This window comes from Poecilia mexicana, unplaced genomic scaffold, assembly GCF_051168715.1.
Source record: "Poecilia mexicana isolate PSO_F unplaced genomic scaffold, ASM5116871v1 scaffold_1, whole genome shotgun sequence".
Lineage (NCBI taxonomy): Eukaryota > Metazoa > Chordata > Actinopteri > Cyprinodontiformes > Poeciliidae > Poecilia > Poecilia mexicana.
In genome coordinates, this window is record NW_028263370.1 from 3,142,918 (window position 1) to 3,702,576 (window position 559,659).

Below are 559,659 nucleotides of genomic sequence, written 5' to 3' on the forward strand. Positions count from 1 at the left end.
CAAGAGGAGCAGAAGGACCCTCATGCCTGCTAACAAACCAGCCCCTCTACCCAACACTCACCCACCTGCTACACACACATACACACTCGCGCGCACACAATGCACACACACCTTCACGCTCAAAGACACAAAAATCCACAAGGTTTTAGTGAATCTTTGCAGACATAGGTAGAGGAATCTGTCGGCGTCCACAGCAGTCCCCTGGAGTGAAGCGATCATGCAGCCCCAGGGCTGACCTTAGCAGCTTGTCAGAGGACATTACTGTCCTGTGGGCATCAAGAGAAAAACATGCAAAGGAGAAAAACACAAGACAGATATTCTTATAACAAGTAGGACAAAAAGCTGCTGCGTTGTCCTTCTGCTACATCTGAGCTTATTAGAAAATGGAAGTGCGTTCGATATTTTCGTTCCAGATGGAATTACATGTAAATGTGCATGTATGCCCTGCTGGAGATAGGCATGTTAGACAACAGATGGACGAATATGTGTATGTAATTATTATTTTTTTCATTCATAGCTCAGTTACAAGCTTCAATGTAAAGCGTGTTACCAATGCTGTTCGCTCCGCTGCCTTTGCGTGAACTTGATCTTCTGGTCTCAATTGACGCCACAGAAGCAGAAGAACAGCGAGAAAAGAAACCAAGTGAGGCATTAAAAAAAGGGCAGCAGTTACTCCATTACAGTAAAATATAAAAGACGCCTTTCGGGACCAATCATGTTAAATATGATTATCTTCTCTTTATGGTTTGTGTAAGGACTCTGACTTTATGGCAATGTCGTCTTTTTATCGATGGGTTCAAGTGGTTTGTGGGTTTTTTCAACGTAAAACACTCACTTGTTATCAATCCGGCTGAGAGCACAAATGCACATTTTTACCTTTAAAGCACTTCAGAGCTGAATGAGTTTAAGCTTCTCCATCTTCTCTGGATGTACGGCGGTGTTCAGCCGCTAATCTAAAACAGTGGAAAAATATCTCTTAGCTATTTGAGTTTCCTTGGAAGTCTGAAAAGTCTCGGTTCAACGTTTTAAAGAAAGTCGCTGCTCCTAAAACCCTTTTTTTATATTCTATGTTTTGCTCTTATTTGCATCAATAGAGCCTAAAAAAATATAGAGGTAGTTTATTATGTAGTTGAGCCATAAAGAAGAAAGCAAGTCCAATTGCAGATGTGTATGCAAACTATCCAATGTGTCGGTAAATGCTAAAACAACGTTCAGAGACCGAGGTAACCTTGGTCGAGTCTTATGCACAAAAACGAAAAGGATTTTTGAGTTGCTTTCGTTTGTTCAGACTCGGATTCTTTCCTCGGTCCACCAGGCATCATGTTAGCCTCAGTGACCTTTGCTGAAAGAGCAGCTGCAGCGGACGTATCGAGGAAATAACCAGGACGTTCGTACAACGCAACTTTTAGTTAGAAAGCCTAAGGGTGAAATAATTAATCAGAAAACTGTTTTGACCAGAAATTATTTGAATTAGAAGGAATACTTTGTAAAAATGTCCCCAGCTGCTGCCTGTCAATGTCTTCTAGCAACATTGAAACATGAAAAGACGTTTCTGATAAGAGTCTCGGCGTCGTGCCTCTGAGCCTGCATGAAGTTTTTTCAGTTTTAAGATCAGATGAGTTTGCTGATAAAGTAATGTACATTTAACACTCCATTTTTTATTTACCTAAATTTATCATTTCAACATTTCTTCCCCTTTTTCCTCCTTTTTGTATTTTTTGTTTTTATGTGACACTTTGTGCTCGTCTTCTGTGGATTGTTCCTTGATTTTCCTGTAATTTTTTTCTGAATTGCCTCAAGTACTGGAGTTGGAAACCCCTAGACTCACAAAGTGTTTTTTCGTTTATTAGTTTTTTTTTTCTTTTGTTTTTTTTTGTGAATGCTGTATGTTTCTCTCTGCGTTAGTAACTCCTCTGCAGTCCTGCAGAGCTTTGCAGCAGCTGCTGAGGACGATAAAAAACATTATCGAATGTCAGCGCAACTACAAAACCCCTTCTGAAAGGACGGTTAAATAAGAAACTACCCATTTGGGATGTTGTTGATGGGCACCCCGCTCCAATTTAAATGTCACACGTGATAACTAAGAACCTAGCGACACAAATAAAGAAAAAACTACTTCTTCTTCCTGAGACGCCGCAGCGTCAGAGGAGACCAGAAAGATGTTCGCCGCGAGAGAAGCTGACGCTTCGTCTTAAAGTCTAATCAGCCACCTGCTGCTTGATTCATTCATTAAAATCCTGCTTTCAGCCTGTTTACCACAAATTTGTGAGTAAAGTACAAACCTCTCAAATCAGAGCAAAAAAGATGACCACTGTTTTTCTTTGTGTGTGTAAAAAAGTGTTTATTGTGCTTCCCTGAGGTTCTCTGCCTTGAAGAGATCCACTTGAACCGGATGGAGGGGTTTGGTGGTAGAAAGGCACAAACACATCAGCTGCTCTGCAGGGTTTTAACAGGCCACACGCCGGCTGCTTTTGCAGAGAACAAGGCTTCCTCGAGAGAGCGGCTGTGTTGTTTTGGGTTTTCACACACACGTAAAACACACAGCTTCACCTGCTTGTGGGTTGGCTGAGTTAGTTTATTAAATATGCATTTGGTAAAAGCCTGGCACCTGCAGCCCTGGCAGTGCAGAGGACATTTTTTGCATTTTTTTGAAAGACAAATTACTTTTTGAAAAAAAAAAAAAAAACAGTCTATGACAGTTTTATGGGTTTTTTTTGTTTTGTTTTGTCTTGTTTTTGCAAAAATGATCAATATTAAAACTGGAGAACTTGAATAATATAACAAAAAAATATAACAATATAAGTTATATTGCTAAACAGTGGGAGAGCACCATGTTTATTTCCATTTAAAATTCATAAAAAAGAATAATGACAGAGGCCAGCGAGACAGGAAGTGTGGGTGACGTGTCCCCCCCCTGTACATTATGCCCGTGTCTTCAGCCCTGGGGGCCACTGGCCCCTGCCGGCCCCTGTGTAGAACCACCCATGTTTGCCATAATCTTTTAAAATGTCTGTCGAGGCGGTTGTATTCCTACTTGTTATCAATTCTTTATTTGCAAGTGGCGCCTTCCAGTTAAAGTTAAATTGAACTGAAGAGTCAAAACAAACATACCATAAAATTTAAAATAAAACAGACAACACTCTGAAAAGTTGAAATAACTGTAAAAATAAAAAATAAAAATAAAAAATCAGCACAATTTGAATTTCCCTCTTTCGTTTTGCTTCTAAAATTGTCTTCTGATTCTTATGGAGTTATTTTTGTTTTGTTTTTTAGTTCAAATGTCATTCGAATACCACATGGAGGCACCAGATGACCAGCAAGTTCAAACTTTTTTCTTTTTTTCTTTTTTTTAAATAAAGAGCAGAAGCAACTGTAAGATCATCTTTTCCATCCACTATGCAGACTTCCTGGCAATAATCTAACTGCATCTATCAAAAGAAATAAAGCAACAAGCATTGTAGACATGATGGACTGATTTAGTTGCAATCTAACACTTTAAAAAGTAAGAAAGGTTTTTTAAAACTTTTTGGGGTTTTTTGCTTTATGGGTTTAGGTCAGAGCTCTTTTCTGTCTGTGTCGTATTTATATGCCTTTATTTTTGGTCCAAAATGCCTCCATCTGTCTGTGGAGACCCTTCCTCTGTCTGTCTGCAGGGTCCGCCCCAGCTCCCCCTTTCTTCCTGCACTGCTGCAATAACACAGACAGAGGCCTCAGTAAGTGCCGTTTTCCTGGCTGGTGGGAGGACCCTCCCCATAACCAAACAGGAGCCGAGCTCATTTTACCTTCAGCCTGTCCAGACCGGACCAGTTCAGGCCAGAAAAGTACAAAATACACCAACCGGCTCCAACAACCCTGCAGGTTGTATTTACAGAACTCAGTTTGATGTGTGAGTGTTTCAGTCAGGAAGAAACCGGACAGATTAGGTGGCGGAGATGCAACGAAAAGGATGAATCAGCCTTTCAAAAAAATATATGCAAAAATTGTATAAAATTAAAGGGCAAGGAGATGAGCTTCACTGTCTGACAAGCCTGAGCTCCGTTATTCATTTCATCTGTCGGCGAGTCAAACACTGACAGACATTTAAACTCACCAGGTAGGTAAGAAAATGACTTGAAAAACATTTTCATTATGCCCTAAATACTGTTTTGTTTTATCAAAGTAAGTCAGTCTTATCAGGACGGAGCTCGATGAGACCACTTCAGTTTATTTACCCATCTTCTGCTAAGTGACGCCTCGAGATTGAGCTCACATAAGAGATTAGATTACATTTCAAGCTGTCATCTGGCCTAAATTATCTCTCCAATTACACGTATTCTGATGAAACCCTGATGTTTTGCGTTCATCTGCAGCTTTCTTGAAATCACCAGAAATACTCGCACAGAAACTTTGGGATGTTCTTGTGACAGAAATTTACTAAGGACATTAAAATCAATTTTCCACACATCTTTTTTTCCTCCTCAGAAGGTTTGTGATAAATTTACAACTGCTGACTTTATGTGAGCAGATAAATGGAAATTAAAAGTTCAGGCCAGTGACCTTTTTAATGCGGGTGGACTGTTGGCGAAAACCTTCGAAGCTGATTGAATGTAGAGTCGTCAGGCGGCTGTTCCTGTTTGGTTTTTCTCCAGCGAGCGTCACCAGGAATTTTGTGGGTACAAACCCATGTTCTACCATAATCTGCAACACATTTAACAGTGATTCAATAGGAAATTAGCTAATTTAAAGTCCCTAAAAGGCTTTGCTGTCTACTCAGAAACATCCTCGTTTTGGTTGGGTTTCCCAAAAGCTGAACATTAAGATAATATCTGTCATATTGAACACTTTTGTCTTTTATTAGTGATTATAAAAACTGTTGTTTTCAGGGACAATGTTCTTAAAAGCTAAATCACTTCAAGTGAACCAGCTGATTTAAAAAAAATCCTTGCTTCTGTATGCTTGTTGGATTTTCAAACAAAAAAAAATCCAAAATACAAAGAAAGCATAAAGCAATCAATGAAAGCAAGAAAATATGTCTGGGATCATTTGTTGCATCAGAATGATGCATCGTTTGTTTTGAGAGCAGATTTCAGTCTGAGCAGAGCTTCATGTACTGGCACCATCAGCTACTATAACATTTGGCGTATTGTTTAGTATTTTATTTGAAAGAAGAAGAAAAAAAAAACTCAAGTCACTTTTTAGATGGAGCTATGGATTTTGACATGGTCTATAAATGTTTATATAGTTCAATCCGTCATGCAATATTTGCTTCCACTCTTTGTATGCTGCCAGTTTTGGCCAAAGCTTTTGATCTTAAACCTGGTAAAAGGTTTTTTATTTGTGCTGAAAAGTGAAAAAGACTAAATAAAAAAAACAAATTAAACCCCAAACACCTTCAGAGTCACTCGAATATTTACCTGCAGTGGAACATTTTGTACCTCCTCTTCACACGTGTTTTGGCTCCACGGCTCAAACCTAACGCAGCGAGCCGACGCCAGCCAGGATGAGGGGAGAGTGATATTGTTGTGATTCTTTTCTTTGTGCAAAGCACCAGATGCCTGCAGGGAGAACCGGTGGGACCCGGCCAAGTCAAACACCGGGGAAACGCCTCAAACACGTGCCACGCACAGCTTCAGGAAGTACTGCAGGGAGGAAGAGGGAGACGTGAGCAGGGAGGAGCGTCTGGTCCTGAGGCCTGCCTTTCACATTTGTCACATTTTCAGCGGGCGCTGTAGTTTAATCTGGAAACGCTTGTCCCGTTTGAGATTTCAAATACTGGGGGAAAAAACCAAACAAACCATTTACTGTGTACTTAGCAGTGTTGTTGGAACATGAGGTGAGTATTTTATGGAGTATTTTACAGTCCTTACACAGTGGAACAAGGGTGGTATTTTTATTTTTTTTTATCTGTTTTTAACCCACAGATTGTTAGAAATTTGGTTATAATTGAAAAATCAACAAATCAGTTCAATAGATTCTAAGATAAGAATGGAAACATAAACATTAGCTGTGAAAGGAAGACACTTTTAAGAACTTCTTTCTGCAGCACAATGCAGTGACGAGAGCTCATTATTTTCCCAAATAAGGAACGTTTAGGAAAACCTCATCAGACTCATAGACTCCTAACAGAAGAAAAATGTTGAAAGAGCAACTGATAAGAGCTTATGACCCCATTCTCTAATCTTTTTGATGAGCAATTGCACATGTGACCAATATCAAGATATTGTGACAGGAATGCAATGGCAACACAATGTTTAATAATCAGAGATTTGGTGATTTAGATACACGACATCTGTTTTTCCTGCATTTAGTTTTCCTATTTAAATACTTCATTTCCAAATCCGTCATCTTAGCTGAAACTTCTCAATGCAAATTAGCACAGAACCATATAAAAATGCCGCCGTGCAGAGAAAACTCTGCCCTCTGTGACAGATGCCCCGAAGTCCTCGACTCTCATCTTGTTTTACGTCTCTCCGGGTTTTTGATGAGGTCCTGCAGGTGGGGGAACAAAAATTTGTTTTCTTTGAGGTAGCTGTCTCAAGCATAGCCTGCAGAAGATCAGGATCAAGAGAACCTCTATTGACATTTTGAAGCACTGTTGTGACAAAATAAAATAAATAGAAAACCGCGCTGTGAAGGGTGACCATGTCTTTAATTTTTTTAAAAAGAGGACATTTGGCCCCAGTCCTGGAACACTTTGATCGTACTCTGTTTACTTAATGAAGACTTTTGACATGTTTAAAGAGCGACTGCTCTATAAGAGATCAGCTTTTACAGGTCAATAAGTACAAAAATGACTTATGACCCTATTATTTTTGCATTTAGCAAAAAGAAAGTAATCACATTATTAACCAAAACATAACATGTAGTCTGATTTAATGTTAAAGGAGTGAATAAGATAGTGAATTCACTCATGCAGTTTCAATAGTATTTGAGCTTGTATGTGAGTTTGTATGTTAAATGCAGTTTCTAACTGCATCAACATACTTTTCTGCACTAAAATGTTATTTTTTTTTATTAGTCTGATCCAATATTTTAATTTCAAATGTTATGTTTTCATTAGCTGTTAAGAGAAAGAATCCTCAGTACCTCAGAGTTGAATTACTGAAATAAATGAAATGTTCAGTATTATTCATTTGAAAGGTTTCCCCGGAAAAATCAACAGCAACGTCAACCTAAGAATCTGCCCGCACCTTAATTCAAATGGTGACTAAAATAAATCATCATGTCGGAAGGACGCGCAGTAATCAGATTCCTCCTCTGTTATTCTCCCAGGATCTCAGCGGTGGCTGTGGGAACTGCACGGAGTGGAAAGAGGAGGAGAGAGGAAGTTCTCCCAAACTTTTCTTTTTTTCCTCCCTGAAAAGACTCTGGAGACGTTCCGTTAGATTTCCAGAGGAGGGGGGTTTGATCAGGAAAAAACGTATAACTCTGTGTGTGAAGACAAAAGCGGACTACGAAGTCAGAAGTGTATCCCTCTTTTTTTATTTTTCTCTCTTTACTTGAAAGCCGTGAAAAGTGGAAACGCGTGTTTTTTTTTCTTCCTCTTCTTTTTCTTTTTTTTTTTTTTTTTTTTTTCCGTTTTGTTTGTTTCTTCCCAGCCTGACGGGACTTAGCACCATCAGAGGCGATGAGATGTGAGTGAGCTATGCCTTGTGGAAATGGACAGACTTTATCCAAGCGAGAACATGGCGTCTGCGTCCCGAGGCTTAGCTTCTTTCCCGGTCTGCTTGTGGCGCTGTGCTGCCTGGAGGTGTGGGGCTCCGGGCCGCACGGCGGCGGCGGCGGCTGCAGCCCCTGTCCCGTTAACTGCAGCTGTGCGCCAGCGGGGCCCCAGCGGCTCTGCGTTGTTAATTGCTCCAGCCTCGGACTGGAAAGGGCCCCAGCGGCTGCTGAGTTTCCGCCGACCGTCAACACGCTGTGAGTATTTCACAGGATGAAAAAAAAAAAGCAACAACAAAAAAAGTTACGCAGTACATAAATATCGGTTATTTCAGAGCCGGCCCGAGGAATTGGCGAAAAGGTTGCTGCATTGAGCTCCGAGGCTTGCGTCCTCCTCCCTAAAAGTGTTTCACCGCTCACACAAAATATATATCTCAAATTTGAAGTTAAAGAAATTATTTATAATTCTCAAAAAAAATTTTGACCTATAGACCAGAAATACAATAGCTATAATAATACAGAGGATAAATATTTATCATTTGATAAGTGTCATTCATTTATTTATTTAATCGACTATGTAACTAAAAACCTCATAATAAAAAATATTCAAGTGTTTCCTCCTTGCTGCTTCTGCTGGATTATGCTCTTCTTCTATGGTCAAAACGACACTAATGGAATAAATTTAACCTTGAGTTAAAAATCACAACACTATCACAGTGTTTACACAAAATTTAAAAGCAAAAGGACGTTGCATAATCTAGTATTTTTTGCACTCTGTTTTAACTATAAGCAAATAAACAAGTCTTCAAATAGCATTACCTCATTATGAGTCATTAAGTGACTCATAATAAGTCACTTATTAGGAGTGACTTGATTCACACCATGACTCTCTGAGCTGAACATGTGTTTCTTGGAAGTGAAAGGAAGGTGTAGTCTTTCAGCCAGCTGACCGGCAGCCTCTTTTTAAGGAACAACAAGATTTTGGACCCACACATTTCCCACACAGCCACTGAAGAAGTTAATGCAACAAAACAACACACAAAAAAGAACAACCCCTAAAATAGTAGAAAATCAAATCAAATCTTCAAGTACTATAAACAAACCAAACAAAACTTTTTCTGCCAAGATATCTGACCTTGAAACTGTGCAACATTTAGAGGTTTTAGTTGCTATTAAAAAAAAGCAAAACAAAAAGAACCTTGCCTCAAATACTGCTGTCTGGAAAACAGATCAGCAAGTTAGAGAAATACATTTTTTTTCTAAAAGTTTATTTACTGTCATTTATTTAAGAAATAAAGCAATCTGGAATCGGGACCCAACATCAAAGTCGCTTAAGGGCCCCATAAAATCTTGGACCGGCTCTGGAACATCCAAATAGTTTAACCACGTCTTTCCACTTCACATCATTTACTTTACAACAACAATAAAAACAATAGTTTCACGTCTAATAACAATAAACCTTTTGAGTATCTCTTTTTTTCTTATTATCTTTATGTTTTACAGCAGATTAAATACTATTTTGCTACTTCTGACTGAAATCACCATCAAGTTAATTCACCACATTATTGTGTTAGCTTTTTTTTTTAAATGCGTTATTTTTCTCTTTGTGATTCTTAGTATATTCTGTCAAGCTGTATATCAGATGTTGTGTATATACTCATTTATGGAGCATCTTTGCATTAATAGTCATTTTTCATAGGATTCTATTATATTTTCATCATTTTTTTTTTCACCTCAGCAGCTAAAATAATTATTACCATATCAGACAATTAGATATAGTCACGGCTGATAGATGCTATGTTTGGATGAATGTCATCCTTTTGGCTTGCATGTCGTCTGCACTGTGGAACATATTGAGCTGCAAAGGAAACTGGGATTTAAAGGAATAACAAACATGAAGTCATTCAAATGAGCATTAAATATAGAAAGTTTGGGTAATGTCTGATACGAGTTTCAAAGGTCAAATAGCTGATGACATTGTGTGTGTGTGTGTGTGTGTGTGTGTGTGTGTGTGTGTGTGTGTGTGTGTGTGTGTGTGTGTGTGTGTGTGTGTGTGTGTGTGTGTGTGTGTGTGTTTGTGTGTAAGTGGTCACCTAAACCTTAAAGCTGCTGCTTGCGGTGTGGATCAGTCCTGAGTTTCTGGTCTGGTCAGCGAGAGAACATTATGTTCTGTGCTGTTGGAAGCCACATGTTACCCATTATTTATTTTCACTCTGTATAATCTTTATTTAACCTAAAATCTTAACTTGCTCCGGCTCATATATAATCGTTATTTTTTACTTAAGGTCTTGGATATGATGGAAACTTCACATAAAAAGCTGCGTAGTTCATACATCATCTTTTTCCTTTTCCTTTTTTTTGTGTGCAGAAAATCAATCTCTGCTCCATCTAAAGAATGTATATGTTGGCTCATTTTACATGTGTGTATTTTTCTTGAACGCTATCGATACCAGTTGCATAAGAGAAGATGAGCAACTTGTTAAGTGTTTCATTAATTACAGACAGATTCCCAATCGGGTCAGAATAACTGACTGTAACATGCGAGGCTTTACTGAGGTGTTGATTATCACGTTGCTCCATGTAGGTGATTGACTGCGAACACTATAGACATTTACTAATTAGGCGTCTGGCTCATGTTACCAGAAGAAGACACTGAAAGTCTTACTCTGAATTAGGCAAGAATAGACGTTCAGGCTTAGAATTATTCATCTGCTGTGCCTGCAATGTGTTTAAAAGCCTGCTGTTTGTTTTCTGTCTCATCCCTTTGTTCTGTTTCTTTAGGGAATATACTTCATGCAAAAGAAAGTACGTGTTTGTTTGGTTGACTTTTTTGTTTTTTTTGGATCAATGCATCTTAAATGGTGCCACATCGCAAGAAAAATGCATTAGGATCTGAGTTTGACATGCAGGTTGTTGCACCAACTAAAACATTTCACCTACACCAGATTCTCCAACGGGTTTCGGTGGGGGCAGTGTGATGCTGGGGGCAGAATCTCCCTCGCTGGAAAACATGTTTGTCCTCACAGGAGAAAGTCTCAATGCCATTTCTCTTTTGTCGAGTCTCACTCTAACTGGTTCTCGTCCGGTTCGGTTCTAGTCTCTATTCCTTGCCGCAAAGGAGAACTTCACGGTTGTGGTTCCGATGGACTCAAATTAGCCCAGATAATTCAGTTTGTTTGCATTTTAGAAACTAAGTGCTGACCCAAACATGATGAGAACAGCTCAGATTAGCTGATTAGTTTCCATCTGTAATGTGGCGCTTTATTTCTATTTTTTCTTTTTTGAAAACTTGCAACCGTTTACCGTAATGCAGTCAAAAGATGTTCACCAATAGCCACCCAGGAACTTTATCAAAAGGAAAAATCCAAACACAGAAAAAAAAAAAAAACGCACATCACGGCAAACTATTGCACCGGCCAGCGCAGAACTGTAACTACCTCCGACAGAACGTCGACCAGAGTTCCACCGTTTCTGGATTGCGTTCCCATTCTTCCCTGAACTCGGCCACATTGAGAGGCATGTTGTTAGAGTGCCAGTACACTCCCACAGTAGTGTCGATCTGTATTGTTCAAACGTCTCTGCGTAAAGTGGTAAGTTACCAATGTGTTGCTTCTTACAGCTCATTTATTGTCCAACTCAATAAATGATTTCGAATGAGCAGCCTAACACACACATCCCCCGTCCTTAGAAAAGTGATGCAATCTTTAGAGACAACTCGACAGACTCTCTCCGCTATTAGAAGATTTGCTGCTAAGACGCGTGTGTAATCAATAGGCGTTTGATATTGTCTAGTGGATTTGAGTATATTTGGAGCTGAAATGACAGTGTTGATGGAAGGACTGTGTCTGGTAAAATCAAGAAAAACTTTCCTTTAAGCCTCAAGTAGAAAAATCTGGGAAAGAGAAGTCATCTGGTTTTCAAAGGATTTAGAAGCTGGGTAAAGTTACCGGATTCTCGGTTTTGCCGTACGTAATGTTAGGGTTTTCTTCTCAATGTTGTGTTTTGTATGCTTTTCTGACTGGTTTCCCTTCTCCAGTATTGAGTAGGTTTTGTTTATTCTCTGCTGCCTTCAGATTCCCTCGGTTCTCTCAAGTTTCACCTCCCGTCGACAACAATCAGCTCACCTGTCACTCGTCCGGCAGTCACACAACTCTTGTTGTTTTTCTATTTTCCGAGTGCGATTCTGCTGCCGCTTTGCTTCCTGCTCGGTTCTGGTTACACGTTTTCATTTTGGTTCTGGATCTTGATTCATATTTGAGTTTTCAACTCTGTCGGGACGTTCCTCCTTCATTTGACTCCTTATTGCTTCAGTATACAGTAGGCTGTAAAAAAAAACTGTTTACAGCTTTGACCTTCTAAAGTTTAATTATGATAACAATGTAGCTCTTTCATTTACTTACAACAGATTTTTTTCCCCAATATGTCAGCAACTTACTTAGATTATTTCTATTAAGATGTAAGGGGAAAACTTTTTAATCTGTTCCTTTTCAAATGTTCTATCCTACTTGTTAATTATTTTGTACAAAATATTAAAATGAACCTATATTAGGTACATTATACTTGATACGACTTACAGGACTTAATGGAACGTGTCATTGATTTAATTATGCTACTTTAACTTAAAATTGGGAGAGCTTAATTAAACTCTGAGGACAGCAACAGGATTTGCGTCAGAGTTTCTTCTTGGGAAAAAGCCTTCTCGGAAACCCCAACACTGTGATTTTTATTTTTTACGCGAAGCAGATTTGTAATTTCAAGCTTTAAATATTTACGGCATTGCTACTTGTAAATCTTGTTGCGTGCAATTTAAAGTTTCAGTCAGAGCTTCAGCAGAATCAACTGGAAGAAACCCAAAGTTGAAAACTCATCAAACAAAACAACATGGCCTCCCTCTGCATGATGAGGATTTCTGCAGCTCTTTACATTTTTTTGTGCATCTGTCAGCGTGTCTCCCCTCTGTAGTTGAGATCTGTTCAACTTGTACTGGTAAACGTGTTGCATCAGCACTTAAATGCATAAATAGGTGTGTGTCATGATCCGCAGCTCTTTGCACTTTTGTTCCCACTTGTGTTTTGTGTTTAGATCATTTCAGTTTTCTTGTCACCAGGGCCTGTCCGTGTCGGTGCAGTCATTTGTAATCCACCCTCATCTCTTCATGTAGATTTTGGTCCTTGGGTTTAGTTAGATCCTCTGCGTCTCCGTTTAGTTTTCTCCTGAGCTCGTCTGGTTCACCATGCCACACCTCCACAGCATTCAATCTCCTTGGTTTCTTTCTTTCACTGCTGGATTCTGTTTGGTTTTCAGTTTCATCACTGAGTCAGATCTCCATCACGCGTCTTCCTCTGCCCTGTTGACATTTGGTTCCTCCTCAACCCACGTCAAGCATCACACAGTGGAGTTATAATAGGATTTTTTTTTTTTGTAGGTTATTTTGACAGCCTGGTCTCTGAGATAAACAATGATTATGACGGGCTTCTGGGATGCAACTGGAGCACAAGTCGGCTGTGATGTGATTGCTAAACGAAACCCGGAGCCAAAGCAGACACCTGGAAACAGAAATTGAAACAATTAAGATTTCTGCCTTCCATCACAAACGTAGTGTTGTTTCTGTGTAGATGTAACACACAAGTGATGCTTTTTCTTTTTTTTTCTTTTTTTTTTATCTTTTCCTCCTCAACATCAGCTGCGGCCCTGTTTTTGAAGTGCCCAGTTGCTGCTTTCAAAAGATTGGCATTTGTCCACCTTTACAAGAGCGATATATTTGTGAATTAATGTGTTTCAAAACCGCCTCTGTGGCTGTGCCTCTATCTGGCCCAGAATGTAAATACAGAGGATACGCCCTCCGTTAAAGAGAAAAAAAAATAATCCAGTGGCAGCGGAGTGCTGTAACTTTGTGCAGAAGAAAGTTGAAGGAGAAAAAAAATTAAAAAAAAAAGCACTCATGCGCCACACCGGCCCATCTGCTCCAACCCACACACATAATAAAATCTCGTAACACTTTTTTGGAGGATTTTGGAGCTCTGAAGTCATTTCTGGGAAATGCTAGTGAAAGGAAACCTCTTCAGTGTTTTTTATTTTATTTTATTTTTTTAAGTGCCTCTCCTTTGTATGCAGATTGCTTCAAGGAAAGTCGGACAATACGCTTTTGTCTTGAGGCAGAAGACTTTATTGATCTCCAAAGGAAAATTGCTTATTAGTTGACAAGCTACTCCATCCATAGTGTTAAATATGAGTAAATACGATTGTAGCCATAGGTGTGCAAGTGATTTAAATATTACTAAATATAGATGAATAAAGAAAAAAGAATAATGGTGGGTTTTTTTTTTTTTTTGCTTTGCATTGTACAGCAGTGTTGTTTATTGCAACCTGCTGTCTGCTTAGCATATCAAGGACTTGTCTGCTTGACTCTGATGAAGTTTGTGGTGTTTCCATGGCAGCAGGATGCACATACACAGAGATGCGCCGCAGCCGTTTAGCTGGAGCTGGTTTACTTGGTTCAGTGTGAGATTGCAGCAGGTCACGATACAGCTGCACAGCACATGGGACTGGATGTAAAAAAATAAATAAATACATTTCTCCACTTTCGTTTTTCACTGCGTGTCCGACCTCACTGCCTCCTCCTCCAGAGGTGGCCACTGACCTTACAGCCATCTACACACACTCTGCGGACGGAGATCGAGTGGGGAAGGCTTTAGCGCTCTGACAATACGCAAGGGGGAACTTGTTTGGTTTCCATGGCAAACGTAACCCATGACATCACCCGCAGACGTTCAGACATTTCAGCTGGTTGTAAAGGAGAACATGAGGCAAGAAATGAGGCGGACGTAAGATGGAGCTCAACGTCTTCTTCCCTGTCTGTGTCCATTAGTCTGTGGTCGCTGAGGTTGTGTTTTTACTGGATGGATCCAGAACCTGCATCTGGTGGGCTAAGCATGTTCATTTTGTTGCATGGCTCCAGTAATAGTAAAATAATTAATAATAAAAAGCATAAAAATATACAATGCGATGATAGACCTTTAATTTACCTTTATTTGATTTTTTTTCCCCCTTGACCTTTGTTGTCCCACTGTGGGGAAATTCAAGTGTCTGAGTTCACACAAAGATCAGAGAGGATTAAAAATGCATATTAAAAAAAAAAACAAGATTAACAGTAATAATGATATTAAACAGCATAACTGCAGTGCCGTTAATAGAAATATTGGACTCACGATCCAACTGAGTAGGATGACCTTTTGAATGTAAATAATGAGCATGTGTTGAACATTAAAAAGACAACAAACTGCTCTGTAATACAGTATATCAGTGCAGTGAAGGTTCTTTTTCACATTACTTAAAACAAAGTTTCCACAAACACATTTGCATCTGCTACAGCTCCAAAGTAAGAGCAGGTGGGTCAGACCTCAAAGAGAGAGAAAGAAACTGATAGGAGGCATTAAAAGCCTGTTTACTGCAGCATCTTAGCATCACTTTGAATGTTAAGTCCCAGTGAATTTTTGTAGAGAGGGTAGTTTGACATTTTTCATTCCAACAGAAAGCATGAAGGAGAAATCAGTGCTTTCATTGCAATCTGAAGCATTCTTTTACGGCCGCTACGCTCATTTATCTCAGTTAGGAACTTTTCAAATCAAAGACGGCTTGTTTGACGTCATTGGGAAATTTGAGGGTTGTTTTTTTTTCTCTCTCTCTCTGACAAAAAGGAAAAAAAGGGCTTTTAAAAGTCTGACAAAAACAAAGAAATGCTAAGGGTGAAAATGTGTTTTGTTTACTTCAATTGATAGACTGATGTTTCTTGTTTGAGTTTCCCTTACAAAACTTCTTCCCCCAATAAAGCCACTTCGTTAACTTTAATAAAAAGCAGTCTGAGTTAGACTGTAAGTTTTTATCTCTTTGGGTTTCCGTCTCTTTTCTGTTCTGTCCTCGTTTAAGTTGGGTCTTTAAATTTCTCTGTCATCTCACGTCACTCATCCTGCCTGCTAACAAAGTATTTCTTCTTTCTTTATAAAATATGCTTTAGTGTGCAACTATCGAGTATTTTAGTAATTGATTATTCGGTCAATTATTCTGACGGTTAATCAATCAAATGGATAAAAGAAAATTGCCACATTGTGCAGTTTTTTTCCTATAATCACTTAAATAATTCTACTTATTTTTTAACTAAAGAAATAAACATTTTAATGTCTAAAATCCAATAAGATAGAACTCAGTGAACATTTGATCATTTGTTGTAAAAGACGACCGAACGTCAAGATTTTACTTAACATCGGTAGCATAGTGCTGATTAGTTGATTATTTTTTTCGATAGCAAAAGATGTTTCCTAGGAGTTTATTTTTACAGAATGAGAAACGAGCTAAGCTTAAACTATTCCTCTTGAAGAGTTTGGTGTAGAAAAAACATAACAAAGGTTGTTTTTTTTTTGTCTTAAAATGTAAAATATATAGATTCTTTGTATAGTTTTAGTTTAATTACAGCTCCGATGTTGTTCTCTCAACCAACAGCCTTTTCTGAGTCTGTACACTCCCGTTAACGATTAATCCACTCCTAAATTAGTCGCAGATTATTTCAACGATTGATTAATCAAATTAGTTTTGATTAATCGTTTCAGCCGTGGTATAAGTTATATTTTCAACTACCTCCTGTTAAATCATGCATGGGAACTAAAGACTTCATAATGAGGTAAACTTTTGACAAACTCATACTCATGACAGATTGGCCTGAATATGAATGAAATCTGTGATTTTAAGCAAACATCTGACCTCTACATTCGATTAAAATGAGGAAAGTTTCAGTTAGCAGTATCTCACATGCTACGTAAATAAATACACATTTGCATTAATTTAACTCGAGGAGGTCATCCACAGATGTTCGTCGCTGCCGTTTCCTAAAGAGTGACGGTATACGTACGACAGGAGTCGTCATCGCGTGACCTTGTAGGTGTGTGTTTGTGCTTGAGTTGGATCTTGTCTCTGGACACGCTGCAGAAGGGAGGCGATTCAAACACTTGAAGACATCCTAGAATAACACCCGGAACAGCTTGCACCAAATGGTAATAAGAGGTTTTCAGGGTGGAAACGGAGAATGTGTCAAGCTCAGAATAACAGGCGAGTCAAATATTTTAATGAAATGCAAACTGGCTATGTTTCTTCTTTCTGTCATAATTTACATTCACACTAAAAAAAACGGAACATGTTTTTCATTTTCGCTTTAATTTCAGGAATGTCTTATCCACCAATGAGGAGATTTCCCTACATAGTCATTTCTTTGTACAAGATTGTTAGGACCAAAAGAGTAGGGGAAAAAAAGAGCTAAAACCATAAAAGTAAAGAAATGTTGCAGAGGCTTCTCATTTTAAACCACAGTCTGGATCCGCTGTTTATCTGCAGGGAGGAAAAGTCACTGCAGGTCCAGTTTAGTTCGGTTTCAGGCCAGTGAACCTGAAACGGATCAAAGAAGCAGGGAGAACTAGAGAGCAAAGTGAACAGGTATGAAATAGAAGCGTCGAGCCGAGACTTTTATCATCCTCACCAAAGATTGTTTCAGCAGTCACATCTGCTGTCAAGGTCGCTGACACACTCGTTGTCTGCTCTGGAGGCTTACTTAATAACAGGCTTTCTGCTGTTTGTCGCAGCAGTTTATTCGAAGAGTTGAGTCTTTAAATTGCTTCCGTGCTCTGTTCTCCTCATGTGTGGCATGGCTGCATGGCAAATAAATGGAAACGCTGGGAACAGCATGAGAAAGTTGACTCATCTCTTAGGACCAAAAAAAGAAGACTTTATGGAACCGGACAACAGCATTTTGAGCTCCCATAGAAAAATAAAGAGAAGAGCAGAGATAAACAATTTGTAAACATAGCTCAACTGGCTGACCGTTAGCCACTAACAACCCTGAAGGTAGCAGTTGCTCTGCAGCTTATTTTGAGCGCTTCACTAAGGCGCAAAATCGTAATTTTACACAGAACAAAGACGTTAAAAAAAACAGATTAAAATTAATGAGACCTTTGTTCAATTTTGGAAACAGTAATGGAGCAATGTAGGCACCAAACCTTCTCTCGATCCTGCAAGGATAAGTGTGTTAGGTAATGGATGAATGGATAATGGAACATTTTCAAGGTTTTTTTGTGCTTAGCACTCCCTCTGCACAGGAATGGCAGAAGAAACGTTACACAGGAAGTGTACTTTAAAACATTTAAAAGTTTTTAACACTCATTTGCAGCAGTTTAAGCAATATTTTTGCTGCTGTAACAAAACAATCCAGCTCGTGAATATGAGATTTTGGCAATATCTTTTAGTAAAACTAACAATTCTTTAGTTTTGTTTTCACAAATAATGTTAATGTTCTAGTTAATGTTCGACTGGTTCATATATTGTAGTTTTTATTCTAGTCTAATTCTTTGTAGCACCAAATAAGCTAACGTTAGTCTAACGCAATGCATAAATATACCAAAAGAGGGTGCTGTTGTTTCATGTAATTGTTGCCACTACTGCAATTCTGACATGTTTGTCCTGGCGGGGACACCGTAGTGCAGGGGGTATTTTGTGCACGAACTGCTATTTTCCTAACAGTGTGCTTTACTCCCTGTAAGGTTAGCAGCAGCTCTGCTAGCCCGGTGTAAACTATACGTTAACATAAGTAAATTGATTTACCGAGCTATTTCTGTTTGTTCAGTTTGCCAGTTAAGTACAAATTAAATTGTATTTGTTTTGGTGATGATTGATTATTTTGTAAAAACTGGTTGAATGGTGACAGTGTGCTTTACTTCCTGTAAGGTGAAGGAAATAAAGGCGCAAAGGTTTCCCCACAACTTGAGCCCTGTGTGTGATGCCTCTTCTGGCGGGACACATCCCACCTTCACACAAAAAAACACAGCGCAGAGTCCATAGGGTGTCTTCCGCCAGCTGCAGGTTTAAAGAGGGAAAGCCTGGGTTACATTAGCATCATTAGCAGCTAGCGGTTAGCCTGTCACAATACTGCCACGGTGCTTACAAATTACGTTGTTTTGTGCGCAAGTACTCAAAATACAGCTACACTATTCATTTAAAAGTGGTGGAGGCTTATTCGGTTTTCTTAACGGTTGTCAACCATCTCAACAGGAAGTCCTTATTCACCACTCTGTTACCAAGAGCTATTTTTTGTTTTTCTTCTACATCAGAATATCAAACATTTAATACAAATGAGTGGAAGGGCTCATGAAAATAGACTGCACTATAACTCCATCAGTCAAAGTCAGACACAGATGGCAGCTGGTTTGACTTGACTGGTCTGTTGTGGTGTTTTAGTATCACACAATCTTCTGAGACAAGATCTCCTTATTAAGATGTCCTTAAAGGCCAAGACGCATTGAATCCGATTTGGTGTCTGACTATGTCCCTGTGACTGCGTCTGACCAAGACGCAGATATTTTATTCTTATATAAAGAATAAAATATCAAACTTTTTAAAAATGAGGGTCCGTATGAAAGTATTCTATGAGTTTTTTTGGTTTCTTACTTCTTCCTACTCCTTTCTGAGCATAAGATTACTGTGGTGCAAATATGTGTCTTTTGCATTCCTTGATCATGTGTGTGACTTTATACTTCTGTCATGTTTGGAATAAATGAATAAATACATTTTCTCCTAACAAGAACTTCGTTGACTGGATTTCTGGTACATACTCTCACAAGTCCCGCGGTCCATTGAGTGACCCTGGAGCGAAACCCTGTGTGTCAGGAAAAAGTCCGATCAGAGCGTGAAAAGTCAGACGTGTCTAACTTTTATGCATGAGGATTATACATCCATGATGTTTAGCTCACATTGTCGGATGCAACCGACTATTGGAGCAATGCAAAACAACCGGATCCAAATTATGAAACCATTTATTTCTCACATAAAGTTGGGGGGGAAAAAAGTGCAATTTACTATTTTGGGAGACTGATATATTAATGAATGTTTTCTTTTCTTTCTTTTTTTTATTGTTGGATGGAGATGTTTTCTCTGCTTCGGTGATTTCATATTACTTAGAGATTCTCTTTCAGTGGGATTAAAGTTGGCGGTTATAATTTGTTGATGCAGAAATTACTGCAGACGATAGTTTAGTCGCTCTCTTTTCACTGCACCGCATAAATTTGGCAGAACTTTGGCATGCGTTGCGAAATCCATTGCATGTCGGAAATCCAAACAGACAAGTGGAGGAGGCTGCAGCTCCAACTGTTCCATAGTTTACTCAAAACATTTGTTTATGTTTGCTTCCAGGTTTGCTCGGATAATCACCGTCTTTACTGGTACTGCTAGGGGTACTTTTGTTTTTCAGACAAATGGCATAGATATTTTTCACTCAAATTATCCACCACTGCAGTCCTGACATGCCTTTTCTCTCTTCTAAGTCTCCAGTATATAAATAAAGACGTTTTTGACCGGCGCAGTCTCAAAGACGACAAACAGGCCGATTCTTTTCCTCTACTTGCAGATGTTATCATTTGCATGTTCGGTCCTCTGTGCATGTGTGAGTGCGTCGCCTTTTAGGCTGAGTGTGTTGGACCGCTGTGCACAGCTGCCCTTCACTTGCCAGCTGGACATCGGACAACCCACGCAGCAGCGGCTGGAAAACTGGACAAAATGTTCTAAATAGAGGAGCAAGATGAGAGGAGAGGAGCCAAAATGTGAGGCAAGATGATAGACTTTTAGACCAGCAAGCCTCTTTAATCGCATGTCTCCTTTTCCAATATCTGTATCCCAGACTTTCCATGTTTGCAGAAGGGAAATCAGTCAATGGAGGCTCGTGATGCCTCGGCTGTCTCCTCACCTCCACGCTTCCTAGAAAAATCGGGGAACATGTGGAATTTGATTTAAATGTGTTTTATGTCTGCAAAAACATAGAAACTACATGCTTTATTCCCTGTCCCATTGTCTAAAGTCAATTTATTCATTCACCCATACGTAGAGCTCTCAGTGGTGCTTCTGGGTTCCATGTTTTAAATCTGATAACTCCAGAGAAACCAAGATTTTAGGTTTTCATATTTGAATCTGGGAACTTTTTTTTTTTTACATTTTGATCTGACGGTTCCAGCAGCAGCCCCGGTTATGGTTCAGACTGTGTCTCAGCGTTTACGGGGCAAACTGAGCTACCGTCAGACAGCCGCAGAGCGGTGGTTGCTCTCTCCGCTCTGCCTTTTCTTTCACACCTGACTTTGTCTCTTCCGTTACGTTCGACCGGGCCGGCTAACCTGCCGACTTACTGGCGCAGACTTTCCAACTCTTAGCAGTTTTGGGGGGAAGCAGAACGAGCAGAGAAGTGAGGGAGGGAGCAACACAGTAATCAGGAAAAGAGGCCGAGGGGATGAAAGCAACCACAGAAAAGCCTGTGTTTAGTGGGTTAGTGGAGCGTTGGCCTTCACTTACAGGGACTTGGACTACTTTGCTGCCAAGATGCAACAGATGTCAGTCTACCATCTACACATCGTTGTTTTCTTTGTTGTTTTTTGAAGAACAAACGAATATCAGTGTAATTGCTTTTTGTCTTAATTGTTTCTTCAGCTATAGGTCATCTTTTTTTCTCCATCCATATGTCCCTCAGTGTCCCTTCCAGCTCCTCCTCTCGTCCCATCTGACCAAACACAGCAGAGCCAGTGAGGATTTTCTGTGTGTGTTTTCATCTCCCAGCTCAGAATAAGTGGCACCAGACAGGCCTTATAAGGAGTTGTTAGATCATTGGCCACACTGTTAGCAAAACAGAACCATATGTGTTCGGCGCTGTATGTGTGTGTGTAAATGAAACCATGTGTGTCCGGGGGTAGCAGAGAGAACGGGAGTCTGTTGCTAATGGACGTGCCGAAGGTCAGATTATATGGTCATGTTAAGGACACATACGTGTAGTCTCTCTCTCTCTCTCTCTCTCTCTCTCTCTCTCTCTCTCTCTCTGTTCTATCTCTGGTTGTCTCTGTTTAGTTGACTCTAGGTGTGAGAAACACACACACACACACACCGGGCGGAGAGCCGTGACTTGAGGCCGGTTTTGTCGGCGTGATGCTTGAGTGATCGGGGATGTGGGCGGGGCTTCGTTCCCGTTGCTTCCCTTTTCTTGTCCTCTGATGGGTTTAGCAGAAGTCTCTCTCTCTCTCTCTTTCTCTCTCTCGTCTCTCGTCTCTCAGTCTCCATCTTTTCTTACACAGCTGGTCTGGAATGTACAGATGTTTCCTTTTGGGAACTGGCGTCCTACTCTGTTCACACACACACACACGAAAAGTAAGAGTGTGAGAGGAGAAAGAGAGGCGTGCCGTCCCATGCACTCCAACCTTCCTTTTCTCTGGTTCTGGTTGTGTTTTCTGTGAATTCAGAACCTGCTGAGCGACACTTAACTGCAGTTATTTATCTCACTGCTGCATATTAGCAGACTGTTTTTTGTCTGCCTGCAGCCTTATACTTCTTGTTCCTATATATATATTTTATTATTATTAATTTTTTTTATTTATTTTATTTTTTTTTTTTTTTGCATTTTTATTCTCACGTGCAGCTGAAACTTTGCTGGGAAGCCCGAAAGTGGAAACCAAAGTCACTTAGCTTTACACATATCTGAAATATTATGTGCAGACTGTTTTATTTCCATTTTTGCGGATGTGTGTGTGCATGTGTATACAAAATGCATTCTGGGTATGTGAAAATTACGAATCGTAAACATCTTTGGAGAAATATACTCAGGCTTCTTTGAAGTTTTTTTTAAGCAGTTTTTTTTTTTTTTTTCAGGAAAAGAATTGACAAGCTTAGCATGCCTTACCCAGCTTTCTGCAGATGCAGCTCCATGCAGCACAGCTCATGAATGGGTACAGGCTTGATTCAGATCTTCTTTTTAGTGCCACTTCTATTACATTCGAAACCACACGCAAAACGAACAACATCCTGCAAGGCTGGCATTCTGTAAAGATTCATTTAGATCTGGGATTGCTCGAGCTGTGGCCTGAGTGTAAATTTATGATGAAGGCTGCAAACCCTGAACACTGACATTGTGGCTTGAACATGTTTTTTTTTTTTTATGTCGGTTCCGTGAGAGTGTTAATGAATATCAATAAATTTGAAAAAATGATTAAATACTTTATGTGTTTAAGTGTTATTTCAATAACTACCACAAGATGTTGGGATAAACTCCACATTAATCTGAAAAGAGATTTTGTTTTGAGCTATTTGAGAGGTAAAAACAAACAGGCTGACAGCGATGGAGTGAAATACACAGAACCAGGGACAAAATAACAGTGATTTCATTCTGCTTACGTCTGAACTTTGACCCCGGAATGGGATCAAACCCAAACCTAACTGTGTCCCAGTTCCAGGTTTGGAAACAAGTGGGATTTTCTCAACCAAGACAGCAAATCGTGCCGATAACAGAGCAAACGCCGCAGGAACACGTCTGAAAGAAGGCTTTAAAATCATTAGGGCACAAAATCTTAAATGGGGTGAAGATTTTTAGAAGTGTAAATAAAGCTGTTGTTTTTTTTTTCTCTCACTCTTTTGCAATCACTAAGTTGGTATGTGAGGTGGCCATGTTGGATTGTGAGAACCATTTTTACCAACTTCAACCATGACATCTCAAATTCTGAGAAGAAAAAATAAACATATTGAAACTGCAGATTTCAATCAGATTTTCTCTCATTTAATTAAAAGTATTTTTCTTCCTTTCTCTCCTTCTTTCATATTAAATATTACAGATCCAGATATTGAAAATACTGCAGATTTGAGCATCTCAACACCTTTTCACTCCAAGCTGCGTCATTAACTTCGTTTCTCTCTCATCAGGCAGCGAACGTTCAGTATTTTAGCATGAATAATGAAAAGAGCATCCTTACAGCGAGACAGCGGGTTGCCGATCTGCTCTGTTTGCTCAGTACCAAACCGAACCCTCAGCACTCGCTCTGGCTCTGCTCTCCTCTTCCTGTCACTGATAAGCAATGAAAACCGCGTGAAAGCGTGTGAGTGAGGGATCACTGCTGCTCCAGGAGCAGAGCCAGAGGAGCTGGATGATGAAGCAGATGTGTATAATTAGCTGTCGTCCTGACAAACGCTGCGTTAAGGCAGGTGCGTGTGAGGAGTTGACCTTTGCAGTGTTATTTCCACATTAGTCAACGTCCTCCGTGTTTCCTCTTTCTGTTCTGGCTTTAAAACTTTACGAGTTCAGAAACTACCTCTTAGTAGCTTTTGGTGAAAGCGATTAGTCGTTTTTTGTTATTGTCACAGTGAATAAAACTTCAGAGGGAACACTTGCGTTATTAGTGGCCGCAAAGACGAGGTGACTCTCCGGATCCTCCTCCCATCTGATGGTTGCTCTCGTCTCCATCTCGACTTTTATTAATTAAGTCTTTCGGTCTTTCGCTGCTCCGCTGGTTGAGCGTGTGGTTCTCCTAATCCCAGATAATTACCCTGCATAATTCACTTCTGGCTACTGATGATGATGATGTGTTTTTGAGTTGTTATGTGTGCACGTGGTTATTTTAAATGTGGACGTATTGGGTTCCTTTCTTTTCCCACAGAGATCTGTCCAAGAACCACATCTCCTCCCTTGATACCAGCCTGCTGGATCGGCTCACGGGCCTCCGAGAGCTGTAAGTAAACACCGCGCTGCGTCATCGTCTCCTCGACTCATTCATCTCCGCTTATTTAATCCCGTTTGTCTTTGTGGTGAAACTCTTAATTCCTTAATATTCCTGCACAAGTGGTATAACTTGGAAAAGAGAGAATTTTCACACGTCACACTTATGAGGAAAGTTAAGATATTTGTCTCCTGCAAAAGAAGGTGAAGCTTTGCTGCAAACTGTCAGTAACTTTTGAAAATGTTGCCATTTTTTTTAAAATTATTTTTTATTTTTTCATTTAAATAAAGAATAATGTATAAAAAGTAAGACATGTGACAGAAAGAGCGCAAGATTTTTAATCCGACCTTTAGTCTGAGTGCATTTACTTAATGTGGAGAAACAATTCAGTGAACTAAATGAAAAAATCTTTACGCAAGAAGAGTTTCAATTCACTATTTTACTTTGATGAGTGGGACATTGACGTTATTTCTAAATAAAAGCTTGAAAATCGTATATCATTTTCGTTCCACTTAATTCTGTGTTGTTTTGAGTTAAATCTATGACATAAAATTCGAACAGAATACATTTATGTTTGTGGTTTTAATATAAGAGATGTGGCAAAGGTTCATGAATTCCTTTGCTTTCTACTCCTGCTAATTATTTCACATCCTTTTAATTACATTAAATATGAATATAACTTGGACACAATTAAATCATTTAATAAACAGTCCATCTCCAGGAAGGAAAACATTGGTATACTAGTATTGTAACAAAGTTTTGTAGTGGTTTTTGTTCGATTTTCGTACAGCTTCCTTTTGGATTTTTCCGTCTATTTCTATGTTTGCATATTTTTGAACTGTGTGCCCTAAAAAGTGAACAAGCGGGAGATAAAAGACAAAACCTCAGGCTGGAGACACTAGAGAAGATGATCAGCCTCTTTTACAGGAGTGAAGGTCCAAATAAAAATGTTGACGAGAATATATGTTGATCAGGATCATTTTAAGTGACTTTAAGGAAGTCTGGGTCACTGGGAGCAAAAAGAGGAATGGCTCAAGTGCTGAACATTTAATCAGTCATCGTGAGGGTCTCCCCCGTTGTCGGCCACCGTCGGTTCTGTGAGCATGAACTTAAAGAGGAGGAAGGGGAGTTGGAGCCGCCCGTCTCCGAGTTGAGAGGAGAAGTGAACGAGGAAGATGAAAAGAGTGCAGAGGAGGAGAAATCTCGGTTTAGTCTGAATGTAAGTAGGCTGAAATCCCAGGAGTATGTTAGCCGGACTGCGGCGCTTGGGGAAAAACAAGCCCCACATAGTGATTCGCACACATGCGAACCACGCTACGATTAAGTTCAATTACAGCTCGCTGCCCAGGGCTCCCACTACCTCCCTCTTTTCATCTTTCCATCTTTTTCTTACATTACTTTTCTTTTTCCACTCGTTGAACGGGCATTTAAGCACATGTTTGTGTGTGTGTGTGTGTGTGTGTTTGTGTGTGTGTGTGTGTGTGATGAGGGCGAGCTCTGATGGTTTCCATCAGTTCTGTCCAAACCACCACACAACGGGCCCATTATTCAGCTCTCAGGAGTGAGGAGGGAGTGAGTGGAGAGAGGAAGAGGGGAAAGGAGACAGAAAGCAGGATATGTAGATGAAGAGTAGAGCCGAAACGATTAATCGTGAGTTATCAGTTATTGAAATAACTGAGTTGGTAATCGGTTAACTGCATTAAACAGACTCAAAGAAGGCCACAACACAGTCAGAGCAGCAACTACGCCAAAACTGTACAAATGGTTTAAACAGTTTGCATTTAAGATAATAGAAACTTTTATCTGTACATCCTTTCTGCCTATAACATATGTGCAAAATCACTTATTAATTAATCATTAAATTAATTTATTAAATTTTTTATTGACTAATTAATAATTGGTTAATAAAAAAAAACAATGAACACATAAGCCCTACGCTTTATTAATGCTACGTCAGGCAAACTTAGCATTAACAACTCTCATGTTGATGTTATAGGTTTTTACTTTTGGCGTCAGCAAACATTTTGTCCCCTAAAATGATTATTTATTCATTTAAAAAAGGAACTGAATTGTTTATTTATTTGCATATTTTAGTGCATTTCTAATATTATATTAAAAAGTGTTTAAGTGAAATATCTGCAGAATGTTCCAACTTTTATCTGATTAATTGATTTCTAAAATAACCATTAGCTAAATGAGAAGGGAACATATTTGGCAGAATAAACCACGGAGGAACAGAACTGGGCTGCGTTGCGTTTTCTGTCCAGAACGCCAGCAGCCGTCTCGTGACGTCGTTGTCTGAGAGAGACGTGATCTTGTCGTCTGAAGCTCCTCTCCGTTAGCACACAACTAGATAAAGCAGCAAAAGCAAACAAATGTCCCAGATGCTCTCTGATCAAAGGGCTTTCTCCTTCGGTTAGAGTTTTGATTCCCTGACAAACCCACACAGTGCTGATCATGTCAAAGTGACAGTGTGACAGTAATTAAATCGTGCAATTACAGAGGAAGAGACGAGACTTTTTCTTCCAATGTCAAAAGTGATTTCTTTGTTTCTGCCCCCAGAGATTTGAGCAACAATCAAATTACCACCATCGGCGGAAGGATATGTGACAACTTATGTAACCTAACACAAATGTAAGTGTTCATTATTCGCTGCGACTCTCTCTGCGGCTCTCTGACTCTCCACAGGGATCACTGAAAGTATGAAGTTATCAAAAATGGTGCATCGCTAATCCAATTCAGCAGCTTTTTGTACTCTAATCTTTATTATGCTATATCAATCACTGCTATGTATTTTTCTTATAAGATATTTCTATTTGTACCCTTTTTCTATTTGCTCTGTGTTGCTGGTTTAGTTAAAGAAGTGAAACTTTTCCTGATTTTCTTTTGTACAATTTTATGTTACAACCAAGATCAAAATAATTCCCAACAGTTTTAATTTTTTTTTTCCTGGTGGATGGTGATCATCTGATTATATTGGTAATATAATCAGCTGTAGGCAGAAAATTATCACAATAAACCGAAATAAAAGCTTCAAAATCTCAGCCTGTGTGTCGCTAAGCTTTACAATGCTCTTCACTTAGCAAATTAAATAAATAAACTTTAAAAAAATATTCCAATTTGTTGAATGCGGTTCGTGTTTTTGAATGATTCGTTGGTTGTTTTCTGGACTTTCGCGTACTTTTCTGTACGTCTAAAACATGCCTGTTTCGTAGCAGGCGGCAGAGCGAGGAAACTGATTAAAAATGCCTCGCAGCTGGCTGCCACTGTAAGCCAAAACCACTCTCCGCTGCCACAGGAATATTTATTAATTACCATAAATTCAGCTGAACGTAGCCATTGTGCCAGCGTCGTCGGAGCGACGCTGCATGCAGTTTTGCTCGGTGATTTCTCCACACGCTTATTTACCTCCAGGAAAATTTACTGGATGAGAAAAAACATGATGTTTTCTGTAAACAACTTCAAAATGTGGTTTAATCAAATGGGATAAACATGCAAGAATCGCAGCGTTTAAATCTGGATAGTTTGTTCAGAGCCTAGAAAAAGTATTCACAGCCCTTCGACTGCCCAGATTTGGGATTTTATGTGCACAGACAAGCACAGAGTTACGCGTAAATAAGAATTTGTATTTAATTACATGAGATGAAACCTTCTGAAAGCAGCTTTTGTTGCCATCAGTCGTTTATTTAAGGAGCTGCTTTGTTCTTCAACAGATTGCATTTCTTGCCCTTTAAGCTCAATGAAATTAAATAGAAAAAATGTGCATTTTTCATTTCTGCCATCGAGTCTCCTTTGTTTTAAGGTTTGAACTTTAACTGGACCAGTTTACCACTTGACTTAGCTTTGATTTAAAGCATTACATTTTAGCTTTTTGGTGAGATGCTAAACAATTGGCATGTTAGTCAAAAGTTGAAGAAGTCAAACTTTCATTATGTTTTGATGGATTGAACAAACAGAAAGAGCTTCCAACCTGAAATGTCAATATAAGCTGTTTACTCTGGACTATTGGGTTTTTAAGAAAATTACCTTTTGATAACTTTAGTCCCGTGTGTTTGTTTCCACAGCGATCTAAGCAATAATCCCTTTGAATGTGACTGTGAGCTGTTCCGGTTGGTGAAGTGCCTCAAGGAGAAAAGAGTCCAAGTCCGACGCCCTCATGCGATGCTGTGCAAAGACCCGCCTGCGCTCCACCGACAGCCTTTGCTCAACATCAGCCTGCAAACCTGTGGTAAAAAAAATAAATAAATAAAATCCATATGTTTACCCAAAATCTTACAAAACCTTTTATATGCAGGCAACAAAAAAACACAGAAGGGCCGTTCTTGGAGCAACAATAAAAAATGCATAGCTGATATCAATCTGCAGAAAGCAGAAACAAAGATCAAGAAGGAGAAAGCAATCCATATTTGGAGATCTTGCAGCTCTCCCACCAGACATGCACTTGCATCCATATTCTTAATCTTTGTTTCGCAGGTTAATCCAGATGACCCTATCCTGTCCACAGAGACATGTGACTCTGAATCCCAAAAACAAAGGCAGCAAAAAAAACAAAATAATAATAATAATAATCAGATCTCCTCATCACAGAGTTGTTTGATATTTTCTAATCATTTCATGCCTCCTTTTAAAACTCAGATTAATGTTACATTATTACACTGGACTCATGATGGACTTTAGAGACATAAACACGTCACCGTTTGACCCTTTTTCTGCTGGTTGAAATGAGAGATCTTATAATGAAACCTTAAATCCTCGGTCTGCGGTTCAGGCCTCAGCTACGCCGCGTGTCTGGAGGACAGCAGCAGCCGTGGAGGAGGCCGAAGTGAGCTGGTGATCTTCACTTACTCCAAGCCCGGGAACTACACGCGTGAGCAGTGTAACAGCGTGTGCTTCGGTTTGTCGCACCTCTACGGAGGCCTGGGGGAAAGGCACGAGTGTCTGTGCAGCACGAACAACGAGCCCAACTTCATCAGCGGATCCCACTGCTCGGCCGCCTGCACCAACCGCCATGTGATGACGGTACGTCGCGTGTTGCTTTATTTCTGCTTCGTGTCACTTGCCAGCTGTTAAAACCTGAGTTGAGATTACGGGGAGATCCTCAAGGCTGCACTTTTGGCTCACTTTCATTCACAGCTAAGACCAGAATCATTCAATCTTGTAATTTTATAGAGATTTTGAGAATGGTGTAAATATATATATATATATATATATATATATATATATATATATATATATATATATATATATATTTTTTTTTTTTTTTTTTAATCAAGCCAGATGTCATCTTATCTCAAAAGATATATATATTTTTACATTGTTTTATTCATTTTGAGATATCCCATCCCTTTTTTTAATCAAATACAAACTTCTCTGTTGAGTGAGAAATGTTTGAAGCCTAAATCTGCCAGAGGTGTAAATAATTTTGGTACTAGATACGCTTTCTCTCGCTCAGATGATGGAGCGCTTCAACTCGGCGTGTCCATGATATTTTGTGGGTGGATGGGACAGAATGTTCCCCAGTTAATGAAGAAAGACAGAAAGAATTATTTTTGGTCCCAAACATGCACCGTTAATAAAGGGGGTTTCGGTCAAATCAGGACTAACTTGCTTTAAAGTTCCTCAAACCCGGAAGTCTTCAGAGACTCGGCGCTCCCAAGACCAGAACTAAACAACGACGGCAGCGATTCGCTCCTTCGCTCTTCAGCTCGGACACAAACTCCCTGAAAACCTGAGACTTGCAGGAACTGTTGGCTTTTTAAAACCAGGACGAAAAACATCACAGTTTCTGTCAGCTTTCACGTGAACATTAATCATTATTCAGTCATTTAGATTACCTCTCAGCCTTTAATTTGCGGTAAAGTTTGCATTTTAATGCTTCTTTCTCTTTATATGATTTCAGACGTTACTCTCGCTCTTCATGTCCCTTCTTACTTTTACCCTGTTTGTTTTTTACAAATGAAGCTTGTTTTGTTTCAGAAACACTCGTCTGCATTGACACCAAGACCTCCGGTTCCTCACATACTTTCCTTCAATTGACAGGAATGTCGGTGGACTCTGGCCCGCGATGTGTTTGCGGTGGAGTTCTCCGTCTCGCTCGGGGCTCTCCCACTGCAGAGCGTGCACGACCTCGTCGTTTTCTCCGCCGCCTCCTCCGTCACGCCCGTCACCCTTTCCTGGGACTTTGGCGATCTCTCGCCTCGTCTCAGCCCCACGGAAAAGGGTGTCACCACTGCAGCTCACAAGTTTGCAATTCCAGGACATTACAAAGTCAGTCTGAAGGCCTGGGCTGGACACAAGGAGGTTAGAAACACCTTTTTTTTTTTTTTTTTTTTTTTTTTACACTGAATGCTTCTCATCTATTCCTAGAACTGGTTTTTCTTTGGGTCTATTTTTAAGATCTGCCATGCCAGTCAGTAGTTTACACTTTTATAAATTATTACTTTTCCAGATCCTACCTGGAGTTTGCAGTGAATTGTTTTCCCTCTTTCCTATTAACAAAAGCTTAAATGTGTACATAAATTCAGACTATTATTTGGTGAAACCTCTTTCTGTGGCACCGACATGCTTCTGGACAAAACTCAGTTTGGATATTTGACCTCTAAAGTTCAATTCATTCATTTAAACTGCTTGCTTTCCTGGCACTGATCCAAAATTCACACATGCCTGATACAACTGGGACTGGAGTTTCCAAAACTGTACTTGTAGCTTCTTTCACCCGTTCCCAAAACACTTCTGATGTGTATTCGGGGTCTTTTGACCTGTTGGAATAACATGTTGTCTTCAGGTTTAACAATCTGATACAGATGTAAAAAAAATAAAATAAAATAAAAAGGTTTAAGTTTATCATAAACTGGAATTTACTGGTAAGTTGTTGTCACAACATAATGTGAGATGGTAACGGCCAGGCAGTAGTGCAGGTATTTTGGATAAAGTGGAATAATAACCTGAAAACCCATCAAATTTAATTCAAATCAGTGATTTTGTTCTTGAATTTTGGACACAAGATGATGTTCCAGAAGGACAATAATAATAATCCCAAAATACTCTTTGAAGTAGATAAAGCCGGGTAATGTCCTGATGTCCGGCACAGAAAACCAACTATTTCAAATTCACAATGTCCACCAATTCTACTGAGAAGAGTTAGAAATCAATACGTTCATTTTCAGAAATATGTGCTTTTTTTACTACAAGTCTTTTACCACAATTATGAACCCAACTTATTGTTAACGCGTGTGAGCAGGTGAAAAGAACGCTAAGCGTCTGGCTTTGTGTTTGTTACTCAGGTGTCTGCGCAGACAGACGTGACTGTGGCTCTTCCTCCCAAACTCGAGCTGCACTGCCCGTCGTTCGTCGTGGCCAACAAGAGCGTGGACGTCACACTGGTCAGCTGGGGCGGCGTCGGCCTAAATGTGAACTGGACAATCTCACAGAACGATGTCCAGGTTGCCAAAGGTAAAAGAGAAATATACCGACGACGACACACGAGCTCTGTGAAACTAATGATGAGGTGCAGATTACCTGTTGGAAATGTTTTCTGACCCCAAACGGCTCGTTGTTTTCTCTGTGACTTGGATCTCGGTTTCAGTTTAACGTGGAAGGTTGTCAGATGGGAAGCTGAAGCCTCGTCTAATTTCACTACTCTTCAAGAAAAGATGCAATTTTGTTCTTGTTTTGAAGGGCAGCTGTAATAAATCATCATTGTGAGATAAAACGCTCCAAGCCAAATCGTTCTAAGACTAACGATTTGGGATTTTTAATTAATATCCACTGTGGGTCTTTTTAAAGTCTTGGCTTGTGCAAAGTATGTCTTTTATTACGTTTAATCTCTTATCGGATCACGTTTGGTTCTTATTTCAACAATAATGGGACCATTAATGAAATAGACAAAAAAAGGAGCATGCCATGATGAAGTCAGATAAAACATCTAATTGACCCCGTCTCGCTGGAGAAGCAGCTGTGGATATTAACACATATTATAACTTACTCACCTGCTATGGCTGAATATATAATAGTAAAAATTTTATAGTTTCTCTTTGTCACTTTTTTCGCCCAAACGCAAATGCCTATCAAACATAAAATAAAACAAAAAGATTATTTTTACTAGTTTCATGGTGTCAGTGCATTAAATCATATTTTGAAACACATTGATTTAACTTATATTCAGCAAACATATTGCCACTTTTTTTGGTTTTTAAACTTTTTTTTGCACTATGATAATAAACAATATATCCGTGTAAAAAAGCAACCGCATTTTTACACGTCTTTTTTAAAGACTTACTTTTCACAGATCGACAAGTCTCCGCTATATTTTTTAACCAATACTTAATAACTTTCTAACTTCCCGTAACAGTTTGCTTTATTGCATAGTTAATGCAAGTTTGTACATAACCAAATCAAAAACTTCACTTATCAGACAAGTTTCAATTATGCACTTATCTTTATTTTTCTCTGTTTACGTACTGCAGTTTGCAGTACGTAAAGAGAGAAGACATTTTACTCCCTTTATCTCTACTTTTAATCCAAAACCATGACTATAATATCAGAGTTTTGATGTAATTTGTTCTGTGTTTTAGTTTCTATGTAGCACAGATTTTAGAAAAATACACAATCCAGGTTTTAGTCATAAAAGGTGGTGATAAGGATCAAATGAGAAGCATATTTAAAATCGCATTTATTGTGTTCTTGCATATTTTTTTTTAGTAATCTTTTATTTTTTTAAGGAACTGTCTTTTCCCTCATAGTGTGACTTCAGATATTCTGAGAAATCACACGACTGTTTGCTGCTTTCTCGCCAGCCTTCCCGGACTGTCCTCCGAGGGAAGGGGTGTTGCACAGCAAGTCCTCCAGCTGCTTCCAGATCTTTCCAGCGGAGCTGAGCTGGAAAGACGCTCGACAGCAGTGTTTGAGTCGCAACGGGGATCTGGCTGTGGTTAGGAGTGATGAGCTGCGCAACCTGCTGGCACGCAAAGTCACACAGTGAGTGAGCTGGGGCCTTGGTGTTTTTCTCGTTGTGACGACATGACATTAAGCCAGTGCCGTGATTTCCATCGGTAAGTTCAAGCTGAAGAAAGGCAAATACAACCAGGACGTGTTGGAAGCTTTCAAGTGAAAATCTCATTTCCTGTCAGCTCTCTCACAAGGTTTGGAGCTTTAAGTGCAACGGATGCTCTCTGTCGGTCTCCAGCTCGGTGAAATAAGCATGTGGAGCTTTCATTATGTTGTATATCCCTTCCATGCATAGTGGTCACTACAGTGGACAGCTGTCTAAAAGCCATTTTCTTGAGCTTCTTGTGGATTTTTATGTTATAAATGCACACAGATCACTGAAGTGGACACTAATGCATCATAAAATACATCATCAACTACTGGCCATCAGCTGCAAATGCAAGAAATTATTTTTGTTAAATCCAATATGGCCGACAGACAAAACAGCATGCCGACTGACCCGGTCCCTCCTTCTACTGTAGACGACTCTTGCAGGTAAAAACAATATTGTGATGTCAGATAATCCCTAAAAAAGGGAAATTCGTATTTCCCTTTTTTCATTTCAAATTCCATATGAAATGAAATGGATATTCAGAAGAAAGAAGGTGTGGAGAGGGACTTGGATAAAATCCCGTCAAACACAAGATTAACAGCAGCAACAAGAGGAGTGAATAAAACTGATTGTCTCTTTGTTGTGGTACCTGTTGGTGAGAAATATTGACCTTCAAGTGCATCCATCCCTTACACGGAGAAGAAGGCAAAAACCAATGTTCATCTGGGAAATCTTGGGTCCTGCCATCCAGGTAGATCTTCTTCTGTACATCCAAACAAGTACTGTTGCAGACTACCTTCTCGTGAAAGCAGCATCCCCAGGTTTATTTCTCTTCCAACAGAATCATGCTCCGTGTCAAAATGAAAAACTACTTTAGGGATGGTTTGACAAGATCACCAAAGACTCTATAAGGTGTTGACTGAATTCCCCGATCGAGTGTCTGTGGGAAGTGCTGAGCAAACTAGTCTGATCCATGGAAGCTTTGCTTCATAACCTCCAGGACTTAAAGGACCTCCTGCCAGATAGCACAGCCTTGTGGAGTCCACACCACCATGTTTTACGGCCATTTTGGCAGCAAAAGGAACCTAACACTAGTAGGCAGGTAGACGTAATGTTATGCCTGATTGTTGTATCTGAGGTTTCCCTCAGAAAACTTGCTAAGCCTTGTGGTTGTGGCGCTCGGCAGTCATTTATCCAGCCGCCCGCCGTGTTTTTGAGTTGAAAAATGTTTAAAGTTGACAGAAAATTTGATAGTATCACTTGATAATTATGTGTTATTGGAAGATTAATATCTGAACACCAACCATAAAGTCTTTTTAAAAATGCTGGCATTTACAAAGTCTGGTGGCCCACCAGGCTTATAATGCCCTGGGGGAATCCCTGATGTCTGTCTTGAACGCATATGATTATACGGAGGATCGTCTTTGATAGAATAATTCTTAATATGTGCATAATGTTAACGTTTGTTTTCACCTGGATGATTTCCTTAACCATACGATTGGTTTATTAAATTACATATTTAACCATGGTTTTGAAAAAATGGTTTTTCAGATCATCAAATCAGTAACACAAATTTATTATCAGACAAAGAACACCTGACTCAACACAAAAATCATTTTTCGAATATTAATTTTTTGGGGGGGTTGAGGGGGACTGGGGGTCTTCCATGCATTGTGTTCTGCATATCAAGACGGTCCTCAAAAGCTCCCACTGCTTATCTTTATCCGATGAGCTGTTTGTGGACTGAACTCTTTGGGAATCGTCCCGATTGAGCCGACCCAACGACCCCAAGTGTTTGCTGTTTTGGCTAAAGAAATTTCCAAAAACACATCTGTGAAAGCACAGCTGCATTGTGAGCTAAACACCCTCACAGTACTCCCACCAGCTCTGTGTGTATGTGTGTGTGTAGGTGTGTATGCGTGTGTGCGTGTGTGTGTGTTAATGTGAGGGCAGAGGCCCTGGTCTCTTAGTTTGACGTAAAAAAAAAGAAAAAGGAGAAAAAAAACCGCTGCTGATGGAGCTTGTCCTCTTTCTCCTCCTTCACTGTTGTTTCTCCTCCCTCTTGCTTATATAAGAGGGCTAATGCTTTTTTTTCTTGAGTGACTTCAAAACTTTCTCTTCTTCCTCTTGAGCCCTTTCCACTAAGTTATTATCTAATGTTGTTTTCGCAGATGTGTAAAAAAAAAAAAAAAGATTCCTTTCCTTTTCCTTCTCTATGTGACAGGAAGGAAAATGAGTGTGGGGAGTTGATTCGGCTCTGTATGCACCTCAGAATGAAAAAATACTTTGCATATCCACCAGACTTTGTTCTACAGTTCACACTTGCGTGATTCAATCCCCTTAAAGTACAATTAAAGCTTCCTTTCACCCCTTTCCGGCAGCAGTCATTGATTGAAAAGTGGGAACATAATTCGCAGCTTCTTTTGTGAGTCTTCGCAATCAATGATGTATTTTTTTTTTTTTTTTTTACTCGTTTTATTGTAATTTTCCTATGCACATGATTTTCTTTTTTGACTTCTTGAAAATGTTCTGGTAATTTTTGCACCAGGGAGCGAGGCGTGTGGCTGGGCTTAAGCGACGTCGACTCTCCGGGGAAGCTGCTCTGGGTGAACGGATCTGAGGCTCAGGACGGGGAGGAGGGCCAGCAGCCGCGCTCGTCCATCTCCGGCGGAAACGTGTGCGTGTCCTTTGATCAGAGCGGTCAGACCAGCTCTCACCTCTGCGACTCCAAGAGGGCTTATGTTTGCCAATACAACCCCCACGGTATGCTCACACACACACACGCACACACACGCACACACACACACACACACACACACACACACACACACACACACACACACACACACACACACACACACACACACTCTGATCATATGCAAAAAGGCGCATTCAATACAAATGCAAATGTCACCTCGAGCACCAAACAGCAAGGTTGATTATATGAATTTTCCACATCTTTAGGTTGTGCAGGCGCCTTCAGTATCACAGCTAATCAATCTAAGTGTAGGTCGGCCTTTCTTAAAGCTCCTCTCATAATTGGAGCACAAATTGTATAAATTGGTCCTTGTGCGAGAGCTTTGATTTCCGCCACTTTCAACATAATAAGTGTCATCATGTTTTCCTTGGACTCTAAGGCAGCCTGAAGTTACCCAAATCAGATTTTTTTTATTTTTTGCCGTTGTCTGACCTCCATCTGATCTTTCCAGATCTTCTCAGGTCTCATTTTTAGAAATGGAACCCAGACAACTTGGACATGTGGTCCTAAATCTGATATGAATCTGATGTTTTCAGATGTGACCGTTGATACTCAACAAACGTACTGGTACAGTTCTGAAGCGGGAAGATAAATAACAACAATGGCCGACATTAACACGCATTAAGTTGTTACTGCACTGGCTCCAGTTGGACAACAACTTCAAAAACAGCTCCACCTTTATTACCCACGTGTGCTAACGCTGTTTGCACACTCGCTACGAGTGGCATTAATGCATCAAGTTGAAGGACCCGAACACTGAAAATAAATTTCACTCTGCTGGAAGTGACAAGACTATTGCTGTTGTCATTTCTGGCTCTATTGTAACAATAAATGAGAAAAATGTTGCACTTTAAATAAATGTAATATTAAATCTTCAACATGTGGGCATTTAGCAAAATGTGAAAGGGCTTTTAAAATGTTTCCTACGAAATGAGCTCGTTGCAAAACCATTAAATGGAGAGCACACTTGATTGCTTCCCAAGTGCCGAGTGCAAAATGTTTACTTAATCTGAATGCTAAGTGTGCCACATAATGTGAATGAGTCACCGAAAACAAAGAAGACTTTAGATTGAAAAAGTTTCACTCTGACTGGTATTTCCTCAAAGTATTTCAAATACAGTAGGATAGAAATCAGGACGTGTAGGAATGAAACGGCGTGATAGTTGTGTTATGCTTTAGGTGGGTGTATGAGTGTGTGGCTAGCAGCTGATTTCACTGGTTATCTGTCTTTCACGGTGCGTCATTTGTTTTCAGCAGTTCGTCTTTCTTCGTGTCACTCTTCAGGAAATAAATGATTCAAGTCTTGTGTGTTTTTTTTATTCTTGTTTTTTCTTGTTTTTTGTCTCTGTGACTTTCTAATAACAAACGTTTGTTTCTGATTTCTTTTAAGCCGGCCTCTCTTTAGTGACGAATTTGAATTTGGCAATTTAAGCATGAAATCCCTAATTATTATGATGAGGTTTGTAAGGGGAAAAAGATTTAGATGATTGGCAAAACTAACTAAGAACAATTGCTCAGAGTATCTGATTGGACTTGCTTGTCCAGGAAACCAGTGTAACTGAGCTTTACTGGTGAAGCTGGTGTGCTTCCAAGCTTGCAGCAATTAAAATTAAATTATGCTCAGGCTCAAACGCTGCTGCTGTCATAATTCAGCAGTGTCCAAAATGCTCTATAATTGTCTGAAATCTAACACACCCGTGCATCTCTATAGCAAATCTAACTGGTTAGTAAAATAGAGCAACTACTGCGCTGTACTATACTGCATTGTTTTCATTTCTCTAACAGACAATGCTTCATATTTCCACTGATATTTTTAATTAAGTAAACCACTTTGCTAAAATTTTGGGATCACATTACTTTCAGTATATTTAGTAACTGAAGTTGCAAGTGTATTTCGGTAAATTAGAATATAATCGATTTTTATTTTACTAATTATATTCAAAATGTGAATCTTGTGTTTTATGTCTATTACGTACAGAGTAGTAGATTTCAAGTACTAAACTACATCAGTGCAGCTGGTGTGGGGGCAATCAGTCTGTGGCTCTGCTGAGATGTTAAGGCAGCCCGGCTTTAATGGGGCTTTAATAGGTTCTGGAGTAACTTTAGCACAAAGAATGTAACAGTTGTGGCCCGATGTCCTGGATTCGTCTTCGTGTGGTGGATCTGGAAGCACTGCCTCCAGCTGCTCTCCGTGCCTCGTAAATTTCTCTCAAACCTCTTGAAACCTCTGTGGTTTCTCTTGCTGTTTGAGCTCATTTTTCTACTGCACGTTTTTCTTCCACTCAACTTTTTTTTATTAATATGCTTGGACACAGCACTCTGAACAACCAGCTTCTCTAGCAATGACCTTTTTGAGGCTTATCCTTATGTTAAAGAGTTTTAATAAAAGTAAACACATGAAATCACTCTGTGTAATGAATCTAAATGGTATTAAATAACTCTTTATTCTGTGTTTTTTTTTTTTTCCTGTTTCAGTGCGCGTTCCAGATGCCGGAGTGTACCTGCTGGGAATGGCCGTCTTTCCTTCCGACCATCCGTTATTCCATTTACCAGCAACTCTGCTCTCTGCTCCACAGTCTCTGAGCAGCGTCATAGAGGTAAAGAGGGATTTCTGTTTATTTAGACGTTATTATTTTAAAGCTTATTCAAGCCCCCTAGGTGACATGGAGATTTTTTTTCTTTTGGTAATTCCTTCCAAAAGTATTGCTTTCCCTCGCAAAAAGAAGTCTATTTTGTATACAGTCACAATGAAAACAAATGCTGATTTAAAATTGCGCTTAGCCAATGTGCACGTTTAAAGATGTTCAGTGAAAACATCTTTGTACATTCTTAACTTTTTTGTGCAGAAACTGGTTGATAATTGTGAGGTAAAATAAACTGTAAGTCTACTTTATTTATATTGTTTTTTTCCCCCCGCTCTCAGATGCTGATGTTTCCTGCGATGAGCTTTGTTCAGGCTGGCCGTCTGTCGTCTTTGGAGATCATCGTCCAGGAGCAAAGCTCTACAGTCCACATCAGATTCCAGACCTTCAGACCCAAATGTCCTGGCCAGCACCTGCTGCTGCCCAGTGAGTCAGCCACAGAAACACAGTCATGTACTCTGGACATGTAAAAGACCTGCAGAGTTTACCAGCAGGGGTTAAAAATCACACACACACACACACACATACACATAGACCACCTGAGCCCACACCTTCAATTACACACATATTCTCTTACACTGACCCCCCTGTCTGAAGACATTACGGTAAATGACAGGGAAAGTGTGTGAATGGAGGCAAATGGTCAAACCGGAGAGGAAAATGAGAGATCAAATAAACAAGATCCTCTCCTTTGTGAGGCCTTCAGTCTTTAACAATCGCCACACTTACAACAATATTCATGCAGAGGTGCACGCAGTGACAAATTTCAAATCTCTAGTTTTTGACTCCGAAGTAAATTTATAACAACAAATAAATTAAAATAAACGTTTAATGTGTTTTTCCTAATCTTTCTGACTTGTTTAAAACAAAGACAAAATAATTTGGAGTTCACATTTTAAACTTCCTTCAGAGTATTATCTTAACAACTTGCACTTTCAGCTCATTTAGCATATTTATCATTACCAAGAGATGCCACCATGTGTTTTTCCTTGAGAGTGTAGACCAATTCCTCTGACTCTGATTTTTCCAAACATTTGCAAACATTTTCCAAATCCAAAATTTTCAATAACAAAACAGTAAGTCATTCAGGCTTCCTGGAAGATTGGTTGAGAAACGACCAAAGCTACGAAGTGAAATGATCGGCATCCACTGAGGTCTGGCTCTCAGTGCTGGAAACCTAGTTGAACAGCTGGTATGTTGTTTTTAAATAGTTCCTTACAGCTTTTGTCCCTCCACTGAGTTCACTTCTAAACCCCTACTGGTAATGGTTCATTTTGAGTCTTCCTCCCATAGTAACAACTTCTACAGGGAAGATTGTTGTTAATGTGTTGTTCATGTTCTCTGATCAGAAAAAAAAAATTATTTTTAAGTTTCTGAATTCAATCCCATTCAAATAGAAAACAGTGCAATTAAAACAGAGACACACTGATCAGAGATTTGGGACAGATTTCTGATTTTTCCAAACTTTTGACCTTCTAAGTCTGATTTTAGATGATAAAATAAATGTGAGATGGTATTTGTGTGTTCCCTGGAGAATGATCAAAATGAATGTTCTGTCTCAGGTTGCGGTGGTCCGGCTTGTTCTCCGGTGGCGGTTTGTGTCCCCAGTCAAACACTGATCAAAGATTCGCCATCGTGCCCCCCGGCACAGCAGTGGTGTCCCTTCCAGGGTCGTTGCCTGGTTCTGTCCCAGCCATGCCACCCGTCCTCCTGTACTAACTGCACTCGGGGTCACCACCTGCCACCAGGAACGTCAAGGCCTCAGTACACCTTAAAGAATGAAATTGTCTTCACTCTCTCACCAGGACCAGCGCGTGTATTGGTGAGAGGAGGAGTTTTTTGGGGGTTTTTGCCATCAAGATCAATTCGCCTTTCTGCTCTCTGTAACTTTGTTGTCTTGGATTATGCAGCAGATACAAGACCAGCTGGAGGACATCCTGGTCTCACCCGGCGACGTAATCGCTCTGCAGCACGACGGCGGCCCATCAGCTCTTCTTCATTGTCAGTCGTCTCAGCAGTCGCCGTGGCGACAGCCGGTCCTAGCCCTGAACTTGTCCGAGTGGTTCTGGATGAACGACACCAGACAGTCAGCAGATCTCCCAGATCTGAATGTGGAGAATTTCATAAGGAATGGTGAGGGCGGCTGGCTGGAGGAGGAAAGCTGCTGCATCAGAGTGCTGTATGTGGGACAGAACAGGACCCAGCTGCAGGGAGCCCAGCTGTCTGCTGGTTTACCCCAGCCTGGACTCTACAGCCTGCTGGTAAGTCATCAATTCTCATGCCATTTCCCAGCATGCATCTGACAGATGATGCATGCAAAAGAGAGGCCACTTAGGAACTCTTGGCCTGAAGGGAAAAGCCTTTAGTGCATGAATTTGTAGTTTTTATTGCTGTAGAACTCAATCTTTAAGTAAATAATAGTGTTGTTGTTAGTGCTGTTTAAAGCGGCATTATTTTCTAATAAAAATAAATGTTTTTTTTTTTTTGTTTTTACATTTTTATTAAAACTGTCACTATGTCCTGACATTATAAGACAGATAATCTGTGAAAAGGTCCAAGTCCTGCTTATGCTACTATTGCCGTCTGCTGAAATGCTATGCTCCTGGTCAAACACAACTAATCAGAGAAAGATCTTAGCGCTGTCAATCAACCTCGTGTATTCGCTGCTCATTGAGCTAATGGTGGAGAAACAATCTGTTTCAGGAAAAATATTTATCCACTGTCATCGAAGGCCATGCTAAAAAGCCTGAGCATTCATGGCAGGTTCTGCTGACGGGGAGAAGCTTTGGCGCAGCAGAGAGAAAGAGGAATGATGTGAGCAGAGCGTAAACACAAGCATGATTGACAGCGCTCACACCCTCCTCCTGGTTCTGATTGATTGTTTCTGACCAAGTGGTTTAGTTCTGTAATTAGCACAGGGGAAAGGCAGAGGAGTTACATTTTTTTTCACAGATTTTCACCACATTGTGACAGTTTTAACAGATATGTAAAAAAAAATAAATAAATAAAAAAAACTTATTGGAGACGGTTTGAGCCACAATAAATGAGCCAAACTTTGCCGACAGGTTTCCACCACTGAACCATCATACCCATCTTCAGCATCCTGTCCGCTCAGAGTCGTACCTCCCCTCGGTTTGACGATCCTCCACCCTCCTCTGAACAACGGCACGGTCTACATGCAGCCCAACAACACCAGGCTGGTACTCAGCGTGCAGTCCCCCTACGAGACGAGGGTATCGCGACGAGGCAGCAGTGTCACTGTGGCCTTCCAGTCGAAATGCCCTGCTGAGGTTTTGTCCAGCCCGGCTGTCTGTGATACCGGGTGGAAGTCGGGTTCAGCAGCCGAAGCCTGTGAACCCGTCTTGTATGCGGTGCTAGATCTGAGTTTGGGAGAAGAGGAACAGAGAGGCCAAGTGCAGGTGGAGCTGGAGGCGCATAATAATGTGACAGAAGCCACCCTGCCTTTGGTCGTCCACTTGGAAGACCCACTCGAAGGGCTAGTGGTGCAGCCAGACCCAGAACACAGGGTCCTGATGGAGTCCGTTGTGGTACGTTTATGTTTTGTTTTTTTTGGCCAACTTTGGTGCTGTTTGTACCGTATGTAGTTAACATTAGTGTCGTCTGTCTGTGTTTTAGAGCTACACTGCGTCGGTGCTTAAAGGTTCTAATCCCACATTCAAGTGGACTGTGGATGATAAGCCCTACTTCACTTACTTCAACAGTGTTCTCAACGTGATCTACCAGAACGCTGCCATCTACAAGCTCACAGTATGTTTTAGTCGCAATAATCAGCTTCTGTTACAGTGACTATGCTGAAAGGTTTAGTTTGTTTTTTTCCCCCTCTGTAAAAGTCAATGACTCAAGACAATTAGCTGAGCAAACTTGGATGGATAACTTTTTCCAAATGACATTAAATGATCAGTAAATGTTAGCTTACTGACATGCTTGAAAATTACATTTACCTGTTTGTTTTACTTGTTGCTTTTTTTGCCTGTCAGGCAAAAATTTGAGTCGCACGCAGCTGCAGCTGCCGATAGCTAGCCGCTAGCATGTCCATGGTAGCTTATTTGTGTCCATCTTGGATAAGTGCAAATTTATTGCCAGTTGGCTGGACAGCATTCATTTTTGCCTCTGGCTGACTTCTGTTGCCAAAACATATGAGGAGAGATGCAAAAAAACTTTTAAGCTAGGCTAAAGCTGAAGAGAGTTATATGAGAAGGCTAAGAAAGCAGGGCTTTCAGTTTTGGCTGTGCTTGATTTTAATGCTGCAGGTTCCCCCAACAATCCATGATATTTACAGTCTTAAATGTAACTTAAGGCAGCATAAAAACCGTTTTAAAAAGTCTTACACTTGACTTGTGGAAGTCTGCCGATATCCTGATCTTGTAATTTTAAAGTTGGACATGGCTCCAGACTACAATCTCCTATGAACTGTCCTGCATCTCTTCCAGGTGACTGCCTCAAACCATGTCAGCACACTGACGAAGCACTTCAACATAACTGTGGATCGACTGCAGCCGATGGCCAACCTCACAGTCAAGGGGGTGCCGGATGTGGTTCCTCAGGGGTCCAATCAGACACTCACCACCTCTGTGCTCGTGGACATGTCGGTGCCAGCCACATTCCGGTACGAATCGTTGGAGAAGGGTCAGAGGGTCACTGAATTAATAATGCACAGCTTTTCAGATATATACCCGGTGATATTCTGTTTATCTTTCACTGCTTATGAAGTAATAAAGCTGTCCATCTTCTCAGTCTGTCTCTTTTTCCTTTCATTTCTCAGCTTTGAGCTTCCTGTATGCCATAACAGCACCACAGCAGTTGAAACAGCTTTAAATTTATAACCGTGTGGTCAGGGAAGATTGCTGACAAGAATTTTCCTCTCTGTGCAACTGTTTCCCCAGTACTCCTTTTTTCCCCTTCCTAGCCTTTTTGCTCTTCTCCCTGCCCCCCAACCCCTGATCCACTCCTATCTTCTTAGTCTAAAGAGCCTTCAAGTTTTTAGCTTTCCATTTCTTCTTTTCCAAACCCTCCATTGAACCCTTTTTAAGAAACGATTCACATTTTCCAGTCCAGCGTGTATATTTTTGTGTACCCAATCCGTCACTCGCATTGTGAAACTTTAGGCATCAAACGGAGAGAAAAAGTAGATCCTCTCTTGTTGACCTTTCATTGACTCTTTTCTTCTGCAGATGGTCCTTTGGTGACGGTGGATACGAGGAATTTGAGGCAAAGCCTCCATATTCTCCGTCTCTCCTCTGTAAAGACTCCCCTAACCAAGTCCTCTTGAGCAAAAACATCACCTATATCTACTCTCAGCCAGGTACGGCCTCCTTCCTGAACCTGTCAGATAAATTAGCACAGCTGGAGCTGAAGGATTACTTTTAGATAGTGTTTGACCAACATGCTGTGATCAGTTTTTGATGTGAATTGGCTTTACTTTAACTGAAACCTACATGTGTAAAGCAAAACAAAACAAAGGTTTTCATATTTCCATCCCTCTGATGACATCACATATACCATAAAAACTGAAAACTTATTTTTAGTATATCCATTTGTTTTTTGTTTGTCTTCTTATCAATTTGCGTAGTTTTATAAAATTGTATACCTTTTCAGTAGAACCCATGAGTCCTGGGTTGTAAATCCATACATCGTTACTTAGCTGGACGTTTATTGTCAGTGTACATTTTTTGGTGGTAAAGATAAACCAGCAGAAATTGTCCTTCACAGCATTTTACTTAGAGCAGGGCCCTAAGGCCATAAAATGTATTATGATATAACGATTTCATACCAGTCTATCGGCAGCTATTGATTAGTTTTTTGTTTAGAAATATCAGAAATACTGCCAAACTGTTGGTGTGGCAAGCTTGGTGGTTGATGCCACCAAGCTTGCTTAGTTGGCTGTGAGAGGTTGAAAGTCTGAATCCTTTCCTCTGCCTACATCCCCCAGAATGCTGTGCGGTTCTGGATTGAAATTATTGACCATTCTGTTGGACATATTTCCGATTAATATCAATTATCTATTGTGATATATACTGTTATCAACTTATCGTCCAGCTCATTCTCTTGTGTTTCCGTCTTTGTGTACAGGTATCTACACAGCGCAGGTATCCGTATCCAATCGCTATGACAACATCAGCCAGAGCATCAACATGAGTGTTTACAGCATCCTGACTCATGTCGACATACAAACAGAGCGACAGTTCGTGCTTTTGGGCCAGTCGTCCTTCTTTGAGGCCCACCCTCTGCCTTCGCCGTATGGTATTCACTACGATTGGAACTTTGGGGATGGCACCGCCCTCAAAGGTCGCCGGGTGCCACACACCTTCGCACAGAGCGGCAACTTCAACGTCTGTGTGTCAGTGAACAACACCATCAGCTTCACGTCGACCTGTGCAGAAATATTTGTCTACGAGGAGATCGAGGGTCTGACAGCCAAAAGCTCCTCTCCCACAGAGCTCCAAAGCCCCACCAAGGTGTGGGCACAGCTCAGTTCTGGTAACAACATCACATGGATTTTCTCCATGGGGGACGGCACCGACCCTATAATCACATCACAGCCTAACATATCGCACAACTACGTCAAAGAGGGCAACTACACGGTGAATGTGACCGCAATGAACGCAGTGAGCTTTGGCTGGATGCCCCTCTCCGTTCACGTGTATGTCTTCCAAGTCATTAGGATGGAGCCTTCAGGATGTGTCCAGGAGCGGACCAAAGTCAATTTTCAGGCCTGGGTATCCGGCAATGCAACGATTCACCATTACAATTGGAGTTTTGGGGACGGGAGCCCCAATGAGACGGTTCAGGGCAACTCCAGCGTCTCACACACCTACCAGCAGAATGGGAACTACCACCTCTCTCTGCTTCTCTCCAGTGGAGTCAACAAAGCCACCAAGGCCAATTTCTTCAACTGGGTGTGTGTGCAGCCAGCTGTGACTAATGTCAGCATCTTCCCTGAAAAATCACACTACGCAGTTGGAGAAGAAGTACATCTCAAAGTGACTGCTGAGCCAGAGTTCAATTACAGCTACCAGTGGGACTTTGGTAAAGGGGAGGATCCATTTTTCACCCACAGCTCTGGAAATGTAGCAAAGTATAAAAAGTCAGGTCACTATGTGATAACTGTTCATGTTTTCAACAACATCTCTGCCAATAACGCGAGTGTTGCCATTGACGTTCTGGTTCCCATTGGACCGATCTTGATTCGTCACAATGGGACAAAGCACAACAACTTGACACGAGGAGCTCCCTACACTTTCACATCCTCTTCCCTGGCCTCCGATGTTACTTACTCGTGGAGTTTTGGAGATGAGCAAGTGCTTACTGGCCAGAGTATCTCCCTTACATTCAACATCTCTGGGAAGTACAACATCACACTGAAAGCTGCCAACAGTGTTAGTCAGAATGAGACTTTTCTACTGGTTTCTGTGTTTGCGCCGATTTTAAGACTGAAAGTGAACGCTAGCTTAGTAAATGTCCCCTTGAATGACTCGGTCGACTTTGAGGCCTACAAGGAGGATGGAGACAGTGTAGACTACTCCTGGATTCTGTGTGACCGCTGCACCCCGATCCCAGGGACCAACAAAATGTTCTACACCTTTCGCTCCATTGGCACCTTCAACATCATTGTGATAGCGAAGAATGGCGTGGGAACAGCAAATGCAAGCATCTCCCTGTTTGTCCAACGGAAGCTGGAGGGACTGCAGATTTTGGCAGAGGACATCAAAGGAGGCGGAAGCGCAGCGGTGGAAAGCTGTTGCTATGCAACAAACAGCGTTCTTCACCTTCAGGCGGGATTGAAGGAGGGCACCAACATGACATTTAGCTGGAACGTTGTCAGAGAGCAGGATACCGTGAGCTCATTCAACACAAGTGGGAAAATGATGGAGCTGAATTTCTCGAAGCCAGGTCCCTGTAACATCTTTCTACGAGCGGAGAACCTCCTGGGTCATCTTTTGGTCAACAAAACCATCTACTTTTTTGAACCACCTTCTGGTGTCGACCTAAAGATCAGCAACAACCCAGTTGCCACTGGAGCGTCAACAAACCTGACAGTCGAGGTCATGACAGGTTCAGATCTACAGTATCGGTGGTCTGTGAATGGAAAGAATCAGCCGTCGACCGAGCCATGGTTGGCCTACACCTTCGACAGTCCAGGTCGAAAAGAAGTTTCAGTGGAGGTGTTCAATAAAGTTAGATCAACGAATAAGTCAAAGACCGTCGACGTCCAAGATATAATTTCTGGCTTAAGCTTCTCAAGATCCGATGACAATGACCGGAATCACGTTGAAACAGGAGTTGGCATCAAATTGGAGGGGGAGGTGAAGACGGGAACTGATGTGAGGTGGACGTGGCTGGTGGAAGGAACTACTAAATCAGAAAGGCAAACTTTTCTCAATTTTTCTGAGCCTAAAACAGTCACCGTTACCCTGAACGCCACCAACGATGTCAGTACTGAGGCCTTTTCAAGGGAGTTCTTTTTTCAGGACAGGATTAAAGTGGAACTGAAAGCGAGTAAGGACTATGCGGCAGTTAACGAAAAGGTGGAGTTCACACCTCTTCTGATAGGGGGTACGAACGTCAGTCTGACCCTCACCTTCAGCCCTGATGCAGAAATCAACCCGGAGCCAAACAAAACCTACACTCACGCCTTCAGCAAGGTGGACACTTACTACGTGAATCTGCAGGGATGCAACAAGGTAATGGAAACATAGATTGGTTTGTTGAAAACATACCTGTTCTCAAATCTTTAGAAAAATCTTTAAGAGCTTGCCTTGGATCTTATCACAGAAGTACCAAACGTATTGCATCATTCCAAGATAGTTTGTTGAGTCTTAAGTAATGCTGACATTGTAATTGTTCCAGAATAGACTTTTTTGTCCTTATTAGATCCAAGTAATTTCAGAGGCATCTAAGCAGTCCAATAATACATTTATTGTAATTTACAAGTCCCACCCATATCCCTGTGGCAAAATAGAACATGACGTTTCATTAACTGTACTTTCCAAACTTCAGTACCTTGATAAAGGTGATAGGTGGGGCTCCTTTATTCCCCACACCTTGCCAGTGAGTTATACAAATTAGGTCTTTCTGTGCATATCAGAAAACATAAAGCCTTCTTCAACCACCTCATCAGTAGTATTCAGGAACAAGTGGGGAGAGACTAACTCTGCACAGTCTGTGGAAAATCAGGTTCCTCCTGCCGTTAATTAGGATTCTCATTGAAAAGACTTTTACCTGCTGCACCAGCCAATCCAGTCTCTCGTCTTCTGTGAACATCATTGTAAAGAGTGAAAGCGCTGGGATAACATGAGAACATCTCCAGTTAACATTTTTCCACATTTTACATCATCTACAGTACTTCAGCCAGAGTTGTTCACTTCAAAGTTTGCATTAAGCAAAACTTCATGTAAAAGTAGCATTGGGAAAGTTGAACTTAATGGAGGCGTGAAAAAGAAGAACGACAGGTCTGTTTCAGATAAACTGCATGTGGATTAAGTAAACTGTGGGTTTCTCTTTGTTGTGCCGTGACCCTGACTCTCTTTGACGTTGTTTGGTTTCTGTTCTTCTCATAATTTCCACTGACAACACATTCTCACCAATTGATGGCAAACACCTGCTTCCCATCTGATCAACAGCTACAAGCCTGTTATTTGAAGATACTTTGGATTTATATTTTGTATAGGATTATTTTTGATAATCCAACTTCAGATTCAATTTGAGTGATTTCCTGATTCCAGTAGCCAGGGCTGGTGACGGCTAGTAAAATGTAACTCATCTTTTTTAGAAAGGAGGTCAATCATTGTAATTGATTCATAATTTAACAAAGGACTCAGTTACATTTTCGCATAGTGTCACGTTGGTTTGGAGAGCTTCCCTGTCGCGTCACGTTGAAGGTCTTGTGTACGCTTTGGTTATTTTTGCTGACAGTAATATTTATTGGATGATATGAAACCAAAACCAGAAATGAGGACATGATCAGATTTAACAGCACCAAATTTTGGTTGTCAGACTTCATGCTTGTGACTATTTGAACATTTTCAGCTGCAGGAGGAAATTTCAGTTCAGCTTGTGACGTTTACTCCCTTCCTTTTTGTCTTCTTTCCTTCTGTCCTTGTTTACTTCCTTATTTTCTTCCTGCTGTCCTTTCTTTCTTTCTTCCTTCTTTTCTTGCTGTCCATGTTTGTTTCCTTCCCTCTTCATATAACCATTAGTTCAAAATGTTGTGAAAGCTGCTCTTGTTTGTGAGTCTAACGGACAATGACTCAAAGTAAAGTATTTCTATTTCTTTTTGACACATCAGGTATCCTGTCATAATTACAAACTTCATATAGAAGTTGTGGAGCCGGTGAGTGGGCTTTCCATCCAGGGAGTCACCAAAGCCATCTCTGTGGGCGAGACAAAGTCGTACACGGCCAACATTGAGAAGGGGGATCCCGTTAGTTTCTTGTGGACGTTTGATCTGAATCAAAAGAAGGACACAGTTGTGGGCAAACAGGTTTGACTCCTCACACTTGAAGCATTCTCAGATTTTAAAATTAGTGTCAGAAACAGCACAGTCAACCCGCCAGAATGTTGACTTTTATCTCAACGACCTCAGGTGCACTTCACTGCAGACAAGCCAGGCCTGTTGATCATCTTTCTGAGGGCTGTAAACAACGTGCAAGATCAAAACATCACCGAGTACATACAAGTGCAGAACCGGATGAGCTCCGCCGAGCTGTACGCGGTGCCGCAGGATACTTTTGTCAACAAGACAATCACTTTAATGGCCCATACTACGCCCACATCCAGCCCAGTGGACTGTCTCTGGGACTTTGGGGACGGTTCTGTGAGAGTCGCCACCAAGACCACCGCCACCACTGTGCGCTACAGTCATCCAGGAAATTATCTGGTCCAAGTATGTACATCTCTATGTTATCTCTCCATCGATCACTGAAATAAGAAAGACAAAAAAAAAATTTATAAATTCAAACCCCATAATCCTCTCCACATTTTGTCACCTTACAGCCACAAACATAATTGAATTTTGGGGGATTTTACTGACAAAGTAGGACCGGATTGTGAAGGGGAAGGAAAATGAATCAATGTCATTTATATTGAATTGATTTTTAGGTTTTGTACATCACAAATTAACTTGAGTAAAGAAACTGCAACATCACCAGGAGGAAAAGAATAAAATCTATGCAAAGTTAGATAATTACACAAAATCAGGTTTGATAATTCAGTCAGTCACCAACATAGTTTTCAAAAGCTATGCCTTTCTTTATTCAGTCTAAAGAATATTCATTCGATTATGAAAACAGTGTCAAATCAACCCACTCATTTATCTTTGAAGTTTCCTTCTTAAACCATTTTTGAGTTGTGGTTTAACTCAAAATTGGCTATTTATTATTTGCTTAAACAAATAGCACTCTAAGTAGAAATTTATCTTGTTTTTTGTAATCCTGGTCCATCCAAGTTACCCATAGATAGAACCACAAATTGAATTTTCCTTTTGAAGACTGCCTCCAGGACTTTGTGTATTTCTCTCCAAAATGAAACCACATGAGCTCAATCCCAAAAAATGTGAAAGTGATTTGCTCATGTAGATCCACAGAGTCTCCAACAAGTTGGCCCGACATGAATATTTAGTCTTTTGGGCCGGTGTGCAAAAGTAGCGGATCATATTCTTCCAGCTGAATTCCCTCCAGCAGGGGGCGCCTGTTGTGCTCCACTGTCTACACAGATTCCATGTACTTGACGTCACATTGCCCTTTGTTTCCATTTTGCTTTTATATGCACTGTTTTAGTTACCTGTAAAATTTGCAGTGATTACCAAATATAGCTTAGAGATGTAGCATAGAAATTGTATGTTCTTATACGCATTTTTGACAATATCAAAAGTGTCTTCACTGATATTAGAAACTTTTTGCTTATTTTTTTCTTCCCCAAAACGTTTCCGATTTGTAAGCATCTAAACTGGGGATAAATTTGGATTACAAATGTATCCCCAGAGTCCTGGGATCTTGTCACTTTGTCCTCTTTCAACAAAGTCCAGTATGTCTTGAGACCTTTTTTTGACCATGATGTGAATGTTGAATCTGTTTTACCAGGTAGGAACTCTAAGTTGCTAATGACACATTCAGATGGAAACTTTTGCCTGTTCTGTCAGCTCCTGCTCACATTGGAAACAGTCCAAACAGAGTCCGCTGTGGGATTCAAAATACACCTCATGTTGTTCTGTTTTAAAATAAAAACAAAGCTTGACGGAGCAGAATCAACTTCTCATTTAAAAAGTTACTGGAAAGACAATCGGCCCTCTTGGAGAGAAAACTAAGGTTTTTAACAAAATTACCACTTATTGATTAATCATAGGATCAGTTAACTTTACGTTAACTCATTAATCGATAACTTGCATCCATAATGTCAACTTTTGAATATTTTCTCAAGGTCCTTTTAGAAAGTCATTGATTTCACGGCTACTGAATGGTAAAAACCTTACATCCTGTCATGCCTGCCTGTCCCCTGCCAGGTGAACTGCAGCAACCTGGTGAGCTTGGTTTTGGCCGAGGTGGAGGTAAACATCAGAGTACTGGAGTGCGAGGAGCCAGAAGTGCAGATCTCTCAGTCCCGCCTGGTGGTCTGGCGCTCCCAGCCCATTTCAGTGGAAGCCAGCATGGACTTGAAGGGCTGCGTGCGCTACGGAGTTCAGTACCTCTGGCAGGTGTTCTCCAAGTCGACCTGCGAAGACAAATTAATGAAAGAGAGACCTTTACCTCCCGCGCTGGAGTCTCGGTTTCCTCCCAGCCGAGCCGTCCGCCTGCCTGTGGAGGTGGATGTGCGGCGGCTACAGCTGCAGCTGCCAAAGATGGCTTTGGCAGCAGGGAACTACTGCTTAGTGTTCTCTCTGTCGTACGAAGGCGTGCCGCTACGGAAAGCTGCCTGTCTGCAGCTCAGTATAATGACTGCTAAGTGAGTACAAAATCACACGATTCAAGTTTGTGCTTTTTCGGTTCTTACAGAGAACAAAATCTGCATGAAAGAGAGACGAGCTTGGCTCTGTGGCTTGATGATGCTCTTTTGGCTTTCTTGATCGCAGGACACTTTAAAAGTGAATACCTAAAACACACATATAGCAAATTAACCTAAATTCCTTACCAAACCACATCCATGCAATACACGTATTCATCTGTTGAAATTAAGAATTTCCCATCACTCCTGCAGCAACACGTTTGCAGCTTGTCCGCTGGTTTACTGACATTTTAATTCATCTTTCTTATCAGGTTGAAGCCCATTATTGAAGGAGGAACCCACCGGGTGTGGTCCAGGACGCGGGACCTGCAGCTCAGTGCAGAGCAATCCTACGACCCCAACATGGACCTAGACAACCAGTCTCTGCTGCGTTACCTCTGGGAGTGTGAAAGCACCTCTAAGGTATCTTACCGACACGTCTGACGTGCTGGAAGAGTGCTAATTAACGAACACAGCGAAAGCTATGAGCAAGAGTTTTTGGTCTAGTTCAAGTGCAAATATCTTAGTACATTTGAAATAAGACAAAACTAGCTTACAGGTAACTTTTCGACAAGATATAGAAGCTTGTTTTAAATGGTTCCACTGGCAGATGATTTCACTTATAACAAGATAATTTTTTGATGTTATATGTTAAATAATCTGCCAGTGAAACTAGTTTTTTTTTTATCAATATTAAGGAATTATTGGCCTAAAACAAGCTCATATATCTCACTGAAAAGTTACCTTTAAGTTAGATCTGTCTTAATTCAAGTGTACTAAGATATTATAAACTAAACCAAAAACACTTGGTAAGATTTTGTTTTTCTTTCATCCATCTTTTCTGCTGCCCGTTGTTCACCTGGCAAATGCTTTCCTTTCGTACATTCATCTTACTTTTTAGTTGTGTGAAACACCAAAGTTTCACACAACTAAAGAGAATAAATTCATGAGACTTCAGATTGTTTAACTTGTAGCGACATCATGTGGTCAACATACACACATTTTTGTAAATTATTTGATTTAGCTCTGAAAAAAGCTGGACCTCCAATAATTAGACTTCACTTAAACATCTTTTGTAACTGCAACAGGCAGCATTTTGACCAATCGAAACTAAAGTACTAAAATTACAAAAATCCTCTAAAGTTTTAAAAGGTATTCTTTTTTTTTAAATCAGCATAAAAATGTGTTGACCTTGGTGACAAAGTTGAGTAATTATGTATATTTGTTGCATCTCGGTGGAAGTGTCCAGGTCCGGACTGCAACGTGAGTTTCGTTGGAAAATAATCATTAAATAAACTAAACTATTCCTTTCAGCTTTAGACTTAAAATAAATTTCTTAAATAATGTTAAAGCTGTATCCAGTTCTTAATTACATTTTGATAATGAAATGGCATGACAAAAACGTTTCAGATCGTTCTCAGTCAAAGGAAAATTCTTTATAAACATTTACGGAAATCTTCCTCTAATCATTTCCACTGGTATTTTGGTTATTTAACTTTAGTGATGAACTTCAAGTATAAGAGTATATTCCTCAGTGTGACTGCTATTAATTGAAAATCTGTTACATTAAAACACAGTTAATATTTCACAGTATAAACGGGAGCTTTGTACATGTAAAAGGTGCGTTGAATTAATGCGCAGTAAATTTATTCTGGCATCTCTCTGTGCTTTGAATCTTTAACTTAAGCCACAGAAACAACAGACTTGAATTGTCAAACAAGTTAAACTTTTATTTAACTTTAGCTTCTAAGTATGAAGAATAACAAAGCAGAGCTGTGACGTGCGGCAAAGCGTGTCTCGGGTAAGCTGCTCCCTGCAAAGCAGCATTGACGTCAAACGGAGAAAATATCTGTCAGCGCGTCTCTTAAATGTCCACTGTTGAAGGGGTTTGTGTTGATTTTGTGTTTTTTACATTCATTGCTGCCCTGCCGGAGGTTGCCGTGACGCATTAGGCTTCAGCAGCAGAAAATGAGAAGGGTGCGTCCAGCAGAATGGAGCTACGTGTCCATCACATAGCTACTGTGTCTCATTTTTAGATGTTGTGAACACTTAACGGGTCAAGTGTTCAATCAGTTTTACACCAGTGAATGTGCTTTCTTGTAGAGTTGTGAATTTGTGCGCGCTGCTCTCTGGATCAGGCATTTAAAGGGTTACATAACTGTTTAGAGATAAAACTCAGCATTCCTCAGCCCGTGCTTTTGCTCCCCACCCCTGACAATTACACAGTCCACATCAACAGTATCGCGCACACTCGCACGCAGGCGCAAACACTCCCCAGGCGCGGCTCAGGGAGTTTCAGTACATCAAGTCAAACCGTTATTTCTCAATCCATAATTCTGCCTCTTCTCTCGCCTTGTCTGTACTCTTGGAGAGTGTTACCTTATCCCAGTCGGAGCTCCTGTTTGTATTGAAACAAACGTAACAAAGCCATCTTCTGCTCCCAGGGTCCGGAGCACTGCTCCAGCCTGCACTTCAGCCTCGGTACGGATCCGGTGTTGGGAGTCTCCGGCTCGGAGCTGGAGGCAGGCGTGGAGTACACCTTCAAACTAACCATCAGCAAAGACGGCATGGCACCAGAGTCCACTACTCAGACTGTGAGTCCGCGCAAAACGTCCCACACGCCAAGAAGCATCAGTTTTATTTTTATGCTGTGATGAGTGATCAGTATATACAGAGGACCAATCCTGCCATATAAAACAATACCTGAACAAGAAATGTAAAAAAGAAAGATGGAAATAATTATGTTTAGTGAAATCTGTTTGGTTAAAAAAAAAATCCTAAAGAAGTATAAAAGAGGAGAAAATATATCGATGTTTAAGAGATAAAAGAAGAGTAAAATTATATGTTTAGGGGTGAAAAACACATATTAAATGTATTTGGGTGGAAATTAATATGGAAGAAAAAAGGGTCTGTGATAAATAAACAAAAAGAAAACTATACCATTCAAGAAAAAAGTGACTGGAAGCTGATGGTCTAAATAAAAAATAAGCATAGAAGCACAGAAATAAATTAGGAAACTTAAAAATTGAAATAGAAACATACATTTAAACCTAATTAATTGATCAATTGCTATGTAAATCTTTTCATTGTTTTGTTGCGTTTAATGACACTCTAATTTATTTCTGAGTCATCCATTCCTAATTATGGTACGAGTGGTCCTCCATAAAATATGAACCTTTTTCAACGTAAAAGTAGAAAATCTGTTTTGATAAACCAAATTTTCTGACTGCGATCGCTCTGGATTTGAAACAGGTGCTTGTGCAGAGCGGCGACATTCCTATGGTGTATCTGGAGTGTGTGTCCTGTAAGGCCCAGTCCATTTACGAGGTCAGCCAGAACTCGTTTGTCTCCCTTAAAGGAACCTGCACCAACTGCCAGGGCTCTCAACGAGGGGTAAACGCACACACGTCAATTGACGGCACAGTGTTTCCATGTCCTGTCAGAGTGAAGTCAGCGTTTCCAGATCTTTCTCTTCCCTCTTACGTCTTCTCTTTGGATTTTTGTGCAGATGTGTGTATGTGTGTGAGAGGTAAATGAGGTCATTGTAATCCTGAGTGGAGCCGGAGAGGATGTGTTATGTCCAAACTTACACAAGGAAACCATTGGTCGAGTTGCTGGAGGTCAGGCGGTCCAAACCAGCTGGTTGCTGTCGGCTGCACAATAATATGGGTCAATTCTTAAACTCAGCTTTGGTTTCTGTTCTATAGAGAGAAAAAAACAAAAACAAACTGCATTTGTTGTTGTTGGCATAAGTCTGAATCAGCCTGGATGTAAAACCGATCTGTTTTCTCATGAACTCTGTGTCTCTCAGGGTTCCTACAAAGTCTTGAAAAGTAATAGAACATGATCAGTGTATTTCCCACCATCGAGTTATGATGGAAGCATAAAATATTAGATTATATTTAGAGTCTTTAGCCCATATATACTCTTAAATGGTGCATCCATCCACTGATGTTTCCAAATGCAGGTGTTTATTCAGCCAACTCTTCAATAACTCGAAACATCTGCAACGTTCCACTCACTGTTCAACAATTTAAAGAGAAAAAAGTTGTAACTTTTACCCATTTTTAATTAATAATAATTATAGTCTTTATTGTCCACAGATGTGGAAATTTGCCTCTGGCTTCACATGGTGGTTAAAAAAAACCCATAAAACACCCACAACACATAATGGGAACAAAACCACAATAACGTCAGAGATTGCTGGGATAAATGAGTTCTCGTAAATGTTCTTGGTTTCTCTTTACAGAGGGAAGCTTAACAAATTCCTTAAACTGTGGCTGACCTAAGTCAGTTCAATTCAATTTTATTCATACAGACCAAATTTACAGCAAATGTCATCTCAAGCAACTTTATTAAAAAAATATCTTTTAATTCATTCACTCTTACATACCAGTTGATCCCAGTTATCAAACAGTACAGTAAGCTCAGTTAATTTTTCAAAGTTGTTTGAAAAGTTTCTAATTTCTTGGACCTTTTTTGCCTTTTGTGCAAATCTCCCAGCATCCTTTGCTCAGAGAGAAAGGTGACGATGTGTTTATTGCTTAAATGTTGTTAAACTATTCCTTAAATCTGTAACATGTGAAAGCGTGGCCTTTTATTAATCAGCTTATAAACCACCCACGCCGCTTCCCCCCCAACCCATATGAATCACTCACTGCTTGCTTCTGTCACTTCTGCTTCCAAATATTTGGTTTATATCAATTTGCTCGTAGCAATCTGATCGTCAAGAAAACATCTGAAAAGTACATTGGTTCATCTTGCCGTAAGTTTTTCATTATAATTTTGAGAAGTTGGCCAACATTTCTTTGTGCCGCTAATGTTTGTTCAGCGCTGGAGCGCCATGACGCTGCACAACGAGACTCTGGTCCTGGACTCGTCCTCCACCACCACTGGGAGTGACGGCATGAACCTGGTGCTGCGGCAGGGAGTCCTGAGGGACAAAGACTCCTACATCTTCACTCTGCATGTGACCGACAACAGTCTGGACGGTGAGGGAGCTGCGTCCATCATACTGCACCACAACATGCCCCCAGAAGGCGGGGAGTGTCACCTGACAGGAGCAGGGGAGGCGGGAGTGCTCTACGGGGATGGAGACGGCTGGAGGATCCGGACGCTGCTGGACCGGGTGCATTTCAACTGCTCAGGTAGGACTGAGATCGACATCTAACTGGTTTTTCACCATTTAGTGTTAAATAACCCAGTAAATATGCTATCGTTCTCTGTGTGCGCAGGGTACAGTGATCTGGGCGTCTCAGAAATCCCGTTCCTGTACAGCCTGCTGGTGACGCGCTGCAGAGAGGATTACTGCGAGGATTTCTGCATTTACAAAGGGAGCAACCCGGAGCACTCAGCCTTCCTGCCCCCAGGCTTCCGCTCAGCTCGACACCGCGTGTCCGTTTCCATCACGGTGGAGGATCACCAGGGCGCTGCCAACCTCGCACTTAACAAGTAACTGCTACTTACGTTACGGTTTTTAGACTGGGGTGATGTGCTCTACCTTCCTGGTTTTAGTGAGAACACAAGCAGCAGCGTTCTGGATCAGCTGCAGCTGTCTGATTGATTTTTTTTAAGCCGACACGTAAAGACGGTGTTCTAGTAATCAATGGGACTAAAGATAAACGTCCTAGAATCCTAGAAATGCTCTTCAGGTGATAGAAGACTGACTTTGTAACTGTCTTTATGTGTCGGAGTACATCCCTCCCCGCAGATTTCAGACCTGATCTCCAGTTTCAGGTTGTAATAACTGAAGCTGCGCGCTGACTCTGGATTGGTCCAAAGATGATAATTTCAGTTTTGTTTCTGTTCAGGTTCAATCAAGCCAAACCAACTGTTAGATATTTATTAGAGTCACGTAACCATGAGTACAGTATAGAAACTTCATTAGTTCTCAAATGGAAACAAAACGTCTGTGGCAGAACTGAAGACTTCTTTGGCCTAAACTACTAAACTAAGGACTGAAATGGCAAGCCTGAAGCCTACACTCATCAGCGTCGGTGTGTTCTGTGTCTTCATCCAGGACCATTGAGGTTGTGCTGCCAGATCTTCCTCCTGAGTACAGCAGCCTTCCTCACTGGCTGTCTGAGATCACCGACAGCAAGCTGAAGAGGCTGCTAGAGCAGGGAGACTCCCAAAGGGTCCGAGAGTTATCGCTGGCTCTCATTACGGTGCTGAACGAGGTAAGGAACGCCCGTCCACCCAGAACTCCTTGATACGCCGGTATGCCCGACCACAACGTGCGCTTTGCTTTCCATTAGTACGAACAAACCAGGGAGTCTTCACGGGTGTCCCGAGACGAGCGCGACTACAGAGTCCGAGTCCGCAGCAACATCACCAGAGCGCTGACTGCTCTCGACCTGAACACTGTCAGCGACATCCAGCAGACGTCTGCCGCTTTGGCGCAATGCACGGTGGGCTGCGTGAGATTAGACGGGCGTGGGAGGTACAAAAAGAGCAAGAATGAATAGAGGAGGGAAAAATTGTGGTTTCCGTTTTGTTTTTTGTGGTTTTTTTAGGCTGTGAGTCGAGAGTTTATCTGCGAGGAGTGTCAGAACAGCACGCTGAACAAGCTGGAGTCAATGCTGGAGATTCTGCAGACGGACACCAAGCAAGGCACGGTGCCCCCGACAGAGATAGCCGATAACATCCTAAACATCATGGGTGAGTGAGAGGTTAAGTCTAAAGAGATTTTGTTTTTCAGGAATCACTTCAATAAAATAATAATATTTCAGTAAAAGTCTGAAGAGATCGTTACGAAGAATCCAAAGGAATCGTGTGGAAGAAGCTGCCCTGGTCAGCCGGGATTGCTTGACCTATCTAGTTTCTTCTCTCATCAGGTGATCTGATCCATCAGGTCAGCCAGTCGGCCTCCCATTTTAACTTCCAGCCCGGCTATGTGGACGCTCCTTTTCCCTCCTCCACCTCCTCCTCCTCTTCATCGTCGTCTGTTGATCATGATAACACCCTGATGGACGCCCCGTCCTCCTCCCTGGAGCCTCACCCTCTGCGCGTGGCGGCGAAGGCCTACAGCCTGTCCTCCGTCCTCATGCTGATTCTCATGCACGCCCGGGTGCTCAACGAGGAGCCGCTCGTCCTCAGAGGGGCCGAGATAGCCGCCACAGGAAAACTGGCCGACCCCCAGAGTCTCCTCTGCTACCATGGCAACAGCAGTCCAGGTTCGCTTGTATTTTTAGTCTGTTAGGAACGTGCCAACGGGCTGAATTAATATTTTTTGTAAATAAATACTAGAAGACTATTCAAAAAAATAAAATTTATATGTGTAGTTTGGTATATGATTATGTCGATTTTTTTTTTTTACAAAATTGTAATTATTTATCACTTGCATTTTGCTTATTTCTGTATAAAAAATCATCAGCACAAAATTACTAAGAAGAATTTAAATGATTTTATCAGTAAGGTCAACAATATTGAATAATCAAAAAAAGTGTAACCAATGTTTGGTTTTAAATGCCATAATCCTTCACCTCACTAATTTCCACACTTTTCCGAGTGTTTCTAATGTTTTGTCAAATAACAAACACAAACTAAATACGTCCTGCGATAGGATTTTGTCGTCCACTCAGTTTATTTAAATAGCGCCAACTTCACAACAAATGTCACCTCAAGACAGAGATCTAAATTATACCTAGGATTAAAGCACTGGTGCAGAGAAACGCATACAATAGTTACAGTAAAGTCAGTTTACTGTGTTAATACCTAAATGCAAAAATGTTTACAGTTTGGGCTTAATTAGCGCTCTGACTGTGTTCTTTCAGCAAACGGCTTAACAATTAATCCATTGCTAAATTAGTTGACGATTATTTAAATAATCGATTCATCACGATGAATCCCATTAATCGTTTCAGCCCTACTCTCTACCTTATAGACAAGATTGTTGAATTTTTGAAAGCAAGCAGTAAGAAATCCTGGTTCTTGTTTGAGACAAGCCGTGTAGGCAGAGGTGACAAGCGTGTGGATGAATGTCCTCCGGTCAGATCACACCAAAAATTAAAGTTTTCTGCTCATTTTTACATCCGGTTCTGGAGATGCTCTACATCCTCATTGTGTCCAGACATTCCCACTGATCCTTTCCTGTTCTTCCAGAATGTGAGCGGTTCTCCATCCCTCGAGCTTTCAACCAAAGTCTCGGCAGAGCTGCGGTAGGAAACAGCATCTTGCAGCTACTTTTTCAGGTAATATCACCAAATGATGAAAACTACTGAGTTATGTTCAAGATGAACGGTGCCTTTAGAGCAAGACGTCATTATCGTGCTGACAGAGAGTTTGACTTCTTTTGAAGTTTCACTTTGCCTCCGCTCTTCTCCGCCTTTATCTCCCGTTTCCCCCCAGGTGGAGTCCAACCCCTTCCCTTTCAACTACATCTCCAATTATGCCGTCTCCACCGAGGTGGCGTCCATGGAGTTTCGCACCGAAAACGGCACCCACATCCCCATCTCTGGGCTCGACGACAGCATGGCCATCACGGTCGCCATTAGCAACAGCAGCAGCAGTGGGGAAGCGGGCGCCGAGGGTCCTGGGGTTGCTGGAGTCCCCTCGGCCACAGCAGTAAATGTCAGCCGCTGCGACTCGGTGGTGGTCAAGGTCAGCGCGGGAAACGGCAACAGACAGGCGGGTCTGTTTGTCCAGCTCAACTTCACCGCCATCAAAGGTGAGCAACGACTTACCGTGCAGAAACAAGGCAACATAGTGAAGCTAAATTCACCTTTGTATTAAAATGATGGAGCACATTTGGCCAGAATATAAAAGCAGAAATAAATTTTTTTGTTGTTGTTTTTCATTGGTTTTTTTTCTGTCACTATGTGTCCAAACTGCAGTTTTCCTTTTATGGATAAATAAATAGTAATTATATATTTCTCTACATTTTGTGCTTTCATTTTAGTTTCATAGTAAGCGGGATCTCAAACATCCGGGACTTACTAAAAAAAATAATTCCAATAAACTTGACTGAAGCCAGTTTTTCCAGGAAAAGAGACAACTTTTTCTGTTTCATAAAATATTGCCTGTTTTGTTTATTGTTGAGGAAGCAAAAATAACGTATTTTACTGAATATTTTGTGTATTTCTGACTTTAGAAAAATGTGCACACAAGAACCTTATACTCAGCAATCATTTGCCAGTAGACCTTACTCAGCTGTTTTCCGTGTAATAAAACAACTTGGACCGAGTATCCAAAAGCATTTTATTTAAATAGCGTCTGGCCCATTGTGACTTGATGCATTATTTTTACAGTCTTTAATTTTAAGTGCGTTTTAGACGTGAGCGTTTTTACTGTTTTATGTCTTGACTTCTATTGCTTGATTTGTCTTGTTTTTGTAAAGCACTTTAGGTAAACACGTTATTTTAAATGTGCTGTGTAAACAAATTGGATTGATTTGGATATCGATACTGTCCAAATGTTTGCTTTTATTTCAATTTTCTTCTTATTTTTATGTCAGTATTTTTGATTGCATGGTTGCATTTGTTTTCCCTTCTCAGACGCAAACGAAATCGACGAAGATGAAAAAGTGGAGGAGGAGCCATATCTGACCGCCTACCTCCATTCCCACGAGGAACCCAACGAGTTCAACTGCACGGACAGGAAGCGCATCACTCTCAGTATGACCAGAGGGCACGACCACAGGAAGTACACCTTCTTCCTGTCACCAGAGTAAGAACCTAATCCTCATCTGAATTAGGTTGTGTTTCTGAACTCTTCCACAAAAAAAGAGAAATTTTGATTTTGGTTCTTTTAGTGAAGCCAGAATTTTCTCTGATAGAAAAGGCATCAACTAAAAGGAAACATATTGCTGCCATATTTTGACGTGGCATTTGAAATATGGTATCCTACGTTTGACAGGTTGCAACAACAGACAAGCATGTCTCCTTATATTGAGCACTCCTCGATTCTTAGCATCAATTTTTGATCTTCGCTGATAAATTTGCATTTGTTTTGACCAGATCCTACGACACCACTCAGGATTACTTCATCAATGTTAGCACGCCGTGCGGCCCTGATTCTCAGCCCGCCCGTGTTCGCCTGGAGGTCGGGGTGTTTGCTGCTCTGTGTCAGTACTTCAGCGAGGCCGAGAAGCAGTGGAGGACGGACGGGATGGTGCCGCTAGCAGAGACCAACTTCAGCAGAACCGTCTGCCGCACCAGACACCTCACATCGTTTGCCGCGGGCCTGTTTGTGCCGACCAACGCCGTTAGCTTTATAACGCCAGTCAGTACCACAAAAAAAAAAACAAGCTTTTTAGAAACGTGTTAAAGACGTAACCCAAATGTACGCCTTGCTGTATATTTTAGGAGCGTTCAGGTCCACCAAGCCTGATTGTGCTGCTGGTGTGCATACTGGGCTTGCTCAGCTACGTTGTGGCAGCAGCCATCTTGCACAAGTTGGACCAGCTGGATCTTCGCCGGGCGGGTGTGGTTCCACTCTGTGGCCAGAATGGGAGCTTTAAATACGAGATCCAGGTCAAAACTGGCTGGAGCCGAGGGGCAGGTGAGGCAGAAAATCATTCCTGCTAAAACAGCTCAGTATTGATAAATACAACTTTATCCATAGATATCAGTGCTGGTCAGAAGTAGCACACAATTGACATGACTCAGCCCCCTAGTGGAAGTAGAGCTGTCCTCTGACAAGCCAACTGTTATTATGGCAGACTAACGGACCACAGTGTGTTACCGAGACATTTTTGTCTTATAAGCCAACAATGAGGCAAAGACGGCAAGAAAATTCTCCAACTAGCCTATGTCAGGTCTTTAAGGTTATTAGCGGGAAATAACGGAGAAATCAACGATAAAGTCCAAGAGGGAAAATGAGGGACACAAAGTCTGGTTGCATGTGAGTGTGAACGCAGTGGGACGCTCTTTGCACATACAAAATGGGTGAGTAATGACTTAAATAATACGTTCTGGGAAACAGCTGTAGGGAATGCATATTACCCACTGACAACTGGGAACGTGATTATCTATTATTTTCCTCAAAATCTCTCTGACCCCAGCGTGTTTTCTATGATACATGCTGTCAATATTGAGTACTGTACTTGGAAACACTGATTGGTCAGTTGCTGACAAATGCCCTGTAATGATTGGGGGAGGATTGCTCTAGGCCAGCATGTGGGCGGAGCCGGCGACATTGGGTGCGTTCACACTGCAGCCTGAAGTGACTCAATTCCGATTTTTTGGCAATTCCGATTTTTTTTGCCGGGCCGTTCACACTGCCAGTAAATGCGACCTGTATGCGTTCTGCAGTGTGAATGGGCAAACGAGCTGAAAGTGTCCCGCATGCGCAGTAGAGGGCGCAATAGCGTCAGCGATCTCAGTGTTCAGCCAACACAAAAGAAGAAGTGCTCAGTGTTTGCGGAAGTAAACATGGAGGCTAACGGTGGAGCTTAGCTTACATATTTGAAGTTGTTATCCGGCCGGAGCAGCATATTAACAACTTAATCCTCATATAATCCGTCATGGTTGTTGTTTTTCTTCCCGCTTGCGCCTATCAGGACGCAGAATAGTGAGATTTGTTGAGAATCAGTGACGTTCAGTTCGGATGAATGCGACCTGGACGTTAGGTCGCATTTGAATCGGATACGTATCGGATATGGGTCACATTTGAAAAAGAATCCGACCTGTGCTGTTCACACTGCCATGAAAAGATCGGATACAGGTCGCATTACATTAAAAAAAAATCGGAATTGAGTCACTTCAGGCTGCAGTGTGAACGCACCCTTTGAGGCTTGCCATTGAAATGATTATACACTAATTTTAGCACACTGAATGGAATAAGTCTATGTTAGTCAACAGGGTTGTAATTCTCCACACACCATTGAGCACAGGTTGGCTAAGATTAGCATTGATGCTCATTTTTAGAACCCCTGATTTGGGTCCAACCAACAGGCATAGTTTGGCAGGATCCGTTTGAATTTCTTCAAAGATTTTCTAGTAGTACTTATTCATTTGGTGTTAAGAGATGAGCGGTTTTATTCTGGTAAAGAACTGCCACGAAGTATTAATGACATTTTTACTTTTGTGTTGAATGTCTGTTTTATAATATATGTACTACCAATAACAAAAAAAAACATTTTCACTTTTCTGCAAAATTCACCAACTGCACAATTCTTAGATGGTAAAAGATAAGTAGTATTTCAAAAGAGCAAAGGAAGTTTTGTTTTTTGAACAATAACAATATTTGTTGTTAATCTGTTGCTAAGAGATTAATGCGTTTTCTGGTAACCAAGTGCCACGAAGTGAACAACTGATTTTTACTTTTGCAAAATTTAACAATTGTAAATTTCTTGTGTTTAAGCAGATGAGCAGTATTTCAAAAAGAGCTTATGTTTTATAAACAATAATAGTACTTGTTATTCTTTTGGTGCTAAGGGATGAGCGTTTTTTCCTGGTAACAAACTGCCACGAAGTATAAATCATATTTTTACTTTTGTGTTGAATGTCTGTTTTATAATATATGTAGTACCAATAACAAAAAAAATTTTTTTCACTTTTCCTCAAAATTCACCAACTGCACAATTCTTAAGTAGCATAAGATAAGTAGTATTTCAAAAGAGCATAGAAATCTTATGAATTTTGAAAAATAATATTTGTTGTTAATCTGTTGCTAAGAGATGAGCGCGTTTTCTGGTATAAAAGTGACAGCAAGTAAACATCTGATTATTCACTGAGTAAGGGAAAATCCACAACAAATTAAAACTTGTGCACACAAGTCTCACTTTAAAAAAATGAGTAAACCTCTGACCAGCGCTGGCTGTGACTCTACAAATTGCACTATTTTAGAAACGTCCCCTTTTCTGTCCGTACAGGTACGACGGCTCACGTAGGAATCAGCCTGTACGGACGGGAGTGCCGCAGCGGACACCGCCATCTTGACAGCAAAGGAGCGTTCACGCGCAGTGCTCTTGATATCTTTCATATCGCCACGGACACCAGCCTGGGAAGTGTGTGGAAGATCCGCATTTGGCACGACAATAAAGGTGAAGAAGAAGAAGAAGAAGAAGGCTTCTGTTTAATTGTCACTCCATCATTAAAACCTGTTTTATGAATCTGTTGTAAACATTACTCACTGCTGCCCCCGCAGGCCTGTCTCCGGCGTGGAGGCCGCAGTACGTGTTGGTCAAAGACCTGCAGACTGAAAGCAGCTACTACTTCCTGGTTGAGGAGTGGCTGTCAGTCGACAATGAGAGAACCGGCGGACGAGTGGAGATCGAAGTGGAGGCCACGGGTGAGTACCGGACATCTAAAAACGCTGCTTGGCTTCATCGGTGGGCTCACGTCAGCGTATTTGTTCCTGTTCTCCCAGAGGAGGCTGCGCTCCGTCGTCTGCCTCGACTCCTGAGGTCTGAGCTGCAGAGGGCGCTGTGTGAGAGTCACCTTTGGCTGTCTCTGTGGGAGAGGCCCCCCCGCAGCCCCTTCACCCGCCTGCAGAGAGCCACATGCTGTGCTGTGCTGCTGCAGCTCATCCTGCTGGCAAACACCCTGTGGTACAGTATCGTAGTGGACAAAAGGTACAGGTGTGTGAGATTTCTGTCCTGTTAAAATCATGCAGCAAACATTTTCACATTTTATGCTACAGCCACAAACTTCAGTTCATTTTACTGGGATGTTGTGAAATATATCAATAGACAACATAATTAAGTGGAAGAAAACCAATCAAAATCTGAAAACACCCCTAAATAAAATCCAGTGCAATTAGTTAAAATTCAGAAGTCACTTCACCAGATTACAACTGTGTGTGACTTAATCTCATTGCAAATCCATGTTTTCATTGACGACCTCAGTTGTTTGTTAATTACATTAGTGAACAAGCAGCATCATAAAGACCAAGGAGCACAGCAGACATGACATCTTGCCAGATGATACATGTTTCAGAAAAGTAACATTCAAAACTCAGGAGGCCTTGATGCAAATGTGCGGCAAAACTTTCCAGACTTTTATTTGTATAAAACCATATATTGTTTTTTATGATTTCTGGGAAAAAAAAAAAAAAGTTTGAGGCTGCAAATATGAAAAGTTCAAGGGGCCGATGTGGAAACGCGTTTACACCCATTGACTTCATCTCGTCCCGCAGCCAGAGGGCGGTTTCCCAGCATTCCTCGCTGAGCGGAGAGACGCTGGCAGCCGGTGTGGTGGCCTGTCTGACCGTCTACCCCCTCTACCTGCTGGTCTTCACCGTATTCAGAATGAGCCGCAGCAAGGTGCCGCACCGCTAACCGCGTTCCTGTTCCCTGCTTCGACACAGAAAGCTCAGAGTTGACGTGTTTGCGTGTCTCCAGTCTGTGACCGTGGAGCAGGTGTCGTCACAAGTGGATCAGGAGTCGGTTGAGATCGACGACCTCCTGGAAGACTCTATGGGGGGAAGTTCTTTCCTCTTTTTCAACGGAGAGGTGAAGTTTACTCCGAAGTTCAGAAGTTTATTGAATAAAACACTGTTTTATCGGTGCGTTAATCTGTCTGTACGTCTCTGTTCCTCAGACCAACTCGGAGGAAACAAACATGGATCTGCCGTCTCCGTCTATCAAGAGGTGAACTAATCTTCGCTGCCTGTTTTCAGACTGTGTGGCTCGGAGAGATGTCATGAAAAAGCAAACTTAAAGAAAATGAAAGGAAAGAAAGAAGACTGCTTTCTTAGAAAAAATTGACTGCACCAGCGAAAATATTTTTATGTTGACATCCATTTAATATGAGATGAACAAAACCTTTTCTTACAGTCACCACTCAACTTTCTCAAGGCTGTTTGATCAACACTTTTCATCGAAGAGACGCTCTGTGTTTCAGAGAAACTCAGGCCTAGTCCCTCATATATCTGAATAGTTCTGGAAACTAACAAACTCTTATGCATTTTGGCCTTTGATCCACACAAAAACTGTTTAATGTCACTATTTATAAAAACTCAGACCAACGGGGAGATTTGAGAAAGCTTTGTGTTTGTGTGTATTGATGGGAAAACAGAGATTTGGAGTCATCCACATTATGGTCTGTGAAAAATAATGTGCAAATATATGGGTTTGGGATGTTTAAACATTTGTGCGGCTTCATGTGGATGAAGGCATTTCTGAAACCGATCACGTGTATGCAATATTTTCTAAGTTATGTGGGCGAAGCCTCAGTGTTGCTCTCTAATCGTCTTCTGCTGCTCTTCTTAGCGAGGACACCTGGGACATGCCAGAGGAGGACACGGATGACCGGGACTGGCCGGAGCTGATGAGTGAAGAATCGGTGATGGGAGGGGCCGGACACGGGGCGGGGATGCCCAGGCTGAAGAGGGTGAAAGGGAGCAGGTACCTGGGGGACGACATGACCCTTAACCCCGAGGAGGATGAAGGATCCGATCCGCAACACACCAAACATTTCACCTCATCAGGTAGCCGCAGCTTGAAGGGCGTAATGTCAGATCAGACACTTCAGAGGTCACGACGTTGACCTCGCGCTGCTTCCTGTTACAGATGAGGATCTGATCAAACACATCCTGGAAGACGGGCAAAACTTCTTTCCTCAGGCAGACGAGAGCGAGATGGCCGACCTGTACGTTATTCTTCTCTTATTTGGTAACATTTTGGCGAACAAGAACAATTTGCTGGTGTTTGATTTAAATATATGACTTCTACTTTAGGTCAAGTATTTTTGGGGACAAGACAGAAGTGATTCTCCTTCAGAAACTCAGTGAGCCTCTTACTCTCGAATCCATCAGGAGGGATCCACCGAAAACAGCTTTCACCTCAAATACAGGTTTGTTTCACAAAGTGTGTGTAACTCTAACCCCACTTTATCTGTGGAAAATCACAAGTATTTCAGAGCTGAAACGATTAATCGTGATCAGGGGCACCGCCAGGAATCTTGGGCCCCATGACAAAAAATTAGTTTGCCAAAACAACCAATCAGAACCAGGATAAGGGTCTTAGCGCTGTCAATCAACCTCATTTACTCTCTGCTAAATGTGCTAATGGGGGAGAAACAACATGTCATTACAGGAAAATAGTTTATCTGCGCTCATTGGTAACTATGCTAACCAGACTGAACATTTACAACAGGCTATGCTAGTTGCAGCGTAGCACAGAATGAGGGGAGGGAGGATGAGCAGCCGCATAAAATGGTTTTTGACAGCGCTAAAACCCGCCTCCTGCGTCTATCTGGTTGTTTCTAGCACTGGGAGAAGGAAGAGGAAATAGATTTTTCACAGATTATCTCTCATACCTTACTGTCACAACATAATGACAGTTTTAACAAATATGTAAAAAAAATATATTTTTTAAAAAGTTACATACTTCAGCCTTAATTTCACTTAGGAGAGGACGAGTCAGGAGGGACGTGGGTTAGAGCTGCTGCTGATTGACTCACCTGTTAATTGGTAAAAGGTACAAGGGACAAGTTAAATATATGAATATGTTGGTAATTTATTTCCTTAATTCATTAAATGCTAGTGAAATGGAGGCAAACAGTAGTCTGTAGCTAAGCTAACTATGGCTGAATGGTTGATAATCTCACACAGTCTACCCACCTCTCTTGGAGAAAAACTGGGTTACAAATTGACACTCTTGTCTTTTTCTCTCTTTTATCTCTCAATTTTTGTTTTGGAAAACCTGATTTTCTACATTTTTTTAGTAGCAAAATAACTGCCACACTGGTTCTTGTCTTGTACTGACTGCTGCTGAAAACATTACTCTCAAGCGCTCCAAGCAGGAACGAACCATTTCATGTAGATCCAGGGGAGTTCAATGCAAATATGGATGTGTGCTTTTTGGTCTGGGAGTGATAACATTCAATTTTTACTGATAAAAACAATTTTAGAAAACACAATATGATTAATTTTGTAATTGACAGGACCCCATTTAATTTAATGTCTATGAAAAAAAAGTGTGGGGGCCCTTTGTTGGTCAGGGGCCCTTGGAATTGTCCTAACTTTTCCCCCTGCCCCTGGGTAGCATAACTTATTTTATCACTCAGTTTTGAACAGTTATAGTAGCCTAGGCTAGCTACGCTGACAACATGCTATCCAAAGTCAAAACAACAAGTTAATGGAGGGTAGCTATGGCAACCAGTGACAGTTAAAAAACCCACAGACACTTTCTGCAGTCAGGTTGCGCGCTGTGTTAATAAAAAAATCCATCAGACAAGCCCGCTCTGAATATCAAAAGAAACTGTGACATCACAATGTGACATCACAATATATCTCCAAAAGCAGAATTCTGACATCACCAGCGATTATATAAGCTCCTCACATCCATCTACTTTCATCACAACCTGTTAGCAGCCGTTGTTGATACGTTTCTCGTGAGAATTTACTTAGCAGTTCACAGTAGGATTTTTAACTTTGTTTGGTGCACGTTTCTTCTGGAGAGTGACATCAAACTTAACGTAAAATCTTTACCGAGTTTCTAGAGAAGTAATTCATCTTAGAACTTGAAACAAGCAAAAGTTACAATGCAGTCCGAACAGTCTAGAGTTGAAGAGGTCGCATCCAACAGCATTGTCGAAAGGGAAGTACAGCCACCCAAACCACCCAAGCGCAAGAAGAAGAAGTTGTCGTTTGCGGTCTGGTGGGAGCTGCACAAAGCTGAGGAGATCAAGAAGTCTGCTGAAAATATCGAACAGCAGGACTCTTCAGTGGTGTCTGAAAATGAATCGAGCACCAAAGCACTGAAAACGGTGGATCAAAAGGGGGACAGACAGCCACCAGAGAGAGAGTCCAATGAGAAGACTCGGGTATCAGTTAAAACCTGGTCGGAGGAACACGTCCCCTTTGACCAACAGATTTCTGCAGGAAATATTGAACAGCAGAATGATTCACTGGTTAGTGTAGAAGAGTCCACCGCTAGAGTTCATGAGACAATCGATCTAGCAGTGAAGGAACAGCCTTCTAAGTCTGAGGAACAGCCGCCAACGACCAGACGCAACAAGAAAAAGATACCGTTCCATATCTGGTTGGAGAAACATGCCCCCGCTGATCTAAAGACTTCAGCTGAAAGTACTGGAACGGAAGACGTTCCACCAGTTACTGAAAAAGCTTCGATCTCCGTACTGCAGGAGACAATCAATCTGGCAGAGAAGGAAGAGTCCTTTAAGTCTTGCCCTGAAAATGTTAATAAGCAGGACACTTCTCTGCCTGAAGACGAAGGTGATCAGGCAGTTTCCTTGAAAAAGGAGATTTGCGCAGAGGAAACACCACTGGTCACTGAACAGGATTCCAGTGTCTCCAAAACACAGGAGACACTGGATCAGCGAGAGGAGGCACAGCCACCAAAAACCAGGCGCATCAAGAAGAAAAAGATACCATTTCATATCTGGTTGGAGAAACATGCCCCCGCTGAAATAAGGACTTCATCTGAAAGCATTGAAACGCAAGACGTTTCACCAATAACTACACAGGAATCGATCTCCTCACTGCAGGAGACACCAGAGAAGTCTTGCATTGAAAATGTTAATAAGCAGGACACTTCTCTACCTGAAGAAGAAGGTGTTCAGGAAAATTCCTGGAAAAAGGAGTCTTGTACTGAAGAACCTGTGATTTCTAAAACACAGCTGGTCACAGAAAAGAAATCGATCTCCCAATCACAGAAGAAAGTGGATCAGAAAGGGAAAAAACAGACATCAAAGACGAAGCGCATCAAGAAGTCGCCACTGTTATGGAAATCCTTCCCTGAATCAGATGCTTGCGTAGATCTAACATTTTTGACAGAAAAGAGTGACATCAATAACAGTCCTCTGCCGGAAAAAACAGGTTATCAGGCAGCTTTGCCCACGAGGGTGAAGAAGACATTTTGGAAAGTGTTCCCTGGATCACAACCTCACATTGACCTAAATTTCTTCGCTGAACATATCGAAGAGCACGATGTTTCAGTTCCGGCAAAACACGGTGAACAGGCAGCATCCTTGGAAAAGCAGCGTTATTCCAAGGACTCTGTGATTTCCACAAGTCAAACAAAGTGTACGTGTCAGGCCACATCTAAGGAACCTGAACTGGGAAGCATCGAACTACAGAAATACTTAATGAGACAGCTTGATGAGATGTTTGACATAAATCGCAAACTGAATGCTAAACTCAAATACCAGCAAGATCTGTTGAAGAAAGTACTGTCAGAGCAAAGACAAGACAGGAAGTCAACGGGTTGGGGCCACGAGTGGGATGAGTGATTGGAGGGAAAAGGAAAATATTAAAAAGCCAGGACATCAATAGATATAGATATCTATAGATATAGATATCTATAGATATAGATATCTATAGATATTGATATATAGATATCAATATCTATAGATATAAATATCTATATCTATAGATATTGATATCTATATATCAATATCTATAGATATAGATATCTATATCTATAGATATTGATATATAGATATCAATATCTCTCTCTCTCTCTAGATATAGATATCTATAGATATCCATATCTGTCTGTCTCTATGTATATCTATCTATACATACACACACACACACACAGACATATATATATATATATATATATATATATATATATATATATATATATATATATATATATATATATATATATATGTACACACACACACATACATCTATATATATATAGGTAGATAAATATATAGAAATATCTCTCTATATAGATATTTCTATGTATATCTACATATCAATATCTATCTATATATATATATATATATATATATATATATATATATATATATATATATATATATGTATATAGATATCTCTCTCTATAAATACACTATAAATACATCTATAAATGCACACACACACACAGATATGGATATATATATATATATATTTCTATGTATATCTACATATCTATATCAATCTATACTTCTCTCTATATATAAAGATAGATATTGATATATGTAGACATCTACCATCTACATAGATATCTATCTATAGAGATATATCTCTCATATGATATCTCTCTCTCTCTCTCTCTCTCTCTATATATATATATATATATATATATATATATATATATATATATATATGTCTGTGTGTTTCTATATGTAAATGTTTTTATATATCTATAGATAGATAGATAGATATCGATATATATATATAGAAATATATACAGATAGTTCTATGTATATCTACATATCGATATCAATTTATCTATATCCCTATATATAAAGATAGATATTGATATATGTAGACAGCTACTATCTACATAGATATCTATCTACAGATACATCTCTCTATAAATACACACACACACACACACATATGTATATGTATATATATATATATATATATATATATATATATATATATATATATATATATATAAAATATATATTCATGCATATATATGTATGTATAGATCTATATATGCATATGTAAATATTTGTGTATATATGTGTGTCTATATATCTATGTACATGTACAATTTTACATGTATTTATACAATTTTATTAAATTTCTATGAAAAAAAAGTGGAGGGCCCTTGTAATTGTCTTAACTTTCCCCCCATATGGTGCCCCTGATCGTGATTAATTGTTATTTATCATGATTAATCTGATTAATTGTTATTAATTGATCATTGAAATTTAAGGCTGTTTGCTGAAGAACACATTCAAGAGTTAATTAACCCTGAGCTTTACAAGAAATACTTGCAGTATTTGAATTTACGATATAAAAAAAATTGTCAATAAATATCATCTACCCAGAACTTTTCAAATGGCATAGTGTTAGCTTCACCTGGTTCAAATTTGGTAAAAATAAATACATTAAATAGGTACTATTAAGCACCTTTTGACATCCAAAAGGCACAAAAATGTGTCATTTAATCTACAAATGATCAAGCAAACACTAAAGGAATGCTATGCTGTTGTGTCTTTGGCAGTAAAGTGTTTATTTTGATGTTTAAAAAAGGAATTGAATTATTTGTTTGTTTGCCTCTTTTAATGCGTTTTAATATTGTCTTTTAAAAAAGCTTTAAGTGATTAAATGGAAAAATCAATTTTTTTATTTGCATCCGGCTGTTTACTACGAAAATTTTGTGCAATACATTACTGCACTTTTTCTGAAAGTTGAGACACACCTTCCAGTAACATATATTTGATTTCTATTGTAAAACAAAACAAAAAAAACAAACAATTGGAAACTATGTGTCATACTTATGCACTAATTTGTGTTACCGTATTTTCCGCACTATAAAGCGCACCTAAAAGGCTTCAATTTCCTCAAAAGCTGACAGTGCGCCTTATAATCCGGTGCGCCTTATATATGGACCAATATTGAGCCACAACAGGTCTAGCAACTACGGTAAGCAGCCGCCGACTTCATTTTCACCCGTAGACGAAGAAGCGCGCGGTGCATGCTAGCATAGTTGTCAGAACGCTGGTTTGTTAATAAAGTTTGACTGACCTATCTACCTACTGACCTGATAATCAGGTCGCCTGCAGGTCATTTAGCACCACGTTCTCCACAAACATGCTGTGCGCGAACGGAGAAGGTTGGCCATCGTCCGGCCACGCCCCGGCCCAGTCACAGAAGGCTCTCCTTGCCGACCGAAGTCAGACTGTTTTGTTGACATTCTCGTTAGTGCAGCTCCATCTAGTGGATGCATAACGTAATTCCAGCCTCTACTGTAGCGACTATTCTATGCGCCTTATAATCCGGTGCGGCTTATAGTGCGGAAAATACGGTACTTTATCACCAAAAATCTCTATACAAACAGTGAAGTAATTTTGGTTGTGAATAAACATGAAAAAATTGAAGAAGTAAGATGATTTTTCCAAGGCGATGCACTGACTGAATGCTAAATATGTAGCAAATTGATTTGCATGCTGGTCTGGTTAAACCAGAATCTGAAGAATTAATGTTAGCAAAAGTGAGACATCATTACATACACTTATAATCTTATCTTAAAAACATAAAGAAAAAAAAGTTTGAGAAATACTGAGGAAAAAGATCCTGTTTTCTGTTAGCATTATAATGGATTTCTATGTCAACAGAGAGCAGTTAATAGTCAGGTGTATTTTTCTTGTTACTGAGATTTTCAGATGAGTTTGGTCAACTTTACATTGCTGAAAAAGACAAGAAAGTCTCTCTGCAGCTCATTATGCAACTTCTTAAAGGCCAGGCTGAATCGACGTGGTTCGGTAATCTTCAGAGTCGGACTTTAAAGGTCACAGAAACTTTTCTTTTCCCCCCACGTGAATCAATTATTTTAAAACTGGATCCCTGCCCACCAGGGGCCTGGTACCTTCGTCTAGCACCACAAAACGTAACGTTCTCCATATTCATTACTTTTCTAAAAGACTCAGTCAAAACAAATATCAGCTTTCAAGGGAAAGCTCTGATTTTATGTTAAGTGTTAATACGATTGCTAGCAGTTTCTAGCTACATCATCTCCCAGAAAATCTCTAAAAGGTTAAGTTGTACAAGCATTTTCTCAAGGCACTGTAGTTTTTCAGATTTCTTGCTGTGTTTTAACCATTGATTCCCGTTTCTGTGCCTCCAGTTGTGACGGATGTGTGTCGCCCCCGGCGGTTCCCTCCCTGGTGTGGACAGGCGGCGCTGTGGGGCAGCTGGGCAGGAATCGCTCTGGCCAGCTGCGTTTCCATTTGGGCGGGCCATGGGTTCAGTGAAAAGGTGGCCATGATGTGGTTAATCTCCTGCTTCGCCAGTTTCTTGTGCTCCTGTCTGCTGCTGGAGCCAATTAAGGTAAACACACCCAAACTCTTGTCCTTAGTGATGGCGGTACATGATCCACAGCCAGACTAATTTCTAATTTCATCACAATTTACACTTTCATCAGTTCATATTAGGAATGCAAACAATTAATTGTCAGTTAAGGGTTTATTAGATTAAAATGAGTTTGAATTGATTGATAATGTTTGTTTAGACTCTTTTAGCGTTGTCGTGATTTTGCCAATCAGCAGAGGGCACAGTTGGTCATCTTGAAGCTGATCCAGTTGATACAGAAATAAAGATGGCGGCAGGCCAAAAACAGGAAAGAGATCACTTTATGTGGTTCTGTTTTGGAATATAAACACTCGACACACTCCTTAAGTCGTCACCTTAATGGCGCTCATTCAGCTGAGCTTCATGACGGAGCAGCGTCAACTTCAGGATGTGATGACAGAAAAGCGGAGAGCATAAAGCAGAAAAACTGTAACAGGCTGGAAAAAGAAAAGATGTGACAGGCTTGATTTTGAGGGCTTTCGTGAGTTAATTCACTTCGTGGAGCAAAGTTTTGATATTGCTTCAACCGCAGACGGTACTTTTGTTTGACTATCTCTGTTCATGGGGGATTATGTGTTTCACATATTTTATTCTTTTCATTTTTTATTTCTCTATTCCATAACCCAAGAGTTTCCTGTTTTGCTGCATTTTACAAATATGTTGAAGTTTAGTCATGTTTATTCAGTCAGTAACTGACAAAATAATGTCAGCTATGCTATGTTGTGGAAAGACGTTCAGCCCTCTTGACACAAGAGAAAACTCAGATTTTTAAGAAAACATTTGCTTGTCAACACGTTGTTAGTCAATTGATGAGATCAATTAACTTTAGATTAACTCATTCATCGATAACTTGCATTCAAATTACTTCTCTTTATGTTTCTTGCACTTACGTGATGTTTGTTTTGGCTAAATATGCTCCAGTCTGTGTTTATTTTAAAATGATAAAATCTCCAGTATGGTTTTTCAGTTTATCAGAGTCAGGTGTCTTGTCGGGTGCAGGTCCAACGTTTGCAGACTTAACAGCTGCCCTCTGCTCGCAGGTGCTGTGTGAGGCCGTTTACTTCGCCGTGTGTGTGCGCCGGCTGCGTCCGGAGGACAGCGACGTGCTGGTGGACTTCCCACGGGAGGAGAGAGTGGTGCAGCGGGTCGCCAGGGTGAGACCGCCGCAGGGCTTCGCTCTGTCTCAGGCCCGGCACCAGGCCCGCAAGGTCCACATGCTGCACACCATGCTAAAGGTCGGTGAGAAACAGAGACTCTTAAGCTGGAGGCATTCAATTCTTTGCTTTGTTGACTTAACAGAAATGATTGTTTCCATTTGTTTTCTTTTGCAGAATTTTCTGGTTTACATGTTTTTCCTGCTGGTCGTCCTGCTTCTGAACTACTCCGACTCGGCTAAACACACGCACAGCTTGAGACTGCGGACTCAGCTGCAGCAAGCCCTGCACACTCCAGAGTACCACACCATCAGCAGGTGCTGCTCACACAGTGGAGTCGAGGTTTTAAAACTGTAACCTGCTGTTGATTTTTTTTTCAGTCCCTTTTGGCTGATCTGTCAAGTGAGGGGAAGTCATTTGTTTTTTGTTTTTGGAGACATTTTTGTGAGCTTGAAATGAACAAAAGAGAGCAAGGTTCATCAATAAAAGCTAATTTGCTTTTCCCTGCCCGCTCTAATGTCTCTTTTGTACGTCTCCATTGTGCGGGTGACGAATTTGTTTCTTTGTCTTTCAGACGAGACGACGTCCTGACCTGGCTTAATGGATCTCTGCTGCCTCGGCTGCTGGACGAGTCGTCTCTCCTCAGAGACACGGGAAGCCTGCTGCTCGGCTCCCCGAGGCTCCGACAAACCCGGGACATACAGGGTGAGTTGGCTCCATCGTGAACTTTGACCTTTAACCCACCAATGAGTCACAGCTCCTCGCTGACAGTAGTTCATTTGTAGAGATGCTTTTTATTTTGTTGATTTTTAAAAATTTTTTATTTATTTTTTTGCTCTTAGGACCATCTACAGTTCCCGTGAGCTAAGTCTGCACAACGTTAGGCATAAAGCCTTTTATTACGTCTAGTTTATTTGTATAACAAGGCAGCTCAAAGTGATTTACATCATAAAAACATCATACCAATTATGAAACAAGTAATAGACATTTTGTCAAATGTCATCAAGCACATCAGCATAACTGGAACACAGATATGTTGATCTGTGTTCCAGTTATTAGTAATCAAAAGCAACTCTAAACAAGTGGGTTTTTAGCCTTGATTTAAAGGAGCTCAGTGTTTCAGCCTCATTGCAGTTTTCTGGAAATGTGTGGAGTTCTGGACCTGAGTGGTCTGGAAACTATCACTGCTTAAGCAGATTAGATCGATTCTTTTGTCTAAGTAAATTAATTCAAGCAGCTTTTAAAAAGCATAAATATGCCCTAAGTACTTTACCAAGAATCCCAATAAGTGTCTCTGTAAAACCATCCATCTCTGTCTCTTTCTCAAACTATTTGACTGTTTGTCTGTATTGATGAAAATGCGACCGAAAAATATATTTTGAAGTCTTTTTTTTCTTATCCAGTCAATAACTCAACATGCAAGTCTTATTCTGTAGAACCGATGGAAGTTAAAGATGCTGATCAGATTGTTGTTTTTGCTCATATTTCACATTTTTCCTCCGCCTGCAGGTGGTTTCAGGCCAAGACAACGATCACCTCCCTTGGTCACATCCCCGACCAGAGGCGCAGAGAATGACACGGTCACTGGTGCGATCCACATGGACTGGTAGGAAAAACATTGGCAACACGACTGATTGTTCTCGGCTTTATACGGTTTGGATGGCAACAATTTCTTTCAAGCATATGAAAGAAATTTAATCTTTTCTTTTTGTTCTTTTGTTTCTAAGTAATCTTCACTGTATTTTTTCGCTTACTTTCCAAGGGCTCGGATGGAGGAGTCCGACAGCAGAAATGTGCTTCTCCACTTTAACAGAAGCCTGCAGGAGGCCTCTTCCTCCCTGCAGCAGCTGCAGCAGCTGCACTGGATCGACCACAGGTAACAACAGGACTGCAGGAAAATCTGGAGATTTGGTTTGAAATCGAGAAATGTGTCCTCCGCTGCACAAATATGTAAAACATCTCACAAAAGTATTCGTACTTCTTCAAACTTTTCACATTTTGACATGTCACAACCAAAGGCTCTGACACATTTGTTTGGGATTTTATTACAAAATAAAGATGGATTCAGTGTGGTCTTTCATTTAGTTGGGACAGCTTTTGTTTTAGGTCCCTAATGTTCACAATGGAGACAATTAAAGGTGATAAACGTTACTTCAACCTTTCTGCTTTTTGAACATTTCTTATGTAATAAAACTTTTGACACAAGCACTTTAAAAAAAAAAAAAAAAAAACGGTAAGTGAAACGTGCTGAATACGTCAATCTGGTGTGTGTGTGTGTGTGCGTGTGTGTGTGTGTGTGTGTGTGTTTGCAGGACTCGAGCCGTGTGCGTGGAGTTCTCCCTCTACAACGTCAACACCAACCTGCTGGCTGTTTTCAGGTTTCTGTTTGAGTTCCCAGTTTCTGAGCGCGCTCAGTCCAGCCTGGAGCTCAGTGTCCTCACTCTGTGGCCGATCGCAGGCCTGGACCTCCAGCTTCTTCTCACGGTAAATTCGCCTCACTCAGGCAGCGAGACGTGACTGAAACCTTTTCCCTCTGACCTCTGACCTCTGCGTCTTGTCTGCGGTTTCCAGTTGGTCCTCCTCTGCCTCATCTTGTACTTCCTGGCGCGAGGGATGCTGGGGCTCCTCAGGGAGGGCTACACGTACCTGTTGTCGTCGTGGAGAGCGCTGGGCGTATGCAAACTGTGTCTGGCGGCGTCTGTGTGCGGCCTCCATCTGAGCCGCTCCGTCATGGCCAGGCAGCAGTGGACGTTGTTCCTGAAGCGACGCCGCGACGCCTTCACAGACTTCTACCCGCTGGCCAGGCAGAGTCAGCTGTACACCGTCATGTCTGCCATGCTGCTGTTCATTCTGGTGCTGAAGGTAACGCAGGAAAAAAAAAAAGAAATGTTGAACACTCGTGTTGCTTGGTTGTTTAAAAGGATCAGTAATTGTGTGAAACGCTGAGAGGCAGAGAAGAGAAAACAACATTCAGCTGCAAAAAGATTTAGGGTGAAAATAAAAAAAAAAGATATTTATAAAACACTTATTGGCTTTCGCTGTGCGTATGTGTAATAATTCAGGAAATAAATCCATATTTTATTGCATAAGCGTAAACGTTACTGTAGTTCTTGGTGAGATTTGGAGATTTTTCTTATTTTTTTTACCAGAGATGCAAAGAGAAATCAGGCTGGATGCATTAACTAGTCAGAAACAAAATGTAATCAGTTTACTGTCAGTGAACGCATCAAACCTGAGTCCCATTAACGTTTATTTGGTGCTTATTGGAGTTGCTCTAATGAGGGAAATTAACTAAAGTGCATGTAAAGCATTTTCCCTTTGTTCATGTTTATTGAATCCTGTATTTCCTCCCCTGTTGGGCACTCAGGCGTCGCACCAGTTGCGTTTCCTCCGGGAGTGGGCGGTGTTCGGCAGAGCTCTGCGGCGCTCGGCCTGGGAGCTCCTGGGAGTGGTGTCGGCTCTGCTGCTGCTGCTCTTGGCTTACTCCCATGCAGGACACCTGGTCAGATATCCCCTCGCCCATGATTTGCTCATCTTCTGATGCAGTTTTTAACTTTTGCGTAACATTTGTTTTGGATTGTTTTGCCTCCCCCTGCAGCTCTTCCACTCTGTGCTGGACAGCTACGGCAGCGTGAGCGCCGCCTGTCTGTCGTTGCTGGGAGCGGGGGGAAGGGGCCTCTTATCGTGGCTCCCTGCCTCGACGATGACCGGTCCCTCGAACACCATCTCCTCCTTGACGTTCCACGCGACCTTCGCCGTCCTCCGGCTGGTTTTCCTGTGGTTGATCGTCTCTGTGCTGCTGAGGAACTACCGGCGCGCCCGAGCAGAGCTGTACCGCCCCGCCGTGGATCTCCAAGACTACGAGATGGTGGAGCTGTTTGTCAGACGACTGAAAATGTGGATGGGACTCAGCAGGACCAAAGAGGTAAGCCTCTCGTTTTACATCTGTGGTTAATGGGATCTTGGCCGGTTTCTGACCAGGACACACCTCAACGTGAGACAGGATGGAGAATTTGTTGGTGTTTTCTCGAGCACGTCATTCAGATTGACAGATTTGGGAAAGTACTCATCTAGCAGCACAATCTAGAAAATATTTTTTTGCCCCATGAAAAGGAAACAGATTAGGTAGATTTTCAAAAACACACCGTCCACAGCTCACTGTGCATTTGCGAGGTAGACAAGGTCGACAGTCAAATTCGATGAATTAGAATATGCTTTCTGATGAGGCTCATTTTTCAGATTTAAAATACTTTTAGAGGATAACATATAAGGTGTTTCTTTTTTTTATTAAACCCACATTTCTGTATTCTATGGAAAACACATCATTCTGAGTACCTAAGACATAATTTACTAATACTGGAAAAATGTCATACTCACTGTTGCAAATACTCTGACAGAAAGCCAAACTTTGCTGTTTTTACAATGAGGCCAAGTATTATATTTAGAAAAAATGGCACTCAATACAGTCAGTGCAATACATATGTCAGTTCTTTGACAGTAGCCTCCTTTAGCATTCCCCTCTCTGTTCAGTATTTTCCAAATGCTGAGAGAGTGTAAACGGCATTCTGTATAATTGAAAATAAAGTTTTGGGGAGAAAAAAAAGGGTAAAAATGTGAAGCACTTTTCCAAATAGAAAAAATAATAATAATTTGGCATGTGTCTAATTTGAGTTACACTACTGCTCAAAAGTTTGGTTCACTTTGAAATCTCCTTATTTTTTTGATAAAAAACCACAATTTTCTTCAGTTAAAATAACATTAGATTACATTATTTAAAAATACAGTCTGGGCATTATTAATGTGATAAATGACTGTTAAACAGGAGGAGGCTGTTTTTTTTTTGGGAAACATTAATCCACACAGTACCATCGCTACTGCGTACATTCTGTTAGCCAATCAAAATGCACCATGCTAAAATGCTATTTGATCATTTGGAAAAGCTATTTGATCGTTAGCACAGCTGGAAACGTTTGTACTAAACAACAGAAGCAATAAAATCGATCTTTGTTTAGCTGGTTGAGTATCTGGAGCATCAGCATTTGTGCATTCGATTATAATCTTTCTATGTAAACTTGTCAGTCTAATCTTGTTCTGAGAAATGAAAGCTATTCCATAAGATAACTTGTCAAGAAAGAGAAGCTCTCATACCACGATGTGGACCACCTCCTTCAAAGAACATCGGAAACAGTCTCTAACAGAACAGGAGCAGTTCATTAGATAAATTTTTTTTTTGTAAAAAAAAAACTAATGTTTTTGGGGTGACCCCAAACTTTTGAGTTTGATTGTATTTGGCAAGAGTTTAAGAAGGAAAAAATGCACAAACCAGATCCAACAAATATTCAGCCTGATGACTCTTCCTTTCCCCTCACAGTTTCGTCACAAAGTCCGTTTCGAAGGCATGGAGCTCCCGCCGTCCCGCTCGTCCTCCACCAGCGACTGCAAGTCCCTGTGTCTGCCCCCGCTGGACAGCCCAGACTCCCCGCCCACGCCGGACAGCATCGATGCCGGCTCAGAGGCCTCGTGGCGTCCAGCCTCCTCGAGCCCCTGCAGCCTGACTGAGGCGCCTGGGGTCGGCCTCGGCCTTGGTCTGGGTTTGGGTCTGGGGCACGGCCCGGGAGTGGTGGTAGGGGGCACGAGCTGGAGGGAGAGGGCGGAGACGGAGGCCTCCCTGAGGAGGCTGCTCCCAATCCTGGACGCTCTCCTGCAGCAGCTGGACCGAGTCAACATGGCGACGGACGACGTTTACCACATCGAGTGCAGGCTGGAGCGGGCTCAGCGAAAAAGGAGGCGCAGCAGGAGAGAAAGAGGAGAGGACGCTCATGACCGGAGAGGGGAGAGCAAGCAGAGAGGGAAGGGAGACGACAAGGACGTGAAAGAACGAAAGACGGGAAAAGAGAAGCAGACCATGGGCAGGAAGGAGAAAAAGACTGAACTCCCTAGAGAGTCTGCAACCAAAAAGACTCCGGTCGCCACGCCGATTCCCTTTTCAAAGCCCAGACCTACGTTGGCCTCCGCGCAGCCCCACATCTCTCAATCATCAGTCACCGATAAACCTGCCGCCGACCCCACCCCAACGAGCACTTCCTCTCTCCACAACCCGCTCTCCAAAACTCCCTCCGCTCCCTCATACCCCCGAGCACCCACTCCCTCCCTGCCGACTGCCCGAGGCCCCACGCCCATTGTTACCCGAGACCCGCAGACGGACAGAGAGACCCTCCCCTCCTCGAGTCTGTTCAACCACCCGGCTCACACCACCACCATCCCCACACGAAAGAGGAAACGGAAACCCCCGCCGCTGAAAAACAAGGTGCACCCCACTTAACAGGTCGTCCCCAAAACCCTTAGGGGTGGGAACTAGAGGAGGAGAAGGAGAACGCAGGAGGAAAACGCTGGGTTAAGGACGAGAGGAGAACGAGGACAGCCGGTCTTGTCCCCAGACGCACCTCTTTAAACCCTGAGACAGAGAAGAGAAACCGAGGGGGGGTTTGCAAAGAGATGAGAAAGTTACGTAAAGGCGGAACAATTGAGCCAGTTGTTTGAAAAAAAATGTAGGGTAATCAGAAGCGGGAGAGTTGGGTCTTGGCTCGCTCTCAAAGCATGGTGCAGGTCACTGGATGCTACCTAAGCCGACCGATTAAAACAGTGAAACCAAGAGATACTTGTGTTTAGTTCTCCGAAACCCCCCTCACCCTTTCCCCGTCGCCATGTGATCCTGGAGGTCTCACGGCGCTGTGACAGGAGCACAGGAAGGTGCTCACCAGACTGTACAGCCACACTTCTCTGTATATTTTTGTTTGCCTTTATTTTGTTAAATGTCAGCAGTTTGGACACCACGGGTGCCGGTTCAAGCCATGTATCCTGGAACCAAAGATTCCTACAGGAACGCACATCGTACACGCATGTATATAACACTGTAGTTACATATCAGTAGGTGGAAATGTGCCTTATGCGACCGGCCCTACGAGGTACGAGGAGAGGCGTGCACGTGTGTGACGCTGTTGAGATTTCAGCTGTCACTTCTTAAGGGTGCTGATGATACAGTGCCGGCCATATGTAGAGGTAAACATGTGCAAAAGTCTTACAGCTTTATTAATGTTTTAGCACAGCAGAGTAATATCCCAGCCTTTAATTTGAGAGCATTGATTCGGTGAGGAAAATATATGCACAGAAATAGTGATTTTTTTTTTTTTAATAACAGAACTATCTTTGGTAGAAAAGAAAAACTGAAAGACTAGTATAAAGAACAAACTGTTTCTATCGAAAAGGATAAAAGCAGCACAGACGAAATAAAGAATTAAACTTCAGTAGTCTAGTTAAAACCTCGGCATTTCTGTTCACATGAACTCCAAAAGCAGGTAGTGGATTATAGCGCAGGGCATTCTGGGTAAATACAACCAAAACAAATGTGAGAGTCTATCGCTAGCGGTAGAAATGGCTCTAGGTCTTTTGCCAAAAACAAAGAGAGAAATCCTACAACTGCTAAAATCTCCCTTTTTTGTTTACATTTTGTGAAGGAGCAAGTTGCGATCACGTCCTTCACCGGTTCTAGCTGCGGCGCCACCACAGGCAATGGTGGAAACGGGTTTTTCAAACGTTAAAAAGTACGAGATGTTTTCACATAACATCCCAGAAAATTCTCCTGTGTGCTCAAACCACAAAAGTAGCACTTTAAAAATATATTTAAACATAAAAACCATCAGCAGATCAGTAATATCAGATGATTTACTCGAAGGCTTTTCACACATTCTTTCCTCAATAAATATGACCAGCACTGTTCATGTGAGAGAAGGGAGATCGGAACCAGAAGAAGCGACGGAAAGCTAAGGCAGAGTTCTGAAGAAGAGTCATAGTAAGTGCTGACAGAATAAGGGACAAAGGATGGAAATCAAGACGGTTATATGGGCGGTTTCAGCTAAACATGACAGAAGTTCACCAATTATAAAGCTATACTGACTCCCATTCTGATTATATTTCCTGTGTGTTGTTGTGTTTAATATGGAATCGAATTTAAAGCACTTTTTTTTAAATTGTAGGTCATTTTAAATGCGATGTGGCATAAAGTAATAAGCTTGGTATCTATACCAAAAAACAGAAAGCTTCACTCATACTGTACTTAATTACTTAACCAGAAGCGCTGCCAAAGCTTTTAAATCATTTATGCATTTTTGATTCAATCTAATCATACATTCATTCGTTTTTTTTTGTACTTGCACTTTACTCTTTAACGTAGATGATGTTGAACACCATATTTAATTAATCACGTGTCAGGTTATGAGTACATTTACGTTAAAGGGACATTTCGGTAAGTATTTCCACCGTGTTGTTAAAGCAGTGGCTTGTTTGTTCGTTCGCCAGCTGTTTGATTTGTTATAATTTTGTCGTATCAACACACGCACTTCCTGTGTCCAGTGGGCAAAACTCAGGGAACCCGTCCTCTCTCTCTCTCTGTGTCACAGCTGGAGCCAAATCCAAGCAGAAGGTTCCAGTTATTAAAATATAATCCCATACTGGTATTTGTTATATAAATACTGACGGAGCGGTACTGCATTGTGTTGGCCTCATTGTAAAAGAGCATGAATGTTTAGATTTTCCAACAGATTTATTGTTTTTTTTTTTTGTTTTTTTTACTTCATCCAGCATTAAAAGACACCCCTTCTCATTGTGTATAATTTGTGTATATATTTGGGCCTATTTGGGATGTATATATTTCCGTTTTTTGAGTATCTGTATTATTTGTGCACAGTGGCACACACAAATGTCAAGCACTGGTGTTGCAATCTCCAAAGTTTTAAATTTTTGTGGTCTAAATGATGCACAACAGCCAAAACGTTTAAGTCATTCAGTGTTTGACGGTTTAGTAGAAACCACAGGAAGTTCAGCAGTCACTTATCCTCTCTTTGTGTAGTGTGTGCAAGAGCATGGTGCCAAAGCTAAACTGTGTGTATCGTTTTGCAGTCTGTTGTATACAGCTTTGTGATTTGAAAGTGAATTTAAAAGCATTTCTCTGCGCTTTCTCCCCTTGTATCAATGCAGTTGTAGCACCTCATGCTTTTGCACTTGACAAAGTCGAATAAAGTGTTTGACAGCTAAACCCTGGACGGTGTTAAATAATTCTGGGTTTTTGGGACAAAATGTGTTGAATGACAACTGTTGCTTAATTAACTTCCTATGGAAGCCCGTTTCAGAAAGCAGAGTTAACAAGCCCTGAGTAGATACTCTGAATAAACCTACTTAGCTCTGTGATACTCAGAGCTAGCTAACTCAACTCTGAGTAAAGTTAACCTTATAGTGCAGACGTCGATTCACGCGATTCACCATGGCAACGGGACAAAAAAAGGCCCGAAAGTGCGGATTTCTCACCAATGGACGGCATAAACGGAATATCAAAATACATTCAACACAAAATACAAAAAAAAAAGTACCAAAGAAAAAAAAAAAGTTTCTGTCACGCTAACTCGCAACATAGCGAGTTAGCGTGAGTCAATGCGTAACGTCCAGAAAGCGAGTTTTATTTGTCTGAACAAAATATATCTGCCCAAAAACATGATTATGCTCGAAGTATCAAATAGCGACTCCATTACTGCTTTCACTGATATCTGAAGGTCTGTGGAGTTTTTCTTTTATTATACAAAAAAGGCTCATTCTGGCACACTACTTTATAATCCATCTTTTATTTAAACATCACTACAAAGTAGTGGCCAAAAAACTGCAGCAGCAAATACACCAGTGCCTTTGCGGGTAAACCAGCGGTTCATTTAGCAGTTTCACTCTACCTTCCACTTCTTATCTGTAAACTATTTTTGCATCAATGTGCTCACACTATTGCATGACAGTTTATTTTTTGCAACCGACTTTTGTTAAAAAAAGTATTAAACTTATTTTGGATAATTGAACATTTTCTATTACACCTGAATCCTATTTGAGTCAACTTAATCTTCTGATGGATTTTCGTGCTGCATAAAATCCATCAGTAGTTATGAAACCACATTTAGTTGTATTTAAACTATTATTGGGGGTTTTTTGTTCGTTTTTAAATTAGCCATTTCATCAAAATATGACTCCCAAGGATGTTGATATGAAATCTCCAAGTGATCAAAACTACAAAAGGCACAAGAGGAGGAAGCGAAATGACCAGAAATAACACTAAATGTTCAAAAAGCATTCCTGCTCAGAAAATATTTTTACCAGGAGATACTGAAAGAGAAACATCAGGACTGGGTAAGATGCCCCAGAATAAAAAAAACTAGATCTGAGCATCTCAAGTATTTGGCCATAAATAAAATATTGTCTTCAGACTCTTGGTAAAGAGCTTACAACTACCTCATCACTGAAAGACAAAACTCAAGTTTTCTACAAATCGGCTTTGTTTCCTCACGCTAAAAAAACCCATAAGGAACACAAGATTTCAGATTTTTTTTTAAATTATCACTTTAATTCATACAGTAGTTGACACAAACACAACCAGTCTGTGTTTCTGTGTGTGTGAGAAAGAGTGTGCTTGCGCGTGTGTGTGCGTGCGCGCGTGCGCGTGTGTGTTCAGTCTGCCAAACAAAGTCACCCCTGCAAACAAAGTCAAACAAAATCAGTAAAGTCGTCCACCGTCGAAACAAGTCTTTTTCTCTGTCCCGACATTTCGGGAGTCGGAGCTGAAGCTCCTTGTTGAAATGCTTTATTCTGCTGAGTGTGTCCTTGGGTCAGTGAGATTCCCGGAGTCGAACGGGACTGGATGTCTTCTTGAGCCTGAGGCGCGGCACAGAGTTGGGAAAAGACGGTTTAAATTCAGACTGGCAAACGTTAAGTGGGAAAACGTTTTAGTTCTCTAGTTTTTAAACTTACTCTGGTCCTGATCCTCTTTATGTGTCGTAATCTGGCAAGCCACTTGGAAGCATAAGCATCCGAGGGATTCGCTCTGTACTGATGCACCAAAGAAGCCATCTAGACACAGGAAACAAAGATTTATTCTGGGGGAGTTTAGGGAAGAAACTGAATGTGAAGAGTCTTTTCACAGAATAGATAAAAACAAAAAAAAAATCTACATAGTGTGTACAAGAAAGTTGTTTTTTTTCCTTCAATGTTGGTTTAGTGCTTCTGTGCTTTTTACTACCTGAAAGTATTTCATATTTTCTAATGTCAATTTCACAAACCTCCATTTATTTTATTGGGAGATTTATATGATAAAGTAGCAGAAAAGAGAAAGAAAACATGACTTTGACACTTTTATGGAAAGTGTGTAATGCATAAATATTTAATCTGCTAATGTGACACCTTCAAACTCCACCTAATTAATAAGTCTGACTGGATTCATTCCATCTCAGTATGAATCCAAATAATCAGAGGTTTGTTAGAGAACATTAGTGAACAAACATCATCATGAAGATCGAGAAACACGAGTACAAGCGAAGGAGACTGATGTGAAGTTTAAAACTATGCATCATTTTCCTTCTGCTTCACAATTATGCTAATTTGAGTTGGTCTATGATAGAAAAACAAATGAGAAGCATTGAGGTTTCTGGGTGAAACTTGACAAAACGTGGAAAAACTTCAACAGAGGTGAATATTTTCACAAGACTCTGCAGATCAGACTCACATTTGCATGCAGAGCCATCTGTCGAACTAAGAGTGGCAGGTTGCGGTCAGATATGATTTTTGCAACGGTGGTATCAACCAGGCCCTCCAGGTCTGAAAATGTAGAATAAAATGAGTCGCATCGATGATGACGAGGAGCAAAACATGGCAGCAATCAACTCTCACCTTTCCGACACTGCAGGGACACGAGATTACATTCATAGTCCAGTGGCTTAATAACGACTTCGACGAAATTAAATTGACCCTGAAACGGAGAGAAACGTACTTTGTAATGAAAGCTAAAATGCCTTCTAGCGATTTCTCCGAATGAGTTTGCACATTTACCTTTATGGTGCCCAGTTTGTAATCTTCCCCCGAGTCGTTATAGACCACCATGACGAAGTCGTTGCCGATGTGTCGCTTCTTGTTGCAGCAGCCCTTGTCGCTCTCTCTGTTCGGCATCAGCGTGGCTATGTGGAAGATGGCTGTGGACACACGGTTTCGTTTAAAGCTTAACCGCCAGCCGCCGTGGAAACAGCCGGAGTTGTGACGCGAGTGCACGCACCCTGCATGATGTCGTCGTGCCAACAGTAGGTGAACTCTCCGTCGTCGCCGTACTGGTCGAGCCCGCCCAGGAAGATCTGGTCGGGGTCGCAGTCCTTCAGGTGGATCAGTTTGCCGAGGCCGGTGAGGAAGGCGGCGTAGCGGTTCGACCCGTATTCGTTGGACAGGATGGCGACTTCGTTGTTGACCTGAAGAGAGAGAACGAAGAGGATGAAGGTGGCCGGTGCTGCGAGAAAGTATTTGCAAATGCTTACAAGCTCCTTCTGCGTTTGCTATTTTGCCACACCTAAATGTCTTACATCATTAAAGAAATGGTAATATATATATGAGACGAAGTAACCAGAGAAAATAATCTGCAGTTTTCAAGTAATGAAGAACAGAATCTGACAACATGGAGTAGTCTGAAAGGTTTTAAACATTATGCATTATGAACCTGTTACGAGGTGTAGGGGTAATTACTGTTCCACATTTTCCTTAACGTGGAAGCCATTTTATAACACGATCAAGAAACTATTACCTTCAGTTGTAATAAAAATGCTTTACAAATCAAATTCCTCCATTAAGCCTTCATTTATGCTCTCAGCAGCAGCGTTGCCCTCGGTGTGATAAACTCAGTAGGTGCACAGTTACACCAGGTGTTTTTAATTGCTGCTGGTCTCCCCAAATCGCTTTTCACAGCTGCGTATGATGTAATGAGAGATGTGTTCCCACCTGGCCAGCTCCAACAAACACGACTCCAATCTTATGGGTGTCGTAAGGAGGCATCTGGTCCAGAACCTTCACAGCCCGATCGATCACCTGCAGCCGGGGAGACAGGACGGACGCACAGCGGACAACGAAGGGTTAATGGTGGCGCCGTGACTGGACCGTCATGGCGCCACCGTTCGTCAGGTATTTACATTTCTGAGGCAAATTATCACACTTTTGCAGTAATTCTGCATCATTTATAGAATGTAAAATCTTACATTTCCAGACATAAAAAGAGAATGATCCAATCTTTACCAGGTCATGAAATCAATACAAGCGGTTGAATGAAAGGATTTACTTAATTTTTGACTTATTATTTTATACATGTAAATACCAGTATGGAACCAGTTCTGTGTCTCGTGCACTTGTGGTTACATTTCAATCATTTCCACACATCATGAAGACCAGATCATTTTCAATATGTTCCTAGAAACTGGAAGAGAGTTTGCTTTCTTTTGACCGTTTATGCGGCAGCGCTTCGTTTTCATTGGCTGGATCGGACCGGCATGGGGAAGAGGCGGCTTACCTGAGTTTTGGGCAGCAGCAGCGGCTTATTGGCTTCATTCCCAAAGAAAGGAGAGTGATATAGCTGAAGGAAGACAAAGCTAAAAAGAAAAAAAAAATGTTTCAAGAAATGATCCTGGAATGAGAATCTTCACATAAAAAAAATTTCTAAAGAGGTAAACATAAATGAAGCTTTTAAAAGCAAATAAATCTGCATAGCCGCTATGATTTAATATTATTTTAGAAATTATTTTACAGTGGTATTCTGATTAAATTTAGATTTTAGATATAAAACTTTATGCTCCTAAGATGGATTGATTTGTTCAGCCTACAAGTGAAGCTTGTAGGCTTCACTTGTAGGCTACAAGCTTACAAGTAGCCTAAGCTTGTAGGCTTAGGCTACCATTTGATCAGTCTGGTGCAGGGAAGACACTGACTACTCAAAGGGGCTCCAGAGAATCCCTCATGAATTGGAAATGTAAATCTCTCAATGTAATCTTCAAAAAAATAAACTTAAAACCTGAGTGGAGATTTAGCAAAACTCCTACTGCAGAAAATGCAGATCAAGTTCAGGTCTTTGGGTTTTTCCCCCCCCATCTGTCCATTAACAGTGGATTTAAGCCCAGGTCCAGTCCTGCCTTTAACAATCTGCCCCGACTACCTGGGACTCAGTCCGGAGATCTTCTCTGCGTTGCTGGGTCCGGGTCGGCCGTGATACGAGTCCCTCTCGGTCTTCCTCTCTCTCCTGGAGGACGGGGCGGAGACGGAGATGGTGTGACCTCGGGGTCGGTGGCCTCCGCCGGGGGAGATGGGTCCAGGCAGAGCTGGCGCTGCCGGAAAAGCCAACTTCATGGCAGCTCCTCCGCTCTGAGACGACAAGCCGGAGCCCTCGCCGCCCTGGACCGGACCTCCTGGGCCGTTGAAGTCCGCCCCGGTGCTCCCCTCTGCTTTGTCCTTGTCCGGGCAGGGCTGCTGCAGTGTCTGAGGCTTGCCATCTGAGGGCGCTCTGGGCCGAGCGGCGTCGCCCTGGCTTTTCTCAGACTCCAGCGCTGCTTTGGTGAAGGCCTCTGGCAGCGTCTGCAGCTCCGGGGAGGAGCTCGACTTGTTCAGGCCGTGACCCTGGGACTGAGAGTGGCTCTGAAAAGGAAGCTCAGGGCCCTGGCTGCCCGGGGTGGAGGGGCCGACGCTGGGCTGGTCGATGGGAATCGCTCCTTCGCTCACCTCCTCCAGAGTGGATTTCTCATCATCCTGACTGGAGGTGGAGGAGGACTGAAAGTCAGGCAGAAGGCACAGACAGCATTATTCCTTCAGCATATTCTAGCAGATTAACTCGTAAAATTGTAAAAAAAAAAAAAAAAAAAAAAAAAAAAAAAGATTTTATTACTTTCAGAAAGTAATAAAGAATATATCCAATTTAGTTCCAAGAGGAATCAAGTTGATTTATGGCATAATAACCAAACCAGATGATCCCAGCATGCATCAGGGTGCAACAAAAATATTATTTATAATCTACCAAACATGTTTTTTTTTCTGTCCCAAATTATAAAAAAAAACCCAACACATTTACAATAAAACAAATACGACAATCCTGTTTTTGTTTTTTTGTTTTTTAAAAATTATGTCTCCAACAGTGTTTTCCATCATCATTTATTGACGTAGAATAAAAAGGTCAAGCATAAAAAAAAACCTTTAAATTAATCTTGGTGACAGCCTCTTGCTGAACATTTTCATAAACTCATACATTTGAGTGTGAATTTATGTTTATTTAATAAACTTAATTTATTTAAGGGATTCAATTTAAAGTTTATTGATCTTAGAGAAAGTACTACTTGCATTAATACATTACTTGAAAGTTGCCTCCAAAAAGAAAATGAATTGCAGGGTCATTTACTGCTCAGCAAAACATGTTATCCTGGCAGGCCTGCAAATAAACGCAAATGTGAACAAATCTAATAAAAAGCATTTGCTCTCACCACTTTCCTCATTCTGTCCTTTTAAAACGGCCCCCATACTCCATTAAGTTTGAACGCGAGTGGGTGAAAATAAACGGTTTTTGTTCTTCGCTGTAGTCATAAGCAAAACACAAAAGCAGCCCGTTTATCACATCGAACCCTCGAGAGTCAAACGGAAACAAATTCCTGCAGGAACCATCGGTTCTTGTCAGAATCGGCTTCCTTGGGTTCGTTTGGGCCACAGCCGGTTCGACTCACCCTGCTGAGCGGTCCGGGGAGCGGCGCCTTGTCAGACATGAATATGGGCTCGGAGGGAATCGGCTCAAACTCTTCACCCTCCACCCACTCGAGGGGGGCGTTCTCTGCCGCGACCCCTGAACCCTCCTCCGGAACCACCACGGAGTCTGCAGCAGGACACATCGGTCGTTACAGACGGGAGAGACGCGTCAAACAGTTCACTCCGAGCTACATCCAGGTTAGTCACACAGACGCGTACTGCTGTAAGAGTGAAGGAGTAAATATTTTAGCAGCTGTCAGTAGTTATTATTGACACAGTCTCTCTGAAGATTTTAGAGGCAAATGATTCATTCTGACATGGAAATGGAATCAAAAACATTTGAGCATCAATCAGCAGGCTCAGGCCCGTGGAGGAGGTCACGACCTACAGAGAATCACACACAGAAGTGCTGAGGAGCTCAGATCAGTTCGGCAGGTTGTTTCTATTCATCACACGCTCGCCTACTCCATTATCATTCAGATTCATGCAACTTCGGCCGCTTCTCTGCTTCACTGGCTTCCCAGTAGAGCAAAGAAGTGCCTAGTGAGATCTGGGCTTTCCTGTTAACAGAAGTTGCCTGGGGGTATATTTCAGGAATTTGAGCGTTAGGCATTGGGAAGGAAAGAGAAGAGAAAAAAAAGAATCAAAGGAGGGGTCAAAAACTACACTAATTCCACTTTTCCTCTGCTACTGATTGACTGATCCAGGAGGAGGCACGACTTGGTCATCGGTCACAGATGACCTTCCCTCCGGGGTTAGGAAGAGACGTTCATGGAAAGCAGGGACGGTGAGGTTCCCAACTTGTACAAAGTTTGAGCGTAAAACAGCCGGTCGTAAGACACAACAGAGTTTTACTTCATGTCTGCAGGTTAGAAAACCAACAAGACAAATTAAAGGAACTTTGTACTTTCACTTGGAGTGAAAAGTACAAAGTTATAGTTTAGTGATTTCATAATTGTTCCTAATGAAAATTGTGAAGTTCTGAGCTCCATTATTTACAAGATCCTGTCAGGATTTCACCAGTTTAGAAAGCTAAAGATGCCGATGTTTTCAGAGGAGACTTCAGGGGAAAGTGTTGCCTTCTATCACAAAGCCTTAGGGCTAAGAAAAAATAAAAAATTGCAAATAGTCGTATTGTTATGAGAATAAAAATCAAAATAACACAAAACAGTCAACATTACAAGTTGTAAGATTACCAGAATCGTCGCAGTGATGTGAAAATAAAGTCATAATAGCAGCAGCAGGCCGTTTCCTGCTCCTGATTATAAGCTGATGCCGACGTGTTTTCCACAACTTTATTCTGGTAACATTACAGATGTATTCACAAAATAATACGACTTCATTTTCATACTATTAAGACTTTCATTTCGTATCACTTTATTCTCGTAATCTTTACTCTGTAAGTGGAAAAAAAAAAAGAAAACATGTTGCAAGATATTCATTACCCATTCCCCTTACTGTTTTAAAAGTTAATGTGTTTCCTAAATGGATACGGATGTTACATATTTTTGTCTCATCTGTTCAATATTTCAGTTCAAATTTTCCAGAGTGACTCAAAAGTGTCTCTGCGTTGTGTCTGAAAGAACCGCCGTTTTGTACAAGTGAGGAGAAATATACCACCGCAGGGGTTTTCTGGAAAGCAGGGGGGGAGGAAGAGGAGTGGGGTCACACATGATGACGGTACCTGCCCAGGAAATGCTCCTGTGCAACCTGCCAGGAGCCGGAGGTCCTGGGGGGCCACTGGCCAAACCCAGAGACCAGAGCGAGCCGCCCACTGCAGGCGGGATGAACGGGAGGGGTTGGGGGGTAAACGGGGGCAGATCGAGTCACAAAACACACCACAGCCAATCACAAACCAGCATTTCCACCATGATGAAGAATCCAATCAGGAAAAAGGAGGGGGGGAAAAAAAGAGTGAAAAAAAAAAGATGTGATAATGGGAGTAAATAAAGAGTAAAGACAAAATAAATTCAAAAATGAAGTCCAGAATAAAAAAAAGAACAAAACTGCTGCAAAAAAACATTACAGAATTAAAAAGATTAAAAGGATGAGTCCGTTTTCTTACCAGCTGGTCATTTGGGAACCGATCCAATGAGACTAAGCAGTGATGGGTAAGTCGGCACTGAGCGCAGAGCTTTGAAGGACATAATTACTGACTGGGATGCAGACACACTTGGCATCTGTAGAAGTTAAACCTTCCCACAATTTGTCCACAGACAATACAGATTTTATCCAAAACTTTAACGGTGAGATTTTCAATCAATTCTAACCTTTTTTCTAGAAAAGAAATGTTTGAGATCTGGCTGTTTGGTTTATTGTTAAAATTACAGGAAAGGACAGAGAATATGTGTTTAGTTTTTAAAAGGAGATAAATATTGTTCTATTCCCAGACTTCTTTCAATTTGAAGATTTTGGTCTGTGTGACAAAAAGTTTGTACACCACTGGTTTAAAGTACAGGATGTGTGTCAGAAAGGCCTAGTCAAATCCCAGAGCTAAACCCTACTGAGAAAATATGGTTTAACTCACAGCGGACTGCAAACAACGCACTATGCATTTTAAATTTTGTAGTAAAGATTCTGTGCTCCATCTGTCACACATACCCAATATTTTGGCTGGTCTGACACAAAATGAACTGTTAATGTTACTAAATGTTAACAGATTAAAAACTGGATGGCAAACGGTGCTCAACAGGATTTTAGAAAATGTGAACCACGTGAAGCTAGAGCTATAACATATCTACAAGATTTTTTTTCATCCTAAATGCAAAATGTTTATATTTTTGTTCAGTTCTGGGTTAATTACGGCTCTCACTATGTTGTTCTTGCAGCTCAAAAATTGTCTTTTTTGAGTCTGTATACTCCAATTAGCGATTAATTGATTAGTAAATTACCTTACAATTATTTCAATGATCGTTCAGTTATGATTATTCCAATTAATTTCTTCAGCCCTGCTCACAATTGTTTTATTCTGTCACTGTTTATCGTTCCTACTGGAAACCCAAACAAATTAACAGCTGGAGCATCTTCATCAGACGAGGCCTTGCTAGTCACTTCAGCGAGACACATTGTGACGTTTTAATATCAAGAGATCTCGTTACAACCCCAAACATGTCCGCCAAGACTCCTTATCCTGAAACTCACCGGTGCTGGAGCGCTGAAACAGGTTGGCCTTTCCTCCGGCGCCGCTGTGTGTTTGAGTGAGCGGTTCGGAGGCGGACGTTGGCGCTGGGGTGGCCGTGCTGGCTGGAGCGCTGGCTGTCTGAGTGGGAGGCTCCTTCACTCCCTCCATCGCCATCAGGACGGTGGAGAGCTCCTGCAGCGGCAAGTTGCCCAGCTCAGAGGAGAAGGGGCTGGGCGGGTTCTCCAGACACATCAGCCAGCTGGTGTTACCTGAGGTGACGGAGCGCCAGGGAGACACAACTGTGCTGTTGAATCAGGTTGTAATAGTGGATTTAAAAAAAACAAAAAAAAAAACAGGAAGGGCCTAGCCCAGGGATGATGTACCTGAGGGTCTCCGTATGAAGATCTCTGCCCAGCCTTGAGTGAGCATTGGAACAAATTCGGCGAGGCTGGGGTTGTCTTTGAGCGGAGGGGGGGCAGACAGAGTGGCAGCTGTGGAGGAGGGAGGACCGACGCCGTCCAGGCCGGGGCCAGAGGAAGGAGACAGAGGAGAGGCCAACTCTCCCTCAGAGGGGGAAACCAGAGGACTGAGACTCGGAATAGGACCGGCACGCAGAGCGTGGCCACCTGCAGAACGAGGGGAGTCTCTTTAATCACAAAGACAGACGTCCTTCAGACTGAACTGCAGACAAAAAGATGCTCGGATGAGACATTTACGCCGAAAAGAGGAAGAAAAAGAACGCAGACCAGCAATTTAGAGAATAAGAATAAAAACAACACAGAGAAAGTCAGGAAACAACCACATGGACAGAGTGACACGTCCAGGAGGAAATGAAAGCTACCTGATTTCAGGAGCTCTACAGCTGGCGATCGTCTGCGAAACCGAGCAAGTCTCACCTGACCTGGAGCGGACTCGCGTCCGAGTTGTTCTGCTCTGCTGCTGACTGGACTGCGACTCCAGTTTGGCCGGAGCCTCTTTAGTCATTCGGGTGTGAAGAGACGGATCTGACCTGCAAACGCAACGGAGCAAAGGAAGTTCAGAGATCCTCGCAGATCGAGCGAAGTAGTAGAAGAAAGAAAAATTGAAAAAAAATCTTTGCCTTTAGGAAATTCAGACTGTTTATAAAACTGTCTGTAAATGGAATAAATGTGTTTTTTCTTAAAGACAAACAGCTAAGAGGAATTTTTACTACTTGATAAGAAGTACATGCGAGGTTGTCAGATAGGTGAAAAAAACAACAAAGCTAGCATCACCTGGTCATTTCTCCTCCGCCGCCTCCCAGACGCTCTGACATATCCATTCCCAGCAACGCTTGCGTTCTGACACCGCCGCTCGTTGTGATGGTGACAAGCTTGTTGCCCACCAACCAGGTCATGCTGCGACCTCCGGCTAACAGAAACTCAGCGATCGGAGACCTGAGGCGACAGCAGGTCTTTGTTTGACTCCACAAATACAACAATCCAGCAGAAATACTGAAACTGCGAGAGAAATCAACCGGTGGCCAAAATCTTGACCATTTCCAGCCCGTTCGGTCCCGACTGGTGACGAGCCATTTAAACATCTGGTTTAGAGAGAGACGCATCCAAACACAATGACAAACAGGCCACCACAAACCTCTTTGGCAGAGCAGAGAAGTTTGAGAATACGTATCGCGCCATCATGTCCAGACACGTCTCCGTGAGCTCCAGGTGGACGGTCTTGAGTCCCTCATCGGCCTGAGTCACTGCATTTTCATCAGCAGAGCCCAGACTGCAGGTCGTGGTAGAAGTGTGCATCCTAAAAGATTGGGGGGGAGGGGAGGAACAAATGAGAAATTGCTAAACAGCAGGGGAGCAAGAGAAAGGCATGCACCGTCAGTGAACGTAGGCGTGCATGCGCCGAGACAACAGGAATTAAATGGGAATTTTAAAAAAAACGCAGAGGCAACACACCGGTAATCACGTTTCTACCTACACCACATGCAAAACGAGCGTTTATATGCACGCTTAGACATGCATACAAAATGATAAGCGCACAAAACACAGACAAAGGCTGCAGCTTGGTCTGAATGAGCGCCGAGGATATTTTTTGTTCGGTTAGTTTTATGCAGGCAGTTCTGCTGAAGGGACTAATTTAATGATATATTTTTGACTCAAATCAGACAGAAAGGAACAGCAAAGAGTGAGTCAAATCTCCATCTGTGTCCAGTCCAATTTGGACAGTCTGTGGTCGTAACGACCGTTTCAGAGCCACACTTCAGGTGGACCGAGACGCCTCTGTTGTTGACAGGAGGAGGGATTATTCAAGACTGTTTCAAATCCAAATCACTAAGACAGAAAAACCTAAAAAAGAAATAAAGCTACAAATAATAGATGGGCAGAAACAACTGAATATTAACTGAATGCATCAAAGTGAACTAATTTAGTTTTACTTCTGCCTCTTGATGCACTAATTTGCTTGTTTATTATTGCTTTCTCTCTCCAGACAATAAGGTCTGCGAACAAACGTAGGAAAATTAATAATTAAAATGGCTTCATGTCACAAATATTATCCTTTTAGAAGGAGAAATATAAAACTCTCATTCAGACCAAGCCCTGGAATGTGAATTAAATCATATTTACAATATTTTCCTTCTCTTACCTTTATTTCTTCTCCTTTAATTTTTTATTTTTTTGGATGTGCAGTGGGCACAAACTCTATAAAAACACAACCACTTAACACTCCAAATTTATAGCCGTCAAAGTTAAATATTTCTATGCTTTTAAAGTAAATGATCAATGGAAATAAATAAAACTGATAAGTGTTAAATATGGTCATGTTGGAGTTGGTGCCCACATGGACACAGGTTTAACAAAATGAAACAAACTTGCATTTCAGGAAGGAAAACACATATATCTGCAGCCTTTCAACAGATAAAAGCAGGTGAAGAAGATCGACGCTGCAGTTTTCTAATTAAACAGTCCGTCAACCAAAAGTTACGCATGTTGCCGTTTTGTTGCGTAATGTGTCTGCCATTACTAGTTCTGTTTATAAAACAGAATTTTTGGGGGGAATTTTATGTGATGGACCAACATAACGCATCACATAACTGTGAAATACATGACGCCGCCCCTTTAAGGATTTCCAGATTTAGCAAAGAAATATATCTGTGATAGAGATAATGTGTTTTCTCTTATTCGTGTCGGCCCATCATGTAAAATCCCACAGCATCATGTAGATATTTCTGGTTATGAGGTGAAACAGCTCAAGAGGTGCGAAAACGTTTTCCAAGGCTCTGTAGCAGAACTGTAACCACATTAAGCTGCAGCGTTCGATCTCCTTTTACTCAGACACACGAGCAGAAATGAGGCACACAAGTGATGCAGATACAATCTGTGAGTGTGTGCAGAACTTTTTAGTCAGAGTTTCACCTCAGCCCAAGCTACTCCCCATCATCCCAGCCTAATAGATTGCCATGGTCATAGTGAAGCCAAATGAAACCAAAAACATGTCAAGCAGGCAAAGAAAGCTGTTGTGCCCATCACTGGCAGAGGAAGCAGAAGTGCCCGCCCCGCCCTGAGCGAAAGAGACCAAAGCTGTGGGTCATTGTTGCTGTCAAAGGGAAATAAAGGCGGCGCCATTTTGAACGCACGTGCTCGGCACCAGTCCCTCTTGGCATTCATTTGATACTAAAGCCAATCGAAACCAGTCAGCAATTCACCCAGCAACAAAAAAAGTAAAGCTGAATCAAAAAGTGCAAACAAATCATAAAATCATTTTAAAAAAATTTTTTAAAAAAGTTGTGTTAGAGCAAAAAATAAAAACAAAAACATCAAAGTGGATAATGATGTTTTCCAATGGCTTCAACAAACACGGCATGCAAAAGCAAATCATAGGAACAAAATCCAAAACAGCACATGTGCAGAGACAGCCGAAAACAAATCAAAGAGGCCATCACACACCTTCCTCCAGCATGCACCACCCATTCTAGGAGTCCCGCTTACAACAACCCCCTACGACTCCTCGACGGACCCATCTGACCCCCCATCAGCCATCCCATGGAGGAAGCAACAAGTGTTTAAGCTGCTACTGTTGGTTTTGTTTTGGTTTTTTTGTTGTTTTTGCTTCGTTACCAAGGAGATTCTTTTCTAACCTGCGAACCGCGTGTTCGGAGACGCTGATGCTGCGGGAGCGGAAAGCCTCCATGGCCGAAAGGTCCCTCAGCTCTTTAACTGGAGAGCTGCTGCTATTGGCTACAGATGCTGCCGGCTTTGCCACTTTTCCAGCCCGCAGGCTGGGGGCCGAGGTCGGCATTACGTTGGGCGGTAAAGGGGTGGGTTGTCGTGACGATGGAAGTGGTTTGGGAGCAATAGTGGAAGGAGTGGTTTTTCAAAAGTACACCAGGAGACAGCAGGAATCATCACCCGAGCACCGCAGCGACACGAGCAGTTGACGGGGGAGGGAGCGAACGCCACGCAGGGTGAGGGGAGGAGGGCGGGGCACAGAGCACAGACATCAGAGGAGGGGCGGGGCCAGGAGCAATGTGGGAGGGGAGGATCCAGGATGACACAACCACCCCCAAAACCACAACCACAACGCAGCACCCAATCGCAGGAGGCAGCAGAGGAGGAGGAGGAGGGGTCAAATAAAGAAACAAAAAACAAACATAAGGTGAAAATTAACAGCAGTGAACAACATGAGTCAGATAACAGGAGAAAGGAGAAAGAAAAGAGGATTTAAGAAAGGGTAAAACCAAAAAATAAAAAACACACCAGCTACAAAGCAGAGGATCAAACAGCCTCTGCTACTCAGAAACCAAAAAACACACAGGAAGTATTCAGGAGAGCAACAAAATACACATTTCAGCAGGTTCAAAGTGACGGAAACGACTAATGTGACAGAATTATAGAAGTAGGGGTGGGTCATATGGAGGACCAAAATGCCACAATCCATAAATACATAAATAAGTTGCTAAATAAATGCTGAAGTATGTTAAAATATTCACATTTTAACACGTAACACATTTCTGATAACACAGAAATGTGTTCTGTTTTATCAGAAAATATTTGTGTTCTGATAAAACACAAATAAATGTTTAAATGTTATAGATGTTATTTATGTTCTGCGTTTAAAACACTAATAATATCTAATAATTAAAATAAAATGATTTAAATTTAATCAAAATGCTCAAGTTTAAGTGTTTATCTGTACTCTACCTGTCAAAGTCAGGGGGCGGGGCAAAGCCTGCTAAAGGCCATTGGTCTGTCATTTCATGAACTAAAGTACAAAAATATTTTTACTACAAAAACATGATTTTAACACACAAACTGTTTTTTTTATTCTGTATTTAATAAATTGACAATAGTCTAAATATCTGGATTTGTTCTAAATAATTATCTCCATTTTCTTAAATTATCACATCCATAAGACTGAAGTAAACACGCGTTTACTGGATTGTGGCAGGATTGGGCCATGACAGGACTAAAGCACAGGCTTTGCAAAATAGTAAGCAAACATCCGAAATTGAACAAAATCAAACCACTGGACTAAAGTTATGGATTGGAGAAAAGCAGGTCAAATATGAAAGAATACGAGAAAAGTTTGGATTAAAAAAATAAAAGAAAAATCTTGAAAATAAACCAACATAGAATGAATGAACGTAATGACCTGCTGAGCACCAATCCTGCAGCAGACATTAAAAGCACAAGGATGATGATGCCATGTGTGAGCTACTGGAGATAATGTTGATTATTGGTGTAATATTAGTAGAGGAACCACAAAGAGAACCTAGCAGAGGTTCTCAATCCAGTTGCATTTGTCATATTTTGTCATTTTGCAACCACAGACATTTTATATCAAACACCAAACGTCCAAACTGCAGCCAGAGGCCCTCGACAAAAATGGTAAATAAATTACCACCAATTCAGTTTGATACCAAGGACCACAGACATCCAGTGGCTTTTACACCAAATCAGTATGTTTTGATCTAAAAAAACAAAAACAAATCAAAGACCGGACATCGGGTTGCACTGAATTTTATCTAGTGGTATCAGATTAAAATGAACACCACACTTTCAAGGTTTTTATCTGCGATGAAAACAATGCATGCGTTCGCTTCCACTTCACCAATATGCACCACTTTTGTGTTAGTCTGTCACATTAACAAAACAGGAGTTTGTGGTTCCAAATTGACAAACTGCAACGCTACAAATACCCCTTGAAACTGGATATCAGTCCAATATTAGTGAAAACACCACATTCGTTAAGCATTTTGGAGGATGGAAGAGGCGTTTTTGTTTGGCATTTTCCATGAGGTTCTTTAGTTCTTTATGTTCAAAACCAAACTAATCTCTTGAAAAAAAAAACATATATATATATATATATATATATATATATATATATATATATATATATATATATATATATATATATATATGTATATGTATATTCCAATAGAACAATATTTGCCAATTAGCTCCAGTTACTTTCAGGCAAGAAAAATCAACAGCCGTGTAGTGAATATGTTGTTTTTTTTAAATGCTGTTCAGGTGGGAGCAGAACTAACAGCCAATGGTGTTTTCTGAGTTTTCTAGTGACATGAAGATCCAATCCATAAAACAGTATATCCAATATAACTTTTCTGCTTTTATTTTACAATATAGTTCTAAAATTACAGCTCTTAATGTTTTGAGTCATTCAATTTCAGCTGGACAGACTTCATCCAAAACAATATCCATGTTTGTACTGTTTGTTTGTTTTAGTTGCTTCAACTGCAAAACGGAAAAGAAACAACTTACTCAAAGAACGGCTGCTTACAACTCAGAGTTCCCCTCATGGACATAGAATGTGTTTCTCATCATAAACACCAGTGAAATGATAGAGAAAGAGGAAAAAGTTTCAGCTCTTCTCTGATCTCATCCTGGTGTTTGTATGATTGTAAAGTAGTGAGTGAGAAACAAAATACAAAAAAAAAAAAAAACAGCCGAGTTATACGACGCTAGCAGCTAAAAAAAAAAAAAAATTAAATGCTACAACATCACACAAGTGACGTTAAAACAGCATCCACTGTGAATCGCTTGGCATGACAAATTGTGACAGAATCGATTTTAAAAACGCAAACAGAAGATGTAGAAGGAATAATGATCACCATGGCAACCTGAGAGGAGTCACAGCGGTTAAACACATCAGCGTATTTACCCCCGTCCCTCCTGACGTCGGCCACATTGGGCTGTGTGCGGTGCTGCCGGCTGCTACGTCAGCAGAGCGCGGAAACGTGCTTTACCTTTTGGGTCTCTCGTTGAGGCTGGTGCTCCGCGCGCGGAAGGGGCTTTGCTCGTGTCCGTCGTCAAACGGAAGCAAGGCGTTGGAGCGCAAGCCCTGCAGAGAAACGTTCGCAGGGTTCACTCTGAAATGCGCCGACACGAGTCAGTCCAGAGGCAAAAACATTGAGAACAGAGTTTCAAACCACTCTCTGGGTTTAAATGCCAGGACAATGTGATGTAAACGCGTAAGACAAATTATTTTGAGGATTTTTCCACCTTAAACGTGGCACATGTCCCACAGAAACCCAAAAAAGAATAAAAAAATAGAGTTTATATCCAACCCAGCCTGAGCCCGATACAACCTGACTAATTAACTTTAATTAGTAAAACAGACATACTTTAATTAAGATTTTACTGCTTTCGTTTTTATTTCATAGATTGAGTAACTTCTCCCATTTTGATCTTCTGTTCAACATCTTCCAGCTCCATTTTGTTGCTTGATGTAACCGCAGGGTGAGTCAAGTGGAAATCCTCTGGGATGTGTGACTGATAGGAGCGGAGCAGGGTGCAGCTGCACCCATCTTTATGAACATCTGCACCCGTCTTTCTTTCCTCAACAGGGTAAGCTGTTGAGGATAATAAGTCTAAATAATAGACTTATTATAGTCTATTATTTAGACTACAATAAGTAGTTTAATACAACTTTATACGGTAGATTATATTTGGTTTTCTCTGTGCTGTATGTATTTTTTAAACGGACCACAGAAGCCTGAACCCGACCCTCAAGCAAATAACTCGTACCCGACCTGGCCCAATCCGATCACCTAGATTGTTTCCGATCGAAATATGAGCATTATTCATATTTTCCCACAGAAATTTGAAGGTAATAAAACCATTAAAAAATTTTCACCTTGGTGATGTACTGAACAAAGTCCTTGCGGAAGGGGAGTCTGCAGCGTATGAACCACATGGCGATCACATGATGGGCCAGGGATACGATGTATTGATTGAATCTGATGGGGGCGAACAGAAATAAATCAGCGAGCCTGTGCAGCTGACAGAATGCAGGTTAACATGCGACGGGACTAACTTGGACGGATTGGTGTAGGGCAGCGAGATGGCGAACACGCTGACGTACTGCTCGGCTACAAAGTTGGCGTACAGATGGGGTAAGCGCACCAGAGCTGCAAGACACAGAGGACACCAAACATTACACACTTACAGCCTGAGATTATATCTAAACAGATCAGCTTCGGGAACTCACTGGAGAGAAACTCAAGCATGGGAGACGCCATGGCAACGGTGGCAGAGATGTGGGTGAGCTTGACTATCAGAGCCGGGAGAAGCTTGATCATGATGTCGGGCATCTCCACTGTGCACATCGTCAGAGCCACCACACACTGCTTGGCACAGCGATAGATGAGGCCGGTCTCCAGACACTGAACCAACTCTCTCTGCAGGAGGAGAAGGAAATCAAAGCCGGGAAGGTTGGGTGTTAATCTGAAATCTAAAAATGATTAAATTCCAAACCTAATAATGTCTACCTGTCTGGATTGGTCCAGGTAGCTATGGTAAGAGGTTATCGCTGTGAGAACGGGAACCACAGCCAGCTGGACATCTGTGCGGGAAAAACCCTCAGGCATCTTTTTCAAACGCTCCGAGATCTGACGATCTGTCACCTTTAAGACAGAAACGACGCGGCTCAACACCGACTACTGGTTTGGGAACTCATTAATGTGTGTGTGTGTGTGTGTGTGTGTGTGTGTGTGTGTGTGTGTGTGTGTGCTACCATGGCGCAGAGCGTGGAACAGAGCTGGTCCAAGCTGCACGACGAGGTGAGCAGCAGCACTTTGTACTGCAGCATCCAAGGCAGTTTGTCCAGAACAAGTTTCAGCACCTTCCAGTCCGTCTCCTGGGAAACGAATAAATGAAACCAAATTAAAGTCTTGTGTGCGCTGACCTGTTTGGAGCAGAAAACCAAATATATTTACTCATGCGATTCTGAGTTATAGAGTAATGAGTCCGTCACCAACTCAAAATCCCAAAATATTAGGGGGTAAAACGAAGTGGAAAAATATGGGATAAAACAAACCGTTTCAATATAATTCCGTGTTAAAATCAATGTATTTATGAAGAATTATTACATTTTATCCTTTTTTAAAACTGACCTTGGAACATGATGAAAACTCTTTTTAAACTTTAAGTCTGATCTAGTTTATGTCTAGAAATGTGTCTAAAACCCCTGTGATTTCTAGTTTCTTCACAGTAAATCCTTCCTGTCCTCATAATCTCATAAAACACGCAGGCGGCTTCACTGTGTCGCGTTATTTGTCTACCATCTTGAGGCACTGCAGCAGGACGCTGAAGGCAGGCGCGTAGGGAAGGCAGGTTGAGCGGATGGAGGCTGCTGAACCAGGAGGAGCCGCCGCGGCCGGAGCAGGACCGCCAGCAGGGGGCGATATAGAACCTGACGGCTTCTTATCACAAACCCGCTTCTCTGGCTCCCTGAAAAACCAAACGGCTTCGTCACATTCAGGCGCTTCGAGCGAGATGAGCTTCTTTTGTGCGCGTTTCCGTTTTTTACCCGGCGTCACAGTAGCAGTAAGGGCTGAACCTCATCGCTCCGTCCTTGTTGGGCACCCCGACGCGGTGCAGAGAGTCAGCACGCATCATCAGGAAGAAGTCAAACACCTGAACAAACAAGTTGAAAAGAAAAAAAAGAAATAATGCAGGGCGGAGCTGAGCAGAGATGAAATGTGAACAGAAAATTGATTGGTTTTTACCTGCAGCCGAACAGCAGAAGCGACAGCTGAGCAGTACTTGTTCTTGTAGTGGAGCTGCAAGTGGCTGATGAGCAGCTCATAAACACGACTGGCGTGGCTGGCTGGCAGGCTGTAAAGTTTGCTCTGTTGCAGGACAGAATAAGAGTTCTTCATGATCCAACTCCACACCAATAACAGATTTCTGTAGAAACGGACGCATCGCTGCCAGAGACGTACCTGCAGGATCTCCAGCAGCCCCAGCACTGCGGTCTTGACATCCTCCATGGGAGAGTCAGCTGTGGGGTCAGAAGCCTCCAGGGATCCGGAGCAAACCAGAGAGCGACTGGCCACCTGTACGGAGAGCTAGACTTCAACCTGACTGAACTGGAAGCGACTAAATGCCTCTAAAGTCTCGTCTTCGCCTGCGTTTACCCGCTCGATGATGTCCAGGAGGCTGGTGAAGTGATGTGTGTTGCAGCCCTCGGCGAGGTCCACCAGCAGCTGGGTGGCCTGCTTTCTGACTGCCAGGTCCCGGTCTTCAGAGATCCCACTGAGCTGAGGGATCACCACCTTCTCAATGAGCTCGTCCTGGAGAAGAAGTAACAAAATGAAAAAAAAAAAAGAGCAGGGGCTTTTTAGATAAATCTTTACTTTATATCAAATTATTCAGGGCTGAAACGATTAATCGGTTATTGAAATAATCGATAATAGTCAACACATTTAGTAATCGATTGTTACTGAAGTGTTCAGACTAAGAAAAAAGCTATTTGCTGAAAAAAAAAAAAACATTCAGAGCGGTAATTAAGCCCTAAGCGTATAAAACATACACACATTTTGCATTTAAGATAAAAACACTGTTATCTGTAAATATACTTTAGCAGAGTTTCAGCTTCAACCGGTTCAGATTTACTAAGGAAATGCTGAGTTGTTCTATTTTAGACAGTAAAATAGACATTTTATTGCCTAAAATTAGAAAAGGAATTGAATTATTTATTAATTTGCACCATTTGCTATTTTTCTAAAATTGTATAAAAAAGGCTTGTGAGGATATTATATTTTTTAATCTGCTGTCAGAATAATTGATGACTAAAACAATCATCAGTTGCAGCCCGAAAGTTAACATAAACAATCAAACTTATCAAAACTTACTTAGTTCAGTTTCTAACTTTTAAATAGCTTTGAAGTGGAAACCAGCCCACACTGGAAAGTCTTTCATCTGATGAGTGCACTGAATTTACAAAAAGATACAGATGAGTGTTCAAACCTCGTAGAGCTGGCGATTAGTACTCAGAACGAACGACAGGATGTGAAGAACCTTGATCCTGATCCCACTGCGCGTCTCGTTCCTTCCAGAGTGGCAAAGAGAGGACTCATCAGGAGTCTGATCAAAGCCGAAACGGGTGAACCGATTCCCGACAGAGCGCGTCCTACCTGAAGAATTTCTCCATCAGGCAGTGGAGGCTCTGGATCCAGCCGTCCTTCGCAGGCTGAATGGACTGCGCTCTGTACGAGACGAGGGTCAGCACCGAGGCGTCCTGTCGCACACGGAGACCAAAAATGAGAACGGAAGGCGACCCGGAGGAGAGGCCAGAAACGCAGGGCAGCACACGGAGTACGAACGGGTCTCTTGTCTGCACATTTCTCCACCAGACTGAAGAACTTCTCCGTGGAGCCGTGGTAGCCGTTCTGCTCATACAGCTCTTCCACTGTGGTCAGAAGCTCGTAAACGATGGCCTTCAGCTCGGCGCTGCCTATCATCTGACAACGCACACAACAACAAAAACGAGCTCAGTCTCTACAGACCTGTTCCATTTCCCACCTCCTCTCCGTGCGCGTTGTGTTTGCGTGAACCTGAATCTGCTGCAGCAGCCGCTCTATGATGCCTAGCAGGATGTCCCAGGTGACCACCTGCAGCTCTTTGCCGTACTTCTTAATCAGCCTGGTGATGGAGAGGACGATCTCGTACGACACCACCTCGTTGGCACATGACATGGCCTGAAAGCAGAAGTCAGGCGGCCACAGTTATTACTCAGCAGGTCCGTCTGACTCGTCTGTATGCTTTGATTTAAATAAACCCTAAATGCAAGAGCTATAAGTGAGATAGCCTAGGAGTGAAGCAACGATGCCTCTCTCTCCATCATCCGTTGCTGCATGCTGTCTGGTAGCTGGCTGAAAGTAGAGTACTACATCTTGCTCTTAAGTATTTGACCTGTTTCAATATATTTCTGATGATTCAAAATGAATCAAGTTATTACTTGGAACAAAAGAAGCACCATGTATTATTCTTGTTTTGAAACTATATTCTGTTTTAAGCAGACAATCGCAGTCTAGGCAGGACACCCTGACTATTAACAAGCCAATAACATTGTTATACTTGTGCTTATCTGAAAAGAGCAGAATGGCAGAAATTATAATATTTGGAGCAATAACCACCAGGAAGGCAAAAAAAAAATTAATGATTTATTAGATTGAAATTAGTTCCAGTCTAATATCTTCTTTCAGTGTTGCAGTTTGGCCGCCATCCAGCAGAGGGCGCCACTGGTCATCCTGAAGTACTGTAGTCAGTTGATACAGGAAAAAAATGGCAGCCATACCAAAACGGAAAAGAGAAACGGTCCAAACAGGGTGCGGTGTAGGATGCAAAATGCACTTTATGCGGCTCTGTTGTGAAATATAAACACTCGACAAGCTCCTTGAGTTTCATCTGAGTAGCGCCGCTCACTGCAGGCTTACAATTAAACAGAAAGCGGTACATAAACAAGCACCTTCTGCTTCGGTCTACCGTAACGCTGAATGAGACAGGAAGTCTTTCCACCTCCCACTGTGAACATCGCTAATAAACTAAGTAGATTATTTGGGGTTCTATCTTTATGTTTCTGTGAAAAGTTTGACATTTTGGTGCCAAAAACCGTCCGGCTGCTGGCCTGTTTCAGTCGAAGGATGTAGAGAGCGCCTATCTACTTCCAATGGCTTAAACGCCGTGGCTGCTACATGCAGAACTGGGGAACTAGTGGGGCCCACTGGTAAAACAAAGACACACAGCCAAGGAGAGTCATCCTGCACATTCATGTTTGGAGGAAAATTCATGTTTGGAACATCCATGTGAAGTCTGATTAGGAAGATTCATATGTACATACTGACACAACTCAGGCTGTAAATGTGTGCGAGTAGATTAACATGAATGCACTGATTACCTTGTAGAAAGATGGCAGCACTAGTGTCGGTGTGTTTTTTAGAGCAGGGAGTCTGTGGGCGCCCCACAGAGCCATTCCCACAAAGAACACGGCTCCTCTCAGCAGTGGAGCGTCCTCCATGTACACCCTGGTGGAGAATCCACTTTAAACACCAGAATATTTATTTAAAAAAAAAAAAGCATTAGTGGAAAGAAAAGAAAAAAGATGACAAGACGATACCTCTCTTCCATGATGCGGCACATGGTGTAAATAGCGCTGTGGCCCAGATGCGTCCCCAGGACTTTCCTCATCAGCTGGAGACACACAGCAGCAAGAAGGAAAATAAAAAAAATACATGAGAACCAGACGTAGGAGCATTTCTAAACTCAAAGCAAATATTTATCTGCAGCGGTTCCCTTCGCCACCTTCCAGCAGGATTCGCAGAACTCCTTCACGTTAACCGTACGGCAGAGCGTTATAATGAAGACGGTGAGGGACTCAGAGGGCAGGCAGTTGTAGCACACAACGGCATCCAAGACCTGGAGCGCCACCTGGACGCAACAAAACACAACCAAAACTATGATTAGCATTGCTAACATGCAACGTAACTACACAAAAATATTATAATCGAGTCCCACCACTGGTTATGACTACTAGCTTTATAATTTATTTTTGAAAGTTTAGTTGTAAAAGGGAAGATTGATCAAGAAGATACCTGAGAAAATTTTATGTTTTAAGGCAACTGGTTGTTCTTGAGGAGCACTAATACATTTGTAAACTCTGGTTAGGTTGCCAGAGGATCAGTCCCTATTAAACTTACTGTTGCTATTAATTAAGCTTATTTCTATTACTAAATTACTAGCTATTAATTAGTTTTAAAAAACGTCAGAAATTAAAGTGAAATGGGTTAAACAGTTGATCAGGATGTAGTTTTTCTTTGTTTTTATTTAAAACCATATCTTCTCCTGACATCACAAAGTCTTATAATGAAATCTGGATATTAAACATCAATAATCTTTATCCAACATGGATTATCTTGAAGGGTATTGTACGCCAGACAGCAGAAAAGTTTTAAGGACACAAATCAATATTTCAATAAGTTATTTTTTTAAGAAGTGCACCATAGAGACAACACCAACCTCTATGTCAGTGGATGATGTTGTTCTGTTGCACAGAAGACAGATTTTCCTGCAGAAAGCACAGACGGTCAATATGTGCTAAATGCCAACAAACTGTAAAAAAAAATTGCATCTATACAGAAATGGGTCTGACAGAAAGAAGTCAATAAAACCCCCAGGCGTTTCCATGTGTTACTGCAACTTACTGCACCATGCTGGAGACGTTCTGATCCAGATAGCAGCTGTTGTACTTGACCAAATTCACAAGAACATGGAGAAAGTCTGAGGTGAGACCTATGTCCATCCACAGGAGGACGAACCGCGCTGAGAGAGAGAGAAGAAAACTTTTTAATGGAAATGAGAAGTGAAGCAACTTATTATTAGGACTGGTGTGTTGAGAAGATGCAAAAGAAAAAACTGCTAGTTAAAAGAACTTATTTACTCTCTTTTTTTTTTTTACCTATGTCCTCCTCCAAGTACGTGATGTCTTTCCCATTTTCAGTCAAAGCCTTGAACACCTCCAGTCTTTCTGAAAGGTCCTCGTTGCAGGGTTGGTAGTCTCTGATCACCTTAAAAAAGTACGCCCTCAGAGGACCGAGCCACTCACCCTTAAAAAAAAACAGCAACACTTCGATTAGTCCATTTTGAACTCACTGGAACAAAATGACATTTTCTGGGAGTCAATATCTGACACTTTTAGAGATATGACATTTTGTGTGTGTGTAACATCAGAGTGTTGACATGTTCTTATTGTTTGAGCCTTCTGCTTTGGTTGTGTCTGTGTACTTATTTCAAGTTTAAATATCTGAGGAATTAAATTTTTCATTGTTTCTACTGCATTGAATCTGGAACCTGCTGTAGCATAATGAAAAAAAAACACAAATGAAACTATTTTGTTTGTCCTTCTTGGGCTTTTCACTTAATGGCAACCCACTGAACGATAATAGTGAGCACGCTTTCTTTCCCAACAATCAAGCTGTGCAGTAAAAGTGGGAGAGAGATTCATGAAAGTCAATAAATAAATAAAAAACTGATTTTCTCCAGGATTTGAACCCAGTACCTTCTTGCTGCTAGGCAACAGCATCACCAATCATATGACCCTCAATGGATCGTAAAAACTTAAGGTTGACTGCCACAGGACGTCATTGGGTGTAGAAAAGTAAGATTTTCAGCTGCTTCCATTCACTAGTTTGATAAACAGTTCATTCATTCTAATGATGTAGAATAATAATTAAGTAAAGAAAAAAATGACTAAATCTACCTCTACGTTTATCTGCCAAAACTTTTTTTATTAAATATTTTTGTCACAGGATGCCATTCACTGGATTACAGGCAGACTGCACTCGTCATGAACCACTTTTAAAACCCGGGGTCCCGAATCCACATCTTCAATTTCCTTTCCAATCTCGTGTCTCTGACAAAATTTGTACTGGTTTCTTCCTCCTCCTCCTCATTAAACAAATAATCATCATATGAGCTCATCATTATCACTCCTTCTTTCCTGGATGGGCATGCTATTGTTCGTCAATGCCCAGATTTACGTTCTCTGTTCTGATGCCGTTCTTCTTTGCCACCGGGTTTAGCTGTTCTCATTCCAAGTTTGTTTGTTGTAGGATTTTGTTTTGACATATTTTGCACAAGATGAATGATGTCTACCTGTCCTTGTATGATGGCCCTGAGAAGCTGCAGGACCGCGTGTCGGGCCTCTGCCGGCTGCTCCGGGGACAGCATGTCTTCCACGGCTTTCCACACAGCCTCCACCGCATTCTGAACAACACCGAATCACAGGTTTCATGAATACAGAAGGTTCCACATGTTGTTCTTACAAAAAAAAAAAAAAAAACATAGCAGACAAACAAAAACACGTCAATCACCTCTTCGAATTTTTTGATTTTTGCCAGATCGCAGATTTGGTTCATCATCCGGATGCGGTTGCTCAGGCCACAATCAGGATGCAGTTCCTACAAAAAGCAAAGGTGCCATGAAAAATATTCATAAGTAGATTAATTTCTTTTTATTTATTAATCAAAACTTCTGTTTGTGGTTTCTAAGTAACTTCCACCTTTAAGCCCACAAAAACTAAAACATTCTGCCTTGAAATATGTAACACAATCGATATTTTTTCATCAGTTTCACTAAATTCGTGGTGTAATCTGTCTGAAATTACCACAGAGAACGGCTCTTCGACAGTAGACACAAAAACATCTGCAAAATATCGGTTTGGTTGCACCGACAGAGGATTCCTACCTCACCAGAGACAACGTATTTCAAGCTGCATTTAACATGGAAACTCTCAGCTGCAAAGACAGAGATGAAGGAGGAGCGCCCGGGGACAGGACCAGAAACAAAGTCTGAACAAATGTGTACAGAAACGCAGTTTTACTCACCTTTATTATGTCGGCTGTGATTATAAACTCTGGCACCTTTGAGTCACACTGCTTCGTTTGCTGCCTTTGCGTCCCGAGCCCAAAGATCCCCTTCACTTTTTCTTTGAGCGTTTCTTTGCTTTGCTGCTTATTCATGGCGAAAGTCCTTCAAAGCTGCCTCCGATGGCAGCCTGTAAAAGAAACAAGGATATCGTAATTTAGTTTTTTTGAAAACAGATGTAGTGATAAGAGGTTGCAAATCAGCAGTTTCCTGTGTTGTACTTGAACTCCATGAACTATAAATTGTTGAGATTAACAAGACAAAATGTAAAACAGCGAGAAAACAACATATTTAGCTCTTTCTAAATGACTGATACAGCTAAATATGACGAGGGGCAGAACGGGTGCAGGGTTAGTCATTTTTATCCTGCGTAGCTCCGTAAATTCATCAGCAGATGGTAAACAGGTCATTTAATGCTGCCCCGGAGTGCAGCTCGGCAGCCTGTAAATGTGTAAACCCAGGGGGCTGGTTTTAGGAGTTCACTGTCATGTGGACTTGACAGAGGGGAAGGTGGGAGGGAGCAACCAGACAACGGTTGGTCTGTTTCAGTCCAACAACAACAACAACATCTGTGCCAGGTGTCCTCCTGCCACAGGAAAACATGACTGCAAGGACACCATAAACAGTGCGCCATCATAAGAAACGGACAATGGCTCGGCTGAAGGCTCTGCTGTGCTTTGCCATGCCTCACACAGGCTAACGTTGCTTTGGTATTGGAAGATTTATGGACCTAAACTAGATAGCGACACCTCTTGGCCCCCTTTTTTCTCTCACCTTACGGAAGCGGAGTCGCTGTCTTCTTCATTTATCCGAGGCTTCGCCCTTTGGAAACCAAACAGGCCATCCGCTGCTGCTGTGCATTCATATAACTTACTATTTGTTGCCGAAAGCTTGTTCTCAGACCTCCACTCCCCAACCGGATGACACATAAATGCTGTAACAAGCGACACTTCCTGTGAAAACACGCTTGCCGCGCTCCCTCATGGGAAGTGGAGTTCTAGGACAGTTGAAGGTGTTTTTATTTTTTCTAGTCTGGTTTTTATTGTGAGTAAAGCGTGTCTTCAAAACAAGTACGAAATTTTTATGGTTCTATAAACCACAGTGAAACTATTTATTGTAGGAAAGTCTTTGACAAGCTATGTAAAATGAAGCTTTTACAGTTATTAGCCTAAGAGTTAGCTAACCGTGCTAACTGCTGAAGTTGGCTTCTTATTGACTTACGACGTCTTCTAGGTGCTTTTATGGCAAGCCATTTGTGCATTTACTCAAACACAACCTGACATTTCGTTTACAGGTAAATTGAAAGGTGATTTTGTGTGGGGCTAAATTGGGGCAATAAATTGTGTTCAAAAGAAAAAAGGAAACTGACAAAAAGAAACAGAAAAAAATATTTTGAAAAATGAAAAAAATATTTTAAACTGGAAAAAAGACATTAGAAACTGAAAAAAGATTCAACCAAAAAATTAAATGACAAGATACTGAAAAAAAATTCCGTTTGAAATTTTCTATTTTTCAGTCTCATGTTTTATTCCTTTTGAACAAACAAGTGCAAATGTGTTCTACAATCATTTGCTGTGTTGAACCAAGGATTGAACTAAAAGTAGCAGGATCCTGGCCCTTGACGACTGACTTTAGACACCACTGCTATAGTGCAAGACAACAAAAAAGTAAAATTGTTCAAAATTTTTAGAAAATGTGCCATTCCAAATATCCAACAACAAAGATGGCGGAACTTCAGAAATTTTGAATTATACATTTGGTTTTTCCTTTGTTGGATATGAAAAGTTTATTAGCAATAATGGTTTTTTTTTTAATTACATTGTATTTTGGAAAATGCTGCCTTTCGTCAAAAAATCTGTAGATTACCACTACAGTAATGTATAATCTCATATTAAACCTGTTTTATAATACTATAAATCCCCCGTGGAGCTGAGAGACTACGATCCTGAAACCAACTTCATGTACTGCCCTGTGCAATGCTTCGTAATGTCCGCTGTGGGACGACGAGGCTGTGTTATGTAGTTGAGAGTTTGAAAATGAGTTCTCCGTACTTCATGCAAAGCAGTTCTGTTCTCACCCGGAGCAGCAGTCACGGCGCGGGCGGTGGACCCGCGGCCTCTCTGAGGTCCAAACTCAGCAGCAGACAGAGGGATGTGGACGCCGTTCCTGCACGGAAGGTGAAGGTGGAGGAGGCGACAGTATCCGAAGAGAAGCCCTCTTTGACCCCTTCATCCAGCGGTATGTTCACGTTAGGCACACCAGAAACACTGACATTATAAATCTGACAAAACAGAAACAGGCCCTTATTTAAATACTTTGCATAAGGTTATTTGCGCATGTGTAAAGTCTAAAGTACGGAGCCCGTCTGTCTGGTGACATGGGAGAAGAATATAATAAAAGTTGTACCTCGAGATGTTAAGTCGTGGCTACGACTTGCTTTTTTTCCCCCTCCCATGTCACCAGACGGCCTCCGTACTAAATAAGTCCTACCTTTGTTGAGTGCCAGCCAGTGGAACCGTTTAAACTCGGTCATATCGGAGAGCGTTTCGGTCAAACTGATTTTTAAATCTTGCAACACATTCTCTTCTCTATGGATTTGCTGCAGTGGTGAACCTTTACTCTAATCTCAGATATATTGTCGTCTCTAACAGAGTTTTCTTCTAGAGTTTCCCGGTATTTAACTCTATCCTTCTCCCCATTAACTCTGTCCCACACCATTATACTGCCACTATCATGTTTCACCATGGGGGTGGTGTGTTTAGGGGGATGTGCAGTGTTAGTTTCCCGCCCGAGTTGTGGATCTGTGCAGCTCTTCCAGAGTTACCATGAACCTTTTGGCTGCTTCTCTGATTAAAGCTCTGCCCATCAGTTTTCATGCACAAGCCCTTTATTATTTATTATTTTATTTGTCATGAAATGAACAAACAACTGACATGTTTGTAACATTTAGTCTCTTATAAATGTATTCTTGTGCATCCCTTCTCTTTGTTGATGCCATATTTAGTCCCTTTTTTATGTTTTCTTTTGCCTAGATGGCTGCCAGGAACGCCTCCGGCCGATCACAGAGATTGAAGCGTCATCGCCGCCGCCGCCTCGCGGTCGCAGGAGGAGACAGGTTAAGGTGGAGTATGACGAAGACGATGGCGCCTCCCGGGTAAAGGCGGAGCACTGGGAGCCTCCTGACTGGACGAAGCAGTTGGGTTTCATCCGTGAGATGAGGAGCGGTCGAGACGCCCCAGTGGACAACATGGGAGCTGAGAAATGCTACGACACACAAGCCCCCGCACATGTAGGCGGGAGCTGCGTCGCGTTTGTTTTAAAGTTTTAAAATAAACTGTGTCTGTGAAGCTAAGTACTCCGTCCCTTTTCACAGGTGAGGCGTTTCCAGGTGTTGGTGTCGCTCATGCTGTCCAGCCAGACAAAGGACCAGGTGACGGGCGCAGCGATGCAGAGGCTTCGGGCGCATGGCTGCACTGCAGAGAACATAGTCGCCACCGACGACAAGAAGCTGGGAGAGCTCATCTATCCCGTCGGCTTCTGGAGGGTAACGCCCCCCGATTTTACCAGCTTGTTTCATTTCTTCTGTTTGCTTAAAAAGCTATGAACCAAAACTGAACCTCCTTCTAATCCGCTGCAGAACAAGGTGAAGTTTCTGAAGCAGACGTCGGCCATGCTGGTGACGGAGTTCGGGGGAGATATCCCGAACAGCGTGGAGGGTCTGGTTCGCCTGCCGGGAGTCGGACCTAAGATGGCCCACCTGGCTATGGACATCGCCTGGGACCAAGTGTCTGGCATAGGTGTTTTATCACTAATGGTGGCCATTTTGAAGTAGCAATAGTTTCAGAATGTAAATATATGCAGCTATCTGTCATAAGAAATTAGTAAAGTGTTGCTTGCTTAGTGATGAACAACGTAGCGAACCTCGTTCTCTAAGAGACCTCGTCTCTAACCTGACCCACGTCTGCAGGAGTGTGTGTGTGTGTGTGTGTGTGTGTGTGTGTGTGTGTGTGTGTGTGTGTGTGTGTGTGTGTGTGTGTGTGTGTGTGTGTGTGTGTGTGTGTGTGTGTGTGTGTGTGTGTGTGTGTGTGTGCGTGCGTGCGTGCGTGTGTGCATGCATGCGTGTGAGCGCGCTCCCTGAGGGGACTCGTCTTCACTGGTGGTTTGTGTTTAGGAGTGGACACGCACGTGCATCGCATCTCCAACAGGCTGGGCTGGCTCAAGAAACCAACCAAAAACCCAGAAGACACACGCAAGGCCCTGGAGGAGTGGTTGCCAAGGTAAACAAGTCAAGTCCGATACAGCTTTAAAAAAAAAATAACCTCACAGATTGTAGGCCTTTTTTTACTTAAAGATTTGCTTTTAGTTCAGGTTATTTTTGCTCTTGTTCTTTCCCTCTGCATGCCTATGGAGAGCCATGTATCCTTTCTCCATTTCTGCTTTGTCTTCCTTCCTTTCCTTCTTTGCACTCTTCCTTCGTTTCTCTTCTTCCTAATGTCCTACCTTCCTTGTGTCTCTCATTCTTTCTCCCTTTCGTTTATGTCCTTTTTTCTTTTGTCCTTCTGACTTTCCTTATTTGTATCATTGCGTCTGTCTTTTTTCCTGCTTTCTATAATTCTCCTTCCTTTTTCCATTTTTCTTTCTTTTTCTTCCTCTCTGTCCGTGTTTATTATACAGAATTTTTTTCATATCTGGACTTAAAATAAATACAAAATATTTAGTTTATTTTAGACCTTATGTTTATCAGGTGGCTACAAAAACATTTTTCTACGAATGATTTTCAGTGTTACATCTTTAATCAGCCACTGTTTCCTTCTGCAGGTGGTTATGCTGCCCCCCGGTGGACAAACAAAAGTCTGTTTGAAACTCACCTGAATGTGTTTTGTTTTGTTTCTGTTGCAGGGAGCTGTGGAGCGAGATCAACTGGCTGCTGGTTGGTTTTGGACAGCAGGTTTGTCTTCCAGTCAGCCCGCTCTGCTCCGTGTGTCTGAACCAGTACAGCTGTCCATCCGCACACAGATGTTCTCCCGCAAAGAGACCCAAACCGGGATCACCACGCTCTCCAGGTCCATCGCGCAAATTTAAGGTCGAATCTGAACCTGAACAGAAAAGTGATGGCAAAAGTAAGTCGGCAGCAAACCAGAAGCCACCAGACTAAGAAGGAGTGTAAAAAAAAAAATTAAAAAAAACACTGAGCTGCTGACTTATGATGTTGGACAGAAAAAACACAATATGTTTCATAATTAAACACATGCAGTGATTGATAGGAATATTTTTGTACTATTTTATTTTTTCAACTCAAATAAATAAAGTGAGAACTGAAGTTTTTGTAGTGCCGTGTTTGAATCTTTTTTTGTTGTTGTTCTTAAAGTTTTATACTTTAAGTTGTAATAGAAAAACTGAAAATCAGTTTTAATTTAACTGGAAATTTCACCATAAACTTTTTGTATCTTCCTCATTGTTTTGGACACTATGCACTCAGAGATATAGTCATGCACAACATATTAAAATACATTACCATGCACTTTATATGTTCATGTTAAGCAAAATATTTTTTGGGGAGGAGGGGGGGTTGTAATTTTGCAGTTTTATGCACCAAAATTACAAATTGTCTGTGTTTGCACAGTGATAGACTTGAAATGACTGATTGTTATTTTTTATTTTATTTTTTTAAGTTACACACTGAAGCTTTAACATGTAAAGCGGCAGGAGACACAATAGCAAACAAAACTTTAGCTTTCCTCTTTGGGTTTTTTAATACAAGATTAGAAATTCTGCATTTTTCACTATTTTCTCAAAGCAATTATAAAAGAAAACTTCAGTGAAAATCGAGCATCACTTTTAATTTTCTACAACTTTAAGGTTTAAAGACACTCCTCTCTTGTTCTTGTGTGGGAATATGACCCAACAGGGTTGAACAAACTCAAAATAGGTCTAGGAAGTTTTTTTTTTTTTTTTTTTTTACTCATTTGCAAAAATGCAAACTTCTCATCTTCCCTGCATCTGAGTCAAATCAAGGAAGGAGAGACGTTCTCAGTGATATATGATGAACTCCGTGCACACACGCACGGACAATCGCACGGAAAAGCTTTTTGTTTCACGTGCATCACACCCCGCTTTCACGCAATCGCTCTTCTGGTGATCTGCAGCAGAGATACGGAGCCAGAGGACTGATGGGGAAGATTTGATTTCTCAGGTCACAGCCTGTCGGGTTTCAGCCGCACCGCTCAGGGCGACGTTTGTCCGCTCCGAGGTGGGCGTGGGGGCAACAATAAGTGTCCCCGCCCTTATATTTACAGTAGCTGCTGTCCTACCAGCCTGCAGCGCGGCGGGGCTGCGTCTCCAGGTGTGCGCTGCGGGGGGGATAGTGGCGTGTGTTCCTGACGCCTCTCCACTCTCGCCGGGTCGCTCAGGAGGACACACACGCCCCCGCTGGCGAGGAGAATTAAGTGTTACGTGCGTGGACCGGCTTTCTAATCTCTGATCTCTTGGATTATACTGATGGACGGGACTTAACGTGTCCATGTTTCCCCTTTAGCTCTATTTTACGCACCACTTTGCGCGCTCGCGTTTGCGCCCTAAAAATGGATTAATCCCCAGATTGATTTTTTTGAGGGGGGTGCGGGGTGGGAGGCGTTTGCCATTTTTTTTTTTATTTGCACTCTTCAGGTTTTTGTGGATTATTACGGGATTCGTACGATGCCAAATAAGGACGATGAGCTTTTTGTCTCTAGAGCGAGTGGAGGCGCGTTGGATTAGGAGCCAGAAACTTCCCAAAGGTCTTGTAGTAGATCTACCTGTTTATTCCTGGGACGCACTTTGAGTTGTTTTTTTGTTTTTTCTTTTTTCTTTTTCACCTTCACACACCGGGATGGAGAACGAGCTGAGACCCAGGCTTTGCTTTCTGATCAAAGGACAGCGCGGATATGGCTTCCACCTGCACGGAGAGAAGAAGAAAGGCGGACAGTTCATCCGCACAGTGGAGCCTGGCTCCCCTGCTGACCTGGCCGGGCTCCGGCCGGGGGACCGACTGGTGGAGGTGAACGGGGAGAATGTGGAAAAAGAAAGTCATCATCAGGCGAGTGACTAACTGCACACTGCGTGACATTTTGTTACGTAAAGATGAGCCAGGAGAGGAACAATGCGCTGTGTACCTGTCGGACAACTTTTTCTTTCTTGCCCGAAGACGAGGGCGGCCCTAAATGGGTCAGTGTGAGCCTGTGGAATGGAAATCACAGCTCGTCTTTGTCGTGACACAAAAGCGTTATGTGCCTGCAGGCGCCGAGAGAGCCAAATGCCGTATTAATTATTTTAAATCAGCTCCAGGCCCGAAACATGCGCGGACTCTGCAGCAGCCTAAAATTTCACTTGACGCAAAACAGATTGACAAAATGCTGAAACTGAAAGAAGAAGAAGAAAAAAAAGACAATTCAATTCAAAAAGTAAAACTCATGTATAGCGTTACTATGAATAAAATCTCCTAATTCAAATTTTCTCAGTTTATGCTTTTGAAAAAATGTTTTAGATGTTCAAATAAATTTTCAGACAAAAAAATAACCCAAAAAATACCATTGAGCCAGTTTTAAAAAACTGATTTTATTATGAAGACAAAGAAACTATCCTGACCAACTTTGGTCCTATGGAGTGATGGGAACTCCATATGATGTGATCCAGTACATCATAATAACTTTTTAATTATGATGTACTGGATTTCTGGGGGGATTTTTGTTAAAGTTTCATAAGTTATGGAAAGAAATTGATCTGAGGGGGATAGTTCTTTTGCCTAATTTTGTTACTTTGTAATTACGTATAAAATTCATATAAATTACTTTGTAATTTATATGAATTATTTTCATTTTGATCTTTAAAATACCAAAATTTCCACATAACATTACATATTTGGGCTGTTTGATGGGGTAATTTTTAAATAGTAAGTGGTTGATGATTTGATCAAGTACTCAGTTCTTGTAGACTTTTTACTCAAATACATTTTTACTCTTGAGTAATTTCTTGGATGGCGGGTTGTTGTTGTTTTTTACTCAAGTAAAAAATATGTAGAAGTAATGCTATTCCAAGCTGAGTGCAATTTTTGGGTCCTCTACCCACATATGGGTGAAAAAATGCTTGTCTTCGTATTACTTTAGCGGTAATTAACCATCTACTTTGGATTAATATCCCTTCCCACAACCAGGCTTAGATTACTAGATTCAAGTGGTGACTTAAATAGAACCCGACAACATGAAGTAGACTAAAAGATCTAAAAAAAAAAAAAATTAAATAAAATAAAAACAGACCGTGCGTTGATATAAACAAAATCACCAACAGATGAGAAACAGACCCGGGACATAAATCAATCTGGAAAAAGTTATAAAGCCATTTGTTTGATTTTGAGGCTCCTTTGAGTCACAGTGAAAACCTCTAACCACAAAAGGAGAAAACATGTTTCTGTCGAGCGCCTTTCCGGAGGCTCGGCAGACCATCGTTTCTCCAAAAGCACATCAATAACTCACCCAGGAGGTCCCAGAAGGACCCAGGCTTCAGCTACCCTTGTTAAGGTCCATTCTCATGATTCAACATAGGAAAAAGATATGGAAAAGAGAATCCATGGCAAAACCTCCGTTGAGCAAAGTTAAAAAACACAAAGCACCCGAATGGTTCCTGAGACCTTTAGGAAAATATTTTAAAAATCTGGGTTGGCTCTGCCGTTGCTTCTCAGGTGCATCAATGCAGCATGGAGGGGATCAGGCCAAGGTTCATTTCTGACCTTCGGCTCAGCTGCATTTCTGGATCTCGCTTGTCCAGTCTTCCTGTTTTTGGTAGTGTGGGCAGCTGCCAAATCCTGCTGGAAAATAAATTCGACATCTCCCTAAAGCTCATCATCTGAATGAAGCATGAAGTGCTCTAAATAATGTCCTGGTAGATGGACAGAGGACCTCAGAAAACACCAGTGGACCAGAACCAGTAAGAAGACATTTCCATAGTCATCACTGACTGTGGAAGCTTCACTCTGGACTTCAAGCAAAGCGGATTCTGGGCCTCAGTCTCCACTCTTCCTCCAGACTCTGGGACCTTGGTTTCCAAATTAAATAGAACATTTACTTTTGTTTAAGAAGACGACTCTGGACCAGTTTCGGGTCGAGTCAGGATGCGTCTGAAGCTGCCTCTGGTTCAGGAGTGGCCGTGGCAGCTGCAGTCCTTGATACGTCTGTGTTGTGACTCCTTAAGCTTCATTCATACACTTCACATTGTGAATCTCCTCCAAACACCAAAATAACTTTGCAAACTGTCTGCTTGACGACTGTCAGTCTCCTCCATGACCGTGACGGGTGTGACAACGTTTCTGTGTCAATCCAGTCAATCTTTATGTTGCGTCTTTGTTTCTCCTCTCTGCAGGTGGTGAACCGCATCTGCGAGACGCCCCACCGCACCAGGCTGCTGGTGGTAGACAGAGAAACGGACGACTACCTGCGCAGACAGGGCCTGGCCTGCACAGAGGACCAGGCCGTTGAAATGGGAAACCTCTCCCCACGCCCGTCTCCCGTGCCCACGCCCTCAGCGTCACCCGTACCGAGAGAGGGCTCCCCGCTGTTTCTCAAATCCAACTTCAGATACTTCTTCCATGTTCCTTCTGGGGACTCACCCACTCAGGTGTCCTCTGAAAACAAAGAAACGAGAGCCTCGACGACGTCGAGTTCAGCGCCGGACACCGAGGTAAGCACTGGCATCAAGAACGTGGATCAGTGAAAGATGGAGGGGAAATAAAATAATTGTAAAAAAAAAAAATGTTGAAACAAATGAACATCCTGTCACATTATGTCCTGTTACAACCTCAATTTTAAATGTATTTTATTGTGATTTCATGCGACAAACCAACACAAAGTACAGTTGTGAAGACGGAGAGGACAGCTCCATGATTTAAAACCACAAGCATCACATTTGGTTTTCTCCTGTTTGGTAAAACAGCTCAACATGAGTCAGTCACAGGCTGTGAACTCTGTACTTTGACTGGACCATTCTAACACAGGAATATACTTTGAACTAAAACATTCCACTGTAGGTTTGGCTGTGAGTTTGCATTTGTTGGTAAGCTCCATGCTGGTCTCAGCTAGGGCTTATGATTAATTGTGATTAATTGATTATTGAAATAATTGTCAATTAACCAATTAATCGTTGACTAGAGTATTCAGACTAAAAAAAAAACCCTTTTATTGAAGAAAAAACGTATTCAGAGCTGTAATTAAGCCCAGAACTGTGAAATATTTTTTGCATTTAAGATAAAATCACTTTTATCTGTAAATATGTTTTAGGCCAAACTTCTCAGGTGCTTTAGCTTTAGCTTCACTTGGTTTAAATTTATTAAAGGAATGCAGTGGTGTTGCATTTTAGGCAATAAAATGTTTATTTTCTTAATTCAAAAAAAGTTATTCTCCTGCTCTCCTCTTTCCCACGTTAATAAAAACAAACAAACATTTCCTCAGCAGAATCTGCCGCCACTCCATATCATCCAGTATTTTTTTTTTCCAGCACACATCACACTTTGCATCTAAGTTAGAATGTTCTGTTTCGGTCTGTTTCTTCTTTTACTACAAGTTCATTTACATGGCCTTTGAGAAAAGGCAACCTGCAGTTTCTAGAACTTAAGTTTTTTTTTTTTAAAAAAAAAAAGCTTTTATTCTCTACACTTCACCACACAGATGAGACTCAGAGTGCAAAAGATTCTCCCACATGAGCCGTGAATCTGTGCAGCTCCTCCACAACTCAGATGATATGATTGGGTTTTGTTTAATCTAATCGTTATTTAAACTTTTCCACAGCTGTATATGTGATCTACAAAGGAATATTGGGATTGCTTAGAGGAAAAAAACTTTGTTGCATTGTGGTTTTTTCAGCTTTTCCTAAGCAACAAAAAATACCTCCTCCTAATTTTGTCCTCTCCTAATGAGACTTTTACATGTGAGCTGAATTTGTACTGAGATTAAATTACACAGAGGTGAACTTAATGTTAATGTAAAGAGTGACTTTTTTACATGACGACCCTTTGTCTTTATATATATATATATATATGTATATACATATACATATATATGTGTGTGTGTTTTTAATGTGTCAATGTTTGTTCTGCTGCACAGTGCCCTTAAATTGCCTCGTGGGAACAAATAATGTTTTATGCAATTGGATGAAATTAATAAATTAGCTGGCTTCTTAGAGGATTTGGTTGTTTTATTTAGTGATATCAGAATAGAGATGAGCAGATACAAATGCACGCACACTTTTCAGACTTTTACTTGCAAGAAAAAGAAAACCATGATATTTAGGAGTTTAAAATACATCTCTGGAAAAAAGGAAGAGCTCACTGTGCATTGAAAACCTCATCTTTATCCCACCAAATACTGATTTCTGAACTCTTGAGTTACAACATTAGTGTTGTTTCTAAATTATTATGAACTTGTTTTCTCTGCATTATTTTAGGTCTGAAATCGCTGCATCGTTTCCATTATTTTGACCATTTCTCATTTTCTTTAAATGAATACTAAAGTTTTCCTTGGAATTTCAGACATGTCAATAGTTCATAGAATAAAAGGACAATGTTCATTTTACTCAAACATTTATGTACAAAGAGTAAAATCAGAGAAACTGATCATTTTTAAGTGATCTCTTTTTTTTTTTTCCCCAGAGTTATTTCATCACTTTTGCAGAAAATTCTTGTTGTCAGTTTTCTGCTTTCACACCTGTTACAATGTATTTAAACAGTTTGAGTCCAGGTGAGTCTAGACTAGAGCAACATTTGGGTGTGGTCTGGGGGAAAAATAGGAGATAGCAATCAAATTCAGCAAACCCACGTCGATCTATTAAACATGAAGACATCTGACTTGTGGCTGCAGAACTGCTGACCACACGCGCAATAAGACGAGCCGCAGTCGCTGGAAACCGCTGAATTAGCGCCACTTGCTTTGAAAAAAATCGGCAAACGATCACATTCAGATTCCTAAAATTCAGCGTGTGGTACACGCATTTCCACAAGTGCCCTGCAGACCTCAGCGTGACGTCTGAAAGCCAGAACGACTGGGAACTGACTCTCACGGACCGGGCTCGTTGTTTTGACTCCAAACAAACCGGGCCCAGATATGCGAGGCTAGCGGCTCACGTCAAACTGGCCATGTGTTTAGCTGAAAGCAGTGTAAATAAAGGCTGTTCGCTCACCCTGCATCACAGCTGTCCGTCTCCATTTTGGTTAAACGATTGCTTGGAAAATGAGGTAAAACATCATGGGATCAACCAGAACCAGTTATGTAACCATCAACACCTGCCTTAACCCTTGTGCATGCGAGGACTGAGGCAAACGTAGAGGACTGTGGCAAATGATACAAGCTTAACTTGTATCATTTGTAGAAGAAATGTATCATTGTATCATTTGTATGTAGAAATGAGTTGGACCCCATTTCTACATACAAGGGTTAAGTGCTTCGTATTTAGTCAGTAATCTGAAAAGAAGGCGCTGATGGAGTCTCATTTTGTCACCCAAAATGGCAAATGGATCCCAGACGAACGCCACCAGTTCACAAAGGACACACACTTTCACTGCCCTGTGACTGACAGTCACCTCTCTGAACATGTAAATACGGCTGCGTGATGTTATGATGGCAGCAGATGAACGAAACCTCAGACTGCTGACTCTCTCACACACACACGCACACACACATACATGCATTCTCATGAATCTCACTCAGTCAGGTCATCTACTGCCTCTACTACATGTGCGTGTCCCTCGACGTTTTTAGTAATTGTTCGTGTTGCAACTTTACATTTGATATCTCTTAGTTGTTTTGGTCACAGATTATGTAGAACTGAGTTATTTATTTTATGTATACATTTTAGTAAAAGCTCACTTTGAGAAGTTTTCCATGTGGCTCGGTTCAGTAACTCCATTACAAATATAAGTAATGGAAAAAGAAATACAACATTTTTCAAACTTTTTTATTCAATCCATGCTTCTTTTTTTTTTACATTTTCCACTCGATAAAACATATGAGTTTGTTCTGTCTTAGTTTTAAATCATGGATTGAACAATGATCTGTGAGATGTTCAAACCTGAGAATGTTTCCTGAGATTATATTACATGCAGACGGACTTTTCTTTATTTTTGGTGTGTCAGAGTAAAGGGGTCTGTACCTTATTCATTCTAGTATAAAATCAAGCTAAGCAGAGTTTATTTGTGTAGCACATTTCAGCAACAAGGCAAAGTGCACAGGAGCCAATTATGAAACAAGCGGTAAAGTATGATTTTTTTTTTTTGTCAAATACCGTCATCAGAATCATGAAGCAATTGCATCACAAATATAGTAATCAATGCTCCTTATCCGCACTGCTAATCAAAGACAGCTCTAAACAGGTGTGTTTCAAACCTTGGTTAAAGGAACTCAGTGTTTTGGCAGCTGTGCAGTTTTCTGGAAGTTTATTCTAGATTTGTGCAGCATAGAAGCTGAATGCTGCTTCTCCTTGTTTGGTTCTGGTTCTGGGGATGCAGGATAAATTTAAACCAGAAGACCTGAGGGGTCTGGAAGGTTGATGCAACATCAGGAGATCTTTAATGTATTTCGTTGCTAAGCCGTTCAGTGATTTATAAACTAACAGTATTTTATGGACTCTCCTCTGAGCTACAGGAGGCCAGTGGAAGGACTTTGCCGTGATGCGCTCCGTGTTCCTGGTTTTAGTGAGAATCTGAGCAGCATCGTTCTGGATCAGCTGCAGCTGATTTTTTTTTTTTTTTAAGCGCTGTTGGCTAAAGATAAACTTATGTTGTGGATGTAATGTGTGTATACCTTAAGAGGGCCCTGCAAACGCAGTTATAAATGACTTTGTGCCATGATTAGCAATAACTGAAGGGATTATTATGACAACATAATGTATTAAAAATCGTTTTTTTCTCTCTTTCTTTTAAAACAAAGAAAAGTATTGGCTCATTACGGCTGAGCAATGCGTGCGGCTCGAGTTTATTGTTAAGATGAAACGACTTCACAGGTCAGCGCAACGAACAGGTCACTGAAACCAAGCATTCATGTCAGTGTTTGGTCACCTCCAGCCTTTGTTTCGTAACTGCAGCTCTACAACACAAGTGCGAAACAGGTCAGTGCGCTTCATTGATAGTATTTACAGATGCACACACAACAAAGACTCCCTCCATTCTTTCTGCTGTTGACGGTGGAAATAGGGCCGCCAGCCTTCAGGTCAGCTCACCGTGAAGGCAGATCCTCAGCTGCATCACCAGACGGTCGCTAAGCGCCCCTGCCTGTGTGTGAGCCCTGCAGCATGTAGGGCTCACACGCACACACACACACACACACACACACACACACACACCCAGCATGAGGCTCGTTGCGGATGTCGGTGTCCAAGTCGGTGTCACGCAGAGTGACAGCTCTTGTTGCTGGACACAAGGCTCGGGATCAGCTGGAATGGCTCAGACAGATCCACTTAGTCGACTTCGGTCAGCTTTGTGACCACCAGGTCATCCTGGCAGCAAACGACCCACAATAGCGCACGGTGTCATGCAAAGCTACTCGAAAGGTTTTCACGTTTCATCACTTTATCGTCACAAACCGCAATCTATTACTTTAGTTTTGCAAATCAAGTATCTGAAGAGACTAACAGGTATTTATAATCTGTCCTCCTGAACTGATGCAAGGAACCATCCTTGCTTTAAAATTCTTTGAAAAATTTGGCCTACAAGCAAAACGCCATTTATAGCAGAATAACTAACGCTGCACATCTGAAGACATCACACCCACTGCGAAACATTGCAACGGCACCAGCATGCTTGTCTTCAAGAAAACTGGTCAGAGTAGATGGGAATGTAGACGTAGCTAAATGCAGGAAAACTCTGGAAGAAAACCTTCAGAAGACACAAACAAGCAGGCAGAACCACAGTGGAGTGGTTGAAATCAGAGCATATTCGCTTGTTATAGTGGTCCAGTCAAAGTCTGAGCATAAATCCAATTGAGAATCCTGAGCAAGATCTGAAGATGTATATTGAGAGATGATCTTCACTCAACCTGACTTAGTTTGAGCTTTTTTATAATGAAGAACAGGTTAAAAAATATAAATCGTTTTGATTCCAATAAAGCTGACAGGGATGTACTCCAACTTTACTTTATATTCTTTATCTGTTCAATATTTTTACCTGAAAATCATATAACATTTCAGTAGCAATTATCCACTATTTTCAAAGCAGAAGTTGAGCCTAGATTCAAGGAATGGTCATGGAGAGACTCTGATATAATATGATAAACAAAACAAGGTATTTTCTAAACATATGGCAGGCATTTTTTACAAAATAAATAAATAAAATGGACAATTATCCACTATATTGTGTTGGTCTGTCAACTAAAATCCCTATAAAATAAAGTTTGTGGTTATCGTGACAAAATGTGGAGAAGTTCTTCGGGTGTCAATACTTTTGTGTGGAACTGTAAACCAGAACATCAACAATATTAAATCAAAATGAGATAAAATTAATAAAAAAATAAGTTATTCAATCGCAATAATAACAAATTTTTCACTTTGACTCACAATAACTTTAACTTTTGCCTTTCAACGACATGATCCAACACATCTATCAGACTGTAATGAAAACTGAAGGGAAACAGGTTTTAAATTTAAACATTTAAACCAGTCCAGATGTTGTTGTTTTTTTTTAAAAATAAAAACAAACAACAAATAATCCAAGATTTCTGCTAGTATAAATAAGTTGTAGCTTCATGTTTTACTGCGGATAGAAAAAGATGCGTAAAAGTTCAGACCAAAGTGATTTGCTGACATTAAGCATCAAAGATGTTCTGTCCGCTGCAGGTGGAGCCGTCCCCTGAGCCGACGGTGGAGCTCCTCCCTCGTCTGTGCCGCCTGGTGAAGGGGGAGAACGGCTACTGCTTCAACCTGCAGAGCGACAAGAAGAAAGGCGGCCAGTTCGTCCGCTCTGTCGACCCCAACTCGCCTGCAGACAGAGCTGGCCTCCGAACTGGAGACAGGATAGTGGAGGTACAGCTAAAAGATGTTCAAAAGGAGGGTTTAAAAGTGCTTTATTGGGGGGAAAATATATTTTTTTAGCCTTATAAATAACCAAGGGTTGCATGATGTTTAGCTTTGTGGCATTTCTTTTAAACATTTCCCTTTGTTGGATAGATATCCACAGAGCTCTCCAACCTGATTGATACGTCTGGCAACGATGGGTGAAAGGCCTTAACTGAATTTCTATTCTCTTACACTGAAAATCGGAGCTAAATATAATTTCCCCATTTCTTGAAGAGTTCCTTTTGGCCACTCTTCAAGAAATGGGAAACACATGCTGTTAAGATAATGTGGATGTTGTGCTCAGTGGAGATTCTTGCATGAACCCAACCCCAACCAAACCAGCCACCATGCCGAAAATCCTGGAAAAAACTGCAGCTAATAGGTTTGAAGAGTCCCGTATGCCAGTTTGTATGGAGCAGCTTTGCAGATTCATGGCGTTACACAGTTGAGACTTTGTTTTCATTCTCATCTGCATCAAGTGCTCGGTTAATGACGCAGAAATGGAGAGTGCTGCTGACGCAGGAAAGGACTTCATGCAAAGCAGCTTCCTCTCAAATCACAGACACCATCAGCGCAGCGCTGCACCGCGCCTCTCGCGTTTCACCACTGGTGATGCCTTCCTCTTTCCGACAGAACCTTATCTGACTGCACCGACTCAGGCCTGAAGCTTCAGAGACAATTCATAAAGACAATAACAAAGTCAGCCTTCTTACACCTGAAGAACATTTCCAGGATTAAAGAACTAACGTTCCCCCAAGACCGAAATGCGTTTGTCTTTAGTCGCATCGATTAACTAGAACAGCGTCTTCACAGGTCTGCCTAAAAAAATAAAATCAATCCTCCAGCTGATACAAACCAGCTGGAGGAGGAAAACTGGAACAAACCATTTGTTTTTCTGAAAGACTGAAGGGGGGCAGACTTTGTTGTTTCAAGTTGATCTTAATTAGTTAATTTTGTCACTTAAATATTCACTTATTATTTGTGCTAAGTTAAAGTTAGTTTTACTTTATTTGTTTCATAGGATGCTTTAGTTAATTTTGTACTTGTTTGTTCTTTTGTTATGTCACAATAGACTTTAAAATACTTTGTAGTTAGTTTATAAATCACTGAATGACTTGGCACCAAAATAATCTGCCATCGTTGTATCAACCTCTCAGGTCTTCTGGTTCTGGTTCTGCTCTGCATGCCCAGAACCAGAACCAAACATGGAGAAGCCGCATTCAGCTTCTATGCACCACAAATCTCGAACAAACTCTTAAAAACTGCATATATGCTGAGTCCCTTTAAATTAAGTCTAAAGCCCACCCGTTTAGAGTTGTCTTTGATTAGTTGGAACTAGAAGATTGACCAACATGTTTGATGTGTAAGTGTTTGAAGATTTTATGGCATTTGAACAAATGTAATATTTATTGCTTGTTTCATGTTTTTATTAAAGCACTTTGAACCACCTTGTTGCTGAATTGTGCTATAGGAATAAACTTGACTCTTTTTTTTCTTCTGTATCTCAGGTAAATGGAGTAAACACGAAGGGTCTGCGGCACTCGGAGGTGGTGGCGCTAATCAGATCCAGAGGGGATGAAGTCAGCCTTCTGGTGGTCGACCAGGAAACGGATGAGCTCTTCCGCAGACTGGGAATTACCCCAACCACCGCCCACACTAAAGGTCAACCAAAACCCTCCAGCTCTCTAACACGCAACTCCACTGAGACGATGCTGAACTGTGCTTGCCTCCACTTCCACAGAGGTCTACGTGGATGAAAGACGTGCAGAGAGCACCCCGCCGACCCCGTCCCCGACCACCGAGCTCCCCGCATCAGACGCGCCCGTCATAAGCGTCACTCTGACGGACTCCGACATCGCAAACGGGTCTCCGAAATCCCGAGCCAACGGCAGCTCGGCGTCTCACTCCTCCAGGAGCTCCACCACCCAGTCGGAGATCAGCAGCTCGGACATGAGCTTCCAGGTGAGTGAAGAGCGAAGCGAGAGACGAGACAGCGCGGTTCTCTCGGTTCGGAGCGAATCATGACCCGTCTGTCTGCACGGACTCCAGGTTCCCGAAGATGACGACAGGCGCATCTCGGACCCCTTCACGGAGAACGGCCTGCGCCTGAGCCCCACTGCTGCTGAGGCGAGACAGAAGGTCCTCGCCACCCGCAACAAGAAGAGAGCGCCCCCTATGGACTGGAGCAGGAAGCAGGAGCTCTTCAGCAACTTTTGAACGGAGAAGTCTCGATGGATCTGCACTATTTATACCAAAAACAAACTCTTCCAGCTTCTACACGCGTGGACAGAAATATAAATAAAAGGTAGTTACTGTTTAGTGTGAACTCAGTCCGTAATATCAAATATTATTCTCAATGTGTACAGTTAACTCGAAAGTTAAACACATTTCCGTGCATGCACAGAAAAAAAACAAAAAACATTTGACTGTTCAGTGAGACTCTTTGAGATGCCCAGTTAAAGCTGGTATGGGAAGAAAAAAACTACAACTCATCACTCATCTGCTTATAAGCTTTAAAACTCAAACAAGCATATTTCTTGTTCAACAAAGAGTAGATGCAAAGACTGCTTTAGTGCACGAAAGTCTTGCAGGATAAGGAGCAGATCTTGGGATGTCAACAGTTGTACTGCAAGGACATCAAACAGAAGAAACTTTTCTAAAGGAATATTCAAACAAGTTGCATCTGCACCACGGAAACTTTCCTATAGGACCTGATCTGTGTCGAGAATTTTTCAAGCTTGGCGTTTTCCTCCGTAATCGGTCAGCAGCTGATTTTATTTTTTCTGTTGCTGTGCATGTCTGTTGTAAAGATATGTGAAGGACTTTCATAACAAAAACAGGAAGTAAGCACCCAACATTATGCAACGTTTGTCGTATAATGGTTGTATTAATAGCAGAAATTGTCCGGCGCCAGTTTAGATGAAACTTTGACATAAATCGTAGGTTCTCCTTACCAACATATTTCGACATTTTTTCTTAATAGATGCTGTGTAACTTTAAATGTGCACCCAGAGCCAATGATTAGTCTAGTTTAGCAAATAAATAACGACTGATCACATTTAGTTAGCATGTTTTGGATAGTAATACTGTTACATTAGTGCTTTTTGTTACACATTTCATTTTATTTTCAAAACATTTCTCCACCTTCCTTTGGCTTAAACATTTAACAGTGTGAATAAACGTTTAGAATCTGTGTGCATTGCAGTGATTATTTAAGGCTGCAGTTCCCTAAATATCAAGCAGCAAGTGTTCAGTTTTGATGTAAAACATTTAGCCGACACTTTTGCACTTCAGCTCATTTTCCTTCCTCACACATGGCAAATGTTCGTCACACTGGAGATGGAAGCTGTTTTAAAATATGAAATATCGACATCTCGTATAATTTTGGCAAATCAAAATATTTAATGTGACTTAAATGTCCAAATAGTTATTTTCAAATATTAAATGTTTGTACACATGTTGAATTTAAACTATAGAGCCATATCCAAATGTCACATTAATGTAAAACCTAAACTTAACATTTCTGAAACAAGGGAAGTTTTTTACTTTGCTTTTTTTTGTTTGTTTGTTTGCATAGCACCATTAACACTCAGGCTAACTCAAATGGCTTTACAGGGAAAACAAAGGAACAGCGCTTTAAAAAAAAAGACACCTGATAATTAAAAAGATGAATGACCCATAAAAATACATGAAGCATGGTCACATAAAAGAAACAAATGTTGAATCAATTTTAAACAAATTTTCGATGCAAATGTTAAATTTAAATGCTGAATTCTTATCTAAATCCCAAATGTTAAATCTACATTTTGAATCTCAAACGTTGGACTTAAATGTTCAGAAAATATGCAAATAAAGCCTGTCTGGGTGCTGCAGCTTCCTCCCACATGTGAAAAACATGACGGTTAGAACCATCAGTATCTAAATTGTGGAGAAATGTAAGTGTGTGTGTGTGTGTGTGTGTGTGTGTGTGTGTGTGTGTGTGTGTGTGTGTGTGTGTGTGTGTGTGTGTGTGGTACATCAGGGGCTATACATGAAGGATGTGGGGCGACCCGAGTTCAATTTCTGATCTCTGGTCATTTCCTACATCTTCTTCCTGTCAAGTTGTCAGCAACTTTTCTAACCCTGTGGAGTTTTTTTTTATCTCCTCAGTCCAGTAAAGCAAATTTTTGTCTAAAGCCATAAAAGCAATATGAGTCTTCAAAACAAAATAGCTTGTTTTTGAAAAACAGGAAATAACTTTGTCTATATTTTAACAAAGAACACACAATCTGACCATTCTGACGTGGCTCTAAGCTGAGGAGGTGAAGTACTACGAAAAGGCCCAGGTTGGTTTGGATTGTTTCCTTACGCAGCCTAATTTGTCTTTCAAAACATGAACCTTTCTCACAGATTTGCACCACAGACTACTCTGTCTGCAGCAGTGCTTCAAAATGGTGGTAGCAGCCCAGAAATGGAAGAATGCAGGGACTTTCCTAACCTGGCTCAACCCAAACTCCACCCTGAGCTTCTGGGTAAAAAAAACACAACAAGAGGATCTTCTGGTAACACTGTGTCCATATTCGACTTGTGTGGTCCCATACTCACAGACCGGATGATTTCAGAGTAGATAAAGATTTTATCGGCTCAGGTAATTTAGCAAAATTGTTAGCATCACTTTCAAATGAGGCAGTCTACGCATTTGTTTTTCCTTACGATCTGATCCGATTTAAATCTGAAGTAACTTTTCCTGTTTCACATAAGTTAGGATTACCAACATTATTCGATAAATGGCAACACAACAAAAGGAAATTTTCAAGTCTTTTATTCAAACTCAAAGGTTTACACACAATTCTTGAGTGTTTTGTTGCACTGCCTTGAAACAGCATGACATGAGCCACGCTCTTCTTCCAGAAGCTTCTCACAATGTTTCGCTGGAAGTTAGACTCACTTTGTCCTTGCAGAGCTGGTGCAGCTGAGCCTGGTTTGTTGGGTGCTTCGCAGCTCTGACCATGACTTTTCTATGGGACTGAGATCATATGCATATTTTTATAAGCCAGAGGTTTTATTTTCAAGGATTTGGCCAAGCTGTTTCAACTGTAAAGCAAGGTGGTGGACGCATCATGCTTTGGGGCTATTTGGCTTCCAGTGGTACTGGTGCATTGGGCAAAATGTCTGGAATAATTAGCCATTAAAGATGACTGTTCAGCCATCTTTAATTTCAACACATTGTCAGTCGGATGGGTGAAATTTGCAGCAGGGCCGAGCGCAAATCGTGACACCGCACCTCGTACTGGCACTTCCGGTGGCAGGTCTGACACCTGCCACAAGTGCCACTGCGTTCGGCTGACTTCGGCTGACCTCGGCACCTCTTACTGGCACTTCCGCTGACACCTGCCACAAGTGCCACTGCTTTCGGGACTAGCTGCCAGAGTTGCCACTGTGTTCGGGTGACTTCGGCTGACTTCGGCTGACCTCGGCACCTCTTACTGGCACTTCCTCTGACACCTGCCATTAGTGTCACTGTTTTCGGGTCTAGCTCTCAGTGTTGCTACTGACTTAGGCAAATGGACTACATATCCCATGATGCTTTATTACTAGTAGAAGAAGAACTTAAACACAGACGAAGAAGACAGAATTTAATAATTTTTTTTTCGCATAAATACTTATGTTAGCTGAATTCCTACACGTTTATTATATCATGTATGATTCGTTCATCCTATTTATTCACTAAAGTTCATCTGAATAATCCAGCCGACTCCTTCCGTCTTTGAATTAATCAAATACACAGCAGGTATCAGGGATGCCATTGGTTTCGGCACCTTTGTAACAGCTGAGTCTCGCCTCCACTAGAGCTGCTGTTAGATGTCCAGGATGTTTCAGAGCTGTCACAACTGTTTCCGATGTTTTGGGGGATGGCAATGACAGTTTTTTGAAAACGTGTTACTTATAATGCGTGTTTATAAAAAAAAATTCAATGGTAATTGTATATTTATCCATTTAACACTTTGAATATTTTTGACTGAGTTTAATTCAATCAAGATGGCCAATTGAATATACTATAAAGTGTCACTATTACAGTGGAACCTGTCACTATGTTCAAAGACACATCTGGTTAATCACACATCACTGATAGTTAATAGGACTTTTTACTTAATCAAAATGACATTCAACCCTTGCCCATGTTTATATCGCAGAACAGTGGCTGACATAGTGCAACAGGAAGCCAAATGTTGCAACTGGATAATAGTAATAATAATCAGAGTCTGTAAGCTATGGTAATTATTATGTCTTCCTCCTTACCTTTATGTCATATGTAAATAGGCTACAGCAATGAAAACAATAACCAAAAAAATCTTTGCAATGTTTTTATTTTAAATGTTTACTGAAATCTAGCAAAAACCTTCAGTCCTTTTTTGTCACAAATTTCTGAGCTGAACTTCTCATGGTCTTCTTTTTTTTCAAACACAAAAGTGAATGGCTCCACTGGACAATTTTCATCAGTTTCTCCATCCCAGTTCTTGAGGTCATGGAGAGCTTCCTCTGTCTGTTGAACATCATAATCCAGAACAGCAGGAAGTGTGAGCTGTCCCAAAAAATTCTCATTCTGGCACCATTGGGCTGCTGTCTTGCTGTCCCTCATGATTGTACTGTCCTGCACAAAATAATATAGATTTGTGTGATTATTATCTTTATACCGTTACCTTTAAATAGTAGATATTGGCCATTTAACCTAGATTTAAATATTTTAAGTTTTACCTCATATAAGCTAAATAATTGAAAGATTATTGTGTGCTTTTGTCATTTAGCCACATTTTCAAAACCACATACATTGAAATACTTATTGAACATAATCATTTGTTTTTAATATCAAGTGACTGTTGAATTTTTTACCTTTTCTGGTGTTTTGTCTTTCACTTTATCTCTAGAAAAAAATAATAAATAAGAAATGAGTAGGTAATGAATTCTTTCATACCCTTGGTCTACTATATCTACACATAAATGTTCTTTACCCTGAATCTTTCCGGACCGTTTTCTGAAGAACAACCTCTGCTTGGTACCGGCAAAGACTCATGGTCTTTTGCAGCCACTGGATCACAACCTAGAAAAATAAATTTTCAGAACAGTTATTGTAAAATTACTAATTTCATTTTATTATCTGGTCAAGTTAATTTAAAATTAGAAATAATTTTATTTATAATACATGTATTATAAATCCAAGTATGTATAATGCTGGTATTTATACAAGAATCATAGATATAAAAATCGTAAATGAATCTGAACTGATTCAGATTCTGTTTGATTCTGACTCAGTTGTTCATAATCGAAGTACTGATTCGAGTAGTTGTTGGTGCTGCGTCCCCACTGGCGATGGGTGAACAGGTTGTTCAGTTAGTTTGGGTGGTTTGACACAGTGGATTGTGAACAGGAAGTACATTTTTGAAAATGTAAGAAATGTTGCAATATTGGTCAAAAATCGAATGGAATCTACTGGACTATAAAGTGTGAAAACACACCAAAACTAATATAAAAGACAATGAGTACTGTATTATGCTGTGTTTAAATCAACAATAGTAGAAATTGTGATTTACATTCAAGACCAACTTCATAAATTTTTGCTAAGTAGATAAGTAATACATTTATTTTAAACACATGACTTTAATGATGTGTTCACATCCTTTTTTAGCTAACCTCTGGCAGAATCACTTCTGTGATCATGTGTTGGTCAGCAGTTTCATTGCCAGGAACGCAAAAGATGTCTTCAAGTCGCATGATGAGGATGTCTGTCTGTAACAAGAAGGGATGCTGTTAGATCAGTCTGTTAGTTTTATGTTTATTGTAAGAACACACTCCAGATTTGGTATTTTACAATTTTGTATACAGCCTACACGTAACAATTGACTTTCAGTGATAGATATCAAAGTAAGTCATTACTTTGTATTGTATTTTCATATATAATTTTAGATTTCTTCTTTTTTTAACCAAAATATTGTTCAAAGTTAAAAAAAAAATAAAGTATGAGTATGAAGAGAAATCTGTGTAATGTCAAACTGTACAGACTTTGAAATTGCACAGCTTGATATCCACTTTTCCTTTGAGTATTCTGTCATTACTTTACTAATACTGTAAAATGGTAAAGGTAAGCCATTGATTTTTATATTGATAGAATTTTTTGGATTATATTGCCTAAACCAGCTAATACATACCATCACATCATTAAATATGGTGTCATGGTCACTGTAGAATTTGCGGAGGAGTAGATCAAATCCTTTGTGTTTCCACATATACATCCTGTTTGACAGAATATCCCCGGTCTGCAATTTCTTTTCCATAACCTGCAAAATTTCATATGTAAGAAAAAAAATTTTTATTTAATTAGTTAAAAGTTAAATATCCTTTACATAATGCAAGATAATACCTTGATCTCTGAATCTGTAAGAATGTCTTCAGCTGTAGTAGACTGCAGAATCTTGTCACTGTTTAAGAGAAATCAATATTAGCATAACTTTGCAGGTGATGATACAACCCAGAAGTAAATGTATGGATTTTTCTTATCAATTCCATTATTCTTCAAACCTAAGCTTAAGTCCTTGATATTCATGTAATCCTTTAATTTTATGAAATCAATTTTAACATAAAGTTAGTAATTTAGCTTTCATTTTAGAAAATTGCATGGTCTGCACTGTTAAATTGCTTAAGCTGGTTAAATATAAAGTGCATCATAACACATTCAGTCCTTCAAGCTATAATTCAAAATTAAGAGAAGTTTGATTCAATTACAACCACTGTTTTTACATGAGATAAGTAATTCTTACATATCAGGGTTTGCACTGCATCCACAAAAGAAGTCCCCCTCATTCCAGTCTTCTGGCAAACCAGCACACTGAAAATGCAACCAGTTTTTACAGGTTGTGCATTGTACCCAACGGTACTTCTTAATGTGTCCGTGGAAAAGTCTGAGAAGAAATAAAAACATAGCAAAAGTACATATTAAATTAAGATTTTTAAAAATAACTTAAATATATCATTTCCTAATCACAACACTTCACATTTTGCAGAGTTGAATGTACTGTAAGACTGAATTCGTGCAACACATACGATGTTTTCCCTGTTGCTCGCTGAAACAAACATGTCCTGATCTTCCAGGCCAAACAATGCATACTTGAATCCGTGTCTCTCTGCTCTGTTTCTTGAAGTTTACTTTCCTTTTTTTCCATTACAATGGCTTCTTTTAAAGTTGGTGGGAAATCCTATTTGGCAAAGACAAATGTTGCTTCACAACTTATTTCTTGAAGTAATGTGGATTACAGTGCAATGGCTGAAAAAAAAACCTCACCTTTGGATCAACATTTTTCAACATTTCACTGGCATGATGTAGACGAAGAGTCCGGCATTGACTAAGTGTCAGAGGCTCTGCACTGACCTTGTGACGTTGAACTTCATTTTCAACAGCCTAACAACAACAAAAAACATTTATTTAAACCACAAAAAGAAAATTGTTATGGAAGTATTGCATAAGCAATGCAACTCACTGAACACACAAAAACTCCACAATTGATAGAATCCTGTTGCTTCCACTGTGGAGGAAATGTTACTGTCCAACCTTGAAGACCACCAGAAGATCTGAAGACATTCCTGAAAAAACAAAGCTAGCATTTTAGGTAACCAATATCTTCTCATGAATGTACAAATAAGTTTTGTGCATCAGTCGTCCTGTACCTGAGTAAAGCCATGTCGTCATCACTTATGTTTTTGTAAAGTGATAGGGAGTCATATATCCGGATCTCTTTGCAGCTGAAGTCAAAGACCTACAGGACAAGCATGTTTTCATTCATAAATTTCAAAATTTTAGATAATTTCTGCAAAATTATCTTAATACTTCCACTTTTTAAAGTTTTTGTTTTGCTTTGTTTAAATACTCTTTGTATGTATAAAGTTGTGAAAACTACCTAAAACACTTTGTGATAGCTCACCCAGAGAATGAAATGATTCCCAGTCTCAGGAGAAGAATGACCCACAATCCTCGGAAGGTATATTTTTCCACATTGCTTTAAGGTAACAAAAAAGAAAAGTCATTTACATAAAATACTGTCAATTGAATAAATTAATAGATTTAATAATTAATACATTTTTATTATTTCATTAATTGTATTTTAATAAAGTAGTACTTACTGGTATCTGCTTCACAATCTGATCTCGGACAGTTCCATCTTTGGTCCACTCACGGTGCCATAAAATGAAGTCATATGTACCCAGGGAAGTACACTGCAAAATTATAGCACATATCTTTAACAATGCCAACTTATTTTTTCATTTACGAAATGACTTTTAAATTCACCGTATTGTCTTGGGCCGCCAGTTGTGCTACTCGGTAGTTGACAGCCTACAATTAAGAGATATAATAATAGCAATAGCTCTGTAAGAGCAATGTAGACACAGGAATAGTTAATTAAACAAAAACATGTAAACAATACTTACATCATCTGTCAACCATGGCATAACCAATGAAGATTCTTCTAATAAATCTGAGGTGCACACACTGGTAATGTCTTTGATTGACACGGGAAATCGTCTCCTGGCAAGTGCTAGGACTTCATTTTCATCCCGTCGCCCAGACAGCAAAGTCTTCAGTTTCACCTTTCCGCATGTGTTATGAATAAAATAATCATTATTTTAAAAAAACAACAGAATAAATATATAGCTTTGTCATTACCTTGCTGTTATCATCAAGAATGTATTGCTGTGCCACAAAGGAGGACATTACATTGCTGTCAGCCTTGATGTTTAGTTTCTGCTCAGGAGCTAAGGTTTTCATCACATCTATAAAGACAAATGGAAAAAATTAAATATTCATAACACTGTACTTCTATTTGTCAAGTCTTTATCATTTGTACAATTTATGGAAAATATCCAGTAGTCAGATACTGTGCTTAAAGATATGCAAACAGCAGTCACTGACTTTTTGTGTTTAAAGTAAGAAGCCGATATTGAAGTGACAAAGACTCTGATTTAGCAGCTATGTTGAGAATTGAAAGATGTTGAGTTACAGGGCAGGAAGAGAGAAATAGGGGTATAGGAAAAAAATTAAAGATGGGAACAATCTTTCTGTGTTAGGGAAACCTTAAGGAAATCAAAGATATGTTGTCTTTACATGACAATGCCTGAAATACAAAGTCAACATGCAAATAAAAGGCATTGAAACCAAAGCAAAACAGAAATACAATGAAAGTATTAAAGCAGAAAATATTGAATCAATTGGTGCCTACTCAAATACATCACACTTATGTTTCATGTTTATAGTCATTGACATAATTCAACGTCCCTGCTACTGAAAAAATTTCTACTTTATTATCACTGCCATTAGTATACTCATCTTTCTTACCAGAAGACTTTAGTCCCAGCATCCCGTTAAGTCCAACGTCCAGCTGGGCATTGCACATTGCCTCCATGTCTTTTTGAAAGTTTCTGTTGAGCTTGTCATTGTGCAGATCAATTAAGACCCTCACAGTCTGCTTGAAATGATGTTCATTCATTTGGCACAGTGAATACCTTACAGAAGCAAGTTCTCGGTTGAACTGTTCAGCGACAGATGAGTTAACTTCTTTCCTAAGATCATGGCAAATATTCAGGCTTCTGAGCTTCTCCTCTGGTCTTTTTTGATTTTTTTGATGAAATCTATCATACAGAGAATATCTCTCACATGTCCCTGTTAATGGATGTTGTCGTGCAAATTGGTTGATCCCGTCGTCTGTATGCATTGGCAAAGGACATCTCAATTTTTTGACCCACTCCATGTTAATCTGTAATTCCTTTTGCTCTGCTTTTTTGATGTTTTCAACCGTTGGGGCACAAAGTCGGCCATCATGAGGTTGGAAGTACAGCTGTTTGGTGCGGTTGTTGGTGTGTCTTGCGACCTGGCCAGCTACATCTGAAATGTAGCATGTAGGGAGGTTTTTAAAGCTCAACAAACCGTCTGCATGATCTCTGGCAGACTCCATCCAGAACAGGAAGTTGACGTAATAAACGACACCATGCATACATGAGAGGTGAAGGACACCACCTTCAAATAGAAAAAAAATAAGTAATAAATACAATGTGCATCACAATACTAACAAAAATGGAAAGTAAAAACCAAATACTCACCACCAGCTTTCTGCATCTTCAGGAAAAGTTTTGGATAGACATCTTTAAAACATAGCAGTTCCTGGAGCCTATTAATGAGCTCTGCTATTGTCCCCTCAGATGACACACCCAGAGAAAGGCAAGCATCTTGAAGATCCTTCTTGGAATGCTGGCAATTTGAGAGATACGTTTTCATTAATAGAACATAAAATTGTGAGTACTGTGCTGAAAGTGAAACACATAATGCACCTTTTTTGATTCGATGAGTTCCAAAATTATGTCTTCGTTTATCTCTCTCGTTGTATGTGTGGTGTTGTCCTGTTTTTTTTTCAATGCCTTTTTCATTTCGGTTTTTGGAAGAACGTTTCCAACTCGGGTGTGCTGTCCCATCCAGGGTGCCAAAGTCGAGTGTTGAGTTGATGTGCTGAATGGATTCGCAACTGTTGTTCCTTTAATGAAAGTATGAATCATGACATAATTATTTAACTTCGGTAACATGGCTTGACTTAAAATATAGTCTTTCATTAATATGACTTCTCTTTACTGCAGTTCTACACAGCAAATAAATAAATACCTGAAATGAGGGCATCTGCGATTATTGATTTGTCTAAATCGGACCACGCCTTAACAATATCAACTTAAAGTTCCTTGTCAGAAATGTCATCAGGATTAGGTCTTTTAAATGTGCCAACTGCAAAACAACAAGACAGTCATAATGCATGGATATATAACAATTAATCAACATACAAAAACTGAAATTAAAATTTAAGTTTATTTCTAAAAAATAATTCCCAGGCCATACATAATTTCAAAACACAAAATCATAACTTTATCCAAATACTAACATTTTTAAAATGTATGTTTGTCTTGTTAATGTACATGTATAACAAAAGTCTTACGTGGTATGTCAAAAGCCAGTTTCCAGTTTGCATCCGCTATTATTACCGGTGGGTGGTGTCCGCACTGATAACACGAGAAATCAAATTTAAAATTTGTCAGAGAAAGAAAGTGATGGAATGCCTTTCGAACAGTTTGATGATGGTATCTGTTGTCATTAAAGAAGGATAATGTCTCCAACATCCGTCCGCTTGTTGACTTGTTCTGTGAGTAAACACATATTTACAGACATAATAAGAAATTTTAGTTTTTACAAATGAAAAACTAAAAAAAAAAAATTATTGATGTTTGGCTTTAATTTTCCTCACCGCCAGGCCTGAAAGCAGAAGCTCACATAAAGGAAGCGTAAGAAGGACATTGTTGCTGAAATTGTGAAAACCTGAAGTATAGTCTTGGAATCTCACAATGTTCCCACAAACTGGGCATTCTTTTTCGGCAACTGAGATACCTATAGATTAAATTATAACTTGCATTAGTTTATAGTAAATACACAACACAGCTGCCTGAAAATGCATACATTTGTAGTAACATAATGTCACTTAAACAAAATATGGCTTATATATCCAGAACAATGCAGAGGAACACTTTATACTCACCTTTTTTGACATAACTAATGCCATAAACCGTGGCTTGTGAGGTGACTATCTTGGATGGACTAAGCTCTGGAGGGGTAGGTCCTGGACAGTATGGACAGGTGCTTTCAGAAGGCAAAAAGCATGGTCGTGGCACTTCCTCACATGTTCTTAATTTTATTGGTAAGTCCTGTAGGCAAGGGATACGCTTATGCGTATATATGTAGAGAGTCATTGAACATATTTTTTGTGTGGTCATTTTTTGCTCTGCAGAATATATGGTACTGTCTAGCATGTGAGTTTCTAAGTCTTCTATATCCTCAATCTGCACATCAGACTGCATCATCACAGTGTTTTGTGACTCCTGGTAAATCCACCACATTGCCATCATTCTGTGAATGCAACGATGGGATTTTCCACTTCCCTTGCATTGGCAGTTCCATTTTCCAGCCAATGAATCAAAAACAACTCTTGTTCTTCCAAATTGACACCAGCTGTCAGTTTCATTTGTGAAGATGGAAAAAAAATACCAACGTTGAGGGACTTTGTTCTCTCCAAAAATCACAGGGAACACACTGTCTACATTGATGTTCTTAGCTGCCAGATCCAGGTTTTCACATTTTGCAGCCCATTCTGATGACATCAAGCCTTTGCTAAGCATGTCCTGCAGTGAGTCTGACTTTAGTACTGCTGGTTTGACATACTGCTTGGCATGCTTTGTTCTTTCAAGGTGAACACATTCTTTCCCTGGATTACCAGACGACCATGCTATCTGCATGAATTTGCGGCATTGCTCCAACTCGCAGTCAATCGTTGGTGGGTTTGTCGACTTCATGACGTGAATAGGAAAAACAGGACTGTGGTCATGTTTTGGAGTCACATATAGTCCGTGTACAAAGTCAACACACGTCATCGGTGTCTTTTCTATATAATGCACATCCCTAATGTGCCTTGTTAAATTTCGGTATGTGCTTAACATAGATGTACAATGTGGACAGGCAAACTCTTCTGTTTTGGACTCCATGTTATCCTTGCCACCTGCGGTCTTCCTTTTTTTTCTATTTGAAGTGACAAGACTTTCTAAAAGAGAAAAACATGAACAGTAATGAATTACTCTTGAAAAGGTACCAACAGTTACTAGAAAGAAGAAACAAAAACTGTATTTTCAGTAACACTTCATTTGAAGGGGTGAGCATAAGACTGACAAGATGTTATGTCAAATATGACATAACACCTGTCATGACAATAAAGGAGTCTTTATGAATGTTTTTGACAGTTGTCATGAAGTGTCATTTGGTAAATAATGACACTTTTAATGCCAAATTTCTATAAAAGTTTCATTAAAAGTCAATTAAAACTGCAAATTTAAAATGATTTTTAAAATTATGATAATTTAATGGCAAGTTGGCATTTTTAATGGATTTTCAATAAAACTTTTTGAGGAAATTGACATTAAAAGTGTCATTACTTACCAAATGACACTTCATGACAACTGTCATAAACATTCATAAAGAGTTCTTCATGGTCATGACAGTGTTGTCATGTTTTTGATAGTGTCATGTAAGTCTCATGACATGACACTATCAACCTTTTTCATATTTTTAATATGAAAAGGGTTGTTAATAAATTTGAAACTGCTGTTTCGAACCTGTAAAGACAAATAATCAATAGGATACTTTTACCTCTTTTGTAAGGTTTACTATTCTGATTAATTAATGACTTATCTATGTTGTTGTGCTTGATGGGATAAATGGGTTTCATATATAGAAAATTGGTTGAGTCTTTATCGGGTAGGTAAGGAGAACTAACTCTAGATTACAAAACAGCACAATGAAAATCCAATTATAAAATAGGAACCTATGAATGAAAAAAAATCATTTAATAAAAGAGAAATATTTTTTGGTGGTTCCTTTCCCTTATGGATGTGTAATTGTAAAGAAATGGATACATTTTCTTTTTAGTTTTCCATAATCACAGATTTTTCCAAATAAATATGCATATATTTGTAATTCTTTATACAATGATTTTTTATTGTTACATCTCTATCAAATTTTTTGAATTGTTATTGTTTTATTATATATTATGCTAATGAAGAAGGTGTTGTCTTAATTAAATCTGTGCCCATTTGTTGGCTAGCATTACACTCTACTTGGCTTTAAGACAAGTTATGTGATAAATAATGTGTCATTGTGAATAGTACAGGCATCCTCAAAGCTTATATATTTTTGGTGCAGCTTTCATAATCCACATTAAAAGCATGATGTGGAAAGACATATTTTTAAAATGAGGTGTTGAAAAAAAACATTAATAAATTACCTTTTCTTTTTTTGGATGTGGTACCTGCAAGACAGAAATTTTAAATAAAACTTAAAAAGTCATACACTCATACAACCAGATAAATATTTTCAGCGCATTGCATACAAATGTCTTGGGAATACTTATTGTAATGCTTAATCATACTGTTTCACATGAAGATAAGAATTTGTCTGAATCAAAACTACAAACCATGTATGCGATCCAAATGCTTTATGAAGTTATGAGATCTTGAGAAAACAGAACATTTGCACATTGGGCAGTGGTAGTGACTCCTGCTTGTTTCTGTGCCATCCTTACAAAAGCAGGCAACCACAAATTTTTCTTAAAAAAAAAATATACAGATATTATAAGGCATTGCATAATACAAATAAAAGAAATTTCATCATCAATAGACCTTAGATATAAATTAATTCTATCATACCTTGACTGTTGTTAATATAATAAATTGCCTCTTTGAGATGCCGTGATATGAGATGAGCAGCATTTCCAATTTCTTTTTTCTCACAAAACATACACTGTGAGGCTGCACTGGCCAAAAAAGAGTCCTTATCAGAAAAACAATGGGAAGCTGTGATAAAAAACACAGAAAGATCAACATAAAACATGAAATTATAAGAAAAAATAAATGTGGTTTAATAATAACACTTAATGTAGTGTCATTATAGGTTATGAGTGTTACAGTTCTATTTCTGCAAATAAGAATAATTTCATTCCATACAAATATTATATAGTACATCTTACCGTACATGTTCACAAATTTGTTGTAAGCAGTCAAAGACTTAATAATCTATCCATGTAAAAAAAAAAATAAGAAAGGACAACGGAAAAGAAATGGTTTCAGTAGGTTGCATATTCAGCCATGACAATATAATAATTAGAGTAATAAAAATGTTACAGTACACTTAAAACGCAAATCCACATGCAGAAGCACATGCGAATTAATTGATAATCACATAAATAAATATCTGTGGGCAAAATAATGTATGTACATAAATTCACTTTATGTGCGGTCTAACACTCCCAATGCTATTTCCCAGGACAGGCGCAATTACACTAAGAGCGTAATGGCAACGCTCGGAGTTAGCTGTCGATGCGATGGCTTATAACCCTAAGCAAAGTCAACCACAAAAAATATTAATTTTATTGTAACCCCGATTAAAATAGTGTTAACTGTAACGCTATAATACGCTGGTCATAAATATATCAAGAAGGTATTTTTTTTAGCAACGATGTTTAAAAAAAATGGGGGGGAAAAAATCCCATGTGGTTGCAGGAAACGCTAGCGTAGCCTATGACTGTCGCAGATTGTAGTGTGTCATTCATGTATCATATGTTTTTGAAATCATCAAAAGCGTTGCAAAAGAAAATGAAAGACTTACCTTTGTATCAGTGCGTTCTCAAACGTTCGATCACTACTAAAAGCAGAGTCGTAATAACGTGGTCGTCATTAGGCTTTACGTAAATTTCTTGCACCCTCGGGTTGCCAGATAGGGCTTTGGCCAAGATGGAAAAACGTAGTAGTTGTGTAAAACGTATATTGTAGAAATTAATAAAGTTTGAAAAATAAATTAAAGCTTAATGATCATAATTTCTCATGGAGGAATAATAAGTTATTTGATCTTGATGTAGTAAATTCACACGTTGACTAAACATGAATTTTACAGCAGACTTCAAATTGCTGTTTAAAGTATTTACATACAATGGAAAATAAATATTGACAAATATTTTACTATGCATATACTTTGTGACATAAACTTGAAAAAATGTTGAAACATATCTGCCAAATAAAATAATATGTAAACAGCACAATTTTCTTTGAAAAAATCATTTGCATCTTAAGTATAAACTAAAGTAATTTTTATTTCCAAAAATATGTAACATTCTTGTTCTTAATGCTGTTTAAGATTCACACATTGTCAAATTTTTTGAGGTGTAAATAATTTGTGTTTTGACTTATCAATATTCAATATTGGTGTAAAAAAATTGAAGTTGTTTTAACTTGAAAGTGAAAATCCTCCTGCTGCCTTGAAAATGCTGTTGAAATGCATTTTTTAGCTCAGATTTTAGTCATTCTCTCATCTTTGAATAAGAAAACTTTGAAGACAATGAACCGAACCAGAAAAAAACACAGAGAAGCAACCTTCATTTATGCCACACAAATCTGTAATAAACTTGACAAATAATGAAAAATAGCGGGGATTAAATGTAATAAATAAAAACAAGTAATAACTATTTAAAAATGATTAACTGGCATTTTTGGAAAATTATGATAACATGTTTCTTTTTTTAAAAAATGCATTATCTTAACAAAAAACACTGAAAGTTATAGTGGCTGCCTGGTCTATTAGATAATAGACCAGGCAGCCACTATAACTTATGACATCCTGTGCACTGTCATGGAACCAGGCTGAACATAATGTCACTCTGGAATTGTCAATATCTCATGTTGCCACTGTCAGAAATGTTAACTAATAAGTCAATATTAGTGAACTTACCCGGTTTAATAATCAATAGCATTATATTAAGGTCATTGTATGAAAATAATTATAATCCGGAACTGACAGGAGCTTGTCAGCACTGACATACCATGGCAACCGAGTGTCAGTTGTAGTGGTAGGTACCTACTGGTAGCTATTATCACCTGTTGCAGAAGAGGTCCCATCTGAAAGCGCAGGAGTTGTCTTTCTCTGTTTAAGTCTGAACACCGGCTGTATATTTAAATATGTATGAGAATTATGTTGTAATTAAGATATATTTTATTTCTATTTGTTTGATCTAAAGTTATTCATATGCTACATTCTGTCTGAAACAGATAGAGAATGAGGTTAGCAGCCTGTGGCACCCACGGCCACCTTACTTGTGTCACCTTACCCAGTGGTAAGGTGGCACAAGTGGCACCTTACCCAGAAGCCCGTGGCACAAGTGACAGCTTATGGCAACTGTCAACATGTTTTCACTGAGGCTGTTTATTGGAAACTGAAATTTGAGACTGTATAAAAAATAGACCAGGGCATATTTGCTTTTTTTAAGGGAACAGAATACTTAACAAGAAATGCAATACTTTGTGCCAGATCCACCATTATTTTCATTAATTATAAATTCATTCATATTAATTCTGACACAGAAGCTGTCACCAAAGAATATTATATTTCTATTCTATTGTTTTCCCCACTAAGCATATTTAAATATGCTGAAGTATGTATAATACAATTAAAAATACTTTAAAAATACAACTGTTTATAAATATGGCTGCATGTATAAGGTTTCCAGTAACAAAACAGCGTGTTATGAAAGATTAAATGTTCAAATACGTCATTGTGCCTGTTAAACATATAACGCTGAGTGGAGCGGTCGAACGCTATAAGATGGCCGCCCTAAATCTCGTGAGCAAAAATAGGCGAGAGGGGTCCGTGAGGCGTGGGAGGTGCCAGTATGAGGTCGTGGCAACCCTTGGAAGGTGCCGAAGTCAGCCGAAGTCAGCCGAACGCAGTGGCAACACTGACAGCTAGACCCGAAAACAGTGACACTAATGGCAGGTGTCAGAGGAAGTGCCAGTAAGAGGTGCCGAGGTCAGCCGAAGTCAGCCGAAGTCACCCGAACACAGTGGCAACTCTGGCAGCTAGTCCCGAAAGCAGTGGCACTTGTGGCAGGTGTCAGCGGAAGTGCCAGTAAGAGGTGCCGAGGTCAGCCGAAGTCAGCCGAACGCAGCGGCAGCACTGGCAGCTAATCCCGAACGCAGTGGCACTTGTGGCAGGTGTCAGACCTGCCACCGGAAGTGCCAGTACGAGGTGCCGAGGTCAGCCGAAGTCAGCCGAACGCAGTGGCAACTCTGGCAGCTAGTCCCGAAGGCAGTGGCACTTGTGGCAGGTGTCAGCGGAAGTGCCAGTAAGAGGTGCCGAGGTCAGCCGAAGTCAGCCGAACGCAGTGGCACTTGTGGCAGGTGTCAGCGGAAGTGCCAGTAAGAGGTGCCGAGGTCAGCCGAAGTCAGCCGAACGCAGTGGCACTTGTGGCAGGTGTCAGACCTGCCACCGGAAGTGCCAGTACGAGGTGCGGTGTCACGATTTGCGCCTGCTGTCTCTCGAAATTTGACACAACCGAGCGTAATATTAAAATAGTCCAAACACACATCATCTTGTTTTTCTTCTGTAAGAGATTAAAAGATTTAGCATAAAGTTTTTGATTTAACCAAAACCAAGTGGGTTTTCTGCAACATGGTAAGATACATTTCTCCAAATATTATTGTTGTTGGATGCTTAAATTTAAACTTGTTTGAATTAAAGAAAATATGCTGCAAATTTTAACTTTTAAAACCCAATTATTGAATAATAATAATAATAAAAAAATCATACCTTCATGTCTGAACAGTGAAGGTGATTGTCAGAAAAAGTGCACTCCTCATTTTACACTGATTTTTAATTTGAGAGTTCATATATCAGGAACAGAATAAAAAAAAACCCATTAACTTAAAAAAAAAAAGCACCAAAAATTATAATAGCCATTTCTCAGCATGCATGACAAGAACATTTATTTCAGGTAATCCACAATCCAGCTGGATTTTCAGTCAGTTTTACACACACAAACTATAAAAGGATTAAAATCACCCCAAAACTATTTCATTTCTACTCCCAAATCATAATAAATGGAGGGAAACAGATTAAAGGCAGGTACCAAAAGTCTTTGTGCTCTGTTATAAATCAGGCTGATTTTTCATGTGAAAAATTTAAATCTTACCCAGTATCATGCTTCTTATTACATTAACATAAATTAAAAAATGAAAATAAAAATAAAAAAACATGTCTCCTCTCTGCTTGTATTCATCACTGGTCCGTAACCAGATTCCTACAGTATTGTTAAAAAGTTCACAATACAAAAATCTCATGGAACTAGAAAACATCAGAGAAGCACATGAAGTCACATAAAAATATTGAGCCACTGAGACATTTATTTTATTTAAAAAATAAAAAATCCCTCACAATCCGAACTGAGAGGAAGGAAACAGACTCAGATTGTCTCCCATTTTAAGTGACATATGATTGGTTCAATTACCTTAATGGTCACAGTCTAGGTCAAATCAAGCGCCAACATTTTGTCTACATCTAAATATCTGAGCCAGAAAACAAAAATAATTTAAAAAACATTTTTAAAAAAAATGAACACACTTCCCTGTGTTGAATTTTGCTGGCAGAATCAGAAATCAAACTTACAGTCCGGCTGTACCTGTGTGTCCGCATCACGCTCCAGGTGGCGTCTGCTTCCAGCTTTCTAATTTAGTGGCTATTGCTCTTTGGCAGTGTCCTAGCTTTTTATCTGGACGTACCGTCCCTTTCTGCTTGTGAGTCGAGGTGGTGTGTTGGTGTGTAAAGGGCAGTCATATTACTCTGAAACATACACCAAACATGCACCACTGCACACACACACACACACCCTTACGGTGCATTGCTAAAGTATTCATACCTGCTGAGCTTTGCCACATTTTGTCCTCTTACAAGTCCACACCAGTATTGATGCACCTATTCAGTGGACTGATATTTGGTGGGTTGACACAAAGTAGTGTGTAATTGTGAAGTGAAAAAGTATTGAGACATTGCTTTGAATTTTTAAAGCTGAATATCTGAAAAGTGTGGTGCGCTACGCATATACGGATATGGAGCAGATGGGTCAGGGAAAAAAGTTCTGGAGAAGTTTAAAGAGGAAGTATATTATTTTGTAGCACAATCAAGTGACTATGTTAGCTTCAGGTGTTATAAAAATGCTGCATATATCAAACATGACATCAAAGAAATTTGACATCACAAACTACTTTGAAATTGGCCTGTCTCTTTAAGAAGCTACTACTTTCTTCAACTCTCCATCTTCAGCATGTCATCGCAACATTATGCTGTTTACAACTGTTCTCGAGAGCGTTGAAGTGAGAAGTAGTTTGTATCATGATCTCAGTAGACGCACAGTCATGTGTCGTAAAACAATATGCTGCGCTGTGAAAGTCCCACTGAGCTTTGTTTAATCAATCCAAAAAAGGGTCGACTCTCAACGTAAAGGACATCATGTCATTGGAAAATCTTACAAGAGGCTCATGGAGACTCTGGGTGAGTCACAGGGATCTACAGCTCAGATTGGAGCTGAGGGGGAAAGGAAGCTAGTCAGAGCAGAGAGAAAAATGGAGCCAAATTCGAGAGAATACTGGAAGAAAACCAGTGAGAGCAGGGGTGTCAGACTGCAGTCCTCAAGAGCCACTATCCTGCAGTTTTTAGATGTGCCACAGGTACAAAACACTGGAATGAAATGGCTTAATTACCTCCCTCTTGTGTAGAGACCTGCTAATGACCTAATTATTCTATTACATCTAAAAGTTGCAGGACAGTGGCCCTCCAGGACTGGAGTTTGACACCTGTGAGTTAGAGGCTACAAAAAGACTTGAGACTGAGCAAAATATGGCCCAGTCAAAGTCCCAACCTAGCCTGGCCAAAGGTTTCTAAATTCCAGTCTCTCTTCACTGCTCCTTCTGGGCTTTCTCCTATTGAAGGGGATTCTCCCAGGTAGATTTTTGACCAGGCCAATCAGCGAACAGAAGTAGAAGTTGTGAACAAAGTCATCAGTTTTCTGTGCTGTTTTAGAATTGTAGTCTGTAGTTTTATTGAAGGCAGCAGAGGAAGTGAACGAAGCCGATCAGTCCGTGTTGGCCACACTTCCAAATACTGAATCAATATTAACAGCTGCCTCGTTCAGCTCGGCACTTCTCTCTTTGCAGTGGAGGACCGCTACGTCACGGACAAACGTTAGCGACTGGGTACAAACTCCACGCCTCCAAGAAGCAAGTGCTTCTCAATAATCAAGAGTCCAGACCCTCTGAATGAAGCGAAGCGTAGAACAAAGTGCTGGTTTTTACCAGGGTAGTCCCGACCTAAACCCAACTTGAAATTTATTTTCGAGTTGGGTGGTAGTAGTTGTGGTTTTTGCTAACCATTCAGTATAAGACCGAGCTACAGAAATGTCTCCATCATTATGCGCCACTTTGGATTGGGCTACCACAAAGTTCTACTGAAATACACTAGTTTGCAGACAAAATGGATAAAGATTTAAGAGGTATAAATACTTCTGCAAGGCACTGTACATCTTTACTGTGGAAAGACAGAGCATGCATACAAGCTACGCTGAGGCAGGCTACATCCCTTCTTTTAACCTTATCACACTCTTCCGTCAAACATGCTTATTGGCAAATACTAAATCTCCTCATGCACTCTCTCTCATGCAGGATCACACACACACACACACACGCACACGCACACACACACACACACACACACACACACACACACACACACACACACACACACAGCATTATGGCAAGGTTAGTAATTGTAAAAGTGCGGATTAGTCGCAGTTTCACAAATTTGCTTTTATTTGCCATTTAGTATTGAGATATTTTTGCCAGTCAAAGACACTTAATTTCACAGTGCAACACAGTATGACAAACACTGACATTAGGGTCAAGACATATCATATGGGTGAGGTTTAAAAAAAATATACCATACAAATAAAATAAAATAAAAAACTGAATAAAAATAAAAAGTGCAAAAAAACAACTTAACAGTCACTGAATATAGCATCAATTCAATTTTTGTGTTAAGTGTGTGAATTTCAGTTCACTACAGAAACAAAACTCAGTAGCAGCAAAAAAAAAAAAAAAAAAAAGACCAATTATAAAACATTATAAAGATCACAACCAATCAGTTTTACTAAAGATATCAATATGGCATCAAATGGATATCAACACAAATGTAGACAGACACATACACACTCAGTCACATGCGCACACACGCACACACACACTTGGTCACAGTCAACAGGTGCCAAGGACATTGCGGTGGGGAGTCAAGTTTTAGCTCGGTACCATGTCCAAAAACAAATACAAAAAAAAAAAAAAAAATACACATTTCACACACCGTTAAAGAATGCCGAAATCAGGATTTACAAACTTGCAACATGCATGCGTTGAGCCGAACCTTGGAGACGAAACTAAGGATGCGCTTTCTTTGTACGATTTCCTCCCGCTCAGGTGAGAAAACAGAAGTGTTAGCCCTAAGCCCCCCGTCCCAGAGGAATGTTGTTTTTTTTCGGTGGGAAAAGTTTTCCCCACGCTCTCGCTCTCTCTGTCTCGTTCGATCAGGTAGAAAAAAACCATGTAGACAGCAATATGTGTGATAGATGATAGCTCTGTAAAGCAGCACTCTGGTAAGAATGAAAGGTAGGAAAGATGGATGAGGATAGATCATCTTACAGAGAAGCAGAATCGGGTGGAGCACAGATGGAGTATTTGATATTGAATCCTATTCCCCCAGAAAAAAGAAGTTATTAGAGAGCTTGTTTTTTTCTTTACCTGTCTGTCCCTAGCTACGTGTAGTAGGTCTGTAAAAAGTCTAAACCACAGTGCCACCCACAGTCTGTCCCAGGTACTGCATGTACAACTTAATGTCTGTGAGTCTGTTGAGCAACCAGCTACTCGTTTAAGTTTAAGAATCCCATTAAAATCCTAACTTTCCCTGTCGTTCCAGCCAGGAAACAAGCTTTCCTCCTGCCTGCTGTCCCTGCCTTGTTAGTGAATCCCCTCCCTGTCTGTCCCTGAACTTTTCTCTGTGCTGCTCTCTTTTCCAGCTGGTCTCCTCCTCTATCTGTCCCTACCAGTTAGTTGTTGTTGTTTTGTTTTGTTTTTCTGTGTCAGGTCCCTGCCTAGTTAATCTAGAGGTGTCCCCCCTGTCCCTCCCTCCCACCCGCGCACCCTCCCTCTATGGACAAACACATAGGGCGTGGGGGCCGTCCATCAGGGGGAGCGGCCAAAAGCGTCCCTCTCCCTCCCCCCAGATCAGGGCCGTGCAATACACAGATGGATGAGTTTCCCATTCACCCTCCTCCTGCTGGCTCACCTGAAGACAAAACCACAAAACATGAAGACGTTAACGGAGCAACGATGCAGTTTTTCTTTACTTTAGCTCGATGTGTGGTGGCTTACCTATTGGGTGGGTGTGGAGAACCTAAACGCCGTAGCAGGCTGCCAGTCTCTCCTTTAGCAGTGGGGGGAACTGCTCTGAAAACTGCTGCCAGTTCTCCTCTCCGACCTGCTCCTTGAAGCCATGAAGGATCTGTGGAGACCATCAGCAAATCCAACGTGTGTGAGCAACGAGAACGTATTCAGGAGATTTTAAAGATTTAAATTAGGATTATTAAGTGTAAAAATGAAATAAACAAACGATGTCGAGGGTACATGGGAAACGCCTTTTATGTTTAACTTATGTTGATGTTATAAGCCTATAGCAACAAGCAATTAATCAATTAACAACATTTCTGCAGGTTTCATCAACTCGGACTTTTTCAGACTATTATGAATTAATTTTAAGACCTAATCATGCGAATGGATTCGTGAGTTTGATGTCATAACAGTGCAAAGCTTTTTTGCACAGAACGACTGTAGCGTTGTACAGGCAAAGACGAACTTCGTCCAGCAAACTGGCAATAAATTTGCACTTACCCAAGATAGATGCAAAAAGCTAGCTAGCTACCTAGCAAATATATGTTAGCAGCAAGTTAGCAGTAGCTTCAAGTCACAGAAAGCAATGAAGACGTCTGCGTGCGACTCAAACTAGTGACTGACAGAAAAATATCATATGGGTGTTAGACTCCAGTCCTCAATAAACTATATTGAATATATGAGGTTAAATAGACCTGCAAGAACAAAACTTAAGACCTGTGATTAACGATTTAACATCGTTTCTAATGAATGTAAGACTTTTTAAGGAAGAGTGGACACTCTGCTTAATCAAATGAAAAATTAAAATGAGCGTGATAATTTAGATTTTGATGATTGACACTTTTTTGAAGGGCAATTTTGTTAACAAAAATTTTACAATCCATTTTATTTAAGGTTTCGGTTGAGTGTGGTTCCTATTTCCTTTTTATTTATTGTTTTTGGTTGCTACGTTTTATTTTACATATTTGAAATGTATTCCAGTTCAGTGTGGAGTTTTGTGCACAAAGTTAAAGTTTATTAGTGAGAGAAGGAACTTGCATTCTTACACTATCATAAATATATGACTTGAAAATGGTGACAAGGCAACAATATTACTGTTTATTGCAATAACTTCTGGGACAATAAACCAGTGAAATGTGTTATTGTGACAGGCCTATTCATCTGCGGAGGTTTGTGTTTGCAGGTTAATCCCTGAACTGCAGAATGCGACATAAGATGTTGAATCTTGCCTGGGTTATCCTGCTACATACCTTGTAGAACATGTCTCTCAGATCATCTTTAGGGTTCACCCAGGAGGCCACGGCGTCACAGAAGAAGATGAAATCCTGAGCATCAGAAAAAGGTGCAGCAGGTGTAATTCGACAGACGGTAACTGGGCGACACGTACATCTGCAACGGACTATTCCTCACCTGCACCACGCCTCCGGGATTCACACCGATCATTATGCAAATCCCTCGGAAGGCAGAGTCTTTCTCCTCGTTGTCTCGGATGTTGCGGAGAGACGTGCACCTGGAGGATGTCAACAAGAGAGCAATGAGCAGCAGATTTCTACCGTTTTCTCACAGCTGCGATTTGCGCGAAAGGCGAGGCGTCCCACCAGGGTCGGATAAACTGCGGCAGCATGGGGGCGACCTCCTGAGGGCAAACGTAACCCAGTCTGCCGATGGTGATGGCTGCAACAGGAGCGCAGACGGCGTTAAGCGAGTAACAAAGGTGTTAGCAGTACATGAGGAGCGAACGTCTACACACCTGTGTTTTCCAGCAGGGTTTTGGGTGTGTTGGGTCGGTTAATGATCTCAACCAGCTGGTTTAGAACCATAGCTATGTATGGCTGCATCTCCACTCCTGATGGGAGAAGAAAGAACAAGGTCAGACACACAACATCTGAAGTTTAAACTAGGAGCATTGAGATACTGGTACTCACCCATCTGCATGCAGATCTCCCCTATGGCCCAGGTGGCGTTGTTGCACACGGAGATAAATTCTGGGTTCAGATTTGTCCCGAGGATCGGCATAAATTCAGCTAAAGGACAAAGATGTCATTAAAAAAAATAATCATCCAGATTTGTGTAATCTTTTTCCTAACTTTTTATGGTCACGTTTCACAAAAAACACACGATGTGAAGTTGTTCTCAAGTGCCTTTAATATGCTGAGTGTGGGTGTTAGGGAGGAAGAGGAGGAGATAATTACCGATACACGGTTTGACGTGAGGGAAGCAGGCCTTGGTCAGGTCACCCAGCAGAGCAAATGAACTCTGCCTCACCTCAGGCATCGTATCCTGAAACAAAATCACACAAACAAAGGCCGACATAAACAAAATCTGCTGACCTGAAATGGGTTAATGGCACATCCACTGACTACCTGGGACTGATCAGAGCCGAAAATATGCAGGTTTCCTACATATTTTCACATCATGGATGGACAAACGCATGGCGGACAGATCAATAAATGGATGGATGGACCAACCTTGCAGAATAGGGAAGGGTAGGTCAGTCTATCTACTTCTATATGTAAACCTGGAAAAACTCAGTTGTATATTTTTCTACACCAAGTAAATGAATCTGAGGACAAAACTGTATCTCTCAAAAGCCTTCAACGTGCCTTGAACCTAGCGGTGGGCATTTATCGTATTGTTTATCATTTATCATGATAAGCTTCTTGTCATGATAAGAATTATGATTTATCGTTGTCACAACAGCTTACGATTAATAAAGTTTAAAACCTCCCACAACTGTCGACATTGTCAGGATTGTTAGTTTTACTATTTTCTTCTTTATTTGTTCAATTAGAGCAAAAAATAAATCTCAACAAGATGGATGGATGTAGATTTATGTAAGAATCTGTGGCAGATAGATGCTCTCTGCTTAATTTGACTGAGCTTGAGTAGAGCTTGGTCAAGACCTACTCAGAGCCAGGGGGGTTCCTATGGGGTGGCCATGGCCCCTAACCCCTGGACAATCATTGGACCCCCCGGCCAGGCAATTGGTTGTTGCAATATGGAGGTAACTCACCAGTAGACCACCAGAACAAGCAGTTCCCCTCCAAAACAGTTGGAGGCAGCGGTGATGGCATTTATTTATCAGCTTCCAGAAAATATTGTCTGTATTTAGTGAATTATTTGGAAAATATGGATGTTGTTCTCCGAAGTGGCCCTAGTGCCAATTAATTGTTGGCCACCACATCAGTACACGCCTGATCACCACTATGAGAATGTTCCTGCTCCACCACTGCCGAATGATGCCCTAAAGACCACCTACTTCACAAGTGTCTAACAATTTGCTTTGGTCTTTCACATAAACACCCAAATCAAAAAAATGCTGTGGTTGTAATGCGACAAAATGTGAAGGAGTTTAAACACTTTCTGTAATAAAAATTATAGAAAGAGAAGATATGAGCAGATTTTTCATAATTCCACATCATAAAGACCTGAAGCTGCTTTCTCGGACTAGATGGGATGCGAAGGTGATGAAATCCACTCTCACCTGCATGCACTGGAACAGCAGGGTCATGATGTTGCTGCGGGCCACCAGCGTGTCGACGTGGCCCCCAAGTCCCTCAGCCAAGCCGCTTAATAGATCCAGGGCCACAATCATGAAGTCCTTATCTGGTGCTTCGTACTGGTCTGGCTGCTGACTGTACATCTGAGAAACGCCAACACAGCGGTTCTCATTTTCATACAACTATACATGCTTCACAGGCTTTAACCCAGTAAACTTCAAGCACTTTCAAGGTAAGTTTCCAAACTTTTCCAGCACCACACTTTGCCAACGGAAACAATAGAAATGAAACAAAAATGACAGCTACAATTCTCTATTATGGACTTAATAACTTAACTGCAGTTTGAATATCAAGTATTTCAAACACGTTCCAAACCCTGAAAAAACCTGATTGAAATTCAAGCACCCATACGAACCCCGACTATTAAAATCAGCGTGTTACGGTAAAATGCTGTGACGCGGCTCACCATGGCCTGAGCCAGCGTCTTCTGGACCAGGGTCACGCAGCGCTGGTACACAGGCTCACAGTACGGGAGGAAGCCGCTCTGCAGCGCCGTGGCAACCGACGACAGACACTCCAGCAGAGGAAAGAGGTCTTTGTCCTCGTCCTTCAGCTCGTTCCATTTGGCTATCAGAGGCGGCATCAGCTTCTGGATGTACTCCTTCAAAAAAAAAAAAAAACCCGAAAAGCAAAATGTTTCAGTCCCAAGCTGTGTGAATGTGTGTGTGAATGTGTGTGTGTGTGTGACCGCTGAGCTCACAGGCTGGTTGAGGTGGTGTCCCACAGAATCAGCCAGCGTTCCTATAGCGTCGTAGAGGATCAGCAGGTTCTTGTGCTGATATTTCCCGAAAGCGAAAACCAGCGTGTCCAGGATGAAGCTGAGGTACGGCACCAGCTCCGTGCACGCCTCCTCCTCCAGCGTGGCGAAGGCGCTGTGGCCAACAGGATATGGGTGAGGAAGACGACTGAGCAGGAAGTGAAGAAGAGCACAGAGGAAAGCTGAGAGCCGCACCTGCACGCCGCCTCCTGCACCCTTTTGTTCCCATCCAGGATGCGTTTGAGAAGCTCGGTCATGAGGGGCTTGAGGTGGGCGTCGGGGGGCTGGCTGACCACCCAGTGGGCGTAGCGACTCAGCGTCCAGCAGGCGATGGAGCGCACCAGAGCCTTCTTGTCGCATAAGCACTGGATGAGATGAGGAATCAGCTCTGGCAAGTAGGGAACCATTCCCTGCATGCAGCCTGAAAAGAGGACGAGAGCTTACATTTCTTCCTGTTTTATGTTAAAATGTATGTTTTAATGCGATTTTTGAGTCTGTGTCTAACCCTCAGCGATGGCGCCAAGCACCAAGATGCCAGACTCCTTGATGACCCAGTCAGGATGGAACAGCAGGCCTTTGAGCAGAGGCAGGAGATGTGGAAGCAGCTCCTCACGAAACACGTTGGCCAGAACGTCCAGAGCCGCAGCCGAGCATTTTCCTGGGAGTCAGAGACCGACGGACGAGATTAGAGACGCACCGATAGGTGAAAAGCTTCTGCTGTCCTTCACCATGTTTTATTGATCTATGCCATAAAACCCAATAAAATTAATGGTAACATCTAACATAATTTGGGCTTCTAATGAGAAAATCAAGAATTTTGTCATTCAAACCTACTGTAATTCCTTTTTAACAATGGATGAAAACAGAGGGGAAAAAACAAGAAGCAGTTAAGACAGACAACTGGACAGGTAAAAAGTTTTGAAATAGAAATATTTTCCATACTTCAGATGTTAAAGGATATTTTCACACCTGATACTCCAGTAGACTTGGTTCGATAGGGGACCAAAATTAAAACACTTGTTACATTTTCAGTTGGTGCGGTTCGCTTTCACACTGCACTGTCAAACAAATCAAACTGTTTGAAAACATGTTCCCTCTCTCGCCTGTGGTGGCGCTGCAACAAGAACCACTGAAGGAAACGACACAAAAACCTGCAAAGAAGGCATGAGCACAACGTCCTTCTTTGCAAAATGTAAACGAATGTGTCAGACTTTAGCGATTGTAAGGTTTCTTTTTTGTCTTTGGTAGAAAAAACAACAACAACACACTAGCCATTTCTCCCGCTAGGAACGGATTCATGAGTTTGATTTTGAAGCCTTTATCCAGACTGTCCTGCGCCACAGCCTGCTTCCTGCTTTTGGAGCAAACTCTGATCCGCTTGGCATTAATATGCATTTGAACCGCACCAGAGTTCACTTCAACTGAACTGAGATCTAGGTTTTCAGGCGGACCAGACCTCGCTTTTTTTGGTCCGCACCAGAACTCGACTGCACGTTCACTCCTCCCCAAACGAACAAAGTAAAGCAAAAGAAAGCCGGTGTGAAAGCTTACGAAGGTTCCAATCAGACAACGTGTCGTCGTCATCATCCTCGTCATCGTCTATGTCCTCGCCCTCCTCGCCCTCCCCGCCCTCGTGTTGCAGAGTCACGGTGCGAGACTTGTGGAAGCGAGGCTTGATGTCCTGCTCGCTGTCGGGAATCGTCTCGTCCTCTTCGACGTCTCCCTGGAGGACGATAAAGATTAAGTTTGAAGTAAACTAGATTCTTCTAAGGGCAGAGTTTGTGTGGAGGAAGCATTCGATTTAACAACAGCTGCTTACTTTTAGGAGGATGATGTCGATCTCTGAATATTTCATCCCGTTCACCAAGATAGGAATCAGTCTTAAAAAAGCAAAAAAAAAAAAAAAAAAAACAGGTTTAAATCAGGTGAGCTCCTCCTTCATTACCTCAATCCATCTGTCAGCACATCTTGACTTACTGGACCAAGTGTCCAGACAGGGCCTCTTTACAGATGGGCTGCTCAGCCAGAGTGAGCCAGAACTCACAGGCTTCCAGAGCCACGTTCTCATCGGGGTCCTGCGTTCGCTGCAGCATGTACTGCAGACAGAAAGAAACACAACGGCTGGCGGTGAGGAAGAGGAGGAGGAGGACCGTATCTACAATGGCGGTGGTGACAGAAGATCCAACGGTCGCCTCACCTGGATGATGCTGTGCATGTGTGGGATGAGGCGGTCGATGCGAACTTCCAGCAGCATGACCAGAGCCCTGCAGACGTTCTTCCTCACCTCACTGTCTTCGTCACCAGCCAGGGCAAACAGACTCTGCGAAAGGAGAGAAGAAAAAGAAGGATGAACGGATTAAGTGAAGGAGGAGCTGGAGAAAAAGACGGTAAAATAAGGTTTGGGGTAATGTGGAACCTAATCTGCTGCGTTCCACCACATTAGTCAAGGTAAACGTTTTACGCAATGTCCAGGGTTCCTGCAATTTTTTCGATTTTCTGAAGTTTTTTAATGACATTCTGGATATTTAAACATAGAATATTTACCAAGTTGGGTTTTCTTAACAGCATTCAGTAGAGATCTTGAAACAAGCCTGAAGTCATATTTTTAATTCAGCGGCACGATAAAAAACTATTTCTTATGCTCTGCTTGGCCTCTTTGCCATCTTAGATTTTGCTCCTTCTCCAAATCTAGAAAACATAAAATGTTTTTTTTCTGTTCATACAGACAGTAGCGACTCTTTCACTGCTTTTGTTTTCTAAAACCATTCAATAAATATGAAACCGAGCATATTAAACCAGGATTGGGTCTTCCAAAAATCTCATTCCAAAAGTCAAATTAAGTCTTCAGTTCAACACTAAGTTCAGCTGAAACGCTTTACTCTGCAGAACGAGCCAGATGAAATCTTTTTATCCCTCACCTCAATAAAAGTATCAATGTTATCCATCAGAGCTTGAGCTCGTCCAATGATGAACTGGTTCACACAAGCGATAGCGTGGGATCTAAAGGAAAACCAAACCAAGAGCTTACTTAAATTAGACTGAAAAAAGGAGAAGGAACAAGACAGGAAAACAACAGAGGTTTACCAACCTGATCTTGGGGCTGCAGTGCTTAAAGAACTGGAGAAACTTGGGGATCATGATGTTGAGGGGTCTGTTCAGAGCGTCGCTGTCCAACAGCTCGGACGAATCCTCACAGATTTTCTGCAGCGCTCCAAAAGAACCCTGAAAGAACGAGGAAACCAGAGCGATCCAATCAAATGAACAATCAGAAACCGGTCCCAGTAAGTCGCGCAGAGGCCGTACCTCGCAGGTGTTGTAGTCCTCAGAGTTGAGCAGATTGCAAAGTTGAGGCAAGAGCTCCGGCCAAGTCTGCAGCTCTCCTTTAGAGGCTATGGTTGTGATCAAAATCCCTTCACGACGAAGAAAAAATAATAATTTAAATAAACCTGCAGCTGAAAGTTCTGGATTATTTAACACAACACAGCCTTCTACAGCTATAAACATCTGCAAAACACTGTTTCGAGCACCCACACAGCAACTTTTCTGTGTAACAAGTCAGCCTCCCACATGGCAGACTGACTCACAATCACTACAGGGTAACACTTCTTCTTTTTGCTTTTCTCCCACCCCTCCCACCTTCCCCCTTTCTGCCACACCCTCACCGATCGTAGCTCTGATAAGCGGCGACGGATCTCCGATGTTGTTGAGGCATTCTCGTTTGATGAAGTCTGCCACGTTAGGGGGGAAGTTCTGGTAGTGAGCTTTCACATTGTTCTTCAAAATCAGACCACTGAGAGAGCGAGTGGGTTCGTCTTCAGAGAGAGAGGATGAAACAGCGTTTTACCATGTGAGAAGCAGGATGCTAGATACAGAACTTGAAATATTAGCATGAAAACAGCTGAAAAGAAAAGACGGCAATATTGACAATCAAATGTTTTTTTTTTTAAACTCAATCATACCCTCAGACTTGAGGCTTGTGAGGACAAAGATGAGATAGTTGTTGAAGTCAGGGAACTGGTTAAGCTGCTCCAGTTTCTGGGGCATCGGTTAAGGAGTTCAACCATCCACACTCGGCACAAACATCCTCACACCCTCATCTAACAAAGGGCGTTTTCACGCCTCACAGCCCAATAAACTCTGTTCGATTGAGGACCAAAGTGGCAACACTTGTTACATTTTCAGCTGATGCAGGTTGCTTTCACGCCACACTGTCAAACAAACCAAACCCTTTGAAAAACCGGTTCCCTCTCTCGCCTGTGGTGACGCTGCACCAAGAACCACTGAAGGAAACAACACAAAAACTTCTGAAGAAGACATGAGCACAACTTCCTTCGTGAAATGCAAACAAAAACAGAGTAGTGTCAGATTTTAACGGTTGTATGATTTCTCTTTTGTCTTGGTAAAAGACCACAAACTATCTCCCTCTGGCATAGGAGTCTTGCGTGTGTTTTGGTGAATTTACCAATAATTGCCTGTGCAGTAGTTCACTTTCTGCTTTTGTTGCAGCCTCTGGTCCACTTGGCATTCATATGCATTCAAACCTCACCAGAGTTCACTTCACCCAAGCTGAGATCTAGGTTTTTAGGCGGACCAGAGTTTCCCTTTTTGGTCTGCATCAGAGAAGGATTGCATATTCACACTTCCCCAAACAAATCAGACTTTCTAGATAAACTAAAATTAGATGAAAGCAGACTTAACTGGGCTGGTGTGAATGCACCCTTAGACCTCTGTTTGGTATTTATGCATCTTCTATGTGTGATAAATCTTACTCAAGAGTGATGCTGAGGCAGATTACTGGGATCCATGAAAGAGACATAGGACAAATAAACAAGTATACACTTAACATATGCTACCTATTTTTACACTTGACACCTTTGAGATGTCCAAGTTCTAGACTTTCTAGACTCCAGCTTCCAGAGATTTCAAACATTTTAGCCATGAAAATTGTAATTTAATAAATGTATATATATATATGATAAAATACATATCTGATTGCACAATTAAATGATTAAATGTATTTTTCCTTACTAATCCAGACCTGGAAAATACTTGAATCAAATTCCATACTTTTCCAGCTTACAGAGAAACCCTGGGCTTTTGGGAGACGCCGGAGTGCCTGCACACAGAACATGCAAACTCCACTCTGAAAAGGTCCAGCTTGGGTTTGCACCAAACATTTTGCAGTGAGGCAACACCGCAAAGCAGCTTTCCACCAGGCATCCATTTAGACATGGTTAAATTTCCACACAGACTGAGAGGTAAGGATACTTCTTGCACAGCTCTCTGAGTGGCTGTATCTGGGGACTGGGAATCTTTGAGCAGCTGAAGCACTTGCTGCAGACCCTGTTCGTCTGGCTGCCACTCCATCCTGTGAAGATAACACATTGATGAGCTGTCTGAAAGGCACGACAACAACGCCTCTAAGTGCTCTCACTCACACCTGTACGTAGAAAACAAGGAAGCCACTCACTAATGATAGTTGATCATCCGTTATATTATTTGCCTCAAACAGAAACTGGCTTTTGAAATACTCAGAAAATGAAAAAAGACTGAAAATACTATCGAGAACCCGGTTTGATAGCATGAGGGGCTAGGAGCATTTCCTGTTTTCTGATGTATGAATCCCAAAGTTAATACAAGCGAGTGCTAAACCACGGTTAATTAGCTTCGGTAAGTTGTAATAAGTTATAAACTAAGAGCTTAGGAGTGTTTTCTCCATGAGGCCCAGACGGCGCAATGTCTCTGAGACAGCTAGCAAGCTAGCTTAACGTCAACATGGGTTAAAATGCGTATTCACTAGTTTTGAACAGCTATAAGGCGTAAATTACACAGATTCCCGGTCACTGTACTGTATATCTGAACGTGTAATTAACACCAATGACAGAAAGGCTTTCATATGCATGATATAAACAACCGGACATCAACCCAAAGCTAGAACATGTAGCATGTCTAGCTAGCATCTGTATGAAAGTAGCGCGAAAGATTTTACCTGGTTACTCCGGTATGCTGGTTTTATATTTGTACGGAAAAGAGTGCAGTCACGCTGTAAAAAACTAACATTAAACAAAATATCGCAGCTATCTGTGTGACTGTGTAAAAAAAAACGCGACAGTCTCTGTAGGTCTGTGTATTTGTTACGCTAGCTTGTGTATGACAGAGATTGCATGCCTTGCGATCAAGCCGGGTGACCTGTTTGATTCCTGCCGGCTTCCGTAGACAACAGAGCTGAACCAGGTGATTACGCAGTAAGACATGTTTTAAAATTACTGCCTTTTTCTTATTGTAAGTGTGGCTGTTCGGTTTTTAAAATGTATCTTTTTGGTACAAAAATACGCTGCGCGTTTAATTTCGTGAATACTGTATATGACTTCTTCTGAGCTCTACTCTTGGCCACTAGATGGCGCCAAGTTCTGATTGCCGTAGTTCAAACATGATTGATTAACATCTACATGCAACAGGTATTGGTTTGATGCTCATTTGGATGAAATAAACTAGACAAATTAGACAAATATTCATTTATAATAAATTTAGTAATAAATAATAATCACACTTTGTATTTAAGCATGTATATTTTGTTTTAATGATGCTATTATGTGATACCTTGTTTTCTTATTTAAAACAAGGGTTTGTTCTTTTGACACTGCTTTTGCTTGACGGGTTATTGCATACTGGCATCTCTAGAATTGTCCTTAAAAGCACAAATTCATACATAAAAGGCAGGATTTCACGTTATACTTCACCTCAGTTGAATGATTTCTTATGTTCTTCTTTCTGGAGGTCCTCCTGTTTAAAAATAAAGGTAGGAAAACACAAGGAGCTTATTGAAGCACACAACAAATCTCCCATAATAAAAGGCACCCGAGTTGTAACTTGCAGGACAAAATTATATTTCATAACAAATTGTGTCTTTTCGAAACTCTTTTACGTCTTCTCTGTATTGTCATCACTCCTTCCTTTATTTTGAAATCCTCGACAACACAATTTGTGAAACAAGATTTCGTGTAAGTGGAAACACCTTTAATTGCATGAAATATCACATTTGTTCTTTTCAGAGGAACAGATTCTAAATCGATAACTCGAAACTTTATTAAACACTTTTTCAGCATATGACAGTCACAGTAGCAGTTTTTTTCATTAATATATGGAAAATCATTAGTTTTAACATGGGATTTTAAAAAAAAATTCTGCATGTCAGTCAGTTAAGGGGGGTAAATCATCTTCAGCAAAGAGAGCTGATCTCACTCTTGCTGCAGCCCCACTTGCAGCAAGCGTTGGACAGTCCGAACTCTACTTCCCGTCCTTTCCTGCCTGCCCCCCGCAGAGCCTCCAGCAATTCCTCTGAGAGCGGCGAGCGAGCTGAGCGGCTGAACCCAACAGCATTCATCACTTGATCTGTCAGTGCTTGGGAATTAGCAGGATCTTGCTCAGAAAGCTGAGGGATTGGATTCGCCCGCCACGGATCCAGGATTTCTTCACCAATAAGGCCTGATTAAAAGGAGAACATGTATCAAAATCCTGGTTTGACATCAGAGGAAACACAGAAGCACGATGATGTTGGTCACTGGCTCTCTACAGGGAGAGTGTTATTTTTTTTCTGTTTCTGTGTGATTTTATATATTAACGACAGCAAAAGTTGCAACACTCAGGAATTTCCTGAAATTTGCTGATGGCACAGTTATAGAGAGTCAGTCTGCTACAGGATGGAGAAGTTAGCCATCAAGTTGTGACAGACTTTATGGAATGATGCAGCATCCACTTCCTTCGTCTCTATTAAAATGTTATAAGAAGTTCATATTTCACCTGCAGTAGATAACTATCTTAGTGTTTTCATTTATTCTAAATCCAGGTTAGTTAGTTAGTTAGTTAGTTAGTTAGTTAGTTAGTTAGTTAGTTAGTTAGTTAGTTAGTTAGTTAGTTAGTTAGTTAGTTAGTTAGTTAGTTAGTTAGTTAGTTAGTTAGTTCTGTGGCTGAAGGCAACGACATTCCCAAGAGGATTCAAGACTAAAGCTAAAACCATCTTAAAACAAATCAAGAACGTCATAGTGGATTAGGCAAATGCCATTGCAAGAATCTTTTAATAGTTGAGATGTTTGTTGAGAGCAAAAGCATTTCCAGTCTGAGTGACTAACGTAAAACTAAAGCTGAGTAACATGAAACATTTCACGTGGCTGCTTTCCAAACCAGTTAAATTTAGTTTCTTTTCACATCAAATGTTTCACTCGGGAATAAAAATATCAAACTATCCATTTACTAATTAGTTAAGGACATATAAATCATTTTCTTCCTACATCAGTCATTTCTTTTTAGCTGTGGAAATGACTGATTGTGGTAGGTTCTTCAAGACAGTGACTAACAAAAACTTGATCCAGGATAACTACATCATTCCTGCAATCTACAAAAATGACCCTTAAGGTATTTTTTTTTATTTTTTTGTGTGCAAACTGAAAACATTTCATGTTAAAAAAAAATGCTTCAGTGGTTTTATTTTAAAGAAGTGTCACATAATCAAGTGTGACATCCTGTACAATCTTCTTTCATTTCGATCTTTTACAAAGCAAAAATGTCTGTCCAATTTTGTGATTGGTGCCTGTGAAAAAGCCGGTGAACAGCAGCATTGCGCGATGCATTGCAGTGACAGAAAAGGCTCACAGAAAGCTTTTCAAGGAACTTGTTAGAGATGAGCCGATGATGTTTATCCTGGCTGATACAGATTCAAGGTTTTATTTAAGGCTTGAGCTGCAAATTTGATAGAAGTAGTAGTTTTTAGTCCAACTGAAAATAAAGAAATGCAAGATTTATCCCAATGTGTTGAATCAAGCCACGTGCCCATAGCACTTGCAGGTTGTTGTTTGATGAGGTTTTAAAAGGTAAATTGTTAGTTTTGACGAATTTAATGAATGGGGGGATGGGGGGAATCAGATTTTTAACTATTTGACCAGTAGATCACCAATTAGAGTCATTCAAGAAAAACTGGTAAATTTTGTTCTCTGGCCAAATGATTGGTCCCTTTTTATAATTTATTCTTCTTTCAAGAAAAACATACCTCCTCCCTAACAAAGGGAGTCAAAGAAATAATTGCACATTCATTACATGTGCAATTACATCAGATGTTTAATTTTCACTTTGAACTACTAGACTTTTCTTTATCTTTTCTTGTTGCTGTTATTTTTGTTTGGTTTTCTATCAGTTTTTATACCTCTCAATAAACTACTTTAAACATTGTTTTATTATTTTATTGATTACTGGTTGTTGTTTTTGTTTGTTACTATGATTGTCAATGCAATCTTTTCTCTTTTAGGGACAGTAAAGAAGATCTGAATTTGAATGATGAAAATAGCCATAAATTCAAAGTGAATTTTTATTATCTTACCTGAGTCTTCCGCGCTTCTTCTCCAGCGAGAACCACCACATGTGAAAATGACGGCTCGTATGAACTCTCTTCCGCACAGTTTTACCCCATAAAATGAGGAATGACCGTCGGTACACTGTGCAAGGTGCACAAATACCATGAACAGGCCTAATGTCAGCAGGGCTCCTTTCAACATGCTGAAAGAATGAATGTCTCTGTGGCTCAGGATATTTATTTTGTATCTTTTATTTTTGGATGGTCTCATCACTTTATAAAGGCTTCAGAGCCTCACTTCCACTTATCAGCATCCTCAGAGATAAAACTGGTAACCTTTAGGGGCAACAATGCTGGCAGAAAAAGAATGATGGGAGAACTGGTGTCAACAGAACTCTCGGTAATCCAATCACCTGTGACCTTCAGCTGGCCTTTCAGTCCCTGACATCAGTCAGGTTGTGCCGTATGTCATCAGCATCGTCTCCTTGTCGATATCTGTTCCACTTTGGATGGAGATTACAATCCATTCAGCCAAAGATTCCCCACGATGCCATAGGCTGGTGACACACACAAGATACTCTGTCCTTATTATTGTTTTGTTTTGTTCAGAAATATAGGAAATGGCTTCAGGATTGGGCGTCACCATTGGGACAAAAAGTTGGTTTGGTCTGATGTAATCAGTGCGCCTTTTTTCAATGTTTATTGAGTGTTTTTTGTATGTATGTATCATTTTTGATTTCACAATTATGTGCTATCTGCAAGATAGCAAGGCTCCATACCTCTGATCCTGGTTCTTGATGTATTTTACAAAGCAGCATCAAAGCTAATCTCAAATGGAAAAAGCACAAACAGGAACTGGAAGTGCTCTCTCAAGACAAGAACACGCACTGGTTGATTAGAAGCAAATAGAACATGAGATTCATGAATTGAGTACCTCTGCAGCCTTTTGCAACTTACCAAGTAATTGTCCACTTTGCTGCTGGATTTTAAAGTAATTTGTGTCCCACGAGCTCAGCGTAAAATGTATTCTGTGCAATCTTGCATAAAATACTGAGAATTTATAAAGATTATGACTAGACAAGAAAAAATAATTTCAGATTTAATCAATCAACAGTGTGCAATTTACAAAAGAATTACAGCACCACAAGTGGCGATTTAATGCCAGGCCTCTGTGAAAGTTACAGACAGAACCTGTCCCCCAATCAGAAAGCGAATATTGCACTGACGTTAGAACCGCCTCACGTGTAAGCCAATCAGCATTTGAGAAGGGGCGGCACAATGTATGGAGGGTAGCAACAGTTGCCCCGGTGAAGGCTAGGCGCCATAGTCACGGTAGTCCTGGCGACAAGAGCCAAGCAACCGGAGTCAACAACAACAAGCGGGATCAAAGGGAATAAACTTTATCGACTATTCAGGACAACGCCGGGAAATACAGGTGAAAACATCTCAGAAGTGATCATGTATTTTTTATGTTGATTACATGCGTGTGCTGGTGCGTTTTATGGTGAAACGTGAAATCCGTCGAGCGTGTCGTGTGATGAAAAGTGGTTGCTAGCTTCTTTCCAAACGCAGACCGTTGTTATGGCGATGTCAGATCTTTGATAAGAGCACAAGATGGCGGCTGGCTTCTAGTGCCAATCGTACTTTTTTTTAATTTTTAATTTTAGCTCTATCTGACCTCATGTTCGTGTTGGTTTTTTGACAGTTTCCACGAAACTATGCTGAGGCGTGATTGTGTAGCGTGGTTGTCCACTTGAGATATAGGAAGCTAGTAGGCAGCTAGCTCACTTAAACGTCACAAGTCGACGCAGGCTGCTAGCGAGGAAAGCTACGTATCACTTTCTCGCGCTGAACTCACTTATCAAGCAGCTGTCTAACTGCATTAATCATCGACGCGAGTCAAACACGCACACATTTTTCGTGTGCATGCGTTCTGAAAATGAGAGATGCGTATGTTTAACAATCTTTTTACGACTTTGAAAAAGTTTTTGGTGTGACATTGGATTCTTGAAGTCACTCCCGAGCGCACGGTGTGCCACATGATCGACGAGTTGTGGGGAGTGGAGGGTATGGCAGGCCGTTTGTGAAATCACACTGCGATTACTAATTACTTTTAAATGCAAATAACACGGTTCCCCTTTGTCGGAGTATGTATATATATTTTTTACGTATCAGTATTAAATGAAAGACATCTATTTAAAACAAGTATTTCAAGGTTTCAGCTAGAAATATTTAAATGGGCGAAAATGATTTAATATGTAAAAGAAACATCAGAGGGTATAAGCGATGCTTTGATGGGAGCGCTGGCCAGTGAGTTGTACATTTGTCGTTTACATAAACAATACATCAGATTTCAACTCTTTCCTGCAATCAACTTTTCATCCATCATGTAGGTAATTATTTTTGTTTCAAAAACCTGAATTTCCTCCCTTAAGTTGTATAAGACTTTGCATTTGCAGATGTCCAAGTGTAATCAATAGTATAAATAGAGTTTAACACAATCGTTAGGAAATTATTCTGAATAATTCTTCCAATCCAGTAAAGTCTGTATGGTAGTTAATCAAAATTACCAAGAGTTTTCAATTTATTAGTTAGTTATTATTTCATTGGCCTTGATCCAAGGCAGCTGTACTCTCTATAACCTGATTGCCATAGCAACCTCCAAATGGTAACAGGATAACTCTGCTTGCTGGTTTATATACTAAAGGGTTAAATGACTCCATGTGTGCTCCAGCCAGAAATTACTTTGCTGATGTCTAAAACACCTTTTTGTAGTACTGGTGGTAATAATAAACCCAATCTATCTAATTTATTCATAATTGTTTATTCTCATGTTTCTCACTGCTGCAGTGAGGTCTTATGTAAAATGTGATTACTTAGTCAAAAAAAAAAATCAGGCACATATGATGGATTTTCTGGAAGATATCAGGAGCTGTAGCAGTGGCCTCATTTATTGTAGCAGGAATGACATTTGAAGATAACTGAAATGACACAAACAGTATTTTTGCGCAGCTGAAATAAATATTCTATTTAAATATGAAGAACTGATTTGACAAATATCTGGTTGGAGGATTTTGTCCACATATTATGTCATAAAATTGCTTCCCATATTAGGCTTGTGCAAAACTTAAAACAAACTTCCAAAAAAAAAAACTAAACTAAAAATTCTGAAACAGAGTTTCTTTAAATCAAGGCTGAAAACCCACCTGTCTAGAGCTGCCTTTGATTAGCTGCATTGATCAATGTGCTTAATTTATATTTTCCTGATGATTTTGACGATGGTATTTGACAAGATGTGATGCTTACTGCTTGCTTCATAATTAGGTGCTGTCTTCTGCTTTTATTGTGTAAAGCATTTTGATTTGCATTTGCCTTGTTCCTTAAATGTGCAATACAAATTAACTTATTATCAATTAATATATTTCACTTGTGCGTGAAAGACTGACATAAAATTAGGTGAGAGAAATTAGTTAGAAAGAGAGGTCATGTTCTTATTTATTATTAAAACATCCTTACCAGATTTAAAAAAAGGAAACTCCTGAGTTCTTAGACCTATTCTGCTTCACACACACACACACACACACACACACACACACACACACACACACACACACACACACAGGCACACACACACAGGCACACACACACACACACAAAATAGTGCACACAAGGTTTGCTTGAGTAAAAACATGTAGCGTATCGATAATAAGTAAGCAATTTGGGTTTCATTGTTTGTTCCCGGCACTTTAGTTAATGAGCGCTGCCTCCTTTTCATCCACAGAACTGGTGCCTCAACGGATTGGTTGCCATGGCGACTTGTGGATACTCTGAGGACCTTCAGCCTCAGCAGGCCAACGCAGTAACCATAGCAACGCCTGCTACCACCACGCCCTCATCTGCCAAAACTGCACACTTCCTGTCCGAGCTCCCGGCAGCCTCTGGAAGCGTTTCGTCGGCCAGCCAAGCGGCCAGGGCCTCTAAAGCAGGACAGGATGCACTTTGTTCACAAGCGCCACCCACCCAGAGCCAGAAGGCAGTGGTGCCAACTACGCCCACGCAGCACTACGTGGGCTCTGATATCCAGCACGCTGCTGTCCAGAAGAGTAATGGCCAGAGCGCTTCGCCCCAGTACATCATAGTGACTGTTACAGGTGAGAGGCTGTCGTGTAATTACATCGCATTAGTTAGTTCGCCTACTCCTCATTCGTTATGGCCCTTAGCTAAACTCAGTCTGGTGATTGTTTAGTTTCAGCACGAAGTGACCAGACCAGATTCACAAAGCAGAGGCTACGCCCTTTAGAAAAAGATAAAAAAATAATAGATAATGGCATCCTCTTTCCATCTGCTTTGAATTTTAGAAGCCGCATTGCTGTCTGTGTGTATGACACTAAGAAATGCCATAAAGCAGCAGCTCTATGCAAGTCTGCTCTCCTGTTGGATATCAATACACTGCAAAAACACTAAATCTTATCAAGTATATTTGGTCAAATATCTTAGTGCACTGGGATTAAGACAAAACTAACTTACGAGTATTTATTCTTAGGAGCTTGGTTTTGATCAATAATTCCTTATTATTGATTTAAAAAGTACTAGCTCCACTGACAGATTATTTCACTAATAACATGGAATAAAGTTACTTGTCAGCTAGTTTTGCTTTATTTCAATTGTACTAAGATATTTGCACTAGAAACTAAACCAAAAATACTTGGTATGGTTTTATATTTTTGCATTATAACTTTTGAAACTTTATTTGTGTGACAGTCGTGCTGGACGCCATCTTTGGATCTGGAGTCCTGAGCGTATATATTCTTTATTTTTAATATGGCTTTGGGTAGAAATACACCAGCTTCACCGAATCACGTTTGGACACAATCGACGTACGCCGATCGCACGATTTGATTGCTAACATGATCTAATCACTAGCACAAATTTTACCAGATCAGCACGATATATTTCCAAACCACTGAATTCGTCTTTCTCGTATACTGGGGGTAAAGCCTCGCCTGTTTGCAGCTGACTGTCAGTGTGCAGCTGTAGGTCGGCTACTACAACAGTTTTACTTAGCGTCTTCTCTGCCCCTGAAGCCGGATTGTAGCTGATCTTGGTGTTTCAGTTCTGTTTAACGCATGAAGGTTTCAACCTGTATTCTCAATACTCACAGAAAAGTAACACAAACGTCTAACTTGCTTTTGTTTAAGACCAAAAATGAAAAATAATGTTCCCGCTGCTGCTAAAAGGAAATACTTCCAAACAGCTAAATTTGTTTTCCCTGGAAGGAGGGGGGGGGAGACAGGGTAGCTTTCTCCAAGCCAGTTGAGTAACAGTGTGTAACAGTAGGTGAGGGAGGGGCCGTGTGGAGATTCGCTACGCTCCCAAACAGCTGCTGAAAACCCTTCTTGCTCGTTCTTTCTTTGGCATCTCATTAAAAGAAGATTTCAAACTGATTTTAAAACCATGGTATACCTTTAATCAGTTTTAATGGGTATTTACTAGCTCAATCTTGTTGTTTTTTTCTCATGTGTGTAACAAATGGACCTCCCATAACCTGATCCTATGTGTCTTGTATGTTAAATTTAGGGCCTATCTATTCCTAGATGGCTTTGCCTGATTGTATCAGGTAACACTGTGCACTCTCACCTAGAGTTAAAAGCTCACAGGCCCGGGCCTGGTTCCCATTTCATAATGTAGTGCAACTTGTTGGACCAGAACTCTGAATCTGAATATTTATTAGCAGTTCCAACTCATAAAATGACCCCATTCAGCTTATTTGTTGTTGGGGTTTTTTTTTTCTATTTTGCTAAGAGCTTTTAGGATTTTTAAAATTCCTACAAGTGTTGTTTTAGGACAACACTGTTTAGAAAGTGTTGTCCTAAAACAGGGGAGCCCAACGTGGGTCCTGGAGGGCCGGCATCCTGCATGTTTTAGTTCTCTCCCTGGTTTAACGCACCTGGATCAAATGATGGCTCGTTAGAAGCCTAAGAAGAACATTGACAAGCTGAAAAGGTTGTTGCTACAACCAGGGAGAGAACTAAAAACATGCAGGACGCCGGCCCTCGAGGACCGACTTTGGGCACCCCTGTCCTAAAACAACACTTTTGCTGACTTAAAACTACAGTCAGCAACATTTGAAAATGCTATTGAAATTAACATTTTGAACGATCATCATTGCGCAGTGGGGAAAAAAAGCTCTTATTTCAGGAAGACATGCAGTTTTTTTATATATATATATTTTGGTAAATATTGTGAGAATTATCTGGATTAAGATATTGTCTTTATTCAGGGTGTCCTTACATCTGTAAAAAGTCATAAATTTATCTAAAATTAAGACTTTACATTTCTGAATTACATTTAAAACAAAGTAAACTGGCCTCAAATCACAGGTCTTAAATTTGGTTGTGGTCAGATTATTTAAAAAAATTTCTCACAGGACCTTTTTGTCAGGCAAAAGTTTGAGTCACATGCAGAGATCTTCACTGTGTTCTGTGACCCAAAGCGGTTGTGGCTACCGGTAAGCTACCGAGGCTAAAGCTAGCTATCCTTTTTTTATATCCATTGTGGATAAGTGGAAATTTATCGCCCGCTGGCTGGACGATGTTCATCTTAAACATCGGCTGACTTCTGTTGCCAACCCATGTGATTTATTTGCGATGTTCTTTTGAACATGTCTGTTGTGGGAGAGGTCTTAAATGATAATGATCTTAAAAAAGGTCTGGAAAAGCCTTAAGTTTGAGTTGGTGAAACCTGAATAAACCCTGTTGTGTTTCATTGTTAACTCTCCACCATTTCTTTTCTTTTTTTTGGGGGCGGGGGGGTTTTACAGAAAAGCCACTCCAGGCACATCTAATGTGAGAATTGATCTATAGTTTACCAACTTTAATATTCATATGTGCCACAGTTAGGTGGAAGTTCAGTAGCTTAGCTGTTTTCAGCCAAGGTTTGAAGAAAAAAAATAAAGCAACATGATAAGAAGGGTTCTGCTCCGGTTTTTTTTTTTTATTTAAGTCCTGAAGGTTACAAAGAAGTGATTGCCCTCTCCACTGCCTGCTCTCCATCCTTTGTTTTCTTCCTCCCGTCCGTCGGCCCACATGCACCTCTCATTTCTCTCTCTCATCTGATCTGCATGTTTACAAGATGGAGGGATTTTTCTCTCCATCTGGGGAGATTAGCTGTCCAAGGCTGTCCTTTTGCATGCGAGATATAAGGACAGAAGGGGAGAGATGGACAGACACACTTTCCCTCTTCCATGTTTGCTCCGTGGAGCCGAAAAAAGAAATTAATCAGCAATATGTTTTGCAGCGGCTGTTATTATGACTTGGAGGTGGTTTTTCGTGAGTACCAAACTTGTTGTTGGGCTCTCTGCGTCTGTCCTTTTTGCTTTTTTTGTGTTTTTTTTTTTTTGTCTTGTTCTTCTTGTGAACATCTCCGTCCTCCATTGCTCTCCTGTCTTTCAGAGGGTTCGGCTCACTCCAACGACAGCCTGTCGGACTCCAGCCCACCTGCTCCTGGCATCCCCACTCAGGTGGTCCAGGCCGTGCAGACTCCGCCACAGGTGAGAAACTGCACAATGCACAGGCTGCTGCGCAGACGACTGTGCAGCAGCCTGCCTTAACTGACGAGTTTGGGATTACCTCTCCCACAGAGGTCAGTGTTGCAGGCAGTGACGCAGCCAACCAAGAGGATTCAGACAGGCCACATCAGCAGCCTGCAGTCTGTGCATATTAACCAGGAGGTAAACAGACTCTCTCTCTCTCTCTCTGCATAGTACACACTAGATAAGATAAGGTAGGCTCTGATTGGTGCAGTAATGTCACATGAATTTTATACCTCAGTCGCATCTTTGTAGTTAGACAAAAGATGCGTAACATGGCTTCGTTGCTGATTATGTAACATTGCACTCTGTGGGAGAAAGCTCAAAGTTCAAGTCAAGGAGGTCAAAATGATTGGTTCATAGTGAAAATTTGGATCTTAATTGGTTGTTTTTGTTTTTCTTTTTGTTTTTTAGAAACGGCTTATTTTTTTATTATTTTTTTTAAAGATCCTGTGATTATGCAAACAAGGTGTGAGTTTATTGTTTGTCGTTTAAATTAACCCTCTGCTAAATATCTTTGGTCTGGTCAGCAAGTGGATGTGGTAACAGGGCACCGACTGATTTCCTGATAATGAGTTTTATTGGTATGATAAACAAACAAACAAAAAAAAAAACTCAGCCCCTTTGCTCACCCGTGCTCCCTTTCTCTTCAAACTGCCTTGGATCAGAGATCTGGCTTCAACCGAGGATCAAGACCAGGCTAAGAATTTGTTTAATTTTGAGAATAAAGTCATATTATTGTGACAAAAAAAAAATAAAATACTGCGACAAAGAAAGTCATAACTATTTGAGAATAAACTCATAAATAAAGTTGCAATATTAGTAGAATGAAGTAGTCACTTTATGGTGCCTCCTAAGAAAATAATAATAAAGTGAAAATGAGTACGTGGAAGAAATAGACTGCTGTAGTACACCGAAGCTTACATTTTTTGATGTGCTAATTTCGGATATTTTTGAATATTTTTTTAAAGCTAAAGGTGGCCTCAAAAATGTCGATTCTAAAAACCAAAATCCAAAAATGTTCTCCCTTTAGTTACTTTGAAGGACTAAAATATACTGGCTAAATATTTGACTTCCTCTGAAATGTATGAAAATGACAGGAATGCAGGATTCCTACAAAATAAAACCACCAGCATAACATTAGCTATATTAGAGTATTTTCCTATTTTATTTTATCTTGTTTATTTTTTTTGTTTATTTTATCTATCTCCTTCAACTTTTTGTAAACGATTGTTTGGTTTTTGCGTTTGACTCTCAGCCATATCAGGCATGAGTCACATTTGCTGTTCCAGCCAAAGGAAACTAGCAGAAATATACAGCAGGAATAATTTGAAGCCCAAAGTGTTTTACTGTCAACTATTTTCACTAACCTTGTGTTGTTGTTATTTTTTAGTTATAATCTTTGCCCCCCCGCCCCCCACCCTTATTTTCAATGAAAATAACTTCATGCTTCTGCATACAAGCACATTTTGGACAATTTTGTGTCATTTTTGTGGTAGAAAATGGAGACTGTAGATGAATTGGAGTCTGTCTTTCTTGTCCAACATCAGTGTCTGACCTCACAAATGTCCTAAAGATTCTAAAACTCGCCCAAATCCTGCATCATGCTCTTCCCAATGGATTAAGAAAGGAATGCAGTTTCGTTGCCATGTGACTGGAAACCATTAATGCTAATCTCTTCTTTCCTGATTGTTCAGGTGGAGCACGTTTACTCGGACCAGGTGCAGTACGTGGATGGAGCAGAAGACGCGGTGTTTACCACATCCGCAATGTATGCGTCGCCTCACGGTCCTTTTTGACACGCAGGTGGAAACATTCTGTCTGCAGGTGTTGATATCAGTTCTTTTTTTCTTTTTTTCCCCTCTCTCTCTCCTCCAGTCGATCAAACAGCTTCCCTTTCTCCGACTCACCCCTCTACACCCAGACCCCTCCCGCGTCCTCCTCCGCCTTCTACGAGGCCACGCCCAGCCCCGACTCGGACCTCCCCGGATCTGTGACTTCGCAGGCGGTTTCCGTGGCGACGGCAGGAGCCAACAGCGGGGCTGGCGCTGCGGGAGCGGCGGGATATGTCATCCAGGGGGGCTATCTGTTGGGAGGAGGAGGCACAGCAGCAGCAGGTGGGGGAGGGGGAGCACAGAGTTACTCTAACCCCAACTCTCGCGCCCCTCCCGCTACTGTGAGTATATGAAATCCAATGAGATGCGGTGACCAGGAAGTCCAGTCCATTCATGTCCGTGGTGTCCTCCGTCCGTTCCCTCCCTCCCTCCACTCAGGTCCAGTGGTTATTGGAAAACTACGAGGGGGCAGAAGGGGTCAGCTTGCCCCGCTGCACCCTCTACTACCACTACATCCTGCACTGCCAGGAGCAGAAACTAGAGCCAGTTAACGCCGCGTCCTTTGGTAAACTCATCAGGTCCGTCTTCATGGGGCTCCGCACGCGAAGACTGGGCACCAGGTAGACACATTTTACCCGAATTACGTGGGGAGCGGCGTCCAGGGCGAAGGCATCACTTCTTCTCTTTGCGTTCCTCTGCAGAGGAAACTCCAAGTACCACTACTACGGCCTGCGGATCAAATCCGGCTCCCCTCTGCTCAGACTCATGGATGAGCAGCAGCACATGGCCATGAGGCAGCAGCCTTTCTCACAGAAAAACAGGTATTGGCTTACGTTTTGAGCTTCACGCCATGCTATAATGTTAATCCCCTCATTAAAAACACACCTGGAGTGTTGCCTTAATTCTTTCACACGTTTGAGAAGTCCTCGAATCTCCTGTGGCAACCGTTCACGGGGTCCCCAAGTGCTTGTTCTCTAAAAGCAACATGTATTTCCACAAAGCTCCTCCAGTTTCCACTCTTCTGCCTCACGGATCACCTTCCCCACTCAGCTCCTTCAAACTAGCGGCAGCAGCAATTAGCAAACACCCGACGACCTGCTGAGCTCATCATGCAAACTGCTTCTAAGAATAATGTTAAAAGCTTAGTGGAGAAACGTTGCCGTGATGATGTGCTGAAGGCGGAGTGTGACAGAAAAGCAGCTTCTTAAAGAGGCGGAGTCCCAATTTCAAGGTGCTAAATTGTGAAATCAGATTTCCTTTAACTTGATATATAAAGCACATTTATAGTAACTGAAGCTAACATAATTACTTGATTGTGCTGTAAAATGGCACTATGTGAAAAATACAATCCTTGTATCATAGTTTAAAGAAGCGGATTGACTGAAATACAAACTAATCATTTTAGTGGTGATTGGCCAATCATATGGAACTGCCCGCAGTTTGTACGGTACACAGTCTCACATGTAAAACACTCATTTTAATGTTTTTGAATACATTTCCATAACGCATAGACAAAATGGCATCTTAGCAGTGATAAAACGTGGTGGTGGCATCATTGTGCTGTGGGCATGTTTTCTTCAGCAAGGACAGAGATTATGGGGAGATGAATGGAGCAGATGTGTAAAAAATATCTGCAATCTAAATTTACAACCAGAGCTGCAGTTGAATTAGTTTGGATTAAAGTATATTCATGTGTCAGAATGACCTAGTCAAAGTCCAGACCTAAATCCAGTGAAAAAATCTGGTAACATCTGAAATGCATTTTCAACTTTTTTTGTTGTTGTTGTTGTTTTGTGTTGTATGAGCTGCTTTTCCATGTGTCGTATTCTGACAGTTTTTGTGCGCTACGATGCATTTCCATGACAATTTTGACAGGATAAAGCCACTGCAGAAGACACAGGGGATCGCCAACGGGACATCGGGTCTGGCGGGTCAGCAGCAGGCGGCGGGGCTCTCTGATATTTCAGCCCAGGTGCAACAGTACCAGCAGTTCCTCGGTGAGAAACGTGAACTCCCAAATGTCTCCCCTTCTCTTTATTGCTACGTGGTTTTATCACAGCAGCTGATTTCTTCTTAGCCCGATGACTAAGCGAAAGGCTACAGACGCCAACACCTTTGTGTTTTTGTTTGTTTTGTCTTGAAACGAGAAGAAAAAAAAAGTTAAGTGTTTGTTGTCTTTTTTTTTTTTGTGCTTTCAGAAGCATCGAAGCTGCTGCCAGAATTTGTGAAAATTGATCTGCAAGATCAAGCGCTGCCCGACGGGATCCACTTGGAGCACCTGAAGGCCTTCCAGGCTCTGTACAGAGAGCACTGTGAGGTAGGAACCGGACGGCTTTACTCGCTGACGGCGTTCCATTTGTTTCTGCATATTTTTTTAATTTTTTTATCTTATTGGATTTTTACACATTTCCAACCGGCTAGTCGAACGTCGACGTAACGCTCCTCCCTCTCCCTCTTCCTGCAGGCTGTTCTGGATGTGATGATCAACCTTCAGTTCACTCTGGTTGAGACTCTGTGGAAATCCTTCTGGAGGTTCAGCCAGAGCAACGACGCAGAATCGCTCAACCTGTAAGCTTCTTAAACACGATTATGAACGTCTTAGTAGAATTTCTCAAAAGGATTCATTATCCTCCCCTTGAACTTTGTCACAGAAAGTCATTTCTGCATGTAGCCATCGGACCACTCAGCGCCTTTACATTCACTCTGGATTCGTTTGTAGATTTATAGACTCGCGTATTTCCATGTACATATTTGTTTTTATTTAGTTTTATTTATTTGATGGTTATGTTTGCTAATACTTAGCACTTTGGCTGGAGTAACTTCTGGGTCACCTCTGGTGATCAAGAAATGGTATCCTTATTCTCATTTTATTGGGATTTTATGTGACGCCGAAGTGAAGTGACAGGATGATCAAACTTTTTCAAAAATACCAATCTAAAAAGTGTGGTGTGCCTCTGGATTTAGCCCCCTTTTTACTCTGACATCCCTAAGCAAAATTCAGTACAACCAACTTTTTAAATGTCACTTTATTAACAAATAGTTTATTGACACAGTGGCACGTGTCACATACTACTATTTACATAAAAAAAACAAAAAAAAAAATCCCTGTATCTTTCTTCCACTTCCTGACTGCGGGCTCCTTCATCACATAGAATCCCAATAAGATAAATGAACGTTTAAGGTCGCAGCCTGACCTTGCTCGCTGCCTGCGACGGGACAGACAGAAACACTCTTCTTCTCTTGTGCAACTCCTCCGTCAGTCACGACGAGTCTGAGAAACGGTTGCCCAGGTCCTGTTTGGTGGCTCTGTGCAAGTTTGAACCGGTGCTGCGCTGGACCAGGGACTGCGATAACCTGCTCTACCAGACGCTGGTGGAGATCCTGATCCCAGACGTGCTGAGACCCATCCCCAGTAAGTCAGCGAGGACAAAACGTCAACCGTGGCGATCAGAGAACAAGGGCGTGCTGATGTAGCAGCGTTTTTTTTGTTTGTTTTTTTTTTTAATCTATTTGTACTTAAAGCAAAAAAATAAAAATCTAATCTGTTCATGTTAATATGTAAAATAATTTGTGATTAAAAAGAACTACAGTAAATGTGGTGATTTTTTTTTTTTTTAATCAGTGGGTTGCATATTTAGCTTGTTTTAAAACGGATCCTTTTGTTTTCAAATGTTTAGAGCGATTATGGTTACGTTTCGTTGTCTTAATAACAAATTTCCCACCTTTAGGTGCCTTAACTCAGGCCATCCGCAACTTTGCCAAGAGTCTGGAGAACTGGCTGACGGGCGCCATGATGAACATCCCTGAGGAAATGGTTCGCATCAAGGTGCGAGAACTTTTACAGACCGGTTGCCATGCTGTGTTGTTTTAGACTTCCTGTTTAGTTTTACTACTTGAACAACTTAATTTAGAAACATGCTTTAGAAACATGTTAGAAGTTTAAATATGTCTTTGAATGCAGAACCTTGCAAAGGTATTTACACCCCTTGAGCGTTTCCACATTCCGTCGTGTTATTTCCTCAAACCGCCTTTTTGGTGGGATTTATGTAAAATTTGAATGCCCAGATTAGCGGTGCCCAAAATGTTTTGCGAAACTGCGACCCACAAATTAAAATCTGGTTGTAAGATGACAAATGTGGAGAAATGAGGACCTTAGAAAAACGTCGAGAAAATGCGTTTCCTCATTTTTACGTCTCGTCTGTTAAAAAAAAAAAACAACAACTTGACATTGATGTTTATGTTGTGATTTTCTGACGTTCAGCCGTTTGCTAAGGCTACTACGTGTTTCGTTTCCAGGTGGTGTGCGTGGGCTCGTTCTCCCAGACGTTACGTCGCTACACCAGCCTGAACCATCTGGCGCAGGCCGCCCGCGCCGTCCTCAAGAACTCGGCTCAGATCAACCAAATGCTCTCCGACCTCAACCGCGTCGATTTCACCAACGTGCAGGTCGGTGCCGTTGCTCGCTGTCCGCCCGTCTCCGCGGGGCCGGACACTGAGCCCCGTGTCCCCGTCCTCAGGAGCAGGCATCCTGGGTGTGTCAGTGTGAAGACCGCGTGGTCCAGCGGCTGGAGCAGGACTTCAAGGCCACGCTGCAGCAGCAGAACTCCCTGGAGCAGTGGGCGTCCTGGCTGGACGGAGTCGTCTCCCAGGTGCTGAAGCCCTACGAGCAAAACCCGGCGTCGCTGCCCAAGGCGGCCAAAGTCTTTCTGCTCAACTGGTCCTTCTATAGGTAAGTGCACGTTTGTTGCCAGGTTGGCTGGATGAAGTTTGTACGTTCCTGTGGAGATGCAGGTCTTAAATTCCATTCATAGTTGTCTAAAAAAAAAAAAAAAAAGTCTTAAATTTAAGTTGGTTGAAACCCGGACCAGGAATCCCTTCAAGTTTTTTCCTTCAACGTACATTTTGTACATGACCTCCCTCTTCCCCAGCTCCATGGTGATCCGGGACCTGACTCTGCGCAGCGCCGCAAGTTTCGGCTCCTTCCACCTGATCCGCCTGCTGTACGACGAGTACATGTACTACCTGATCGAGCACAGGGTGGCCAAGGCCAAAGGGGAGACGCCCATCGCAGTCATGGGAGAAGTACGTTGTAACGCCACATGCTCTTCCTCTGTCTCGGCGCAAGGTGCTATTTTTTTTTATTTTTTTGATTCGATCTTCTTTTCATCTTTGCTGTTTTGTCTTTTCTCTGTTGCAGTTTGCCAGCACCATTAAGAACAGAAACTCTCCAGATCTGGATAAAGGTAAAGAAAACATCCCTGATGCACAGAGGAGCGTTGCTGTCACGGAGGAAAATACTTTTTTGAACGTTATCCCACTGTCACATTACAGCGTCACGCTTATGTTGTACAAAACGAGATAATTATGTGGTATAAATGTGATGATTTCATCAGCTTTCCTAATTGACGGGCTGAAGACATTAGTTCAAATTTCTTGATTCCAGCAGTTTGGAACGAAGGCAAAGGAAGCGGTTGATTCTGCGTAAATCCTGAACCTAATTTCATGGGGATGTCGATTTCTACGACACTGTTTTTGTACAATAAGCCAGCCAAATATTTAGCCATTTATTTCTCATAACGTTCCCAAATTAGGCTGGTATATAAACTTCTTCCCCTGTTGAGTCTCTCAATGCAGCCTAAAGCTCACTACCGCCACCGTCTGGAGGAAGTCGTCACATTTGTACAGTCTGATTATCACGTTACTGTGTAACAATGTCCGAAGATGTATTTTCCTCTGTGACGGCCATGCGCGCTCAGCTTTCGCTCGTGCTCTCGTCCTTACCGCCGACATTTGTCCGCCAGAAGAAGAAGAGGACGACGACGAGGAGGACAGCGAGGAGGAGAGCGGCGAGATCATGCTGCAGTCCAGCTCCCTGAAGGTGGACGAGGATAAGTGCGACCTGGAGCCGCCGGCCAAGCAGCCCAGGACCAGCTTGAACCTGCACCACGCCCTGACCCAGGCCCACGGCGCATCGCCCTGAGCTAACCGCGCGCGCTTTCACGTTTCAGATCATGCCATCCTGTCCTGAAACCACGGTGGTCTGCATCATGTCTGTGAAACGTGGGAATGTGGACGAGCCCATCTCAGATTTTTAAAAATGTTTTTTAATTTTTTCTCTCTCTCTCTGTTCTGTACTGTTGTGTTGATGTCGTTGACCTCTTTGCCTTCACTCGACCGTCTCCGGCCCTTCTCCCCTCGCTCCCTGTGCCTTTCCCCCGTCTGTCCAGCGCCCACGCCCGTAAAGCCTGACCCGTCAGTACAATACGCTCTTGACTTCCCTCCTGTCCTGCCTTAACCACTGACCTGAGTGCTGTGGAGCGCTGAGAATCGTCCCGTCTCCTTCAGCAGTACTTCTTTAACTCAAACCCATTGCTTGCCTTTAATGAAATGACTATGCAGTGGGGCGCAAGGGGGCGGGGGGAGGGGGTGCAGGACTTTAATTAATGTCTCTGTAAGAAACGGACATCTAAGAGTAGCATCTGCAACGATACAGCAGCGTGAATTATGTCTGAACAGTTTTAGGTGAGGTTGCCATATTTTATTTTATTTTATTTTTATAGTTTGTTTTTGATTTGGCCACCTAACTGATGACCTGTGCCTTTAAGAGATTTCTAATCTTAAGAAAAAAAAAAACTAAAAAGTTTGCGATCTATATAAACACACATATTCTATTCTGCATTGTGGATTAATAAATGAATGTCCTGTGAAGTGGTCTTGGTGTTGTCATGAACTGTACGGTGAGTAACTAGTGTGCCTGTCAAAAGTATTCACACCCTTTGAATGATTTCTACTTCTTTGTTTAAAATCGCATCTCAGAGTGGACTTTGTTGGGATTTTGTTGGGATTTTTCATGGAGCAGATCACCGGGAAGTACTTTACGACTGTTACGTGGAAGGAAAAAAAATATGTGGTTTTGTTTTTGTTTTGCAGTCAATCAGGTATTTGCATAAATCATCTTTCATCAACTCAAGTTTCAGCTTCATGTCTCTTTGGGATCCGTTTCTACCACCTTTCTACGTCTAGACGCTGAATTCTTTTCCCACTGTTTTTTTTTTTTTCTCTTCTTTCTTATTCCCGCTAAACAAAAAGTATTCCCACAGCATGTGTCCCCTGCTTCGCTTGTGGAAAACTGGAAATCTGTTCAGGCTATTTATTACAAAGATAAAATATAACTAATATTTTCCATCCACTTGATAGTTGCTCACTACTTCCAAGTGATCTGTCACATAAAATCCCCCCACCCCAAAAAAAAAAAAAATGTATGAATAATTTTGCAAGGCGCTGTATATTTATTTTTAAAAAAAAGAAGACGGTGGCACTCCTGCTAGGTGATGGTCTTTCTTTTTCTCCCTTTCACCCATCTTTAGGTTTACGTGCAACCCCTTCACACACACACACACACTCTTTCTACAACGCCGTGGCCCTCTTCAGCGGGTCACGTGGCCAGGCCAAAGCCCATCCCGGCTCTTTGGGAGCATTTCCGTTGCGTCGTACCAGCCGCAGCCTGTCTGTAGAGGTTTTTGTAGAGAAGAAAGTTGATGTTTATTTTATGAAATGGCATACTGTGGATGAATTTTATTGCGTATCTTTTGTGACAAACGGTTAAATATCTATACCTGCTCTATTTTTTAATGTCGTCTTACCATTATTGCCTTAAGATGTTGTCCTAACGTCCATCATCCGGAGTGAAAACATGGCGCGTGTTTCCTCTGTGATAACGGTCTCAGCATGTGAAATATGGTGGATCTGTGTGGACCCCCCTCCACCCCCCTGTCCCTCCTCCAAAGAACATAATGCTCACATCCTGCAGCTTCTTGTGTTGCATGAGCAAAACAAAAACAGACTTTTATGTTCCAAGTGTGAAACTAAAAATTCTAGCAGTGGGATGTCTCTCAGGACCATCTCTTCACTGAGATCCCACCAAAGATCTTTGCAAAGGAAAAAAATAAAAATAAAAATGTTCTGTTTAAATGTACATGACAGAAATATCTGACTTGAAGAATATAAATTAACCTTTTGATGTCAAAGTTTGTGAATTTGTTCCTTGCTTGTATTGGGGAACGTTTTTTCTAAATTTTGTCCTCTTGATGTTATACTGGAGATCTTTGTACTTAAACCTGTGATCGACGTTTGTAGCTTCATCCCTTCAAGTAAAGAGATGTGATTCCTCTCCACGCCTGAGTTTTGTCCCGTCTTTGTTCCTCACTTGAACACGTCTCTCTCATCTGATCAAGATGCCAGGTTAGGTCTTTAAGTTAAAGTTCAAATTAAATTTGAATATTTTTAAAATTACATTTATCAGTCTTAACTCTGACGTAACGTTACATATCTTATTTTTAAGTAAATAAACTCCAGCCTCACCCTTCCTTGCAAACGTAATTTAATCTCCAGCTAAACCAAGCAGCTTCCAGAGTTTTAAAGATGCCACAGAAAGAACAGGAGCTTCTTAAAGAGACAGAGGCCAATTTCAAGGTGGTGAATTTCAAAGTCAAATTTCTTTTATGCTTGATATTTATGGCATTTTTTTATAGTAAATCAACATAACAGTTACTTAATTGTGCTAGAAAATTACAGCCTGTACCTGGAAAACACATAACACCGCTCCTTTAAACTGCAATCTTGTAACATGAAGCCACTGTTAAAAATCTGTCAGGTTGTGAACACAAAAGCTCAAAACAACATGTAATTTAATTCAGATATTTTAATTTAACAAAATGTTTCCAGTCAGACAGTCATTTCTAATCCAGTTGGCAGATGATTATGACAGGAATATGAGAACGGTACAGAGCTGGTTCTGGTTTAAAACGCTGCAGCGGACTGAACTGACCCAGACTGAGAGGAAACACTTGTTCAGAAGCAGCCGAACGCATCGAGTTTCAACGTTCACTTCACACTCATCCTCACAAATAAACCTACACTGAATTATAACAAACGCAAAGTCAGTCAAACATCAACAGCATACCTTCCTGTGTAAAAACCAAAAACAAAACAAACAAAAAAACTAAGTACAAATGACATCTTTGTTCAGTTCAGCTCTTGGTTTCGGTGGCTGCAACATTACAGTAAAGACTTACAAAACAGCTACAAATCCATAAACCAAACAAATCTGCAACAGACAAGCCTTTGTTTGGTTAGTTTTAATTACTTTTAAACTTAAACCCCCTGCAGTGGAAGAGTGCTGCCGTGACGTGAGCTCTTCGCTGAAGGAGACGACGCGTCTTCAGGGGTGAATGTGTGATTTGGTTTCTGTAACTCTTGTTACTTCCAAATTTCCCTTCATAATACAATCCAAGTGCATCGGTCGCTGTCTGCCAACACTTGCAGAGATGAGCCTGAGCGAGACAAGTTGATCAAGACGTTAGAACATTTTGTAGGAACAATGCGTTTTTTTCCCTCACAGTTACTACTTAAAATGAGGCGGGGAATCGGACAACAAACTTTTATAGATTTTTACTCAAATTTCCAGAGTTCTCAGTTCATCTTAAAGCTGTAAAAATCTCCTAACTTAATAAACTGGAAAGAAGGATGGAAGGATGAATTTATAGGACGAGTGGATGGATGGAGGCACAAATTGATTAACAGATGGAACTTAACTTTTATTTCCGCCATCGTTTGAAAGTCCTGCTAATTTAATAATTTAACATCGATGTGTTAAAACATGAAATATTTCCTTATCTGTGTAACTGACACCAAAGTACAGCTTCACATGATGCTCACCAGTCCTCATTTTTACTTTTATGTTGTCATGTTGAAGTTCTCATAAAAGTACTACTTCATTTGTCTAATATTACGACTGGATCCTGGTAATTGTTTGATTTATTCTCGTAATTAAAAATAATAATAAAAAAAAAATCTTAGCCCAGCCCTAGTACTGCACTGAGTCCAGGAAAACAGAAGCTGTAAAACACGGCTGTCAAGCAAGATGGCGGCTCAGGGCGTGCTGACGTCACATCGTTATGGAAACTAAGAGGACAGCGTTCATGAAAAAAAAAAAAATCCAGATCTTTCAAAAACCAAAATTTAGATTAATCGATAAAAACGGCCAAAATTATTTTTATGTTCATCCCAGTTAATGTGACAAGACTGATGACGTGACACAGATGTGTGTGTCTGTGTGTGTGTGTGTGTGTGTGTGTGTGTGTGTGTGTGTGTGTGTGTAAGCCTACGCTCACCTTTGTGCAGAGCTTCATTGGTCATGCGGTTGATGTAGCGGGAGCTGCTCTCAGGAACCAACCACTTCATCACGGTGTTCACACACGACTTTCTGTAGGAACTCCACACACTCCCACTACCAGGGACAGAGAGGAATGACCCTTACACTCAGCTTTTCAAGGAACAGCCAGATCTGTGTGTGTGTGTGTGTGTGCGTGCTCACCTAGTCTGCCCCTTGACCTCCGTTAGGTCACCCACACCCACAGTGCGACACACGCCTGTGTTAAGGTCCCAACTGACCTGCAGGTTGGAATGGTACGTGTTTGGCCTGAAAGACACGAAATGAGAACGGAGATGAGAGAAACGCTGAGCTGAAAGGCTAAAGAGGAGAATCAGGAGGAAGAGGAAGAGTACCTGCAGTGCTCCTCATCTGAGACGGAGAAGGCCAACAGCAGCAGGCCAATGTTGATCATCACAATGTTGGTCTCTGGGCAAACCTGAGGAGCATCAAGGCCTCTTTATGTATCCATCTGACATTTTTAATTTGTCATCATGTTAAATAAACCAGACTCTAGAGGATTCCTGCTGTACAGCCAGACTACAAGACATACTTTAGAATAGAACAGAACAGACTTCATTGTCCAGCAAAGGACAGATTTGGGTGCAACAGCAGCATCAGGGTATAAAGGTTCACACAAAAACAAAGTTTTCAAAAAGTGTGTATATGTGTTACATAAACCAGGATTGCAGAATAGAAAACATGCAATTTGTGAAAATGCTGATTCTGCATAAACTGTACGCTTTGTGATAAGTGAACAAATAGATTTTTCTGCTACTGGTTTGTAGTCAAAACAGATTTTATTTCCATATCTACACAGTTTAACTGGGAAAAAAAATGCTGACATTTTAGCAGCGGTCTGAAGATTTCTGGGAGCCGCTGAACGAAAAGCTTTTAATAAAAATCAAACTCTTGCTTTAACTGCATATGTTCCAATTCTGCAGATATTCTTTACTGGTTTGAACTTTGCGACTCGTGCCGAGTGAGCGGGTGTGTGTTTACCTCTAGGATCACGACGTCATAATCGCTGAAGGAGCAGAACAGAGGAGCCCAGGCGGCGTCGTTCCTGATCACCTCGTTGATGAGATACTCGAAGTCCAGAGTCAGCTGTTCTACACAAACACTCTGCCACAGAAACACAGAGGCAGCTTGAAACCGTCCAAATGGGAAATTAAACGGTTTGTTCCGTTATTGCGACCATATATATTCAATTAAAGGAGCGCAAAACACCATGGAAACGCCACAACATTACGGCTGACGCAGAAGCAGGTCAGTATGTGATCGCAAAAGTCATATCAAGCATTTATTTTACCTCCAGTTAAGGTTGTGTCAGACGGATGTATTCTCTAATATAATGTCACACACACACCTGTCCATTATGCGGCCCAGTGACCAGCTGCAGGTTTCTCCCTTTTAGATCGGTGACAGTGAAGGGCAGCTGGACTTTATCGTCCTCGTAGCCTGGAAAAACAAACTATTAGTTTACTGAGGAAAGTGTGGAAGGAACTCAGAGACACTGAAACCCTCACCTCCGGCTCCTCCTGAACTCTGCTCTGCTGCCCCCTGCTGTTGGAGGCGGTAGTGGAGACGGGAGTAGTTGACGTATCCGGGTTCGCTGGGGCTCGGATCCTGGCTCGAGGACGGCGCCGAGGTCGATGGAAGCGACGGTGGAGGAGAGGCGGGAGACGCGGCGAGACGAGGGCTTCCGCACGACCTAGACGCTTGCTGCGAACTAGTCCGTCTGTCCTCCGCTCTCCTGTCTTTGCAATCCTCCTCCGCTCTCGAGGGGTCTGCGTTAATTCCTTTGTCTGCCGCTTTATGCGGCGCCTCCTTCTCGTCGCCGTCGGCTGTTCTCCTCTCCCCGGGGCGCTCGGTCTCTCTCGCCGCTCCAAACCCTCCCTGGGCTCGCCGAAAGAGGTCGGCTGCAAACTCCCGGGCTCTGATGGCTGCTTGCGATTGGCTGGGCGACGAGGGAACCGGAGGGGGCCTGCAGGGAAAAAGCCGGCTCTCTGAAGATCCCTGGGGTAACGATGAAGAGTCAGGTGATGTCGAGGAAAGAGATGATGAGGTTTGAGTTGACTGGGCAGCTCCCTTTGTGTAAAGGATCTGGGATGACTGATCTTGTTTTTCTGAAAATAAAGTGAACACAGATTAGGGGAAAAAAGAAAACCTGACCTGTGATGTGTGTATTTAAAGTGGATGTGAAGTTAAACACTGCTTTAACTCTATTTTGCATTAGGCGTGAAAGCGTCGCATGCATCCGCGCCGACTGTTTAGATCGTTCTCGTTGTGTTTTGGCCTCACCGGGGCAGAGCGAGATGCCGCAGGCCACCAGAGAGTAGCTAGTGTTCAACAGGACGACCTGGTCCTTCTTCAGCTGGAAAGCTGGCTGAAAGGTGGGAAACGGGTACACCACCTGGTACCTGCTGTTCAGCACGTACCCGTGTTCAAGGCACTCACCGCTTCCTGCGGGACACAAACGGGTTAATGCGGCTGGGGAGAAGGAGGCGAGAGAGCAGGGGCGAGCCGCCCACGAGCGCGTGGAGGTTCACCTGTCCGTACGGTTGTGGCCGAAGGAAGCGGACAGCACTTTGAGCACGGCCGGGACGGAGGCATGGAGGCAACGGTGATGTAGATGTCCCGGTTGTTCTCGTCGCTCATCATCAGGTTCATCAACACAGAACTTGAGCTGCGTGTACTGAGCGGAGAAGGGGGGGGGGGGAACAACCCTCTTAGCTAAACGTCGGCCCTGACAGAAAGCTAGCTCAAGTGTGCCGGCAGCATTTCCTACTTGAAACCAAAGATGACAATTTTGGTGTGGTCGTTTGGCCACTCGCACACGGTGAGGTACAGGTCGCTGTAGATTTCCTCGCCCGCAAACAGCCGCACATGATGGACCTGAAGAGAACAACGAGGGAAAGACGCTCGTTCAAGAGGTCCGCCAATCAAAACACCTGCAGGGGACGCTCTGGCTTCCTTCCGCTTACCTGTTTGAGTCGACTGTGCAGGTTGAACTCCCACCAGTAGAGGTGGTAGCTGTAGAAAGAGAAGTCGTCGTCTTCTCCGCAGTCGCTGGTGTAGGACAGAACGTAGCGGCCGCATTTGGTGAAGCCGAGGAAGATGTGCCTGGAACCAAACGGCAATACTTAAACGTCGTTTGAGCTGCAACACTTTAGCAACGATGGGCTAGCAGAAAATTACTCCGATCATTCTCAATAATCAATGGAAAAATCTTTGTTGGCATTTTTTGCACGCATCTACTGTTTTTCTTGATAACTTCTCTCTGATAACGATGCTATTAGGGCTGTTGTAAACGAATATTTTAGTAATCGAGTAATCTATCGATTATTCTTACGATTAATCGAGTAATCGGATAAAAAAAAATTATAAAATGAAATATTGGTAAATCTAGCATAATACCGGTGTTACTATCAGATATCAATATCAGTCCAATTTTTCATATTTGAGCATCCCTAACAGTTGCTTTTTTGTAGTTTAGAAAACTAACCTGTAACAATAATAGCTCACTTTCTAAGTTAACCAGAAGAAAAGTTATAGAAAAATCTGAAATTATATTGAATTTAATAACAAAGAGGCAGGCTCATAAATATGCTTATAAAAAATGTCTACAATCCAGCTTTTAGTTTATGTATTCATCTTCAGTGAGTTTAATAGATTAATTAAACTCACCTTGCCACCTAACCTGTCACGCTTTGGGTTTGAAAATACGGGAAATACCGCCTGGAGTGGGAGGAGAGGGCGAATGAACTAACATGGGGTGGAGGGGAGGAAACAGACCAGCGGACTGACGAACCGTTAGACCGGGGGACGAACACGGGGGGAAGCAATACGGGATATTTACGACACCTTCACTGGTCACACTCAGAAACTCATCTACCAGCCATGTACGATGCGCTCCGCCACCCGTTTCTTCAGACCGGGATATGAAATTTATTGTGCGGTTCGTCGGTAAAGCTACATTTACACGGTAAGCATCAGCTACTCAGCCGCCCGCCCTGTTCAGGCTATCCGCTCACCTCAGCGCTCTTCCCGCCGTTCGCTTTCAACCAGCAGCCCCGGAGGAGAAATGCTGCCGTACTCCAGGCATTCCCCCAGTCATTTTAAGGATGCTTATTGGTTCCCCAAAAACGATAAAAAGTCGGGCATTATCATCAATCAATAAAATCCCCACGGGCCAATCTTGAAGATTGGACTTTATGCCGCTGAGACTTAGCTTTTGTCAACAACTCAGAGGCGGAAGTGAGAGCTCCGCGCAACGCAAATGAAGTCCCGGCCGGAACACGGTGCGCTAACTAATAAAACATAAATTAACGAAGCTTCGAGGCAGGTAAATTTTCCTCGAGGAATTTTAGTAATCGAGGTACTCGAATCATTCGAGGAATCGTTTCAGCCCTAGATGCTATAGTCCACATTTTTAGAGAAAACGTAAGTGTTTCTACAATTATTAGTGTTTATTTGTATACAGACCAGCATGTAGGAATCCCGTTTCACGCTTTAGAGAGAAAACATTGGTATTAAGGCTAAAAATCCTGCAAGCGCAGTATTACACTTAATATTGTGATAATCATATCAGTTGTACCAAATCTACTCGTTCAGCACTCCTCTCTTTCACAGCTTTCGCTACAATTGTTCCCACACACTGTGTGGCCTTTAGCCTGGTGAGAACAGTGATGTGAATCAGGTACGGCTGTCTGCTGCAGAGAGGCTCGATTCAAAACACTTGGGATATATGTGCAGTATAAAAAGCTGCACACTGACACACTGATGATGAGCTATTTATAAAGCGTAGTGCAGTTTCTGTCATTCCAACTGGTTTTGAAACTCATTTTACCTGCTGGTGTGAAAATGTGAAGCATTACTTACATTTTCATCCAATTATTTGCCAGTTAAGGCTGAATGAAAAGAAAGGATGACTGTACGGATTAAAAATCTAAAGATTCAAACTGTTTTACTCGTCTTTAGTTGTATTATGTTGTGTCTTTAAGGCCTAAAGGTCCCCCAATAAAAGCAGCTTATCAAAATCTGAAATAAGCATTTTTCCAAATGAGATTCTAACAGTATGATAACCTTCTGGAAATATAACGCTGCAACAATATACTTACAATGAAATATATGAAAATGTGCAAGAACTGCTTTGGTTTAAAACAGAAAAACAACTAATAGTACTGCTACTAAATAAAGCAGCAATAACATAAGTTATGTCAGTAACATTTGTCCATTATGTTGATTTGAAACTTAAAACTTGATTAGGATTAGTTTGAAACTGTTTAGTGATCAGAATAATATCCTTTTCTGTCTATTTTTTTTTTTGTTTTAGAGTTTAGCATAACAAGATGACATTATTCTGGCCGCTCAGTCAGAGTGATGGATAGCACGTCTTCAGTTTCAACAACATGGCTGCCAATGTTTCTCAGACTGGAAACATTTCCCATCCAATTTTTCTTTCTTCTAATGGAAAAAAAATGTTGTTTTTTTCTGCTCCCTGCAGCTGGAGAAATTTCCAATGACTCCTGCATTTATTCTGTTACAGAAATATCTAAAGACTTGTTGTCTGTTGTTTAGCTGAAAGTCCACTGGGTAAAGTGGATAAGTGATTATTCGCGAGTAAAGGAGATGACAGAGGTTAGATCATTCAGGATGATAAAATGGTTTTGTGCTTCCATTTATATCCAAGCCCGGACGTGTGTTGATGAAAGGTCTGAAAAGGATCTTCACTTCTAAAACTAACTTACAGACAAGTTAAATTTGTTTTGTTTTTTTAAATATGAAGAAACACAGACCCCGCTCTGAGGAACTCCTCGCTGACAATGTTCTTCAATGGGACGCAAACTCGAGGCGGCAGCTTCCTGAACAGGCGCTGAGAAAACTGTCCCGACAGCTGTGGAACAAAAGCAAATGGTAGCAACAAAACAGTGACGGGCCGGTTTTCTACAGCTGAATTGTAATAAATTAAATTATTCATTTCAGAAATTATTTCAAAAAGTGAAATATAAACATTACAACCTTTGTTTGCACAATTATAAGGCAACTTAGAAATTTTCCCACTCAATTTTATGTGTATTTTCTAACTTCAAGCTGCATAAACTTGAATACTTGTTGAATTTAAGCATATTAGGAGGAGTAGGTTTGCAGAGTTCAGAGGAAGCGAGGCATCAGGAGACCAACACTGACAAGTTGTGATTATCAGTCAGCCTATATCTCTGGTAAAAAGGGTCAGAAGAGAATTAATAGATAAAAAGAGTTCTTTATGCAGAACTCTTGAAATCAGCAAGATTTTGGGGTGTGATCAGAGAATTCATTTAATTAGGAAGGCGAAGCTACTTTATCTCTTTCAATACTTTCAAATTTATCAAAGTCATGGACGAACTCTTAAATATTCAGATCTGGAGTTAATTAGCATTTTGAATTGACAGAGTACTGTAGTTATACAACAATAAAATAAATCGTCAAAAACAACTGGCCTGATAATTGAGCTCAATTTATTTAAAAAGTTTAAATGAATTGAGACATGTATCAGACATTGACGAATTATAGCAAGAAAAAAAAAGAATAATTCGTTTATGTTGTTACTGAACTATTGTTATCGGTCAGCTTCATTCTAAAAAAAAAAGTCTGCGCTCCTTAGCAAGTGCGATCGAACACAAAATGTTGGGAAAAGTTAAAAAAAACAGAAAACGGCAACGGTTTACTGTTTGTAGCATTAGCTTAATTAGCCACCTGACACTAGCCAGTTGTTTCTTGGTTAGCTGCAGAGCTAGTTAGCAACTGGCTAGTAGCCTCATCGGTTGCAAAAACGGGGAGGTCTCAACTAGTCTGTCTACGTCTCTTGACAAGATTGTTATTATTTTAGGTCAATATTATATATACTCGCCTTGCCACGTACTAGAAGCTTTACGACATGGTCTTTATGTTTTCTTGGTGTTTTCTGTTTGCTATCGTCCTTTTCAGATTTCGAGCTGGGCGCCATATCCTACAGAGCCGTTGTTCCCAGTTGAAGCAAGGTGCATCCTGATTGGTTTTCACAATACAACACTGAACTCCTATTGGTTGGTGGACATTTCAATCAAAACTTCAAAGGGTTGATCTTAACCAGGCAACGCCCCTGCAGTAGTCTACACACTGGGAGGTTTAAATGTAGCTTGGTTAATATTTCTCCATGAGAAACAATATGAAATCACTAAGTGGATAAGAATGTAGCCACACCAACACAGCGGTATCATATTAATGTTTTATTGAAGTCTTTAAAAACAAACCGTAAAAAAACAAAAAAAAAAAAGTAAAAATAGGACAGAACCTAATGGAAGAAATGTTTCAAAAGTAAAGCTGAGAATGAAAAGGAGGGCAAGTCAAGCACACAAATATACATGCACACACAACCAGCCTACAGTTAGTAGGACAATTAGTGACCAATTGCTGCCAAACCGCATTCAGCTTCTGTAGCATTCAGTAGCATTACAGGTATTACAAACACTCAATACCCTCTTGAAAAAAGAATACAATTAAAAAATCCTCACGGCAGGAAGATTAACACCTGCAAATTAAACACTAGGAATGTTTTTAAAAAAAAGTACCTAGGTCGAAACAACTTTGCAATTATCTTTCATAAAAAGATAATTAGTGAATATATTCAAAATACTGCTAGACAGCTTTTTGTACCCTCTGAAAACTGAAGGGAAATACTAAATGTGAATCAGTATTGAGATGCTGTTGTGGTAGCTTGCAAGCAAAATTGCTCATTTCACATTTTCATAAAAAAAAAAAAAAAATGAAACCTTTACTTGAATAATGAGGTGAGGCAGTCATGTAAAGGGGAAAACCGAACAGGAAAGGTATTTAGTGCTTTGTTCAATTTATGGGCGCAATGTGTTCCCCTTTATAAATCCATAAAAAAAGTATGTCACATGGATAACGTTATGAGGGATAAGCAGACCTTGGCCTTGTCTTATTAAAGCCAAATAAAGGAAAAGTAAACGCATCCTGAGATCCAATACATCCGTCCAACAGATCAACAAAGGGTTTACTGGGGCTGAAAAGAGAAAACGGACACAAGATGATTATTTTCATGTGCTGAGGTAAATAAATTGGCAGCCTCAACAGAAATTACGAGATATTAGGCTGTGAACATCTGTTCCGAAAAAAAGTCTCATCAGAAGCAACAAGGTGCACTACCTGCTGTCCCGGCTGTGGACCACCTGCCTGTCCGGGAGCTTGTCCAGCCTGTCCATAGTAGGCGGCCTGCTGTCGGTAGTACTCAGCCCAGGCTGCACTGTAGTCCTGCTGTCCACCAGCATCACCACCACCTGGTGCTGCAGCTGCAGCGACTGGGGCTGAGCCTGGAGTGGCTGCTGCTCCTCCACCTGGCTGAGCTGGAAAAAGAAAGAAAAAAAAATCCATCAGTTGAATTATGAAATCGATTAGAGATGCACCAGTTATTTTATTAAAAGGCATCAAGATTGAAGAGTGTCATTCTATAGACAGTTTGCTGTGTGATGCCAATCAGATGAGGCTGTTTTGTTTAATGTTTGGGTTTTTGAACTCAAATATAAATTTTAGATCGTCATTTTCTGTGCTGTCTGTATTTTTTTAAATGAAAGTTAGAAAATGTAAAAAAAGAAAAGAAAAAGAAAGTAATTTGTTGTAAGACTTGAGTATCTGTGACCAAATCTAAAGATGCACGCTCTTCCTGGTTAATATTCATCTCCAGTTTTCTTGAGGTGTCATCAGCAGATTCTGACAAGGCAATAATTAATACGAAAAAAAGATGTACTGCAAGCTGTTTGATAGAGATAAGGAGATAATTTCCTACTAGGGATGCAAGTTATTGATTAATGAGTTAATCTAAAGTAGATTGATCTTATGGATCGACTAAGCGGCCATTTTCTTAAAATCCTCAGTTTTCTCTTGTATCAAGAGTTATGACCGACTTTCCTTAACATCATGGAATACATTTTTTGTGATATGCTGAATTAAAAAAAAATTAAAATTAAAATTTAGCATTATTTTGAGTCAGCGCAACTGTATCCAATACTGACTAATGAATTGCTGTTTTCTCACATTATTAAACAAATATTTATAAAATGTAACAAAACAGGAACCTCTTAAGTTCGTCTTTAGAAAAATAAAACACTGAATAGAATAAAAAATGTGACCAGTCAATGCCCCATGACCAGATATTTATACTGAAGTACCACAATGCAGCTTGGCTGAATGAGCGCCATTAATTTGAAACTTAAAGCACCTGCTAAGTGTTTCCATTTAACAAAAGAAACATAAAAAAATGATTTTGCATCCAAAAGTGGACTCTGTATGGACCTGCCACCTTTATTCCTGATCAACTGGCTCTGCTTAAGGAGGACCAGCAGTGCCCTCTACTGGATGGCAACAAAACTACAACACTGAAAGAAAGTAAGTGGACTGTCATTATCAATTGTTATTAATTTTAATCTAATAAACCATTAGTTGACGATTAATCATCAGTTGATTATTTGTTTCTCTTCCTAATCACCACATTGTGGTTTTTCTTAACACACCAACACCCTGACAAAAAAAGCATCAACATAAATTCAGTATTTGCTCCTGCCGCTCACCAATTAGAGCCATTCAGGAGAAATTTAGGGGATTAAAATCTCTGGCAGATTGACTGGTGCAGCCCGAGCCACTAAACCGCATTTCAAAGTTCAGTCAGGTTTTGTTTCATCACATCCAACTTACTCATGCCCATCTTCTTATAATATTCCTCCCAGGCTTTCGTATAGTCAGGCTGGCCCCCACAAGTCTGAGCTCCTTGGCCCTGGTCCCCTGCTGCTGCAGGGGCACCTGGTGCCTGGGGGGCCATGGCGCCCCCTGGCTGCTGCCCATAATATTGAGCATAGTATGCTGCCCATGCTGCGTTTGGATCTGCAGCTGCTTTGTCTAAAGAGAATAAAATTAAATTAAATTAAAAAAACACCAATAAAATAAATCATGCTTCAAAACCACAGAAAAAGAGAAAGTGGCCAATAGGAGACACTTACTGGGGTCATGTGAGTTTGGAGCTTGCCACTGTTGGTAAGGATTTCCCCAACCTTGAGAACAATACTGGGGACCCCCAGGAGCTCCACTACAAAGTTAGACACAACACTTTAAATCCAGTCTAAATGTAAATAAACCAACAACTGCAGCATGTTGTACTTACTGCGGCGCTCCACCAGGAGGCCCTGCATTATAGGGATTAGGGTTATAGGGACCCATCGGCCCACCTGGACCTCCAGAACCGGGACCACCGCCTACTGGACATAAAGGACCCTGGGAAAACCAGATCAATCCGTTCAAGGATTGGTCAAGAAGTTGCACGACTTTCTAATAACTAGCCTACCTAAAATTTACCTCAATCTTTTCTTCTATGAGCTGCTTGGCGTGGTCGATCTCCTGCGGGGAGCCTCTGATGATAAACAGTTTGTAGTTTGGGTCGCCGTTTGGCGGCATTTGACGGGAAATCTCCACAAACGCCCCAGTTTGTTGGTTGATGGATTTGATGTTCTCTCCTCCTCTGCCGATGACGAGCCCGCATTTGTGCGCGGGAATAGAGAAGGACATCTCTCCTCCTGAAGGACCCCAGTTGCCCTGGCCTCCACCACGACTTCGGCCTCCCGACGACATACCGGGACCTGGAGGGCCCTGCAGCAGAGACGACGTACTCCAGTCAGCAACATGCCATTTGTTCCCTCCCTCAGAAGCACGGGAACAAACATCTGAAGTCCAGAGCTTCCCTCTCACTCACCCCCTGCCCGCCTTCATCTCGGGCACGGATGCTCTGCAGCAGCTCAGTGATGATGGAAGCAGCGTGCTGACACTGGTCCGGAGGGCCCATGATGTGTGCGATCTTATCGGGGCCTGTACCGTCATCTGCAATTTACACGGTATTAATAAACAATTCTAAAAGACCAGAGCTGGAGCAGGGTGAACGACAGTGTTTCAGGATCTATACCACAAAGGTAATATTTTCATCATCGCATGCAAGATTTGGCCCTGGATGTAAAGAGCTGGTTGTCATGACAACCTGCTGCACAGCCTGCACAGTTTTGTAGAACCTAAACCCTTCATAATGCTCTCTCTCACTCAAAGCACCACAACAATTTAGGCACTTTATGAACGGACTTGGTTTTATTAATGTGTTCTGGTATTTCAGAAAGAGGAGATTATGCCAGTTCATAAAATTATACAACAATTAAACTACTTAAAGACAAAGTTGTTGTTTATTGAGTTTTTTTAGTAAGACTGTGCTGATATTTGATAGTAAAAAAAGGAAAAAACATTTTAAGTCCCTTTGGATTTGTTTTAATATAGACAACCGAGTGTACACGTTGCACACAAAATCCTAATTTTGTGAATTACAGTTTTAAGACATGAAAAAAAAAATCAAAAACTAAGATCAAGTTTTAAGAAAGCAAAAATAAATCTATGATTCAGTTTTTTGTACTGAAATCAAATCAGTTCTCGTCACCAAAAACACTAACGGCATCCTGCCTGTGTGTGTTTTACCTGGTTTAAACTGGATCTTCACACCGGCATCGCTCTGGATTTTTTTTATCATCTCCCCACTGCGACCGATCACAACTCCCACAGACTGTCGCGGTACAGCTATCTGTAGGATTACAAGACATCTGATCCCAACTCTGAAACACGCTCATCTTCAAGCGACTGCATCATTAACATTTTAATAGGAATCACTTACATCAATGCCGCCGCCGCCTCCCATCCTCGATCCGTATTCATTCCTGTCTCCAAACCCAGCGTGATCCCGTTCTCGTAGGATCTCGTTCACCATCTCCTTTGCTTGCTGCGGCAGGAACACGCAGAGACGGAGAGAAGGGGCAGTGAGAAACGAAAGCGGACATGTTGTCTTAAAACGAACCCGTGTTGTCCGCGTCCAGACGGTACCTGCACTTTGTAAGGGTCTCCGATGATGCGTAAGGGTTTGTCTATGTTTGGTGGCTGTGATCCGTCCTGAACAAGAATCATTTTAACTCCAGCTCGCTCCTAGAAATTCATCACAGGAACATGATGCACCGATTATAAAAAAAAAAAAAAAAAAACACAACAAAAACGACACTTTACAGAGCATTTGATTCTATTAATATTTGCCCAAAGCACGGACGTCTCACCTGGAGCTGTTTGATCGTCTCTCCTCCTTTACCAATAATTAGGCCGGCCTTTCCTGCAGGGATGATGATCTCTTGCATGGAGCCGGACTGACCGTTACTTGAGTCGTGACCTCTGGACACAATGTCCTCTAGAAAAGCCTTGGCCCTCCTGGGAGAAAAATTAAAATTTTGGAAAAAACACATTTTTGAGGAGGAGAAGCAGATACACATAAATACAAAACGTCATTTGTTATCGTTTCATCCCATTTAAGACATGTAACATAAACAAGTTTCTAATGGTAACAGGAAGGCCATTTTGTATAGTGAATTTACCAACGCTAAAATTAAATAATTTTCAATAATAATAATAATTTTAAAAAAAGCCAATTGAATTCTTAAAAAATAAAAAAAAAACACAATTAGGTTTCCAAACTTACTGTACTGCCTCTGGTGATCCAGTCAGGGAAATGCTTCTTTCTGGAAGACCGACGCTGTCTGTAAACAAACGAGACAAAATGCCCGTTACATTTATTGTACAGTGGTGGCGTAAAATAAAGTGATTCACGCAACTCACCATGCGCAATCTGGACCTTGCAGCCAGAGTCGTGCTGTATTTTGTTGATCTGTTCCCCTCCCCGTCCGATGACTGATGGGAACAAAAGAAAAAAAAAAATTTGAATTTAATTTGAACAAATGCAACATGAAGCCCTGTTCTGTGTTGTTGAAGTGAAATATATGTTCTTGTACTCACTGAGGCCAACCATGCTGTCAGGCACCTTGTACTCTTCTGTAATAGTGGAGGACCTGACACTGGAGATACAGGAGAAGGAAAACAATCAGTGTAACACAACCGCTAAGGCTGAAGTATTCGTGTAAAAAAACACAAATGCAGAGGAAAAAAAACCCACCTTTGTTGGGAGAGAGCAGCTAACTGAGCTCCAATGGCTGCGAGGGAGGGAAAAGTGGAGAACACAATTAATTGGAGAATAAGTAAAGCAAAAGCTTTTCAGAAATCCATAGAGTGTTTTTAACGTACACATTGCTGAATCTCTTTCGCTCTGTGATGCTAGCTTCTTAGCATCAGGCTCATCTGAAAGAAAATAAAAAGTTGAGCATTCCTACTTAGTGAATGTTGACCAAGTGCTCCTTTGAGTTTGATTTCCCACCTCCTTCTTCAAGGGATCGTTTCTGTGCAGAGAACGGATAACTTTCAGCTCCTCCGTTGTTTGTCACTTGGGGCGCAGTCTCTCCACCGATTTTAGCTGCGATCTACAGAGCAGAGGGAGAAGAAAAGGACAAACTGATTGTCAAGTCAGAAAGACCGGCTAATATTTAGGACTGGTAGGACTGGTAGTGGGTCAGTTACTGGTACCAGCGCTAGTTTCAAAATCAGTCAAATTTTCCATCATTATCCTGTACCTACTGCTTGACGTACTTTCACCGAAATGCCAGAGATGAGCTTTCTGCAGCTCTATAGGAAGCAGGGCTGAAACTGGATTTATCAATTATTGAAATAACCCTCAACTAATTTAGTAATCAATTAATTAGCTGGAGTATTCAGGCTCAAAAGGCCTTTTACTGAAAAAATGCATATGTTCAGAACAGTAACAAAGCCAAGACTGTACAAAAAAAAGATACGTTTTGTACTGAAGACAAAAACATAAATGTTTGTAGATATGGTTTAGTCAAGACCTCTATAGTTTTATCTTCACCTGGTTCACATTTCCTAAAGTGCTATGGTGTTGCATTTTAGGCAATAAAATGTTTTTCTTAATTTAAAAAAGAACTAAATTATTTGCACTTAATACATTTCTAATATCGCATAAAATTGCTTAAATTGTTGAATGAAAACTCTGTAGAACGTGCCATTTTCTTTATCTGATTGTCAGAATAGTCTATAGATTAACGGATTGCTAAAAGAGTCGTTGGTTGCAGCCCTGATAGAAAGAAGATCTAATCCTCTCACAAATGCTGCTGAGCACAGCCAGTCAGCTGGCTGAAAAGTCTTCAGCTGGTACCATCACGTTTTTGGTCATTCCGTTTCTGTTCTGAACACAGTTTTTACAACTAAGGTCCTGTTTAGTTTTAACCAGATCACAACAATTTCTAAAAGGTTTCATGAAACTTTAGTGAGGCTGAGAAGTTCTCACTGTTCTGCAACCCAACTTCTCAGTAGGGTTGAAGCGTACAGAACACACATGGTAGGTAAAAACAACAACAAAAACAACTGCTTCAGCTCATTTAATATTTTTTGTTTCTTTGCAGCCTCCATCTCTCTGCGTTTGAGAGACAATTAATTTATTAAACTGCCTGTTTTCTTTAAAGACCCGGTCCGACCAGAAGTAGACTCGGTTTTCAGAAACCATGGCAACATGCCTCTGTACAATCAAGCACTGTGCAATATTGAATAAATCACCCGAAACACAAAACTAAAGCTGCACTACATAATGCGAACATATCGTCAGCGCAGTAGTGTGTGAAATATTCATATTTCATTTAAGCCTTTTCTTGGTATTGGTATCAAGCGTCAAATTTTAAAACATGTTTAGAAATTTTGGATTTTTTTTTGTAAGTGTCCTCTGAATGAAATCTTAATACAGTGAAATTATTTTTGATATTCTAAAACCTCAAACTACTGCTTTAACTAAAGGGAGAAGATGAGCAAATGCTAGGGGAAAAAAACCCTAACCTTTATTTCATTCCCCCCAGATTCACTGTCACTGATTACATGTGTGACATTAAAACTGAAAAAATTTATTTCTTAAGACATTTGTTGTTTTTGTCTCTTCAATAACAGATTCAGGAGTTTTATGAGAAGGAGGAGAAGGACATCCCAGCGCTCTTAGATGGTTGACGTGACTTCACTTCAACCATCTAAGAGCAGACCTCTACGAACATGAATGAACCAAATCGACTAAACTTTTCACCGAGTCTGAGGTAAGCAAAACAAAAACAAAGGGTGCAGATTTATTTAATACGTAAAGCTGTACTTTATAAAATGCTTTAAAAAAATGCACATTTTATTAATTGTTTTATAAATGTTGAAAAGTTCAGTCATTTTGTGCTCCGCATTTGCTTGACGTACTGTTTTGGCTGACCGTTTGCCTTCCTGTTGGTCATCAATGTGAATCAGCGATTCCGTTTTACATAAAGTTGATTAAACATTGTTGGGATTCCTGAATGCTCACTTATTGCGGCCTGAACCTCAGGTGTGAAAAACGTGGGATTTCACCAGGGACGTGTACATTTTTGAGGACCGCTGGAAAATCGGGGACCTTTATTCAAGTCACACGCTTCTTTTGTTTGTATTCAAATAATTCTTCTGTTTGTAAATTATGTAAAAAAAAAAAAAAAAAGAATGAAAGATCGAATAAATTATATTTCTTTTCTAACCCAAGTTAAGAAATACCTTGGGTTAGATGGGTGTTTACTTATAATAATTAACAGACAAATCAACTGTGAAATAACGTTTTCCAAGTCTGTTTTAGGTTCTCGTACTCAGACACGTTTTCAACATGTGTCTTCTCATCGATTGATAAAATGTAAACAAGACGTTTTCGGTCATTACACGAATTATTTCAAATGATCTGTATCAAAACTGCGAGATACAGCTTAAATATAACAGCCGATAGTTAAGTAACATTTTAGATTAGGTTTCATGTGGGATGCTAGCAGACCTCTACGAACAGCTTAAACATTAACTAGGTAACCTAGCTAACTTAGCTTGTTTTTACGCAAATTCATAAATAAAAACAGATACTAAAATATTCGTATGTGTAAATTAAAGGTTTACATTTTAATTCTATGGTCTACATTTTTTTTTTTTTTAAAAACGACGAATTAAACAGAATTAAAGGCAGAAAATCAATGAATGGCAGTGAGACGCTAACGTCAGCTATGCTAGGAGCTAGCTAGCTTCTTCCGTTTCAGACTGACCTGTCTGGCTCGTTGAACGGCGTCTGCAAAGGCGTCTTTTTTCACCCCAGCGCCAACACCGTTAGAGGAGACTCCGCCGTAATCCGACATGCTGCCCTAAAGGAGCAAACAGCTGCAGAACAGGCGAGGCTTTGTCCCGGGTCGAAGCTGCTGAGGAGCGGGAAGGTTACCAGGAGCGGACTCGGGGGCAGAAACGCGAGCCGCGCAGCACGCCGGTAGAAACTTCTCAAGATTACCAATCACAGTGCTTCCTGCTGCACTGGGTTTTCTTCCGAAGTCTTTTAACTGGTTTACCAATTCAGCTACCACTACCGCCACCTTCTGGCTGGACAATTAACCCTTCTTAGGCATTAATTACGGTATGGCAGCCTCTCTGAGAAGGAAGTCCCGCCGCGCAGACCTTCTTCATAACCTACCAGGTCGACCTTTTCTTTTTTAGACTTGAAAAATGTTGCCTGATTATATAAATCAGCTGCAACATCTTCCATGAAGATGGTAGAGTCAGTATCGTGATGTATAATGAGAGCATGAATCCATCCTGGCTTGTATCAATTGTTCAGACCTGAACATTCAAAGGCACATAGACAGTTACAAAGTCGGTCTTCTATCACCTGAAGAACGTTTGTAGGATTAAAGGACTAATGTCCCAAAAGGATCTAGTGAAACTCATCCATGCATTTATCTTTCGTGACACAGATTACGGCAACACTGCCAAATGTTTGGCCACGATAACAATAAATGGGATGTCATTTGCCTTCAAAGTACTCAGTAAATAAACTGAATATAACTTGTTCATATTCAGGCATGTTTCTTTATTAAACAAATATAAATAACCCACATTTCCGTACACAATAATACGACAGACCTGAGCTGTAGAGGAACAGATCCAGTATTAATTCTACGTCTTTTTATTCAGTTGACATTTTGTCAAAAATGTACGGTTTAATATAATTCTTTTAAATTAACATTAAAACAATCTGTGGAAATTGTCCACAAAAGCAGCACATTGCATGCAGTTTGTCTGCATGCATGTTTTTTTTTAAAAAAAACAACATTAAATATAACTTCTTGTTTTACAAACAGAACCTTTTAGGAAACACGCTGTGCCAGTGGACCATGTCAAGTCTTTGAAGGGTATCACCCAATCCACATTTTACTGCATAGACCGATGTAATGTTATGGCAGGTGAGGTCACCTTGACCCTTTGTGCGTCTTTGTCCGGCTTCAGTCCATAAAGGCAGTTCTGTGTGCGTCTTTTCCTCTTCTCACCACTATCCTTTCACTCAAAGATGTGATAATGATAGCAACCGGCTGCTTTCCGTCAGGCTGTCATTGTGCTTTGGTATTGGTAATATTTGTTTAAGACTCATCAGCAACTGTCCTGAGTCTGTGCAAGTTCCTCCCACAGCCAAACATCTTCTCTATTCCCCACCTGGTAGAGAAAACAATGCTGAAGGAATGTACCGTGAGCTGCCTTCCAGAGGCTACTTCGTGTCTGGCAAGTTCATGCAAGCCTGCATCCGTGCAGATCTCTTCAGATTCCTGCAGCAGCAGCAGCAGCAGCAGCAGCAGAAGCAGCGGGATGCTTGTTGGTTAATTCTCCATATAGCTGTTAGCTTTCAAAAGCAACACATCACTCCAGAAATTAACAGCAGCCTGTGCAGATGGAGGCTGATTATTCATTGCATTATACAGCATTTAGATGTTTCCCCATCTTCTCACCCTGATTGCATTTCTCGTACTAATGTGGTTTGGTTAATGTCATGAAGGGTTTGTTTCTATCAGCATCCACCAGTGGTTTAGAAGCCCAGTGGTGAGTTTCAGGCCTTTTGGTTATTTGACCACAGTGAAGCCATAATTCTGCATAGGCCATATTATGCCAATCAGCTCTGTCTTCCAGGTCTATTTTGACCCGTTAAACCTTTTCACATTTTTATCACGTTACAACTACAAACCTCATTGTATTGCATTTGGATTTCTGGCATAGAGCAGCACAAAATAGTGCAGAATTGTAAACAAAGTTCCTCCCATAGGCATGTAGCTGTACTGAATTTCATTTGGGGGCATCAGAGGAAAAGAAGGTTAAATGCAAACATGCTCATCCCTTCCCCCTGTCATTTTACTTCCACTTCTCAATTATTTTTTGTTTTGAACTGTTACTTTAACTCCCAATAAAATATTCTTGTTCCTATTCTATTTTATTCTTCTTTTTATATTCTTTTATAGTTTATCCAGCCGGTTTCTGTTTGTGACCTAGCATGTGTCATAATTTTGTTCAGCAAGTGCATGTTATGCTGAATGACAAGAACATCTGAATTTGAAAGATTTGATAGTTTTTGCTGACAAAATGTGAAAACATTAAAGAGGTGTGAATATGTTTGCAAGACATCATGCTTGGGTGAAGTTTTGTTTAAAACTATAATGATGTTTAGGGTTATATATAAATACATATATATATATTTTACCTTTTTTCTCCAGTTGATGATCAATAATTATCATCAAATTATTATCAAACCTAAATAAATTAAATAAAAGTACAACGTCTAACTGCCCAGTCTTTTTTTTTTTTGTCTGGAATTGCAGTAGTAGTTTTTTTTTCTCCAAGGCGTCATAAAAGCAAGTCAAGTTGTCTCAAAGTTATTCACGAGTAAAGCCCTTTTTTTCATGCACTGACGACGTTTCTGCACGTGCTCACAGATAAAAACTCACAGCAAACCGCATCTCCTTTAACTACCCATGCTCCTTCCCTCCCCTCCTACCCTCGATGTCCACTCCCAGCATTATTCTCATATACTCATAGACGACGTAGGACACGCTCACGGCCGGGACGATCTTTAGCAGGTTGGGGGAGATTCCTCGGTAAAGTCCGGCGATGCCCTCTTGCGTGACAATGTTGCGGAGCAACGACAGCATTGAAAGTTTAGGGGATCCTTTCACTGAAGCTGATTGGAGAGAAATATAGGAAAAATCAAGTTAGGAAAAAAATATATATATTATTTTATATATTTTTACAGAACATGAGAGATACAAGTATAAGAACTTTGGGTCTCCTTCTAAAAAGAAGGAAGTAGTTCAGGAATTACAGCCGAAGATGTTGAGTCTTTGGATTTCAAATATCAGCAGACAAACTGACACAACTACAAGATCTAAAGTATTCATTCTTTTAATAATTTAATAGTTGATTAAAGTTAGTTGGTTTTGATTGCGTTCAACCCTTATTAAATTAAATCATTATTTGAAAACTGCTTTTTGTGTTTCTTTCAATTTAATTAAATTCAGTTCATCTCATCTATTTAGAACTGGCCATTGTCTTCCTTTGCAGTTTCGCCTGAATACAATCTCGCTTGCAGTACAATCTGGGCTTTCTGTCCTTCAATTGGATTGCCTCTGGTAGATTTCTGACCAATCAGCGAACAGAAAGAGAAATAGTGAACGATTACGTCGATTTTCTGCACTGTTTTAGAATTGTAGTCTGTCTGTAGTTTTAGCAACAGCAGCGGAGGAAGTGAACAAAGCCGTTCATCTGCCTCGTTCAGAATATCCCTTCTCTTTTTGCAGTGGAAGACGGTGTTGTTTGCAGCGCAGGGAATTTCTGGTAAGCTTCATAGCATTGAACCGGCGCGTTACATGACAAACGTTAGCAATCGGGTAACATTTAAAACCTTAACACAGTCCACCCCTCCAGGAAGCAATTGCAGGAAAAGGACAATTTACCATAAAACGTCAATTCAATCAAATCATACATCCACTCTAATTACATTTGTAATGCAATTTGGCTGATATGAAACTATATTTGATTCTCTGAAACATTTGGTGGAATCCAGATGCCAGCAGCCGTCCTAACCTTGTGCTTGCATGCGTGTGCGGACCAGTGCCAGCGGGTAACTCGCAAGCATCCCGCATGTACTGGAGACTGCGCCGCATCCCAACAACACCATCACCCCCGGGTCAGACAAGCCTGTGTTCCGGTTCAGCCATGAAAGTTTGAGCGTCTGTGGAAGACAAGAATGAGTGGGAAGTGAAGAGTCGGGGGAAATGCGCCACACCGAGAGCTGCGCGTCCCTCTGACCTCATACACGGCCAGGTCAATACCAGCATAAGGGACGATGCTCAGCATGTTGGGGACGTAGCCCTTGTAGAAGGCCGCGGCGCCTTCCCGCTGCAGGATCTGTTTGGCGCAGTCTGCTATTCCTGTGAACTGACCCGTTTTTCTAAGATTGAGCCGCGTCTTCAGCACCTGATACACAGACAGAGGGACTGAGATCATTCATTTATAAGCAACCTTAGCGTTTCCTGTTAGCACCGTCGGATGATTCGTATATGTTCGGCCCGTTACCTCCATCGGGTAAATGATTGTCTGAGCTATTGCTCCAGCCAAAGAGCCGGCGACGAACCTCTCGTGAAGCCTCAGAGTTCTTGTTTCATCATGACCGCGCATCACAGTTTTGATCTATGCAGAACACATGGAAGGCAAAGGTTTGGGATCAGCATCACTGTCAAACATTTATGCTCTGTGATCTTAAATAAACTCAAAACTAAAGGGAAATGTAGCTACAAGACTTAGATTTTATATTACTAACATCTTAGTTTCGTGCCATTCATTAGTTTGTGAGAGAAGAGCAATACCACTGCCTTGTTAATACAAGTTAAATTTCCAGCTGTTAATTTTCAGAATGCAGCCTGTAATTATGACTGTCTGCATGCATCGTTGTGACCACATCGTATTATAGTCGGATTGAATTGGACTGTGGTTGATTGTATTTGTCTTGGATTGGCCCAGATTTACTTGTACTGAAACAGTCTGTATAGTTTCATATAAGCTGACTTTGTATTCATAAAGCTTCTCAAGATGGGGTTTGTTGTGAATTTGTGCATCATAAATATCACAACCTACACTGAACTGAACTGAACGACGATAGAATAGAACTGATTGGATTAAACTGAACTAATCTGAGCTCTGTTGTATTGGACTTATTCAAATGAAAGAGAAGTTAAACTTAATAGAATAAAATCAAATGAATTCCAGATGACGATTGAAATGAAAATTTGGATATCTGAAGCTTATTCGGGTCAGACTGTCATCTGCGAAAGAATCTCATTGTCTGTTGTTTGACTTTTACTACAATTTTGACCTTCTTACTGCTAGGTTAGATTTTTTTCCTTTTAATGACACACAGTGTATAATCCATCTGCTTTTGACTTACAAGCTAAGTGTTGCCATACGGGAAAACAAATCATTTTTAATGATAATTTAACGATACGATACGACAGATCCAGCTCAAAACTCAAGTCCAACAGGTGTCGTAGAAGTGCTCACCTGTTCATAAGCGGAGAATTTGATGGCAGTCTCAGGAGCGATTTTCAGGACATTGACTCCGTTGCCTCTCCACAGAGACCATGGTCCTCCCTCGTTCAGCATGTACTTAAACCCGCTTAGAGCGCTGCCTCTAAAATCAGAGGAGCCGTGTACCTGTACAGAGAGGGAATAGTTAGGTATAAGACACTCCTTTTCTCATACATTTTACAATACTGCTGTTAGACTGACTTGTCTGAAGACTTTGAGGCGGTCCAGTGGAGCGGTTCCGGTTCGGGACACAGATCCGGCCATGACTCCTGCCATCAGCTGCCGCCACATGTAGCCAGATTTCTTCTGCGCTTCCGAAAACTCCTCTGGGACCGTCAGCTGCTCGCCTGTGTCCAATATCTACTGAGACCATAAATCGGGAGCAAAGAACAAGCTGCACATTTCAAAATAAGGAGTTAGAAATAAATCTCAGACATTTGATATTTTGTAGTCTAGAGACCGACTGTAGGAACCACCTCCGTCACGTTCCAACTAACTGCGGCGTCTCTGTTTTTTTTTTACAGATGTTCTTGTTCAAGTTCCGCAAGCTCGTTTACCATTGAACGCTTCCAGAACCGAGCCACATCCTCCATGTCGCTCAGGTGTTTGAACAGGAAGTAGTCGCGCCACTCACTCCAGTTAATCGTCATGGTGCCGTCCCTGTCCATACTGAAGAAAAACCAAACGTATTAACAGACACACTGACGTAGGCACTGCAGCCATAACGTATGATAGGAAAGTTTATTTCTAAAGGGCTGGAACGATGAATAGGATTCATTGTGATGAATCCATTATTGAAATAATCGTCAATTAATTTAGTAATCAATTAATCAATAACTTGAGTGTATAGTAAAACAACACTTCAATGACCGAGTCAGCAAGTAATGTGGATGGGCGATCTGAATTTAAGTTTATTATGATCTTTTAGGGTATATGTTGGAATAATTATAAAAATGGTGAGATAAAGTATTTAAAATCTATTGTAGTGTTTACTTAAACACTACACTTAAAAAACCGCCATAAAAAACAACCAATTATAAAACAAGCTACTTTAGGACTCCAGTTACTTTAAATAAGTAAACAAAGAGTAACTGTATTTAATGATATTTTAAAATACATTAATATTTATTACTCCTATCAAATAACTAACAGCTGTCACTACCAATTCATAGGGATTTTTCTACTTTTTTAATTAAAATTTTTACTTTCACTCAGAGAATGAGCTTGGATCCATTCATTTATTCATTCACAACGTCCTTATCCTGGCAATTAGCAAACAAATTATTTTTGTAAACCTAACTACGATAAAACAGGAGAGATTTAGCCTGACTTACCGTTGGATTTTGTGAAAAAGCCAGATTCTGTCTGTTTTTGAACAGTTCATAAATCTGGCTACAACTGTGTAGTGTTGTGAAGAAGAGCCTGGATGACCAACCTTAGCATAATCCTGGTGGCATCTTCAGGGCTAACATTCACACCGATGATGTGCAGACAGTGCTGAATGTCTTCCACATCAATCCGACCTGCAGATATGAAGAGACAGCAGAACACAAGAAGGAAGTTGGAAGGTTTGGGATAAAACAACATGTTAAAAAACAACAACAACACTGAGGTTCATTGTTCTTCCGTCTTAATCCTTTCGGCCACAGACCGTCTTTGTTTCTGTCCACATGGTGAAACATGACTTTAAGCTGCTTCTCGTGGTTGTGAAGGTACTCGACGAACTCCTCGAAGTCCAGGACTCCGTCTTGGTTGGTATCCCCAGTCTCTACAATCTGACAATGTAAGTGAAGAATTTAAATATATTATCTATCTATCTATCTATCTATGAAATAAATATATTATTTAATATATTTGGCCATGTTTAATGAATGTATGCCCATAATTCTGCTTAGGAGTAAAAGTCGCTGAAGGTTTGTGGCCCTGCTTACTCAAAGTAGAAGCAAAAAGTGTGGATGATAAGAGAAAAAAAATACTTCAACACCTGTGCTGATGGGGCAAATGGGTCACACTTTGGATTGCCACCCTGCTTTACTGGAATATCCTCCCTAAAAAGCGTACATACAAATGAACCTGAAATACTAAAATATAACAAATTATTAGACAGTAAAACAAACAAAAAAATGGTACCTATAGGAACTGAACAAAACCTCAGAAATACAACCAGGACAACTTGATAATATATGAAAAAATACAAGGAGTACAACAGGGATAAAGGTTACCATTCTCAGCTTACAAGAGCAGCCTCCTTAGACAGAAATAACCACCACGCTGCCCTTCACGTGCCCACATGCAGAAACCTTCACAGACACATGGCCACACGCACACAGCGACTCTTCTCCTGTCGTGATTTTCATGTTTTCTCTAACTTTACATATTAAACACAAAAGCAGAGGAGGAAAACGAAACGGCAGTACGCAGAAACGGCGAAAAGCAAAGCGCCACAGACAGACCGAGGAGAGTTAAATTGTCTGCCTGTGTTCACAAAACAGCCACGCCGCTGATGTTCCGGCACAAACTGTACACAAACAAACCGGAGGTCGCACGGTACAAGAGCGATTACGGGATGAAAGCAGCGGAAAGGCTGCACACTTTTAACCAGACCTCAACAGACACCAGTGAGTGCTAAGACCCACAAACATGTGTGGGTCACTGTACACTGTTACAAAAACCAACTCAAGCCACTTCACATGGCGCAGTTTGAATAAAGATGGGCCATTATCCGTTTTACTTAAAGTAATATTTTTTATTTTGTTTTCCTTCCATTATTACGAGGGACACAATTAACCCTGTTATGTTCTGTTATACAACAAAGTAAAAGATTGGAATATAGATCTTGCCAAAAATTATTATGAAATTTAGAAAAAGATGTTAAAGATGTAATTATGGTACACAACTTCATAACATACAAAAAAAATTGTTGGAGAAGATATTTAGATGCTTTCTGGGTGGGGAATTTTTTTTTTTTTTAATTTGTTTATCAATTCATAAATTATTTGAGAGTGGTTAGACAGGAAAGTGGGTAATGAAGACACGCAGCAAAGGTCATCAGGCCGGGACTCGAGCCCGTGACGTTCGTGTCGAGGACTAAGGCCTCCACATGTGAGTTGTGCTTTACCCACGCGCCACCACATCACCCCAGGTGGGAGACATTTCATCAGACTTTTTAACATAGTTTCATTTAGTCTGTGATAAACTACAAACCTTCTTTTCTTATTCGCCCTGAATGGAGGGTGCTTACTTACCTTCTTTAGGCAGCCGTTGGAGAGCCCTCTGTGTGCCAGCCCCGCCTCCAGCTCCAGCATGTCAATGCGTCCGTCTTTGTTGAGGTCCAGCTGTTCGAACAGCTCAGCCCAGTGCTTCCTTCTCTCCTCATCTGGAACAAAATGTTCACCTTCCTGACACTGCACCTTCAGGATCCAAGTCGACCGCTGGGTTGTCATGGCCGGTCGTCACTTGGAGTCAGCTGCAATGCAAGAGCATCAGTTCAACAAGCTTCATAGCGAACAATGAACATTCTTCACACCCGCACACCGAGGCAGCGATGGACTTTTAGACTTGGCTTCTTCACCTGAAGCCCAGAAGGGGAGCCAATGCAGTTGTGCTGAAGGTCTTTTCAATTAAATATTCATGCAGACATAACCAAATGTCTTATTACTGCACATATCAGGCAAGATATTGAAAGATTTCACCAAGAGTACTTGAACAGATGATTCCTTGGGTAGGGATACAACCCTCTCTATGCAACAAGATCTGGAGATGCAAAATCAATGAAGGTCAAAAATAGCAAGGGACAAAATATGGAGAATCACACTGGTTTAAACCTTTGAGGTTTTTGTTGTGTTCCTTTCACACCTGAATTCAATTTGTCAAAAAATGTCACAAGGAGGCTCTTTATTTGGAGTTTGATGTATTCAGGTGGTGATTTATGGCATTCATAGCATTTATGAACAGCTCTAACAATTTCTTTTAAAAAGCTGAGCTTCATCTTTGAGTTAATTTCAATTTATTTTATTTATATACCGTCAAAAAAAAAAGAAAAGAAAAAAAAGATCCATTTGCAAGACAGCTGATCCAACTCAGTAATCCAGTCACAAAGCCATATTCCTCCTGGACCATACATACTTTCTGTGTTAAGAAAGTACTCGTACATTTCTGTCAAATATTTTGTCTAGGATAGAAAACACAGAATCAATTAACTAGATGTGCTTTTTATGGAAAAATAAAAGTAGGTAAACAATGATGAGCCGGGACTCGAGCAATAGCTGTTTCAATAACTTCATCCAAGAAAGAATCACAACTATGTGATTCTTTCTTCCTCTACTTTCTCTAGAAAGAATAAAAAAACAAGGAGAGAACACATTATAAATGATGTCAGTAGTCCCATCAGTGACTTTTACCAGTAGAATCACAACTAAACACAGGATCACAGGGCCAGGAGTCATTTCTTTGGAAAACAAAAAAGAAAGTAGGTCAATTTTTGTGAGGGTTCCCTATAAACTATGCCATGTTTATAGGGAACGTTTCAGAAAGAAGAGGTACAAAGTCAGTTGAGGCAAACTTCAGAAGTTCACGTCGCGATATTGAGTCTGTTGTTGCATGTCCTTCCCCTCCATTCTCCCTCCCTGCCCATTTCCTGACCGGTTACCGTCAATAAACTCCTCTAACACCACCGAGTCTTCCTGCAGCTTGAAGGTGATGTTTAGCCAACTCTTTGCACTTTGAGGGAAATAAAAAAATGTGTGAGCATAGGGCACCAAAACTGACTCCAGCCCAGAGGCCCGGATTTCCCTAAGTCCGGCCCTGGTAGGCATAGTTTACAAGAATGAAAAACATTTTCCCTGTTGACTGTTTTTTCTTTTTCAACCGGCGAGCATATTTAGGTCCTTACAGTTCAGCACCGAAAATACTTCTGCTAATGCACAAATCATCTCTTATTCTGGAATTATGTACAAATTACATGACGATAATAAAGACACATTAGCAATTAAAGTGTATATTTTCAGCTCGCAGCTCCACGCACTGACGCAGGCTGCAATGATAATCGCGCATAATCTAATCCTCCAGCAGTTATGGAGGCTGTTGGAGTCTAATTATAAAACCCAGCAGACCTCTGCCTCAGCCTGACTCACTGTTTATCTGCACGCCGAGGCGCCGCCGTCCATAGGCGGATGCAGAGGAGGGTCGTGACTGGCGGGAGAAAGCAGCGGCTCCGGAGCTCCGTGTACTGGAGCCAGTTGACGCGGATCCACTACGTCCCAGTGGATCCCGCGGGTTCCGGGCTTAGCCCAGCTGTTCGCTCCGTGCTGGGTGGATTTCCTTCACACGGTTCTGTTCACGAAGCAGGAAGAGGGGAGAGAGAAGCAGTCCGCCGGCGGCCACGGTGTCCGATGAGTGAATGTGGAGGATGTAGAACTGGTTCAAAGCTGCGTGTTCCACATCGCTCCTCTTCTTTAATGCTCAGCTGACTTATTTTCCTCAAGCATTCACAAGACGCATTCAGATTACTTATAATATTTTTTTTTCTTTACCACCAAAACGGTTCCTCTTTTCTTTTATGCGTGCAAACGTTTAGTTCGCCTTTTTCTTTCATTTGTGCAGCACCTGCAACTATTTAGATGCCAAAAAGATATACACACAATCTCTGCTTAAGCTCTTATCTGAACCAACTAAACACAACATGCACAGATAACATTTCAAAGCTGTAACTGTCAGTACTTTATGTCTTCAGTGCGTTTGCACCGCAGGTTTCAAGTTTCCTCACATGATAGTTGCCATTTCACTCCGGTCGCCCACTTCTCGTAAACAGTGCGGAGGACATCAGCTCCTTTCCTCAGAGGACTGTTAAAGCAGCTTCCCAGTGTCCAACTGGTGCTTTAATGGCACAAATATGAGAAAAAGGGCTGCCAGCATTTAGCTTCGTGACAGCGTGGGATAGAACTGGGCAATACTTATATTGAAAATGATTAATTTTATTGTTTTAATATGAAATACCGCCAAACTGTTGATATGACCTTTCTTGTTTTATCCTCAACTTCTTCTTTAGTTGTTTTTCTCGACTTCTCTTTTCACTCCACACGGTTGATTTTTATATTTTTAAGCAGCTACGAAGAGGCCTGGTTAAATTGTTGCTGCGCAAGTTACTAATCAGGTTGTTGCTAGGTAACCAAAGAGTGAGTTAGTTGATGCCACCCAGAAAGCAGGGCGGTTCTTTCTGACATTTTCTATTGATAATGATCAAATGACTGTCACGATATGTTGATTTATTACCCACATTGCTACATGGTTAAAATAAATAAACAAATAAATAAATAAAAAGGGAAGGTCTAGGACACTGAAAAGACAACAAATAAACTAACAGAGTGAAAGACTAAAAACAAATGGAAAACTATTAACATGGCCATTCATGATGAAAAGAGAGTGTTACGACATGGAAAACATCCCTGAACAGAGCCAACCGTACAGAAAATACAACATAGAAAGATCAAGGGAAATCTAAAAATAATAATAGGCAACATCAGAAATTAATGCAAACCAACTAAAAGATATGAAATGAATGGGTATTAAGGAATATTGAGAGAAGATTTCAACCATCATCTTAAATAATTATGATTACTCTAAAAAATTTTTTTGGAAGAATGACAATTTTTTTTTTTTTTTTGAAAAACAGAGTGAGGAGGAATTTGCAAACTGCAAAGATAGCATGCATGGCAGATAAATAAAAGCTAAAGAAAAACATCCTGGTAACATCATGCCGCCACCACCGTGCATCGCTGTGGGGACGATGTGTTCAGGGTTATGTTCAACATTAGATTTCATCCCAAAATGGGATTTTTATTGAACTTTCTTCTGCAATTTTGCTGTGGAGCTCCTCAGATGCTAACCAGCTGCGCTAACAAACTCTGATCCCTTCACAGAACAGCTGGATTTACACTGAGATTAAATTACACACAGGATTATTCTATATAATTAACAAGTGAATTCTGAAGGCATTTGCACTGGATTTTATTTAGGGGTAAAAGAGTATATGTATAGTCTTTCTGTGCATTCATGCCAGTGTTTTCAGATTTTTTTTTTATAACATTTTGTATTTTCTTTCCATTTCAGAACTATTCACTACTTTGAACTGAACTATCAGACAAAATACAATAACATAAGACATATAGTGGAAACGTTCATCCATTTGCAAGGTGTTGCTTAGTGACAATTTCCCACGGTTTCAAGGCCCAGTATACACCTACGCTGTCGGCTGCGTGTGAACAATAGCAGCATAATTGATACTGCAGAGCTGAACTACTTGTCTGTTATAAAACTCATACAGAGTTGTCATACTGCTTCTCCACCTGCTCCTCCATCATCACCTCATTATCTTTCTGCAGAACTCCACAGAATGTCCTCGTTTGGACCAACACAGACCTTTATGAGGCTGCCAGTGTACCCTGACCAAACGCGCACACACAGGCCTGCTTCTTTGATTTTCCTTTCATATGCACTGACCTGCTTTGTGTCTCCTGCTGACAGGTCTACCTGATCTGTTCCCCATCTCATCCCTGTTCAGCTCCCAGCTCCACACCTGCTGGTCTGAGAGCAGCAGATCGACAGATCAGATAAGCCACATGTCCACCGCTGTATATAAGAGCGGCGCATTCAAGCCCCGGAGACAGACGGACAAGTTATCTACTGTAATAATATTCTGTTAAGAGCTGGTTTTTAAATATGTGTAAGGGACTCTCCTACCTGCCTTCCTCCTGCTTGGAGAAGTAAGTGTTTTTCTAGGAAACCAAGCGATATACGTTGCTGGGATATGAAGTGTTTAAAATGTAATTTCATGCGTTTTAGGGCAAAAGGGATGCGAGTGAAGCTGAGCCACCTGGCTGAGATCCACCACAAGCAAAAGTGACTAAGTGAAGTTGGTTTTAGGTTAAATATGTGGTTACAAAGATGCATTTTTAAATGAATTTTTGCCTAATTTTCAGGGTACAAGATGGAAAAATCCTGCAGGATCTGGAAACTCTGCTGGGCAGCAAAAGTAGGACATTTCATTTCTGTTTGAAATTCTGTTCATAAAAATCTTTTTAAATGACTTTTGGTTGAAAGACACTGACTGAGAAAATTTCTCAGAGTCTTTAATTTTATTCCTATACAAACTTAATAACTATATGGCTGACATGCCAATAGAAATATGCTGTAAGATGACATTTAATTAAAACGTTATTGCAAGAAAAAAAAAACTTTTTAAAAGAAGCATATAAATTATTATTCTTGTAGATTTATGTTAAAACTGAGAAATTATGCTCATTGAACTTAAAATGGCTCATATATGGAAAATTAGAATAAAGTATATTTAAATGTTATGATTAAATGTTATGAGTGAGTGTGAGGTGGTGGTAGTGAGTTAGATATTACTTATATAATATCTAACTCTGCAGTTCTATCTATAGTTGTTTCTGCTCTAGAAATTAGAAACAACTAGTTACATTTAAGCAGCATTTTTATTATTTAGATTATTAAAAATTTGCTTACATTTCTTTAACATTGTTTTTGCATCCAGTTAGCTGCATATACTCTAGAAGTATGTATTAAAGATTTTTCACATTAAAATTTCAGTATGATTGTGCGTGTTGCATTTATCAGTTTATTAGAGGGTTTTTTTCAACTCTGATTTTAGGTTTGAACACTAATTTATATACCCAGGCAAATAACTAGGTGTTTATGTTTAATAAGAGTCTCAAATGTCAGACCATCCACCATTGCTGGCAGCTCTGATGGAGCTTAAACTAAATAATGTCTTTGTTATAATTTCAGAAATTAATTTAAAAAAAAACAACAACTGTTTTACAACTAAATTTACAATTAGCGGCAATTTCTTATTTAAAAAAAATATAACTGAAGCATCTTTTTTTTAACCTGTACTTTAATGTTTTAAATGTATAGGTTTACAAGAGCTGTTGTGTGTATTTTTAATTCTGGGAGTCTGTTTTTGTCTTATAGTGAGAACACTTATCTCCAGAAATATAATTTTTTAAATGTTTTTAATTAATTACCATAAATATTTTTGAAATACCAAATAGAGTAGTTTTTATGGTATTTTTGTTGGATTTTGTTTAATTATAAACCTAATATTCAGAGATTATTTTCTTTGCAAAAGACGTGTAAGAAACTCACCTAATAATTACTAACAAAAACAAACGGACTGCAGAAAAGGAAATCGTAATTATGTCTTCACAGGTAATTTTCCTGTTAAAAATTGTACTGTGGAGAGTAAAATTGGCACATTTGTGAATTTACTCTCAATAAATTGGAAAGAAAAAAAAAGATGTTGATGAAAGATGAAAAAAAGATTAGAGAAAGGACTCATAAAGAAGGAAAGGTGTAATTAAGTCAGGCCATGCAAGTTGTAGCATATCGGTAATGAAGGATGACACTTTATGATTTTTAACTCAACTTAAAATAACGTTTACAACGTAAATTAACTTTAGTTTTGGAATATAATTAGACAATTGCACAGTTTGAGTCACACAATATTTAAAACATTTTATATTTTACACCATAAACATACCTTCTGCCTCTGTCAAGTGAGCTGCTAATGACAAGATACATTTTTAAGCTCCGTTAATCTTTTGATTGTTGCCGTTACGCTGCGTTAACACTAACAGTTAAACCGGAAATCGCCCCTTCAAAATAAAAGCACCAGGAAGTTCGCCACCATTAAAGCTAATTAAGGGTATCAGTCATGAGTATATTTCATTTGTATATTGTAGTCAATCTTTAATCCGCTTACTTTCCAGATGCTGCAAAAATGGTTTTATATTTAAACTTGTTTATTCTGTATGAATATCAGAGTTGGTAACTGGTTACATTTACTCAGCTACACTTGAGTCAATTTTTGGAAAAAAAATTTACTTTTAGGAATATTTTTTACTACACTGTGGTTTTTAATTTTACTGAGTTATTTTATTATAAAGGAACACTACTCTTACTTGAGCAAAAATTTCTGGACTCTACCAACTTCACTGAATGGAGAACAAGCTTGTTTTAATTTTAAATTGACCAGACACACATGGAGTTTTTTTTAAAATTAAATTTCCATAAGTTTTATATTAAAAGAAGTTTATTTGGAAAATATATATATGTTGGCCTGATTTTGCTATTTTGGTATTTAAAATGCCAGAATGTAACTTTATATTGTGGTTTGTCTGATGGTATAATTATTAAACATTAAATGAAAATATAAAATGACTCTTACCTTCGACAACAGTCTGTGGAAGCTTTCCCTCCAGGTCGATGCCTTCTTGATGCTGCTGCCTCTACATAACTGCGTCACTGTCCTTTCAGTCGGTCTTCAGGCGTTTCGAGGGTTCCTGCGTTCAGAGTTCAGCGAGGAGAACCTGGAGTTCTGGCTGGCCTGTGAGGACTACAGGGTTTCCCCTTCAAACATGCAGAAGACCAAAGCCAGCAGCATCTACAACCAGTTCATCAACCCCGATGCTCCACTGGAAGTCAGTGAAGGAGCGCAGCGCCAAAAATTTATGAATCTTCAAGCCTGTTTTGACCTCCAGTTTTTTGTCCATCTCAGGTGAACCTGGATGCCGAGACCCGTGAGGCTCTGCTGAGCGTGATGGACTCGCCGTGTGCCGACACTTTCAACCTAGCGCAGCAGATGATCTACAGCCTGATGGCCAAGGACTCCTTCCCTCGGTTTCTCCGCTCTCACCACTGCGCAGAGGCCATCAAGGCTTATTAAGCTTCCTAGCTGAGAACCGCTTCAGAAACTGATCTTTTCTGCTGGACTTGACTGTAATGTGCAATTTATTTTAGCAACATGTTTAGTCATGCAACAGAAACAGTAGCATAATAATTATAATGCTTAAATGTAGATGCAAAAAAAAAAAATACTTCCCCCTCTGCACTGCATAAGCTACTAACATTTACAAAGACTGAAATAAAGAGTGGGTTATATAAATCTCTGAATGAGCCATCTTGTGATTTATTCAACATTACTGAATAGATCCACTTGTCAAAATAAATTTTAATTTGATAGAATTGCAAATATAGCATTTCAGATATATAAAGTTTTAACACAGGTTAGGACTGGGCAATAATTCAATAACATATACATATATATACAGCGATAGACACGAGATTAATTTCAGTAGATAACATGTCAGATTTTTCAGTCATTTCACAGAACTCGGAGCCTGAACCGGATGGGGGACGTAGGCTGAGGAAAGGCTTTAGCTGCTCAACCTCTCCTGGCTAAGCAAAGCAAAAGTGGTGGCATCAACTAACTCTCTCACTCTTTGGTTGCTTAACAACAACCTGTTGAGAAACTTGCAGCAGCAATTTCATGTTTCGCCACTGTGCCTCATAACTGCTTAAAAATAATAATCTAAAAAAAAAGACAGTGAAAACTTTGGATAAAACAGGAAAGGTTTTAAACCTATGAAATACTGCTAATCAATAATTATCAACATGAACTGATATGAATTCCATATATCACGATTCTATGATGAATGTATCATATATGGTGATACATTTTTTCAGCCATATCGCTGGTTTACCATCAGAGGTCATTCTTCTTTATTATAATCTGTACCTGATTTTAGCTTCAGGTACAGATCATGTACTTGTGCAGGTTCGTTTCTGTAAACATCTAAATATCCAGGCTGAAAACAAATACGGAAAACAAAAGCACAAAACATTTATCTCACCTTTTTCTTTTATTGTACAAACACTATAAAGTGACTGAAGGGAAATGGAACCACGCTGAACATAAAACAGCAAACACTGTGTTTGAATTAATTCTCTGCAGCCCCAGCAGAGGTTCCATTAAAGTCCATAACCTGATGAGACCCGGGGCCCGGGCGGTGGTCGTTCTCATTTGGAGCTGGTTCCAGGGCGGGCAGCAGCGGGCTTTCCTTTCCCCTCAGCACCTTTAACCACAGCCAGGGGCTTGTGGAGGGAGGAGCTGGCCTTCTGGGTCACTTCCTGCTCAATCTTGTTCCTGATAGCAACCTCCAGACCCTTCAGGGAACGGCAGAATTTAAATGAAAGTTTAAGAAACCTCAGTGAGATCAAAATGTTTACACTGAAGAATGTTCTCACCTTCTTTAGCTTCTGTTGCTGAACCACTTGAGCCTTCTTGGGTGCGATAATCCTCCCTTTAGAAGAAATATAAGGATGTAGGTGAACATCGTTATGTTGAATTACTGTTTGCTATTCAATATAAGAGGGTAACATCCTACATGCCTTTACCAATACGCTAATAAGAGTAATATCAGCTGTATAAACTGTTTAAAACAAATACAGGTCACAGAGACCGTCTGTTACACTTAACACAACGTGTTTGGTCACATGTTTAGTTCATATCCGGTTCTTTTTCACTTACCAGACCTAAAATAAAAGAATTATTGAAACAGAGTCATACCTCCTTTCTTCGGTCCTTTTTGTTTGTTTTGTTGGTGTTTCTTGGACCCTCCAGGACGCTGAGCCTTAAATTTCTTTGAGCCTTGAGCCATTTTTACCCAGAAAGAACACAAACTCCTTCTTCGTGTCACAGCGTGGCGCTTTACGTCCGTCTTTGTTCGGTTACCGCCCCCTGATGGTTATTTAGCGACACACAGGAGATATTCAAATCCCAGGGTTTAGAGTTTTCTGCTCTTTTCTCAGAAAACCCCCCCCGAAAAAAACACAAACAAACAAACAAAACTAACTGTTGGATGATGTATTTAAATTTTTTATTTAGATTATTTTTTAAATTATATGTATACAGAAATGTTATAGCCCAAGCAATCATCGGGATGAATGCTGTCTGATGAACAGTGAACTGAACGGGTGAGGAACATACTGAGAGGTATGTTGGTTATTTCTTCCATTTTTGCTTTTTGTCACCCTTAAATGTTTGAGATTAAACAAATTTTAATATCAGACAAATACAACCAGAGTAAGATCTCTCTGATTTCAGAAATTATGACTCAACAACAGAGAAAATCTGCGTCAGTAAAGTTTCAAGGTAAACACCACCGTGTGAGAACAAAGACACACCAACATGTTTGCTTCATTTAGTACCTTAGCATGAATATTGTAAATCTGCACTACAAAACTTGACTTTTTAAAACTGAAAACCAGTCACTAAAGTATTGATTAAGGATCTGTACCATTTGTTTCTTTAAACAAATGGTAACTATACACATGAGCAGTTACTTTTCCTAAAGCTGACTGTTTCCTTACTTTTTCCACTTAAAAGTTGATATTTCAGTTGAATGGTTGAAGCAACATGTCTTTTAAACTCTAACATAGAGCCTCTTGCAGACATATTCATAACTCTAGACATCTTTTTACATTACAGCCACAAAGTTCAATGTATTTTATTGGGATTTATTTAAAAGACTGACAAAGTGGTGCATAACTTTAAAGTAGAAGGAAACTTACAAACTGTTTTCAACTTTTTTTTTTTTTGAGTTTGGCATGCACAAGTATGCAGTCCTTCTGGTACCTGTTTGTGAATTTAATTTTGACTGTCAGAAAAAAAGACAAGGGAAAATATGCCATTTCACTGAGGTTTTATTCTTTTTCTGTATTGATGTGAAAGAGAAATCTCTTCATTCATGACAGCCTTATATTCATATATGTATATATATATATTTATATATAAAAAAGAAGAATCCAATTTGGAACCATTTCCACGTTACAAACGTAAACAGAGATCAAGTGATTATCAATAATGAAAAACTTGCACTTAAAGAGGCCATCTGAACAACACTCCATCTATTTTAATTCCTTTTTTTGTAACACAAGAGCAGCTACTTTAAATCAGTGAAGTCAGCGTGGAAACTATGGATTTTTGGCACCAGGACATCTCGGTGTATCTATCAAACACTGCAGTGTACTGACGCAGCTTCAGGACATGTTTAAAAAAAAAAAAAAAGGAAATCTAGCCTAAAGTCCAGTTGATTCAGAATCTAGCCACAAAATTACACTTCACTTTGGGATAAAGATCCGATCAGACTTTCAGTCCAGATTTGTTTTGTTCGAATCGGCTCGCTCTGCTGCAGCCTGGCGCTTGAGAGGTAGTGCGTTTGACTGAGGAGGCCTCCCCAGCATGGCGCTCCGATGGCCTACTCACACAGAGTCACGATGAGAACCAGGAAATGAAAAACGGACCACAGTGAGACGGGTATAATTATCGTGGACAGACAGAGAGGAGACCTTGTACCGCTTACAAAAGAAAAAGACAGGGGTTTGTTTGCGACGGATCTGATGGCCTCATAGCTGCTACATACGTGTGGAGCATCGTCATAGAAACGCCCCAGAAAACGTGTCTTGAACAGAAAACAAGCTTTTGCTTAGAAGTTTTCTACGCTCGCATTGTGACCCAACTCTATGTGCCGAGGTTTAACGGGAGAGAAAAACGCAGTGAGACAACTTTACAGTTTTCTAATATATAATCAGTCAGGTGATGGATACAGTGAACAACAATGGATATTTTTTCCTCATCTTTTTTTTGTGGATTTAAAAAACTGTGAATTAAAGTTGCAAGTTAATATGGAAACAGTAGAAGTGTGTACACCATTAGGGTTATGGTCTAGAGGTTTTCCCCCCCTCTTTCATTTTTTTTAAAATAATGTAATGTTCACATGTAGTCAAAACTTTTTCCAGTTGTGTGTAGTGAAACAGCAACAGACTGATTGTCTAAAGTATGTTGTGTTAATCATTAATGAAGCCATTGATCCTGGTCTTCCTGTAGCGATACAGTGGGCTGGTTTTCAATACAAAAGTCCACTATCAACACAACTTTTAGCAAACTTAGAGGAAGGGTTATTTCTTTTTTTTGTTGTTGTTGAAAGGAAAAGCTTTCTTAGATAGCTGACATTATGTTTGGACATAAAAAATAAAAGCTCCTGCGGGTTGAAAGCATCTTTCCCACAGCCTCTTTCAGATATGTTGAGATCTTAAGGGAAAATATATCTAATAATTGCTCTGACATGATTTGCAGCGTTCAAATCATTTGCAAAAATACGAGCAAGAAATAAGTGAAGCCACATTTTTCCTTTTAGCGATCAATTAGACAAAGGTAGCACAAGCTGTTAAAATAAAAGCTTCACTTTGTAGGGTTTGACCTCTCGTATATATATTTATATATATCATTTTCCCCCCTCTTCTATAAACTACATCACAGTGGCACACACGGAGACAAAAGCTCAGAAAATTAACCAAATTGTTTAAAAAAATTTTAACCTTCCTGAAGAAACAAAATGGCTGACAGGCGGTAAGTGATAGATTTTATTTATCCTCATTTCATCCTCCCTGACTTTGATGCATTAAAACTGATTATATGCACACAAAAACCCCAAATGCAGCCTACCAGAAAAACGTTTCATTCCTGCAGTGTTTCATATGCGTTGGAGACGATACTGAATCTGAAATTGAAGCCGACCCCGAATTTCCTCATTTTCCCCAAGACTTTCCCCACTTTGTTTGATTCTTATGACCTTTGAGCACAAGTCATGTGAAACTCTTGACCTCTCCGTCAACACCAAGCAGCTTTTTGGGGGAGGTAGGAACTGCAGCATCAGCTGAACGCGTCAAAGGATTTCTCAGCACCCGAATCGCTCTTGGAGCGGGGAAAACTTGCAACCACTTCTGAATAACCGCTAAAAATATCTATGTATGCATGTCGGGTAAGTTGCTGGGTTCAGAGATCTTTAGGTCTCATGTTAAGGTGAACACAGTAAATTAGGCTCAAAATTGACTAAAGTCAGCAAATATTATGCACTCACTGTTTTTGCCAAATACAAAATTAGAAAATTTGTAAATATATCTTTAACAAATCTCTCTAACTTTTCTATACGATATCAGCGCTACGTGATCTTAAGTTATGGAAAATATGCCAAGCCTAAACATATCGTACAATAACTATGGAGAAGATCTTTTTTTTTTAATGCTTCACACCGTCAGGTTTAGACCTGTACATGACTTCAAAAAAAAAAAAAAAAATCAGTTAAATTTAAGAGGTGGGTTGAATCCAAACAGCTGAAGCACATTCTGCTGAAGGGAACAAGAAAGGCAAGAAGTGACCGAGAGTCTGAAGCCCGCCGACTGAAACGTGTCGGGCGGAAAGAGAGAGAGGCTTTACATTCAGACTGCAGATGGCGTTTCTGTGTTGGCTGCAATGCTTTTTTTGTTTTTGTTTTTGTTTTTTTACAAATACTGCAAAGGAAAAACAAAACAAAAAAAAATAAGGAAACGTTTTAAGGAAAAGTTCACGGCCACATAAAGACGGAGGCGTCTACCACTCACACCTGCTTTCTGTTCTCCATCAGTCGGTGTGGCCAGATTAGTGAAAATGTATGAAAGCAGAGATCAGATTCCTGTATTAAAGGAACAGGAAGTAACATCTATTTTCCATTAAACTGCATTCAAATTTAATCTTGATTAATCATGCTTGTTAGTAATTTGTAAAGGCAACATTAGCTTATTGAATTAATTTGCCACAATCTGACTATTTTTCCTCTGCTCGACAGCTCGAACACCCAAAAACAAAAAAAAACTTGTTTCAACACTTCATTAAATCCAACAAAGTATTTTTCTTTATTATTACTTACTTCATCGGCCATAGAGGAAATTGCTACATGTTAGCTCCAGGGTGTGTTTTCATTTCAAATGATCCATTACTTGTTTGGTGACTCAAAAAGTTTTCTTTTTATCCGTTTCCAACAAGAACGCAGTCGACTCGCATTCAGACGGTTGTGGGTTTGATTCCAGTCGAAGCGCTTACGGGCTGCTGGGCACCTAAACCCAAAATGTCCTGTGGATCTGCCCATCAGACATCCATTTATTAGAATATTTCATCATTTTCGGTTTATAAATGCAAACAAAAAGAACGTCCATTCACAGAAGTTCTTTCTTTAGACCAATTAAAATCAGATAAAAGGTTAAGGAATATCAGCTTTGACGAATAAATGCTGATAATTGCTTCAATTTTAATTGGATTAAAATCTAAGTTTTCTGAAAATACAAACTTTTCAGAGGTTTTTCAATTTTTATTTTTAGTCTTTAGAAAGTTAAAAATAACCAGTAAGAACTGGAATTGGCAGGTCAGACCTTAATGAACTGAAGAAAATGACTAATCTGTCCATCTTTACTCGTACTAGAACCTTGCATTAAAAAAAGTCTAATGATAAAGAGTAACAGAGAAATGGCATTAAAGTACAAAACTATGCTGAAAGACAGAAACCAGTGAACAAAATTAAGATTAAAGCCACAGGTGGCTGTTTTCTCTCTTTTTTTGCTACCAAGTAAAAAAAAAAACTGACTGCACATAACTCACGAGTAATAATCGAATAATATTTGACAAGAAGACGCAGGTGAAGTGGTAGTGAACCAAGACCCCCATTTTAGAGTGAACTATTCCTTTAAAAAGTTAGGATTATATAAAAAAAAGCCCCAGGCTCAGAGTGTTTGTGTCTCTAGAGTAGAGTCGTCTGTCAGGACACGTGTGTGTGTGTGTGTGTGTGTGTGTGTGTGTGTGTTTATAGGTATTATGCAAGTATACATGTGTGATATAATACAGTACAGTCAGTGAGATGAAGACATGAAGTGAGGTATAAATACAGCCATGTCCTGTAAAAGGCTTCAGCCGATTGGTTCAAATATCTAAACGCACTGGTTAAAAAGAAAAAAAAAAGAAGAAAAATTACTTTACCAAGAAAGGCTGTTTATAAACATCTACGATCTTTAATTTCAATTAGTTATAGTGAAAAAGTTCTACACTGAATAACTGAAATTAAATGTTAATATAACATTTTAAGTGGCAAATTTGATTTTAAGTAACCATATTTTTGGTTAAAATAGCAGTACCATTTTTTTTTATTTTTTTTTTACTAGCAGAGGTTAGTTTTCTACATATTTACACTACCGGCAGGGAATAGATATTTACAAGTAGGTAGCAGCATTCTGGAAATCACGACTGATATGTTATGGAAAACGTCGTGTCCTTGTTATTATTTTTTTTATTTCTATTTTACTTCTTTCCTCAACTATGACTCTAGAAGCTTATTTTGCCAAATTGAATTAAACTGAGTCCAGCTGTTGAGCGCTGTTGGCTGCAGAAGCTGTTTCAAAAGACTTGAAAAGGAAGAAAAGAAAAAAAACAAACAGAAAATGAATCGTGGAATAAAGTGAGACGTGAAGATGACAGAAAAGAGATTTAAAAGTACGGAGAGACTGCAGACGTCTTCTAAACTCCCTGCAGTGAAAAAAATCTCCTGTTTTTTTTGTTTGTTTTGTTTTCGATTTTGTTTGCGGCTGGCAGAGACTAAAGATTTTCAGACAGTGCACCACTGACACGTTACAGTGACTGTGCATTGATTAAAACCAAAGTAAAACCACAAACTGTGCACCCTCAGTGAAGACAAGAGTGTCTTTTAGAAGAGCGTGACGTGAGTGTGCAGTGGTGCACCGGAGCCAGCAGGGGGCGCTGGGAGCTCGCCTTAGAGAGCGGTGAGGCGGCCGGTGAGCGCTGCCTGGAGCTCCGACGGGAGGAAGACCCCCAGCTCGGTGATGATGCCTCCGGTGATGAGCTGGTGAGGCGTCACGTCAAATGCCGGGTTCCACACCTCGATACCTGCAGTCAGGAAATGGTGGTTGTTATTTTGACGTTTTTTAAATGGAGCATACAAGTAAAGGCCTGTTAGGTTAACTTAGATGTCTGCTCTCCTGCACTTGGTTCGAGTTCCTTCGTTTGAGATCGTTTACAGGAACGATATTCTGAGATTTTGTGACTGGCTAACTTCCTCCTGTAGTCCTTAGGACAGGTAAAACAAAAGACGTAAATGGGAAAAAATGTCGAGGGGTTTCAACTTGGATTCTCATCCGAAACCGACACGAAAATGTATCCGAAAAGTCGATTACGATTTTGACCGATACCATTTTATTGGAGTATGAAAAGTTGCTAAATATAGCAAAAAAGTTGCTAAGTTGGCAACAGTGGGATGTCTATTGTACTCGGTACACAACTGCTGATTATTCTTAAGAAACAAAAAACAAAAAAAAAAACAGAGAACGCTCTTAGGTAAAGATTTCAAAAATGCGGCAAGAAAACCTGAAAGTTTTCAAATATGAAAAATAAATCACAACTGGTCTTTCTATTGTTTTTTTTAAGTAGATAAATAAAATAAAATTAAGCTCCTCTAAAACTGAAACAGCATTGATATTTATGGATTATGATATACTGCATAGGAAAAGACTTATTTATTTTTCACCCATTAGATTATTCCCAATGTCTGAAGGTAGACAGTGCATGGACCGCTAAATACTACAAATCCCAGAATGCTGCTGTGTTGGCTTGTCAACCACAAGACCCCTCCCTCCTCTGTTGACAGTGGTACACAACATAGCTGTAGTAACATTGAAGTTTTTCAGTTATAAGTCTTCTATTCTACGTAAAAACAACTAGATCCCGTAATGCCTTTTAAATAATTGTGTAAAAACAGAAGTAACATGATATTGTTTCATGCAATCAGATACTGACCAATGGCTGACAAGAACTGCATTTATGTCAAACCATTATTTTGAAATAATTTTAAAACTGTAATTGTAACATGGCTGTCAGAAAAGATAAAGAGCTCAGAAATGAAGAAGCACGAATCTGCCACTCACAGTCTGTTGTCCTTATTGAGACTGGTGCATTATGTCAGTGAAGCATAATGAGAAAGTAATAAATTGAATCGTTTGTCCTCAGTTCACCTAAAGAAAAAAAAAAACAAAAAAAAAACAACATTCCCGTCTCATAGACTTTGCCTCCAAGGACCTCATTAGTGCTCAACCTAATCAACGCATTTGCTTTGTCTGCAACTCGGCACAAAAACGCCCCAGTCTCGACTCAAATGTGGAGACGTTTCAAAGTCTGAGACATCAGCATGAAAAGACTGAGCTCCAGCTTATCCCAGACTAAATGGAGTTTGTGAATTTTCTTTTAGCTTTTAAGGCCAAACTTCCGGAGAACAGCGTTTTTGGCGCTTTGTTTGATGTTTTCGATTCAGTGTCAGCAAGTCAAAATCCTGTAGTTTGATGGTTAAAATCCAACAGTTTGCTAAAAATGTTTAACAAATCAAGGAAAGAATGTCCAACTGATAAATCAATGTGGAAACTGCTGCCTTCATTAGAATCAGATTTTATCCTTTAAAAAGCAACTTTTCTTTTTCAGTATTTTTTTCCCCTTCATGGTTTTCGACACATACCAACATAAAAGCAAACTCCATCTTTTTGTCAGGACTGTGGAGAAACTTCACATTTAACCAGGTTTCACCAACTCAAATTTCAGACTTTAAGACATTTTAAATGCAGTTACGAATGGAATTTCAGACCTGCATCTCCACAGAAATGTACGAAATCCATCTAGCCAAGTGCCAATAAATTTGCAAAGAAGCGAAGGACGCCAGCTAGCTAGCAAGAGTATGTTAGCAGCTAGTTATTGATAGCTTCAACCGTCTCGAGTAACAAACGCATTGAAGATGTCTGAGTGCGACTCAAACGTTTTCCTGACAGAAAAAGTCCTGCGACAGAAAAACATAGATTATATGAAAGTAAGACAGAATTTAAGACCTGTGATTAACATGTGAAGGGCTAACTTCTTTCTAAAAAATGAATTAAAGACATTTTAAGGCCTTAATTTCAGATCCATTAATTAAAGACTTAAGGACAGCCTGTTAACTGAATTTTCCTGTCCCGTATAAGTTGAGATGTTAATGTTTCCTACCGGGCGCCGCGATGGGGACCCCGTTTATACTGGTGAGCTCCTCAGGGGGCCGCACTTCGATGATGATGTCCCGGCCACTCTCGAGGCTCAGGTCGCACGACGTGCTGGGTGCAGCCACGTAGAAAGGGATCCCATGGTGCTTTGCGGCGATGGCCAGCTGGTACGTGCCCACCTTGTTGGCTGTGTCACCGTTAGCGACGACTCGGTCAGCACCCACCACCACAGCTGAGAGAGGAGGACAAAAAAAAGTCGGTGAGACGTCATGGGATGAAAGACGGCGTCCTTGAGAGTCCCTACCTGTGATGTCCATTTCCCTCATGGTGAGGGCCGCCATGCTGTCCGTGATGAGCGTGGCAGGGATGCCCTCTGCGACGGCCTCGTACGCCGTCAGCCTGGAGCCCTGGTTGTACGGCCTCGTCTCCGTGCAGTACACGCGCTTCAGCCGGCCCAGGCCGTGGAGGCTCCTCACCACGCCTGCACACAGAACCGCCGTTAAGAGACGGAAACGTCCGCAGTCTGCCCTCCCGTCGGATCCGAAGCTCCCCTCTCACCGAGCGCCGTCCCGTATCCGGCAGTGGCCAGCGACCCGGTGTTGCAGTGCGTGAGGACGGTGACAGAGTCCCTCGGGACGCCCGACAGGATGTGCTGGGCTCCGTAGTTGCCGATCTTCCTGTTGTCGTTGACGTCGCGCTCCAGCATGTCTTCGATCCAGGAGATGACACTGCAGGGTGAAAGTGTATGGAAAATATTTAGTGCAAAGTAACAAATTCGTCTTTTTACAACCAAACCTTTATAATAATGTATCCAGTCTTTTACTGAAAAGTCGATTTTGCTCTATCCAGAGTGTTTTGAAAGAAAGTTAGCCAAATCCTGTTTTAATAAGAGAGTAAATTTGTCCAACAGAGTCTAAAAGAATTTGAAAACTAGAGTCTGCTCTTTTAATACAGCAAATGTGCAACATCTTTTTTTCAAGTTTTGGTTCTATGATAAATAACATCCCTTTCCTACAAAAAACAAAACAAAACAAGCACTTAACTAGACTTTCCTCCCCTCACAAAAACCTCAAAACTGCTTCAGTGTTGTGGTTACTAGCTACTGCAGGTGAAATAGTTACTACTAAAAATGGATCCACATGACCACCGTCCTTCAGAAATACCCGTTTGACACAAAGCAGCACAAACTGCTTGCAACGACACAATTACAAGGGATTCGTGAGACAAAAATGCATCTGTAAAATAACTGGGATGGATTTACCAGCAAACGAAGGGAGAAAGAGTGATTTTTATTTTTCTAACTGAGGCAAACCTGATGTGCTGTTGTCTACAAACAATCTGCAGCTGACATTTCCTGTGGCAATTACAAATTTCTTCTTGTGGCAAGTGTAATGCTCACAGCTACCAATTTGCGCTCTAAAAAAAAAAAAAAAAAAACTGATAACATTAACAGTTTTTTTTTTTTTCCCCCAAACCCACACCTGGAGCTGGTGCTGAATGAGCGAGTGTGTTAAAGCAGCAGCAGCTACTTCAGGAGAATCCAGGAAGGTGAAAGCTGGAGTCGAATAATTTCACACTAAAGTTCAATTCTGCTGGTTTCACACAAAAACAGTGCGATGTGATTTCAGGTTTTATTTTTGCAGATTTTCAGTATCCTGAAGGGTTTTTCTGTTCAAGTGTTAAGTAGGGCTGGGTGATAAAAAACGATTTCAGTTCAATTTAAAAATACTTTATCATACCAAAGGGAAATTAAACACAATTACTAAACCAATTCATCAATTTTTTGTTGATCGAATATTTTTTGGAAAATCTGGATTTTTCTTCACTAATGCCCTCCTTGTGTTTTCACAGCTCAGAGTGACGTCGGCTCGCCAAGGCCGCCATCTTGTAGGACAAGCTTCCATTTATTTAGATTCTGAGTGGAGCTCAACTCTGCAGCAGAGTATGAGGGCAGATATCAGGTTGGAGTGTTTACAGACCACCTAACTTTACAATAGTTCCTAATAAATCGCCACAGAAAACAATCAGCAGCAGAATAGGGACTCAACGTAGGAACATCAGGTTTTTGCGCGTTGACGGACTCGTGCAGGACGTCCACCGGCCCGCCTGCCCACCTGTCCCTGAGCTGCTCCGAGTTCTTCTCCATGCTCTCGTTCTCGGCGAACTCCATCAGCTCGCGGGCGGCTCGGCCCATGTTGACGGCGGTGGGCCTGGCTGAAGTGAGGTGACACAGAGACTCCCTGATGAAGGTCACGGGGTCGTCGCCCCCGGCGCCCGCCCGCAGCTCCACAGCCAGGCTGAGGCAGCCCACGATGGCGATGGCTGGAGCGCCGCGCACCTGGACAGGGAGGGAGAGGTCGGTGGTCACGCCGAGCCCGAGACGTGTTGGTCAGAGAGGCAGCGGGGGCGAACGGAAAATCTGTCACTACCGTTTTGAAGCTACAGTTAGCATGTCTGTAAAGCAGCAGAATGCAGGCTAGCCAAGCAGCAGAGAGATCGACTGATAAAAGCTAAAATCAGCTCCCAGTTTTACTCCATTATGGTAAAAAAAAACAAACAAACAAAAAAAAAAACACTGACATCCTGCATAATAAGCATTTAAAACTATAATTAGTGGGTTTTTAATCCTCATGTTTTTTTGTTTTTTTTTGCGTAAGTCACATAAATTTAATCAATAACACTGTTATACATTTTAAATTACCAGGAGAAGCTACGCAAATAACATATGAGCAACCAGATTGTTTTATACAGTTTTGTTTTTAGTCCTGTTAAGGCTACGATAATGTGGCATTTTTAGTCCAGGTTGCAAACCCAGTGAAACAGAATTACATTTGGGGTCTTTCCAATTACTATTCATGTGGCCATTTCATCTAATACCCCTTTATGTCAGCATGTTCAAAGGTTAAGACATCATTTATCTAACATTACGTAGATAAATGATGAACATAGTAGATAATTTTGGCAGTTTAGGAGACCATACTAGAAAAGGGGACGTTAGACCTCTCAATAAATTAGCGCATACACAATAAGTTAATTAACTTTAGTTGTTCAACTCAAAAACCAAAAGTCATACACTCACTACTCACAGGATGACATAGTTCAAGGTTTTATTTCAATTAGTTTGGATGATTGTGGCTTATAGCGAGTTAATATCCAAAATTCAATGTAGATGATATAAGAACAATAAATCAGTATTTTTTTGTTGTTGTTTTAAATACTTAAATTTCAGGATCACTGAGAAAGTATGTCCGTGTACCAAACTAAATTTAAAATTAAATACAAGATATACTCTCCTCTGAAAAAATTAATTAGGCCACCGAGTCACAGTTTGGTCATTTCTCTCCCTTCGCCATTTAGTAATGCAGTAGTAATGTCCCGGACATGTCGAGGCTCTCCACACCTTGAGAAGCTCCCTCAAACTTTACTCCAGAACTGTGGTTATTCCTATCGCTGGTGCACCGTTTTCCTTCCACTCAACTTTCCTGTTGATACCTTTATTATATACAGCGCTCCAAACATCCATGTTATTAATGTGCTTTTATGGCTTACTGTCCCTGTGCAGGACGTCAGTGATTGAATGTATAAGCAATACTGTGTGCATCACATCAAAAATAATTTACTGGCTCTGTTATATTTTAATTATCTGTCCCGGACATCACAAACGACCGGAAATAAATCTTCACAAATACGTCACCCTCCGGATAACGACCTGATATACCGACATAAACTCTTTGAAGGCGTTCTGATTTATAAAAATGCACCTGTGTGAGATCACTTCTACCTCCTATCACACTCCGCGGTTCCACCCACCCAGGATCAGCCCCAGTACTCCCTGCTCGGTGTGTGTAGCTGGAAAGACAAAAGAGTGAATAACTGCTGCGCTTTAATTCATAAGAATCTCCAGGAACTTCTATGTTACGCATTTACTGTCGCATTTTTATACATTTCGGGAATGCAAAAACGCAGAAATGGAGCAGCTGGAGGCGTCGTTGAATGCAGCACAAGACCAAAACGCGAACAAAAAAAAATCCCTGGCAAAGGTCATTAATAATTCATCAATAATCTCTCCCAAAGAAAGGGAGAAGGGTGGCTTCAAAGCACTCGATAAACGCAAATAATAAAAATAAAAAAACTATGAATGGAGGGCAGGTAGCGGGGGACGCTGCGGCTTCAGGTGAACGCACAACAACAACAATAAAAAATATGGTAGAGGCCGTCAGAGACACATGTGTGCGGCGGCGGGAGCACAAAAGAGCCGACACCAGCCACATGCAGGTACCGAGGCGAGCCTACCTTCATGGACTTGATGGCCTCGTAGGCGCCCTGCACGGAGCGGATGTCTTCATACACGGTCTGGTGTGGCAGCAGCAGCTGGTTGAGGATCTGCAGAGACCCGGACCGGTAGCGGATCGCTTCCAGCGTCATGACCGAACAAATGAAGGAGGATGATAGTAGAGGAGGAGGAGGAAGAGAAGGAGGGGGTAGGGGGATATACACGCTCTTATCACGTTCAGGTTCTTCCACACACACACAGAGTCTCTCCGTGACGGAACGAATCCACGCTGAAGTGACCGCGGCCTGGCGGAGGAAGAGTCCCGGGAGGCGCCGCAAGGAGAGGAGGAAGAGGAGTGGAGGGGTGGGGGAGGCAAGTGTAGCGAGACGGGGAGGAAGAGGAGGAGACGGTGTTGCTACGAAAAAAAAAAACAGCAGAAGATCTCCTCTGGCTGTTAAGAAGCAATAAAAAAAAGAGTTGAAGGCAGGACTGGAACCCTCTACACACCGACAGGAACTGAAGGCGGACACGGAACCACGTGTTCAGCCGAGCAGGAAGACCTCAGCTCCGGATCCACGCCCACCAGAGTCCCGCTGGTTGTCCAATTTTATCAAGGCTGCTCTTCTCCCGGCTGCACCATCCCCCCCTTTTGTCTGGGGAAATTTCACACTCACTCATGTTATTTGCATAACACCAAAGAACCAGCAGCACCCCGCATACAACAGTGGGCACAGCCTGATAAAAGGAGTCTATTTTGGTTCAGTTTTTATTGTTTTGGCCCACTGATTCTGTGCAAGACCGTAATAAGAATATTACTTCCAATAATAAGGAATATCAGAGCAACAAACCAGCATACTGTGTTCTTTTTTTCTTGGATTTTAGGGAATTTAATCAAAACTAGCTGATTTGGGCCAGTTATAAATAAAACTAATTGTGCACAAGATCTGAATAGACATAAACTCCAGGCCCAAATTTTATTTTTTTAATGCTTTAAAGTAAAAATACTGTTATTGTCTGGCATTTTTGTCAGTGTATTCAAGACACAACTAGATATGAAAATAAATATAACAGGGCCCTGCAACTTTCCCCTCATTTTGTCACTTTATAACCACCAGATTCATGTGGTTTTATGTACAAAGTACACCAGGATTTAAGGGAAAATGATTAATGTTTTTCAGTTTATGTAAAATTTGAAACATTTTATACAATCTCCTGTATAAATTTTTTTTTTTTTTATAAATCAAGCGCTGATTGATTAGGTGTGCATTGACGGTCAGTTTTCAAGTCTTATATGAAAAATATACAAGTATAAAAGATTATCCTATTGCAGAAAAGCCTGACTGCATTAGGAAACAATACAATTTTAAGCGATTTTTCTACTTACTCTTTACATTCTACTTCACTGGTCTACATTAACCTTTGCATCTTTTGGACTAACGGTCAGGTTTTGCAGTAAATACACTTCAAATTAACAGCAACAAAGGTTGTTTTTTTTTTATCTCCATCTGGAAATTGACTATAATAGTCAATAGTGGAACATCGATCAATGTTTTGATCGATGTTCGATCAATGTTTTCCTCAGAAGCATGCATGTAAAAGCATGTAAAAAAAATAATAAAACCAAAAACCAAACGTACTGATCAATAAAGTTAGATTTCCCTTTAGCTAAAAGAAATGAAAAATCAGGACAAAAGAAAAGTTTTCACCGTTTTATTTGTTTTAAAACCAACCTCATACATGAGATCATAAAGCCTGAAGAATCAGGAACATTCCTACTTTTGAGCTGTGTTAATAACCAAAACCTGGAATATATAAATAGAGCAACTTAGTTAGTGGAATAAATTTGTGACATTTATACTGATTGCCCATTTATGACTTAAAAGAAAAATAACAATCATGGTTTTACCAACAGAGGAATATGTTTCATACCGTTATTTTAACAAAAGAAAAAAAACATGAGAATCAAGCTTTTAGGACATAGAGGGGAAAATAACAAGAGTGAAGGACCAACCATTTAGAGTGAGGATGAGTGTGTGTGTGTGTAGCGTGGTGTAAATGCAGGAGAGGAGCGTGAGTCACCAGCAGGACACATTTTTACCGATGTCTTTCTTTTTGCTGTCCCATCACCATGAATGCTGATGAGCTTGTTGCCATGAAAACAGGACAGCTACAGAGGCCAGGAGGTCACAGGAGGAGTGCAGTGATTGTGAGGAATAATATGGGGTGAAAGGTATAAACATACACACACATATAAAAAACAAAACAAGTGCTGAGCTACATGACGCTGTAACGAAGCTATATATGAGCCATAATGAGGCAACAAAAGCAGTTCCGGCCCAGAAAAAAAAAAAACTAAAAAAACTTTTAGTGCTCAGGACTTTCCCCGAAGCGCTACATGAGCACTGATTGAATTCAAGCAAAATTAGAAAACACTATTTTAGCTACAGCTCGTCATGGTTGGTTGATGGTTGATGTGTTAAGGACATTTCTAGGTTTAGGACAATGAACGATGAATCATTTAAAAAGTATGCTGCTCCATTTTGTTTTGTTTTTAGATTTGTTTTCAGCTATCACTTGATGAAGATAAAGTTCATATTGATGAATTTTGAAGAAGACATTCCTGTGTGCGTTTCCTCCTAGTTTTCCGTTCTCAGGTTACAGTATTAGGACACACCGACGTTTAAGACGACAAAAACAGACGCCACGTCAGATCATCATGTCCACCATCCAACGTGGAAGCTACTAAAATAAATCCCGCATCCAAACAAATGGGCATCAGTGCAGACACACAAAGTATGGAGACTCATTCTTGCTAAATGCAAAACATCAAGTCCATCAGCAACCCTACAAATGCACAGTCACGGTCAAAATAATGTTCAATATAAACATGGAGGTTTTGGCTTTTAATGATGCATCTAAAGAGTTCTTTCAACGTGATGAAACTACCATACAACTTCAAAACAACTATTTTTGTCAAACCCACACAAGAGCAACATTTTACACCCAGACACACACTGCCGCTAATATCCGGTTGAATGTCCTTCACACTTTTTGGCATCATTCTGACTGCATAAAGGCCACTTGAACCAGGAACGGCTCGGTTACATTGGCTGATTTCTTGACTCAGACTCTGCTTTTGAGCACAGTTCATCAGTTTTGAATAGGATGAGGCCAGGACTTTTGTTAGGCTGTTCAGGAATCCTTCCAAAAATAGTTTTAAAACAGTCAAGCACGGTGGTGGCAGAATCATGGTGAGAGTATGTTTCACTACCAGTTGTATTGGTGTACCGCACAAATCAGATTGGACATGATTGGATGTTCAAACAGGAAACTGATCCCAGAACTACATCGGAGTTGGTTTTAGAACAGTTAATACTGCAGCCGGTAACTTTTATAAACAAAATGTTGTTTTACATATTTGTTAAAACTGTTAGCGCAATGAGACATGAGACAGGCAATCAGTGGGGAAAAAAGCTCCTACTATTGCTGTCTGAAGAAAAGCACCACTCCAGGACAAAAATTACTAATCAGAGCCAGGAGGAAGGTTTTAGTGTTGTCAATCAATCCTGTGTACACACTTCTAAAATGAGCTACTGGCCGAGAAACAGGTTTACCGCTCCAGGGAAAACCATTTATTCGCCATCATCGGCGTCATGGCAAGTAGCCTGAACATTCATGGTAGGCTTTGCTGATTTGAAGAAGCCGTACACTGTTAAAAGTCATGCCCTCCTTTAGTTGACATAACGTTTTTATATAAGTTACTTCCAATTAACATAATGAGTTATGTAATTTCAACTTAATTCCATGAGTTATTGGCATTTCAACTCAAGACTGTGAGTCAGTTCAATGAAACATAAATTTAAATGTGTGAACTTAACTCGACAATCTGAGTTTTAAAATGGTAACCGGATCTTATAAAAACTGATCACCACTGGCAATATTAATGCGAGATCCAAATAGTGCCGGAAATTCACTCTTTATCTGATAAGGGACTAAATATGATGTAAGATTTAGTAAGACTTTATAAAGTTCACCATCCCAGTTAGAATTGCATATTAAACGAAAAAGAGGAACACCACTTGACCAGATTAAGGACGTCGAAAGCAAAGTCGCGGATGAATACCATTTTTTCCCCAAGACCTGGATCAGTACCACAGGCTGTTCAAATTTGGCGGGGCATTTTTTCTAAATACGAAGCGAGCTGGAGCCACAGTAGTAAGGTAAGCTGCATTTGTCGTTTTTTGGAAATGCCATCCATTTTAAAAATATGTTAAGAGCTAAAAGTTCGTGTCTCTGTTACATGTTTAAACACAGGATAGAAAACAACAGCTTGCTAACTGTCGCGGGCAGGAGTTAGCAGCTAGCTAAACGCAGTATGATACTCGGTTGCTGTTATAGACCTTTTCTTAAGAGAAAATACAAGCAGCTACCACGATTTTTGTATTGTACACTTCCTCAGAAGCACATATGTGGCGCTTGGTCAAAGTTTTGCATCGACGTGCTGACTGCAGGTGAGTTAGCGGCTTCAGTAAAGGCTGTGGGTCAGTAATTAGTCTTGTTCCTTGTCAGTAATTAGCCGTGTCCTTTGTTTCATGTATCCTTACCCCACACTGCTGTTACTGATTATCTTAAATGTTAAAATACTTTTTTGTTTTGAGATTGTAGGAGATCAACCACACATCACAGAGCTCATCTCCCGATGGCCAGCTCTGTTCCATGAGCCTCAGGTAATCGCACAACTGAATTAGTTCCACCAAGAGATTTAGTGATTTAAGACTGAGTTAACTGTGTCTTATTGAGACAAGTTTTTTAATCTATCAGCTCAGATTAGGGCTGAATTTACAAGAATCGTCATCAAAGACCTTCTGGAATCTTTTCTTGATGGACTTGATGGCCTGGTTCTGAGACTGCTGGAGGTCTACAAAGCAGCAACCAAATCTGGAAAGAAGCAGCCACTCAAAGACACTTTGGACTGCCTTGCAAAAGATGTAAGCAGAGCTGAAGATGGCTAGAAAACAAGGCATAATTTGTTGTTTTTGTTAAAATATATTCATCTTACTGAATGTCTCATCTCTTGCAGGACACAAATGACAGGAGAAGGGCTGCTGCTCTGCTTGGTTTGCCACGCTACACATCTGGCGAAGATCCATCAACTGTCATCAGGATGTGTGATGTAAGGCTAACAAATATTACAAAACTGTTTACATATTTGCCTATTTCTCTTTCTTGTGATCATTTAAAAAAATCATTTTGTAGCATTTGTGTGTGCAAAAACTTATTTTTAGTCCTTGTTAAGAGACATTACTTCCCGTTTACTACAGCCATGCATAACATCAAATTCTGATGTAATTACTTTGTGTATCCTGATTGATTTTGCTCTAAGCCAGTTGATGGAAACATGCCTGATTTGCATTTTCTTTTTAAATTTCTTTTGACATTTTAAAAATTTGCTGATTTAAAAAAAAGCATTAAAATGGAAACACTGCTAGTGTTCTACATTTTTAGAATAATTTCAGTGCTTCACCATAGTGGCTTTTAATCTGCCACACAGTGTGTTCATGTGCATGAAAATACAAGTTTTGTGGATGAAAAAAGTTTGTCAAAAAGGACTACCTGACAAAGTAAAGTGCTGAAAATACTTTGAATATGGTGTATACATAAACTGGCTTTTTTCAGGTGGTGCTTATTTTCAGTGTCTAAAGCTTCTTGATGTTGGCCTCATCCACAACAGTGGCCTGTTTCATTGCCATTATGCTCTATGCTTTAACAAACTGGGAGTGTGTGTCAGGTTATTCACTGACTGAACAGAAGTGCATCATACAACCCCACAAGTGTCAAAACATGCAGATTGTTAATCCTCACAATAGCATAAAAACTTGCACTACAAAGATACCAGAGTGTTTGAATTCTTTGCATTAATTATTTCTTCTTTTTAAGGCCCTTGCTGATTTTCTGGATGATGCCATGAAGGGGATGCAGGTTGATCTCCTGATTGCCTGTGAAGGTGGTGAACAGGGGGCCATCCCACACCAGGTCTTCAATGTGGGAGTTGTGGTGGAGGAGACCATTGTGCTTCACAACATTAAAGATGTGACACTTGGATTTGCTACACTTATGGGTGTCATCTACTGTGTCAATCTCAAGTATCCAGAGGACATGAAGTATTCGTTTGAGTTTCTTCAGAGAGTGGTGATGAAGATCAAACCAGACCAGGCCTCAGCTCGACTACATGGTTTGAGAAACAAAATCCTGAGGTACAAACTGTAACATCTGGTATGTTTTCAGTTTTATTGTCTTACAAAAGAGTTCCTGTAAAAATTTGTTTAGTTTGTTCTACGCACTAAATGTTAATACTAATGGTTTTGCACTAAAACATTTAGCATTGTGCTGAATTTGTGGAAAAACCTCTCAGGGTTGTCCTGAGTTTTAAACACTGATTGATTATTTAGCACTTTTTGGACTGTTTTTGAAAGATGGTAGCTAGTTGTATGGACTTTACACTGCCACTCTTGAACGTGGTTAGAATATTTTTAAAAATAATGGTCTAATTTCTATGGAGGACTGAAACTGACCAATAAATAAATGCACCAATTAAATATAAGAACTTCAACCCCTTTGTTTATAATTTACCTTCATATTTTTCTAGCTTAGTTCCTAGAAACTATTTTTTTAGCACATAATATATATGTTTGTCCTTTACTTGTAGATGCATTCATGCCTTAAGTGCGTGTGTCCCCATTCCCCTAAGTCTTTTTAATTTCATTTTATTTTTACATATCTATCTTGTGTTATCCCTCATTTTGCAAATAAGGTGTGCAGTCTTTCTTGGGTCAGCTCCTCCACTATTGGTCAACACACGGGAAGGAGCAGAATCCATGTGCAGATCTGTTGACCAATAGTTGAACTTACCCAAGAAGGACAGCCCCCTTAAGATAGTCCCCACAGCCAGCTGACATTAGAAAAATGTCACTGCCCACCTTATTTATATAATAAATCAGAAATGCTTAAGGTAAAGTAAAAACATGAGACATGTAAAAGCAACACCTGGAAAAAAGTTTTTTGGTCGAAAAAGGATAAAAATATTTAAGAGTCAAATGAATCTACAAGGGGGGAAAATATTTTTTTAAACAATAAACTAAATTGTGCTAAAATATATAATTTGTTGGAACCAAGGTGGAAAAATGAATATGGTCAATTAAATTTATAAAACATTAGGTAATGTTTTTAATTGGTGCCTTTTAAGTGCATTTATTTATTGAGATGTATATAAAAAATTATTTCTGTTATTTGTCAAAAAAAAAAATCTGTTTTTGTTTTCGGTCCTCCAATAAATGCTTCTGCTTCTTGGACAAATGTTTTCTTTTATACTTGATTTAAGACTTGTCTCATCTGTATTTGATAGAGAAAGACAAAAATAAATGTTTGATATTTGAAATGGAAGCATATTTGGTGTAATTATTTTTAGGAAACTGAACTTGACATTATTAGTGGAGAAAGTGAACAGTATTTGGAAATGTTAGTTTACTTAAATTGCAATTTTAAGTTCATTTGCTGCCTTAAAATCTTGAGTTAACTTAACTCAAAAAGGGAATTGGTATGAATAAAGTTAGTCAGTTTAACTTTAAAATGAGAGTTGAAAGTATATAGAATTGTTTGTTTAACAAAAGAAAACAAGTTTTTATGAATGGATAATGTAACTTTGCAAGTTGTTTAAACTCAGAGTATGAAGTTCATACAACACGTAGTCATTAATTAGACAAGTGGTATAACTTAATTATTTGAGTTCAAATAGAATATGATTGTAATTTTACTTGACAAGAGTACTCACGTTTTTGAGAATGCATAATGTTCTATAGTTAGTCATTTCAACTTATGGTATCATATTTAAACAATAACTTATCATGAATTGGGGGACTTTTCCAGCTTGCCATCCTAAGTTGGAAAAGTACATTATTTGAAGTTGTGTTAACTTATGTTTTTAAGGCAGCAATTGAACTCAAGTTTTTAAGTTTAACCACCCTAATAATTTTTACAGTGTAGCGTAGCAGAGAGGTTGCGAACAGTGCATACGCATGTATGATTGACAGCACTAAGATTCTCCTCCTGGCTCTGATTGATTGTTTCTGACAGAGCAGTGCATTTCTGCAAATGGCAGCATGATCGCAGAGGAAAGGAGCGTGATTTTCCCCAGATTATCTGTCTCGTGTTATACCGTCACAACATAGTGAGAGCTTTAAAAAAACATGCAAGAAATCAACGGTTTATAAAAGTGACATACTGCAGCTTTAACATACGGCTTCTGGAGTTTCCCCCAAGCTGGTCCATCCCAGGACAGAATCCTATTTATAAGTTTTCTAAAACTACAGATAAGAAAATTGCTCAAATATCGAGTGAGAATCTTGCTGGGAGCTGGTTGATAGGCAAGAAAAGCGTGTTGCGTCTTTGCAGCTCGCCAAACATCATCTATGAGGACGTACGCACATATTTGTTCCTGTCTGTTCAACGTATGACCCTTATGAATTAGAGAAAATCCACAAGAAATTCTAACTTGTGCTAAATGTTATTCCACCCTGGTAAAAATACTTAATTAAACAAAAACAAAAGATCAACACTTGTGTCACATGACCATTATGAGAGCTTGCACACTTCTGACTGACAATGTAAATGACAACCAAGCTGTACACTGACCCCGAGTTAGATCTGGTGATCCTTGGTTTATTTCTGCGATACAAAAACTTTAAAGAAAACCTTTGAGCTCAGCTGATCCACAGAGCCTGCATTAATGCCAGTCAAAGTCAAAGCATCTAAATCTCTCCTAATGCAGAGCTTTTCAGATTAATCAGCATTTAAACTGCGCCACTGCATGCATGCGTCAGAGAGCGAAGCATCAACGCTGTCGCGTTTGGCTCCAAACAAGCGTTTAAACGTCTGTAAAGTCAGTTGCGACAGAAATCAGCAGCTTTGTGAACAGGCTGCTTTGTCATTCAATGGCCATCTCAAACTATGCAACTAAAAAACGTTTATCAAAAGTTGAGGGAGATTTCCGAGCTCCAACTTTTTAACAAGGATTACTTGAGCAATTACCTCAGCACACCGACACAAAGCCTCCCCGCGGTCGGACCTCTCGGCGTTCGCTGCGCTGCTGCCAGCGGTCTCAGCTGGTTTCCGCAAAACGCCACCACAGAAACCAGCGGCAAAAGACGCAGCAGCTGCTCGTTGTTTTCTAATAGACAGCTGAGTGAATGAATTGTTGTCCGACAGCGTGAATACATTCAAGCTGGGAAAAGCCTCCGAAAACAGTTCCAGCAGTTAATTAGGGGGCTTTCATTTGAGTTGTTGATTTAGCGCCTCGTCTTATTGGGGACATTCTTCTGCCGGGGTAGAAGTATGACAACATGCAGCTTTAACGTTTAAAACAAGCTGAGTAATAGCACTTCCTGTAGCCATCAACAAGCTTCCAGCATAATGTTGGCTTGATAAGTGACTGCACTTATTGGGGGGAAATGCCAAGAGGAGCTTTTGAGCAAAGTTCAACATTAAAAGGCTTTGATACTGGGGCTTTGGAAATGCCGACCAGGAAGGTTGATGTCAAAGTTTCAAAGTTTCCAGTTTTGATGCGACTTTGGCATTACTATCCAGTTGGAAGACATCTTTATCTAAATTTTAACCGTCCGACTCAAACTGACATTTTAGGAGGGACAACCCAGGAACCACCAAGACTCATCCCCATCATCACTGCTTCAAAACTCACACCTTGAAACTGGCCCAAATGGACAAGTTCTCACCTCAAGTTATCAGCCAGGTGTCCAACCAACAGGACAAAGATCCCAAACAAATCAAAACTGACTTTGGACTGGAAGAAGCAGGATCTGGCACGGTCCAAACGTCAATCCTACAGAACATTAGCCGCTACGCCCCAAAGCAGGTCTGAGCCCAGAAACCACCAAATGTAACGGAGTTCAACCAATTCTGACAAGCAGAGTGGTCAAACATCCAGTCAAAATAAAAATAAAATATAGGCTCTCCACAAACTTTGGGGAGGGTGTATTTTCACATTCGAGACTTTCTGACCATTTCTAGATAAAATAAAAATAAAAATAAAATCACAGCAAATTCCAACTTCTGGTTTTTAAAAACCAGAACAGGAAAGGAATGACTAAAATAAATCAGTAAGATGCCAAACTGAGTAACATCCATGCTGAGGAGGAGTGTATGCAAGGCTGGGCTCAAAATTATTCATACCCCTGGCAGACTTGGATCTAAACGAGCTTTTAACTTTTACCAACATGCTTCTTCTGACTCGTAGTACTACATTCTGCAGCGCCGCAGGCAGAGTACAGACACAGAAAAGGAGGTAGGTAAAAAATAAAAAATGAGGGTGATGGCGTGGTGGACATCAAACTGAACAGATTTAAAGCTCACCACAATAATAATCCATGGAAATTACAGATGGAGAAGAGTTTGACTGCTGCAAAGCCCATAAAGAGTTTTTTTTAAAGATTATTCAGAAGGGAATAAATAATTTTTGACATGACACATTTAATAAAATAGTTAAAATCGATACTCCCCCTTTTTCACTGCTTTGTTGTATTTTAAAACTCCTTGATTGAAGGAAGATCATTTTGGATCTAAATCTCTGGGAGGTATGAATAACTTTTTGTTTCAGACTGGAACCACACGAGGAAAAGACCTGAAAACGCATCAGACGATGGAGGAAGAATCCAAACTCCTCTTCCTCCCTCCCTCGAACACCATCTCAGCGTCTTGTTCTAGTCGTCTCCTCGGTGACACAAACTAATCCCTCATTATGGGATGTAAGCACCGGCACCCCGAAGCCCTGTTTTCTTTTTTTTTTTTTTGTTCCTTTAAGTTTTCTTTCCTCCCCATATCGGGACACTCCAAACAGAACAGATTACTATAATCTGGGAACACTGGAGCAGACAGATTAGATTAAGCTCATTACACAGGGAAAATGCCACAAGAAAGGGTTAATTCCACCTCAATCCACCTCAGATCATACACACACACACACAAATATATATGTCTATATATATTTATGTATATTTGGTCACCAAAAAAGCTGGTATCATATGTAAAACATAAAATCCCTTAGATTTTCTCCCACATCGTTCAAAAATGATTGCAAATTTCTGTAGTGTTTCTTTTAAGTGCAAATAATTCAGTACGTCCTTCTCCCCCATCATGCCTCTAAATGCTTCCTTCGACATCCGCCTCCCTAGGTAGTTGCAGCCCACGTGGTAAACAGGTCACACAGACAGACAGAGGAAGGAGAGGTTGGTTCATGCAGCTGTCTTGGACACGACGTCGTCACGCCTTAAGGTGCGTTCTGTAGCATCAGTATGCGAGTGTGAATGAGAGAGATAACAGTACTGCAGCCAAGTCTCCACCTCACTGCTCTTTCATCCTGTGCGTTTTCGTTTTAGGGATTCCAGCTGAACGACAGAAACAAAGTATAACTACGTATGTTTGACTCGCAGGCAACAAAGTGGAACGAGTTTTATTCCGCCATTACCTCACTCTCTACCATCTTCATCCTTCCCAGGGCATCCTTTGCAGCTTCCTATGGAAAAAAAAAAAGGAGAATGAAAATGAGAAAAAAATAAAAATAAAAATCTAACTACTCTGACCCGCCCACACTCACCCTGTTGCCTTGGCTGGAGTATTTTTTCACAGACTCAGAAAGTCCTTGGACGAAGCGCAGCAGGACGTGTTCATACTCTGCACATATTGTGAAAACATGAGTAACGAAATTAAAAACAGCGGCATGATTAAACGTTGCAGTCACAACATGCAAACACACGGACATGATGGCAAAACCAGATTTTTGAGCAAGTTCAATAAAAAATAAATGACACAGTGTCTCTCAAATGCATTTGAGCCCTTAAACATTTACAGATTTGTCACACAAACTAATTTTAAGGATTTTTACCATGGTTTCTTCAGTTTTCATCAACTCCAATTTAAGACTTTTTAAGACCAGTATGAATGGAGTTTAAGACTTTTATCTCCACAGAAACATACAAACTTTGTTCAGCCAACTGGCGATAAATTATCACTTACTCATGATAGATGGAAAAAGAAGCTAGCTAGCTAATACACCCATGCTAGGTATGTTAGCAGTCAGTTAGCAATAGCTTCAATTGCCTGGAGTCCCAGAATGCAATGAAGAAGTCTGTGTGAGACTCAAACGATTGCTTGACAGAAAAATCCCGCAAGAAACAAAAACATAGAATATGGAAAATTAAGACAAAATTTAAGACCTGTGGTTAAATTAATGCTAAACTTACTTTTGAAAAATGAATTGAAGACATTTTAAGGCCTTCATTTTAGATTTCATGTGACAGACAAGTACATACATATGTATCCTATGATAGTGAGGTATTAACAACCTTCATATATGGAGCTAAAAAAAGAGATCTGCAAGCTCAGAAAAAAAAAATATTAAAAATGACCCAGAATAAACATATCTTCACTGAGATGCAGTAGTAATAATTCGGACACAGCTCGATCTGAAACTCGGCGTGGGGCGAGTGCAACCTTCGCTCACGTCCCAAATTAGAAAACCTGAAATGAGCGTGAAAGTGACCGAGCACAAGCTTCGACGTACACAGAATTAAATTATGTAAGGCCTAAAGCCGTAAGATGAGTCTGATGCGCATAGAGACGAATGCGTGGAAAAACCTTTGAGCCACGAATCTGAATGTGCACTACCTGTCAGCAGAGCAGGAGAGGCTCGCTCCAGCTGAGCTTTCTGCCAGCGCAGCCTGTGCGTGACCTCTTTGTGTTGATGAATGAGGTCAGATGGGGGATCGCGATGGTTTTTCCGGTAATCTGCAATCTGAAAGACGGCAGTAATGAGCGAGCGAGACCTTGGCTAAACAGATGTCATGCGCACAGGCTTGGATTACACAGACCTTCCTCTCCAGCCGCTCCTTGTCGTAGTTGAGGAGGCTGAAGCTGTGGAGTTTGTACTGCGGAGGAGAGCCGTCGGGGCGACTGCTTCTGCCGCTCGACTCGTGTTTGGGTTTAGGCCGAGGAGACGGGGCCTTACAGGGGCAGAGGGAAAACAGACCCGGCTCATCAACATGGACTGTCCTCAGACGTTACTTGTTGTAAGTCATTTCCGTTTAGAGGTGATCAGTAATGGTTAACTAAGTGGAAATATGGTTGATACAGCCCAGCACATCCAAATAAAGTCAGTTTGTGGATTTAAAAAGAAAACAAAACATTTCTCATATTCTGAACTGGACGCTGAATGTTGCTGTAAACTTTGCTAGACTCAGGTGAGACGCAGACGATTTCTGCAGGAGGGCTTATTGCAGAAATACACCAACTGCTCTGGTTTGATAAACATTAGTCATCTAATTCTCTCATACATCTTCTCTCTGACATCATGGCACTTTGTCTCTTCTCTAAGATATTCGTTCTACCGCCAAACTAAAAAATGTTGGAGCGTGAAGCAAAAGCCTTTGTGTTTTATTGATTCTTACATCAGCTGGTTGGGCGAACTGTTAGCTACTCACTCGCTCCTTTTGCCTCTCTGGAGGAGAAAGCGGCGACACCGGCTCCAGAACGAACCACTTCTCCGTCGCCGGCTGCAGGTCCACTCCTGAGAGAGGCTCTCTGATCTTCACCCTCACCTCCAGCTTCCCACCGGTAGCTTTACGGCCGTCCATCACCTGTCCAGACACACGCGCTTCTCAGAGAGAATCGACGCACATGCTCGTGTGAGCCGAACATTTTTTGATCACTGACGCTTACTTCTATGATCTCTCTGACTTCACAGTGGTTCTCCAGAGCCTCTAGTTTCAGCTGAGCAGTGCCCACTGCTCTGTCCGTCTTGAACAGACCTCTGCAGAAACACAGGGACGAGGAAGTAGATGGCAAAAGATACAACATGCAGCTTCAGAGCTTTCTAGAAACTTCCTGTTGAGGCTGAAGAAGAACTTCTAACTCGTCTCCTACTGAATGTTGAATCAGTTTGCTCTATTTTAGTTCCTTTACATTTCATCACTGCATTGACAGTCAGTCTTTTTATGCGTTAGTCAAGACTAGATTATGTTGTTCATCCTAAAAGACGGGGTTTCTTATGCACGGATGTCGTTTCTGTGAGCAGCTTAGTGATAGAAATCGTAGTTTTTTATGCGACTCAGTTATAAAGAAGCCCATTACAAATGGGAATGTTCTTCAAGAGCAGGATTTGTTGGGCTATAATCGCTTTGTCATGCAGTCCCAAAAAATAGTTAAAAATGGTTCATACTGTCACTTTTATTGTCATCACAACAGTATCACAAAATGTTACGTCCATACCGCCCACCTCTAATCCAACCAGTTGCTCTTAGTGCAGCTGAGATCTGAATTACAGCTTAGATTAGATGCGGCTTCAGCAGCTGAAACAACCCGCTAATCAATATTTGTACTTATTTTGAATATTTACAGTCTTCTGAGTCCCATCAGCCCCTTTTATGTCCTGGAGTCTCTTTGTTTTAGCTTGTTTCTAGTCAGTTTTACTAAAATCATTGCTTTTGGTTTTTTATTCAGTTGTATATATTTTATTGAGTAGTGTATTTTTCCCTGACATTTCGCCGACACTGAGTAGTTTTACCCCTTGTGGACGACTTCAAACTTGATGCCTTTGGACTGAACAACCCGTTTGAATCCTCTGTGGGTTCGGTTAATGTTGAGTCTGAACTGCTCTTTGAACTCTGGACTGCTGCTGTTCTTCACCGTGCCAGTTTTGTCCCTCTGGGCGTCCTCCTACACACACACACACACACACACACACAAACGCACCGTTCAGCACAGACGCGTGCAGCCAACACCGACTCAAAACAACCGGGCGAGAGAAAGACGGAGCCTCACCGAGCTGGGAAAGGGAAATTCGAATTTTACGCTGGCGTCCAGATCATTAGGAGAGACGCCTGTGGAGTCAAGAGTTCGGTGTGAACGGACTCAGATTTACCAGGCTGCAAAGCGCTAAACCTCGAAGACCCGCACGTCCTCCGTACCTGGTGGAGCCGGCAGGTTGATGCCTCGGATGATGTACAGTACCAGGTCACTGGGAGACAGGTTGGAGTTGATCCTGTGTGATGGACAAACAACCAATTAGGATAAAAGCCAAATAATTTTGGCTGTTTTATGAGTCACACAGCTTTTAGCTTCATGTCATGCTGGAACGGAGATGCACTGAGTCACAGTGAGTCACTCTGACTCATCTCCCACACCACTGAGGTAAAGCGGTCCATTTCCAGGACCAAAACATATTTCACTAAATTAAAACCCTGCTTCACTGGAAGAGAAATTAATGACATCAAACCAAATTAAATGGTATATTTCTATTTGTTTTCCGGCACATTTATCTAACTTAACCCATCTGGTTTTAACTCTATGACCATCTCACTGCATAGAAAATGACTTCTCTTTTACATTTCTATAACTAAGGACGACATTTTTGTCTTTGGGAAACTAATCTAAGATGCATTCAACCTCAAGAATCCCAATGATCAATCCGTAAATATAAAAAAGACAAGAGTGAAATCTGACGGGGATGAAACCGATTTACTTTGCAGAGTTGAAGGTTCTCTCCTGGGTGAGGCACTTGGGGACCGGGTGGCCCTTGGCGTGGGCGTTCTTCAGCAGCTCTATGTACTTCACGGTCTCCTCAACCAGCTTCTCAGACCTGAGGGGAGACAGAAAGGAGGCTTTTGCACAAACACTGACGGTGCAAGATATCTCAAGTCAGCAGAGACAGCTGTCAAAGCGCAGTGTGCCAGACCGCGCCAATTGTTACACCCAACAAGAGTGTTGGGCGATTAACGCAAGATGCTTTTCAGAGTGTAAATACGAGGGGAAAAAGGAGAAGTGAAAATATGTTCCTTACTTCAAAGCCTCGCCTACGTTGCCCATGAGCGTGAACTGCTTAGAGAGGCCCAAACATTTCTGTTTCACATCGGGACCAAGAAGAAGAAGAAGAAAATTGTGGGTAAGAAAACATGAGACAGCAAGGGGACGGAAAATATGGAGAAAATGAAAAATAAGTTACAGATTTACAAAAAGATTCACAACCCAATAACATCAAGAGACCGGTGCACACATTTTAAAAGGTGATGTGAAGGAATATTTATACATCAGACAGCTTCTAACCTCGTGTTGCTTTCGTAGGAGATCCATGAGTGCTTGGTACTTTTCACTGGAGCCAGGAGAGGCCCGGGAACGGCCCAGGGAATAATCCTCCTCACTCAAAGGAGCGCTTGGAATCTGATCCGAAGCAGTGAGAAAAATGTGATGAAAGTGTTTAAAAACAGAAACAACAATCTCCAGAAACAGTCGAGTAACAAACATGACAAAAAACAAAACGGCGCTAAATCTGTAGTGTACATTTTGTTTTACCACATGAACCAAAAACAGTTGAATATACTTGAGGGCTGCATTCATTTAAATACATTTTACTTCTTTCTAGTTTCTTGGAGTAGAGCATGTTTGTTTATTCTCAGCAGCAAGAACAGGATACAAGTCACAATTTCCCGTATTAAGCCCAGTTTAATGAATGGGACCAACCAAGTCTGCTTTTGAACAAAAGTTTCTGGACGTCTATGATCACATTTCCTATGAAAACCAAACAAAATGGGTTATTGGAAGACAAATACTTTGTGTTGTGTCTAAGCCTTTCAATTTGGAAAATTTTGTTTGTCTGCCTCTTGTCTGAAAGGCCTCTCACATCAGTAAAAAAAAGAAAAAGAAAATGATCATGCATACATTTACCACTGCACTATCCAAGCTAAAACTTTATTATTTGCAACACGTCATTGAAATCTATTCAAATATTGTTTATGTTTCTCTGTTGGTTTGAAGTGAGGATCCAGTTTGAGGTGATGTCCCGTTGATAATGAGACAAACAGAAACACAATATTCTGGGTAAATCCGTGGAGGGGCTGAGTCAGACAAGTCAATAGGTTATATGAAGAATAGCTGAATAAAACAGTCGGATATGATTTAAAGAAAAAAAAATCACTTGGGATGAAAGGTGTTGGTGTGGAATAATAATATATGACTGGTGGCAACAGAGCTTCCCATCTGGAAACAGATACAGAAAACATAAAAAGGTCTCACTTTCCGCCATCTTGTTTCTACAGGGTGGGCCATAAGTTTCCATATGTAGAAGAATGTAAAATGTATACTTCTTTTATATTTCTGATATCCAAGAAGATGCGTTTGACAAAAGAGAAATGAATTGAAATTATACTGATGGCTGGATCGGGAAGCAGTCGCATGGATGCACGAGACTTTAACAGAAAGAAATGGAGCGAGCATCACACACCACACGGTGGCAAAACTTATTTGCAAGTTTCAGAAAACTGGAAATGTTGCAGATCAAGACGTGCAGAAATAAATTACAAAATCCCAGAAAAATAAAAATAGTTGTCCAACATAAAATGTTTATTTTTTTCTATGTATGGAAACTTATGCCCCACTCTGCATTTTGCATTGAGTGCACCTGCAAGAATTATTAGCAAAAGCCAATATCTTTATAACCTTTGTGATGTCAACAGGAAGGCCAGCCTTTGCAGCCGTAACCATGGGATCCAGTCCTTTGGCGTGCCTGAGGTGCTGCGCTGCTCCAGTCATGTCCTGAAAACGACCAACTATGTGAATACATCCACTGCCGCGCAGCAGACTGCCAAGAACAGGCAACAAAATGTCCACAAACAGCAGAGAAACACCAAACAGGTGGGGGGAAAAAAATAAACAACCTGTAGCTCACCTTCATCTGTTTGGAGCGAAGCGCTGCACGCAAAAAGGCCTGTCGTCTTAGCAACAGGAAGTCTAGCTGCTGCTGGGCTGAAAACGTAGTGAAAAGGTAAATCTGGCTTTTAGATTTATGACACATTTCAGACATGAGCAGCACCCTGCAAAAGCATTCGCACTCCAGGAACCTTTTCACATTTTGTCACGTTACTGGCATTTCCCGTGCTTGAGCAACCAGGAAGTAACATTCATGCCCCTTATTCTGACACCCCTAAAGAAAATCTATCGCAAGCAACTGCCTTCAGAAGTTATCTAATTGACAAACAGAGTGTAATTTAAACTCAGTGTAAATCCAGCTGCTCTAAATAAGTTTGGTTTAAATTAAATCATTCTGTTTCCAAATCATTATGCACTGCCTTTTGAGGTAACTCACATGACATAAATCGATGCTAAAAGCTATTAGAGCTGTAACGATTAATCATGATGAATCTATTACAGAAAAAAAAGTTGTCAATTTAGCAATCGATTAATTATCACATGGAGTATACAGACTAAAAAAAGGCCATTTGCTGAAAAAAAAAAAAACACATTCAGAGCAGTAATGATGCCAAAACTGTACATTTTTAAACTCAAACTTAATTCAAAAATAGTTTATTGAGCCCAAAGGGAAACGAAAAGTTGTTGTAACTCATTTATTAAAGAGGCTGTGGGCAGGAAGGAGCTTCTGCAGCAGTCTGTATCACAACGAATTTGAAGATGCCTCTGACTAAACGCACTGTTTTTCTATGACAGTCTCATGAAGAGGAAGCTCAGAGTTGTCCATAATTTTCTTGACTATTTTCTTTGCACCATCATCTCCAGCATTTCCACTTAAGATTTTAAAAAAACTTTGTCTGTAAATGTGTTTTAACCAAAACTCCTCAAATGGCATAGTTTTAGCTTCACCCTGCTCAAATTCCTTACTGTAATGCTAAGTTCCTTCATTTTTGACAACAAAATGTTCATTTTCTTGTTTAAAAAATGTATTTTGTTTGCTTATTTGCATATTTACATGCATTTCTAATATTGTATAAACAACTTTAAGGAGTTAAATGATAAATCTGTAGAATATGTCATTTTTAAAATCCGACTGATTGAATAAATGATTACCAAGATAATCGTTACGATGTCACAACATGGTAAAATTTCAAGTGTTTCTTTTATTAAGGCACTGCAGGCAGAACATGCAGAGTTTGAACCGACCTTTCGCTCCCAGTTTTGGAGCCGAGGATCCTGCAGGGACTGGGGGAGCCGGAGACTTTGCTTTCTGCACAGGTTGACGCACTGCAGGCTGCAGAAAGGAAACTCATCAGACAAACCAAATACCTCCACAAACCGACGTCTGGCTGATGGTTTAAACTGTGGGCATAGCTTGGAATAGAGAAAAAAAATCTAACTTATTGTACATTAACATGAAAAGCTTCTGTAGCTACTGCTTTGTCATAATAGGTCATTAAGCAACCAAGCAATCCTGCAGTGGGTAGGAAGTGCAGAGCAAGAAACAATACTGGTAAAACAAACAAACAAACAAAAAACTCTCTTTGAAGCCGCAGGAGCTGAAACGGCACCAAATGAAGCTTTTCTTTCTTTAACCTGCAGACAGCTTTCCTGGCTGCGCTGGGATATTTGGGCTATTTTGTGCAGCTCTCCATCTTTTTCATCCCCACCTTGGCAGCCTCTTTCTGTCCATCCTCGTCGTCGTCGTCATCGTCTGCATCGGCATCCCGATTTGCTATTTTCATAGCTGTTTCCAGGACACCTATGAGGTTCTGCTGACTCCCCTCTGAGCCCTGGAGAGGAGGACAGCCTGGAGAAAACACGCACACACACTCAAATAAGCTTAACAAGTCAAAGCTTAACAACTGGAGTCAAAACCTGACACAAAATATCCAGGAAGTTACCAGGAGGCACCGGCAGATCGTTCAGGTTGACAGGTCGGCCTGCGCTGTGAGCTTTGATGGCGTCCTGGTATTGCTGTTAACAGAGAAAAAAAAATCAAACAACAAAACTCTGGGAGGCTCGCTACTGAAAGAAAAAGGGAGGCAATCAAAACAAAAGTGGCTGATGCAGCAAATAACTCAGAATTGCAAAAATTGGTGAGTAAAAAAACAAAACAAAAAGAAAAACTCATCAATACAGCCAAATCTCGGTAGAAGTCATGGAAACCCACTGTGTAGATGGAGACTATGTCCAAGAACACATCCAAAAATAACTTTAAAAACTACACCTGAAGAGAATAAATAATCCAAGCACAGGTTTTACAAACACCATCATATCATGGAGTCATAAAGCAGACACACAGACCCAGCCAGGTAAATCACTTCCTGCTTATATAAGATAGATCTGCATCTCGGTTTTAGTCAGGATCTGTGCTGAAGTCGCTTTAGTCACAAACACAGCAGATTCAGACAAATATTTTCTTGCAGTGAGCTACTAGTCGGGACTTGACAACGCAGCATCTGTCGGTTTCAGGCAGGAATCACACAAAGATTGTTCTGAATCAATAGGCGATCTGAATGTTTTTAATGAAGCGCCGCAGAGGCAAAAGAAAATCTTCTAGCAGAGTCATTCAAAAATAAAAAGCATTGATTGAACTGAAAAATATGTATTTGGCAGAAAAATAAATTCTTCAATCTTCTGTGAAATCCCTGACCTGATGCTGAAAGCAAGCGCCACAGCAGGTCCCCGCTCTTCATTTTATCCCATGTCAAAAATACCACCGGCTTTCAGCAGGTGGTATTTTTTCACACAAACACCTTAGGTTTTACAGAATATGAGGCTGCTCACCATAGCTGTAACATACATAATTAATAAGCAAACAGCCCAAATTATGCCCGAAATATGTGATATTTCATCTAAACCCAGGCAAACTGTGTTAACACAGAGCTGTACCATTTGCCCAGTTGATACAAGAGCAGATCTTCCTCTGCATGTAATTTCAGAAATAAACAGAAGATCAGAAAGGAGTTTGGGAACCCTTTAGGACTCGCAATTAGCTTTGTAAATTTCCCCCAATGTGTCAAAAAAGTTATATTGATAATAAGCTAATTTTGTGAGATGTTTAAACCAAGTGAGCTTTTAAAATGTGATCAGTGTGTGCAGCTCTATTTTCAGCTCCTTTAAGTGAGAAGAAATCAACAAAACCTTGAAGATTTCTAGGAATTCTTCACAGATTTTACTCCATTTTTCTGGTTTACCAGTTTGCCCTTGACTATCGTGTCCTACAATGACACTATAATCTTTCAAGTCAAATATACACCACCAAGATAACACAGGCCATGTAAGGTGATGGATCAATTCTTAGGGAGGGAAAAACTAAATAAATTCCCTTGAAAAAGGCAGCATTGAGGCTACCTTAATAATCCGCTGGTGCATGCGAGCTTTCCGATCGTCTCCTTTGCTCTTGGCTCCCTCTGCTGCCTGCTTGTAAATGTCCATCCTCTGCTTTAGGGCCTCTGCCACGCTGCTGGGAGCAGGAAGGTCTGCAGAATGAAACACAAATACTCCTGGATGCTAAATTTAACATGAGTATGTTGTTTTCACAGCTCCAAAACAACATTTGAGCTACCACTCACTCAGACATTTAACACAGAACCCATGCATGTTTCTAAATATACCTTAAAATTATCATCAACCATGTTCCCTTTATGAAAGGTTTTGCCTTTAATGTTTGTCTGGTTAAGAGAAAAGAGATGATTTTTTTCAAATCTTTTACACTGAGAAAAAAATAGAACAAAATCCTTCATCCTCTGATCAACTCAGAGGACAATAAATAAAAAATAAAACTTTTTAAATGCGCTCAAATCTCAGTGTGAGTTTATACTACAGCAATTTTAGGTAAATTTATTTAAAGATTGCAGATTTTTTCTTAAGAAAATAGTGTTTAAGAGGCACCACTGAGAAAGGAGGATCCTTACTGTTGGTGGCTGTCTGGGTGGGTGCAGGAGCAGCAGGAGCAGCAGCAGGTTTGGTAGCCGTCTGAGGGGGAACAGGTGCACGCTGCTGCTCCACTGCATCTCCTGCAGATAATCAGAACAGTGCAGAAGTACTGGTTACCTTAGTAACAAAAACTTAAAAGTGAAATTAAGTAAATAAAATTAAACGGCCTACCTGCCTACAGTGCTCCTGATTTAGACTTTGTCAGTGCTTATAAAATAACTGATAAATTAACTGATTTGGCTCATATTTACTCAGAATATTGTGGTCAGAATAATATGCAGTTCAATTATACCTGCAACTTATCAAATAATGCTAAATGTTTTCACTAAATCAGACAGCACTGACTCTCAAAGACAAAAAAAAACCCATCAAGCTTGGCTGCAGCATTTAAACATGGTGATAAAAATCAACAATTATAACCAGTAGCTCTGTCTAAATGAAGCCATTAATATAATTCTTATCTGTCTATAAAAACCGTAAAAGATAACGTTTCCTGCACTGGCTCCAGTCTTTAATCCTGAATTCATAACAGAAGAGATATCTGCTCCTGTTGCCTGAGCCTCAACTGAGACATTTGTGGAGTTTCTCTTATTTTACCTGCAGTGCTGCAGACTCACCTGGAGGGGGAGGTAGCGAGCCCAGTTCCACTGGTTCCCCTCGGTCCACGGCCTCCACCAGCGAGTCGAGCTTCTGCAACGATGGAGGACAGAACACCTCGTTGACTCTCCGTCATTTTGAAGCAAACGGACCTACCAGAGCGGCAGCGGCGTTACCTTGGCAGTGACGTAGTGCTGCTTGGCCAGGTTGACGTCACCGCTCTGCTTGGCCTGAATGGCAGCCATCTTGTACTCCCTCTGTCTGGACAGCACTGCCCGTTTCAGCTCTACACGGAGCGAAATTGTGAATACAAGTTAGTTTCCTGTTACGGAGAACTGTAACAGCAAAAACATAAAATATTACCAAGTATTTATAGTCTAGTTTCTAGTGGAAATAGATTAATACACTTGAAATAAATTAAAACTAACTTTTCAGCAAGATAGGAGCTTGTTTGAAGTCCTTAAACGTGGGAAAAATATCTTGTTTTACGTGAAAACATCTCAGAGGAACAAGTTCTTTATCAATATTAAGAAATTATCGACTTAAACCAAGCCTCTATATCTTGCTAAAATGTTACATGTAGGGCAGCACCGAATGATTATTTTAGTTATCAATAGATCTGATTATTTTGACGATTAATCAGATCATAAAATGGCACATTCTACAGGTTTTTAAAGTTTTTTTTAATACAATATCAGAAACATATTTAAAAATGCAAATAAACAATTCAATTCCTTTTGAAATGAGAAAAACATTTCATTGCCCAAGATGCAACGACACGCTTGACCATTTGTAGCAAAAAACACTTATAACATCAACATGTGAAAAGCTCAGTCCTTTCTGCTTTAATTAACATCAGTGTAGTGAAGGTCTGATCTGTTGACTACTTTTTCAATTAATTGATTAATAATTGGATATTAACACATTTTTCCACTGAATTTGAACCAGGTGAAGCTCATATTAAATACAAAACATAAATATTGTTTGTACAGTTTTGGCTTAATTACCAATATGAATGTTGTTCTTTCAGAAAATGACTTTTTTTTTTAAACCTGGATGCTCCAGTTAACAGTTAATCTATTACTAAATGAGTTGACAATTATTTCAACAATCAAATAGTTACTATCAATCTCATACTTTTGAGTTGGTTTGTCTTATCTCAAGCGTAATAAGACATTTGGACCAGAAACTAGACTAACTATACTTAGTAAGACTTGTGAAAGGTGTTCCCAGTTACCTGAGTGCTGGGCGTCAGGTTGACTGGGCGTCAGGGGGGAGATGGCAGGCGTTTCTGGGGTGATGGCAGCAGCTGGTTTTTGGGGAGGGGTCAGATGTCTAGGTTTAGTGTTCAGAGTTTCTGGCGCCGGCTCCCTCAGTGGTCTCTGATTAGAAGGAGGGGAGGGAATCAGCGCGGGCGGTTCTCGTTCCTTTACGGGTTCAGGCTCGGCTGGAGCGTTTGATTTTGCGCCGATGGCAACCGGAGGAGGAATCTCCTCTTCATTGATTGGCTTCCCTTTTTTCACAGACGTCAACATGGACTGCAACGTCTACAATTTAGAGAGGACAGTCATAAACACACAGAGTCGATCTGTATATAAACAGAGAACCTTAATGTCACACATGGGAAATTTTTCCATTTCGTTTTTATCAGTTTACCTTTAACCCTCTGTCATATCTTCGCACTTTACTGGTCTCGCCTGCAGCCTTGGCATTGGCTGTAGCCTTCTGATACATATCAAGGCGCTCCAACAGGCGAGACTCCAACCCTGACGCTCCGCCGGGAGCGCTGGGAGAAGAGACGCTCACTTTAGGAACAGTGGGAGTGACGGCGGGACGCGCTGGAGCAGGAGTGTCCGCCTCGTCATCCTCCAACACTTCGTTTAATTCTGCCTGTGAACAGAGCAAGAACAAGAAATACACAAAGCAACTGAGATAAGAGTTGCATCATTATGGCAAAAGGTAAATGTGGGATACTGAGTACTTCAAAAAGAGCTCAATTATGTGATTTAAGACCTCATTTTTAATGTCTAAAATTGATGAAAAGTGTGTGTGTGTTACCAGCAGGTCTTCATCGTCCAAATCTTCGTCTCCCATGTCCTCGTCGTCCAGATCTTTCATACACAGAGCCGCCATTCGCTCAATTTCAGCCATTGGAACAGGAGCTGAAAAGAAACAATCAGAAACAAACCAAGAAGGGTTTGATGTTGAGTCACTTAAGATGAATCAATGATCAACACTTTAAAGTGAGGTCAGAGTCGTCCTTCTCTTTGATTTTAGCTGATGTTCTGTGGTTTTTCCCTCTGAATTGGACGTTGTTCTCTCCGTACTGATTGAACGAAGAGTTTCTTACCTTTTCATTCTTTAAGAGAAATAAACTGAGTCTTGTTTCCAAAGCTCCCTCTAATCCCTCAGGTTTGTTCATATTTTCCCTGCCATCTTTCAAGTGGTAAAATGCAAGAGAAGAACACTCACATCTTCCATCCCCTTTCTTCCCTTGTGGTCTCCCTCCTTTTCCTCCTCCTCCCACCAAACTGAGGAGCTCCGCCTCCAGGTCCTCGTCGTTTCCATCATCGTCCATCCCTCCGTCCGGGGTAAGGTCGAGAAGAAGCCCCATCTGAGAGCCAGACAGAAGGAGAGCCGCTGAGTTACATGTAAAACTAATATTCTCTACCTCAACAAAACATCATTTTAAGTTCACATTAGACCACTTTAAGCTTTGATCACAGCACAGATTTGATTTCAGTCAGGATCTTGAACAGTTTGAATTCCTGCAGGAACTATTTTCACACTCATCCCCAACAATATCTGATGAGTTATAATATTTTCTCATGGTCCGACAATCAAATGTGTAGCACTAATGGAAAAGCAAGACTTTTTTTTTATAATTAAACCACAACATTACTGTGCCTTCAATAAGCAGTTACACCCTTTAACTTTTCCAAATTTTTCCACAATATAACCACAAACTTCAATAAATGTTATTAGGATTTTATGCAAGAGATAAACATAAAGTATGCTGTATTTTTTAACAATTAAAAATAAATAGTTGCATGTATTTGTTTTTTTAAGCCTGTTTTACTCTCATACTCCAAGATCAAATTGCTGACAACCAGATGACTTCAGAAATTGTCCAATTAGTAATTAGAGTCCGCCTTTGAGTAATTCAATTTAATTTTTAGTTTAGTTCAATTCAGAATATTTATACTGCACCAATTAACAACACATCATTTCAAGTTACTTTACAAAAACGTTATTTCAATTCAATCACACATACAGTCCAACTGAACTGATTTGATAGTTATATAAAACAGTGCATTTAGTTCAGTTTGTCATTCAAATTTGTAAAAGTTTTCTATCCAACGTAAAAGATTCAAGGCGTGGAAGTAGTTTTCTGTAGGATCCACAGCTGTTAGTTCTGGCATCTTGTATTTTACTGATATATATATATATATATATATATATATATATATATATATATATATATATATATATATATATATATATATATATAATTTTTTTTACATTGCTGTTAGGCGTAAACCCCTTTTACTAAATCTACATTTCACACATTTCTGTGGTGTTTGTAGAGCTCCGCCTCAGCTTTTCTTCCACGTTTTGATTTTATTTAATTCCAGTATTCTTTGCCGTCTCTTTAGCCGTTTCATCTCCTTTTAATACTGACTGATTATTTGAACCTTATGAATCAGACACATCATGACTAAAAATACCTCCAAATTCTTGTCAGCTGAAACATTAACGCAGTACTTTTCCACTACATAGTTTTTTCATTTAGTTAACTCCAGGAGATAATTTTAGCACCAGGCACAATTCACAGATTTGGTTATGGGATATGACAGGTATTACCTGTTTGGCTCTGGCTGCCCCTTGACCCCGGGGAGGAGGGTTCCTGCTGCGACTCATGGGCTGTAAACACCTGTGAGAAAAACGAGTTAAGATAATTAAATCCCTTTGTTTGAAATAATGCGGCAAAGAAAATTATCCAAACTGTCACATATCGTATTAGCGTCTCTACTCCTGTTAGCTTCCAGCTAAAAGAAACCTCACAGCTTTTGCTTTTTCTGACTGGCTGTTTTTACCTTCACAGCTCTACTCAATGTTGCTTTGCTCAGCTCGGTCACTCAGATTTAAAACTCCTTCCGTACAACTTTAACCAGGTAAACAAAGAGGGGAACTCCTATGTGTAAGCGCTTAGTTTGAGGTGTCAAAACAAGAACAGTAAGCCGTATAAATGACTTCCTGTATGGCGCTTTACGGCTGGTCGAAAACACGCCCATAGTTGACGTAAAGCAGTGACGTTTGGTCCTGTTAAAGGCACACGCAGCTCAGGTGAGCAGTTTCAGGTTGGTGAAAAAAAAAAGTAAAAAAAAAAAACAAAAAAACATAGTCCTTAACATTAAAAGACTTAATAGAAAATAAGACAAAATTTCGCACGAAATCAACTAATAACTTAATTTAAGACGCCGGTTATGTTCACGACAATTTTTCGCTTAGCTAGCTAGGTGTAATTTGCTTGCTACATGCTCAAATATTTTGTTGAATATTTTTGTTTCGGTGTAAATTGCTTTGTTTACCCTAAAATCATTGTTTGATGGTTAGTAAAGTAAAATTTAAAACTCTTGTTTGCATTGTGTTTTATTCTGTCATATCTTTAAATGAACCTTTTTCTTTCTTTTAGTTGGCAAAAATGACCAAAGGGAAAACAAAGTATAACAGCAACGGTAAAAAAAACAAAAACAAAAAAAACACGTTATTTATTAAAACTTTTTTTTTTTTTTACTTTTTTGTCTTAAAATAATTTCATTTTTATTTTTTATTTTGTATTAAAGCTGTTTATATTCATCGCCCTTCCCTCGAGATTTTTCATATTCACTACACAAAGTTCAATATACTTGAGATATTGTTTTGTAACCTTTCCCTGCTTTAAGCTTCCCCATAGCTTTATACATAACCTGTTCTTTGTGTTTATGATGCTGGTTGTTCTTTAATGTTCTCTAGCAAACCACAAAGGTGGACTCAATTTACCAACAAGACAGGGTTCAAAATTCAGTGCAGTTGTTTGACTTTTATTTAGAGGTAGTAGAGTATCTTTAATTTCGTACTTTCAGTTCCAACCCATCAAATATGTTTTTAACCTCCAGTTAACAATCAGTTACTCTACTAGTTGACGATTATTTCAATAATCGATTAATTGTTTCAGCTTTACTGTCTTTAATTGATTAGGAATGTTTTTGTATGTTTTAAGAGGACATGGCTCCACCCCAGACTCGGTCCCTGAGGTCAAAGAAAAGGACCTGTCCAGCTGATGAATCCTTCCAGGAGGTCCAGGTTGTTCCCCTTCAAAAGGTATTTAGGACTTGAACAGAGCCTATAATGGTATTACATTTAAACAAACTGATATGTCAGACTTTTTCTTTAATTATTAGGACGCAGAAGGAGATATTAAAGAAGCCAATAAGACGCTGCAGCAGACTGAACTCCAAGAAAGTGCAGCAGTCCCAAATATACAGCATGAGGGAGAGGAGCTGTCCAGTCTTTCAAAAGTAGATGAAAACAACTCAGAAGAGGTAGATGCCACAGACATCGCAAATAATGGGAAAGAAGGGACCACTGTCTGTGATCCTAGCCATTGTTTTGAGCTGGACACCGGCTGCGAACAAACTAATGATTCTACCAACGGAAACGAAACAGGATGTAGCAGATCGCCAGGCCAACCCCAGATGTTTGTGCCCGCCGCTGAAGACGACAGAAAACCCAGCTGCGCTGTTTTGGAGAAGCAACTGGAACGCTTCAACTTGAAGAGAAGTCAAGACACCAACGACGATAAGCCCAGCTGCGGCACGGCGGACGTCAAGGAGTCGGCGGCGGGTTTACCGGCCAAGAAGAAGCGAAGGATGGGCATGTGCGGTCTGATGGAGAAGGAACGGAGTCACTTCCTACAGGCACAGCAGCGGGAGGGCGTGGAGAACGGAGCAGGGAGCGCAGGAAAAGCCGCATGTGATGAAACCGCTGAGCCTCTAGGTTCAGAGAACGATGTCTCCCCAAACCATTTACAGTCCACACCTCCTCACGCCTCAGCAGACATCAGAGAGGAGAGGGAGGAAGAGCCTCAACCTGATGATCACCAGTCAGTGCTTTTTACTTTTTAAATTTTCATGATATCATGGAGTGGAGAAATTAGTTTGTATTATGTATGACTTGAAATTATGTTTCTTGAAAATGATCCCAAAATAACAATATGCTATCGCAATAATGTCTGGTACAATTTACTGTTGAGCAAAATTTGTTATTTTGACAGGCCTACCTCAAAAGGCGTTTTACTGCAGTATACTTTCATTTAGGAGTATCAGTGCATAAAAGGAGCTGAATTTAAATAAAAGCCACACTTTTCAGATTTTTATTTGTAAAAGAAATGAGAAAATAAGGTATATTTCTATTCCGAGTAACATACACTCAAGTTTGTGGTTGTAAAGTAACAAAATGCAACAAAAGTACAAAAGGTATAAATACTTTTGCAAGGCCCTTTAAATATGCCTCTTTTATTTTTACCTTTACCTTCAATGCAGAGCTGAAACCGAAGTCCACTGTTCTGTGACCGACATGGACGGAACTGGTACCACAAATAACCCAGGATGCTCAGAGGAAAGAGAGTCTGAGGCTAAAGACGGATCTCTGACTGATCCAGAACAAAATGGCAACACAGAACAAATTCAACTCGCACAGGAAGGGGAAGAGAAACATCTGGAGAACCTGCAGCCACCAGAAGTCAAGGACCACGCCGCTGGAAATGCGACTCTCATGCCTGAAATCCAAACCAAAACAGAGGAAGATTTGTCACCAAGAGAACAAGTGAATTCTCTCCACGCCTTCACTGCAAAGCAGCAGGAGGAAAGCGACGCTGACGCGGCTCAGCCACAGACGTGCGGTGTGAACGGGACGACGGACGAGAGCAAACCGGAGGCGACTGACGGGAATGGTGGCGAAGGAGGAGCTTCCTCTGCAGCGACTCAATCTGCAGAATTAAACTGTGAGGCTTCACTGGCACCCGCTGCCCAAGAGATGAGCAACAGCGTAAGTAGATGTTGACCCTGGAAATTATTACGTCTTGGTCGATTTTATTGGATTTTCTGTCATTTATTAAGAAGGAGTGGATAGTGGAGGATTTGGGAGTTTGGAACAAAAGTATTAAAGCGTTTAGCTCAGGAGCTGATGTAGCATTTACAGGTAAAACCCAACTCTGAATCATTTGTGTTGAGAAAGCGCTAGACTTCGTATTTATTTAAAGCTCCCTGTGTGTGTTTGCACAGTGTGATCCAAATGACGATGATGTTGCTGCTGGTCCCTCTGTCGTCCACACTGAGCGCGCTCCAACCAGGAGCCCGGAGAACTCGTCGGGCTCTGGAGTCGTAGATTACGTGTCGGACTCGCAGCTGAACACCATTGTTCTCATGTAAGAAAAAAAATTAAAGACTATACAGGTGCATGCTGGTTAATTTGACCATAATCAAAAGGTTCATTTTTTCAGCAGTTTAATTTTAAGAGAGAAACCCAAGCATTGATTGATTGCACAAAGAGAGATAAACTTCAAGCATTTGCTTTTTAGTTATTAATGATCATGGTTTGCAGCAAATCGAAACCCAAAATTCACTTTCTCACAAAATAAAATCATAAAACCTATTAAATTCAATTTTAAAACAAAAATGATCTGTAACGTTGTTATCAATAAAAATAAGACTCCTGACTTGATAGTTGGCTAGTAGGCCAGGACAGTCATCCACGGTGGGTTATTGCTAAAGAAACTTAATGTTTATGGAGAGCTGCATGTTAATGGAAAGTTTAGTGAAAGGAAAAAGTGTGTTTTTTTCAGAAGCAAATTCCTTCGTAAGACTTCACAGAAGTGGACAAAAGACTGGAATTTGAATATTTAAATGCTTAATAAGCTTGTAAGTTATAAAATCATGACTTTAATCACCTATTTATGATCCAACCAACATTTTGCTCTCATCTAGTGAGGAAATGAAGGAAGTACCTGATCCATCGGGTCATCTTGAAGATGCCACAGAACTGATCTGTGGACTGATCAGAGAACTCTCCTCTCTGAAGTTAGTAGAAACAATTTCTGCCAAATATTTCATCTACTTTTATGTTTCATCTTACTACGTTTGTCATGTTTTTTTCTCGTCTTAACTCATCTCAGTCTCCTCACTCCTTAGGGAGTGACGTGTATTATCGCCCTTCAGTACTTTGATCTTCTTCGCCTGTGTTTCTACCTTCTGATTGGCTGCAGTAGCTCTGCCAGCTGTAAAACTTGTCTTGTTAAAACTTCAAACTTTGATGTGACTGCTAAGAGAAATTGTTGAGTTTAGGTAATCAGAGAGGCTGTTGCCATCAAGAACATGACAGGTGGCGCTCCTCTGTGTTGTCAGATGATTTATTAAAGAGGGAACTTCACTATTTCCATCCTCTTTACTCTCCACTAGAGATTAAAACCTGTGAATCCTGTTGGTGGATTTCGGCTTAAACTTCAGTGTTGCATTGGTTGCTAGCAAAACGACCAACACTGGAGAGGAGATCATGATCAGCAACCAGGTTCCTTTGGACGTAGATGACTGACAGTCTGTCCTCGTCTCTTCTTCACGTGACAAAGATAAAGTGCAAAGTGTTTATATTTTTTAAGGTTTTCTGCATTACAACCGCAAACCTCCAACGTACTTTTCTATTTTATGTTATAGAACATGTGCGTTTTTACTTTAACATAACTTTGGTTCCGATGGTAAAGGTCGACCTCAGAATGTTCAGAAATGGGTCATAACTATTTGCTTTCATTACCTTGCTTCACATAATGTTGCTGTACATCTCAACCCTTGATGTTAAGATTCTAACAGTGGATCTTTATTTACACATGAAGCTTAAAATTGAGAGCTTAACCCAGTTTTTTCCCTTTTTGTTCCAGCCGAAAGGTGATGGTCGCCCATCGAGAACTGGAGAACCTGCGGCGTAAACCTTCCAGAAGCTCTGTACGTTAAAGACTGCTTTCCAGAAGATTTTGTTCTCATGTTTTTCTTTTGTTGTTCTTAGAGTTCATTGGTAAAGTACAAAAGACGCCACTGAAATATTTCCCTAGTTTTCCACGTTCTTATGAATGTTTGCTTTGGGTATGTTGATCTAGTTCATCCTCAATAAATCTGAGATCCATACAACCAGAATCTGTTCTTAACATAGGAGGATCGATGAGATGTTTAGGCAGGGGTGTCAAACTCCAGTCCTCAAGGAGTTTGAGGGCACTGTCCTGCAGTTTTTAGATGTGGCACAGATACAATAACGCTGGAATAAAATGGCTTAATTACCTCCTTATTGTGTAGATCAGTTCTCCAGAGCCTTGCTAACAACCTAATTATTCTATTTAGGTGGTGCAGCAGAGGCACCTCCAGGACTGGAGTTTGACACCTGTGCTTTTAGGTATTTTAACGTTCCAACAATTTGATCAGTCTCTGACTAAATTGGCCAGTATATCAATTAAAATATCACTCTGAAGGATGATATTTTTGAGTGCTTAGCAAGTGTATTAAAAATAGAAAACCAAGAAATCACATTTTTTAAAATGTAATTAATCACAACCTTTTGCCAGTGATGCTCAAAACTGAACCGTTTCCACTGATCATCCTTGAGATGTTGATAAATGGACTCCACCTGTGGTAAGTTCAGTTGATTGGACTGGCTTAGGAACGGTCCCACAGTTGACAGTGCAGGTCAGAGGTCAGACGCCAGGCCGGAAAGCAGTTAGTCTGTAGATCTCAGAGATGGGATCGTCTAGACCAGGTGTACAAAGTCGGTCCTGGAGGGCCGGCATTCTGGATGTTTTAGTTCTCTCCCTGGTTTAACGCACCTGGATCAAATGATGGCTAACGAGCCATCGGCCATCATGCTTCTAAAGAGAAGCCCCAGGAGGAACATTGACATGTTGAAAAGGTTGCTACTACCACTAGGGAGAGAACTAAAACATGCAGGATGCTGGCCCTCGAGGACCGACTTTGGGGACCCCTGATTAAAACCCTTCTCTCCCGATTGCTCACCCTATTCGCCCAGCTAGCTGAAGATGGGAGAGACAAGCCTATGGTAGGGTTGGACAATATGGGTGAAAAACATACAATAAGTGTTTTCTATCAGTTGATAATTATTGATTTGGTTTTTGTTTTAAATATCTGAAATACTGCCAATGATGTGACCCTTCCTGTTTTATCCAGTTTTCATACATATTCAAAAAGGATGCAAGTACTGCTAATGTTGAAACAAGAGTATTAAATAGCTGTAAATATTTAAACGGTTTTCTATTTTTACGAAGTTTGCAAAAAAAAAAAAAAAAAACTTTTCCAACATTATAATGGGGTATTTATGTGTAGCACTGAGTAAATAGATTAATGCAATTTGGAAAAAGACTAAATGTGGAAGCAGTGAAGCTTTGAAGACTTACCAGATGTACTGTAGAAATCAAACAGCTGCAGCTGATTTAAGAAAATAAAAAGCTCTCAGAGAGAGACCTCTTACATTCAATTTCCACATGCAATCTTTTTGATACAAGATATTTGCCTTACCTTTCACACATTTACCACCATTTTACATTGCTAATCGTAACATACAGGAGGCTTTTTTTTTTACGATCTGCGTTTGTATAGCAATAGGACAGAGAATGTGGAAGATTTGAGATGTGTGTCACTACACTAGCAAGGACAAGAAAACAATGCAATTTTAAGTTTAGCCACTTGTTTAACTGGAACCACAGAAATATTTACAAACTTTACATGAGCTACAGTGGCATAAATGGGAAATATTCAAAATAAAACATGCTCCCAGAATCCAGTACACAGAAGAGAAGGTGCCCCATTAAAAGCTTAAAATGCAGACATGGTCACATTATGCAAACATACTGTAGAAAAAAGATAATATTGGTGAACTGGAAGTTCTCCCAGAGTGCTGATTTCGTTATAGTCCTTCAATGCATTTGCCATCAACCTGGACATGTGTTGACCATGTTCTAAAAGTATTCAAAACAAAAACATTTCCTTTTTTTGTCCTCTCTCCTCCCAAACACAATCTGGTAGTCGTTTTTTTTAAGTTATTGTAGAAAATTCAGAACTGCAAACAGAGCGTTTAAAATAAATAACTCCAAACAGAAAACATGCAAAAAAAAACAAAAAAACACAAAAACAAAGCATGTAAATAAGAATACAAAGCAAGCAACACACAAAAGTAAAAGCCACACCGATGCTGACTTATAAGAATTAAAATGCACACAAAGAGAGAAAAAAAGGAGGAAGCTGCTTTTTTGTTTAGGGTCTCAAGGCCACCTGTTAAATCAGCGTCTGGTCTTGGTGTACACCGAGCTGTAGGAGCTGTCCACTTTGGGACAGAACCGCTTGGTGTGGGCTCTGGCCCCCGTGGCGCCGCATAGTGGACACACGTACTGGCGCAGGTAGGGACATAAAACCTCTCCAGCCTGGTTCTTCAGCCAGTGGGATCCGTAGACCAGCTCGGACTCACCGTTATGCTTGCAGAAGCTGCAAAATTTGGAAGAGGGGCGCGCAGACGGCTCTGGAGCCGGAGCCTTGGAGCGAGTCGCGGTACTCTTGCGGTCCTTGGGGCGACACCTGGAACCAATCGGTGTCTGCAGCGGATCGGCACTGGCTGACTCCTGTGCGAACCCAAACAAATCCTCCGTGGTCAGCATAGCCGCGGTGTTGGACAGCAGGGATTCGCAGGATTCTGCGTTCACGCGTATCGACGATAAAGTTCCGCTGAAATGATCGGGTTGGGAGTGATGCGCATTGAGATCTGGCAGGACTGAATCCCCGGTGCTGTTCCGACGCAAGATCTCTCTGACCGTGTCCGACAGTCCCATATAGTCCCTCCAGGGCTGGAAACCTTTGCTGTTTGACTCCATGAAGCGCGGCAGGTGGTGAAAGAGCCCCAAAATCATGCCATTCATTCTGTCTCCTTCCCTGGGTTTGTTTTCTCGTCTGCCTGGCGATCGAGTTGTTTTTCCCAGAAAGACGCGAAACGACGACAGAAAAGTGCACCTGGGTGCACACAGACACCTGTGATTGCTAATTAGGCACACGAGTCTCCAGGAGTGCCAGCAGCCAATCAGGAGAGCTCAAGCACAACGCGTGCGCCTCTCACTGTCCTCCAATCATAGCATATCCCACATGCTGGCAGATGCTTCTTGCTACGCGTGGACATTTAGAAATTTATACCGTCTACCAGCTTTTCATTTTCAGGATGCGATTGTTATTGGAAACTTTGGCGTTTTGACTGCACTATGTCAGAGTGGCAGAAATGTTCTAAAACTTTACTTTGTTGTTGGATCATTTCAGGTCTTTCTAATGTTTACTGAAGCGCCATAGTTATAGTTTAGTAAGTTTTAATGGCGTTTACAGAGAAATACACCATGTTAGTGAATCGAAACATTTCCAGTGTCAATCTCTTTATTTTAAAAACTGAATACTCGATGTCAACAAAGTGATACGCAAATAGGACACAAAAATAAGCACTGATAGAATTAAGATAAAACCCATCCTTTGTTTTTTTTTTTACTTCCACAGCTCATTCCCATTTCCTGCTGTGAACGTTCCTGCAAAAGTGCTCATTTCTTTTTATGCTTCCATTAAGTATCCACATAAATCTACAAATTACAAATTTTGGGCAAGAAAATTGCTTCCCAGATGCAGTCGTATCTGTATCAGGATGCTGTGCTCCCAAGAATGGCAGGATTTATGGGTTTCTCCCTGACCCCCAGCCTAGATGGGCCTACTTCCAGATGTCCCATACAAGCTGAAGGGGCTTCTTTGGGACAAGTTTATTATTCATCTAGGATTATAAAAAATTCTAGCACTAAAAGAAAATATTGCCACTGTATTTGCCCTTTAAACATGTTCATTGCCTTTTCTTAAAATTCCCTCCGTGTGTTGAGGGAATATTAAAAGGTTGCCATTTGGGTATCGTCAGAAGACGGCATTTATGCTAGCTACATAATATGAACAAAAAAAAAAAGCACTTCTTGTCCTTCCAGATTAAGACTGGATAATAGTTTCTTTTGCTTTTGAATTTAAGCAGTCATGAGACTGGCGGGGCCTCGGTTAGGAGACGATTTTACTTTTAGTAAGATTCAGTGAATGTCTCAAAACATCAGTCGGCTGTGCATAATGATCAACAACCAGGTTTTAAAACAAAAATAAATGCTTTTATTAAATTTGTTAAAAAGACAAATATTGAAGGTGGCACGTGCTGTAACTGCAGCAGTTTGTATCACGACCAGTTCAAAAATGAAGGCCAGGTTGTGTGTGGTCTCCTGTCAACACCACCCTCCCACGTCTCCGAGCGGTGATCAGTTTCTCTGGACCTGCAGAAGAACAACATTATTCAGCTTGATGAAGATCTGAGCTTAGTCAGATAATTTTATGAAGCAAAACTCTTTCAACCCTTAAATTGAGAAACTCTTCATTGAACCATCTGCACAGCCGGTTGGCCAGAAGACGGTTGGGGCAAGATGGAGCCACTGCATCACAGGACCTCAAAACAGTGTCTTGCAGTACAATTTGTACTTTTTCACATTATAACTAAAGATTTCAACATAGTTGTGAGGTTATAAAAGTTTTAAAAAAAACATCACCTCTGTAAAGTACTGCACATTAAATTTGACTGACTTTGTAGTAACACTAACTGCTTATCATATGGTAGATTGAGAGCGGAGTACAGCTGAGGTGTGCTGGGCGTTTGAACTCTGACCCTTCCCTCAGGAGCAGCAACATCCCCAGAGTCGCTGGGCGATGGGCTGATGGGAAAGCAGCCGGATAAGTTGGCTCCTCCCACACCAGAGAAATCTGCACCACAGACAGGTGAAAGGTGAAACTAATGTGCTGGACATAAAACATACAAGCACTCAGAGTCAAACGTCTCAGTCTGGACCTTCATCCAGTCTCTTGCTTGCGATTCCCAACACGATCAAGTCTTACTCACTGAAAGCACTGCTGTCCCTCCGGTTTGCTGCTTCTTTATGAAACAAAGGCGAATCACACAGATACTGCTGCTTTAAGAAAAGGCCCCGTTGTTGTTCAAAGTCACGGCGCTGTGGACAAAACAAGTTTTTGTAGGATGATTTCAATAAGTGCTCGATTTGACAGACAAGGTCTCCCACAACAACAAACCACTTATTAATTTAACCTATGGTTTAATCTATGGCTGAAACAATTAATTATTGAAGTAACTGATTTCAGGGCATTTGCTGAAACTTATTCAGAGCAGTAACCAAGCCAAAACTGTACAAAAAAGATGCACATTTTGCATTTAACACCTTTGTCTGTAAACATGTTTTAGCCAAAACCTCTCAAGTGGCTTAGTTTACATTTTAGACAATAAATAAATTTTAATACGTGTCCAATATTGTATAGAAAGGGATAAAAGATTAAATGAAAAAGGAAATCTGTAGAACGTACTTTGCTCTCATCTGATTAATCACCAGGATAATTGATGACTGATAATCCTAGTTCAACCTCAACCCCATCTTACCTCGTGGCTCAGCCGAATGGCAGCGTCGGTAAACGCTTGGCGCTCCCTTTCAAAAGTCCTCCTCTGACGAGTCAGCTCTGCCCAGGACATCTGGAGACGTTCCCACTCCTCCAAAAAGTAGGAATCCGAGAGTTCGGACGGGACCGTGGAGGCCAGGCTGTCCTACGAGAAGCAGCCAGAGTGGGTCTCCCTCTGACCGTTCACGGCTCACCAGAAGTTTTAATAATAAAAAAAATACCTGCAGAAGCTGCTGCTGCAGTCTCACCACCTCCTGACTTTCTTTCAGTTCGATCTCCAGCTGAGCCATGAGCTTATCGTGGTCGGTGCCAGCAGCCGTTTGACCTGCAGACGACGGAATCATTTTCTTGCAGCTTCTGACGACTGGTTTGGTTACAAAACCCCTCAGGAGATTTATTGTCGGCCGTTCACCTTCGGACAGGATGCTCTGCAGCTTCTTCTGCACCAGCCTCCAGCTCTGAACCACTCCTCCAGTCAGGTGCTCGCCAAGCGCCGCTTCAGTTTCATCCAACTTTTTCTCTCCATCTTGGGTAATATCCAAAAACTCTGGCAGCCACTTTAAAAAAAAGATTAGAGTGTTCACTCCAGGTTATAAACTTTTTAGCATACGTCACATTTCTTCAATTGTAGTTAAAAAGGCTTGCCCTGACCATTTAGAAACTAGTTTGTATTAATGCAAGTGACGTCTAAAAGTTGAATTTACTCAGGACTTGACTGGGACAAAAGAACCGACCCGTTTCGAGCAGAGTAGTGCTACTTGTACCTACTGATGCTACTAGTGTTTAATAGCATTTCCCTTTCTGGACTGAAACCGTGGACCCACTCGTCCCTTCTCTGACCTGCTCCATGTCGACTCGCAGTGCGTGCAGCAGAGTGGTGAGGCTGTGGCGCAGCTTCATGGCCTCCCTCAGCTCGGCCTCTCTGCGCTCCAGCATCAGGCGCAGCGCAGCCTCTTCTCGCCTGCCGGGAGGAGAGGAGAGAGCTGCAGTCTGAAAGAGGGCTCCAACTCAAAAAGGCCAAAACCTCAGCGACCTTCAACAAGCAACCGTCCACATACCTGGCAGTAAACCTGACCGATTTGCCGAGTTGCTCCCTTTTGCCTCTGCTTCCAGGAGGGACGTTTAATACATCTATGGCTGCATCCGGAACAAAGAAACCGATGCGATCAATCTTATTGTAAATAAGTCTGTTTGAAATAATTCTGGAGTCTCACATGGGCCTTTGTGTCTGTCGGTCAGCTGTGTGAGCCTCTCCTTCAGTCTACTGCTGAGCATCTCTCTGCGCTTCAACTCCGCCTCCTGCTGGCTACACTGCAGCTGCAGACGGGAACTCTGACAGGAAGGAAAGCGCCACTTGAGGTAAACTCAATCAGGGAGTTTTCGCTCTCGAAATTACCGGGCTTACTTTTAAACGCTCGGATCTCAGATCTGCCTGAAGCCTGGCCACATGCTCATCCGTCACTCTGAGCTGCTCCTGTAAGATGACAGTTCCATGAAAAAGTCCTCACACCCTTTGACCTTTTGCATTTTTGGGGGGTTCGGGTGCAAGGGGGTGTTGTCCGAGATATACCAACGGACAGCATGACATTTGTTTTTAGTTAGTTTTACTCTGATTCCCGTAAATAAAACCCATCTGTATATTGTTTTTTTCTGGCAGTGAGAACCGATGTCCAAATGTCAAGGTGAGGCACAGCAGATTTTACTTTCACAAGTGGAGCGTTCCAGCTTTCACCATGATGCTCCTCCTCATGCACATAAAACCTTAAATTGCTTTGATCGTTTCAGGCAGAGATCAGTAGAACTCTAACATACTGAAGAGCCAAATTTGACCCTCCTGGTTTAAATCAAAGCACATTAGTATGTTAAAATGGGCTCAGTCAAAGTCCAGACCTGAATCCATAAAAAAAAAAAAAAAAAAAAAAAAAAAAACTGTGGCAAGATATAAATTTTTTTTTCATAAATATCACCCATCTATTCTGACTGAGCTAGTGCCATTCTGCAAACATGCACATTTTTAGAAACCATGCATCATTTTTCTTCCATTTCACAAATGTGTACTATTGTGTTGCGCTACCACATAAAACACATTAAGAGTTTATGGTCTTGACTTTACCAGAAAATGGAGAAAAAGATTAAAGGCTGTGAAGTAGGCTCAATAGGATAAGTGGTTTGCTTGGTAGTTGAGCCTTTTTGTTTTGTTTTTTTTACCCACCCTGAGAGAATCTGCTTGGTCTTTGCAGTCCGGTCCGTCAGCCCACCAGGAAGTGCTCTGGTCCCTCTGGAGATATGAATCTGTAGCATAATTTAACCAAATCAGAGGGTGGGGGGAAGGGAACATTAATGGATATTCAGTGCTAATGTGGATAAAGGTATCAATGTGCACATGGATAATAAGTTCAAATGAAACCTGAAAGTTCCTGTTTTCCACCAACTTTGCTCTGGTCAAATCTGTACGCCATCTAAACTCACATTTATGAATTGAACACAGAGAAATACAAGCATGTCAACACTATAAACAAACCACACATTTCAGGTTAACACGCCCATGTGTACATTTCCAGCCGTTAACAGTCAGACTTGTTCACAGCTGCTGCTGCTTTTATTTCCAGGTGACAGCACTTCTGCTAATTACCAACAACACACGAGGAAGGGCACGCTTTGGAGTCAGTTGAGCAAGACATTTCCTCTAAAGCAGTGTTTCCCAACCCTGGTCATCAAAGCTCACTGACCTGCATGTTTTAGATGTTCCCCTGCTTCAGCACACATGATTTCAATTGTTGGCTGATTAACAGGGTTTTGTTGAATTGCAATCATCTGAATGAGGTGTGTTGAAGCAGGGGAACATCTAAAACATGCAGGTCAGTGTGCCTTGAGGACCAGGGTTGGGAAACACTGCTCTAAAGCTCCGTATTAGTAACTACTTCTCACTCAGGGTTCCTCCAGAGCGCGTTACAGGCCAAGCTGTAGAAAAACGCACAAGAGGGTCACGACAGCGACCCTCGTTATGGGACACGCTCGGCCGGCTCTCTGAAAGTCAGCGAGTTCAACACATCCGGAAGAGCTGGAACGGCTTTGGGTCAGAAGATTCGCATGAAGTCAGCGTGTGTCATTAATTATTTTAACAGGATTAGATGGCTACATGTGGGAAAATGTCATATTTTCTCAGAACATTAGGAGTCATGCTGTAACACCTTATTTAACAAAACAGTAAAAAGAACAAAACACACGTGTTGCAAGTATATATATTTTATTTATTTCCTTTCATACAAACACATCGCATTCATCACAAATCATTGAGGTGACAGATAACGGTAATTCTTGTGGCTTCGTGCAGATTTCCAGTATTTGACGACACAAAGCAAATCCGGTCCAGCAGCTCCCCGTCGCAGCAGAGAGTCAATCCAAATACAATCAAATGATCGTTTTTAAATCCAATTTAGTCCCAACTTCACTCACATAATTTGGAAAAGCGTCAAAATGTACGCGACTACTTTTCATGAATGCCTCATGTCCCGTCTGTCAAAAAAAAGCAGTCACAAAGTGACACTTTCAAAAGTTACCTTCTGATTTTGCCGTGGAAAAAGTTACAGGCAGCATTTCTGTCGTTTCCTAATCACCCGAACGTTGCACAGAAAACGAAGGCGAGTGCCGACAGACAGCAGGAGAGATTTTTGGTTGATTCCAGCGTGAAAAAAAAAAAAAAAACGACGACAGACTCACTAAACACAAACAAAACCGAAGGATTTCAATACATACGCAAGCGTTCGTGCAATGTGAAATAAATTAAAAGTTGTTGCCACTATCCGAATAGTGTAAGGCCTTTACGTGTTTCTCATTTTAAATAAAAAGATTCAACAAAAGGTGAGTGAAAGAAACAAAGAAAAGACTAACAAACCAACACTTATCCTAATGTTAAAGTATGTCATGTTGTAGTACCTCAGCTTCACTGGGACACTTTTACTCTTCGCTTAAATACTTCAATCTTTTTTTTTTCTTTAAAAAAGGCACTGGTACAGTTAGTTGGCTAGCAATGTAGTTGGACATTATTTCCTTTTTAAAATGTTTTACAGAGATAAACGACACAAAACGGTGCAGACGGAACAGAACCTGCATCGAATTTACGTTTAACATCCCTCCACCTGCCCTTCAGAAGGGCACCGACTGAAAAAAAGCAAACAGCGGGAACGGTCTGTAAATAGATGCCGGACATGTTGAGCACTTAGGCAAAGCGAGATTAATCATTAGTCAAGTTAGTGTCAGGAACATCTTCTGCTTGTTTGTTGAAAAAGTAAGAGTTCGGCCGTGCTTTCGTGTAACAGATGGGAGATATGATACCATTAGTTTTGGCAAAAAAAACAAAAAAAAAACAAAGAAATTAAAAAAACAAAAAGAGTAGATCGACATCAACCCCCCAAAAAAACCTTCAGCACCGAGTGTTTTCCCTCCCTCCCACCCTTCCTCCCGCCGTGAGGAGCTGCAGAACAAGTCCACGACGACGCAGACGAGAGGTGAAGTGAAGCTTTGACGGACGAGAAATCCTTCATGTTCCTTCTGCCGCTGGAAGAGAGCAGAGAGAATCAGACGTTTATTATGATTCATTCAGACTTTGGTGTTCCAGTCGTGTTTCGTCATGAACAAGACTGTTGCCACAACAGGGCAAAACCCATTCAAAGTGAAAATGTCTTGCTGTTTGATTTGGCACCTGTGGCGTTTCTCAGCTCACATAATTCTGCAGACGGCAGAGAAATTTCCAGCACCCGTTACTGCAACACGGTACTTACTAAACGTTACCCAAACATGTCTTAAGCCTTTCCACATCATGCCTTTCACATATAGGTTGCTCATCCAGCCTGAAGGAAGAAAAGTGGTTTATGAGATTTCCTGTTTTGTAATAGAAGGCAAAAGAGCAGAAATACCACAGTGTGGAACTGCTGCTGCATATTTCCAACATGAGGAAGTTTTTTTATTTATGTGTGTGTGTGTGTGTGTATATATATATATATATATATATATATATATATATCTGATGTTTTAAAAAAAAAGAAAGAAAAAAGTTTGTATGCTTACAACTGAAAACAATACAAATCTTTTGTGCTTTTTTCCAATTCAGGCTTATCGATACATTGGTCTGGATTACAGTTTTGGATCTGATTTCTATTCTTCTGGTAAAACTTTGACCTTCCGATATCGACTTTAGCCAGTTCCATTTTCTCTTTGAGAACAGAAACCAAAAACAAAAAACAGAAGAAACAGGCCTCCTTTTTCTGATGAGTCTGTATTTACGTTAGAAGCAGAGGCAATGCCACACTCTCAAGCTTTATTTTTGATTTGCCAAAACACACCTCGTTTAAAAAAAGGTAACTTTATGGTACTAGGGAAGTGCAGATCTTCCTCCTAATCGTCAAGGTAACACTTGCAGGAACTCACAGAACACAAAACAAATAAAGATATTTATTTATTTATTTATTTATTTATATTTAGTCATTTTTGAACTATCTCATCACTCTTAGGTATGTATAAAAATGTAAAAACTTTGCCTCATATGGTTATATTTGTATTATTGATATTTAATACCTCAGATAGAGTAGCTTGTCAACAAATAAGCAATTTGCCCTTAGGGATCAATGAAGTATATTCTATTCTATTCTATTCTAATACTGAAATATTATGTTATGCCAAACACAATCAGAGGATAATCCACTGAGCTGACAGTTATCTGACCGACAGTCACTGACACCAAGGAGAAGGACAGAAATGGCTAAAGAAGCTGGCTCTTCAGACTGCTTATTCATGTAAAGTTGGGTGGAAGGAAAAAGGTTTACGAATAACAGCAAATCTCAGTGTTGAAAGGATTGCGGAGCAAACCTCATTTAAGAGATTGGGGAAAATTCACAAGTTGTGAACTGAGGATGGAGTCGTATTCTAATTTACAGGAGGCATCTGAATCCTCTACCTGTTAGACCTGATCCAGGTCTAACAGATCAGCATTTATCTGATCTCCTTTGAGTGTTTAACACTAAGATAATCAAGTGTTAAACACACTAAGAGAAAAACAGCCCAGGAATAAATTGTGGATAAAACAGTAAAAGGTCACGTCACCACTTCGGCCGTATTTCAGAAACTTAAAACAAAAACAAACAAACAAACAAACAAAAAACTATCGATATTGACAGTTATGAAACCCTTGCCATGACAGGTTTTTCAGCCATATCGCCCAGCCCTATGTAGAAACAGCAGAATAGTGAATAAACAGTATATAAAGGCACTACTTGGCTCCTCCCAGTGGTAAAAAGCGCCTCTTAATGTCTTAAAAGTCGTCTTACCTCAGAAGAGTGAGCAGGACTTCGGGGGTCTGAAGGGATTATCGCTGGAGGGGACCCCCATGAGGAGCGGGTCCTTGTTGGCATTCTGAATGCAGAAGTTTTTCAGCTCGGTGGCAGCCTGGGACACCTGCGGAGCCCAACATATGGTGTGGGTGTGAAAACATGACCAGCATAAACATGAACTGTGTTTGTCTGGGGCCCCCTGTGCGCTCAGGACGTGCCCATTTTCTGATTTTTCCAACACTAACTTTTACCGCCTCTGCTATTTTGCATAACATTTGCAAGGAACGGAGCCGCGGATCAGCTGTGGTTGTACCTAAAACGTTTCATTTTCATATATAGGCCCACTCATTTCCAGAGAGCTTGACTTGTATACGCCTTTGACTTCAAAACTTCGAAGTAGCAGCGAGTTACTAATATTTCAGCTACGTGTTTTGTTAGCTTGGCGGCAATTCAGAAAAATCAACAGAATCCACTTTTTTCGTAATTTCTAAACTTTTAGCTCCAGCGTTGAAAACAAAAGTCTTCCGTGTTTTGTGTGTCAGCGGAGGGTTCGTACCTTGATCCTCCGGGTACTGGCCTCTAACCGGAGCTGCTTCACGGTTCTCTGGGCGATCACTAAGTTGCTGCTGGCGTTGTTGTTGGACATAGCGGCGGTCGTTGGTGTTTAAGAAAATCCAACTTTGTTTCCTTTGACAGCCGTCTACAACCTCAACGGAAGCGAGACCTCAAACTGTACTACACCCAGAACTAAACTGGGAAACAGCGCAGGAAGGTTGCCATGCCCACACCGCGCTAACGGAGCCCTCCTATTGGCCAGCACGTCCGTCAACCACGTAATCTTCCCACCGTTCCCAAGGAAACGCCCATAAAAATATGGGCCATTATTTTAAGTTTCCTAGACAGCAAACAGGGTGAAACATGACCTTCAGCGGTTGTTTGCCACCTCATTTAACTTTACACCCGACTGGGGACGCTTTCAAAGAACTGCTGCTTTATCAATTGTGCAACATGCCCAGGTGAACCTTCCAACTAATTCAGAAATAAAAATTAACAATAATCCTATAGCATTTTTTTTAACCACAGCAGATGCAGCTCAGAATCAGCTTGCCTTTTGTTTCATACCTATGCACAGCCATTTCATGCCTTCCTTCTTCTGTTTTGAACTTACAAAAACATTTCAACAAGCATGTGGCAAAGGTGAACAATTTGTTGCATCAAATCATTCAGCAATCCCTCCTTCCTTGTGCCATTGTGGACAATTGATTGCATCAAGTTGTTTGTATTGTTCTATACGACTGTAATCTGGATAACATACAAAGTAAAAATTGTGATTAAGTGTTTCAACACATAATTGTTTAATGAACATTGTGTTCTTTGCACCACTTCTTTGCCAACGTCAGCTCGTTGCTATATTATATTTTAATTTCTACTTGTAAAAAGTAACTGACATGGTGCTTTGTTAATGCAAATCTATCCTAATTAATTAATTAACTAATTAATTAATTAACTAGATAAATAATTAATTTAATTTAAGAACTGGTGGATTTTTATATATATATATATACATATATATAATGAGAAAAGAAAGCTGAAGGATAACAGAGACTGTATGAATAATGCCAGTATTGATCTGCAAGTTAAGAAGTTATGGTTATGTGGCAGACAGTTGGTTGCAAGTCATCGACTTTGCAATAGCTTTTCATCCTGAGTAAGCATGTGGTGGCTGTGGAAATTACTTATTTTTAACAAGAAACTTGCAGCAGAACCGAACCATCTGACTCGACTGACACCGGGTCATTTTAGAGGATGAGTGAAAGCCTCTCATCAAAGCTTTGCAAATTACATGTCAAAGAGAAGAGTGTCAGTACATTGTCAGTTAGTTAGGAGCGTCTGGTTTTTCAGATTTTGATCCATTACCACCTACAGCTCAAAATACTATTCAGGTATTTAGAAATATTTAACTCAGTCTAGCTACGCAGATAAGCCACTTGAACTTTATGTAATTCTATTTTTATCTAAACACAGCAAACTCCTACTTTATAAATTTTAAGATTAAAATTGGAAAAGAAAAACTACCAGCCTCTTTCTAGCCACAGGGTTGCCACGATGCAAATGATCAAAAGCCAAACATCTCCCATGGTTTCTATCTCAAACAAAGATCAACCAGCATCAGTGTTTCTGTAGGTGTAGCTCATAATCCATTATCTCTAATTATTTATTTCTCTTGAGAAGTCAGTCTATTTCCCTAATTTATTCTTACAATAAGCAACTGTCTTTTACATTTTATTAATTCAGTTTGACTTTTAATATCATTATAACACACAACTTAGTACACAAATGTCCATATGTAGGTCTGTGCTCAGCCTTTTCTTTTGAACTTCTTTACTTTTCCATTCATACAGGGTTTACATCGTCATTATTTGCAATAATTTTTTTTGTTTGAAGTAGCTAATGTAATACAGCCCGCTGAACAGACCAGTGATTCGGTGTCTACTAAATGTTTTTCAGCCATTAATGTTTTTTATTCAACAATCCAAAACAAATAATATTTGTGACCGCTAGGTGGTGTTAAAGAACAATAAAAGACGTTTGACTTCAGTTGACCTGAAATCCTTTGCTGCTGAAGACAAGGACGTAAAGCCTGGATAAAACATGGTTAATCTTTAAAGTCTACAGACAATGTAGTGTCTCTGTGTATGATTATTATTGTTATTCATAATTTATTAATATTAGTAGAGCAAGCAGCAATTAGCAAACACCTGGCGGAACTGCGCATCAGCTTAGCTCATTATAAGAGATACTATATAGAGAAAAGCTGCAACCTTTTTTGAGTTCGATCTTATCTAATATGGAGAGACGCAAAGTCGAAAAGCCTCCTGTGGTCTGATGAGTCCACATTTCAAATTGTTTTTGGAAATCATGGGCATAATGTCCTTCTGGTCAAAGAAGAAAAGGACTGGTCCAGATTGTTATCAGCACAAATGCCAGCATATGTGATGGTATGGGTGTGAGCTCAAGCCCATGGCATGGGTAAGTCCAGACGACACCAAAGCAATTCACCTGGGCATTCAGTCATTCACTCACACATTCACATGCATACCAGAGAGTTAAAGAAAAGTCCACATCTAGAATTTAAACCAACCAGATTTATTTTTTCTGCATATGTGAGAGAAGTACTGACTGGTGGCCACAGCCCACACCAGTTTCCTGGGGAATCTGGAGTAGACCAATGATCTGTGGTCAGAGCCCGGATGTGACTTGATGAACGTCAGTGTGATCAGTAGACCAAGACAAACCAGGCCCACTCTGGATTCTGGGATCTTGTGAAAAGTGTAACAAATCTCCAAACTGATTTCACCACATTTGGTCTAAATGATCATTATAGGTTCTTTTTTTTTTTTTCCAGTTCAATTAATTTCAAAGTTTATCTACTTAGCCCTTACTTATGAAATCCAGGTTGTGGTTTACATGCTAAACATTACTACCTGACTCATCTCCACCGGGACGTTCATGCTGGTGCTCTCTCCTGAACATCTCTAACAAACTCCTCATCATCTAGGAACCACTGGTCACTTATGTGTCACTGCTTTTATCCCCAACATTTACAACAACCTCAGATGACCAAAGTACTTCACAATAATTACAGCATCACATATCAGTAAAAGATAGAAATAAAATTAAATTTAACAATAAAATACAAATAACATATCATTCATTTCAGTTTAATTTCACTAACAGCAATTTCCCCCAAAACTCACCAATCGAATCAATTAAACACCACATTTTTTCTTATTTCAACTGGTCTGATTATTTTACATAAGTGTCATGTTTCAAAGATAAAAGCTTGTACTTCATTTGGTCCCTGCAGATGAGCAGAAAAAAGAAGAAACATGATCATTGAATCTTTATTACCGTACTTCTGATAAACTACCTATTAGTTAAACTTACAGACTATTGGTCCAGTGGTGATGGGCTTCAATGCAGCAGAGCTTGAAACAGAACGCAACTTTCTGCTTCGACAAACCTGTAAAAAGTAAACAATTAAAGCAATTTATTTATTTATTCATCATGAATCATAAACTACTGATGAAATAAAGTATGTTCAGTTAATTAATCCTCAAATAATTCACATCCTGGCAGGTTGAGGTTAGGAAATATTTTCAGTCAACCAAGAAGTTTTTTTGAGATAGAAAACAAGAAATAATAAAACAATATAAAATGATTATCGTGTTTGATTTTTTAAATATCTTTCTCAGCGTTTTGGCATGTTGTGTTTAATTTTAAGCCTCTGCTCACCGGGACACAGTTGGAGCGTCTCTGGTCACACAGGCTCAGGCTACAGTGAAGATAAATTTCTCGATATTCTTCCCCCAGCAGGAACAGCAGAGCAGTGAAACGAGCCTGGAGGGACGAGCCGCTCTGAACCACTGACACCTGACGGCGATCCGTGGAGCATCTGGAAGGGATGACGGAGGAAAGCATGAAAGTTTTAACCTTTACAGCAAACGGTGTTTACTGAGGCTGAGGAGGAGCACACACCTGTTCTCAATGAGGGGGTATCGTACCGGGTCTTCAGGGTTTGACGTGTGAGTGGCAAAGCAGTTCTCCAGAACAACCGCCAAGTTTGAGTCCATTTCCTCCACAGAGACGCCGACGTACAACGGCGAGCCCACTGGCAGGGTGACCTGGCCTGCTGGGTAAGTGTCGTTGTAGCTGGAGTCCAGGAACAGAGACATGGAGGCTGTGGCCTTTACACCTGTACCTGAAATACCTCGTTCCCACCTGGCAAAACGACAAGCATCTTTATCAAGCAGTTCAGGAATTTATTTACCAAGACCTGTTTTTATTCTGTTTTTGTGTTATTTTAGATTGTTTGAAAATCTTCTCTTTACAGTGCTAGAGTGCAATATATTAACTTGTAGAAAAACAGAAATCAAAATACTTTCTGTACATAAAAGTTGTTCTCCGCCATTAGCATTTATTTATTTATTTTTTTGCCATTAGAACATTTAACTGCAAACACATGAGGTTAAATGGCGGCGCTCCTGGCTCTGATTGCTTGTTAATATTTGGGAGTGGTGCATTTCTTTAGACAGCAATAGTAGCACTGCGAGGTGACAGAGATTTATCTTTTGACTGATTTTCTGTCTCAGAACAAACTGTCAGTTTTAATAAATATGTAAAAGAAAAAAAACATTTTTAATAAAAGTTACATTCTGCAGCTTTAATGACACATAACTAACAAAGTATAACAAACACTTATTTACATAAATAGTATTTATTCATAGCCCTAACAACAAATTACTGTTTGTGGTATATGTTTTATAAAAGATAGATGGTATTTTTACTGTTGTGTTTTAGAAAAGAACGCTTTTCGGGTGAAAGGACTAATGTACTGTATAAAAAACTGTTAATTATTTGTTTTCAGCCCTCTAGCTTTTCTCTCTTATCAAGGTGTTTTATATGTAGTATCTTATTTACGCCACTAGGTGACTGCTCGATCATTGAGTAGTGCTGATATCAACGCAGGCATTGTTTATTACCTCTCTCAACTATGTGCGTCAATTGGATGTGAATAATACTGTTATTGGTTTAGTTTGGTTTCTTAAAAACCTATTAACTGCACTGACACTTTGTTTTGTAGAATATTATGATTGTTTGGTATAGTTTATTCGTATTGTGGAGAGCTAACAGCTAGCCTTTTAGCATTACATAATTAAGCTCAGATGCAGCTGTTCGTGGTTATCATTTTCCAATTGAAATGCCTTATTTCTCTTGTGTGTTTTATTCTGTGACACCATTATTAGTATAGTTGATTATTATTTATGTGTAATATGACGTACATTCTCATAGCCAGGTATTAATCACCTGCTAGCTTTATTATAGTCTTTAAGCACGTATATTCCCTTTGTGGACTTTTTGGTTGTCTTTGAGAAAGAAGTATTTACATACAAGCACTTACACTTTGTACTTGTTTATTTATCTTTATAGAAAACCACACACCCACACCTGCCCTTATTCATATATGAATAAGGTATGGAGGAACCTCAAGAGTTAATTAAAGTAATGTAAAGCTCAATTCTGGACTCAGACATTCTCTCAAAAAGACTTTAAAATACTGTTTTTAGTTTATCACTGAATGGCTTAGCTCCACAATACATTAAAGATCTGTTGCTGTTGTATCAACCTTCAAGACCTCTCAGGTCTACTGGTTCTCAACCAGGGAGAAGGATTCAGCTTTAATGCACCACAAATTTGGAACAAACTTCCCCAAAACTGCAAATATACTGAAACACTGAGTTCCTTTTAAATCAAGGCTAACATCCCACCTGCTTAGAGTGCAACATTGGATCAACATATTTGATGCGTATTTGCTTGATTATTTTGGTGATAGCATTGGACGAAATCCATTATTTATCGCTTCTTTCATAATTGATTACTGTGTGATATTTTTATGACATGAAGCACTTTGAACTGCCTTGTTGCTGAAATGTGCTGTGCAAATAAACTTGATTTGAAAATCTTGAGGTATTACAGTCGCTTACTTATATTGTTTCCCTACAATCTAGTTGGGCAAAAATATCAGGAGGATGCTGAGCTCATTGTAGTGCACATGTAGCTCAGTTGGTGAGATGATGCAGAGGAGATTTGTTCAATTATGGAGGTAGTTGAATTAACTTTAATTTGTGGTCAAAAGTTAGTGGAACTTTAGTTAATTGCATAATGTATTTCAATAATTGTTAGATGAGGTAAACATTCAGAAACTCCCAGGTGGTTTAGATGAAATCTGCCAGCTCATGTTTATGGCAAGAATGTTAATAGGGTTACAATAAACTATGAGGGCAACTTACTCTAACGTTGGTCTCACAGCCACATTCAGACTGATGTCAGTTTCCAAAGGATAGGAACAGGAAAACGGAAATCTCGTGGGAAGGAGGAAGGATTCATTGTTTGCTGAGTAGAGAAATAAATTGTTCCCAAATATGGCATGTGTACCGTTGATCTGAAAGACAAGAAAATGAATTTATCACATCAGATTAAAAGTCCTGTAGACAGCAGTGGTGTGGGATACAAAAATGGTTTATGATATTATTTTTTAATAAGCACCATATTGGACTGAGACACACGTTAGTGAAGAATGACTGGTTTAGTGGCCCGGTTGATTAAAGTTACCTGAGTAATCGGCCATCTTGTTCTCTACTAGTGACCCAACAAGATAACACAGATAATGGTCTCTGAGTTTCAGTTTAACTGTGAAATTGTGATAGTGACAAGACAAGAATCCAACACACACAGCAAAAAATGAAAGATTTTTACTGTCGCTATATTTCCGCAGGCGCCGGCTCGAGCCTCCACCTCGTACCACACGACATCCCCGTGAACTCTGAACCTTGAGCAGTTGCGAGCAGCAAAGTGTCCAGAGAATGGATCCAAACCAAAGGACTGCGTGCTATTGAGATCCAGTCCTACTTGGAGTTTATCTTGGCCACAAGTAAGTTGAACAGGCAGCTCTTTGAAAAAACAGAAAGTTAATAACATTTTCCATAACAATGACTAATGTAAACATTCACTTTCTCTGTTGAATTTGTGACAAACAGGATAAGTAAGGGATTCTTTGGATAAAACAATGAATTGTTGTGATAATGCAGAAAAGTATTGGAAATATACAACATAAGAATTAGTACATGCAAAAATTGAGTAACATGGTTTTACCTTCACAGACAACACCAGCGTCCTCACCATGATTACAGTTATGAATACCAAACCCTCGGTGTTGACATTCTGATAGCTGCGGTTCATTTCCTGTGCACCTCACATCATCCAGCCATATAGGTCCAGTTCCCTGTCCAAAATGTGCACTTGATGTTGCTGAAATTACTCTTCCACAGCCCACCTGTCGACACACCACCTGAGCATTAATGTTGTCCCAGATGTCATCACACACTGTCCCCCACTGTCCACTGTGAAAGATTTCCACTCTGCCAGAGCAGGAGCTTCCTCCATTGACCAGTCGGAGTGCTCCCTGAAAGACACCTGCTCTGCTGTTGGAGGAAGGCTGCAGGCATTCATAGGACCCTGGTCTGTTGGAGCAAATCTGATGCGCTGGGCACGGGGAGCTCTGCTGAGAGCACTCATCAACGTCGACACAGCCGAGGTCTGGAGACCACCGATAACCTCGCTCACAGCAGGGAGAGTTGTTGCAGAGATTTCTGTCATAGCAGCTCAGTCCATCACCAACAAAACCATCTCTACAAGCACAAGAGAATCTGGTAAAAGAGTCGCCTCTTTCTCTGGACTCCAAGCAGGAGGCTTCACCATGGCAAGATTCACAGCTGGTGACCAGTGTTGCTGAAAAAAAAAGGTAACAGAGTCAAATGTAGTTTTATTACACTTATCCTGGTAGAAAGATAATCAATTTATCAGGTTTTACCTGAAGTGTTTGGCGTAAACATCTGCAAAGACATGAGCAAAAGCACAAGCCAAGGAACCTCCATTATGGACCGACGCACTGTACTAATTAGAAAAGAGAAGAAGATTTTTAAACATATTTACAGTGTTCTGATCTAGAAATTCATGACTTTTATAGTGTTTTCTCTTACCTTGGTGACTGAGGTACGTGTGAGAGTTCATGGAGTGAATGTGAGAATTTATAGGTCTGTCATTGTGTACAAAAGACAACTCAAAGCGAGGGTAGCTGAAATCCAATGGTATCCATGATTTCATGGATATTACTTATTAATGAAGGAAGTAAACTGTGTGGGAAAATAAAACATTAGCTTATTTACTGGGAAGAATGAACTGATAATGAAAGTTCATGAACATTCAGAAGTGTTTTTCTTGTGGAACTGACAACGGAGGTTTCAGAGGACATGTTTTTCTTCTCCTTTCCACCGAATCTCCTGTGAACCAGGTTTGATTTAGGGACAGAGTTACCAATTAACCAGAGATGGGAGAAACTGAGAGAAACTCCCTACAGGACAGAGCTGGATGGAAGGCACCGTGTATGTTGCAGGGTATGATACTCATTTGACCTTGTTAATATTAAATCCAACTGTTTTGATTATCTGCGTTAATTTAGTTTGATTTGGGGTGTGCAAGGAATGTAGTTGGGTCCCTTGTCTGGAAGAGGGGTGCGTTGGTGCCATAGTCAAAAGAGTCCACTAGGGGGACTAACGCGCTTTTCTCTTCACTCAATACAAGAGTAAGTGAAGGTGCACTGGTTTCATCTTGTGATCATTCCTTCTCTTATAATTGTCCCTCTTATAAGGGCTAACAAGTACATGACTGAAAATATATAAAAAGAGAATTGTATGTGTTAAGGTTCACTTCTTCGTCCTGTGTTTTCTCTCTTTTCTTCTCTCACTTGCTGGTCTATAAGACTTACTCTGATTTTCTAAATAAAATATCTAAAGACAAATACGCATTTCTCTGATTGAGTCAGTGTTTCACAAATTTTCCAAAGAATTTTCCTAATCATAGACTCAGACCAATTACATTTTTTTCTGATTGTAAAAGTTCTAAAATTATGTCACAATAAGTCATTTAGTCTCTTTCTCTCTCAGAACTGAGTTGTGTTTGGTGTCCGTTATAATGAGCAGTGACCTCTTTATCTGATGCCCACCTACTCCTCTGCGAGGACTCCAGAGAGACCAAGCTGTACAGCCAGATTCTTTTGGAGAAAAAAGCCCTTCTACATTTAGAACAAGTCTCATTTGGTCAGTCTTTTCTCAATTTACTATTGTAAATATTACCATGTAATGGAGAAAGAACTGGAATTCTTTGGTTTCTTGCAATTTCTTTATAAATTATTCTTCAAATCTTTCCCAGATTAATTGTAAGCAATAATTGCTTCCCAGAAGTCAAGGGGCAGTGTAGTTTCATGGCACTGTTATAAACCCATACTATCTGGAAAAGAACATACCTTATTTGACACATCAAGAAAAAAAACTAACTTGTATTGGAGAAATATTTTCAGTAAATCACAATTATTGTGATATATCGGTGACAGTTTGATTGTTAATGTTACATCATGTTGGGTTATTTTTCCCATTATGTAAAATTCTGTATTCAAACGTAAATGTTTAAGTCAGTGTTTTGTTCACTACATGAGGTGTAACTAAAATAAAGAACACAGTGAGGTGGCGACTGCAGATACTCACCAGTGTGTTTTGGCTTCTGAAATAATTTAATCAGGGTTACATTACATTACATCTAATTCACGTTACTTAAAATAATTATGCAAACTCATTTCCTAAAAAAAGTAAATTAAGCTTAAGATTAGTGAGTAAGTAAACCTAATTTATTTTAAATGAGCAGTACTAAATCAAGTAGTAAACTAAAAGAAAAATAAGTTCATGTAATTTACTTGTCATCATTGTCATTTCTTTTTATTTGTGTGGAGTGTGATACAAATTTAACCCCGCTTTGATTTACTAAATACCTAAATTTCACTACCACCAAGACATTATGCAAAGAATTAATTTTACAAGTTCGCTCAGTCTTTGTTGCCTCTCTCTCTCTCTCAGTTCTGACTGATTGGGAGGAAACAGCCAGTTAAATATAAACTTGATGCGATGCTATAAATCAGGGGTGTCCAAAGTTGGTCCTCAAGGTCCGGCATCCGGCATGTTTTAGTTCTCTCCCTGGTTTAAAGCACCTGGATCAAATGATGGCTCACTAGAAGCCCTAAGAGGAACATTGACAAGCTGAAAGGTTGTTACTACCACCAGGGAGAGAACTAAAACGTCCAGGATGCCGGCCCTCGAGGACCGACTCTGGACACCCCTGCTGTTGAAGATTTCTTTTAATAAAAATCATATATGCAACTGTTGGCCATACTGGTAACAACATGTAAAAACCCCTAAAATAAATTACTGTTTGGGGGCTAATGACATTTCGACTGTATTATTATTACACTAAAAATGTGTAATAACACTGCCTGCCACAAGAGGGCAGAAGAACAAAAAGGTAATACAGGTTTTAATTATTTACTTTACAATAATTACAGCATTACATAAGGGTAAAAGATAGAAATACAATTAAATTTGACAATAAAATACAAATAAAACAAACAACATATACTTCATTTCAGTTTAATTTCAGTAACAGATCAGAAAACTCAGGTCAATTAAATGCCACATTTTCCTTATTTCAACTGACCTCATTACATTACAGAAGTGATGTAATGAGAAGTGATGAATTTCTTCATTTGGTCCCTGCAGATGAGCAGAAAAAAGAAGAAACATGATCATTGAATCTTTATTACTTCTGATAAACTACCTATTAGTTAAACTTACAGACTATTGGTCCAGTGGTGATGGGCTTCAATGCAGCAGAGCTTGAAACAGAACGCAACTTTCTGCTATGACAAACCTGTGAAAGGTAAATAATTAAAGCAATTTATTTATTTATTCATCATGAATCATAAACTACTGATGAAATAAAGTATGTTCAGTTAATTAATCCTCAAATAATTCACATCCTGGCAGGTTGAGGTTAGGAAATATTTTCAGTCAACCAAGAAGTTTGTTTGAGATAGAAAACAAGAAATAATAAAACAATGTAAAATGATTATCGTGTTTGATTTTTTAAATATCTTTCTCAGCGTTTTGGCATGTTGTGTTTAATTTTAAGCCTCTGCTCACCGGGACACAGTTGGAGCGTCTCTGGTCACACAGGCTCAGGCTACAGTGAAGATAAATTTCTCGATATTCTTCCCCCAGCAGGAACAGCAGAGCAGTGAAACGAGCCTGGAGGGACGAGCCGCTCTGAACCACTGACACCTGACGGCGATCCGTGGAGCATCTGGAAGGGATGACGGAGGAAAGCATGAAAGTTTTAACCTTTACAGCAAACGGTGTTTACTGAGGCTGAGGAGGAGCACACACCTGTTCTCAATGAGGGGGTATCGTACCGGGTCTTCAGGGTTTGACGTGTGAGTGGCAAAGCAGTTCTCCAGAACAACCGCCAAGTTTGAGTCCATTTCCTCCACAGAGACGCCGACGTACAACGGCGAGCCCACTGGCAGGGTGACCTGGCCTGCTGGGTAAGTGTCGTTGTAGCTGGAGTCCAGGAACAGAGACATGGAGGCTGTGGCCTTTACACCTGTACCTGAAATACCTCGTTCCCACCTGGCAAGACAACAAGCATCTTTATCAAGCAGTTCAGGAATTTATTTGCCAAGACCTGTTTTTATTCTGTTTTTGTGTTATTTTAGATTGTTTGAAAATCTTTTCATGATTAGAGCGCAATCTATCAATCTATCAAGCTCATTGATATATTGCAACGATGATGCAGAGGAGATGTGTGGAATCGTGGAGGATTTGGATGAACTAACACTAATTTGTGGTCAAAAGCTGGAGGAAAATTCATTTTGCTAATTAAAGAGATAAACTCTCCCCACAGAATCTACCAGCTCAGGTTATACTGATCAGAGGGCGACTTACTCTAAAGTTGGTCTCACAGCCACATTCAGACTGGTGTCAGTTTCCAAGGGATACGAACAGGAGAACGGAAATCTCTTGGGCAGGAGGAAGGATTCATTGTTTGATGAGTAGAGGAATAAATTGTTGCCAAAGGTGGCATGTGTACCGTTGGTCTGGAAGACAGGAGATTAATTTATCACATCAGAGTAAAAGTCCTGTAGGCAGCAGTGGTGTGGGTACATTGGATCATTTGTCTACCAGTTACACAAGTTAAAGCCACATTTGTAAAAATCTATTTTTTGGACCAAGTCTTAATTTCATACTTATCACTGAGAGTAAAGAACACAATACAGACATATTTTTGATCTTGTTGAGAATGGATGTTGTCATGAATATGTTCATTTTTGTTTCTTCTTTTTATTTTAAACAATCAGCAAAGCATTAACTAAAGGGAGTTTTAAAATCCAGCTTTTCTAACTTCCTGGAGCAGCCAGCTGTGCTGTCATGTTGACAACATGCATAAAAATAAGTGCAACAAGCAAAGGTTTGGTTTCAGCTATTATTCTATTGTATAAAATACCTTGTATAAAATACCTTTAAACAATCTAAATTAATTTTATGCTTTCATCATTGTTGTTTACCATTTCTGAACAACTTAATATTTTTTATCCATTTGTTGTAAGTTTTCATTTCAAGCTTTTAGCAATTATAAGTCAGCCAGCAATCAGAAAGGTCTTCACTTCTACAGATAGCAGCAGACGTGTTTTTACAATACATACTCATAAAAACCTCAACATTTTTTGCATCTGTTTATTTAAACTTGCTTGTATTTGAAGTATACTGACTGGTACCACTATGCACTACAGTCTGTATTTACCTGTTACTTTCGAGAACTTTCTATAGAGTAATATTCTGGAGCTTTTATTAGATAATTACTTATTATTAGTTATTGTTTATTACTCAAAATGTTCCTGTAGACAGATTGGACATTTTTGAAGCTTAAAATGTGCTATGTAGAAAAATTGGAAATTATATTTTAAGTCTGTCAAAAGTCAAGGTAGGTTATTTAAAGTAGTTTCTGTTCCTGGAATGAGCAGGTTGTATAAAATACCTTTTAACAATCTAAATTAATTTTATGCTTTCATCATTGTTGTTTACCATTTCTGAACAACTTAATATTTTTTATCCATTTGTTGTAAGTTTTCATTTTAAGCTTTTAGCAATTATAAATCAGCCAGCAATCAGAAAGGTCTTCATGGCACAGGCATTTCTTTATTATTTTGTCTACAAAAATGGTTTATGACATTATTTTTTAATAAGCACACGTGTTTGTGAAGAATGACTGGTTTAGTGGCCCGGTTGACTGAAGTTACCTGAGTAATCGGCCACCTTGTTCTCCACTAGTGACCCAACAAGATAACACAGATAATGGTCTCTGAGTTTCAGTTTGACTGTGAAACTGTGATAGTGACAAGATAAGAATCCAACACACACAGCAAAAAACAAAAGATTTTCACCGTCATTATATTTCCACAGGCGCCGGCTCGAGCCTCCACCTCGTACCACACGACATCCCCGTGAACTCTGAACCTTGAGCAGTTGCGAGCAGCAAAGTGTCCAGAGAATGGATCCAAACCAAAGGACTGCATGCTATTGAGATCCAGTCCTACTTGGAGTTGATCTTGGCCACAAGTAAGTTGAACAGGCGGCTCTTTGACTTCTGAAAAACAGAAGTAAAATAACATTTTCCATAACATTGATTAAGAGATTATTTTGATAAAAACAATGTGAATAGAGGAGACTATGTTATTACGTTAGAAATGAATCAAATGAAACAAAAAGAATATAGCAAAGATCATACCAATGTATAAAACTGGCAATAATCACATCTTCACAGATTATAGACCTGTCTCTTTTCTCTCTAAGTTCTCTAAAATTCTAGAAAAATCTTTTAAGAAGAAACTAGAAAAATTCATAGACAAACATACACTACTCAACAGTCAATATCAAATCGATCAACATCACTAGCCGCAACTGACTTAATAGAAGAAATTACCAATGCAACAGATAGTAAGAAATTAGCTGTCGGGGGATTTGTAGTTCTAAAGATAGCTTTTGACACAATAAATAATATCTTAATTAAAAAATTATAATGTTATGGAATTCGGGGAGTAGTTTTGGACTAGATGAGGAGTTATTTAAAGATTTTAAAGTTTTAAAGATAGGAGATATTGAATCTGATTGTCTGGAAATTGTGTGTGTGGGGTACCTCAAGGGTCAGTACTGGGACCAGTTTTATTTTATTTGTATATAAACGACATAAGCAAAGTGTTTAATGTATTAAAATTTGTGTTATTTGCTGACAACACAAATAGTCTAGTCTCTGGTGAAAACTTACAACATATTTCTATAGTTCCCTCAGAAATCTGTGGGGATTTGAGGTTTCTCTGTGTTTATTCTAGGTTCTGTTTCTTGTGAGTCTCTGTGCTGTCCTGTCTTTCCCCTTGATTGTTCCCAGCTGTGTCTGGTTCCCCTGATTACTCCCTGTGTATTTAAGTCCACCTATTGTCTTTGTCTCTGGTCGGGTCCTGTACGTCTACCCAATCGTTTGTCATAGTTGCATGTCATAGTCATCACAGTCTCACTGTCAAGTCCTTTGTTGAAGTCTGCTCACGTTTCCGGTCTTTAAGATCAGTTGCTACCAGTGATTAGCGTTTGCTTCGGAACGCTGTGCTGCCTGCTCATTGTGGACTGTTTGAGCAAATATTCTTCATTATATCACCTTTTTCATCTCTGACCTGGGCCTGCCTGCGTTCTCCTTAACCATCATCCACCCACACCTCATGACAAAATCAGTAAATTACAGAAACGGTTTGGCAATAAAATTATCACTAAATTTGGACAAGACTAAAATTGTGGTTTTTGGAAACTTACAATACTCAAATTCAAACTCGGATACAGGGTGTAACTCTAGAAAGGGTTTTGGTTAAATTTCAACAAAATCAGTTGGAAACCTCATATTAAACACTTGCAGAATAAACTAAGTAGAAGCATATCAATCCTGGCTAAAGCTAGACATATTCTGAATAATAAATCACTCTATATTCTTTATAATTCTCTGATTTTGCCACATTTAACATACTGTTCAGAAGTGTGGGGAATTAATTACAAAAGCTCTTTACGTCCACTAAGTATCCTACAGAAACGAGCCGTTAGAATCATCCATAATGTCAGTTTTTATGAGCACACAAACCCTGTTATTCTTAAAATCTAGAATTCTAAAATTCGAAGATCTGGTGGAATTTAAAATTGCTCAAATTATATTTAAGGCATCAAATAAACTGATACGTGAACTCATACAAAACATGTTTTTTGAAAGAGAAGGGAAGCCATAACTTACTCAAACTTAAGGATTCGTAGTATACGAAAGAAAAAGCTTTTGTATTTCAATCCATGGGGTAAAGCTATGGAACAAGTTAAATGAGGAGTTAAAACAAAATGAAAATTTTATACAATTTAAAAGGAAATATAAGAGTCATTTTCCTAAGATATAGAAATATGGGTGAGAGATGGCACTAATGTGTATATGTAAATTGAGGCTAACACATATAAGTGTGTGTGTGGGTATGGAGGTACATAGTTAGACATATATAAACCATATGTAAAATGGAAAATTAATTAACCTATGTTTATTTTATATATATATAGGTTTTTATTTGATTTAATAATGAGGGTCCATCTGAAAATAAGGTATGAGTTTATGGGTAGGACTTCATAAATTTCTTACTGCTTCCTACTCCTTTTCAAGTATGTTAAGATTACTGTGGTACAAAAATATGTGTCCTTTGCATTCCTTGTTAATGTGTGTGATTTTATACTTCTATCATGTTGGACATAAATAAAAAATAAATAAATAAAGCATTACCTGCACAATATGCAAGACGGCATGTTGATGGCTTTGCTAGTTTGTAGACATAGTAGTTTCCATGGCAGAGTTTGACATAGACCGTGTTTGTGCTAAAATAACAGCAGGAGCCACTCCAGGCAGAGCATACAGTACGACTTACAATTCCATCTAACACCCCTGGATGAGATTCTGTGATCCACAACGGAGCATGTGTCCCACACCTTCTCTCAGCGATGCACCTCTCTGGAATCCGGGCACTTTTTTGTTCCAAAAACATTCGATACCAGCCTCGCCACTCAATGTCTCGATCACAGTGAATATCTGTTGAAGTATTGTTTGTTGAACGCCAGTCATCATCCACTACAGAGTAGTGCTCACAGGGATCGGCACATCTGGCATTGCCATCGGTCTGGATGCAGTCCATGCCTGGAGGACAAACTGCGTCTCCACATCTGAACTGGACCGACTGGGAGGAGAGACCTGCTCTGCTGTTGGAGGAAGGCTGCAGGCATTCATAGGACCCTGGTCTGTTGGAGCAAATCTGATGCGCTGGGCACGGGGAGCTCTGCTGAGAGCACTCATCAACGTCGACACAGCCGAGGTCTGGAGACCACCGATAACCTCGCTCACAGCAGGAAGAGTTGTTGCAGAGATTTCTGTCGTAGCAGGTCAGACCATCACCAACAAAACCATCTCTACAAGCACAGGAGAAGCTGGTAAAAGAGTCGCCTCTTTCTCTGGACTCCAAGCAGGAGGCTTCACCATGGCAAGAATCACAGCTGGTGGCCAGTGTTGCTGCAAAAAAACAAAGTAGAAGGTTATTTAGATGCATGTAGATGTTATTAGGTGAAACACTCCACCAGCAAGACATATCGCATACATTTCTTGTCAAATACATGAGAATACATTTTCCATAGATTTTTTTTTTTTACATATTTTTATTTTTGACTTGATCTGCAACACATTTGTGTTTTAAATCCAAGATGGAGGAAAAGAAATCCAAGTTTTACCTGAAGTGGTTCTTGTCAACATTTGTAAAAGTAGGATCATACATATTGTCCAGGGCACTTCCATCTTTGAAAAATGCACAGCAAAGAAAACACTCTCTTCTGATGAAAAAAACAAACAAACAAACAAACAAATCTATTGGTGCAACGATCTTAGTCTGCAGTATTGCTTTCCTTAAGGAAGAAACTAAATGTCTCTGGACAGGGTGAGAATTTATAGGTGCATCAAAGTGATGGGGATTGATGTTAAAGATTACTTATTAATCAAAGAAGAAGAGAAACTTAAGCTGAAGTTATAAAACTTTACAGCTTCATATGAAATAGAAAGGAAAATGTTCTAATTGCTGGTCTGGAAAAAAGAGGTCAGGGTCATCAGCTCACGTGTTTAGCTGTTTTATCTGCAGTGGGAATTACTCATGGTGGCACACCCTGAACATTTCGTACTCTTTGTAAGACTTACAATGTTGGCAATGCTCCTTTATGCAAAGTATCAAGACTAAATAGAAATGCAAAGATACATGTTTGAATTCACACTGATAGTTAATGTTGTTGGGCTGGGAGATATGGATAGTTATGGATGGAAGGCATATGTGACCATAATTCAATGTTTTTTGCTCATAAGTGACACATAAGGGCAAAAAAACAGGTAGAAAGGAAGAGAGGGAAACAAAGCGACCAGAGAAGACCTGTTATGCAAATGGACTCCAAATGAAAATTCATGGAAATACTGAAGATTAGAGTGGATGGAAAACTCCAGAGAAACTTTCAAGAATTAAAATCAGTTTCTGAGGAGAAATGGGCCAAAATCATACTTAGGAAATGCATGTTTCTCCCTGCAGGAAATGTCTTCAACTTGTGTCATTACCAAAAAAACAAAAAACAAAAGTCTGTAAATTTTACACATTTTATCTGCCCATTTTTGATGATTTTATACTTGTCCCAGTTAATTCTTATGATAATGCACCTTGGTCTGTAAACATTCAAACACCCGTTTTCCTTATTTGTTTGTTTAACTTGGACACAGAAAAGGAAAAACTCTTATCATGTATATGTCATATTTTCTTTGGTTAATATGGATATTTTAACCTCAATACTTCACCTTTCTGGTTGATTCAATTTATAGCACACATTGTGTTTCCTTATGGGCTTGGAGAATTGTTTTATGATGCATGATTTATTTAAGAACTTGACTCATAATGCAATTGTATTATCCTATAACTTCTTATCATTCTTTACAATGCCTCTAAACTTAGTCTGCCGTTTAAATGTAAATGATTTACTTAATATTTTATTCCATGTTATGACATGTTATCTATTTTTAACATAAATTGTTCCCGGAAGTATCTTGGTACAAACATGGAAGAGTTGAGAAATGGTTAAAAAACAATTTGTTTGGGACATTTCACAAGTGAACGGTTAATTCAAAACTGCTGAGTGTCATGATTGGGTACAAAGGGAGCATCCCTTAAAGGCCCAGTCATTCACCAGAAAGGACGTGGCAAAGGTCACCACTCTGTGAACAAATAGTCAAACAGTTCTCAATGTTTCTCAACATATAATTGCAAGAAATTCAGGGATTGTATTGTATACAGTCCATTATATCATTAAGAGATTCAGAGAATCTGGAGAAATCTCTGCAAGGACTGTCAGGATTGTTAGTGCAAAGTTCAAAAACCAGCACATGTGATGCGGTGTGTGTTGGTGCCTATGGCATGTCTGAACTGGCATCAATCTGAACGGTACACACAGGTTTTGGATCAACATATGCTGCCATCTAAACAGCGTCATTTCAGCCTATTCCAGCAAGACAATGCCAAGTCACATTCTGCACGTGTTACAACAATAGTGTGGCTCAGTTGGTTCCAGACTGGCCTGCCTGCCGTCCAGACCTGTCTCTCATTGAAATGTGGAGCATTATGAAGCGCAAAATAGAACAATTGAAACCCAGAAGTGTTGAGCAACTGAAGTTGAACGTCAAGCAAGAATGGAAAGAATTTCACCAACAAAGCTTCAACAATGAGTGTCCTCAGTTCAGAAAACACTTATTGACTTATTGAGTGTTGTTGAAAGGAAAGGTGATATAACAGAGGTTAGTTTTTGGACAGCTTTATTCTTGATTACCTTCGTATATAAAGCAGTTCTTAAACGTCGAAAGTGTTTTTGGTTGAATCCCACATCTTTACAAATCTAAGTGATGCAGATTCTTCTAGTGAGAAGAGGCTTCTACATTTAAAACAAGCCACATTTAATCAGTTTTTCTAAAAAAAACAAAACAAAATCTAACATGCTGAGCCCTCTAGAGTTGGAATTTGAGTTATTTGGCTTTTTTGAATTATATTCCAAATCTTTCTTCTCTTTCTTTCTTTCATTTATGCTTTTGTGACTGAATACTTTGCCTGGATGAGAGCAAACATTGAGACATCCGAGGAAAAATACTAAACAAAAAATATTTTAACTTTTTTTTTAGAAAAATATCTGTTTGAATCACAGGCGTTGTGATTTATCACCAACAATCTAATAGATAATAAATATTTATTATGCGTTTTCCGTTATGTAACTTGTGGGTCCCACTAAAATCAAAGTCCTTCATTCAAGGCTAAATGTTTCACTCTGTTTTGTACAGTAGAGGAAGTGTAACTAATCAAGAGATTTCAACGTTTCTAGAAAAAAAAAATCACGTTTCAAGGTGCCTGCAGAGGGACAAAGATCTGGTGAGACGGAGACTCCAGCTACACCTGAGAAACCAACTCGTTTCGGCTCGTGACCTTCACCAAGGTCATTAACTAACATTTACACCAGCACAGTGCAAAATACCGTACAGCGAAACAGGTTTCTTCTTTCACGTGTGCTCTCAAATCATTAAACTTGTTTTACTCAAAGATAAACTGAGTAAATAAAAATAACTGTTTTTTGACAATTATTTCATCTATTAAAGAAAACGATCCTATTTGAAAAACTGAGAAATGAACAATGTTTTTCCTTGTTGTCAAAATGTAAGTCTTTAATAAAAAAAATAGTGTTTATTTGATACAAATTCCAGTAAAAAGTATGTATATCGTCAAAGACATTTATGCATTATTTCACTTTGACAGAACTTCTCCATCCACATAAACAAAATATTTAACTATCCCTAAAATCCTTCATAAATTAAGAAAACACATTATTATTTAATGTTAGTTTTTCTTGAAGCATCACTTCCATTTTTTTTTCTTCCACTTTTTTAATTCTTAAAATCTAACTTGGTCAATGGAAGAAAACATAAAAAAGATATTTATAGTGTAAAACACTATAACAAACAACATGGTGTTGAGCCTCTCCTCAAACAAACTGGAATGTTAATTTAGGTAGATAATAAAGGCAATAACACACATTCAGCAGATGAAATCTTAAGTGCATGTTCCTGAGAGGTTCCTTCGACTGTCAGTAACGTGTGTTTTAAACATCCCACATAAGAGACGATCAGCTGCGTCTGTCTAAACCCAAACAGGTGGAGGTCCGTGCAGGTGGAGGTCCGTGCAGGTGGAGGTCCGTGCAGGTGGAGGTCCGTGCAGGTCGGGTTTTAGTCGCCGAAAAGGCTCGCCGACTCCGTCTGCAGCGCCTCTTCCACGCCGTCGGTGTATCTGAAGCCTTGCAGATCAGCTGCGAGGAGAACCTTCAGAACGGCGGGCTGAACCAGGCGGAGAGACGAGAGGGAGATTAAAGGTGACGACTGTTTACTCCGTTATCAGCCAAAGACCGAAAGGACGAGAGGCTCACCTGCAGCCCGGAAAACATCAGCTTGACCTTTCTCAGTTTGAACTGCCTCAGCAGGTCCGTCAGCTCGCTGATCACTGTGTAATCTATGATGCTCACATGGTGGCAGTCCAACACCACGGACCTCGGAGGACAGGCTGGCGGAGAGAAGGTGGACATGTGAAGACGAGGAACTAAAGTTTTTCCAACAGGACCGGCTGGACATGCTCTTACTCTGCAGAGCCTGAGTGTGAATGATGTGGCTGAGATGCTCCACAGCAGGGAAGCTGAGCCCACTGCTCAGCTCGATCACCAACACACCGTGATCAGACACCTGCACAGGAAAGAAAATGTGGTTTATGATTTTAAAAAAATAGCTGCAGCTGCAGCTCTGAAAAAGTTTGAAGATTTTTTTCCTCTTTTGTGCAACAGATCACTGATTATTATTTTTTGTAAAATCTTACAAGATCCAAATATTGCACAATTTTATAAAAGGCACTGGGTAGCCCAAATGTTTGGTTTTAGAAGCATCTCATCAGTAACGTCGTTCCACCTTCATCTTGGGTCTGGCCATGGCGTACAGCAGCAGGGCTCCAGAGACGGCCACACCGCCGATGATGCCGTATTGCACCTCCCAGAAGCTCAGCAGGAACGTCACCCCGAAGGGAAGCAGGTCCAGCCCTGTGCATGACAAGTCGCAGCTTAGCTACACTGACAGAAACATGGAAAACCTGGAGAATCTCCCAGAGACTCTTACGACATATCTTCCACATCTTCATCACGACACGGTAATCAACCATAGGAGCCACGGCGCAGATGATGACGGCGGCCAGAGAAGCTTTGGGGATGTAGTAGAAAGCCGGCATGAGGAAGGCCAACGACAGCAGCACGATCACGCCTGCACATGCACAAAGAAGAGGAAATACAGATAAAGGTTTAGCTTTTATATTCAACTAACCATTGGAGTTTTCTGCTGTTTAACCAACATGATAATATTCTTACATACAAGTTTAGATCAACTAAGAATCATGTTGTAGTTAGAGGGTGAGGACATTTCTATTATTATTATTATTATGACAGCAGAAAGATGCAGTAACACAGTCTGCCACAAGAGGGCAGGAGAGGAAAAGGATCAAACCTACTGGTGACGATGCCTCCAGCTGGGGTGCAAACCCCCGTCTGAGAGTTCACCGCCGTCCTAAGAGGAAGAAAGCATGTTGACGATATAAGAGTTAAAAAGAACGGTAAAGCAGATCCTTCAGAGAGCCAAACACGAACCGTCCGAAGCTGCCGGTGACGGGGTACGCTGACACGAAGGAGCCCATGATGTTGGTCACGCCTATGGCCAGCAGCTCCTGGTTGGCATCGATCCTGTAGCTGTTCTGACTGGCTGGGAGGAAACAGACAAAGACAAGATGAACTTGATGCTCCATTGTTGCTGAAGACTATTCAATAAAAAAATCATCCACAACTCGCCACAACTGTTGGACATACCGTGGAAAACCCTTAAAATAAATTCAGGTTTTATTGCTGCATTAATTTAGATTAGTCCAGCATTTAATTAGACCGCATTTATTCAGTAGGGTCATTTTTTTACTTGGTGGTATTGAATGTTTTGGCTCCTGGGAACCTTCATGGCACCATTACATTTTAGACACAATGTAGAAAACTTTAGGGTTGAGCTGAAGAGAAAAAAGTTATCAGAGGTTCCTGTACTCTGGATGACGATCAGTAGAGCAACATTGTAAGAACCGATAAAGGAGCTTACCAAAAGCTTTGGCGATAGCAATGCTCTCCAACAGACCCATGAGAGGGATCACAGCCAGCCCTCCTCCAAAGTCCTGCACCGACCGCAGCGAGAAAGCATGACTGGTCAGCGACACGTGTCAGAGAGAAATGGAGAAGTGAATCCTGCAGCTCAGACTTCTGCTTCTGACCTCTACAATCTCTCTAAAAGAGACGACGGTGCCGTTGGACGTGGTGTCCGAGGTGGGCGGGGGGCTGAACGGCGGGAGTCCCTGAGTCGTGTGCCCAGTGATGGTGAACACATGATGTCCAAAAGCGTCCCAGGAAAACGCCACCAGAGTCGCAGCCACGACCACCAGGGCATTACGCACTGATCAGGACAAAGAGGGAAAACGGCTCACGTTGAGAAGTTCAACCAACCAGGTTTTAGTTTTTGTGAAAATGTGAGAGAAGTACTGACTGGTGGCCACAGCCCACACCAGTTTCCTGGCGAATCTGGAGTAGACTGATGATCCGTGGTCAGAGCCCGGATGTGACTTGATGAACATCAGTGCGATCAGCAGAGCGAGACAAACCAGGCCCAGGACCACGTCGCCCACTCTGGCCTCTGGGATCTTGTGGAAGGTGTAGTAAACCTCCAGGAAGAACTGGTGGGGAACATCCCGGATTCCCAGAATGTTCTGCAAACGGGAACCAGTTTAACCACCCACATCACACACGTAAACAGAAGGAGCTTAAACCAGTTCAGCAGCATTGTAAACCCCACAATGAGTTTGAACATTCATGCTTTGAACCAACATGAAGTTTTATTTCATACATTATATATACACAGACATACATTCTATATAATCTTATAGCAAATATCCAAGGCTCTATATGCCCTTAAGTGAAAGTTTAGTAATTAAAGTGTGGTTTTTTTTGTTTTTTTTTAGCAGAACCACCCCCACACAAAAAACTTTGAACTTTGTCAGTATATGCAAATTGCTCAAATAACAGAACATGAAGAAATATCTTCACTTTATGGAAAATGATAAAACAATTTTCTATTAACAAAAAAAGGACAAAAATAAATTCAAACCTACCTGAAAGCGTATTTGAATAGGCGGAAAAGTCTCCAAAGAGCACTGAATGCTCCGTTTAGTTTAGTTTAAAAGTCATTAATATAAATTAAAATTTGGCCCTAAACACAAATCTGCATCAAAGTTGTGCCAAAAATAATTTAAAAAGCACAGAGAACATAAACACTCTGGTTTAAACTCGTTGCAGACAGACACCAGCCTTCTGCAGCAGATTGGGATGAAGCAGGCATTACAATAAACGAAAATATAACCAATTTCCTGACAGATGTTATTGCAACGACTCTTTTTTGCTCTTCCTCAGTGCCGTGTTGTTCAACATTTTGTTTTTGCTGTTATTTGTCAGCGTTAATTCAAACAGCTTTTGGTTGTGCGGAGTCATCATGACAACGAAAAGCTTTCTCATTCTGACGCTGATTAAAAAGCAGTTCCTGTATCCTGTGACGAAAGCTTTAGAGCCGCACACACAGCTATCAGGATATCACAGGTGATTTCAGCAAGGCGATGCCAAACCACTTTCTGAATACTGACATGTCCAAACAGATTGGCTTTCCAGTTGAAGAGGTCAAGCTCACATCTGTGGAAAACACTATCGAACTGAGATCATATCATTTTAACTTCAATTCTATTAAAAATAGCAAATAATATTGAACGAACAAAATTTCTCAGTTACTAAAACTGAGCAATTTGTTTCTGCATTCTGTTCAAAGAAACTATGTTCAACACTTTGATAATTATGCCGATAGAACACTGAGGTCACACAGCATGAAGAGGTGTGTGTGTGTGTGCGTGTGTGTGTGTGTAGCCTCACTTTGACCTGGCCGAAGCCGATGGTGACTGCAGCAGCGCAGGTGAAGCCTTTTATTACAGGATAAGAGATGAAGTCCAGCAGGAATCCTGAGGAAAACAATGAATTGTAGACAGAATCAGTCGGAAACAGACAGGAGATTTTATCTCTGCTACTTCTGCCAATTTATTTTAGCCATTTTAAACGTGCAAAGAACAGACAGCAAAGTTAAAAAGAGGATCTGCGTTAGCTCAAGTAACATCTTTAAAGCTGCGGCGGCGGCGGCGGCAGCAGCATCTCTTACCCAATCTGAGTAACGCCATGCCGGCCTGGATGACTCCACAGAGGAGGCTGAGCAGGACGGCCCGGTGAGGCTGGCCGCCTACCACAGAGAAACACAGGAGGGACATGATGGCCGTTGGACCCAGTGTCACGTCCTTAGATGTCCCCAGGAGCGTGTAGATGAAGCCGCCCATGAAGGCAGAGTAGAGTCCGTACTGTGAGAAACGACCAGAGCACAACGTTTGTTGTGACGAGTAAACATTTCTGATTGAAAGCATCTCAACTCACAAACCCACTGATGCCCTCATTAATAGGATAAGTTAATTTTACTTTGACTATATGTAGCTGAATACGTAAATCCCACTCATTTGTTATATTTTCAATCATAGCGGATCGCCACATTACAACCACAAACTTCAGTGCATTTTATTGGGATTTAACGGGATAGATCAACAGAAAGCAGCACTTGATTATAAAGTTAAATGAAAAGAATATGAGATTTTAAAAATTTGTTACAAATGAAAATCAGAAAAGTTTGGCATGCTTTAGTATTCAGTCCTCTTTAGTACTAAATAAAATCCAGTGAAACCAGTTGTCAGTAGGATTAAATAAACATATGCTCTTTCTACTTCTTTTCAGACATTTGTTGTTGTTGGACTATTTTGATTGTTGCGTTACTTTTTTTGTTTACTTGTTTATTTATACGTGTTTGTTTCTGTTTTTTGGGGTTTTTTTTTGCTCCTGTCTGAAATAAATGCTAAAATGCTAAAAAGTGTTAAAGTTGCTGTATTAGTAAATAGAGTCCACTTGTGTGTAAATTTATCTTATTACAAAAACACACAAGTTTGTTAAAGAACATTAATGAACAAAGTGAATCATAAAGTCCAGGGAGAAGCATGGTGGTGGTAGCATCATTCTGATGGGTTTCATCAGTTGGGGGAAATAAAAGACATTAGAAAAAAAACATCATGTTCATCAAAAGTCAAACTTAACCTCACTTGAACAGGAAGTCCGGCCACTTCTGCGTAAGCGAGAGCCTGTGGTACGGTGGTCAGCCCGACAGTGAGGCCCGCCAGCAGGTCCATCTGCAGGTACCTCACCTTGTACTTGGGTAACCAGGAGAGAATGGGCAGCCAGGACTTCAGGGTGCTGTAAGCACAGCAGCGCCGGGACGACTGTCCTCCCTGCAGCGGCCGATCCATTTCTACAAACCCTTGGAGGCAGAGAGAAGATTTAAAAAGAAGTTAAAAAAATCAATCTAAATATTTAGGAATGTGTGTATAAGAAGAGAATTAAAGCGCTCACAGTGAGTTCAGGGTTTCCCTGCTGAGCTCGTTAGCTTTGGGTCGTTTGGTTTTCCTGCTGTGATTCCCAGCTTTCAGGAAAAAAACACACACCTGCTCTGAGGGGATGCATGTGTCTGCGCTCCAGTGTGAACTTCTCAAAAGCAAACACACTCCTTACCTTCAGGTGGAACAAAAAACGCAAAAACAAACAAAACTTGTCAGCTTCCTCCCACACTTCCCATAGGTTATGCTCAGGTGTGTGACTTTGACAGTCATAGGAAGATCATGTGACAGACAGGTGATATTCATGTACCTGAACATCCTGACTGATTAAAGTTGTGTTAGGGAAGCTATCCATAAAGGTATGAGCAAACAAGACGACTAAACTCAAAATGTTAGGAATATGCACTCTGTTGCCATGCAATTTCAAAGAAGTGAGATATTAAAATTTAACAGAAATGAGGGTAGACAAATAATACAATAAAAATAGAATATAATATACCACCACATTGTGCTGACTGCAGTCCTCCTCTCGGCACCTTTCATCGGCCAGGCTGTGATTTTTCACATCCACCTCTGTTAAATAATAGCTGCTAAAATCCACTTCTCTAAAACCCGACTCAGACGTTCACAGTAACAACTTCCCGTTTTCTTCCAAGTCACGTGACCGCTGTCACGTGACGGGAGCGCCAGTTGTTTCCGGAAGTTTAAAGAATGGCGGCTTTTGGTTGTCTCCGCATATCACAACGTTTAAAGAGCTGCGGATCTGATTTGTTTCTCAGGTTTTCAGCAGATTTTTAAACCCTCATTATGCGGATCCAGTTGCTGTTTGTGCTTGTAGCCTCTTGTTGCGTGTCGGAGTCAAAGAGAAGAAATGTCCTTCTAATTATTGGTGCGTAACTATTTAATATGTTGGATAAAAATTAAACTTTTTGGAAATTAAACTGTTAAGGTATCATTTCATTGTATGTTTGTACCAGTCTTTCTTTATTTCATTAGCTACACCAGTATCTGTTCCAGCTACTTGTTCTTTATTTGTATTATTTTGAGTTTTGTTAAAATCTGTTCTTGGATATCTTCGTTTTTTTTTTATTCTTTATATTTGTTGTTGTTGATTATTTACAAGTTTTAGTTTTTTTTTGTTTGTTTTTTATTTGGTTGTTTTTTTTAGTTCATAATATTTTTTTTGTTTGCTCTTTGCCTTTGTAAGTCAGCCAGGAAGTGCAATTTCTGTAAAAGGGACTGATATAAGACCAGCATGCACTGCGGTGAACCACTGTTTAAAGTTTTGTTTTGTTTTTTCACCATATTAGAAGCAGCAGGAAAGTAAAAAAGAGGATTTTTGTGCATTGTTTGCCAAACTGGATAACTAATCACTAAAACGTAACTTTCAGATTTTGGACATTGGACTTTATTTGCTTGCTTGCGTGCAAAAATATCACCACAGTCAGCAGCAACTTATTGATTTGTGAATGTTAGATGTTTGGTTTGACAAATCTCTATGTGCAGAGAGCTATGCAACAGTCTTGTGTCATCATCTGTCATTTATTTTACGTTTCTATGTTCTTCCTAGCAGCTAGGCTGGTTTATATTTGTTAAAAGTTATCTTTATTAATACAAAATACTGATCAAATAGGATAAATATGGGTGCATCTCATTTCATTACAAGATAGGAAATGTTGATTGGTGATCCAATTCAGAAGTTAATATTCCATTTATATCCAACAGTAATGAGACCAAAATTCAGTTAAAAAATTGATTCATACAGTAATGTTAGCCTTTTCAACATCCATGTGAACAGTATCCTGTCTTGACATGATAATTGTGACACCTTTAGCATGTGACCTTGATGTCATCGATCTTAAACCACTGACAGTCCACACAATATGAAAATCTCTCCAATTTTCTACATCAGCTTTGCTGCTGTCATCTCTGTTGCTTTTGCACCTTTTTTTCTGCCACTCTTTTTCCTTCCACTCAACTTTTTGGCTGAAGCACTCTGTGAGCAGCCGGCTTTTTTGCTGTGATCTTTTGTGGCTTATCCTCCATGTGGAGGAGGTCAACGACTGTTTTGTGGACAACTACCAAGTTGTTAAACTATGGCCAGACCCCATTTCAGGTAACAATAAAGTTAAGATGAATTTCTTTTTCTTTTCCTCCCCAGCTGATGATGCAGGTTTTGAAACAGACGTCTATAATAACTCTGTGGTCCACACGCCCCACCTGCGCTCTCTGGCCCAACGCAGCGTTGTGTTCAGGAACGCCTTCACATCCGTCAGCAGCTGCTCCCCGAGCCGCTCCGCCATCCTCACGGGTCTGCCGCAGGTAACACACACACGCACACACACACACACACCTGTACCTGCCAGTCCCTCCTTTTTGATGTCACTGAGGTTAGTCCTGTGTTTTCAGCATCAGAACGGCATGTATGGCCTCCATCAGGGAGTTCATCACTTCAACTCATTCGACGGAGTACAGAGTCTGCCGCTGCTCCTCAGCCAGGCCGACGTACACACAGGTTCATTTAAAAACGGTTTTTTCACGTTTCTTCACTCTGTGTTGCCTTCCTTTGATCTCTTTTTTTTTTTTTCCCCTGGCAATTCCCGCAGGTATAATCGGGAAGAAGCACGTCGGTCCTGGATCTGTTTACCCCTTTGACTTCGCCTACACGGAGGAAAACAGCTCCGTCCTCCAAGTGGGCAGGAACATCACCCGGATCAAACTCCTGGTCCGCAAGTTCTTCCAGACTCACAAGGAGGAAGCAGCCGAGCGAAGGCGAGTAAGAGGCGTGAACGCAGAGGAGGAGGAGGAGGAGAGGCCGTTTTTTCTTTACGTGGCCTTCCATGACACCCACCGATGTGGCCATTCGCAGCCCCAGTATGGGGCTTTCTGTGAGAAGTTTGGGAACGGAGAACCGGGAATGGGTTTAATTCCCGACTGGAAGCCAGTGTACTACACACCAGAGCAAGTTAAGGTGAGTGGCAACGCTGTTGCAAAATGTATCATGATAAAAGGTTGTCATATCAGTCGATATCGATAATTGCTGATTAGATTTTTGTTTTAAATATCTGAAATAATGGCAGACTGGTGACGTGACCTTTCTGTTTCATCCACAGTTTCCTCTCAAGCTGTTGTCCTAATTTTCCTCTTTCACTCCACAGACTGTTTTTTATGTTTAAGCTTCTGCTCAGCAGGTTGTTGCTAGGTAACCAAAGAGTGAGTTAGTTGATGTCACCTGCCTTGCTTTGGCAGGTAAAATCTTTCCTCTGCCTACATCCCCCAGAATGCTGTGCGGTTCTGAAGTGCAGTCAAATTATTGAATATTCTATCAGATGTGTTTTGTATTGATATTGATTAGGTGTCTATTTCTATATATGTTGTTACTGGTTTATTGCCCAGCCCTGGTCAGTGGTGTAAGGTTTTCAATGGATTCATAAAATGGATTCAAGTCGTTCTGAGGAACTAAATCCAGAGCGCAGTGTTTCTAACTCTGAACGTCTTCAGGTTCCTCCCTTCGTACCCGACACACCGGCTGCTCGGGCCGACCTGGCTGCACAGTACACCACAGTCAGCCGGCTGGATCAGGGTCTGTTCAGCACCTTCACAAGCGCAAAAAAAAACAAAACAACAACAACAAAAGGATGAGGAAGACTAACCCACAATGTCCCTCTGCAGGTATCGGGTTGGTTCTTCAGGAGCTGCGGGATGCTGGTTACGACAACGACACTCTGATCATCTACAGCTCCGACAACGGGATCCCTTTCCCCAACGGCAGAACCAACCTGTATCGGTCTGGAACCGCCGAACCCATGTTGGTTTCCTCCCCAGAGCACAGGGAGCGGTGGGGCAACACCAGCCAGGCCTTCGTCAGTCTGCTGGGTGAGAGACGGCCACATCCTCCACCCAACAGCGGATCACTCACCTCCAATCCTCTCTGGGTACTTATAATTAGGAGGATGCAGTTATATAACGGGAAACAGTGTACAGTTATGGCAAGATTGTAAGTAAAGCATTTTTAGAAACTTAAACATGACAGTTTAAAGCTGATCAGAATATGTAATACCTATTTTTTAGACAGGACTATTTCCTTTAGCCACTCCTCAAAACTGGATGGACAAGAGAACATGAGTCTAGAGTAAGACGGATGTAAATGTTGATCTTCGATAGTCTGGAAATGGGAACAAAAAACATCTGCTTACCTGAAGCTGCCTGGAGCCACAGTCTCAGGACTAATTGAAATGTTTCAAATAGTGGAAATTGTGACAAGCTGAGCGGATTAGGAACCAGCCTTATCTAGCCACTGTGTCCAGTCTAGCTGTTTGAAGAGAAATGCCAGGAAGCATCCATTTCTGTCCTGTCATCACAAACATGGTCCCAGCTTTGGGATCCTCCGTCCTCAGGTACAAATCGTCAGTCAGAGAAGTTTTGTCACCCAAATCACAAGACATAGATACAAGTTTAGTCTCAATATAAACTCCGTGCAAAAGTGCTGTCACTTTCTTTGAGCTCATTTAGGCCCGTGTGGCCTGACGATCTGTAAAAACGTCACTTTTTGGCCTCAACAGGCGTCAGGCCATCTGGTTTGACAACAACCTGACCAGAGAGAACATTAGCAGGACAACACGCACTTCCAGCTTTCAGAGAACCCCTCAAGGGTTTTAACAGTGAATATGTATTTTCAGTGTCAGTTTCTCCGGTCAATGTGTTTCTGCTGCCACTAGAGGGAGACACGGGAACACAACGGAAGCTGCTCAGCTGCTAAGATGACATGAACTTAATGTCAATATTGCTAATGAAGAAACGTTTATATTCTTTAAAATACACACTGTTAATATTTCACAAGATCAGATCATTTTTATCAGTCAGCGCAAATTATGTAAAAGAAAATGTAGACTAACAGAGAACACCAATAACAATAATTTAGCAGAATGCACAGATTTTGTTAAACAGAATATAAAAAATAAAATAAATAAATAAAACACTGTTGCAGATCGGTGCCGACAAGGAAAAAGCTTTTTATGCGTTGCTGGTGAATTTGATCATTTATATTTATCGGTGTATTTGCAGCATTTTGATCAAGCTCTGTGGACGAGTGTTTGCATCAGACTCTTACTACGAAGGTTTTGTTGGTTCTGTGTCATTTACTCGATAATCATGCAAAACGATGAGCTACTTCTTAATTTGATCCATTTATGAGCTGATTTAATGTTCAGTGATAGCAGGTCACAGTTTAAATTTATCTTCCATATTTGTCATCCTCCTGTTTCTTTCTGTGTTTCTGCAGACATCACTCCCACCGTCCTGGACTGGTTTTCTATCCCCTATCCATCCTACATCCTCCCTGAGAGTCCGTCCTTGCAGGTCCTCCTCACCGGCCGCTCCTTGCTGCCCGCTTTGACCTCCGACCCCAGCAGCTGGAACACGGTGTACTCCAGCCAGTCGCTGCACGAGGTCGAGACCTCACCGTCGCTCAGTCAGGAGGAACTCAAAACTCCAGGCCCTGACGAAATGCGCTCTGATTTCAGGTGACCATGTACTACCCGATCCGCTCCGTCCACCAGGGGGCGTACCACCTTCTTCACAACATGCACTACCGCATGCCCTTCCCCATCGACCAGGACCTGTACGTGTCCCCGACCTTCCAGGACCTGCTGAACCGGACCAGGCTGCAGCAGCCGACTCACTGGTTCAAGAGTCTGGACCAGTATTACTACAGGGAGCGCTGGGAGCTGTTCGACACCAGGTCTGAGTCCAGGGTCAGGGTTCAGGTTGAAAACTGACGCATATGGGAGAAATTTGTTCAACACAACTTAACCAAAAAAAAAAGAAAAAAAGAAAAAGAGTAAAACTAAATCAAGATTTTTAATCTTTAAGGGAAAAACCCCCCAAGTCTGAACATTGAAATTAATTTAAAAAATCAACCAGTCCCATATTTCCTGAAGTTGCAGCATAAGGAAAATATAATTTGTTCAAATTCTGTGCAGCTTTAATAAGAGAAAACGCTCCTCTTTTTCTTAAAAGTTAAAGTTAATTTATGCATTAAGCAGTTTCTCTTCTCCAGTGATTTTGAGGTAAATGAAGCAGAAGTTGTTCTTGTCCCCCTAAAACACTAAAACATAACGATGAGCGTCAGACGACCATAAACTGAGCCACTAAGTATTCAGTCATCCATCGTTTTTGCTTGTTAGTCTTTCTAAGACGTCGTCTTAGGCCTTGTGTAGATGTGATGGTCATTCTTCATCATTTAGGTGACAAACTGTTGCTTCAGAAACGATGACAGATAAATTAATATTGTAAGTGATCATTAGTTTCAGTCCCCCTCCCTGTTCTCAGCTGTTATGTAGCATAATAAGAGGAAAAACGTCAGTATGTTTATATAATTGGATTACAACCAGACGGGTAGATCACACACACACACACACACACACATATATATATGTGTATATAGTGGAGAAAGTATTTTGCTCTTAGCCTTAATAATCAAAATAAATAGGAATAATCATTTCACAAAAATATATGTGTCGGTGTGTAAGTAATCTATACAGATTTGACTTTTTGATATTTAAAACTATTCAGATGTGCCTGTACATTTTAAGAGGGAACCAGTAATGAACTGGTAATGCTGGCTGTTTTACTGGTACCAGTTAAAAACCTATCAGCCGAGTTCTGGACCAGTTGCAGACGAAGCGAACGGCGTATTATTCACATTTTTAAACATAGTTTGTTTAATGTTTCATACACTCAGACTGACTCAGGGTTTATACTCCTCAAGCAGAGGAACCTGATGGTGTTTTGTTGTGAACGAACCCAGGACCGACCCTCAGGAAGCCAAGAACCTGGCGTCGGACCCGTCCTACAGCGGCGTGCTGGACAACCTGAGGCAGCTCCTGCAGAAATGGCAGTGGACGACGGGAGACCCCTGGGTCTGCGGGCCGGACTACGTCCTGGAGGAGAAGCTGGAGCCTCACTGCAGACCCCTCTACAACGGCCTCTGACTCGCTCTGATGGTATTTTCTTCCATCTTCGCTGACGTGATATTTTCAAATAACTTCGTTCATTTGGTTTTCTATTTTTTTGTAATAGAATAAGCTGTAAATAAGAAATAAAACTCGAGTTAATTCTTTACATCGTTTCAGTTTTTCTGTCTGCTTCAACATTTGTTTTTGTCTCACTAAGACCACCCTTCCATCATCAGAAGAGTCATGACACGTTCTCATAGAAACCCAACATAATTACAGTTTAACTGTTTGTTTGTTTAATTATTCAGTCTGGCTGACTAAGACTGATCTGCTAATTACACCATTCAGAGGAGTTCATGGCGCTTGACGGAGGAGTCAGCCTGTGTCCTAAAAATGTTTTTTTATTGATTATAACGTTTCCCCTGAGCTCCACATCAAACCCAGATAGAGCCTTTCAAACATACACTCACATGCTTTAATTTAGCTCACGCTTTGTCACATAATCACAGAGGAGTTTATGTGATGGACACAGTATAAAATTGTCAAGTGGAAGGGAAAAGATGCACAGTTTGCATTTGTTTCTTTCTTTACAAATAATAAACCAAAAAAAATAAATAAATAAAAAAAGAGAGAAATTTGGAACTATAAAAGTACAGCGATGTGGCTCCACTTAGGGGGTTGAATATAAATACACGCCACACTTTTCACATTTTTGTGTATGTAAAGAAAATTTTAAAATATGTGCAGACTGCACATTTCCTTCCTGGCCTGACAAATAAAACCCCGATAAAAAAACAACAAAACAATTGCAGTTTGTGTTTGTTGCGGGACAAAATGCATAAAACTGACGTAGACGGACTCAGGCGCTGCGTCGTGATCAGCTATAGATTCATCTGCAGGTATTTTCAGTAATAATTTGTCCACTTTCGCACATGAAACCCACACCTTTCTCTTAAGCTGTGACCTCTTGCCTCACATTTCTTTCAAGGACGACAGATTCATTTTGACCCCTTAAAACGTCAGAAGGAGTGACGTCCTCATAGCTCACACACAGACACGCATCGTGATGGCGTGGCTCCAGCAGCCCATCAGAAACGGATCAATTAGCGTCGTTCCCCTCCACACACCCCATTTTCTACAGACGGATCATCATCATCCGCCCACCTTGGCTCTGATTTGACGAATGTCCTGTGTCACGATAAACCTCACCCAGCCTCCCTATATAAGAAACAGAAACTTTTCCAAGGTTCCAGCAAAAACAAAGTGTCCGCAGCCGAAGGAGCAGACCTGTAGAAGCGCTATTTTCTTCTGCGTAAAATTTAAAAAAAATAAAATAAAATAAAAAATCAACCCCCTAACCCTCAAAAAAGTGCCAAAACCGTCCTGGAGATGAAGAAGTCCGTCACGTTCGCCGTGGTGTGCGTCGGAGTGTCTCTGCTCATCTCCTGCCAGTCCGTCGAAGCCTGGTACAAGCAGGTGACCGGACCCAACTACTACTCTGTGGGCCGCGCCTCCGGGCTGCTGTCCGGCATCAGGAGGTCTCCGACCGTCCGGAGAGCCGAGTCCGAGGAGACGGTGATGGACAGCGGGGAGGCGGCGGGAAACAACTTGATCCAAGAGACCAACAGGCAAATCTCCGTCCTGAAGAACATGGTAGGCTCTCCTCAGAGAGCAGAAAGTTCATTTCTGCTCAGAGTGGTTGCGCGCGTAAAATCGTGCTTTTCGCTCAAGAGTTGCTGTTTTGCTAAAGATGGCATGAAAAGTGAAACGTTCTTTGAAATGCAAAGGGAACTCCGATATAGAGTACATGGCGCTATGTATATATGTGTGGCTTGCAAAAAAAACAACAAAAAAACTTACGCGTTATGCGCAAAGGCGCAGATTAAAGCGCAAAACAAACAGCTGTTCTGCTAGTTAGAAATATTTGGGCTGAATCCTATCAGTGAACACACACAAACCCTGATTTACATATACAGACATACATAATTGAATTTGATTCTGATATTTCTACGAGTTTTCTTTCAGCAGTGACATTGTAAGACAACACCGTGTTTCATTTCAACTTTGATTTCTCTCCAAACTCCAGGCCATCTGCCTGAAGGACATCTCTCCGAACCTGAAGAGCTGCGAGCTGCTGCAGGACGGGACAGGAACCTTCCAGTGCAAGGCAGACGTCTTCCTCACCCTGGACTCCTTGGACTGCCTGTCCGCATGAGTCTGCGTGAATCCTCCTCATCGTCCTCCAAAAAGAAAGAAAGAAAGAAAGAAAGAAAACAGATAGAAAGAGAGAGAAAAACCAGAGATCTTTTCTGGAAAAGCAGAAAAAAAAAATCTAAACAGAGATGAGGGATGGACGGAGATTTTTGCTATGATGATGACGGACCGTTGCAGACTTTGAATGTTTTCTCTTATTTAAAGAAAAATGCTTAAAAAAAAAACATTGTTCGGTTTTGCTTTTGGTTGCAAAGAAAAAAAATGTAAACAGGGGGAAAAAAACAATGCCAGACCGTCAGATAAAGCCATTTTCATTCCAACCCCTTTGCATAAATGTTCAAAAATCTCCAGAGGTTTATCTGCAGTTTTCCAGAACTCCTGTAAATTACTTTTATTTATTTATCTATTAAAATGAACAAACAAACAATATCAACCTGCTGTTGTCTGAATTTGCTTCACAATCTTGAAAGGTTTGTTTTTGTGTCTGTCTAAAGAGGACAGAGTCACATTTATTCACATTTCAGATTAAAACAACACACACACACACACACACACATCACCGCTTCATCATATAAAAGCACTTTGGGGTGTTTTTTTTTTTTTTGTTTCAGTGAAAGGCTCCGTCAGTCATGGACAAATATTGTTTATTACTGAAGTTGGCACCGCCGGTCGCTCAGGGGAACCTTCAGAAACAAACTCCGGAACAGATAACGCCACAGCTCACACACGCAGGAGGCAGTGTTTTGTAAATCAGAGTTTATGAGCCGATGTGTCACAGGTGGAAAGAAAGGAAATTAAACCCAAGTCAGGCGACCTCTGGGGTGTTTTTAATGTACACATTTTGCTTCTAATAAGCTCCGCCGCCGCATCACTGGTGGCTGGTATTAAGTCAGTGGGACAGTTAATGGCACAGATTATAAGATGCCCTGCTGGGTCTGGGATCTCGGGCGAACACAAACCCGTGAGTAGTTACACGGCCATGAGCGCCTCATTAGGAGGCTGTGACGCACGGCGCAGAGACAAGGTGATGGATGAGGTGGGGGGGTGGAACACATGACGGTATGCATGGGTGAATCCTGCGAGGAGGAAGGAAGCGGACAAACAGTAAATCCTCACCGCGCCTCTCTGTTGTGCTTCAGTCACAAATGCAAAAAGAAAAGCGCGGGTGTTTTGGAAGCAAAAAGCTTCAGAGCTTGGTTTTGTAGTTGTAGGAAGTTAAATATTCATAGAGGACAAACTTTGTTTTGGTTCATTTCGGTCTTTTTAAATGAAACTTCACTGAGGCGCCGCCGCCGGTGGCTACAGCAGCGACACAGCCTCCAGGTTCTCCTTAATGATCGTCTCCATAACCACCTGAAAGACGACCTGGATGTTGGAGGTGTCGGTTGCCGTGGTGAAGTGGTGGTAGATGAGCTTCTTGGGGCTGTTGTTGAGCGAGACGAAGGTGGCGAGGATGAAGCGTGCGGCCGAATCGACGTCACAGTCCGCGCCTGGAGGGTTGAGCAACAGTTAGGTCACTTTTCTCTCATTAATAACAACAATAACAGTTCATTGTCATGGTTTGCCTCTCCGGTTCAGCCGTAAATCCGTCCTCTAGAACCCGTGTGGCTTGAGAGGTTTGACAATCTCTGCATGGAACGCAAATGAACTATGACCCCATGCACAGAGAAAGCGACGGGTTAATTAAAGTCCTGACTGGAGCCTTAATGGTTGGATGCTCTTTAACAAAGTTTCCATTGGCTACAGGATTTTATTGGTGCAGGTGTTTCTAATGGGCAAGAAAAAACTCAAAGTGTTTAGAAATTCATCAGAGAATGTGTGAAACAAGAACGACAATGTTTCCTTCTCAGCTGCATTTTGACAAACTTTGAGCCAAGTTACAGTTCAGTTAACTAATTTCACTAATTACTATTTTCAAACAGATTTTACATCTAAAAATGCCAATACTTTTCCAGACTAATTTTTTTGCCATCAGATTGTTGACATGAAAACACAGAACATTTACCTATTTAAAAGAAAAAATCACAAATCATGAACCAACAAAAAAACACCACTGCATGTGAGTCAGCTGCATGATAAAGGGCTATTTCAGAGCTTTTATGAAGAACTTTAGTTTTTCATAAAAGCTCTTTCACAGTGTTTAAGTGTGTTAATTATCCCCCGTTTTTACCGTGGATCAGTTTGTGATCCACGGTATGAAAAACACATCTAGTGGTTTGTCTTGGTGTCTGCATCAGACTCATTTTTGCAAGTTTTTTTTTTTACATTTTTGCATGAATGCACGCTAAAGGACAATGTCAACACTTTATGCAAAAAGCTTCCTTCTTTACAGAAATGCACATTTTATCTGTTAGGTAACAATAACAACAATAATAACTCAAATTCATATTTTCCCAGACTTCTTAATATTACATAGCAGCTGTGCGATTTGCCAATAAAACATGAAAATCACTTTAGGGTATTCAAACTTTGTCTTAGTAAAGATGTAACATCTGTAAATGCTGAAACTGACCAAAATTGATCTATGTGCTGCTCAGGACGGAAACAAAATCAGACTTGATTCACGCAAACATGTTCTGTGCATCTTCATCAGACAGTTTTATTTGAGGAGAGAGAAGCTGTAATCAGAATCACGAGAAGCAGCTGGACAAAGAAGGAAGAAAGTTTGGAAACACTTTGCTCCTTCAGCAGCAACATCTTAAAAATAAAGATGTTGGGTCAATGTGGCGAAGTACAATGAACTTCAAGTTTCAAATGAAAATCTTTGTCTTCAAACTGGTTCTTTTAAAAGTTCACTTTGCAGTGCCGATGTCTCTTCACTGCGGATGAACTGAAACGGCTTAGAAGAACGATTAATTCGCCGCAGCTGCGAACCTGAGCCAGAACTCGGACTCATCATCGTATCGGCGCTCAGGTCGCTCTGCTGGCTGACCCCAATCCGAGCCGCGTTAGCATTTTTATTGACATTTGCATGAGAGCAGAGAGGACACGGCTCCCGTTGAGCCCGCTGAGACACGGGCGGCACGACACCGAGCAGATATACAAAACCTCCAGAAATAACAGCATGTGGGGCCACTGAGAGCTTATCGTCAGCCCCGTCTTTGTGCTTAATAAGCTGCCAAACCGGCTTTGGGTTTATGCATCGCTTTATGGAGTTTTAAGGACCGACATGTCAGAGTAAACTACTGAGGTGGAACAAGAAGCATTTTTTCTTATTTATTTATTTAATGCATAAAACATGAGCAGGAAAGGCAGACGGATGCACGGCTGAGCATGTCTGTAATGGAGCTCATCAGAAACAGAATCAGAGAGTTACTGGTCAAATCTCAGATAAGGAGCTAATCAGACTGCATGATGGGAATACGAAAGGTTTACCCAAAACCCTCTAGAGAAATGAGATGATGGGTAAAAGTCAAGGTTAAAGGAAGGGTCTGGATATTTACACATCGGTGCAAAATAAAGTATCAAATATCACTCATGCATGTCTATTTGTTAATATTATACATTTCTGAGACACCATTAATATATCATGTAGATTTTGTTAGTTGTTTTGTAGTAGCAAATTAGTGCATTTAGAGCTAATAAAGATCTGCTGAAGGTACAGGCTGCATTTCCTTCTCATAAATATTTAATAAAGAGAACACCAGACATTCGAATATTAATTTCTGGATACCTTAGAGTGAGCTTTAATCAAAATACATATTTAGAGTGAACACAACACAAACTAAATTTCCCAAAAGGCATTTCTTTAATAACGTCAGTCTCTAATTTGACTCTCAACGTTGAGCTTGTTGTCTAGATTGAGGCTGAAGAAGTTTTGTTTCTATTACCAACATACTGACTCCAAGTTTTAAACCAAAGTTTAACCTTCCGGACCAGTTTCCTTTCGTCTGAAGGTCGTCTTCAAGATATTTATTCTTTTTTGTTTATCAATTTGAATTTTGTTAGTTTATTCTTAGTTTACTTTATATTTTGTATTATTTTCAGAGTTTACTTGTAGGTTAATAATTATTGATTTTATTTCATTTTTTTAATTTGTTTCTCTAAGTAGGACAGAAAGAACTGCATGTCTGTTTTCTATAAGTATAGGGACTGGTATAGGACCAGTATGCACTGGGTTTGGGGCCTGTGGTTTTCTTACCAAAGCAGGAGAAGAAGCAGGAAACAATGAAAAGTTTGATTTGGTTATTTGCTTGCAACCTTCAAGTTTTGGACATTGGATTTATTTTGCCTGCGTACCAAACTTCCTCCCAGTGCGGCAGAAGTGGCTCATTGATTGAACTTTCATAGGATGTTTGGTTTGACAGACAATCGCCGCTGCAGGCCGGATGGTTGAGACTTTGATCCAGCTGGGTTTTCCAACAGGAAAATGATTCTTAATAAGTTTTGATCAGGTTTTTCTGGTAACAGTTCCATGAAAAACCTTTATGCTGCTTTTTCAATGATACACGTCTCTGAGGTCATAGAGGTCAGTGACATTAGAAACATCTATTTTTGGTCAAACATTGTGCTGTTCACATGGATGCATAGGGATCCGTCCTACCTTTAAACTGTGGCAGATATAACCGCAGATGCCGTCCTGTGTGCAAGATCTTGTCTTGGAAAAGGTCTATCTTGTTCATGAATAAAATCTGCAACAACAACAAACAGAGAAAGTCGGCTGGAAGCACAGGAACTGAGAAAACGTTGATTTGCAGAATGCCATCTGGAATAGCAGGCAGATTTACTGTCACTTAGAAAGATTCACCCAAAAATCAATAGCTGTATTGATATTAGGTAATAGCGGCACATGACTCTCATGCATCATGTGAACGCGACCAGCCAGCAGATCGGAGACCACGTCCGTAAATCTGCATTTCTGCCCGTCGTCTCAGGAAAACACCGTCCTGGTACTTAAGGCTTTGTACCCAACTAATTAAAACTGTGACTTTGTTCTACCTTTTCCCCCGCTTGTCTGATCACAAAGTCAAACAAGAGCGGAAAAAAGCCCCCGGATAATAATAAAGGAGCGATAAGGTAGAGCAGATTTTCAATAAACAGGATGCGGAGCAACACCTAGGTGTGTAATTATCACTGACCAGCCACAGTGACGACTTAATTGAGGTGGAGGTTACAAATTATCCTGCCACATAAAAAAAAAAACACGTATCATTAAACAGTTTTATTTAATGAGCCTGTTAGCCGCCGTAATGTGCGCCCCACACACAAAGCCGGCACATAAACACGTCACACGCAGGCATTTTAATTGCCCATTCGGCTGTAATGAAGCTTTAAATAAGTTTGTATGACTTAAAAAAAAGATAAAACAAAAACTTAGTTGGTGTTTTCTGCAGGAGGAAATGTGCAAAACTACGTGCCTGTGATGCGATTAGAAAGTAATCAGGACAGTGAAGTTTTATTTTTGAACTTTGAATATGTCTTTGTTTCCACACAGATTAACCTGAACTAATGAAAACCGTGTTAGCGGTGAAAGGTTGCCGGAAAACACAGGAGCGTTCTCAGAAGTTGAACTAAGTGGGCTTTAAATTTAACTTAAGTCTGTGAGCTCATTGCTGTGAAGTTTTAATGTTATTACACACAGGAAGCTGGAATAGAGGGGGGGAAATGTCACCTTGACAAAGACGAGCTTAAATACAACAAGCTTTTCAATTAGTGGTGAGGAAGCAGCGTTTATCAAGCAGCATTTTTCTGTCCGTCTGTTCAAGAAGAACTTGTGGAAGTTTAGTTCATCTGGATCCTGTTGGCCCTGGATGCTGTCTTGACTCGTCAGATTGGATCTGAGTCGACATGAGTTAAACTCAGGACCTCTGAGTTCTGCTAATGCTGGGTCTATTGTGAATGAATCTGACAGCAAAATGAAATACATAGTTTGTTTGTTGTTTTGCCTGTACATATGTGTGGATTTTAGGGATACAAACAAATGAACAATTTTCAATAAATGTTTTACAAGATCAACACTGGTTCAGATCAATTAACTAATAACATCCGCTTAAACCTTCTTTTTAGCGCGGTAGTTTGGCCACCACCCAGCAGAGGGAGCCACTGGTCATCGTAAAACAGAGCCAGTTGATGCAGAAACAAAGACGGTGCAGACATCCCAGAACGGGAAAGAGAAATGGTCCAAACAAAGTCCGTTATAGGATGCAAAATGAACTTTATGTAGTTCTGTTTTGAAATAAAAACAGTCGACTCCTTAAGTAACCTTAGTAGCGCTCATTCAGCCGAGCTGCATAACGGAGAACGGCCGCTTATTGATTAATTGTTAGTTAATAAGATTAATTTATTAATTGACAACTTCCATCCTTGGCGGATTTCCTCCTGGTACTCCAGCTCTCACCCACGATCCAAACCTATGACTGTCATAAACTCTAATAAAACCAAACTAAATCCCCTTTCTCAGCTGGTCAGGAAAGTTTAAAAAAATCCCTAAATTGTGTCAAATTTGATAAAGCTCATTTTAAAATGTTTTCTCTAAGGTTTTCTTTGCCATCTCATCACAGTGACACTGCCATGTTATTCACATCTGTACTGAGATGTACATTCACAAACTGCAGGATTTCCCTGAATATCCAGGAATGTTTCTGCATCTCTACCATCAGTTTCAGCATCAGGCATGAAGGAGGAAACAAAGTCTGAATTTTTATTGACTTGGCAGCAGCATGACAGGATTTAAAGGTAAAGTACAGCTGTGCCAGCCTGTGTATCGAAGCCTCAGATCTAATCTGATCTAATCTGATCTAATTGTTTGGTGAATCTGCTAGGATTTGCAACAACCTTGAATATTCTTGTACTTGTGAGTAATTTAACTCAGTGTAGACTGATGGACTTGAATTTGTTTGGAAGGTGTCTTATAACATTTCCAGCAAACAGTTGCTTCATTAGGTCATTTCTTATGTCATTTCAAATTTTTCAAATTGTTTTAACATTAGCAATAACAGATTATACAGCAATAATAAATTTTCCTGGACGATAAATTGTCTCATAAATTATTGCGATAAACGATAATATTGTTGTTCTGAGCCTTAATTACACATGTTCAGCTTCTCAAAGACCAACAAACTTTATTTTATTACAGAACACTCAACAATAGTGGAAGATATTTTACAAATCTAAAACGATCATGCAATTAATAATTGATTATTGCGACAGGTTTACTTGACACACACACATCCGAAGCAGGACTTTTATGAATCAAGGACCTTCACAGCAGTGTCTACCTGCTGCTCATCCTGGGAAGGCAGATTCAGGTGTTTGTCTTTGTAAACTTGAGGCTGGATTTCAATCATTTTAGAATTAAAATTGAGTATATTGTCCTTTTCCCACAGCTACAGTATGACTGAAGGAGTTCGCAAAGTAAAACAGACATGATACTGTCGGTTTAAAATGATTTCTCTTTCCCATCCAGAAACACAAAGATGCTAATGAAAAAGCATGACTATGGTGAATAAATATTGAGCAATATCTCTTTTGTTATGGACCTCCAGACTCCACCAGCAGCGTCTGTTAAAAACAGATTAAAACCTTTTCTGTCGTTCTCCACCACAGCTCAGGTTTGGTTCTGCTGAGGCGGAGGAAGTGATGAACGGCTTACCATGGAGGTGCTGCGGAAGAAGACGTTGTTGCAGATGGAGGAGAAAAGTTTCATGCTCTCCTGGAGGCGGTTCTGCAGGGAGAAGACAAAACACATCAAACAGCGCTTCAAATAAAATAAAATTAGATTCAAGCCACTTTAATACTCTGAAGAAAACACACAAATCAAAATGTTTGTTTAGTCAGACACTCTAAAGTTCCAACAGAATTTAAACAAAATGAGTCAAAACATGGATTAGTTTTTTTTGTTTTGCTGATTGTGTGGCGTTGTCGTCTGAGTTGAGTGATGTGTGAAACCTCGTACCACTGTGGGGTCTTCCACCAGAGTCATGTCGTAGCCGCTAAGAGCCACGACAAACAGGACCGCTCGGACGTCCTCGAAGCAGCTGATCCACTTCCTGCGTTCGGTTCTCTGACCTCCAACATCGTACATCCTGAAACAGACAGAGCAGATGCAACATGCGGAGGTGACTGATGAGCAGCTTTTCGTTTCTGTAAGCAGCTGTACGCACAATCATTTAGAAATCTATATTAGGTTTGTCCCAATCCAATATTGATATCGGAAATCAGTCCCATATCAGCCAAAAAACGAGTATCGGATTAGATCAGCGTCCAACTAATATCTGTCTACACTCTGCAGTGCGCTCCAGCAGCACTTGGGTCCCACATGCAGATGTGATGGATTGAAATTTGGTTATTTCAGAGATACATTTGAAAGTTGGTTATTTCAGAGATACATTTATTCTTTTGATGTTAGGAGGTTGTAATGCTTTACCAGAATTATGGACTGAAGATGTTAATGTCTAGCTGATGTAATGGTTAGATGCAACCAGCAGGGGGAGTCTAGCGCTTGCGCTAGCTATGTTGAAGAGCACCGGAACTTCCTCCTTAGATAATAATAATATACGCTGGAGCAGAAGCACCGTGTCCGGCTCTTTTATTAAAATATCTCCCTTCTTCAGGTATGAGTGTATATATATAAATACACCTGTAGGCTGGAAATGAGTTTATTAACTGTCAGAAAGATTGAGGTCTTTTTTTACGCTCCGCATGTCCGTTGTTAGCTCTGTTAGCTCCATTGTTAGCGCCGTTGCTAACATACTGCTGTTTCAACGTCGATATCGTGTATGTTTGTAAGCTAACTGAGATAATATACGCTGGAGCAGAAGCACCGTGTCCTGCTCTTTTATTAAATTATGCCCTTCTTCATGTATGAGTATATATAAACACACATATAGGCTGGAAATTAGTTTAACTGTCAGAAAGATTGTGAGTTGTTGTTTTTTTTTTTTTTGACGATCCGCATGTTAACAAATTCCGTTGTTAGCTCCATTGTTAGCTCCATCGTTAGCGCCGTTGCTAACATACTGCTGTTTCAACGTTGATATCGTGTATGTTTGTAAGCTAACTGAGATAATAATATACGCTGGAGCAGAAGCACCGTGTGCGGCTCTTTTATTAAATTATCCCCCTTCTTCAGGGCATTTACACAGACTTACTGGTTAATAAATGGGTCAGTTGTTCTCATACCTGTCATTGTTGACTATTGATCTTTGAGTAATATCACTTGATCAAGCCTTTTCAATCATTCCACACTACAAAATAAGTAGTAAAAGTATGTATATTTGTGGTAATATCATATTGGATCGATATTGGCATCAGTCAATAGTCAAAACTGCGATATCTGTATTGCATCGGAAGTGAAAAAGTTGTATCAAAACACCCCTAAAGTATTTATTTTAGGTTAATTGTATCTCAGGAACATAACATGGGAAAAAAGAAGCTGTAGACCTTTAATGTAGAGTGAAAAAGTATTTTCCCCATTACGGATCTTTTCTATTTTTGTTTTTTGATCAATCTGATACATTTAAGACAACAGAGTGAAAGCGCGGCCCTTTAACCGAACTGAAATAACAGAATATGGTGCATTTTTAAGTAAAACACATGAAGATTAAAAGTAACATCCAGTCCCAAATCAAACATTAGCTACACACTAAAGTAAGGACTATAAAAACATATTTTTGGCATGAACAGTTCATTTTATTGGGCTCTTTGGAAACAAAGGAACTGATATAGTTTGCCATATTTTAGTTTATTTTTTTCTTTCTCCTGTATTGTTCAATCAGCTGACATGGAGGCTAAAACATTCTCCTGCAGATGAGAAGATGGTAACATATTTGGGAAGAAAAAAAGCAAACATCTAACGAGGTCCACATGGTTTCACCTGCCTTTGTCTGAGGCACATCGCGTTGATTGTTAATTGGAGAAAGTCTTCAAAGAAGGCCTTGTTTCGGTTTTATGAAATAACATTTCATTGTTACTCAGACTCCTTTTCAGGCTGCAGCTGGCAGCAGAAATTGAATCCTGATCAACAATACATTGTTTTGGTTTGAGATGTGAGTCTGAAATTTTCCAAAGCATCACATTTCACACATGAAGCCCACACGTAGAGCGGCGTGCCACACACGTCTGCCGCCCTTACCGCCCTCTTCGATTTTCACAACGTGGCAGCACGAAGAGCGAAAAAGGTCAACGTTCTCCAGAAGGATGAAACAAAAAGACGGCAGGAATGCAAGCACGCAAACGGAAAGGGGGGTGGGGGGGAGGAACGACGCGTCCGTCCCTCTTCGCCCATTTCCAGGGCCAGATGTGTCATCGCCCACCTTCCTCTTCGAGTGTCTGCGGAGGTAACGCCGCGCTTTATTGAGAGGGGAAATGAACATGTGGAAACCCAACAAGGGAAGCGCACATGAAAGGGAGCGCAGCATAAATGTCAGATTATAATGGAAATTTTCCACTGAGATGGAAGACAGGCAAAACGCTGATGTGTCATCAAAGACTCGTTCACCTCCCCTTTAACAACACTCCTTTTAAATCTGAGGTATTTTTCTCAATATTATTCAAAACAAACCAGAAACAAGAAGTCGTTTCTAGTCTGACGTCTGCCTTCAGTTGAGATGATTAAATCCAACAGCAGACTATAGAGTTAGAGATCATTTTCAAACAGCAGGTAAAACCTCGGTGATGTCACCAGTGGCGTCTCCAGTTCAGCTCTCACCTGAAGTGATGAGCGAGGGATGAAATTTGTGTCAAATTCATAAACGGTCTCCTCGTACTCGTACATGAGTAGAAATTAATCTGTTGCATTTTCGATGTAGGACCCCAGGTTTTGGGTAAGAGGATGTTCAAATATGGCAAAAAAAAAAAAACGTAAAGAGGCATTTATGAGGCCTGGGAGAGTCTGTAATTTAACATCAGTGTTTTACAGATTTGAATAATTACTGAAAAAGTGAATCCGTCCATCCATCCATCCATCGTTTTGTCCATCCAGACCTCAACAATTTGAGATCAGAAACTTTCTGAAAGGATGTAATTTTTCCTTATCTGTTATCAAAGTATTTAGAAACTTCAGTAAAGTGATCAAGTTTTGTCACATTATCAAAATTACAAATAATCTGCAGCTCATGTGTGTTGTTTATTTAAAATATTTTTATAAACACCTTTTAGTTCATCGGCTTCTATATATATATATTTATGCAAAGTTCTTAAATAAGTTGCTCAATCTGTGTACCTTAGAAACAAAATGCTCTTTAAATAAAGCTAAAATATTATGAATTAATTCATTGCTTCCAATTTGTTTTGACTTTTATTTTTAGTTCTGACCATATATAACTAATATTTATACATTTTCTCAACTTTAACCTTTTAGATGACAGCTTTGTTGAAAAAAGTCTCCCTATCTTATTCTTATCCAATAGAAATGAATTTCTCCTTTACACATTAAACATTTTAAAGATTGTCATAGAAACATCGTGCATTTATTTGCATCTATTTTTTTAAGAATACTTTCTTTAACTTCAGTCGTCCCCGTCCATAAATACTCACAAATTAAAAATGATTGTTTAATAGTGGATTCTATTTTTTGAACCTGAAAGAGTCGAAAAATGGCAGCAACTTTAATTCCCTTTTTTTGTGCCAACTTATTGAAACATTATGAAAAAGTATCAAAAAAAGTCCCTAAAAGACACAGATAGTTCTGAGTTTAAAAGGCAAAGTTTACAAACCATATAAAAAAATATAAAGAAAGAGAACAAAAAATCTCACCAAATTTTAATTCATTTAATTCATTCACAAACTAAGTACATATAAATAGAGAAGTCCAGAAGTCCTGGAGGGTTAAGCAAATGTATATATCTGCATAATATGATGCTGCAGTGAAGCGACGTGGCTGGAAACAGGCCGTCTGTTTTTGTTATGCAGCAGCATGATTAATGGCAGATTAAACTTTGATGACTAATGTAGGATCACCGTAAAACATAAAATGGTGACAAATCATTCAAGTCACGTAAGTCTAAATAAAAACAGTCTTTTATGTTGATGTGATCCCATTGAGTTATACTGTACTTGTCTGCACACACACACACACACACACACACATCAGCAGCTAATGGGTTAAATATGGTCTAAATGCTTCACAACACAAAGCTTTACGTTTCCATGACACAGATCAAAGGTCTAATGCAGGGGTGCCCAAAGTCGGTCCTGGAGGGCCGGCATCCTGCACGTTTTAGTTTCCTCCCTGGTTGTAGCAACAACCTGTTCAGTATGTCAATGTTGTTCTTAGGCCTCTAATGAGCCATCATTTGAACCAGGTGTGTTAAACCAAGGAGAGAACTAAAACATGCAGGATGCCGGACCGACTTTGGGCACCCCTGGTCTAAGGGTTCAAAATTTTTCAGAATAAAACTCTGAAAAGTGTGGCATGTGTTTGTATTCAGTCCCCTTCACTCTGACAACCCTAAATAAAACCATGTGCATCTAAAGCTCCTTCTCTGTTCCCAAGTCTGACTCCAGCTGGTTTAGGTCGGGTCCGGTTCTGAGTTTTGTGTGTCTCAACCGGCGCTGTGCTGCTCGCTCTGCGGAGCGTAAATACGGGCGTGAACGAGCTCGACACGCCAGTGATGTCATTTTGTGCTAGGCTGCCAGTTCCTCTGAAATCTCTCTATATATTTGTTCACTGAGAGTTTCCCCCGTCCAGTTAACGCTTTCTGAACCGCAATTAGACCAGAACTGAAAACAACATGTCTGGACCGCAAGGTCCGATCATGGTACGATATTGATTTGTCTTGTGTTGGATTCCGTGGGCCGATCAGCGAAGGCGGTCTGCAGCCAATCAAATCGCTTACATGCAAGAACTGGCGAGTTCTGACATGTATGAAAAAAAGAAAGGGAGGAAGAAGGAGAGAAAGAAAGATATATACAAAGAAATGTCTAGAAACAAAAATAACACATGAAACTTCTTCATTTCCAAAGACGTCGAATGACAGAAGAAGAAGCAGACTACCACAAAATAAAATAAACATCTGACTTGTGAATGCAGACAGCCTCATCAGAAGCTAAAACGATTTACCAATCAAGCTGCACCATCAGTCAGCATCCTCAGTCTCTCAGAAAAATATCAATACTTTAATTTACATTCATCAATATCTGCTGACACAAACTCTGTTATCATATGATTTAGTCATCACAACTTTTTGTTGTTTTTTGCAACATTCGGTATTAAGAATGCATTTCTTCCCTTTTTTATATAGTTTCTATGCAAATTGTGAAAATCTGGACTTTGGGATGCTTTTATTTTACTCAGGTTGTTAAATTGTATTCATGATTTGTTGGAGTTTCTAAAACAGAAAAAATTTAGTATTTCATCTGAATTGGAAAATGCTCAACAAGGCGTCCGAATCGCCTCCAAATGAGCTTTTCAGCTTCTGAAATTATAATTCAAATGAGATTTAGACAGAAATAACTTTCATAAACACTGGTACGAGCAGGACGCCGGGTCAACAGATCAATCGAAGACCACCTTGCATGCAACAACAAGAGAAGAAATCATCTAGAGCTCAGACAGCAATCTCAGTAAGCGCTGAGATTGCTCTTAAAGCTGCAGGAGAAGGAGTGCTGGGCGCAGATGTTCACGCCGATGAGAAACCTTCAGCATACGAAGCAATAAGACGGACCCAGGCGCCGGACGCTTGGCGTGAACACAGCCCTAATTCTCACAATATGAAACCAGGGCAGGGAAAGTGTTTCCATTAAACCGCTGCGGATACCTTGAGAGCAAAAAACATTTCGGCTCAGAATCTCAAAGAGCAATAAAACCTCCCTCCATCCCCGACGAACACAAACCAGCCCTCCAAATCCCTTTAAAACCCATTTAGGGGCTCAGTTTGATATAATTACATTAATTTATGTAAAGCTACTCATCAAACCCGAGGGCTTCATCTTCTTCAATGCGCGCACATCAACCAGCGCGCAGATAAGCACAAAGAGCCCGACACAAACACTCGAGCTGCTGCATGTCAAACATCTAGACCCAATTATTTATCTTCTCAAGCAGATAAGAAAAGAGGAAGTGGGAGAGGATCCACCTGAGACTTCCTCTGGCTCCGACCTGACACCGTTGCACCGACGGCGTTCAACAGGAAAACATCCTGAATAAAGTAAATACATCAGTGACGCAGTCAGTAAGACTGCCAGGGAAAATCGGCGTCTCTCTGCACCAGACGACAGATCCATTTGCATTTAAGGTGTTTCAGTGTTGCCAAAACTTTTTCCGGGGCGTGAAATTTTTCTGTCAACTCAAGACGCCCCACAAGTCAGCCACAGATGTACAATAAGCGTTTAGGTGTCACACGAGCGGCCCAGGGTGGAGTCGCCCGGCTGACAGATCGGCTCTCTACTGCGTTTATATGCAAAGCAGAGGCCGTCTGAAAAGCAGAGGTAATGATTTTTACTGTCACCGCTTCGCGCCGAGTGTAACGTCAGATCAGGATGAAAGACAGGTTTGTTCTGGAGGACAGGGAAACTCAGAAACAGGGGAGAAGTAATCAGATTTTTCTGAATGTGATGAGAAGCACATTCAGAAAACTAGAGGAGTCTGGGCTGCACTTGATTTGATTTGATTTTTTTTTTTTAAGTTTGCTTTCTGCATGCATACAAATGCAAAGGCATTTGTAAAAAAAAAGACCACTACCCTTCACAATTATGGTGCACTTTCTTTTCGTATGTCACAGCAAATGTCAATAAAACACATTAAAATTTGTGATTGTGAGGCATGAGCTTCATCTTTCCAAGTTAGTTTTCCTGGATTTGGTTGACGTTTCATTTGACTTTTCTGGCTCTGAACTCAGAAACTACAAATTCAGACCACACATTTTCACACCGTCTTAATGCTTTTAAAGCTTTTGTTTTTTGGCATTTTTCCCTCTTTCCTTCAGTCCAGTCTCTGTACCCGACCATTGCAGACTATGGTGTGGAGAGTTCTTAGAAATAATCTGGGAAAGTTGACAGAAAAATCCCAAAAAGCCCTGAAAATATATGAGCGTGATATTTTAAAGAGAGAGTAAAGATCAGGACACTGGAGACGCAGACGCTCTGTGATAATCCCTCTGTTGGGACTGAAATCTCATTTTATGTCATCAAACATAAAATACAAGTTTAACTAAAGAATTAGTTACAACTAGGCCTGTCAAAATAAAAAAATTAATCAATTAATTGCATGCTAAACTAAAACAAACTCAATCATTTTCATTTTCTTGATTTGTCGTTTTTCTTTTTTCTCTCTTTCTACCAAAACTGGTCTTCAGTCTGGTGCTTTCGTCTCAACTATCCCTTTTTTTAAAAGGCAATTTTGCCTACAGAGACTGCAGAATTTATTTTATTTGTCGTTTCTGTTGTTTTATTTATTTATTTATTTTGGATATTTAAAATGTCTTCCACTTCCAATGTTTAAATGTTCATCAGAATAAAGTTTTCTGATCTTTAAGAATGTGTCCTTCCATTATTACTATTATATAATGTGAAAATTGTCTCAAAATTACAATAATATTGTTTATCTCAATAAGTTCTGGGACAATTTATCGTCTGGCAAAACAATAGTTTTTTTTGTTGTTTTTTTTATTCTTAAATTAGTTGACGATTATCTGAATAATCCATTCATCAGGATTCATTCAATTAATCATTGCAGTCCTAATTTGAACAGAAAGCTCGGGTCGATCAGAACGTTGGGGTTAGTTTGTGATGAAGTGTGGCGATGTAAGAGCAGCTGATCGATCACCGATGAACAAGATCTGAGCTGCCGCCCCGATAAGAGCGAGCCGCCGCTTCCCTCGAAACCGACGACTGCTATTCATTTGACGTATTGACGTATTGAATCTCAGCCTCACGTCTCAGGCTAATCTCCAGGCTGTGGACTGAGATAAGAGGGAGCTGCAGGCGGAGAGAAGTGGAGAAAGGTGGAGCAGACGGGGCCCTCTACCTGAAAGTCAAGTGGTTGACTTTAAACTGGGTCTCTATCACGCCCGTCGTCCTCAGCCGCACTCGGAGGACGTCCGTCTCTGTGGGCACGTAGTCTGCAGACATGAGGCGGCTCATGTTCTCAAAGAAACTGAGCAGAGAGAGAAGAAGAAGAAGAGGAAAACAGGTTAAAAAGAACGGAGGGCGACGAGGAAAACAACTTGCAGTCAAACTGGAGATCAAACGAGGAATCAGTCATCGGCGCATTGTGTTTGTCCTGGTCGTGTCGGCTGCCAGTTAGTGGGTTGGGTGTGGATGATAAGGCGGGAACCCCCCCGGCGGGCTCATCACGATGAATATTCAGAGTCGTTTATCATAATAAACACACTCAGGCTAAGCTTCCAAACACTGATTAGCTGCTGCTAACAACACAGCCGGCGTGATCGAGTGTATCATGAGCGTGCACACACACTCGGTAAGATCTGGTCTTTTTACACACACACACACACACACACACACACACACACAGAGGCATCTCCACCTATGTGAACGGACTGTGACATTCTCAGCTAGTCATCCTGAATCAGTTTCTTGGGCAAAGACAGACGTCCTGCTGCTTTAAAAGGGAAAAAAGAAAAGACACTCAAGTTTGTTTGCTACTTCTGTTGATCTGAGAATCACTTCGGGTGTCAGAGAGATGTTTAGTTTATTAAAGATGCTTAGTTTGTTAAAGATGCTTAGTTTGTTAAAGATGCTTAGTTTGTGAAAGATGTTTAGGCTCAGCATTGCTTATTTATTTTAAAGACTTTCTAGCTGGTGTTCAGATATTAATCTTCCAAATTTATAACACATAATTATCAAGTGATATTTTAAAATTTCCTGTCAACTTTAAACACTTTTTAACTCAAAAACACGGCGGGCCGCTGGTGAATGACTGCCCCAGTGCCCAACCACTGGGCTTAGCAAGTTTTCTGGGGGAAACCTTGTATATTTACTGTTGGCCCTAATAATTCGTCCTGTTTAAATATTATTCTGCCTAATGATTCATGAAATGTCCTCCATTATCCTTCTCACTTTTCCAGATTTGGGAAATCTTGAAATCAAAATCTATGCTTTCCAAGGTTTTCCAAGACTCCAGAGGATTTACCTACAAACACACACCAAGTTTCAGACCAGAGTCCAGAGACGGACGTGTCAGCAAGGATCCTCACATGCAACACACAGTGTGTGTGTGCACGCGCGTGTATGTGTGTGTGTGTGTGTGTGTGTGTGTGTGTGTGTGCGTGTGTGTGCGTGTGTGTGTGTGTGTGTGCGCGCGCGTGCGTGTGTGGGTAAGGTGATGGATGGTGGTTCTCAGTGGGAGCCAAAGGGCCTGTCGGTGTGGATCACCCCAGAAGCGAGGCCTCTAACTGGGGCAGAGGATGAGAACAGACGGCCTCCTGGTGCTCCTCAGCACTTAGCTGCCACCGAATCACAAACACACACACACATCAACACACACACCGTTTCCTCTACAATTATATTTCGCTTTCACCTATTACCTATTCCTGTTTATATCAACACATACAGATTCTATGGCTGCTCACTTCAGTAAATAACGTAGAAAAAGATGCATCACTTAGTGTCCACTTCACAACTATTGTTGGTCTAATCCTGGCTGGTACAGAGATCTGCAACATGCAGGAGCTCTTCTCTGACTCTGTCACTTTGGCCAAAAATGACAGAAAAATCAGTTTCTTTTTGAAAAAGTAAAAAGTTTTAGCTGTATTTGCATTGCTTTTCATGCAATATCAGCACGGAATGGCGCAAAACCTTTAAAAAGGCTGCAAACCGAAGGTGTTTTTGTTATGTGAATTGAAAAATATGTGCTTTTTGTGCAATTTTGGTTGAATTACTGCTCTGAGTGTGTTGTTCTTTCAGCAAATTGCATTTTTTTAGTTTGTATACTCCAGTTATCGTTAATCAACTACTAAATTAGTTGACGATTTTTCAATTAATCACGTTAATCATATTAATCGTTTTAGCCCTACACATATGGCACATTTTTTCAGATATTTATTGTAAAAAAAAAGGAACTATGTATCATTTCCCTTTCTTTTACCCACTTATGCTTTATCTCACTAAAACACAAGACAGTTTTCTTTTTTTGTTTGTTTGTTTTGTTTTGTGTTAAAAAGATCTCTAAAATCCAAAACACTTCTGCGGTATTTGATCCCACTTAAATTAAGTGGCATCAATTAAAGTCGCTTCACTCCCATGCATTTAAAAACCGAGAGCCGGGCTCTCCAGATGCTGACTTCAAGTGACAGCCAGCATCAGCTCCTCTGCTCCGCTAATTAGACCCCCGCTTCTCCTCCGCTCAGCGTGAGAAAATTACTCACTACAGCGCCGAGTCGTTCAGCTCGTACTCGTAGCCGCGGGCGGCCGCAGCCCTCACGCCCTGGTCGGCCCACAGGCAGGACAGGGCGTGGCTCAGGAAGGGGAGCAGCACCTGCTCCTCGTCGAAACACCGCCCACACGACAGGACCGAATGGGCGTGGACCTGCGGAGTCAGCGAGACAAGGAGACACGGAGACCAGGTGGATTATTGAAGAGGTAAAACACTGTGGAGTTTATGAGTCTGCCTCCACTTTTTAGACTCGGTAATCACTAAAGATGCTGAAATGAATGACAGAGACGCAGACACGCCCTCTGCGACATTTATTAGAGGAATTACGCTGGCCATCATCTCCCAGCAGGATGTGCGGGGTGGGTGGTGACAGGAGGAGCTTCGACAACTCAAGTAGCAAAGTTGAAATCAAATCAAACCTCGCACTCTCACCACCCACCCGCCTCCACGGTTTCAGCTGTTTTCTGGGCTGATTGAGTGTCGAAATGCCGCCCTCTGGTGGCTGACTCTGTACAGTGCAGGCACGACTCAAAACTAGGCTATTCAAACCATGTTTGTTGCATTTCTTTTTCCACACAGAATCATTCTTTGATAATTAAATTTTATTCTGCTCAGTTCTACCTATTTTGAGCTCCTTTCAGAATGAGCTGGTTTTAGGGCGTCCTGCCACTTTAAATCCAAATAAGCTGCTGCCAGCCACGCCCTCCAATCACATGTGAAAATGGCTGCAAACAGATGAGCAACTATTCAACCGTACAACTTTGAAAAGCAGAAGAGGAGCCTCCTGTACAACTAACAAGAATGCAGCAAGTGGTTTCTAGATGGTAAGTCACTGTTGGTACTAGGGCTGTTTTAAACGAATATTTTAGTAATCGAGTAATCTATCGATTATTCTTACGATTAATCGAGTAATCGGATAAAAAAAAATTATAAAATGAAATATTGGTAAATCTGGCATAATACCGGTGTTACTATCAGATATCAATGTCAGTCCAATTTTTCATATTTGAGCATCCATAACAGTTGCTTTTTTGTAGTTTAAAAAACTAACCTGTAACAATAATAGCTCACTTTCTAAGTTAACCTGAAGAAAAGTTATAGAAAAATCTGAAATTCTATTGAATTTAATAACAAAGAGGCAGGCTCACAAATATGCTTATAAAAAATGTCTACAATCCAGCTTTTAGTTTATGTATTCATCTTCAGTGAGTATAATAGATTAATTAAACTCACCTTGCCACCTAACCTGTCACGCTTTGGGTTTGAAAATACCGGAAATGCCGCCTGGAATGGGAGGAGAAGGCGAATGAACGAACGTAAGATGGGGTGGAGGGGAGGAAATAGACCAGCGGACTGACGAACCGTTAGACCGGGGGACGAACACGGGGGGAAGCAATACGGGATATTTACGACACCTTCACCGGTCACACTCAGAAACTCATCTACCAGCCATGTACGATGCGCTCCGCCACCCGTTTCTTCAGACCGGGATATGAAATTTATTGTGCGGTTCGTCGGTAAAGCTACATTTACACGGTAAGCATCAGCTACTCAGCCGCCCGCCCTGTTCAGGCTATCCGCTCACCTCAGCGCTCTTCCCGCCGTTCGCTTTCAACCAGCAGCCCCGGAGGAGAAATGTTGCCGTACTCCAGGCATTCCCCCAGTCATTTTAAGGATGCTTATTGGTTCCCCCAAAACGATAAAAAGTCGGGCATTATCATCAATCAATAAAATCCCCACGGGCCAATCTTGAAGATTGGACTTTATGCCGCTGAGACTTAGCTTTTGTCAACAACTCAGAGGCGGAAGTGAGAGCTCCGCGCAACGCAAATGAAGTCCCGGCCGGAACACGGTGCGCTAACTAATAAAACATAAATTAACGAAGCTTCGAGGCAGGTAAATTTTCCTCGAGGAATTTTAGTAATCGAGGTACTCGAATCATTCGAGGAATCGTTTCAGCCCTAGTTGGTACACTTGTCTTTTCCAGCTGACCAAATGTGCTGGAGCTCAGCTTAGTTTGCTAGGTAACGGCGCAGTGGCCATTGATTGCGACTCAACAATCTGGAGGTTTTTGAAGAATCCAGACACCAGACAACATTAATTTATTACCACAAAATGTCTGGGTGTTTTATGTAAGTCGTTTTTTTTAGATGCAGCTGAGACCCAAATGGGAGAACAAAAACGTGCAAAAAGTGCATTTTGCATAGTAGGTCCCCTTTAAATTGGAACCAAAACTACAAAACCAGACAAGGCAGGGGAATGAGAAGGAGGCTACCTTGTTCCTGCTGTTAGCCAGGTTAATCCGGAGGACGCCCATTCCATGGAGGACAAACTTCATGGAAGTCAGGAGGTTATCCAACACCGCCGCCTGCAAAACAAAATCAGTTCATCTAAAACTTAAAAAAGTTTAACTGTACTGTTTTCTTAGAGAATTTTTACAGATGATTTGTTTGCAGCACATTCTCTTTAAACGCATATTCAGTGTTTAATTATTTGTCACATGGTCTGTTCAGTAGTGACGACCGTACGGACAAAGACTTGGTCAGTCCAACAGTCGGCTAACTAAAGGAAGTATCCAAATTAAACATGGCTTGGAAAATTATTCCAGTATAGTTTGTTCCTGCTCCCCAACTGCAACATGCTGTTGAAAGAAAACTATAAAAAGTCACATTTCATCTCATGTTGGGGATTTCAGCACACAGGTGGAGGAAACGTGGGGACAGAACTACAAGGAAATCCTTTTAGAATTCATGTCTTATAATGGCCTAGTCAAAGTCCAATTGAAAATATGTGGCTTGATTGAAAAACTGATGCTCTTAATTTTGTAATAATATTTATAAATCATGTCTGATTTTCCTTCCAATCAAGCATTACTTTGTGTTGATCTGTCACCTTAAATCCCTACATTTAATGTTTGTAACACTTAATGTTCCGCTAATAACACACATTGAAAGGAGACAGTGAACAAAATACGATTTTGTAGTTTTAAGAACATTAGCTGGGTTTTTATTTACCTTTGTTTGATAACAACACTATAAAGTATCTGACGTTTCTTCCTCAAATATGATCGGAAACTGCTGATCTCACTCAAAACATTCATCTGGATGACGTGGATGTGGGTTTGGGAGTTCCTGTTTGGGATTGTGACCTCCACTGAAACTGAGCAGCAGGGCAAAACAGAAACTAAGCGGTTATTAATCACAACACAGATCTGGTTCAAAGCATGACCGGCTTTTTCCTCCTCTTCTCCTGAAGATAATCATATGTGATATAATTATATTGTATTTTAAAGGCCTTTTAAGTAATTACTGAGACCATAAGCGCGACAAAAATAATCTCCAGTGGGGATTCCGCGCCCCCTGTTGGACATTACACCAACTGCAGCTGAAATCTACATTTTGAACTGCTCGGTTTTCTGAGTCAAAGTTCAGCTTTTATAAACAATCTATGATCGTAAAATGACACAGGACTTTGCATGTAGTCGTTCTGAAAAGATAAAACTTAACTGTAGAACTAAAACCAAGACATTTTGAATTAGGCTCTTAAAATAGCGTTAGATGTTTTGGCAAAAAGTGTGAATAATCATATGTCGGTTATGTTAAAGAAAGCTGCAATAAGACTGATTTTAGGATAACTGAGGGATGTAACAAGATGCGGGACAAACTAGTGAAGGAGTGTGAATACTTCCTGGTGGCTCAGTAAAGATAAATTTAAAGTTCAGCCTGATCAGTGTGCTTTATAAGCCTTTTATTAATCCACCCTGACATCCGCTGCGCTCTCAGTGGAACATGTGACAGGCGGGCGTTGTTCGAGTGGATTGGAAACATTTTGTGGCAGAGCTGCGTTGGTTCCTGTTGAAATAAAAGCCTCTTTGTGCTTCTTTCTATCTTCCTTTGGCTTCACTGTTATCACTGTCAGAAGAAAAGAAACTAAAGATCTCCACAGAGTTGGTTTGATTAAAAATCCCTGCTTTCTTTAAAACGCTGAAATTGTTATTTTTGGGGCTATGAAGTTAAAGATGCTCAACAAATAAAGTGTAAAAACTACTTCTGATGTTTAACTTTCACTGGTTTTTGTAGGATCGCTCACAGTTTGTTTTATCATTAAGAAAGAAACGCAGCAATCGTCTCTGATGTTATCGGATTCAGAGTTCTTGTCCTCGTCCCGTCTCCGTCTCTGTGGTCTATAAAAGTCCAAAACAAAAACGGTTTCTGAACTGAAGGTGAATAAAACCAGATAAAAATAGGAGAGAAGAGGGAGAAGTAACAATGCAAAGCAGGTTGTTTGATACAGCCTCGGCCTCCTTCACCGAGTGAATTCCTGAGTTTATGTAAATGTTGTAAATAGTTTCGAAAACCAAAAAAAAGAGAGAGGAATTTCTCACTGTTGTGTAAAACTGGCAGAAAACGACAACTTTAACAAAAGAGATTACTCAAAAAAAGACGTGTAACGGATCTGCATATCAAAAACTACTGACGTTTTCAGGAACTTGGTCCAAATTACAGCATCTGTCTTTGGTAAAGATGTGTAACTCTGACCTTCGTAGTCCTTCAGGCACTTTAAAGCTTTACTTCCCGGCTGATTTCTACAGATATGTTTCTATTCTTGCACACAAGGTTCCTCCCTCATGACGCCATCTGTGTAAATTTAGTTACTGATACATATTCAATTTTAGTCAATATTAAAATGATTGAGATGCTCATGTGGACGTCGTTGCCTTCTGTCGGTGAGCAAAGAGCTATAAATCCATCACGCTGAGCTCGGCCTGTCACAATAATCAATAAATCAATTAATCGCATGATAAATTAAAACAAACTCAATAATTTCCATTGGTACGATTTATTGTTTATCTCTCTTTTTTCTCTCTTTCTACCAAAAACTAGATGATAAAAGTCTCCAGTTTGGTTCTGTGGTCTCAACTTGCCCTTTTTTGAAGGACGATTTTGTTTACAAAGACTTCAGAATTCATTCTATTTGTTTTTTTGTTAATTTATTTTGGATATTTAAAGTGTCTTCCCGTTCCAGTGTTAAATGTTCACTAGGAGTTAAAGTTTTCATTAGAATTTAAAGCTTTTAGCATGTGCCCTTGCATCATTATTTTTTGCCATTACCATTATATTCCTTGAAAATGGTCTCAAAACAACAATATAATCGTTTATCGCGATAAGTTCTGGAACAATTTATCGTCCAGAAAAATGTGTTATCGTTACGGGCCTGTGCAGAACCATGACTTCCTTTTACCTGCATTTATTTTCCAGCTGATCCAGCACCGCCAGGAGCCATTATGTGCTTTCCCTAATCTTTTATTAGCTCTACCTCACCTGAGAGCAGAGTAACGTAGCACCTTCCTTTCTCTGATATTTGTGTGTATTTATTCCTGGAGGGAAGTCGTTCAGGTAGAAAAGCACATTTCTGACCTCCACTTCCTGCTGTGTTTGAAATCCCTGTGGGAACTCCGAGCGTCAGCAGAGAAGCCCTGAGCTTCATTACAGCAGCGTAATCTCTAAATCCATCCACCTACCGTGAACTATTGTTCTGCTCCAGGTTTCTGCTGGGTCTGCCTCTCTGAACACAGAAAGCGACCAGCCATTACGACCTGGATTGTGTCAGAGCATTTCCAAAGACAACACAGAGAAGAATGCGGATGAACGGGTTACCGCCTGATATTTAAATATCAACCCCAGACTGTAAAACATGTAACGCATCATGAGAATTCAGGGAGTGTTGGAGGAAGAGAAATAGCTATAGAAAAAAATGCAATATTTACTACATTTTTCATTAAAATCTGTAAAAATAATTTTTAGCAAATTTTTATTTTCTACAGAATTAACACACTTTTCCATATTCAGCTTCTCAAAATTCTCGAGTTGTTTATGTTTATAAAAACATTAAAAATACCAAATTAAAACAAGAATTTGATGCCGGAGATGTATTATACCAGATGGGATGGAAGGAAGGAAAGAAAAGGTGAAGGAAAAAGAGAAATGAAGGGAGGACGCAAGGGAGGAAATAAGGCAAACTGAAGGAAAGAAGGATACAAGTTAGGGTGCAAAGAAGAAAGGAAGGAAGGGAAGAAGATGGAGAGGGGAAGGAAGGACACGATGAGCTAAGTAACAAAGTAGGAAAATAAAAACATTCTTTTATTTTCTTAATTTAATTTTCTCCGCTGACCCAGACTGTCTAGGAACGTCGAATTAAGCTCTTAACTCAGCAGATATTTTGGACTGAAGATTTCATAGTTGTGGTATTTTATAAGCGCTGCCAGTCTGACACAAAGGCAGAGTTTTGTGTTCAGTCTGACCCAAAGCCAGAACAACAGCATGGCCTCAGGCTTCAAATAAAAGAGGGATGAAACAACAAAGAAGTCTCTCCCAACTATTCCTCTCCTCATTTCCCTTCGACGGGCCATCCGGGTCCGTGAAAGTTTTATTGCAACACAAAATACAAATTAAAGGGCAACAACAAAACAACAAGTTAAGAAGCTCGGCTGCTCGCTGTGGGATGAGACATTCGCTGATGGAGAAAGATGCGTTTGAGTCAAACGGAGATAAAGACAGATGAAACAATGTCCACAGAGGTCAGATAGAGAGCAGTGCGCGCGCGTGTGTGTGTGCGTGTGCATGTGTGTGTGTTTGCTGTGGGAGGCTGGGTCGGTTCGGGAAGGGAGGGACCGGCCTGTGGGTTAGTGTCATTTTCCCATCTGAAACGAAGGGCGTCAGCGCAGAACAAAGGCAGCGCTAACTGACACCAGAGAGGACAAAGGAGCGGAGCGGCGGTGTGTTAGCGCATGTGTGCATGCTTCCACAAGAAACATTTATTTATAAAAGTGGCTACTGAACGAACAGACGGGAAAACGTCTAGAAGAAGCTGCTGACAAATAGTCCGGTTCAGATTTGTTTAAGCGTTGCGTGAAACTCTAAACAAAAAAATAAATAAAAATATTGAATGAAAACTTTTTAAAAACAAAGCTACTATTTTTCATAAAACATATATAAAGTAGTCACTGAAATCAAAATTTGAGTTTCCTTCTTCAAGTTCTTCTTTCCCACATTTAAGTTTATAAACTGTCTTTACATTAACATCTGTATTCACAAGTGCATCGTGAAATGTTGACTCAACCAATCAGAAGCCAGCATGTGTTTGAGTCAAACTGAGGTAAAAACACAGATGAAATAATGTTCACAAAGGTCAAATAAAGATTTAGGCACGTAGACGAAGCCTAAACTGGGAATCGAAACGAGGAAGAGGGCAGAAATGCACGATATAAGCATATGTATCTTCATAATATCAGTTTCCACAATATTAATATCAAAAAGAACTGCGTGGATCCCCAGAAACATTAGCTAATGAATATTACTTGATTCACAACTGAAAGCAGACTGACTTTAACACTGTAGATTTTAGCAATAATTTTTTTTATTCTTTTTTACCAATTTTGCTTCCGGAATCGAAGCAATCCAATATGGAGCCTGGAAAATCTAACTTCCAAGTAAAAATAGCTTCCAAACAACATGTAGTGTTGATATGTAGGAATGTTTTTTTTTTTTTCAGTTCGGTTTTTATGTCTTTGTGAAGAGAATAGCCCAGCTGAATTATCATTTCCCTGAAGATGGTAGTACTTGGAAACTTCAGTGAGGTGGCATTGACAACCAATGCTAACAGGAAGCAGAGGAATAACGAGGCCGGATTCCAGACGACCGAGTCCCAGAAACAAAAACAAATATTAGTGAGACCTTCCCCAGATGAACCTCCCAGAAGAGGAATCAGCTGCTATGTGTTCAGCAGGTAGTTCAGTCCAGCCGTCCGCAATTAGATAACGTGTAGGAAACATTTGAAGTGGTTACTGTCTCTCCCTTCAGAGGCTTACACAATGTTAAAGTGACAAGAAACACGTCAAGCAAATTTCCAAAGGGCTGACTCACATGACGACCAGGAGCAGACGGGAGGTTCATTTTGCTAAACAACAACGACAAAACTGTGAACTGAACTTTAATCGGGTGTTTTGAGCAAAAATGTATTTTCGAAGAACTCTTAATAAATTAGAAAAGTTGCACAATTAACACAAAGATGTAACAAAACTCAGTAAACATTTTTATTAGATGTTGGTAGAAAGACTTTCTCGTTTTGCATAATGACTTTGAACGATATAAAGCGCAATATGTTCTCTACATGATGTTGACTGATCCTTTTATTTGCTTAAAACGTTTCCAAAATGAGAAACTAAGAATGATAAGCAGAACATCCTCAACATTAGAACCTCTTCCATATTTAAACTTTCCTGCAAAACTTTTTTTTTTTTTTAAATGACCATCTTTCATTATTGACTATTGTATGATGAGGTACTCACACCCAGTGAATTCTTAACATTTTTTTAGGTTACAATCATCAAACCTAGATTTATTTATTTTATTGGGCTTTTACGAATCGCACTCCATCTCCACTATGAGCTACAAGATGGGAATGACTGTGAGGTAATGACATAACACAAAGCTAACAGGATCTGACGTTGGTAACGAGTTGAGTTTGGTGCACAAAATGTTCCTTGTAGCACAGAATGTATTTAGAAAACCTAAATGAGGAGTTCAGACAAGTCCAGGGAATTACCCAACACACTTAAATTACCTCCTCAGGTGAATGTCGGGATTTGGTAGCCACGCCCCTTTGGTTCCACAGTCCCGACCTCAAGGTGTGAAAGCACACACGCAATCCGCGCACACATGAGATCAAGACTCATATGATCGAAAGGGGCTGACGGCTTAGTTGAAAACAGGTGAGTTAGAAAAAAAAAAAAAAAGGTGGGAGGCATGAAGAGCAGCCACTGTAAGAAAGCCAGAAATGATAAGTGAAAACAGAAAGTGCTGTGTGTGTCTGTATGTCGAACCAATTCCCTTTACCCCACCCCGTCCCAACCCCTGAAATAACAGAGGAATTTGGCTCCCACTTGCGCTCACACACGCAAACACACGCACACACACACGTCTGGAGCAGATGTGAACTAAAACCACTGCATACCAGCTTGAATCTGACTGTCATGACAAATCCTCCTCTCTTCTCTCCCCCCCAACAGGAAAACGAGACTTCACCTCAGCTTCCCTCCGATCTGCATCACTGTTTCCTCATTTAAACAATCATTTTTAACACCACTCTGCGCCGGCACGCTGCATCCCCTGCTTCCTCTGCTGAGCTGCAGTTCTTCCCTCAATGAAAACTACGTCGTTCTACTCAAGTCATGTTTGCTTTGTAATATTTCTGTTCAGAGATTGGCTGAGGCTCTAATTTGAGTTTCAATTGGATCGAAGCCCCCCCTCTCCCAGCAGCTGCAGCATGATTAACCTCTCTTTTAAATCATTAGCTAAGCTACATGGATAAACCAGTGAGCTCACGTTGGATGCTTTCAACTGACTGCATTACAAAGCGTGCTTACATAAGTAATTGGCTCTGATTAAATCATCTGATCGATCAGTTTCATCCAGTTTTCAATAATATAGTGATTTTGAAACTCAATGCAACTTTAGGGAGATAATAACTTGGCCAAATAAATAAATATCCACTAATGCAGTTTATCTACATTTAAATGAGGTGTTAACGCATGCATGTAGGGGAAAGTGTGGGAAAAGTTTTAAAAGTCAGTCATGGAGCAAACAGGTTTTTATTTTTGAAAGACTGGAGCTGTTTGTTTTACGCAGATTTGGTAGAAAAAAAGGAACCAGCGATGTGCTAAAATGCTGACTTCACAAAACAAACAAACAAAAAAGCCAGATGGTTTCAAATGAAACTCAAATAAATGAACTTTTTAAAGATCTGCTTGACTTTGGTGAAGAGTACTGAGGAATTAGAGGCCCTGAGGCGGGACAGAAGTCAAAGGCTACTGTATCATAATAATTTCATCATCTGATACATGTTTAATTTCTGTCTTTCTTTTCACAGCGGACTCATTTTCTCGCTGATAAAGCTGATACAATGTAGATATTGGGCAGAAATCTGCTGAGTAACAAAAGAAACACAAACAACCAAAAAAATAAAGAAAGAAAAAGGCATCCAGCAAAGGAACAAGCAAAAAGCCCAGTGTTAATTTAACCTTTTCAGTGTTTATATACTCCACACTCTTCAAAGTGTTGATATCAACTCTGTGAGAGTTAAATCAACACTGGGCTTATACTCTGAATTATGTTGTTAACTCCCACAGAGTTGATATTAACACTTTGAAGAGTGTGGAGGACTATATAAACACTGAAAGAGTTAAATTAACACTGGGCTTTTTGCTGTATGAAACTGTCCCACCAGCATTCTGATTTTTATCAAATCTGTCAGAAAGATCAGGGCAACCTGGCAACTCTTTGCGTCTCAAAATGTTTACTGCTTTCTGCTTTGTGAATCAGGTGAAGCTCCAGGGAAGGTGAAGTCCCTCCCCTGTGCGCTGTGTTACGTCAATCCGCGTTTCCCCATCAGATACGGTTCCCCCTTCGTCTTCTTGCCGCTCCGCCCCGCCCACGCGGCAAAATAGGCGCGTGCTCGTGATGAGCACTGAGAAAGCACGCGCGTGGCAAGCACGCGCTTGTTCGGCGCGCTTGTCTGAGGAACTATGGACACCGTGAAAGCTCAAACAACATGTTTCGGCAAACTTGTCACACTTTCTTCACGTTTTTGCGGGAAACTAATAGTAATAATACTAATAATTATAATAAATATAATAAATATATATGTTATACATATTATGATTATAATAAATAATATATATATTATACATATATTATAATTATAATACATAATATATGTTATATATATATATATATATATATATATATATATATATATATATATATATATATATATATATATAATAATTATAATACATAATATATGTTATAGTTATAATTATAATATATATATGTTGTATATATTATAATTATAATATGTTGTATATATTATAATTATAATATGTTGTATATATTATAATTATAATAGATAGATAGATAGCATAATGCTATATGAATTAAAAACAGGGCAATGCAATTTAATGCTCAATATTACCCATCAGATACCGTTTTCCCTGTTTTACAGTGGGGGAACGCTATCTGATGGCCATAAATCTCCCTTCAGATACCGTTTCCTCTGTCTTAAAGTGGGGGAACGCTATCTGATGGCCATATTTCACCCATCAGATACCGTTTCCCCTGTTTTAAAGTGGGGGAACGCTATCTGATGGCCATAAATCTCCCATCAGATACCGTTTCCCCTGTTTTAAAGTGGGGGAACGCTATCTGATGGCCATAAATTTCACATCAGATAACGTTCCCCCTGTTTTACAGTGGGGGAACGGTATCTGATGGAGACATTTCACCCATCAGATAGCGTTCCCCCTATGTTAAAATCACCCATCAGATAGCGTTCCCCCTGTTTTACAGTGGGGGAACGCTATCTGATGGCCATAAATCTCCCATCAGATACCGTTTCCCCTGTTTTAAAGTGGGGGAACGGTATCTGATGGAGACATTTCACCCATCAGATAGCGTTCCCCCACTGTAAAACAGGGTGAACACTATCTGATGGGTGATTTTAACATAGGGGGAACGGTATCTGATGGGTGAAATGTCTCCATCAGATAGTGTTCCCCCACTGTAAAACAGGGGGGGAACGCTATCTGATGGGTGAAATATGGCCATCAGATAGCGTTCCCCCACTGTAAAACAGGGGGAACGGTATCTGATGGGTGAAATGTCTCCATCAGATAGTGTTCCCCCACTGTAAAACAGGGGGAACGCTATCTGATGGGTGAAATATGGCCATCAGATAGCGTTCCCCCACTGTAAAACAGGGGGAACGCTATCTGATGGGTGAAATGTCTCCATCAGATAGTGTTCCCCCACTGTAAAACAGGGGGAACGCTATCTGATGGGTGAAATGTCTCCATCAGATAGTGTTCCCCCACTGTAAAACAGGGGGAACGCTATCTGATGGGTGAAATATGGCCATCAGATAGCGTTCCCCCACTGTAAAACAGGGGGAACGCTATCTGATGGGTGAAATGTCTCCATCAGATAGTGTTCCCCCACTGTAAAACAGGGTGAACACTATCTGATGGGTGATTTTAACATAGGGGGAACGGTATCTGATGGGTGAAATGTCTCCATCAGATAGCGTTCCCCCACTGTAAAACAGGGGGAACGCTATCTGATGGGTGATTTTAACATAGGGGGAACGCTATCTGATGGGTGAAATGTCTCCATCAGATACCGTTCCCCCACTGTAAAACAGGGGGAACGTTATCTGATGTGAAATTTATGGCCATCAGATAGCGTTCCCCCACTGTAAAACAGGGGAAACGGTATCTGATGGGAGATTTATGGCCATCAGATAGCGTTCCCCCACTTTAAAACAGGGGAAACGGTATCTGATGGGTGAAATATGGCCATCAGATAGCGTTCCCCCACTTTAAGACAGAGGAAACGGTATCTGAAGGGAGATTTATGGCCATCAGATAGCGTTCCCCCACTGTAAAACAGGGAAAACGGTATCTGATGGGTAATATTGAGCATTAAATTGCATTGCCCTGTTTTTAATTCATATAGCATTATGCTATCTATCTATCTATTATAATTATAATATATACAACATATATATATTATAATTATAACTATAACATATATTATGTATTATAATTATTATATATATATATATATATATATATATATATATATATATATATATATATACATATATATATATATATATATATATATATATATAACATATATTATGTATTATAATTATAATATATGTATAAAATATATATTATTTATTATAATCATAATATGTATAACATATATATTTATTATATTTATTATAATTATTAGTATTATTACTATTAGTTTCCCGCAAAAACGTGAAGAAAGTGTGACAAGTTTGCCGAAACATGTTGTTTGAGCTTTCACGGTGTCCATAGTTCCTCAGACAAGCGCGCCGAACAAGCGCGTGCTTGCCACGCGCGTGCTTTCTCAGTGCTCATCACGAGCACGCGCCTATTTTGCCGCGTGGGCGGGGCGGAGCGGCAAGAAGACGAAGGGGGAACCGTATCTGATGGGGAAACGCGGATTGACGTAACACGCTGACGGGTCCCTGTGTGTGAAAGCGGTGCGAGGTTCCCACCTTGAAGCTGCTCAGCTCTTGCTTGGTGAAGCCGTTGCTGTGGATGATTTTCATCTGTTTGACCAAAGTGCTTTTCCCGCTCTCTGCTGCTCCTGCAAGGAGGGTAGACAAGAGTTTTGACTTCCACATTCCAACCGGACACCCGGGGATTATTTAAGTAAGCGCCTCCCGGGTAAAAGTTGTTCTTGACAGTCGGTCTCACCCAGAATGAGGATTTTAACCACATTCATCTCCCGCTTTGCGTATTCGTACAGGTCTCTGTCTATCTTGGCGCTGTTTATCTTCGCCTTCTTCTCCTCCTCTGTATCTTCGGTCCCGAGGCACAGTCCCATCCTGAGCGATCATCTCCTCTCCGACCCAGACGGACAGAGGAAACCTATAAAACTGCGAGCTCGTCACCCACTCCAAAAATGATAATCAGAATAAACTTCCCAGAGAAGTCAAAAAACTCTGATTAAAGTTTGTTTAAAAAAAAAAAAAAAAAAAAAAAGGAGAAAATTTCAGGCCATCTTGCATGATTTCCAAACTCCTGCTGGCAGTTGATCGCCAAGCCTTCAGGCAAAACTGTTTTCACTCATGGCTCCGAGCGCTTTCTCCGCCTCCCAGCGACAGATTTACTCTGCGGTTAAAAAACCCAAAAATAACAGACCCAGAGCCGAGCTGCTCCTCCGCAGGTCAGCCTCCTGCTCTACCCCACAGAGGAAAAAGAGCCCCAACTCTCCCACGGCAGCCCGCCGCCCAGATGGAAACCTCTCGGACCTCCCTCGGGGAAGTGACGTGGGCTCCGTTGGGTCTCACCTGAAAACTTTCAGCTCCAGCTCCGAACTTCGGCTTCCGACTAGTCGAAGTTTGCTACAGACGTGATGACGTGGTAATGAAAAATCCACATGAAAGGATTTCTGGCTCTGAGAACCAAACGTGTTCAAGGATTTAGTGCTCAATCACTTTTACAGTCGTCTCCGGAATGACCTCATCAGCGTCTCACATGACTGAAAGAAAAGCCATCATAATCTGCAGTTACCTTATCTGCTCCCGATCCTGGTTTCACTTTGTCTTATTCCCACGCATGTTTCACTTTAGGTCTCAGTTTGGCTTTGCTCATCACCTTGGGTGTGTTCATTTGTCCTCTGTGTAACGATGTATAAAGCTCACATTGTAAGGCTCTGGATCGTGAAAGGGTTAATTCATCCTTTCTTCCATTCCGTCTTTCATTTTTCTTTCTTTCCTTGAATGAGTTTAATCTGGGCCATGGCTTCATTAGTATTCTGAGGAGTTCATGAGGCAGCCCAGATCATCACTCCTCCTCCACCATGCCTGACTGTTGCAATGAGGTGTGTGAGTTTGCCCATTTTCTTACCTACATGTTGCCAAAATAGACCTTATATGCATGTGGAAATGTAATGGGACCCCATGTGTTTAACCGCTGCCTATCAGTTGCTTTATGTCGGTAGTTGAGTATTTTGATTAAGTGTTGAACTTTATACACATTAACAGAGCATGTCAGCCTTAAGGGATGGGTCAGACATTTCACTTTTCTCTTTTTTTTTTTTAGCAGTTTCTTGGGGCATCACCTGGTCTTGCATACCTGGACGGCCACGCCTCGGAGGATTACACACTAAATTTTCCACACACTGTAGAATATGAGACACCTGTTGTTTGTAAATGGCCTTTTAACCCTTTTTGCAGCACCTTTGGTTTATATGAGGCCATTACTTCTTCCTTACCAGAGCATTCCTTGGAAGAGAGGAACAAGCTTGTTATCAAATACCAAAATGATGCGAGACCTGATGCCTCAGGGTATCTGATGAGGACATTCCTCAGGCAGAAAAATGCTATCAAAGCGCACGTTTATCCAAAACCGCTCTGTTATGGTGTGTGAAACTAAAGTGTTATGAATAGATGCCACTTAGAGAGAAAGTGGAAAGAAAGAAAAACAATTTCTAGAAACTGTGCAGCTGAATAAATAAACACTGATTGAAATATTTCCGTTTCTTTGCACAAGCACAGTGTAAAAATGCATAAAAGGTATCGTTGTCTACACATAAAATTGATTTCGGTTACTCTTGGCTCACATCTCTTAAGTGTCAACAACAAAAAACAACATTTAAAAACCCCTAACAGTATAAAACGAAATAACAGAAAAAAGTAAAGGTTCAAACCTGATTCTAAGATGTGAACTTATGGATTCCTTATAATCAGGTCAGGGGGGTGTTGTTACAGTGCAGCTCTAATAGGTGTCCCTGCTCGGCTGACAAAACAAAACCAACCAATCAGAGAGCAGGTCAACATTTGTAGAGGAAATAAAACACCAAAAGGTCCAAAAGCTCACCGAAAACAACCAAACTGGCCAACTGGACAAAAACACCCACATACCCAGAACCCGGAGAAACCTTACTAAACCTACACTGACCTCCTGTTGGGATAGTTACTTTACAACAAACCCAGATGTGTTTTCTTTGCTTATGCTGGAATTTATTTATGCACTGAATTTTTATTTGTGGTATCAAAGTAAATGAAGCTGAACAGACAAATGCACACTTGTCCAATTTAGATTTGTGGACAAAGAAAAACTAGAAAAATATGTTGTTTTTTTCATACCAGTTTACAACTGTGAGCTAATTTGCACTGAAATCTGTGGTTGTATCGTAACACAACACATTAAGTCATGGATGTTGGCCTTATTTGTTCATTTACTATCTAAACTTTAAATAAACAACAGAAAGGGAAACTCAAAAAAGGCAAACTCATTTTCATTTTGGGTCTTGTAAAGATTAGAAATGTCCTCCATAGGCCGGTTACGGCAGAACGTATTGATCATAAACTATTAAAACGTGAATAAATCTCTGCATTCGATGACTTCTTAAAGTTAAATAATACTGAACATCTTTTCACACTGATATGATTTGGCAGTGTATAGATAAAATCTACTTTGATTTGATTGATAAAATATTTGAGGCCAAAACTTCTATCTTCTATGAACATGTCCCTCAACAGTCTGGAGGGCCATATAAAAAGCTTTGGCGGGCTGGATTTGGCCCCCGGGCCTCGAGTTTAACACATAACGCATACCAGAGAAAACTTGGTGTGACAACAGATCACCTGTTCTGGGGTCACAGTTCGACATAAAATCCTTGCAACGGAACTTTCTTACTTTCTGAATTCATTTCCTCAAACGCGCCACTCAAAACATGGCGTCGACCGCGACGCTCGCGCGGCCTCTTCTTTTGTTAGCGACGCTTCAATTTCTCGGCCAGTATTACGACTCAAAGGGTGAATAAATGCTTTGAAAGAAATAATGAATAAATATACAAAATGTGACATTACTAAATGTGATTTAATACCACTTTGGAAGATGACGGCGCATACTGTAAGTCACGCTGCCGTTTGTCGTGTGAGCGCCGCCGGTGAGTTAGCTTCAGTTGTTTCGGAGCGACTGTGGCCTCATTTCTCCGCCCCAGTGAACCAGGACTATGTGCTGATCGCACAAACGTCCACCTGCATGAATTAACACGTGACGCTCGTCACAGATTACTCATTTTATTTGACAAAGTGAAATACACACACACACACAAAAAAGGTTGTTACTCAAAAGCTGCGAAAAGCGCCAACATTTTAAAAAAATACCAGGTAAGTTTATATCTCACCACGTTTCAACCATTTTGTTTTCAAGAATCACATTAACAGACCTCCGTGAGAAGAAAACAACAGATAAGGTCTGAAAATGAAACTCTTTCCTTTCCTTGGATTGTCTCATAAGAACAGAAGAAAATATGTTATTTCAGTCAAACAGCTGCAGAGACAGAAGTGGTTTAAACTAACAGCCCTTACAATAATTTATAGCTTCAGGATCGAGGCACACGTTCCTCTCACACGCTCACGTTCCTCTCTACTGTCTGCACTCGCTCACACTGACACACATTCAGTCACACTTCGTGCAAATTCAGGTGGTTAAAATCCACAGATAAAAATTGACACACTATTTCACAAGTTGTTAAACAAAGCTGCAAGTTTGTTTTTTAATACATTGAGGACAAAAACAAAGCTATAGCTAGAAATTAACGGTGATACATTACAGCGCATTAAACATTACCTTCGCTTAAAAGACTGACGTTAACAGTTCATAAGTTACGAATAAAATCCCAAACTCAACATTCTTTCACGTGTAGTGTGTGACTCAAACGGGAAAAAAAGTAAACCTAACGGAGAGAAAAGTGAAGTTTTCTTTGGAGGAGTAAAGAATTCAGCTGATACTTTTTTTTTTTTTTTTTTTTTTTGAAAACTGAGATCGTATAGAGGATCTGAAACAGGCTGGCCCTGCTGGATCATCCTCCTTAAAGCTGAGTTGTACCTGGATGCATAAACCAGATTAAAAACTGTCCAGGCGCGTTAATGTGCCACAGCTTCATCCTGCTGCGCCTCCTGCTGCTGCTGGTGTTCTCTCCTCTTCATCGCTTCAAACACCGCCATCTCCTTAGCCTCCTTTTTCTGGTTCCTGGCTTCATACTGCAGCCTGGAAGCCCAACAGATATTTAAAGATAAATCAAATAAACAGGTTAAACTGTGCTGCGTCGCTCGGGCGCTGCAGTTTGTACGGCGCGTCACCTGTTTGCGATGATCCTCTGCACGATGTCATCGGTGGTGAGACTGTTCCCGCTGTCGATGGTTCTGAAGATCCCCCTCCTCCTCGGCTCCTAAAGGACGAACACACAACTTACTGCATCAAAGCAATCAAGAGCCAAAACCAAATGGAGACCTTCACTAAAATATCACTGCAGAAACTGGGTCTCCTGGCGCCACCTTGAGTTACAAAATAGCAATGAAATAAATGAAGCAATGTAGTGATTACAACTCCTGGGTGCTGAACAGATTGTGTGTGGCAGTACTTTTTAAACATCGTTTTTTGTTGTTGTTGTTGTTGTACTCACAGCGTATGGGTCGACCCCGTCCTTGTCTGGGAACACCTCGGTTTTGCCGTGACAAACCAAATCCACCTGGAAAGTAACAGAAATGCAGAAAACAACAATAAATGTAGCAACCCTAGTTTATCTAAAGCAGTGAAAGATCAGCATGATGTCATGTCAAACAGCAAAAAAAGGTGTTTAAGTAGTTTTGTTTAACACATTTTTAAAGTTACTATAAGGCACATCTTCAATGAATGGCCTATTTTAAAACTTTTTTCATATATAAGACGCACCGCATTATAAGGCGCATAGAATAGACACTACAGTTAGGATTACAACCCGTCCCGTATTGAACCTGAACGAGACATGATTTGTTCTGTACCCTACAAATATGGATGTGTAATAATAAAGAAATGGTCCCCGAGTACTTTATATCGCAGGCTGCCCCAGTCATTGTTTCACTCACAGTGTTGGTGTTGTGATATTGTGCCCAACTGCTTTCTGGGTAACACGCTGCCGCCGCAGTCTCTGTCTCTCTTCCCCCCTCCTGGCTTTAAATGTATAGGGGCTGGACCCTTGGTAGCCCTAGTCGAAGCACCCCGGATGAATGTCTAAAGCCACTTTGTTGACATAAAGAATGTCAACAAAACAGTCCGACTCCTGTCGGCGAGGAGAGCCTTCCGGACTGGGCTGGGGCGTGGCCGGACGATGGTCACCCTTCTCCGTTCGCGCACAGCATGTTTGTGGAGAACGTGGTGCTAAATGACCTGCAGACGACCTGATTCTAGACGGACGGTAGATAGGTCAAACTTTATTAACAAACCAGCGTTCTAACAACTATGCTAGCATGCACCGCAAGCTTCTTCTTCTACGGGCAAAAATGAAGTCGGTGGCTGCTTAACGTAGTTGCCTTATATATAGTCCATATATAAGGCGCACCGGATTATAAGGCGCACTGTCGGCTTTTGAGGAAATTGAAGGTTTTTATGTGCGCCTTATAGTGCGGAAAATACGCTAGTCTTATTTCATCCTTCAAAATTATAAGCACCCTATAATTAGTTTTTGAGTTTTTTGCAAATATATATAAAAGATAAACAACTAAGACATAACATGTGCATAATTAGTCACATCTTAGGATGTTTCCTAACATTTTGAAGCTCATGCAGAACTAAGTTTCTAGGAACAGATTTTTAATTGCAAGCCCAGTTGTAGTTACTTTCTTTCTGTCCACAGTTTGCCAGGCAAGTTGAAATTTTTATGGAGAATGCTATGCGATCAAAAACGTTATCATCCAAGACAAGCTGTGTTTATTGTCTTTTACTTACATTTGTCTTCATCATGTCAATGAAGGATACTTTAATCACTTGTGATAGCAGAACAGTGACTCTACTTTGCTAAAAATTAAGTAACCTGAAAGCTGTTCTTGTTTAGCATGGATAAATTACTTTGATTTCCATAATCTCCACTGGGGAAACATGTCTTCAAATAAAAATTGTGAAGAAACAATTTGCCTGTTAGAAGTTCCACTATATGGAAATTATCATCAATAAAACAGTCAGACAGAGGCTGACTGACAAGGTTTTCAGCGCTATTAAATAAAAACCTGGTACAGTGAATGATAGTTTTTGGTGTTTTTACACTTTCTTCTTGCATTTGGGAGCAATTTGCAGCCATGTTTCGGCCAGGCTGCTATTGTTCTCTTTAGCTGAACAGATAAAATAGGTGCTAATTAATCCATTAAGAGAGAGTGAGGAACTCACCTTGAAATGATCCAACAGGTCCTTGCCCACTGCATAAGGAGCGCCAATCACCACCTCTGACACATACTATACACACACACACACACACACGCACACACACACACACACGCACACACACACACACACACAGGGAAACAATTAGGGAAAACAAAATCTCCCGATACCTTTATTCTTCTTTAAACGACTCTTAACCACAAAGCAAAGCTAAAACTTTTTGCTTCCTTAAATGTTAGAAAATGTTGAACTCTCTCAAAAGACCTTTCTCAGAACTGATAGCAGAGCACAGACACCGATTGTGTAACATTGATATAACTGACACCAACACACACACACTCACGCACACAATGCAGACGGGTAACAAGGATTCATTGTTCTTGGCTGACCGCTAACTAGCAGGAATGAAGGGCACAGAGCCCGGTTCAGGCCGCGGTGCCGCGAACATGAAGAGCAGCCCACCACTCTGAGCATCAAGCAGTGTGTGTGTGTGTGTGTGTGCGCGTGCGTGTGTGCGTGCGTGTGTGTCTGTTTGAATGGGAGCTCACCCGACAGGCGAGGACGCTCAGAGTCCTCTCGTGGATGTTCATGATCGGGTAGTTCTTCCCCTTGTAGCGGTTCACTTCCTGAAGATGGTGGAAGGAGTCAGTGAGTGGTTTTATATTCATATCAACTAGATGTTGAGTTTTGACGGCAGCAGAGGTTTAAAAGTTAAACTGTCTCCCGATCCTGGACAGCAGACGACGAGTTTCCGAGTCCAAACAGGTTAACTGTGCTTTCAACTGATCTTTCTAGTGCAAAAAGAAGTAATTGGAGATTAGTGGAGTTCAGCACACCTGGTCAAAGTGCAGACCGACGATAACATAGGCCCTCTCCGCCTGCTTATAAACCATCTCCAGGAAGTCAACATGGCCGATGTCTGCAGAAGGTCAGAGGTCAAGGCAGAAACATTTCTAATCAGGAGGGAGCTCATAAAACAACACAGCCTCTTCCATTTTGCTGCTGTTTTGTTATATTTTCGTTATTTACTGCGGCAGATTCTCAAAGCAAACAGCATTAAACACATGAAGACGCTAAGACCAGCAGATGGGACCAGTAAGAGAATACCTTCTATATGTTGCTACATCTCTGACCCGGGTTTCGTAAAGCCAGAAATGTGACGGATTCCTTTTTTTCCTCTCTTTTCATAGATGTTTAAAAATTGCCCGCAGTTCTCAGTGGATTACTTTTTTTGAGCTCAACTTAAGTAATACAAACACCACTGCTATTTTAGAACGTGATACTAGTTACTATAGCTGTAAATCATATTAAAAAATATATAAACAAAGGCAGACTGTATGCCATTACGCATGCAAAATGCCTGGTTCGTATGTGGGGAAACTGCCTCAGAGCAGAGTTATGCTGTACGGCTAGCAGACTTGTTCCAGGACCAGCTGTGCTGATGTACGCTGTTAGAGAATTAGACAAATACTAACATTTAAGCACATTTTCTCGTGTGATAAAAGGATACGGAAAAGATCAAAAGCTCCCGCCACATAGATGATGGTGTCTCCAGGCTGCGGCTCCTTCCCTGAGGCAAACTGGATGATCTTCTGGGATGTTTGCAGGAACTGAGACACCCCCGTCCACGGACTATGGACTGTCGCACCCTGAAAAGGCAACAACGGCAGAACTTAACAGAGACTCTCCACCGTCGCTGCGATGACAGAACGAAACCCGTGTGTAGTTTCATGTCTTTCAAGACGGACACCATTCATTTACCTTTCCAAAGTTGTCAGTGTGGAGCTGGTAATCTGTGTTTTCCTGCAGAGAGAAGCACGCCAGATCAGAGGCACGGTAAGCAACAGCGGGCGACATGCTGAACACAGCAGCGTGAACCTACCATGTTGCTGTGGTGGGCTTTGGTCATCAGCAGCATTCGTCCCACCAGGTCGGTGGTGGAGACGCCCTGAGTGCGTTTACACTCTCTGTAGCGCCCGGCACTCTTAACCTCTGCGTACGTGTCCTTGCCGTCAACGGTTAGCGTGATGTCATCTGACAGACAGAAAGCAGGAGCTCAAACTTTGAAGGAGCTTCCACCAAATCATCTGCAGCACTTTACAAAAGTATGCACACTTTTTTCTAGTTTTGTCATCCACTAACTTTAACACGTTTTATTGGGATACTATGTGATGAGGTCGTGTATAACTGTGAAGTACAAGGGGGAAAAAAATACACAGGTTTCCAAATTTTCACAGAGAAAATCTGAAAAGTGTGGGGTGCACTTGCACGTAGGCCAAAAAGTTGCGTTTTGATCTCGTCTGATAGAAGCACATTCATCTACGTGTTTGTCTGCAGAGTCCACTTCACAGCCTGACCTGTGGAGAACTGGAAACGGGACCCGTTCTTTAATAAAGGCCAGATTTGTTGTGCACATCGCTGGTTGTGTGAAGTAAAGATGTCTGTGAACACCTCAAACTTTTACCTGATAGAAAAGTACGGCGAGAAAAAAAAAACCTACACAGAATGTGAGACTGAATAGTCCTGTCGCAACAAAATTTAAGACGTGTGATTCACGTATTTAAGGCCAACTTACATTTGCTTTAAGACATTAAAAAGCCTTTATTTTGGATAAATTACCTTAAGACTTTTTAAGCAGAGACCCTGTTCACACTAAGCGTTATTTTGTGTTGATTTATCACATCAAACCCAAATGAAACAAAGTGGAGTGTATTGTCGAAACGTGACAAAACGTGTGTTAAAACAAAGGCTGCCTCACCTCCGTGCACACAGGAGTCACAGTTGTATTTGTCCAAAGTCTCCAGAGTGGTGACATAAGGTGCTCCCTCTACTATCTCATCCACCCACTTGATGGCGCGGACCATCTTGTAGCGTTCTTCCTGAGTGAAAACCGGAGGACCTTTGTGTTTGGAAATCTCAGCTGTGAAAAGAAATTCTTGGAGTCAGATGCTTATTACTGGCATGTCTGCGTCATCACAGCTTTTACATGAAACGTAATATGTCATGTCTTTATTAATAAAAAAACATTCAAACGTGAAGGAGGAGATTCATCTCATGTGCATTGGTCTTACCATCTGTGTGGACCCCAACTATGAGGTAATCTCCCATCGACTTAGCCTGCCGCAGCTGGTTGGAGTGACCGTAGTGCACCATGTCGTAGCTGTGGAAAGAAGACACCAGGAGTTTTAAAAACAATAGCTCGAAGAGGGCACTGCTTCAGGTCAAAAGAGGTAAAACAACAACCACCCAGAGGGAGGCTGCAGCAACAGCACCCCCGCCGTCAGGCTTTCTTCTTTTAAAAGCAACTATTATCTTTTAAATGTCCTCCAAGCAAAGACGGTCAGGGCCAACTAAACAATCCTTTTTAGGTTGAGTATTCACAATTCGGCTCCATGTTTGAGGCTTTCCAAAATTATCCGAGTTAATTTCACAAAACAGTGTGGGGCTGGTGGGTTGTAGTGATAAAGGTCACTAGGACGAAGGTAATGGCCACAGGCATCCTGTCGGCCACCGATGAGCAATGTTTATTTGACTTCAGTCAATAAGTAACTATGGCAATCGATGCTTTGCTGTACTAAACCAGGTATTTGACTCAATCAGAAAAGGTAAATATGAGGAGAAGCAGCTGCTTTTATCAATACAATTAATAAATAACTAATTTGGACACTTTTGATTTGTAGGGAGTTAAAAATGTTTTCCAGCTCTGTAAGATTACAGAAAAAACCTTTTCTTTACTGAAGTAAAAGTGGATTCCAGCAGCGCATTAAGGCCAGAGATTACCAGAAACATCCAGGAGTTTAGATCCATTTGACCAAGCCGATCGCTTTTGTTGTGAATCATGATCGGTGGTGTTGTGGATAAAACGATTCTGTGTCCTTCCTCTGTCTCTTTTATCTGCTCACACTGCCACTGCTTACATAACCATAACACATGAGACTGGCGACAGTCACACATGAACAAAATGAAACTGATAACCAATACCCTTTAGGGAGGGTCCAGAGTGTGGAGAAGATAAAAGCAGAACTTGCTCTACAATGAATGTCACTCTGTATCTGTTCCATTTGGATGATTTTGTAACATTTGATCATTTTTTGCATCAAATCCTGTTTTAAACTTTACAAAACTCATTATATCAGTGTAAAACTCAGAGGAGTTTTGTGGTCGGGACCCTTAACCGGTGAAACGGACTTGGTTGTTGCACAGAGAGGGCTAAAAAGGTGCACTACGACAGTGGTCAGAACCAAAATAAATGACAAAAGATAAAATAAAGTGTTGTCTGAAGTTAACAATTAAGCATGTGAATATGTTTGCTTTTGGTAATGGGTCTGAGTTTAGTCAGAGGCTTCTTCAGAGTCACTGTAATACTGACTGCTACAACAAATCCTTCCTGCCCAACAGTATCTATGACAACTCTGAATAATATGAAATACAGTAACACTACATTTCTACACAAGAACAACAATACACAACTAGAACATTTCTGAAGAAATGTAATTGGGGCCTACCAAAATGTACCCGTCGGTTGAACCCAGCGTTCTGATGCTAAAAATTAGCATCAATGCTAATGTAAACTACAATGTACTAAATAGCATGTGGAGAGTTATAAGCATGTTGAGTAACATGGACTTACTCCATTCAATATCTTAAAATTAGTGTATAAGCTAAAATTAGCCAAAATGCTAATTGTTGTTCAAAAAACATAAGATTTCTTCTGCTCTTTTGAAATACTACTTAACTTACAGTAAGTACTACTCAACAAGAATTGTGCAGTTATTTTTTTCTGAAAAGTTAAAGTTTTCATTTTTTTGTCATTGGTGGTAAATATATTATAAAACAGACTTTCAATACAAAAGCAAAAATCCGATTTATACTACGGAGCAGTTCGCCACCAGAAAAAAGCGCTCATCTCAACACCAAATTAATTATTGTTTATAAAACATAAACTCTTTTGAAATACTCTTTATCTGTTTAGACACAAGAAATTTAGTTGGTAAATTTTGCAAAAGTAAAAGTCAAATGTTTACTTTGTGGCACTTTACTACCAGAAAACGTGTTCAAATAGAAATGGAGGGCTGGCGGACATTGCATGAGGCCATGTGCTCGGAAGAAACAGTTTTGTTCAGTTCAGATTTTTTGTATGTCCAATAGTTAGTGAATGACAGACAGAGGTAAAATTAAGAGACCAATTAGCCTAAACACTTATTTTCCCAAATAGTCGAAAAAACCGGAGCACCCGGAGAAAAACTTTGCATCCAATCCATCCATCCAATTATGCAATTGATAATTGTTACCGCCCATAATCCTGAGCAGTCAAGTGGAGAGGAACAGCTTCCTCTTAACAGGAAGACACTCCAGCTTAGAGAGACTGGTCATATTCTGTGAGCAGTTAAAAATTAAGACGACTAAGAAGACAGAAAATAAAGAAACACTAGGGCTGGAAGACATTGTATGAGGCCATTGAAGGAGTGTGTGCTAAAAAGACACACATTAAGAATCTGAAATAGACAAGTTCATATTCTTCGTGAACAGTCAGTGAGTGAGAAAAACCAGAGCACCGAAGAAAACCTATGCATTTAATTTAGTTTAAAGAGTGTGTCTGTCATGAAATATGGGTGATGGTGGTGAGAGAGAACGCCCCAGACCCAGATAGGAGATGAGTGATGGTTTTAATGATGAAAAAACAGCTCAAAACAGTCCAAGGAACAGGCAGCACAGTTGAGCGGAAGGCTAATGCTCATCAGTGGTAGTGCTGATCAAACAAGACTGACATGAAAGCTGAAGACGACACAGGACAGTAACGACAGTTCCACTGTGACAACTCTAACGACTAGGATCCAAAAGCACAGAGAAAATAGGTGGCATAAATACACAGGGGGTAATCAAAGAACAAGACAACCTGGGAACAATCAAGGGGGAAGACAGGACAACATAGAGACTCACAAGAACCGGAACCTAAAATAAACACACAGAGAAAAATCAAATCCCCACAGTGTCCATTTAAAGCGGTGGTCCCCAAACTATGGCCCGCGGGTAGTTTGGCGACTAAACTACCCAAATTTTTGGTAGTTTAGACACATTTTGGTGCCCCACCTTTGGGGCACCAAAATGTTCACCAAATGTTCAGGGGGCCACATTTGGTGCAGCCCCCTGAACAATACCAGAGAGCATTTACATTTTTTTTCCCATATACCGTATTTTCTGGATTATAAGCCGCTACTTTTTTCCTAAGCTTTGAACCATGCGGCTTATAGCCCGGTGCGGCTTGTATGTGGATTTTTCTTCAACCACCAGGGGGCTCTTTAGCAGGAAGTGAATCATTGGAAGTCAAAATTGGAAATTAAAGAAGAAAGTGCCCATTAAAACGGAATTAGGTTTTAATAGGGAGTTGAAATTTGAGAATGTTGTTGATCAGCATTGAGGGGATACTGGGATCATTATGAGAATTTGAGGTATACATATTAGGATCCAGTAGATGGCGGTAGTGCAACAATAATGGATGCAAGCTGCCGTTAAAATCTGAAGAAGAAGAAGAAGAATGCGCCCATTTTCATTTAGCACATGCTAGTAGCACATGCTAGTAGCAGACACGAAGGATCAGCACTTTTACTGTTAAAGTTACCGTTCGGAAACTACCGTAATCAGTTCAGTTAAATCTAAACTTGGTAACTTTTTCTTTGTCAACCGCAATAAATGTGATATTCAATTGGCCTGTTATTACTCAAATTTTGGGTGTCCGCCCCCCTCTGCTGCTGCTGCATCGCTGTGGAAAACCTGGAGCGGAAGAGATATCTATATGTGTATGTTTACTGGTTTTTAAAAAAAAACTTTGGGGGTGCGGCTTATAGTCTGGAAAATATGGTATTTATTTAATAAATAGTGTTATTTCCTGGATTTTTTCTGCGAAGAACCCAAAGAGGATTATTTGATCGTGCTTTCTGGAAAACAATAAATTTTTACATTTAGGCACTCCTGGAATCGTCACACTTTTTCTGTTACAAACTGATTCCGGTCCCCTCCAGAGAAGGGAAAAGTTATGTGGCCCTCACAGGATAAAGTTTGGGGACTCCTGATTTAAAGAGTGCCTCTGTTCTATCAGATAGCCATACGCTGTCAGGATAGCATACATGCAGTGAGTACGCATGCCCGCGCATGCGCATTAAGAAGTCCGACCGTTAGTGGAGTTGTCAGTTCAGCATGCACAACAAGTTATGACGAAAATAAGTCATTAAATTGTTTATAATATGATAACTAGATAGCTATATATGCGTTGTCGTGGTTTCAGAGTATTTAAAGCAGGATAGCTGCAGCTACAACACACGCCCGTGTAAAACTCATTAACTACTTAACCGCCAAGTCAGGATGCCATACAGCTGTTAACAAAAGGCGCTTTAGCACTGCACGGAACGTAAAGGAACGGTACGGAACAGAACGGTTGTGTTCGCATTACACTCTGGGGTGCCATCGAAGCGGTGCCGGACGTCATTATTTTTAAAACTAAACAATGTGGTTTGAGTTGGTTGGTTGCTAACTGCCAATTTAATAAAGAAGAACAGTTACTACTACGACGACAACAACAATGGACGACATGGATTTAATTTTGCTGCTCATCAACCTCATACAATTAATTAAATTCCGCCAACAAGCTACCCTCAGAAGACAAAATACTGAACGACTTCTACGTATTGCCAGGAGAAATACGGAAGAAAAATACTGTAGTCTGTAGTATAGTAATATAGTAGTGAGAGCCAGCTGTCAACGGAAAATCAACATCTGACTCCATAATAACCAGCGGCCAATCAGCTGCTGGTTCTAAGCAGAACCGCTTGGCCGGCACGATTGGAACCACAGCTCTTGTGGTTCCATGGGGCCGGGTGGAACCGGTCGCAAGTTGTAATGCGAACACATCCGTACCGTTCTGTTCCGTGCAGTGCGAAAGCGCCTAAAGTATATGATGATCTACGTCATGATTCTATGTTGCTGATTAAATAAAATCATATGGTAATGACAGCGTATAGATGTCTGAGCTAAGCGTATGACTATCTGACGACGTATGCTGATCTGACAGAACACCCTCCCAACAGTTAGCAAGCGAGAGACAAAGGTAAATTTAAAAGACACCAATTAGCCTAATCACTTTTCCCCCGAATGGCAGGAAAAACCGGAGCACCCGGAGAAAACGGGTAACACTTTATTTGAAGGGGTGTGCATAAGACTGACATAACACTGTCATAAACATGACATAACACTGTCATAAACATGAAGAAGTCTTTATGAATGTTTATGACAGTTGCCATGAAGTGTCATTCGGTAAATAATGACACTTTTAATGCAAAGTTGCTCTAAAAGTTCATTTAAAGTGCCAACTTTGCATGATTTTGTAAATAATGACAACTTAATGCAAAGTTGGCACTTTTAATGGACTTTCAATGCAACTTTTAGCGCAACTTTGCATTAAATGTGTCATTATTTACAGAATGACACTTCATGACAAGTGAGAGACAAAGGTAAATTTAAAAGACACCAATTAGCCTAATCACTTTTCCCCCGAATGGCAGGAAAAACCGGAGCACCCGGAGAAAACGGGTAACACTTTATTTGAAGGGGTGTGCATAAGACTGACATAACACTGTCATAAACATGACATAACACTGTCATAAACATGAAGAAGTCTTTATGAATGTTTATGACAGTTGCCATGAAGTGTCATTCGGTAAATAATGACACTTTTAATGCAAAGTTGCTCTAAAAGTTCATTTAAAGTGCCAACTTTGCATGATTTTGTAAATAATGACAACTTAATGCAAAGTTGGCACTTTTAATGGACTTTCAATGCAACTTTTAGCGCAACTTTGCATTAAATGTGTCATTATTTACAGAATGACACTTCATGACAAGTGAGAGACAAAGGTAAATTTGAAAGACACCAATTAGCCGAATCACTTTTCCCCCCGAAAGGTAGGAAAAACCGGAGCACCCGGAGAAAACCTATGCATCCCATTTAAAGAGTGTATCGTAGAAAGGAACATGATGTTCAGTACAGGTAGGGATACAAATTATTAATTAATTAGTTAATCTAAAATTGATTAGATTAAAACGGAAAATTATGGTTATTGTCAAACAAAAAGTCTATGCGGACGTTATTATTTAATGATGGAACTGTCTGTCCGTCTGTCCGTCCGTCTATGCGTCTTCTTCTGCTTCTCCATCAGCTTTGGATCGCAGGGATAGCAGCCTAAGTAAGGAGGCCCAGATTTGCCTCTCCCCCGCCATTTGGTCCAGGAGTTCCCAGATCAGCTGAGGAACATAGTCCCTCAGGCGTGTCCTGGGTCTTCCCCTTGACCGTCTCCCGGTGGGATGTGCCTGAAACACCTCACCAGGGAGGCGTCCAGGAGGCATCCTAACCAGATTTTCCGGCTCAAGAACATGGCCTTAGATTTGGAGGCACTGATCCTCATCCCGGCCACTTCGCACTCGGCTGCGAATCGCTCCAGTGAGAGCTGTAGATCACGACCTGATGAAAGCAGTAGGACCACATCTTCTGCAAAAAGCAGAGACGCGATCTTAAGGCCACCAAATCAGATCCCCTCAACACCTTGGCTGTGCCTAAAAATTCTGTCCATAAAAATATTGAATAGAATTAGTGGCAAAGAGCAGCCTTGGCGGAGTGCAACTCTCACTGGAAACGAGCCCGAGTTACTGCCGGGAATGAGGATCAGACTCCGATACTGGTCGTACAGGAAGCTCAGGATCAGATCACCACGGTCCCCCACCTTCAGCTGCCATCCTTTTGATACTGCAGCCCAAAGCTCCATGAGTTTAAAGCCCAGCTCCATGATCACAAACGCACCTCATGCTGAATTACTGCGTTTAATCCCTAATGAGGGAAATTTAAAGTACTCTACTGAGGCCCTCCTGCCAGGTTGCTCGCTATTTTTTCTCTGCTGAGCTTCCATGGAAAAAACCCTCCTGCCTGCTGATGTAAAAGGCCGCATTTCAGGCTTACTTGTGCTAGGCGGTGTTGGCTTCAGCTGGTTTGTATTGTGAGGTGTTGTGAGGTTGTCTTGAAACACTGGCTCCAACTTGCCTTCACTCTGAAGCAGAATTCTTTGATTACTTATCGATGGTGTCTTGGGTAGCTGGAAGGGTTTTTCCTGAATCGGTGGTAGAACTGGGACTTTTTGATCGTTGGTTTGTGGTTCAGCTTTTGGTCCTTCCAAAGCAAGATAATCTTCAACAGCAATATCATCTTCAACCTCAGTCTCTTTGCTTTTCATTAATTTCTTCAAATTGTCATTTTGTATCTTCTCAGTCATATACAAATCTGTCACCTTAAGCACTTGGTCATTGGCTTTTTTAATGTCATCTAGATACCTCGGCCTGTATTCTAGAAGCAAGTTTAACTGATTTTTTAGGTATGTATTTTCTCTCTCCAGGTTTAAAATAGCATATTCTGTCTGAGGTAAAATGTTGTTCACAGCTGCAGCCGCAGCCGCTCTCTGTCGTCTCGTCCTGGAGGTCTCAACCTGATACCACTTGAGTTTTCTCACCATCTGTTGTTTTTTCTTCAGACCTCTAGATATCCTCTTTTGGTGTTTTTGCACCGCTAATACACCTGTAGATGAATTGATCCTTGCTTTAAACGGTTGCTTAGTGGCTTCCTCCAATGGATCTTTTGGAAGTTTTTTCTCAAGACTTTTATTTTCCTTGTCTGCCTCTTTCAACCGCTTTTCCAGAGCTTTTACCTTGCCCTCAAGAAGTCTGTACTTGTCATTTTCTCTCAAAATCTCTCTATTCTTCATGATGATTTCGTCAGTCTTTCGGGAGACCGTAAGCTCAAGCTTCTTCACTTCACTTTGGTACTTTTCAACCTTCACTTTGTATGCTCTGATTTCAGACATCATTTGTTTTGAGTCCCTCTCAAGGCTTTTTAAAGTGGTCTGAAGCTCTTTGACTTTATTTTTGTTGTCTTTTACCTCAGACAACTGAGTCCTGTGGGAACTCCGGTTCTCTACCTCGTGTTTTGTCTTTGGGATTTTCTGACTTTCCAGGTGTTTGTTTTTCTTGAGAGAGCTGTTTAGCTCTTTGGTGATTGAATTGATTTTCTTATTTAAAAGCTCAATTTGTTCATGAGCTTTTTCCAAATCCTCCTGCAGTGGGTTCTGCTCGGTCAGTAAAGTAGATCTCTCCCTAAGTCTTTGTAAAAAATCTATAACCAAGATAATCAATTCATCTTTAGTCATTTGTCTAATTTGAGACTGTGTTAATAAATCAATGTCAATTTGCGACATTTTGATTGTCCAAGCGATGTATCAGAAAAGCTACGAAAAAAATGCAATGTTAAATCCAATACGGAAAAACCAAAGCTGCTACTTCTACAAATTTGATTTGTAGAAATTTGATCAGATGCAGAACATTCAAGGCATCTCTTTCTTATGACATCACAACACTTTGACATCATCAGATTCCAGCAGTGGAATAATGTAATGTATGCTATGTTGCTAGGCAACAGCAAACCCAGCTCACTTTCCAGCCTCCTGGCTGTTTCTACTTTATTGTACAAAACAACCAAATTTTACAAGCACATATACTTTTTATACAATATCTTGAGTGACTAGGAGTCAGTGATTACGCTAAGAGAAAGAAACGAAGGGGTTACAGAATGACATGAACGTTATATGACCCATCAAGTGATTATTATTAGAAAACTAGACATATTAAATTCCTGAATTTAAGGCGGGCCCTTTAGTTTAGACCAGGCATCCGCCTCTGGAAAGAGTCAGGAACATCCTTTGCACAAGCCTGACATGTAGAACTGAGGGTGATGTGATTAAACGTCGCAGTGCAATAACAAAAACACAACCCGCGAATGTCGCGTAGTATGCTCAGACTGACCGTTATCAATTTTGCATATCTCCTTGTTGTAGCTCCCTTCTCGGGATCAAGCTGAACTTTTTGATACCACTTTTGTGGGGGTGCACGCAGCGGTACAAGCCACATTAAGGGTGATGGAAGAACAAATAACTTCAAAGAAATGCCTTTTTGGGTGTAGAACAATAGGTTCCTGCCATGCATTGCTTGGGCAGGCCCCAATAATACCATAACACTACATTTTAGAAATGACCAGGAAACCCCAAACTGTCCCGACTCAAAGGAATATTTATTAAAAATAAAACAAATCAGTTTAAAGTAAAAAAATAAAAATAAAAAAAATAAGGATTCAGTTTTGAACCAGAAGCTGTCAGAAGGTGTATTTGATTATATTACCCACCAAAATGATTTGTTTCTGGTTATGTCAAATGTTGAGTGTATGGTGTCTTTTATGGCTGAAATGTGCTAAACTTGATTCATAACTTCCTTGTTTTGCGCACAGGAGCAAAAACAGATACATGATTCTGCAACACGAATCAGTTTTCTGAGCAGCAGAAGCAGCAGCCAAATCATGCAGAACTCCTAATCTAATAACACCAACAAGAGCTTAAGGTTTCACCAAATAACTTCCATCTGACAGCTTATAAAGGCACTTAAATAAGCGAGTTTAAGTCTTTATTTATGCCAGTAAAATGTGTGAGAAAAAAATAATATTGTTTCTCCTGGAGCCACTGACAGCAGGACTTACTATGCAGGCTAATTAGAATATAACTACATGTTATGTTACATTTAAACCAGCTATCAAACGCCTGTTTGCTGCCAGAATGAATGTGAAATAGTTTACCTAGAACAAACACTCATTACGATATGAATTAAAGGCACAGGAGGATTGTGAGATCATATCTAACCCCAGGGCATAATACTTTTTGGAGAGAGAGCTACTAGATTAACATAATTTATTACATTTAATTTAGATAGTTATATATTTAGAGTATTCTCGTGAACAAATATCAATTAATATGCGAAACAAATAGAAAAGCTATCACAACACATCGGTTATACTCCTGTCATTAACTGCTAAGTAGCATGCTAACGGTAGTAGCATGCTAGTCAGCCGACTTATTTCCTGCTGGGGTTTTCCACACAGACAGCTTTAAACCAGACGAGCTTACCTATGCCACTAATACCAGTACAAACAGACAGAGTCCGACTCACCATCCATCGCACCACAACCGGACCACCCTCTTCCTTTTCTCCGGACTACACGCGGAGGCACCCGGCTTATTGCAACCGGCTTCTCCGCTCTGATCCTCGTTAGCGTGGTGTCCGTTTTTGATCATTTCTACGTGTTTACAGAGATACGTCTAATGCTTTGGAGCTGCTTTGTGTTTTAGAAAGTTATTACAATCTGTGCTGAAAGAATTAAACCACAAAAGTCTTCAACAGGTCAACTCCGCTTCTGGAGATCGGACGGAATGTCACTGAACAGCGGCCAACGCCTCCGATTGCGTCACACCGATCGAATGTTCTCACGATGACGTGGTGATTGCATAATTAATTCAAAAAGAGATTTAAAGAAACAGAGCCCGAATTTGAACCAATGTATACCACTAATAAAAAAGTGTTGTAATTTTGGTAATGCCACCCTATAATTCTGCTCCAGCTCCAATATATAATTTCTTTTAAGAGGCAGAATTGAACTGAGTCCATACAAAATATTATGCTGCTTTCCTTCCTTCTCCCAAATATAATAGCAACTAATCTTATAAAAAATGACATGTTTAGCAATCAAGACACATAAAACATTTTTTTAAATTAAAAATTATGCTTCAAGGTTCCTGCAAATGAATGTGCTTGATAGTACAGAACACATCTTAAAATCCCTAAATGAAAAAAAAAAAAAGTAATTATAAACTTTAAAAGAAACACTGGGTATGCACTTTAGATATTTGTACGATCCTATTGCATGTACTGATACCCACAAGAACATTCTGTTCATTTAGCGTAAGCCAGGTTTATATTTGGGAGGGGGGGGGACTGTAATGGAAAATTTTATAATGTGCTCCTCACCCCTCTTGTGCTTTTGATTGTGTCTGATGAGATGATTGTGTTTGCATGATTTTATCATGAGATTGGCCAAGCTGCTCTCCTATAGATTTCCATAGTGTGACGTAACAGCAGAGACTGTCTGTGATCCAGGAGACAATCGGGGTGATACTTCGTCAACCCAGAACTGAGACTGCATTTCATAAGTTAAGTAACAACCTCCTTTCCTTAATAGATAAATGGCTAGGCGATCGGGGTTGGGCTCCACAGAATTGTTGGTACATCACAATCAGAGATTCACACCTATTGTTTAATCAAGTCTCTCTTCTCTGACCAGAACCTATAAAAAGACTCCCTCGACTCTGTATTCCTGTTCTCACCTTGCAAGGTTTTAATAAATGTCTTATTTCTTCTCATCCAGACTCTTGTTAAAGCAATTTTTTCCCACGACAGGACCCACAGAAGGAACTCAACATAAGCAACAAACGTTTTTAATATTCTGGTTTTTGTTTAGCATCTGAATATCATCTTCAAAAAGAAAAATGTTCAAGTTTAATACCAGATGGTAGTAATAAACCATCAACAAACCATCTTAACATACAATTCTAATACACAGTTCTCAAGCTGCTTATGTTCCACACATTCCAGCAAGATGCTGCTCTTGTAATTAAACCCGTTAGCATTAAAATGCCAAGAAAACAAACAAAATGTTTTATAAACACTAGCACCTCTGGTGTTCATAAACGAGTTACAGTATTAAACGGTAAACATTGTTTTTTGTTTTTGTCTTATAAACGAATGCTTTACAAAATGCACCAAGGGAAAGCAGAGTCCTCTTCACATTCAGCTTTAACACTGTTTTCAGTTTTAGGAGCTGTGAACCCAAGCTCATAAAAGCTGTTCCCTGTTTTTGATTTAATAAATTACATGATGGTCGCAACAACAAATGACCTTCCTGAGACAAAAAATAATCAATGTAATTGTTACTAACCAAAGAAAACATTAAGTTATCACATAAAATAAGTAACCAACATATAAGTAAAGTATGAAAGTCTTCTTTTCTTACACCTCCGTAAACAAATTAAGATAATTGTAAAATAACCCAAAACATATACAGTTATGATGGCAGGTTACAGAACGACTACCAAGTTTAAGAAATAGTGTACGTAAACTACAACCCCTTCAAAGTAAACGCAAATGTACAGCAATGTGACAAAAAATAAAATGTATGCGACTTTAACAAGCGACTTTTGAAAAATGGAGTAAAAATATATATTTTGCATGGAGAAAATTTATCAACAGTACAAAACTCAAAATCTTTTTTGCTGCCTTGCTTCTTCTGAAACGTTTCATTGACAAACAAAAGTCTAATTTTCCCCAAACGAACACTAATTGACACTTTATATGGTAGCACCAGAAGAACGATGATAATGTTTATCTAGTCAATCTCCTACCAGCAGGCAACATTGTTAAATCAAATTAGTTGCACAAAGGCTTGAAGAAAAGAAAAGATTAAAAAAAAAAAAAAAAAAAAAAGCTAACATGGTGCCGTGTGTGCATATGGTACATTCAGATGAGCAAAAAGTGCAGGAGTGTTTTCATTACTGCCCAGAACCTGAAAGCTTCTTTCATCAGGATCTTTTTAAGACTTTTTAACCAACATTTTTCTTTATAGTAATTTCCATTGCTCAGTAATCCCACAGCAACTGAAGTGGGTTAAAATTGCAGTTCTTATTAACCCCGATCTGGTAACTACTGTAAAAAAAAAGGTAGCATTAAAAAAAAAACAAACAAAAAAAAAACTGCTACATGACGGGAGCTACTTTTAATTCCTGCTGCTGCTACAGAACGAATGTAGAACAAAATAACAGTGCAAAGAGCTTTCTGTAAATCTCATCCCTCATACACATGCTGCATGTGTATATTTATAATGTCAATACAGGCAGCAGCAGCATCTTAAAGCTGGAGTCTGCGCTCATCAATAAGATAAGGAACATAAATCACTGGTAGCACCTGAATGCACTTCATCATCTAAAAGAACCTTCCCTCAGTTATGCTGCTTTTTTCTTTTTTTTCCTCCTGCCTTTGTTGTAGCCTCGACCGAACCAGCCGCCCTGCAGCGACGAGGTTTCCTCCGACGGCTGCTGCTGGTTCTCGGCGGAGGGGCTTTCCTGGCCGTCGGGGGCAGCTAAGACCTCACGGTTATGGCTTTGGACTTCTTCTGGGCGAAGAGGCGTAGCTAGTTTGAAAATAGGGTCCTCTGCTCTGAGGAGACAATCACAAAGAAAGAAAGAAAGAAAGAAAAAAAAAAAAAAAACGTAGACAGTCAGCCATTTTGTTTTGTTGTTTACATTTTTGCGTGCTTTCATAAAAGTATAGCGGCTTGTAAAAATGATTCCACATTCCAATTGCAAACTTACTAAAATAAAGTCACAGGACTGACCAAACTATGAAAACAAAGTATGGCTTGTAGTCCAATAAAAACTGTACATGCAGTAGTGCAACCAACTGCCTTCAGACGATATCAAATTAGTAAATAGAGTCCACCTGTGGGAATACCAATCTCCGTATAAATCCAGGTGTTCTGTGAAGACAGCTACAATGGAAAGGCTTAGGTCACATAATATATGTGTATTTGAGAATGGCTCAGTCAAAGTCCAGATTTGAATCCAGTTGATAATCTGTGACAAATCAAAAATAATGTTCTCATTCCCATCTGTTTGAAACTGAGCTGTTTCGCAAAGAAAAAAAAAAAAAAATCGAAAAATGATGTTGCAACACTGACAGAGACAGCAAAAGGCTTTATGATGACTGACCGAGGTGGCTTGAATACAAATTCACTCCAAACTTTTCAGATTTTTTTTTTTTAAAGAAAGAAAAACATGTACAAATGTCCTTCTTCTTCGTAAACCTAAACTACGTTGTGTTAGTACATAAAATAAAATTTGAAGATTAAGGTCGCAATGGAAAAAGGCTCAAGGGGTACGAACACTTTTACAAGCCACTGACGCTGTGAGTGTTTAACAAAGACGAGTTATTGTAATTTATATCGGCATGCGATTTATTTTAGCACTGTTCACCATTACCAGCATCTCCAACAGAAACATCCACTTATGTCCTTATTAGAGGAAGTTAAACGGAGCATCGTTTGCAACCCTGTTGCTTTATCCAATCCATACCTGTCGTATTCAGGAATCTGGATGTTCAGCTCCTCCATGAGGAGACTCATGACATCGTCACACTTGCCGTGAATTTTCAACACGGACAGATCATCTTTTGGAGTCCACTGAAAACAAAAACAGGAACATAAAGTCTGGTGCAGAACATGAAGGCATTTAAAAAAAAACAACAACCATCAAATCGACCGTACCTGCAGATTCACAATGTAGAGTTTGGGCCTTTTGTTTGCAGGCCTACTCATGGACCACAAGCAAGCATATTTCTTTAGCACCTGTTAAAGGAAAAAAAAAAAAAGTCAAAACTCATTTATTTATGTTAGATGTGTTTAGGTAGCAAAGAACTAGACTTTCTGTCACAACAATAAATGTTACTGGTTGATGCGCTGTCTCAGAAATGATTGTGATTTAAGATTATTTCCAAGCAATTTAAGCAAGTTCAGCCTCTCAAAGACTAATAAACTTTCATGTTGCACAGAACACGCCACAATGGAACTAGAAGACATTTATTTTGAATATCTAAAATAAAACACAACAACCAACAAGGAAGAAATACAAAATCTGCCTTCAGACTGGAGCCCAAGCAGAGTATGACGTCGGCCTCGTTGGCAGCCTCCGCCGCTCCCTTCCAGTTCAGAGGTTGTTCCAGGGTCCCACGTTCCCCAAAGTGCACTATGGTGTCTCTCAGCTCGCTGCCACAGTGGCTGCAGCGGCGCCCTGTCCCGTGGCGGTGCAGCGACGTCCGCTCCGTCACGTCAAATAAACGCACAAACTCCCTGGCAGGAGAACAGGAAGTGCACACCTGGAAACAGAGACGGTCGGGGCGACTCTGGTTACTTTGGGAGAAACTTCAGCAAGACGGTTTATGAAACAAGTCATCCATTTTGACTGGCAAAAAAAAAACTTTACTTACAAAACTGTAATCTGTGAAAGCAGATGCCTTTTAGTTGTAACAATAATGAGAACAGCCTGCCTAAATCCTATCTGGTTATTAATTAAGAAAGCCACGTCTCACCTCCACATTCCCACATTCCCGCAAACTCATTCCAAAAACAGGTTTATGTAAATCTCTGACCAGAGCTACAGGTCAGTTTGAGAGGCCGTAACAAACATCACGAGGCCTAAATCAAAATAAGAATATAGGTAAAAGTATTCATGAAGTTGGATCCCAACTATAATCAAACACAAACAGTGAAGTCAAAAATCCAGCAGCATGTAAAAAAAAAAGACATTCTAAAATGTCCACTGCTTTTGCAGAAGAACAAAAACTGAACTGTCTGACAACAACATCCTGATTTACTGGAAAGTAGAAATAATTTTAGTTTTAAGTGACAAAAATCAGTGTGAGACAAAAAAAGAAGCCATGGTCGAGGAGTGTTACCTCGATGAACATGTTGCCATGGAGCTCAGACAAAGCGTGTCGAGGCAGACCGCTTCGCAGGTGAAGTCCATCGCAGTTCTGAGAAACGACATGTTTCACCTAAATTGGGAGAAAAAAAGAGAAGACATTTAGATGTTCCTGGAAGAAAGGGAACAAACATCACCACCTGTTTGGGTTTTAACATACGAGCTTCTCTTTATGCAGCATCCTGATACACATGTGTGTGACGGTTGGTGCAGCTTTGCTCAAGTCTGAAGAGCTATAAAAGAAAACAGAAACAAGAGAGCAAAAATCAGTTCAGAATATTTCTGGAAATGGCTTTCAATTCAGCTATAACTCACCTAACGGTGCGGCCCTTCTGCAGCTGCGTCCACACCCCGTTAGGGCCTCTGTAGTCTGGGATGGAGGCTGCCTAAAATTAAAGTAGTCATCACTTCTGGGAAACCTTTAAGTCACAAAAACACAGAGGAAGAAAGGTCCGGCCTACCGTGCTGATTCCTGCTCCAGTGTAAACCACCAGGTGATTGGCTTGCTTGACAGCTGCAGCCAGCTGCTTGACTTTACTCTTCAATTCATCAGCATCGTCAAACACCTGCAAAAACGCGCATGAGGATAAATATGCTAGACTTATTAGAAATCAGGCAAAAAAGAGAACACGTATGCTCATTTATAACTTTTTATTTATCTTTATTCGCACATCACAATCTCAGCTAATGGGAGCATTTTGATGGAAGGACCCCAGTATAGAACCCTGAGGTACTCCACTTGTGATTTTGAGTCTGTTCTGGTTGTAAAAAAAAGGGACCAATGGGCATACATTTATTTATACCAGCTTGGCCGGTGTATTTGTTCTCCTAGTGACAAAAATTACTGGCCTACAAGAGTATTTTCATTTTTATTTTTCCATTTGGTAGTCCGCTGCTGAGCTCATTCATTCATCCATCAACTGGTCTCACCTCCTCCTGCTTCCTCTTTAGGACATTTCTTCGGATCTGCCTCCTGCCGAGCTCGTCCACGGCCTCTCTGTGTAGCAGCAGCGCTGCGGCCTCTTCCTCCGACCGCTCAGCTTCAGGCTTCTTCAGAACCCGTCCGACCTGCGGAACAACCGAGAACCCCCTCAGAATTACCTCCATGGAAACCACAGATTTAAAGCCCCGACTGCTAGATTAGCCTGCTAATGCGGTACACCGCTATCTAATTACGCTTTTCAAATGTCGTCTTACCAGTCGGAAAACTTTTCTCTCTCTTTCACGTTGTAGTATTTTAGCTTTTTCCAACGCTTTTCTCTCCGTCCGGGATGAATTCCCGGTCTCCGGATCCTCCTCCATTCCGACTCCGGTTAGCTGGAAACAAGCTAATCTATTCAAAACAAAGCGACCGAGAGCGGAGGCGGACGTTAGGAGAGTAGATCAACACGAGGCGACCGACAGCGACCCCTGCTGCTCGGAGTGTGAAACTGCACTTAGATTCAGAAAGTTTAGAAAACAAATCCTTCCAAATAAACCAGTAAAGAAACTGAACTGTAAATGGATAGCATCTCGTTTCCCTAATTTTAATTTCTAACCTACTGAAATTAATTCCACATCAATATTGCCATGCTTTGTTGCTAAGTTTGGCATTTTGTCTGCCATCTCATTTCCATTTACCCCAATATTTACTAGTATTCACAAAAATACTACCATACACCTCATTCTTTGTGTTTGATACAGTGTCTGCTGTAACTGAGAATATCTCCTCTATCCTCTGAATTACTGTTATGTAAACTTTGCAATAATGAACTTCTGAACCAGTGATTGTTTTAAGTGACCTATCATACATCACTCACCCTTTTGAACCACTGTAAACAAATTCTGGAAAAAATACCACTCCCATCTTGTCATCTGAATCTTTTGATGCATCTTTGCAGATCTGAATGTAATTATGAAAGCTATCAATACAATTGATTTTTCAGAATCAGTATTTTCAGAAACATACCAACAGAAAAAAAAAATACAATAAGAAATTTTTATTATCAAATATAAACAAATAAATACCAAACATACTGAACCTTTGTACACAAGAATGTAAAAAAGCAAAAGTCTACACATACTATGGCAAATCTGCAATTATAAAACGGTACAAACCGTAAGGCAACAAATGCTTCCAAGCATGAAAAACACCCATGTCTAAAATGTGAGTGACATTTGGGTATGTCTGAGAACAGAATAAGCTAAAGTCAATGGAGCCAAACTGTGCCAATACTATGGAAGGCCAAGAGTGCTAAAAATGAATTGAAAATAAACTATTTATAATTGTGACACTAGTAACTCAAATTTGATTAAATGTCATTCTGGAAATAATGGTCTCATGTGCAGCACATCTGTTGGGGGGATTAACACTGCTCCCGCCAAGCTGATTGACTTGCCTTGCAGATAAACATTTCCGTTATCAAAGTCTGTACAAAAAAAAAAGTAATTAAACAGTTTAAAATTATGGCACTGCAGCATTGAAACCATGAAAGACAAAAAGTTAAATAATTATACACAAATCTGCATATAACGCTTTAAATATGTATATATGCACAGACACATTTAAAAAATGTAATAATTTTTGGCCCTCCATACGTCACCTGACTTTGATGGAAGGCACATAAAACAACATTTTTTTGTTTGTTTTTTGTTTTAGCACAGATGCAATCACTAGCTCCAAAATGTGAGCCATGAATTAGGAGCCAAACCGCCGGAGGCGTTTGTTTTCAACTCTTTGAGAATATTCTGTCCTGATGAGCTGCGATTCCTCTCCTGAAAATTCTGAGCAATACAAGAAGCAGATTAGATAAATAATTAGTTTTCCTGAAACAGCATCTCTAAATCTCCTGTATGTCTCCTGGGCTCGGTCAGCTACAACATCCGTTTAGATTTTACATCTACAAGGTTTGTTATCCAGCATTTATTCAGTTGGCTGAGGGCGTTGCTAGAGGAGTTCTCACTGGGGCCAATTAGGAGAGTGTCATCGAGGTCTAGACGAGCAAACGCTTTTGGGAACCCTCTGAGGATTTGCTTTAAAATGTCCTCGGTTTTTTGTCTCCTGCCTTTTCTCGACCGAGAATCCAGACTTCGGGCCGGTCCGCGCCGCAGCCCCCCTGTGACATTCTGCAGCCTTTTTCTGAATCCTGCAGGGAAGAAAAGATGCTTTTGATTATCTGAAATTTTAAATTACTGATGCCACACAAAATCGCTAAAGTGCTCAAGACAAAAAGAATTCAAATTCAGTGCCAGAAACACCACTTTGAAAAATCTAACTTTTAATTTGATTAAAATTATTCAGTGGAGAAGAAAATCATTACTCTGCTGCCAAATCTGATGACCCATTTCCAGTTCTGTGTAAGAATCCACCGGATTTTTATCTGAAGTTCTACAAAACTCTGATTAACCTTCCAAAGTAAAGGATTAAAAGACTTCTTGGTGGCACCAATAAATATGCCATCAGTGATTTCTGCTTAGAACAATTACCTTTGAGTAACACAAGATGAATGTATTTTAAGGCTTTTAACACATCTTTGACTAGGGTGCCAATAACTGTGTCTGGTACTGTATATATTTTAATGCAGGCTGGATTCAACTTGTAGTGAACAAACTCAGGTACTGAGGGAAAACTCACATCCTTTCTCTCTTCCTCTCCAGTGATTTCTGCGTCGCAGCAGACAGAGAACTCTTCCCTCGGGTGCAACCGGCATGTCCGTTCTAAACGAGATTAAACACACACACAGCTTAGTCAGCAGAGATAGGAGGTATCAAAGGGTAGAAATATATATGCAGAGGACTTGAGTAATTCAGTCTTCTAAACACAAAGGCGCTTTTAGTCTAAAAAATAAAATATGTTTGGTTTTAATTTTTGGGCATTTCTACTTTGGTCTCCTTTGTCTAAAGGAGACCTGCCTTGATCATTGAAGTGATGGTGCCATAATTGTTTAGAGGGGAATTGTTTTTGTTGCAATCTGTCCAGGAAAGCTATACTTAAGTTTATTCTAAATTTAGTTAGTGTTGACATGCTGTTAGGTCTGAGACGATGAGTTTATGTCTGTTTCAATGAGTGTTGCATGTGTTACCCCAGGAGGAACTTGCTGCACCCTCTAGTTTAGGTAAGAATGTCTACAATGATATTCACTGGTGAATATTTTTTATTAATGACAAGTAGTGATATCTTCTTGTTTTATTGTTCTTAAAGGGGCGGTATTTTGGTTTTTTCCAGCCACATAGTGCCATTTTATAGCTGAACCAAGTAACTATGTTACCTTCAGCTGTTACAGAAATGCTGTATATGTCAAACTTAAGTTAAAAGAAATTTGATTTCGCAATTTAGCGTCTTGAAATTGGGCCTGTGTCTCTTTAAGAAGCTACTGCTCTTTCGGAAATTCTGCCTTCAGTACATCAGCATAACGATAATCCTCCACGATGCCGTTAACAACTCACTCAGCAGTTCATCAAACTCCCGGTTCCACCAGGTGTTTGCTCGTTGCTGCTGCCGCTAGTCTGAAGGAGCTGAGTGGGAGGAGGGCTGCTCTGTGAGGCAGAAGCTCTGCTGGAGGAGCTTTGAGAGATCAAGGATTTCTCAAACATGAATGAAAGAATCAAAGCAATCCATGTTTTTGATGAGGGAGTAACATCAGAACATGGTATAAAGCTCTAAAAAGTCGATTTTACATTACACCACCCCTTTAAGGAGAAATCCGTGTCCAGAGGTCAAAGGTTAATGGAAACTGGAGATCTAAAATTTAATACAAAATTCTGATTGGTGCGTCTCTAAATAAACGACAAATGATATTCCACGTGTTGTTTTTTTTATTGCATGTCAAGTCCAGGTCAGAGTGATCAGATAAAAACATTACGGCTAGAAACGAAACACCCATTTTTTACTTTGATTCAACATAAATGAAAAAATAAAATAAAATAAAATAACTGAGCCATGATACAAGTACGCTCCGTGTTACTTTATTACAGACCCAGATGGTCCAGAATCACCTGTTGTGCACCTGCATCTAATTCCACCACCGCAGGATTTACTGCACACTGTGGGGAGATTACCTGCCGTCTGAGCTGCCTCTCCCTGGCCAGCTCTCTGTCCCATCTGATCAGCTGCATCTGCTCTCCGGCTGGCAGACTGAAGAATATGTCGTAAACCTCGTAACGGGCGGCGCGCAGCTGGAGAGAAGAAACAATTAAAAAGCAGAAGATGGTTTTAATGATTAGCTCGTAACGGCGCGAGCTAACAGATGTCTGTACGGCATGTGTTTGTGTTCACACCTGCAGAGCGACTCTCTCCTGCAATAATACATCTTGCCTACTACAGCGATCCCCTCTGCTGGCGCTCTGCTGCTGGAAGGCCTGCAGAAACTGCTGCGTGTCCTACACACACACACACACAGAGATACACACACAGCAACATATAGAGAGTACAGCAAAAACAGTCATACAGCCTGAACTTTTCCATACTTTGTCTTGTTGGTGTTTTGTTTGGGTGTAATGTGATAAGAAAAGCACAAAGCAGTTGATAGTTGCGACACACTTTATTAAAAATGTGTACAAATGTATTCAAAGTGAGGTCCGGGGGCCGTTTGCGGCCCCTGGACTCAATTTGTGTGGCCTCTCACCCACAATTCAAGAACAAATTTAATAAGTTAGAACAAAAAGATGACTTTAAATTAAAATCTACTTGCAAAAATGTTAGACGCAACACAAAGTGATCATTGCTCCAAAGCTTCCTGGATTGCCTGCTGTTGTCGTGGTAACTAGGACCACATCTACTCATTGACATATACTCTAAAGTACACCTTGGTGCACCCAAATCTGATTTTAATTGCTGTATTAAACCTTGGCTAAATACTGAAAGTGTTTTCAAATGACTATCACTGACCTGCATCTGGTTTTTATTGCTGAGAATAAACAAAACATTTTTTTAAGTTTTCTTCAACTGAGCCGAAAACAAAAAGCAAACTGGACGCCCAAGAAAAACGTGTAAAAATCGCTTGAAGTTTTGGATCTACGATCTCATTCCTACAATAATCTGATTACTTTATTTGTTTAATTAAAAGAGTTCGTGGCGATGTCGCAGTATGAAATTGATATCACAAACTGGTCCGATATCAGCCTAAAAAACGAGTGTCGGGTTACATGTGATTTGCATCTAAAATCTCTAATCTAACAATAGAAGCAGTCCTCTACAGCATTTCTATCCAGCAGCGCTTGCATCCCACATGCAGACCCACTGGCTAATAATAAATCAGTCAATTGCTGTTGTTTCTCCATCACTTGATCAGGCCTTTTCTAACAATCCACACAACAAAATCAGTAATAAAAGTACGTATGATTCAAGCTGATACCATATTGGGTCAATATTGTATCAGCCAACAATCAAAGCTGCGACATCTACATCATTCCAGAAGTGAAAAAGTTGCAACAGGCCATCCCTAATAGTTCATGTTTAGTTTATTGTTGAATAGGATTTTAGTTTTTTTAAAAATTATAATTTTTTTTCTGTCTGCGAGTGCTTTGAGCTGACGATTTTGACACACGTGACAAAAAAGTTCGGCCACTCCTGGTCAATCATGCAAAATCTAAGAAAGTACATCGATGTTTCAGTTAGTTAAAATAAGAAAACATGAAGAAAAAAAAAGTCTCGGGGCATGAATACGTTTGCCGGCCACTTTTTAACATCAAACCGCGATTAGCGTACGGCGTCAGTCCTGCTGTTTTTACTCACCCTGATGGTGCGCACCAGCTGCACAACTCTCTCCGTCCTCAGCAGCCTGCGAGTTAGAAAACCTTTTACGGCTGCAGCCACCAGGGGGCGGCAGCGCTGCGAGAGTGGGCTCAGGGGCTGATGAAGTCAGAGAGAGAGAGAGAGAAGAGAGGGTGAATAATGATAAGAGAGGGGGAAGACAGAGGAGAATGCTAATTCCATCAATGACAACCAATTAATTTCCACCACGACGTCTCAAGGTCCTTTTGTTGGCATCTGTTCGGAGCATCGGCGCAAGTGGACTCGCGGCTCATCATTAGAACAGAGAATAATAAACAGAATAATAAGCAGCTGATGTGCTGTCACTCACTTGTTGATTCAAGAGCCGCAGCATTAAAGGGTCACGTTTGTTAAACAAATGGAGTCTAACGGGAACTCAGGTTGTTGATTAGATCCGGCACAATAGCACGCGATTGGTGCTGATTGGGATTTAAAAAATATACGCAGCGGGTATAAGGAACTGCACAGGTGAAAAGGTGGAGATGTTGTGGTAATACCTGAGGGAGACTGGAGAAGGTCAACGTGTCCCCAAGTCGAGAGCAGGGAGACGCGTCCTGCAGGAGACGGTAACGTGTTGCCAACACCTGAGATGGACAGAAGGAGAGAGCAAATATGAGGATGGGTGTGTGTGGGTGTGTGCGTAGGTACAGGTGGGTGGGTGTGCGTCTGGGAGAAGACAAGGGTGGAAAATATTGAATTGGAAAGGACAGCAAATGAGGCAGGAGGAAGAAATTAATTGAGGGTAGAGAGAAGAAGACAGAAGGGGAGTGACGGGGCACAGAGGGAAGAAGGATGAGACGAGGACCGGAGAGATCCGGGGAAATTAATACAAGCAGACAGTAAGAACAATGTTGGAGGTGGAATAATAGAAAACAAAGAGAGGGAGCGAATAAGAAGAAGAAGAACAAGAACAAGAAGAAGGAGAAGGAATCATTAGCGGCGGCGCTCAGCGGGACGATCTGGCGCTTAACCACAGACGCTCATGAATTAAGCAAATTATCCTTGCTTTTCTGTGTCAATTCCCTCAGTCCCCCCCTCCTTCCGCCCTCCGCCGGAGAGTCCGGCCAGCTCGCTCTCACCGCATCACGGAGCCAGAGAGAAGTCTTCTTTATTAAACAGCTTATGTTAATTATATTGTTGTTAAGGATACATAAATTAAACAGAGACCACAATTAACAGGGCGAGGACGGCAGCCAAGAACAAATATACGGACACGGGCTACGGAACCGGGAACAGGTTGCCAGAGAACAGCGGGCGTCCTTGAAGCCTTGCATGGTCACACACACGCACGCACGCACGCACGCACGCACACACACACACGCACACACACACACACGCACACACACGCACACACGCACACACGCACACACGCACACACACGCACACACACACGCGCGCGCAAGCACAGGCAAACAAGTAGCAGTGCCAGGTTGTCTTTTAGGGATGTAATGAAACATTTATGGTAGAATCCCCCTTTTCCTCCAGACTGGGGGGAGTCTGAAGGTCTCTCGTAATGAGCAGACGTCTGCAGTCTGGCCCCAGCCCAGGAGCTCACTCTCACAGGTAGGCACACGACCCGCGCAGGGACGCTTATGTGCTTTTAGTCTCAAAAGAAACATTAGCAGCCCGAGTGATTATTCTTCTGAAACAGTCAGAAATTCATAAAGCGCTTTCCAAAAAGACAAAGCCGAGACGAGCCAGACGCTGATTTATAATTCCTCAAAGGTGACTTTGGGTGAGCCGAGAACCCCGGGCAGGGTGAGCTACTGGTGCCGTTCTGGAATTACGCTGCACAGAATCTGTACGGCAATAAGTGATGCAATCCGATGCAAGAGGCAGGCCAATGGGGAGGATGCTGCGCTGTTACAATACCGCGCCTCAGAGTAAATGTTTTACTGCTGCTGGTGTTTCAGAAACACACAGATGCAGACACATTTGTTATTGGCCCCGCTGGTAAAGATGTGCGAAAAGCTGGGAAATAAATTCTGATTTAAGCGTATATATTATTTTAAAATCCAGCTTTTCGTTTGAGTACATTTATTCAGTGGGGACAAACAAAATGATGTTTGGAGATGAGCTTGTTTTTAACAGAACCTCAAGCAGCTCGGTTGTTGCCAGTCCAAACAACCCCATGAATATTCATGGACCTAAAACTGGTCTATTTGTTTAAACTTTTACTTTCTAATTTTCCTTTTTCTATTACCATGCGGTATAAACATGATGATCACAAACAGCGAGCAGGATAATGAGACAGGTAAAAAAAAACTCTGATCATCACTAACTTTTGTTTTCAATTAAGGCTGCGACTTATTTTAGTAATCGATTATTTTGATGATTAATCGGATAAAAACACATTCTGCAGATTTTTCATTTAAACACTTACACCTTTTTTTTTTACACAATGATAGCAATACTTCAAAAATACAAGCAAGCAAATAATTTAAATACGTTTTAGAATGAGAAGATAAACATTTGCAATAGCAACATTTCTTTAGTGAATATTTGATCATTTGTAGCAAAGGATGCATCTGCAGCTAAAAAAAAATAGTGTTTACTAATCTGTTGTTTGTTTTTTTTATGAATAATTGTATAGCAAAAGTTGTTTAACAGGAGTTTGTTTTTGTTTTTTTTTAGCAGAATTTGAACCAGGTGAAGCTAAAAATGCCACTCGAGAAGTTCAGCGTAAAACAACATCTTAAATGCAAAATGTATTTAAGTTTGTTGGCCAGTTTTAGGAGTCTACATTCCAGTTAAAAATTACTCCATGTCTAAATTAGTAGACGATTGTTGCGATTATCAATTAATCACCATTAATTCGACTAATTGTTTCAGCCCTATTTTCAATTTCACAGTCAGCGATTCCAGAACGTGATGAGTAATTTCTTTTTTGTCACAGCGAAGTCAAAAATAAAAATAGTACTTATTCGCTTATCGAATAGCTTTCACTGTTATTATCAGCAGTTGGATTAAAGACAAACTAAAAGTGTTGGGACTAAAATAAAAGACAAAAATACAGAAAAATCACAGAAAAAAGGTTTCTGTGATTCTGTAGTTGAAACATTTCCTCGGTGCTTGTAGAGCAGAAGCTGTTGGACCGTGAGAAACCCGAGTTCACCCGGCGTCTCCTCAGTCTAATACCTTCCTGTTTATCGCCTGCTTGACAGCGAGGAGTTCCCAGCTGACTGTTTAAACTCCTCGTCTCCCCGGCTTGTCCTCTCTTGAATCCTGCTCATAAAACGACTGCAATATTGAAGTAATCAAAATCTAATTTGACTTCTCAGGACTGTCTCATGATTTGACGATTAAGGCGGATCATAAAAACAAAACAAGAGCCGTTTTATGGCAACTTGTCTTTAACAAGACCTACACTTTTGAAAAATAAGAACAACCACAGGATTCCTTCCTGGTTGGACAGACTGTCCTTGTTATTCAACTACAGAATAATTTAAGTGGACCACAACCGTCCATCGCCAATCGGTGCCAAGGACAACGAATGGTGCTCTGGGATTTGCGAACGCCAGCCAACGGCGTGTCAAGTAGCATCGCGCCAAGTTATTTCTGCTTCCCAAGTTGCATTTTCTTTCGAACATTTTAGATTTGATCTAGGAAAAAAAAAGTACTCAAATAGGCGGATTTTCCGCCAATGCTTTTGAGTGACGCGCCACTCAAATCAGAGAAATCTGTGAATACTAAACAACAAATAGGTGGGGATCCGAAACCAATGTATTTGTGAAAGCATGTCCTATAAACTCTGATATTTTGAAATAAAAGGTTTGTTTTCAAACAAAAAAAGACCATGCAATAGGGTTTCTACACAATCTGCATGACACATGCACAGACGCACTCACTGCACTTGCCAACAAATGAAATTAGGACTTTTAAATAAAACATAAGTACTGACTACTGTCTGTACTTATGTATTTAAATTTGTAGGCACAGATCTGTTATCTTAATCACATGAAATTACTCCCTCATAGTTGCCAAATCATGTTTTGAATGATCTCACCTGCAGGAGTTCTTCCTGCTGCTTCCTGTGCTCCTCTTGCAGGGCTCGGACTTGAGCTGCATGGATCTGTTTCAGTCGCTCTTGTTTACTTTTGAGCGTCTCTTGTTTCTGGAAGCTGCAGCCTTCAGACAAATACACCCCAGCTAAAGTTGACGACAAAAACAAAGGGTCAAAAGTTTGAAATCCTTTCAAGGCCAAATTCAGATGCAGAGTAATTGGAGAAGAAAGCCGTCGGTGACCAGGAACAGCTCTAACTGATGACCAGGTGGTCAGAAAGTCAAAGTTAATTTTCCAACCAAACAGTGCACCAGATATAATTATCAGTTTTCATTGAGACTGAGCAAAGAAAACAGTAAGCAGTTGTTTTAAAAGGAACCTGCATTTTAAATGAATTGTCAAAACACATCTGAGGCTCACTGAGGCTGCAAGAAAGCAAGAGAGAGCGAGGCTTTAAGCAGATAAGTGGAAGGCTAACCGGAACACAGCAAAGTTTCATCTTTTTGAACTTCACTGCATTCGAAAATGTCTAGAAGATGCACATGAAGATACCCGCTTCTGTAAAGCCAGCTATGCCAACTGAGCTACTCACAAATATTGGGGCTGAAGTGGTTTTAAAACAGGGACTTTCCCAATCTAATATTGATATCAGAAATCAGTCTATCAATATCAGACTGAGCATGTCTAAAACCTCTGACAGAAGCACTCCATTCCAGCATCGAGTCCGCCCCAGTATTTCTATCCAGCAGGGCTCCCATGCAAACTCAGTGGTTAATAATAAATGTGCCAGTTGTTCTCAAACCTGTTGTTGTTGGCTATTGTTCTCTGATCAAGTCTTTTCTAACACGCAACACTATAAAATAAGTAATAAAAGTGTGCATGATTCGTGCTGATATCGCATTGTGTCAATATCGTATCAGAAGTTGTATCGGGACACTGCTAGTTTAAAGTATCGACTCTTAATCTATTGTTGTTTTTAGCTATTAGTCAAACCCTCTTTTGAAGAAATTGCACCCTATAATGTTGCCTCTGCTGCAAATATAAATAACTAATGATCGCTCATACTAAAAAGACAACGAAAAATGACTCTCGATGCTGTCCTCGTATCTTCTGTCATCATTCTTAAAGAGGAATCCATACTGACTAGAATTGCTATTGGCAGAACAAAGAAAATCTGAAATTGGTCACAAAACTCTAATTGGTGACTTTCTTATCCTACTGTCCTTCTACTAAACGTCATTTATTATAAATAATTATTTGTGTTTTCTCCTTCAGCATACCTGTTCTGTTTCAGAGAAATAAAACCTGCATATCTCATATAGTCCTCTCTGTCCTCACCTGTAGCAGCGCCGGAGTTTGGTCCGACCACACAGTCCACTGCTCGACCCCTTCTTTCATTCATCTCCACAGTCCCCTCGGTCACATGCATGAGCAGTCGCCGTTTGACCTTTGACACCCCCGACTGATCCTGACCACCACTCTCTGGAGTCAGACCCTTTGTCTGACTGTAGCTACGCTGTGAACCGAGGTCGGATCCCGATCCTTCCTGCAACCAAAGGTCCGACGGCGTGTCCACGTCATACGACTGATTAAGAGACTGTGAGGGGGCGGGGCCCTCAGCGCCAGCAGCTATATTCCCCACTCTTTCCTTAAGATGTGAAAGGTGAGCTGCAGGGACGTTTTTGCAGGTAACATTTTGGAAAATACTGGGTATTCGCATCTGCTGTGCTACGGACATTGTATTTTTCGAAGGGAGTTGCTCCGTTTTGGAAACACCACGCAACGTATTACCGCTGCCTCCTCTTTCTGGACTCGTCTCATTTCTGTTTTCTTTCACTGAGGCTCGGACCTGACTATGTTGGCTTAGTTTAATGATCTCAGAGCCGTTCTGTAGGGAAACATCCCTGAGACTTGACCTTGGATTAGGTCCCACATCTTTATCCATGTTCATAAACTGAATGAATGACTGTCTTTGCCATAAGTCATCTACTTCATTGCCATCATCATCATCAGCAGCAGCAGCATCCTGTGTGTCCTCCAAACAGCAGGAGGAATTATCCGGACCGGCGTTTTCGATTTGCTCATAGTCCTTGCTGCTCTCAAGGTTCTCATTACTTTGCACGCTGCAGTCAGGTTCCCGGCGATCGTCCAAGTTCTCTTTGACTGTGGACTCCAGATCTGAGATCAGCACCTTCAGACTGCACAGGTTGGACTCGAGCTCATCGATGTGCAGCGAACCTTTGGCAAACACTCTTGTGACATCGTCTCCAGCGATGACATTCCCAGAAGGAACCGCCATTGGGCTCCGTTGGTGATCGAGGTTTATGTCCTTGACTCTGACCTCATTAAAGTCAGAACTGGAATCGGATTTGGGTTCTGGTGTTCCTGCAGCATCAACTGTTTTATTTTTGCAGGGAACAGGACTCAGACAAAAGCTTGGGACTGGGACAGAACGGTACTTCTCAACTCCTCCATGAAAAGACGGCAGACCAGGTGGCTCATTAAACGTTCCTTGGATAAGGGAGGTTTTCATCAAAGACTGCTGCTGCTGAATCAAAACACTGACCTGTTTAGGTGTCGCTATGACCTCTTGAGAACTGTTCAGCTTGTTTTTTAAGAATGTCTCTTCTTCAATGCTGAGGCGTTCCATTGCTTTCCCATCTTCTGCTACACCTTTGCACTCAAACCTGTGTGTTTTCCAGGGTTTCTGAGGCGAGGGCTCCTCCGAGCAGATAAGAGTGCCTCTCCCCTCCTTGGTCTTTTTGCCCTCTATCGTCACAGCACCCTTGTGATGTAACTCATCGTTCTCCTTGTCAGACAGGCTCGGCTCCTCCGCTCGCTCTTTTAGCTTCTCTTGCGTTCTCTCCTGGTGCATTTTAGTGTTTTTGGCTTGGTTCCTCAGCATCCGCTGGCGCCGCCGATACTCCTGAGACTTCTTCAGCAAAGCCTGGAGGCTCAGAGGACGAGACTCCTCGGGTTGCTTTAAGTCAGCTACGTCAATCTCAATATCTGCAGGTTCTGCCTCTGCCTTGCTGGGGGGTTTCTGAACATGGACCACTTCCGTCAGATTTAGTGACCGCTGTAAATCTGCATGGTCTGACAGGCTGTTTTTTTCTGACAAAGGAAGCGATCCGTCATTTGTTTCTGTGCTGCTATTCCTGGCAGGGTTTAGTTGTGCTGTAGAAGGAATGTCGACCTCTTTGTTCCGACCGTGTGGACGACTGGATGCAGGCTGTTCAGCTCTTAAAGGGTCACATCTCAGTGAATCGATGTGAAATGAGGTGCTACACAGATCTTTAGGTGCCATTATGTTTGTGCAAAAGAACGACTCGAGTCCAGTCCTCTCTAGCTCCTCTCCATCTATGGGAGGATGGCTGATAATATCAGGCATCTTGGCGATTGTATTTGAGGTGCTGTGGAGGAAAAAGCCACCGTTGTTGCTCGTTTCTTCTGTCGTGTGGACAGAATCAGCTGTGGCGTTCTCTTGATTCTCACAAGTGACATAGCCTGAGGATAGTGACTGGTGGCTTGCAGCATTAAAGGAACATGGCTGTGATCCTTGTTGGCAGTCCAGTCGCTCAGTCAGGTATTCTTCCTGGAAACTTTGCTGAGGCGGCGTACTTGAAGGAAAAAAGGCACTGTATGTTGTGGAAATCTTTGGAGGCTGGGCAATGCCATTCTTTAATTTCCCGGCAGGTCCTGGTGAAAGACTTTCCCTGGTTCCAATGGAAACATCACTGCAGGACACGGAGAACCTGCCGTTGTTAGACAAGTGTGGACATTCAAATTTAGTCTCCATTTCTTGGAGCAAATCCTGCAGTGTTGGTGTCTTTCTCAGCTGCACAGACAAGACAAAAAAAATACAGCAATTAGACCAAAGGAAAAGTTTTTTAACAATGTCATAAAAGGCAACAAAGTTACAGATGCTCTAATCAGAGTTTAGAAACTGAATAACATTCACCAGTTTTGTAACCAAAGCTGACTTCTCTTTAAGATTAACAGCATTCAAAATACTTTATTTTTTGCTTTTCTCCAGGGCTTGGCTGATTTAAAACAAAGATATACTGAAAAAAATGTTGACATTTCAATTTTTTTTTAACATATTTTATTGGTAATTAGCACAGTTACCAACAGCAGCTGTAAACAGCAGTCTCTGTGTGTATTTCATGGAGAATGTAGTCCCTCAATACTCAGCAGTATCCAAAACATGACCATTACCAAAACCAGAATGTTCCATGACGGGGTTTAAAAGATAAAGAGCAGAAAATGGAGGAACTTTGCAGAAATAAGTTTAGCCTTCCTGTTATCTGCTGAAAGTCTCATCACGTTTTGCAGCTGCATGAATGACCAGTGAAAATGTCTCCTAAATGAATACAGCTGCATTTTAAATGTCTTCTTACATTTTTATAGATTTCTCTGCCTTTATTTTTAAAAACATCTCACTGAAACTGAAAAATCTTTGCTTCTTCCTTCAGTAACGGCTTCCACACTGACGAGTGTTGCTATTAGCGCAACCCATTACCCATTAGGGTATTTAGTGACCAGAAAGTGATCAGACTTTGAAGTTTAGAACAGGTTGGTCAAGCTAAAATTCCTCTAATTCAAATCTTCAGCTAATTTCTCAGCGATTTCATCATCAAATTGAATCTTTATATATTTTTATTTTGTCTAGACCCCTATTATATACAAACTGTTGAAACAAAATATCCTCAAAATAGGTGTTTCTTTCCAACATGATCTGGGTTTCAAAGCAAATTCACAAATTTAAGGAAACAGACAGCAGTATGTGGAGATAATTCTTCAAAATACATATGTATAAAGAAAGAAAGAAATAATAAAGATAGATAACATTTTAACAAATTCCTCCACAGCAGTCTGAACAAAGCTATCCTGACCCTCACACTAAAGTGTTATGATAACAGAGGATTTAGAAGCTATTTATACTTTAGAATTAAATTGAAAATATTTTTTGGCCAGTGTAAAAATGACTTTTGGAGAGAAAAAAACGGAGAAAAGAACCAGAGATTTTGGGGAGTAAAATTAAACCAGTTTAAACTGCATTTATCCAACTGGAAGCACTTGCTAATTCATCTTTACCGGATACCTACAAGGAATCCTCTGTGGTGTTCCTGCTAATTTTCTTGATTTATCTTCCCCATAGGAGACCTGATTTAAAAGACTGCTGGGGTGTTTTACCTTTATTAAACTACTGTTGCAAATCTTTAGCAACTCCCAAAGTCCCTGGACAACTTAAATCTATGCGTCATTGTCCAGCAGAGGTAACCATCACTGCATGTTCCTAATGTTAACGTTTTAAACCAAAGTGAAGCTATGAGTGTTGTCCTCTCATGTTTCCACTGTTCTGAAAAACTTTATTCTTTAAAATAGCAGGCAGTTATTTCTCTCCCTGGAGAGCAGCAAGTTAAATAGTGACAGGTTTGATTTTGTTTCCCCAAAAATGCACCAAACTGAACACATTCACTTTTATCAATCTGTACAAACTGGATGTTCTTTTAATGCACATTGTTTTGAGTTTGGCATAAAACAAATCAAGGTTAGATATGCGTGTTTTGTTTTTTGCTTGTTTTTTTTTTTTAAATTGAGGGTAATTTTGTAATCACTCAATTTTCTTTTGGACTTCTGCCTCTTTTAAGGAACCAGAAGCACTTAAAATTGCTAATTCAATTAAACTTAAACATACTTTTTTTATCCCCAAGGTAATCTAAATATTCTCTCAACTCATATAATCCAAGTATCTTTAAAGAATCGCCGTGGATGGTGATGCTGTGAGCAGAAAAGATAATCTGAAAGCAGTCAGCCTTACAAATCTTAACTAAATAATGTTGCCGTATGATAATCTTCAATAAGTATTGTGACAAATATCATCAAAATGTCTTCCACTTTTCTTCTTTGAGGTTAAACCTCAAAGAAGAAATCGGTATTTGCCAGCCTTATCGGTACATCCCTGTGCAGTATGATTACCTGAACACTCTGCAGGATAGTTTGCACATAGGCCATTTTGGAGTCATCCTTGAGCTTTCTGTTGGCTTTAGCTTCCTGTGCTTCGTCTCTGTGTCGCCTCATCTCTTCTCTCTGTTTCCCTGAAAGCTGTTTTCAACACAAAGCACACACACTGGTATTCTTAAACAAAGCAGAAAACTAAAAAGCAACAGCACGTTCAAGCTCTTTTTAATATTCAACAATGTTTAACCAAGCAGTAAACTTCACATCTGATCAGATTGTACAATGAGTGGTTTTCCCTGGAAATTGTTTGTGTATTTCCATGTTAATAAATGGTTGCCAGAAGCCTAGATCATAAAGTAGTGACTGCTACCGAGATGAACAGAGAACAACTGTCTTAAAACTAGCATCGTACCAGTGGAGGAAGGATAGGTCGTCCATAGAAGCGGATGAGGGAGGATGCTGATAAAGGTCTGCTGTGTTCCTCCTCTTCTGCCTCATTTTTCTTCAGTCTAGAGAGACAAAGCTGTGCAAACTCTGCGTAGTTCTCCATCAAGTTGCATGAGGACACAGTAGTCGGTAAATGAGGGTATTAACAGAACTAAACTACACCAATAATGTTTGCTAACGCTAGCTGATACCGGCTAGTAGCAGCTAGCTAAGTTAGCTAACATAACGTTCCGTGTCGGTAAGCTGTTTATTTCATGACCAACTACTCAGCTCGACACACCAACACGTAGGAATTGGGTTGGTAGAGGTTTCCGGTTTACTGAGAAAGGAAGGATTAAGTCTATCGAGTAACAACTAAAGAAAGTCTCCATGGTGAAGGAGCCAGTGTTTACATTTTACCCGCCTCTCCTCCAGGAGCAACAGACGGTGACAGTTGGACTCCGCTGGGACGGCGAGAAAACCCGGAGCGGACTCCCAGCGAGGTGGCACCGTCCAAACGGTACAGCACAACAAAACTGGTATTTCTGAACACTTTTATGTTGGCATGAAGGACTTAGAAATAAATATATCCAATTGTAGATCCTTTTAAATGTGTGCTTGTTTACGGTTTAAGTTGAAATTGTGTCTAAACCCATGTGTGTCTTTTATGACAGATTCTTTTCACTGCAGTGAGTTTTTCTTGGTTAGATAAAGGTGAAATTACAAAAGTTGTTCCTCCTGTGATTCTCACTAAATTAAAAGTTTTCAGGCAGTTTTAAAAACAACTGGATTGCTCTCAGACCTTCTTTTAAACACAGTTGAGAGTCACAAAACTTTGCAGTTAAATATAAAGTGCACAAAATAATTAATATTTTTAATGCATTATGGCCACCTAATGTGAGAACACAAACAAACAGTGACACATTTTACATTAATGTCATGCTTTAAGCCATAATTTGCGATTTATGAAACTCTCCCTGAGTGTCCATCCATCCATCCATCCATCTGTGGGGCAGCAGAAGGGGTTCATTCGGTTTACCGTTCATGCAAGAACTGCAGCTGCTGGGGTCAACCATCCAAAGCAAGGGGCGGCTCAAAATAAATAAAGCATGAAAACGTTTCAGAAAACAGAAGCGGATATACTGTTAACCTGCCAAGTTGGAGAACCTGATCTTAATGTACTCCCTGCTATAGGCTCGATTGCCTAGCATTCAAGTTATTCTAAACTGTGAAACTTCCAATTCTGAACAGCAAAAGATGGATTTCTGGTCAGGCCGTGTTACGTTTTTAATGTCAGATATTCAAAAGCCAGAGGAAAACTATTCTCTAAATTGAAATATTGCAACAAATCTTATCTTTTAAATTACTCACAGTATTAAAATCTACAAACCACATTGAGTTGGGATAATAAAAAAAATTAAAAAAAATTGTGAAAGCGTTTTAGAAAGCCTCAGTGAAGATTTTAAAGACACTTTGCCTCATCATGGTGTTACTGACTGTCTGACTCATTACAGCAGGAGAAACAGGTTTTGTTGTGCGATTACTGAAAGGAAACAGCAGTGCAACATTACTATGTTGTCACTCTTCTGAATTGTGACTCTGCAATATTTTACTGGTTTTAACAAGAATTTCCGTGTAACTCTGGGGTGGCCACTCTACTGTAACCACCAGAATAGCTCGTTTAAACCTCAGTTAATTAATCTCGTAAGTGTAATGATGCTTAATTTAGCTATAACTAACCAATGTTTTTCCAAAGAAAATGACAGCAATATTGTTTTAGTTTAATAAGCAAAGTTTAATTATTCATTAAGATTTTATCAAACACCATCATCAAACGGTGTTGTAGCATATACACAAAAGCTGCTTGTATTAAATGACAAGCGACTTGTAATTTACCTTTTTTTTTTTGCCAATTATAAGAAATCTAACAAAAATACTTTCATATCTCAGTTTCTGTCTTCATTTCTATATTTTTAAGTTGAAATATGTGTTTTTAAACTACAAGGGAGAGTAGAGATAACCTTTGACAGACAGCTGTCAACTTTCCCGCTTGTAGTCCTTCTGTTTTCATCTACTGAAAATTGCAATAGACTAGCAAAATTCCCTGTGTCCTACATGGGTAGAAAATATTGAATTTAATTTATTTTTTTACACACTAAATAGGATTTTTTATTAGAATTTACACAGTTTTAGGAAAATCATGGACTAGCATAGCATAGCGGTCAAAATGACTGCCATGGTCGTTTTAATGTTCTAGTTTGTCTAATCAGCAGAAAAATCAAATGTTTGGAGAATATTTGCTTTTAAATGTTAGTTAAAAACAAGATGGCTGGGGGAAAAAAATAAAGCAAGGAACAAAAAATATCTAGTTATACTTATCAAGTCTTTCTGGGATATAACCTTGTACATGTGCAGACCCGTAATAGGTGCCATCAATTTCAAGAAGCTGGCATGTCTGGATTGGTCACCAGGGGGCATAAGTGCTGGCAACTTGAGTGGATCACTGGTGTAACAGATAGTTGCTGGTGTCAGAGGCTCAGCCAAGACAGTGAGTGAAGGTCACTGGACAAAAACAGATGCCTTGTAGATGCATTGCACCGCACTATGAGCACCTGACAGAGTTTGATAGGAGCCACATTGTAGGCATGCATTGGGCTGAAGGGTTACTTTGAGTAATTGCATCCATCCTTGTGAAAACCCCAACAGTGAATCTGGTCAGGTGTTATCCACTTGTCCTGCAACTGCCTGCAATTGTTGCTCTTCTCGTAACATCACTGATTTGAGACACACCAACTGCTTACAAAATAAGTAATTTACCTATATTGTAATTTGTTTGCAAAAGCAGGTATACTGTTGGATTTTTTAAACATTTTGTTAAACACTTCAATGAATTTTGTCTGGATCTAATGTGAAAAATCCCAACATAAAGTAGTGCTTAATTATGAAGTAAACTAGAAAGGATGCATCCTTTCATCATGTGTTTCCACCCATCCATGTAGCGTCAACAGAAGGCTGATCCCCATCATCAGCAGCCATTGGGTCGCCACTCCAACATAGTAATAGTAGCAACTTAGTGCTAAGTACTAAGTAGTATTAGTCAGACCACTACTGCACAAAGACAAGATACATTTTAAATGTTATTGGGGGTGATATTTGATATTTAGTCTGTTGTTTTTATTTATACTGATATTTCACAAACTTTTTTTTTTACTGTTTTGTGAATGTGGTGTTGTCTGATAGTGTCTGTGTTTTGTGCATTTTAAGTTTTTATCCACGCTGCAAGAAAGATTTCCATAACTTATGTCTCATAATAAAGTGAGACGTTTACAGATCCTTACAGTGAGCAGTTTAGCCAACAGTCATGTTTTTTGGACTGAGGGAGAACCCAGAGAAATTTCAAGGCATTAAACTACAAAGTGAAATATCGAAAAAAAAAAAAAAAAAAAACACAATACTGCCCCTATAAAGGAAACAGATCTACCAGCTGTCACCATGCAGCTGCATGTATGAGTTTCATATTTATTTACAAATAAAACTGTGACAAATTCAGAATTCAGCCCCCTTTCCTCCGACAGCATTATTTAGGAGCAACACAACACTTGACATGGTGCCAGAACAATGGTCCTACAAAGGCGGCGACAGCTATAATAGAACAATTCAGATTAAAACATATTGATATACTACAATGACCTAATCAAAGACCAGAACTAGACCTGATTGAGATTTGAGTTGTTCACAGATGCCTCCTTTATAATCTGACTGAACTTGATCTAGTTTCTAAAGCAGGCTTTGGACCTTGCAGCTGCGAGGTCCAAAGCCTTGCAGCTGTAAATACCGCAAAAAATTTCGTTCTACAAAGCAATTGATTCATTTTTCAGGTTTGCATTTTTAGAAAGATTGTGAAAATCATACCGGATTTGTTTTCCATTTCCCCCCCCGTTATGCACTACTTCCACAACGGACTCCATGTTGTGGATATCTGCAGGACACAAACACCTTAATGCATTTTAAAACATGTTTATTGGTCATATACAAAATAAAGTAAGCTGTTTATCAACAAACGTACAGTATATACATCAATAAGATGCGTCGGACTGATGATGAAACAGTTCACTTTCATTATTACCAATACCTTGTCATCATATCTATCTACAAATTGCAAAGAGAAAAAAAAAAGTACAATAATTTAGTTGGAGATAAATACTTACAAAGACCGTCACATTTGAAGGTTTTTTTTTCCCATAGAAAGTACCGTTTGTACCGCAGAATAATTTATTACACCCCATACAGAAATATTACAAAACACAGAGCTTCTCATCACAAAGGCTTTTCTGAATACATTACGCCATATTCACACAAACTCACTACTTCTGTATAGCTTTAAACAAACCACCATATACTTTTGGAGACATTGAAACATCCTGGCTCCAATGAGCAACCTCGCTTAACCATAGATGGGTGATTAATAGGAAAAGAAGCTGACATCAAGGCTAAAATAAGTGAATGTGCTAAAAGAAAAGAAAAGAAGAAGAAGTAGTTTTGGTTGTACATTGTACAAGTGGTGATGTGGGGCTGCAGGGAGGAAGACACAGCAGCAGATGAGGTAAGTCAGGAGGCTAAACAAACATGGCTATTGATGAAAAAGCCAAACAAACGATCAAAGGAATCCTCGGCTCATTTACTTTTATCGATCTGGATTTTGCGGTGGGTGAAAGGGCTTTTAGAGTCCAGTGGCGTGATTCAGTAGGCAGGAAAAACATCTGAACGAGTGCTCGCCGATTGGCCAAGCAGCGAGATAAGGAGTTAATGATTCCAGAAGAAATGGATGTTTTGAGGAAGGGCTCGGTGGGCCGCCGGTTTGACTCGCGCTGCCTTCTGTGAAAGGAGGACAGAGCGAGCGAGGCGGTTAGGAGCGTTATCAGATGTGTCTCCACTGCCTCTTTTCAGCCTCTGTAAATTATTTATGGGTTCAAGTATGAGCGGTTTGTCTGGTTAGTGATGAAATGCCTTATCGTAAGGAGGTTGTGACCTCTGTACATGCAGCGGAAAACAAGGCTGCCGTGTCTCTCGGCTCGTAAACGGCGTCACGGAAAGAAACCGCGCCGCCTGCTCTGCTCGTACGGCTGAAGGTCGGCGCCGTCAGCTGACCGAGTCCGTTGGAGGGGGAATCAGGATTAAACCTCTGTAATATTTGACACCATTGGCCATGGCCAAAGAGGCCCACACAACTGCTTCACAAGAAATCCACATCTGGAAGACGATGAGCTTCATCTTCCCCAAGAGAAGCTCCAGTGCAATTATTGGCACCCTTGGTAAATGTGTGTAAAAAGCCGTATTATACGATGTAACGTTAGTGATTTCTGGGGACCATTTATGTTTCACTGACTCCCTGATTGATTTATTTGGGTTTGGATCAAATGTTTCAGATCATTAAATAAATGTAATCAAACAAAACAACCTGGGCTACGTAAGCAAGTTTGCAAAAAAAAAAAAAAATTACACTCTCAAGCTGACAAGAGGTTGTGTCGTGCTTCATGTAAGTATGAACGGTCTCGGTTGACCAACAGCATCTCAATGACTTAAGACTGGACTTTGACTTGGTTTGTTTTTGAACTGATCAGAGGTGCACTTGCTGCTGTGGTTTTTTTATTATTTTTTTTTGTTTTTGGGTTTTATGAAGCTTTCCAGACAGAGAGACGTCAAAGACTTTGTTTCAAATCTGGTCTTTAAGTTTTCTGTTTTATTTCGGGGTTTGATATGCTTCTTTTTGAGATCTTGAGATCAGTTTAGTTAAGCGTTTTTCTGCTTTTTACAAGTCCGGCAGTAATCGGCCATGCATGTGGCTAGTTCAATTGGGTGCAAATACTTTTTCACAGCCCTGAAAATGTATTCTCTGACTGTAGACTTGAATGGGTTGCCCTTTTCTATTAACCATTTTCTGACTTATAGACATGTCTTCCCTTTTTAAATGGCATGTTTTCTTGTCTTTCCCGTTTTGAAGCATGGATAAGAAAAATCACCTCATGTTTATGACCCAAGGTAACAGGAAGTCAGTGATTCCTTTAATTAAGGTAGTCAGATCGGATTGGATTTTAAAAAAATGAGATTAGATCATTGTTGTTTTTCCTTTCACATATTTTTACCAGTGGTGCCAATAGATGTGAAGGGAGCCACGTGTCAAAGCTTATTTTATATGTCATCCTCTCATTTGGAAAGAAATTAAAAGAGATTTTATCGTCGCAAATGTCACAGTTAACTTTGAGGAAAAACTGAGAAGACGCCAGAACACTCTGAGGCGCAATTAAACAAAGACAAACCCACATCGGTTTTCATTATCACTTACAAAATGCTTTTTAACCTCGTCACATCACATTGCACCTGCAATTATAAAACAAACAACTAGACAAAAAAAAAAACAAAACAAAACAAAACAAAAAAAAAAACACAGGCATGATAGCATCACTCCTCCTCTGAGGCAGGAGTTTTAATTTTACCCTACGCCATTTGCATAATAAGTTTCGGTTTAGCACATTCATGCTTGTACAGACCGGATCCTTCACAAGCCGACGATGAAACGCAGGTTGACAGAGGCACAAACAGCAGTAAACTCTCCAGTGGAAAACAGAAATCTCTAAGTTTAACAGAAAAACAACAGAATAGATCAGACAGAAAATAGGTTCTCACTGATTTAGCTGATATATAAAAGTGATTTTTTTTTTCCAATGAAAATTCAAGTGTGATGTTGAAATCTGGATGTAGCGCTATTCCTCTGGATAGGTTAGGGTTTAAATTCAATAAAATCTGGAGCCGTTTTGGCACAGAGTAAATTGTTCAAAACTGTTAAAACCCTGTAGAAACTGTTTAGTTTTTGCTCACCGTTTAAATGAAATGTATAATATATTCTTAAAGGTGGTGGCATGCTCGCTAACCTTTCTGGAGGGAGTCGTAGCAGTTCAGGCAAAAGGACGCATTATTGTTAAAGACACACCAATCAGTCAGTCGGTTTCTCCTTCACTCTGTTGTTTGCTTGTTAAAAAAAATGGGAGAAAATCGTTTTTCCTGTTTTGTTGAATGCATCAACACTTAGAAATCCCCACCTTTTCAGAGGTTTTCTGATTCCTTTTTTGATAAGAGTTGGGGACATATGCTTTGGTGAATGACTAACCCTTTTGTTTTCTGTGAACTCAATGTGACAGTTAAAAAAATCCCTCCAAATCAACAAAAACAAACAAACAAACAAACAAAAAAAAAACACACACACAGAGACAAAATCTCCTCAAATCTTTCAACAAAAATGTGAAACTAAAGCCTGATGGGTGCATGTCTAATATTTAGAACCGGTTATAATCTTCAAGTTGTTTTCATTTCATTATAATATCAGAGTGGAATTGCTTGAGACACTTGATGCACTTTTTGGGTTTAGCAATCATCAGAGAAAGGTTAGGGACAAATTGTATGAATAATGAATGAGAATAATCTATAAATCCCTTAAATTTTCCTTTTTTCTCTATAAACCCATTTGAGTCTTTATACTTGGCAATCCTGACAAAACAAATCAAAGCAAAACAACAGCTTACAATTAGCCAGTAGGAACACAAAAATATTGGAAATTGGATTTGGCCACTGAAGCCTGATGGTTTAAAACTCAGTAAGTAGTTTGCATAACATTGAAAGAAATCTTTAAAACCAGGTTAAAAAGGTCAACCTCACCCTGACAGACAAACTATTAAATAGCAGTATATAGTTGTTGTTTTTTTAACTTTAAAAAACACCATACACACTTACAAATATCATTTAACTTCCCTGACACTTCCAGAAGATCTTCAAAAGCTAAGACAAGAACAACATTAAATATACATAAAATATACAGAGAAAAACAGAGTGCCTTATTCACACAGTACAAAAATAACTTACTGAAGGAGTGAGTTTGACGAGAGACCCTATCACCAAGTTTCACTTTTCTGCTAGCTAAACTCTGCTAGCTTCTGTATTTTCCATCCCAGAAGCAACAGGACCTCAACATAGCAACTGGCCCAAAAACAGCCACAGCTGCCTTGCTCGGAAATCTGTCAAACAAGCGAACTTGTTCAAATTCACTGTTTGTAAGTGCAGTTCAACAAACGACCTCGCAGGTTCTGCGGCGTGGGAGCCGAACGGCGGCGGGGCCAAGAGTACACGATCAGAGAGAAAGAGTGCAGGTACACACGACGTCATCGTCCACGTTTAGGCTGAAATCTTAAAAACGGATCAAAATCATAACCAAGGAAGTAGCTAGTAGTCACCTCGTTACATACCTACACAGCACGCCACACGCTAGTCCACCGTTACACACACGTGCCTAATCACTAGAGGAAAAATAAACAAAGCTATTCAGTAGTTAAGCCACTTTTGGTACAATTGCAAAATAGAGAGATTACTGTATATCAAACGGATTTTGTGATACCTTTTTTTTTTGTTGTTTGTTTTTCCTTTTTTTTTTTTACAAGTCGTTACAAACAATGCAAAGATAATTGTCTTTATAAAATTACAGACTCCACTATACATAGACTCTTTGAGTACAGAACACCACGGAGGACTACGTTTGTGGTAAAAGCCTGGGAGAAAAAAAAACAAATATCAACCTGCTTGACTGACTGGAAGAAAACAAAACAAAACAAAAAAAGCTCATTCAACAAGTCAGCTGACCTCCTCAGATCTGACCCATCCTGGTGAGAATTAAATAGGAGTAAGCCTGTTTTTAATTGCCCCGACAGTCGCATTAATGAGTCTTATTCTGATGATGACAACAGAGCTCAAACAGCGCACCGCAAACCAAAGTGCCAGCCACAATTATTGGTGTTCCTGGTAAAGACGTGTCAACAGATTATTATGTGTCGACATCAACTTACTATGAGCCGACGGAAATTAGTTTTTGGGTGTATTTATTAATTGATGTGCAAATTTTAAATAAATGAATCTAAATCTGAGGAAAAGCATTCAAATAAACTACATTTTTATTGCAGCAGAATAATCTCTTACTGGGGAAAAAAAAAATCCTACTTGTAATTTGAGAGCATTCATCCAGTACAGGAAAAAAAAAAAAAAAAAAAAAAACCCAAAAAACTGTAAATAAATAATTGTTTTGAACACCCAACCCTGCTGTTGATATTTTGAACAACTCAGACAGATTTTCTTTTCTCCTAGTTTTCTCTTCAAACAATTACAATCAATGTCACTTTAAGCTTCCCAAGTGGTTCCAGTTAAACTCCCAGTTGGGCTCAATAAACTCCACATGTAGATGTAGATAGTGTCCAATGGTTGCCATGGTTACTTGGTGACCCAATGATGCCACTCTTGATGCACTTCTTTAAGAGTAAACCTTAAACTTGAAAGATTTATTGCATGTGATGGCAACTAATAGAAATGGATCTCTGTCACATCATATTTATACCCCCCAAAAAACAGAAATGTTTGAATTTCAAGTTAAAATTCCCCACACCCAGGGGGGGATTAAAGACTGGGCCATCTCGTTGAGTTTTATCCCCTCTCACTAATTCTTATAAGATTGAGATTATGCTACTTCAACAAAAATGTGAAATTTTTTTCTTTACACATTTTTACCAGGAGTGCCAATAGATGCGTCCTGACCTGTAAATACTGTCTGATTCCTGATTGGTCAGCATATATGCCATTAAGCTTTACATCTGCATTGAATCCTCAGCATCCTCCCTCAGTTCCTCTCGACTTTCTTCTTGGTGCACATCGTTATAAGACCAAGGTACTTGCCCTTCTGATCTTTTTTCCGTATTAAACATATTTTTCTAGAAACTCTCACAAACCAAAGTTATTTTCATTTTTTTCCCCAACAGGATATTGTGCATTTGTCTCTTCCTGTTTTTTGTTAAGTATGAATTGCTTTGCAGCGTCCTCCTCCTACTGACAAATCTTGGAAGTACAATATGTAATACTGGAAGCCACTTGCTCTTGAGAAAGGAAAACAGGAGGGAGAAAGAGTAAAAGAACACAGCTACCTAAACATAGCGATACCAGAACAAACACTCGCCACAGAATTTCACAGAATTCCTGATATATAACATTTCACACACAGAGAATACACCTTGGACCTCATGTGAATGACAACACGGTACAAAACAGTAGAAATACAGTTACCACCATCGTATATTATAGGTTTTTCCATTAGTACTTTTCTGCAAAAGTTCTCGGGTGAAACAAGACTGGGCTTCGGTGCGGTCACTGAAATCAGCACGTCACTTTTTTTTATTTTATATCATTATTCTTAGACATAGCTGATGTACAGCTTGGGGTTTTCAATTGATGTACCTAATTTTTAATGAAAGATGCACCAAACCAACATGGTTAGAGATCTGAATTGGCCAATTTATCACTTGATTGGCTCTGATTTGAAATCTGCAGGATAGATACCGAAAATGCAGATTTTTGTCTCTATTTTTTTAAATGCATCGAATCTATCAACTCCAACTATTTTCAAGTAGTTGCATGAGTTTGACTGTCTTTCAGGGGGTTTTAATAATCAGATATAGTCAGATATAGTCTAGCAACACATGTTGTGATGCATAAATAGGGGTCATTTTTAATAGTTTGATTTTAATTTGGATCAAAAAAGTCTATCAATGAACCTGCAGCAAAAAAAAAAAAAAAAATTGCAATCTTTCAAAAGCAGAAATTATATTGCTAGGAAAAGCCTGATAGGTGCATCTCTGTTTCAGATTTCAACCTTTTTATTTAAACTCAACACTAGAAAATTGGCATGAATCAAACGCAAATCCCCCCCCCCCAGGTTTTTCTAGTGTTTTTCCAAAATGATGACTCTCAGATTTAAATACGTGACTCTAGATCAAGTTCTCCAATTCTCTGACATTCGTAATCCACATTTTAGCCAAAGGGACCCTGTGTGTGTTCATCCAGTTCTCTGACCGGAAGCTTCTTTGTGAGCCAATAAACCGTCCTCTGCCTCCATCCTGTCCTTCATCTGCACTGATCTGAGACGGACGATGGGAACAGGTCGGGGTGGTCCGGGTGGTGCCGCCCAGCTGCTGGGAGTCGGTGCAGGTGCAGGAGAGGGGGGCGATAGAGAGGGAGGCTTACTCTGATGCGGCTGGAGCTCCATCCTGTCACACCCTCCCTTCAGCCTTCTTCCCCTCAAGACCGCGCGTCCGTCTTTGACTTGACTATCGTGATGACGCTCGTCGCCGTCGCCACCTTCCCCGGTATGAGCGGGCCGATGACCGACGACGGGACCCCTCCGCCCCCGCCGCCCCCGGCCCTCACCCCGACCCCGACGGTGGGGCTCCGCGCCACAGTCCTGGCGAAGGTCTGCAAGGCCTCGTACTTGGACCTCAGGGCGTCCAGCTCGATGCGCATGGACGCGTTCTCGTTGGCCAGTTTGTCCACCTCCTGCTGGAGCTGCGCCTTCTGCTTCTCCAGCTCCTCCTTCTGGGTGACCCGCTTGACCCGGCAGCTGGCGGCGTAGCCTCGGTTCTTCAGGGTGCGTCTCCTCTGTTTGAGCTGCAGGATCTCCTCCTTGGAGAGCCCCCGGAGGTGCTGGTTTAGCTCCCGCACGGACATGGTCACCAGCTCCTCGTCCGTGAGGCTGGTGCCATTTTCGCCCGGCTCACGCTTCACCTGGAGGAAACACGAGGGGAGTGAAACACCAGATCGAACCTAGCGCAACGCTGAGAATTGGGTGGGAAACACATGAAAACATTACTTTCGTTTACCTTTAAGGCTTTATTTCCTTTGTTAGTCGTCGTCATGCCACAAGAGCCTTGCTCTTCTGCGCAAACCTTTGGAGAACACAGGAGAGCATAAAGCGTAAGAAGCGTAAAACAAAAGAAACCACATTTTACCAAAAAAAAAAAAAAATCCCCCCCCCGATGGACTCAATATTTATCACAGATTAATACCCACCAGAGAAAAAGGAGAATTTAAGCAGAACAGAGCATTCTGGCCCCGTTGTGGGAGCATGGCACAGACTTTTTGCATCTGTATAAGACTGCATGAGTGAAAGTGACAAACGCTTCTTAGAATTTCCCTGACTTCCTGTTTCCTTGTGGTTTCACTCACAGTGCCCACTACCTTTGTACTCTCAAACTCTCATTGGCTGGCTGGAGGCCAATAGCGATGAAACGAGCAAGAAACAAGAGGAAGTGGTGAAGTTTGTAGGAAGGACTCCAGAGGGAAGCTAACTGTTACAGTCCTGTTTAAATATAAAGACAGACCATCTCGAAAGATAAGGAGAGCGGCGCAGAGAAGCGTTCAAACGGCTCAAACTTTATCGCGTTTAACAACAAAACGTAATGTTTTTAACCGGGACTTTATTTGGTGGAGTAACACAACTTGGTGCATAATTGAGCAACCGGCTGTTAAAGAGGCGTGATTTTAAACTTTTTCTTTAACAACAAACCCGACGGCCCCTCTAAAAAAACGTTGCGGCTCTGTATTGAGCCCTGAGGGTTTGAAACTGAAATGTTTGCTCATTTTTCTTTGTTAAACAGCTCAAGCTCAGTCAGACTGGACGGAGAGCATATGTGAACGTAGATTTTAAAATTGTCCCATATTTTCTCAATCGGACATAGGCCTGGACTTTGACTGGGCCGCTCCAACACATGAAAATAGCAGGGTAGCTCTAGCTGCGTGTTTAGGGTTGTTGTTCTGCTGGAAGGTGAACTTCCATCCCAATCTGAAGTCTTTTGGAGCCCAAACAGGTTTTCATCATTGTCCTTTTAGTGGTTATCAAACATCCTCATCCAGGAAGCTTTTCTGGATGATCCGCTTCATTGTAAAGCAGCAGGTTCCCCCAACCTTCCCTTTTAAATATAATCTTTTCGGTCTTAAATTTAATTCAAGGTGACATTAAAAAGGTCATATAAAGTCTGAGATATGACTTGCTGAAACCTGCAGATTCCGTGGACCAGGTGGATGAATACCGAGATAAAATCACAACTACAAACTCATGCCACGCTCTTCAGATTTTTTTTATTTGTGAAAGCTTTTGAAAATCCTGCATGGTTTTCCTTCCACTTCAAAATTAGGCACCACTTTGTATTGATCCATCACATAATAAAACCCTAATAGTGTACACTAAAATTGTGAGGGAAAGAAAAAAAAAATACAACGGGTTGTGAATATTTTTGAAAGGCACTCAACGCCACTTCCCTACCTACGGCGGATTTTCCATCCATCCATTTTCTTTTTAAAAAAGGATTTATAAAAGGAAAAAAAAGAAGTAAAATCCCATCAGATGAAATAATATATTTGCTTTTGTCCCCAAAGTGCAAACAAGGAACAAAAAGATGGAGACAGAAGTGTGAATCAGAGGTCAACAAAGAGCGAGCGTGGAAGTGCAACAGATGAGATCAGACCTTGGAGCTCAGTGCTCCAGCGAAGAGCGTCTCCACAGGCTCTCAATGACGAGCTTTGTGTGTGTGCTGGCCTCCTCTCATCTCTCAGACCTCGGTGTGTGTGTGCCTGAGATAAAGAGAGGCTATTGTTGCTGCTGCTGCGAGATCATCATGAGACCAGTCATGATGACTCAGCAGATTGCTGATCTCAACCCAACCTGCCCCTTATCCCCTCTCCCAGCCTCCACGCTCTGCTCTCCCCTCTGACACTTTATGTGGCGTCCACCCCCGCCTGCACGGCTTTGATGACTGTTTAACACCTTTTATTTTTTTTTTTAAATCGGACCAGTGGGCCAAACCAACAGACGAGCTACGGAAAGGCTACAGGGGGAGAGCAGAGTCAGGAAGACGGCCAAGTTGTATCCGATGAGCTGCTTAACAGACGCAGGAGGCCACCTGTTGTCGAAGCTTTAGCAGGACGCTCTGCTATCAAGGCACACCAAAGTTTTCAGAACGATAAAAAAAAGTTACACCATATCGCCCTAAAGGTTTAAAACTGTCGTCATAAAGGCGCAGAGAAGGTGCTGCGGTGAACCAAGTTTTCTCCAGCAGTCGGAGTTTAAAGTAAAGCAGCGCTGCCCCTCCCTCACCTATTGCTGCACAATGCTCAGTTCATGGATTTGGAAACTTCCTTAGTGATGCAAAAAAAAAAAAAAATGGCAGTGCTGTGGAAACCAAAGGAGTGCCACCTTTATTACGATAAGGTTGTTTTATTGCTATAGTTGCCAAGCTATGCGTGGCATGTCTTTCTAAGTGACGTTTTCAGCAACTGCTTCCTTACCAGAAATGGAGAGGTGTCATGATGTTTAGCCTTTCCAGCCAGTCGTTAACTCGTTCAGCTCCTATCCTTAGTGGAAACAGCGTCAATGACGTGAAACGGACAGAAGCAATCCATTAAAATTGCTCTCCAGTTTAGGCATGTCAATACAGGGTTTCAAAGTCATGTTGTTCAAAAATCTGCAGATTTTTCAAAACGGTTTTTTATTATCTCAGTTTTTATCACCAGAAAGTCAAGTTGGGACAGATTGTGAAAAAAGCTGACCAAAAAAAAAAATAAAATAAAAAATCAATGTTTTGTAAACTATCTGTGTTAAAGATTGGGATTCTGCAGCAGGATCTTGAAACTTTTTCAGGTCTTGAAGTTGGAATCGGGATCAGTTGGCGTTAAATTTAGTTGTTCAAATTAGAAAACAACACTAACTACTGCACTTCCAGCAGCAATAAATCAGGTTATAGCAACTTTAAGTGGCATAAATCAGAGAAAACTGGAGGCCCATCTGATTAACTGCTCTGAGGATTTATCCACTTTTCCATAAATGATGTGATGTTTTTTTCTTCTACAGGTAAAGGGAATCGCTACTGATAATAACAGAATCTCACACACAAAAAAAACAACAAAAAAAAGTGTTCTGTTAGGCAGCTGGCTGCTGCTTGGCTACCTGAGCAGAGAGCCTGACTAATTACTCAGCTAATATAATGTTGGATACCTGCAATATCCAGGATTATATTATATCTAGCTATTCAACCAATAGAAAATTCAGCGCAATCAGCACATTTACATGAAAACTAAAAATACTAAATTTAGAGGATTTTTATTTTCTTCCTAAATATACCAATCAAAAATAAAATTAGCAATTACATTATTATAGATAACGGTTCATTGTTTTTGCATCAGTAGTCAAGAAAACGTCATAATGTAAAGGACATTAAACATAGGTATGTTTTACTTGCAACTAAAAACTCATATCAGTCCATAAGAGAAGAAAAAGTGAATAAGTAAATAAGTAAAATCTGCTCATTAAAATTTAAGATGGTTCTAAATACTTGTTTTTGAAACAAAGCTTTGTCCTTGTGTATTATTTCCGCACTATTTGCTTGTGTGTTTCTTATCAAAGCTCTACAGTGAGAATGTCACACAGGGCCATGCTTACAGTGAAAGTAAGAGATTATTCAATCAAATAAACAAGCGAAGCTGCGAGTGTGAACAAATAAAAACACGCTCCTCCTTCAGAGGAAGCGATGGGTTTATATGACACGAGGCCACATGTCTTGCAACATCTTTATTCTTTTGTATCAAAAAGGCACGGAGCCAAGTGTGTGGCAGTGCGCCTCCCCCACAATGCACCTCTGTCTGTCTGCGAGGGTACCACAAATCCTACATTTATAAATAGCTGCAGATCAAAGAAAAAAAAAATGTAGCAGCTCATTAAGCGCACACACACTAAATATGTCAACGCGCAGCAATTTTAAAAATTCTGTTTACGACTGCTTGACACGTTTAAGGTTGTGGGAATAAAGCAAACGCCGTAGGAGGCTTCATTCAGTCCTCCCGCTTTTATTCTGTTTATCTTGAAACGACGCAAGCTTCCTCTTAACGAGTCGGGATAACTCAAGTAGCACGTGGCGACTGTTCTCAACAACTGGAGGGCTTCCACATGCGCTGCTGCAGTCTGAAGTTTTATTGTGATGCAGCCTCCTGCAGCTGGAGGTGCATCTTCGCACAATAGCTGCATCAAAGGCAGGGAGGCTGAGGGTGGCTGCCGGTGGTGGGGGCGGTGAGAGAAGACAGGGGGAGAGGGGGGGCTAAAAAGGAGGCTGATTTCCTGGCAAGTGCTGGTTTATTTCCCCTGTGTCGAACTCTCCCCCCATGAACACCCAACACCCACCCTCCATCGACACAGAAACAAAAAGCCTGCTGCCAAGATCATGCACATTATCCCGCCGCCATGCCAACGGGGTCTAATAAAGCACACACATGTAAAATGGTCGGCAGCGCTCAAACATGCCGTTTTAGCTCTTTGGAGAAGAAGCCGACAGATGTGGAGAAACTTTGAGTTCCTGCACACGTCAGAGGTTCGAGGCCTCACCCTGGAGTAATTATAGTTACTTTTCAAAAGGATGTTTTAACGTGACAACAGAGTGTTGTTGCTCGGATCTGAGCCGACTGTGGAGCTAGATACTGCTGTCACAGCCTTAACACAACACTGCCAGGAAGAAGAACAAAAAGCAGCTGGCACGGTTCCCTCAGAGCCCGAGTGTCAACATCATAGAGTTAGCGATTACAAGAGGAGACACCGAGACAGCTTAAATATGCAGAACAATGGAGACAGGTGTGTTTGTAACGTTTCACCTGCCAACAGCTCAGGAGCACAGAGGAAATTTGTTTGAAAGGCAGTGGGTGGTCGGGCAAAATCACACCTGGAAATGGAAAAAATATATTTTATAATATATATAAAATATATTATTGAAATAAATTTAAATACAAAAAAGTAGCAATTAATATTTTTACATCTACTCGGCTTTTTAAATAATTGCAGGCCAACACTCTCAGGCAGATATTGGTTGATCGCAACGTTCACAGCTGTTGTGTTTGTAAGATGTTAGGTTGTTGGACCTTATGGTAAAAATCAGCAGAAGCAGAGGTTGAAATATTGTAAACTGTGCAATAATGACGTATAAACATTTAACAGTTTTGAGTGTTTCCATCTGTGGTCACTCAGTAGTTCTGATTCATATTAAGAAAGCTATTTTACAGCAGCAGTTGTATTATGTGGTTTGACCTCCTGATTCCCATTTTGGTCCAAATTTTTATTTATTTATTTATTTTTTCCGGAAATGTTGCTAAATATAGCAGGAAAGTTGCTGAGTTGGCAAAAGTGGGGTGACTATTGTTAACAGCAAAGATGCAGATATGACCTGGTGAGCCAGTCTGCCAGTCAAACCTCTCACTGCAGAGCAGAAGAGGGCAGAGGCTGATACTTAGACCTTTGGCCAGGTAGATAAGATCAGTGGATATGACAGGATTCACATCTAAGTATCGGCCGATCACCGATCTCCCAAAATTAAGGAAATCTGAGCGTGGCCGGTTTATCGGTGCATGCCTAATTATCAAGCTCACCAAATGCTAAAACAGCAACTGGAACTGATTACAATCGGTAAAGACACATTAGGATTTTACTTTAGCAACAATTCATTATTTCATTTATATGTTGAACCCAGTGATCAGCAAATTTAAAAAATAATTAAATCAGACTAAATCTTTCCTGTTCCAGGTCAGCTTCCTGTAGATCAGCCAGAGGTCAGCCAATGACTGCAAATGTTGTGAATTAGCCAATCAGAAGCTCACGAAGCAATGACATCATCATCTGAGCTTTTCTAAGTTGCAGTTATCGTAATGTATGTAGACTTTGGAGAAATACCACTTCTAATACGATGAACAATACTACTACTACTACTACTAATAATAATAATAATAATTACTAATTATACATTGTCTCTCTTTGTTCTGACATTTTGAAAATAAAAATAATTTTAGTAATCTTTATTTATTTAAACCATGAAAGGTTTAGCCTGATTTAAAGCCAGTGGAAAAAAAGGTAACATGTCTTTTTATTTACTGTAAATAAATATTTATTTTCAACGTCTGCCTCCTGATCTTTGATTGTTGTGCTACAGCGTTTTGTCTCGTTTCTGTCTCCCAACAAATGGTTATATCTTAAAATCCACAAAATGATTATTTGGCCAGTCATCAGTCTGTGAAACAAAAATAAAACAACCGAGTTGTCCGAAAGTGCCCCCTGTTTTGTTAAATGAAACTTGGCTTAGGACACAATAAAAGTTCAGCAGATTTTCTCAGTAAACTAAAATGTAAAATTTGCTATTCCTAAAGATAAATAATTAAAAAAAGCATATGAAGTGATAGAGTTGAATAATTAATATGTAATTCTGCTGCAGTCTATAGTTAATTAGAGCTGTGTGATATTAAGAAAATCTATGGAACCGTATTGCAATGATTAAAACATGCTGACATCATTCACTGCATGTTTCAGCATCATAACAACTATTATCTAAATCAGCTGTGGGTATTTTATGCAAATGTGACTCGCCAATGAAGGTAATAACACTTTAGCTTTTTACTAGTTCAATTTTTAAAAAAACACAATAAAACTGTCTTAAGAAAAACAAAATGTGTTCAAATTCACACTACTAAACTACTGCATGCAACTTCCAGAAACGTTCAGACCGTTAGACCACATGGAAGTAACCCAGGTTAACGACTACGTGTAGAGTAAAGGCAACGCCATTAATTGTACGGATCAGTGCACAAACACACATTATATCTTTCTATCCTCACAAGGACTTTTCATTGACTTCCACTCATTTTGATTCATTTCTGCAGCCTAATCCTAACCCTGACCCTGAACCTAATCATTACCAGTACATCCCTAAACCTAAACCCAGTTCACGTCTCAGTCCTAAACCTAACAACTAGCCCAAAAACAGCACTCCTTCTTGGAGCAGTGGGTCCTCACATCGTAGTATTTTCTGGAGAAATGGGTCTTACGAAATGAGAAATGGTAAAACACACACAAATATATATTGTGAATATATATGCACACACACCTGCACACACAGTCTAGGGGTGTCCTTCCCATAATGGTTGTGGGGTGATCGTTGCAGAGCGGTCAATGCCACAGCCGCTGTTGCTACAACAGACAGGCTTTTTGCTGTGGCAGGCTGTATTTTTATGGAGCAACTTAAAGAACGCTGACAACTCAAGAGTAGAGCTGCTTACTGTTACAGTGGAGAGACGACACACACACACACACCCACGCACACACCCCGAGGATGGGACCCAGAGGCGGGGATGGGTGAAAAGGTGAAAAGTGTTAGAGATGAGCAAAATATGGCTTATAGACAAGAAAAGAAAAATCTGGAAGGAGGAGGGAAAAAAACAGGTGAAAGACTGGAAAGACATTAAGGTGTGTGTGTGTGTGGGGGGGAGGGAGCAGATGAGGACAGAGGGGAGAAAAGAAGAGATGAGGAAGAGGAGGAGTGGGGTGCTGTTAGTAGAGGACTGAAAGAATGCTGACGTCTCCAGAGCTGATTAGCGTTACACAGAGACATCACACCCACAGTTGGGAAAAATGCTGAGTACGGAGGGAAGACAGGGTGGGGGGTGCAAATGACAAGGGAGAAAGAAGAGAAGAAAAAGAGAAGAGCGAGCAGGGAGGAGGAGGAGGAAGACAGAGGTGGAGAGGAGGAGTGGGACGGCGGGGAGGGTAGAGGAAGGGGTGGGAAAGCGTTTGGGTGAAAATGCATCCTCAACACATTTGTAGGAGCTTAGCTGTTGAGTACGGGGAGGTGGAGGAGAGAGGGATGGAGGGGTGGAGGGGGGTTGGAGTCTGCGATATTAAAAAAGAAAAAAAAAACTGAACTCAGCAGCGATCCTCAAATCAGAAAGGTTTTGATCCATCAGACATGAGACCGCCAGCCTCATCGACAAGAAACGCATCAAGAAACTAGCATTAAAAAAAAGAACTAACTCAAAACTCAAGTCTTAATTAAAAGTGGTACCAGATCACACAGACACTCTTCAGTGTGAACGTTGTTATTGAGTGAAGGTGTGAATTTATAGTTTCTGTGAGCGTTTAAAAGTATAGAACAAAACCTGTACAAATATGTTTAAAAGGAAACTGTTCTTACTTCATGTAGAAGAATTTCAGTGCAATCAGGCTGCAAGAGAGCAAGAGAGAGTGAGACTTTTAGAAGACAACAGGAAGGCCTAACTAACAGCAGTAGACATCTTATTAAATCCGTTTGAGTTATTAATTTAAGAGTCTACAATCTCTATAATATCCACACAGAGAGACTACTGTTTCAGTAATTCAAGCCAAGCTAACTGCGCTAATCACAAATAAGATAAGACAGATCCCATTTTTAAGCCCTTTTCGCAAATAGTTCCATCATCAGTCCACAAAGATGAGCCCCTCTCTGAGCTGCCTTTGGCCATTCAGATTCAAATCAAGATGACAATATATTGCACTTGTCATGTCGCAAAAATCCAGCCAAAGGAGATTTGGAGAGGATCTCAGCAGAGTTGATATTCAACATTGTAATGAGTGATGAACATCTCCCACTCTGGAGGGCACATAGCTGGCATCTTATCAGTTTTATCCTCTTCTCAAGCATCACTGCTACAGAAAGAAATACCCTTGGCTAAAATCCAGGGATCTTTGTGGTTTTAGTACACTTCACCATGACTCAGCTAAAGTTTGCTAGTGACAAGGAATGCTGTATGTGCACTCTGCAGTGATCCCAGTTAGTTTTCATCACATCCTTGACCCAGAAGCAGACTTGGTTTGTGTTTCTGTGACCACCTTAGAGGCGTGACAGCGCTGGGTTGACTTCAACCCCCAGGTACTACAGAAATGACAACTAGGCGTCTAAATGGTGCGACCCTTTTTATAACGTAACTCGTAACTGGGAAGTCGGAGGAACTTTCCACTTCACTGCATTCCAGTTGTTCCATTCGTTAAGAGTCGGAAAGCCTTTATTGTTCCAACCGTACCCCGGTACCGCTGGGTAACAGCGTTACGGCATGAACAGTAGTAATAACCAAGCTGCACAGAATCCACTAGGGTGAGGCATTCCAGTTGATTTTCCCGACTTGGAAGGCGGGATTTCCATGTTCCGACTACAAATGGAATTTGTAGTCCGAATGAATGTTTTGTGAAAGAGCTTTTTGTTTTGAAGTGTTAGTTAAAGCATGTCTTATAGTGACTACTCTGTCATACACACAGTGTGACATCTCCTCTGGTTCACACCCAGCCCTGTTTAGTCCGCTTTAATCAAACTCCAGTTCCTTTGCCAAGAAAGTGTGGTTCGCTTGGGGAGGTGTGAATGCCTAATCAAACTCTCATGTGGACCGAAAAAGTGAACTCTGGTTCACCTACAAACTAAGGTCTCAGTTTGGCTGAAGTGAACTCTGGCGTGGATCATATCCAAAACCACGCTGACCGGAGACCACTCCAAAAGCAGGAAGTGACTGTAGCACAAGGCGTACTGGGCAAATGCATCCAAAACAAACGGGAGAGTCTAATACCAGAGGGAGAAATGGCTGGTGGTCTTTTGCCAAAGACAAAAGAGAAATCCTACAACCACTAAAATCTGACATTTGTCCATTATTGTTTACATTTAGTGAAAAAGGAAGTTGTTCTCATGTCTTCTTCGGAGGTTTTCATGTTGTGTCCTTCAGTCGTCCTTGATGCAGCGCCACCACAGTTTAGTTTGTTTGACACAATGTAGTATGAAAGGGACTTGCACCATCTGAAAATTTAACAAATGTTGCAATTTTGGGATCAAGTCAAGACTACCAGAATATCGGGTGCAAAAACTTCCTTAAAGATACAAAGAAATTGGCTAAAATAGGCAAAGGTTTAAGAAAAACTACGATTGGGATTGGCTACAAAATTCAAATAATCTCTGACATCGAGCCTTGTTAGCAAATCGGGATGGTACGAAAAGCGAAGGTGTGGCAGGAGGTCAGAGTGGTAAATATGAGGCTTATAAAGACAGATTAAAGAGCAGAGGGAAGAGCACAAGACTCCTTTCTCTTCGTGTAATGCAGACTAACAGGATAATGAACTCTAAGCTTGTGTGCGTGTGTGTGTGTGTGTGCTGTTGATTCAGACGAAGCTCTAATTAATCTTGTTTTAAAGAACCTTCTGCTCTGGTCACTGCTGCCCCACACAGACAAATTTCTTAGAAAGAGACTTTCGATTTAGCTAGCTGCTCAGACATGGGGAGGGGGGGAATAAACGTCCAGATTAGATGCTCCAAAAGCCACCCGGGAGGGAGACGAGTGGGTGTGCTCGCACATAAACAACGCAGCGTTCAGGGGATGATCAAGAACAGATCGCGAGAGTCACAAGTCGTTTGAGATGCAGTGTTTATTGAATTATCCTGCCATAACAGCTGCTTTAACTGCGCCGTCTCCCTCAGGCAACTCTCTGAGCAATAACTGAAATCACAAAGGATGGCATCCGAGTGAGGCGGCGAAGACACGCAGCAGGACACAGAGGGAACGTGGATGGAGAGACACAAAGGCAGCATAATGTGGAAAGCGTGAGTTTAAAACCTCAGAGAGCTACAAAAACACAGCTGCTGGCTGCGGTCCCACCTTGCTTCTGCTAGAGAAAAAAAAAAAAAGAGAGAGAGAGAGAGAGAGAGAGAGAGAGAGAGAGAGAGAGAGAGAGAGAGAGAGAGACCAAAACAAAGCAGCGCTTAAGCTGGCTGATCTAAAGCGGGCCGAGGGTGTTGAGGGAGTTGGTAAATAATTAACGACGGTCACTGTGTGGAGGCTAATTGAGAATTAGGAGCCAGATCAGAGATAATGGCAACCTGTGAATAGAGAAGGCGCTCAGGATGGAGATGCAGGACCATGGAGAGAGGGAGAGAGAGATCGGGAAGCCGAGAAGAGGACAGCCGTCTGAGCTGAGAGCGTGTGCAGGAGCAGAAAGAAAATAGGGAAGACATTAACAAGGAGGTATGCAGAGCGTGAAATAAGCATGATAACAGACGGAGACGAAGAAAACACAGGGAAGGAGAAAAATAACAACAATCTTCACACTTTTCTGCAAGTTAAAAGCCTGCGTGCGTGCGTGCGTGCGTGCGTGCGTGCGTGTGTGTTTTGTCAAACAAGTGTGTTATTAAAGGCAAGAAAAACTCCTGGCGTCGACACGTTTTTCCCATTTCAGGTAGTAAGTCGGAGTGTGATGACAAATTTCCCAACACAAGCAAAAAAAAAAAACTGCACTGTCAGGCAATTGAGCTCTGGCTCCCTTTTTTTCATAAGCACTTTTTCCTTTTTTTTTTTGAATAGAGAAAGATTGGACTGCTGGTTAAGTTGCTTCCCTCTTTGTGTGTGTGTGTGTGTGTGTGCGTGTGTGTGTGCGTGTGCGTATGTGTGTGTGTGTGTGTGTGTGTGTGTGTGTGTGTGTGTGTGTGTGTGTGTGTGTGTGTGTGCGTGTGTGTGTGTGTGTGTGTGTGTGTGCTTGGAAAACAAACAGAGCTGCAAGGGGAGACAAACATTAAGTCAAAGCACACAGCGAGTCTATTTCTCTCTCTATACCTACATACTGGTCAGCAGTAGCAGTTTGGGAAAAAGAAAGTTGGAGCGGCGCATAAGCACCGTTTTCCTCTGCGGAAATGCTCAGATCTTTATCAGGCACGTTGATGAGAAAAGTACACGGAGAAGCGTCTCGGCAAAACCGCAGAGACGTGCATGGTGCCACAGGGATCTCTGACCTTCAGCTCGGGGACATTCCTGGTGCCCATTTTAAGGTTTTCCATCAGCTGCCCATCATTCTGGACGGTATGAGAAGCACGCATACGTACTGCTGCAGCTACGCCGCCTCTTTTTCTTCACTAAGGAGTTCATCTCGTCACGCTACGCAAACAGTTCAGAGCAAAAAAAAAAAAACAAGTAACAAAAACAAGGTTCCACACTTTTTCTCTCTGTTTCTTTTATGTTTTGTTTTTTAGTGATTATGTTCAGCTTAAATTCCTCAAACTAATAAATAAAAAAAGCTTCAAATTTGACAGTTAAAGCTGAGAGATCAGCTTGTCTGGTTGGTTGGTTTTCACACTGACCTACGGTTGGACGATATCAGGAAAACACGCGACCTGACCTGTGAAAATGTGGGCAAAGGTTGCGATGGTCATGTGAGCTGAACTGTGCAGTACTGATGTCATTCTGCCCCAGCTGGATTACAATCAAAAGTGAAAAGCATGTTATGTCATGTCTAAAAGGCAAATGCACTGCCGCATTGACAATCCCTAACTTGTTACTGCAACAAAGAAACTTAGAAGTTTGTCATTTTCTGTGATGTTGAGGTGTTTAAGCCCGAAATCAGAGGAGGCACCAGGATGTAAGAAGATACTGAAAAAGTTAGCAGATGTTCAATCTGCGATTCATTCGGGCTGCAAGAGAGTGAGCGAGAGCAAGACTTTCAGCAGAAAACAGAATAGCTGAAGAAAGTAAAGCAGCATTGTTTCGTTTTACTCTTTCGGGGTTTTAATGTCTGTCTTTTATTAAAGGGAAATGTTGGCAGCTTCTGGAAAACAAGTAGGGATGGGAAATTATCATAGCTTTCTTATTACAACAATTACAACAACTTTGATTTATCATAATAATGATAAACTGTACTTGGTGTTGATTGCAAACCCAAAAAATTAAAAGCATTGTCAAGATAGTTATTTCTTTTTTTACTATTTTTACAAGATTATTTCTGTGAGAGAGCCCAAAAAGACTGGAAGGAGAGAAACTCAGGAGAGCTTCCAGCTCCTTGGAAATATTTTAATGTCACACAGGTGACGGCTAAGAGCTGCCGCCACACCGTGAGCTACAGACATGCAGACTTTGTTCCCTCTCTTTCAACTCCTTGGCATTGATCCACAGAGAGCCGTGTTGTTTCTTTTCTTTTCTTTTTAAGGTTCACAAATTCATGCCACAATCGGAGACTCGTCACACTGCAGTTAAAAACTGCGGCAAGTTGGCGCATTGAGATGATGCAACTAGTAGACAACCGGTAGTGCGGGTATTCCTGTTACTAGGGCCGTCGAAGCTGTGCGCTGTTCACAGGGCCTCGACGCCGCAGGACTGTCGCTGTGCACAGAGGGTCTCACGCAGACAGAAACTTCTCGAAAGCGAAGAAAACTGTTGCCACAAAGGGGAGATGTGGGAACTTTGTTCGAGACGTACGTTGATCTGGAGAGCTAAATGAGAGTTTGAACACGACTTAAACTAAAACCGTGAACTTGTTTTCTGTCTGCTAATCCTTCTGGTGCGTCTCCTAATGAGATTTGTCTTGATTTCAGTCTGGTTATGTAAAAAGAAGTTAGTGCACTTGTAGAGTTTGGGTATAAACAGTCTAAATAACGCAGCCCACTAATGCGGAAGCAGATGAAGTGTAGTGTGGGGGGGAGACAGTGGAGCACAGCAATGATTATGCACCAGATCTGCTTACACCATATTTCATCATTACTGTGGAGAGGAAAAAAACACTCAAATATTGATCTGCCCCACTGCTTCCTTTCCTCCCTGCCTCTCTCACTCACCACCAAATCTGTCTTTTATTCCCACGTTTCCATCTCTCGTTTTACTTCTCGCTAACACTTTCTGAAATTTGCAAGCATAACAAGAGTTTTCTGAGAGGAATCCCAGTTGCAAAGACGATCGTAAACATGCAGACGATACTTGTGAATTATGTTAAAAAAACACCAAAAGTTTCTTGCCTTTAAACACACACAAAGAGAAGGTGGACAGAGTATCGTGAACACCTGCGCAATCTATCGCAATCCAGGGCTTTAGGTGTGCAAGGGCAGCGCGTGTGAAGTTTTCTTTAATGCGTTCTCAAAACTCGGGGGTAAACAGACCACATCACGCAACAACTTAAAACCGAACGTCAGTAATTAGGTTTTCGACAAACCTAACGGACTGAAAAAAACACTCATTTAGACACAACAAGCAGGGCTGTAACACTCGTTATGAAAGCTTTTCTGGTATTTTAAGCTATGCAAAAACAAGTTTTATGGCATTACACAGACAAAGGTAATGGTAAAAACACAGGTTAAGTTCATGTTATAATAATCAAATAAAGGTATTATTGAGTCTTTTAATTAACTTATGAAAAACAGATCTTTCAACAGCAGTCATTATTTGTAGGCGTTCCTGGTAAAGTTGTGGAAAACGCTGTAAATAAATGCATCTTTTAAAGTGCCAGCGTAATCTCCCTAAGCTGAAAGTTAAAAAAAAAAAAATTCACCTGAGTTTCAGTATATGTCTAATTGTTTCATTAGAGCACCACATTTCACATATGTACAATTATCTTAGCCACTCATCAGCAGCCTGGACAAGGAGTCATATTTATCTGCCACCACTCACAGTGATGGAGAATGCTTGAGATGTCATAAACTCACTGTGAGAGAGCGTTTACAGCAAAAAGTGCCATGTTTGAGTCACCAGGTCTCCATAACAACCTCCATCTACCATGTTTGAGATCAGGAGTTTAACAGTAACCCTGTGCTTTGCTCAGACGAGACGAAGATTTGGGTTTGGAGTGTCCGCTCTCAAGTACGGCGGTGGATCTGTGATGCTGTGGACGTGTTTCTCTTCCAAAAATCCTGGGGACCTTATTAGAAAGCAGAGAAACGTAAACCATAAACTTTTTGAAATCCCATATGATTTTAAATTCGACTTTAGACTAAGTTCTGTTGGGGTGCTGAAGTGAACAGAACAACAAGAGGACCCTGAAATGAAGCACCGAGAAGGATTTCTTTACCACAGAGGAAAGGTACCTGAATTAAAAGGTGTATTTTTCTACAATCTTTCAGTGTGAGATTATTCTAATGCAATGAAAGATGATGAGTTTGTTTTAAGGCATTTTACTTGTCTGCCAATAAATACGGGTAGCAATAAAGGCCACCATGCTTTTATTAGCAACTTAATGACACAACTAAGGTCAAAGTTAAAAAAAATAATAGCTAAGCTCTTTTATTTCTTATACAGCTCTAGCAGATGTTCATGGACACCAAAGTTTCTTGCCTTTAAGCACACACACACACACAAAGAGAAAAAGACGGCTATATTAACAGCATACTTGTCAATATTTTCTGCCATAAATCTAAACAAATTTCTTTCTGTCTTGTAGAGCAAACACCTGTCTTAGCTGTTCACCCCCGTCTTCCCTTCAAAGGAGGTTTTACGGAGCGTTTCATCAGCTTGATCCCCGTACACGCAGGGGATTGAGCTGCTCTTTACTCAGACACACAAACTGCTCTGATGTGGCGAAACAGAGCGACGTTAAACCGAATTCAATGCTTTGGACTTTGTCCTGGAAGGAGGCAGCTCAGGTCAAACGTGGTGACGGGGTGGAAATGAAAGAAGTGCGAAATGTTCAAAGACCAACTGCTAGTAAAATCACTTCCCTTTGCAAAAAAAAAAAAAAAAAAGGAACTAAGACACGTTGTGTTTTTTAACTTCGCTGCTACAATGCCCAACAACAAGTAGATCTGAGGTTCTTGTAGGTGTTGTATATCTCCATCTCCTCTTTGCACTCGCTCTCTCTTTCTCACATACACACGTGCACGCATGCACACACACACACACACACACACACACAAAAAAAACAGGGCAAAGAAACTAGCTGTGGTAAGTAACAAGTGAAAACGCCATCTGTCAAGCGAGAGCGCATTTGCTTCGCCTCAGCATTTTCAGGGGAATGCCTTGAAGACAAAAAGGTCCTTGTTCTCAATCTCTCCGCAAATCCCATCTCTCATTCTTCCTCCCTCTTCCTTCATCCCCCTTGCTCCGCGCGTCTTGCCGCTCCGCCACCATCAGCAAAGTTGCACACATAAGCATTGGTCAGCGTTCAATTACCGCGAACACCAGGGAAGGATGGGAAAGTACTTGACAGAGAAATGCACTTCAAGCACTGATTAAATACTGATACCAAGTATAAAAAGCTAAGCCCCTTAGGTTGTGTGTGCGTACGTTCAACAAGAGAAAGGAAATGGGGAAAGTGTGTGAAGACAGTGGTGGTGGTAAGGGGTTGGGAGGGGGGGGTTGCTTTTCCCTCCAATACTGATACAACTGTTTCATCATTATGACCCTCTATTACAGTACTTGCCAACTTGCTTACTACATACTTTTGATACACTCTGCAGAGTGCTGACTCTAACTAAAGCTGCTGATATGGAGTCATTAGGGGGTGAAGTTTCTGTTTTTCTTGTGCCCACAGAGCTTCCCTATTACTCTTTAGTGTTTAAGAGTTGCACCGCTCATAGGTTGCTACCAGGCAGCAGATAATGGCCTATCCACAAGAGATCAATCAGAGATATTCTGTTGCAAGGCATTATAGTTCACTGAGCCGCTTTCCTTTTTTAGCTCAGGTCTGCGGGGTTCATTAACTGCCACAACAGTCAATCCCTTTCTCGGGCTTTTGTTTGTTTTATCGGGGGAGTTACTTAAGGTAAAGCCAATATTTTCAGAGAAACGGATATGAGGTTTTCAAATGTTGTGACACCCAATTTGAATAAATGTTTACAGGCAAAAGCATGTTTGTAAATTGTAATTTATTAGATTTTTATTTTGTCATCTTAAAAAAGAGAGAAGAAGAATCATGCTAGCTAATTATACTAAAGTTTATCAGAGGCAGATGTAAGTTTATATTTATCAAGATTTTCTCTATGAAAGTAATCAAATACATTATTGTACTTACTATTTTTTTTAAATAAACACAACATCAATCAACTAAAGAAGGTTAAAAACCTGCTTTTTAAATCAGTCTAAAGGGATAGTTCAACTTTTAAGTGAGTTCCTGTTAAAAAGTTATAAGCACTTAGTTTCTTACCTGCAGGAGATAACTCTCTTTGTCTTTCATCCTAATCCAGATTAATTGGTCCAGAAATAAACAACTATAGTCTGAGAGAAGCCAAAACCAAAGTGGACATCACCAACCAAAAAAAAAAATAAATAGATACAATATATAATATAAGAGAAATAAAAGTAGATACACCACCAATAGTCTTCATTGATAAAAGAACATGCAAAGAGTTTTTCGATTAAGCAACTGGACTCATCTAAAAGGAGAAAAGAAGATGTTTCACACAGTTGGAGATGCATAGCCGCTAACCTCCATTTTCCATGAAAATAATCATCAGCTTCTTTGTAAATAACAGCTCTAACCAAATATGAAGACAGTTCAAAGATTCATGAATTAGCCAAACTTTTATGACGTTTTTGAGACTGAAGTAAATTAAGATGATTGAGGTTCTGTCTGGTCTTCACCAATAAACCAGATAATGTGACTTTATAGTAAATGAACAGCTACCGACTGCACTTATGAGCAGAGGCATCTTCTGAGCATCATTTAACCTCTTTATATTTTGTATCTTTGTAGATTTCAGCTGTTCAGTAATCGAGTTTTTAGAGCTGTCGACGGCTAACGCTTTCTACTTACCAACAGTCTTAAAATGTCCTGGGACTCGACAAAAAAACAGAACTGAAATTCAAGCCTTAAAACTTGATATTTTTCTAAAACACGCATTTCGGCAAATTTGATTTCATCTTTCAGTGATTTAATTACAAAACTGAAGCTGTAGTTGAATTTCATTTCGGGCGGTATATTCCAAGAGTTTATTTCTAATCATTTCAATGGGTATGGAATACAGTTTTTTCTGAAAATGGATTAAATAAGACCAAAATAAATAATAATTGAGCTCAGAAATATATACAACTACTATGTTAATGGAAAATTGAGTGGAAGGAAAAAGTATGAAAGGTGAATTGAATTACTGAAATAAGATATATATTTTTTGGCAATATTCTAATTTACGATTCACCACCACCAAATTAAATTACCCCACAATCACCAAAAAAAGCGAACATCACTTCGATACCAGAACCTATCTTTTATTCCTCATCACAAGCTAAGCTCCCCCCCCCAAAAAAAAAACTAATTAAAATTTAGCTGAAACACATATGAATATTACATAAGACACATTTAAAAAATGATGTTTATCACTGAAACATATCCTGATATATTAATGGAAAGCTAAAAGGAATGGAGAATTAGCTTCCCTGTTATTTTCTAATTTATTAATGTTCACCAGAACAACATTTTATTTTACTTCAAATAAATTAAAAGGGGACAGTGGATATAAATAACAGCAGCACTTCGGTTTATATTAGCTATAAATAGAGGCTGATTTTCAGTGTGGTCCCTGTCAGATTGGGGGCTTGAAAAGAAATAAAATTCAGAATCATGCCTTTAATACGTTCATGATAGCTAATGTCAATATTTACAAAAATCCGGTAAATGAGTAGGTTCCCTGAACAAACGGTCTACCCCTCTAAATAAATGCGACCGAGAGGTCAAAACATGGTGACTAAAATAGTTTACAGTACGATGCCGTTTGATGAGCCTCTGCCTATAAAGCACCAGCGGAACAAATGAACGGAAAACAAACGAATTCAGCTCAAATTCCGTTTTAAAAACCAGATTCTTCCGACACAGAAATGCTTTAATTATCACCAGAGAAAGAAAAAAAGTGAATATCAGCGACATAACGGAGCGTATTTGTTCCCTCGTCACAATATGAGCTGAGCTCCTCTTCCTTCGCTCCAGACCTTTGTCCGCCCGCCCGCCGCCGCCGTGTTGCCATGGCTCCCTCATGCCTCCGCTCCGCTCGCGCAAACGTTGAGAAATAACAACGTTGTGATGAATCAGCATCTCTGCCGCCAGCCCAGCCGGTGTAGCTACAACACCGGCATGCCAGGAGACGAACCCGCCGATTCCACACGTCGCTCCACTCACACTCACGCTCACTCACACAATAAAAAGGAAAAATAAATCCTCTCCGCTGACAGACGCATGAGCTGAAGGCCTGTCGGGGGGGTGGCTGACACAAAGCAAATGTCAAAACAGCCGCTCCGTCTAAGCTAGCTGCTGGGACGTCTGACAGCTACCGACTCTCCGGGATGACAGCCTGCACGTAGAGTCCGATTTGTAGGCACGTTTCAGTCACAGAACTTAACAAAGGGCGAACAGGCAACGAGTCAGCACGTCAAATAAACCCACCTCAGGCGGCGCAGGTACCGAGCAGCTGTCCTACCTGAATGTGTCCAGCTTGTGTCCGCCGCTGCCGCCGCCTCTCCGCTAATGAGGTTAGGTGTAGTTACCGCTCCGAGCTGCCGCTGACGACCCCTCGCTCCTTTAGTTTCAGCCCCAAAACAAGGGAATCCCCAGGCTGAGAGGAGCAGAGCAGCGTCGCCCCCCTCCTCCTCACGGTCCTCTAATTCCGACACATAGTTTTTAAGCTTTGACAGCCCACCCGGCAGCCTGGCCCCCTTTGTCTGTGTTATTATGAAATCGGCGGCTGGTCGGTAGAGCGAGGCGGTTCGAGCGACCCAGCGGGTTCGCGGTGGCGCTTGTACCGAGCGATGATGATTCAGCACTACCAGCAGCGCTGGCTGCCCTTTAAACAGCGGCGGGGGACAGGGGAGAGCAGGGGACAGCGCGGCGGAGGCGGCGGCGGCAGCGCGGCACCGCGACGGCTGAGGCGGCGGCGCACACTCAGCAAAACACCGCCACATTCAGCACTTTTCTTTTAAGCTATTTCACTTTTGTTTCAAATTAAATCTGACTCACCAGAATTGGAGCCGGCGCCTTCGGAGCCTTGTTGTTGTGTGGACACGGTGTGAGCGCTGGCAGGAGGACAGCCGGGAGTTGAAGAAGAAGCGCTTCTTTTCTTTTTTTTTTCTTTTTTTTTTCCGCCGCCTCACGCTTTCTCACAGGTCTCTCTACATATATCCTCTGCCTCCTCGCTTGTTTTAGTCTGTGGTCGGAGGCGCCAGACGTCAAATGATGTTTGGATCACATGGTTTCATTCATGAAGGATCTACGCAACCCCGCATTTAAAGAGACACACTACTACAGCGTGTTATAACAACAGGCGGCGTGGAAAGTGTGACAAGACAGCTGTGCGCATTTCTAAACTTAGAGGCTTGATCCGACAGCACAGCGCAGCCTGGATGGATAAAACTAACCAAAACAAACCCTGCTGTTCTTCTCAGGAGCTGCGGAAAATGTATTACAGTTAGAGACGCAGCTCGATAAATCAAAACAAAAGGTTGCGTTATTTTTTTCATGAATTCAATTTAAAAATGGAAAGTTATATAGCCTATTTGATATAGTCATTAAACATGTCAGATTTTATGATTATGTCTCACTCCTTATGAATACATGCAATTCAGTTACTTTAAATATTGGAGTATTGCACACAAAAAAAATACAATAAAAATGATTTTGGGCACGTAAATGTTGTATTATGAGTAGTCATGGAAGAGACTGCATGCTGACTAGACTAAGACTAAAGGAAACTGTTGAAGAAGCTGAGTTGTCCAGAAAGTGGTCTACAACAAAAATGTTAATGGAAAGTTGTGTGGAGAGAAAAAGTGTGGGAGGAAAAAGACGCACAATCAACAGGGATAAGCTGAGAGGATTTTGCCCGATCAAGAGTTTGAGCAGATCCATAACTGATTCAAGATACACCACAGATGTATCCATGACATGAACAACGACTGCTGTTTTCCTAATGCACTCCTGAAAACAGAGACGATGCAAGACGCATCTTGAAAATGAACTGAACTGTTGCTCCGTGATCCAGTCATCTATTTAATAAGTACATTTTCTCATTTAATTTGTAATTTGTGCCTGAGTTTGAACTAGGCTTACGTTTCTGTCTTACCAAAAATCCTTACTTGCTGGTTTTACGTTGAATTTTTAAGAAAAACTACATTTTGGTTTTTCATCATCTGTGAGAATCAAAATTAACAAAAATAAACAAATGCAATATATTACTCTGCTTATAATCAATCTATGCAACGCATATTCACTTTTTGAATTAAATTACCGACTTATTTTAAACAAATCTCATCTTATTTTATGAAGATGCACATGTACTTAAAATTAAAACAAACAACAACATAATGGCAGCATAACCAAAAAGATTTAAATGATTGACACATGCATCCTCTCAGAAGATTTTAAAAAAGTGTGGAGGAATATAGAAGTTCCTCTTGTAGATGTTCCCGCAGAGCCAGGCCAGTGCAAAAGCAAACTTAGCAGCTGCATTTGGTCCCGAAACCAACAGGGGGCACCAGAGAGCACTGGGTAAGTCAAACAGGTCAGGTTTACAAACTTTACTTCTTGGTGCGAGTGATTCTTCATCAGCAGTATTTGTGCAAAACAAAACAAACTCTTGTAATTATTTTTTTTACTTTGGTTCAACTCTGCTTGCATGTTTCTATTTTCTAAAAAAAAAATTAAAAAAATTAAAAATCAGCCAAATTACACTGAAATTCATATCACAAATTTTCCACTTCCTCTTAAAGAAGGATGTGAATTGACAGAAAGGAAAGCTGATGAGTTTCATGTTGAATTTCCAGATAAAAGCAAATTAATTTGCTCTTACTTCTTAGATCTATTTTACATATACTGTATGTCTCATATTTACATAATCCAGCAGACAATCAGACGTTAGCTCTGTAAACACATCACACAACAATTGCCATCAGTCCTCATTTATCCCAACAAAAACCAAAGCAGCCTATTAGGCCTGAAGTGCACCATCACTATCCATTTCCATTTCAGAGGAATTAATGACTCTGTGTATAAGCCCAGGAAGCACTCAGCCATTATTAGGAGCCTATTTCCTGACAATGACACAGAAATAGCCTGTTTTTATATACTGATGAACAACTTAGACACAAGTTAGAGCTTTGAGGAGTAAATCTCTGGCAGGTTGCTGAAGGTGGAGGTATAGCCTGATGCATCAGCTGGGTGTTTCTTTTAAAAGATCAACTCTAAACAGTCTGGATATAGTTTCAGTCCAGACATGATTGTAACAACCTGAGGAATATGACACTAAAGTTTCAGCATATTCTTAATTATGCCTTTACACTATAATTAAGAAGAATATGCATTAATGCTCCATTTCAGAGTGTCAGTGCTGGATTAAATTTATGATAAGTAGATAGAGCTGATAGAGTATTGGTTGCATTATTCATTTGAAAGTGTTTTTGTCTCCATCACAGGTTGAAGATTTTTAAAAAATACTAATATGCCCTGACTCATAAGAAAATAATAATAATAATAATAATAATAATAATAATAATAATAATAATAATAATGTTCACTTTTTTTACCGCTTTGATTCTAATTGTTCAAAGGACAATGATTCATTTTTATACCTCCTATTTACAGTTTGTCACATTACAACCACAAATGCCACTGCATTTCACTGGGATTCAATGGGGTAGATCACCACAAAGTACTACATGACTCTGATGAGGTAAAAAGAAAAATATATGTAAAATGTTTTACAAATAAAAAAACTTAAAAAGTGCACACATGTCCCCCAACGCTTATAAAGGGCATATTTACTACTCTTGCCTACTGGATACTCAGTCAGATTCAACTGATAACATCTGTCAACATCAAGTCTTGCCACAGATTCTCAATTGTATTTAGGTCTGGGCTTTGACTAGGCCGTTTATCAAATAACTATGCTTAGATCTAGTCCATTCCATTATGCTCTGGCTGCACGTTCAGTCGACCTGCTAAGATGTGAACTTACCAGCCTGCAGTCTAAAGTATCTTAAAGGCTTGTCTGTTTAAATCCATCCATCTTCCCATCATCTCTGACATTCTGTCCTTTCACTGCTAAAGACATATAATAAAGTAATAAAATCGAACAAATAATAAAATATTACTACATTAAAACCAGCAGTGCTTGTACAGACTCACCCTGCTCAGCAAACAGATGCAGCTTAAAAAGTAAGTAAATATAAGTGCTTCACTCAGCACAGGTTTGCTGCGTGCTTTGTTTACTAAGTTTACACAAAGGCTGTCTTTTAAAGGAAGTCTGGTTCTGAAGGCTTAAAATTCATCCACAGTGATAAATTTAAGAGTTTTCAGACCAATTTAGAAAGAGGAAATGATTTCCACAAGGCTATTGAGCTAAAAAAAAAAAAAAAAAAAAAAAGCCACTTTGGAGAATATGGCTAAGATGTTAAATCCTAAAATCTGATCCTTGCACAGAGGTATGAAAGGAAAACGATGGCAGTCAGTTTTTGAAGACCAAAAGTTTTATATAGCTAATTTTTAAAAAATAGAAAGAAAAAAAGGTGAAATAGCCAAGTTTAATTTCACATTCATGAGCGTAAGTAGGTGTTGGAAAACCACTGTTATAACAAACCTGTGGTGAACTAATTACTAATTGGTTGATTTCTGAAGGTGCTTAGTCACATTAGATTTTATCTAGGGGTATCAGAGCAGAAGGGGCTGAATATAAATACAAGCCGCAACTTTAGGACTTTGTGTTGGTCTGGAACACAAAGTCTCAATAAAATACATCGACACCAGCGGTTGGAACATAAAACAGCCCATCAGGTGTGAAAACTTTTGCAAAGACATTTGAATAAAACATTCAAGAAAAAGAAGGAAAAAAATACATATCGGCACAGACATGCAATTACATTCTGAAGATGGAGGGAAGAAAAGGTCTGTGCAAGTTGTCAGCATAGGGAAGCTCTGAATGCAGATTCACCGACTGTGTGGTAACCGTCGGAGGTTCCTGTTCCTGTGACCGTTTCACCAGACAGCTGCACGAAGCTGATACTGTATCAGCTCCAAGATCAATGTAATGCACAGGTCTCCATTTGACACACACGCACACACACACACACACACACACCCCCACACACACACACACACACACACACACACACACACACACACACACACACACACACGCTGCTGACAGCCCAGGGGATAACAAACACCTCTGTAAGTGTACATGTACATTTCATGTTGGAGAAAATTTTGTGTTTGCAAAAACAAAACAAAAAAAAAAACAAGAAAAAGAAGCTTTCCTTCTGTTCACACTGACTGCAAAAACACAAAATCTTACCAAGTAGTTTTAGTCTAGTACATATACAGGTACATTTGAAAAAATAAGGCAAATCTAACTTACAAGAAACTTTTCAGCAAGATATAGGAGCTTGTTTTAAGTCTATAATTCCTTTAATATTACTTTCAAAAAGTGCTAGTTCTGCTAGCAAATTATTTCTCTCATAAAACATTTTTCTTAATTTGAAACAAGCTCTTGTGTCTTGGTAACAAGTTCCTTGCGAGTTAGTTTTATTTCAAGTGTACTAAGTTATTTTCAGTGGAAACCAGGCTAAAAATACTCGATAAGATTATTTGTTTCTGCAGTTCACTCTTCATTGTTCCTGCTTCTCCTTGCTAGCAATCATGCTACTGCAAAGGTCACTGATTGCATTGATTGAATGGAAATGACAGACAGCATCTGGCCTACCTGTGGATAGAAATCTCACGCCAAGCTCCATCTCACACACACACACACACACACGCACGCACGCACGCACGCACGCACACACACGTACAGCTCAGGATTATCAGCATCCGAACTGCCGCCTCAGACCCTCACGGTGTCAGGATGAGTGACACAGAGAGCATCTGCCTCGCCTTTTGAAGGAAGAATGACGCCTTAAACCGGGAAAAGGTGGCAGAAGTCTAATAATGAGAGGCAAATAGAAGTCTCTCCTCGAAAGGCTAATCTTAACGGACAGTGGCAGGGGTGAGTGTTGAATAAGAGGGGGGATTATGAAGACGCTTCAGCAGCAGAGAGAGAGGGAGAGAGAGAAGGGGGGGAGAGAAAAAAAACTATTGCACGCACAAATAAACAGCCAGATTGCACCAAGAGCACGTGGGGCGCAGTTTAAAGAGACACTGGTGTGTGTGTGTGTGTGTGTGTGTGTGTGTGTGTGTGTGTGTGTGTGTGTGTGTGTGTGTGAGTTTAAGAGGGGAAAAATAACTAATCCTACAACAGCTATAAATTGTCCAATTATAATGAGGACATGGTTCTTCACAAACCATCGCTCCTCTTCATCATTCGCCATTATGTACCTGTATTGCCTGAATACATCCGTGAGCCTATCTCAAACCAGCACAAAGTGGCGGCTGCTAATCCAAAAACGTAGCAGCCCGGAGCACAGGAACGGGTCCAAATATTAAAAAAAAAAAAAAGAAAAAAAGAAAGAAAAGAAAATGCCTTAAAGAGCAGCACTCTGCTCTAGCTGCTCTCCTATTAAACCCCAAAATATTGCTGCTCTTTGTCCTCGACTATCAAACTCGTAGAAAACTCTCTAATATTTAGGTTTTAAGCTCACAGCCAGACGCATGAGAGGAACGTTTCTGCATTCCTAAGTTGCTTTCATGTTCTTGTGAAATCTGTTTTATTCTTCTAAATCTACTTAGGAAAGAAATAACCTTGGAAAGTTTTTACCAAAAAAAAGCAAAGCTTAAAAGTTACTAACTTACAAGAAACTTTTCAGCAAACTACAGGAAGTTGTTTTAAATCAGTCGATTAAAAAAATACTACTTCTACACTGATTATTTTATTTCTAAAACTGTTTCCCAGTTTTATTATTGGCTTAAAGCAATAATAACATTGTTTATTATTATTTTAATAAAAGACAATGTTACTTGTATTAATGTTGCTTGCATCTTGCTAACAAGTTACTTGTGCATTAGTTTGGTATTATTTCAAATGTACTGAAATGTTTACACTGGAAGTTAGACTAAAAACACTCGGTAAGATTGTGGAAGACACCCTGAAGAAGAAATTTGTTCTTCATGGTTTTCTCCTGAAGTTTTCATGTGATTGTGGAAAGGTTACAGGTGACCCTCCGAACCGTTACAAACCCCATTCTTGAAAAAAAAGCTTTTGCTTTAAAACAATAACAACGTATTGAGCCAACAAGTTTGGTGTCGTTTTGGTAAGCTTGAAAAAAAAAATCCTCCGGTATTTGTTGTATCCATGTAGAAAGCCCTGAGCGGCCATTCGGCCCTGCTGATAGAGGCCTTCTAAAACCGGACTGTGTTTCCTCTTAAAACAGCCAATCACAGCTCACCTCGGGGCTATTGAAGAGGACAAAAAATAAAAACACGTTTACGCTTTTTTTTCTTTCTTTCTTTTTTTTTTTTTTTTTTTAAGCATCTCGGTGCTAATTTTAGCAGGAGAGGATTTGATTGGAAAGAATTCAGGAGGCGCTGACCCACAGGAGGAGGCAAAAATAAAAACACCGCAGAGATTCAGATGGCGCGTGAGGGGGAAACATGTCGTCGTAGCAACGGAGTTGAAGCTGTTTACTGATAATTATGGAGGTGAAGCTATATTTAATCCAAGGTTAGGGTCAAGTTAAAGTTACTCCCAACTGGCAGTGGCATGAAGGTGATTTGATCCTCCTAACTGTTTATATCCCAGGCAAGTTGATTAAAGAGCGCCATCTGGAGGACAGATTGGAAACCTATTAACTGATTAACAGATGTGAAAGAAAAGCTGAATTCACATCTGAATTGGCGTGAATTTATTAAGTGTTTGATGCATTTGAATTGTTTCTTCCTCAGAGTGAAATGAACAGCAATGATTTTAAAAAATAAATTGGGGGCATGGTGTTTAATTTATGGTGGATTGTTTTTAATCTACACATAGTTCTATAAAGTTATACCCAAGATTTTTAACATTTTTCATAGCTGAAAAGTACATTTTACCAACTTGCTTCTTCTGACTGGATGCAATCTTGCTAATGGAAACAACTTACCTTTACAGGCAAACCGCTAACCCGCTGCAATCAGTGAATAAATCGTTATCTGTCTCAACAATGAGTTTTAACAAATATGCAAAAAATACTTTTTTTTTTCCAAATAAACATTTATCCATTGTGGTGGCGCAGGGGTTAAGCACAACACACATATGGAGGCCTTAGTTCTCAATGCAGTTGTTGCAGGTTCAATTCCCGGCCTTGGTGACCTTTGCTGCATGTCTTCCCACTTTCCTGTCAATTAACTATCAAATAAAGGCCACTAGAGCCAAAACAAAGTTTATCCATCATCAGCAGTCATCATAACTAGCCTCAGCATTCATCACAGGATTGTGGTGAACCAGCTGTAGAATATCAGAGAGCAAGTGAGAGGCTGTGAGCAGCTCATACACAAGGTGATTGACAGCACAAAGTCCTGGCTCTGATTGTTTGTTTCTGACCATCACACTATATCGTGTACTGTCACGATATAGTGATAGTTTTGACAAATATGTTAAATAAAAAAATATTTATAAAAGTTACTTTCTTCAGTTTTAACATGCAGGTTGAGGCTTGGAGAAGATCATCCATGCAGTCTGCTTCATCCGTCCCATAACCAGTTTGGGATTGTTCTTCAAGCGGACAAGGAAACAAGGAAACTGAATGTCAAACACAGCAGTGGCAGCATCATGCCGAGGGCTCTGTTTTACTAGTCTGGCTTTACAAAGCAGACAATGTTTTGTGACAAATATATGCGTGTTGCAGAGTAAAAGCACTTTTATAGTTACTGGAAATAATAAAAACTTTTAAAGGCTCAGACTCCAAAGAAATTGTTCTGAATAAAATGTAATGAATTTACTGTGGAGAAAACAAATACTACTACTATTTAGAGAGAAATTCATAAATCTACATAATAAACTGCGCTTTTTAATTTACCTTATTTAAGCTTTATTGTAGCACTTATAGGTAATTACATCACATTTGCTAAAAAGAAAAACATAAAAAATTGTCTTTGGGCTTTCCGAGAAATGATAGGATGACAAAATTATTTGTTACATAACAGAAAAAACAGATTTGTTTGGTTTTTTTTTTACAGGGGACAAAATCCCTGACAGATATCATTGGATGATCAAAATGTGTTCAGTCTTTGTTAACTATATGCCAAAAGTAAATATCTGAAGAAAATGTGGAACATGATGGAGGTTTAAGGCTGTAAAGACAGCTGAGTAGCACCTTTGATTCTTCTGGCTTCTCTAACTGGACTTGTGCTCGTATATAATCACAGTAGGAGGCGCCGGCTGTGGAGAATACACCTGTCTGAAATGTGTGTGTTCCTGGCTCTCGTATGAATAAATAACACCAGAAATTGATTTGTTAGTGATTCCAAAGCAGTCCTGAGTCCACTGTTTAATCCTACGGCTGGACGGGGGGCTGGAGACCCTTTGAGAGTCTGCATGTTTAGACGTGAACCGGCAGCGTGTCTGTCTTTCGGCGAGCCTCTCTCTCTGCTCTCAGTTCTTCTTTTTGACCCCAGACGTGCGGTTGTTGAAGAGGTTAAGGCCCGACCGGCCGTTCCCGCCGGCGTCTCCACCGACCGCGACCCCAGGTTGCTGCAGCACTTTGTCCAGGGTGGTTTTCTTAATGGCTGCCGGAGAGATGCGCTCTTGGTCCGCAAGGAACTGCAGCTCCCTGCAAGGAGAAGTAAAAACAAACACACCCAATCAGGAGTTGTTCAGTAGAATTTAACTGTGTCAAAAAGATAGCTCACTTTCAAATATTTCACAAATGAAAAAAGAACAAAGAGAATTGTGAGAGGCTTTTGTATTCAGCCCACTTCACTCTTAAACCAACTATTGCCTTCAGTAGTCAGTTAATTAGTAAACAGCAGGGCTGAAACAATTAATTGGATTAATTAAGATTAACCAATTATTGAAATAATCGTCAGCTGCTTTAGTAATTGACTATGAACTGGAGTATGCAGACTGTAAAACATGCCATTTGCTGAAAGAACAAAACACTCCGAACAGTAATTGAGCCAAAACTGTTCAAACAATAAATACATAAATGTTTCATATATGATGAGGGAAAAATGATGACTCAAGTGGCATAATTTTTAACTTCATCTGGTTCAAACTCTGTAAAAAGAAAATCTCCCATTAAGCACATTTTGTTATGAAGTTATCAATATGTTAAAAAAAAACATATTAGTGTTTAGTCAAGCAGCAAGCTTTTCACATGCTGATGTTGGCAGACGCATCCTTAGCTAGAAATGAGCAAGTATTTAATAAAATAATTCTACTTTGTTGCATACGAGGCAAGAAAATGTTTATTTAAAAAGAAAACTGAATTATTAGTTCAATTGCATCTTTTAATGCATTTTTAATATTGTATCAAAAAGGCTGAAGTGGTTAAATGAAAAATCTGAGTTCAATTTAATCTGGAGAGCAAATTAGGCAAAAACTTTGGTCTCCAAGTGCAAAGCTGGAAGAAACGACACAAAAGATCAACTGCAACGAAACGTGATTCTACAAAATTAAAGTCTGTGACACAAAGTAGTATGAAAAGGTTCATTTGTGTATGAATACTTTAGCAAGACGCTCTAAATTTGGATAAAAAAAATAAAATAATATCATGTTTGTGCATCTCAAAAATTGATGTGAAATATGGATTTTGTGATGCGACAGCCTCACCTGGTCCTGATGCATGAAGCCTCCACCGCGTTGATCAGGAGGCTTCTGAAGCCGCCGCTCTCCAAGAAGTGCAGGGCGTGGATGGTGGCGCCCCCTGGTGAGCAGACGTTGTCCTTCAGCTGGCCGGGGTGCTGCTCAGAGTCCAGCAGCATCTTGGCTGCTCCCTGAGGAACATCAGGACCAACACAGCTGTAACAATTCAAGCTCCAACCAAAACAGCTGAAATCATTCTGACATTTCACAACGGCGGAAAATAAGTCAAATGCAACAAAAAAAAAAAAAAAAAACAAGAAATGTATCCTTTTATTTTAGGTCAGAATCTACTATACCTCTTAGTTTCTCTGCAGTATCATTAATACTGAAAAGAAACGTCCCTCTGTCAGTCATTTTAAATGCTGCAAAACATTAATGATCTTTTTTTTTTTGCCTTCTAACATGAGTCAAAACACCTGATGCACAAACATCAGAGAACTCACCAAGAGAGCCTGAGCTCCGAGTCTGACGGCGAGCCTTCTGGGCAGACCCATCTTCACTCCTCCATCTGCAAGAGCATCCAGGGCTGTGAAGGCCTGGTTAAAAAAACAACAACAAAAAAACAAAAAAAAAGAGAAGGACTAGTTCAAGCTGCATCACAAATATCTGGGATTCATCTGTACAGTTGCTTTATTCATTATGCTGCCCTCTAAAAATTATTGTTTGACAGGAAAAAGTCAAGCTTTTAGCTTCCAGTGGTATTTAAAACTGCACATAGAAAACTGAAAATGAAGTTCATCAATTTATACTTAAAGCCTAGATGTAGAATTTAGACTAGAATTTAGAATTTTGGGGGTTTTAGCTTCACGTGGTTCAAATTCTGCTGAAAAACAGAGCCTCACTCACGTAGGCGGGTCCACTGCCACTCAGTCCAGTCACGGCGTCAATCAGGTCCTCCTCCACCTCTGTGCAGAACCCAACACTGGCCATCAGCTGCTCCAGCAGCTTCCCGTCCTCCACCTTGAGCAAAGCCGCACATGCGTAACGTCAACGTTCGGCTCTACTTTTCAGATTATATTCATCGTGTTTTCCAAACAGGAACAGTTTCTCTCTGCTGGAGCAGCGCACCGATCCTGCCACTGACCTCTGCGTGTGTTCCCGTGGCGTACACGGTGGCGCCCTCTCGCACCACGACAGGAGTGTTGGTCATACACCTCATGACTCTGGGAGTCGAACGGTGCTGCAGCAGCTTCTGCATCAAGCAGAGAAGAGAGAGAGAGAAAAAAACACATCAGGTGTGTGAAAGAGAGTCACAACAGAGCTTTAACCGGATCTCCGAGAGGAAGGATGTAGAAAAGGATCCTGGTAGTTGGGGGAAACGTTCCAACATCCTGCATGTTTAAGAGCTTTACTTTCTCTATGGAGCTGATGGTAACGCCCGCAGCACAGGAGACGATGAGATGGCGGTCTTCGATGTCCGGTCCGATCTCGTCCAGGACGAAGGGGATGATGTGGGGCTTCACGGCCAGAAACAGAACGTCGCTCCTGTTGACCGTTTCTTTGTTGCTCGTGGTCAGATTCACCCCCATTTTCTAAAGGAAAAACCGTTAAACATGGGCCTTAAAATAAAAATTTGCAAGAAAGAAAGGCGCACTCTTTGTTTCACACATTTCAAAACACCACACAGCCAAGCCTCACCCTCAGCCCCGTCACCGTGGGCAGGTCTGTGTCTGGGGAGCTGGCTGTGATCCTGTGGGCTGCGATCACACCTGATGATGAAGGAAAGGATGAAGAGAAGATAAACAAACATTCAAATAAGTAGGGCTGCACAGGAAACTACTAAAGGCAATATCAGTTGATCTGAGATTACCTTATGATTCTGTTTAGCCATTAAACAGGATTCAGAAACTTTTCAAGGTAAGTTTTCAAACGTTTCCACGCTTTGGAGATAAAAATAATACAAATGAACTAAATAAAAAAAAGTATAACTTCGCTATTTTATAATATGATTTATTTATGTTCTTATCTTGATAGTATTCTACATTGTTCAGAAAGAAATATAACTAAAATAACACTGTATGCACCTGACTGGTTCTTGAAAGCTACAAAAAAAAAAAAAAACTCTAAAGAATGTCCTCCCTGCGTTTTCTGAAATTTAGCAAATAGAAATAATTTTGGTAATTCTAACTAACTTAAAACAACAAAAGTTGAGTCTGATTTAAAAGAAGATGGGGAGAAAGAAAACGTGTCTGTGTCTTTTTGTTGTCTTTAAATATCTGGCTTCAACTGCAAATAATGTTTCCGAAATGTAGGCTTTTAATCAAATGTTAGATTGCACTTTATTACAAAACTACACAGTTTGAATATTAAGAACTTCAAAAGGTCTTTATTCACTGAAAACACCTCATTGAAATTCAAACATTCTCACGGATTACAAGCACCTGCTTGGAACCTTAATAAAACTAAAGCTATCATGATATCTTTAGTTTACTGCGATATCAACGTGGGCAGTATTGCAATCAGATGCCATTATTTCCAGTGCCAGACAATAACACTGTGCTTTCCAGTAAGCTGGTATTTTACGCTGCAAGAAAGAAAGATGTCCTGGTTGATGAATCCTAACTTTAAAAAAATAGTTGAAAAACAGATAAATATTTGCAGAAATCTTTACCTGCAGCAGTGAAACCTTTCACAAGTGCATGAGCCAGCTGGCCTGCTCCAATGAATCCAACGCTCATCCTGGCAGATGATGTGGCTTTCACGACCTGTCCGGAAAAGCAGACAGATGCTGCAGATCAACATCTGCCTCCCTTTTTTAAAAACACACAGCGGCTTCTATACAGGTTTTCAAGTCAAGCTTGATTTAAAAAAGTAAAAATAAAGCTGATGGGGATCAAACATGAGGGGAAAATTCTTCAGATAGTCCATAAACACACATCAACATCGTTTAGAAGTAAATTATTTTACCTGAAAAGAAACATTACTGTTTTAGCAGTTAGGTTCATAACAACAAAAGCATGCTTTATTTCATTGTCAGTTCAGAAATACCTTCTAATGAGTCAAAATAAAAGATAAATCATTGTAAACTGTGCTACGGTTCAGTTATACCCTTAACTCCGTGTAATACCGTGGAGCTAGAACAGCTAGTTTCTTCCTTTTATGATGCTAGCACTCCCGAATGCACCAGGTAGCCTCTTGCTAGCCCGGGTTTCTGGAGATTAAACTACTAATCATTAAAAACCAACAGATGTCTTACTGTCGACGCTTCAGCTGAATAGACAGTTGTCGACGTGACCTTTATTTCCCGGGACACAAAAAAATATCCACTTCTTGTGTCAACGTGGCTTCCCCCTTTTTTTTTTACTCAACCCCCATGTGTGCGGCGTACGCAAAAGAAAAGGGATTAGACCAATCATGAACAGACGTTCCGAGGTTTCGACCAATAAAAACGGGGAGTGTAAGATGTGGGCGGGACTTAATGTTCGCTACACCCAGTTGCATCATTCCTCTGAGTTTTTGCGCTAAAGAGGATAATGTCAAGTACAGTGATGTAAAAGTAGGTCATGTTGTGTAGAAAGTGCTGTTTGACTGCAAACCTATCTATCTATCTATCTATCTATCTATCTATCTATCTATCTATCTATCTATCTATCTATCTATCTATCTATCTATCTATCTATCTATCTATCTATCTATCTATCTATCTATCTATCTATCTATCTATCTATCTATGCAAACATAATAGACTAATACCAACTAATGTACCACTTTGTTGACCAGTCAATCAAACTTTTTTATAGACCATTTCTATACAGAACGTGTCTTAAGCAGTAAGACAGCACAACACAGACTCTTCATCTGTTTCCATTCAATTCACAAGTCATCTCAATGCACCTTACAGAAAAAGCCATTTCATTGAGTCACTAACTTCCAGCATTCACTACTGAGCATGTAGCGACACTAGTGAGGAGGAAAAACTCCCGTTTGACAGGAAAAAACCTCCAGCAGGACCTGGTATGAGCGACCATCTGTCACAACCAGCTGAGGGTTTGAGAAGACAGAGCGGAGACACACAAATAAAAACAGAAGAGCTGATGTAGGAGGACTCTCTAAGCTAAACCAAAGAGCAACTTTTGAGTCCCCATTTCCTCAAGAAAACAGCAACAGAACAAACATCTGTCTAAAACAAAACTCATGAGCTGCAATGTACATGTTATAGAAATTGCATCAAATGCTAGAGAAGCTGTGAATTTTGTAATAGTGTTTTTTTTTGTTTTGTTTTAGGTCTGCGTGTTAGCATGACTCCCTCATGTGAATTTGTGACTTCTGTCTGTATTGACCGCTCACAGCTGCTCCATGCAAACTTTTGTAAAACCTGAACCGTGAATCTGACCGTTTTTAATTTACATCCCAGCAGAGCATCCTCTTCCTCCCTGTGTAGACATTAAAGGGATCAACGCTCCTCTCCAACTACTTCCTTTAATGTCTCTCATGCCTCACAAGGCTAAATTTACTCTATACATTAGGAAGTTGGTATGTCTGCCTCCCTAAGGTGCCACATTTATTTCCTCACAGGAATGCAGACGTGGGGTGGTGGGCTGTATGTTCATGTCTATATTTAAAGCTGAATGCAGCTGATGGCCCGGGACCTTCAGCTGTTCAGATCCTCGTCAAGTCAGTCGAACGGGAGCAGAATTTTCTTGTTCTAAAACAAAAATACAAGTAAAGTCTAAATCAGCGATCTTGTTCACTCTGGATTTGGTTGAGTCTTTGTGCCACCTTCTGTCTGTCGGTTCACCTCTACTCATTTAACTCAGTTTAAAAGTTGATTTATTTCATAAATCAATATTCCTGGGCTCGAATCCCAACAGCGGCTGTTCGTTTGGAGTGTGCAGGTTTTTAATTTGCATTTCTGGAGTTTTCCCCCCTCAGTCCAAAGACAAGCATGCTCGTTTATTTAAGGATTTTTTTTTTTTACGGATGGATGGATCCATCATAAAAAAAACATAAATTAAGTCCTCAGGCCTCTTGGCTCGGTGTTGAATGAGACCTTCTGCCTGTACAGATGTTCAAATGTTTTTAATTCAGTTTCCCACAGTAAGTTTTCCTCCTCCTGCAGTTATAGAGCCTATCTCAGCCTTTGTTGTACAATTTTCTGTCCTAATTATTTAAACAGAAATATTGCCAATATACTTTTGAGGCAAATAATTTCTGAAAAGTATAGGCAACAGAAACGTTTTTGTGGTTTACACAAATTAATGTAACCAAATAAAAACCAGTCAGGTGTCGCATATTTATAGAAAAAAAAAGAATCATCTATATGCTTTATTTTCTGATTAACTGAAGGTGCAAAAGAACTTAAATTATGTCTCTATAAAGCTGCAGTATGTAGCTTTTATTAAAAAGAATATATTTTTACATATTTGTTTAAACTGTCACTATCCTATTACACACACACATATATATTTTTTTTAATTAAAGCAACATACAGCAGCTTTAAACTTAGTTCACACCAGCTGAAGCTCTCTGCAGTTTCTTTTTGTGGCTCTCCCTCTCAGTCTGACTGACGTACAAAGTTTACCACTGCCTGCGTCTGTCCCTTTTAACGATGACTCAGACTCTGTGTGAGCGCCGAGGCGTGACATGACGTTGTTGTTGTTTGATGAAACCCTGAGAGATTCCTAAAAATGACCCGAGAGCTGGAATGTATTAAGCTGGCAGATCCAGGAGAAAAAGTCACGACAGATTGTTGCTAGCGGCAACTGAAGGCTCGAGTCGGTGTGTTCTGGTGCGTGTGCAACGAAAGCAAGCCAGCAGGCGGAGAGGATTGTAGTGTTCAACTGTGACAAGCAGAATCTAAAACAACATCCAGAAACTGCATGGTTGTTAAAGAATTAATTAGCAATTGATTGCAAGAAATAAGTATTTGATCGCCGTGGTCTAGTTGAAGGGAATTGTAATTTGTTTCAGAGAGAGAGAGCGAACTCCTATATGACTGAAAAGAAGAAATGGCAGTTATGGGGAAAAATGATTACATTTCTTTTTATACACTGCATTTAAATTTAAGCTCTCAAATGTATATAATCATTGTGTCACAGATACTGACTCCTCACAATTACTCAGCACAACCCCAGAAAATTACTCCACCTGATTGAAGTCAGCATCTCACCTTCCTCAAATTAAACAAGATTGGTGTCAAACACTTGTGCTGCTTTGTGCTGCAAATTTTTTTTATTTGTCCCGCTATCACTTTAAAGATATTTATAAACATTTCAGAGGTCATCAAAGGTCAACCAGCCAGTCCACATTTACACAATCTAAAGAAATATGGTGTCAATCAACTATGCTACGTTTGTGCTGTTATAATTGGTAAGATTAGAAATAAAGTGTCCAGAGGTCACCAGAGGTCACCAGAGATCAACCTCCACCCAACACACGAACAAAATCAAAGAAACTTCATATAAAATAACTGTTTTATGTTGACTGGGATCAAATTTTGCTTGATTTTAGAAATGTGGCAGGAGGGAGGCCGACATTTGATGACTTCTGGAAATATCTAGTAATATCTTTAAAATGAAGCCGTAAAACTGAAACATTTTGCTCCACAAAAGTAGCACAAAAACGTTTGACACTAATTCTGTTTCATTTGAAGAAGATGGGGCCCAACTTCACGCAGGCAATTATTCCTCAAATAACATGAAAATGAAACACATAAGGAGCTTAGTCTCATAGAACAGCTGAAAAGCTCAGAGGTATGAAATAAAAGTAGACATTGCTCATAGAATACTGCTTTTGCACATTCTCATCAAAACCCTCCGTAGCGAATGTGATCTTTCTGATCCTTCTTTTCCATTCATGCCTGCAACAGATCACACAGAAGTGTCGCCGTTTACTGTGGCGTGTTCAGCTTCTTCTCCACAGTAATCCTTACATGTGAAGTTGTCATGAATCCACTGAGAGAGACAGAGAGGAAGAGAAAGAGAGAGAGAAAGAGAGAGAGGATTCAGATGATGCCGGCAACAATCCACACATTTGGTCAAGCCAAAGCCCAGAGCTTCAGGGAGGAAACCGCATCAGCAGCCTGTGACATCAGAGATTAATCGCAGAGCAGCCGTCCCCCCCTGTCCCTCTGTGCGGAGATCCAGAGGGGACAGCCATGATGGACACCTGTCACAGCTCTTCCCCGTCTGCAGAGCGTCTCTGTTGCTTGAGACGGAGGCCATCAGGGAGGAAGACCACTATGCATGAAGCAGCTGCTAAAAACTGGGGGGTATCTGCTGTGACAGACACTGCGCTGACACCGACTGCGAAAGCTTCCGTCGCTTTGGTCTCTAATTGTTTGCAATTACACATTAGTCACCGATTTTCACTCTGTAACTCAAAAATATTGGCAGAATGAGTAAAGCAGCAAATCTCTAAATCGCACAGTGACGTCCTCGGGAGTCTTAGTCAGATTTGAACAAATGAAGTGGCCAGCTGGTGTCGGATTCACGGGCTGGACAGTTTTACAGGATGTTTGCTGCTCCACGTTCACTTTCTGAGGAATATAACTTATTGAACAGTTTTTTATATATATCCAAAAACACTGATCATACATTAGATCAGGGTTTTACCGGTCTTTATAAAAATAAATAACTGTCACATTGATTTAAAAAAAAAATCCAATATGATACACCAGGGATGTTTCAGAAAAGTTTTCATTTAGAGAATTTGTGTAATCCGTCCCAGTTTGACCAGTTTGATCCACGCCAACGAGGAATCCACAAATCAGATGCCATCTTCTGTGATGTCACCCTCCACTCGGGTACAGTCCTATTTTCTTAGGCTTACCTGCAACATAATTCTTTTTTTTGTTTTAATTATATAAAATATGGCTGCAAATACATGTCCACATTGTTTCTTTATCCTTAATCTAACATCTGCAAAGTTTATATCTTTATAATTTATGTCTGTGAGTCAAGTTTTCACAATCTTTGCCAATAAAGTTGATTCTGATTCTTCAGCTATTTTTTTGTTTGGCTTTTAATGTATTTATTCAAGCAATTTCTTTAAATGATATTTCTCTGCTATTTTGTACTTTTTTTTAAAGAACTGTCTCTGCTCATCAGCTGACAAACTCTGCGTGTCTCTAGTTTATCTTCAGAGATCGTTCGAACAGCCAGAGTACATGACAGATTTGACCTGGCAGCGCCGTGTTTGGAGTGTAAACACACACATGTTGCTCGGAAAACATCGACCTTGTTGTCAGTGTGATAATCACTGGTGTGTTTCCAAACGTGGTGGTTCAAACCGAAGGTGATCTGGAGAAAATGTCCTCGGCTTTCTTTCTAAAAAAACGGCGGTCCATTTTCTTTGTATGAACGAAAACATTCCCAGAGCAGCTTTGACATCAGGAGCTTCCTATAAATGCAGTGTCACTGCTTCAGAACGACTGCAGACGGCTGGCGTTTATTTTCGGCAGCCTGTGAATTGCTGGGTGTGGGGTTTGCAGATGGCAGGCATAGTACAGATGCCATTACCAGATGTACGATTTATGCTACACACTTTATGCGCCGTTTTCACCGACAATCAAACTGCAGGACAGTGTGTGTGTGTGTTAATCCACAGACAAAAAGTGTCGTACTTGGACAGTTTACTTCTGTATGTGCAGGTCTGAGAAAGCTTGGGTCAGGAATGGGTCAAGGGATCATTTAAAGAGGTAGGATGTCATTTCTGTGGGGCGCGTCGGAGAGGAGAAACTCCTCAGCAGTTCTTTGGATTGGAGTGTGTGTGTGTGTGCGTGTGTGTGTGTGTGTGTGTGCGTGTGTGTGTGTGTGTGTGTGTGTGTGTTTCAGGAGCAGTGGCCTCCAGGCATGTCAGGATTAGCCACTTTATTTCAAATATCTCAGATGGTTGAGATCATTACCAAACCGCGGTTTGTCTCGAGTCGTGTAAAAACTTTCTTTCCCAAATTTTCAGATGTTAATTCTTAGTTCAGTACTTCATCGTCTTATGAGGAAAATGTATTTCTTTAAGAAACCACTGAAAGGCTTGGGATCATTTCACCCTTTTTGCCATTAATTCCCACATGTTGCTATTTAGGGCATTTCTTCTTCTATTTATTTTACCCATAAACAAACCTTTTCATTCCCATAGTTTATGCTTAATTATTGTGTATCAGTTTATTTATCATGGTTGTATTTGATGTCCTACAAATACAAACAGCAATGGGTGTGAATACTTATGTACATGTGATTTTTATTCCCACACAAACCTTTTCACTTTAATATTATGTGGTATTAAAAAAAAGCATTTTAAAAAGGATGTTGCATAAAATACCATCCTTTCCAGATGAACTTTACATAAATAAAGTTCTAAAATGTCATGCATAATGTTATGTAAAGCTATTTTTTGGTGTTTTTATGTTGTATCTTTCCTGGTTTTGGCAAAGTAATAAGAAATTATTTTAAAAAAGTGACTCATAAAGATAATGAAAAGTTGAATTTATTTAGTAATGTAAATGTTTTACAGTTTTCTACAAGGCCGGGTCTACAAGGCTGTGGGCTGAAGTCAGTTTTGGTGCCCAATCCACTGCATCTACTAATGCAGATTACAATAGATTAATATGTAGTCACATACAATAATTGATGCATTTAGGTTTAAAATGGAGGGAACAACATGGAGCAGTGATCCATGTTGTTGCCCCCAGAAATATAATTACTTTATAAATTTCCAACACTTGAGTATCATGTATATTTATTAAAAAAAATCCCCACAATATGAGCCTATAAATTGTATATAAAGTAGAAACAAAATATGTATTCATAAAAAAAACAAACAAAAAAAAACAGTATCTGGGGCCCCCGAAACTCTTTGGGATCCGAGCTGCTGCCCTGGCCCAGGTTTTACAGATGATCCGGCTCTGCAGCTACTGGCACCAAACACAAGACATGTCCTGGCTTCCTGAAATGTTCGTGTGAAACTGGATTCATGTCTGTCAAAGTGTCATTGTTTCTAGGTGGGTTGTTCTGAGTGGTTCTACACCCGCGAGTTGGTGGGAACGCGCGACGAGACAAATCGGATCCTCTGTGAGTACAGCAGGTCTGTCAGATAAAGCCCAAAGTTCACGCAGGAGAACACGGCCACCACCACTTTGCTGTCCCACGGACACTTCCCCTGCGGACACGACGAGGGTCGCCATGGAGACCCATACTTTGAGTCGAAGCAGAAAACCGGCCACACCACCGAGGCGCTCAGGTAGAGCAAAACCTCCAGGAAGGTGCACACCACCACGAAGCGGTCGAAGGGCATGCACCTGACAGTTTTGGTGCGTTTACAGACGGTCATCATGACCACCAGGGCGGTGAGAGCAAAGCAGGAAGCGTAGACGACCACGCAGTAGATTGTGGCGGCGTAACGCGAGAACTGGCTCCCGTTGGCCAGCGCGCCAAAGATGACGCAGGCGACGAAGGCCTGCACCACTTTCAGAAGGCCGGGGACGGTAGCCATGTAGCCCACCACGATGTGGCCCGGTCTGGCCCGGCACAGGGCCACTTCGGCTCCGTAGGCCAGAGTTCCCAGGATGGAGCAGACGGTGACGGCGATGCGGAAGTCTCGGACTTCGCAGCCTTCGTACGGACACTCGGACCTGACGAAGAACAGCGGGTAAACCACGGAGGCCGTCACGTACCTGCAGAAAGGAGACAGGAAGACGGGTTCATCTGTCTGGGTTCTCAGGTCAAAGCACAGTCAGGTCCAGCAAATCAAGGCAAGGCTTAAAAACTGATTGAGAAATTGAGCGCTCGGTCGGTCAAAGGGAAATGAGGGGAACCCCGACATCTCCAACACTCTATGGACACTCTCCAACCAGAGACCAACCAGAGAGGATCTAACTACTTGCTTGTTTATTTTGATTATTGTATTTGAGAAAACACAACATTTACTGATTGTTTTCTAATTGGTATTATGAAATAATATTTATGACGTAAAGTACTTTGAACAGCCTTGTTGCTGGAATGTGCTATAGAAATGAACTTGAGTTGAATGATTAATTCGTGAGTGGACCCTCCAGTGTTTCCTGTCACCCACATGAGCGTGGCGCAGGCGGCCCAGGTGACCGTCAGGTTGTCCCAGGACACCCGGAGGCAGCTGTAGAGACGGGTGGCGTCCAGGAAGAAGATGGCCGCCGACACGGCGAAGCAGCAGCACCAGGCCGCCATGCAGAAGATGCCCTGCGAGCCGCTGTACCCGGCGCTGTGGGTCACCATCGCGATCACAGCACAGCCCATGGCTAACTGGCAGATCCGGGCGCCACCCAGGGTGGAGCAGAGAGCCCCCTTGTTGAGGTACGGACCCCCCTGGGAGTCCATGGCCGACAGGAAAACGACTTGGCGTCCAGAAGCAGCTCCACGTTTCTGGTTCAACACGGGTTTGTTGAGGATTTTCTTTCTTCAGGACATCTGTGAAGCAAAGGAACAGAGTGACATTTCCTCATTTTAAGACTTGTAGGGGTTTTCTTACATTTCTATCTTAATTGGTTATTTTTTCCCCTCATTTTCTATCCACTGTGCGACTCCTAGACTTTGCTTTAGTGAAACATGACACTCAACCAGATATGAAAATAACGATTTAGCTTCAACAAAATGGTTCCCAGTCCGTTTTTAGCTGGAAACTTGGCACGCAGTCGGTGATCGACTGAAGACTGATGGATATATCAGGTCTTTGCTGGAGTCTCTCCCATTTCCGAGTGACTTTCAGGAACATCTGCTGCACACGGTTTTTCAAACCTGCATCCTTTCTCGCATTATCAAAACTGAAGGCCATGCCAGGTTTGTTGCTGCTTTGTCAAACTTTCATCTGTGGTGCTTTTCTATCGATCCAGTGAAAGAAGTGGGAACAAATTGCCTAAAGATCCGATATAAAAATAACTTCTGTCTTGACTCAACCCTTGAGCTTGGAGCCATTTTATTTTTCAATGATTCAAATGTCAGGTTGTTTAACAAATTATTGTTTAAAAAAAATACTTTTCTTCTTGGGAGCAAAACACAATGGGTCTAAAATCTAAATTAATGTAGAAAAATCAGCCAAACCCCAGATTTGTAGATCACAACAAAACATTTCAAATTGAATTTGTAATTTTACGTAAATCCTGTAAAATTCAGCTGAAAACAAATTGTCAATAGATGGAATAAAACAGAAAAAGCTTCAATAAGAGCAATGCATAAATCTGCACAACCTGAAACTAATACTTTGGTGAAAGACGCTGGTTTAAATTTAGCATTCAGTCTACTTTGGTGAGAGTCTGTCAGGATCCTTGGAGTTAATGGTTGGAAACTTCTGCAGCTCCTCGGTTTCCTTTTTGCATTAGTTTCTGTTTTCATTCATTTTGAAGACTTTTTTCTGTCTATCCCAATTTTTTCCTCTGTCATGGTACGTTATGATGGGAATTTTAATGTATCTTCCTCCCAGACTGAGGCATTTGTACAATGGCATTTAGATGCTCTATAATTTCTCTGCATCCTGAAGCTTTAGCTAAAGAAAATTAGTAAAAAGTAAGATAAGGTAATTTTATTTATAGAGCAACAGTTTCAGCAGTAAAGCAGTTCAAAGTGCTTTACATGAATTAGAAGGAAATACAGCAAACCAAAGGAAAGAAGGGAAAACGAAAACAATAAAAGTATAACCCCATGTTTAAGGATGAGAAGTTGTGATTTGTAAACTAGTGACGGGTTTCTCTGGATTCCTGTTCTGATAATGTTTCTCTAGATAAACTAATAAGAGTTTCTCTGGATTCTAAGTTTGTTCTAGTTCCTGCTCTGGACTGAGTGAAAACCTTTGGATCTTTTTGCTCTAACTGTTGGTTTGATTCCTGTTCTGGGTTGAGTGAATTATATAAACTAAATGTTCCTGTTCTGGTTCACGAAGCAGAATAAGAAGTTAGGAAAATCCTGCTTGGACAGCTGGACTTCACGTCACCGGTACTGATCGATGTAAACGCGAACGCTTCAGCCATGAAAACAAAATGCTTGTGACCGGATCAAAACCCGACGCCTCAAAAGGTTGGGATATGTGTCGCGATAAGAGGAGGAAAGTGTTTCGAACGACTTCATTCTGGTCTCAGCTGTTTCAGCCACGCCGAGATTTATTTTTGTGTTGACGAATCACGGCATGCCGAGACAGACGCGAGGGGAAACGCATTTCAGAGATGTTGTGTCGAGAACTTAGCCTGGGCCGGCAGCAGGACACTCACCTCTCCGCTGACCGGTCCCCACCCCCCTCGATCACATGAGGCAAAACGCTCAGAGCTCCTCAGCATCGGCGCCGGGTCCAGGCCCGACGCTCAGCGTAGAAAAACTCCACAATCCGCTCCAGGTGAACCTTCCAGGACCAAAATCCACGCTCTCATCTTCTTACTTTCCCAGAGACGCACTGCGCCTCACACACTTTCTCCTCCCAGTGTGGTGAAGAGCGGGGGTCGCTGCTGGTCAGCGGGAGCAGAATGAAAGTTATTTGGGGCTGGGCTGTCCCCACGTGAAGAGGTCCACCAGGCTGGGTGTGGAGTTGGAGGAATGCAGACACATTGCAGACCCTCTGCTGACCACATGAAGGGGAACATCGTCGCTTTAAAATACAACGATCAGGATGTGATGATTTACAACGGCTTAATGAGTCTGCAGATTGTTGTTGGGTTACAAATTTCAACACATTTTATTGAGATTCTCTGCCACGGACTAAAACTAAGAGCATAACTGTGACGTGACGGAGAATATTCACTGTTCAATCCATCATGTGAAAATGGAAAGAGTATGAAACATCTGCAAACCTACCATGACGTGAGGTCAAAGTGCTCATATCTGAACAGAAATTAAAGAAAACTGGTACGAGGCCCATGGTTACTCTGGAGGAGCTGCATAGATCCAAAGGCGGGAGAAGCCGTCCACAAGACAACATTGAGTCTTACAATCCAGAAATGTGTCTTAAATGGAGGAGTGGTAACAAGGAAGTTGTTGACAGCACAGTTGTTGCACATTAAAGCGTCTAGTCAAAGTCCAGACCTTAATCCAACTGACAATCGGTGAGAGGACTTTATGTGCACAGACTCAGGCTCATTTACTTTGGGGGATTTCTGCTTTTATGCAAAAACTTGTGAGCCTTTCATTTTCTGTTGGGTTTCAAAGTCTTTCCTCTGCAAACCAACCTGCAGTGCAGAACTCAAAGAAAACCAGGAACCGATGAGTTGAAGCCCGATCCGTTTGTTTTTATTTATAAGAGCTGAAAGGTTTTGGATAGATCTGTTTGTATTCATTTAACACACATACTACAGATTTACACAACTGTAAATATGTTTACAGTAAAAGAAAAAAGTTTGAGGAAAAAAAAAAATCTGAAATACTTCAGACTCTGAACAGTTTGTGAAACCGAGATAGAAACGTCAGTCTGAATGACTTGGATGGATGAAAACTTTCACACATGCGCAGAGTAGAGTTGTGCCGTTTGGTTCACACTGGACTCGACAGTGAAATCATCAACAGCTGTGTGAGGTTGGAGTTCTGCAACTTGAGACTGGGTCAGCGAACAGTATCTCAAGATATATTTAAAGTTTGACGCGCTTAAAAATTAAGATCCAAAAGGTAAATCGTCAGCAGCTGTTGTGAGTTAAAAAGCACAGCAAGCGGGACAGAGATCCGATTTTCTAATTTTACCTCAAGGTGGAGAAAACAGCAAATGTCACGTCAGCCTCACTTTAGGCAAACTCCCAACTCAAACTAAAATCAAGCCGTTTGGTTTGACGATGTAATTTGAATGAATTAAAAAACAGCTTTGTTTATATTTTTAGGTCTTTGTCTCCCCCTCCTGGTGTCGCACAGTCTGACAGCCTCAGTCTAATAATCCATCAGCTCAGTCAGACACGTAATGAACTCTTAGTGCTAAAATATAACACCAAATATTCATCCAAAATAAATTATTGAACTATTAAAAATGTCGTTATTTTGTGTTCAATCTGCTAAAAACACAGGAGTCACAGCTTTAAGAGTTACCAAAAACTAAGCAGAATGGTTTCTAACTTAGAACCTTCTAGGATCAAGAAGACAGAAATATTTCTAGAGCTGGAGAATAAGAGACAAACAAGAGCAAACCCTGTTAGTACAAGACTCTTTATTCAATCATCTTCCCCGTTCCCAGCACGTCGCTCTCGTTATCCCAGGAACAAACTGGAATGAAACACAGCAATCGCCTTCAAATTCATCAGTTCAGCTATTCATCTCCGTCTGTAAAGGCAGCAGGTTCTGGTTCTGGTGGATCAGGACCTCGGTGGAAGCATAGCAGAGGTCTGGATGAGGCTCCGACTCCTTCAACGCGCAGCACACGCTTCATTTCTTACCTGGGTAGCAAACAGGAAACGGTTAAATACGCCACAGGAAGCTTAGGAATAATAAGCGTTTAAACACTCTGGAGCTTTTTTCACATTGTTCAATGTACGCTCTGGTTCTGGGGGATTTCATGAGACGGCAACACAAAGAAGAAGTGTCTAATAGTTGGGAGGAAGGATATAAATGCTTTTTTAGTAATCTGGAAATTGTGGCATTTGTTTTTGTATTCAGATTGATTTTAAGGTCATGACTTCCTAATGTCTGATGGTGGATTGAACGCCATCAGACATGAATCCTTGGGATGTGGTTTTATAACCCGATCCACCTGGAAACGTCTCCATAACTTCACCCCCGACCTGTCTGGATGTTTGTACAAAATACTGACAGCTACGTGTCATTTTCTCCGTCTCTCACTTACAGGTGATTTTAACTGAGCCTCTTTTTTAATGGAAACACCACAATTGCAAAATTGTGTTGTTTTTTTACATTAGCGGAATATCAAAGTTTTGCACACATTTGTAATGGAAAAGCAGCTGGTTAGGAAGTAAATAAATTGGTAAGAAAAGCCAATGAACTGCTTCAGAAAATAGACTGACTTACAAAATGTTGTATAATCAGGGCTCCCATACAGTTCTACATCCAAACTCTGTAGACTATAAGATTGAAATTTAAAGTTTTCGGTCCCATTTAGTCCAATTTTACAAATGGATTTCAATGTATCTATAGAGTGGCCAGACGTTAAATGTGCAGCCTGCAAAAATGTCCAACTGTGAAGAAATGGGAGAAAGGAACCAAGAGAGAAAGAAAGAAAGGATGATGGCTAAACTGACAGAAGGATGGCTAGACAGATGGATACCCATCCAAAGCTGGAAAACTGTTCATTTCCAGACATTTGTGGGAAGTGCAGGAGCTCCGCACTGGAAAAACGCTCATCATGGAGATGAAGGACAAGAGCAAAGCCACGAATAAAACAGTGTGAACACAAAATGAGTTGAGGGTTCGTTCCTCCTGGATGCTCTCCTGACGCGTCACTGCTGATCCCCTCAGAAACGGACAAACGCGCGACACGCACACACACCGAGCAGAGTCTAGAGCGAGCGCGTTTCCGTGCACCGGTCCACACATGGAATCTATAATCCTCATTGAGCGCCCTCCCATCTGTCTTTTTCTTTTAACTTTCTTCATGAAAGAGAAAACAGCCACAGCTGGGTTCAGAGAGGACACACACAGAGATCAGCCAGAAATAAAACTCACAAAAACACAAACAACACGGGGGAGGGGCCGCAAACAGAGCGAGTACCCTGAAGGAAAACACCAGCATGGTGACCAGCAGAAACCCTACGACACGACATCAGAGGAGCGGCTGCACCAGAGGCTCTCTGCCTGGGCACTCCAAGCACGTGCGCGTGTGCGTGGTGGCATTCAGGACGGGATGCGGACGACCGCCCTGAACCAACTGCTTGATCCGAACATCCATCCCGATGATGTGAGTCACCAGCCGTTCTGTTCCTTAGAAGCAGCAATCTGGTGAATGCTGTTCTCAGTTTGTTAGGAGCTTAATGACGCAAAACTGCAGTGATAAAAACTTCTTTCACAGCAACAAGACAAAGGGACGTAATTGATCTCAGTGGGCTTTTATTTCCATGTTTAGTGTCTAATGGCGTTTTCGCTTCTTTTTAATGAAGCTTTGTACGCTCAATTCAGCAGCAATGGAACATTTTAAGCACTTAGAGCCTGATCTACAGAGATTTAAAATGAGAGGCAAATTGTACGAAGAATAAAACCGCGAGCGCGGTAAAGGGGGCGTGTTGAACACAACTCACTGCAGGAGTGACAGCGGTGCAGACGGCCCTGTTCAAACGAGGATTGTGTCATCATGAGCGTCGGCGAGCAGAGTGGGCATAAAAGAAAAATGAAGCAGAAAGTGATTATAATGATACGTTTCATTTAATGAGGTAAAACCCAACAGTAAAAACATTTAACGATCAAAGTAAAACTCAAAACCTCTGTGCTCTCCACGCTCACCTTCGTCTTACCGCCGATCCTTATGTGACGATTTGAAAATAATAATAAATATTGCTTATTTAGCCCGAACATTGCAAACCAAGGAAAGGCCATAATAATTTATCAGAACATGAACGAGCCGGTAAAGAAACTTTTCCTGGGCTTCAGAGACGCGCTCCTGCAGAGCATCAAAACGCAACGCCGTGCTGCAGAAAGCGACGGCGTGCTGGAATTATTTCCAACTCATCAGCATATAAACATGTTTTGTATATTCATGAAAGCAGACAAGCTGAATTTAGAGCGACTAAGATTCTCCTCACTTGGTGGCACAATTTTGTTTGCGTGTCGTCTGTGTGTGCACGTTATCAAGTTTGTACCAGATTTTACAAGTCATATGGTTCAACAAACTATTAGTTTTAAACAAATTACAGCTCTTTCTAATACACTTATGTTTTTTAAATTACAATCACCAGAGACTAAGTGGCTGTTCCTTCTCTTCTGCCTAACATCAGACCAACCTGTTGCCTTCCCCTGTCTGTGATTCTTTCTCTCTTCTTCTTCTCTTCTTTCTCTCCATCCTCTCAGCTGAATGACATGAACTTCATGTTAAGTAGGTTTAAAATACAGCAGTCAAACCACACAAGAAACACGATTTTAACTGATATCCGTTTGGATGAACAGCTGCTTCTGATCAGAAGTAGATGCATCAAAGCACGTGTCAGACTGAGTGACGGTATTTAAACTCAGGTTTATCACAGCCAAGTTCTGTAATTTATTGGTTTTATGACTCACCATTTCACTCAACAAATGATGAATGTCTGCACAACAAAATTTACATTTACAAGCGTCCTCTTGATGCACCAATATAATTTACCTGCCGTCTTTCGATCACTTTCAACTGTTTTTATGTTTTGTGCCCTGAGAGCTTTTGTTTCCGACTCTCCATCTTTAGCTCAGGTGACAACACGATTCAAATGGGGAAAAAAATAAAAATAAAAAAAATCGCACGCCGAAATCAGAAAAAAAAAAAAAAAAAAAATTGAAGTCCTGGAGCGCCATGTGTCAAGTATAAAAGCCGCAGCGCCTGATTGGCTTGCACGCTCAACGCAAACCTCGAGAATAACTCAGCGTGTGGGGAGGAAGGGGGCATGTCTAAAAATAATAACTGAAGCCCCTCTGATGTTGGTTACGTCATGCACAAAGTTGTTAAATACAGAAAACGCCAACAAGAAATAATTTTTGCGCCACCATTTTGGCGCCCCCTTGAGCACAGCACCCATGTGCGCTGCGTGTAGTGCATACCCACTGTTTGCTCCAGTGGCCGTACATCCTCTCCTCACCTGGCAGTTTGAACCACTTGGGCACCTTGCCCGGCTCAGCTCTGACCGGCTTAGCGCCATGTGCTTGTGTAGACGCTTCTGGCTCTTCCCGCGCAGACTTTGGGTCAGTGTCCATCGCTTCTGCGGGCGGCGGAGGCTCCTCGACGGGTTCTGAGCCGGGTGTGGTCTCTGGGGACTGGAGCAGGCAGCTGCAGTGAGGAAACAAGAGGCAGAAAACCTCAGAGGGGAAGTGTTGACTGAGGCATGTTTGTGTCTGATCAGAGCTGGATTGTTTTCCTTTAGAGTTTCTGCTTTTTAAGACCATTATGAATGAAATTTAAGACTTGTATCGCAATGGAAAATTTGATATTTTATATAGTAGTTGTACCGAGCTTTTTTGCACAGAATGTGCATAGCAGGTTAGCAACAGAGGTGAGCCAGTGGCAAAGATAAAGGCCATCCTTATCAATGAAAGATGCAAAACAAGCTAGCTAGCTAGCAAGGGATCATTAGCAGCTAGTTAGTGGTAGCTTCAAACGTATCAAGTCAAGGAACAGAATGAAGATGTCTGAGTGCAAAGTTTTTTTGCCTGACAGTAAAGTCAGACGAGAAAAATAACCTACATGGACTATACGTACTTAAACTCGACAAAATTTAAGACCAGCGATTAACTTAATTAAGACATATTTTCCAGTGAATCTAAGACATTTTAAGGTCTTAAAAGTCTTAAATTAATGTATCAAAAATTCAGACTTATTAAGGATGCACTCTGTCCAGGCTGGGCAGCTAAGACGAGGTTAAGTGCCAACATTGTTCCAGCAGCTGAGGGTCACTTTTAAGGCTCTATCTTTAAAAGTACTGGGGCATGGTGTGTGTGTTGTCTGTGTGTGTGTGGAGGAAATGAGGGCGAATAGGGGCACCTGTCATATAACCAAAACCTCAAAGAGATTCCACATACCTCGCAATGGACTCATTGGCTTGCAGGGCTGAAACGGACGTCTCAAGCAGATCTCTCTTTATGTAAAACTCTGTGGAGGAAAAACTGGGTTGTATTAAAGTCCCCTGCAAAAACACAAGTATTTATTTGAAGCTGGCATAAAATGTGAGTAAAAGCGGGAAAAAACAAAAAAAAGCAAAAACCTGCTTTGACGTCAGAGCCGAAGTACACCAAAGCACCAGGAAACAAGTCGGCCTGAAGACAGACGCAGAGAGCGGGCGAGTAAACAGAAGCTTTCAAAATGTTTGGCATTCTCGTCAATTTCTACAAACAGACAAAACGAACTGCTGCTGCCTCCCGCTACAAGCAAACCAAACGTTCCTGGCAAATCAGAGGCAGAAATTAAGCTCGTTTCCTGGGATGATTCATGGCTCGGGGGGGAGATGTGAACCAGCAACCACCGTTCTTTGAAGCGGACCACAAAATGAGCACCAATCAAATGGTTAGCGAAAACACTTTCACCCCTGAAGCTCCACATTCCTCCACCGTAGATGGTCCTAATGGTTATAATGGACCAGTGGCAGGAAGATATATCATCAACCGTGTAATTTTGAGGTGAAAAACACAGACGGATGGGCAGGCGGGGAGCACGTCTGTCACTCTAATAGGACAGAAGCGAAAAACAGCTAAAGAAAATGTCTCCTTCACACGAGAAACACACAAAATGGTTGTTGTGGAGGAGAGAACGGCCGTTTTTGTAAACGGAAAACAACTGGATAAAATTGGGACGGGAAGGTTATCTTTCATCTTAATTAGAGATCGCAGTTAAGCAGAAACATCGAAACCACAGAACTGGCTGAAACATTTCAATAATCCTGATGTAAAAACAAGAAAACTGAAACAAAGTCGGTCATAATTCACTCCTCCAGAACATCAAGAACTACAAAATGAGTGATTTATTTAGTCTCCTTCTTGGCTCTAAACACTTGAAAACACAAGAAAGCAAACAAAAATGGCCATTTCAAACAATATTTAGCTAATTTGCTTCATAACCACGGCATCTCTGACTGGCTGACCAGGAAACAGGCCTGAACCAATAAAGAATATGTGGAGAGGAAGAGACGGCAGACCTCAGGTTTCCATGATTAATATGCCTCAATGTACATTTTCCGTTTTAATTAATCTCATTATTTAGTGAATTCTAGTGCGGCTCAAATGCATACATGGATGCAAGTGGACCGGAGACCGCTCCAAAAGCAGGAAGTGGACCTTGTAGTACAGGGCATTCTGGGTAAATACAACCAAAACAGACACGACAGTCTATTGGTGTCTGCTTTGATGCAACCCACCCATTGAGGACCAAGGCCTCAATGGGTGGGTTGTGCTTTTCCCCTGCGCCACCACAACACCCCAAAACATATATACTTTTTGTACAGTTTTGGATTAGTTACTGCTCTGAGTTTGTCTTTCAGAAGCAGCATTTTTTTGAGTACGCGCTCTCCACGTAACGATTAGTCGATTACAGAAGCAGTTGGCGATTATTTCAATCACCAGCTCATCACAATTAATCGTTTCAGCTCCGTCACGGAGCTACTCTCCAGCGACATGGGGCAGGTGGCTGCCGGGGTCACGTGGGTTCACACGTGCACCGTCCTCTCTCCGTCTTTTGTGCAACTGGTTGCTAAAATGGGACACGCTGGCCTAATTGCTGTCACCAGAGCCCTGTGAGCAGGAAGCAATGCGTTACAGCAGAACAACGAGCATTCCTGCAATCCCGTCCCCTACAAAGCCGCGCTCCGGAAGACACGGGCCGACAAGAGGAGACCTGTGGGTGTGTGAGAGGAACGGACAGGGGGGATTGAGTAAAAAACACAGGGCGACAGAGGAGGAGGCGGAACGGGTCCTGACGGAAGAGCGAGAGGCAGACGGGTGAGGGAGGGGACGCCTGCTATCAAAGGGCCTCTGGGTTGTGGAAACATTCCTTTCCTGACATGACACAAAGTGATTAAAGTGCACGTTAGTGTGTGTGTATGTGAGGCACATGTGCACGGATGTCTGTGTGGCATGACAGAGAAAGATTAAAGATTCCTTCTGCGAGTCAAAGATTGATGTATAGACTCAGAAACGGAGACAGACGGTACGTGCCTGAGTATGCGCGGAGATTAAAGATTTTGTTTTTGCGCACTTTAATGCTTTTAAGTCCCTAATGGATAGAGACATGTGGGTGAAGGCCAGAGAGAGAGAGGAAGAGCGAGAGAGGGACCGTCTGGGTGCTGGAGGCTAAACGGAAAGAAACCGTTGAAGTTGGGGTGCAGGAAGGCGGGGAGGTCGGGGGGAGACGAGTTGTGGGTAACGACTCGGGAGACGGAGAACAAAGACAGTTACCGAACATCGCAGCGTCTGATTTGACCGAGACAGATCCCGACACGGGAGGGCCTCAACAAAGACATTTCAAAGTGGGCTTTTAAGGGGTTTTTTTTCTCCTGAAGGATTGTTATCGTTCGTAACCAGCCCCACTGAGGGCTGAATCTTCATCATCATCATCACAACAAGATAAACTTCAAACGACCACCCCTCCCCCAGTCCCCCTTTGATTTGCAGCTTTTTCAGGTGTCGAATACGTACGAAACTCCAACTAATATATTTAAAATCAAGAGGAGGAACTGAAGTAACTACTTTATAACTCTGACACCTTTTCCCTCTAAACTCAAAGGCAACAAAGCATCCTGGCTGCCTACTGCTCCGTGTATATGTGTGTGTGTGTGTGTGTGTGTGTGTGTGTGTGAGAGAGATCAAAGCGAGGCCTGTATTAACCCCATGTGCCAGTCTGGGAAAAATCAAGCCCAGCTGGGGTCAAGGACAGTGGAGAGAAGGGGGTTGGGGGGTTGGTAGTGGTGGGGGGGCAAGTATGAGTTGAAGTGAACAAAAAGGGATGGAGGGGCCAAGAATGCAGAGGAGCTTTGAAGAGCCAGCCGAAACATTTTATAGTGTGTGCTGAGAGAGAGGCGGGAGAAAAAAAAGTTTTATTTGTTGTTTTGTTGGATTTTAACTTTGAGGCAAATCAGTCGTTTTACCGGCGCCAGAGTGAAGGTGAATGACCTTACCTCCACCAGAGTAGCTGAAGGGTCTTTCAGAATCGTTTTTGGAGGGGTGATGACTGGAAAAGGAGAGAGGAGGAAATCACAAACTGATAACTGAACTCGTGATCAAATCAGCAGTTATTTAAACCTAACTTTAAATATAAAGCACGAATCACTGGTGGATTTGTTCTGTCTATGGCACGAGTTCTCACTCCTTAAACTTATTCACACTTTGTCACATTTCAATGCATGTTTATGCAACCGACACAAAGTGGTGTGTCATTGTGAAGAGGAAGAACAATGATAAATGGTTTTAAATTGTTTCACAACATAAAACTGAAGAAAGGTGACATTTGTTCATTATTCAGAAATCACCTACTTAGTAAACAGAAAACATCTTTGTGGTTTTGCAAATTTGACTTGGAAACAGTGTTTAAATGTGCAACCATACCCCAAAATATTTGAAGTTGTAGTGAAAGTTTTATTATTTTTATTTAAACAAAGTTTTGACTCTGTGGGGCTGTAAACACAAAATACCAAGGCTGCCAGATTCTTACTAAAAATAAAAACCTGAAAAGTAAAGATTATTTTTCTTCTTCTGCGTCACATGCGATCTGAATAACGAACACTGAAGTATGAGGTCGTAATGTGTCAAAATGTGGAAAACCTAAAGGAGTATAAATACTTTTGGAAGGCGCTGTACCCCAAACGAACGTAGCTGTTGATACTCTGAACTTTTGTGACCACTCGCAAGAAAGACAAATAACTGCTTTCAACAAAATAGCAAGTACATCAAAAGATTTAAAGCATTAAGTATAATCCATCAACACTCAGATTTAATCAAAATGTCCCATCCACAAAGACTTAATTCGGAGACGGACGACTTTTGTTGTGAATGGCGTTTTTTTAATTTCCTCTCCCTTGCTCCAACACCCTCAGAGGAGGCCATGCAGACACACACACACACACACACACTGGGTGCACAGCTTCTGAATGCAGCCGAGACTGAACGTACTAAAAAGTGTTGCAGACGAGTCGTCGATAAGATTAGACTGCGGTGGAAATTATGGGTTGAAAACTGAAACAATGAATTTTGCATATTTGCTCAGATTCCTTGTGGTTTTAAGCAGCATCAGAATCCTGGAATCACCGCTGTTGGCCTGAGAGACACGTCGTTACCACGAGCTGCACTGCTCTGCTTCAACACAAACCTTAGAATGTGAAACTTTAATCACCGAACTGCTTTAAGTACAAGACAATAGAAAAAAAAAAAACAATTTAAAACAAACAATAAGCATAAGAAGTTAAGATGAAGCAACTTAACACATTTAAACCGTGAAAGCGTCACATTTTATTATAAGCAATTCTGCTGAATGTGAGTAATAGTGGAGGATAAAAAAAAACAGATCTTGTTTGTGCTCAAGCTAAGCATTATAGCACAGCTGACTGTTGCAGGAATTTAGAAAAGCAGCAGTTAAAAGAAAAGCTATTGCTTAAAAAGTCAGAAGATATTTCATCTGTTAGTTTTTTTTGTGTTCAGCTGCTTTCAATGTGTGTGTAGCTGTGGATGTCACGCTAATTTTGGCAAATAATAATTATAAAATCATCATGTCCTGAATTAAGACATGCAACCTGGAGAGAAACTTCATTTTTGACAAAACCTCTTTGGAGATGGATAAAAAAAAACATTTTTTTAGCTGCACTGTATTATAACTATGTATTATTTGCAATGTATGCCTGCTGCCAACTAGAGTCTAGATAAGGCTTAAAAGAAAATGTAACCCTAGTTGACTAATTAATTACCATTATAGGCCACAGCCCGAAGTAAACCCTACATATTGTTTTAATTAAGATTTTACCGCTTTAGTTTTTTTAACCGGAATCTGAGTAAGCAGTGTAACGTCTCGTGTCTTTAGCTCGTGTTTAACATCTTCCAGATCCGTTTTGTCATTTGCTGTAACCGCAGGGTGAGTCAGGTGCAAATATTTGGGGACGTGTGACTGATAGAAGTAGAGCAGAGCAGAGCTAATCTACTTATGAAGGCTACCATAAGTACATTAAGAAAACTTTATGTTGGCCCAACCCGACCATCAAGCAAATCATTTTGGCTGATATTTGTTGTTCATTTTTACGTAAATAAACTGACTTGAATAGAAACAGGGTGTCGTCTGTTAGTACTCAAAGGTGATTTTAAAGGTTTACACAACAGCAGAAAGGTGGATCGACGTCTTAAAGGGCGAGTTTGGATACATGGAATAACTAAAAGGAGATTAAATGCCACTTACATAAGTAGAAACTGATCTCAGGATCCTCCAAGTGACTTCTCAGGAAGTGTCTCACTGCACCGACTGGACAAAAACAAACAAAAAAAAAAACAAGCTCTACCTCCATCACTCAGTTTGTGGACTGTAATTGATGTTTCAGAAGGAATTTTCCTTCGACTTGTTTTTTTCCCCTGTGCTGGCTGTCAGATGGCTGTTGCTCACAATCCCTGGAATTACAGACCCGTCTCATTCTTTCCGTCTATATCGCTCTGCTGCGGCTGCAGTCGTGAATGTGTTTACAGAGCCACGAGTAAACGTCGCATTGCAGCCATACCTGTGGCTAGTCAGGTGAAATGAGCACTAACACAACACGCACCTGTCTCAAGGGGCCTGAAGAAGCCCTGGAGAACATGTCTGTCTGGAAACTGGATCCTCAGGACCACCTGGAGACGCACAGGATGTACACACTGAATTTTAAAAAACACGTGATTGACTCATTGTGGAAGTATTGATGCCACTTGAAACTTGGATATTTTGCCAGGTTGCAATCTAAATTTAGTGTGTTTTGAGGAGATTTTATGGCAACACAGGACAGTGCGTAATGAAACGGTCTGTACAAGTAAAAGTGTGGCTCACGTCGGTATTCAGAATCCATGAGCCAAAACTTAGTGGAGTCTTTTGCTGCAATTACAGGAGCAAATGTTTTGAGGGCGCGTCTCTAGAGAATTAATTGTTTCCCCTTTCTTTAAAAAGATGGGGTAGTGTCTGATCGTACAGAGGCATCTGGGTCGGAGAATATTTCTAAGAGGAGGTCTTGCACTGGGACTGATCATGTAAGGAAATGGTACGGATTCCAGCACGATGTGGAAGCGGTCAAACAATATGGAAGAAACTGATGAAAGGAAGACGAATATGTTGGGGAAAGAGACTGTTTCTAAAGATTTTTTCACGATTCGGTTGTTAGAAATGAAATCCTTAAGTTGCACCCGCAGAGCCTCTTTACAACAGGAGTGTTAGTTTTACTCCAGGTAATGTTTTATAGTTTCGGTTTCGATCTTCCTTCTTCAACATGTTTGCTGCGCTCCCTGCAAACTTTCAAAGGACTCAACTTTTTTCTGCAACGGCTTTTTCACTCTTCTATAAAGGCCAGGTTTATTCATCTCTGCAGTCCCTCCAGCGTTACCATCGTCCTCTTGGCTGATCAGCTGATCAATGCTCTCCTCAACCAGCCTGTCATATCTTGGTAGGGTTGTGGTGAGATGTGCACAGCTTCAAATATTATTTTATCATTTAAATCCTGCTTTAAACTTATCCACAACTTTCTCCCTGATCTGTTGGTTGTCATCTTGGTCTTCGAGGTGCTGTGTCCTGTCTGAGGCCTTCACAGAGCAGCTGGATTTATACTGCCCACCAGCCGTTTTTAGTCCGCTTTAATCAAACTCTAACCCGTTTGTCTAGAAAGGTGTTGATACGCAATCAAACTCTGATGCAGACCAAAAAAGCGAACTCTGGTCCACCTTAAAACGCAGGTGTTGATTCAGTTTTGAATGCCAAACAGACCGAGACCACTCCAAAAGAAGAAAGAGGACTATAGCGCAGGGCATTCTGGGTAAATACAAATTAAAACAACGCTAGAGTCTAGTGTTAGCAGGAGAAATGGCTTAGAAACACAGAAGAGAAATCCCACAACCGCTAAAATCTGACCCTATTTTGTGAAGAAGGAGGTTCATGTCTTCTTCAGAGGTTTTTGTATTGTTTTACTTCAGTAGATCTTGCTGCAGCACCGCTGCAGCTTGCTCAAGGGGTTTGAATTGTTTGACACAGTGTGAAAGCAAACCCCATCAGCTGAAAATGTAACAAATGTTGCAATTTTGGTCCCCAATCGAACCGAGTCCACTGGACTATCAGGTGTGAAAACGCCCAGCATAAAGGAGAATAAACAAATTTGTCAGTCTATTAGATTTGTAGTGGTAAGAAAACCTAAAAATCCTGTGATTTTCCTGTCGCCTCACACTTACGCACTACTCCATGCTGGTACGTTAACAAAACATCCAAATAAAACAGATGTCAGTTTGTTGTTGTAAGGAGTTCAAGGGTACAAATACTTTTGCAAAGCCATGCAGACCAGAGGAACGTTTGGACGTCGCTCACTTTGGGATAGCGCTCCATCTTCTCCTTCATCTGAGCTTCTCTCAAAGCCTTAGTGAGGAGCGGAGCCTCCTCTAATAACTTCCTGGAGAAAACAGGAAACAGAGACAAACACACGGGTTCAGATACGAAGCACGCTGCGGAGAAACAGACGAGCGCGTGTGTGGCCGTGCATGCGTGTTGTGCGTGTCGGAGGCAGAGACAAATTGCCGTGGTCGGCTTAACTCCGGCTTCGGTAATTGCAGTCAACGACATGGTAGCGGCGTCGCAACGAGGCAGCACGTCGGTGCCGATTAAAGGTCTGCGCTCGGCGAGGCCTCAACCTGATCGCGTTTGGTCCGCTGACTGGCCGGGCTACACAGAACAGAGTTTACTAATTGCTGCCAGTACACTGCGTTCGTGGGGCCTTTGTAGTGTGTGTGGGGCGTGTTATAAAAGGAACCATGTTTGCAAACACACACAACGTCTCCGCAGCTGCGGTCCGCCGCGGCCGCATCCAGAGACGGCAGAGTAAACTCGGCCCCATCTGTTTTGAGGAAGTGCTCATAAATAAATAAGAACTTCAAACTCATATTAGGCGGGATGGAAAAAAAAATAAAACTAAAAAACCTTCTAAACACACGCAGAGATGCCCGGCATTCTTCCTGCCTGTGGCCTCGCATCACTGCTGTGGTATTCGACAATTAATAGTTACATATTGGCAAAACACCACAGGACCACATGCAAAACCGACTTAATTATCTGCTTCAAAGAGTGCAGGACCAGAAGTCGGATTCAGATGGGTTTCTGTGGCAACGCGGTTTTTTTTTAAATTAAACTGGCAAACAAACAATCGGCCGGTTTTGTCGTTTCCTTCCACTCACCTCTCGCTCTTCAGCTGGGCGAAGCGCTTACGCACGTCGTCCACGGTCACCTCGAAGAACTCGTCGGGCAGATCGGCGTGGGCCTCGCTCCGGCGGGACACAGAGTCCATGTGGTAGATGAGAGGCTCCCTGTCGACCGGCTGGTCAAAGAGAGAAGCGACAACGTGTGACGACGCCGTAACGCCGGCGACCCTGACGGAGCGTCCACGCCCACTGAACGTTCCCCACATTTTGCTACAAACAGCCACAAACTTCAACCAACACAAAGAGGCGCAAAACTGCACAGTGGAGAAGATTTTCAGATTTTCCTTTAGCAAGTAAAAATTAGAGCAGTATGGCAGGCATTTGAGTTGATCCCACTTTACTCCGACACCCTTAAATATAACTTTGTGTATTGTTAAATCTTAGTCTAAGTTCACACAGCAGGTCTTAATGCTTTTTTTTCTTCTTCTGTCGTTGTTCTTATAACATATTAAAGACAACTGCAACGAGACTTGTGTGTGAACAATTTACATCCCATCATCAGTGACTTAAAAGCCGGATGAAATGATGAGAACCGTTTCCACAACGAAACGATGGTAACATCATGCAGTGGCTACACTTTGTCTCTGCCCTCTGTTTCAGTCAAAATTCAGACATTTGAATGAATTTGGGAATTTGTCACAAGAAATAAAATTCACAGATGTTATCCATTCAATCTGACTGAGCCTGAGCTATTCAGCAGAAAAACCTGGGCAAAGTAGAGAGAAAACTGAGGAGTTGATGCTGTAACTGCAGGAAAAAGTTGCTCTTTGAAGGCATTAACTACAAATGCATTACACACCCTGTATGTACTCATTTGTAAAATAAAAAAAGAGAGACACCCTATTTTTTTTTTTATTATTTCACATTTATGTGCTACTTTGTGATCATCTACCTCCAAAAGATGCTTTAATGTTTGTGAGTGTAACATTACAGAATGGGAAAAGGATGAACACTGTTGAAAATGTAATGAATCAGAAGATGCAGGAGAAGAATCTTTATGTAAATAAAGAGAATATAACTCAAAAAGAGAAATTAAATGTTTACCTCCAGAAACTCCTCTGTGTTATCCAGATCCCGGTCTGCCGATTTGACAGTCGCTTTGCACTGACGAGACAAAAGTTACGCTCGTCAGTAAAGCCAAGAAGTCTCGTGAAAATCATTTCAAGGTGATTTAAAACATCCTGACATCAAATTTGTTATGGTCTCATCAGTGACGTTTCCTCATTCTACCTCAGAAACAAAATGTTGATCAGGGCGGAGGTGAAACTCGCTCTAAAGCGTTTGTGTTTTCAACATCTTCTGATGCTCCATGACAGCTAGCTTTTAAAGCTGTTCCCCTCTACTTTGATGTGTATTAATTAAAAATGTAACGCATGTGGCGTGCTGCTGGGGCTCACTTTAGTGCTGTGGTTTGATTTGGCCTTCTTGGCTTTGGGCGACTGCACGGTCGGGGTTAGAGCCGCCAGAGACGAGGACGAGGACGAAGACAGCGAGTGGCCGATCTCTCCGGCCAGACCCCCGAGTCGCTGACCGCCGCCAGAGAAAGGAATGAAAGCAGCTGCTGGAGCAGAGGCGGCCGGGAGAGAGTTCAACCCTGACGGTCCGGCTTCCTGTCCGTCTTCCACTGCTCTCTGGACTTTGGGTCGAACCACATCCTGAGGCTTAGGAACGTCTTCGGCAACGGAGCTTGGAGCTGGCGCAGCTGGCGCAGCTGGGGTTTGCGATGGCTCGTGTGGATCCGACTCACTGGTTGGCACAACTTCAGCTGACGCCTCTGGAATCGACGGCGTGGGGTCAGGCTGAGGCGATTCGCTGGGAGCGGCTTCCATTGCAACAGGTGTGCTTGGCGGTCCATCTTCCTCTGCTGCTGCTTGATTCTTTTTGTGTAGAAACCTGGAACAGGAAGTGTTATAGTCAACAACACCAAATGTAAACAAGCCACAAACGTCTAACGATCACTAGACGGGCACCAGAAAAATTCACCAGTGACCAAATCCGGACACTTTCCACTGACCTTTTACAGCTTTTGTTTTTAGACGATAATTTGAGGAAGAAGTTCAACTTCTTCAACTGTTAGCTTTTGTTTAACATATTTCAGCTCCATTTGGTCACTTGTATTGTTGACGCTATGTTGAGACAACCTGGAGATTTATTCATTTTGCAAAAAAGTGAGAGAGAACAGGACTTTGGCAGGTAATAGGAAGGTTAGCTGTAAAGCAGCAATGCTGTGCTTACCATATTTTATTAGTTTTTACTTTTCTGTTATACTAAATGTTTAATAAAAAAAAAAGCTGACAATCTTCAGGTAAAGTTTAGTCAAGGCTCTACTGTAGATACTCTAGAATAGAGGAAGCTGTTGTTTTTGTCGTGCTAAACGCGCTAATCGCTAAAAATGGAGCTTCATTAATGATTTTGTTTTTATTTCAAAATAGTAAAACGTTGTTTTAAAGTGGAAAACGCTGGCTCTTCTAATAAAAATAACTGATCACACAGCAGAAAGGCTAGAAAAAAATATACTCAGTGCTCATCTACTTGGATTGTAAAATTTAAGGTCAAAGCGTTTATCAAAGACAAAAATGAACCACTAAGTCCTGATTGGTGAGTCATTATTTTTATGTCTGATACAGAAATGTTCTTTGGTGTTTAAATGGGATGAATTTCAACAACGTGTGTCTAGGAGTTAGTTGTTTTTTTTAAACATTAAACCTTAACAATACTCCAACAGAAAATAAAGTGCAGTTAAAGGCCAAAAAATATATTTTTTTGCAAACACCAGAGGCTGGAACAGCAATCCCAATCTGTGGTTTGTTGTTTAAACTTAAGAGAAATTCAGACATTACTTCAGATTCAGGCTAGAGGTCAGCTAGTTGTTTTTTTGCTCAAAGAAAGAGTGGAAATAAATAAAAAGAAATTGAACAAAAATATGTTTCGATATTCCAGCGTGATAAGAGTTGATGTTTGCGGCCTACCTGACAATGGCGCTTCCGCCTGTAAGACCCAGAGACTTTAGAGTGGTTTTCTTTAACGCTTCCTCCCCACTCACCTGCGCACACACACACGGACAAGCAGCTGTGTTTCCATAGAGCTCACTTTCATCTCTTGAGAAAGGGAGAGTTAAAGGAAGGCTTCATACCTCGTCCCTCATGTAAACACATGCAGGAGTGGCTCCAGACTCGGTCAGCTCCGACACTCTGTCAGGATCCAGGGAAGTGACAGTGAAACCGAGATTAAAACCAAAGGTAAATGGTAATAGCTTACTTTCACTGTGACAACAAAAAATAAGACGCATTTCTTTTTATTGCTATCCCCCTGTTTAAGAGGGGTGCACCAATAAAACCACATGGTATGCAGTGGCACGCTGCATGTGTAAGCCATGTGCTTACAATGTCGTGCAGAAACCAACTAAACATTTTACTATTGTTCCCCTAAATTCCTGAAAATCAAAGCCGACCTACATTCCCTACATTTTTGTCCCCCCCCCCCCCCCCCCCCGTCGATGTGGAACCAATACACATTTCTCAGAAGCGTAACTCTGCTGGCAGAGAATCAGGATATGCAGTGACGTAATTCAATAGAGCCGTGATGAAGGCCGGTGGACTGCAGGAGCACCTGGCACCGCACAGCTGGAACTACTGGGTAACAGCTGCATGAGTATGAGAGGTGGGAGAGGATGTGTGGGAAAAAAAAGGCTTTGACGGAGGATGTCGGTTTGGCCCGTGTTCATCTTTCATGCAACGGCGAGCCGAAATCTGCAGAACCCATAAGGGGTATGTTCATTTTGTGCAGCAGCATCGCCTTTAACCTCTTCTTTGTCATTTATTTATTCAAAAATTGTTTGATTTTTTTATTTTACCGTCTATATTTTGTTATAGATAATGTTACTGTAATTTCATCTGTTGCTCTAGTGTTTTTCTATCATGTGTTTTAGTTTTTTGTTTATGGTAATGTCAGTGAACGACGTTTTTGCACATGTGGGACAAACTGTCTACTTCCTATAATTCATTCATATTATGCTGTAATGCTCCACTAGTGAAAGTAAATCTACCGGGCTTCTCCTCAGCACTGATACAATAACTTAGGACATGTTAAAAAAAAAAAAAGTAAATAAATGTAATTAATTTTAGCTCATCAACTTTTACAATGTAACATTTAATACTCCTTTCAAATAGTTATTTCTGATCTAATTACTAAAATATGTTCAAATTTGAAATAAGCTCCCTTTGATTCATGCATAACTGCTGTAGTTTTAACAGTTCATCATCGTCTGAGTTTATAACGCTAAATCTGTCAACAACTTGCTACTGAAGAAGGGAATCTGTTCGGTCCCGTCCCGATCTTCTTGCACGTTCGACACGCACCTGATCACAGGGAAATGCGCGATCACTTCCCACAGGCTCTGTCCGGAGGAGAAGGAACCCTGGAGCCGAGAGCCGTCCTCCATCTGGAGCGCGATCCGCACCTGATGCGCAGCGAGCCACAAGAACACACAAGCTGCGTCAGAGAGCACACGCGTTCCAACTAAAACAAACATGATGCAGAAGTAACTAGCGCCCGTAAATGTTCAGCATCAGTTCATCCACAATAAACTTCAAAATGAAAAAAACAAATAAAATACCAGAACACTACTTTCAGGGTAAAACGGGCAATATAAAGCACTTTGAAGTTTGTTCCTTTGTCTTTCTTCACATTAGAGAAGCTAAAAATAATGTTCTACATTACTGAGCCTCAAGGATCTCACATTGATGAAATCTAAGGAAAAGTTATTGGCTCTTTGATCTGGAGCCATTTTCTCAGAGGAATAAACTCTTTGATAACCCGACTTGTTTTGGTCGCACATGTGGGCCTACATCAGCGCGAAAATGAGTAACACACCCGGAAACAGAGCAAGGCTGATGTTCTCAGCCTCTGAGTCACACTACGGGTTGTTTATGTTTACTCAACGGTGCCGTTGTCCAGAAGAGGGAGAGCGCTAAACGGCGGCTCACCGGGAGAGATGAAAAGAGAGACTTTGCTGTCAACACCAAACACACACACGCCTGCCTGTCTGAGGCGAGTGGTCATGTGAACATATATAAAAATCTGTGAGGGATCAACAAATCAACCATCCGCCAGACGAACAGAGCAGCAGATCAAACGCAGCATTGAGTTTACGGATCCGATCATCAAGCTGTGATGTCAGAGGAAAGGAAAGCTCAGCTGCAACAAAGTGTGTTTTTTGTTTGTTTGTTTTTGCTATAGAGACAAGTGAGAGCGAACAGAGAAATTTACGATGAAACTCACACACCAAAGTGAGCCACTAATATAGGAGATAAAGTACAAATGTTTTTATCAGCAAGTAATACAGGGTTGCCAGCCACATGCTCATAATCAAACTTTTAACTTTCCAGACTCAGATTTCCAGGGTTTTCTGTATATTTTGGAAGAATAAACACAGAATTTCACAATTATTTTATAAATAATTTAAACGAGCGGACACACAGATGACGGATGTTCTAGATTGTGAAACGGATGGATGGTTGGATGGATGGTGAGACAAAGAGATCAACACATGATGGACAACAATGATGCCATTTGACAAAATGCAATGTTTGTCGCTTGTTTCACGGTTGGTTACTGTATTAGATTTTTTATCATGTAAAAGCCCTTTGATCTGCTTCGTTGCTGAAATGTCCCATACAAATAAACTTGACTTCTTTAGTTGGACGAACATCGGACTGGACGAACAGATAGATCGATTCTCCCACTCTTTCAAATCCAAGCGAAGGTTCATTAAACAACAGGAAGCCAGTGACTACATCAGTTAGTTAATTAACTGGTTAACAGCTGCAACAATTTTAAATGCAGCATCATTTTCCAGTTCAGGCCGTTTGCTTAGTTAAATCCAGGTGGACCCTTACTTCATCAGGCAGCTTACAAACAACTGCATGCAAAACTATTTACCTAATACGCTCTTTCATTGCGTACACCAGAGACCACAAACACCAATATTACTAAAACTAAATGTTCTTCATCCAACAGACTTTTTACAGCTACAAATTTTGAAACATGTGGAAGAGCATTGATAAAAAAAAAAAAATGCCAGCCATTTGATTAGTATTTGAGGTTTGGAAAAAAAAGCTGTTAACAACTCTGAATGCAATGAAGCCACTATTATTGAAGAAAAAGGTCATAATCTAGTAGTTGCTATTATTATTAATAGTAACAGGTAATGTTGTAATACTTCAAATTTATTAAAGGATCTAATTACGCTTAAAAAAACATTTCCGCCCGTTTGCCTTGATGTAATCCTTTCTGGACGACAAACTGCTTTTGAACCAACTTTGACGACATCGTAATTGTGACGAGTTGCTGATTTCTTCAAAAGAAATTATCTAGACCCACCCAATAAATGAGCTTTCACACACATGGATTTAGAACAACGTAAAAAATATTCATGGATTAGAGATTTAAAATTACCTATGGTATATTAATTTAAGTGAATTTCTCAATTAATTTCTGAGGCTTCTTCAGATTCAGTGTAGTACAGACCGTTGCAGGAGATCTTTCCTGCCAACAGCCATCTTCAGTAACTCTTTAAAGAATCTAAATTAATAAATTACAACAACATTCCCGAAGGGATTATAGAGTATTTCTGAATTTGAATTGAATTGTTTTAGAGTACAGAAAATTGTCTAAAAAAAAAAAAAAAAAAAAAAAAAAAAAAAACTCACCTGTGGAGCTAAAATCTCACAGGTAAATGCAGACATGAAGATTTACCATTAAATGACACGTTCAATGTTGCCACTGGCGATGTCTTAATGGTTCTGGTGATGACCAGATTTTAACACTATTCTCCTATTCTTTCACACACATTTTTTTAATAGTTAAGTGAACTAACCTGGCTGTCAGCTCCACTTTGTTTCCTTGTACTCGTCACCATTTCCAGTTTGGCATTGTTGGGAAGGTTGGCAAATCTCCACGGCAGCGTCAGGTCAAGAACGGTCCTCTGAAACCTGTCAGCAAGTTCACAACAGAAATAAGACAGCAGGCACCTGTAAAAATGACTTACACACTAATTACAAAAAGGTTCAGAGGATCAGAAAGCTTACTTTTATGCACAAAGAAGAACATCCAAGCCTGGCAACATTTTGCAAACAAAGACATCAGAAGTCTCCCAAAAGCATCAAATGAAATCAAATTTCATTTGTATTGCACCTTTCAGCAACAAGGCATTTTAAACTGGTTTACATCATAAACACACAAAAAGACAAAGTCACAGAAAACAAGGTTCATTTTTTGGATACAGTTTCACTAGGCATGTGTATATTGGAAATATTTACTCAAACCTTTAGAGCGCTTACAGAGAGAAAGATTGCTTATTTTCTAGAGGTGTGCCGATCGATCGGTCACCGATCATGGGCCGATTTTCGTGAAAAAGTGCATGATCGGTGATCGGCGATCATTGGCTCTTGTTGCCGATACCGATCATCTCATTTCGCAGCCTGCCTGTGCAGCTGGTCTCCTCTTTCCTTCCCTCTGCGCAAACGCGCAGCAACAAATCCTAAGCGATGTGTAACTATAACGCACTGAGTGAATGGGGAAGTTTGCGTGTTGCGGCGGAAAATTGAAGCAGTCAAAATGCATCAACACAACGAAGCTAATACGACATAAAAACAATGCCATACTTGACGGAGTTTGGCTACATCGAGGCTCACTGCAGTAAAAAAGACATACGGAGGATCAGATAGCAGCTAAAGCAGCGCACAGCTACAAACACTCACCCGGATTAGCATGACGGTCAGAAAGCTAAACAAATAACCCGCAAAATTATTTAAGTCTTCGAGCTGCGATGTAAGACGCTGGTTCTGATCTCGCTGTTGAACCGCTGCTACGCTACAGGTAGTAATATTTCACAGACGGAGCTTCGCTTCTGCTCCACCTGGTAGTGACTCTCACACCAAACCTCTGATTAAAGCTGCAGCATCTAACCTAAAAAAATAAATTTTACATACGTATTAAAACTTTCACTGTCCTAACATGAGACAGATAATCTCTAAAAAAAATAATCGATCTCCTCCCTGTTCTGCATAATTACTCCGCTCAGTCAGAAACAGCCAATCAGAACTAGCAGTAATCAGCTAGCCGCCATGCTATCAGGAAGTTTTCATTCAGTAACGCTGGATTGTTTATTGTAATGGAACCTGTTTTTGCCTTTGAATGTTAAGTTTTATACTTGAATTTTTTGGCAATGTTGAGAGGTTTTATTTTGGCTCTTTGCATTATTTAGCATCTTCAGAGCCCTCATACGTTTTCAGTCTGTTAAAGATAGTATATCAATAGCAGTACAATTTGCACAACGCCTGTTTTGTTTAGTTTTCTTCTTGAAAAAAGTTATTAAAAACAAGTTTTTGTCTAAACTAAGGTGAATTCATGGTTCCTTTTTCCACATAATGTAACCGGTAGTGTTTATGATAAAAAAAAAAATATCGGTATCGGTGATCGGCCCTCATGGGTGATCGGTATTGGGAGGAAAAAACCTGATCGGCACATCTCTATTATTTTCAGTACTTTGTACCGCTTTCCCTCAAAACTCTGTTATCGCATTCAAATACTTCAATGCTTTCTAACCTATAAGCTCTGCTCTTCCTAACAACTGTTTCTGTCCTAGATGGCTCTCCCACAAATCTTTCTTCCATCTGTTTGCATCCTTTTTCTCATGCTCAATCTTCTACTCTGCAGATTAAACCTACTCCCTCAGGTCTGTCCTTTTGCTTCGTAGCAGGTCCAAACTTTAAGACAACATGGTGTGACTGTGACGTCACTGCCTTTTTGGAGCAAATGACTAACTAATAAATGGAGTGGATATTTGTGAGCAAGTTAGACGTTTTTTTTTTGGTTTTTTTTTTTGGTTTTTTGAGAATGCGACAAGAGTTTAGATGATAACAGCTTCAACACTTGATGTAAATAAGGAATCCCGCTTTAAACTGGAAAAAAAATCCTTACTCTAAAAGCAATTTATTTGCAAGGCAGATATTGCTTAGACTCCTGCTACCTAAAACATTTGCACAGGCTATAAATGATTCATCACGATTTGTTTTTAGACGAAGAAAGTCTGGCTTTATTTTTTATTATTATTTTTAGAAATTACTTTATCTCATCAGATTTTATAATGCTCCTACCTTCATAGCTTTCAATTCAGATAGACAATCAGAAAGGAAGAGATATATTGTCACACTCACTTTAAACCGTGATCATTGGGGTTAAATCCATGTTTTTTGCAAACATCTTCCAATACCTGCGAAAGGGAAACATAGCAGGATTGCAACAGATCAAAATAAGTCAGATATGAACAGAGTTACGCTGAATTAATTCGCCCGAAGGCTAAAAACTGATCTGTCACTGGCTAACAGGTGTTAGCCTAGCATGCTAGCTGGAGAACTGTTCGCTCTGGTGTTTTCAGGCATGAATAGAAATAAAAAGCTCCGCGTGCCTGAGAGCACCGCTTGCTCCTTGTACACGGGTTTACCTGTAACAAAGGTGTGTTTGGAGCCACTTTAATTGTTTGTCTTCTCCCGTTTGGAGTCAGAACCGTTACAGCTGAACCGCTGGCTGCCATTGTTTGCAGTGACGTCACGGTGTTTGTTTGAATCAACTTTATTGTCCTCGTTACAGACAGCACAAAAAAATTCAATTAAAGGACCAAATCACATTTCAAGCCGGGAAAAACTTGCTTCACAGTAAACATTGTATTCTCAAAACATTTGTTTTTCTTTCTCTTTTTTGTTTCGCTTCCGATAGCGCAAATAAATATGGAAAGATATTAACCTGAGTGATTCATGACAGGAAGACAACAAGAACGTGCTAACAGTTTATTCTGAAGGCAAATAAATTTACAAATGTTGAAATACTGCAAATCGTTAAATTTATAGAGGCAGCAGAAGAGCACTTTGGGAGCATAGACAGAATAAAAAGTTTCAACAGTTCCATTGTTGTGGAAAATAGCAGAAATTGAGATTGCTTATTAGTATGCTAATTTGATGATGAAGACAGGCGGTAATAGAGGACTACAGCTTACAGTGCTATGGCTGAAGTACGTATATAAGTACCCTGTCACATTTTGTTGCACTACATCCTCAAACTTCAACTAATTTGTTAATTTTTAGGTGATAGTTGGGCAAGAAAGTGGTAGGAAAAGAACACATGGTTTTCAATTTTGTTTTACAAAAACCTGAACATTTTTATATGCATTTGAATTCAGCACCCTTTACTCTGAAACGGTAAATAAAGTCCAAGGCAATAAATTTGTTTTATAAGTCACCAATTGAGATGTGCATGAATAAAATTCTGCCTACCGATCTCTGAATACAATTTGCATGCCTGTATTATCTCACAAGAGCTGAACACAAAGGCACACCAAACTTTATAGGTCTTTATTTCTCTTATTTTGAAGGTTTAATCTTTCCTTTTCATTTCACTACTTGCGTTGGTCTCTCACATAAGAATCCAATAAAGTGTATTAAAGTTTGGGGTTATGGAGCGAAAAACTGTGAAAGGTTTCAAGAAGGTCGTATACTTTTGCAAGACACCCAGTTCTTTTTACCACATTAAAGTTGTTTAACAAAACATATTTATAAGAAACAATTAAATTTTCCAAGCCCCCCATACCGACTGAGATCTTCTGTATAAATGGTCTAACATGTTTCGCATTGACATCAAGACAAATGGGGATTTAACAAATGTTTGTTTAATTTACTTCTGCAAGCTGTAACCCTTCTCTTCCAGATTTATAATGTCAAAATACACTTTAAGATGTCAACAACAGTTAGAGCCATGCCACTGATGAGAGGGTGCTGAAGTGTATCTTACTATTTTAATAAAACCCAAACCCACCCATCGGCAAGGCGTTAGAGCTTTGACAGCGTAAAGCTCCTTTTTCTCATTTTAGGACATTTAAAAGGAATATGAAAAAAGAGATTTGAAATTATTTGCAGCGGCTTTTCAAGGAGAAGGAGACTGAACCTGTCAGAGGCCCGACCACAACACAGCAAATGTGTTTCTCAGATGACTTCATGTAAGCACTGGGAGACGTCTGACAGATGACCTGGGCTGATACCAGAGAATCACGGCTATTTTCTGTCAGCGAGGATCAAACCGGATCAAAGCTGGAGTCGGAGCGAAAAGACAACGGGACACGTGGCTCAGACAGACGGAGAGGTGTGAAGGCCAACAACTGACTGACTGACAGACAACTCGGTCTACATTCAGACACAAAGCCAACAAGAAAGGAGAAGAAAGAGAAAGAGACCTCTGGTAGAAAACTGTCACCATCTGAGTAAACAACCAACCAACTTGCATCCTTTCTCACACAGCAGGACAGAATCTTTAAAATTCACTGGATGGAGAGTGTGTTGTGATTTTTCCATACCTGATCTGGGTGCTTAGAAACACATGATGTTTGTTCTGATAAACTCCGAAGGTGATAATGATCTGCACTGTTCTTTCAGCTAAACACCTTTTTAATTGTGTGAGCAGTTTAGGATTTTCACTGTTCTTTTCCTTTTCCGAATCCTGGAAAAGCAGAGCCAGTCTAATATTCATATGAAGTGTCTTGCATTAATATTTGTCCCTTTTTTAAATGTTCAACATTTAAAAAAGCAGAGTGTGATTGTAAAGTCAAAGGAAAAGGACACACGATTTGAAAATATTTCCAAAATAAAAATATAATACAAAAGTGGTGTGCATTTGTGTTCAGTCCCCAGGAGTCAAGGCTTTATCCGTGACAACAGCTGCAGGTCTTTTAGAGTAAATCTCATTATTGCTCCCGTTAGTGGCTGAGATGTACTGGGCAGATTTCATTTAAATTCTAATTCAAAAATACCTTATTAACCACAGAGGAAAACACTTCTAAGGAGGGCACAAGGAGTTGCAAATATTACCGATTTTTATATGAACAGTACGGCTCAGAACTCAGGACACATTTCTGTTGCTTAGTTGGCCCTGACTGACTTTCCTCATGCACGCTACATATTTATTTAATAGGGATCGGTGGCATAGGATAAACAGTGAAAGAAAAAAAATGGCAACGAGCAAAGACTGGCAAGCTTTATGAATTACTGGCTTCAAATTAAAGGTTCAGAGGCGAGACTTTATTGGCCTTCATTTATTAATCTCTAGACCAGGGGTGTCAAACTGCAGCCCTCCAGGGCCGCTGTCCTGCAGTTTTTAGATGTGCCACAGGTACAAAACGCTGGAATGAAATGGCTTGATTACCTCCTTATTGTGTAGATCAGTTCGTCAGAGCCTTGCTAACGACCTAATTATTCTATTCAGGTGCTGCAGCAGAGACACATCTAAAGGTTGCAGGGCAGAGGCACCTCCAGGACTGGAGTTTGACACCTGTGCTCTAGATCAACATATAAATGCTTAGCATGATCAAAGATACATGGAACGGTGTGAGATTTATTACATCTTGACATACAGAATATTTTTTGACACATTTTTTGGCATCAGGACTACATTAGATTGAGGAAAGCATACACATTGATTCCGGCTCACTTTTCCCGAAAAGAACCAAAACATTTTATTTTTAGTTCATGTGATAAGACAGTCATGCAGGAATGATTGACGAGGGATCTGCGTGTCTCATACTCCACCCCCCGCTGACTTGATCTAAACGCGTCCGGTGACCTCCTGACCTCCCAGCAGCTCGAGATCGTACCCACAATAAACAACGTGAAAAGTGAGGTTTCCGTTTTCGGCTCATAAAGAGACTAAAAATACGTGCACAGAGCTGCAGCGCCGCGGACCCCTCACACACCGGATTCAATCAGCACTTCAAAGGCTGCGTGAGCATGTGACGACACAACATCAAAGGGACGGAGGGCGAGACTCAAACCCAGCGTGTGGGCGTGCCGCGGCGAGCGAGCGCTCAGGGTGTGGGGACCGACGCCCCGCGAGGAGCTGCAGCCAACCACAACATAGACCGACTGGCTCGCGGGAGACAGAGAGAGAGAAAAGAGAATGAGAGAGAAAGAGAGAGAGAGAGGGGCGGGTAGGAGGGAAGGACCTCAGATAAATACCCAACTTCATCTGGAGGTCAGGAGGACTTGGATCCGGAGGGAGATAACGCTGCGCCGGTAACAGATTTTAAAAGGTTCCCTGCGGAGATGGATTGATTTAGTGATCCGAACTAATTCTGTGCATAAAATTTGGGCGGGGGAGGCGAATGTGGAAGCAACGATGGAGATCCATAATCTGCGCTCATTCAGTCCACCCATGAGCGAGCGGTCGTCTCCGGGAGGGCTCCGTGCGCTTTAACAGGACTTCGCATCTCTCCGCGTACAATGCCGTGTTTGATTCGGACCCGGCTGACATACACGCCCCTGTAACAGCTAGAACCATGAGGAGCCGTGGTGGGTTTCGAAGCTCGGCCGGCCTGTCGGCGGTGCGCTCCTGCCTGCTGCTGCTCTTCATCCACATGAGCGCGCCGGTGGAGGCGCGGCGAGTGCGCGGCGGCCGCGCTCAGACCCGGCGGGTCCAGCAGCAGCAGACTCCGGAGCAGCAGCGGGTGGAAGGACCGGAGAGCTTCCCACTGGACTTCACAGCCGTGGAGAGCAACATGGACAACTTTATGGTGCAGGTTAAGAACCTGGCGCAGTCGCTGTACCCCTGCTCCGCGCAAAAGCTGGATCAAGACATGAAGCTGCACCTCTTGAGTAATTTGTCGGTGACCTGCAACGACGGCTCATCAGCGGGGTGAGTCAGGAGCTTATGCTTTAAGAGCCAAGTGCCCGGTCTGCGGTGGTCGGGCTCCCCTGGCTGCCCCCCATTTCGCTGTCACTCCGGATGTGACCAGAATGGATCAAAGGAACAGATTAGAGAGAGAGCGCGCGCGCAGAGCAAAGAGACCATGACTGCCGAAGCAGAGACCTTCATCCCCCACCATGCCAAGTTTTAAATTCTTCTCATTCATCCGGACCACAACAAACCCAGGGCTAGTTAAAAAAAAAATAAAATTATATATATATATATATATATATATATATATATATATATATATATATATATATATATATATATATATATATATATATATATATATATATATAATCAATTTGTGACATTACAACAATAGAGTGCGGTGTATTTTATTATGATTTTGTGTGACGGACCAACACAATGTAACTTCTTTTTCGTTTAGATTCTTCATTTAGAAGCTGAAAGGAAAAGATTCACGACACAAAACGGGAAAAGTCTTAAAAACTGTCCGCGTTTGTGTATAACAACCTGAGTCAAAACTTCGCAGGTGTTTTGGGGAGAGTCTCTATCAGATTTACACATCGACACTTAAGTTGTTCACCAATTCTTCTCTGCAAAACTGCTCAGAATCAATCAGATTGAACACAACAGCTACTTCTGTTTTGTCACAAATCCCTAACTGGATTTGGATCTGGACTTTGACTGGGCCATTTTCACAAATGATCTGAACGGTTCCACTGTTTAGTCCTTGTCGTCCTGAAAGGTGACCCTCATCCTCAGGTTTCAGGTCTTTCCCCATGTTCCATTCTGGCCCAAGCAGCTTCCCAGTTCCTGTTGAAGAGAAGCATGCCCACAGCATGATGCTGCCACCGCTGTCTTGGTTGTCTTCGCCAAGCAGTTTCTGAAGCCCTCACAGAACATCTAGATTTATGTCGAGATTAAATCAGACACAGACGGACTCGATTAGGTGACTTCGTAGAGTTCATGTAGGGGGATCAGAATGAAGGAGGCTGAAAACAAATACACACCAAACTTTTACAGTGTTATCCATTTGGAAATAATTTCACAAATACACAGCATTGGGCATTGACTACAATCCCCCAAAAATATATATATTAATGCCTCGGTTTGCTAGTAATAATAGCCCATAAATATGTGACCAATTGTATTCCATACTGTAAAAATAACCATGATGAAAATGTCCTCACTTTTGTGGATCATTTTTGTTTTTCTCATTATCATTTGTGGTGTTACAGAGTCTCTTAAATGCAGTACATGTTGTAGTGATGATGATACAACTTTAGCTCCAGAGTTCACAGAAATGTTTCTCAAATGTTACTACTATCGTTTAAAAGAAAAAAAAAACACATTAACCCTGCAGGTCTTGTTAACGTGTGGACAGCTCCAGAGTATCGGTGTGTGTCCTCACAGGGCGCATGGAGACACACATGCACACACACACTGTCTCAATGCGCTGTGGAGGAGAGTAAATTAAAGGGAAACTGCTGTGGATGCAGGTGGCTGCATCTTTGTGCACAGTCACTTCCTACCTGATCTGATGTTCTTGTTCAGGTTCTACATCAAGGAGTCCAAAGGCAGCAGGAGGTGGCTTCTCTTCCTGGAAGGTGAGGATGAGCCGAAGGATGAGAGTCGCCCTAATGTCGGCCTGTGAAGCCTGTTGATGAGCTCAGTGTGTGTGTGTGTGTGTGTGTGTGGTGTGTGTGTTTGGTGCAGGTGGGTGGTACTGCTTCAACAAACAGACCTGCAGCAGCCGATATGAGACCATGAGGAATCTGATGAGCTCCACCAAGTGGCCACAGAGCAGAAGAGGTACGAGTCCGTCGCTGCATCAGTGCATGACCCCCGTTGCGTCGTGTTTCACGCGCTCACGCAGCTTTTCCAGGCACCAGAGGGATGGCTGGGGAGGGGTCTCCTGAATGGTCTGGATTCATGGAAGTGTTTGCGTTTCGCGTTTGAGTTGATCCCTGAAAGCCAAACTTTCACTGAATTCCTTCTTAATTCCCACCAGGGATTCTGTGGAAATCTTCAGCGCCTGCATGTATTCAGTGGCCAAAGCGGGGAAAAAAGTTATTGGCTTATACGTACTTCAATCAAAAACATTTTCATTATAATCCACAAAGACGCAAATGAGTATCCAGTCTTGTGCCGACCGTGATCCTCCCGTTCATCCGTTTTCTGTCTTCACAGGAACAGGAATCCTGTCTCCAGAGCCAGAGGAAAACCCTCACTGGTGGAACGCCAACATGGTGTAAGAGTTTCTTTGTGTTTCCTCTTTCTTCCCATTTCCAATCGGAAGAGAAAACTATTTATACCTTAATTACTAAAGAGTGAAATTTACTGGAGATGCAAAAAAAAAAAAAAAGCAGCTGGCCAGAGATCAACACCAGATGTTTGGCAGGTCCCCCTGCCAGCATGCCTAGGTGGGCCCCATGTGGGGAAAAGGAGGGCAGGCCATATGGGTCCCATATGGATTTGTCCGCGGGTTCCATGATGGCCCTACATGGCTTTGCCCATGTAGGGCCAGAGCCCACATGGGCCCTATATGGTGGTGGCCCACATGGGTTTGTCCATTTAGGGCCCATGTAGGGCCAGAGCCCACATGGGCCCTATATGGTGGTGGCCCACATTGGTTTGTCCATTTAGGGCCCATGTAGCAGCCATGTGGGCTGTGGCCCTACATGGGCAAACCCATGTGGGACCCATATATCAGCCCTTCTTTCCCCCACATGGGTCCCACCTAGGCATGCTGGCTGATTTTTTTAACCCCAACCAATTTCAGTCACTAAACATTTCACACCAACTACCTTCATGTACTGTAACGCACCTTGTTTGAGTTTAACATAATCCAAATGCAGACGTACGCTTTCATGCGAGAGAATAATCTGTAATCCTTTCATCTTCTGCTGGATGTAAAACTGCTTCTTCAGTCCAAGAATATTCAATGCAAGTTTTATTTTTTGTTTTTTTTTTAAATATTTTAAACGTTATAATCCTTAATAGTCGTCAGAATTGGAATCAGACCTCAGTAAAAACCCAAAATTGCAACTGTCCAAGAAAAGACTGATTATTTCATCCAAAAAATATATTTTATTTTTTTGTTTCTTTTTTTGCACGCGTTTTGTTCTGACAGCTTTGGCAAACAATACGGTGGGTCGTATTGCATTTACTTTGGTAGAGCAGACTGTTAAGGTTGCAAACAAAGAACACAGCTGCAGCTGTTATAAAGAAACAACAGCGACAAAGGGAAGAGTTTACTTTCAGCAATTTGTCCACCGCCAGCATCTAATAAAACTTGTAAACAGATCCTCCGGTTTACTGTCCGACAGTCAGACTGTATTACAGCTGCATGTTTGTCAGCATCAGCAAACTGATGACCTTTAAATCCAGATGTTTTGCCCTAACAGAGTTTTATTTGCCGTTTCCTGCAGTTTTATTCCTTATTGCTCCAGCGACGTGTGGAGTGGAGCCACGCCAAAGACCGAGCACAGTAAGACCCTGTAAATTAGATCAATCACAGTTTTCTGAGGTGTACTTTTCCCCCTCCGGCCCCCATTTGTGGGTTTGTTTTTTGGAAGCCACAACAAGAAAGAAAGAAAGGAAAAAAAGGTAGATCTGATTGTTTTTATCCGTTTCAGAGAGCGGGGTGTTTGTAGATCTGTGAGACGGGATTCTGCTGAGGCACAAATCTGGGAAAGGATACTTCTGTTACTTTGTGGAAATTGGAAACATGAACACTCCAGTATTTTGGCCTTTACTGCCCAGATTGGAGCTATTTTCTCATTAAAGGGGATATGAAAGTCCTTTAAAAGGCTGCCAAAAAAGCACCAGAGTGACTTTTTAGACCATAAGATACAAAAATCATCTGATCTGGCGAAAGAAGCTTGAACTTTTTGGGCACGACTCCTGTGGAAAGTCCTCGAGAAGGAAGCCGACCACCCACTGACTAATGCCATCCATCCCTGCAGCCGCGTTGCACAGCAGAGACGTTTTGTATTTTTACACGAGCTCGCGAATCGTTTTCGGGGTCAAGACGATGACGGACGCAGATAAATAACAAGCCGAAGTGAAAATCTGTTGCAGAGTCATCGGAAGCAAAAAAAAAAACAAAAAAAACTGGCGTCATATCTTAACGTTTTAATAAGATTTCAACTTGAAGCAGAAAGTCCAGAACGAAATCAAAGAAGCGTCTACAAACAAACAGGAAGGACTGGACCCAGTAGAGGATTTGAAAGGGATCTACATCCTAGCAATCCAACATGGTTTGATTTAATCATTAAAAAGAACGAGGGGGAGGGAAATCTTTTACAGGAAAGGCGTGCAAAGCTTTCTGGATGAATCTCTGTGAAGAAAACGGGACGCCAAAGGTGCATTTTATCAGTATTAAATTATCAGTTTAGATCAGAAGTTCACATGAACTCATCACAGTCATGATCGTTTCAGAGTTTTTCAAAGATTTAGTTTACAAATGAACAACGACTTGGTGAACTAGTTTGAATTACTTGTCGACTTTCTGTACTCCACACACGCCTCCATCGGCAAGTCATCAGCCATCAATCTTCTGACATAACTCAAAGTTTGGAGCGCCTGTCTGAACCTTTCAGTCTCACCAGGTTAAGCATTTCCAGGAAGAAGAAAACTGAGCCAAAGCTTTAAGCTGAGCTGAAGGCTGCAGCTAAACCCACAGAAAACCCTCATCATTTCTTGAAAAATTCTTTACAATCATGCGAGACGGCGACTCTGCTGTTTGGCCGTAGCGATAACGGTTACAGCTGGAAGAGGCTCTCCACCTAAGCATGGTGGTGGTGGTGTCATGCTGAGGTTCCGTCTCTCCTTCGGTGGCATTGGTGGATTTCATGAGAACTTCTTTCAAATACTTTTACAGCTATTTGGTTTGTGCTTGGACACAGTTGTGTGTCGTAACAGAACATCGACCCCAACCTCACATCAAACCTGCTTTTGAAATGAATAATTTAGTCTAAGGTCAAACTTCAACCTCCATCTGGTTTAAAGATTTCAAAACGACGCCTTAAAGCAGGAGTACATGGATAAAACCAACACAAACTCCACCAAGAAAAACAAACATCCAGCTGTCGCTGATGGCTGTGGAAAGGCTGCAGTTACTATGTAACTAAATATTAGTGAGGGTGTGTGTATATGTAATATTCTGAGTTGTAAATCATATTATAATGTTATTCCCTCATCAAAAACATATGCACAGCGCCTCTCCCTCACCTAGCTCCTCCAGACTAGCGGCAGCAGCAATTAGCAAACAACTGGTGGAAATGTGCAACTGCTGAGCTCGTCATATGAACTGCAGCTCAGCTCAACGCCTTTTAAAAATGGCTGTTAAAGGCTCAATAGAGAAGCACTGATGTGATGAAATCGTGGTGTCGGAAAGAGAAGTAGCTTCTTAAAGAGACGGGGGCCCAATTTCAAGATGTCACATTGCAAATCAAAATTTCTTTTAAGACTTGCTTGTTATGTGAAGGTAACATATTTACTTGATTGTGCTATAAAGTGATACACTGTCCCTGGAAAACACATAAACCTACAGTAGTCTGGCCTTTGTCTGACGGTCAGTAAATGAATAATCACGTTGTATCCATCTGTTCTCAGGTGATTATGCCTTCATGGGCTCTCTGATTATCAAGGAGGTGGTGAAGGAGCTGCTGACTAAAGGTCTGGACAAAGCCAAGGTTCTGCTCCTGGCAGGCAGCAGGTCAGTCCACCAGAGGCCCGTTTTATTTTTCCCTCCATGCTGCAGTTTCTCCCTCTGAGCACTCTCTCTGGGTGTCCCCAGTGCGGGCGGTACCGGCGTCCTGCTGAACGTGGACCGCGTCGCCGAGCAGCTGCAGGCGGCGAGCCACAGGGGGGTGCAGGTCAGGGGCCTGGTCGACTCCGGGTGGTTCCTGGACAACAAACAGTACAAGGCCACCGACTGCCTGGACACCGTCAGCTGCGCCCCCACCGAGGCCATAAAGAGAGGCGTCAGGTCAGCGATGGAGTTGTAGCAGAGAGGAGATGGCGACGCCTCAAAGCGGTGGTAACTTCGTTTGTGTTTTTTTTTGGGTTTTTTGCAGGTACTGGGGTGGACTGGTACCAGAGAGCTGCAGGCAGGCTCACGTAGAGGAGGAGTGGAGCTGCTTCTTTGGATATAAAGTCTACCCGACGCTGAAAAGTGAGTCGCAACACAAACCCCCGAACCTCTCCGTAAAAAACACAGAGCGGCAGTCTGACCCCCGGTCCGTACCGCGCAGGCCCGGTGTTCGTGGTCCAGTGGCTGTTTGACGAGGCTCAGCTGACCGTCGATAACATCCACCTGACCGGGCAGCCCCTTCACGAGGCCCAGTGGAGGTACATCCAGAACCTGGGTCAGGAGCTGAGGAGCACGCTGCGAGACGTACCGTAAGAGCTGCACCCGCTCCGCGCAGGCAGAAACTGGCCGAATGCGGAGAAGGGTTCTAACAGGCTGCTGTGTTTCTGATTGGCAGAGCCACGTTTGCTCCAGCCTGTCTGTCTCACGAACTCATCACCAGGACGTAAGTAAGAACGTCGTCACTTTCATCGTTCCGCCCTTTTTGAGCGACGCCACTATTATTTTAGTAATCAGTTATGACAATTAATCGATTAATCGGATAAAAGAAATTGCTACAGATTTTTCTTTTAATCGCCTAAGCCTATTTTATGCAATATTAGGAATACATTAAAAGACCCAAATAAACAATAAAAAAATTATGCAACTGCTAGCACTGACAGCAGCTAGGCCTTTAGCATGATGCTGCCACCACCATGCTTGACAGTCGGTGTTCTTTGGCATGAAAAGTTCGCCTGCTTTCCTCCACACATTTTTCTCGCCACTGCAGACAACCTACAGCTCGACCCGACTAGGCTGGGAGAGGGGGTGCAGTTGGGGGGTAGTTCTCCTAAATGTTGAAAACCCCTGGTTTAAGTCTTTTCTTTTGTCTCGTGCAGGCACTGGATGGACATTCAGGTGAAAGGCACGTCCCTGCCCAGAGCGCTCCACTGCTGGGACCGGAGCCTCCAGAGCACCAACAGCAGCCACGGCCTGAAGAAGCACCGGACCCCCCCGTCAAGGGGATGCCCCCTTCATCTGGTGGACAGCTGCCCCTGGCCGCACTGCAACCCGTCCTGCCCGACCATCAGAGACCAGCTGACGGGACAGGAGATGACCGTGGTCCAGTTCCTGAAGCACATGGGCTTCGACGTGCAGAAGATGGCCCAGCAGCAGGGAATGGACGCCAAGAGGCTACTGGGCATGCTCAGTAATGGAAGCTGAGCTGCCTGGTCGTAGCTAAACGAGCGCAGTTGTAGTTGCTGGAGGGCAGTCTTTATGAGCACATGGATGAAATAAGAGCCTCTTCTTACGTTGATGTCTTGGTGACAAACTGAACAATGTGAACATTCACAAGTGCCTTGTTTATTTTGAAGACGTGTAAGTTGCGTACAACCAAACCAGTATGTTTGAGCTGTTGGGAAGCTTCATAAGGGATCAGCGTAGATCCAACTCGGAGGAGGCGGCTACAGCGAGCGTAACGCAGGAGCGTCTCAATGTAAAAGTTAATTTATTTCAGTAATCCAAAGAATGAAACTCATTCCACACATTCGTTAGTCAGTGATAGATTTCAAGTGTTTCCTTCTTTCCCGTTTCCTTTTGCATGAACTACTGCATCAATGCGGCGCAGCATGTAGGAGGTTCTAACGGAGGGTCAGGTTGCTTTGACAACCCATTCATCTCCGTCTCGACATTACATAGATTATCTAGGAGGTTAAAGGTCAGGGGAGTTTGCTGGCCAATCAAGAACAGGAACAGCATGGTCACTGGTCCAGCTTTTGGTGCCGCTGGCAGTTTGGACAGGCGCCAAGTCCTGCTGGAAAATGAAATCAGCATCTCCATAAAGACTGAGCAGAAATGCCCCAAGACTTCCTGGCAGAGGCTGCGTTGACTCTTGACTTCAGCAGGTTTCTGCAGGTTTCACCAACCCAAAATTAAGACTTTTTAAGACCACCTTGACTTAGATTTAAGACCTATGTCAGGACAGAAATAGAATAAATTGTATGCGTTTGCAACAGAAGTGAGCCACTGGGTAAGATGAACTTCATCCAGCCAACTGGTGATAAATTTGCACTGAGCCACATTGGACGTTAAAAAGTTAGCTAGCTTTAGCAGCTAGTTACCGCTAGCTGCAACCGCCTCGAGTCACAGAACGCGGTGACCATGTCTGCATGCAATTCAGCTTTGGGTAACGGTAAATTACTGAGAAAACAGAAAACTACACAGAACAAATATTCCTTTCACAACATACAACTAACATTTGAGACCAACTTAGTTTTTTTTCCAATTAATTCGAAAACTTTTAAGGCTTTATTTATAGAAACATGAATTTAAGACATTTTGAGAATGAGCAGACCCTCTGCTTCACAATCCTAACAAGCTGCACTTCTCTCTGTCGTTCTCTTACTTCCACAGCTTTTCCTTCCGATAAACTTTCCAATAATATGTTTGTGCCAGCTTCTTTAGCACTGACCTCTTTGGTTTCCTTGTAGAGCATGAATGTCTGCTGCAAAACTGGCCATAACATATTTCTGTATTGAAAATGTTTTATTGATCTCATGTTCCATTCAGATTTTCTGAGAAATTGATCTTGGGTTTTCACATCTGTGAGCCACAATCGGGAAAACTAACAGAAACGAATGCTGGAAATGCACCACTCTCTACAGAAGATGAGTTTCACTCTTTGAAAAGAAATACTGCAGTAAAAGAAGCATTTTATTAATTGGGAGACACCAGTAAATGCAATAACCTGAACTTCACGCCCTCATGTAGAGGTAAAACGACGATGACAGCAGCCTGAGGGGTTCCAACGGGAAACCACCGGACTGGAAACCATTCCCAGTTTGACGTGGACGTTCCCAGTATGCTGTGGTCAAGGGGAACGAGGCGGGCCAGAAATGACGCCGATTCCTCTGCTCACTAAATGTGCTGCTTTTTCTCCATGTAAAACAAAAATAATTTTATGGGAATTATTTACTAATAAAAACAAAATGTAACTCTGTTCTTGTGCCTACAGTTCACTGTACTATTTATTGTTTTTATTGCTAAAATCTAGAAAGTTTATTGCTAAAACTTTCTATATTAAGTCTACTTTTTATTTGCATGTTTGTAATGAATACTTGTGGGTCCATTACTGTTTTGTTTTTTAAAAGAAAGGTATTTTCATAAACTGTATTCTGCTCACCTTTTTAAGCAAAAATAAATACAGATACACAGCGATGTAATAAAACGTAATTTACTTACAAAAGCAGAGTGAAAATTTCACTGTAAAAATAAAATAATTATTTACACCAACACACCCAGAAAACCCAAAGTTTACCAATGAAAACTAATGAAATATTTGGATGAGGAACAGAAAATAGTTCACAGTTGGTAGAAAAAGTGCTTCTTAAAAAGGAGATGAAATCTAAATATTTCTGCTTTATTAAATACAAAATTATATGGATGTTGAACAGTTAGTTAAAAAGAAGTCCTTAGGTATGACACACAAAGTCTGTCGTGTCTGCACCTTATTAGGAAGTAACGATGTGCAGATAAAGCATCAAACTTTTATCTATAAAATGTTTTCTTTGTTTTTCTTTTTTCACCAGTGGTTTCGTGCTGCTAGTTTTCTCCATATAAAAAGCCGAATCGATCTTCCGCCGCTGCGCGAAGTCCATCACGTCTTTGCGTTTTGTCCCAGTTACAAACCCAGTGGCTGAAGATTCCTCAGACAATTGAGGAAGTTCATCTTCCAGAAGCTCAGCGGAGCTCAACATCCAGAGTCCTGCAGCGGCGAAAAACAGGGAAAGTGAGCAGAATCAGAGGAGCAGCAGGAAGCTCATTTCTGCATTCAGCAGGAGGCGCGATAACAATTGTAGGGGTAATTTATGCAGCTGTGCACAAACTGGTCAGGAGCTGATAAACCCAGCTGCATTACTCTACTACTCACAGCTGAACTTGCAGCAAGGCTGAACGGACCGTGGTGAAAACATAAGGAAAAATTTCTCTCAGATCTTAAAGTGACAGCATCACAACACAGGTTTAATGACACGGTATTTGTGAAGTATTTAGTTATTGTCATTCTATGCTATGTACTGCAATGCATGCTGGCCAAAAATAATTAACAGCCACATGTTTGCAGCGCTGTGTGAGCCATCAGATCAGAGCTGTCAGATTAAATCCACGTGTCCAGATTAATGTTGTTCAGAAGAAACACGCTTTCCCTAAAGTCTGTAACAGAGCTGATTCAAATCAGACTCGCAAATAATCCCAGATTATTACACTTCCCATGTTTTTAGGAACAACCAACATTTATCCTGGGAAAACTCTGAGATCATTTTCAGCAGGCTTTTATTTTTCTCCCATCCTGTCAACTAATTAGGGACGATTCTAGGAAATTAAATCTTCAGGGATCCATAGTCGAAATGTGCCCAACAGCAGCAACAGGATCCACACAAGCCCGTCGTTCTGCAATCCACAGACTGACCTGGCTTGGGAGATTCCTCGCTGGGGTCCGTTTGCGCTCGTGGACGGACTGAAGCCGAGTAATTAGGAACTTTTTGTCTTCTCCCTCCTGCACAGAGTAATGAAAGAAAACGAGGAGCATGAGTGAGTCTGGACCGTTCACTGTCTTACTAGTTAACTGGACTGAGAACAGAGGTGTGTGTGTGTGTGCGTTTGTTTGTAATACCTTGTGGGGACGATTTTCCTGACATATGCTACGTTGTGGGGACCAATCGCTCCTCGTGGGGACCTGAGCCTGGTCCCCACAAGGGGAAACCCTGTTTTTGGGTCAGGGGTCAGAGTTAGGGCTAAGGTATGAATTGAGTTTTGGTTAGGGTTAGGGTTAGGTATGTGATGGTTAGGGTTAGGAAAAGGGTAAAGGTAAGGTTTAGGCTGTAGAAATTAGTAGAAATGAATGGAAGTCAATGGAAAGTCCCCACAAAGATAGCAAAACAAACGTGTGTGTGTGTGTGTGTGTGTGTGTGTGTGTGTGTGTGTGTGTGTGTGTGTGTGTGTGTGTGTGTGTGTGTGTGTGTGTGTGTGTGTGTCCGGGCAAAGCGCTTACATTTTCTATCTGCTCCTGCAGTAAAGCGATGATCTTCCTTTGGCCGTCCACCACCTGACTCTGGAAGTAAATGACTATCCTGGGAAAAAAAGACAGAAAGTCAAAAACATGCAGAGTGTAATTAGACAACCTGCATAATTACAGTGTTTAGAAATGTAAGTTTAAACAGTATATTCTGTTCGCCTGCATCATCCTGCTACAGTGTGGTTCTTAAAAGAGTGTGTGTGTGTGTGTGTGTGTGTGTGTGTGTGTGTGTGTGTGTGTGTGTGTGTGTGTGAGAACTCACAGAAAGATGGCTGCTCCCACAAACAGGAAAAGGGGATTTTCCACCAAATAGGTGTGAGCATCAGCCAGAAAGGACAAGCTGCGGTTTTCGTCAACCAGCTCAGCAATCCTTTGTTTCCCCGCCTGGATCATGGTTTTGTTCCCACGGAAAGGACCGCATGACCCTGAGGATGGGAGCCTGTAGGCAGAACAAAAAGGCAAAAAATAAAAATAAAAATTCAACGACTACATGCATTTCTATTTTTCTGCATTCACAGAAACAACAGTCTCTTTTGAGATTGTTGTTTTACAAAGGTTGCTTTCACTAAAAGTGTCCGGATTGACACTGCAATCATTGTTGCCTAAGAGTTTATCACAATTTTTGTTTTGTTTTGTTTATTTCCCTGCATTTTTGCAGATTGTCCAAAATATCCCTCCTTCAAGCTCAGATTCTCTTTTACCATCACTTTTGTGCTTGTGACATGCTGCTCCATCTCTCTGGGAAATCCATGGTCCATCACCAAATTGCTCCTGAATTGTTGGACATTTTTGATCTAGGGCAGGGTTTTTCTTTTAGGAATCCTCTTTAGGACCCAGATGTGAGACTTGCTGGATTTTCTTCAAGGCAACTGGACCTCTCTCCTTGAGGTTTTAAATAATGGCTGATTACGGTAACATTTTACTAGCACCAGTTTCTCTGCATAAGAAGAAGAATTTTAGCAATTTTAAAGCAAACATTTTGCTCCTCTAACTGAGGGCTAACCTTAAAAACACTGAAGTGCTGCTCAGAGGTCATTTTGTGGCAACTACTTGCTTTTTAAACGATTTCCACACCTGGAAGTTTTACTAAAATCAGTAGGAACTGCAATGTCAGTCCCTGTTCTGCGTTTCATTGGTGAGCACTGATGGATAACACGGTGCGGGGCGGCAATAGAGACGGCCGCATCTCGAGTCGTGTCGCGGTACCTCCACATGGTGTACGTGACGCACACGGAGGAACCGAGGAAGGAGGGGAAGCACAGGAGGGTGATGAAGATGGTGGTCATCTGGCTGACTCTGTATGGCCGGCTGGGGGCCTGGCAGTTCATCATCACGCTGCTCTGTGGGAAGGAAAGACACAAACGCAGATGGTCAGAGGGGTCAGAGGTCACCTGGAAAACCTGAGAGCCGAGTGTGTGAGAAGCATGGATGTTGTGCAACACGACTAATGATTGGATGAGTAATCTATAGATCTGCTATTGTGACGATTAATCGATAGCTAAATTAAGTTGATGGCCATTTCAATAATCGATTAATCACGATTAATCGTTTCAGCCGTAGAGTCAAACCAAACAAACGTGAAAGGTAATAAAGTTGTAACTGAGTAGAGTTTGATACCATCTTAATGTAGAAGAGCAGCAGCAGTTTGAGGATCTGCACAGCAGGCAGGAGGGGAGTGAAGAGAAGACCCAACCTGGAGAGAAGAAAACGGACGGCCGTCACAGCACTCTGTGTGTGTTTATATATGTGTGTGTTTATGCTAGCAACACGGTCGGTACCAGGCCAACGTCTGTCCGTAGATGAGGTCCAGGACGTTCTTGGCGATATCAAACCCCGGTCTTCTGTTTCGCTTGAGCACTTTGTCAGAGAATAACCTGCAGAGAGAAGCAAGGCGAGGCGTTGCTAATGTGAAGTTAGCCAGCGCCACCTGGTGGCAGCGCTGAAAACTGCCACCAGGTTAAGCTGCTTACTCTGTTTTTGGCTTCAGTTCGTCCTAATTAAAAACAACAAATGCAACAGATAACATTATGTTGGCTTGTAATAGTCAATATTATATTCAGGGCTTCAGCTACCTATTTTTTTTTGTTTGTTTTTAAGTTAATAAACAAATTGCCACATTCTGCAGCTTTTTCCATCCAAGCCTTTTATGCAATATTAGAAATAAACTAATAATTTAGTTCCTTTTTTATTTTAAATAAGAAAACAAACATTATTTAGCCCAGAATGTAAGAATGTATCGTTCATTTCATTAATGCTTGATCATGTGTAGCAACGGATTCTGGTAACAACACTGTGCAATCATACTGTGATCAACAATTAGTTAATTTTCTTTATTTTCTTTATTTATTTATTTTTACATGAATCTGGTTAGCTTCATGTGCTAACCAGCTCATGTCGCTCTACAACATTAGAAACTGGCGATGCTCTCCTAATTGATGAGATTAACTTTCTTAAATCACGGTTTCTTCTGGCAGGTTGTGTTACTAAAACATTAACTTGTTCGTATGACCTTCAGCGTTTTGGACAATTTGCCGCCCAGCGCCAGCACTAAGGAGGAGAACACCTCCACCCTCCGAGTGCAACTCTAATAAAATATTCAGCAGGAGGCTTTTGGATTATAAAGGTTCCTGAAATCCGGTGTGCTTTAAAAAGCAGCACTAAGAACATTCAGCTGTTGAGGATCGACCCACCTCCAAAGCAGCTCTCCAAACAGGGTATCCAGCAGAGAGAAGATGAAGTCGATGACTAGGAAGCGGTAAAGATCCTGACCAACAAAACTCTCCCAGCACTTGAATGTCTACGTAACAGAAATCACGCAGGATAAGCAACGCACTGAAGAAGAAGAAACACAAGGATCGTCCTTCTCGAAAGCCACTCCAATAAATTTACCTTGTTACCGTTGGCGCTGCCAGCCACTCGTTTCAACCAATGGAAGCAGAGGACTCCAAGCACGCTCACTTTTAATATCAAGTTCCTATAAAACACAGACGGATCCAGAGATGCCTCAGGTTCTCTCAGCACTGAAACAGTTCAGACGCGATTCGACAAGAATCCCACTGCTGCTCTTACCGACTGAGTGAAACAAACGTGCGCAGAGATGGAGAGTTGTACTTCTCCATCCAGGCTGTGAGCTGGAAGAGGATCGGCAGCATCAAGTTGATGAAGGAGACGAGGACAGGCAGAGCCAAGAGGCTGGCTTCTTTTAGTAACCCTGGATCCCTGGAGTCATTTTCCGAACTTTCCTGCTGATTTTTGTAGAGAGGCAGATAAGATGGAGAAAGTTACGACGAGGTATTTGCCTCATTGTCATTCAGACGCAGAGTTTCGTCTGTTGAAAAAGTTTTACACGACCGTTTACAGATTTTAATTATTAGTTTTGATTACAGGTCACAGCTAATGTGACGCACAGTGTCCATATTTTCACCTTTTGTTACGCTGCAGCCACCAACGTCAATGCATGTTAAGCGCCAGACTAACACAAAGCTGTGGAAGGAGGGAAGGTAAATGATGCATGTTTTAGGTGAAATGAGACCAAAACTGGACTTTTTGGCAGCGGGTGTAGTGGCAAACTGGGATTTCACACCATGACGGTGGCAGCATTATGCTGTGGGGATGCTTTTCTTCAGCAGGGACAAGAAAGATGGTGAGAGTTGAGAGGAAGTTGGATGGAGCTAAACATAACTAGGCTTCTTTTTGCCTCCCAACTTTGAATAAATCTACCACAGAAGTTCCTGTTTGGACCTTTTTTTGGTACCACAAACCCACGATGCATCAAGTGACTATTTGAGTAACACTATTTGAGCGGCATGTTTGGTTCAATTACTCTTAAGGTCTCTTTTTGGTTTTTATGGACAAATAGTCACGAAACATGTGAAGCTACGATTGTGATATAATGTCCTGGTGAAAGTCTGGATTTAAATCAAAGTCCAGCTTGCAATAAAAATTAACAGTTTGAGCTATTCTAGATGAAAACGATGACAGAGATAAACACCAAAACAGTAGTGAAAGATTGTAGTGAAAGATTTTCTACAAGTGATTTAGACTCTCCAGATTTTTGTTTATAAACAAACTACAAAACCAAGCTTTATCGACTTTACAGTCGTGCTCCGTTTTGTGTTTGTCATGTAAAACCTTCATAAAACACACACAAAATGTCAAAGTTAACTTCTGTATGTCAGGCTAATTAAATTGTCAATTAAATTGTCAAAATATGGGGGACAGTATCAATAAAACAGTGAATAACGATAATCATCGGTTTGTGCGATTGATTTGCCTACATAACAAAAGTGGCACAGTGAAACAAAAACATCCCGTGTGCAAAAACAAAAAACAAAAAACAAACAAAAAGCAAATCCACTCAGCCTTACTTTTTTGTGCATATAATCTGAGAAGCAGTAAATCCCGGCCACGCATCCAGCGGTAGCCCCAAGGCAGAGTGTCCAGCTGAAGCCATGAATCAGCAGTTTGATCAACTTGTCTAAGATCGTATTGCTGACGAGCCTGTGATGTGTGTCTCCCAGCAGCTCCTGCAGGGAGACGAAGTCGGGAGTGGTGAAATACCAACATCCAAAACAAAGCAAGAAAAGGAAACTGTGACGGAGGCTGTGGAAGAATGTGTCGGATCATCACACTCCCTTTAAGCGACAGCGCAGGAAGGGAGGACGGAGAAGGAGGTGATTTTGTAAACGAAGCGAGTCTGCGTGTACCTTGAGCTGGGTGCAGATGTTTTCAGACAGCAGCTTGACCGAGCTTCTCTTGATGACCTTAAAGTCCCACGAGCAGAAGACCTTCATGGCCAACATGCCGTTGGACTTGTCGATCCTGAAGCTCTGACCAAACGACTTTGACATGCTGTCGGGAAGATAAAACGCAAATATTTCAGTCTCTGTGTTAATTTAAAAGATAAATTCCCGATATTTCATTCAGAAAACCTCACCTGTACACAAGGATGATGCATGTAATGAAGAAGGACAGTCCGATTGTGAAAAAATATGCAAGTGGCATATTGTAGGACAGGGACTTTGAGTCGCACTCCGGTCTGGTGGAGTTGTTCTTCGGACAGTTCGGCAGCGTGTGGTTACTGTAGTATCCGTAGTACAGCAGGGTGTTGGAGAAGTAGCCCTGAGGCAGAACAAATGGGATTCAGACAGAACCTTTCAAGCTTCATTTTTTTACTCTGTACTCTGTAAACTAAAGTAAAAAAAAAAATAAAAATCTAACTGCAAAAACATGGCTTGGCATATTTTAAAAATAAAAAAAAAAAGGACATAAATGGTTTTATTTATGTACATAAATGGATTTAACTGGAAATATTTCCACTGGCTCACATAGGAGATTTCTGATCAACACAGGAAATTTTACAATTTGATGAGATAACCATGCAAAAACGTAACGGTACTCCATCAACCTCTCATGCACCGCATTCCTCCATAGTGATAACATTTTTAAGTGAAGGAAGACGGAGAGCAAAGTCCAGCGTTTTAAAGAAGCAGTGCGAGTAATTACAATCGAGCAGGAAAAACTGTAGCAGTCACGGAAAGACGAAAACTGGAAGACGGTCTTGTTGACATTAGATCAGGACTAATTATGCCTAAGTAAGTCGCTTAAACCCAGCTAAAATATTACATCTCTACCACTGGTGCAAAGTTATGGATTACTCAACAATCTTCTGCATTTATAAAAACACTGTCTTTATTTTATTTTCATATTACGCCTCTCTGTAATGCGTTGTTTTTCCTAAGGCGTCTTAGATATTCACCTTTTTTGCACCACAGTGGTTTTAGTGTAACCAAGACTGGTGTTAACAAAACACTCAAACCCAGCCACTCACATTGAGCATCGACATATTACGCTGCTTACCATCAAATCCATTAAGGAAACATAAACCAGCTGACCTCAGTGAAAATTTTAGTCAAATTAGCTCGAGAGTCAACGCAGCCGTAAGCTAAGTATTCACTGATTTGAACGGGAAATGTCAGAGGATTTTACAGCATTTATGTACCAAAATATGTTATAGATCCAGCTCCAGTTGTACATTTTCAACCTATTTTAGGTTTTAAAGAGACGCGGCACCCCGCTTGGTGCCTGCCGAATCCTTTCAGACACGCTAAACGAGCCGTCAGTGCTACAAATCCTCAACTCATCTCGACGATATCAATTACGTGTCAGGGTGGAACCTCTGGGAAATAATCAGTTTGCTGAACGAGGAGGTCTGCACTGTTGAAATTATTAATAAGTTTGTTAGTTGCAGCTGTCTGTGAGTCTACAAAAGGACCTAAAGCTAGCGAACCAACAAAAGGTTTGGCGAATGGCTCCTTCGAGCCGCTTACCCCTCCGGTGAGGAGCTCCAGTCCAGTGAAGGGCGTTCTGCTTTCAGGCAGCTCTGGGGGGTACACCGCCTGCGGAACCACCAAGAACGAACCCAAGACCAGAAAAAGGAACACGTTGAAGAAGAGGAGAGTCTTGAGGAACAGGAAGTAGGAGAGGACCCCGGAGCCGAAGCGCCCGCTGACTCTCTTGAGCGGCATTTGCCACAGCTGCAGGGAGTGCAGGAAGGACAGACAGCTGTACCAGCTGTGCCTCAGGGCCTGGGAGGAGATGGAGAAACGGAGGCAAGTTGGAGTCAATGAGGAGTTTTACGAAGGAGTACGCGTGCTTGTGGTTTTGTGGGTCAAAGCTCACAACTGCCTTGGCAGCAGAGCAACTGAGCTGGGCTGACGGCAGCACCTACAGGAAACACCCACTGATGGCAAACCGAGAGAAATCATTTAAATATGATGGAAAAATTCACATGTTTTCCTGTTTTCAGAGCATTTCTTTACACACTGTGTGTAGAAGGTTGGAGAATATTTTTTAAAATCTATTATGCATCATCTCACCTCCTTGGCTTTATGTCCCCTCACACCTTCACCTCTTAATACATTTGCTTAACAGTGACAATGCTGCAACTCAGTAAAATCTCATTAGTGCTTTTATCCTGATGTAGTTCACTGATAAAACCTGAGTAGTAGGTTGTCCAGTGTTTTATACACAGCAGATTATGCAGGACTTTACAATTATTCAGCATGCTGGTTGTCTGTGTACTGGACATCTGCCTTGATTTTCCCTTTTGCTGTTGCTATCAAATGCAGAATTAATCGTAATGCATGCAAATGGCAAGAAAACTCAATCAATAAAGAGTCGCCTTGTTATGCAGATAATTTCTTATTTGAAAACAATCGCAACGAACAAATGAGGCTGCTGGAGCAGCAACTCATTTCATGACCTGATAGTGAGAGCTGTGCTTTCGCCACTGAATGTTCAAAGCGAATCTTCCCCTGTAGGAGTGAACAGCACAGTTTCTGCAGCAGCGTCTTGCACAACACACACTTATTAAAAGGCCACGTACAGCACACACTGTTCAGAAAGCAGTTTAGGACATCAATTATATCAATAGTGTGCGTTACTAATATGAGCATCTTCCTTGAGAGGGGTTGAGCTGTGAAAGTTTGCTGCTGAAAATAAGCCTCTGGCCGGCGTGCAAAACACTACATGTAATGGAAAATTACCATTCCACACCCATCACCCGCCATTCTTCAGAATGGACAGGAAACTAGCCGGGCATAATGGGAAGAAGTGCAACAGTACAATGACCCCAAACACGGTCAGAGCTGTGATGAAACAATAACTCAGTGCATGTTTGTATGTCAAAACGGTCCAGTCAAAGTCCAGATTTAAATCCGAATGAATGAGAATCTTTGGAAAGAGACGAAAGCTGAAGCTCACGTGTGAGCGCCGTCCATTTGGAGTTCGAGTCATTTTGCAAAGACGAAGGGGCAAAAATGTAAGTATCTAAAAGGACAAAGATGGCAGAAACGCTCACTGGTCACACGCACATGTACGCACACACACACACAAATTGGAGGGAAATCTACCCTAAACTTTTCAGACCATTTCCTTTTCATAAGTGCAAATGCCTTTCGGTTGGTCCACCAAGTCAAAATCCAAAGGAATATAGTTTAGTTTGTTGAAGTAAATTGAAAAAATGTGAAGTAAAATTGGTATGAATACTTTTGCAAGGTGCTGTATGTATGTCACCGTGTATACATTGAGGTTATATCTAACAAATGAGGCGAGAAACAATGTAACAAATCTTATTTTTAATAAGGTTACTTACTAAAATGATTTGAAATTTCAGATAACTGCAACAGGGAAGATTACTGCTGGAACGTGTTCGCTTAGTCATTTCCAACGTCAACCTCCTGGTGAGAGGCAGAGGCGAAAATTATACAGATTTATCAGCAAGGTAATGGAGCGATAAGAGCAAAAATAATAATAATAATGTACCTGAGGCCTTTTTTCTCAGACAAATTCAGAGGCATTTCTTTGAGCATCCTCATTCGGTCAACCGCCGACAAGTCCTGCAGGTTTTTGACCAGTCGCTCCTGCTTCTTCTCTGCAACACATCCAGCAGGGCCGTTTTACACGTTACGCTTCGTTTCTGGAAAACGGTTTATTCAGCGGAGACGCTTCTGCACCTGCCGAGTCTGTAGTGTCCACCTCCACGCCGTAGCCTCGGATGCTGGGCCTGGCGGAGCGAGAGAAGTCTTTGATGGACGCCCTTTTCTGCGTGCGTCTCCGAAGCTCAGTGGTCCTGTTGTAGTACTGAGAGATGATGGCTCCCCGGCTGCGGCCTGGAGGACGAAAATGATCCGGTTGGTCAGCGTGTGGTATAATTCATCATCACGTTTCAACAAAAGTCATCTTACATTTGCAACAACATAAAAAAAAAATAATAATAATTCTGGTCTGAGCTGTGATCAACTTTCCATTTGGGTCACACATTTCTAGGGATGTTTATCTAAGTAAGAAGGGAAGCAACAGTGTGAACCGAGAAAGTCTGACTTCTCCTACGTGTTAAATTAAGCTGGTCTTGCTCCTCCAGAGGGACAGCGAGTCGTTTCCATGACAGCCGAGAGAAATCTCCCCCATAACTCTGGGGCTATTCAAAGTCCATTTCCCATTGGTGCATGTCAGAAAGACGTCTCCAGGGAAACACCCAGAGCTCAAACTGCCTTAGCCGAGTTGTTCTCATACAGAGGAACAACGCATCAACTCAAAACATTAGATTATTAATAAAACATGTATTTATTTCAGTAACTATATTCCATAAGTGAAACATTTCATAGATGATTTGCACAGACTGACGTTATCAAACCTTTATGATGACTTTCAGTGTACACATCATGAAAGAAAACCACATTTAGGATACATGTAGAATATTAAGTGAGACCAAAGAAAAATAATTAATACTACTGAAACATGAGATTGATAAAAAGTAAAAGAGCTCCTTTTATTCTGACAAATTAGTCTAATCGGTTCGAATATTCTAATGAGATGTTCTTGAACGTCCTGAGATGACTGAGCTCCAAAACTCAGGTCAAACTCCAGTTTTCTTCTACTTTCCAATCCAGATAGTAAAATTGATCAGTTTTATGTCAAGACGCAAATCATTTCTCAGTTATATTTGATCAGGCCGATAAAAAAAATTACATTTTTGACACAGAAATGTCTAACCTGCAGTAGCTGTCTGAGGCAGGAATCCCTGAATCAATACGGCACATGAGGTTGCTTTGACTTTGAATAACAATGGTCAAGATGATCAGAAATTATTAAAATATAAATTTAACAAATTGCATTTCATAATCTAAGGTTAACTCCTTGAATTAAATGACTGAAACTGGAATAGATGATCAATTACTTAGATGAGGCTGTAGAATACACATAAAAAAAAGTCGGAGGAACCAAACGAAACGATCACAGGATAAATTGTAACATGTGATACAAAGAGATCATCTTGTTGGTTTTGGACACAAACCGACATATCTATCAAACCATTTCTGAAAACACGCAGCACCACCTGACCTTCCTCAGAAAGGAAGGCAAACTGCTTCCTTGTGAAACTCTGCTCAGTTGCGACACATCCGTTTCTTTTCTTAAATCTATATCCTGTGGCACCAGCGATGGCAGCCTGAGTAGAAACTCTCATCACTGACTGGGCCGGGCGACACAAAGCACTTCTTAATGTATGCTTACAAACCACAGCCACATACAATAAAAATAAACACACACAGTCATTATATCCTTATCAGATTTCACCATGCTGAGGGTGGGCGTGGTGGTCATACATTTAAATGCTGTTGAGGAGACACATCTTCAGTGAAGCTATTTAAAATCAGCAACGAACTGAGAACAGTCTCTTCTCAGTTTGTCAGGGGAACTAAAACACTCCAAACTTATGCAACCCGTACTGACCGATAGTGCGGCTCGGCATGGAGGAGAGGATCTTCAGGGTGGCTGAAGACCAGCGATCCTTGAGGAGAGAGTCCGTTTGCGTTTCATCGTCCTCTTCTGCAGCTTCATCGCTTCCTATCCTCCATCCCCGATTCTCAGAGGGTGACAAATACGCCACATTGTCTGTCAGAGTGGACACACACACCCATGCACTCAATCAACATATCGCTGCGCAACGCTGAGAAAAGAAGACTTTTGATTTTAAAAAGAGCAAATATATCAAATAGTATTAGTCAGAATGAAGAAGTCTGTCAGGGTAATTGCAAGTAGAAAAATAACCGATAATTGCATTTCCTTTAATTTCCTTCTCATTTCGCACGAACAATCTCCAATGGAGTACCTCGGCCCTCGTCGTCTGGGTTCCCCTGCAGATGCTGCAGCTCGATGGCATCAGACTGTCCCTCGTTCTGACTCTGTTCTGCAATCAGCTGGCTGAACGAATCATGAACCACGTTCTCGTCTGCTGGGCTTCTACCAGAGGAACACAAGGATTAAAAAAAAAAAAAAAAGGAAAATACATTGTGTACTGAATTGATTCAGTACACAATGGTGGGGTCCTTTGAAAACAGGAAGGAAGTAAAAATACTGCAGATAAAATACAACGAATCAGAAACCCAGTGGGTGGAAAACGCAGTGATTTCAGTGTTGAGTGTTTATGTGGTCCTCCTTCTGGATGTGCTGTAAAAAGGGTCGTCTGTTGTTCCATTTGTTGCCAATAAAAGGCCCAAAGGACAGCAAGTCCATTTCCATTGAAGACTATTGTTTTTTTTTTCTCTACACAGAGACCGTAAGGAGGAAACGCATTCAAGCATGACTTTGTGAAAACTGCACTTCTTCCAGGAGCGGACAATGAACTAGATGTCGACAACAGATCACTAGGAGAGAGTTCAATTTTACATTTCCTCGTATCTTTTCATTCTCCCAGGCATTTTGATTGAGGCACACTCCCTCAGCAGGCAGCGTGAATGAACAAGACCCAACATGAGAAACCAAAGGGGAAAAAAAAAAAAAAGAAAAAAAAAAAAGAACAATGGTTAGGCTTACTCCAGTCCAGCTTCCACTGCGGGGTGACTCAGATCAAAGTTTACATTTTGAGCCATTCTTCTTCTCTCAGCCCCTCGATCTCAAGAGCGGTCACACCCTCACTTGACCGGATCTGCCCTCCACCCCGAGCATGGCGTTCAGTTCTTCCTAACCTGTAGGAGGAGGAAAAATGTTAGAGGAGGATGTGTGCTTAAAGTACGCATGAGTAAAAAAAAAAAAATGCCAACAGTTTTCTTTTCACTCCGGCGCTTCGGTCGTGTCTCGGCTCGTCCTCAACTGGTTTTACCAACACAAAGACACAAACAGAAAAAACTGACTTCACGCCAACCACCTTTGGTGTCACCACATCTTTGTGGAACAGAAGTAACAAAAGTAAATGTGTAACCACTTAAAAGTATACATTGATTTAAAGCTGTAAATATCTTTATTTTTTTGTCCCTGCTGCCCATATTCGGAGTCCTCTGTGATAAGAATGACGATTATGACTCATGTTTTCGTCTCGTCATGACGGACTACGTCACTTTGTCCGGACCTATAACAGATCTATTGTGTGTGGCTGAGAACGGCAGTCGCCACCACAGAAGTGAATATTTATGAGAGAACGATGACGGCCAACTGGAAAGAGTTTCTTTTGTGGGACGTTTGGACCGAACAAGCCGCTCTGCTGTAAATCTGGCTTTGTTTAGGTGTTACAGCGCCATTAACGGTTTCATCAAACATCCAGAGAGAATATGCCCCGTTGCTTAAATGCATCGCAGATGTGAACTTACGCATTCGTGAGGAATTTAAGATTCAAGAGAACCGAGGCCAGACGTGAATTAACGATCAATACAAACCTCCTTACAAGAACCATCATCAAAAGATGCTTTCGAGAAGGAGGGGGGGGGGGAGGAGTGTTTGTACAGACAACAGGTCCAAATAACTGAGGACTAACACTCAACGTTACAACAACGTTTTGGTCTTTATAAAGACTGTTGATGGCAGTAAGTATGCTGGACTGGATTTTATTTTGGGGAACTGGAGTAAAGGGGGGTTAATGCAAATGTATTTCTAAAATAAGTAGAAATAAAAACAAGATGTAATTTTCCTTCCATTTCACAATCAAATGCTTCGTGTTAGTCTACGACTTAACCTGCTGTAAAATGCAGTTAGCGCTGGTCGACTAGCTTCTTAATAAAGGAGTTTTGGGAGTCTGGTGTTTAGTTTGAAAACAAATGAACATCAGAGTTCATATCTAGATTCTGTAGCATTTACCTTACTTATTACTAATCTGACTTGGTATATTAAGATGTTGCAGACAAAAATTGAGGTAGTAACTTTCCCGTTTTAAACTAATGTTGGTGTGTTCTGATACCAGTTTTCACCAGACAGAGTATTCCAGTTTAGGTACTTTCCGACTCAGAGTAGTTAACAAGTTGGAACTTATACTTCACACGATAACTTTTGAAAGTAAATATGTTTTATTTGGAATAGTGTGGCTCCTGTTCCTTTTAAAAAGATGTCATCAACAAGTTTTTCTTCCGAGGCAGAAGAAAAACTTGTTGATGACATCTTCTTAAGAGATGGTTAATGACACCTTCTTTTTAAGAAGAGACTGTATTAAGTTATAAATAGAGTGTGACATACAGACTGATCAGTCTTCGAATGCACCATCACATTATTCGTTAACGGATGCCGTTTTCGCTAGATTTTTAGATGTATACATTTAGCCCAAATCCAAAAAGAAGTTCAGGCCGGCTCCACAGAGGAGCTGCGCCTCAAAGGTGTGTTTTGCACAGCTGAATGGTCGACGTGTGAGATTGAAAGATTTCTCAAACATGCATGAAAGAATTAAGGCAACACTCTGTGTTGTCTATGTATTTTGATGTGGGGAAACAATGTATAACACAATGTAAAGCTAAATAAAAGGCAGTATTACATAATACTGCCCTTTTGATAAGCCTGTGACGCATACACAGAGAAAGACAAATGACTTTGCATGAAAACGTGTCTAGTTCCACTTTTTCAAGAAAAGGAACAAGTAGGAAGGAAAGTCAGGTGCAGATTTTCATTAGGCTGTTACAAGTGCAGAATAAATAAATATGCATGCAGCTACACCCTGCTCCGCTCCTATCAATCACACATCCCAGGTAAAAACAGAGTTATGCTAATTACTGTACCCTACTTGGTGGTTGTCTAATAATAAATCAAAGCTTAATTAAAATAATATGTCGGACTCCACTAAACTAAAGCCATTCAATCATACCAACACCAATCCACACTTGATTTAATCTGTCAACAATTAGCGATTAACACGTAAATAGAGAACAGCTAACCTTGGTGGAAAATAAAAACTATAGATATGTGCATCATAATCACGTGAATTTGCAAAGGTTTTTTTTCTTCTAAAGAAGACGGCGAGTTTTGTTTTCTCACGTCCTTATTTTGTGAAAACCACATTAGAGGAGTATAAATCTCCTCCCTAAATCTGCAGATCTATGATTCTGTTTAACATAAAACACATGTGTTTTATTTCCTTCGATAACTTAAGTAGTATTATGTTGAACTGAAACGAGATAAATTGACTTCAGTAAAAATTAAGAAGCACTAATCATGAAACAACAAGATGAGCTACATGTTCCTCAACTGAGCCAGTAGTTTTGAATCCAACAGGGGAAAAGGGATTAGTAGATTATCACTATCTGTGCCTGAAAGATATGCTCCAATCTATTATCATGTCACTCGAAACATTTATGTCTCCCCCTCGCCTGAAGTGTAATAAAAACAGAACCTTAACCATCAAAACTGAACGTACCGAGTTGTGGGCAAAGAAACACAAAGAGAACCAGGTGCAAAAAAGAAGAATGAATGTGAATGAGTTCATGTTGGAAGTGTCAGCTTAGTTTTGGTGGTGAATTATGATAATAAACTAGTTCAATTATAATCTGTGTAAACTGCAGAACTTAAGACTGGCTATTGTTGAATGCATTATCCGTAATGGAGCTGACTAATCCGAGTTTAAAATTTATGAGCTTTTGAAGAGACGGTCTATCTGCTGCCTTTCAGGACGCTCCGTTGTGCTGATGCATTGAATGCCTCATCCACTTCCTGTTTACATGAACTAGCAACAGAGAGCACAGCAGGTTTTCTCTGCAGATTTCACCACTTCATATGTCATACTTTTTGATTTAAGACCAATATCTCCACAGAAATGTACAAACTTCATCCAGTAAACTGGTGGGAAATTTGCACTTATCTATAATGGACGCAAAAAAAAAAAAAAAGCTGGCTTAGCAAAGGACTATTAGCGGCTAATTAGCGGTAGGCTCAATCGGCTGGGTGGAACTCAATATTTCGCCTGACAGAAAAATCCTGCGAGAAAAAAATATACATGGAATGAACAAGATTAAATAGTCCTGTCAAGATAAAACTTAAAACATGCGACTGACGTGCTCTTAAAGCATTCAACTCACTTTTTAAAATGAATTTAAGAAGTTTCATGTGCAATTTTAGACACATGAATTTAAGACCTTTCATCGGACATCTTGCAACTGTTCCAGATTCACTGACGGTCTTAGAAACAATTTATTTTCTAAATAAAAACATCTAGTCCAGAAAAGTTGTGTCAGGTGTACACAGCTTTTAGCAAAAACATAAAGCAGAATAATTACGGAACTAGACTTTTTGTCATTGTGGATGAAAATATGAACTGTTCTACATACTATTCTGTTTGCAGTCAAAATATCTGGGAGTCGGGGGAGGAGGGGAGGTGGGATCTACTATAAAGAAGAGAGATTTTAACTTTCAGCATTTCTGACCTGTCACGGTCTAGTCAAAGCTCAGAACTACATTCAAAAAAACATTTCGGTCACTTAACGAGGGGTAGGGTGCAAACAAACGTCCTCACAATCTCATAGATTTAGAGAAGTCTTGCAAAGCAGAGTGAGTAAATACTCAGGTCAAGATGTGACCTGTACATTGAACTCAACACTAAGACAGCTAATGCAAACAGCCTTTTAAAGTGTCCAATCACAGGTTGCTATATATAAAAGGTAACATGCCCTGTCATAAAAACAACATGCACACAGCGCTCAGCTACGTCTATGCATGAGAAAAATTTAGTGAGATAAGACAAAGACCCAGACACTTTTCTCAAGGTGAAGGTACTGCTGGTTGAGTCCTCAGTAAATAAAGTTCACACAGCACACATGGAGCTCTGAATATCCACCAGGAATATAACCAAACAGTTTGAAAATGTCCTTCTGAAACTTGGTTTTCTCCCACGTACAGGTGCTGGTCATAAAATTAGAATATTGTGATAAAGTTCATTATTTTCCATAATGTCATGATAAAAATTAAATTGTCATATATTTTAGATTCATTGCACACCAACTGAAATATTTCAGGTCTTTTATTGTTTTAATTTTGATGATTTTGGCAAACAGCTCATGAAAACCCAAAATCCCTGTCTCAAAAAATTAGAATATTATGAAAAGGTTCTCTGAACGAGCAATAAAAATAATCATCTGAATCAACAAAGTAACTCTAAACACCTGAAAAAGATTCCTGAGGCCTTTAAAAACTCCCAGCCTGGTTCATTACTCAAAACCGCAATCATGGGTCAGACTGCTGACCTGACTGCTGTCCAGAAGGCCATCACTGACATCCTCAAGCAAGAGGGTGAGAAACGGAAAGAAATTTCTGAACGAATCGGCTGTTTGCAGAGTGTTATATCAAGGCACCTCAGTGGGAAGTCAGTAGGAAGGAAAAAGTGTGGCAGAAAACGCTGCACAACGAGAAGAGGTGACCGGACCCTGAGGAAGATTGTGGAGAAGGGCCGATTCCAGACCTTGGGGGAAGCAGTGGACTGAGTCTGGAGTAGAAACATCCAGAGCCACTGTGCACTGGCGTGTGCAGGAAATGGGCTACAGGTGCCACATTCCCCAGGTCAAAGGTCAAGCCACTTTTGAACCAGAAACAGCAGCAGAAGCGCCTGACCTGGGCTACAGAGAAGCAGCACTTTGGACCACTGTTGTTCAGTGGTCCAAAGTACTTTTTTTCGGATGAAAGCAAACTTTGCATGTCATTCGGAAAACAAAGTGCCAGACTCTGGAGGAAGACTGGGGAGAAGGAAATGCCAAAATGCCAGAAGTCCAGTGTCAAGTACCCACAGTCAGTGATGGTCTGGGTGCCATGTCAGCTGCTGGTGTTGGTCCACTGGGTTTTATCAAAGGCAGGATCAATGCAGCAGCTATCAGGAGATTTTGAAGCACTTCATGCTTCCATCTGCTGAAAAGTTTTATGGAGATGAAAATTTAATTTGGTCTGGAATCGGCCCTTCTCCACAATCTTCCTCAGGGTCCGGTCACCTCTTCTCGTTGTGTAGCGTTTTCTGCCACACTTTTTCCTTCCTACTGACTTCCCACAAAGGTGCCTTGATATAACACTCTGCAAACAGCCGATTCGTTCAGAAATTTCTTTCTGTTTCTCACCCTCTTGCTTGAGGATGTCAGTGATGGCCTTCTGGACAGCAGTCAGGTCAGCAATCTGACCCATGATTGCGGTTTTGAGTAATGAACCAGGTTGGGAGTTTTTAAAGGCCTCAGGAATCTTTTTCAGGTGTTTAGAGTTACTTTGTTGATTCAGATGATTATTTTTATTGCTCGTTCAGAGAACCTTTTCATAATTTTCTAATTTTTTGAGACAGGGATTTTGGGTTTTCATGAGCTGTTTGCCAAAATCATCAAAATTAAAACAATAAAAGACCTGAAATATTTCAGTTGGTGTGCAATGAATCTAAAATATATGACAATTTAATTTTTATCATGACATTATGGAAAATAATGAACTTTATCACAATATTCTAATTTTATGACCAGCACCTGTATAGTCCCGTTACACAAGCTACAGCCAACAGATTTTCCTTGTTACTCTCTCACAAACAGGCTTTGTCCCCATTACCAGACTTTTCTAGGATCATGTTGCACTTTTTTTTTTTTTTTTTGCCATACTCCGAGCGTTTTCTGTGCAGCTCAAGACATAAACAGTCCTCTTGAGACCCTTCAGTTAGAGGCGGATACTGTGGGAGTGGGACACAGCGCATGACCAATGAGTCAAAGTTGAGCTCTTGTCCTGCCAAATTAAATATACTTGAAACAAAGAGAGGAGTGGTCGACCACTAATCCAGCCTGACTAGAGTTCAGGCTGGATTCAGACAAAGATGACGAAAAAGAAAAACTCGTGTTACAAAACATCGATTTGAGTGGATTAATGTAGACATCCAAGGCTAAAGATTAATCAATCCCTTGCATCATAAGTAAGTATGTTTATTATCCAGAACAGAAACCAAAAGGAATTTAGTCAGCAGCATGGGGCTAAAGAAAAGGAAGGAGTTTGAAGTCATCTGTCCTGTAAACTCTGACCGCTTTAAAGCTGATTGCCTTTCTAGCTGTCTTTAGCTTTAAGGCAATCTCACAGTTCTTAGAAAAGGTACTAACAGATTCAGCTGTGATTTAAAGCAAGGAGGGAAGAGCGGATAAAACAACGAAACGTGTCAAAACTTAGACTAACGTGCAGCCTCTAAACTCCAAGAATTCAATTTAGAAATTCACGACTTTTCTAGACTGATATTTGTAGAGTTGCTACCTAAAAGTTGAGGAATTAATTTTGATTGAAAATGGCTCTTAGGATACAAAAGTTGAATATTGTCTTCTTCTATTATTTTGACAAACAAAGCCCCATCATGGGGCATTTCTACCAAAGTGGTTCTGGTGCTAAAGCAGAGTTCATTTTTCACTTTTTGTGGATAATCAGTGTTTAATTACACAACACATATTCTTATTTATCTCAGTATCTTCACAAACAGAATCCCTATGATCCCCAGATTTATTTTTAAGTGCTATTTTTAGCAATAAGTTGTGCTTTTGTCGTGCTTCACTATCACAGTCAAAGGATCTGCAGCTCTGCTGGAGAACAGGAGTTAAAAGCACAAAATCCCCTGGCGGCATCAAAAGACAGACGCTGTTAAAGAACCGAGTCGGAAATTATGTTTGTGAATTTCAGCAAATATCTGTGAGCTCAGCTCTCTACGCAGCGCAGTAATCTACTTAAGCTTCGGGAGAAGTAATATCACAACCTGAAGATGAGAAAGAGAGAGCTGTTGCTATGCTTACGCTAATGTCTTCAGCTTAGCACTGGAACCAGTTTAACAGAAGAGGAGACGGATATCGGCATCACCAGCAGTAACCTGGTCAGTGCACGTTAGTGCATTTTTTTTTTTTTCCAATGTCACATGCTGCTTTTATTTTAATTATGTGAAGCACTTTGAAATGCCTTGCTGCTGAAATGTGCTATACAAATAAAATTTGATTGATTTTGATTGATTGATCACTGCCATTTATTAAAAGCTTCAATATCTAAAGACTAAAACTCTACTTAGCAGTTGTCTTGAGATCTTGGATCAGAACATTTTATATGTTACAAATTGAAAGCCGAGCAACATAAAGACCCAAGAGTGTCGGGATTTAAAACAAGCATGCATATGACACAGGTAAAAGGTATTTTAATGATCTTCTTTCTCAACATACTTTCATGCTGCAACATCTGAAGTCAAGTACACACAGCTCAATGGGATCATCATTCTATTACAGTAAAAAGCAGATGCTCAAAAAAAGCCAATTCTAAACAGTTAAACAGTTATCTATCTTAGCCCGCTGATGTTGATCACCCTAACCGAGCATCTGTTGACAATTACCAAAACAACAATGTTTGTCCAACATTGCAGGAATCCAGTTACAGTTTAACTTCATACTGAACTCTGTTCCAGGCCTATAATTGCCCTCACTCAGAGCAGGGGATTCTAAATTATAGGTTTGCCGTCGAGTCTTTTAGAGATATTGAACTGAATGGAACAAAAAAGTTCCTGTTGTAAACGGAGACAGAAGAAGAACTCTGAGCCCAGGGCAGAACAAAGCTACCTGCCATCACAGAAACAGGAAAACTCTCCGATCAGATTGTGAATCTGAAACCTCCTCCGCCTAATCAGCTCCAAGCTCCGGGCAACAACAAAGGACAGTCTTCCCCCATCCTCACTAACACCGACTCTCCTCTGAGTTCTGCCTGTTAAAAATGTCCACTCGCCTAAACTTTAACTGACGAACAGCGGCGGACAATGAGACAACTACTTTTAGAGTCTTCGGTAACCTGACACAGTTGTAAATAACAAAATAATTGGATTTTAAACGTGAAAGAGTAAAGAGGTGGTCAAATAAAGCACAGTTAAACCGAGACAGTGTTTAACTTACCCACCAGCTAACTTGACAGCCAGTTCAACCGACCCACCAGAGGGACTGTCAGTCAAAACTGCAGTATTGTGCCAGCAGCGGGGAGGAACCATTAACGAATTGCCTTTTAACATTAAAACAAAACCGATACAGGTTTGACGTTGGTTTAAAACCAAGTATATTTGTTTAAATATCCAATATAGACTTCGAGGAGATTCAAGTTATTTTTTTTGTCTGTATCCTATTTTGTTAGGTTATCGACTTAATGTAAAGGCGACCCCCGCAGAGCAGGCGCGGGTGGTTCAGTCCTACTCAGACTCGCCGGCGAGTACTTACACACAAATACCAACGGAGGCTGAAAGTAGTTTTTCAAGCGTGGAAGAACAGCAGCGACCTGCAAACGACAAGTCTTTCACATAATATGAAATGACTCGGGGCGGAGTTGTATGGGACAGAGCTGGATTTTGTCCCGTCTTCCTGTTAAGAACATCCCCACCCTGAACAGGTTCCAGTAAACAATCTTGGAGAGGGGCCAAGTTCACGCATAGTTACGCTAATATGTTTTTGGGAACACACCGAGCTCAAACATTATGCTTTTGGCATCAGATTGAACCCTGCCACATCAAACGAATTATTAAAAAAAAGTTACTTATTTTAAATCAATTTAAAAAAAAATCAAATTAGACCATTAAGGATGGCTCAGCAAAGCTGTCCTTATATAGCAGACAGTGTGTTTTTGCTGAAGTGACCCACTTTTTCCACCCTAATTACTGTTGTTGAGCCCTTAATTGTGATATTTCCAAACCAGGCAGTGATCATTTTCAAATGAAAACAGGTGTCATTTGGGTCAAAAGGACCCAAATGACACTCCTAATGTATCAGTACCTGATGTCTGTGCTTGAAAAATGTCTAAACAAACAGAAAGAAGAGCATAATTATGTGAGTAAAATTGATAAATGATTTTAATTTGAATCTGAAAAGTATGGGATGAATATATGCGTTCAGCCCACCAAAGTCAGAACTTCCCATTGTAGCTCACCTGGCTTAATGATTAATTAGGGTTATTAATGGTGATGGGCAGATTCATTTGAACAACTTTTAATCAGTGTGGATCAAATTTCTAGATTTATTTTTGTGTTTTGCAGAAGAAGTTGCTTTTTGCACACAAAAAGGTACTTGACCAGCATATCTTTTCCACACACAAATGTGAGGTTTCCTGTCTTTTATTTTTGCTTCTAAGTGTAAAGATATGCAAATACTTTGGTTGCCAACTCTCTGCTTCCTCTCCAAGTACTTTGAACAAAAGCTCAACAGCTTCTCCTCTCTCTGTTTCCATTCTTTGTCTCGAAGCCAAACTCTAACATCCCTTTGTTTCTGGCCAAAGCAGAGTGTGTCTTTGACAGTTTCAGTAGAATGGAAACCAATCATGTGGAAACAGCAGCTTAGAAATGACGTCGATACCATTTAAGAATGTATTGACTGGAAACCTCAAATGTCTTTGTGGTCTCCTGAGAGTGGGTGTAAAACGTCTTTGTGTTTCATCACCTCCTTTTCTTCCCCCATCTCTCACTGGCTACGTAAACAGTGAACAGCTTCCCTGAGAGGAGGCAGTGATGTCGACCTATATGGCCTAACAGGTTTGTGATCTATTTTTCTAATTAGCAAAAGTGGAAACTACGACAAGAAGGAGCTTGAACTTATGCTGAAAAATTCAGTTTAAGACAAATTACTACTAACTTTTTGTTGGATTTAAACGACACATCAGAGTCAGTCATGAGTCAAGATGTTTCACCTCATTCCTTCCCTAAATATCTCTGTGCTTTTTGCCTCCCACCCCAGTGTGTTTGTGCATTTCTTCTCGACAGGCAGGAAGCCCTGTCATGTGACTTCCTGCGATCTGTCAAAACTTCAGCCTCAGTTTGGACCAATTTTACACCTGCTCCACCTTGAGAAACGGAAGCGGTCCCAGCAGCGCGAGACAGAGCCGGTCAGCTGTTCAGAAACACTTCTGCATGGCGTCTGCTGCGAGGCGTGAAGTGGGGCGTTTTGATGCAGGACTCGGAAGTGACTTTTCACTTTTTTGAAACTTTGAGTTGCAGCTCGAGCAGAGAAGTCGACGGTATGTGTTGCTTTTGAGGACGGACAGCTTAGTTTGCAATTAAAGAGGAAGTGCGTTGGGAGGGACAATGGAGGGCCAGAAAACGGTGAACTTCACGAGACTGTTGTCAGGTAATAAACATCTCAATTTTTCAACTCGGTGTGTGTGTGTGTGTGTGACAAAGTGAGATAAGAGAGCTTGTATTTTCTACAAATGTGTGTAAGGCGATCAGAACTATTAGCTCGCAGGCATAAAGTTCACAGGAAGCCTGTGTTTTGCGCTGTTTCATGAAACAGGTTTATGTGCTTGGCTCTCTGAGGAGCTGGTTAGTCTGTGTTTAGTTATTTTCAAAACTAGACTTTTAAGTCACAACCTGAAGTCACCTTTTCTCCTTTTAATGAGAACGTGGCTGAAGATGATGGAGATGTGCTGGACTTTGACTCCTTTCTTTTTTAGTTGTTCAGATGTAGGTTTCCTGCTGAGCCTCCGATCATTGCTCTGGGATTCAGCTATTATTGGACAGACAGACTTGCACTTAAGCAAATAATCTCAGGAAATTACCCTGAAGCTTGTGATTTTTCAAAAGGTTCAAGACTAATTCAACCTTTGGCAGGACTCTATGTTGTTAAACTATCTCAGATTAGTGCATTTGCAGAGACGGGTTTCTGTTTTGCGTGAATTCAACGTACATTGTGCCGATTTGCTTTTTTGCTGTCCGAACAGACGAAAGCGTCCAGTCCACCCTGTCGTCAGACTCATGTGAGTACTACCAGACAGAGATATTTGACCTGCTGCCCAGTGTCCAGGCTGTCCGGTCCCAGCAGGACAGCTATGATGCGCTGAAAAGCAGCGAGGCCTTCAGGTCGGGTGGCCCGCGACCCGACGAGGCCTTCAGCGCTGAGAGCCAGTCAAGAGGACCCAGAGACAAGCTGTCGCTGCAGCCACTGCGAGGCCTGGCCATTTGTATGCAGGGGAAGAGGAGCGCAAGGTGGGAACATTTATGAACATATATATTTAAAACTGTAGTCTGTTTTCTAAAAGTGGAACTGCTAACGTAAAATAAGGGGTCACAGCTTGCACTTGATTCAAATATTATTAGTTGTTGGTGCTAAAAAAAAACAGATTTCTTCAAAGTAGAACAAAGTTACTGTTTTTTTGGAAAAATATATCTTCTGCTTTTAGGTCAGTGCTGTCAGACTATGGATAACCACTTTCTAAACAAACTTTGGTGAGAATCTTGAAGCTGAAGTGACCGCTGTAGTTCTGGTCGTATTCCTGCTGTTGAGTGAATTTCAGACGGCAACAGTTCAGGATGGGCAGGATTTCGTAACTGTGGTCAGAGCACCATGTCTGAATCATGTTAACTTTTTCAGAGCGTCGCTTCAACTTTCTTCAAATTTATGATCGTATTTAACACAAACATAAACTGCTTGAGCTTCCTGGAAAAGCCAGGCTCAGCTTGAAGGATGAGTTGAGAGGTTCTGTCATCCAGGAGGATGACAGAGTTAATTTACTTAAACTGAAAAGTTTTAATCTCGGTGAGATTCAGTTTAATGTTACACATATTTCAAGTTTAACTTTGTGCCCTTTAATGTTTGGATGTGTGACATATTAAGTATGTAAAAAAATATACATTTGCTGTTAATTAGGGAAAGGAGGAAAATGCAGATCAGCAACATTGGTTTCTGGGAGTCATGGAGGCGGAGCCAGAGCATCAAAAGGAAGAGGGTCTGGGCTCACATGAGGGAGGCGGGAGCCAGCTTGTTGCCTTGGAAACACACACTCCACAAAATTCAAGGTAACAGAAACTTTGAAGACCCGCGTTTCTTTTTTGCACCTTTTGATCCTGTTTATTTTTTTTTTTTTCCGTTGATTTTCAGGGAGGTTTGGCGTCGGAGTGAAGTCCTACTTTGTGTTCCTCAGATATCTGATCTACTTGAACCTGCTGCACTGCGCTCTGATCAGTGGCTTCATCCTGGGGCCCACAGGGTTTTATGGCAAAAACAGCAGAGGTATGGTTGTATCTAACTCACCTCTGGTATAAAGTATAAAGCAGAAATGCGGTTGAGACGTGTGTGGAGTTAAATCTCGGTTATTTCACAGAATGGTTGCGATTTGGTGGAAACGACTCTGTGTTAGACTTCCTCGTGGGAACGGTAGGAGTCATTATTCTGTGCATGAATGCTGATTGTCTTAGACGTGAAGAAAAGCCACGTTGTCATATTTTAGCTTAAAACAAAAGATGCCTGCTGTAGGCCACGCATGAGCACATGTTCTGCTTCTTTTAAACCAGGGACTTCTGGCTCGTTCGCCTGTTTTCTTTGGCTTCTACACCAGAGGCTCTCTGGACCGCGACTGCCTGAACACACCCCTGCTTTACCTGGCTGGGATCCTCTGCATCATCTTCCTCAGTCTCATCATGGTGGTCCGCAGGTCAGTAAACCACAGCAATGCTGCAGAAACATCAATCACCTTCGGTTTACATGGGATCTCAAAAATGTGCCTGTTAAAATGCCAGGCTTTGAAAATGAAACCCCAGAAACTCATTTTAAAGCTTTTTCCTCACACAAACCTTCAGACATTTAATCCTTGGTTTGCACGTTTTTTTTTCTTTTTCCTCCCCTTGCAGAACAATCGTTGGCTACAAGCACACCTGGATGCTCGAGAAGCGAACCAGCATGAACGTGAGCTTTAAGGTCTTTTGTGGCTGGGACTACACCATCCAGCATTCAAAGTCTGCAGAGCTCAAGCAGAGCTTCATCAGGAATGACCTCAAGGTGAGTGAAGGAGGAGACACACCTGCAGGTAACAACTTCCTGTTGGGCCACGCTCACAGCTGTCGACCTGATGCTAGAAAACAAAACGGTGCCGTTTGAAACGGCAACGGCGTGAAACTCTTCTGTGAGCCGAATGTTGGAAAGCTGAGACGTGTCTGGCCAGAATGCAACCATTTCAATACTCCTGATGGGAATCTTTTTACGGAGGCGTGTGATGTTTCGCAGATCCAAAATACATAGAAAACTAAGAAATTCAGGAGCTGGTTAGTAACGCAGCTTAATAGTATTAGAAAAAACAAAACAAAACGATGCCTGTCAAAGTGCCAAAAAAAAAAAAAACAAACAAGGTACAGCTCTATATACAACTGTCCAAACATACTTTAGACCGTTGATTGTTTCAAATAAGTATGGTCTGAATATTTTTATTTTTCTGTTATTTTGAAACTTAGATCCCTCTTTCATTCTCAGTTAAATTAGCTCTGACTTGTCTTTCTTTCTATTGTCATTTTTGTTCTGTTGTGTTGTCGTCGTCTTTATATATGACTTGACCGAACGCGTCACTCGGGAGACCTTTGAACCACTTAAAGCTGCAATATGTAACTTTCATTAAAAAATATTTCTTCATACGTCCTGACAGCATGACAAGAGCCAGATGATCTATGGAAACATGTAGCTTCTCCACCTCTTCCCAGTGCTACCATTTCCATTTGTCAGGAACAACCAATCAGAAGCAGGAGGAGCGTCTTGTGTATCGTCTGCTTAATGTGCTAATGGCGGAGAAACAAAAACTTTATCCACCGTCATCAGTGGCCACGCTAACTAGCCTGAGCATCCACAACAAGCTCTGTTGATGAGAAAGGGGAGAGGGTGCGAGCGGTGCATACACAGGTATGATTGATAGCTCTAAGACCCTCCTCCTGGTTCTGACTGGTTGTATCAGAGAGATAGCAGCAGTAGCGCTGAGAGGAGGTGGAAGACTCAGATTATCTGTTTCATACCATCAGGGCATAATGATATGTAGAAAACATATTTTTTTAAATTTACTGCAGCTTTAAAAAAAAACCACACGCATTGCAAGAGGCAAACAGCTTATTTATCTCCTGATTTTGTACCTCAGGCCTCACTAGGAAAGTATTTCTTCCGCTTATCTCCAAAACAAATTAAAGTGACGTTTATAGGTGTGATCTTTGTTACTATATAAAAATCACATAAAAGGAAGTTACTCTTGTGCATCTTGTTGACCTACACCAAATATTGATCTAGACATTTGTGCTGCAAAAAAAAAAAAAATTTAAAATCTGTTTGGCAGCTCTTCCTGGAGGAGAGGAAGTTCAACTTGAAAAAGGCTCAAAGGACTCTGGGACAAAAGCTGCGCCTCTACCTGCTGAGGTTCATCCTCAACCTGATTGTTGTCTTTCTGCTCGGTGGAGCTTTTACCCTCATCTACTACTCCACAAACGTATCCCTTAAAGAGGTAAGGATTTCATCCTGAAGTTTTGCATTTCTACAGCAAATACATGAATAAATATTGTTTGAAAAAAATGGCTTGTCTGTTTTTCGTAGTCGAACCAAGTGTGGATTCTCAGGCTGATTCTTCAGTATCTTTCTCCCATCACCATCACCTCTGTGGACCTAGTTCTCCCTCAGATATTCCGCAAGATCTCATCTTTCGAGGACTACTCACTAACCGTTCAAGTGAATGCAACACTTGTGAGGTGAGAGGCAGACGGAGGCAAACGCCTTGTAAAGGTTACACACACACACACACACACACACACACACACACACGTGGCCACGAGGGTTCACCGTGTCTTTTTATTCAGGAGTATCTTCTTGAAGCTGGCTTCCCTGGGGATCTACTTATTTTTCCTCTTCAAAACAACATCAGTAGAAAATGTAAGTGAAAGTGAAAGGAGCAGGTTCATATTTTACCTTCATAAAACCAACCTGATCTGAGTTACTCTGTTAAAACTTGGCAATGATTTAAAGATGTAGAATTTATTAGCATAGATTATGAGTGCGGACTCCAGTTTGACTTCGGTTTTGCTTGAACTACGGGAACTTTTTTTTTTTTAAATCTCCTTTTGACTTTTTTTTTTTTCTTTGTTGTGTGTTTTCTTTGCAGCGTATGTGCAGGGAAAACCAGATTGGCATTCAGATGTACAAACTGTGCATCTTCAACTTCCTCACCACTTTCTGCAACACTTTTTTGGTGAACTACCCCAGGAAGTGGGTTTGCTTGAGATCACTCAGTTTCTTTCATAGTCATTGTGATGATTTCTACAGAAAGCCCACGCATGCCCAATGTTTTTTTTGTTTTGTTTTTTTTTTTAACCAAGCTGATGAACGTGCTTGTGTTCCTGTTTGGCAGGCTTTTGCAGGAGAAGCGCCCAACATGCTTGCTGGTCCGGCTGTGCGGGAGGCAGCGGTTCCTGATCCCGTTCAAAGTTCTGGATCTGGTCTACATCCAAACTGTGTTCTGGGTTGGGGTGTATTACTGCCCCCTGCTGCCTATGATCGGAGTAGTCAGCCTGCTGGTGATATTCTACATCCAAAAGGTAGCAGACCGAAACAAGAGATTTGCATGATCAAATAAATTGATCAGGCATAACATTATGACCAGGGTGAGGACCCTGATTGGTTTGCGGTTATGCGACTTTGCATTCAATAAACTCGGGTGCATTTTCTATCTCATAAACAGTACAAACCTTTTTACAATTTTTTTTATCCGCAGGCGTTGCTGCTGCTCAACACATCCCACCCACTAGCAGGATTCTGCCACGAGTAGATAATCACTTAAGAGTTTTTCACTTCACCTGCAGGTGGTCGTAATGTTATGCCTGACTAATGCATCCCACTTGTGTTGTTAATTTTCCTAATGTAACTTTTTAAAAATCTAACTAATGAAACCAGAAGACTGGACGGCAGGCAAAGGTATATGTTTAATTTAAGATGTTTCTAGTTCCTTCACCGCCTCCTAAAGCATACCGTTTGTTACAAAGCTAGCAACCAGTTAGCTTAGCATTGTTAGCTTAAGTTACAGTGTGCCTGGTACAAAATAAACTCCTTTAGTTTTATAAATATGATATTCGGATCTACTAAGACATGGGGCCTTGTGTTCGCAGCTGCTGCCGTTCTTGTTTCTTGGACGATGTCCTCCATTTGGATACCAGTCTGAAAAATTATAGGAAAATATTCATCCTAATAACGGAGATAAATATTACCACAGGCTCTTTCCTAAACATTTGGCATAAAAAAAAATCTAAATTGTACTTTTTGTAATTGATTGCAACTTTTTGATCGGTGAAGTGGGAATAAAACTCAAATCTCCTTGCGTTTCTTCAGTTTGGTGTCCTGCGGTGCTGTGAGGCGGAGCAGCGGATGTTCCGAGCCTCCAACTCGTCGGTTTTATTCCACTTCATGCTGCTGCTGGGCCTCGTCATGGCTGCAGCCGCGCCGATCGTTGACTTCCACCTGGCTGAGGGAACAAACACGTACACACTGTTCCATTACTCTCTCAGTATTTACAATATGACACTACATGTCTCAGGAACAGCTTTCTATCTAAAATTGTTCAAATTCTGTGTGTGTGTGTTTTTTTGTTAACGTTTTTTGATACATATTTTTCTCTCCATTTCCTGCTTCAGGATCTCCTGTGGTCCGCTTAAAAATGAAACTGTGCTCACCGTGACAGAAACCTGCGTGAAAAGTCTTCCCGACTCAGTCCAGAACGTTCTCAAGTACTTGTCCTCACAAGCCTTTGCCCTGCCTCTCCTGCTGGCTGAGATGTAAGTTGCATTAGGCGCCATCTTTTATCACAAAGAGGAATGCAGCTTTACCTGTTTGAAGAACAAGTTACTGCCAACAGGTGGTGCCAGAACATCCTGAACATCGCTCTTCATGTTTTATCATGTTACAAACTTCAGTGGAAGCGACTTCAGAAGTACTGATTCAAAATGGCTGAATAGCAAGAACGGCTTCCAGATTTTTATTTGTACAACAAAAAAAACCTGAAAACTGTGCTTCCCCTTTCTTCCGCTTTACGTACGATGATCCACTTTGTGTTGCTACGTCACATAAAATCCCAATAAAACCCACTGAAGTCTATTTGGAAGAGGTATGAATAGTTTCGCAAGCTACCATCCGTGTTGTGTGGTTGCTGTCCATCAACTCTGCGTTGATCTGATTGGAACCACTGGAGATCAGATGTGATGTGAAATGAAAACGCAACATTTTGTGTCCTCAGCATCATCCTGACGTCGTACGTGTCACGAGGACGCGCCAACCGGAAGGCAATCGAAAGGCTTAAAGACATGCTAATTATGGTAAGCTTCCAAATCATTTTTAACTCTGATAATTGTATGATTCTTATAGCATCCCATTATGAAACGTTCAGTTTCTATCCAGTCTCAAAAAGTGGGGGACATTTCACAGGATTCCATTTTAATCCTGTTCAATGTCAGGATTAGCATGACGCAAAGAAAACTGAGTAATTGTGGGGAACAATCGGCTCATTTTTGTGAAAGAAGGAAACATTTGTTTACTTTGGCTCTCATCACCTGATGAGCTTCTGTCCTGTTTGTGTTAATGCTACGTGTGTATTCTTGCTGTTGTCCTCCCACAGTGCAGCTCGGATAAACGCTTCCTGGTGAAGCAGCATGCCACCTTACTGAGAGGTCCCAAGAACCCAAACAGAGTCCGTCCTGCTGCTGCGGAACAGAAACGGCCCCTCCACGGCGCTCCCTGATGCTCCCAGTTTACTCTCATCTGGAAATGATGGAAAACAAGAAGGCATATGTTGAATTATTCACAAAGGAGCAGAGTGACCTATTGAAACTTGTGACCCAATTCTGTAAAAAGACATTTTCAGATTATTCTTGTAAGCCTTTTATATGCCTGTGATAAAGCTAACAGTGCGCAGACTGCTGGAAGGCCTTTTATCAGTGTTAACATTGATGACGTGCACATTAACCTCTCTATATGGAAAATAGAGCTTGGTAGTATTCCTAAATGTTAATTTAATATTATTCAAGAGGCTGTAAATGTTTTTATTTGTGTGTCTATTAAACTTTTTTGCACTAATTCCGTGTTTTCCAGGCTCTTTGTATGCCGTCATAGCAAAACGTCCCCTCTGTTACGTTATCTACACACAACATATGTGTCCCAGCACCATGCCTTACACATGCACATGCAATGAGACGTACATGCAGAAAGGACCATGCCAAAGACACATTCATAGTCTTGTTATGAAGAACCTACTCGCTTTATGTTTACTGCCAATTCTGGGTGAGTAATTTGGGAGTTATTAAGATCTGAATGGTTTTTTTCCTGGGCTGATATTCCTCCTGTCTCGTGTTGTTGATTTGGTTTTTTGTTTTTTGTTTTTAGCTCTTGCAAGTTTGCCTGTTACGATAGGTAAGTGTGATCGTTCAGATATGCAGCAGCGTTTACTGCCAACCAGTGAAAACTCTTCAGACACTTTGGTGCACTTTATAAACGGTGTGGCAGAAAAAAAAAGTTTCAGGAGGACACATTTTAATGTTTCTATGGTGAACTGGAAAAATGGGTGAAACTGGTGTTTTAAAGGGATTTATGAGAAAATATTCAGTCAAATTTGGATTACAGACTTTCTGAGTTCACTTTGGCTTGCTGATTATCAACAAAAAACAAAATCTAATTATAGGTGTGAGACAGAAAACACAGGGTAAGTAACCGGCAGCAACGTTTAACAGTGTATGTAGCAAGGATGACAAAATCCAACCAACTCACCTGCTACAATTTGATATAATGGAAGATTCAATGCCTTCAGTGCTTAATCTGTGCTGTGAAGGATTAAGGTTTAGTTGCCAATCCAGTACTAGCATATAATAAAGTGGCAGTTGAGCTTAAATCCATAAAGGGATCAAATAAAAACAAGAAGGGAAATTGTTTCTTCCTGATGAAAGTACAGCAATCCCTGCACAGAGAGACGAGAACCGACTTTAAAATACGAAACCAAATTCAAGACGCATGAAAGATCAAAGGTCGAATACACAAATTCAAGATAAAATCCTAAAACATTAAAACTTTAATGCCATGACGCCTGTAATCAACTCTCTCGGATTGTCAGCAGCAGTTTTCTGCATATTTTGATACAATGTGATCATAAATGCATGCTTTCTTTGGGGGGTAACCATTACTAACCCAAGAAAATGTGATTTCAAGAACAGTTGTCCTTCTTTTACTGCCGTGAGTCTGCCAATTTCAACTTGACCCTTCCACTAGTTTGTCATAAAGATTTTTGAGGACATATACACATTAGTACATTCTTTACAATAAGTTTGGCTTGGATCTCCAGGTGAGCCAGGTTCTCTCCGTCCGGTGCTGTCCGGCCCTGACAGAGCCTACCTCAACACCAGGGCGGTCTTCCGCTGTTTTGCCCCCGGCTTGTCCTCTCGGGTCGCCTACAGGCTGATAAAGGATCGTGTCCCACTCGCCACAGAAGTCAGCCAAAAAGGGAGCCAACCTGCAGCGTTTCCCCTGAAAGTCAAAGCAGCTTCAGGCGGCTCGTATCGGTGCAGGGCGTTCGCTGAAAGAAAATCAGGATTCAGCAACGGGATCAAACTGACTGTAGTCAGTAAGTATTGGACTTGTCTGGGTTCCCAAGCTTCACACTCAGTCTAATGCTCTTTATCTATTTCTAGCTCCGCCATCAAACACAAGAGTGACCTCTGAGCCCTCCCCGCCGGTTGCCTATGAGGGGTCACGAATCGTCCTGAGCTGCGACGCCGAGCAAGGATCTGACCTTAAGTACACCTGGCACCTTAACAGGAAGGAAGTGACCTCATCGACCGCTGGATTTGTTATCTATGAGAACAAACTTGTGATGGAGGAGGTGACTCTGGACCAGGAGGGAAGCTACAGCTGCATTGCTTGGTCTGTGGTCCAAGACATCAGCAGGTATTCAACCAGCGCAGAGGTCAAGGTGACAGTCAAAGGTAAATGCCAACAAAACGATATTTCATGCATGCTGCATCTCTTCATATGAAGGGTTTTGTTGTGCCTTGTGGTGGTGAAGTCGGACCTAAATGCAGATATGGCCGAGGCGGAGAGTTGGTTTCATATTTAATGAAAACTGACAACAAAAACTTACAAAAAACAACACAGGGAGCCAGAGCAGAACAAAAAACACAGGAACTAGGCACAAAGCTGCCAGGATGTAAAGGGAAAGTAACTGGAGGAACCAGCAAGGAATGACTGAAAATGAGTGGTAAAAATACTGGGGAGCCTGATTACTAAACAAGGAACAGATGGCTGATTAGAAACAGGTTGCAGGTGTGAGAGGAGAGAGAGAGCTAACAGGGGAGCTGTAAAAAAAAACTAGACACAAGGAATAAATACACAGAATTAAACTAGAATCACTAAAAAGGACTAAAGTAAAACAGAAATTAGGCTGATCTAATGAGAATATGAGGCAAACAAAGAACAGTAATCAAAACTATAATCAAATAATCAAACCCCAAAATAACCCACGACCTGACAGGTTTTGACTCTGTTTTTAACTTCATCCCTGGGTGTTGGATGGATTTGTTGTGTGAAATTGTTGGTTTGTTTAAGTTTCTTCTAAAATACATCCTCTCTCTCTCTCTCTCTCTCCATTTCTTTCTCCTCCTGTTCCACAGTCAAGATCTCAAAACCGGAAATTTCCATCTCTGTTTTCAAAGACGGGCAGAATTACCATGGAAACGTAACCTGCCGGTCCTCAAGAGGAAGTCCACCTGTGAGCTTTTCTCTGCTACTGGACGGCAGGGAGGTGAGGTCCGCCACAGCTGCAGAGTCCCTCGACGCCTGGTTCGACGTTCCCGTCGTGCTCGGACTGAACATGGGAGAGGCCCGGTGCCGAGGGAGAACGGAGGTGCAGGACCTGAAGAGTGAGGCCCTCGCTCTGGAAGTAGGTGAGACGTGTGTTCAGGGTCAGTTCTGTGATCCACACTGCTGGTTCCACCGCAGTGAAGTTAGTTTCAAGTTGGATATTCGATATTCGAGCTCCGCGGAGTGAGCGGCGTTTACCTCAAGGTTGATCCGATTTCGGAACGCTACTCTCGGCCAGCGGTTCTCTATCGCTCCCGGCCGCAGCGCCCGAAGGTTCACTTAGGGACTATCAACAAATTACTGAACCTAACATTCCTGTCAAAGAAATATAATGTTTTCTTCAATAGCTTCCAGGTCATGTGACCTAATGACTCAAAATCACTTTGAAATAATTATACTAGTCCCTTTAATTGAGGCACAGACATTTGATTTCCATTTTAAATAATTTTCCATTTTTAATTAATTTTTTTCATCAAAATTGAGGGTTTTTCTTCAATAGCTTCCAGGTCATGTGACCTAATGACTCAAAATCACTTTGAAATAATTATACTAGTCTCTTTAGATGAGGCACAGTCATTTGATTTCCATTTTAAATCATTTTCCATTTTTTAGGAATTTTTTTCATCAAAATTGAGGGTTTTTCTTCAATAGCTTCCAGGTCATGTGACCTAATGACTCAAAATCACTTTGAAATAATTATACTAGTCCCTTTAATTGAGGCACAGACATTTGATTTCCATTTTAAATCATTTTCCATTTTTTATGAATTTTTTTCGTCAAAATTGAGGGTTTTTCTTCAATAGCTTCCAGGTCATGTGACCTATTGACTCAAAATCACTTTGAAATAATTCTACTAGTCTCTGTAGATGAGGCACAGTCATTTGATTTCCATTTTAAATCATTTTCCATTTTTAATTAATTTTCTTCATCAAAATTGAGTGTTTTTATTCAATAGCTTCCAGGTCATGTGACCTAATGACTCAAAATCACTTTGAAATAATTATAATAGTCCCTATAGATGAGGCACAGACATTTGATTTCCATTTTAAATCATTTTCCATTTTTTAGGAATTTTTTTCATCAAAATTGAGGGTTTTTATTCAATAGCTTCCAGGTCATGTGACCTATTGACTCAAAATCACTTTGAAATTGTTCTACTAGTCTGTATAGATGAGGCACAGTGATTTGTTTTCCATTTGAAATAATTTTCAATTTTTAAAGAATTTTTTTTGCCAAAATTGAGTATTTTTCTTCAATAGCTTCCAGGTCATGTGACCTATTGACTCAAAATCACTTTGAAATAATTATACTAGTCCCTATAGATGAGGCACAGACATTTGTTTTCCATTTTAACTTTTTTAAATTTTTTTAGCAATTTGTTTTGTCAATATTTAGTATTTTAATTCAATAGCTTCCAGGTATTGTGACCTATTGACCCAGAACCAGTTTGAAATTGTTCTTTTATCCTGTATAGATGAGGCACAGTCATTTGTTTCCTATTTTAACATTTTTTTTTATGTTTTAGCAATTTCATTTGTCAAAATTGAGTATGTTTTTGCAATAGCTTTCAAGACATGTGTTCTATTGATTCAAAACCACTTTGAAATCGTTGTACTAATCATTAGAGATGAGGCACCCTCATTTTTCCCCATTTTAGATCTTTATCCATTTTTTACATCATTTAAATTTACAAATTAAAAAATATGATTGGTGTTTAATATCTTAAATTTCATGTGACCAACTGAAAAGGAATAAAAAGGGCTAAATGGAATAAAAATGAGTTTGCACCACCTATCCTGTCTAGTAGAATAATTTCACATTGATTTTGAGTTAATAAGACCCAATTAACTTATGGGTCTTATGACCCATAAGCTATTGAAGAAAAATCAATCAATCATCTTCCCCTTGTCTGCAGTCAGGTTGCGGGGTCAGCAGAGGCCCAGACTTCCGTCTCCCTAGCCACTTGTTCCAGCTCCTCCAGGGGAATCCCTGGAGGAGCTGGAACGCTTGTCCACGCTGGAGAAACATCGTCCCTCCAGCATGTCCTGGGTCTCCCCGGGGCCTCCTCCTGGTGGGACGTGCCCAAAAGACCTCACTAGGGAGGTGTCAAGGAAGCATCCTAATCTGATGCCTGACCCACCTCAAGCTGGCTCCTCTCGAAGTGAAAAATCAGCAGCTCTACTCTCAGTCCCTCCTGGATGACTGAGCTTCTCATCCTATCACTAAGGGAGAGCCCAGACACCTTATGGAAAAAACTAATTTTGGCCGTTAGTTTGTGATTTTGTTCTTTCAGTCAATACCTTTAAGCCTATGCCATAGATGAAGGTAGGGACATAGATCGACTGGCAAATCGAGAACTTTGCTTTTCGATCCAGCTCTCTTCACCACGACAGATCGGCATAGCGACCACTTTACTGCACCAATCCTTCTATTGATCTCCTGTCCATTTTGCCCTCATTCTTGATGTTATGGATTCTGTATTTTCCTCCATCTCTTTTACCCTCTTAACACGCTGCAGCATACATAACCATGTTTATAAGTGACTGCTAACATGTAAACAGACTGAAACTGATTAGAGTACCGTTTGGGGAGGGTCCACATTGCAGAGATGAATAAAAAGCTAAACTTGCTACAATCTTTGCCTCACTTGGCACAACGCTGGACGGTGATTATAACATATGAAGCATGAAGTTCAATTTGGATGATAAGTATGGCTTGTGGAACTGGATCATCTTTTAGCATTAAAGTTTGTTTTTATATATAACCAAATCTCATTATTTCTCAAGGTCATTTACGATGAGTGGTTCTGGTCGGGTCCTGAAACTGGTTAATGGACATGGGTGGAGAACAGAGACAGAAATGAATGAACTCCAACAGTGAACAAGATCCTAAGATGTTTAAACGCCTCCACTTGGGTCAGGACAATCTTCCCTGACCCAAATAAGGCGCTCTACCCTTTTCCATGACCATGGCCTTGGATCTGGAGGTACTGATCCTCCTCATCTGCATCCTGCTCCAGTAAAGCTGTAGATCATGACCTGATGAAGCCAGTAGGGCCACATCATCTGCCAAAAGCAGAGGTGTGATCCCAAGGCCACCAAAATGGATCCCTTCAGAACCCCGGTTGTGCAGAACGTGGCCTCGGACAGAAAACACCCAAATCCAAAAATCTAATAAAAATTTTATTTATCACATTTCAACAACAAGGCATTTCAAAGAGCTTTACACCATAAAAACACAAAAATACAAAGTCATAGAAACACAGCCAACAACTGAAACATTACATTATCTCACTACATATCAGATTGTTTATTAATGTTCCATTAATTAGCGCATGGCTCTCATCTCGGGTCATGCGATGAGATGAGACTATTTCTAGTCAGAACCTCTCAACCTCACACACCAGCTCAGGCTCCCACCAGAGAGGTGATGCCCATGAAAAGTCTACCACCCAGGGTCAGATGGCCAAGGTCCCCTCCCTCGGCCTTCTAACATCCCACATTGCACCCAGCCCTTCTGGCCCACAGTTGGTGAGCCCATGGGAAGGTGAATCCACTGTGGGCTGAGCCTGGCCAGACTCCATGTGTTTTAGCACCAGATGCTGCCACGGAGCACCAACTCCAGGCCCGGCTCCAGGGTGGAGCCCTGGTGACCTGCGTCCAGGTGAGGGGACACTGTATCCATTGATTGTGCTCTTTATAAAGGGTCTTTGGGCTGCTCTTTGTCTGGTTCATCACCTCTAGCATTGGGTGACCCTACAAGGGGTATGAAGCCCCTGACAGCATAACTCCTAGAGTCACTTCAACACTCAAACACTTTCATCATGATAAGGTGGCAGCCTATGGAGGTGAAGAGAAAATAGGAAATATATATTTTAAATATAAAATTGCCTAAAAAATAATAAAATGGGTCAAAATGAATTAAAAATGAGCGTACCTCATTGCTCCAGTCTACTAAAACAATTTCACACTGATTTAGAGTAATTGGGTGAAAGTTTAGTGAGAACTCCTGCTCGGGTTCTCACTAAAACCAGGAACATAGATCACATAACACCAGTATTAAAGTCCCTACAATGACTCCCTGTAGCTCATAGAATAGAATAGAAAAATACTGCTGTTAGTTTATAAATCACTGAAAGGTTTAGTACCACAATACATTAAAGATCTGCTGTTGTATCAATCTTCCAGACCCCTCAGGTCTTCTGGTTCTGGTTCTGCTCTGCATCCAGAACCAGAACCAAATGAGGAGAAGCAGCATTCAGTTTCTATGCACCACAAATTTGGAACAAGCTTCCAGAAAACTGTAAAACAGCTGAAACACTGAGAGCCTTTAAATCTCGACTAAAAACCCAGCTGTTTAGAGCTGTATTTGAAACGTAATCAATTACGAATTTAATGACAGCTCTTAACTTAATGTAATGTTTTGATTGTTGATTCTATGTTGCATGACTCTGTGTTTTCATGTTTTTATTATATAAAGCACTTTGAAATGCCTTGCTGCTGAAATGTGCTGTACAAATAAAATTGGATTGACTGATTGATGACATAGAAGCTAATATAAAAATACCTACAAATTATAAAAAGGACTCAAATCGAATATAAATGTCTGTGCCTCATCTATAGGAACTATTATAATTATTTCAAAGTGATTTTGAGTCATTAGGTCACATGACCTGAAAGCTATTGAAGAAAAATACTCAATTTTGGCAAAAAATTTTCTTTAAAAATTGAAAATTATTTAAAATGGAAAACAAATCACTGTGCCTCATCTACACAGACTAGTAGAACAATTTCAAAGTGATTTTGAATCAATAGGTCACATGACCTGGAAGCTATTGAAGAAAAATACTCAATTTTGGCAAAAAAAATTCTTTAAAAATTGAAAATTATTTAAAATGGAAAACAAATCACTGTGCCTCATCTATACAGACTAGTAGAACAATTTCAAAGTGATTTTGAATCAATAGGTCACATGACCTGGAAGCTATTGAAGAAAAATACTCAATTTTGATGAAGAAAATTAATTAAAAATGGAAAATGATTTAAAATGGAAATCAAATGACTGTGCCTCATCTACAGAGACTAGTAGAATTATTTCAAAGTGATTTTGAGTCAATAGGTCACATGACCTGGAAGCTATTGAAGAAAAACCCTCAATTTTGACGAAAAAAATTCATAAAAAATGGAAAATGATTTAAAATGGAAATCAAATGTCTGTGCCTCAATTAAAGGGACTAGTATAATTATTTCAAAGTGATTTTGAGTCATTAGGTCACATGACCTGGAAGCTATTGAATAAAAACACTCAATTTTGATGAAAAAAATTCCTAAAAAATGGAAAATGGCTAAAAATGGAAATCAAATGTCTGTGCCTCATCTATAGGGACTATTATAATTATTTCAAAGTGATTTTGAGTCATTAGGTCACATGACCTGGAAGCTATTGAAGAAAAACCCTCAATTTTGATGAAAAAAAATTAATTAAAAATGGAAAATGATTTAAAATGGAAATCAAATGTCTGTGCCTCAATTAAAGGGACTATTATAATTATTTCAAAGTGATTTTGAGTCATTAGGTCACATGACCTGGAAGCTATTGAAGAAAAACCCTCAATTTTGATGAAAAAAATTAATTAAAAATGGAAAATGATTTAAAATGGAAAACAAATGACTGTGCCTCATCTATAGGGACTATTATAATTATTTCAAAGTGATTTTGAGTCATTAGGTCACATGACCTGGAAGCTATTGAAGAAAAACCCTCAATTTTGATGAAAAAAATTCATAAAAAATGGAAAATTATTTAAAATGGAAATCAAATGTCTGTGCCTCATCTATAGGGACTATTATAATTATTTCAAAGTGATTTTGAGTCATTAGGTCACATGACCTGGAAGCTATTGAAGAAAAACCCTCAATTTTGATGAAAAAAATTCCTAAAAATGGAAAATGATTTAAAATGGAAATCAAATGTCTGTGCCTCATCTATAGGGACTATTATAATTATTTCAAAGTGATTTTGAGTCATTAGGTCACATGACCTGGAAGCTATTGAATAAAAACACTCAATTTTGATGAAGAAAATTAATTAAAAATGGAAAATGATTTAAAATGGAAATCAAATGACTGTGCCTCATCTACAGAGACTAGTAGAATTATTTCAAAGTGATTTTGAGTCAATAGGTCACATGACCTGGAAGCTATTGAAGAAAAACCCTCAATTTTGACGAAAAAAATTCATAAAAAATGGAAAATGATTTAAAATGGAAATCAAATGTCTGTGCCTCAATTAAAGGGACTAGTATAATTATTTCAAAGTGATTTTGAGTCATTAGGTCACATGACCTGGAAGCTATTGAATAAAAACACTCAATTTTGATGAAAAAAATTCCTAAAAAATGGAAAATGGCTAAAAATGGAAATCAAATGTCTGTGCCTCATCTATAGGGACTATTATAATTATTTCAAAGTGATTTTGAGTCATTAGGTCACATGACCTGGAAGCTATTGAAGAAAAACCCTCAATTTTGATGAAAAAAAATTAATTAAAAATGGAAAATGATTTAAAATGGAAATCAAATGTCTGTGCCTCATCTAAAGAGACTAGTATAATTATTTCAAAGTGATTTTGAGTCATTAGGTCAAATGACCTGGAAGCTATTGAAGAAAACATTATATTTCTTTGACAGGAATGTTAGGTTCAGTAATTTGTTGATAGTCCCTAAGTGAACCTTCGGGCGCTGCGGCCGGGAGCGATAGAGAACCGCTGGCCGAGAGTAGCGTTCCGAAATCGGATCAACTTTCAGCTAAACGTCGGTTACTCCGCGGAGCTCGGGCCGGGAGCGGTGGAGAACCGCTGGCCGACATTAGCGTTCATAAATCGGATCAACCTTGAGGTAAACGCCGCTCACTCCGCGGAGCTCGAATATCGAATATCCAACTTGAAACTAACTTCACTGCGGTGCTGGTACCCTCGTTTAGGGGGAGCCACTTCTTAATTCCTCTTCATCAACCTTTCTCTATGACCGGCCGTTATATTTAGAGACAAAAATATTGGGGTTTATTATTATTATTATTATTATTATTATTATTATTATTATTATTATTATTATTTTACTCTGCATACCCGTTGAGCTCATGGCCTTCCTGTTGTCCTCTTCCTGCGTCTCCAGTCCCGGTCGGGCCGGACGTGAGAGTGGAAGTGGACTATCTGTACGGCGCCGAGGCCACGCTGACCGCTGCCAGGCTGAGCTGTCGCCTCAGCAGAGGGACGTTCCCACTCTTCTCCTGGCTCCTCAACGACTCCGTTCTTCTGCCCGAGGAGATTCGGCCTCAGGCTGTCCTGTCCCGCCAAAAGCAAGTCCTCTTCCTCACTCAGCTCAGCGCAGAGGATTCTGGGTATTACCGCTGCAGGGCCAGAGACAGCTACGAGGACTCGGGGCCCTGGGCCGAAAGCGCCGCTGTACTTGTCCAAATCACCGGTGAGAAAAGATATTTATCATAAATGAAAAGCTGGAGATGCACTCTCACGTTTCCCATCATTTATCCCTCATAGTCTGCACGGTTTTAGGCACCGGATGTCCAGGATACAAATACTTTAAACAGTCGGGACAAAGGAAACAAATAGATGTGTAACATTTCTGATTTATGCCGCATTATTATACACTTTGGTTTTCCATTCAAAGCTGAAGTAAAATAAGTACTACTTGGGTTAATATGCTATTTCTTAACTTTATTAAAGTATAAAACTACAAAACTATAAAACATTATCAAGACCAAGTATTTTTGGTCTAGTTTCCAGTGCAAATATCTTACTTGAAATAAAATAAAACCAGTTTACAGGCAAGTTTTGAGCAATAAATATGAGCCTTTTTTTAAGTCGCTTATTTTTTAACGCTGATCGTTTTAAGATAGTAAAAGTTATAAGTGAAATAATCTGCCGGTGGAACAAAACATTTCACCCTTCATCAGTAGTTTCAAACGAGAAATTCTGGATTATTTTTTTTTAACTTGGTGAAAACAGAAATCAGCTGTTTAGCTGTTCCAGTCACTGAATCCCAATCTAAGAGGTTTAAGGTCTTTTAACTATAAGTACTTTAAATTAAAAGTATATGAGTTAAACAAACTTGCATGGCAGCGTCATGGTGTGGGGAATCTTTTCTTTATCAGAGAATCTAGTTTGAGTTGATGGGGAGATAGAAGGAGATAACCTGGAATAAAAGCTCTGAGTCTGTGGTGAAGGAAACAGAACCAGAGCTACACTTTGATCAAAGCATATCGATGCGTTAGAATGGCCTAGTCAAAGTCCAGAGCATTTGTGGGAATAATATGCACTTGAAAACCGACGTGTTACAGATTTTTTCCATCCAATCTGATTGACTGTGGGATATTACGCAGAGAGGAATGGACCAAAATGTTGTTTTCTTAGACCTGAGACAGGGATGCCAGATACAAATACACACCACAGTTTTCACATTTTTACTTCAAAAACAAAATCAAAAACCATGCATCCCCACCCCGTCCCCGGTTCACATTCATGCATCGTTTTGTTGTTCTCTATCAGCTGCAGCGATGAGCGATTTTAATTCTGGTCATGTTTTTTCTGCTTGTTTTTCCGTCAACCAGAGGAAATCCTCAACTCGATGACTCAGGCATCATTCTGCAGTGAAACTTCACAAAGTAAAAAATAATATACCACACTAGTAATGTACTCTAATAAAGCCACGATGTGTTAGATTAACTTCTTTGTATCTTCTGACCTGCAGAGTTTTTCACTGAAGTTATCACCTTAGTGTTCTGCTGCTTCTTCCTGCTGATGCTGGCGGTGGCCTCGGCCTGTCTGTTCAAGATGCTTGGCCACTCCCCAGGTCTGTGCAGCAAAGCGTGGGTGCAGTCTGTCCCACTGAAATGCGGTACTCATTTGTTGCTCTCTGCATGTGTCTTATTTGCAGCTCCTGCCAATGTTTCTGCAGCTAAGTAAGTTCTGCCACTTAATTTAAAGCCATTTTATCGTTTCTTTGATTTAAATCGTCTTGTCGACACACATGAGATGCCATATTTCCTGTGATTCCAGCACAATACCGTTTCATCTCTCTGAGCCGGAGTCTCAGACGGACACTTCGTCCCGTCGTGTCCAGAACCAGGTAAACCCGGAGTACGCCAGAGTTAATCAACTTTTCTGACGTGATAATGGAATGCTTTACTTCAAAACCCCATGTTTTTATTTTTATTTAAAGCTGCACTAACAGCTATATTTGCTCGGCAGCACTTTTATAAAACGATACAGAAGTAATCAATAGAGGGGGCACTTACTCTGTGTACTTAAGTTTATTGTGATGTTTCCAGTCCGGACCCAGTTGCTGCTCTCTGGAAAGAAATGTTAACTAATAAAATTAGTGGAGGTCCTTTATTGATACAGTTGATTAAGCAAAATTATTATTTTTATGTGTTTTAATGTTAATTCAATTGTCTGCCAGGTCTCCCTCAAAAAATAAAAATAAAAATAAAAATACAGATGATAATCACAAAGAACTTGCTGGTTATATAAAGAATAACAAATAAAAGATTTTAGAAATAAAGTGTTGCACTGGAAAAAAATGTTTCCCTGTTATGTAGGTTACACACAGCTACAGCATTGTTTATGGGCATAAACAATATAAATAAATACATAACATAACATAAAATATGACTGCTCTCTGCAGCAGATGTTAGTGAACACGTCGCCCATCTCTGACCTGCTGGTTTCAGCTTTTAACCGCTCGTCATCTTGAGATTTATGTGAGACAAGAAGCTCTTTAAGCTTCTTCACTCAGGCTGGTCTTTAGTCTTTCAGCCCCTAGATGCTTAAAATATGCTCCTACGTCTTAGAACATATGATTTTGGCAAAAGTGTAAGCTTTCAGCTGCGTCCGTTCGTCATATCTCACAGTTTAATCAATGGAGGCGGGTCGCTCAGTTTCTAGAGCAGAAAAACAACCACAGTGTGTCAGCCGCCATGTGATGACACATGATCTCTGAGAGCAACAGCTGCAGGAGTTACACGCAGAGCTGGTGATAGCGTTTGGTGGTTTCCACAGACCCGACTAAATTTGCTGAGTAAAGCCTGTTTTATCTGTTCGCCGTCACAACGTGGGCTGAGTTTAGGCAAAGCGAGGTGATCCGTCACCTGCTGGCGTCACTGGAGCTGCGACCGCCAGCAGGAACAGCAGCAGCAGCGAGAACAATTCAGTCAGCTTTTTATTAGTTTTTTTTTCATCCATTTCATCTTTACATATTTTTTTTTAATTGTAGTTAGATTCTTTAAATAGTTTTAGTTAGATTTGAATGGATTCTAAAAATAACTACTACTAATAACAGAGTTTCATATTGAATTATATATTTTTTTAATAATCCACATTTATTAATGTTTTTTTTTTCACTTTGACAATTGAAATTGTTTAAATAGATCCATTATTATAATTACATATAATAAAAAAAATTCATATTATTGTCAATATATTTCCTTTGTAATTTTAGGATTTGTGTTTTTGTTCTGAATGCCTTTTTTTTGCCAATTTTATACAGTTTAGTTTTTTGTTTAGTTTTTTGTTGTTGTTTTTTTTGCCACGTCTTAAAAAGTTTTTGTTCCACCTGAATAATTTTGCCACATGTCACCCACATAATTTATTTATCTGTCATAATTTTAGTTTAGATTTTATTTTACTTGTCACCTCTAAAATTAGATTTTTTTTTAGTATTGTACACTTTTAATTTTTAATGACACAAATGGACACGATTTTCAAATACATTTCTGAAGGTCTTTCATTTTCTAAAACACTTGAAAAGAAAAAGAAAATACTGTACACGCAAAATATATTTTGACCTGACTTAACGTGATTGGACTATTTTTATTTTATTTTTGTTGATATTTTAGCTTGTGCCGTACTTTGGCTCCCATGCAGACTATAAACTTTGCAATATAAAAAACATATAACTTGCAAACAAAAAAAAAAGACATGCGAATTCTGTCTTTGTTTCTGTTTCAGACGGCTGAAATCACAGTATGAAAACATCCAAGAAGATCCTGATTTATGCTAATTATTATTTATTTATGAAGTAACCAACTTTCTGCTTTCAATAATCTGATATGTTTTATAAAATATTCTAAGAGTGGGCTATTCCTGTATAAAGGGTGATACAATGAGTTGAACTTCTACTGTACTTTGTAATTTTGCAAATAAATCCTAAAGATGTAAAAGTGTGTTTTCATGAGTTAAGTGAAAGAAAACAATGTTTTCTTGCTCCTCGGTGAGTCTGAGTTTGTTTCAATGAACTGCAGCAGGACGGTTTTATTTCTCCCAGCTGAAGTGACGCTGAAGCTCTGGAGGCGTTGGCCTGCAGCTCTATCAGCCGCCTGCACATTTCTCTGCCTGTAAGGTAATCAGACGCACGGCTTCATCCACCCAGTTACAACTGCCACTTATTCCCTCCGATTTTACTCCATCCAAAGCCTCCCGCTGCGTAAAACGACTTCAGCATGTTTGCTTCTGTGTTTTTGGCCATCCTGGGTAAGCAGGCAGGCAGAAACTCAACCGAGTGTCGAGGATTTTGAAATAATTTAACATTTCATCTCCATTCCTACAGGGTTGTGCTGCTGCACAAAAGAGAGCAGTAAGTACATTTTCATGATCATTTGTGTGCCGTCCGGCGAGGAATGCTGGTGGCTCTTAGGGATTTCTTTCTTCTTTTTTCCCCAACAGATCAGTTCCAACTGGACCAGCCGCGACTCCACGGCCCCTCGCAGGCTTTGGTACGAGACGTCATTGTCTTTGAGTGTGAAATTCCCAGTTCAGAAAATAATGAAATGATTCTTCTGACATTATACAGGTAAGTAGAGTCAAGTTGCAGTAGGAGTTAAACGCATTCGGAGAAATGGAGCAACGGGAGACATGTTGAAATTCCTGTCTTCAGGAAGGATGACCGTAAACAAATGTTTGGAGAATACACCCTCCTAGCCGGGGAGGAGACGGGAAACTTTTCCCTGGTTATCAAAGCTAAGCACGAGGGCGACTTCGAGTGTGTGGCCAGCGCACAAAACGACACCAAAATAAACGAGACTGTCAGCAAAGCGCACTTCTTAAGGGTTATTGGTAAGTCCCGTTGAGGAGGACGAATTATGCATTGAAAACTGTTTCCTTAAAATATAAGGTTACACTTAGCAACAGTTCAACTCTGGTTAATTTCACTCATCAATGGCATGAAGTCTTATTTACACACACTTTGTCAAATTCAATAAGACAGAATAGAGTAGAAGTTCCTTTTATTGTTCCTCGGTGGGGAAATTCACCTTTTTTATCTTCAAGAAGGCGTTTTAGGAGACCTCACAAATACATAATCATATCTTAACACAAGCATTCAATGAATCAAAATTACACAGTCGTGTAAACTAAATACATCCTTATTAAGATCATATCTCTGCATGTTGTTGATTAGTTATGGAAGTGCACATTATTTAGGTTTTATAAAGTAGGGCTGCACTACTACAGTATCGCGTGGTTTCATGGGGAACAGGTTGAATGTCACTGAAATAATCTTATGATCTGCTAAATGAGTACAGAGAAGACAAATTAAAAAAAAATTCAAATACAGAAGCTCGAAAGATAAAATCTTTGCATAATCTCTTTTCTGACAGCTGTGGTAGTGACGTTTATGTGGTTTGTTTTTTCCGTTTGTTTTGCAGTGCCAGTCGTCGGCGCTGCGATCGTTTACACGGGTCCGACAGAGATCTATGAGGAAACCGAGCTGGAGCTGCAATGCAAAGTTCAATCTGGAAATCACGTTTCCTACAACTGGTTTCTCAATGGGCACCTCGTCTCTCCGTCTCGTCGCCGCTGGATTGGAGACAACCGGTTAATAGTCACCAGGTCAGTGATGGCACAAAGCATGGCTTTAAAGAAATCCTTTAAGACCGGAGCGTTAAATTACTGGAGCTTTTTAAACTAATGGCTAAACGTGGGCAAACCCACGTTTGTGCCTCCATCTAATTCTCCACATGTCAATTGTCTTTTGAAACTTGCAGCAGTGCTGAATGCTACTTATTGATGTAAAAATTCAGAACAGTTTTTATGTAATTCTTTAAGTTTGTTGAAGAAAATCATCAGGCAATGAGATGAGGTCTTTGTGAGGAAACAATTGTTTTTCTGGTTAATTTTCCGCCTGCTGTGTTTGTGGCTGCAGCCTGGTGTGAGAATAAGTGTGAACTGCTTGCATTAGCTGCATTTCACGAGTCTGCGCTTATTTAGTGAAATCTGCTCCGTAAATAAGAAATTATGACTGAATAATGAAAAATAGCACAAAATAAACAGAGAAAATTTATGTTCTTTGTGAATTACCCATATTTTCCCTCCTGGTCCCTTTAAAGATCTTACATGTCAACATCTGCACTGTTGCTGAAACGAGACTGAAGTCGCTGCCGATGTGCAAACATAAAACACGATGTCGTCTGTTTTGGTGATAATCTGTTTCGGTTGTAAGAGTAAAGTGTTTGCTTGTTTAGAGTCAACATGATCTGCGTCTCTTTTAGAGCGTCCTCTGAAGATGGCGGCGCCTACATGTGCCAGGCTAAAAACGTCTTCAACGAAACGACATGGTTCACCTCCAACAGCTCAGACCTCGTTATCACCGTCAAAGGTTGGAAGATTACATCGTGACTTGCAAACGTAGCTAAACCAGATTTTGTCATGTTGCAACCACAAATGTTGATGTGCTTTATTGGGGAGATTTTTTTTAAAACAGTTCCGTTTACAACCTGTTTCTGTCAGAAGTCGTTAGTAAAGTGAGTAACCTAATCTCAAATCCAGCCGTTCTGTGAAAGAAATTTCTGATTCGAGTACAATTTCAATCAAATGCATTTTAAAATGTGCAACGCGACAAAATGTGGAACAGCTTAAAGGGGTTTAATACTCTTGTGAGGCGCCACAATTCAGCCCAGCAGAACCGACGTCCTCCTCGTTTGTGTTTCCTCAGATCTGGTGTCGACCCCTGACATCTCATTCACCGTGGTGAAGGGGGGTAATGGCTCCTATTCGGCCAGCATCACCTGCCAGGCTGAGAGAGGCGATCCTCCTATAAGCTTCTCGCTCTACATGGGCGAGAAGCTGATGCTCACGGAGAGCTTTACAGAGAGACACGCCACGTTCACTCTTCCAGTGGTCATGGACCAGCACTCTGGATGGCTGCAGTGTCGGGCCAGCAACGGGAACCAGACTGAATACAGTCGATGGCTGCCTTTTGAAGTCGGTAGGTAATAAAACTCTGCTGTGTTTTTTTCTTTCTCTGTAGATCTGCAGTAAATACTTACCAAAATAAGTGCTACACCCCCCAAAAAATAAAACTTTATCATGAAAATCCCAAACTCTTTGCTGACTTCCTGCTGCAGTTAGCTGTGCTGCAGTACAAATGCTATCAACATTAGGAGTTTATGGTGTTACTTCATTGTGTTTACATTCATTGGGAAGCGTTTCATTCGGCTACAATGGAAGAAACCCAATCCGTTACGATTCGATCTTTGGTTTTTCTGTTTCAAAACAAAAGAAAAATAAAATAAAAAATAACCTTGTTGTTTTATTGCTTTTGTGTTTTTAAACTTAAATAGATGTATGCAAGATCAAAACGATTAAAAAACATAGTTTGATTTGATCAAATATATGGTTGCTGTTGTGTTTTTATATGTGATACTGGAAATGGCAGAAGGCGTCAAAGAAGAAGAGCATACAGGAGATTATTGCACCTCGTATTATCATTTATTTTTACGTTGAATGTTAAATACATCTTATTCAGAGTTCATGAGCTCAATGAGATGCATCGACTGTAACAAGACAAGGATTTCTGCTGGGTCGGGGTTCGGTTTAAGTTAAACCAGAACTGCACACAGTTTAACTCGAACTGAGACAGTAAAAGTGGGCAGAGCAGCAAAAGGTCAAAAAAAGCCAACGGCTTACAGTCCCTCTGACTTTGTGTCTCTCTTAACCTTTCTCTAGTGTCAGTCGCCGGCCCCGTGACGGTCCAGTCTGAATATGACATGGGAGATAACTATGCCGTCATTGGCCTGAGGCTCTACTGCAAGGCGGCAAAGGGAACTCACCCTCGTTTCCAGTGGTACCTCAACCAAACACCTCTACATGAGCAGGGCAGCTTCTTCTACGTGGTGGATCTGCCGCCGGAGCAGTCGGTCCTGCTGCTGGCCGTGGGGAGGCGGAGCGCCGGAAAGTACCGCTGTGAAGTGTGGGACAGCTTCGACAACAGCACAGTCATAAGCAGCAAAGCGCTTTACGTGGACAAAGAAGGTAGACGCTGAATGCTGCTTGAACAACGTCTCCTTGAGACAAATCACTGACCGATTTCCCGTTTTTCTCCCTAGTGCTGAATCGCCTTCCAACCTTAGTGGTGGCTGTGGTCTTCAGCTGTTTCGCGCTCCTGATTTTCCTGGTGTTGTTTTGTTGTCTGTCAGGCGTCATCTTCAGTGAGTTCGCCTGATCTCATATGTTTGTACGTCTTCCTTTGCTGTGAAGGGGAGATGCTGAACATTTTTCCGTTCTTGTTTCAGGGTGGAAACAATCTCAACAGAAGTCAGAGTGAGTGTTTTTTTTTTTATTTATTGGAAAACAGAGTAATCTAAGATGGGTTTTTTTCTTTCTTTCTTTGGAGGAAAAGATAACGAATGACTTCCTAGATTCAAAGTGAAAATTAAAATGTCTCTATTCCAGTTTTTCTTTAGCGTCACAGCTGCTTTTAAAGGAATAGGTCATGATTTGTGAAGCGAGGTTTTGTTAAAACATTATAAACCATAGATTTGTCTCTTACCGTCTTCATAATCCAGCTCCCACAAAATTCTTTCAGAACCTCCCTCATTAGTTTTGACCATAATTCAGTATGAAAATAAAGTGATGGAGATTTGAGATTACTAATTGCCAGAATATTTTTTGTTATTAACCTAAAGATGAAATCAGAAGAAGGCGACTGAACCTAGTAAGAGTGTTGTTACTTATTAGTAACAACACTAATAAGTGTTGTTACACTTATTTCAAGTGTAACAACACTTATTTCACAGTGTTGTAAAAAGTCCTGTACTTACATGGGGTGAAAGGCCATTTAATGAGGAAGATGCCATTAGTCCACAAGCAGGATTAAAAAAAAAAAAAAAAAAAAAACTAGGTTAAAGTTGGAAAATGACTCGGGGATAAATCTTTTGATTTTTGTAAACATGTCTTGTCGTCTAGTGAAATAGAAACTAATCTAAAATTTTCTGACGTTTCGCAAACAGACGTAGTTTTGCAATCTTGACTTAAAACAGCAAAGTGTTTAACCCTTTCATGCATAGTGGTCACTACAGTGGACAGCTGTCTAAAAGCCGATTTTCTTGTGCTTCTTGTGGATTTTTATGTTATAAATGCACACAGACCACTGAAGTGGACACTAATGCATCATAAAATACTGGCCATCAGCTGCAAATGCAAGAAATAATTTTTGTTAAACCCAATATGGCCGATAGACAAACAAGCATGCCGACTGACCCGGTCCCTCCTTCTACTGTAGACGGTAAAAAAAATATCGTGACATCAGATAACCCCTCAATAACAATACTACTGATGTATTTTTTAAATAACAACTTTGTATTTGGAGAAAATTACAATTGATCACCTAAAAAAAATTACTAAATTTTTCTTCCTACCTTTTTATGCCTTAAGAAAAGAAAATAAAAAATGGAAAAAAAAATCCTGACACAAAGGATCATAATTCATGCATGAAAGGGTTAGTCTGATTTGACGTCAGATTTAAGAAAAAAAAACAGTGTATGTAAATATCCGGTTTCAGCTGCATCTTTGTTCAAAGACGAAGCAACACTATGGCGTATGCTTTGTTGCTTCTTCTGGGAGAAACCATTTTACCACAATCCCACACCTCCCACTTGAGTTCCAGCCGATAATAAATACCCTGCACGTCTTCATCACAGTGTAAATTTGTTTGGTTGTATTTTCCCAAACGATTACACAGATCCTAAGAGTCAGGAGCTGAAACTTACGTAAAATGTTTCTGAAAGGCGAACAAGCTAAATGTGTTTAAACTCACTGTTAGGTCGAGTTTTGTAATGGACGACAGACCTGTTGTATCTGCGATCGAGATGGTAAGTCGGCATTCCTCCAAACCTGAAGGTTTCCACCATGTGGCACCACCAGCCTGAATGCCTGACATAAATCTTCTCCTGTAGGACTGGACAGAGTACAACGAGGACCCTGAGGTGGCGAAAGCACCAAGAGAGGACGAACTTTATCAGGTGACTCCATCGTTCGGTTCAATATTCAGCCATTATTAATAAATATTCAAACTACTCTCCTCATGTCCTGGTCAGGAATCTGAAGCCTCTGAGGACGAATGGCCTCAGATCGAGCAGGAAAGACGGACACTGGAGAATGAGGCTGATGAAGACTCAAACCGAACACTAGAACTTTAAAATAAATGCATTTGGAGTTGATAATCTATACCTTGGTGCCATTTTAGTGTAGATATTTGCAGTAATGGTTTTAGCAAAAATGATGTTAAAGGTGTTTTTATAAAATAAGCAGTGATTTTTAGTCAAATATCTTGAACTCTTTCTTACATTTTGCAACATAACATCAACTTACTTACTTGGGATATTACACAAGTTTGCATAAAAAAACAACATATTCAGCATTTGTGACTGTGCCTTGCTGTTGAAATTCCCTGAAACCTGTCAATGGATGGCCAGGAATTAGACTGCGCCTAAAGCATTGACTATCCATTGCTAAACTGCAGAGGAGGGAACCGAAAGAGTTTGTATTTCTGCTGAGTTTGCACTTGGTTTGGTCATAACTTTCTGAGTGTCCTGAATGTGCGCCACCAACCAGTGTTGTGCAACTAGCAAGAACAAGAAGTTAAACATGTTGAAACTCAATCATGTTCATAGTTCATCATCTGAAGGCTGTTAACCAGTTTCATAGCTGGTTTCTGTATTCGAACTGCCCTGTTGTTGAAATACGCTACAGAAATAAACTCGACTCAACACAAACTACATTTCATTAATTCATCACTTTTAAAAATAATGATAAAACATCTCAATTACCCTGTGAATAGTATTATCATTTGTAAACTGGTCTTATTTAATTGATGCACTCGTGTTTAACTCTCTTTTGTTCTCTTTGCTTTTTCACATTGGCTAAAAATAAAAGCTGTAATCATTTTCCTGCATTAATCAAAAAGGTGAAACTGAATTCTGAAAGTTTGACTGAAAGCAGCTGCAAACTTAGTTTTGTTTAACTGATCAATCATGCAAAAATAAAAATCAGATCTTCTTATGCGCCGAGTGGTACAAATTATTGTACCAATAATTTGGTACAATCAGATGATGATGCTTGGGACAAGAGCCTTGAGTTCATAATATTGTCAAGGTTAAGAAAGGAAAAAATGTTTCATCAACCTGCAGGTGAGCAACATTGAAAAAAAAATAGCATCTTTAGTTCTTGTTTTCAGGAAAAATGATCAGGTTTTTGTTTAATTATGAGGAGAACCGAAGCCGAATCTCTTTTATTTCAACAAAGACATTCTCTGTTGCTGTTTTTAATGGTGAAAACGTCATACTATATTAAAATGTACATGACCTTTGGGTTAAATAAAATCTGTATTAAAACATTTATCCCATTTACAAGACAAAACTTCAATAGGAGACCAATTGTTGGACATTTCAAGGTAATATCTAAATAGGGCATTTTTGTGATTGTGGATCAGAATTTTTTTCAGGTTTTATTGTAAATGTTGGAGCAAAACGTACCCAATAATTTCAACTTTTAAATAGTTCTAATCCACGGTAATGTTCTCGCATCATTTAAATGTTTAAAAAAAAAACTGGATTGTTTGAAAGAAATCCTGAAGAAAAACTAAGCATTTTTCTTTTGGACCTACATATCAAAGATGAGCTGTGCAGCAGGAGAAACAGGGGCGCGGAAGTCAAACTGGCCAAATTTTACTGTAATTCTGGCGCAAGGATTAAAAAAAAAAAAAAAAAAGCAATGTGTTTGTGAAAAAGTAGCACTGACTGTCGGTCGTTCAGCTCCCCGGCAGCTCCGCCCCTCTCAGCGCCGCTCCCCTCCTCCTGGTGCGGCTCTCACTTCAGAGAAACGCTCTCAGGAGGTGGCAGCACTTTTTTATTTTTTAGCTTTGGTTCATCTAAGCCCTGAGGCTCTCTTCTCTTGTCCGGGGGATCGGCTCCACTCCCAGGGTCAGACATGGCGGAGAACGGAGGTGCGAGTGCGTACGGAGCCGCTCTGGCGGGAGCAGGCTTCGATTTCTACAAGTTCATCCGACAGCCGCAAACAATCGTGCGGGTCCTCAGCTGGGTGAGTGAGAGGCTGGAGGAGCTCAGGCTCAAACAGAGCCGGTGGATATTTTAACCTAATATGTAACCAGGTGCTCTCTGGTTTTAAATAAGTAAACTGGGGAGTTAAAACTGCTTCTTCATGGTGCGTCTCCGTGTTTGTTTGTTTGTTTTGGTTGTTTTTTTGGGGTTTTTTTTTTTGCAGCCTGCGCGGTGACAGATCAACACTCCAGACAAAAGGCAGACAAATGTCAAAAAAGATTTTCACTTCCGGGATGAACTGAGCGTCTGAACGCTGCAGTTACTCTCTGACCTTAACTCTGTCCTACTTCCATGTTGTGCAATAGACGAAAACGACTATAGTTGAGGCGCTTATGAGGAGAAATTGTGGTAACTCGCGCTCAAGGGATATGCTTGTGTGATCACCTGTTGCTAGGTAATTTTATTAAATATAAATTCGCATTATTGTGTCTTGTGAAACACAGTAATATATTTACTGTAAGCAGGGCCTAATTCAGAAGGGCCAGAGCCAGTTTTGGTAGCATGATCTTCAGGGTTGTTAGATTATAATCTCTTTTTTCTTTCTTTTCTTTTTTTGCTGAAAATGTGACTGTAACCATGTTAACCTAAAATGGAGTAACAGAGTCATTGAAACTGACCAAACACATAGTAGGAGATGTGGAGGATGCAGTTAAAGCTCTCTGTCTGTGCGCCCAGGGGTGTAAGGTTAGGTTAGAGGAGGGGCTGTGACATCATTGTTGCCAGTGATTAGGATTGAAACAATTAATTAGATTAATCGATTATTGAAACAACCGTCAACAAATTTAGTAACAGATTAATCGTTAAGTGGGGTGGTGGGTGGGACATGTTTTTGGAGCATTAATTAAGGCCAGAACTGTACTAAAACTATATACGTTTGCATTTAGGACAAAAACACCTCAGTGCTACTCCTAAAGTGCTACAGTTTTAGCTTCACCTGGCTCAAGTTTACTAAAAGAATCCTTTGTTGTTGCATTTTAGGCAATAAAATGTTCTTCTTACTTTAAGGAATTGAATCATTTATTTAATGTATTTGTAATACTGGATAAAAAAGGACTTAAGAAGTTAAATGACAAAAATGTAGAATATGTATCAGTTTAATCGTCAAAATAATCTTTCTAATCGGTTACTAAAATAATCATTTGCACAATTTTGCGCCCTCTAAGACTACAGCCGGCTTCGCCTGCTTGGGTCTGACTCAGACTTTGAGTGTGAAGGTTTCCGTCCCCCGTGTCCTGAAGTCGCTTCCTGGTGGAGTGAAACCGTCCAGACTCTCTTTGTCTAATTCAGATAATCATGAGAAATGAAACCCTCCAGATTCAGAGGAGTCAAAATGTGCATTTCGATCCAGATAAAGTTCTGCGTTCAGGCTGTCAGATGAGGGCTGAGGACAGAACATGCCCTTGGCTGCCGCCGTCGTGTATGTGCTTTGGAAACACTGTGTGTGTGTGTGTGTGTGTGTGAGGGAGACGACGAGTGTGTTGCTGGTAAACAGGGGCTCTGAATGGGCAGGTAAGGTGATACCTCCCCCCACCTGCTGACCCTTTCCTGTTACTCCTGGTCATCTACTGCTCTCCCTGGGTAAATGCACTGCATGCTTGCTGCTGCGGCTGTGTACAACTCATCTGCAATTCCTTCATACCAGATCAGAGTCTATATCTGGGGATTTAAACCTAACTTTAATCTTGTTTTTTTGTTTGTTTGGTTTTTGTTTTTTTTCTGGTCCCACGATGTGCTTTAGCTCATCTAGGATTAAGAGAAGTCACCTTACTGTGGATTGTAGCCACTGGATTGTAGTCACCATTATGATCTGAAATGAAGAAAACCTGCAAAGGTCAACTACTAATGTTCTGTACAGTTCATGCAAGCATAGTTTACTTTTTGTAGATGTTTAAAAGTTACAATTATTACTTCTCTGAGCTACAGGGAGCCAGTGTAAGGACTTTAAAAATGGGGTGGTTTGCTCTGGTTTCCTGGTTTTAGTAAGAAGATTCACATCTGGATCAGCTGCAGCTGTCTGATCTTTTTTTTTTTTAATCAGACCTGTGAAGACACTAATTCGACTAAACAAAGCACTAGAGAAAGAAAACACATGGAGGCCTTTCTCCAGATCTTGCTGAGACGTTAAATCTCGAAAATGTTCTTCAGGTGATAGAAGACCAACTTTGTAATTGCCCTCATGTGTCTTTGTGTCATCCACATTTTGGGGTCTGATCAGTACTTTCTAGCTGTAATAACGGGGCAACAGAGACTCAGAAGGCCGACGAAGTGCCTTGCCCAGGGACACGACAACTGAGGAAGATGGAGCTGGGATTCGAACCCGCGACCCACCAGGTCACAGGTCGAACTCCGACCACTGTCTCCCATTAAGTCCAACAGAACCAGCACTGTGGTTCTTCCACAGTCTGCATTTATGTGGACTGCACACCTTGACGAGGGCGGTCCCAGTGCTGTGGTAACCACGGAAACCGGACTGAGATGTCAAAGCGTTTGTCATTGTTAGGAAGCTGTTTAACCATTAAAGCAGGTATTTCAGTGATTGTGGTGATGGGTTGGAGATCAGCCTGTAATTCTGCAGTAGTGATTTGTCCAGATTGATTTGTTTTTTTAATCAAGGGTTTGATAACTGATGTTTTTAAAAACACCTGATGAGAGGGATGAGTTTATGACAGGCTGGCCTTTCTTCAGGAAAGTTGTGGGTATGATATCAGGACAGCAGGAAAAGGAGCTTGTATGATTTATAATTCCTTCTAGTTTATTTTTTTTATTGAGTTGGTTGAACAGTATTGTCTCCAGATTGATATTGATTAGACATAACTTTAGTAATGGCCTTGATAATGATGATTAAGCCTCTGATTTTCAGAATTTTCTCTGTAAGAAGCGAATTCATTGCAGTCACAGGAGGGTTTGTTAGTCACTCATCCATGGCAAACAAGACACAAGCAGGGTCAATATTTTTATTAATGATTTCAGAGAATAATGATTCTCTCACCTGCTTCAGGGTAAGTGATATATGTTCATCCTTTCTTTCAAGAGTTTGCAGCGATGTTGAGTTTTCGGCCATCTTTTTTTAACCTTTCGACAATCGCTTCTTTCTCTTCTTACTAGAGAAGTTCTCCATGTGGATTAGATGTAAATTACAGAGATCAATGAAATATTAACACACTTACTGATAAGCCCAGACTTTGTCCTTCGATTGTGTGTTACATGTTTGATAGTAGATATTGGATATTGATCACTGTTTTCATCCAATCATGTTTCTGCTAAAAACATAACACGGAGATTATGCTCAGTGATAAAGTCATTCGTTAAAAATGACTTTCCTGACAAGCATCTATGCCAACATCAATTTACTTATATAGGGCAGGATTTCCGCCAGAAAACTTGCTAACCCCGGGCGCCATTTTTAACTCATGTTTTTGAGTTAAAAAATGTTTAAAGTTGACAGGAAATTTGGAAATATCACTTGATATTTATGCATTATTGGAAAACTGGACGATTAATGCCTAAACACCAACTGTAAAGTCTTAAAGAAAGCAGAATTAAAAAAATAAAATAAATTAACAATGCCAAGCCTGGTGGGAACACAAGTAAAGCCTGGTGGGCCGCCAGGCTTATAATACACTGGAGGAAACCCTGTAGGGCATAAAAACATTTACCAACATGTTACAATTCAATAAAGTAAAACACGATAAACAACAATAAGAACAAGAGAGCAAAAAATAAGGCTGAAACAAAATACAAATATACAACACAGACTGTTGCTATGAAAGAATCGCAGGGAACAAAAATGAGTTTTGAGCAAAGATTTAAAAGTTTCAGCAGTTTTAGTAGTCCGTACTTGTAAAGGCAAATCTAATGTTTAGTAAAGCCAGTTTAAAAAGTCAGTGTTGAATAATTTATCAGTTGGAGGTTGCTTTAAATGGGGGATAAATCTGGGTTTTGATTTTTAGACACATGTTTTTACAGAGGAAATCATGATTCTTTCATGGGAAATTATATATTTACCATCTGTCCTGTCATACACCTTAAGCTTCAACCTGAACCTCCATTTTTCAGCTCCTGCTGCGTTCTCCTCCTCCCTCCGCTCCCATTATGAGTGTTGTGGAGGGAGCTGGTGGCATCTCAGGCATCACATGGCTAGCAGCTGCACCCAAAATGAGGTCATATGGTGTAGCAAGTAATCAGAGCGGATAGCGGCCGACCGCAACCACGGGGCAGCAGGGGGACGGGAGGGGCATTTAAAGTGTCAGCAGTGAGAAACGGGGCTGGTTGTGACGCAGTTTAATCTTGTTATTCTATTACCTGACTGTGGAAAGCAAATACAAGATGCTTTCATAGTCCTGCCTCCCGTTGTCGAACAACAAAACATAAAATTATGTTGCTAATATGAAAGCCAAGCAAATTCATTTTTCTTTTACATAGAAATTAAGTTGAATTCAGTTTTTTTTTAGACATTTCCTTTTACTGCTTTCATAAACTGAACCAGATCCCTGCCTGAAGGCTAAAATAAGGTGTAAACTAACCTTTTGTTTCAGCTTTATATCATCTTATCCTTTGATTCTTTCATGCATGTTTGAAAAAAATCCTTGAATCTCCCATGGCAACCATTCAGAGGTGCAGCAACGCTTGGTTTCACAAAGCGCCTCCAATTTCCACAAAACTCCTCCAGACTAGCGGCAGCAGCAATTAGCACACACCTGGTGGAACTTCTTTGCTGAGTTCATGATACAAACTACTTCTCCATCAAACGTTGCTAAGACTAGTAGAAGGCAGCAAGATGGAGGAACGCCGTGATGACTTGCTGAAGGTGGAGTGTCAGAAAGAGCAGGAGAGAGGCCAGCTTTAAAGTGTCAAAGCCTAAAACAAATGTCTTTTTTTGTATTTTTTATAACGACTGCCTCTTTTTCTCTCTCTTCTCGTCTGAAGGTGTTTGCCCTGGTGGTGTTCGCCTGCATCACCACGGAGGGGTACGTCAACCCTCCCAGCAGCGCCCAGGCAAAGTGCATCTTCAACCAGAGCGACTCTGCGTGTCAGTATGCCGTGGGAATCGGGGTGATAGCCTTCCTGGCCTGCGTGGGCTTTCTCATGCTGGATATTTACATTCCCTTTATGAGCAACGCCCAGGACAGGAAGTACATCGTCATAGCGGACCTTGGATTCTCAGGTGAGTGGTGGACTTTGCTGGCTGCATCAATCAGTGTTTTTTGTTTTGTTTTTGTTCCCATCTTCTTCATCTTCAAGTTTTTAGCACAATTGTTAATCCAGTAAGTTGGTCTCCATTATATGGATGACATGTAGGTGTAAGAGGATCTGTTTGTACATTTTATAAAAGCGATGCAGCTGGTTCATACTTAAGATCCAGCAGTCTGGGGAGAGACGCTTCCCGCGACCTCAACCTTACGGTCGACTCGTTCGCACCTCGGCTGTGAATAATGAAAGCTGCCGTTGAACTTGTTGGATTTTCAAATTCGTGGTCACTTTATTAGATACGCCTTCTTCTCAGAGGGTCCAACCCAATAGGGTTGGACCCTCTGTTGTTGGTGAAGCTGCTCTGTTGGGTCGAGATCTGGTAACTGGAGTCCAGTGAACTCGCTTGTCCCATCAGAAGAGCGGTACGCTGTGGTCATACAGGGATAGAGGTTATCAGGTACAATACTCCTGTCAGCAGTGGTGTTACATGATGCTCACCTGGTATTAAAGGGTCTAAAGTGTCCCAAGAAAAGATCACCCCTACCATTCTACCTCCCCCAGCCTGAACAGTTGCTACAAGACGGGATGAATCCATACTTTCATGCTGTTGACGTCTAATTCTGACGCTACCGTCTGAATGCCGCAGCACGTCTTTTTACCGTTTGCCACAAATGGCTGTTTGAGCTATTGTTGCCTTTTATATTTCTTTCACTGCTCAGACGTCAAGACATCTATCAAACACGGCTACTGCTAACTGGGCGATTTGTCTTTTCGCACCATTCTCTCTATACTCAACAAACAGTCAAAGTCTGTTAAATTAAATTCTCGCACCACGAGCCACGCCACAGTCGAAGCCAGTCCGTTCTCCTGATTCTGCCTTCACGTTTGAAGATGTGTACCTAATAAAGTGGCCACGTGAAAGTGGGCCGTGAGAGGAGGTTGGTAAACATTTTGCCCTCCTTTTCAAAGGGGGAAAACTCCTCCCTCTGCTCGTCGCCATCAGCTCTAATCAGGTCAACCCTCACATAAAGACCAGACCTGCTGCTTGGCAACCGATCAGAACAACAGCATCGATATCTGTGTCGATCAATGAGTCGGCCAACCAATCCCTGACATAATGCTAAACGAGTAAGAAACTGTAAAACAATCACACATTGAAGCAAAAAAAAAAGGACAAAGTTTTCAGGTCATGGATCTCTGAGAATCTACATCGTTGTAACTTTATTTGTATTTTTGTTATATTGGTGTTTTTATTCCTTCCTGAAAGTAGGCGATGAGAATCAGTCCTTGTATAATATAGAGCGCATGTGTGAACATTCGCACTCAATAATGCACAAAATATTGTAATTATACTTTTACCTTTTTGCAGTTTTGTGGGTTTTTTGTTGCTGTTTTTCTTTTTTTCTTATCTTGACTTTTTTAGTAATGAAATCTATCTGCAGAGATATTTTGTTTTACCCACTTTGGGAGATATTTTGCATTGGCTTTGTCAACAGATGATTTAAGGGTCCTTTTATAATCTGCCTTTAGTCTTTTGCTAGGAAATTTGAATATATAACTCTATTAATTAACTTGCAAGCTCAATCTCCGGGCATCGTCATCGTCATCTCCTGGATATAATGGTGAATTTTTCTGTGCTTAACTCTGTACTTACTGCGAAGCAGGGTGGAGCGGCGGGAGGATGACCCGGCAGATTCTGATGAAATGCACGCTTATCGGCTGCACACAACACATTAACAATCGGCCATTCTTCAAGCAAACAAAGAAGTGTTGGTTTGAGAAGAAACAACAGCTTGTGCTCAGCTGAGCAGATGGATCCACTTTTAGCTGTTGTTTTACAAGCAAATGTCAAGCTTGCCTGCTCTTTATTTCACAGTTTTCACTTTAAAAAGCAAGTGAGTGTTTTTACAACGCTCTCTCCGTGTTTTCCAGGGGCGTGGACCTTCCTGTGGTTCGTGTGTTTCTGCGTTTTGACCAGCCAGTGGTCTCGCACTCTTGATGTCATTGCGATCCCCGAGGACGCTGCGCGCGCCACCATTGCCTTCTCGTTCTTCTCCATCGCCACATGGGTGAGCACAAAGGCCGCTGTGTTTGCTTCCTTGACGTTTTCTCAGGCTCTCAGCGTTGGTTTGCAAAAGACATTTTACTCTCTGAGTGGAATGGTTGACGGAGGCTGTTTATGAGCAAGAAAACGTCTCCGAATCATTTTCATTCACGGCTACCAACTAACCTCATTAGAAAGCTGATGAAAAATTCTGACCAGATAATTATATGTACATGAATTTATAATTATACATTGTTTAGTAACTGCTGAGACCTTTTGTTCTCAATAGAGACGCACCCAGCACTCCAAATTGTGTAGCCATTTAGTCCTTTAAGACCTAGACCATAAAACATATAAAATGTTATTTAAAGTATATTTCTAGCCATGACTGATTTATTCGTTTTAATCTAACCAGTTTGACAAACTGATTAGTTGGCATTTTAAAACATCTCTTACATCCTTTATTAGTGGTTAGCAAGGTTAGCATCAGTAGCTTCCGTGTGTCTCCCAAAGAGAGGTTTCCAAAATAGGGTTACATTTCCAAATCCAGCATTTTCTGCAACAAACAGAGGTTGAAAACTCGGAAATAACGATAAAGTGAAAACTGCTGTACCATTCCTGGGCTTCTTATTACAAGTCTTGTTAGTTGTGGTTAGTTTGACTATATATTAATACTTATAATCGCACAGTAACAGCTTCATTATTGAAAGCTGCTGCTGTTTGGTCACCTGATAGCGCTTTGAGATGCTGTGTTCGCTGACTGCAAAAAAAATTGGATTTGAAAGAGGTTCTTTCTCAACTTTACTCAGAAAAAGCTCAAGTTTTGGTCATTTCCATCAAAGCTCTTTCCAAACGAATCTCTTCTGTGTGATTAAACCCTATGTTAGCCGTAACGTTTGTGTTAGCGGTTAGCAGTTTTCTCTCCCTTTCCACATCCTTGTTCCACTTCTCTCCTGGTAAACGAGTCGTGTTGTGAGGTTTAGCTGCTCTGCTGTTGCCTCTTCATGACCTCATCGGTCGCTCCTGTGGAGGCTAACAATGGTGTTGAACTTCCTCTGTTTGTAAAAAAAGAAAAACATCCAAGGTATGTTGGAGTCCAGGCTGCCTCTGAATATTTTTGGAAGCTTTTTTACTTAGCTAACCTGTTGAGCAATAATGGCTCAACTTTTCTCAGGTCTTGAAAACGTCCTACCTTGTAAAGAAAAGCGAAATATTTAAACCTCTTTAAACCAGCTGGTAAAAACAAACGCATGTGAAATTGTTGCTTATTTAATGCCATAAGTTCAATGATGATTTATCTGCTGTGGCCTTTTTGTCCTTTTGGAGAAAATCTCACTGCCTGTAGCAAGTCTCCAGTTAAATAAGACAAAACTTTCCCTCTAAGTAGACAGGTTTGAAAGAACAAGACGTCTCTTTGGCCTCAACCGCGTTCAAAGTCAGCATTGTCTGACTTCCGTGTGCTGCTGAGTCTGAGACACAAAACACAAGATTTCATTTCCAGCCCTTTCAGAGTGATTGCTAATAGTCTAATTATTAATTGGGGAAAAAGAATTATCGTTTTGTTTGTATTTACATCCATAAATGTTTCTGTTATCAGGCACACATTCCTGCTGATTAAGGTTTAATGCAGAGCAGTTTGCTGAACTGCTAATCTAACGCTAGCTTGCTTACTATTTGTTTTGACTGTTTTTGACTGTTTCCTTGCTAATCTAATGCTAGCTTGCTTACTATTTGTTTTGACTGTTTTCTTGCTAATTTCATTGCTGGTCAAATTAATTTTGTGCAGAGTAAGGTTTACAGAAAAGGTTCTTTTCTCCTGCTTTACGAGCATCATGCTAAGCTTTATAAAAGGAAACGACGGCTCTTCGCTGAGCAGGAAAAGCAAATCGGTAGCAGGTTATTGCATAACACAGATGAGATGAGAATCTGCAGCAGCCAAAACAGTCGCGTCATTGTAGATAATGGAAAAAAACATGGGTTGTAATGGAAAACACAGGTTCAAACCCAGTTAAAATAAAGTGTACAGGTTGTGGTACAGTTGTGTAACCAAAAAGGAGCCATGACCTTCAGCTGGGTGTTCCCCGGTGGCTAGCTGCTGTGATCCAAACTCTACGTTTATTGGTGTCCCCTAATTTTGACTGAGACAATATTTTACTGCTAACTCATTGCCCATCATTTGAAACGTGACCTGCTGGTTTCCTCCAGACGAACAGGAAGCTGTGAATATATCAGCTTTCACAGGATTTTACAGATAAGTTGTGTCAGATATCACACCATAGCTGTCACAAGCGCTTGTAGAGTCACATTTAGCTCAACGGGCTAAAGTTTTTGGCTCTTAAAAGCATCTTTCATCTGCGTTAAATCCTGAACGGTTACATCTTTAACCGCCGTTGATTTCCTGCTGGAAAATAAGTAGATGGCTTGCTAATCATCCTCTCCTCCTGCAGGGAATCCTGACCTACTTCGCCCTGGGCCGTTTCCGTCGGGGCGTGGACGACGTCAGCATTCCCACCTACACGGAGCCGGCCCCGGAAATCCACACCCCGTACCCCCCCACCTACGCTCCCACCACCTACACCCCCACCACCTACACCTACCCCAGCAACGTGCCCGAGTCCCAGAAGCAGCCCCCCTTCACCTCAAACCTCCCGCCGCAGAGCGACACCAGCTACCTGCCGCCCAAATACTGACGCAGTGGAGGGGGGGCGTGGGGGAGGGGGGCCTTGACGGACGACGCGGCGCTGCTGAGCGGCAGAGCTCTATCGTATCGATGCGGTTTTACATTCAAGTCAACACACTGTTCAAAGAGTCCGGGGAGGACGTTGAGCCTCGCGGCGGCCGGCTGGAGACGACGAGCGAACGCCGTTTACGCCGACGGGCCTGAGATCGGATCTGAAGACACTGAAAGAGGCTTGAGCAATGCGACCTTTGACCTGTGTGCAAAAGCAACATTTACCTCAGACGAGCTGAACCTGCAGGGGAGAGGGGCGTTGCTGTGAAAACAGTCCTGCAGAGGAGCAACAATCAGTGTGGAGGAGGCCAAACGTGTGTTTCTCTTTGTTCTGAAGACGGGACGGTCACGTGCCTCGTTGTTTTGATTTTCAGGATTTTTTTTTTTTCTGTTTCTTTAAATGGCTAAAAAAGCTGTAGTGATATAATTTACCAAATGGGTTACAAGGTTCGTGGAGGAAGAAAAAAAAAAAAAAAAAACTAATTTAAGTTATATTTTATAATCATGGATTCTGTAAAAGTAACACAAATCCTGTGATAAGTAATCAGAAAAGGTTTTCCTTTCCTTTGCTGCTTAAACTCATTAAAGCCATAGTGATTGAGCATTTCCACCAGACTGACTGTACTAACTGTGACAGACGTGTGCTGGTTTGAAAAGGTTTACATGTGTTGAACTGACCTTTGAACTCGCAGCTAACTTTCTGATGGAGAGGGAGGAGCTTGGAGATAACGCAGCACCTATTGAACGAGTCTGTCCACTGGATGTTTTCTTCTTCTCTCTCGTGCAGCATTTCTTCCTCCAACCACCCAAAAACAGAGCAAAAGCACCCTACATTGGTTGAACACTGACATTTTTAGTTTTCTGAGATATGATGGGTTTCTTTAGTTAACAGGCTTCAAAGGTACATCTGCAGATCACTAAAAACTGCTCTCTGAGCTTGCAGTTAATTTGCTCCGTCGGTTCTTTCTGGCGCAGATCAGAGAGCAGTTTTGGTCCGTCGTGTAAGCTAAATTTAGACCTGTGAATAGATTGTTTTTCTTGAGTCATCTGTGAAAACGGTGTAGTGACGTCTGTCGTTTTTCATGCAAAATGTGCATATATGGTTCAGAGAAGAAGGAAGAGAAGACTTCGCTTGCACTGAGAACTGCCTTGCGACATCATTCTGGTGGTCAAAGACAACAGATCCAGGAGAGTTGCTCTCCTTTAAGAACCGCTTACAGCACCCTGCAGAGGTTTTCATACGTCCCATTAAATCTTGCCAAGATGCTCTGGAGTTTGTGGTTGTAACATGTTGGGAGGATCGCAACTAACCTGGTTTGGGAACCGAAGAGTTTAAAATGTGATTAAATCTTGTGGTAATATTTTTGAGTTGTAACATCTGTGTCAAATGCTGAAAATCTAGTTCTTGGATCTGTGCATAAAGTTGAACTGTGACATCTGAAGCAGCTTCTTTTAATTTCTCACTTTAAACGGCTTGTTTTTGTTTTGTTTTTTTCCCCCCAAAAGTGCCGCAAATGATGTGGGCCTAAAAGTGATGTGGCCACGGATTTGCGATTTACTGAATAACTGTAGCAAATGAGCTCTGAAATATGTGTAAATAATGTGCACCTTGTTTGATTCTTGCTTTAAAATAATAAACAAGTGGTTAATGAATGGGGGGAAAACATCGACATAGCATGTTTTAGTTTCCTCTGGTTGTGTATTCAATGCTAGCCTGGTAATAATCAGCTCCTTGTCCTAATGTTTGCTTCGTGCAAAAGATCTGGGATCTCAGATACTGAGAAATAATTGCTTCCTGGAGACGTGGACAGTGTTGATGAGGTTGCTAACCTCACTTGCTAACGTTGGCGTATGTCCGTGACATACGCCAGTTCGACGCTAACCGGAAATTGCGTGCGCTGTAAACAACCATCCTTCAGAGAAGTGTCGAAGTAAACAAGATGGCTGTGCTGATGCTAATTCAATATTTGGAAGAGTGAAAAACACAGACTTATGGATTCGTTCACTTCTTCCGCTGCCATTGCTAAAACTACAGGCAGACAATTATAAAACAGCGTAGAAACGCAACATCATCGCTCGCGACTTATTAGCCTGATAGAAATTCTACGGAGAAATCCACTTCAATGAGAGAAAACCCAGACAGAGCACTCGAGAGAGATGAAATAATGTACTTTAAAATAGAGCAGAACTGCGTAGGAAGGCAGTGGTCAGGATGTCGAAGGAAGTAACAGTTTTCTCCAGTTGTGTGGAGCAGATTTCACATGTTGCCAAGCACTGCTGCTGACTGAAAGAATGTCACTATGGTTCATCTCAATGTCTGATTGGAAAAACTCAAACTACGTTAGTGTGGAGACTGAAGTCGAGCCACATATCACTACTTTACTCAGCTAGCTGCAGGCTAGCTACACAAGCTAACCATCAAGTACCAGCTTATTACATTTTGAAATTCTCCATTTTATTATTTTTAAGATAAAGTTCAAAATGTCCAATTTTGTGTAATGTACTTCCACAGTGGCCAGACTTTAAATGCAGAACCGATGAAAACCAAATCCTGTAAAGGAGGATGAAAGCAACTTAAGAGTAATTAGAGGAGGAAGTCAAAATCTGTTTCCATTTCACAGACATTAAATTTTCGACCCTGCTCACTGCAAACCAGCGGCTCACTGCAGCGTGGTGGGTCGCTAAGATTTAAACCAGTTATTTTTATCCTCACTTTGCTGTGGTGGGGAGTTTTAGATTACACATCTTGGGGTGAAAGGTCAAATGAAAGTAAAACATCTGAGTTTCCTACAGCTACTGTTAAAAATGCTCAGACATAAAGCAATAAAAGTGTCAGTTCTGAGTTTATTATACAATTTCTGACTTTAAACAGAATAAAACAGATGTATTCTGGATTTGAGTGCAAAATGTACATTTTGCTTAAAGATAATTTAAGACTTTATATCTGACGAGGCAATACTACAGTAAAAATATCAGAATTAAGCAAAAAGGTACAGATGTTACCTCGTGTTTACCAAACAGTAAGCAAATCATGCAGAGATATCAAGTGCTTAATCTCCTTCAAGTATTCAAAACGTCACACAAGACAAACATTTAGAATATTTAGTCGCTACTTTAATTCATCACAAAAACAAAAGAACTCAAAAGAAGAAAAAAAAAATGTACACACTTTTCACACACAGCAGATTGTTCAAAGTTGATGCATCAAGTCTTATGTGTCCTGCTCAGAGGTGCAGAGGGGAGAACAGCTTCCGGGGAACGTTGGGGTCGGCGAGTTTTCCCAGCGGGACGTGAAGCGGCGTCTCGTTCCTGATAGAGGAGCTGTTCTCTTTGTCCACCACCAGACCACCGTAGCACTTTCTGCACACCGCCTGGTACTTGTCAGCACCGCCGATCACTTCCACCTGCAGAGGAGGAGTAAATCCAGCTGGGTTTGATGATGAAATGCGATACAATGCGCTTCATTTTTAGACCAAAGCTCATTGGAAGGATCCGGTCCGTTTGTCTGCTCTCCTCACCTCCTTCTCTGCTCCGAGCCTCTTGGTGTAGGCGGCTTCTTTGTAACACTGCATGCAGACGGCGTGGAGCTTCACCACACTTTCTGCCAGAGGAACCAGGTTCAGGATGTTCCCAAAAGGCTGGACAAAAACAAAAGTTCAGTTTGAGAGAGAAAAAAGACGCAGAGCATCTAACGGGTCCATAAGTAGCATCATCCGAAATTTAAGAAAGAAATGGTCCAAGCCAGCTTTCTCACTAAGCAGAACGAATCATCACTCTGTGGTTCTGTGTTCAACTGTGTCCTTTTCCTGGACTGAGCCTCAGATAAGAGATACTGATGTCTGTAGCTATTTATTAAAACTTTGAACCGTTTTTGGGATATAATGCGATGGCATCTTAGTAGCATTTTTCAAAGAAATAAAAATGTGGTCAACATGCCACCTCTGGAAGAACAGGAAATGACCAAAAACATCTGGGGCAATATATCCAAGTTTTGTTTTTTTTTTACGTATAATTGCCATTTTGTTAACAAGGCAGGAAGAAACAAACTGTAAAACACAGCACAGAAACATTACCTAGCGCTAAAAGAATGCCGACTTAACCGCATTAAAATCACAAGAAAGGCACTATTGTGTGCAAAGTAATGAGCACACTCGTTTATCTGCTGTTGCAGTCGATTGTTTGGATTCTCCCTTAAAAAAAAAAAAAAAAGTTCATTGTGTGGGACGTTTTGTGACATCTGCCCAGCATGCGACAGCACCCACCTTCCTCTGGAAGGTCCCATCCAACGCAGCCACGATGACCGTCTTCCCCAGATTGGCCATCTCCTCACAAAACTCCACCGTGTCTGGAAACTACGGCCAGGAAACGGAGCAGATTAAGATACGTTTGTCTCACTCACGTGGAATCTCAACATTTTTTTAAAACTGCGTGACAAATGTCGCCGTTAAGACGGCAACGCAGCAAAACCAGCCAGTTTGACCGTTTGGATCGGCGCTTTTTAAATCTGCCATGTTTTCTTTTCTGGATGAAGATGGAAGCGGCGGATGGTTGATCATTCCAGGGGACGGATTTCACCCGTTTGTCTTGAGATTATATTTGCTCTCACTTGGTGTATTATAAATAAAAACAAACTAACCTACATTACAAATATCTGACCAAATCCAGGAAAGAGGCAGGGTAGATAAAAGTTACGATTTGATTTCAGTTTCAAAGCAACTAAAGACAAAGTTGATGCAACATGATTTGGATACCTTTACAGTGTACCACCTTTAACACTTTCAACATGTTCTCCGTCATTTTGTCTTCGAGTTCTCCTCTTGTCTGTTTGCTCATCTCCACCTTGTGGCTTTATGTCGCAATTCACCAGACGATGACCAACTCGCTTCTCGATAGTTGATTTCACAACTTTCTGCAGGAGAACTGGCACTCTCTGGTTTGCACAGTTTGTTTATTTCAGCAACATTGGAGGGTTTTGAACCGTCTGAAGACGTGCCACGGCACCTCAGTTGGATCTGGAGGTGTACTTTAACTAGGCCAGTCCTAACCCTTTGTTTGTTTTCACGTAATTCAGTGGTGGAGTTACCCAAGTGCCATTGGAGAGATTAAGGTTGCTGATGAATGGAGATTAAAAAATAAATAAATAAAAATGTTGCCAAGTTCCCGAAGCAGCAACGGAGCCACAGATCATCACGCTACCATCGCTGTGTTCGACTGTTAGCGTGCTGTTCTTTGTCTGAAATGCCTTTTCAGTTTTACGTAGATTAGTTTCGAAAAAGAGCTACACTTTTGTGTCGTCTGTCAAAACACTAAGACGTCTTTCTTCCCCAAAGGTGTTGATTTTTGTTAAGGCGATTGAAGGTTGAAGGAGGTCATTTGCAAACAAACTTACAAACTGTCCTTCGTCGATCCCGATGACGCAGGCCTTCAGCGCGGCGGAGCGAACGTCTTCCAGGCAGGTGGCAGGCACGGCCTCCATGGTGTTTCTGAAACAACAGCAAGATTCAACAAAAAAGGTTTTATCATACGATGGAAACTCGAGGATTTTCTGCCTTTAACGTTTTGAAACAAAGCAGTGGTGTTTGATTTTTAAATGCATTTCAGTAACTACAGCTATGACATGGCAAAAAAAAAAAAAAATTATTAAAACGAATGAAACTTACAAAAGAAAATTAACATATGGTCAAACAGTATATATGGAAAAAATATGAAGGTGTGTGGTTTTATCTTAATAAAAAATATTGTTTTTTAAAAGCTTCATAGTGAAGTTCATACCACACAAGGATGAGTTGATGCAGTTTATTCTGTTTATTTTGTCATCTCTTACTAAAAATGCACCAGGGATTGAAATCAATTGAAGGTCATGAACATACATGCTTGTGTATAATAGAACATTTTCATTTTAATGAAAAACTACTACATCTTAGGGGAGACGGTGGTTGTAGTTACGACTGGATCACTGAGGTCAGACCTCAAAGAAAACCAGGAAAAGCCGGGTCAGTTTCTCTCCACTTTTTATTTGACAAGCGGTTCGGGGATAATGGAGTATTAATAACTGTCAAATTTAATATTCGCTATTAAGCATATTCAGTTTAATCTAGTGGTCACTGGTCAGTGTCGTAGGACAGGAAAAGCTGCTGTGATTGCAGAACATCACCAGCAGGGGTCAGCTCAGGCTCAGTCATTCCTGCCAAACTATTTTCATCAGCAGCCACCGATTTCTGAACTTTAAGCTGTATGCATAAAGCTATCATTTTTCATGATGATCATAATAAAAATACATGCATTATTGTATGTTACTGAAGTTACCCAACATGCTGGATCTCCCCCCACCCTTTAGCTGTGAACAGAATAAATCTAATATTCTTCATCGCATCAAGTTTTACACTCATAGATAAAACATATTTATAAAATAAAAAATAAAAACGGAAGCTTACTTGTCATGTGTGGCCATACCCGAGTCTGAATACCGGATGTCTTTGGCATATTTGATGACCAAACATTTGTACTGGGCCACCTGGAAACGGCGCACTCTTCTCATCAGTTCGGTGCTGCAAAAGTATTAATTAAAGCGAATAATTAATACTGTGACCAAGACACTGGTCAACAAAAACATATTTACATAATTGTGCAGCACAAATGTTTATTAGATTATCTTTGATTTAACTGTATAATAATAACAATACAACTGTGCTGTGAGTAACAGGATATGAATGTGATTATGTGATTGTACTAGTTTAAAATGTACTGAATTTGGGCTGAAGTGTCTGGAGATTACATCTGTGGTGCAGTTTAAAAAAAAACAAAAACGAAATATAGATTTTTTAAGTCTCAAAAAACTTGCCAATTTGAATGTAAAAGCTTGAAAACTTATAGCTTAACAATTGTGTGCTTTGCACAAGAAGGATATGAATGAATGGGAGTAAACAAAGCAGAATTGGCGGGATGGTGATGTTTAAGCGGAAATCAAAGCAAATATCATGTTTCATAATCATTTTGAACACAGCGGATGGGTAAAACTGAACAAGTACATCAATTAAAGCAATAAAAGTCACAAAGTTTGTGGTAAAAGTTATAAAAGATTAACTCACCTTTTGCCTGAAAACATCGGCCCAAATATAATCTACAAACAAGAAAAATTGTGCAACTGTTAAACTGAGGAAGAGGCTTAGTTTACCTTTTACGTCTACAGCAGAATTTTACTCAATTTTTTGATACATTTTAGGTTTTCTCCAGCTGATACGAACCTGAATCTGTCCACTGGATTTCTTCGGTGAGTTTTGTAGCCTGATTGGACAAACTGGCGAATCGAGGAAGTCCATTTTGATTTAAATACACACTTAATAATATATTACAATAAATATAAGTTAAAATAAAAATATGTTATATTCCTTGTTGCTAACAAAAGATCTACAGAACAATTTTGAATGCAGCGCGCTAATGACAACAATTTTATACTACATCTCCACCAATAGTCTTATTGTCACGTGCCACTACGGACCAATCGGCTTCAGCTGACAGCTGCAGCTGGGGCGGACTCCCGCCACTACTGACCAATCAAATTACAGAGCGTTTAACTCCCTCTGCTTTTTTCCCCCAGTATAGTGTGACGTTTTTCGTGATGGGAATTGTAAATCCTTTCCAAGATCCTATTCACTTGGCCCACTTCACTCGAAACAACTTGATCTTTTCCGAACGAACTTTTATGACAGTGCTAGACTCATATAGATGAATGGATTTTAGTGTGTTAATCTAATCCCTTTACAGCAACTCCCAGTGATCCTTACAAAGAAAAATCACTTAAACGAGACACTTAGTGTCTATAACAGAAATATCTTAAACACGTATAGCAGCTAAAATAGCACACAAATAATACAATAGAGAGTGATATATCTGTTCTCATAATTTAAAGGCTTTTTAGAAATTCTATATAGTCAACATATAATTTACAAAGGTTTGCAGTTGCCTTGTAGCAAGAAGGTCATGGGTTCAAATTGCAGCCCGGGGTCTTTCTGAATGGATTTGGGATGTTCTCCCTGTGCATGCAACAATACTGTTAGGTTAGTTGGTCTCTCTAAATTGTCCTTAGGTTGGATATTGGATTACGTTACATTCTCAGTTCCTGAAATGCAGCTGCAAGTTGAGATGAGAACAGAAACTGTCACAATCATCTGTTCCTCTTTAGTTTTCTGTTCCCCTGTTGTCCAAACTCCAGCCTGATAAAGCATTAAGCAAAAGGCATTGTGCAGCTGATTCAGCCGTGAACAATGTGTTTACACAGTGAGACTCTGCAGTCTAAAGTTCAGACCTTCAGCAGATGGTGGTCAGATTTATTCCTTCGCAGCAATCTGAGGTATTCTGACGACGTAAACGATGCACTGGATGGAAATGAAGAAAGACGTAAGAGTTTTCACTTTATCTGTTCTGTGCTTTGGTTGCTGACAGGAGAAAGAAGATAATGTGAAGCTGGAGGAGTTCAGATCACTATGTGTGATTTGACTGTTTAGAGTTATTAGAAACAAATAAGGTTTTTGATCTCATTTGATATACAAAACAAAGGGAAAGTTTTATGATTGCTTCGATTTCCGTCGAAATCAGCTTCGATTTGATCATTCAGATCCGGTCTAATCTGATCATTCAGATTAGACCAGATTAGATCAGATCACCGGTCTAATCATTCCCAGTGATTCCCAGTGATCAGACCGGTGACTTTGCTCAGTGTTTTTATTGGTTGTGCAAAGTATTCAGATTAGACAGCCATGTGACTCTGCAGAGTTCAAAGTATATGCTTTGTAAAGTAAAGAACAGTAAACAGATGGAACCACTTTTATCCCAAAAAAGCAAGAATTTTTTTTAAAGAGGAACATAAATAAATGAATACATTTCTACAGGAAAATAAATAAATAAAATATTTCAAATAAATGAGAATGGATTATTTTAGTTGGTTGAGAATCACCTTGTTGGGGCAAAACAAAAAAATTGATCCATGCCATATTTTACTGGTGTCATTTTTTTTCTAAATAAAATAGAAAAAAATGAAGAAAATGTGACAGATAGCTAGTCAAGCATGTCTAATGTCGAGTTACAGCTGTCTCTTTGCTAAGTATTCTGCTATGTAACATTACGTTACGTTATGTTACTTTTTGTTATGTTATGTTATTCTGATATGTGTCAACACAAAATTCATCCTTTGAATTTCACAGCTTTTCTCCTTATAGATTGAAGATAAATGGCTTACCAAAAATAAATAAATCAATAACCTGTACTGAGGTAATCTTCAATGATGATGAGGGACATGCAGCTAAAGTGGACACAAAATCTTCCAGGGACCCTCGAGGGGGGTGAAAAAGAAAAGTTTAAGTAAACATTTTGAAATATTCCAACAAAAGTCAGGGTGAGAAGTTTTAACTTTAACAGGAATTGTGTTTCTGACAAACTATACTGCAGTGCTATATCTTTAAGTCAGAAGTTTCTATGGTATGTTGGGTAATAAAAAAAAGTATTTGGCCAAGAAACCAAAAGTTCAGTATTTGAACCCTTAGTCACTTAGTTTTCACTGTTGCTTTGTGACATGGAGCTCCATCAAACTTAAAAAAACTTTATTAATCAACAAACTGCACCTAGATTGTGGGACATATTTTCAAAATGTCCCAAACAGTCTGAAGAGGGGCTTCATTAAAGAAAATAACTTCTCCTTAGTCCAGTTGTTGGACTTTCTGAGGTGCGCCGAAGCTTCCTGTTGAAGTTTGTGATGATCTTATAAGTGGTTGATGTGGGTGCAGTTTTAGTTGCAGCAATAGTCTTTCCTGTGAAACTTTTTTGGTGAGGAGAAATGAGGTAACTGCTATCACAAAGAAAATATTTTTCTTTACGCACCACTCCCTTTAGATTCAATCATTCTGCTCTTCTAATTCAGTGAGTAAGACAGAGACAAAACAACTGAATTATCTCTCTTCAATGATAGGATTATAGAAATAATTGTAGCTCATTTAGAAGCAGAACAAAAGGAACCTGTAAATGAGGTTTCTGTGATTAGAGAAAATATGAATTAACTTTGCTTATAATTTATAAACTTTATCAGATGGAGCATTTTAACAATATAGACCCATTCCACCCAGCAAACAAAAAGAAAGAACAAAGGATAAACAAATACAGCAACATTTTTATCTCTGTTTTTGAATATTATTATTATTATTATTATTATTATTATTATTATTATTATTATTATTATTATTATTAATAACCATCTCATAAAATCGGTACATGCAGTTCGGCCGTGTTGTCGGCAGAGGGCGCTGCTTGTTCACTATATTCCTCCGTGCCTGGTTGCGTGCCAGCTCGCATGGCGGCGGAGCGGCTCACAGCAGTGTCTTTCTGTCAACAGGAGCTAGAGAAGCAGTACTCACCCAGCAGGTGGTCCCACAGGATGGCGGCAGACGACGTGATTAAGGCCCACGTCAAGGCTCTGAAGGAAGGTTTGTTTGTGTACCGGCGACACGGTAACTTTGTTTTTTAATCTGGCAGATCGACGGAGCTATCGGTCGGAGCACCGGTGTTGTGCTCAATGTTTTGTATCCGTAAATCTGAAACCCCCGTCGGATAATTATGAATGAGTTTGGAAGTTTGAAGCTATGTGTGTCGTGGGGTTTTTAGGCAAGGAATGTGATTTTATTAGCTTAAAACACGCTATTAAGCTAAAACATGCATGTTTATTGTTCATAAATCACATAGTTTGGAATTAACAGTAAATTGTGTGTCCACAGTTGGGTTTAAAGGTTTACCACAAACATATGCTACATACATGCTGTTTCATATATTACTAAGAGACGCACCATTAAAATACGACTGTTATCTTTTGTTTTATTTGTAGAGATTAAAAATATGTTTTTATTGAAGATTTGACGTAGTAAGATTCTCAGGACAGACTATGAGGAAAAGACTTGTCCAGAAAATTGTAAAATGTCATTGCACGGATTTTCTTCCCAACCTGTCGCAGTGAGAAAAGCACAGCTCTATTGATTGGTACATTCATTTACAATGAGATGCTACACTCCATGGTAGTTTTCTTGAAGCCTAAATCAAGTTGACAGGTTTAGGGGGAAAACCCACACCTCTCTCTTTCCAGTTTCCTTACAAGTTCTTCTCAGTCCATGATGGATTGACTCTTTAGTGCCATGGTGATCAACTATAGCGCTTGGGTTGACTTTAGAGGTATTCAGGACACATTTGCTGGACAAATGAAAGCAAAATGATGCCATTTATGGTGCTCCCTCTGAAGGAGTGACTTCGTCCCCAGCGTAACCAGTCTGAAGTTTAAAACCTGGTGGAATAGGTCAAATGATGTGTTCAATGACCAGGATAACTACTGTTAGCAGTGCAGGCTAATGACAAGGTACTTCTCTGTTACAAGTGCAGCCAAATACTGTAGCAACAACATGTTCACCAAATGTGATCATTTGTCGTTTGTTAAAAATCTAATAAATACAAACCATTTAAAGTGATTTATGTTTTACATATTTCCCTATTAATTTAAAGATGGATTTCCCATCCTTTTCTTTTTATTTTCAATTTTTGAATCGCGTTTTCTCCTCAGGTACAGAGCGAGCCCGCAGTCTGACTGAAACTTTAATCAACGTTCCATACGGAGAGGGAGATGGAGAGAAACTGGACGTGTACATCCCCAAGACCGCCTCTTTGGGTATGGAGCTACGCTTCAGATGTCCTGAATCTACTCCCGGATAACTAATAATAACCGGCTGCATGTTTCCTCTCTCAGACATCAACCTTGTTATTTACATCCACGGAGGCTACTGGCAGTTTCTCAGGTACTGCTTCTTATTCAATGCTTTATTTTCTCATGTAAATTAAGATATCGGGTAAAAAAAAAAAATACATCTTTGCAGCAAAGAGGAGTCTGGATTCATGGCTGTCCCACTCGTTGATAAGGACGTTGTTGTGGTTGCCGTTGGCTACGACATTGCCCCCAAAGGTAGAGATCATTTCTGATCTGTAGATAAAAAGATAATCTGAGGAGATAAGCTGGAAATGTCAGCTGTGTGCTGCACTTCCCTTTAAGGTAACATGGACCTCATGGTGTCCCAGGTTCGCAGGAGCGTTGTTTCTGTCGTTCAGCAGTACTCTCATATCAGGTAAAAAAAAAAAAAAAAAAAAAAGATGTATTAATAGTAGAGTTCGTAGGACGTTATTTTCACTAGAATCAGCTCCAGTGTGCTAAATAAGCTCTCTGTGGTTCCTCACTCAGTGGTCTGTACCTGTGTGGCCACTCTGCAGGGGCTCACCTGGCCGCTATGGTGCTCTCCACCGACTGGTCCCAGTACGGCGCCACACCAAACATCAAAGGTGAGTTACGGAGGATCAGGCTGGGCTCACTGGTGCCTTCAGGCTCAGAGGCTCAGAAATATCCGGGTGGTTTTATTTGTTCACCGTCGCTCTGATTTTCCTCCAAGGCGCTTTCCTTGTGAGCGGCATATACGACCTGCTGCCCATCCTGCCCACGTACATCAACGAGCCTCTGAAGATGACAGAGTAGGTTCTGATTTCCTGGAGTAATCACACATTGGGGGGAAAAAAGAAACTATTCTACAAACACAGAACCCTTGTTGCACATTGTTAACTTTGAAACTGCTGACAGAGATTGATTTTTGTAGATAAGAAGGCTGATAATTTAAATATATTTTAATTTATCTTCTAGAAAAAACTTTCAGTCTGTTAAGAAGAAACATTTATTCCTAAAAAAAAAAATCTACATTTTATTTATCAAAAAACCTTTTTTTTTATTGGTAAGCCTGTCACAATAATCAGCTAATTGTTCTATTGATTAAAATGAGCTTGATTGTTTCTTTGTTACCATCAATATTTTTTGAAGGACAATTTTATTTACGGCGACTTCATAATCCACTTTATTTACGGTTTCAGTTGCATGTCGTTTTACTTTGTTTTGGGTTGTTTTTTCATTTTGGATATTTGAAATGTCTTCCGGTTCCACAGCGGATGGTTCTGTATAAAATTAAAGTTTGTTAGTCTTTGAGAGGGCGAACTTCCGTTGTTATGCCATTATCAATATATTACATTAAAAACAATATTAAAGTTTACCGCAATAATTTCTGGTACAGTCAGAAAAATAGTTCAAACGCTTAAAATGGAACTTTACCAGCTAGGGGAATCATAAACCAATGGCCCTTTAAAACAGATGGGTAATTATTGATCACTTTCACCTCTTTGTATAGTCCACACAGTTTTAATCTATGGATTTCAGATTGAGTCAATGCATTCTGAGCGAATATAGAGTTTATAATTGTAAGAAATAAGAGTTTCAGGTTGTTGAATTAGCTAAATAAAGTGCATAAGGCCGCTTAATTGGGATAATAAAAAAAATGCAATCACAAGCTTAGATTCGGGCTTGATTGGTTGCTTTTTGAGATTTTCCGTCGACTGACTGGTTCTGCTTAACCGATTCCTTGATTCTGCAGTTCTGAATCAACAGAGGGAGATTAAACTAAACAAAAAAAAAAAAAAAAAAACAAGAAACGAAAGTGATTAATCCCAGTTTACCAATGACTTTACTGAAGATGCTGAAAGGGTTAGTTTAAGACTTACAAAAACAAACCCCTGCAGATCTGATTTTATACGTTTTGAACTCCTGCTGTGGTTTTTATGTCCTGATCCTCCTTTAAATGGTATTGACCGGGTCGTGGAGAGCGTCGTGCCGGAAGCTGTGGTGGTAAATGTCATTGTTGTCGTCTGTGTAAGTGGTGGTGCCAGTCGGAGCCTCATTCCTTTGTGTCTGCAGGGAGGTGGCGGTGAGAAACAGCCCCAGCCAGCTGGTCCCTCATCTCAAACGATCCTCGTCAGGCTGTCGGATCGTTGTGGCCATCGCCCAAAATGACTCGCCGGAGTTTCGCAAGCAGTCGGAGGAATACTACAAAGTTAGTGGCCACAGCCGAGAATAAATACTGCTGTAAACGGCGCAGAGGCGGCTCATCAGTTGGGGCATTTTCTCTGTTGTTCGGATTCAAGCTGCCTCTCTGAAATTACACCAGACATAACTGCTCTTGTCACCAACTTCTCTTTTGTGTGTCTTTAAGACTCTGGAAGCAGCAGGACTGACGGTGACCATGGAGGATGTGGCGAACACAGACCATTTTAGTATCATTGAGCAACTGGTGGATGGAGACTATCACCTGACCAAGGTACCCTCACATCCTCGCATCCTGTTACGTTGGATTTTGTCAATATGGTGGATTCATCAGCTGGATCTGAACATGAGTAGACTTTATTTCTCTGCCCTCTCCTGTTGTGAAAAAAGCCAGCTAGCTTTATATACAGTTGCATCACAGAACTGGGGGGGAAAAAATTCATCCTGATCCTTTGAGACCAGTGTTAATAAAGTAACAGTGACGCAGATCTCAATTTTATTCACGACTGGGCTTTGACTAGGCCTTTCCAGCACATGATTATCTTTTGATCTCATGCTTTGACTGAATGTTAAGTGAACTTTCATGCCAGTCTTTTGTTGCCACTAAAAAATTTTTTTCAGGATTGCCCTATTTTTTTTTAATCATCATCAAAACGACTTTGAACTAATAATATAAAAGCTCAATAAAATACAATCTGTAGGTAACCTGACGAGATGTGAAAATCTTAAACTCTTGCAAGTTATTATATTTTGTCAGAAAGAAAAGACCAGAGATGGTATTGAAATTATGTTATGCAATGTCATGAAAGAAAATGCAAATATCTTTCATGACAAACTACTTTCATCATCTGTGGTTCAACCTGTTGAGAAATCTGAACATGTTAGCTTCCTAGCTTGTAACTTTGAAACGTCAGAGTTGTAACTCTTTAACGCTTTCCTTTCTCTGCAGCTCCTCCTGAAGATGATGGGGAAGAGCTGAAGTGTTCAACAAACCTCTGATCAGTCCCAGTTCACCCACAATGAGAAAATAAGTATTTCTTCAGGGTTTCACTGTGGTAAATATTTTTTTTTTGTCATTTTGAGATCAATCCAGGTGACATCAGTTTTTCTGATGGTTTAGTTTACATTATTTACAAATGTTCAAGAAGTCCTAACTAAGCTTTGGATGTTTGGAACACCGTCGCTTCACTGCACTGTGTCATGGCAGAATTCACTTCTCAGGCTCAGTTGCAAACAGATTTGCTGGACTACTGTGAACGTTGTTGTTGTGATGAAGCATAATACCGCTGCACATTAAATATTTTTGAGTTGACTGTTACTTTTGACTTATTTCTGACTGATTATTGCTGGGTTTTTTTGTTTTTGACAATCTTCAGTAAAGAGTAAACGTGTATCATTTAACATGAAGGTAGCGTTTTCCCTGACCCTACGGCTCTCCACTGAGATCTGACCCGGGGGGAATCCTGACGCAACACATGATGATGATGATGATGATGGTCTGCAGCTGTTCCTGATCCTGATATATCATTGCAGAATTTTGATTTCTAATCATGAGGTTTTGAAACTGAGATTAAAATGAATCTGCAACAGTGGCACTTTGATTTGCACTGCACATTGTAGCATCGCACATTGTTTAACAATATTTACACCATGTTCTGCTTGTCATTACTGAAGAATATAATAAATATTTATATTTAAGAGAACATGTGGTCAGTTGTTTCTGTTTGTGAATTGAATGACTCATCATTTCATAATAATTTCAGAGTGCTCATTACCTTTTAATCCAGGAGACCCAAAAAGTAGTTGGTTTGTTATTGGCTGACTAAGGATCAGCATTGTGGATGCCGTCTGTACTTTTTTTGAGAGACTTTTCAGTGTTTGAGTTCAGTGGTCATTCCATCAGTTTTTTTTTTGATATAATTGTTAATTTCAGACTTCTTAAAACAAATATAATGAAACAGTAATTTACCAAACTACTTTAAATATTATTGTGTTTGATTTGTCTAAGAACAATGTTGGACAAAATGAGGTCATTGTAGGTGATAGTTCCAAATCCAATGGGATTTGTTACTGTGCTGTTTACAATCTGTTGATAACTCTATTCTATAACCCTATAACTATGGATGGGACATAGTCGCATTTTGTGTTGTAGAGGAAAACATCAGAAGTAGAAAAATACATACTGTATTCCTTCAACTTTTTAGATGTTTTATATGCATGGAAGCCATATTTAAGCGGAACTTGGCAGTTAGGCTAACAATTAATTTAAAACAATGTATTTCTCTTTTATGGTTATGCAAACATTACAAAACCATCTTTACAAATGAAAATTGTACAGTATGTGTGCCACTGTAAAATGTGATAAATGCTTTATAACAGCAATGTTTACGTTGTTTTATATGTGCATAGAGAATATTTGATATAGAAATCAGGGCTTTTCTGACCTCTGACTTTACAAGCTGGCATTCCTACTTCAGTGGACTTTGTTAATTCTGACTGGGAATATAAATAACTATCTTGAGTACAAACAAAACATAGCAGCAATCGTTGTGATGCTAACCACCATTAAAATACACACCTTCTAACATCTTTAACAACGTTGATGCTTTCCTCAATAATCTACTGTATCAAGTTAAAAATTCGTCTGTACATTAATAAAAAAAAAAGTGGTCTCAATTGAGATTTTGTGAATTTCTTGATTTAGTTTGTACTTTAAATACTAAAATAAACAATTACATTTTTATTTTTTTATTTATATTTTGACAAGAATGACTTTTAAATGTCTGTTAGCTGTTTTTGTATATAATTTATCGATGTGGCTGCGTCAAAACCCCGTGGACACCATGTTTTGTTTATGACGTTAAAGAGCCGTGAGGTGCCCTTACTCTTACTGTAGGGAGTCCCAGCAGTTCCGTGTAGGAGGAGACTGTCACCGGCCAACAGGGCGTCGTGAGAAGCCTCCACATCAGGTGAGCTGCTGGGGCAAAAATGGGGACATGGGTCGGGTAAACTCTGTAAGTTGACGAGCGGCGTCCTTCGTGAGACGGGGCGAAATGTAAACGTTTACAATGTACTGTTGCTAGCTGATGTTAGCCGTGCGGCTAATAAAACGTCTGGAGGTGATGTCCGCTGTATGACATAACTTTCCGTCCGTGTGAAACACTTGGACATGTTCGGACATTTCGGCTTACGGTTTTAGGAGTTTATCTGTATTCATTTAAACCGGCTAATTCAGCCTGTACTGCCAAAGTTTATGAACCTTTAACCGGCTCTTGTAACCTCAAACAATAGCTTAAAGTGGAATTGTTCCAATTAATTCTCTCATCATTTACACACGGCAAACAAGGGAAATAATGAAGAAAAGAAAAAAAAAACGATTGACAGTTGAAATAGTCTAACATAGTTCGCAGCACAGCTGATTTGCGACATTAACTGCTGTGAACGCTTAGATGTGATTTTCTGCTGCGTTACGTAACGTAACGTCCCACTGCGTAAAGGAGTAAAAACGGCAGTTGACACTACTTACGCCACACTTGAATATGAACGATATTTACTTACATACCTGTATGTAAGTAGTTAACAAAATATTCAATAGAATATTTAAGTGTCATACACACTTAAAATAGGCATACACTATTTAACACTATTTAAGTGTGTGACTATCTCTTCTTTTAAAAAAATGCATTTTTTTATTTGTATCATCTTCAGTCTTTCACAGAACTTTTACCGTTTAAAATGCAATGATAAAACCAAACAAAGAATAAAATATACATTATTATTCTTTGTTTATAGTACATAAATATTGGAAAGCAAATGCGTCCAATATAAAGAAATAGAAACAACAAGGAAATATAAACATCAAACGGAAAAGCAGTTTACAGAAAATGCAAGATTTTGCAGTTTTGTTGTCTTGAAATACTGCTATTTCAATCACTTTCCTTTCTGTGGTGTTGTTGGGGTTTGCCATGTTGTATTTACTTCCTGAGAAAGAGTCTGCTTTTATTTTTCATGTCCCTAAAAAATAAATTTGAGAGGATTTAAAGTGCAACTTTTACTGCATTTTGTGAGAAAAATTAATTTCACATCAATTTTTTTTTTTAACTTTTGCATCAAATTCGTCTTTAAGCTGTATGCTGTAGACTTTCTCTTATTTTTTGGCAGATTTCTCTTATTAACACTACAAATACAGTTCACAATTCATCACTAGAAATCCAAGTTAGTTTTGGCTGTGAAACTTGAGATGGTCTACAAGAGGGTAAAGGAAGAGACCTGCTGAAATCAATTATTCATGCGAGTACGAGGGCTGAACGAGCGAGTTTCTCTGAGGGATGTGTGCGGAGCAGAACGACGTGATAGTAGCAGCCTGTTCAGGGGAGAGGAGAAGGAGGAAGGGTGAATAGTTTAATTCTTTATACGCCATACAACAATGTCGTGTGTTGGTCTGTGGTGCAGGGAGGTGGAAAATATCGGTTATGTATTCAGCAACTACAAAAAGCTCTTTTTTTATTTATTTATTTATTTTTTGTTCTGTCAAGCCTTGCGTGTTCAGTTTAAAGAGTCGACAAGCGTGAACACGTTCAGAGAGAAGCAGCGGATGCACCGGGGGAATTATGTGATGTAAGATTATCTGTTCCACCCAGATGACTTCTTGGCAAATATTCATGTGAACCCTTTTTTTTTTTTTAATCTTGTAGAATTTAGTCAGTAAATAAATATAAGTATAAAATTGCTTTAAGATTAATATTCTGCTTAGAGTGCAGATATTTAAATAGTCAAATCTTGTTTAAAAGATTCAAAATGGCTGGGTAAAGATTTGCTCCATTTGTCGCTGTTTGGAGTAACGTGAAGGGTCACCTTGGCCCAGAACAATAACAGATCTCTTATTTCAGCAGGTACCACGTCTCTTTATCTATTTATCTAAATTTCTGACGGAGGTGAAACAGTCTGTTGAAAATAAAAGTCTGCTAAACTTTGTAAGTTGTCTTAAAGTACTTCACAGGAGAAACAATAAAGTTAAATCAGAGAGTCAAGGAGATGGAATTCTGTACAACAGATCAGTGTGAAAAAATATAAAATGGATAAAAACATGGGTATAATCTTGACAGCAGTTCAACATGTTGAGAAATTACGGCAGACAGCAGGGTGAGGGTGTGCTGGTTCTCTTCCTGATGGTTCGGTACGTTCGTGGAGCTCTGTTCCTATTCGGTATACGGTCTGCTCAGCCCAACAAAGCCCCGTTGTGAATAAGGAACAATAGGAACAAGAGCCCGTTTTAGCAGCTTGCCCTCCTACCAGTGCCTATTCTTCTCCAGCTGCTTGGAAAGTAGACACATACTTCAAAACCCTCAAACTTTTCAACTAGGTTTTACATTTTGTGCAACCCTGCTGATGTTCCTCCTTGTTCTTCTTCTCCAGGCGGTGGAAGTTTTCATCTCCAACCCACAGCTGGCTCCAGGGATGAACCCGACACTTCCATGAACTCCTTCGGTTTTGCGGTTCGAGGCCTCCCCCTGGCCTTGGCGTCCATGACGCAGGCCACTGCCTCCGACCTGCGCTTCCATCCCAGATGGAGAGCAATAATCGTGACCGTCCTGCTGGCCATAGTGCTCATGCTGTACCTGCACCGGACCGTAGGGAGCACAGACACACCGACCAGAGGTAGTTTTCAAACTCGCAGAGAGGAGGATGTGAGATCACAAAGACTCTCTTGGTGTCTAAAGAGGAAAAAGCCCTACAATGACACATACCCGTTGAGTCCACCAGAGAGGACGCCGCACGGCGTTCGCTACCGTATAGGAGCGATTGCCGACCTGGACACGGCGTCCCAAAGCTCCAAAGGTCAGACGTGGTTCAGCTACATGAAAAGAGGCTACGTGACCGTTTCGGAGAGTGGGGACAGACTGGAGGTGGAGTGGGATGCAGACACAGTCACCTTGGAGAGCAGTCTGGCTGAGAAAGGACGAGGTACGTGGCTAAAAATCCTGTTTCTGCATACGGTTGTGCATGTTCATATTAATATGTGG

General features: G+C 40.7%; 44 protein-coding genes and 2 long non-coding RNA genes across 80 annotated transcripts in view; 16 read left to right on the forward strand and 30 right to left on the reverse strand.

The window, feature by feature from the left end:
• Positions 1-6,926: 6,926 nt before the first annotated feature.
• On the forward strand, positions 6,927-84,534 carry pkd1a (polycystic kidney disease 1a). Its single transcript, XM_088006806.1, has 55 exons — positions 6,927-7,896; positions 24,126-24,197; positions 26,748-26,819; positions 28,250-28,413; positions 28,954-29,204; positions 30,225-30,485; positions 31,469-31,637; positions 32,981-33,161; positions 35,771-35,985; positions 38,456-38,577; positions 38,904-39,048; positions 40,185-40,444; positions 40,533-40,883; positions 41,688-42,170; positions 42,259-42,390; positions 43,074-43,249; positions 43,815-43,945; positions 44,713-47,324; positions 48,929-49,123; positions 49,226-49,525; positions 51,140-51,579; positions 51,891-52,041; positions 54,063-54,212; positions 54,871-55,011; positions 56,450-56,765; positions 56,853-57,069; positions 57,638-57,797; positions 57,876-58,028; positions 58,134-58,278; positions 58,455-58,793; positions 59,722-59,810; positions 59,968-60,286; positions 61,113-61,284; positions 61,575-61,839; positions 61,923-62,118; positions 64,433-64,603; positions 64,708-64,851; positions 64,930-65,140; positions 65,698-65,824; positions 65,903-66,013; positions 66,102-66,151; positions 66,773-66,990; positions 67,073-67,151; positions 67,240-67,355; positions 74,066-74,268; positions 75,330-75,524; positions 75,621-75,760; positions 76,018-76,148; positions 76,953-77,049; positions 77,206-77,319; positions 77,756-77,927; positions 78,015-78,305; positions 78,811-78,945; positions 79,042-79,368; positions 80,815-84,534. The coding sequence occupies exons 1-55, from the start codon at positions 7,625-7,627 to the stop codon at positions 81,763-81,765; spliced, it is 13,800 nt and encodes a 4,599-aa protein (XP_087862932.1). The 5' UTR covers positions 6,927-7,624; the 3' UTR covers positions 81,766-84,534.
• A 1,319-nt stretch (positions 84,535-85,853) lies between these two features.
• Positions 85,854-113,086, reverse strand: tsc2 (TSC complex subunit 2). 6 transcript variants are annotated; one of them, XM_014986657.2, is made up of 42 exons: positions 111,648-111,830; positions 110,834-111,003; positions 110,321-110,407; positions 110,103-110,213; positions 108,907-109,054; positions 108,653-108,770; positions 108,468-108,516; positions 107,754-107,879; positions 107,569-107,642; positions 107,350-107,476; positions 106,007-106,150; positions 105,776-105,913; positions 105,587-105,690; positions 105,420-105,501; positions 104,588-104,743; positions 104,393-104,506; positions 104,177-104,299; positions 103,978-104,084; positions 103,730-103,898; positions 103,183-103,305; positions 102,938-103,072; positions 102,658-102,847; positions 102,484-102,577; positions 102,304-102,406; positions 101,414-101,508; positions 98,285-98,425; positions 95,788-95,949; positions 95,427-95,588; positions 95,070-95,182; positions 94,557-94,799; positions 94,194-94,442; positions 92,737-92,826; positions 91,034-91,179; positions 89,485-90,092; positions 88,846-88,924; positions 88,284-88,370; positions 87,574-87,760; positions 87,354-87,493; positions 87,195-87,273; positions 87,031-87,122; positions 86,280-86,378; positions 85,854-86,183 (listed from the first exon to the last, which is right to left on the reverse strand). In XM_014986657.2, exons 2-42 carry the CDS (start codon positions 110,966-110,968, stop codon positions 86,016-86,018), a joined length of 5,697 nt encoding a protein of 1,898 aa, XP_014842143.2. In that variant the 5' UTR covers positions 110,969-111,003; positions 111,648-111,830; the 3' UTR covers positions 85,854-86,015. The 6 variants fall into 6 exon arrangements, with proteins under 6 accessions (XP_014842143.2, XP_087862942.1, XP_014842145.2 ...); XM_088006816.1 differs by lacking the exons at positions 92,737-92,826; positions 111,648-111,830 and adding an exon at positions 112,951-113,086 and having other exon boundaries at positions 107,350-107,491; XM_014986659.2 differs by lacking the exon at positions 92,737-92,826.
• nthl1 (nth-like DNA glycosylase 1) lies at positions 112,817-116,193 on the forward strand. Its single transcript, XM_014986663.2, has 6 exons — positions 112,817-113,111; positions 113,906-114,162; positions 114,247-114,417; positions 114,511-114,670; positions 115,045-115,150; positions 115,773-116,193. The coding sequence occupies exons 1-6, from the start codon at positions 112,850-112,852 to the stop codon at positions 116,026-116,028; spliced, it is 1,212 nt and encodes a 403-aa protein (XP_014842149.2). The 5' UTR covers positions 112,817-112,849; the 3' UTR covers positions 116,029-116,193.
• A 111-nt stretch (positions 116,194-116,304) lies between these two features.
• On the forward strand, positions 116,305-130,128 carry nherf2 (NHERF family PDZ scaffold protein 2). Its single transcript, XM_014986654.2, has 6 exons — positions 116,305-117,948; positions 120,264-120,581; positions 126,717-126,902; positions 128,444-128,597; positions 128,677-128,897; positions 128,985-130,128. Exons 1-6 carry the CDS (start codon positions 117,742-117,744, stop codon positions 129,150-129,152), a joined length of 1,254 nt encoding a protein of 417 aa, XP_014842140.1. The 5' UTR covers positions 116,305-117,741; the 3' UTR covers positions 129,153-130,128.
• A 3,140-nt stretch (positions 130,129-133,268) lies between these two features.
• On the reverse strand, positions 133,269-135,275 carry LOC148161049 (uncharacterized). The gene is made up of 5 exons (XM_088007008.1): positions 135,119-135,275; positions 134,604-134,699; positions 133,925-134,013; positions 133,806-133,836; positions 133,269-133,566 (listed from the first exon to the last, which is right to left on the reverse strand). Exons 1-5 carry the CDS (start codon positions 135,242-135,244, stop codon positions 133,294-133,296), a joined length of 615 nt encoding a protein of 204 aa, XP_087863134.1. The 5' UTR covers positions 135,245-135,275; the 3' UTR covers positions 133,269-133,293.
• Positions 135,276-136,016: 741 nt separating this feature from the next.
• On the reverse strand, positions 136,017-136,537 carry LOC148161050 (uncharacterized). The gene is made up of 3 exons (XR_015763764.1): positions 136,445-136,537; positions 136,249-136,365; positions 136,017-136,162 (listed from the first exon to the last, which is right to left on the reverse strand). It is a non-coding gene; the product is annotated as an uncharacterized LOC148161050 (long non-coding RNA).
• A 175-nt stretch (positions 136,538-136,712) lies between these two features.
• On the reverse strand, positions 136,713-139,485 carry LOC148161051 (uncharacterized). Its single transcript, XM_088007337.1, has 4 exons — positions 139,284-139,485; positions 139,056-139,203; positions 138,295-138,972; positions 136,713-136,720 (listed from the first exon to the last, which is right to left on the reverse strand). Exons 1-4 carry the CDS (start codon positions 139,422-139,424, stop codon positions 136,713-136,715), a joined length of 975 nt encoding a protein of 324 aa, XP_087863463.1. The 5' UTR covers positions 139,425-139,485.
• Positions 139,486-140,486: 1,001 nt separating this feature from the next.
• Positions 140,487-143,567, reverse strand: LOC148161052 (uncharacterized). Its single transcript, XM_088007347.1, has 2 exons — positions 143,561-143,567; positions 140,487-141,583 (listed from the first exon to the last, which is right to left on the reverse strand). The coding sequence occupies exons 1-2, from the start codon at positions 143,565-143,567 to the stop codon at positions 140,487-140,489; spliced, it is 1,104 nt and encodes a 367-aa protein (XP_087863473.1).
• A 6,633-nt stretch (positions 143,568-150,200) lies between these two features.
• tnpo2b (transportin 2b) lies at positions 150,201-162,375 on the reverse strand. The gene is made up of 24 exons (XM_014986653.2): positions 162,148-162,375; positions 161,427-161,526; positions 160,118-160,193; positions 159,821-159,970; positions 159,462-159,568; positions 159,247-159,380; positions 159,077-159,158; positions 158,356-158,478; positions 158,136-158,254; positions 157,978-158,038; positions 157,710-157,881; positions 156,664-156,816; positions 156,354-156,579; positions 156,102-156,273; positions 155,808-156,002; positions 155,326-155,484; positions 154,034-154,121; positions 153,767-153,865; positions 153,592-153,687; positions 153,440-153,515; positions 153,252-153,351; positions 153,092-153,166; positions 151,827-151,956; positions 150,201-151,740 (listed from the first exon to the last, which is right to left on the reverse strand). The coding sequence occupies exons 2-23, from the start codon at positions 161,523-161,525 to the stop codon at positions 151,849-151,851; spliced, it is 2,670 nt and encodes an 889-aa protein (XP_014842139.1). The 5' UTR covers position 161,526; positions 162,148-162,375; the 3' UTR covers positions 150,201-151,740; positions 151,827-151,848.
• An 834-nt stretch (positions 162,376-163,209) lies between these two features.
• rln3b (relaxin 3b) lies at positions 163,210-166,069 on the reverse strand. The gene is made up of 2 exons (XM_014986538.2): positions 165,529-166,069; positions 163,210-163,643 (listed from the first exon to the last, which is right to left on the reverse strand). Exons 1-2 carry the CDS (start codon positions 165,770-165,772, stop codon positions 163,378-163,380), a joined length of 510 nt encoding a protein of 169 aa, XP_014842024.1. The 5' UTR covers positions 165,773-166,069; the 3' UTR covers positions 163,210-163,377.
• Positions 166,070-166,782: 713 nt separating this feature from the next.
• Positions 166,783-183,098, forward strand: rfx1b (regulatory factor X, 1b (influences HLA class II expression)). 7 transcript variants are annotated; one of them, XM_014986649.2, is made up of 18 exons: positions 166,785-166,936; positions 169,283-169,652; positions 172,953-173,050; positions 173,141-173,230; positions 174,787-174,860; positions 174,968-175,265; positions 175,363-175,544; positions 175,626-175,745; positions 176,800-176,921; positions 177,123-177,241; positions 177,389-177,492; positions 178,185-178,336; positions 178,653-178,750; positions 179,221-179,370; positions 179,442-179,653; positions 179,853-180,006; positions 180,122-180,167; positions 180,729-183,098. In XM_014986649.2, exons 2-18 carry the CDS (start codon positions 169,310-169,312, stop codon positions 180,902-180,904), a joined length of 2,538 nt encoding a protein of 845 aa, XP_014842135.1. In that variant the 5' UTR covers positions 166,785-166,936; positions 169,283-169,309; the 3' UTR covers positions 180,905-183,098. The 7 variants fall into 7 exon arrangements, with proteins under 7 accessions (XP_087863404.1, XP_014842135.1, XP_014842132.1 ...); XM_014986646.2 differs by having other exon boundaries at positions 166,786-166,936; positions 180,726-183,098; XM_088007159.1 differs by lacking the exon at positions 166,785-166,936 and adding an exon at positions 167,052-167,568 and having other exon boundaries at positions 180,726-183,098.
• Positions 183,099-183,610: 512 nt separating this feature from the next.
• Positions 183,611-192,261, reverse strand: dcaf15 (DDB1 and CUL4 associated factor 15). Of its 2 annotated transcripts, none has more exons than XM_014986641.2 (13): positions 192,039-192,261; positions 190,936-191,033; positions 188,122-188,260; positions 187,926-188,032; positions 187,687-187,832; positions 187,439-187,600; positions 186,664-187,263; positions 186,504-186,595; positions 186,137-186,259; positions 185,491-185,573; positions 185,300-185,404; positions 185,097-185,212; positions 183,611-184,256 (listed from the first exon to the last, which is right to left on the reverse strand). In XM_014986641.2, exons 1-13 carry the CDS (start codon positions 192,120-192,122, stop codon positions 184,201-184,203), a joined length of 1,911 nt encoding a protein of 636 aa, XP_014842127.2. In that variant the 5' UTR covers positions 192,123-192,261; the 3' UTR covers positions 183,611-184,200. The 2 variants fall into 2 exon arrangements, with proteins under 2 accessions (XP_014842127.2, XP_014842126.2); XM_014986640.2 differs by having other exon boundaries at positions 192,027-192,261.
• Positions 192,262-192,371: 110 nt separating this feature from the next.
• khsrp (KH-type splicing regulatory protein) lies at positions 192,372-201,520 on the reverse strand. Its single transcript, XM_014986638.2, has 18 exons — positions 201,214-201,520; positions 198,444-198,546; positions 198,314-198,367; positions 198,186-198,222; positions 198,029-198,087; positions 197,852-197,923; positions 197,715-197,772; positions 197,299-197,446; positions 197,075-197,173; positions 196,869-196,973; positions 196,676-196,778; positions 195,915-196,039; positions 195,521-195,811; positions 195,330-195,439; positions 195,169-195,254; positions 194,867-195,067; positions 193,325-193,521; positions 192,372-193,181 (listed from the first exon to the last, which is right to left on the reverse strand). Exons 1-18 carry the CDS (start codon positions 201,301-201,303, stop codon positions 193,173-193,175), a joined length of 1,947 nt encoding a protein of 648 aa, XP_014842124.2. The 5' UTR covers positions 201,304-201,520; the 3' UTR covers positions 192,372-193,172.
• A 481-nt stretch (positions 201,521-202,001) lies between these two features.
• Positions 202,002-212,470, reverse strand: slc25a23a (solute carrier family 25 member 23a). Its single transcript, XM_014986642.2, has 11 exons — positions 211,690-212,470; positions 209,803-210,023; positions 208,209-208,332; positions 207,993-208,080; positions 207,115-207,226; positions 206,759-206,917; positions 206,531-206,683; positions 205,550-205,663; positions 205,283-205,450; positions 205,058-205,205; positions 202,002-204,155 (listed from the first exon to the last, which is right to left on the reverse strand). Exons 2-11 carry the CDS (start codon positions 209,998-210,000, stop codon positions 203,944-203,946), a joined length of 1,476 nt encoding a protein of 491 aa, XP_014842128.1. The 5' UTR covers positions 210,001-210,023; positions 211,690-212,470; the 3' UTR covers positions 202,002-203,943.
• Positions 212,471-214,176: 1,706 nt separating this feature from the next.
• On the forward strand, positions 214,177-217,524 carry LOC106917571 (regulator of G protein signaling 5). The gene is made up of 5 exons (XM_014986645.2): positions 214,177-214,317; positions 214,397-214,453; positions 214,534-214,586; positions 216,893-217,056; positions 217,134-217,524. Exons 1-5 carry the CDS (start codon positions 214,274-214,276, stop codon positions 217,299-217,301), a joined length of 486 nt encoding a protein of 161 aa, XP_014842131.2. The 5' UTR covers positions 214,177-214,273; the 3' UTR covers positions 217,302-217,524.
• A 734-nt stretch (positions 217,525-218,258) lies between these two features.
• cunh19orf53 (chromosome unknown C19orf53 homolog) lies at positions 218,259-219,142 on the reverse strand. Its single transcript, XM_014986636.2, has 3 exons — positions 218,985-219,142; positions 218,663-218,718; positions 218,259-218,581 (listed from the first exon to the last, which is right to left on the reverse strand). Exons 1-3 carry the CDS (start codon positions 219,073-219,075, stop codon positions 218,435-218,437), a joined length of 294 nt encoding a protein of 97 aa, XP_014842122.1. The 5' UTR covers positions 219,076-219,142; the 3' UTR covers positions 218,259-218,434.
• A 960-nt stretch (positions 219,143-220,102) lies between these two features.
• On the reverse strand, positions 220,103-232,353 carry mri1 (methylthioribose-1-phosphate isomerase 1). Its single transcript, XM_014986635.2, has 6 exons — positions 231,602-232,353; positions 229,423-229,646; positions 227,867-228,036; positions 227,613-227,789; positions 227,316-227,540; positions 220,103-225,182 (listed from the first exon to the last, which is right to left on the reverse strand). Exons 1-6 carry the CDS (start codon positions 231,731-231,733, stop codon positions 225,049-225,051), a joined length of 1,062 nt encoding a protein of 353 aa, XP_014842121.1. The 5' UTR covers positions 231,734-232,353; the 3' UTR covers positions 220,103-225,048.
• A 2,881-nt stretch (positions 232,354-235,234) lies between these two features.
• On the forward strand, positions 235,235-237,932 carry LOC148161053 (uncharacterized). Its single transcript, XM_088007352.1, has 4 exons — positions 235,235-235,259; positions 236,403-236,569; positions 236,662-236,754; positions 237,519-237,932. Exons 1-4 carry the CDS (start codon positions 235,235-235,237, stop codon positions 237,846-237,848), a joined length of 615 nt encoding a protein of 204 aa, XP_087863478.1. The 3' UTR covers positions 237,849-237,932.
• A 4,688-nt stretch (positions 237,933-242,620) lies between these two features.
• cc2d1a (coiled-coil and C2 domain containing 1A) lies at positions 242,621-258,643 on the reverse strand. The gene is made up of 28 exons (XM_014986630.2): positions 258,020-258,643; positions 257,787-257,856; positions 256,395-256,536; positions 255,981-256,084; positions 255,579-255,812; positions 255,160-255,469; positions 254,099-254,208; positions 253,943-254,015; positions 253,304-253,405; positions 252,741-252,868; positions 251,288-251,360; positions 251,054-251,193; positions 250,590-250,677; positions 249,364-249,440; positions 249,135-249,230; positions 247,746-247,859; positions 247,483-247,541; positions 247,165-247,281; positions 246,611-246,684; positions 246,465-246,523; positions 246,208-246,359; positions 245,364-245,454; positions 245,126-245,281; positions 244,517-244,648; positions 244,314-244,440; positions 243,244-243,320; positions 243,115-243,162; positions 242,621-243,034 (listed from the first exon to the last, which is right to left on the reverse strand). The coding sequence occupies exons 2-28, from the start codon at positions 257,841-257,843 to the stop codon at positions 243,002-243,004; spliced, it is 2,973 nt and encodes a 990-aa protein (XP_014842116.2). The 5' UTR covers positions 257,844-257,856; positions 258,020-258,643; the 3' UTR covers positions 242,621-243,001.
• A 547-nt stretch (positions 258,644-259,190) lies between these two features.
• LOC106917564 (uncharacterized) lies at positions 259,191-263,140 on the forward strand. Its single transcript, XM_014986632.2, has 6 exons — positions 259,191-259,286; positions 259,367-260,067; positions 260,507-261,011; positions 261,248-261,390; positions 261,950-262,042; positions 262,894-263,140. Exons 1-6 carry the CDS (start codon positions 259,191-259,193, stop codon positions 262,964-262,966), a joined length of 1,611 nt encoding a protein of 536 aa, XP_014842118.2. The 3' UTR covers positions 262,967-263,140.
• A 1,544-nt stretch (positions 263,141-264,684) lies between these two features.
• On the reverse strand, positions 264,685-266,146 carry nanos3 (nanos homolog 3). Its single transcript, XM_014986629.2, has one exon. It carries the CDS (start codon positions 265,921-265,923, stop codon positions 265,294-265,296), a length of 630 nt encoding a protein of 209 aa, XP_014842115.1. The 5' UTR covers positions 265,924-266,146; the 3' UTR covers positions 264,685-265,293.
• A 1,009-nt stretch (positions 266,147-267,155) lies between these two features.
• LOC106917561 (afadin- and alpha-actinin-binding protein) lies at positions 267,156-271,227 on the reverse strand. Its single transcript, XM_014986628.2, has 12 exons — positions 270,927-271,227; positions 270,732-270,811; positions 269,925-269,993; positions 269,734-269,851; positions 269,578-269,656; positions 269,360-269,480; positions 268,932-269,076; positions 268,741-268,844; positions 268,503-268,664; positions 267,954-268,062; positions 267,658-267,817; positions 267,156-267,336 (listed from the first exon to the last, which is right to left on the reverse strand). The coding sequence occupies exons 1-12, from the start codon at positions 270,976-270,978 to the stop codon at positions 267,243-267,245; spliced, it is 1,293 nt and encodes a 430-aa protein (XP_014842114.2). The 5' UTR covers positions 270,979-271,227; the 3' UTR covers positions 267,156-267,242.
• A 522-nt stretch (positions 271,228-271,749) lies between these two features.
• Positions 271,750-275,620, reverse strand: LOC106917560 (guanine nucleotide-binding protein G(I)/G(S)/G(O) subunit gamma-10). Its single transcript, XM_014986626.2, has 3 exons — positions 275,402-275,620; positions 274,843-274,969; positions 271,750-273,076 (listed from the first exon to the last, which is right to left on the reverse strand). Exons 1-2 carry the CDS (start codon positions 275,489-275,491, stop codon positions 274,844-274,846), a joined length of 216 nt encoding a protein of 71 aa, XP_014842112.1. The 5' UTR covers positions 275,492-275,620; the 3' UTR covers positions 271,750-273,076; position 274,843.
• Positions 275,621-277,971: 2,351 nt separating this feature from the next.
• On the reverse strand, positions 277,972-283,383 carry LOC106917558 (uromodulin-like). Its single transcript, XM_014986622.2, has 8 exons — positions 283,277-283,383; positions 282,559-283,194; positions 282,163-282,356; positions 281,697-281,848; positions 279,385-279,627; positions 279,142-279,301; positions 278,794-278,869; positions 277,972-278,707 (listed from the first exon to the last, which is right to left on the reverse strand). Exons 1-8 carry the CDS (start codon positions 283,338-283,340, stop codon positions 278,697-278,699), a joined length of 1,536 nt encoding a protein of 511 aa, XP_014842108.2. The 5' UTR covers positions 283,341-283,383; the 3' UTR covers positions 277,972-278,696.
• Positions 283,384-285,922: 2,539 nt separating this feature from the next.
• LOC106917559 (uromodulin) lies at positions 285,923-292,813 on the reverse strand. Its single transcript, XM_088007356.1, has 9 exons — positions 292,188-292,813; positions 291,149-291,972; positions 289,973-290,021; positions 288,788-288,990; positions 287,292-287,443; positions 286,734-286,976; positions 286,491-286,650; positions 286,143-286,218; positions 285,923-286,061 (listed from the first exon to the last, which is right to left on the reverse strand). Exons 1-9 carry the CDS (start codon positions 292,249-292,251, stop codon positions 286,051-286,053), a joined length of 1,782 nt encoding a protein of 593 aa, XP_087863482.1. The 5' UTR covers positions 292,252-292,813; the 3' UTR covers positions 285,923-286,050.
• Positions 292,814-295,157: 2,344 nt separating this feature from the next.
• Positions 295,158-301,738, reverse strand: slc26a11 (solute carrier family 26 member 11). 4 transcript variants are annotated; one of them, XM_014986615.2, is made up of 15 exons: positions 301,599-301,738; positions 301,113-301,271; positions 300,806-301,020; positions 299,830-300,022; positions 299,550-299,635; positions 298,123-298,342; positions 297,854-298,032; positions 297,685-297,757; positions 297,195-297,306; positions 297,059-297,114; positions 296,674-296,814; positions 296,470-296,597; positions 296,151-296,250; positions 295,941-296,074; positions 295,158-295,851 (listed from the first exon to the last, which is right to left on the reverse strand). In XM_014986615.2, the coding sequence occupies exons 3-15, from the start codon at positions 301,007-301,009 to the stop codon at positions 295,744-295,746; spliced, it is 1,734 nt and encodes a 577-aa protein (XP_014842101.2). In that variant the 5' UTR covers positions 301,010-301,020; positions 301,113-301,271; positions 301,599-301,738; the 3' UTR covers positions 295,158-295,743. The 4 variants fall into 4 exon arrangements, with proteins under 4 accessions (XP_014842101.2, XP_014842100.2, XP_014842102.2 ...); XM_014986614.2 differs by having other exon boundaries at positions 301,596-301,738; XM_014986616.2 differs by having other exon boundaries at positions 301,113-301,182; positions 301,596-301,731.
• Positions 301,739-301,790: 52 nt separating this feature from the next.
• On the forward strand, positions 301,791-308,218 carry sgsh (N-sulfoglucosamine sulfohydrolase (sulfamidase)). Its single transcript, XM_014986618.2, has 9 exons — positions 301,791-301,985; positions 303,258-303,418; positions 303,506-303,611; positions 303,703-304,067; positions 304,598-304,679; positions 304,769-304,972; positions 306,378-306,544; positions 306,619-306,836; positions 307,905-308,218. The coding sequence occupies exons 1-9, from the start codon at positions 301,904-301,906 to the stop codon at positions 308,086-308,088; spliced, it is 1,569 nt and encodes a 522-aa protein (XP_014842104.2). The 5' UTR covers positions 301,791-301,903; the 3' UTR covers positions 308,089-308,218.
• A 1,064-nt stretch (positions 308,219-309,282) lies between these two features.
• npb (neuropeptide B) lies at positions 309,283-310,695 on the forward strand. Its single transcript, XM_014986621.2, has 2 exons — positions 309,283-309,705; positions 310,139-310,695. Exons 1-2 carry the CDS (start codon positions 309,442-309,444, stop codon positions 310,265-310,267), a joined length of 393 nt encoding a protein of 130 aa, XP_014842107.1. The 5' UTR covers positions 309,283-309,441; the 3' UTR covers positions 310,268-310,695.
• A 42-nt stretch (positions 310,696-310,737) lies between these two features.
• Positions 310,738-343,739, reverse strand: gnav1 (guanine nucleotide binding protein (G protein) alpha v1). The gene is made up of 9 exons (XM_014986619.2): positions 341,886-343,739; positions 341,684-341,775; positions 330,813-330,905; positions 328,530-328,690; positions 326,171-326,299; positions 318,161-318,290; positions 317,858-317,929; positions 314,810-314,897; positions 310,738-311,756 (listed from the first exon to the last, which is right to left on the reverse strand). The coding sequence occupies exons 1-9, from the start codon at positions 342,013-342,015 to the stop codon at positions 311,566-311,568; spliced, it is 1,086 nt and encodes a 361-aa protein (XP_014842105.1). The 5' UTR covers positions 342,016-343,739; the 3' UTR covers positions 310,738-311,565.
• A 1,465-nt stretch (positions 343,740-345,204) lies between these two features.
• On the reverse strand, positions 345,205-361,726 carry pcyt2 (phosphate cytidylyltransferase 2, ethanolamine). The gene is made up of 12 exons (XM_014986613.2): positions 361,422-361,726; positions 351,410-351,498; positions 351,097-351,258; positions 350,221-350,372; positions 350,100-350,141; positions 349,849-349,987; positions 349,175-349,257; positions 348,887-348,964; positions 348,345-348,410; positions 346,609-346,674; positions 346,286-346,374; positions 345,205-346,193 (listed from the first exon to the last, which is right to left on the reverse strand). The coding sequence occupies exons 1-12, from the start codon at positions 361,544-361,546 to the stop codon at positions 346,070-346,072; spliced, it is 1,215 nt and encodes a 404-aa protein (XP_014842099.1). The 5' UTR covers positions 361,547-361,726; the 3' UTR covers positions 345,205-346,069.
• A 1,001-nt stretch (positions 361,727-362,727) lies between these two features.
• On the reverse strand, positions 362,728-368,383 carry sirt7 (sirtuin 7). The gene is made up of 10 exons (XM_014986611.2): positions 368,033-368,383; positions 367,766-367,903; positions 367,297-367,401; positions 367,151-367,221; positions 366,996-367,068; positions 366,810-366,908; positions 365,994-366,230; positions 365,623-365,703; positions 365,432-365,538; positions 362,728-364,517 (listed from the first exon to the last, which is right to left on the reverse strand). Exons 1-10 carry the CDS (start codon positions 368,135-368,137, stop codon positions 364,304-364,306), a joined length of 1,230 nt encoding a protein of 409 aa, XP_014842097.2. The 5' UTR covers positions 368,138-368,383; the 3' UTR covers positions 362,728-364,303.
• Positions 368,384-368,799: 416 nt separating this feature from the next.
• cp110 (centriolar coiled-coil protein 110) lies at positions 368,800-384,490 on the reverse strand. Its single transcript, XM_014986609.2, has 10 exons — positions 383,966-384,490; positions 383,572-383,697; positions 378,928-381,427; positions 377,593-377,735; positions 374,084-374,170; positions 373,548-373,664; positions 372,092-372,193; positions 371,873-371,989; positions 370,449-370,531; positions 368,800-369,960 (listed from the first exon to the last, which is right to left on the reverse strand). Exons 1-10 carry the CDS (start codon positions 384,101-384,103, stop codon positions 369,798-369,800), a joined length of 3,576 nt encoding a protein of 1,191 aa, XP_014842095.2. The 5' UTR covers positions 384,104-384,490; the 3' UTR covers positions 368,800-369,797.
• A 3,490-nt stretch (positions 384,491-387,980) lies between these two features.
• On the reverse strand, positions 387,981-415,859 carry mafgb (MAF bZIP transcription factor Gb). 3 transcript variants are annotated; one of them, XM_014986599.2, is made up of 3 exons: positions 415,394-415,859; positions 395,718-395,783; positions 387,981-395,622 (listed from the first exon to the last, which is right to left on the reverse strand). In XM_014986599.2, exons 2-3 carry the CDS (start codon positions 395,751-395,753, stop codon positions 395,140-395,142), a joined length of 519 nt encoding a protein of 172 aa, XP_014842085.1. In that variant the 5' UTR covers positions 395,754-395,783; positions 415,394-415,859; the 3' UTR covers positions 387,981-395,139. The 3 variants fall into 3 exon arrangements, with proteins under 3 accessions (XP_014842085.1, XP_014842093.1, XP_014842082.1); XM_014986607.2 differs by lacking the exon at positions 415,394-415,859 and adding an exon at positions 397,362-399,770; XM_014986596.2 differs by lacking the exon at positions 415,394-415,859 and adding an exon at positions 395,908-397,279.
• Positions 415,860-423,336: 7,477 nt separating this feature from the next.
• On the reverse strand, positions 423,337-428,453 carry pycr1b (pyrroline-5-carboxylate reductase 1b). Its single transcript, XM_014986594.2, has 9 exons — positions 428,332-428,453; positions 427,747-427,840; positions 426,774-426,844; positions 426,488-426,667; positions 426,220-426,327; positions 425,982-426,095; positions 425,579-425,671; positions 425,103-425,266; positions 423,337-424,101 (listed from the first exon to the last, which is right to left on the reverse strand). Exons 2-9 carry the CDS (start codon positions 427,811-427,813, stop codon positions 423,924-423,926), a joined length of 975 nt encoding a protein of 324 aa, XP_014842080.1. The 5' UTR covers positions 427,814-427,840; positions 428,332-428,453; the 3' UTR covers positions 423,337-423,923.
• Positions 428,454-434,542: 6,089 nt separating this feature from the next.
• LOC106917546 (myeloid-associated differentiation marker-like protein 2) lies at positions 434,543-437,202 on the reverse strand. The gene is made up of 2 exons (XM_014986593.2): positions 436,143-437,202; positions 434,543-435,744 (listed from the first exon to the last, which is right to left on the reverse strand). Exons 1-2 carry the CDS (start codon positions 436,421-436,423, stop codon positions 435,093-435,095), a joined length of 933 nt encoding a protein of 310 aa, XP_014842079.1. The 5' UTR covers positions 436,424-437,202; the 3' UTR covers positions 434,543-435,092.
• A 2,988-nt stretch (positions 437,203-440,190) lies between these two features.
• aspscr1 (ASPSCR1 tether for SLC2A4, UBX domain containing) lies at positions 440,191-462,701 on the reverse strand. Of its 3 annotated transcripts, XM_088008484.1 has the most exons (18): positions 462,570-462,701; positions 462,283-462,338; positions 459,942-460,056; positions 457,423-457,523; positions 456,198-456,255; positions 456,034-456,107; positions 454,462-454,957; positions 454,109-454,168; positions 453,041-453,180; positions 452,181-452,262; positions 450,406-450,472; positions 450,051-450,113; positions 447,790-447,842; positions 444,889-444,940; positions 444,707-444,776; positions 443,770-443,957; positions 442,249-442,276; positions 440,191-440,436 (listed from the first exon to the last, which is right to left on the reverse strand). In XM_088008484.1, exons 1-18 carry the CDS (start codon positions 462,657-462,659, stop codon positions 440,433-440,435), a joined length of 1,797 nt encoding a protein of 598 aa, XP_087864610.1. In that variant the 5' UTR covers positions 462,660-462,701; the 3' UTR covers positions 440,191-440,432. The 3 variants fall into 3 exon arrangements, with proteins under 3 accessions (XP_087864610.1, XP_087864579.1, XP_014842077.2); XM_088008453.1 differs by lacking the exon at positions 442,249-442,276 and having other exon boundaries at positions 440,191-440,362; XM_014986591.2 differs by lacking the exon at positions 442,249-442,276.
• Positions 462,702-465,536: 2,835 nt separating this feature from the next.
• On the forward strand, positions 465,537-475,896 carry notum1b (notum, palmitoleoyl-protein carboxylesterase b). Its single transcript, XM_014986590.2, has 11 exons — positions 465,537-466,798; positions 468,374-468,426; positions 468,536-468,631; positions 469,010-469,070; positions 470,251-470,309; positions 472,439-472,541; positions 472,623-472,814; positions 472,903-473,000; positions 473,080-473,227; positions 473,314-473,361; positions 473,795-475,896. The coding sequence occupies exons 1-11, from the start codon at positions 466,443-466,445 to the stop codon at positions 474,117-474,119; spliced, it is 1,539 nt and encodes a 512-aa protein (XP_014842076.2). The 5' UTR covers positions 465,537-466,442; the 3' UTR covers positions 474,120-475,896.
• A 218-nt stretch (positions 475,897-476,114) lies between these two features.
• tmc6b (transmembrane channel-like 6b) lies at positions 476,115-498,034 on the reverse strand. 4 transcript variants are annotated; one of them, XM_088008631.1, is made up of 21 exons: positions 497,943-498,034; positions 489,346-489,497; positions 488,642-488,772; positions 488,263-488,424; positions 486,486-486,641; positions 486,295-486,403; positions 486,125-486,209; positions 484,299-484,556; positions 482,906-483,090; positions 482,676-482,820; positions 482,337-482,495; positions 481,039-481,214; positions 480,859-480,943; positions 480,660-480,766; positions 479,748-479,843; positions 479,587-479,662; positions 479,176-479,309; positions 478,232-478,408; positions 477,946-478,024; positions 477,364-477,450; positions 476,115-476,661 (listed from the first exon to the last, which is right to left on the reverse strand). In XM_088008631.1, exons 2-21 carry the CDS (start codon positions 489,399-489,401, stop codon positions 476,647-476,649), a joined length of 2,478 nt encoding a protein of 825 aa, XP_087864757.1. In that variant the 5' UTR covers positions 489,402-489,497; positions 497,943-498,034; the 3' UTR covers positions 476,115-476,646. The 4 variants fall into 4 exon arrangements, with proteins under 4 accessions (XP_087864757.1, XP_087864793.1, XP_014842063.2 ...); XM_088008667.1 differs by lacking the exon at positions 497,943-498,034 and adding an exon at positions 497,628-497,766 and having other exon boundaries at positions 481,039-481,211; XM_014986577.2 differs by lacking the exon at positions 497,943-498,034 and adding an exon at positions 497,628-497,766.
• A 407-nt stretch (positions 498,035-498,441) lies between these two features.
• tmc8 (transmembrane channel-like 8) lies at positions 498,442-507,563 on the forward strand. Of its 5 annotated transcripts, none has more exons than XM_014986585.2 (19): positions 498,442-498,545; positions 499,192-499,243; positions 499,446-499,593; positions 499,706-499,835; positions 500,428-500,692; positions 501,354-501,502; positions 501,585-501,716; positions 501,808-501,860; positions 501,998-502,137; positions 502,334-502,481; positions 503,791-503,955; positions 504,045-504,196; positions 504,305-504,377; positions 504,607-504,710; positions 504,853-505,039; positions 505,827-505,975; positions 506,129-506,269; positions 506,728-506,806; positions 507,106-507,563. In XM_014986585.2, exons 4-19 carry the CDS (start codon positions 499,793-499,795, stop codon positions 507,226-507,228), a joined length of 2,103 nt encoding a protein of 700 aa, XP_014842071.2. In that variant the 5' UTR covers positions 498,442-498,545; positions 499,192-499,243; positions 499,446-499,593; positions 499,706-499,792; the 3' UTR covers positions 507,229-507,563. The 5 variants fall into 5 exon arrangements, with proteins under 5 accessions (XP_014842071.2, XP_014842064.2, XP_014842068.2 ...); XM_014986580.2 differs by adding an exon at positions 498,752-498,778 and having other exon boundaries at positions 498,481-498,545; positions 499,446-499,835; XM_014986586.2 differs by adding an exon at positions 498,752-498,778 and having other exon boundaries at positions 498,481-498,545; positions 499,472-499,835.
• On the reverse strand, positions 505,405-506,289 carry LOC148161054 (uncharacterized). Its single transcript, XR_015764342.1, has 2 exons — positions 506,168-506,289; positions 505,405-505,959 (listed from the first exon to the last, which is right to left on the reverse strand). It is a non-coding gene; the product is annotated as an uncharacterized LOC148161054 (long non-coding RNA).
• Positions 507,564-507,629: 66 nt separating the features above from the next.
• LOC106917543 (Fc receptor-like protein 5) lies at positions 507,630-521,566 on the forward strand. 4 transcript variants are annotated; one of them, XM_088008901.1, is made up of 11 exons: positions 507,630-507,767; positions 507,870-507,896; positions 508,819-509,097; positions 509,165-509,458; positions 510,185-510,415; positions 517,504-517,812; positions 518,957-519,010; positions 519,097-519,198; positions 519,283-519,307; positions 519,405-519,474; positions 521,355-521,566. In XM_088008901.1, exons 1-11 carry the CDS (start codon positions 507,638-507,640, stop codon positions 521,373-521,375), a joined length of 1,542 nt encoding a protein of 513 aa, XP_087865027.1. In that variant the 5' UTR covers positions 507,630-507,637; the 3' UTR covers positions 521,376-521,566. The 4 variants fall into 4 exon arrangements, with proteins under 4 accessions (XP_087865027.1, XP_087865059.1, XP_087865007.1 ...); XM_088008933.1 differs by lacking the exon at positions 521,355-521,566 and adding an exon at positions 520,033-521,164 and having other exon boundaries at positions 510,143-510,415; XM_014986588.2 differs by having other exon boundaries at positions 507,631-507,767; positions 510,143-510,415.
• Positions 521,567-521,715: 149 nt separating this feature from the next.
• LOC106917540 (Fc receptor-like protein 5) lies at positions 521,716-528,394 on the forward strand. Of its 2 annotated transcripts, XM_014986576.2 has the most exons (13): positions 521,716-521,876; positions 521,953-521,979; positions 522,069-522,195; positions 522,280-522,458; positions 523,049-523,232; positions 523,892-523,998; positions 524,335-524,607; positions 525,348-525,653; positions 525,728-525,829; positions 525,914-525,941; positions 527,443-527,491; positions 527,576-527,641; positions 527,717-528,394. In XM_014986576.2, the coding sequence occupies exons 1-13, from the start codon at positions 521,846-521,848 to the stop codon at positions 527,816-527,818; spliced, it is 1,581 nt and encodes a 526-aa protein (XP_014842062.2). In that variant the 5' UTR covers positions 521,716-521,845; the 3' UTR covers positions 527,819-528,394. The 2 variants fall into 2 exon arrangements, with proteins under 2 accessions (XP_014842062.2, XP_087865125.1); XM_088008999.1 differs by having other exon boundaries at positions 521,850-521,979; positions 522,069-522,118.
• Positions 528,395-529,464: 1,070 nt separating this feature from the next.
• On the forward strand, positions 529,465-541,367 carry syngr2b (synaptogyrin 2b). Its single transcript, XM_014986574.2, has 4 exons — positions 529,465-529,718; positions 534,665-534,902; positions 536,861-536,997; positions 539,420-541,367. The coding sequence occupies exons 1-4, from the start codon at positions 529,608-529,610 to the stop codon at positions 539,660-539,662; spliced, it is 729 nt and encodes a 242-aa protein (XP_014842060.2). The 5' UTR covers positions 529,465-529,607; the 3' UTR covers positions 539,663-541,367.
• A 1,160-nt stretch (positions 541,368-542,527) lies between these two features.
• Positions 542,528-547,154, reverse strand: tk1 (thymidine kinase 1, soluble). The gene is made up of 7 exons (XM_014986575.2): positions 546,948-547,154; positions 546,792-546,823; positions 546,138-546,251; positions 545,093-545,186; positions 543,966-544,055; positions 543,222-543,341; positions 542,528-543,107 (listed from the first exon to the last, which is right to left on the reverse strand). The coding sequence occupies exons 1-7, from the start codon at positions 547,020-547,022 to the stop codon at positions 542,928-542,930; spliced, it is 705 nt and encodes a 234-aa protein (XP_014842061.2). The 5' UTR covers positions 547,023-547,154; the 3' UTR covers positions 542,528-542,927.
• A 785-nt stretch (positions 547,155-547,939) lies between these two features.
• afmid (arylformamidase) lies at positions 547,940-555,339 on the forward strand. 3 transcript variants are annotated; one of them, XM_014986572.2, is made up of 11 exons: positions 547,940-548,100; positions 550,085-550,175; positions 551,294-551,398; positions 551,477-551,525; positions 551,604-551,689; positions 551,777-551,849; positions 551,963-552,060; positions 552,168-552,246; positions 553,511-553,646; positions 553,806-553,910; positions 554,586-555,339. In XM_014986572.2, exons 1-11 carry the CDS (start codon positions 548,074-548,076, stop codon positions 554,613-554,615), a joined length of 879 nt encoding a protein of 292 aa, XP_014842058.2. In that variant the 5' UTR covers positions 547,940-548,073; the 3' UTR covers positions 554,616-555,339. The 3 variants fall into 3 exon arrangements, 2 of the variants coding, with proteins under 2 accessions (XP_014842058.2, XP_014842057.2); XR_015764368.1 differs by lacking the exon at positions 547,940-548,100 and having other exon boundaries at positions 550,013-550,175; positions 554,586-554,691; positions 555,045-555,339; XM_014986571.2 differs by lacking the exon at positions 547,940-548,100 and having other exon boundaries at positions 550,013-550,175.
• A 1,157-nt stretch (positions 555,340-556,496) lies between these two features.
• cant1b (calcium activated nucleotidase 1b) overlaps positions 556,497-559,659 on the forward strand; it is an 8,068-nt gene continuing 4,905 nt past the window's right edge. Inside the window, exons 1-2 of one of the 3 annotated variants that reach the window (XM_014986568.2) lie at positions 556,497-556,605; positions 559,052-559,600. In XM_014986568.2, coding sequence (XP_014842054.1) covers positions 559,111-559,600 — 490 coding nt within the window. In that variant the 5' untranslated portion in view covers positions 556,497-556,605; positions 559,052-559,110. Of the gene's footprint in view, positions 556,606-557,255; positions 558,029-559,051; positions 559,601-559,659 lie in introns of those variants that run through there. The other 2 variants (XM_088009381.1, XM_088009400.1) reach the window with 2 other exon arrangements.

What these genes read in the sequence shown, in the direction of transcription:
- slc25a23a (XM_014986642.2), bottom strand. Translation starts at nt 210,000, where the DNA reads ATGACAACCCAGCGGTCGACTTGGATCCTGAAGGTGCAGTGTCAGGAA. An exon ending in AATTCTCCGCTTATGAACAG is followed by an intron (nt 205,664 to 206,530) that starts GTGAGCACTTCT and finishes TGTTCTGCATAG; the next exon opens with ATCAAAACTGTGATGCGCGG. An exon ending in CAATCATTTACCCGATGGAG is followed by an intron (nt 205,451 to 205,549) that starts GTAACGGGCCGA and finishes TCTGTGTATCAG; the next exon opens with GTGCTGAAGACGCGGCTCAA.
- tk1 (XM_014986575.2), bottom strand. Translation starts at nt 547,022, where the DNA reads ATGGACTTCCTCGATTCGCCAGTTTGTCCAATCAGGCTACAAAACTCA. An exon ending in AATCCAGTGGACAGATTCAG is followed by an intron (nt 546,824 to 546,947) that starts GTTCGTATCAGC and finishes TCTTGTTTGTAG; the next exon opens with ATTATATTTGGGCCGATGTT. An exon ending in GGATCGACGAAGGACAGTTT is followed by an intron (nt 544,056 to 545,092) that starts GTAAGTTTGTTT and finishes TCCTGGCCGTAG; the next exon opens with TTTCCAGACACGGTGGAGTT.
- LOC106917561 (XM_014986628.2), bottom strand. Translation starts at nt 270,978, where the DNA reads ATGGCGTACAGATTTGACCAGAGCAAAGTTGGTGGAAAACAGGAACTT. An exon ending in GCAGAGCATCCTGTCCGAAG is followed by an intron (nt 268,845 to 268,931) that starts GTGAACGGCCGA and finishes CGTCGTCTGCAG; the next exon opens with GTCAAACGGCTGCTGGCACC. An exon ending in GAGGGACAGCAGTGCTTTCA is followed by an intron (nt 267,818 to 267,953) that starts GTGAGTAAGACT and finishes TCTGTGGTGCAG; the next exon opens with ATTTCTCTGGTGTGGGAGGA.
- sirt7 (XM_014986611.2), bottom strand. Translation starts at nt 368,137, where the DNA reads ATGGAGGAGGATCCGGAGACCGGGAATTCATCCCGGACGGAGAGAAAA. An exon ending in CTGGAGCAGGAATCAGCACG is followed by an intron (nt 367,222 to 367,296) that starts GTAGGCCGGACC and finishes CTTTAATTTTAG; the next exon opens with GCAGCCTCCATCCCAGACTA. An exon ending in CAGAAGGGCCGCACCGTTAG is followed by an intron (nt 367,069 to 367,150) that starts GTGAGTTATAGC and finishes TTTCTTTTATAG; the next exon opens with CTCTTCAGACTTGAGCAAAG.
- LOC148161049 (XM_088007008.1), bottom strand. Translation starts at nt 135,244, where the DNA reads ATGGAAAAGAAATTGCAGACCGGGGATATTCTGTCAAACAGGATGTAT. An exon ending in CAGAAGTGATTCTGCCAGAG is followed by an intron (nt 134,014 to 134,603) that starts GTTAGCTAAAAA and finishes TTATTTTTCTAG; the next exon opens with GTTGTGATCCAGTGGCTGCA. An exon ending in AAGACAAAACACCAGAAAAG is followed by an intron (nt 133,567 to 133,805) that starts GTAAAAAATTCA and finishes TATTTTGTGCAG; the next exon opens with GACAGTACAATCATGAGGGA.
- tsc2 (XM_014986657.2), bottom strand. Translation starts at nt 110,968, where the DNA reads ATGAATAAGCAGCAAAGCAAAGAAACGCTCAAAGAAAAAGTGAAGGGG. An exon ending in TACTGCTACTGTGACGCCGG is followed by an intron (nt 103,899 to 103,977) that starts GTAAAAAACGGA and finishes TTGGTTTTTCAG; the next exon opens with GGAGCCAGAGAAGCGGGTTT. An exon ending in GTTTCAGCGCTCCAGCACCG is followed by an intron (nt 92,827 to 94,193) that starts GTGAGTTTCAGG and finishes TCCCGCCTGCAG; the next exon opens with TGGGCGGCTCGCTCTGGTCT.
- afmid (XM_014986571.2), top strand. Translation starts at nt 550,043, where the DNA reads ATGGCGGCGGAGCGGCTCACAGCAGTGTCTTTCTGTCAACAGGAGCTA. An exon ending in CCCCAAGACCGCCTCTTTGG is followed by an intron (nt 551,399 to 551,476) that starts GTATGGAGCTAC and finishes TTCCTCTCTCAG; the next exon opens with ACATCAACCTTGTTATTTAC. An exon ending in GAGACTATCACCTGACCAAG is followed by an intron (nt 553,911 to 554,585) that starts GTACCCTCACAT and finishes CTTTCTCTGCAG; the next exon opens with CTCCTCCTGAAGATGATGGG.
- LOC148161051 (XM_088007337.1), bottom strand. Translation starts at nt 139,424, where the DNA reads ATGGGACAGCACACCCGAGTTGGAAACGTTCTTCCAAAAACCGAAATG. An exon ending in AACTCATCGAATCAAAAAAG is followed by an intron (nt 139,204 to 139,283) that starts GTGCATTATGTG and finishes TCAAATTGCCAG; the next exon opens with CATTCCAAGAAGGATCTTCA. An exon ending in GAAGATGCAGAAAGCTGGTG is followed by an intron (nt 138,973 to 139,055) that starts GTGAGTATTTGG and finishes TTCTATTTGAAG; the next exon opens with GTGGTGTCCTTCACCTCTCA.
- npb (XM_014986621.2), top strand. Translation starts at nt 309,442, where the DNA reads ATGAAGAAGTCCGTCACGTTCGCCGTGGTGTGCGTCGGAGTGTCTCTG. An exon ending in TCTCCGTCCTGAAGAACATG is followed by an intron (nt 309,706 to 310,138) that starts GTAGGCTCTCCT and finishes TCCAAACTCCAG; the next exon opens with GCCATCTGCCTGAAGGACAT.
- aspscr1 (XM_088008453.1), bottom strand. Translation starts at nt 462,659, where the DNA reads ATGGCAGCCAGCGGTTCAGCTGTAACGGTTCTGACTCCAAACGGGAGA. An exon ending in GTGTTTACATGAGGGACGAG is followed by an intron (nt 456,108 to 456,197) that starts GTATGAAGCCTT and finishes GTGTGTGCGCAG; the next exon opens with GTGAGTGGGGAGGAAGCGTT. An exon ending in CTTCAGGCCCCTTGAGACAG is followed by an intron (nt 450,114 to 450,405) that starts GTGCGTGTTGTG and finishes GTTTTTGTCCAG; the next exon opens with TCGGTGCAGTGAGACACTTC.
- LOC106917546 (XM_014986593.2), bottom strand. Translation starts at nt 436,423, where the DNA reads ATGGACTCCCAGGGGGGTCCGTACCTCAACAAGGGGGCTCTCTGCTCC. An exon ending in GCCGCCTGCGCCACGCTCAT is followed by an intron (nt 435,745 to 436,142) that starts GTGGGTGACAGG and finishes TCCTTTCTGCAG; the next exon opens with GTACGTGACGGCCTCCGTGG.
- tmc6b (XM_088008631.1), bottom strand. Translation starts at nt 489,401, where the DNA reads ATGGCTCAAAATGTAAACTTTGATCTGAGTCACCCCGCAGTGGAAGCT. An exon ending in TCTGAGAAAAAAGGCCTCAG is followed by an intron (nt 486,210 to 486,294) that starts GTACATTATTAT and finishes GCCTCTCACCAG; the next exon opens with GAGGTTGACGTTGGAAATGA. An exon ending in CAGATTATATGCACAAAAAA is followed by an intron (nt 481,215 to 482,336) that starts GTAAGGCTGAGT and finishes TACAAAAATCAG; the next exon opens with CAGGAAAGTTCGGAAAATGA.
- LOC106917540 (XM_014986576.2), top strand. Translation starts at nt 521,846, where the DNA reads ATGTTTGCTTCTGTGTTTTTGGCCATCCTGG. An exon ending in CTGCTGCACAAAAGAGAGCA is followed by an intron (nt 521,980 to 522,068) that starts GTAAGTACATTT and finishes TTTCCCCAACAG; the next exon opens with ATCAGTTCCAACTGGACCAG. An exon ending in CAATCTCAACAGAAGTCAGA is followed by an intron (nt 525,942 to 527,442) that starts GTGAGTGTTTTT and finishes ACTCACTGTTAG; the next exon opens with GTCGAGTTTTGTAATGGACG.
- khsrp (XM_014986638.2), bottom strand. Translation starts at nt 201,303, where the DNA reads ATGTCGGATTACGGCGGAGTCTCCTCTAACGGTGTTGGCGCTGGGGTG. An exon ending in GGATCACCAGAGGCAGTACA is followed by an intron (nt 197,447 to 197,714) that starts GTAAGTTTGGAA and finishes TTTTTCTCCCAG; the next exon opens with GAGGGCCAAGGCTTTTCTAG. An exon ending in TCCAAACTCACATGACCCCA is followed by an intron (nt 195,068 to 195,168) that starts GTAAGTGTCTCC and finishes TATTCTCTTTAG; the next exon opens with ACAAAGCAGCTGCAGATCCA.
- syngr2b (XM_014986574.2), top strand. Translation starts at nt 529,608, where the DNA reads ATGGCGGAGAACGGAGGTGCGAGTGCGTACGGAGCCGCTCTGGCGGGA. An exon ending in TCGTGCGGGTCCTCAGCTGG is followed by an intron (nt 529,719 to 534,664) that starts GTGAGTGAGAGG and finishes TCTCGTCTGAAG; the next exon opens with GTGTTTGCCCTGGTGGTGTT. An exon ending in AGCGGACCTTGGATTCTCAG is followed by an intron (nt 534,903 to 536,860) that starts GTGAGTGGTGGA and finishes CGTGTTTTCCAG; the next exon opens with GGGCGTGGACCTTCCTGTGG.
- sgsh (XM_014986618.2), top strand. Translation starts at nt 301,904, where the DNA reads ATGCGGATCCAGTTGCTGTTTGTGCTTGTAGCCTCTTGTTGCGTGTCG. An exon ending in TCCTCACGGGTCTGCCGCAG is followed by an intron (nt 303,419 to 303,505) that starts GTAACACACACA and finishes CTGTGTTTTCAG; the next exon opens with CATCAGAACGGCATGTATGG. An exon ending in ACACACCAGAGCAAGTTAAG is followed by an intron (nt 304,068 to 304,597) that starts GTGAGTGGCAAC and finishes GAACGTCTTCAG; the next exon opens with GTTCCTCCCTTCGTACCCGA.
- LOC148161053 (XM_088007352.1), top strand. Translation starts at nt 235,235, where the DNA reads ATGGCAAGTAGCCTGAACATTCATG. An exon ending in TGGACTGCCTTGCAAAAGAT is followed by an intron (nt 236,570 to 236,661) that starts GTAAGCAGAGCT and finishes CATCTCTTGCAG; the next exon opens with GACACAAATGACAGGAGAAG. An exon ending in CTGTCATCAGGATGTGTGAT is followed by an intron (nt 236,755 to 237,518) that starts GTAAGGCTAACA and finishes CTTCTTTTTAAG; the next exon opens with GCCCTTGCTGATTTTCTGGA.
- gnav1 (XM_014986619.2), bottom strand. Translation starts at nt 342,015, where the DNA reads ATGGGACTGTGCCTCGGGACCGAAGATACAGAGGAGGAGAAGAAGGCG. An exon ending in TGGTGGAAGACCCCACAGTG is followed by an intron (nt 317,930 to 318,160) that starts GTACGAGGTTTC and finishes TTCTCCCTGCAG; the next exon opens with AACCGCCTCCAGGAGAGCAT. An exon ending in TCTTCCGCAGCACCTCCATG is followed by an intron (nt 314,898 to 317,857) that starts GTAAGCCGTTCA and finishes TTGTTGTTGCAG; the next exon opens with ATTTTATTCATGAACAAGAT.
- LOC106917564 (XM_014986632.2), top strand. Translation starts at nt 259,191, where the DNA reads ATGGCTCCACCCCAGACTCGGTCCCTGAGGTCAAAGAAAAGGACCTGT. An exon ending in CTGAACACCATTGTTCTCAT is followed by an intron (nt 261,391 to 261,949) that starts GTAAGAAAAAAA and finishes GCTCTCATCTAG; the next exon opens with TGAGGAAATGAAGGAAGTAC. An exon ending in AGAGAACTCTCCTCTCTGAA is followed by an intron (nt 262,043 to 262,893) that starts GTTAGTAGAAAC and finishes TTTTTGTTCCAG; the next exon opens with CCGAAAGGTGATGGTCGCCC.
- notum1b (XM_014986590.2), top strand. Translation starts at nt 466,443, where the DNA reads ATGAGGAGCCGTGGTGGGTTTCGAAGCTCGGCCGGCCTGTCGGCGGTG. An exon ending in GCCATAAAGAGAGGCGTCAG is followed by an intron (nt 472,815 to 472,902) that starts GTCAGCGATGGA and finishes GGTTTTTTGCAG; the next exon opens with GTACTGGGGTGGACTGGTAC. An exon ending in AGCACGCTGCGAGACGTACC is followed by an intron (nt 473,228 to 473,313) that starts GTAAGAGCTGCA and finishes TCTGATTGGCAG; the next exon opens with AGCCACGTTTGCTCCAGCCT.
- mri1 (XM_014986635.2), bottom strand. Translation starts at nt 231,733, where the DNA reads ATGACGCTGGAAGCGATCCGCTACCGGTCCGGGTCTCTGCAGATCCTC. An exon ending in TCGGAGCAGCTCAGGGACAG is followed by an intron (nt 228,037 to 229,422) that starts GTGGGCAGGCGG and finishes TTCACCCTGCAG; the next exon opens with TGTCATCTCCTGGATCGAAG. An exon ending in CGGATACGGGACGGCGCTCG is followed by an intron (nt 227,790 to 227,866) that starts GTGAGAGGGGAG and finishes TTCTGTGTGCAG; the next exon opens with GCGTGGTGAGGAGCCTCCAC.
- nherf2 (XM_014986654.2), top strand. Translation starts at nt 117,742, where the DNA reads ATGGAGAACGAGCTGAGACCCAGGCTTTGCTTTCTGATCAAAGGACAG. An exon ending in GTTCAGCGCCGGACACCGAG is followed by an intron (nt 120,582 to 126,716) that starts GTAAGCACTGGC and finishes TGTCCGCTGCAG; the next exon opens with GTGGAGCCGTCCCCTGAGCC. An exon ending in CTGGAGACAGGATAGTGGAG is followed by an intron (nt 126,903 to 128,443) that starts GTACAGCTAAAA and finishes TCTGTATCTCAG; the next exon opens with GTAAATGGAGTAAACACGAA.
- LOC106917571 (XM_014986645.2), top strand. Translation starts at nt 214,274, where the DNA reads ATGTGTAAGGGACTCTCCTACCTGCCTTCCTCCTGCTTGGAGAA. An exon ending in CCTTCCTCCTGCTTGGAGAA is followed by an intron (nt 214,318 to 214,396) that starts GTAAGTGTTTTT and finishes CATGCGTTTTAG; the next exon opens with GGCAAAAGGGATGCGAGTGA. An exon ending in ACCCCGATGCTCCACTGGAA is followed by an intron (nt 217,057 to 217,133) that starts GTCAGTGAAGGA and finishes TGTCCATCTCAG; the next exon opens with GTGAACCTGGATGCCGAGAC.
- tnpo2b (XM_014986653.2), bottom strand. Translation starts at nt 161,525, where the DNA reads ATGGAGTGGCAGCCAGACGAACAGGGTCTGCAGCAAGTGCTTCAGCTG. An exon ending in CACAAGCCTCAAGTCTGAGG is followed by an intron (nt 159,971 to 160,117) that starts GTATGATTGAGT and finishes CTCTCTCTGAAG; the next exon opens with ACGAACCCACTCGCTCTCTC. An exon ending in GCTTGGCGCCATCGCTGAGG is followed by an intron (nt 156,580 to 156,663) that starts GTTAGACACAGA and finishes TCCTCTTTTCAG; the next exon opens with GCTGCATGCAGGGAATGGTT.
- slc26a11 (XM_014986615.2), bottom strand. Translation starts at nt 301,009, where the DNA reads ATGGATCGGCCGCTGCAGGGAGGACAGTCGTCCCGGCGCTGCTGTGCT. An exon ending in TCGGCTTCGGCCAGGTCAAA is followed by an intron (nt 298,343 to 299,549) that starts GTGAGGCTACAC and finishes TCCCGTTTGCAG; the next exon opens with AACATTCTGGGAATCCGGGA. An exon ending in TGCTATCGCCAAAGCTTTTG is followed by an intron (nt 297,307 to 297,684) that starts GTAAGCTCCTTT and finishes GTTTCCTCCCAG; the next exon opens with CCAGTCAGAACAGCTACAGG.
- nanos3 (XM_014986629.2), bottom strand. Translation starts at nt 265,923, where the DNA reads ATGAATGGCATGATTTTGGGGCTCTTTCACCACCTGCCGCGCTTCATG.
- tmc8 (XM_014986578.2), top strand. Translation starts at nt 499,793, where the DNA reads ATGGAGGGCCAGAAAACGGTGAACTTCACGAGACTGTTGTCAG. An exon ending in CAGGGGAAGAGGAGCGCAAG is followed by an intron (nt 500,693 to 501,353) that starts GTGGGAACATTT and finishes GCTGTTAATTAG; the next exon opens with GGAAAGGAGGAAAATGCAGA. An exon ending in CAAACGTATCCCTTAAAGAG is followed by an intron (nt 503,956 to 504,044) that starts GTAAGGATTTCA and finishes TGTTTTTCGTAG; the next exon opens with TCGAACCAAGTGTGGATTCT.
- pcyt2 (XM_014986613.2), bottom strand. Translation starts at nt 361,546, where the DNA reads ATGATCAAAAACGGACACCACGCTAACGAGGATCAGAGCGGAGAAGCC. An exon ending in TGAGCGTCCTCGCCTGTCGG is followed by an intron (nt 348,411 to 348,886) that starts GTGAGCTCCCAT and finishes GTGTGTGTATAG; the next exon opens with TATGTGTCAGAGGTGGTGAT. An exon ending in CAGAGGATCATCGCAAACAG is followed by an intron (nt 346,194 to 346,285) that starts GTGACGCGCCGT and finishes TTGGGCTTCCAG; the next exon opens with GCTGCAGTATGAAGCCAGGA.
- cc2d1a (XM_014986630.2), bottom strand. Translation starts at nt 257,843, where the DNA reads ATGAGTCGCAGCAGGAACCCTCCTCCCCGGGGTCAAGGGGCAGCCAGA. An exon ending in TCCAAAACTGGGAGCGAAAG is followed by an intron (nt 249,441 to 250,589) that starts GTCGGTTCAAAC and finishes CTACGTTTTCAG; the next exon opens with CCCAGCAGCAGCTAGACTTC. An exon ending in AAGTCAGAGAGATCATAGAA is followed by an intron (nt 245,282 to 245,363) that starts GTAAGCGTCAGT and finishes GTGTCTGGACAG; the next exon opens with GTGATGGACGGCCGTAAAGC.
- cp110 (XM_014986609.2), bottom strand. Translation starts at nt 384,103, where the DNA reads ATGGAGAACTACGCAGAGTTTGCACAGCTTTGTCTCTCTAGACTGAAG. An exon ending in CTATCCTGCAGAGTGTTCAG is followed by an intron (nt 381,428 to 383,571) that starts GTAATCATACTG and finishes TTGTCTGTGCAG; the next exon opens with CTGAGAAAGACACCAACACT. An exon ending in AGCTGGTGCGCACCATCAGG is followed by an intron (nt 372,194 to 373,547) that starts GTGAGTAAAAAC and finishes GTGTGTGTGTAG; the next exon opens with GACACGCAGCAGTTTCTGCA.
- cunh19orf53 (XM_014986636.2), bottom strand. Translation starts at nt 219,075, where the DNA reads ATGGCTCAAGGCTCAAAGAAATTTAAGGCTCAGCGTCCTGGAGGGTCC. An exon ending in AAAAGGACCGAAGAAAGGAG is followed by an intron (nt 218,719 to 218,984) that starts GTATGACTCTGT and finishes TTTCTTCTAAAG; the next exon opens with GGAGGATTATCGCACCCAAG. An exon ending in AGCAACAGAAGCTAAAGAAG is followed by an intron (nt 218,582 to 218,662) that starts GTGAGAACATTC and finishes CGTTCCCTGAAG; the next exon opens with GGTCTGGAGGTTGCTATCAG.
- rfx1b (XM_014986646.2), top strand. Translation starts at nt 169,310, where the DNA reads ATGGCGACTTGTGGATACTCTGAGGACCTTCAGCCTCAGCAGGCCAAC. An exon ending in GACGCAGAATCGCTCAACCT is followed by an intron (nt 177,493 to 178,184) that starts GTAAGCTTCTTA and finishes CTCCTCCGTCAG; the next exon opens with TCACGACGAGTCTGAGAAAC. An exon ending in CTCTCCAGATCTGGATAAAG is followed by an intron (nt 180,168 to 180,725) that starts GTAAAGAAAACA and finishes TTTGTCCGCCAG; the next exon opens with AAGAAGAAGAGGACGACGAC.
- nthl1 (XM_014986663.2), top strand. Translation starts at nt 112,850, where the DNA reads ATGCTTCGTAATGTCCGCTGTGGGACGACGAGGCTGTGTTATGTAGTT. An exon ending in TTTGACCCCTTCATCCAGCG is followed by an intron (nt 113,112 to 113,905) that starts GTATGTTCACGT and finishes TCTTTTGCCTAG; the next exon opens with ATGGCTGCCAGGAACGCCTC. An exon ending in ATCCCGTCGGCTTCTGGAGG is followed by an intron (nt 114,418 to 114,510) that starts GTAACGCCCCCC and finishes AATCCGCTGCAG; the next exon opens with AACAAGGTGAAGTTTCTGAA.
- mafgb (XM_014986596.2), bottom strand. Translation starts at nt 395,982, where the DNA reads ATGCAAAAAGTCTGTGCCATGCTCCCACAACGGGGCCAGAATGCTCTG. An exon ending in TAAATTCTCCTTTTTCTCTG is followed by an intron (nt 395,784 to 395,907) that starts GTGGGTATTAAT and finishes TGTTCTCCAAAG; the next exon opens with GTTTGCGCAGAAGAGCAAGG. An exon ending in AAGGAAATAAAGCCTTAAAG is followed by an intron (nt 395,623 to 395,717) that starts GTAAACGAAAGT and finishes TGTTTCCTCCAG; the next exon opens with GTGAAGCGTGAGCCGGGCGA.
- pkd1a (XM_088006806.1), top strand. Translation starts at nt 7,625, where the DNA reads ATGCCTTGTGGAAATGGACAGACTTTATCCAAGCGAGAACATGGCGTC. An exon ending in CTCTGAGCAGCGTCATAGAG is followed by an intron (nt 38,578 to 38,903) that starts GTAAAGAGGGAT and finishes CCCCGCTCTCAG; the next exon opens with ATGCTGATGTTTCCTGCGAT. An exon ending in TCCTGATGGAGTCCGTTGTG is followed by an intron (nt 42,171 to 42,258) that starts GTACGTTTATGT and finishes TCTGTGTTTTAG; the next exon opens with AGCTACACTGCGTCGGTGCT.
- pycr1b (XM_014986594.2), bottom strand. Translation starts at nt 427,813, where the DNA reads ATGAGCGTTGGATTCATTGGAGCAGGCCAGCTGGCTCATGCACTTGTG. An exon ending in GAAAGGTTTCACTGCTGCAG is followed by an intron (nt 426,845 to 427,746) that starts GTAAAGATTTCT and finishes CTTCATCATCAG; the next exon opens with GTGTGATCGCAGCCCACAGG. An exon ending in TCGGAGCTCAGGCTCTCTTG is followed by an intron (nt 425,267 to 425,578) that starts GTGAGTTCTCTG and finishes GATGTTCCTCAG; the next exon opens with GGAGCAGCCAAGATGCTGCT.
- rln3b (XM_014986538.2), bottom strand. Translation starts at nt 165,772, where the DNA reads ATGAGACCATCCAAAAATAAAAGATACAAAATAAATATCCTGAGCCAC. An exon ending in AAGAAGCGCGGAAGACTCAG is followed by an intron (nt 163,644 to 165,528) that starts GTAAGATAATAA and finishes CCTTTTAATCAG; the next exon opens with GCCTTATTGGTGAAGAAATC.
- LOC106917543 (XM_088008933.1), top strand. Translation starts at nt 507,638, where the DNA reads ATGTGTCCCAGCACCATGCCTTACACATGCACATGCAATGAGACGTAC. An exon ending in GGTCAAGGTGACAGTCAAAG is followed by an intron (nt 509,459 to 510,142) that starts GTAAATGCCAAC and finishes CCTGTTCCACAG; the next exon opens with TCAAGATCTCAAAACCGGAA. An exon ending in CTGCAGTGAAACTTCACAAA is followed by an intron (nt 519,011 to 519,096) that starts GTAAAAAATAAT and finishes TCTGACCTGCAG; the next exon opens with AGTTTTTCACTGAAGTTATC.
- LOC106917559 (XM_088007356.1), bottom strand. Translation starts at nt 292,251, where the DNA reads ATGGAAGTGCCCTGGACAATATGTATGATCCTACTTTTACAAATGTTG. An exon ending in GCTGTGAGACCAACTTTAGA is followed by an intron (nt 286,977 to 287,291) that starts GTAAGTCGCCCT and finishes TTGTCTTGCCAG; the next exon opens with GTGGGAACGAGGTATTTCAG. An exon ending in GACGCTCCAACTGTGTCCCG is followed by an intron (nt 286,219 to 286,490) that starts GTGAGCAGAGGC and finishes TACCTTTCACAG; the next exon opens with GTTTGTCATAGCAGAAAGTT.
- dcaf15 (XM_014986640.2), bottom strand. Translation starts at nt 192,122, where the DNA reads ATGGCGCCCAGCTCGAAATCTGAAAAGGACGATAGCAAACAGAAAACA. An exon ending in GGCCACAACCGTACGGACAG is followed by an intron (nt 187,601 to 187,686) that starts GTGAACCTCCAC and finishes TGTGTCCCGCAG; the next exon opens with GAAGCGGTGAGTGCCTTGAA. An exon ending in GAGGTCAAGGGGCAGACTAG is followed by an intron (nt 185,213 to 185,299) that starts GTGAGCACGCAC and finishes TGTCCCTGGTAG; the next exon opens with TGGGAGTGTGTGGAGTTCCT.
- LOC106917560 (XM_014986626.2), bottom strand. Translation starts at nt 275,491, where the DNA reads ATGTCCAACAACAACGCCAGCAGCAACTTAGTGATCGCCCAGAGAACC. An exon ending in CCAGTACCCGGAGGATCAAG is followed by an intron (nt 274,970 to 275,401) that starts GTACGAACCCTC and finishes TGGGCTCCGCAG; the next exon opens with GTGTCCCAGGCTGCCACCGA.
- LOC106917558 (XM_014986622.2), bottom strand. Translation starts at nt 283,340, where the DNA reads ATGGAGGTTCCTTGGCTTGTGCTTTTGCTCATGTCTTTGCAGATGTTT. An exon ending in GCTGTGAGACCAACGTTAGA is followed by an intron (nt 279,628 to 281,696) that starts GTAAGTTGCCCT and finishes TCGTTTTGCCAG; the next exon opens with GTGGGAACGAGGTATTTCAG. An exon ending in GACGCTCCAACTGTGTCCCG is followed by an intron (nt 278,870 to 279,141) that starts GTGAGCAGAGGC and finishes TACTTTTTACAG; the next exon opens with GTTTGTCGAAGCAGAAAGTT.